The sequence below is a fragment of the Podarcis pityusensis genome, assembly GCF_964106645.2.
Source record: "Podarcis pityusensis genome assembly, chromosome: 13".
Lineage (NCBI taxonomy): Eukaryota > Metazoa > Chordata > Lepidosauria > Squamata > Lacertidae > Podarcis > Podarcis pityusensis.
This window is the reverse complement of record NC_138038.1, coordinates 31669034-32238288: the sequence shown is the minus strand read 5'-3', so window position 1 is coordinate 32238288 and position 569255 is coordinate 31669034. Positions and strand designations below refer to the sequence as shown.

The 569255-nt window shown below is 44.2% G+C and overlaps 29 protein-coding genes and 5 long non-coding RNA genes across 73 annotated transcripts in view; 16 read left to right on the top strand and 18 right to left on the bottom strand.

Moving 5' to 3' along the window:
- Positions 1–1492: 1492 nt before the first annotated feature.
- Positions 1493–11359, top strand: LOC308460856 (vomeronasal type-2 receptor 26-like; the record flags this gene model as incomplete). The annotated part of the gene is made up of 6 exons (XM_080977390.1): positions 1493–1566; positions 2579–2702; positions 6578–7429; positions 8172–8399; positions 9174–9300; positions 10458–11359. The coding sequence occupies 6 exons, from the start codon at positions 1493–1495 to the stop codon at positions 11357–11359; spliced, it is 2307 nt and encodes a 768-aa protein (XP_080833516.1).
- A 6196-nt stretch (positions 11360–17555) lies between these two features.
- On the top strand, positions 17556–23066 carry LOC308460855 (vomeronasal type-2 receptor 26-like; the record flags this gene model as incomplete). Its single annotated transcript, XM_080977389.1, has 5 exons — positions 17556–17717; positions 18188–19039; positions 19796–20023; positions 20820–20946; positions 22165–23066. The coding sequence occupies 5 exons, from the start codon at positions 17556–17558 to the stop codon at positions 23064–23066; spliced, it is 2271 nt and encodes a 756-aa protein (XP_080833515.1).
- Positions 23067–41285: 18219 nt separating this feature from the next.
- LOC308461292 (vomeronasal type-2 receptor 26-like) lies at positions 41286–47296 on the top strand (the record flags this gene model as incomplete). The annotated part of the gene is made up of 5 exons (XM_080978079.1): positions 41286–41501; positions 42459–43292; positions 43654–43881; positions 45599–45725; positions 46395–47296. The coding sequence occupies exons 1-5, from the start codon at positions 41340–41342 to the stop codon at positions 47294–47296; spliced, it is 2253 nt and encodes a 750-aa protein (XP_080834205.1). The 5' UTR covers positions 41286–41339.
- A 4022-nt stretch (positions 47297–51318) lies between these two features.
- LOC308460854 (vomeronasal type-2 receptor 26-like) lies at positions 51319–64004 on the top strand (the record flags this gene model as incomplete). Its single annotated transcript, XM_080977388.1, has 7 exons — positions 51319–51480; positions 51796–52656; positions 52978–53205; positions 53885–54011; positions 54660–55555; positions 63684–63911; positions 63984–64004. 7 exons carry the CDS (start codon positions 51319–51321, stop codon positions 64002–64004), a joined length of 2523 nt encoding a protein of 840 aa, XP_080833514.1.
- A 17734-nt stretch (positions 64005–81738) lies between these two features.
- On the top strand, positions 81739–88244 carry LOC308461296 (vomeronasal type-2 receptor 26-like; the record flags this gene model as incomplete). The annotated part of the gene is made up of 3 exons (XM_080978090.1): positions 81739–81891; positions 82506–82632; positions 84672–88244. 3 exons carry the CDS (start codon positions 81739–81741, stop codon positions 85568–85570), a joined length of 1179 nt encoding a protein of 392 aa, XP_080834216.1. The 3' UTR covers positions 85571–88244.
- LOC308461288 (von Willebrand factor A domain-containing protein 5A-like) lies at positions 86243–105427 on the bottom strand. Of its 3 annotated transcripts, none has more exons than XM_080978065.1 (18): positions 105201–105427; positions 103644–103753; positions 102080–102282; positions 100794–101016; positions 99073–99245; positions 98629–98746; positions 97661–97833; positions 97074–97162; positions 95685–95829; positions 95119–95198; positions 94700–94814; positions 93883–94047; positions 93175–93278; positions 92321–92523; positions 91475–91702; positions 89216–89343; positions 88907–89030; positions 86243–88822 (listed from the first exon to the last, which is right to left on the bottom strand). In XM_080978065.1, the coding sequence occupies exons 2-18, from the start codon at positions 103717–103719 to the stop codon at positions 88743–88745; spliced, it is 2427 nt and encodes an 808-aa protein (XP_080834191.1). In that variant the 5' UTR covers positions 103720–103753; positions 105201–105427; the 3' UTR covers positions 86243–88742. The 3 variants fall into 3 exon arrangements, with proteins under 3 accessions (XP_080834191.1, XP_080834192.1, XP_080834193.1); XM_080978066.1 differs by having other exon boundaries at positions 103644–103743; XM_080978067.1 differs by lacking the exons at positions 86243–88822; positions 88907–89030; positions 89216–89343; positions 91475–91702 and adding an exon at positions 91817–92007.
- A 6142-nt stretch (positions 105428–111569) lies between these two features.
- LOC308461300 (erythroblast NAD(P)(+)--arginine ADP-ribosyltransferase-like) lies at positions 111570–117405 on the bottom strand. Its single transcript, XM_080978093.1, has 4 exons — positions 117181–117405; positions 114839–115553; positions 113996–114031; positions 111570–112488 (listed from the first exon to the last, which is right to left on the bottom strand). Exons 1-4 carry the CDS (start codon positions 117250–117252, stop codon positions 112475–112477), a joined length of 837 nt encoding a protein of 278 aa, XP_080834219.1. The 5' UTR covers positions 117253–117405; the 3' UTR covers positions 111570–112474.
- Positions 117406–128898: 11493 nt separating this feature from the next.
- On the bottom strand, positions 128899–136402 carry LOC308461301 (erythroblast NAD(P)(+)--arginine ADP-ribosyltransferase-like). The gene is made up of 4 exons (XM_080978094.1): positions 136170–136402; positions 132119–132833; positions 131274–131309; positions 128899–129770 (listed from the first exon to the last, which is right to left on the bottom strand). Exons 1-4 carry the CDS (start codon positions 136239–136241, stop codon positions 129757–129759), a joined length of 837 nt encoding a protein of 278 aa, XP_080834220.1. The 5' UTR covers positions 136242–136402; the 3' UTR covers positions 128899–129756.
- Positions 136403–152294: 15892 nt separating this feature from the next.
- LOC308460703 (olfactory receptor 10A7-like) lies at positions 152295–153230 on the top strand (the record flags this gene model as incomplete). The annotated part of the gene is made up of 1 exon (XM_080977204.1): positions 152295–153230. The coding sequence occupies one exon, from the start codon at positions 152295–152297 to the stop codon at positions 153228–153230; it is 936 nt and encodes a 311-aa protein (XP_080833330.1).
- Positions 153231–158219: 4989 nt separating this feature from the next.
- LOC308460853 (olfactory receptor 10AG1-like) lies at positions 158220–159179 on the top strand (the record flags this gene model as incomplete). Its single annotated transcript, XM_080977387.1, has 1 exon — positions 158220–159179. One exon carries the CDS (start codon positions 158220–158222, stop codon positions 159177–159179), a length of 960 nt encoding a protein of 319 aa, XP_080833513.1.
- Positions 159180–164095: 4916 nt separating this feature from the next.
- LOC308460852 (olfactory receptor 10AG1-like) lies at positions 164096–165055 on the top strand (the record flags this gene model as incomplete). Its single annotated transcript, XM_080977386.1, has 1 exon — positions 164096–165055. One exon carries the CDS (start codon positions 164096–164098, stop codon positions 165053–165055), a length of 960 nt encoding a protein of 319 aa, XP_080833512.1.
- Positions 165056–166921: 1866 nt separating this feature from the next.
- Positions 166922–170013, top strand: LOC308460851 (olfactory receptor 10AG1-like; the record flags this gene model as incomplete). Its single annotated transcript, XM_080977385.1, has 2 exons — positions 166922–166975; positions 169048–170013. Exon 2 carries the CDS (start codon positions 169048–169050, stop codon positions 170011–170013), a length of 966 nt encoding a protein of 321 aa, XP_080833511.1. The 5' UTR covers positions 166922–166975.
- Positions 170014–171565: 1552 nt separating this feature from the next.
- Positions 171566–187691, bottom strand: LOC308461299 (serine protease 27-like). Its single transcript, XM_080978092.1, has 6 exons — positions 187443–187691; positions 186247–186273; positions 177877–178042; positions 176325–176602; positions 174689–174870; positions 171566–173047 (listed from the first exon to the last, which is right to left on the bottom strand). The coding sequence occupies exons 1-6, from the start codon at positions 187519–187521 to the stop codon at positions 172763–172765; spliced, it is 1017 nt and encodes a 338-aa protein (XP_080834218.1). The 5' UTR covers positions 187522–187691; the 3' UTR covers positions 171566–172762.
- LOC308461799 lies at positions 180129–182167 on the top strand. Its single transcript, XR_013978970.1, has 2 exons — positions 180129–180711; positions 181755–182167. It is a non-coding gene; the product is annotated as an uncharacterized lncRNA (long non-coding RNA).
- Positions 187692–196528: 8837 nt separating the features above from the next.
- On the top strand, positions 196529–226004 carry LOC308461289 (von Willebrand factor A domain-containing protein 5A-like). 2 transcript variants are annotated; one of them, XM_080978068.1, is made up of 20 exons: positions 196529–196687; positions 199935–200028; positions 200263–200465; positions 200901–201123; positions 206905–207077; positions 208678–208792; positions 208915–209087; positions 209261–209349; positions 210046–210190; positions 210735–210814; positions 210891–211005; positions 212252–212416; positions 212573–212676; positions 212902–213107; positions 215047–215175; positions 215873–215884; positions 216316–216420; positions 221988–222130; positions 222507–222630; positions 224371–226004. In XM_080978068.1, exons 2-20 carry the CDS (start codon positions 199989–199991, stop codon positions 224448–224450), a joined length of 2424 nt encoding a protein of 807 aa, XP_080834194.1. In that variant the 5' UTR covers positions 196529–196687; positions 199935–199988; the 3' UTR covers positions 224451–226004. The 2 variants fall into 2 exon arrangements, with proteins under 2 accessions (XP_080834194.1, XP_080834195.1); XM_080978069.1 differs by lacking the exon at positions 215873–215884 and having other exon boundaries at positions 215047–215184.
- Positions 226005–228806: 2802 nt separating this feature from the next.
- LOC308461287 (von Willebrand factor A domain-containing protein 5A-like) lies at positions 228807–255244 on the top strand. Of its 2 annotated transcripts, none has more exons than XM_080978063.1 (18): positions 228807–228949; positions 233884–233980; positions 234204–234406; positions 234845–235067; positions 235865–236037; positions 239050–239239; positions 240408–240589; positions 240923–241011; positions 241586–241730; positions 242216–242295; positions 242374–242488; positions 243902–244066; positions 244224–244327; positions 248193–248398; positions 249843–250025; positions 251687–251838; positions 252749–252872; positions 253365–255244. In XM_080978063.1, the coding sequence occupies exons 2-18, from the start codon at positions 233941–233943 to the stop codon at positions 253442–253444; spliced, it is 2454 nt and encodes an 817-aa protein (XP_080834189.1). In that variant the 5' UTR covers positions 228807–228949; positions 233884–233940; the 3' UTR covers positions 253445–255244. The 2 variants fall into 2 exon arrangements, with proteins under 2 accessions (XP_080834189.1, XP_080834190.1); XM_080978064.1 differs by having other exon boundaries at positions 239050–239164; positions 253365–255243.
- Positions 255245–265412: 10168 nt separating this feature from the next.
- LOC308461304 lies at positions 265413–278274 on the bottom strand. 2 transcript variants are annotated; one of them, XR_013978867.1, is made up of 5 exons: positions 277579–278274; positions 277146–277353; positions 274985–275092; positions 266919–270634; positions 265413–265516 (listed from the first exon to the last, which is right to left on the bottom strand). It is a non-coding gene; the product is annotated as an uncharacterized lncRNA (long non-coding RNA). The 2 variants fall into 2 exon arrangements; XR_013978866.1 differs by having other exon boundaries at positions 266919–270135; positions 277146–278274.
- A 24-nt stretch (positions 278275–278298) lies between these two features.
- On the top strand, positions 278299–320889 carry NDRG2 (NDRG family member 2). Of its 7 annotated transcripts, none has more exons than XM_080978082.1 (17): positions 278299–278445; positions 287323–287405; positions 289643–289687; positions 297367–297472; positions 300152–300272; positions 300377–300439; positions 302091–302151; positions 303064–303150; positions 305053–305109; positions 307365–307468; positions 311304–311348; positions 314781–314832; positions 315005–315052; positions 316289–316324; positions 317028–317079; positions 317639–317672; positions 318856–320889. In XM_080978082.1, the coding sequence occupies exons 2-17, from the start codon at positions 287328–287330 to the stop codon at positions 319052–319054; spliced, it is 1188 nt and encodes a 395-aa protein (XP_080834208.1). In that variant the 5' UTR covers positions 278299–278445; positions 287323–287327; the 3' UTR covers positions 319055–320889. The 7 variants fall into 7 exon arrangements, with proteins under 7 accessions (XP_080834208.1, XP_080834210.1, XP_080834211.1 ...); XM_080978084.1 differs by having other exon boundaries at positions 317639–317677; XM_080978083.1 differs by having other exon boundaries at positions 278322–278449.
- Positions 320890–325910: 5021 nt separating this feature from the next.
- LOC308461284 (tubulin polymerization-promoting protein family member 2-like) lies at positions 325911–329283 on the bottom strand. Of its 2 annotated transcripts, none has more exons than XM_080978058.1 (4): positions 329175–329283; positions 328412–328589; positions 327466–327619; positions 325911–326169 (listed from the first exon to the last, which is right to left on the bottom strand). In XM_080978058.1, exons 2-4 carry the CDS (start codon positions 328582–328584, stop codon positions 325987–325989), a joined length of 510 nt encoding a protein of 169 aa, XP_080834184.1. In that variant the 5' UTR covers positions 328585–328589; positions 329175–329283; the 3' UTR covers positions 325911–325986. The 2 variants fall into 2 exon arrangements, with proteins under 2 accessions (XP_080834184.1, XP_080834185.1); XM_080978059.1 differs by lacking the exon at positions 329175–329283 and adding an exon at positions 329006–329155.
- Positions 329284–329353: 70 nt separating this feature from the next.
- LOC308461286 lies at positions 329354–330755 on the top strand. Its single transcript, XR_013978864.1, has 2 exons — positions 329354–329456; positions 330342–330755. It is a non-coding gene; the product is annotated as an uncharacterized lncRNA (long non-coding RNA).
- Positions 330756–331046: 291 nt separating this feature from the next.
- On the bottom strand, positions 331047–348151 carry LOC308461285 (tubulin polymerization-promoting protein family member 2-like). Of its 3 annotated transcripts, XM_080978061.1 has the most exons (5): positions 348032–348151; positions 344086–344175; positions 334219–334399; positions 332141–332291; positions 331047–331311 (listed from the first exon to the last, which is right to left on the bottom strand). In XM_080978061.1, the coding sequence occupies exons 3-5, from the start codon at positions 334386–334388 to the stop codon at positions 331126–331128; spliced, it is 507 nt and encodes a 168-aa protein (XP_080834187.1). In that variant the 5' UTR covers positions 334389–334399; positions 344086–344175; positions 348032–348151; the 3' UTR covers positions 331047–331125. The 3 variants fall into 3 exon arrangements, with proteins under 3 accessions (XP_080834187.1, XP_080834186.1, XP_080834188.1); XM_080978060.1 differs by lacking the exons at positions 344086–344175; positions 348032–348151 and adding an exon at positions 339358–339476; XM_080978062.1 differs by lacking the exons at positions 344086–344175; positions 348032–348151 and adding an exon at positions 337984–338099.
- A 3245-nt stretch (positions 348152–351396) lies between these two features.
- ZNF219 (zinc finger protein 219) lies at positions 351397–370299 on the bottom strand. Its single transcript, XM_080976347.1, has 5 exons — positions 369720–370299; positions 360709–360817; positions 357849–359247; positions 354834–354953; positions 351397–353586 (listed from the first exon to the last, which is right to left on the bottom strand). The coding sequence occupies exons 2-5, from the start codon at positions 360712–360714 to the stop codon at positions 352763–352765; spliced, it is 2349 nt and encodes a 782-aa protein (XP_080832473.1). The 5' UTR covers positions 360715–360817; positions 369720–370299; the 3' UTR covers positions 351397–352762.
- A 1556-nt stretch (positions 370300–371855) lies between these two features.
- ARHGEF40 (Rho guanine nucleotide exchange factor 40) lies at positions 371856–411321 on the bottom strand. Of its 3 annotated transcripts, XM_080976339.1 has the most exons (20): positions 411083–411321; positions 398439–398636; positions 395917–397702; positions 390580–390700; positions 389491–389596; positions 388512–388610; positions 387495–387611; positions 386928–387026; positions 385444–385571; positions 384392–384509; positions 382849–383450; positions 381649–381895; positions 381057–381143; positions 379908–380132; positions 379434–379595; positions 378417–378579; positions 376967–377119; positions 376775–376881; positions 376126–376179; positions 371856–375378 (listed from the first exon to the last, which is right to left on the bottom strand). In XM_080976339.1, exons 1-19 carry the CDS (start codon positions 411083–411085, stop codon positions 376141–376143), a joined length of 4560 nt encoding a protein of 1519 aa, XP_080832465.1. In that variant the 5' UTR covers positions 411086–411321; the 3' UTR covers positions 371856–375378; positions 376126–376140. The 3 variants fall into 3 exon arrangements, 2 of the variants coding, with proteins under 2 accessions (XP_080832465.1, XP_080832464.1); XM_080976338.1 differs by lacking the exon at positions 376126–376179; XR_013978522.1 differs by lacking the exons at positions 371856–375378; positions 376126–376179; positions 376775–376881; positions 376967–377119 and having other exon boundaries at positions 378442–378579; positions 380042–380132.
- Positions 411322–413198: 1877 nt separating this feature from the next.
- Positions 413199–421828, bottom strand: SULT2A1 (sulfotransferase family 2A member 1). 3 transcript variants are annotated; one of them, XM_080976361.1, is made up of 7 exons: positions 420895–421828; positions 419547–419682; positions 418520–418728; positions 417752–417878; positions 416837–416931; positions 415275–415455; positions 413199–414488 (listed from the first exon to the last, which is right to left on the bottom strand). In XM_080976361.1, the coding sequence occupies exons 2-7, from the start codon at positions 419680–419682 to the stop codon at positions 414337–414339; spliced, it is 900 nt and encodes a 299-aa protein (XP_080832487.1). In that variant the 5' UTR covers positions 420895–421828; the 3' UTR covers positions 413199–414336. The 3 variants fall into 3 exon arrangements, with proteins under 3 accessions (XP_080832487.1, XP_080832486.1, XP_080832488.1); XM_080976360.1 differs by having other exon boundaries at positions 419547–419685; positions 420895–421827; XM_080976362.1 differs by lacking the exon at positions 420895–421828 and having other exon boundaries at positions 419547–420753.
- A 4315-nt stretch (positions 421829–426143) lies between these two features.
- On the bottom strand, positions 426144–439534 carry LOC308460252 (uncharacterized protein). Of its 5 annotated transcripts, none has more exons than XM_080976359.1 (5): positions 439514–439534; positions 431168–431329; positions 429122–429877; positions 426560–428214; positions 426144–426519 (listed from the first exon to the last, which is right to left on the bottom strand). In XM_080976359.1, the coding sequence occupies exons 3-4, from the start codon at positions 429842–429844 to the stop codon at positions 427399–427401; spliced, it is 1539 nt and encodes a 512-aa protein (XP_080832485.1). In that variant the 5' UTR covers positions 429845–429877; positions 431168–431329; positions 439514–439534; the 3' UTR covers positions 426144–426519; positions 426560–427398. The 5 variants fall into 5 exon arrangements, with proteins under 5 accessions (XP_080832485.1, XP_080832481.1, XP_080832483.1 ...); XM_080976355.1 differs by lacking the exon at positions 439514–439534 and adding an exon at positions 432319–432521; XM_080976357.1 differs by lacking the exon at positions 439514–439534 and adding an exon at positions 431881–432283.
- A 215-nt stretch (positions 439535–439749) lies between these two features.
- On the top strand, positions 439750–446208 carry ATF5 (activating transcription factor 5). The gene is made up of 4 exons (XM_080976363.1): positions 439750–440053; positions 442387–442515; positions 443613–443891; positions 445053–446208. The coding sequence occupies exons 3-4, from the start codon at positions 443714–443716 to the stop codon at positions 445694–445696; spliced, it is 822 nt and encodes a 273-aa protein (XP_080832489.1). The 5' UTR covers positions 439750–440053; positions 442387–442515; positions 443613–443713; the 3' UTR covers positions 445697–446208.
- A 55-nt stretch (positions 446209–446263) lies between these two features.
- Positions 446264–468080, bottom strand: LIG1 (DNA ligase 1). Of its 7 annotated transcripts, none has more exons than XM_080976340.1 (28): positions 467924–468080; positions 465871–466023; positions 465098–465184; positions 461134–461290; positions 460674–460785; positions 459188–459298; positions 458915–459070; positions 458660–458815; positions 457470–457581; positions 456020–456118; positions 455302–455358; positions 455036–455208; positions 454707–454873; positions 453507–453583; positions 453125–453216; positions 452480–452579; positions 451769–451854; positions 450627–450742; positions 450431–450526; positions 450175–450285; positions 449790–449861; positions 449504–449648; positions 449102–449184; positions 448587–448739; positions 448270–448323; positions 447773–447916; positions 447368–447460; positions 446264–446580 (listed from the first exon to the last, which is right to left on the bottom strand). In XM_080976340.1, the coding sequence occupies exons 2-28, from the start codon at positions 465900–465902 to the stop codon at positions 446503–446505; spliced, it is 2919 nt and encodes a 972-aa protein (XP_080832466.1). In that variant the 5' UTR covers positions 465903–466023; positions 467924–468080; the 3' UTR covers positions 446264–446502. The 7 variants fall into 7 exon arrangements, with proteins under 7 accessions (XP_080832466.1, XP_080832467.1, XP_080832468.1 ...); XM_080976341.1 differs by lacking the exon at positions 467924–468080 and adding an exon at positions 467680–467792; XM_080976342.1 differs by lacking the exon at positions 467924–468080 and adding an exon at positions 467403–467473.
- Positions 468081–469289: 1209 nt separating this feature from the next.
- ZSWIM9 (zinc finger SWIM-type containing 9) lies at positions 469290–474983 on the bottom strand. Of its 7 annotated transcripts, none has more exons than XM_080976351.1 (4): positions 474356–474983; positions 472925–473027; positions 472308–472560; positions 469290–471500 (listed from the first exon to the last, which is right to left on the bottom strand). In XM_080976351.1, the coding sequence occupies exons 3-4, from the start codon at positions 472553–472555 to the stop codon at positions 470129–470131; spliced, it is 1620 nt and encodes a 539-aa protein (XP_080832477.1). In that variant the 5' UTR covers positions 472556–472560; positions 472925–473027; positions 474356–474983; the 3' UTR covers positions 469290–470128. The 7 variants fall into 7 exon arrangements, with proteins under 7 accessions (XP_080832477.1, XP_080832475.1, XP_080832474.1 ...); XM_080976349.1 differs by lacking the exon at positions 474356–474983 and adding an exon at positions 474002–474306; XM_080976348.1 differs by lacking the exon at positions 474356–474983 and adding an exon at positions 473658–473944.
- Positions 474984–475056: 73 nt separating this feature from the next.
- LOC308461131 (uncharacterized protein) lies at positions 475057–485662 on the bottom strand. Of its 4 annotated transcripts, none has more exons than XM_080977774.1 (4): positions 485483–485662; positions 479129–480076; positions 477940–478069; positions 475057–477565 (listed from the first exon to the last, which is right to left on the bottom strand). In XM_080977774.1, exons 2-4 carry the CDS (start codon positions 479960–479962, stop codon positions 477090–477092), a joined length of 1440 nt encoding a protein of 479 aa, XP_080833900.1. In that variant the 5' UTR covers positions 479963–480076; positions 485483–485662; the 3' UTR covers positions 475057–477089. The 4 variants fall into 4 exon arrangements, with proteins under 4 accessions (XP_080833900.1, XP_080833899.1, XP_080833902.1 ...); XM_080977773.1 differs by lacking the exon at positions 485483–485662 and adding an exon at positions 485242–485458; XM_080977776.1 differs by lacking the exon at positions 485483–485662 and adding an exon at positions 485242–485458 and having other exon boundaries at positions 475057–477562.
- Positions 485663–485744: 82 nt separating this feature from the next.
- LOC308461148 lies at positions 485745–489074 on the top strand. Its single transcript, XR_013978818.1, has 2 exons — positions 485745–485810; positions 488277–489074. It is a non-coding gene; the product is annotated as an uncharacterized lncRNA (long non-coding RNA).
- A 3497-nt stretch (positions 489075–492571) lies between these two features.
- Positions 492572–507360, bottom strand: LOC308461137 (uncharacterized protein). Of its 3 annotated transcripts, XM_080977790.1 has the most exons (11): positions 507275–507360; positions 506570–506659; positions 505283–505388; positions 503119–503475; positions 502258–502380; positions 500300–500383; positions 499722–499761; positions 498530–498568; positions 496252–496295; positions 495780–495806; positions 494525–494663 (listed from the first exon to the last, which is right to left on the bottom strand). In XM_080977790.1, exons 3-10 carry the CDS (start codon positions 505365–505367, stop codon positions 495799–495801), a joined length of 780 nt encoding a protein of 259 aa, XP_080833916.1. In that variant the 5' UTR covers positions 505368–505388; positions 506570–506659; positions 507275–507360; the 3' UTR covers positions 494525–494663; positions 495780–495798. The 3 variants fall into 3 exon arrangements, with proteins under 3 accessions (XP_080833915.1, XP_080833916.1, XP_080833917.1); XM_080977789.1 differs by lacking the exon at positions 495780–495806 and having other exon boundaries at positions 492572–494663; XM_080977791.1 differs by lacking the exon at positions 494525–494663 and having other exon boundaries at positions 495752–495806.
- Positions 507361–529297: 21937 nt separating this feature from the next.
- The window catches only part of LOC308461147, a 95400-nt gene continuing 55442 nt past the window's right edge, over positions 529298–569255 (bottom strand). The window contains exon 2 of the long non-coding RNA XR_013978817.1: positions 529298–529609. This is a non-coding gene — a long non-coding RNA (uncharacterized lncRNA). The remainder of the gene's footprint in view (positions 529610–569255) is intronic.
- Positions 529920–532947, bottom strand: LOC308461145 (E3 ubiquitin-protein ligase TRIM58-like). Its single transcript, XM_080977810.1, has 4 exons — positions 532850–532947; positions 531719–531739; positions 531516–531542; positions 529920–530870 (listed from the first exon to the last, which is right to left on the bottom strand). The coding sequence occupies exon 4, from the start codon at positions 530761–530763 to the stop codon at positions 530269–530271; it is 495 nt and encodes a 164-aa protein (XP_080833936.1). The 5' UTR covers positions 530764–530870; positions 531516–531542; positions 531719–531739; positions 532850–532947; the 3' UTR covers positions 529920–530268.
- Positions 533923–546011, bottom strand: LOC308461135 (butyrophilin subfamily 3 member A2-like). The gene is made up of 8 exons (XM_080977786.1): positions 545808–546011; positions 543379–543475; positions 542021–542377; positions 540890–541174; positions 540349–540447; positions 539560–539586; positions 536739–536765; positions 533923–535524 (listed from the first exon to the last, which is right to left on the bottom strand). The coding sequence occupies exons 2-8, from the start codon at positions 543443–543445 to the stop codon at positions 535370–535372; spliced, it is 1017 nt and encodes a 338-aa protein (XP_080833912.1). The 5' UTR covers positions 543446–543475; positions 545808–546011; the 3' UTR covers positions 533923–535369.

Here is a 569255-nt window from a genome sequence, read left to right as displayed (position 1 = left end):
TTGGATGCCCTACCAGCTCCTGGGGCCGATGCCCCAGCTCCAGGCAAGTACCCAGTGGCCTTGCCAGAGAAATTTGATGGGGCCCTGGCCAGCTTTCCCATGTTCCTCGCCCAGGCTAAGTTGTATATTCAGGGGCGAGCCCGGAACTTCCCTGACGACCGCACCAAGGTGCACTTTTTGATCAGTTTGTTAAAGGACCAGGCGGCCAAGTGGGCTTTGCCACTGCTCCAGCAAGACTCTCCTTTGCTAACAGACTATGTGGGGTTTTGTAACCACTTAGAGACTGCGTTTGGCAACCCTCTGAAGAAGAGCCAAGCCAATCGGGTGATTCGTCGGTTGAGACAGGACAAGTCCACAGCCGCCGCCTACGCCACAGAATTTCGGCTGTTTGTGAATTCCCCTAAGGAAATTCATCATTTCTATTCTTTTCTTCATGAAGATCCATGATACATTATCAAAGGCCTTCTCTGCATTTAAAAATGTCAATGTTGCTTGCTTTTCATTCCTGACCTCCAGATATTCAATTACATCAATTACATCAATTATGTTTCTTATGTTTTCTTTCATCTGGCAGCCAGGTAGAAAGCCAGCTAAATCTTGGTGAATTAAATCCTTTAAGACCCTTTTCATACGAATTGCCATTATATTGGAAAATAATTTGTAATCATTATTTAAGAACAAGATTGGCCTATAATTTTTAACAAAAAGTAAATCTGTGTCTTGCTTCAGAATGAACGTAATATATGCTGCTTTCCAAGATTCTGGCAATTTTCCAGTACTCAAAAAATGAGAAAACCAAATCCTTCCCCATCCCTTTGTACATGTGGACAAACAATCTGTCACAGACAAATAACTGATGGCATGCAATGTACTCACCTGCCTTTGCAATATTCCCCCATGGTCTGCGCAGTCAATGGACCTGCTTTGCAGGAGGTTGGACCAGATGACACCCAAAATTCCTTCCAACTATACAATTCCATCATTTTATGACCGTGGAAGAAGCATATAAAGTTTTAGACAGCTAGAGGTTCTCCCTACAGGAATCCTTCTTTCATGGGGAATCTCTACACACAAACAGTTGTAGATGTATAGAACTCATCCCAATGCTTGTTCTGCTAGAGCAAAAGATGTGGGTGAGTGTGGCACTGGTGGTGGGTGGGCTAGCCTGATTGATGGTGCTTATTATTCATTTATTAAATTTATATACCACCCTTCATCCGTAGATCTCAGGGCAGTTGACAACATAAAATTGCAAGATAAAAACACAATACATATAATAAAAACAATAATGAATAGCACAACCTCCCTTCCCCCCACCCGCACCCCCTCCAACAAACACATTTAAAAGGCTATAGGATGGTAATCAGTCCAAGTCTTGGCTGAAAAGAATGTTTTCATCACACACTAAAGGTGTATAATGAAGGCATCAGTCAAACCATCCTAGGAAGAGCATTCCACAAATGAGGAACTACTGCAGAAAAGGCTCGTTCTCATGTTGCCACCCTCTGGAGCTTTTGTGGAGGTGGCACAGGAAGAAGGGCCTCATATGATTATCACGGAATCCAGGTAGGTCCATATAGGGAGAGGTGATCCTTGAGGTATTGTGGTCCTGAGCCATTTAAGGCTTTATAGGACAAAACTAGAACTTTGAATTGGGTCCATGCAACCATACAGTATGTGTGCATTTGTCAATGCATAGAATGGTTTATGTGAAACCCCTAGGAATTGTTGAAACATGCACACAGTCAAAATTTAGAATATATAAACTCGTTGGGCTGAACATTTTTCTTTGTTTGCCATTATATTGGAAAATAATTTGTAATCATTATTTAAGAACAAGATTGGCCTATAATTTTTAACAAAAAGTAAATCTGTGTCTTGCTTCAGAATGAACGTAATATATGCTGCTTTCCAAGATTCTGGCAATTTTCCAGTACTCAAAAAATGAGAAAACCAAATCCTTCCCCATCCCTTTGTACATGTGGACAAACAATCTGTCACAGACAAATAACTGATGGCATGCAATGTACTCACCTGCCTTTGCAATACTCCCCCATGGTCTGCGCAGTCAATGGACCTGCTTTGCAGGAGGTTGGACCAGATGACACCCAAGATTCCTTCCAGCTCTACAATTCCATGATTCTATGACCTTGGAAGAAGTTCTGTGCCTATAAAGTTTTAGACAGCTAGAAGTTCTCCACACAGGAATCCTTCTTTCATGGGGAATCTCTATACACAAAGTTGTAGCAGTATAGAACTCATCCCAATGCTTGTTCTGCTAGAGCAAAAGATGTGTGTGAGTGTGGCACTGGTGGTGGGTGGGCTAGCCTGATTGATGGTGCCCTGATTGATGGTGCTTATTATTCATTTATTAAATTCATATACCACCCTTCATTCGTAGATCTCGGGGCAGTTGACAACAAGATAAAAATACAATGCATATAATAAAAACAATAATGGATACACAACCTCCTTTCCCACCACCCTCACCCCCTCCAAAAAACACATTTAAAAGGCTATAGGATGTTAATCAGTCCAAGACCTGCTTGATAAATAATGTTTTCATTGCACACTAAAGGTGTATAATGAAAGCATCAGTCAAACCACCCTGGGAAGAGCATTCCACAAATGAGGAACCACTGCAGAGCTTTTGTGGAGGTGGCACAAGAAGAAGGGCCTCAGATGACAATCACAGGATCCAGGTAGATTCAGAAAGAGATAGGTGGTCCTTGAGGTATTGTGGTCCTAAGGCTATATAGGTCAGAATTAGCACTTTGAATTGGGCCCATGCAGCCATGTGTGTTCATTTTGTCAATGCATAGAATGATTTATGTGAAACCCCAAGGAATTGAAACTTTGTTGAAACATACACAGGGTCAAAATTTAGGACTGAAAATCTTTCTTCCTGACATTATGCAATGGGCACACCGTGTGGTGTAAAGGTTAGAGTGTTGGACTAGGAACTAGCAGGGTTTAAATCCCTACACAGCCATGAAGCTCACTGGGGGACCTTGGAGAAGTCACCATCTTATAGCCTAACCTACCTCACAGGATTGTTTTGAGGATTAAATGGGGGGGGGAGGAAAACTATGTACACCACGTTGAGATCCTTGGAAGATAAAGGTGGTATATAAAATGTGGTGAAGAAATGAACAAACATACATAAATAAATACTGTTAATAAATTAGAAATTGTAGTATGACAATAAATGGGACAAGCAAGAATTTGAAGTGATCTAACAGAAAAAGATATTCCCATCATGATAACATTGAACCTTAGATTTCATAACAAAATAAAAAAATTCCTTCCAGTAGCACCTTAGAGACATTAGAGACCAACTAAGTTTGTTATTGGTATGAGCTTTCGTGTGCACGCACACTTCTTCAGATAGCAGGTTGATGGACTTCTATTTCATGCAGCTCAATGTGGTGCCTTCCATAGTTCTAGTTACAGATAGGTAGCCATGTTGGTCTGCCATAGTCGAAACAAGATAAAAAAAATTCATTCCTGCAGCACTTTAGAGACCAACTAATTTTGTTATTGGTAATAATAACAATAAATAATAATTTATTTATTTTATGTATACCCCGCCCTCCCAGGCCAGAAATGGGCTCAGGGAGGCTAACACCAATAAAATTACAATAAAACGTAATAGAAAAAAGTTAATTAAAATATGCGTTAAAATACAGATTAAAATATAATTTAAAATGCAGCCTCATTTTAGTAGTAGCCCATAAATCAAAAGCATAAGGGGAGGGAAACATTTGGACTGAGTCCAAATCAAAGGCCAGCTTTGTCTTGCAGGCCCTGCGGAAAGATGTCAAATCCTGCAGGCCCCTGGTCTCTTGTGACAGAGCATTCCACCAAGTCGGGGCAAGTACTGAAAAGACCCTGGCCCTAGTGGAAACCAGTCTGACCACCTTGCGGCTCAGGACCTCCAAAGTGTTGTTATTTTGTGGAGCTTAAGGTCCTCCGCAGGCGGTCCCATAGTACGAGGGTCCTAGGCCACATAGGGCTTTAAAGGTCAAAACCAGCACCTGGAACCTGACCCTGTACTCCACCAGGAACCAGTACAGCTGATAAAGCACTGAATGAATGTGATCCCATGGCAAGGTCCCCGTAAGGAGCCTCGCCATGGCATTGTGCACCTGCTGGAGTTTCTGGGTCACCTTCAAGGGCACCCTGCGTAGAGCAAGTTACAATAATCAAGACTGGAGGTGACCATCGCATGGATCACTGTGGCCAGATCAGGGCGAGAAAGGTAAGGGACCAACTGCTTGATACGGTGGAGATGGAATGAGCTTTCGTGTGCATGCACACTTCTTTAGATACGTATCTGAAGAAGTGTGCATGCACATGAAAGTTCATACCAATAACAAACTTAGTTGGTCTCTAAGGTCCTACTGGAAGGATTTTATTTTTTTTTGTTTCGACTACGGCAGACTAACACGGCTACCTACCTATAACTTAGATTATCTGGCCTTTAAGTGAATAGTCTGTTTGTGTGAAGTTAACTCTAGTCCTGGACAAAAGGAGTGTACAACTTTCTGGCTAAGTGCCACTGGCCATTTGTTACTCCTCAGAAAAGAAAATATAGCTGTAGAGTTCAGGTAGAAAAATACACGTAGTACTTTTGTTATTCATGGCACAACTTCAAGGAATACCAATACACAGGGGAGATTTTAATCACACCAATCATTGTCAAAATTACTGGCATACATCCTCTTAAACAATGGAGGGACAGATGTCTTCAGCAACATCAACAATCAGAATCTGGAAAAGAACATATAAATACCTTGTATTCTTGAGCACTGAATATAGGCATAGGCAGGGCTCTGTCATTTTCTTTTATGATTATTTCCCCTATACATGTTAGAGTAAGTTTCTCATCAACTGATTCTGTCACAATTTTATGCGCCAAAAAGTATAGTGTGAATATTCCTGTCCTCATCCTTTCTCCTTGCCAACTGAATAATCAAGTTCCCAAATATTTTCTGCGCAAATCTTGACCTCTTTGGTTAGGTATGAATAAAAGCACATGAACACATTATGAACCATAACATTACCTAACAATAATGCATTTCACATTCTTTTGGACAAACCCATGGAGAATCTTCAGTGTTACACTTACTTTATTTGTACACCAATGAAAACCTTTGATATTTCTACTTGAACAGGAACATATGAAGGTTTTAATTCACACAGGGGAAAAGTGAGGAGATGAACAGAGTTGCTGTTCGGAAACACTGATTAAAGAGAACCATTATAGAATATAAAACCGGGAGATGGTTTACAGATACCATCAGATACATTCTGTAGGTAAAAAGAAAATAGCTACATATACTGCTATAGATGTAAACATGAGAATGTTGATTTGGAGGTGAAACTTTTTCAACAGGAACATGCTTCTGGTGGTGTTGCTGCTTGTACTTCTGTCTCATGCTGTATGCAAGAAATATTCCATTAACTGCAGCATATATGATGATCCCCTCCCTATTCCTCATGAATTTTACCAACCGGGTGACCTCATCATTGGGGAGATGGTTTCCCAAGTCTTCTTAAACTATAATAACCTCAATTTCAAGGAACAGCCTACACAGATCTTGATTGATGAACCAGTGTAAGACAATTTCTGTTTTCTCTCCCTTTCAGTATACAAAACTTATTTCAGATCTCAATTATTTTTAAGTCTATTATTTTCTAAAGTGGTTCTAAAGTTTGCCACCATCTTGGAAACATTTGGATAAAAAATGCTGAAGAGTACAAATGCATTTTTGTTATAGTGGTGGTGATTTTATTAAACTGTTGCCACCTTTATTACAGTTCAGTGCCTAAAAACTACCAGCACATCCTGGCCTTAGCATTTGCTGTCAAAGAGATCAATGAGAATCCCAACATCTTGCCAAACGTCTCTCTGGGTATCCGCATCCTCAATAGCTACTTGACTGCAAGAATGACTTATAAGGCCACACTGAGCCTGCTTTCCACACAAAAGATGTTTCTTCCCAACTTCCGTTGCGGCAAGCAGAACCAATTGATAGCTATCATTGGAGGATGTTTCTCTGAGATCTCTGTCAATATGGCTTTCATTTCAGCAACCCACAAAACTCCACAGGTAAGCTGTGTGTATGAGGGTATGAAGCATGCACATATGGCATATTATCTTGCTCTTATGAAAGCAATTTTAACCATGCTCCTGGTGATATTCTGGTAAGCAGATTGTTTAAATTGAGTTGATTATGAAAACTGCAGGTGGACTCACAGTTACTTTGAAAGCTTTAATCAATTACTGTTCGTCAGCTGCTAGGCCTGGGCATGCCCCTCGAATCCTATTCTGGACAGTAATAGTTCAGTTATCTGAATCAGGCTGAACGCTCCCTGAGTTTATTCCACTCCAGCCCAATGCCTGGCTTCTGATCCAGAAATACAAAACTCCAGAAATTCCTTTTGCTTGCATTTGTAAACCCAAATGACCATTTTTGCTGACATACATGAATGACAATTGGATAAATGCAATCCAGTACAACTCCATAAGGGAAAAGATTAATCCCTAAATTTCTTATACATTTTATTTCAGCTCACGTATGGATCATTTTTGCCATTAAAAGGATCCAAAATGCTATTCCCTTTTCTGTACCAAATGGTCCCAACTGAATCCTACCAGCAAATGGGAGTTGTGAGATTACTTCAGCATTTTGGATGGAAATGGGTTGGGGTTGGTGCTGTGAATGATGACAAAGGGGACAGGTTTTTACAGACAATGATGCCAATGCTTGCTCAAAATGGAATCTGTTATGCCTTCATAGTAAGAATGCCAAAGTGGGATTATGTGGAGGGGATGGTAGACTTGATGTTAAAGCAGTTTAAAAATTATGAAGTTATGTTTGAGAAAAAAGCCAGTATATTTTTTGTATATGGAGAACCTCCATCCTTTCAGATTGTGAGGATATTTCTTTTCCTAGCAACCTATATGGAATGGCCTCCTCTTGGTAAAGTGTGGATTATTACATCCCACTGGGATTTCACATCAGTGTCCATTCAGAAGACATGGGATATGCAAACCTTCCATGGTTCTATATCTTTCACTGCTCACTCAAATCAGCCACCAGGCTTCCAAAAATATCTTAAGGAGATAACACCTTTTGAGGTAAAAGGAGATGGATTTATCCAGGACTTCTGGGAACAGGCATTCAGCTGTTCATTAAAGAAGCAGGAGGAAGATGAAAAGGAAACATGCACTGGGGAGGAGAAGCTGGAAAGCATTCCCGGTATTTTATTTGAAATGAAGATGACTGGCCATAGTTACAGTGTCTACAATGCTGTCTATGCCATGGCACATGCTTTGCATGACCTATACAGATTGAGACTGAAGCATAGAAGGTTGTTAGAAGATTGGAGATTGGTGTTTCAGAAAGTGCAGCCATGGCAGGTTATTACAACACTCTTTCTTTCTTTCTTTCTTTCTTTCTTTCTTTCTTTCTTTCTTTCTTTCTTTCTCTCTCTCTCTCTCTCTCTCTCCCTCCCTCTCTTCCTTTTAGGCAAACTCATTAATGAACCAAGATTTAAAAAAACATTCACTCAAAATATTTTGGTGTTCTCTCTGTTTTATGCTGTTCTTGATTATGAATCCATTTGGGTAATTAATGCTAGCTTCATTATAAAATAGTGAATGCTGAAATTGGGACAAATGAACACAACTAGGAGACCGTGGCGGTGATACCAGAGTTCCCCGTTAAAGGGGTCTTGAGGGGAGGCATTGGCCATACGCCAAGAGGTTGTCATTACTCTCTCCTCCAATGGAGGCGAAGCGGGGGGCGGGCTCTCTGCTTGAACATATGTTCTCCAGAGCCAGCCCAGTCCTCACACATTCTGGATAACCCTGATGTCTCCCAGATCCCCGGCTGGGGGCTAGGAAGAATAAACGCTCCATGCCTGAGCCCAGGTCTCCCTACTTCTGAAATTTAATAAAGTTGTGGCCAATTCTAATCCCATAGCATGTTGTCTTGAGACAGTATTCTGCTCAGGGGTCACCTGGGGTTGGGGGGACTCCACCTGTCCATGCAAATATAGAATCACAGCATATACTGTCCAGAATTAAAACCCTTTGTGAAGCTCACTGAAATCATTCCAAAACCTAGTTCTTACTTTCTATGGATTCTCTTTGAATACAGATCCATCACTTTCTAAAGCTCATCATGTTCAATAACAGTGTTGGAGAAACAATACGTTTTGATGACAATGGAGAATTACTAACAGGCTTTGATGTTACAAATTGGATGATGTTTCTGAATGCGTCAGTGGTTAGAATAAAAGTTGGAACACTAGATCCTCAGGCTCCTCGAGGCAAAGAGTTAACCATTCATGTTGACCAAATTGTCTGGCACCAAAGCTTTAATCAGGTAAGACATAATGACAATACGTTCATCAGACCAGTTCATTCTTCTGGCTCCTCTTTAGGTACTAAAATATGCCTGGTACTCTAAAGATACCCCCTTTCTTTCTAACGAAATATAGACTAGTGATATCTCTTTGATCTTTACCTGCATTTTTCAGAGAATCTTCCAGTTTATTGGATTTTTTCAGTTTTTTAATAAACAGGATATCTTGAGACACACAACCCTGCAAATTGCTGATGGAATTGCTCCTGTATAACCAGGTTATGTCATGTGAAGCTGATTCAATTGTTTTTGGTACAACTTACTGAAAAAAGACCACTGAAATTTCTTCATGCCTCCTAAACTCATTCTCAATTACAAGGGACCTTTTTCACCTTGCTAGTTATGTCTATGTTCTGGGCATAAGAGCTGCGATACAGTTTAAAGGGTTGTCCTCAGGAGTATTATTCTAGTTAATCATGTTTAACTGGGTGTGGGGAGAGCAGCTCTGAAAAGGTTTAGGCTTTATAAATGTCATTTCATTTCATTTCATTTCATTGGTAAATCATGTCCATATAGAAAAAGAAATAGCTCAGACATGGAATCACATACCACCCTCACTTATGGTTTCCTCCTGAAGCTCAGTCCTATACCGATAGATTCAGTGGATGGACAGAACTATAAGACTGGTTGAACTAAAGCTCCCTTCTTTCCCTATTTGCAAACCTACCATTCTTAAAAAACAAACAACTCCCCCTCTTCATATTATTTCTGAACATCCATCATGTTTCTGTGCAGGTACTACCAGTTTCTGTGTGTAATGACAACTGCTATCCTGGCTACAACAGAAAAAAGAAGGAAGGAGCAAAATTTTGCTGCTATGATTGTGTGCCGTGTCCAGAAGGGATGATCTCTAATAAGAAAGGTGAGAATAATAGCAAAAACAACAACAATAACAATATGATGATTATTTATATGTCACCCATCCGACTGGGTTGCCCCAGCCACTCTGGGTGGCTCCATTCAACATATTAAAAATACAAAAAAAATCAAACATGACAAACCTCACTATGCAGGGCTGCAGGTGTCTTCTAAAAGTCAAATATTTCCATAACATCTGATGGGATGGCATTCCACGTGGGAGGTGCCTCTACCAGGAAGGCCCCCTGCCTGGTTCCCTGTGACTTCACTTCGTACCAGAAAGCCCGTGAAACTGAACCTCAGTAGCCAGGATGGAGACGGTCCTTTGGATATATAGCCCCGAGGCCATATAGATGTTGAATTTAGCTTGGAAATGTATTGGGATCCAATGTAGATTCCACTCCCAGTCACCAGTCTAGCTGCTGATTCTGGATTAGTTGTAGTTTCTGAGTCACCTTCAAAGGTAGACCCACACAGAGCACATTGCAGTAATTCAAGTGGGTGATAACTAAAGTATGTACCACTCTGGTAAGGGACCATTGCCCACCCCTGGATAGCAGTGGTCTTGTGAATCATTGACCTGGCATTGCACAGTGCCACTTTAAGGTCATATGGGACACCCTTGTTAATACATGCATCCTTCTGGTCAGACCCAGAGGTAAGAATATTCTTCAGATAATGACTAAACCTACCTCCTTGGTAATGACATGATCTGCCCCTCAGACAACTCCTCCTGCCTGTGATCACTGTGATCAGATGTCCCAATAAAACTCCCCTACTGAAACCTGCCCCAGCCATTCTGCTGACCAGGGCTTACTCCCATAGCAGCCTTCCCATCCTCCCCTTAAAAACAAATTATAAAATTAACTAATTTAGAAAATGCTAGACCCTCCCAAAAATAAAAAAATATATATTGAAATATCAAGCCATTTTCATAACAAAAGATATCTAGTATTTATTTCTTAGGAGAATGTAAACTGCACGAATATAATGGTGTTTTAAATTTTAAATAAATATTTTTAAAACAACACAGTACAACTTTTTATCATTGTAAAAGAACAAAACTTCTCATCAGGTTTTAAGACTTTCTCAGACAGATGTTGTTCTGCATTTGAGAATATTAAAATCACTCTTCCTCTTCTTTAATTTTTATTTTTGAAGACATGGATTGCTGCATCAATTGTCCTGAAGACCAGTATGCCAATGAAAACCAAACTCAGTGCATTCCAAGGATTATAAGCTACCTTACTTACAACGAAGATTTGGGGATCATCTTATTTATTATGGCTATTTCTCTCTCTTTTGTCGCAGCTTTAGTTCTTGGAATTTTTATGAAGCATAAGGAGAGTCCAATAGTAAAAGCTAACAACCGGAACCTCACCTACATCCTTCTTGTTTCCCTCCTCCTTTGTTTCCTCTGTTCCCTGCTCTTCATCGGACAGCCTGGAAAGGCAACCTGCCCTCTCCGACAAACAGCTTTTGGCATCATCTTCTCTTTGGCCCTCTCTTCTGTATTGGCAAAGACTATCACTGTGGTTCTGGCCTTCATGGCAACCAAACCAGGTGCCAAAATGAGGAAATGGGTTGGCAAAAGAACAGCAAATTCTATTATCCTTCTCTCCACTTTTATTCAAGCTGGTGTTTGTACTCTTTGGTTAAGTACCGCTCCTCCATTTCCAGATACAGACCCACACTCATTCTATGGGGAAATCATACTAGTTTGTAATGAGAATTCAGCTGCCATGTTTTACTGTGTTTTGGGCTTTATGGGCTCTCTAGCCATTATCAGTTTCATTGTGGCTTTTCTAGCCAGGAAGTTACCTGACAGTTTCAATGAAGCCAAGTTCATCACTTTCAGCATGTTGCTGTTTTGCAGTGTGTGGTTATCCTTTGTTCCCACCTATCTGAGCACCAAAGGAAAATACATGGTGGCTGTGGAGATCTTCTCCATCTTATGCTCCACTGCTGGCTTACTGGGTTGCATCTTTTTCCCTAAATGCTACATCATTGTGCTGAGGCCTGACCTAAATAGTAAAGAACATATAATGCAAAGGAAAATATGAAAGAGTTCTGTCTTCATCTTTTTATTTTTCTCTTAGATGCAGTTTATTGGAAATCCACCGTTATTAGTTTCTCTAAATTCTGCTCCTGATCTGAACAGTAGGGGGCGAGTTATAGGAATAACAAAATGAAACCATATATCCATCTCTTTATTACAATACTACCTAAATGTATCATTGGAAATGCTGTTGCTAAGGATCTCATGTGAATTCAAGCATGGATGCTTGATTATTCCTATTTCTTCTTCTATTACTATTACTATTACTACTACTACTACTAATATTTTGTGATATACCTTAGGCATCTGGCTGGGTTTCCCTAGCCACTCTGGGCAGCTTACAGCATATATATAAAAACATAGTAAAACATCAAACATTAAAACCTTCCCAATACAGGGCTGCCTATATTGTATAGTTCTTTGTCTCCTTGACATCTTAACGTAGGGCATTCCACAGGTAGGGCACCACTACCGAGAAGTCCCTCTGCCTGCTTCCCTGTAACTTTGCTTCTCACAGTGAGGGAACCAGCAGAAGACCCTTGGAGGAGGACCTCAATGCCCAGGCTGAATGATGGAGGTGGAGATATAATGATAATACTACTACTATTACATAACCCACCCTTCACCCTAAGGTCCCAGGGTTGGTTACAACTATTAAAACACTACAATAGTATTAAAACACAATCATATACAATATGAAAAACCATTTAAAACAGAATTATAAAGATAAGGTGCGTCCTAAAAATAGACATCTGCAGTGTCAAAAGCAGCGTGAACAGGTACAACTCCAGCATTTGCCAAAAGCTGCATAATGCCGGTGCTAGAAACCTCACCAGTTTCAGCTCTTGTTGTATCTGTCTAGCAGGCTTTCTGCAGTAGTGGAGAGGCACCCTAAAAAAAAGATTTTGAAAAGACAGAATGCCCTTACCCAGGCTGTCAGCTACCAAACTTACAAGGTTGGTGGAATTAACAAGAGGGCATCATATGCCAATTTCAGTACCAGAGATTGTATGTAGGGAATGAGTAATGGGGTCCTGAGTAGTTCAGGATTTTAAACGCTGATGTGAGCATCTTGAATTGGGCAAAGAAACAAAATGGCAACCAGTTCAGCTGTTTTAAAACAGAGGTCGTATCAGGTCTGAAGGAATTCCCAGCCAACAATCTGGCTGCTGCAATTTGGACAATTGAAGCTTCAATAGCATCAAAATGCACTGGGAAATCAATGAGAACAAGCAGGATGGAACTTCCTGCATCTCTTTCCTGATAAATGTTATCAACCAGGGTGACCAAGGCAGTTTTCCTGTCCCATGACCAGGCCTTAAACAATACTGGAATGGTTCCAAGGAAACAAATCTGCTAAAAAGCTTTTCAGTAGCCATCAACCAGGCACATCCCACCTTAGGCAGGTTGCATGCCTTCATTTTCTATATTGTCTATTCTCCCATACCAAAGATGAATATAATTTTTCATCAGTAATTAACCTCCACTCCAAAACACTGACACCTATCTCCTATATTTAGGTGAAAGTTGACATTTGAAGGTTTAATAAATAGAACTCTAAGAACACGTGGTTGTAATTTTAATTAATAATATTTCAATCCTACTGTACTTAGAAGAAAGTTCTACTTAATGAGGCTGAAATAAGAATGCAGAGGTTTGCAACCTCACTCAGTCAAGTTACTTTCAATATCACAGGTTCCAATCTAACACAATGCATTCAAACCAGAATTAGTTGATAAGTAATCACTCCCATGTTATCATCCAGCAGTGACCCCCCCCCCCAAAAAAAAAGTCCCAGAAAATGTAGTGGGAGATTGATTTGAGACCAGGTATCAACATAAAAAAGTTTAAAGTTCTAGTGTGGAATGTTGTTCATTGTGAGATATAGAAGACAAATCAAGACTCATATAAAGGAATTATCTTTCATGTAACTTTGTAGGTAACAACCAGCACTTTGAATTGTGCCTGAAAACAGACCAGTAGTCAGTGGAGCTGTTCTAACAAGGGAGCCTGCAGATTTTCTCTTCTACCTTCCAACTGATTAAGATCACCTCTGTCTTGTCTCCATTAAGTGATTTACAAGCAAACAAATAGACATACAAAAAAAAACAACCCATGGATATAATAAAACCAAGAGGAAGGTGACAAATTATCAAGGAACAATTACTGCCCTACTAGGGTGGTTCATAAAAAACTTTTTTTTAAAAAAAAATGCCTACTCCAAAGGTCTTCTCTTACTACACTAAGGATTATATAGCTATATATGAAATTTCATGTATATCAGTTAATATCTTGACCCTCCTCCGCGAAAATAGCTGTTTCCTTGGCCGTTTTCCTATGTCGTGAAGGCTGAAATTTCACTTCAGGCCTACTTTCCGGGCTACTGGCGAAGCCTGCCAAGGTGCCTGTCCTGCGCACCCCCTTTGGGCTCCAATTCCCCTCCAAAAAGCCTCTGCTGCCCCCGAAAGTGGAGTGAACTGGACAATGGCAGCGCTGCCTCTCGTTTTGCCCATGCGTGGCGCCAGGAGGAGCAACTCAGCGCTGCCCTGGGCACTCGGCATGCCGGCCTCCCTTTGCCCCCAGCCTCCCCTGCATGAAAGTAGGATGCGCCTCCCTCCACTATTCCCCATCAGTCTCCCCTGCATGAAGCTAGGAACCCCCAAAAACAGTTGTGTAATTCAAAGAAGATGAGAAAAATCAGCAAAGCAATTCTGTGGCTAATTGACCAATTTCTTTAAATAGGATCTATTAATGAAGTTCACACTTTTGACAACCAGTCTGATGCTTTTGCAGAAAAATATTCCTAGACACAAAACTTTTATTTTTTATTTTTTTTAAGTGGACTTTGGTACTCTTTTGTCCTCCCCCATGTCTTTCTCTCTGTCTGAGGTGGCTCCCTGTCTGTAATGTAACATGCGGGGAAACCAGTGTGGGGTTCCTCTCTGTGTAAAGTCTTCAAGCTGTTCCTGCAGGCGCCTGACAAATCTGACCCATTGTCAAAATTTATCTTTCCCCCCCACCTCCAGTCTCCGTTGTTGTGTGTCCTGGTTGAGGGGGGAAACAGAAGACAGATGGCCATCGGTCAGGGATGGTCTAATTGAGATTCCTGCATTGCCCCAGGGGTTTGGCTAGATGACCCTCAGAGGTCCCTTCCAACTATATAATTCTCTGGTGCAGGCTTCTGCAGAGTTTTAGGTAAAATCATTTTTTTCAGCCAAAAAACCCGCCCCAAACAAACAATGTTGGGGGAGTGACAAGAAATTTTCTGCACCGTGTACCACCTGACCTTCCTCCGCCTCTGCCTAGTACCTAAAGATATATAATGGTGGTGCCAGGAGAGACTCCCTAAGGAGAGCAGTCCACAAATGGGGAGCCACCACAGAAAAGGCCCATACTTGTGTTGCCACCCTCCAGTGGAGGGGCACATCAAAAAGAACCTTATGTCTGGGTCGCTTCATAATGGAAGAGGCGATGCTTGGAGAGTTAGCAGTTTCAGAATGAACGTTGTTTCAGAATGAACGTAATATATGCTGCTTTCCAAGATTCTGGCAATTTTCCAGTACTCAAAAAAAGAGAAAACTAAATCCTTCCCCATCCCTTTGTACATGTGGACAAACAATCTGTCACAGAAAAATAACTGATGCCATGCAATGTACTCACCTGCCTTTGCAATACTCCCCCATGGTCTGCACAGTCAAGGGACCTGCTTTGCAGAAGGTTGGACCAGATGACACCCAAGATTCCTTCCAGCTCTACAATTTCATAATCCCATGACCTTGGAATTATTAAATTTATATACCACCCTTCATCCGTAGATCTCAGGGCAGTTGACAACATAAAATTGCAAGATAAAAACACAATGCATATAATAAAAACAATAATGGATACACAACCTCCTTTCTCACCACCCTCACCCCCTCCAACAAACACATTTAAAAGGCTATAGGATGTTAATCAGTCCAAGACCTGCTTGATTAATAATGTTTTCATCGCACACTAAAGGTGTATAATGAAAGCGTCAGTCAAACCACCCTGGGAAGAGCATTCCACAAATGAGGAACCACTGCAGAGCTTTTGTGGAGGTGGCACAAGAAGGGCCTCAGATGACAATCACAGGATCCAGGTAGGTTCAGAAAGAGATAGGTGGTCCTTGAGGTATTGTGGTCCTAAGGCTATATGGGTCAAAATTAGCACTTTGAATTGGGCCCATGCAGCCATGTGTGTTCATTTTGTCAATGCATAGAATGATTTATGTGAAACCCCAAGGAATTGAAACTTTGTTGAAACATACACAGAGTCAAAATTTAGGACTGAAAATCTTTCTTCCTGACGTTATGCAATGGGCACACAGTGTGGTGTAAAGGTTAGAGTGTTGGACTAGGAACTAGCAGGGTTTGAATCCCTACTCAACCATGAAGCTCACTGGGGGACCTTGGAGAAGTCACCATCTTATAGCCTAACCTACCTCACAGTATTGTTGTGAGGATGAAATGGAGGGGAGGAAAACTATGTACACCGCGTTAAGATCCTTGGAAGATAAAGGTGGTATATAAATGTATTAAATAAATGAACGAACATATATAGTATTGGATAAATACATACTGTTAATAATTAAAAAATTGTAGTAATGACAACAATAAATGGGACAAGGAAGAATTTGAAGTAATCTAATAGAAAAATATATTACCATCAGGAAAACACTGAGCTTTAGATTTGCTGGCCTTTAAGTGAGTGGTCTGTTTGTGTGAAGTTAACTCTAGTCTGGGACAAAAGGAGTGTACAACTTTCTGGCTAAGTGCCACTGGCCATTTGTTACTCCTCAGAAAAGAAAATATAGCTGTAGAGTTCAGGTAGAAAAATACACGTAGTACTTTTGTTATTCATGGCACAACTTCAAGGAACACCAATACACAGGGGAGATTTTAATCACACCAATCATTGACAAAATTACTGGCATCCATCCTCTTAAACAATGGAGGGACAGATGTCTTCCACAAGATCAACAATCAGAATCTGGAAAAGAACATATAAATACCTTGTATTCTTGAGCACTGAATATAGGCATAGGCAGGGCTCTGTCATTTTCTTTTATGATTATTTCCCCTATACATGTTAGAGTATGTTTCTCATGAACTGATTCTGTCACAATTTTAAGTGCCAAAAAGTATAGTGGGAATATTCCTGTCCTCATCCTTTCTCCTTGCCAACTGAATAATCCAGTTCCCAAATATTTTCTGGGCAAATCTTCACCTCTTTGGTTAGGTATGAATAAAAGCACATGGACACATTCTGAACCATAACACCACCTCACTATAAGGAATTTCACATTCTTTTGGACAAACTCATGGAGAATCATCAGCGTTACACTTCCTTTATTTGTACACCAATGAAAACCTTTGATATTTCTACTTGAACAGGAACATAAGAAGGTTTGAATTCATACAGAGGGGAAAGTGCGGAGATAAATAGAGTATGCTGTTTGGAAATATTCATTAAAGAAAACCATTATTGAATATAAAACCAGGAGATGGTTTACAGATACCATTAGATACATCCACGTCAGTCTCTAGGTAAAAAGAAAATAGCTACATATACTGCTGTAGATGTAAACATGAGAATGTACATTTGGAGGTGAAACTTTTTCAACAGGAACATGCTTCTGGTGGTGTTGCTGCTTGTTCTTCTGTCTCATGCTGTATGCAAGAAGTATTCCATTAACTGCAGCATATATGATGATCCTCTCCCAATTCCACATGAATTTTACCAACCAGGTGACCTCATCATTGGAGAGATGGTTTCCCAAGTCTTCTTAAACTATGAGACCCTCAGTTTCAAGGAACAACCTACACAGATCTGGGTCGATGAACCTGTGTAAGACAAATTCTGTTTTCTCTCCCTTTCAGTCTAAAGAATGTATTTTAAATCTCAATTCTTTATAAGTCCATTATTTTCTATTGTTCTAAAGTTTGCCACCATCTCGGAAACATTTGCATAAAAGATGCTGAAGAGTACAAATGCATTTTGTTGTGGTGGTGGTGATTTTATTAAACAGTTGTCACCTTTATTACAGTTCAGTGCCTAAGAACTACCAGCACATCCTGGCCTTAGCATTTGCTGTCAAAGAGATCAATGAGAATCCCAACATCTTGCCAAACGTCTCTCTGGGTATCCACATCCTCAATAGTTACTTGACTGCAAGAATGACTTATAAGGCCACACTGAGCCTGCTTTCCACACAAAAGATGTTTGTTCCCAACTTCACTTGTGACAAGCAGAACCAATTGATAGCTATCATTGGCGGATGTTTCTCTGAGATCTCTGTCAATATGGCTTTCATTTCAGCCACCCACAAAACTCCACAGGTAAGCTGTGTGTATGAGGGTATGAAGCATGCACATATGGCATAGTATCTTGCTCTTATGAAAGCAGTTTTAACCATGCTCCTGGTGATATTTTGGTAAGCAGATTGTTTAAATTGAGTCTTGATTATGGAAACTGCAGGTGGACTCACAGTTACTTTGAAAGATTTACTCAATTACTGTTCGTCAGCTGCTAGGGCTGGGCATGCCCCTCAAGTCCTATTCTGGATAGTAATAGTTCAGTTATCTGAATCAGGCTGAACTCTCCCTGATATTATTCAATTCCAGCCCAATGCCTGGCTTGTGATCCAGAAATACAAAACTTCAAAAATTCCTTTTGCTTGTGTTTGAAAACCCAAATGACCATGTTTGCTGACATACATGAATGACAATTGGATAAATGCAATCCAGTACAATCCTATAATTCTAAAGGATAAGATTAATTCCAAAAATTCTTATACATTTTATTCCAGCTCCCTTATGGATCATTCTTGCCATTTAAAGGTTCCAAAATGCTATTCCCTTTTCTGTACCAAATGGTCCCAACTGAATCCTACCAGCAAATGGGAGTTGTGAGATTATTTCAGCATTTTGGATGGAAATGGGTTGGGGTTGGTGCTGTGAATGATGACAAAGGGGACAGGTTTTTACAGACAATGATGCCAATGCTTGCTCAAAATGGAATCTGTTATGCCTTCATAGTAAGAATGCCAAAATGGGATTATGTGGAGGAGATGATAGACTTGATTTTAAAGCAGTTTAAAAATTATGAAGTTATCTTTGAGAATAATGCCAATATATTTTTTGTATATGGAGAACCTCCATCCTTTCAGATTGTGAGGATATTTATTTTTCTAGCAACCTATATGGAATGGCCTCCCCTTGGTAAAGTGTGGATTATTACATCCCACTGGGATTTCACATCAGTGTCCATTCAGAAGACATGGGATATGCAAACCTTCCATGGTTCCATATCCTTCACTGCTCACTCAAATCAGCCACCAAGCTTTCAAAAATTTCTTAAGGAGATAACGCCTTTTGGGGTGAAAGGAGATGGATTTATCCAGGACTTCTGGGAACAGGCATTCAGCTGTTCATTAAAGAAGCAGGAGGAAGCCTATAAGGAAACATGCACTGGGGAAGAGAAGCTGGAGAGCATTCCTGGGATTTTATTTGAAATGAAGATGACTGGCCATAGTTACAGTGTCTACAATGCTGTCTATGCTGTGGCACATGCTTTGCACAACCTATACAGATTGAGATTGAAGCATAGAAGGTTGTTAGAAGATTGGAGATTGGTGTTGCAGAAGGTGCAACCATGGCAGGTTATTACAACTCTCATTCATTCATTCATTCATTCTCTCTCTCTCTATTTCTCTCTCTCTCTCACTATTCACTCAAAATATTTGGGTGTTGTCAGGGAACTGCCATCGGAGCCAGAGGGAGAGGGAGGGCTCCAGAGGAATTCCGGAGAGCGTGCCAGGAGGGAGAGAAGCAGCACATCTTCTGGGGAAGGAAATCAGCGTAACACCAGTGGAGAAGGGGGGCAGATGGGGGAATCGGCGAGGTGGCTCCGAGACTCTTCGCCGAGAACCAGTGGGGAGAGCCCGGGTCCTCTGATGCCCACACCCTCCCTGCGCAGAAGGCTTCCGCGCAGGGAGGCTAGGAGGAGACTAAGCGTCAAAGAGCTTCTTTGCTGGAAGAAGTTCAAGAAACGCCCACTAACGGATACTGCCAGCGATTGAGACAGTCACGGGCGCGTGGCTGTCCAGACAGAAAGGGTTCATACAGGCAACCAGCCAAGAGTGGCATTGATTTACACACAAGCAACCCCTAGAACTATTACAGTTGTTCTTTCTGTTTTATGCTGTTCTCATTTATGAATCCATATAGATAATTAATGATAGTTTTATTATAAAATAGTGAAGGTTGAAATTGAGACAAATGAAGACAACTAGAAACATAGAATCACAACAAATACTGTCCAAAAATAAAATGTAGTATGATAGGCCTTTGTAAAGCTCAATGAAATAATTTCAAAGACCTAGTTCTTCCTTTCTTTGGATTTTCTTTGAATACAGATCCATCACTTTCTAAAGCTCATCATATTCAATAACAGTGTTGGAGAAACAATACATTTTGATGACAATGGAGAATTAGTAACAGGCTTTGATGTTACAAATTGGATGATGTTTCTGAATGCATCAGTGGTTAGAGTAAAAGTTGGAACACTAGATCCTCAGGCTCCTCGAGGCAAAGAGTTAACCATTCATGATGACCAAATTGTCTGGCACCAAAGCTTTAATCAGGTGAGACATACTGAAAAACTATTGAGTATATACAGTAAGAGACAAAACGTTCATCATACCATTTCATTCTTCTGACTCCGCTTTAGGTACCAAAATATGCCGGGTACTCTAAAGATCCTCCCTTTCATTCTAAAGATGTATAGACAGGCTAGTGACATCTCTTTGATCTTTACCTGCATTTTTCAGAGAATCTTCCAGTTTATTGGATTTTTTCAGATTTTTTAATAAACAGGATATCTTGAGACACACACCCCTGCAAATTGCTATTAGAATTGCTCCTGTATAACCAGGTTATTTCATGTGAAGCAGATTCAATTGTTTTTGTTACATCTTATTGGAAAAGATCACTGAAATCTCTTCATACTTCCTAAACTCATTCTCAATAATAAGGGGCCTTTTTCACCTTGCTAGTTATGTCTATGTTCTGGGCATAAGAGCAGCAATATAGTTTAAAGGGTCATCCTCAAGAGTATTATTCTAGTTAATCATGTTTAACTGGGTGTGGGGAAAGCAGCTCTAAATAGGTTTAGGCTTTATAAATGTCATTTCATTTCATTGGTAAATCATGTCCATATAGGAAAAGAAATAGCTCAGACATGGAATCACATACCATCCTCACTTATGGTTTCCCCCTGAAGCTCAGTCCTATACCGATAGCTTCAGTAAATGGGCAGAACTATAAGATTGGATGAACTAAAGCTCCCTTCTTTCCCTATTTCCAAACCTACCATTCTTAAAAAACAAACAACTCCCCGTCTTCACATTATTTCTGAACATCCATCATGTTTCTGCGCAGGTACTACCAGTTTCTGTGTGTAATGACAACTGCTATCCTGGCTACAACAGGAAAAAGAAGGAGGGAGCAAAATTTTGCTGCTATGATTGTGTGCCATGTCCAGAAGGGATGATCTCTGATAAGAAAGGTGGGAGACAGAATAATAGCAAAAACAATTACAATAACAATAACAATAAGGTTAGTATTTATATGCCACCCATCTGACTGGGTTGTCCCAGCCACTCTGGGTGGCTCCCTTTAAAAAATTAAAAATACAAAAAAAAAAAAAATCAAACACGACAAACCTCACTACGCAGGGTAGCAGGAGTCTTCTAAAAGACAAAAATTTCCATAACATCTGATGGGATGGAATTCCACATGGGAGGTGCCTCTGCCAGGAAGGCCCCCTGCCTGGTTCCCTGTAACTTCACTTCCTACCAGAAAGCCCGTGAAACTGAACCTCAGTAGCCAGGATGGAGATGCTCCTTTGGGTATATAGCCCTGAGGCCATTTAGACGTTGAATTTCGCTTGGAAATGTACTGGGATTCAATGTAGATTCTTTAGGTCTGGTGTTATATGCTTCCAGCAGCCAATCCCAGTCAAAAGTCTAGCTGCTGCATTCTGGATTAGTTGTAGTTTCTGAGTCACCTTCAAAGGTAGCCCCACACAGAGCACATTGCAGTAATTCAAGTGGGTGATAACTAGAGTATGTACCACTCTGGTAAGGGACCATTGCCCAGCCCTGGATGGCTGTGGTCTTGTGAATCATTGACCTTGGATAGCACAGTGCCACTTTAAGGTCATATGGGACACCCTTGTTAATACATGCATCCTTCTGGTCAGACCCAGAGGTAAGAATATTCTTCAGATAATGACTAAACCTACCTCCTTGGTAATGCCATGATCTGGCCCTCAGACAACTCCTCCTGCCTGTGATCACTGTGATCAGATGTCCCAATACAACTCCCCTACTGAAACCTGCCCCAGCCATTCTGTTCACCATGGCTTACTCCCATAGCAGCCTTCCCATCCTCCCATTATAAACAAATTATAAAATTAACTAATTTAGAAAATACTAGTCAAAATAATAAATAAACATATATAGAAATATCCAGCCATTTTCATGACAAAAGATATCTAGTGTTTATTTCTTAGGAGACTGTAAACTGCATGGATATAATGGAGGTTTAAATCTTAAATAAATATTTTTCAAACAACACAGTACATTTTTTATCATTTTAAAAGAACTGCAAGAGAACAAAGGGATATATTCTCATAAGGTTTTAAGATTTCTTAGACAAATGTTGTTCTGCGTTTGGGAATATTAAAATCACTCTTCCTCTTCTTTAATTTTTATTTTTGAAGACATGGATTGCTGCATCAATTGTCCTGAAGACCAGTATGCCAATGAAAACCAAACTCAGTGCATTCCAAGGATTATAAGCTACCTTACTTACAATGAAGATTTGGGGATCATCTTATTTATTATGGCTATTTCTCTCTCTTTTGTCGCAGCTTTAGTTCTTGGAATTTTTATGAAGAACAAGGAGAGTCCAATAGTAAAAGCTAACAACCGGAACCTCACCTACATCCTTCTTGTATCCCTCCTCCTTTGTTTCCTCTGTTCCCTGCTCTTCATCGGACAGCCTAGAAAGGCAACCTGCCCTCTCCGACAAACAGCTTTTGGCATCATCTTCTCTTTGGCCCTCTCTTCTGTATTGGCAAAGACTATCACTGTGGTTCTGGCCTTCATGGCAACCAAACCAGGTGCCAAAATGAGGAAATGGGTTGGCAAAAGAACAGCAAATTCTATTATCCTTCTCTCCACTTTTATTCAAGTTGGTGTTTGTACTCTTTGGTTAAGTACCGCTCCTCCATTTCCAGATACAGACCCACACTCATTCTATGGGGAAATCATACTAGTTTGTAATGAGAATTCAGCTGCCATGTTTTACTGTGTTTTGGGCTATATGGGCTCTCTAGCCATTATCAGTTTCATTGTGGCTTTTCTAGCCAGGAAGTTACCTGACAGTTTCAATGAAGCCAAGTTCATCACTTTCAGCATGTTGCTGTTTTGCAGTGTGTGGTTATCCTTTGTTCCCACCTATCTGAGCACCAAAGGAAAATACATGGTGGCTGTGGAGATCTTCTCCATCTTATGCTCCACTGCTGGCTTACTGGGTTGCATCTTTTTCCCTAAATGCTACATCATTGTGCTGAGGCCTGACCTAAATAGTAAAGAACATATAATGCAAAGGAAAATATGAAAGAGTTCTGTCTTCATCTTTTTATTTTTCTCTTAGATGCAGTTTATTGGAAATCCACCGTTATTAGTTTCTCTAAATTCTGCTCCTGATCTGAACAGTAGGGGGCGAGTTATAGGAATAACAAAATGAAACCATATATCCATCTCTTTATTACAATACTACCTAAATGTATCATTGGAAATGCTGTTGCTAAGGATCTCATGTGAATTCAAGCATGGATGCTTGATTATTCCTATTTCTTCTTCTATTACTATTACTATTACTATTACTATTACTATTACTATTACTACTACTACTACTAATATTTTGTGATATACCTTAGGCATCTGGCTGGGTTTCCCTAGCCACTCTGGGCAGCTTACAGCATATATATAAAAACATAGTAAAACATCAAACATTAAAACCTTCCCAATACAGGGCTGCCTATATTGTATAGTTCTTTGTCTCCTTGACATCTTAACGTAGGGCATTCCACAGGTAGGGCACCACTACCGAGAAGTCCCTCTGCCTGCTTCCCTGTAACTTTGCTTCTCACAGTGAGGGAACCAGCAGAAGACCCTTGGAGGAGGACCTCAATGCCCAGGCTGAATGATGGAGGTGGAGATATAATGATAATACTACTACTATTACATAACCCACCCTTCACCCTAAGGTCCCAGGGTTGGTTACAACTATTAAAACACTACAATAGTATTAAAACACAATCATATACAATATGAAAAACCATTTAAAACAGAATTATAAAGATAAGGTGCGTCCTAAAAATAGACATCTGCAGTGTCAAAAGCAGCGTGAACAGGTACAACTCCAGCATTTGCCAAAAGCTGCATAATGCCGGTGCTAGAAACCTCACCAGTTTCAGCTCTTGTTGTATCTGTCTAGCAGGCTTTCTGCAGTAGTGGAGAGGCACCCTAAAAAAAAGATTTTGAAAAGACAGAATGCCCTTACCCAGGCTGTCAGCTACCAAACTTACAAGGTTGGTGGAATTAACAAGAGGGCATCATATGCCAATTTCAGTACCAGAGATTGTATGTAGGGAATGAGTAATGGGGTCCTGAGTAGTTCAGGATTTTAAACGCTGATGTGAGCATCTTGAATTGGGCAAAGAAACAAAATGGCAACCAGTTCAGCTGTTTTAAAACAGAGGTCGTATCAGGTCTGAAGGAATTCCCAGCCAACAATCTGGCTGCTGCAATTTGGACAATTGAAGCTTCAATAGCATCAAAATGCACTGGGAAATCAATGAGAACAAGCAGGATGGAACTTCCTGCATCTCTTTCCTGATAAATGTTATCAACCAGGGTGACCAAGGCAGTTTTCCTGTCCCATGACCAGGCCTTAAATGATACTGGAATGGTTCCAAGGAAACAAATCTGCTAAAAAGCTTTTCAGTAGCCATCAGCCAGGCACATCCCACCTTAGGCGGGTTGCATGCCTTCATTTTCTGTATTGTCTATTCTCCCATACCAAAGATGAATATAATTTTTCATCAGTAATTAACCTCCACTCCAAAACACTGACACATATGAAACAGGTCTGTCTTTATCTTTTTATTTTTCTCTTAGATGCATTTTATTGGAAGTCCACCATTATTAGTTTATCTGAGTTCTGCTCCTCATCTGAACATTAGGGAGCAATGTACGAAACCATATATCCATTTCTTTATTGTAATACTATCTTTGGAAATGCTGTTGCTAATGATCTCATGTGAATTCAAGCATGGGTGCTTGATTATTTCTATTTCTTCTTCTATTACTACTACTACTAATATTTTTTTTAATTTTCCAGCCACTCTGTGAAGCTTAGAGCATATATATAAAAACACAGTGAAATATCAAACATTAAAACCTTCCCAATACAGGGCTGCTTTCAGATGTCTCCTAAGAGTTGTATAGTTCTTTATCTCCTTGGCATCTTAACACAGGGAGGACGCCACTGCCAAGAAGTCCCTCTATCTGATTCCTTGTAAGTTTGCTTCTCGCAGTGAAGGAACCAGCAGAAGACCCTCAGAGGAGGACCTCAGTGTCAAGGCTGAACAATGGGGGTGGAGATATAAGAATGCTACTACTATTACTTTCCCACCATTCACCCTAAGGTCCCAGGTTTGGTTACAACTATTAAAACACAATGATAATATTAATACACAATTGTATGCAATATGAAAAACAGTTTAACAACAGAATTATAAAGATAAGGTGGGTCCTAAAAATAGACACCTGAAGTATCAAATGCCAGCGTGAACGAGTGCATCTCCAGCATTCACTGAAAGCTGTATAATGACAGTGCTAGAAACCCCTCTGAGGAAAGTGAGTTCCACAACTTAGGGGCTGCTACAGAGAATGGCCTCACCAATTTCAGCTCATGTTGTATCTGTCTAGCAGGCTCTCTGCAGTAGTAGAGAGTTACCCTTAAAAAAGATTTTAAAAATACAGAATGCCCTCACCCAGGCTGCCAGCCACCAAACATACGAGGCTGGAGGAAATAACAAGAGTAGAAACCAGAGGCTTTTCTCCTGGGCATAGTTGGCCAATCGGTGTTAAAGAAGGATAGAACTTTCTTTATGTATGCTACAGCAGCAGCAAGAATTCTCATTGCAAAGCATTGGAAGACACAAGACCTACCCACTCTGGAAGAATGGCAAATGCAACTAATAGACTATATGGAAATGGCAGAAATGACTGGCAGAATCCGAGACCAGGGAGAAGAGTTGGTGGAAGAAGATTGGAGTAAATTTAAAACTTATTTACAGAAACACTGTAAAATTTTTGAATGCTGATGACGTTGAAATGAATTGAAGCGGTTCTAGTAATAAGGTAAAATGTAAGATGGGATTGATAAATAGAGAAACTAAATTGGATATGAATTTGCTGAACCAACTTTTAAAAAAGGGATACAAAAAAGGGAGGCGTGAGGAAGTCAGGAAAACAAGTTAACTAAAGATGAGAAATCAAAAAAGAGGGAGTTTTACTTTTTCTATATGTGTTTTTCTTTTATTCTTTTTTCTTTTTTGTGCTTAATGTTTGTATTTTTGTATTTTGACTTTGTATTTCTTTGTTTTTGTATTTTTTCTGAATTTTTCTTATTGATAAAACTTAATAAAATATTAATAAAAAATTTTTAAAAATGGAGGAAATAACAAGAGTGAATAATATACCGATCTCAGTACCAGAGAGGATATGTAGTGAGGTGTTCTCAAAGTAAAGGAAGGATTGAACTCTGATTAATAAGAATACACACAGAGGCTAAAACCAGCAAGACTCTGGGAGGGGTGCGTATAATAATCTCTCTCCTTCTACCCCTCAGCCCAGGTCGTTTTATTCACAAAAGAACTTTTTACAGAGTGTTCGTAAGAACCAATCAGATTTCTTTTGAGCATTTCAACAAACCCCACGTGGGGACAAAGTTAAACTACAAACACTAGTTAGGCAAACATATTTTGGGGTAAATGAATGAAAACTACAAAGGAGTGCATTCAGCAACCCCGGAGGTCATAAACAATCAATACACATGATAAGAAGGATGGCCAGGAGGACAGCGATCATTATCACCTTTATGTGAAACCTGTTTCCTGGCCCTAAGATTAACATCCTAAGATTAACATATCAGAAAAGCTACAGCAAAGAAACTGCCCACTGTCTTTGATGACGCAGGACGCCTGCCTGTCGAAGTGGGTACGTGACTTGTGAAGAAAGAGAAATGGAACAGGGATGCAGAGGTGTGGATTGATCAAGAATCATATCAAAATAGTTTAAACCCAGTCAACGGAATGCTTTCATTGCTGACACGGATGGCTTACTCTATATTTGTTATAATTCCTCATAGCAATCCCACCTGATCACTACAGTGTAGGGAATGGGTCCTGGGTAATTTAGGACTTTAAACGCTGATGTGAGCACCTTGAATTGGGTGAAGAAACAAACTGGCAAACAGTTCAGCTGTTTTAAAACAGAGGTCATATGAGATCTGAAGGAATTCCCAGCCAGCAATCTTGCTGCTGCAATTTGGACCAAATGAAGTTTCTACAGCATCAAAATGCATTAGGAGGTCAAAGAAAACAAGCAGGATGGAACTATCTGTATCTCTCTCCTGATAAATGTTATCAACCAGGGTGACCAAGGCAGTTTCTGTGCCTTGACCAGGCCTCAAGTGAGACTGGAATGGATCCAAGGAAACATATCTGCTAAAAATCTTCTCAATTGACTTGAACGAGGCACAACCCACCTTAAACAGGTTTCATGCCTTCATTTTTCTGTATTGTGTACTCGCCTATACCAAAGATGGATATAGGGTTGCATCTATCAGCTCTTTGTAATATAGGAAAGCTCTGCTGTTGCTAGTAAAAAGGAAGACACTGCCAGGACAGTTCTTCTGATGTCTCTCCCCACCCACATATTTTGTTTGCTTGTTTTTTGTTTGGTTCTTTTCATGAACCTGACAGAAACATCATTATACTTTACATATCCTTCACTCCAAGAACAGTTGTAGAAGAAGGAATGCAGGCCAACCAAGCCTATTCTATCTTTGAAGAGTTTTTGCTACAACCAAGTATCCTGCCTTAGCTTCAAATGTGAGCCTTTTCCTTTGGAATTGGGGACTGAATAGAGATTTTGACCTATTCTGTATTCAAAAGTAGCATGTAAGAAGTCCAGCTCCTGCTCAGAGTTAGGACTATAATGTTTGAGTGATGATGAGTGAACCGTGGACAGGATGGTGGACAGGATTATAAACTGAAGGCTCAGAATGAGGAAATGGGTGAAGAAAAGAGAGCCCATTGGTCTTTTCTACTCCTTTATTGAAAAAGGAATGTGGTAGGTTCAGCACAATAATTAACCTCCACTCCAAAACACTGACACCTACTTCCTATATTTAGGTGAATCATAGAATTATAGAATTGTAGAGCTGGAAGGCTCATATAGTCTAACCCCCTGCAATGCAGGAATCTCAGCTAAATCATACTTCAACTAATTCATAGATGAGCGAGATGAGCGCGCAACCCTAGAGTCAGTCACGACTGGCCCTGATGGGCAGGGGTACCTTTACATTTACTTTGTGGGACGCGGGTGGCGCTGTGGGTTAAACCACAGAGCCTAGGACCTGCCGATCGAAAGGTCGGCGGTTCGAATCACCGCACGGGGTGAGCTCCCATCATTCGGTCCCAGCTCCTGCCTACCCAGCAGTTCGAAAGCACCCCTAAAGTGCAAGTAGATAAATAGGGACCGCTTTCTAGCAGGAAGGTAAACGGCGTTTCCGTGTGCGGCGCTGGTGCTGGCTCGCCAGATGCAGCTTAGTCACGCTGGCCACGTGACCCGGAAGTGTCTTCGGACAGCGCCGGCTCCCGGCCTCTTGAGCGAGATGAGCGCGCAACCCTAGAGTCGGTCACGACTGGCCCTGATGGGCAGGAGTACCTTTACCTTTACCTTTTAGATCCAACCTTCACTTAAACACCTTCAGGGGAAGAGAGTCCACTACCTCTCTTGGGAATCTGTTCAATGTCAAACAGCTCTTATTGTCAGGAAGTTCCTCTGGTTGTTTTGTCAGAATCTCCTTTCTTGTAACTTGAAGCCATTTGTTCAGGTCCTACCCCGAAAAAAACAAGTTTGCACCATCTTTCATGTGACAGCCCTTTATGGCTATTATTCGAGTTGCAATACTTGAGCTAAGCATCACAGCTGATGAACACAAAGCAAACTACAGCCATGGGAAGATATAGCCAAGTTCCAGACAGGGGAATTGCATAAAGAAAGGGTTGGAATATTTTGCTGTCAGGACAAGCAGGAATTGGAAGTGATCTGTTAAAGGATATGATCACCGAGCCACAAATTTCGCAACCTTTAAGGCAAATTATGCCAAATGGGAGTGATCTGTTTGTGTGACCTTAACATTTGTACAGGAGGAAAGAAGTCTACAACTTCCTGGCTAAGAGTAACTTGCTGATTGTTATTCCTCATAAAAGAGAATAATAGTGCTAGAGTCTGGGAGGGAGGGATGTCCTAGTACTTTTTGTGTACATGATGCAACTTCAAGGAGCATCAGCAAACAGGGGAAATTATCATCACACCTATCATTGTCAAAATTACTAGCTTCCATCCTCTTACAAAATGGATATACGGATGTCATCAGCAAGATAAACTGAAAGAACAGAAAAAACTTTTGCGTTGTTGAGCACTGGATCTATTTCTCATGTATGATTATCTATTCTATATATAGTGCTGTAGGCAGCAACATGGAAATCTACATGTGGAGGTGAGTTTTCTTCAGCAGGGTCATGTTGGTGGTGGTGGTGCTGCTGCTTCTACTGCTGTGCCACACTGTGTGCAAGACACGTTCCATTAACTGCAGTATAAATGATGATCCCCTCCATATTCCTCATGAATTTTACCAGCCAGGTGACTTCATTATTGGAGAGATTGTTTCCCAGGTCTTCTTCAATTATGATACCTTTGATTTCACAGAGCAACCTACACAGATGTTGATTAATGAACCCACGTAAGGCATTAATTTTGTTCTCTTTCTCATTCTTTAAAACATTCTCACGAACCACTAATTGACTGAATGGATCTTGTGCATTGCTATTGGGCTTCTACTGCATAAACACGTGGTGGATTATTCTCAGGTTTTATTTATTAATTTGTTCAAATATGAAAATGGCTTAATATCAGAACAATCACTGTACAGTTTACAAAATGACCACAAATACATTATATGAAATGTATTAAATTATAGCAATGTCACTTGGAGAGAATAAAAAGAAACACACACACACACACATAGACTAATAAACTTGAGATTTTAGTATCTTCTAGCAAAATATTTCAGCTGCACACTAAACTCACTTTAAAAAGAAATAGACTTTTGCAGTTCAGAAAATTGCAGGGAAATGCATTGAAAGGTGTCACCAGCATATCAGAATGGATGCTCAATGGACAAGATTGTTAGGATAAGTCTTAAGTAACTTGTAAGATTTCAGCAAAGTGGTTGGAGAAATTGAACAGCCACTATGAATTAGAATTTTGTATTACTGGGGGGTAGGGTTTTTTTGTTTTTTACTTCACCAAAGAAATTGACAGCGACTGCAAGTGTTTCATTTGAGTTTGAGTGGATGGATTATATATTGAGAAAATATATTAGAATTTACACTGTAGAGCTTGTGCAAAAAGGGTATAGTAGAATAACAGCCTTTAAGGCTCTGGCGTATTTTTAAAAAGGATTCCCCCCTTTTATTGACTGTTTACTGTGGTTCTTGCTGTGCGGCCGTGATACACAAACACATGATATGATTAGTGCCTTGTCTAATTATGAAACTCCTCACACTCAACCAGTCTTCACGGCCCTGTTGTCTGTGCTACAACCATCACGCAGTCAAACAAAATGCAGTGAAAACAAAGAATCAGCTTCTGCTAGGTTTCTTCTAAATCCTTCCCAAACTATTGTGCTTGGATGCAAAAAGAAGAGCCCTGCTGAAATTATTCCCTGGATTGATACTAGAACTGTAAGTTATAACATTACACCTCAATTCTCTCCTTCCCCCACTGTCCCACAGTTGTGTTTTCATTATAAGGGATGCATGGAAATAAATATTTGTTTTTCTTCTTTTGTTGTCTACCCCTTGACCTTCAAATTGAACACAAGAGTTTGGGTGGACCTATGTTTGATTTAGAAGGAGCCTAATTTGTATGGGTAGGCAGGTGGCGCTGTGGTTTAAACCACTGTCCGCTTGGACTTGCCGATCAGAAGATCGCCAGTTTGAGGCCCCATGACGGGGTGAGCTCCCATTGTCTCAGTCCCAGCTCCTGCCAACCTAACAGTTCGTACGCACACAGTGCAAGTAGATAAATAAGTATCGCTCCGGCGGGAAGTTAAATGGTGTTTCCGTGTGCTGCTTTGGCTTCGCCAGAAGCAGCTTAGTCATGCTGGCCACATAACCCGGAAAAACTGGCTGCAGAAGCGGACAAACACCAGCTCCCTCGGCCTATAAAGCAAGATGAGCACCGCGACCCCAGAGTCGTTCATGACTGGACTTAACTGTAAGGAGTTCCTTTACCTTATTCATATTGGATATCTCCTGAATCTCACCTAATGAGGTTGATTTGGCCTACAATATAGGATTCATCAAAATTGGATGCATTCCCCAAATATACAGACATCACCAGTTGTATCCACAGTTAAATTCAGATTAGACTTATAGAAATTAATATGCCTAATTAAGCCATGTCCCTTAATTACAATTGGTCTTTTTCTGAGAATGACTAATATTGGATACAATCCTAAAATACATACACACTCATCCATTGGGCTGGTTGTTATTCTGAGTATTTTAACTTTTCAAATGTTTTATATTATTTTTGTCAATTTTACCTGTTGTTAATGTTAACAATTTGTCTTTTTTGTAAACCACTTTGAGAGGGTGTTGTTTTTTCCAATCAAACAATGTATAAATTTCAAGAAATGTATTCATAAAAATAAGATAAGGGAACAGTTTATTAAGCTCTAGAATGATCCCAAAATATTTAGACAACTTAGTTTTCATGAAAGCAAGCAGATGTTAAATGATGAAGAGTACAAATGCTTTTTTATTATTGTCATGCTCATTTTATTAAACAGCTGTCACTCTTATTACAGTTCAGTGCCTAAGAACTACCAGCACATCCTGGCCTTAACATTTGCTGTCAAAGAGATCAATGAGAATCCCAACATATTGCCAAATATCTCTTTGGGTTTTCACATCCTCAATAGCTACTTGACTGCAAGAATGACTTATAAGGCTACTCTGAGCCTGCTTTCCACACAACAGAAGTTTGCCCCCAACTTCAGGTGTCACGACCAGAACAATCTGATAGCCATCATTGGAGGATGTTTCTCTGAGATCTCTGCCAATATGGCCTTCATTTCAGAAATTCACAAGACTCCACAAGTAAGCTGTGTGCATGAAGGTATGGCGGTTTCACCATTGTGACATAGCATCTTGATTTTAGGATAACATTTGACAAAGTTCTTGAGATGCCTGATCATGAAGATCACCTGGCTGAGGAGATCCTTGTTGCTGCTCAGTGACTCAGTGGCTTCCAGGAAGGGGATGAGAACCATCACTAGCTAGGAAGTGACATCCCACTTCTGCCTCCTAGTGGGACCTACACCATAATTTCTCCATAAATAGAGAGTTCATGGACATCTTTTGCTCCACCATACACTCAAGCATAAGGTAGGTGGCATTCCACAATGTGCCCATATCACACACCAGCCAGAGCTGTAAGAGCCCTAACTCTGCCTGCTTCTTCTACAGCAGCATATTGCCCTTCACACTGTGGTGGAAATGCTCAGAAACACTTCTGCAGCTCTCAAGATCATGGGTGGTGGAGATCAGAGGGGGATTTAGGGGGCGCTTCAGGAAGCACCACAACTATAATATAGAATGGAAGGTGAGAGCGGGGATGCTGAATTTTGGCATCACACAGGGCACTGCTGAAATGTGAGGTCCCAAGGTCCACCACTCGTGGAGATGGAGGGGAAAGCAGCAGTCCTCTTGTTCAGACTGAGATGGAATTCATTGATGTTACAGTAGATGCCCACCAATCCACTCTCATGCATCATGTTGATATTGATGTCTTGTCATTCCTCTGTAAATGTGTTTGAGCTGGTGCCTAGTAAGCCACACCTACACCATGCCCTTCATGGCTGCTGTGATCTCAACTGGCTTGCAGGACTGGTCAACCAACACCCTTCCTTCCTATTTTCTGATGTGCTGGATCCTTTTTCCCTGTGTCCACAAACCAGTGTGGTGTCAGAGATAAGTAAGCATGTACTAAGGCCTTACTATTCACCTCATACCATAGTGTCATAACATTCTAGAGAATATAGGGAGTTAAGAACACGTTCAATGTAGAAAACATACCATGGCTGGTGGCAAAGTTACATCACTTCAGTTAACGAAGTTAAGGATTGGTTTGTCTAAATTGCTTGCCTCCCTTCCTTTTGATGGTGCAGATTACAGTCCCTGGTGTCATTGCCACACTTTAAGATGATTCGGGGGGGGGGGGGTTAATGCTTTCCTATTGTTGATTGTAAGGTTCATTGAAAAACAGTTCTTAGAATCCATTTCCTGTCTTTGAATACTGATGCTTTGGCACAACACATTCTTTATCTGCAAATGTTTCAAGGAAGTAATGGTTCTCCTTGGAAAATAACTGTGCATATCCAACACTATAAGCTGCCACTTAGACATGCCACTTTAAGATGATTCTAAGATAGATAATTCAACAAACAGGTTTTTACACATACTATTTCAGATCACTTACGGATCATTTTTGCCACTACAAAGTTCCAAAATGCTATTCCCATTTTTATATCAAATGGTCCCAACTGAATCCCACCAGCAAACGGGAGTTGTGCGGTTACTTCAGCATTTTGGGTGGAAATGGGTCGGAGTTGCTGCTGTGGATGATGACAAAGGGGACAGGTTTTTACAAGCAATGGTGCCAATGCTTTCCCAGAATGACATATGTTATGCTTTTATAATAAGACTACCAAAATGGAGCTATGTGGAGAATATGGTTGACGTGCTTTTGGAAAACTTGGAAAACTATGTCATTCTCACTGACACAAAAGCCAATGTATTCTTTGTATATGGAGAACCTCCATCTTTTCAGATTGTGAGGATATTTCTATTTGCAACATTCTGTGCATCATGGCCACCTCTTGGTAAAGTGTGGATTGTTACATCTCACTGGGATTTCACCTCGGTGTCGTTTCAAAGGACTTGGGATATGCAAACCTTCCATGGTTCCATATCTTTCACTGCTCACTCAAATCAGCCACCAGGGTTCCAAAAGTTTATTGAGGGGATAACACCTTTTGGGGTGAAAGGAGATGGATTTATCCAGGATTTCTGGGAACAGGCATTCAGCTGTTCATTAAAGAAGCAGGAGGAAGATGAAAAGGAAACATGCACTGGGGAGGAGAAGCTGGAGAGCATTCCTGGTATTTTGTTTGAAATGAAGATGACTGGCCATAGTTACAGTGTCTACAATGCTGTCTATACTGTGGCACATGCTTTGCATCACCTATACAGGTTGAGATTGAAGCATAGAAGTTTGTTGCGAGATGAGAGATTCTTTTTTCAGAATGTGCAATCATGGCAGGTAATTAAAACTCAATATATGATCAAGCAGTGAAAGGAACTCTATGTGTTAATAGAACAATCCTATCAACATTGATTGGGTTACTTGTCACTGTTGTTGCTGTTGTTTTATATGACTCCATTTGGATAATGAATGTCAGTGTCATTTTAAAACAGGGAATTTGGATACTGGGATAAATGAAGGAAAATTACAACTAGTAATATAGAGCCACTGCATTTGCTTTCCAATAGCACACCTTTGTGAAGGTCACTGAAATAGTTTTATGTCCTAGGTATCCTTTTATATATATATATTCCCTTTCAATCTAGGTCCATCACTTTCTAAGCAGCATCATATTCAATAATAGTCTTGGAGAAACAATACATTTTGATAACAATGGAGAATTAGTTTCAGGATTTGATATTACAAACTGGATGATGTTCCTCAATGGCTCAGTGGTCAGAGTGAAAGTTGGAAGATTGGAGCCTCAGGCTCCTCCAGGCAAATTGTTGAGCATTCATGATGACCAAATTGTCTGGCACCAAAGTTTTAATCAGGTGAGGCACAGAGACAAATGATTAAGTATATTCTGCCTGCTCTTAGACTTATTGAAATATGCTTGGTGACATTCTTCTTTGGCTTTTTTTATAGTATATCCTTTCTAAAGATTTCCATAATGAATAATGACCGCTCCCCGCTTAAAACGGGGGGCGCCCTTTGCGTGGACGCGCGCAGCCCCTAGATCTGGAACGGCTCCAACAGCATAGGCTTGGTTTGCCTTCCCTCAGGTGGGATACCTGGAGGTCTCCACCTACCTCAGTCAGTTGCCCAATCCCACCTGGGGGAAGCGTTGCCAAGGAGACTAGGCCAGGTAGGGGAGGGATTACCTGCCCACACAATAGAGGGAGGATCTTACCTGGGAATCCTCACTTGGCTCCAGAGCTTCTCCCACCCTACCCACCCTCAGTTAATGTCTTATTTGCAGGTTAACTTTTCTTCACAGGTTTTGCAGGTTAACTTTTCTTCGCAGGTATGCGGGCGCTGCTACGTTAAGGTCGCTGTTAAAGGGCCAGAAAGGAATTTCCCTGCATTGGCAGGTTTCGCCTTTCCCGTAGCAAAACGTCACAACTTTGGCAGTATCAGGTCTTGGGCGGAATCCTTTAGTCCATCTTCCTCTTTGCGGCAGCGATACCAGGGTTCCCCGCTAAAGGGGTTTCTGAAGGGAGGCTTTGGCCGTACACCGAAAGGTCGTCATTGCTCTCCCCTGCGGTGGCGGTGTAACGGGGGCAGCTATCTCTGCTTGAACATACGTTCTCCAGAGCCGGCCCATCCCCCCCCCACACACACACACTGGATAACCCTGATGCTCCCTAGGTCCCCGGCTGGGGACTGGGGAGGGAGAACGCCCAATGCCTGAGCCAAGGTCTACCCACATTTGAAATTTAATAAAGTTGTGGCCAATTTAATCCCATAGCACATTGTCATGAGTCGTTATTCCACATGACAGGGGGACCGCGTGGGATCTGGGGACTCCGCCTGTCCACGCAATGATACCTACTTTAACTTCACCTACATAATGCCAAATTTCTGATGTCGCAGTATCTAAGTCACAAAATCTCTTCCTAAACTAGGTCTCTTCTGCAATGGCTTTTGCCATATTCCTAGTTATTTCTGTGCATTTTCAATTATGGAATGCTCCCTCTAAGGAGGCTTACCTGGTGCCTTCGTTACATATCCTTAGGCACCAGGCAAAAACATTCCTCTTATTCCAGAACTTTAGCTTGTTAAACAATCTATGGCCTTTTAAACAGTGTTTGTGTGTGGTTATTGTTTTTGTAGTTGTTGTTGTTATTGTGGTATGTATTCTTGAAGGGCAGTATAAAAATTTAATAATTTATTTTTTATATATCTAATGCTCAGCTCACTATTTGGAGGCCTAACATCCTCAAAACAAACCCCCCCTTCCTGATTTCTGATCATGCTTCATGTTTCTGTGCAGGTGCTGCCAGTTTCTGTGTGCAATGACAACTGCTATCCTGGCTATAGCAGAAAAAAGAAAGAGGGAGAAAAATTTTGCTGCTATGATTGTGCTCTGTGTCCAAAGGGGATGGTCTCTTGCCAAAACGGTAGGAGGCATAATGTACAGAGATAGCACACAATTACCATATTGTTTGATACTGTTTGTTTGTTTGTTCTGAGAATGATAATATATATATATAAAATCAAGGATATAATGGTGGTTCATATTACAAACTAATAAATATTTTTTGAAGAACATCCACAGATAATTTTTTAATCTGTTTAAAAGGCAGGCTAAGTAACTTTTAACAGACAGATAAAAAAAACCTACAAGAGTTCCAAAGGATGCAGTTTCACTAGCTTTTAGAACTGATTTCTTTAGATTGTTCTTCTACATTTGGAAATATTTAAACTTCTCTTCTTCTTTTTCTTAAGACATGGATGCTTGTGACAAATGTCCAGAAGACCAGTATCCCAACAGGGACCAAACCCAGTGTATTCCAAGAGCTATAAGCTACCTTTCTTACAAAGAGTATTTAGGGATTATCTTAGTTATCCTGGCTATTTCTTTCTTTTTTGCCACAACCTTAGTCCTTGGAATTTTTTTGAAGCACAAGGACACCCCCATAGTGAAAGCAAACAACCGGACCCTCACCTACATCCTCATCATCTCCCTCCTCCTTTGCTTCCTTTCATCCTTGCTCTTCATTGGACTTCCTGGAAAGGCAACCTGCCTTCTGCAGCAGACAGGTTTCAGCACCATCTTCTCTTTGGCCCTTTCCTCTGTATTGGCGAAGACCGTCACTGTGGTTCTGGTATTTATGGCAACCAAACCAGGAGCCAGGATGAGAAAATGGGTTGGCAAAAAACCAGCAAGTTACATTGTAGTTTTCTGTACCTTAATCCAAGCTGGTGTTTGTATTCTGTGGTTAAGTACTTTCCCACCCTTTCCAGATACAGACATGCACTCATTGGATGGGGAAATCATACTTCATTGTAACGAGAATTCAGCCACCATGTTTTACTGTGTCCTGGGCTACATGGGTTCCTTAGCCACTCTCAGTTTCATTGTGGCTTTCCTAGCCAGGAAGTTACCTGACAGTTTCAATGAAGCCAAGTTCATCACTTTCAGCATGCTGGTGTTTTGCAGTGTTTGGCTGTCCTTTGTACCAAGTTACATGAGCACCAAAGGAAAATACATGGTAGCTGTGGAGGTTTTCTCCATCCTGTCCTCTAGTGCTGGACTACTGGGTTGCATCTTTTTCCCTAAATGCTATATCATTGTGCTGAGGCCTGAACTAAACAGCAGGGAACAACTAATAAGGAAAACTAAATAAAATATGTGTGTGTCCATCTTTTCTTTGTGCATGCTTTGTGCATGTAGCCTTGGAGCAGGCACAACAGTCAATGTGTCACAAATAGCACCCTTCCTGCTCCTATTTTGGCTGGTTCCAGAGAGATTTAAATGAGACCTATAGCTGATTCATTTATTAATGTTTTTCCTCATCCTTATACTGTCGTACCTCGGAAGTCGAACAGAATCCATTCCAGAAGTCCATCCGACTTCCGAAACAATAGAAAACTAAAGTGCAGCTTCTGATTGGCTGCAGGAAGCTCCTGCAGCCAATCGGAAGCCATGGAAGCCCTGTTGGATGTTTCCTTCCAAAAGAATGTTTAAAAACTGGAACACTCAATTCCAGTTTTCAGTCTTTTGGGAGCCGGAACATTCGACTCCCAAGGCGTTCAGGAGCCGACGTATGACTGCTCAATTCATGTTAGGAATCAATTGGAAATGAAAGATATCTCAAATCCTGAGGGCAGTGACAGAGGCCCGACCTGCATTCTGTTCCACAAGCTTTCTGATTTCAAACCAACCATTCATCTTGTCATAAAACCATTAACATCTAAAGATCTAAAGATGTAAATCTTTGGTTTCACAAACATCAGTTACAAACAATAAAGTCACAGTTATAGTAAAGTCATTTACTATACATGTACTCTACTATTAATTGAAGTCAATTAGCTGGATGAGTTACTTTCAAAATGAAAGTGGATACCTACATGTCCCTGAGGCTGACCCCATGGCCAGCACCCCATGTCCAAAAAGCATAGAGGCAAAGTGCATAGCGCAGCTCCAGTGGCCAGTTCCTTCTCCCTTTCCTCCTGCCGATGTCTTGATGTTGTGCACACAATGTTGCCCCCCCAATCACCCTCACAAGCTGGCCCCACTGTACCCCAGTATACTTTTATTTCTTAGTCTTAATGTAAACTAATGAATGCAAATGTATCTACTGGTAGGAGTAGGCAATGCTTCGGTACATAGTAAAGGGTTTCTAAATAAGTTCTTGAGTTCTCACATTTTTTATATATATGGAGCAAGAATCACTCTGATGGATCTGTGTAAAATGAGGTCAGTTAGTAGATAATACAACTTTCCTCCACTAGAGTCCAGAGTTCTCACAGTTCAATACTGGACAAAATGGAGATTTAGAATCAAGTTGCTTGGGACACACTCCAAAGGGCAGATGGGCTAAACTCATTAACAAACAATATATTGTTGCATTTTTAACTCATTTCAATCTCCTCTCGTTTTTTCCTCCTGTCTCCTCCTTTCCCTGCACTCCCAAAGACTGCAGAAAAGGGATTGTCGATTGTAGCCCCCACCACTGACAGGGCCCTTTGCCTGCCCATTGAGGCCCTTCCAGCTCCTGTCAGAAGGATTAAGCAGAAGGGCCTTGACCTGAAAATTTAGTAGCCCTGCTGTCAGTCTCAATACTGAGCTATATAAGCTTATTTCTTATGTCATGCATATGGTTTTTACTGCTTAAATAATCTGTAAGAATAATGTTAAATATAAACAGGACAAACAAGAATTGGAAGTGATTCAAGGAGGTGTACTCATCAGCATAAAGATGAACCTCAAATACCTCCAGGCATTTGACTCTGCATTTAAACCCAGGCCTTCCAGTTATGTCAAGTATGAGTTTTGTGGCTGACCTTTAAGTCTCGGTAGAAGCATACTGGACATAGGAGGATACTGGACTTCTAATTATCCCTCAAAAAATAAAATAATAGATTTAAGATGTTAATAGTTTTAAGATCCTGGTGGGGGATGGAGGAGTGGAGAAGCTAGCAGTTTTGCCACACATTATGCAGTTTCAAAGGCAAACAGCACACTGGGGGAATGATAATCATCCCTATCATTATCAGAATCACAAGTTTCCATATTTGGACACAATGGGCATTCAGATCCTGTTAGCAAGATCAACAATCAGCATCTTTAAGAAGCTACAAAACACTCAGGTTGTTCAGAACTGGACCTAAGCATATGCAGGGTTCTATCAGTCTTTTGAATGGTCATCCCCTCCAAAGGACATGCTTCCACCGGATGATTCTTCACTGATTTTTAGCCCAAATATTATGAATATCTCTGTTCCTCTTCATTTCTCCTTCACCAATTAATCTTCAACTGCCCATTTTTTCCCTGTAACAATTGGATCTCATTAACAAAGTTTTAATTAACACCCTGCATGTTTCCTAACCATAATTTATATTTCATTCATTTGGAGAAATATTTTGTACCACTTTCCATAGAGGTCATTGCTGTATTGTTTTTCATCATCACTGCTTTTTATTTTTTCCAGTACTAAATTATGTCAATTTACTTAACCGAGAGTTGTTGATGTTTCTTTTCTTCGCACACCACATTAAATTTATTCATACTTGTTCCTGAAAAGGCATATATGAGGATTCTAAAATGAAGGGGAAATGTCTAGTTCTCACTTAATTCTAGAGGATAAATTGAGAATATAAAAAGAATATGTTGTTCAGGGGTGCTGATGGACAAGGAGCAATATAAAATATAATATCAGGGCACAGGTACACAGCTTCCCCAAGTTGTCAAGCTGTAAATAAGTATAATGATATAATTTACCATCAGCAAAACAGATAATAGCCACATCTAATGCTGAGGTGAAACATGGGGATTTATATATGGAGGAGGAAATTTGTCAACCGGACCATGCTGTTGTTGGTGATACTGCTGGTGCTGCTGTGTCATACTGTGTGCAAGACACATATTAACTGCAGCATATTTGATGATCCCCAACCTATACCTCATAATTTTTATCAACCAGGAGACCTTCTCATCGGTGGAATTGTTTCTCAAGTCCTTTATCTCTATAATAATCTCTCTTTCACTGAACAACCTGGACAGGTCTTGATTAATGAACCCATGTGAGGCATTATTTCTCTCTCTCTCCCTCTTTCATATTTTCAGGCTAAAGTAACTGACAACACACAACTATGCAACACGGGGCTTACATAATTCTTTATTTTGGGGAGAGGTGAGAAAAAGATGGCATCCCAGCAACATTTGATTAATCTTTATTTTAATCCTCCTTATTTTGTTGCATAGAAACCACTAGTAAATCCCACCTTACGGGGGGTTCTGTGAATTGCAATTGAGTTTGCGTAGAAAGCTACTTGCTGGATGATGCCCTTGGGGTCTGAGTGGTTTTCTGCTTGACTCCTACACTGCTGAATCCTAACCAGGAAAAGGCAGAAGTGGAGCCTCCTGAGAAGGGAGCTATATATCCAAATGTAGAGTAGAATGTTTGTGAAGAGATTTAGGACATATTGAAGGGAGCCCACTGAGAACTTTTTCAGATTAAGACATTTCCTTTGGAGCAACAAACAATCCTCAATATATTAAGTGTCCGTTTCTCATGCTAACCAAGTGTTGTATGCAATGTTAGTCATCCTCAGAAAGGAGCCATTTAAATCAATGGACACGACTAACTTAGGACCAGTAATTTCAATGGGTATACTCTGAGTAAAGTTTAGCTGCAATAACAATTGAAGCAAGATGCTTATGATGTGCCCCTCCCAGTAGACCCTGCAACAATTTCACTCTGTTATGGTCTTGAAAGAACATTGATGAGTGATAAAGAAGAAGACCACAAATGTGTTTGTTTTTGCATGATGAAACTACTGTAACTCTTTCTGCAGCTCAGTGCCTAAAAACTACCAGCACATCCTGGCCTTAGCATTTGCTGTCAAAGAGATCAATGAAACTCCTACAATTTTATCAAATGTCTCTCTGGGATTCCACATCCTCAATAGCTACTACACTGCAAGAATGACTTATAAGGCCACTCTGAGCCTACTTTCTTCACAACATAGTTTTGCCCCCAACTTCAAGTGTCATAAACAGAATAATCTGAAAGCTCTCATTGGAGGATGTATTTCTGAAATCTCTGCCAATATAGCCATTGTTTCAGGAAGCCTGAAGATTCCACAGGTAGGCTATGTGCATAGGGATATGAAGATTTCACAGTGTTGGCATACCATTTTATTTTATTTTATTTTATTATTTTATTTTATTATTATATTTTATTACCACATCTCTTGTTGCATTTGGGTTAGCAAACTGATTAAATCAGAGCTCAAATATAATATAATCTGATAAATTCACATCTCAGTGGAAAACAGTACTCTAAAAGTACTTACCAAGAGTTCCACATTAAACAAGTTCCAAGGAGAGTGGCACAGGGATCTGTTGTGGGCCTGATAAGCTTATAAATCTCAGTGATGTAGATGGCAGGGGAAAGGGAACACATCAAATTTTTAGATGATGGAACACTGGGAAGGGTAGCTGATACCTCAGGAGGCAGGAATGAAATTCAAAATTATCTTACTAGATTAAAATTTAGTAGAATTATAATTTCCAAATCACAAGCAGTGTTGGTTTTACTTTATTTCTACTAGTCAGAACATTTGCAATTCTTGGTACAACACTGTAAGAGGGATATGTAGACAAATTGGAACAAATTCAGTAGTGGACTGTGAAAATGATCAGGGAAATGGAACAACATTCTTTGAAAAATGTTGAAGGAATTGGGTATATTTGGCTTGAAGAGAAGAGAGTTAGGGGGAGCCAAGATAACAAGCTTCAGATACTTGAATTGCCAAGCCATAGAAGAGGTAAAAAAAAAATTTCTACAAATGCAGAAGATAAATATAGATTTTGATTCAACATGAGGAAAAATATCTAGTAAGACAGTCAACCAATTGACTGGAGGTAGGTGGGTTCCATCTTGCTAGAGGACTGTTGCAGAGATTATTCAGGCAGGTCCTGGGTATGGTTTAATTGCGGAAAACTCTGCATAATACAGGGATTTTAATGAGCTGTAGGAGCTAGTGCAATTCTATGAATGGATGATAAAGCACTCTTATAACTTGGAATGTTTTATTTTAGCTCACTTATGGATCATTCTTGCCAGTCCAGGATGAAAAACTGCTATTCTCTTTTTTGTACCAGATGGTCCCAAATGAAGCCCAACAAAACATAGGTGTTGTGCAGTTATTTCAGCATTTCAGATGGACATGGATTGGACTCTTTGCTGTGGATGATGACAAAGGGGACAGGTTTTTACAGAGTATGGTGCCAATCCTTTCCCAGAATAGCATCTGTTACGCCTTTATAGTAAGAATACCAAAATGGAATTATGTGGATGAGCTAGTAGATTTGCTTATACAGCAGTGGAAAAACTATGAAATGGTCATTCAGAGAAAAGCCAATGTGTTTTTTGTATATGGAGAACCTCCATCCTTTCAAATGTTGAGAACATTGGTGTTTCTAGCACCTTTCTTGTCTTTTCCATCTCTGGGTAAAGTGTGGGTTATTACATCCCACTGGGATTTTGCATCTATTTCTTTTCAAAAGATTTGGGATATACAGGCATTCCATGGCTCCATATCATTGACAGTTCATTCAAATCAGCCATTAGGATTCCAAAGGTTCATTCAGATGGTAAGACCTGCCTGGGCCAAAGGAGATGGCTTTATTCAGGACTTCTGGGAACAGGCGTTTGGCTGCTCATTAAAGGAGAACAAAACCTGCACTGGGGAGGAGAAGCTGGACAGCATTTCAGGGGTTTTGTTTGAAATGAAGATGACTGGCCATAGCTACAATGTCTACAATGCTGTCTATGTTGTGGCACATACTTTGCATGCCATAAATAAATTCAGATCCAAGCATAGAAGATTGGAAGGGCAGAAACTGACATTTCAGAATGTGCAACCATGGCAGGTAATTATAATGCAACGTATTTTTTAAAAAGAAAATAAGAGACTAGCTTATGATGCAGAAGTAGAACTCTACAGCTTCCTAAACTAATTCAACTACATTCTGGGAGTTTGGAAATCAATTTGGATAAGTAGTTCCAGCCACATTACAAAATGTTGTCTTAATATAATTATTACTGTTGTTGCTGCTGTACATAATTGGTGACCCACAATGTGCCTTGTGGAGAAATACAAGGAAATTTTATCTTGATATATGAAGTTACCACATATACTGTTCAAAAAGAATAATCCAGTGGTTCGTTAAGACATGGTTTCATGAATCTCATTCAGAGTCTTCTGTCTGTTTGCATTTTCTTCCTATCTAGTTCCATCAGTTTCTTAAAGGTATTTCATTCAATAACAGTGCTGGGGATACTGTAAGCTTCAATAAAAATGGAGAATTGGTTACAGGATTTGATATTACAAACTGGGTAATGTTCCCCAATGGCTCAGTGGTTAGAGTCAAAATTGGAAGGTTGGAACCTCAGGCTCCTCCAGGCAAACAGTTAACCATTAATGATGACCAAATTGTCTGGCATCAAGTATTTAATCAGGTAGGATATCATTGTGGATCCTTGCCTTAATTATTTGTTAAAGCAAAGCAATAAAATGATTAAATCAAAGCAATAACATGAATAACATGAACATCAGCAAAAAAAATGTTTATACAGTTTCATACATTAAAAAGACTGTAAAAAAATGTCTAAATAAAAAAAAGAGACTTTCATGTGTACAAACAATTAGTAACAGTTTTGTATGTAAAACTAATGTCAAATTCAATACAAAGAAATATATAGGCTGGGCTAAATATTTCCACTTACAAGGCATGTTGAAAAAAAGAACATCTTAAATAGGCAAAAGATATTCCAAAGGGTGGGTGCCAAAAAGGGCATTGTTCCATGGCAGTAATCCTATAGGGGTTCTCCTGAGCTCAGTTTTGTCATGTATTCTATGCTCCTCATGGAAGACCCATCAAATTAATGAGGACTAATAAAATGGAACTTCAACCAGGGAAGATGGAATACAATTTATATGTAGTTTGTCTACCCAGTTAGGAGGGACAGGGTTGCACGCCTCCTGGAAGAGCACATTCATAATTTGGGGGTGTTCTTTGATCCCACCTTTTCACTTCAGGCATAGGTGCACACAGTGGCGCAGCCCATCTTTTATTACACTAACTATAACCCTGTTTGGACAGAGATAGCCTTGCAACACTTGTTCATGTTCTGGTAACATCCTACTTGTATCACTGCAATGGATTATTTGCAGGAGGACTACATTTAAAGACAGTGTGGAAACTATAGGTGGCCTAAAATAGAGCAGCCAAGAGTGCTGGTGGGGATTGGCAAATACAGAAATATATAAGTAAAACAAAGAAAACCTTCTGGCAAGCTTTAAAGATTCCTGAAGGTCGCATATCAACTTAGGGAGCAATTGCATATAAAAGAAGCTGGCATAAAGCACACTGGTGTATTTTAAACTGTATTTTAAATATCCCAGATTCAAGTCCTGATTTAAAGCAGGTCTGCTGCTGCTGCTGCTCTGTGCATACCCTCCAACATTTATCCAATGAAAATAGGGACGTCCCATTCCATAATTTTACTATTTATACCCCACACATCTTACTGGGTTGCCCCAGCCACTCTGAGCAGCTTTCAACATATATAAAATAATAAGAAAACATTAAACATTAAGAAAACTTCCCTATACAGGATTGCCTTTAGACGGCTTGGGGGTCATACCCTCCAACATTTCTCCAATGAAAATAGGGACATCCTAATGAAAAGCAGGACATTCTGGGATCAAATCAGAAACCGGGATGGCTTCTCTAAATCAGGGGTGTCCTGGAAAATAGGGACACTTGGAGGGTCTGCTCTAAGCCCAGCAAAGGGGAAAGAAGACTTTATAATAGTGTTCTGTGCTGATTGCCAGGTCATATGACTAAAATGAATGAATTTAAGATCCAGCCTAAGTTCTGCCTATCTAGTCTTGCCCCCCACTACACCTCCCAAAATGCTCCTTTGGAGGGACTTACATATGGATTGGCTCAGTCAGCTGCAGCTCACTGAACCTTGGCTGAGAAAGTTACTTGTATATGTGACTGAGCAGGTATTGGGGTCATAACACCACTTGAGCCCAAGATCTGATTCTTCCTATGCTCCACTTCCTGGCAGATCTTGCCTTGGTTTAGGAGAAGTTTCACAGCATCTTTCTTGTCAAAACATGCTCTTATTTTCTCATGGCTAGTCTCTCTTTTATGATTTCATGAAGGTGCTGCCTCTTTCTGTGTGCAATGACAACTGCTATCCAGGCTTCAGCAGGAAAAAAAAGGAGGGAGAGAAATTTTGCTGCTATGATTGTGCTCCGTGTCCAGAAGGGATGATCTCTGACAAGAAGGGTAGGGGACATAATGTTGAAGGCATAAGATTGATATACATGAAATGTAATGTTTGTATGCATTGAAGTTTAAAGCCAGTGTAATGATTTCCATTTTGCAAAGAGAATTTTGCATTAGGCAAGAGCTGTATCTCTAGGCGAATGTGGCAAGAAGAGTCCAGAGTTTTCTTTTTGAGTGTTTAAGGCTAATGGGACTTGCAAGTGGTCTACATTCCAATAACTATTGAAATATGGACTTCTGCAGCTTCAACAAGATGGCAGTGTTATTTTTATTTATTTTATTTAACAAAAATAACTGTTTTAAGACAGGCCTGAACCAAGGACTGTAATTTATCTAAATAATCCATGTCATGCAAGTATGCTTGGAGCTGCTTTATGTACATTCAAACGAAAGTTCTTCAAAAATCAAACAGAAACAGCTTGCAATATAATAATATTCACCACATTTCATATAATAAAATTACTATCTACGTAGAAAGCACAAACTATTATTTAATGAGAGATTTCCTAGTCTACAGAAAATCACTCAATCGCTGCAATCCACCAGCTCAAGTTAAAAAACGTCAAGAATGCGGAAAAGAGACTCTTTCATTGGCTGCTACTACAGATTCCATTTGATGGATGTTTGTCAATATATTGAAATATTTAAATAGTTCTTCCTCTTTTTCAGATATGGATGCTTGTGTGAATTGTCCTGATGATAAGTATGCAAACAAGGACCAAACTCAGTGCCTCCCTAGGGTGCCAAGCTACCTCTCTTACAAAGAAACTTTGGGGTTCATTTTATCAATCTTTGCCATTTCTTTCTCTTTAATCACTACTTTAGTATTTGGAACTTTTGTGAAGCACAAGGACACTCCCATAGTCAAAGCCAACAACCGGACCCTCACCTACACCCTCCTCATCTCCCTCCTGCTTTGCTTCCTCTGCTCCTTCCTCTTCATTGGACAACCTGGAAAGGTCATGTGTCTTCTCCGACAATCAGCCTTTGGCATCATCTTCTCTGTGGCCCTTTCCAGCATTTTGGCCAAAACCATAACAGTGGTTCTAGCATTCATGGCGACGAAACCAGGATCCAGGATGAGAAGATGGGTGGGGAAAGGACTGGCAAATTCTATTGTCCTTTCTTGCTCCTCCTTTCAAACAGGCATTTGTACTCTTTGGTTAAGTACTTCCCCTCCGTTCCCAGATAGGGACATGCACTCAATAAATGGCAAAATTGTATGGGAATGTAATGAGGGTTCAGTTACCATGTTTTACTGTGTCTTGGGCTATATGAGCTCACTGGCCATTGTCAGTTTCTTTGTGGCTTTCCTAGCCAGGAGGTTGCCAGATAGTTTCAATGAAGCAAAGTTCATCACCTTCAGCATGTTGGTCTTTGGCAGTGTTTGGTTATCATTTGTTCCGACTTACCTAAGTACCAAAGGAAAATACATGGTGGCTGTGGAGATCTTCTCCATCTTATGCTCCAGTGCTGGCTTACTGGTTTGTATCTTTGCTCCTAAGTGCTACATCATTATGCTGAGGCCAGAGCTGAACAACAAGGAGCAGCTAATAAGAAAAGCAAAATGAAAGAATACGTCCACCTCTTCATTGTGCATATATGCAAATGCTGATGCTACAGATCTTGTGAGAATTTGAGTATGTGTACTTGCTCAGGCAAAAATCTCTGTTCTTGTTGGTAGGCTTGTACCAGGCACAGCCCACTCTAATAGGTTGCCCTTCTTGATTCTGCTGTCATTTTCTGCTTCCCTATCCTGAAGGTGAGAAATGCAAGCCAGGACAGGCTTGCCTCAATCAATCAGTTCCTCTCAAAATGGCACAGGTACACTGTGTCAGTCCCCTTTCCCTTGCCACTGCTTTTCATTCTGCATGTAGAACCTTTTAATTTAGAAATATTAGAGCAGGAATACTTGCCTATGTAGACAAATCATTGTGCTCAGATTACCTATAGTGACCCCATCTTGATTCTGTGCACAAATTATCTACATATGCAGTTCCAGAGAGATTGAAACAGGACCCACAGCTGATTCGTCTTGTAATGTTTTTCCTCATCCTTATATAGCTCAATTCATGATGGGAATAAATTGGGAATGAAAGGTATCTCAAATCATGAGGGCAGTGACAGAGGCCAGACCTGCATTCTGTTACACAGGCTTCCTCTTCTTAAACCAACCATGCATCCAGCCATAAAACCATAAAAATTTAAGTTTATCCTAAACACATAAATCCCTGGTTTCACAAACATCAGTTACAAACAATAAAGTCACAGTCACAGTAAAGTCATTTACTACACATGTGCTGAATTATTAATTGAAGTCAATTAGTTGGATGAGTTACTTTCAAAATGAAAATGGATACCTACATGTCTCTGAGGCTGACCCCATTTGTGAAACGTATGTGAAACTGATTTGTATTAGTGGAGGCTGGTGGAACCTAGACCTGGTGGGGCACCTAGGAGGTGAAGTGAATGATACCAGGAAGTCAAGTGGACAGTGCTTAGAAGGCCAAGGAGGCCCCATGGATGGCATCTAGGTCCCCATCCACCTCCCTTTTGAGTAATTTTGTTACATACCTACATACAAAAAAATAATATTTGTATGCCACCTTTCCACAGTTCGAACCATGCTCAAGGCAACTTAGAATATGAAAAATGCATAACTACAACACAACAAAAGCAAAAATAAACATGTTAGCATATGTTGCAATTATATCATCTGCAAATCAAATTAATTCATTTATAATAACAAAGTATTGTGAATTATACAATGGGACGTGATCTGCAGAAAGAGATGCACCTACCATAAAGCTTCAACTTCCCCAGGCTATGACTGAATTTAAATCTGGGCTTTCATCTTATTCTCAATAGTGCGGTAATGTGTATTTATTGTTACTCTGGACAGTGCATTGTTAATCATTGTAAGAGGGTCCATCCGCTTCCCAGGGGTAACACAGGAAGAAGAACCTCTTTCTTGGTTTTGATGTTGTTGTTGTTGTTGATGATGATGATACTGACTATAGTTAGAGGGTCTAGGCCACTCTGGGCTCTGTGGCAGCCAAGCTTCATTAGTATACAGCAGTGCCTGTTCTTAGTGAAATCCTGAGAGACTATCTCTAATTCTCTTCTGTATCAAATATGGGTGAGGTGTGGTTGAATTTAACTCTTGCTCTGGAAAGAAGCAGCCTGGGCTTACTCAGCCTTGTGTCACTTTCTATTTTATTTCCCAAAGAAAAATAATAGTTGTATGATTTAAAGGTGGGGGAACTCCTGGCAATTTTGCCATGCATCATACAACTGCAAAGGACAAGTAGGGAAGTGATAATTATCCCAACTATGCCAAAATTACAGTTTTCCATCCTCTTTCACTATGGACATCTGGAGCCCATTAACATGATCAACAATCAGTATGGGGGGGGGGGCATGGTTATAAAACCTTAATCCAAACTGGATCTAGGAGTAGGCTGAGCTGTGTCACTCTTTCCTTTGAACATTCCCAGTTTATATATTAAGATATGCTTCCACCTCCTGAATCCATCATATTTTTTCATTCCTCAGATCATACTATGAATATCCATTTTACTTGATTCTTTCCGCTTGCCCACTTGACATTGCACTTTCCAGTGTCTTACTGTGAAAATTAGGACCTCATTAAGGTGGTTTTAATTCACTCACAAACACCCATGTACAATGCTTCATAGCATTCTTCTTATTGGCCAGTATCTCGTCTATTTTATCATAACTGCTTTAAAATTCTAATTTACATAATTTAAAGATTGATTGAAAATATTTGGGGGGGTTCTTTGCAAACAAAGCAAAACCATTGTTACCTATAGCTGAAGAGCGATATACATACGGATTTCAAAAGAGGGGAGTGGGAAGCTTACTGTTCTCACTCACCTTTAAAGCGAGAAGATAAAGATAATTCACTGTTTAGGAATACTGATGGACAAGGTGTTACTATTAACAATAAGAACAAGTGCACAGTTTTTGTTACACACCAAGCTGAAAACCACAGTAGCCACAGTATCATCCGCCATTCAAGAAAGGCTGTAGCAAAGTTGGGAATACCCACATATACTGCTATAGTGGGAAGTATGGGAATCTATGTTGGGAAAGGACATTTTCTCATCAGAATCATGCTAGTGGTTGTGTTGCTGCTCGTACTGTTATGTCATTCTGTATGCAAGACACATTCTATTAACTGCAGCATATATGATGATCCTCTCCCTATTCCTCATGAATTTTACCAGCCAGGAGACCTTATCATTGGTGGGATTGTTTCTCAAGTTATCTTTCTCTATGATGACCTCCTTTTCACTGAACAGCCTGCACAAATCTTGATCAATGAACCTATGTAAGTCATTTCTCTGTTTCTCATTCTGTAATATGTTTAGACATAAGTAGCTGAGAACACATGGTTATGAAACACCAGGCTTAAGAATCAGCCTTCCTTTTTAGTGTGCTAAAAATTCAGTCGCAGATACATCTAGACATTAACCATATAACTATGAAGATAGCTAAGACAGTCGGACAGATATAGCCTTCTATATTATACTGATAAGCACAAATGACTAGTATGTTTTCCGCCACAATCACCCTTGAAATGAATGGACCTTTTCCATTTCTATAGGATATGGAAGATTATGTCCTTGTTTAGTTAGTTTGACAACCATTTCTGTTCTTTCCACAATTTTTTTCCTTTCATTATTTCCCTTCATCTGCAAGTTCTCACATGCATTCCCAATCTTCTTCCTTTTTATATTATATTTTATAAGTATTGCCATGTTTAATTTCTCCTGTAATTTTCACCATTACAGTTTCTCAGCCTGTTCCCATCTCACAAAGGGACAAGTGCTGAAATTTGAAGTGCACTTCAGAGGTACCCTGAGTCAAACATGATTCCTTTAGTCATGTGGGAATCACAGAAATAGGCAAGAACATGTATGATTCAGGGTGTAACTGATTTTACCTTACTGTATATTTCTTCCTTTGTTGGATCTGTGGTTAAAGAGATTCTGAATGGTAGGAATGTATTGATTGAAAAAAATATGAAGATCACTGGAGAGGACACTGGAGAGTGGGGAACCTGTGGCTTTTCGAATGTTGTTGAACACCCATCAACTACAAGCACCCTAGTTACATGTCAGGGATGATGGGAGCAAGATATGACAGACATAGGTCCCACAGACCAATTGTAGGCAGAGGGAGTGACACTAGTAACTAAAGGTAACAGCTGATTAAGCACCAGAATAATCCTAAAACATTCTGACATTTTGCTTTTTAATTCATGGGGGAAATAGCTATTTTTGATGTCTTACCTTTTTTCCACTGCGCTGTATTAAGCTATCTTAAAAGCATTTAGATGAATTATGACTTAGATGAATTATGAAGAGTTCAAAAGCATTTTGCGATTGTTATTTCTGTTGCTGTTGTATTACTAAACAGCTGCAACGCTTTTTATAGCTCAGTGCCAAAGAACTACCAGCACATCCTGGCCTTAGCATTTGCTGTTAAAGAGATCAATGAGAATCCCAAAATCTTGCCAAATGTCTCTCTGGGATTCCACATCCTCAATAGCTACTACACTGCAAGGATGACCTATAAGGCCACCCTCAACCTGTTTTCTGCACAGCATAGATTTGTCCCCAATTTCAAAGGTCACAACAACAAGAATCTAATAGTTCTCATTGGAGGAAGCATATCTGAAATCACTGCTAATGTGGCCATTGTTTCAGCAATTCAAAAGACTCCACAGGTAAGCTATGTGTATGCAGATTTCAGAACTTTTGCATACCATATTGATTTCTGCCTAGCAATTTAAAAAGGTCTCATGATATTTTGGTTAACAGAGTGGTTAAATATGAGCTAAACAATATCAAGTGGTAAATAACTTGTTTTTAAAAAGATTAGTCAAAGAGTACTCATGAACAGATCAGAATGCTCTAAAACTGGATTTCCTGCATTATCTGGGAACACTGGGTGAAATGGCCTACAAAAGCCTTTGAGTCTCTAGAATTCCAAGATAATCCATCTTCTTATGATTCATTTGATTTTTTTATTATTATTTCAGCTCACTTATGGATCATTTTTACCACCACAAGGATCCAAAATGCAATTCCCATTTTTGTACCAGATGGTCCCAAATGAAGTCCACCAGCAAATGGGAGTCATGAAGTTACTTCAGCATTTCAGATGGACATGGATTGGGCTCTTGGCTGTGGATGATGACAGAGGGGATAGGTTTTTGCAGACAGTTGTACCAATGCTTTCCCAGAACGGCATCTGTTATGACTTCATAGTAAGACTACCAAAATGGAATTATGTGGATGAGTTGATAGAATTGCTTATACAGCAGTGGCAAAGCTATGCAATGGTCATTCAAAGAAAAGCCAATGTGTTTTTTGTATATGGAGAACCTCCATCCTTTCAGGTTGTGAGAACGTTGCTGTTTCTAGCACCCTTCTTGGCATGGCCACCTCTGGGAAAAGTGTGGGTTATTACATCCCACTGGGATTTTGCATCACTCTCTGTTCAGAAGATCTGGGATATTCAAACCTTCCATGGTTCCATATCATTGACAGTTCATTCAAATCAGCCATTAGGATTCCAAAGGTTCATTCAGATGATAAGACCTGCCTGGGCCAAAGAAGATGGTTTCATCCAGGACTTCTGGGAACAGACATTCAGCTGTTCATTAAGAATGTCTAAGGGGCTGGAGGAAAAGAAGAACAAATCCTGCACTGGGGAGGAAAAGCTGGACAGCATTTCAGGTGTTTTGTTTGAAATGAAGATGACTGGCCACAGCTACAATGTCTACAATGCTGTCTATGCTGTGGCACATGCTTTACACGCAATATACAAATATAGCTCCAAACACATAAGAATGATAAAAGGAGACAGACCGGCAGTGCAAGATGTACAACCATGGCAGGTAATTTCATCTCAACACTTTAAAAAAAAAGCAAATAATAATAATAATGGGCTAGTTTATTATTCAGAGGTAAAGATAAATCTTAAGTCAGCCTTTAAAGAATCCATTGGTGGTTTTCTTCTTTTCTTATTTGTTTTTCAATACAATTTGATACAAAGTGTTTCTTTAGCCACTCACTTGGAGGCAAATGTAGATGAATATCCATTAGAATTGTAAAGTCGCCTCCTGCCCCCAACCTCCCAAAATATATTTCAATGGGATGTCCATTGAAAGACATTCAAGACTTAGCCGTCTCTTTGTTCATATTCTTTTTAAACCTAGGTCCATCACTTTCTAAGGAGCATCACATTCAATAACAGTGCTGGAGATTCTGTGTGTTTTGATGAAAATGGAGAGCTCATTGTAGGTTTTGATGTTACAAACTGGGTGGTGTTCCCCAATGGCTCAATAACCAGAGTGAAAGTTGGAAGACTAGAACCTCAGGCTCCTCCAGACAAAACGTTAACAATTAATGACGACCAAATTGTTTGGCATCAAAGCTTTAACCAGGTTAGACATAAAAGCCTGCTTTTCATGTGATGAATTGTGCAGGGTAGCAGTTTTTAAATGAATAAATTACACACACACCCCTTTCTTGGTAAAGATGAAAAATGTGAATAGCTCAAATTTGTTTATTTCACCTGCATTATCCTACTTCTTGAGTGCGTTCATGATATATTTTTGACCACATGTGTTCATTCCTTTCTTTTCTTCTCTTTAAAGAAGGCTTTCTCCCCAACAATGCCACTTGTTTTGTGATCAAATTATGTTAAATAAGGTTGTTGATAAAATAAAATAAAACACCTGGTTGTGCTCCCCTTTTAACGCTATTAAAATGCGTTCAGATCATGAAATCTCTGGCAGCCCAAGCAGATCAGCTTTGCAGAGCTCTACCATGACTTGATAAAACTCAACTGGATGAGATTGTCCCAGGCTGGAAAATACCTTGGATGGCTAAGAGAGATCTTATTTTTTGCCCCTGCAAAACTTATGTCAGCCAGAGAAACTGAATTTCTTATCTGTCTTTCATTTCAAGCTGAAAGAGAATTCTGGTTGAGGCAGGTATAAATAAGTGCTTGAAGTTTGGGGAAAATTCATTGGCATCTCTTCTGCCCTCAGTCAGTGTCAACAGCCTACTATATGGAGGTTTCAAGAAACACTAATCATCCTTCATACATCCTTCGTACAGGTACTGCCACTTTCAGTCTGCAATGACTACTGCTATCCTGGATACAGCAGGAAAAAGAAGGAGGGGCAGAAATTTTGCTGCTATGATTGTGCTTTATGTCCAGAAGGGATGGTCTCAGGCCAGAAGGGTAGGAGACATAACATATAGTGATATCAAGGAATGTTGATAATGCAACATACTTATCATGTACTCATTTGAAGAATGTGCAACCTTTGCATGTGTATATAGGGTGGCTCCCATATGTTTATCTCTTGAATAATCTAGGGCTCACTGATTTTAAAAAGCAGCAAGCAACTAAACAAAAAGAGACAATTCATTAAAGATACAGGAAATATAAAAACTGTCAGCATCATGACAGACCAAATGCTTCTTAAAAATAAAAAGAGAAGATGGGGCGAAGCAGGCCTCCCTCTGCCGCTTAAATATGGCTACTGAGATGGCAATCCTTTGTCCCACCCAATCATATCTCAAACACAATGAGAAACTCTCCAGGAGCTTGTTACAGATAGGTAGCCGTGTTGGTCTGCCATAGTCAAAATAAAAAAATCCTTCCAGTAGCACCTTTAAGACCAACTAAGTTAGTTCTTGGTATGAGCTTTCGTGAGCTTTCGTGGTATCTGAAGAAGTGTGCTTGCACACGAAAGCTCATACCAAGAACTCTCCAGGAGCTTGTAATGCATGGAATTACATTTATCTGAGCTTTTTAAAAATAAAATTAATAATAATAATAATAATAACAACAACAAACACTTAAAGCTCTTCCTTTTTTCCCCAGACATGGACACCTGTGTCAATTGCCCAGAAGATCAGTATCACAACAAGGACCAAACTCAATGCATTTCCAAAGTTCTAAGCTACCTGTCTTACAAAGATGAATTGGGGATTGTCTTGGCTATCTTAAACATTTCTTTCTCTTTCATCACAATAACAATACTTCAAACTTTTATGAAACACAAGGACACTCCCATAGTCAAAGCCAACAACTGGATTCTCACTTACACCCTCCTCATCTCCCTCCTCCTCTGTTTCCTTTGCTCTTTGCTCTTCATTGGCAAGCCTGGAAAGGTGGCCTGTTTTCTCCGACAAATCATTTTTGGCATGGTGTTCACTGTGGCCCTTTCTACCATTTTGGCAAAGACTATCACTGTGGTTCTGGCATTTATGGCAACCAAACCAGGATCTAAAACAAGAAAATGGGTGGGGAAAGGACTGACAAATTCGATTGTTCTTTCCTGCACCTTTATTCAAACTAATATATGTACTATTTGGTTAAGTATTTACCCTCCATTCCCAGATGTGGACATGCACTCATTGAAGTGGGAAATCATACTGGAATGTAATGAGGGTTCGGCTACCATGTTTTACTGTGTCCTTAGTTATCTTGGCTTCCTGGCCATTGTCACCTTCATTGTGGCTTTCCTAGCCAGGAAATTGCCTGACAGTTTCAATGAGGCCAAATTTATAACTTTCAGCATGTTGGTGTTTTGTAGTGTGTGGTTATCATTTGTACCAACCTACCTAAGCACCAAAGGAAAATACATGGTGGCTGTGGAGATCTTCTCCATCCTGTCCTCTAGTGCTGGATTACTGGCTTGCATCTTTTTCCCTAAATGCTACATAATTGTCTTGAGGCCTGAGCTAAATAGTAGAGAACGTATAATGCAAAGAAAAGTATGAAGAAAATCTAACTTCAGCTTTTAATGAAGATGCATTTTATTGTTTTATACAGATACTATGACCCCTGAATTATGCTCATGCACATCCTGACCTCTGGTGCTTGTTATCTTGCTTAGTCCCCAAGAGGGAAAATGACCTTAAGGGTCAGGATAGGATAGCATGCAACAGTTGCAGCTCCAATGAGAATGGAAAATGTCCATGAGATCTCTCCTCCTTCCTCCATGACTATATGTAAAGTAAATAACATGCTGCCAATATAGTGACGCCATGCTGTTTTCCTCCAGGGTTCATGGGGGCTAGACAGTACAACTCATCTCTGTCATTCCTGGCTGCATAGACATAATGCAGAAAACATTTTGTTCTATTTACAGATATTTGAAGACTTCTACTGGGAAAATAAAGCATTTAAATTGACTTGGAGCTGGCTGTAAATGTGTTTCCTTATTGTATGAAATATCTTTCCCGCTCTTCTGTCCTTTTCTCACACCTGACTAGTTAAGGTCCTCAATATGTGTCTGCATAAAATGATGCTTCCAACAAGTCCAATGGCAGCATAGAAAAACACTATTAGGGGAATGTGTATGCCCATCTAAATAGGCATTCATGTAGCAATCAGAATGGGAAGGGCTCCCCATCTCCCTCCAATATTATATATAAAGTGAAGACTCTGCCAGTATAGTGATTGTGTCTTATTCAATAAGGAATCATGGGAGTTTTCATTCAACTCTGTCTGTTTTTCTAAGGATGGTAAAAGTTGAATTACAATCCTGATGATCCCTGGAAGAATCAGCATTATGCTGACAGCATCTTGGTTCCTTTACAAAGGAAATAGGAGAGGTCTGTTGGCACTACAGTGGTGCCCCGCAAGACGAAAGCCTCGCAAGACGAATTTCCCTATGGGCTTGCTTCGCAAGACGAAAACTTCTTGCAAGTTTGTTTCCTTTTTCTTAAAACTGTTACAGTTGAAGAGGTGCAGTTGCGACTTGACTTTGAGGAGCAACTCATAGCACGCGGTGTGGTAGCCTTTTTTGAGGTTTTTGAAGACTTTGGTGAGTTTTGAAGCTTTTCCAAAACTTCTTTTGCAGCCATTTGGTAAGTTAAACTTGTAAAACTTTTTGGGGGGTTTTTGGATTTTGGGTTGGGGTGTTTGGAATTCAAGGACTTGGTGTTGGGGAGGGATTTGCAAGAATCTGGAAGCTTGTGTGGTTTTTTTCTGAATTTTTATGATTTTCTGTGACCATTGGGCCACTCTGCTGTTTTTTTAAAAAAATTCTGGATTTGAATTTCTGTGTGGTGGGTGGCTGGGGGAACAGTTGAGGAGGGGTTTGCAAGAATCTGGAAGCTTGTGTGGTTTTTTTCTGAATTTTTATGATTTTCTGTGACCATTGGGCCACTCTGCTGTTTTTTTTAAAAAAATCTGGATTTGAATTTCTGTGTGGTGGGTGGCTGGGGGAACAGTTGAGGAGGGGGTTCTTCAGCAAGAAGCAAAGAGTGGAAGAGGAACCTTCTTCGAGTTGTCCCCCAGAGTCTTAGAAAATGTACTGTACACTTTGTTGATTTTTAAATGTTTTTCTGTCATGTTTAGAAACTCAATTTATTGTTCCTTCAATTTTTGAAATGCTCTTTACAGTATGTGTGACTTTAAAGAGCACTTAATAAACTCTTGTTGTACCAAATTTGGCTTTGTTTGGACTTTTTTTGACCATAGGAACGCATTAATTGAATTTCAATGCATTCCTATGGGATTTCGTGCTTTGCAAGACGAAAAATTCGCTAGACGAAAAAACTCACGGAACGAATTAATTTCGTCTTGCGAGGTACCACTGTATTTGCAATGCATCTTGGGGTATCAAGAAAGAATAGAAGGCAATAGAAGGAATCAGGACCTTCAAGAGTTCAAATAAAATGAGGCTACTATTCATAAGACATACCAATTGGCTTAGGACGTGTTGAAAATGTATTTCATTTGTTTCCTTTGTGCATGTAATGTAGCTTTTCTTCTTTGTACATTTTCTCACATAACTAGCTAAGGCCTGTAAAAGGGATCAGCACCAAATTCTGCTTCCAGCCAGATCAATGGCAATGTTAATGAATGTTGACATGGAAATGTGTAAGTCCATATAAATGTGCTTCCATACTATCTCCTTTGCGGCTTTGGCCCCCAAAATGCTGCTGGTTTTTATTGAAATGGTGTTGTCTTTTCTAAGATCAATTAAAAGAGACTGCACACATGCCATTGTTGTTGTTGTTTATACCTTGCCACTCTGGGTGGCTTACAGCATATATAAAACATAATAATATGCCTTATTTCACACATACAAGTCTCCTCATGGGCCATGGGGCCCTGTCCCACCCCTGCATAGTCTGCTTTGGGACTCAGAAGGGTTTGTGCTGCTAGAATTGTGATTATTGCTCAGAGAAGGTGTATGTTTCAAAGGTGTAAAATATTCCTAGCAGCTTCCTAATACATGATGCAACTTTTAAGGGCGATGGCACTCTCAGGAAGTGATCATCATCCCTATCATTATCAAAATTACTGGTTTCCAGCCTCTTACACAAAGGACATTAAGAGCCCATTAACAGGACAAACAATCACCATCAATTGGGACGCAGGGGAGTTATGAAATCCTCATATTGTTCAGAGCTGAGCATAAGCATAGTCAGGGCTCTGTATCCTTTTGCATAATCATTTCGCCATAATATGCTAGGCTATGATTCCACCAGCTGATTTTCCCATGTTTTTAGCCCAATTAATATACCATGAGTATTGCCGATTATCATCCTTTGTCCTTGTTCACTTAATCTTCCACTGTAAAGTTTTTGAATGTGAAAAATAAACCTAATTAAGGAAGCATTAAATACCTAAGTCTTGCCGCATACATTCCTTTACTGTCATATAGCTTATATTCCATTGGACAAATGTTTTCCAGTTCTCTTGATAATTGACCATTATCTTCCCTCTTCGAACTCAAATATATATAGTTTGTACAAGGATTTTAAACAGAAAAAACTTACTGCTCTCACTCCTCCTTAAAGTGAGGCGATACTATTCATGGACACTGGTGGACAAGGACCCATTATTAACTACAAGACCAGGATACTGGTATGCAGCTTTCCTACAAGGCCAAGTTGTGAATCAGTGTAGCAACAGAACTGTCCACCATTCAAGGAAGGCTGGAGTAAAACTGGTAACAGCTACATATGATGTTGTAGTTGGAAGCATGAGGAACTTCTACATGTGTAGGAAAGGTTTTCTCAACAGGATCATGCTGGTGGTTGTGCTGCTGCTTGTACTGCTGTGTCATACTGTATGCAAGACAAATTCAATTAATTGAAGCATATATGATGATCCTCTCCCTATCGTTCATGAATTTTACCATCCAGGAGACCTTCTCATTGGGGAGATTGTTTCTCAAGCCTTCTTCCTCTATAATAATCTCTCTTTCATGGAACAGCCTACACAGGTTGCAATTAATGAACCCATGTAAGTCATTATTTCTTTTCTCTCACTTCCTCTTGTTCTGTAAAATGCTCAGTCCATTAAAACTGGGGGGAAACCCCATCAATATGCAGCACTTTAGTTTCTGGCATGAGAAAAGTGACATTCAGGAATATTTGAGCTTGATTTTTAAAAATATTTTGTTTAATTTTAATTGATTTGTTTTGGGGGGAAATGATTTAGAAAAATATTTTATTTTCCCTTGAGTTTTCACCCCTGCAGTTTGCCCACTCTATTTCCATATTACACAGAGACAACATCAGGGTTGGTGCTGAAACTTACAACATACTGAAAAGGGTCCCACAACCAAATATTATGCCATAAGAAGGTTATGTGTATGAATCACACATTTGCAAACACTATCTGGTCCCCCTTGTCCATAATTTTAAGTGCAAATGTGCACTAATAACATAGCATATGGATGTGTGTGTGTGTGTGTGCTGCAATCATATGAGTTTCTTTAACTTTAACCAATTATAGTAATAAATGCACTAAAATACAGGTGCCCAAATGTGTTCTTGAAATGCTTTCTTAGTATTGTATATATCTCATTTGACTGAATCTTAGTATCTGTACCCACTGTTCACAGTGATAGGAATGTATTGATTGAAATAACATGAATGTTACTGGAAAAAATATAGTTTTGGGGGCAGTGACATTGAAAGATCTTCCCCACAATGTTCTTGAATGGTATATTTATTTTGATAGTAGGAAACAAAATTAAGTTTTGGTAGGTGAAAAACAACGTAAGCTTTCTATGAATAGGAACTAATTAATATGTGACTTGATCTGTAGGCTAGCCACTCTTTTTGTAAATGTTTTCAGACTCAGGAAAATATGTTTGTACTCTGTTCCAATCAACCACTGTGGGGATTCTGAATTTTGAGGGTATAAACTTATTTCAACATTTTTTTTCTGTATTACTTTTAGTTTTCTTTTAATTTGCTTTGACGTGATATAGTGTGAAGACTAATTCAGTAACTTCTATTCCATTCTGTGGTTTTAACCAAATATTGATCTTGAAAGTGGGCAGCTGAGGTGAATGATAATGATGAGTACAAATGCATTATTGCTGCTCCTGTTTGGTGGTCGTCTTCTTCTTCTTCTTCTTCTTCTTCTTCTTCTTCTTCTTCTTCTTTAAACAGCACTAACTTTTTTTACAGTTCAGTGCCAAAGAACTACCAGCACATCTTGGCCTTAGCATTTGCTGTCAAGGAGATCAATGAGAATCCCAAAATCTTGCCAAATATCTCTCTGGGATTCCGCATCCTCAATAGCTACTACACTGCAAAGATGACATATAAGGCTACCCTGAGCCTGCATTCCACCCAGCATAGGTTTGTCCCCAACTTCAGGGGTCATAAGCAGAACAATCTGATAGCTCTCATTGGAGGGTGCATCTCTGAAATCTCTGCCAACATTGCCATCATTTCAGCAATTTGCAAGACTCCACAGGTAAGTCATGTGCATGTGGGTATGGAGATTTTGCAATGGTGGCACACAGTTTAGATTTCAGCAAAGTATTTGATGACATTCCTAATGATATCTTGGCTAGCAAACTGGTTATATAAAGACTAGATGCCAGTGCAATCATGTGGATTCAGAAGTCATTGGGAAATTATAGTGGGTGTTCATCAGTGGTTCCTCATCAACCTGGAATGTGATTTACAGTGGGTGTCACAGGAATCTGTCCCTGGTCCTGTATAGTTTAAGAATATCCCCCCCAAAAATAATAATAATAATAATAATTCTGTGATTGTCATACATAAATAATACATTGTGAGAATAAAATAATCCAGCTATCATGATTTATACTTGTAATGTATTAACAAAGATTTCAGTTTATTGTGAAGGCAAATGAGTTTTAAATACTTTGAAACACTGTAATTCGATTCACTCTCTCTGTCTCCACTCTGTCTCTAACTCAGTCTGACTCCTATGCCTCCCACCCACAAGAAACAAAACCGAACTAACTGCCAAAAACCCCTGTGTTGAGACTTAAACACAGTTAGGCTCCACCCCTGGGCTTTCTTATTGGTCAGCCTATTAACCCTTTCTCTCTCTCCCCCAGTACGACATCTCCATAATGAGTGGGCAAATGCCACACTGCCTAATATCTCAAGTGCTTTTGTACCACCCTACTACTGTTTTTGCTTCATTGTGTCCATGTGTGGCTTCCCATTGACTGGCTGAAAGAGGAAGGGTATAGAAATCTATAGGGACATGGGTGTTGCTGTGCTCTAAACCACTGAACCTCTTGGGCTTGCTGATCAGAAGGTAGGCGGTTCAAATCCCCGTGACGGAATGAGCTCCCGTTACTTTGTCCCAGCTCCTGCCAACCTAGCAGTTCGAAAGCACGGCAGTGCAAGTAGATAAATAGGTACCACTGTGGCAGGAATGTAAATGGTGTTTCCATGTGCTCTGGTTTCCGTTTCAGTGTTCCATTGCACCAAAAGTGGTTTAGTCATGCTGGCCACATGACCTGGAAAGCTGTCTGTGAACAAACGCCGGCTTCTTCGGCCTGAAAGCAAGATGAGTGCTGCAACCCCTTAGTCACCTTTGGCTGTACTTAACTGTCCAGGGGTCCTTTACCTTTACCTTTATAGAAATCTTCTGGGTCTGTGGGAATTGCAAATGGTCTGCAAAAAAGAAAAGAAATTTGGAGGTGAAGGACTCATGTCCTTTCAAGATCCCATGAACCAAAGCTTGAAACCTGTATCCTAAGTTGATGAAGTGTGGGACTGTGTATGGGGGAGGGGGAATGTACTAGGAAGAGTTATTGTGCTGCTGGTTCTTCTAACATCACCCAACATTGCGTGTCTGCACCATTTTGTAGTTCTGTCACTTTTAATGCTTTTTAAATGTGGCAGCCATTATGCCATAGCCCTATCTTATGCTATGCCACACTGCCACAGCAGTCATTTTGTGACTAAATTTGCCCAATTAAAGTGGAGTCTGTTGCATTACCACAACAGATCACAACAGTAATGGGAAAGTCATTGAAAAGTGTGGGATGAACATATAAATCATTTACATGGATGACATGTAAACCATCCCCTAAGCAAATCAGAATGAGTTTGGAATGAATGCTCATTCTATTATAACTTCCCTGCTAACAAATCAGAACAAATGATCAATAACTAATGGACATAGTCTAACTACTGTGTAGCCTTGTTCAAGTAAGTCAGGATAAATGGTTAATAGAAACAAGTCATTTCATTGTCTTCGGATTATTAATTATTTCTTCTTCTAAGTGTGCTATTTTATGTAATGACTTCTTGTTTTAAATGAATTAAATGCATAATAATAATTAATAAAATAAGATGGGATTTTATTTATCATGATGTATGTTGTACTTGGTTTGTTTTTGTTATTGTTTTTATTATGTAATTTGTGATTTTTATCTTGAATTTTTCTGTTGTGAACTGCCCTGGGATCTACAGATGAAGGGCTGTATACAAATTTAATAAATAAAAATTTAATAATAATAATTGTAATTCATGGTTACAGGACACACACACACACCCTACCTATCCAGTGTTTCTAAGATTTTGCATTCTCCTCTAAATTTTCTGGAAAATAATTATACGTTTTATTTCAGCTTACTTACGGGTCATTCTTGCCACTACAAGTTTCCAAAATGCTATTCCCATTTTTGTATCAGATGGTCCCAAATGAATCCCACCAACACATTGGAGTTGTGCTATTACTTCAACATTTTGGATGGACATGGGTTGGTGTTGCTGCTGTGGATGATGACAAAGGGGACCAGTTTTTACAGACAATGGTGCCAATTCTTTCCCAAAATGACATCTGTTATGCCTTCATAGTAAGACTGCCAAAATGGAGCTATGTGGAAGAGTTGATAAACTTGATTTTAGAGCAATGGAAAACTTATGTAACTGTAATTGAGAAAAAAGCCAATGTAATCTTTGTATATGGAGAACCACCATCCTTCCAGGTTCTGAGGATATTGCTGTTTCTAGCACCCTTCTTGGCATGGCCACCTCTGGGAAAAGTATGGATTATTACATCCCACTGGGATTTTGCATCTCTCTCTGTTCAGAAGATCTGGGATATTCAAACCTTCCATGGTTCCATATCATTCACAGTTCATTCAAAACAGCCTTTAGGATTCCAAAAGTTCATTCAGATGATAAGACCTGCCTGGGCCAAAGGAGATGGTTTCATCCAGGACTTCTGGGAACAGGCATTCAGCTGTTCATTAAAAATGTCTAAGGGGCAGGAGGAAAAGGAGAATGAAACCTGCACAGGGGAAGAAAAGCTGGACAGAATTTCAGGGATTTTGTTTGAAATGAAGATGACTGGCCACAGCTACAATGTCTACAATGCTGTCTATGCTGTGGCACATGCTTTAGATGCAATATACAAATTCAGTTCTAAACATAGAAGAATGTCTGAAGGAGAAGAACAAGGATTTCAGAATATGCAACCATGGCTGGTAATTACTGCTCAATACATTTTAACATTTCCTCCTTTATTTCTGCAAATGCCCATGAAAACAAATGGATGAAAATGTAAAATTATAGACACCGCATATGTGAAACACAAAATAATTTCAAGATTTAGATTAACCTCTGTTCATATTCCCTTTCAATCTAGGTTCATCGCTTTCTAATGAGTATCTTCTTCAACAACAGTGTTGGAGATACTGTGCACTTTAATGACAATGGAGAATTAGTTGCTGGTTTTGATATTACAAACTGGGTGATTTTCCCCAATGGTTCATTGGCTAGAATCAAAGTTGGAAAACTGGATCCTCAGGCTCCTCCAGGCAACAAGTTAACCATTCATGATGACCAAATTGTCTGGCATCAGAGCTTTAACCAGGTGAGACATAGCTGCACATGTTTGACTATGTAAGTTTATTTTTAGTAACCCATCTTTCTCAATGATTTTCAGCTGCTGAATGATAGTGATTAGCATTTTAAAAACTTTTTTTTAAAAAAAATCATAATTCCTCCATAGTTTTTCAAACTGCAGCTTTACAAAGTCAAACTTGTCTTCTATATTAGTATTGAACCATAGGCCTGTTGAAGCATGCAGTAGATCTTTTTTATAATAATAATAATAAAACCTTTATTGCATTAGCATACAGCCATAGCAAAATAAGACAAAAATACTAGAGACAAGCAACCAAACAAAATTCAAAGCGTTATTACTGGCGTAATGACATTTAAATTACCCTAAGACAATAATGTAAAGATTTAGTTGCCAGCGCCAAGAATCTAAAGTGCGGATGTATATAAAGCAGAAAATGGCCCCAAAATAGGCTCGGCACATTGGGTTGAAAAAGTAATAAAAAGAATTAAAACAGGTCCAGGTCTAGGACTCACTACCCAGTCAGAGTAGCCCTGAGTTTCAGAGCCTGCACTATAAAGATTGCCACCCCACGTGAAATTTGGGGATTTGCGTCCACAAGAAGTGATTTCAAACAGTCTTCCTTAGATGTAATGGTGGACGGGATCAAGAGGAGGAGCTTAGGTCTTATTGGCTCATAAATAGGGCAGTAGAAAAAGAAATGTATGAAGTCCTCTACTTCATTCATTGTGCATGGACATAAACGCTGAGTAATAGGGGTCTTAGAGTAAATCCCCTGCAGGAAGGCCGTGGGTATAGAATGGAAACGGGCCATAGTAAACGCTCTTCTCAAATTGGGCTCTGTCAGGTCTATCAAGTAGTTGGCAAGTGATCTTACCACTTTCACTTTAGGGAGCCACATGGAGAGGCGAGCTGTAGTGGACTGTGCCCGGTCCATGGCCTCGTCTCTTGTAAGAATCCAGGCCCGGATTTTATGTTGGTCCCAAGATGACAGCGTGTCGAGATCTGGGAGGGAGTAGCGTGCAGTAATAGTCTCCATGGCCTTGGACCATTTGTTGGTATGAGAACAGGTTAAAAAGGCTTGCCTAGCTAGTAGGGAACCTGGGGCATTGATTAATTTACAATAAAAACTAATGATTCTAATGTGGGCTCTCGCAACAATGGAGGGGAGGCCCAGTTCTGTTCTTAACTGTGCAGCAACTGAGCCCTTGGGGAGGCCCAGTATCTTTCGTGCAAAAGAGTTTTGCAGAATCTCCAGCCGTTGTAGTGTTTTTAAATTCCACCCCCAGATTTCAACCCCATACAGTAACATCGGGAGGACTTTGCTGATAAATGCTTTTCTGATTGGTGGAACCAACTGGCCGCCTTTTGCATAGAAGAATTTCTCCAAAGCTTTGATGGTTCTACGGGCAGCCAGGATGGTCATATTTAGGTGAGCTGACCAGCTAAGCCCATGCTGAAAAGTGATACCCAAATACTTGAATGCTGAACAATATTCAATAGAGTGGCCCTCAAAATTCCAGAAAGGCTTCCGAGTTTTCATGCCAAAAGTGAGAATTTTGGTTTTGGCGAAATTGATTTTGAGGGAGTTGGTGTCACAATATGTCATGAGCCCTCTGAGCATGTTGTTTAAGCCCTGCTTGGTTAAAGACAGTATCACCATGTCGTCCGCATAGAGTAATATGGGGATCTTGAGCTGTTGTAAAGAGGGGGCAGATTGATTTAGGGCCTTCATGGTTGTAACGATGTCATTGATGTAGAAATTGAATAGAAAAGGGGCCAAGAGGCAGCCCTGTTTGACCCCTTTATTCAGAGGGAAAGGATCAGATAGAGCTCCCAGAGGGCCGAATTTTACTCTGGCCGATATGTCATTATGAATTTCCATAAGAAGGTGGAGGAGTCTCTTATCTATGTTAGTGTAACTAAGCTTCTGCCATAGCCTATCTCTGGGGATGGAGTCAAAGGCGGAGGTCAGGTCCACAAAAGCCGCGTGTAGTTTGCAGTTGAACCTGTTTAGGTATTTATCAATCAGGGTAAATAGAACAAGACATTGGCCAGATGTGCTGTGACCTTTACGGAAGCCAGCCTGTTCCGGGTGGAATAGCTTTGTTTCTTCTGCCCACTCGATTAATTTCTCTAGCAAGAATCTAGAGTAGACCTTGTATGATATGTCCAGCAGGCTGATAGGTCGATAGTTACGCGGATCTTGTGGGTCCCCCTTTTTATGTATTGGGATGACTATGCTCTGTTTCCAATTAGGTGGAATCTTAAGAGTAGCATTAATAGTGGTGAAGAGAGATGCTAAAATAGGGGCCCACCACGTCTGGTTCGATAAGAATACCTCAGGTGGTATCATATCCTCCCCCGGGGATTTATCCCCGGAAAGCGTGCTGATTAGTTGTATACATCTCTCTGGGGAGACTGGCTCCCAGGTGGGCAAGGCAGATGCTGAAAGAGTGGAGACAACATTTACTTCGGGATCTGGGGCGGAATACAGCTGAGCAAAGTGAGAGTGCCAACTGGCTGCTGTGATGTTATTAGCGATGAATGAGGGGGGTCTTAAACCTGCATTAATTAAATTCCAGAATTTCTTGTCGTCACGGGTTTTAATGGCCACTGACAGTGCCGTCCAGCGTTCTTTCGCAAAGAACAATTTCTTATGATGGAGCAGCTTCTTGTAGTATGAACAGAATTGGGCTAACTCCCTGATTTTGCTCTGGGTGCTGTCTGATTTCATGTCAGACTGAAGAAATCTAAGCCTACTTCTGCACTGTTTGCATTCTTGGTCGAACCAAGTTTGATTCTTCCAGGTTAGAATCGCACGGGAAGGTTTCGTAAGTGAAGGAAGCAAGAAGGCTAGAATTTGCTGGAAAGTTGAGAAATGATTCACATTCATTGTTAACAGCTGAGCTTTCAGGGCTAGGATCTCAGGGGAATTTAGGAGGGCTTTTATGTCTTGCTCCAGATAGAAATCCCACTTCTTACGTCCGGGAGCTAAGATCAGTGGGTCCTGGGGGTGGAGTGAGCTGGGAAGCCCCAGCTGTGTGTGGAGGAAGGAGATGGCGATTGGAAGGTGGTCACTTTCGGTTCTGTTGAACACATTGAAACAATATGCCTTATCATTAAATGCCGAGGAGGACCAGATGTAGTCTATAACGCTTGCCCCTCTAGATCCTAGAAAAGTATAGAATCCCCCGGACCAGTCTTTGGGTGTGCCATGCAAGCTGTGCAGCCCGCAGTTTATGGTAAACTCCAGCAGTATGATGCCAGCCCTATTAATGGTCTTATCATGTGAATTCCACGTAGGAAACCACTCCTCTTCTATGAATAATTGCGACTTATCGGTGAATGAGCTTATATCTGCTCCGATTCTGGCATTAAAGTCCCCCATTATAAGGATCTCTGACTTTGGAAATTCAGCCACAGATTTATCGAGGATAAATCTTAAATCCTCCCAAAGCTGATTTGAATGAGAAGAGGAGTAGGTAGATGGATTGTACAAGTTTACACATATGAAGTCCCCAACCGGGCTGTTAGTGATGTGTAAAGTTTGAATGCAATTACTCTCTAACCAAAAGAGAGGAGAGATATTAAGTTGAAGCTCCTGCGAAACAAATGTTACCAGGCCTCCACTAGGGCGCCCAAACAAATGTGTTTTGGTCGCAGGAATCACAAAGGCGTCATAGCCCAGTAGGGAAGGGGGGGGTGACGATTCTAAGCACCAGGTCTCTTGTATACCCATAATCTGGAATTTCGCTAAAAACTCTATCATATCCCCGCCATCCTGTTTGGACGTCCATCCCGCCACATTCCAGGATAGCACATTGAAGCAGTTTGAGGAGGGACTATGTGCTAGTCAGTTACTCTGGTTGCTGGTGGAAGAAGCATTGCCAAGGGTCTGAGACAGCGCCAGGCGTGATACAGCCAAAGGTATCGAAGGGGTGGTAATTTGATTGATGTGGCCAGCAGGGTCTTCAATAAAGCCTGAGCTGTCTCTTTGCGCAGTGGCTTCCTTAACGTTTATATATTGGCTTGAAGAGGTTGCGGATACATGAGGTTCTACCAAAAGAGGTTGACTGGCAAAGGACGAGGATATACAGTCATCTGCCTGGACCGCACTGGATGAGGACTCCAGGTCAGGCATAGAAGAATAGGACATTGACAGATTACCAGGATGAGGGGTGTTTGGCGTATTGCTCTTTAAGGCGGAGGACGAGGTAGTTGATTGCAGATCTATTAGTAGAGGTGAAGGGGGTCTGCGTTGCGACGGTGTATGAGGAGCTTCCGCCAGGCAGACTGCCATATCATCCGTTATTGGAGTCCCAGTGATTGGCAGGGGTTTCTGGGGTGTTAGCCCCTTCATGACTGCGTTCCTTTGATTTAATAGGTTGCTATGACCAGGTTTTGAGGAGATTTTCTCTTGAAGTACATGTGTAAGTTGCTGCTTGAGTGTATCAAGCCTGTTTATAACTTCCTGCTGTTCTACTAATGGCAACTCGCCATAGGATGAAATAAGGTCCCTCTCCTCTGAGGCAGCCAGATGACTGGGCCCGCTTTGGTCATGCTTCTCTGTTGCTGGGGTAGATAAACCAGGAAGCTTGGGCTGAGAGGGAGGGTGAGGTTCCTGGGTGGACAGCTTGAGTTTCAAGACTATGTCGCGCCTGTCTGGCGAGCGGATACCTTTTTGTACGATGCTACGGAAAAGAGGTTTAATCCTGGTGTCATTAAAGACTCTCGTTGGGAAGATGCCCCAGGTGGCCAAAAACGCTTTACGCCTAACCAGTATGGAGGGAATTTTTGGTGACTGGAAGGAGAGCAGTACTTTTTGGAACCGATGGTGGTAGTATAAAAGTTTCACTGTACTGAGATCTATTAGCGGAGGCCAAATCTGAAGGAGTTGCCTTAGATGATCTTTGACCTCTCTCGGATTATTCCACCTTGGGGACCTGGGGTCACTGCTGCGTATAGTTAGACATATTTTGTTTGGTTGTAAGATCAGAGATTGAAAGTCCAGTTGAGTTTTTAAGAGGTGAACACCAGTACCACTTTCATGTCTAACAGGGGAGGTACACCACTGTCCCTTTAAATCCCTCGGAGGCAGAGTGAGGTTGTGCTGCAGCTCCAGCAAATGGGCCTCAAGCTTTTGGTGGAGATTATTCACCTGCATGGAGATCCCATTTATGCTCTTAAAGATGCAGCGCAGGGTCCTGGTTATTAATTGGAAATGATCGAATCCCATACCATCGCCCAGGGCCAACTCGGACTCCCCCTTCGAGGTGACTCTCACTTCTTTGTCATTATCATTAGCATTATTTGTTGCCTTCGAGTTCACCCCCTCCACTTCTATATCGGGTGCGAGGTCAATTAAAGGATTAAAACGATTGTGAGTTTCAACCGTGTAGCTGTCTTCCTCGTTATTTCTGCTACAGTTAAGAAAGAAAGAATCAATCTTAGACTGTTTGGGCCTCGGGGGAGGCATTGCCTCATCCAGGTCCCTTGGCCGCTTGCCATGGCCCATAGTGGAGATTAGGAGAAATATCCGCAATAATTGGAATTATCTTAATGCACCTTAGAGAGTATTGCAGGAGGCAGGGGAGTGGTGAGCGAAGAAAAAATAAGGTAAAGTTCGTTGCTTACTTACAATTCTCAGTCAATTGTCCGAGTGTCCCCCAGAAGAGAAAATCATTTAGCAATAAGAAACCTTAAACAGGGGAGTTTCTCTTCGTGCCGGCGGTGCAGGTCTGAAGGATCGTTGTTCTATGAAGCACACAAGTTTGGCACCACCCAGATCAATCCAAAGCAATCCTCCTTCGTCAAACTTAATTAAAATCTGGCATCACACCAGTGGAGAGTCCAGCAATTACTTGTCTAGCAAAAGGCAAAACTAAAGTAAATAGCTTACTCCAGCGGTTGTAAAATCCAAGTCAGGAGAAGAGGTCGGAGAGAACTGGAAGGAGGAAACTTACACGGTGGCCATCTTGGATCCTCCCTAATCCAGTAGATCTTTTACCTCACAGATTCATCTTTAAATTCATATTTAAAACAAGGAACCAGGAAGCCCTGTCTCCCCGATAATACACTTCTTGTATTGTTGTTTGATCATATAAGCCAATTTTTTATCCTTTTTGAAATATCTTATTGCTTTCCAGCTTTATTTCTGATAAAATGCCACAGAACATCTTTTTATTTTGTGAAAATGTAGGAGGCGTCGATCAGAATTTATTTTGAACCACCAACTTGAGTGCAAATGATCCCCAAGCCTGTAAAACAAAAGGATGTAAAACTAAGAACATTCCCTCTGATGTAGCTTACAGTTCACTTTAAGGTAAAAGGTTCATGCAAAGGTTATGCAGACCCAGGCTAGAAACACGTGAGGAATGAACTGTGAGTGAACTAAGCCCACCTGACCAGTTGAACAGGCGAGAATCTTGGCAAAGGATCTAAAAAGGAATGATGGAAGCCATACGAGAAACTGGCATTGTATACTTGTAGCATGTGCATCTCGTGTCATAAATCATATCAGAACGGTTGTTTTAATTTCTCCTACATCATAGACGGCTCATTTTTGACCAAATGGGGCTTTCCACATCATATATGGCTTGTCTTTTGACCAATAAGAAATTCCCATGTCTTCTCTGTGAGGGAGGAGGGAGAGTGACTACAGGCTATATAAGCCTGGACTGAGCTGCATATTTTGCCTCAGTCCGCCTGGACTGGGGACCATAACTTAAGTTATGAAATAAAGGTGATTTTCCTTGAACTCTATTTGTCTGTTGTTTATCAGAATACCCCTGCTTACTTAAAAATGTTTCAGCTGTTGTTGTTTGGAAGAAAAGAATATCTAATCTCTTAGAGCCAGGCTTATATTTACAGTCTGTGACCCCATGTGGGGCTGAATGGGTGGCAGAAGGAAATTTACTGGCGAATTTATTTTCAGTGGATTCCTCCTGCATCCTATTAACTATCTAACCTGCATATTTCCACGTAGGTGCTGCCTGTTTCTGTGTGCAACGATCACTGCTATCCTGGCAACAGCCGAAAAAAGAGGGAAGGAGAGTTATTCTGCTGCTATGATTGCGCTCCATGCTCGGAAGGGATGATCTCTGACCAGAAGGGTAGGTGTCATAAAGAACAAAGATATTGCCAAATTTCTAGAAAGTAACATTGGAGATTGTTGGATGTTTCTTTGGATTATTTGTATCTCTTGAACATATACTGTATGTTTCAACTACAATTTTTAAGTTAGTAAACCACAAAGCAGTTTCAATGTACAACTTAAGAGTGGGAGTAAAATTTTATAAAAGACATAAAAGATCCTTAAAAAGTGCCAAAAGGCAGGCCTCCCTTGGAAGGGATTTTCACACCCGTCAAAAAAGATCATTCGCATGGATCTAACCCAATCATATCTGAAAAGTCAAAATCCTCTCTGGCAGAATTTAAGGCATGGATCAATTCATGTGGAATTATGTAGTCATTTTGATAATATGTCCCTACAGTGTTAAAGACGTTGAAATTCGTCACCCAGTTTTTTGAATTTGGCCCTGGAAATGGCCAAAGACAGTGAAGCTGTCTTAAGAGGACAGACATATTCTCCCAATAACAATTTCTGGCCAAGGCACTAGCTTCTATATTTTTGAATGTGTGTAAGGCGGCCCCAACGAGAGTATATTGCAAGAATATCATCTCAATATAACCAGGACATGTATCCATCATTATGGTCATATTCATGAGAGAAGGGGGGGGGGTGATTGAAGCAACAGGTACTCCATCCAAAACATGGGCAAGCACACAACACACCTGACTCTGGCAGTCAACAGGAGCAAAATTAATTAAAAGCTATACATACGATTTAGCAAAATTTAACCAAGGATGGTTTGTGCAAACTGTGTAGGCTGTGGGCACACCTGCTTTTCATTGGTTCTCTTTCTCGGCTGAATCGAGAACTGTGTAACTGTGTATATGCCTCACATTCCTCTCTAAGCTGAGGTTAGACCAAGTTGTGTCAAGGAGCTATTTTCTCCTTGCTGCAGCCTTCCCAACCCATGGCCTCATGGGATATATGACTCTTTGTTTGTTTGTTTGTTTGTTTGTTTGTTTTAAAATAACAGCAAAATTGCATTTCTTCCAAATACATTTGCTTTCATTAGTTCTTTTTATAGCTCATCATGCTTGATAAGTCATTTCCTTCATCTCTGAGCCATATTGTGTTCTCAACCACTGTTTCCTCTGGTTGGTGTTTCCTTAAGACAGTTGGTGGGCCTCAAGAATCTAGAAAAATGAAGAAGTTTCTATTAGCCTGAGTTATATCCATCAAACCTTTAAATAGATCACTGGAGATAAAAAGTATTTTTTTAAAAAAATACTTTTTAAAAATGTATTTTGCATCCAAAAGACCCAGTCTCTGATTTTTTTTGTTAAGTCTAAAACTGTAGATTCTCATTCTTACATATGCCCATAATAATTTTCCAGTCACTTGGATTCAGACTGTGATAGTGACACATACATTAAAGACTGAGAAAGAATGGCATTTGTGAAAGGCTGCTTTATGAAGATATGCCTTAAAATGATATAGTAAACAGGAAATTCCTGGTGCATGGGGGGGATGGGGACTCTTAGCTATGTAAAGTGCCACTTCACTATAATCCACATGACAATTGTGGAACCAAGATTAAACAAAATGATGCATACTTTGAAATTTTGGAACTCTTAGAGTTCGTCAAATATTTACAAAGTGGGATGAAAAGGTCTTTTCACTATGTGCAAAAGTTATTATTTTTATAAATGTTGGTCAAAATCTTGAAATACTTATAGCATTGCTTCCTTTTCCCCCAGACATGGACACCTGTGTCAACTGCCCTGAAGATCAGTATCCCAACAAGGACCAAACTGAGTGCATTCCAAGGGTCCCAAACTATCTCACTTACAAAGAATCTTTAGGGATCATCTTAGCTATCTTGATTATTTCTTTCTCTTTGATCACAATTTTAATTCTGGGGACTTTTAGGAAGCACAACGAGACTCCCATTGTCAAAGCCAACAATCAAACCCTCACTTACACCCTCCTCAACTCCCTCCTCCTAAGCTTCCTTTGTTCTTTGCTTTTCATTGGACAGCCTGAAATGGTGACCTGCCTTCTCCGACAGACAATTTTTGGCATTGTGTTTTCTGTGGCCCTTTCCAGCGTTTTAGCAAAAACCATCACTGTGGTTCTGGCATTCATGGCAACCAAACCAGGATCCAGGATGAGAAAATGGATAATGAGGGTTCTGCTACCATGTTTTACTGTGTCTTCGGCTATATGGGCTTCCTGGCCATTGTCAGCTTCATTGTTGCTTTCCTGGCTAGGAAGTTACCTGACAGTTTCAACGAAGCCAAATTCATCACTTTCAGCATGTTGGTGTTTTGCACTGTTTGGTTATCCTTTGTTCCAACTTACCTGAGCACCAAAGGAAAATACATGGTGGCTGTGGAGATCTTCTCCATCCTGTCTTCTAGTGCTGGATTACTGGGTTGCATCTTTTTCCCAAAATGCTATATCATTGCGCTGAGGCCTGAACTGAACAACAGGGACCAGCTAATAAGAGGGAGAAAATAAAAGACTGTATGTTCATCTTTTTATTTTAAGACCGTATTTCTGAGATATTCAGGGAAGGCCCTTGGGAACTTGCTCCTAGAGAGGTTAGACTGGCTCCCACCTTGTTGTCCTGCCACGGGGAAGTGAAGACTCACTTGTTCCAACAGGCTTTTGGAAACTGAATGCTTGTAATGAAAGGGCGGTGCCGTGCTGCTTTTATTATAACTGTTTTATGTTTTCAATCATTTCTATATATATAGTTTTAATTCTACCAATGTTTAATTGTTTTTTAACCAAGCGATTAACACCAGCTTAAATATCCAAATGGAGCTGCAAGCACTCAAAACGACAATTGAACATATCACAGATTAATCAGATAGAGATAAAAGGGGGCGGAACTATGCAGGATTCCAGAAATAGAGGAAGGAGAGATTATTGCTTTTATTTTAAGTTGTTTTGACAGTTTGAAGATAGACCTGCCCCCATTGTTCCCCCTGACACTGAACAGGTGCACAGAGTGGGTAGGCCTTAGAGCAAGAAAGGCAGTTGCACCAAGAGACATTTTGAATGCTGCCAAACCAAAACTTTGATCCCTTTGATTTTAAATGCCTTACACAACTTTCAAGAACTTAAAATACAACTCCATTTCCAGATATGGACTTTCACTCATTGAATGAGGAAATTATATTAGAATGTAATGAGGGTTCACATACCATGTTTTACTGTGTCTTGGAGGTTACCAGACAGGGGACCATGCAACAACTGTGGCTCCTTTAAGAAAGGAAAAGGCCACCAGATTGCCCTCCTTCCATGTTGGTGTGTAAGCGGAAAAGGATTCTGCAATTATACTGAAATGTTGTCTTTTCCCCTCCAGGGATCTTGGTGGTTGTGGGACAGGGGAAAGAGAATGGGCCTGGTATGCTGCTTTGTGTATAAAGAATATGTGCATATTTGCTTGGGCAGAGACAAGCCCTCTCCTTGCTGTGGTCTCCGTCCCATGTCTGCAAAGCCTAGGAGATTGGCAGGCTGCTTTGCTCTAAGTCTACACCTTCTAAATAAAGCACTAGAAATGGCCATTCTGTTGTTTTTGACATCCTTCTTTAGTATCTCTGCATCCAACCACTCCTACATGCCCTCGCTTGTGCCTATGGTTCAGAATGGATATTTTCCCTCAACATACCACAAAACCTGTTGCAATTAAGAGCTGAGCAGTGACATAGGGCCAATCTATATGTTACGTTAGCTACATACTGTATTTGTGTCCTATCTGCTTCTCTGTTGGAAACCAGGTTGGAACTAGAAGGAATTGCACACATACACACTGATTAGAGGGCAATGTTATTAGTTGTTGTACAACCAGTTAAACAGTTACTCAACTTGAGCTCCTCCTTTATCCCAAAGTTGGTGTCTCACCTTGTTTTTTCTTCTTGTTTCACCTTGCTATTTCTTCTTTGATTGAAAATCCGTCCTGAAAAAGCACCTTTTCTCTGAAACATCTGCATAATTTCACTATCCTCATATATACACAAAGCAGTATTTATTATTATTAATCCATTGTTATAGATTAATTTCACTCCCAATAGTCCTTTCTCTGCTGTTTCCTTGCGCTTGCCTCCACTTTTTGTTCACTCTGTTTCCTCCTCGCATGACTACAGAGAATAGAGTAACTGGAAAAGTTAATATAGCAGGACTGAAGAACATTTGTGGGCCCAGTTCCATTGGAGCCATGGGGAGGGGGCAGGCATGCAAGAAGACCCAAGTGTCCAGTATTGGGATCAAATCAGGCCATGACTTATATTGATTACAGATGTAAGCTGGTTTTGGCATAGGCATTGAGTGTGAATTGTAAAATCGACCAACCCAGTTGATGGATAGTAGGGGTTGATCACTGTCAGGGGTCACTGTATAATGTGCATGAAGTGCTTCCCTGGTGCTGGGGGCCCCTTACGAGCCGCCTGCAGGGCCCTATTTGGGCAAATTGCTCCAATTGCCTTAAGGCCAACCCTGATGAGACTGTGCAGGGTTTGGACTGACAAGCCCTGCACCTTCTAGGTCCATGGTGTCACTTTTCAGAGTACAGACTCCAGGACTCCAGAGCCAGGAGGCCCAGAGTCAGCAACCAACTGCACAGCCTTCCCCAGCTCAAGGGTCAGGTCAATAGTGGTACGTGCTGCAATTTAATCAGAGGGAGACTGCGAGTGGGGGGCTGGCTGGGGCAGATAGACCAGGCAAGAGAGCTCTCCCAAGTCCCTTCCATTCCTTCCCTTATCCTGGGCTTGAACAGAGCAAGGCAAGCACATGTAACTGGTACTGGCCTCACCCCTCCCAGGCAGGGAAGTCTATTTCACACTTCACAGTATCCTGTATGCATTTCCTGGCACCTAGCAGGATGCCAGGAAACAACCCCTCCTGTCATGCTGAGGCTAGGGCAAGGAGCCGCCCTCTCCACCATGGCCACTCCATGCCACAGCTGCCACCCTGCCACAATTCCATGGGGAACAGGGATTTTCAGTCCATGGGCCATATTCGCATATGAGCAAGCTTCCAGGGGCACAGTAGTGTGCAGGGCAAGAGTAGAGCATGGCTTGAACATTTGATGTAAGTCTTATCCAGGGATGAGGAAGAAATTCAATTTAGTTTGCATTTAAATATCAACCTACTTAATTCACATTTACAGAAGCAATGTGTGGCCAAAACACAAGCATTCTTAAAAATGTGCATGTTTCTGAATTTTTCAATGCAGTTCTGCAGCCAGATAATGTGTGCAATGATGCATAGACTAAAGTGTACTAGACGGACTAAAGTGTACATAGAAATGCATAAATTATTGAAAAGATTTTTTTTAAAAAAAATGCATTATATTAAGGAACACTGCATTGCAGAAACGTGTATATTGAGTAAAATTGCATAAAGATTTGTACATCATGAGAAATGCATACTAAAAAAACAAAACCTGGCAGCATATTTAGATATAGTCCCAGGCAAAGGTAGCTTGCGGTCACCCAGCAAATTTCCACCAACTAGTTATTATCCTTCTAAGAAGAAAATAATTGTTCTATAATTTGGGGAAAACTCCTAGCAGTTCCACATGATGCAGCTGCAGAGACCAACAACACACTGGGGAAGATATAATCATAACTGCTGTTTTTCATCTTCTCATACAATTGACATCCAGAGTCCATTAGCAAGATGAACAATAAGCATCTGAGGACAGCTATAAATCACACATTTTGTTAAGAACACAATCTCGGCATAGGTAAGATGGTGCCAATTTTCTTTCTATGATCATTTGTTCTATATTTGTTTCCCTTGCATCCATCAACTTTTCCTGTCATGGTTTTAAGTCCCTTCCACCCACTAAAAAAAACTACTGTATATCTATCCCAGCTCTCATTCTTATTGCTCTATTCATCTTCAACTTCTCAATTCCTTACTGTAAAAAAGTCCCGCGTTTATTAGTTATTGATTTACACATTCATTCCTGCACACTGCCATACCCTAATGTACCTTACATTCTTTTGGACAAGCTGATTGAAAATCCTCAAGGTTACACTTCTTTTCTTACATTTTAAGACAATATAATAGATACCTGTAGGTGAAAAGAAGCACATGGCTATTTTTTAAGCAAAGGAAAAGGCATACTTCTTAATATTTTTCTTCAGGAATACAGAGAGGAGATAACAAGAATATGCTGTTGAAAGTCACAGATTGATAAGGAGCTACTTTTAAATATAAGAATGGCACCAAAATTCCCTAGACGACCACGTGGTAACCAAGTGTAGCAGCAGAATCAACTACGATTCTAAGAAGGCTGTAGGAAAACTGGTAACATCCTCATATGTGCTGTAGATGGAGACATACGTTTGGAAGGGACTTTTTGTCAACAAAATCATATTGGTGGTAGTTTTGCTGCTTGTTATGCTATGTCATACAGTATGCAAGACTCATTCTATTAATTGTTCCATATATAATGATCCTCATCCTATCCCTCATGAATTTTACCAGTCAGGAGATTTTGCCATTGGTGGGATTGTTTCTCAAGTCTACTTCCTTTATAACAACCTCTCCTTCTTGGAACAGCCAGCACAGGCCTTGATTGAGGAATCCATGTAAGATTTCCTTCCTTCCTTCCTTCCTTCCTTCCTTCCTTCCTTCCTTCCTTCTCTCTCCCTTCCCTCCCTTCCCACACAAACTTCCATTTCTCGCTCATTCAACAATAGTTCGGTTCTCAATATCAGAGTGCACATCATTAAGATATTATTTCTTCTCCTTCATGCTGTAACACATTGAGACTATACACTGGGGCAATATAGGCTTTGTGTCTGGATATTAAAGCACCATGGATTGGGGCCATCAATCGAATCTGAGTCCTAAATGAGAAGATGCCTATGATAAATGGTAGATGCATTTAATTTACATTAATATGTCCCTGCCTTTCAGGAATTCAGGTTTTTAGGCATGTTCAATGCTCAATGGGTGGACAAGGGATGGGCACACATTCAAGACCCACTCACAATGTCCTTGCATACAGTCCCTCTGTTGATTAATATGGCATGGTACATGATTGTGAGAGGGGTTCTATTCACATTCTAGCAAACATGAATAAAATCGTCCTTTATTACATTGCATTACATTACTGTTGTAGTGTTTCATTGACAAAGCATTATTTTTGTAAAGAAAGTGAATCTAACAATGCAAGGAACAGTATACTAAGGCCTTAAATGACCCCAAAACATTCTGATAATTTAAATATTTATCAGAATACTATATGTTTCGTATAGGTTACTGTCAGGAGTCCAGGTTCCTAGCTTGATAGCGCAGTAAGCATAGGTAATTAAAAAGCAGGATTTATTACAAAAACAAACAGATAGCTCCGGACGGCTCTAACATAGCCGGTGGTATTATCACTCAAGATGACCCTTCTGAAGACTCCTTCCAGTTTCTACAGAATATATTGAACCGTTACCCCTTGCGTCTCTTGTTTTGCTTCCTATCCAGCAGCCCTCCCATTCACCAACTCTTCAGACTTATTGGATTAGCTCCAGCCTCTTCCTGTTCTGACAGACTATCTCTGTGCCTGTTTGTGACTGATTGAGCTTCCTGAGAACTTTGGCTGTGTTCCAGCCTGCTCTCAGTCATTTCCTCGGCAACTGGCATTCCAATGCCTGGAGGAGGCAACCCTGTCTGCTTTGTTCTTTGCTCAACCTGCGTCAATTCTAACCTTTCTGTTCTGCAGCTGGCTGTGAAGTTCCACTAGGAGCTGGCTCATTCCTGACACATACTTTCTGCTAGCTTTATTCTATTATCTCCTTGGATTTTGCAACTTCTGTAGTATTGAGTTACATCTCAATATCAGAAGTTTGCTGTTGAATGATGATGAAGTGTACAAATGTATTTCTGTGGCTCTTTGGCTATTGTTTTATTAAACAGGTTGTACCTCTTTTTACAGTTCGCTGCCTAAGAACTACCAGCACATTCTGGCTTTAGCATTTGCTGTCAAAGAGATCAATGAGAATCCTAGCATCTTATCAAACATCTCTCTGGGGTTCTATATCCTCAATAGCTACTTCAGTGCAAGAATGACCTATAAAGCCACCCTGAGCCTGCTTTCCAAACAACAACAGTTTGTCCCCAACTTCTGTTGTGATGATGACCAGAACAAGCTGATAGCTTTCATTGGTGGATCTATCTCTGAAATCTCTGTCAATATGGCCATTATTTCAGCAATGCACAAGACTCCACAGGTAAGCTCTTGGTCTAGAGATACCACAAAAGTGATGCACCATCTTGATCAGGGATGCTGGAGGATTCCACTCCAAGCACACATGGAAATGGAAATTCACATGTTCATTCGTTTTTAGGAAAGGAAATCAGGCAAGCACATATTATCTGTATTCACAGTTCTTATTTTCTTTTTTCTTTTTTAATTATTTTTATTCATTTTCCAAATTATTACAAATCAAACCAAATTTAATTTAATACTTTTTTTTAAAATCCGGTTTCCTGTTCCTGTTCCAAACATATGATCATCATCATTCCCGCGCATAGCTGCATAATTTTTTATTTAGAGTCCAGTTGACATCCTTCACTTGCCATTAAACCATTCGTCCAGCTGGCCACGTTTTACACCATACAAACAGCACCTCCGTTACATCTTATTAATAAAGAATCCATTTCACATGTGTAGTCCTTCATATACATTGTTGTTCCGGGCCTGGTGTGCTGGGAGAGTTAATTACTATCTTCCATTGTTCAGTTATTTGCAGTGTTAATCTGGATAATACAAGTTCACATTCCATTCCTTCCTTGGTTAACAGACTAGTGTATGAGCTAGTCTCCGCCATTAAAATTCCACTCTGGAGTTCTTCCTCTGAACACAGTTAAAAACAAGATTTTTTTCTCAAATTCAGCCTCTTTACCACATCTGTTCAGCAGTTCATTCTCCCCCGCCCCCACATTCCTGCGACAGCACTCCTACTCCAGTCCATGAATAATTTTAAATAAAGTCCATTCAGCCTCGGTTGAGGGGAGAGCTATAGTAAAACCTTGTTAAATTCCTTGTTGAGCATAAATCAAAAGCCTTCCCTCTCTTTGCAAAGTAACAAACAGAATAACATAGCAGTGGCTACACTCATCTCTTTCATTATGCAGGAGAAGACAAGAAAAAAGGAGACCATTTGCAAACCATAAGAAAGCACAAAGCACCTTGTCCTCCCCCTTCCTTTTCCTGTTGCTGTAAGGATTCACAAGCTTCAAAGAAAAAAATCAGATACCTTGAAAGAGTGTCTGCATATGTCAGTCCAGTTCAGATGTAGAACTAATTATCAAAGGGTACTTCCTGGAATTCTTCAAGCAGAGGAATGAAAAGCTGTAAATCATGGGTGCTCAAATGCTTGATTCTCTGCATCATGCTAGATTTTGCACTTGATTGCCTACAGGACCATTTCCAGCTCTGGGATACTTTTTTGTTATGTGAAAAAATCTTATATGTTTTATTTCAGCTCACTTATGGGTCATTTCTGGCAGTACAACATGGCAAAATGCTATTTCCATTTTTGTACCAGATGGTTCCCAATGAAGCCTACCAATACATGGGAGCTGTGCGGTTACTTCAGCATTTCAGATGGACATGGGTTGGGCTCTTGGCTGTGGCAGATGACAAAGGGGACCAGTTTTTACAGACCATGGTGCCAATGCTCTCCCAGAATGGCATATGTTATGCCTTCATAGTAAGAATACCAAAATGTAATTATGTGGATAAATTGATAGAATTGCTTATACAGCAGCGGAAAAACTATGAGATTCTCATGGAGAGAAAGGTCAGTGTGTTCTTTGTATATGGAGAACCTCCATCCTTTCAGGTTATGAGAATGTTGCTATTTCTAGCACCTTTCTTGTCACTGCCACCTCTGGGCAAAGTGTGGATTGTTACATCCCACTGGGATTTTGAATCACTGTCCATTCAAAAGATCTGGGATATACAAGCCTTTCATGGTACCATATCCTTCAGCGTTCATTCAAATCAGCCATTGGGATTTCAAAAGTTCATTAAGGGAGTAAGACCTTCCTGGGCCAAAGGAGATGGTTTTATCCAGGATTTCTGGGAACAAGCATTCAGCTGCTCATTAAAGTCTAATGAAGAGGAGGAAAGGGAAAATAAAATCTGTACTGGAAAGGAGAAAATGGAGAATATTCCTGGAGTTCTGTTTGAAATGGACATGACTGGCCACAGCTACAATGTCTACAATGCTGTCTATGCTGTGGCACATGCTTTGCAGGCCATGTACATGCACAGCTTCAAATACAGAACAATGGAAGAAGGAAGGAAATTAGCTGTTCAGAATAGACAACCCTGGCAGGTAATGACAATAAAATACAATGGCTACAGAACAGATTAGCTTAAGATCCAGAAATAAAGGCACTTCTATCTCTGCATGAAACAATTCCAGCAGTAGGGGACTCTTTGGGTATGAGGGTATTCATTTTGATAAGTAATGTTACTAATGACCTTTTTCCCATAATGGGCCAAGCATTTGTTGCCTAATAGAGTGGAACGACAGTAAGCAATAGAAAGTGAACTCATACATAGAAGAAGACCCAGACAGACTTAAGAATGCTAGACACTGGAATATTTGGGAGGCCTAGAATCATTATTTATCCCTTTGTCAATATGCTCTTCCAAATTAGGTCCATCACTTTCTAAGTAGGGTCATATTCAATAATAGTGCTAGAGAAATTGTGCACTTTGATGGAAATGGAGAAATGGTGGCCAGTTTTGACGTTACCAATTGGATGATGTTTCCCAATGGCTCAGTGATGAGAGTAAAAGTTGGAAGGCTAGAACCTCAAGCTCCTCCAGGCAAAGAGTTAACAATTCATGATGACCAAATTGTCTGGCACCAAAGCTTTAATCAGGTGAGACTCATCTTTTGAAAACATATTATTACAGTCGAGCTTTAATTCTTCTAAAATCTCACAGAATCTCTTTATTTCATGAACAAGGCCTCATCTCAAAGAGGGTTCATCATCTTGATTGATATTTCACGAGGGCAGCAACACCTTTCTGATAAACTAAACCATTGTTCTTATTATTCAAACCCATCAGTTAATTAAACGTAAGGAATTAGTTTTTCATTTACCTCCATATGAAGTCCTCTACAATGCACAAGTCCCAACATTTCTGACCACTGATTGGAGTTATAGTTATGTCTAGAGGGCAGCATTTTGGCTACCTCTGACTTATAAGCAAACTGTAATCTCCCTCAATCATCCAGCACTTGAGACTAACTACCTTTTGTAGGTCCATGGCTTGATGCAGAGCTAATTGAATGAGAGAGATACAGGAACTGCAGTTTTCCACCTTTCACTGATCTTTTTAATTCTGACTGGTGTAAAGACTGACAATTTTGGTGCATGGGGGCAATGTGCTTGGAGACCAATATCAGGTCATGTTATTTCTGTTTGCCATACACCCCATTGTGTAGAATGGATGACTGGTCTTGCTAAAAATCCTTCATGTTTCTTTACAGGCTCTGCCAGTTTCTATATGCAATGACAACTGCTATCCTGGCTATAGCAGGAAAAAGAAGGAGGGAGAGAGATTTTGCTGCTATGATTGTGCTCGGTGTCCAGAAGGAAAAATCTCTCACCAAAAGGGTAGGAGGAGTAATCAATTTTTTTTATAAAATACAGAGTGAACAGAACATAAAACAACATAACCTAGAGTCACAATCCTCCAAGCAGATCTTAATGCACTCATCAATTCAAATAGGAGCTTTTGTGTGTGTGTGTGTGTGTGTGTGTGTGTGTGTGTGTGTCCCTAAGAAATGTAAGACTTTAAAAATTATCAGTCAGTTTTTGAAATGGGTCTGCAAATGAACTAGAAGCTTCAAGAGGAGAGAAATATGTTCCTAATATTTACTTCTGAATAAGATATGAGCTGCCACATTTTGGAACAAGTGGAATTTCAAAATCTTCAAAGGAAACCCCAGGTGGACTGCATTGCAGTAATGCATCCTCAATGTAATGAACACATGTATTGTCATAGCCTGTTAAACCTTCTTTAGGAATGGGCACAGTTGGTGTACCAGCCCAAACTGAACAAACATACCACACCCAAGGCTACAATGTCCACCTGGATGTGAAAGAGCAAAACTATTACAAAATTATAAGTAAGATTTAGCAAGCTAAGCATGTGGTGATTGGTGCAATTTGCATAGACAGTGGGAACAACCAACTTGCATGGGTTTTCCTTTTTCATGTATAATATTCAGAACTGTGTGTATGGCTTGATGCCATCATTGACACAGAAAGGGGATAACATTTTTTTAGTTATTATACCAAACTAATTTTGATTTGTTTATTCACTCACTCATAGCATCCCTCACAGAAGACTTTCACCTAAAGCCTTCACTTTTGTGGTTTCCTCAATAATGGGAAGTAGGTAGATGGTGATTTAGCAGTAAATCACTAAATTATTTTTAAGTACGTTAGTGGGAATTTTTGACTCAGTTATTTAAAAATGGCAATAGAAAGGCTTTTATTCCGAATTAGACTGTTAGGATTTCTAGAATCTCTTTATTAAGAAGCAGATTTGCATTTGAATATAAAGCTGACCTTTCTCCCCCCTTTCTCTCTCCCACCCGCAAAAAGCAGACCACTTTGCGAAATTTTCTCCAAACATTCTGCACCATGTGGTGGCCTCAATTTCCCCCACTCAGTGCTCTGGAATGATTCGAGTGGTACAGACAAAATAATGCACAGGTTGCCAACGCAGTTGATGGCCACTTACTGCAGCAGCCAAAACCCCCACATCTTTTTGGGCTGGTTATACAGGAAGGAAGGAAGATGCTCTAATGGGGATTACTGCTAATGGGGATTTGAAGCCCAACACTGAGGGACAGGCATACAATTTCTTCTTCTGCTAGACAAATTTGGTGCAATCCTCTTCTCACTTCCCCATTACTCTGCTTGGTCATCCCAAGTATATGCAGTGCATCCCATCAACTCACCAGTAAGGTGAGACAGCAAATTTTCTTCATCTGTGAGACATGATCTTATTGCACATGTGTTCCACTGAGATAAATGTCACTTAAGTAAATACATTATTAAATGTTCATATCCATTGTAAATGAATCAATGTATTCCATTCTTTGCATTCATTCCACAAGCAGAATCAAGTCAGTGTGCTTCAGAAGCATCATGGATGGTCCACCATCCAGGAACTGACCAGACCCAAACTATTACAATTTCAGAAGGCTAGCTGTGCAATGTGCCTTCATACCATGCTCTGGGATTAAAGGGCTCTCCAAACTCAAATACAATAGTAATAATAATAATTAGGCAGGTGAATAGTGCTTTTTGGATGTTTAAAGTGCTCCACATACACTATCCCAATAACATCACTAACAATCTTGTAAATTATACATGAGAATTAAGACTAACAAAAAAACAGCATTTCCAAGAGTCACCTTCTATGTTCATGACTTGAGAAAAGGTCTGCATCATACAAAAATTGTGTCACAGAAAACATTTAGTCATTACCAGATCTGCATGATCACCAAGCACTCTCACTTTCTCTTTGAAATTATGGGAATCCTTTCTCCTAGTGTTGGTCAAAGAAATGCAACATTTAAAAATTAGGGAGGTGTTGGTTAACATTTTAAAATACTTAAACAATTCCTCCTTTTTTTCAGACATGGATGCCTGTGTCAGTTGTCCAGAAGACCAATACCCCAACAACAGCCAAATTGAATGCATTCCCAAGATTCTAGTCCACCTTTCTTATAAAGAAACGTTAGGGAGCATTTTAACTATCACGGCTATTTCTTTCTCCTTGATCACAAGTTTAGTACTTGGAATTTTTATGAAGCACAAAGACACTCCCATAGTCAAAGCCAACAATGAGACCCTTACCTGCATCCTCCTCATCTCTCTCCTCCTTTGCTTCCTATGCTCCTTACTCTTCATCGGACAACCTGGAAAGATCATCTGCCTTTTTCGACAAATTACTTTTGGCATCATCTTTTCTGTGGCTCTTTCATCTGTGTTGGCAAAAACCATCACTGTGGTTCTGGCATTCATGGCAACCAAACCAGGATCTAGAATGAGGAAATGGGTGGGGAAAGGACTCGCAAATTCTATTGTCCTTTCCTGCTCCTTTATTCAAGCAGCCATTTGTGCTCTTTGGTTATTTACATCTCCTCCATTCCCTGATAGAGACATGCACACAGTGCATGGAAAGATAATACTAGAATGTAATGAAGGTTCAGCAATCATGTTCTACTGTGTCTTGGGCTACATAGGCTTCCTGGCCGTTGTCAGTTTGGTTGTGGCTTTCCTAGCCCGGAGGTTGCCAGACAGTTTCAATGAGGCCAAATTTATCACTTTCAGCATGTTGGTGTTTTGCAGTGTTTGGATAACCTTTCTTCCAACCTACTTGAGCACTAAAGGAAAATACATGGTGGCTGTGGAAATCTTCTCCATCCTGTCCTCCAGTGCTGGATTGCTTGGTTGCATATTTTTTCCTAAATGCTACATCATTGTACTGAGGCCAGAGCTGAACAACAGGGAGATACTAATAAGAAGAAAATAATAATATGAGAATGCTTATACAACTGGATAGCTCAGTTGGTTAGAGCATGGTGCTTATGATACCAAGGTTGCAAGTTCATTCCCCATATGGAAAGCTACGTATTCCTGCATTGCAGGTGGCTGAACTAGATGATCCTCACAGTCCCTTCCAACTCTATCATGCTATGATTCTATTGCCTGGTTTTATCTGTGTTACCTGAAAATAGTGAGGGAAGGGGTGTTATGAGAATTTATGCATGAGTGCTTGCCTAGGCAAATGTTGCTGCTCAAATTCTCAAGGGGTCCTTGTATCTTGATCCTTCTCACACACACACACTTTTGGCTTCAGCTCATCTTTGACTATTAGTAAGGCAAAAACAGTGTTCAGCATAGTGTCACTATTGTCTTTTTTCCACTCAGCATCATGGGATTTGTAGGACTTCCGGGGAGGCGCCTCCGGCAATGGCTGGATTCCTCTGACCGGGAGAAATCAGCTCCGTGGAAATCTGGGTCTGGCCGCCACGGCGAAGGCGGAGACCCGTTAAAAATCACAGGCGGGAGAAGCCTGTGAGCGTGGGATTTGGCGGGCACCTTTTGCGCCTCCCCCACTTGCGGGGAAAGCCGTTTTCGGGGATCCGGAGCGACGTGGGGTGAGCGGCGCGGTGCTTCGAATCATCTGCTTCTTCCACGGAGCGAAACCGCATAGCTGTTGTCGGAGAGCGCTGACTTTTTCCTGTGGACAATTTGATTCTAAATTAACTACCCGTGAGTAGAGCTTAATCGGGAAAATTGGATTTTTAAAACGTCTAATTTGGCATCGAAACGGGGAAGGTTCAATACAGGAAGTCCGCCTTCCCCTTTTGTAAATAGACTGAAGCAATTGAGGCTGCAAGCTGAAGTCTTGGAAAGCCTTTTGTAAAAGACTAAATTTCCATAATTAAAGAATATAATCCCCCCCTTGGAGGCAGGAGAAGGGGGGGGGAGTTGTGGACTGAGTTTGCCTGCGGAAGAGACCAAGAGAGGTAAAATACCGCCGCTCGGACCCTGGGAAAGGGCTGCTAGTAGGTCCAACGTTTGGTGGGACGTTTATTGACAGCGTTTGGATCGTTCATTGACAGCTAGCATAAGAGAAGACACATTGTTTCTACTGTCTCCAGCAGTGAAAGTAACTGAAAATTGAAATTAGTTTTGGGTCGTTTGAACTGTGCCTATAAGAGGATATTATGTATCAATACAAATAGAAACTGTTTTCCTCTAGTGGAAGTTCTTGAAACTGTCGGCTACATAAGATCTGGGCTGGGAAATTTCCAGCTGTAAGATAAAAACCGTGAGACTGTGAGACTGACCTTGAATCTATTGAGTGTTATGGCAGATGGGAAAGACGGAATGTCGCCAGAAGAGGCCTTAGCGGTTGTATTAGTGAAAATAAATGACTCGCTGGAACAGCTTCACAAGAAAACAGATGTGATAAATATGGAAGTGGATGCTGCAAATATTAAAATTGACTTAATGGTAGAAAGTTTAAATAACCTGGAACAAAAGGTGAATACCAATACAGAAACCACCCAGAAATTGATACAGGAATCTACCCTGATACGGCAAACTGCGGATGAAGTTAAGGAGGAAACCCTTGCTGCTGAAGTTAAAGTAATTCAACTGGAGAGAGAGAGTCCCATCCATACAAGGACAACTTGATGAATACAAGCTGACACTTGTTATGACTGAACTTAAAGAGAAACAGATGAAATTGATGATCAGAGCCCTACCTGAGGAAAAGTAAAGCTTGATAGAGTTTCAGGAGGAGATAGGACTAACATTGGTTGAGAAAGAGAGGTATTTGGGGGTTAGTATGACCGCCAGAAATGTGAATCTATTCAAGGGCAACTGTGAAGGACGTTGGCTTGAAGAGAAGGCGGATTTGGAAATAGAGTTAAATTGGAAGTTGCTATCTTTGGGCCGAGTTGCTGTGGTGGGGATGAGGGTTGCTGTGATGTCGGGGATGTTGCTTTTGTTTCAAACATTGCAAGCTTTGGTTGGGAGGGATTGTCTCAGGAGGTGGCAGAGGGACGACTCTAGATTTGGTGGGCAGGGCAGGAAGCCTCGAGTAAAATTTAAGATACTAACGGATGCTAAAGAAGGAGGTGGACTTGCCCTGCCAGACCCCTAAATTTTGTTGTGAATCATCTGCTTTTTGCTGGCTGAGAGAATCGGCAGAATCCAAGACCAGGGAGAAGAGCTGGTGGAAGAAGACTGGAAGTTTAAAGACTATTTATAGAAATATTGCAAAATTAATGAATGTTAGAACAAAGTTGGAATGAAGTTATATGGCTTTAGCAGAAATGTTATACGGAATTAAGTATAAATAGATCAATAGAGCATTAAAGGGAACAAAATAAGGTTAGAATGTGTTAAGATAATTATAGGATAGAAAACAGAGGAAGATGGAAAGGAATTGCTGAAATAATTAATTGATGTGGAATACAAAAAGGGAGGTGTGAGGAAGTCGTGGAAATAAGCGAACGAAAGATATGACATTGAAATTGTTTAATGTGTTTTAAATGGTCTTTGTTTTGTTTTATTTGTCTTATGTGTTAGTGTTTTGTAGTGTTTTTGTATTGTATTGTGTTGTTTTTTCTTTTTGCTTCTTTGTTTGTAGTGTTTAAATTTTTGGAAACTCAATAAATATTATTATTATATTTTTTTTTTAAAAAGCATCATGGGATTTGTAGCTCACCATGACATATCAATTGATAAGTCCTTTGCCTACACTTCATATGACCAAACAACATTGAGGCAAGTAACTGTTGCACTTTGCATAAAATACCTGCACACCTTTTTCTTTATTGAAACTCACCCAACCCCTAACTCAAACTGTGAACATGTTCTCCCAAAACATTTCCCACACACAATCCAGTTGCCTATTACAGTTCTCTTTCCGCTCTCTCAGTACATGTTTATGAATGGAGTGCATAGGGAACATCACTGATATTACTGCAGTAAGTTAAAGCATCTTTGAAGAACTGATACCCTATTGAGGAAAAGAGACACATCTGAAGTAAGTCCAAAAGACAGAAGGCTCATGAAAGTACAATAGGCATGCAGATGGAACAATGAGATACTCTTGAAGGGAAGAAAAAGCAAGTGCCAAAACTCCAGTGACATATATAAGGATTATGCTGGCAAGAGGGGGAAGCTCAGAGCCCAAAGACCTCAGCACTGACGTCACATCCCAAGAAGGTATTCCCAGCCTTCACACACTCAGCAAGTTTAGGCCCTGCAACAAAAAGGGATACAAGGTGGTTATTTCAGTGTGGCACCAGCAAGCAGTTTCCTGACACACACACACACACACACTCACCTGTGCTCTCCTGGAGCCATCCCACGGCTTTTGCCTCTAATAGCTGCCAGATATCACTAAGTTCTGCAAAGTGGACATGTAGCCAGAGAACGACAAGAACTGTTGTCCATGCAGTTTGGAGCACCTGAGATTATGTGCAGGGAAGGGGAGGAAAACAGCAAGTGATTCTCACTCATCCTGTCAGGGACACCTCCAATGCCTGCCCCCATGGGGACCCCTACCTTGGATGGATCCAAGAATGATTTCTATCTTCAAGGGCCCATCCAGGTGAAGACACAGAAGAGCGTATGAGCTTTCCAAATGTCCTACCTGAGTAGGCATTTTCCCCAGAATCTCTGCTTCACCCAGACCTAGTATGCTGAGCAGGTTGGCATCAAGGGACCAGGAACCATCAGCATTCTGCAGGGAGACTAGCCTCAAGAGAAGTGATTCATTTGCTGTTGGGGAAATAAAGAAAAAATTGCACACCTTGCAAGCATTTCCTTTATTCTTCCTCTATTCTCCAAAGGGTTTTGAAAATCCATGAAAACAAAGAAAGGTCACAATCTGTGGAACTCAGGAAATAATGTATGAAAGTGTACAGGATTGTTTACAACACCATTCTGGAATCATTTGATACATGTTGTGGGAGCCTTTGGGAAGCCTTGAATGCTGGGCACTTAGAAGAAGACGGATTCAGTACCACATGATTGCAAAGAGAATTATTACCCCACTGCCAGCTCCCAAGGTCTGGGCATGGTAGCCGAGCTTTCAGGCTTCCCAGATCTACTTTATGCCTTAAACCAGGGGTGGGAAACTTTTTAAAGCCACACTGATACCTGCCCAACAGGTAATATATGACATCAGGTATGGGGCACATGACCATGGTTCAGACCAAATGGACAGGCCTAGTAGGTCATATTTGGCCCATGGGCCAGAGGTTCCCCACCAAATTATGCCTTGGATTGGAGCCCATTTCTTTCTGTATCTGCACCCATTTGAACCATTCTTTAAGATTGGCCTCCAAGGCTCATTGACCTGGTGTCAAGTAGGCTCAAATTAGCAGGCACTACACATAGCACCTTTTCAATGGTGGCCCCAGCTTACGGTCTCCCTCTCTGAGCATGTACAGAGAGATGGCGAAGTCCATCAAATCCATATGCATGTCTCTAGCTGACAGCTCTACTGACCCTGATGTCTGTGAGCTTCCTTGGGATGGGGAAGGAGAGAGAAACACCAGCTGTAGCTTATTGCTACCCCCCCCCCCCGTGTGTGTGTGTGTGTGTGTGTGTGTGTGTGTGTTTTCTCTGTTGCTACTGTGGATAAGGGAGAGAAGTGTATTACGGTGAATGCTAGGGGGGCATTCACTATACTGCTCAGGGTGAGAGCCTGGATAGTTTGGAGAGTAGGAGTAAAAGATGTTAAGTTACTCAAAAGCCTCAGGGTGAGAGTCTGTTGGCACAGAGTGAGCCCTCTTTGTGAGAGAGGCAGAGAGGGGGTGACTGCCAAAGTGGGGAAATGAGGTGAGACCTGTTGCTAAGACTTTTCATTCTTTAATCTGTTTCAGTCTGTTTCTATCTAGGTATTTGGTTAAATTTGAAATATTAATTTTTACTGCTGTTTTGCTTGTTTACCTTGATAAATTGTTTATTGGACCTGCTTATAATTTTTGTATCCTGTTTTTCTCTAATTATTTTCATTACTTTGCTCCCCACTCTGGAATTGAAAAGTAAAAGTAATAAGTAAGTAAATAAGTAAATATGAGCCCTATAGTGTTAGCTTTAAAAGCAGACCTTTCTGTTCCAAGCTGCATTTAATCTATATTTTAGTGCTCTGTATTTAACTTCTATTTTCAATTTCTCATTATTGGCTACCTTGATGTTTTAGTCCAAGTGTATTTTTAATAGATTGCAGCTTTCTAGATTAATATGTTGTGAGAGCCACCTGGATGGGCTTTGAATTAATTATAAATTATATAAATGATAAATGCAAACAGAATAAATTCCACATGAATCATAATGAACTGAGTCATCCCCACCTGCAAAGTTCCCCTCCTTCACTTACATAGTCCTTTCCTTCTTTCCATATATTGAAGAGATAAGATGTGTGACAGAATCTGGATTTAAGAGTGGGATTTTATTATGCATGGGCACTTAAACCTTCTGCTTTTTTCCAAAAACCTATTATTAATCAACAATACATGCTGCTAAATAGAGGTAAATTATTGTCTCAACTCTCAAGCATGCTTATTTTGCATGCCCAACCATTTGTACACAACATAGTGATTCTGAAGATCTCTGTGACTTAATCTCTGGAGGCAGCAAGTGGTCAGAGGGTGGGAAATCTCCTGCCACAGATCCTAGTCTCTTGGCAATGACTTCTAATTGGTGGCACTCTGCACCTGATTTCTCCCTGCAATAGACATTATCCTTCCAAGTTCTTGACCAAGATACTGATAAGAAGGAAAGGAGGGAGGAGAATCTGTAAATGTTAAGACTAAGAAATCCAACATGATCTGGGGTTTCTTAGCACATAAATCTAAACAAGGATGTAGTGCAAACTCACATCCTGTTGCAATCCTACACTTACTTGGGAGACTGGCATGGTCAAACACTGCATTTTGATCATTAAGGAACTCTCCAGTAGTGGAATAACTTCTCCAACCTCTGGTACTGCTGGCAAAAAGGGTGGATGCTGAGAAATAGAGCTTTGAGGAAAATTCTAAAGCTCTCCGCAAAATACTCTCACATCTGGAAGGTTCGCACTTATATTCATAACAGCAGTGATCACTTTGGAGTATAGCAGCCCACACAGAGCCTAAAAAGAGATAGAGCACAAGTAATACTGAAGTTGGTGTTTTCCACCATATCCCAGGCACAAGACAAAGAAAAAAGAGCAGGGGCCAGCAACCTTTTTCAGCCATGGGCTGGTCCACTGTCCGTCAGACCTTGTTGGGGGGTGGAATATATTTGGGGGGGGGTGAATGAATTCCTATGCCCCACAAAAAAACCATTTTAAATAAAAGGACACATTCTACTCATGTAAAAACACGCTGATTCCTGGACCATCCGCAGGCCGGATTGAGAAGGTGATTGGGCCCCTGGGCCTTAGGTTGCCTCTCTCTGAAATAAAGGGACAAATAGCCACCTTAAGTGGAGAGGCCTTGGTGAGGAAGCCAGTCTACAACATTCTTTCAGCTTCTTTTACATCCATCCTACCAAACACAAAAAATTCTCTATAGTCATTCTTAGTGCTTCTCCAGCTTTCATACCATCACCAAAGTCCCTTTTATTTGTTTCAGTATAAATCTCAGGCCCCCTATCTTGAAGTTTATCTACTGTTGTCATATCACACTGCTCTGCTAGTTTCCTCCAAGTCCCAGTACTTGTTGATTTTCACTGTTCCCCTCCCCTATAACGCTTCAGTGCTCCGTACTATTTGGATATGGAATCTCTCTGAATTCAACAGGGGCTTGAAGCGGCTCGCCCCGTTCCATATTCACTACCACGTAAGCAGTCTGAGCAGACAGCACCCCAGAGCTCAGGCTGGTCTCCAGCACCAGCTGCTGCTTTGCTGTCGATCTTGTTTCCTCCAGTTCTTTCAAAACAGCCTGAGCTGCCAGTCGGTGAACAGGAAGCCTGTAGAGAGACAAAGGGTGGAGAGGAAAGTGCAAGGTAGAATTTGAAGTGGAAGGTGTGGTGGGTGGTGATGGCTTCATGGCCCACCCCTTTCTGGTATTCCCTGGGGGTGGGCAGCATTATAATAGACTGCTGCCAACTTCAAAGGTCAATTTCATTGAAGATAAAGCCATGAATGGCTACTAGCCTTTATGACTGTGTACTACCCTCCAGTATCAGAGGTGATATTTTGGGAATCACAAGTGAGAAGAATCCTGTTGGACTCAGATCCTGCCTGCATGTTTCCTATAGGCATCTGAATTGCCACCGTACTGGATTAGAAGGGCCTTTGGCATCATCTCACAGGACAATATGTTCCTAATCATTAGACAGGATGAAGCTCCTGCCTGAGTCTGCTCTGTCAACTACGCCTCCTATCATCCCTGGCCATTGGCCATCCTGACTGGTGCTGGTGGCAGAATGAGTCCAACAACAACCAGAGGGCCAAAGGTTCTTCATTCCTCCTCTCTTTATAATTTCTGTTTAATATATCTGGTCTCAAATTTCAGCTTTCAGGAACAAATACATTTTTGAAAGTTAGACAGTACTTTCGAATGCAGCTGCATGTAAAGAGCAAAGTGGGGAGGGGGAAAGAGGGGTGGGGAGTCCAACCTGTCATTCTCCTCTGCCTCAAGTCGAAAGTCCATCTTCTCTGTGAAAGTCTGGCCTTGCATGCTGTACTGGAGCACAACAGAACCCTCTGGGAGGTCAGAGGTCTGCAGGAAAGAAATAAAAGCATCAGGTGAAGTAGTGCTTGACAATGGTGGGTACCCTGGGTGGTGTAAAAGGGCCAGTAGCTCACAGGGACAAAGCCTAAAGAGAAACTAGCACTTTACCTTCTTATTTTGGCAGATTTAGAGAAATGAGCATGAATGTTCATGTGCAGGGCCAGCCCTGCCGTTTGGCAAACTGATGCAGTTACCTTAGAAGACAGATGCATTGGGGCAGCAATTTCTAGTTAATTTTAAGTTTAGTACAGACTACACATGGCCTTCTTTGACCAAACTGTGGGAGGCAGTGGAAGACAGAAGTGCCTGGCGTGCTCTGGTCCATGGGGTCACGAAGAGTCGGACACGACTAAACGACTAAACAACAACACATGGCCTTCCCCATAATGAAGAGAGAGAGCATCCCCATCCACTCTCAACCTATTTCCCTGTGTTATCCCTGGATAAGTTTAGTTTCCACAACATTATCATATCATTTTCCCCCACCACCTTTGCCCCCAACTCTGGTGCACCTCATCACACACCACGCATCACATTGATTTTGCCCACCAACTACGGGTATGTATCCCACCATTATATTGGGCCTACTTGCCTGTTGCTGCCCGCAGATCTGAGTGTACATGAGGCAGCGTTCCCCTGCAAAGATGGCCTGAGTGCTTGACCCCAGAAGCACAGCCTCGAGGCCAGGAGGCAAATGCCACTCTAGTTTAATGTGTTTCACTTCCGGCTGCAGAGAACACTTCAGAGATCGCAGTGCCTGTGAAACACAAATGATCTCACAATCAAGGGGGACGAGAGATCAAACATAGCTTGGGGAGAAAACTTATAGCAAGATCTGTTGGGGTGGGCAGGGATAGGATCTGGTGGATATCTGGCTGAGCTATGTATGAGGTTCCTGACACAGCTGTACCACACCAGCTTAACTCCCTCATCCTTAGCTCAGCCAAGAAATACACACGTATCTCCTTCTCCTGGTTTGGGTGGGACCCAATTGGCTGAGCAGATCTTATGTGTGAGCCCTGAAAAGGGGGTGTTTGGGGGTGAGACCATAGAGGGCTGTATCCCAGGCCTGCTCAGCTCAGTAATGAGACATGGCAACCGGGTGTAACTTAAGCTGGCAAAAAGGGTGGTGTAACTCAAACACCAATTTAAAAACTTGTTTCCACCCTGCCAGGTAGAAGTCCAAAAACTACTGGAGAGCCACAAGGTCTTAATCCCTGGTCCATTCTGATTGGCAGTAGCTCTCCAGAAGCTAAGACAGAAGTCTTTCCTAGACTTACCTAGAGATGGCAGGGATTGAACCTGAGGCATTCTGCATGCCCTCAACCACTGAGCCCTGGCTCTTCACCCAAGTGTTGGATGGGGTCTGTCAGATCATGGTGATGGAGACAAAACACCAGGACACTCACCTTGGCCTGCATTTGCTCCTTGCTCCTGATGAATTCAGCTCTGCCACCACTTGCTTCAGCAATGCTACCTATGAAGTATGAGGAAGTCCCTTCACCAATCCCAAAGGAGAAGCATCTGTATGACAGTGGGGGAAAGGTCAATGCTCTACTCTATCCCATTGTGCATGTTTCAAGAAGTATCCACCATCAAGGCTTGCTAACCATAGTATCGTGACACTCCTGGTGGGTAAAATTGAGTGTTTCTCAAGTAAGCACCACTGGGACCTGAAAAGGCTGGCACGATCCATCCCATACTTTCCTGCTTCCTCAAGTTTCCAGCCATGCTCAACCAGACTCTTCCTCCAACCCCATTTCACAGGGCTAGTTTACTTAAAATTAAATGTCAGTCACCCTACCACAATCTCATACCCTGTTCTCACCTGTGGGACTTACTGTGACTCTGAACTTCAGCAATGACCTCATCTATGTTAGATACCTCTCCATCTGTGAATACAAAGACCTGGAGAAAAATAGGGGTGTATAAAGTTAACTTGGAAGTCTGTGCACACACACTTCTTCTATCCCTTGGGGAGGAACAAAGTTGTATTTATGTTTTGAATCCCTGGTTCAGACTTGCTTGCAGTTCACAGCAACTAGGATCAATTTTCCAGCCCACTGGATACATTCCAAATCCCTCTTGAGATCATAACTTGGCTCTCTAAAATACAGTAGTATATTATTTAATTTATTTCATTAACTGTATATACCACCTGATTGTAATTCTTTTTTAAATCAAACAAAGGAAATCATTTGTTTTAAGTGAATAGCCAGGGTGTTGTCATTTGAGCAAACAGGGATGAAACTAGCTGAGACTACTTTTTTTGCCCTTGTTGTATTGGTTGAGATTATACCATGAAGAGAGGAGATAAATTAAAGGCAATGGGTATGTAGCCGCATGGAACTGCAATTAATTTATTTCACATACATGAAGGTGTGATGAATTTACCTGGCGGCCATATCCTTCTCTACATGGCTGGCTGTAAATGGCCTTCAGTGGTTGCAGAATCTCTGTGCCACCCAAATTAGCCTGCAGGTCCAACACCCCCCGCAGGGACTCCAACATGGTCTGTTGTGTGTACTTTACACTCTTCCTGCAGAGGTCATCAGAGAGTAAAAGTAATGCAAAGGACTGCTCTCCTGTACTATATTCCCACTTCCACACACCCATTAATCCCAGAGCTGCATACTTTATTTAACAAAGCCCAATATCAGTATAATAATTAAAAAGTGTGCTTTAAAAAAAACGAATTTGTGGATGCTTGGCTCCCCAGAACCTAATGAAATCAAAAGCCAACCCACTTAGGTTTGCCAGTTTCTCTCTTAAATAGATGCTGGCAACAGGTGTTTTAATTAATTGTCCACTTTTAAACCACTGGATCAAATTTGCTTAATTAGTATACTATGAACAATCAAAGAAGGTGCCTTAAAGGACAATTCTGAATAAATAGAACTGGGTGGCCTGAAGGCTGCATCCTGCCCTCGAGGCATTTTTTAGTGGTCCTCGGGAACATTTGATCTCCCCCACCAGCCCTTATGCTACTTTCCCCAAGCCCTGCAAGTGAGGTGCTGGGCTTTGGAAAAAAGACATGAGGGCTCTTTCCCAGCTTTGGAAAGGAGGTGGAGGCCCCTCTAGGACCCTTTGTTCACCCCCCCCAATGAAATTGCTAAAAGCAGAGAGCAATGAGATAAACCCTACACCTTGTGGGTAGTAGTCAACTTTCTCAGAGTACACCTACTGAAATTAACGAACATGACTAAGTTAGGGTCCATTAATTTCAATGGGTCTACTCTACACCCCCATGTATGTTTTAGAGATTTTGATATTTTAGAATCTTTGGCTCCTTATACTGCAAACTACATTGAGATGTTTTATATACAGTAAGCAGTATATTAGTTGACTAAATTGCTTTAACCAATTTTAATATTGTATGTTTGGATGGTTGCAGCCCACCCTGGGATCTTATGATGAAGGGCAAATAAGAAAGCAAACTAATAGTAGGAAGAGGAGTAAAAAAATAAAAGAACAAACATTGATAAACTGGAGGCTGTGTTCAAAGCAGCCTTCTTCATCCTGGGTCCCATACATTGTTGGACTACCACTCCCATCATCCCTGGCCATTGAGAGTTGTAACCCAACAACATCTGGGAACCCAAGAACACCAGTTAAGGGAAGCAAAGCTGCAGAAAGCAAGAGATGGAGAAGGGAGGACAAGTGGATGGTATTACGTAGTACTATTGTTGTTTTATGATGCATAGTATCTTTTTATGCTGTTGGTCATCCTGGGCTTCCTTTGGGAAGATGAACAAAATAAATAAATAATACTTGGTCACTTACCGGTAGAATGAGTAATAGGAGGATCCAAATGCATAGATGTTGAAGTAACATCCCAAAGGAAGACTCTTCAATAGGAAAATCAGGGTCTCCTAAGGCAAAAGGTATTGTCACCCTGGGTCACCTAGCTGTCCCAAACTAGACTGTTGACACTGTCTCAGCAATAAAGCCCTCAGTCCTAACCTAGACCCATACACTTCCATGCATCACTCTCTGCCCATCTGATCTCACCTTGCCTATGGGACCGAATTCTATTCTACCCATGAGAGTCAGATCCCTAAATAGTCTTTATCAGCCTGTCTGGAATTACATTAAACTGGCTGCCACTCTAATTCTTGAAGCAAGAGGTACACAAAACATCCATCATAGTCAAGCAGGAAGAAAGGGATATCCCATCCCATGTCTTTTCCATAAATGAGTAATGGAAAATTTCAGCTTGAAACTGGAAGTTCAGTCTGCATGCAATCTAGTCGTCTATGGCTGTGAGTTTAACCACCTCCCTTTAATCTCCTCTCCTGTAAACCCAACATATCATCCTCCCTTGGCTATAGGTTCTTCCATCACATCCCTTTCATCTAGCCAGGTGGCACCTTGGCACTCTGAATGCGGGTTGTGGCTTCAGAGTTATTTCTGGTGCTGTAGCTCATGCTGCTAGAGCAATCCATCAAGAACAGGAATTCGCCTGTTGCATTCAGGCCTGGCTTTGGGGCAGGAGGACTGGGATACAGGGTAAGCAAAAGCACGTGGTCTCCCATCAGTGAACCTGTATTATGAGACAGGGGGAAAGAGTTTGGAGTAAGCAGACATTTCCACCCAAGGCTGTTCCCTAGTCATTGTACTGGACAAGCTGCATTTCATGTACCCAGCCCAAGCTCTGCTTCCAAGACCTCCCTTTCCACCAGGATGGGGAAGAATTCAGTTATTTGCAGTTTGTGATACAATAAACGAACCAAAATGCAGCTATATTTCAAAATCCATACTTCTCTCAATTATGCAATGCAGTTCTCCATTTTAAAAAGTGTACAGAATGCATACATTTGGATCAATTGTGCATAAAAATGCATATTTTTTAGTAAAAACAGCATAGAAAAATGTATTATATGGGTAGAAATGCTTTCAAAATAAAGTGTGCATTAGGAAAATGTACAGTGGTACCTCGGGATGTGAACAGGATCCGTTCTGGAGCCCCGTTCGCATCCCGAACGGAACGCAAGATGCATCAGCGCGTGCGCTGATCGTGTTTTGCTGCTTCCGCACATGCGTGTGACGTCATTTTGAATGTCTGCACATACGCAAGCGGCGAAACCCTGAAGTAATGCATTCCGTTACTTCCGGGTTTGAAGTAATGCATTCCGTTACTTCCGGGTTGCCGCGGAGCGCAACTTGAACGCGCTCAACCCAAAGCTCATTCAACTCGAGGTATGACTGTACTAAAAAAATTACTGTGAGTAAAAATAATTGTAAACTAATGCAGAAAAGTGGTGAACTGAACTTAGATAGGAAAACAAGAAACTGAAATTGACAGATTTGCTCATCCTTAACTCTAGCCCTTGCTCACCTGGATCTGCTCCTGGCTTCCCAACCTCTAGCAGGAGACTGGGCTTACGAACCACCTCCTTGTAATATATCAGCAGCTCCACATCTCGATTAAGGCAGTATCCTTCAGTGAGGGAAATCTTTGGCAGGGGTACGATAAGCAAAAGCAAGAGTTGAAACCTGGGTATGACATCATGCTAGTTCCAAAAGACTCCAGCAGCAGTAGCAGCTCAGTTTTCCCTTTACAGGGAACCTATAAGGTCAAGTTGTATTCACGCCTTCAGGAAGAAAAGCATGCTCTTCCTGAAAGCCCTTAATGCCAACTCTTCACTATGGGCTGACATAAACGCAGACCTACTCAGAGTCAACCCAGTGTCATTAATGAACCCTAATTAGTCATGTTCATTAACTTCTGTAGATCTATTCTGAGTAGCACTGAATACCACCCCACCTCAGCATCCTTTACCTGGGCTGTAGTGTCGTCTTCTGTTGCATACTGCAGGGATGTGAGGGTGCAATTTGACTTCACATGAGAGATTCCATATGGAGAATGCAGTGTAGCACTGAGGCTGAGCTTGTAGGGGAGCTCCCTCTCAGGCACTCGTGGTATGTTCTGTACGAAGCTGCTCTCTTCTGACCCTACACAGGGACACAATCAATGCCATGAGAGAACGTGAGCAAAATGACCTTCTCAGATGTATACACTAAGTTCTGAAAAATTGTCCTACATCCAGGATTTCAACCAATGTGTCCTTGATGCCCACCAAGCCCCTGCCCCTCTCAATTGTAAAAAAATGTTTTCAGGTGAGTTTTGTGTTGTTTTGTTGAGCAAGTTACCTGGTTGTGTGGGCGGGAGGTTGGCATGTATTGTTTATTTTCAGGTGCTGTTTTCTGCCTCTTTGGGAAAGGAGACTCTGAGCATTGCCAGGTTTTCTTCTGTGAAACAGATATTTGGTGGTGCCCACAATAGTTTCTCCAATTTCCAGATGTTCCCTCAGGTCCATGAAGGCAGAATCCTGCCCTTGGTAGTTCCATGACAGAGGCAAGTGTTAGCCTGAGAAACTGGATTGGGGGAGTTTTGGGGAAGGTACAAATAGCATTGACCAGGCTTAGGGAACTTCTGACCTGTGGGTCAAAACAGGCATAGCAGTATAGGAGCCAACTCCCAGGGGCTGAAGTCCCTCCAATCTCCTCCCCCATAAAATATTTGAGGGGCTAGCCCTCCCCAAGTTGATAAGCATTGTCATTTAAATGATATGCATGTGCCACGTCTTGTGATCAATTAAGTATGGCGGAGCTTACTCCTCCCCTCTAATGTTTTATTCAAGTTGGCATCCCTGCAACAGGAGACCATTTTGACCCACTCCCACTACCTGTCCCACACCTGACAACAGATGTGGAGCAAGAAAAGATGAGGCTGCAAAGGAACAATCAGGAGCTTAAAGCATTCTACTGCTCATTGGCAAGTAGGGCTCACTGACAGTGCCATGATCTGATCAATACCAATGGTGTGTCTCACTGGGATCAGCTGTACAAGGGGGTCTACCAGTTTAAACTTCTTAGTGCAGGCAATGGGACTCACTGTCAGTGCCCATCCACTGATGGATGCTGGAAATGAGACCCTGTGAAGCTGTCCATTTGTAGACCAGGTTTGGATTCAAACCACACCTGCAAATGGACATTTCTTTTGACTCTGCAGACCATCCTGCAGAGGGGAAAGATGCCAAGTTTAAAAGGGAAAGGGTTTTCTGGATGATAGAATACTCTCCCCAGGAAGGTTCACATGGCATGGGATTTGCGGGGCTCAGATTCAAAAGCAGACTTACCAGATGTTACCCAGGCAGAACATGACCCAGATTGGACCAATAGTCTACTTTAGAATCCACAGCCCTAAGAATCCAATTACAAGGCAGTCTGAGGACAGCAGGGCTTCCCTTGTACAATTTTTAAAAAACCACACACAGCCCAGGCTTGCACCCTGAGGAGGTCACTTCAGTGCTGCTAACAAAGCAGCTTGATTTCACCCTTGGAGGTGCACTCCATTGTCCTTCGAGACAGATGGATGGGAAGAAGTGTGAGTAGCCATGGGACACACAGCTGCTTAACCTGGCAGCCAATTGGGATGCAGCCAATCATCTTGATGGCAGGCTTTTGTTGGGGCAAAGATTAGCAGCTACTGTTTCTTACCCTGAAGTGCATAGCGAGGATTCAGCACAACTGGCAGGACAAAGCGGACTGCCCCATCAGGCTCGGGAGCCAGTGCCTGGACATAGCACAGTTTCAGTGTGGCCTCTCCACTTGGTGGAAGATTACCCAGCATGCATTTGAAAATGTCTCTGGATTTGGGGTCCCTCACAAAAAACACAGATGCTTCGAGCACGGCCAACCGATCTTCATACAGTGCCTGTGCCTGAAGATGTTGAGAGACCAGAAAGAAAAAGAAAGAGATGTGAAAAGGTGGAAAGAGATGTGACAAGGGCAAGGAGAAATAGATGGGGTGGGGGTCACAGTGGCAGCCAGAATCTTGTCTGGACGGGAGTTGCTGCTAATTTCACCTCAGATGCCTTTCTGATTTCTTCAATCTTATCATAAAGTCATAAAGCTCAGGCTGCTCTGCACACCATGGCTGTTGCCAGCCTGAGCTGGGGAAAGAGGCACACATGTGCAGCAGAGGCACCCCCGCATCCCCGCACGCCTCTTTCCCCAGCTCGGGCTGGCAGCATCTCGGGCTGTCCTCTTTTTTGCTCTTCGAGATATGGCAACCCTACCATACTTCTTCTCTACAAACAAAGGGAGAGTGAGCTGCATGCTGTGCATTAGGTGTTATTTATGTAGTTTTTAACAGTGGTTGTTTTTAGAATACAGTGGTACCTTGGGTTACATACACTTCAGGTTACAGACTCCGCTAACCCAGAGATAGTACCTCGGATTAAGAACTTTGCTTCAGGATGAGAACAGAAATTGTGTTCCGGTGGCGTGGCGGCAGCGGGAGGCCCCATTAGCTAAAGTGGTGCTTCAGGTTAAGAACAGTTTCAGGTTAAGAACAGACCTCTGGAATGAATTAAGTACTTAACCCGAGGTACCACTGTTTTGTAATCATTTCTGAATTTTGTTTTTAAATTGTGAGTATGTTTGCCATCCTGACCTACTTTTGGCGGGGGGGGGAGGGAGGGAGGATTTAAATTCAATCAAAAATTTAGTCAATAATTTATATATTGATTGACGGTTAATTCCACTGTGCTGAAGTTGTTTGTTGACTGTGAGTGCATAAATTGTTGCTTGTTACAAGTGGCAGCAAGCGGCCTAGAGAACGTTTTGTTACTGGATGACCTATAAGTGCAGTAAATACATTTTTAAACAATGGTTTAAAACTCTTGATTCAAAGGGTTTGGAGACATGCCAATCATGGCCTCCAGCATCCCCAGAACCTCCATCCCCACCCCAACCTCCCACACTACCTTGAACCCTCTCACCTGTTCCTTCTCCATGATCTGGGCCTCAATTTTTGTCTCACCCATTAGGCCCTCAAAGGCGTAGACAGCAGCATCAGCATCCAAGGGAAAGACAAATTCAACCTCCAGAGGGATCTTCTCCTCATTCTTGTAATGAAGTTCAGACACAACATCTGCCACGAAGCCTTTGATCGCCACAGCTACAGTGATGCTTTGCAAGGGCACTGAGGCACAGAAATAATAGCAAAGAGCTTTAAAAGAGGGATACATTTAAGTACATTACAAAGCAGACAGACATCCACGGCAAAAACCTACACATCCTTGCTGGAAAGGTTGTCAGAACCAGTGCTTTTTTTCTGGGGGGACGCAGGGGTACGCATACCCCTAAACAATTTGTGAATCTTTGTACTTTTTTCGATTTTACTGTATTTATTTTTCCCGATTTGAACTGTAAAATGGTGATTTTCTTGAGTCAAAATGAGAGCACCCCAAACATTATTTTAGGGGGGGGAGCACTGGTCAGAACAAAAATGTTTTCAGTTGTTTCTGAAAATTGCAACTAGGGGGTGCATGTTTGATGAGGGTTTGATGAGGCCCTAAACTACTGAAGGTAATGGGGCCCTTTATATGTCCAGCTGTCCTTAGCCAACAACAAACTGTAACTGTTTTTTGTGTTGAATATATGCTATATGGTAATTTATGGACCTAATAAGTATCTAAAGCCATTTGCACATAACAAAATATGGATTTTATCAAAGTAATCATTGAACTGAAATGTTGCTGTATGTAGGTTTTATTTTATTTGTTTTTTATCTTATATTTTGGAAATGTACATCCAGAGTTTTTTTCCTTTCATTTTTTGGGGGGCCCCAAGAGGGTGGGGCCCTAAGCTATAGTTGTTTAGCTTATACACAAATCCGGCACTGCATGTCACATCTCCACAGAAATGCCATTCCACATAATAGGAGTAGCCACACCAAAAGCCCTTCTCCCAGTTACTGTGAAGTGGGAGTCTGAGATCTTTGGAACTTAAAGAAGCAGCTCTCCCGCAGACTGCAGTGACATACTGGAAAACTATGAGATAAGGAGGTCTCTCAAGGAACCTGGTCCTGAGCAGGCTATTTATTTGAATATTTATCATCCACATTTCATAAAATAAATCAAGCCAGTTTACACCAAAAAATTTTTGTAAAATCAGTGTATAGATATCTTTAAAGCATAATTAGAAATATCAGTAAGACAACAGTAGATACCATCTGGTTAAAAAGAAAAACTAAGCCTCCTAAGTCACAATTTACATCAGGAGACTTAGTTTGGTCAGAATCGAATATACACTTCCAGAGTTAACACTAAATAAATTACTTCTGGTAAATGAGCCACTACAGACACTAGAGGGCTATAAAAAAATTGTGTCCTGGGTTTTTTAGACTTGTCTACCCATGTACTATCTGAAACCAAAGGTGTGTCTTGGTTGCCAGATGTGAAGCTTTTTCAGCTCTCCTACCGCATTACATAAGCCAATAACCACAACTCCTGTGCACAGTTAAGCAAGCACACACACATCCGAAACACTGCCCCAACCTACCTTTTTGAGGATATAATAGTCTTCTGCTTGGCATTTCTGGTGGTGGAGGCCTTTCATTCCACGCGTCTTCATCCATCTTTGTTCGGGGAAGAGACCGTACCTGTGGTGAGCCAAATTAAGCAGCATGCATTGCAAGATGGATTGACCTTGCTTTGTTGATTGACATAAATGGGGGCATCTCTCTGCATACAGACATGGCAGAGTCTTTCTCCCACACCAAAACAGAAACAACACCCACATTAATTAATTTGCTAGGGCAGGCCTAGCAAAAATATGTTACAATATGTACACAAAACACATACAATTCATAAAGTGTGTGCAAGGCAACTTCCAGTAACAGCAAGCCTCCCTGTGATATAAACTCATAGAACTGTAGAATTGGAAGAGTCATCAGTCAAGCATGGATGGTCATGTCATAACCTTCAACATTTCTCCAATGAAAATAGGGACATCCGATTCAACAATAACAATTTTATTACGTATTTATACCCTGCCCATCTGACTGGGCTGCCCCAGCCACTCTGGGTGGCTTCCAACATATATCAAAACATAATAAAACTCTACAGGGCTGCCTTCAGATGTCTTCTAAAGGTTGTATTGTTATTTACCTTCTTGGCTCAGGGGTCGAATAACTCCATACCCTCCAACATTTTTCCAATGAAAATAAGAACACTAAAGAAAAGTGGGATGTAATCAGAAACTGAGACGGCTTCTGTAAATCCAGGACTGTCTCTGGAAAACAGGAGCAGAGGGTCTATCATGTGCAGCAATGTGGGAGGGTGAGACTAGCATGCCCTCTCCCCCTCCTCAAGTCAAACCCTCAATGTATTGTTTTAAATGTATAAGTAGAGCCATATACTTTTGCACGTTTAATCACCAGTCTTTTCAGAGAGGAGGGAGAGAGCAGCTCAATCACAGGAATAGTTAAAATGGTCTGACTGAGCACCAGTCTCCATGGCTCAAGGGATTCTTACTAAACATTCAGGAATTTCTAAGGGATGCCCGGGCAATAGGAGGAGGTAAGGATTTCTGCTTCTTTCCATCAGTACTATAATAATGGCTGGGGAAGGGCTTTGCCTCAGTGGTGGAGCATCTGCTTTGTACACAGAAGGACCCAGATTTAATCCCCAGCTTCTGTATGTAGAGCTGGAGAAGACGCCTAGCCTGAAACTCTTGAGAGCTGCTGCCAGTCAGTGTAGGCAATACAGAGCCAAATGGATCAGTGGCCTCACTCAGTTTATAAGGCAGGTTCCCGCACTGGAACAAGAAAGCAGTAACAGGATGAAGGGTCTTGCTGCAATGGAGGGCAAGGCACATTTCTAAGGCCCTTCCAGAGAAACTCAGAATGCAGTAGTTTTGGAGACCAAGTCTAGGTCAGGGGTTGAGTTTCTCAAGAGAAGAAGCTTTGCATGATGAAGAGAATGGGGCAGTGGAGCTACATATGCAGAGGATGAGATGGTCTAGACTCTAGACTGCCATGAAGATTGTTTAGTGCAGCATTAATGGGAAGGACTCAGAATTCAAAGGGACTCCATGCAGGGGAATGGTTATACTCACAGCGAGGCAGAGGATCTAGTCACCTGAGGCTCCAAAGCTCTCCCTGCAACCAGAATCCAGGGATGTTGCACGCTCTTTGATGCTACAGTGCTTCCTTTTTTCCTGTGATGCCATTAGCATCAGCACTGCAGCCAGTCCCGTCATCCCCACCCCCGTCTGGGAATGCCTGCCAAATGCACGCATATAGTTCAGTCACAGTCTGCTTTCCAGAGTAATGACTGTGGCAATGTTCCAATGTCATCTGGAAAATTGCTCCCTCTCCTGGCAAACCAGCAGCTCATCACAAAAACTAAAATCCACAAAGCCCATCCTGAGCAGAGGAAGGTTTGGATGGGCAGAGAAAGGAAGGGGACTAGCAGAACTGAGCTGCATTTGCAGCATTTGAAAAGGGTGGCAAGTACAGCTCTACGTCTCCTAGGTTTCCTATTGTTCTAATCTTAAACTCAGTCCCCAAAATTTCCACATCAGCTTGTGAAATAAAATTCACCAGCATTTTAGAGCAAATGCCTCCTAATATTTTCATTTTACTTCCTGGATGTGTGTGTGTGTGTGTGTGTGTGTGTAGGTGCAATCCAGATTATAATGCAGGCTAGCACTGTCATGACAGTGCTGTCTGGGTGCTGGGGAAAACTTGCCTTTGTGAGCAGCACTGATTCCAGAAAAAGTTCCTGTCTGGAAGTGGTGTGTAACATTCAAAATGAGTTCTAAACCCGAACAGCCAAACATTGTTTTGAATAGTTGGTTTTGTTTTTTAAAAAAGAAAATAAAATTTAAGGCTGAGGCAGGCAGATTACTGACTCTTCAGCCAGGCATTTGGCTGATTGACATTCTATGGCCTTTAAAATATGTTTGTGAGTGTGGGATTATTGGTTTGTTTTTATCCTAAACGGCCTCGGTCCAGTATACCTGAAGGAGCGTCTCCACCTCCATCGTTCTACCCGGACACTGAGGTCCAGCACCGAGGGCCTTCTGGCAGTTCCCTCACTACGAGAAGCCAAGTTACAGGGAACCAGGCAGAGGGCCTTCTCGGTAGTGGCGCCCTCCCTGTGGAACGCCCTCCCACCAGATGTCAAAGAGAACAACAACTACCAGACTTTTAGAAGACATCTGAAGGCAGCCCTGTTTAGGGAAGCTTTTAATGTTTGATGTATCATTGTATTTTAATATTCTTTTGGAAGCCGCCCAGAGTGGCTGGGGAAACCCAGCCAGATGGGCGGGGTATAAATAATAAATTATTATTATTATTATTATTATTTATTCTTGCTTTTGTTTTATTATAGATCATTGTGTTCTCATTTTGTATTTTTGTGTTGTGATTTTGGGATGAAGGGCTGTATACAAAGTTTAATAATAATAAGGCTGCCTGCTTTCCAGACTGATGATACATTTGATGAGCTTGCAGCATTAACACCCAAACAGCTCTCTCTCTCCCTCATTAGGTTCTGAGGCAGGGGGCAAACACAAAGCCTTGGACTCTTTGCACAAAGAGCAAGTCAAGCTTCCATGTCTTCCCAGCCCCAGATAAGACCAGACTGGACCCTGGCCTGCTGTTCTCCTTCCACTCAGGATGACATCACCTCCAGCCGGGGATTAGGCAGTGGCCTGCCCCCATCTTTGGGAAGCATCTTGAGCTCATAGTTTCTATGACAACACACCTGTGCTTGGCCAGCTTTTTTCAGTAATGCAAGGAGATGCTTAACAGACTTGGCTCAGGCAATTAATTTAACAAAGAGAACCAATTCGACTATTTCTGGCAGTTCCTTCTCTCCTACAGAATCCCACCATGCAGATTCTGAAGTCTCACAGCTTCAGATTGCTGCCTTCCATGTCTTGAAAAGTGACAGAAACACCAATGGCGAGGGGCAAATCTAATGTGTTTGGTCCCCACTGCCCCCTCTCACGTGTTGGAGTTAACAAAGTAATTCTTGAATGTGGTTACAGTGGTCAATGCTGGCATGTAGAAAACAAGTTACAGTGACCTCCATGTGTGGCCATATCATATTTACTGCCATGATCAAACTGTTTCCCTTTCACACATACGCTCATAATGGTCAGGTAGAAAAAGGGACAAACAAAATGGTTATTTGTGGGGAGAGGGGATTAGATGGGACAGAAGCAGTGATGTGTGAATTTGCCTTCTTTATTCAACCCACAGAATTCAGATTGCTTTTAACACATGGAGTCAGAGAGCACAAAGTATCCATTGCCCTCACTATGTGAGTAGCCTCACATAAAGTAAAATGAGTAAACCACCCAAGCTCAAACACTTTGATTAAAACTTTCTAATCTGTATTGAGAAACAGCCCCAAACTCTGGTCTAACTTTGTGAGTGGCATTTACTGTAACTTGTGTTTACCTGAATGCCGTTCTTGCCATTTAGTGTCGGTTCCCAAAGGGGCTCCTCCCCAAAGTGGAAACCAAGCCAAGATCCTGCAATTAGGCTTAATTGTCAGAGGCAGCACTGGCGACAGGCTCAATTAAAAGGTGTTGTCAGGTGCACAAACTAAGTTTGGAATGAACTTTGCCAAATAGCTGATTATCAAGTACGGCAACTCTCCAGTCCCTTAGACACAGCTGCTGCCTCTCAGCCATCTCCGTTTAATAATACCAACAAGCAAATAACACAGCTGGTGTCAGAAGGGAAACACAGAAGTGTTCAGGGCAGAGGAGGGGGGAGTTTCAAACTTTTTCTAGTGTGTGTGATTTCTCATGGTATACTCTGTACTCAGAAACGCAGGCAAAATATTGCTAGACATTAACCCGGTGCAATTGTAGAAAGCAAAACTAAATAAAGGCCTTCATAGTGTGAATGAATGTTTGGGCCTGTTTGGCATTACAAATCAGTTGAAACAGCAAGTGCTTTAAGCCTAATCCACACACACATAAAACCCCTCACTTGTGACTTGCTATAGCAGAGCTTTCCAGTCTTTTCATGTTGGTGACACACTTTTTAGACATGCATCATTTCGCAACACAGTAATTCAGGTTTACTAGCAAACCGGAGTCTAACTAACCCCTTTCCAGCTCCAGGAGTAGTGCAGGGAGTGTTTCGCGACTCACCTGCACACTGCAGCTGACACACTAACATGTCATGACACACAGTCTGGAAAGCTCTGTGCTATAGCTAGAGGGCTAGCAAATGTCCAATTGAATGCGTACATGGGCCAGGATTGACCTCGGCTGGAATTTAGAGGACTGCACTGTGAAATAGCAGTTGTAGCATCCTCTGAGGGGTAGTGCTATACTTGTCAGGATAAGGGTGGGGTGAGGTGAGGTGGCAGCAAGGTCAGTGCAGCAGCTTCAGGTTGGTGGCAGTGGTTCTGCAGGTGTGCATGCTCCTGTGGGGCTGCCACCACCAACCTGAAGCTCTCCCAGCCTCACCACTGCTACATCCCTTTGGGGCCTAAGGAGCAAAGCACCGCCGCCACAAAGAGGACACTAGTGCTGCCCGCCGGCTATGAGCTGTTGCTACTGTGAAGGTTGCTACAGATTTGGCATCACTATTACACTAAAGCTGCCATCCTATACACACTTACCTGGGAATAAGCTCTATTGAACTGTGTCTAGAACTACAGTGGTACCTCAGGTTACATATGCTTCGGGTTACAGACTCCGCTAACCCAGAAATAGTACCTCAGGTTAAGAACTTTGCTTCAGGATGAGAACAGAAATCGTGCAGCGGTGGCACAGTGGCAGCAGGAGGCCCCATTAGCTAAAGTGGTGCTTCAGGTTAAGAACAGTTTCAGGTTAAGAACAGACCTCCAGAATGAATTAAGTTCTTAACCCGAGGTACCACTGTATACCATAAGATTTCCCACCCCCGCCTCTGCTTAATACAACAGCACAGCAGACTGCATACAGCTAGTTATGGTCATAATTGTCAAATATACTACATTTCCTATGAAATCATATGCGCTCTCTTGCTCTTTCTTGCTCCCTCTCTGTCTTTCTCGCAACCTAGCCTACTTTTCAGTGCCACTTGCTGTTCCCACGTTACAGAGACCGAACAGATCTCCACTAGAAGTGGGGCACTGAATGTCACCAGTCCTGTGCTGTGGAGATTCAGCAACCACCCTTGCTTTTCATTCTCAGGCATCTCTCCAAGACCTTTTAATATAGACAGGTTTATGTAACTGTTAACGTGATATATATATATATATATATATATATATATATATATAAAAGCTACTCATTTTAATGGTCTTTTTAACCATTTTATGATGTTTCCCATTTTATTGTATATATTGTTGCCCACTACCATGATATACAGTGGTACCTCGGGTTACAAATGCTTCAGGTTACAGACGCTTCAGATTACAGACTCCACTAACCCAGAAATAGTACCTCCGGTTAAGAACTTTGCTTCAGGATGAGATCAGAAATCGCATGACGGCGGCAGCGGGAGGCCCCATTAGCTAAAGTGGTACCTCAGATTAAGAACAGTTTCAGGTTAAGAACGGACCTCTGGAACGAATTAAGTACTTAACCCGAGGTACCACTGTATTTATCAACTGGTGATATTTAAATAGTTTTCTAAATAAATAAATATATTGCTTCATTCTCACAGCCTCCAAACTTCCCTCCCATCTATAATACATCAGCAATCCTCTTTCACCATATAGTTTATTAATCATATCTTGACTCAGTCTCACCATGTATCTATTTATTATATTAATATATTAGTGTTCCACCCTTCTTCACCCATGGAGCTCAATAGATAAGAATTATCCCTTTCTTTCTTTTTTTTACTTCTGTGTGAGGGCAGTTAGGCCCCGGACAAAAGAGATGTGCTTGCCTTGATAAACATTCTACATTTATTGCACATAGTTACAATATACTTGTCATTTGTACTGGTGTACAGTTATTTAGGTGTTCCAGTTTGCATGTGACTTCTACATGTGTGGATAGGCTTGCCTAAACAAACCTGTTTTAAGCAGGCGCTGAAAAGAATACAGCAAAAGCCTAGTGTCAATAAGCAGGGGCTTCCAAAATACAGGTGCAGGGCTGGCACAATAAAAATATCTCTTCCTTATAAGTGTGGCATTGTGTTTCCATAGGAACGGATTGTTAGAGCATTTTCCTGTTTTTTCTTTTTTTCTTTTTTGACTGGCCAATAAATACCTGAAATACCTAAGAATGGTGAGATGTCTATGTGAAGGGAGACTGCAGTTTTGACACAATGGCTAAGGAGAACTGAATTAGGGTACTGTAAGCTAACATGGGTGGTGCTGTGGGTTAAACCACAGAGCCTCGGGCTTGTCGATCAGAATATCGGCGGTTCGAATCCCCGCGATGGAGTGTGCTCCCCTTGCTCAGTCCCTGCTCCTGCCAACCTAGCAGTTCGAAAGCATGTAAAAGTGCAAGTAGATAAATAGGTACCGCTCTGGTGAGAAGGAAAACAGCGTTTCCATGCGCTGCTCTGGTTCACCAGAAGTGGCTTAGCCATGCTGGCCGCATGACCTGGAAACTGTATGCCAGCTCCCTCGGCCAATAAAGCGAGATGAGCGCCACAACCCCAGAGTCATCCGTGACTGGTCCTAATGGTCAGGGGTCCCTTTACCTTTAAGCTAACAAAATTTGGGAGGCTGTCTGATGTGGGAGGTAGTATTAGAATTTGGCTGTTGGAGTTGCTCAGCTGTTATATTTGTAAATTAACATAAGAATTACAAAATGCAAATAAGCCTCCAATGACTCCTTTGCTAAAGGAACCAAATGTAAGCATCATGCCCCTGGAATTTCTCAACACTCAGAAAATAGCACTGAGTGTAACAATACACTTTTAAAAAAATAAAGGTCTTACATTGCATTTCCCCTGGAAAGGCCAACTATAACCTCGGGACAATTCCAAAAGAAGCCCTGTTTCACCCACATGCAATCTAATATTCTTTCTTCTGAAGCCTCTCGATACTGTTTGTGGTTAAAAAAAACAAAAACTCCAAAAAGCAGAGGGCACAGGTTATGTATACCCAGGTAGGTCTTGTTAGTAAGCAAAATTCCAAACAGAGAGATAGCTCAAGTTACTACATCTCATTGAGGAAAATTCTCCCTTCCTACCCTGTATACCTGTCTGTTCCCTCAGTACTGGCAAAAGGCTTGTTTTCTACTCCACCACCAAATGGAGTTAAATACCTCTGACTGTAGGGTTTCGAATGCTCTATTTTATTTGTTGCCCGGGTATTTTTTTTCACAATCATAACATAGGCAAACATCTACCTCCTGAAAATCCCAGTGAGATAACAGTAGGGATTATGAATTATGCCCCCCAAACCCTCCAAAGGAAAACCCTCCTCACACTTTTTACTCCTTTAAGAGGCATAGCAGCAACAGGCATTTTCAAACTGCAGAGACCAAAAATCACACCAGTTTAAGTTGTCTTTAAAAGTGCTTTTTATTATGTGGTTATATCAAAACCCTGACAGATAATTCAGAAAATTATTTCATACACGTCAGATTAAGTGGTTTTACAAATCGAAGCCCCAAAGTCAAGCTGTGCAGGAGATTATTATGCAAAGCAAAAGAAAAGAAGAAGAAAATCAGTGTACAATTCTATACCCGCTTAGCCCCATTTAACTCAATGGGAACAGATATACTATATATAGAGAGGATGTGTATATATAGGATTGTGCTGTTAATCTGCTTTAGGTGGTCTTCAATATTTATGCACATGTCTTTAGATTAAGGCTCAGCCAAAAATTATCTGGGTTGAAACTGGGGTCAGGGAGAGAGAACATTTCCACCACTTGCCACATGGCCCAAGGGGAAAACATAAGTCATTGTCATGTATTTTCATTCCCAGAGAATGTTGGGGGAGCAGAGGGAAAAATTATGGCTGCCAGCCATACAGAGGGGCATTGCAACAAGCAGTGCATTTTTCAGGGGGTACTCTAGTGTACGCAGTACCGCCACCTCTCTTTTTTTGTTTTTGTTTAAAAGTGTAACACTTACTGCAACAACTTCATGATGAGTACTGGCACCTATTTTTCTAGAAAAACAAAGCACTTGACACAAATAAGGCCTACATCCCCCACTCCCTTTGCCCTTCTTTTTGCAGTTCTCAAATAGTGATGAAATATCTCTTTCCCCCCGCCCCTCCATTTTGCTACCTGTAAAAGGGAAAATAAAATTGCTGTGGAACATTTGGGGCCAGCATTCCTTCAGATTCTTGACCCTGCATCTACAAATATAGACATAGACAATGTGGAAAAACCACAGAGATTCTTGCAAAGCGTAATTCTTGGCAGGCCACAACCTGACATCACTGGGATGGTGAGGTCTCACAAATACAGCACTGTGGAGGAAAAGACAGAAAGTGCATTCAGAAGTTAGTAGGGCACACCCTGATGTGGTTTCAGCCTCACATTGCAAAGCTTTAGGGTTAGCAGAGAATGTGGCTAGTCCACCTACAAACTAAAATAATGTAGCTCTTGCTCCATGACAAGAGCTATTCTACATGTTTAGAAAGGGGGGAATTGTGTGCAACAAATGTGGAAAATAAAGGTGCACTTATTGAACATTAGAAAACCTGATGATGGAGGAATGCCCTGAGGGAAACAATGGGCAAAATGTACAGGAATATGCTGTTAACCTGCCTGTAAGTGACTTCAGCAATGAAGTGTGGACTATTGTAAACTATTTCTCTCCTCCTCCCGCTCTATCTGATGGCAGAGAGTCTGCAGGGAGAAGGAACATTGGAGACTGCTGCCTGAAACAATGGCTTCATGAGTTTTTTATGGTGAGTTTGATAATGGAGACTATTGCTGTTATTCTTTACCCTTCCTTGAAAAACAAATAAAAAACTAGCTACTGTGAAATGTGGTGTTTGTCATAAACATAAGATTCAGAGGAGTCAAACAGTAAAAGCTGGGAGTTTGCAGGCCCTCCTTCCTTGGAGGTTTCTAAGCAGAGGTTGCATGGTCATCTGCCATGGATGCTTTAGTTGAGATTCCTGCATTGCAGGGAGTTGGACTAGATGACCCTTGGAGCCAACTCTACAATTCTGTGATTCTAGAATTGCAAAGTGTGGAGATGCATTTCCACAAGTACACAAGAAGAATGCAATCTGCTCTTGAGAAACGTGACATATCCCTCTAACAAAAGAACAACATGGGTTGAGATACAAGCCACATTCACACCATACATTCTTAAGCACTGTGATACCATTTTGAACAGTTGTGGCTTCCCCCAAGGAATTTGTGAAGCGTAGTTTGTTAGGGGTGCTGATAGTTGTCAGGACACTTCCATCCCCTGCCCAGAGCTACAATTCCCAGAGAGGTTTAATCTCTCTTCCCAGGGAATGCTAGGAACTGTAGCTGAGACCCTCGTGCCAAATGTGACTCTGTGGATCTCTTTATCCAGTCATCCCTGGGCCACATTCCTCACCAGCCCTGCTCATGAGTGCTTTTGCCTTCCTGGAATGTGTACTTGAACTGTACTGCTGGTACCTCTTGCTTGCCTGATGGAGGATCGAGAAGTGTGGTTATGGGTGTAGAAACCTCAGGTTTTTTGCATGGTTGGAATGGAGCCAAGGGAACAAAAGTAAGAGTCTCATCCATTGCAGCACGGCCCACTTACGTTCTTGAACCCTCCCATCACTGGCATGCAGCCTCTAGAAGGTTTCCCAGGAGGAATGTGGCCCCAAGGCCCCCACCTTTAACTATCTTCTTTTGCAGGCTAACCTTTCCTGTGCTAAGGAATCTAGGGATTCCAAAAACCACTCCATATAGATCCATTTTAGTCATCCCCTCCACCTCCACCACCAACACCAAGTTTTAATTCCATCTCAGGCTGTCACATACCTTGATGTCCAGGACAGGCTTGGTTGTTATCCCAACCTATAGAATAGAGAGAGAGAAGTATTTTCCCCTCTTTAAACAACCATTCTCCCAATTCCCATCTTATAGTCTGAGAACCTTAGAAGGGGCAAGATTCTGTATATCTGTCTCTCCAATTTGTCTAGTTTAGTGTTTCCTAAAGTGGGTGATACCGCCCCTTGAGGGGTGCTAGAACAATCCGGTGGGGGTGGTAGTAGCCTCAGGTTGGTGAATAAAAATAAGGGAGCTGTGGAAGGATAAAGAAAGAAGATAAGAAAATTTTGAAAAACTGTTCATACATGTTTCATCTGTTGCCTACCTGATGCCAACAACCAGGTCAACACCTCCCCTGAATCTGGTGGTCATGCTGGAGGTGAGGTTTGGGTGAACCCTTTTTGGCCTTATCCAGGCCCAGGATGTAGATCATGGCTTGCCTGCCTAGTGGGCCAATGGCAGGTGGTCTGTGACACCAGCGCCACCCCATGGGCTTTTAAATGCTTAAAGAAGGTAGATTTCCAGAGGCCACTAGTAAAACAATTTCTGAAAAGTGGGTAGTAGGCCAAAAAAGTGGGAACCTCTGGTCTAGTTCATAGTGGGAGGAGGATTTTAGAACTGATTTTACACCCTATACAGAAAAGAAAACATGTTTTTCCCTCATCCATTTAGGATGGTATTGGATTAAGAAAAAATTCACACATCCAATTTCTTCATGAAATTTACTTCTGCCCACCCACCCAACTACGCCAAACCCAACCCAGACAGGGAGGGATGGGGAATTAGAACTGGTGCCCCACAAAATGAAAAGCCCAGTAACTTCCATTTGGTTACCTTTCCCCTCAAAAGCACAGTTGTGGTAGCTGCAAGTCCCCACTGACTTGGCATCTACGGTCTGGCCATCTGGGGTGTCTTCAACTGACGTGACCTTGAAAATCTCATAGGGAGGGACCAACACCTCCTCTTCTTTAAAAAGTGACATCTCACTTATATCAATCCCCTCGCAGGTGAACAATTTGAAAAAGGTTACAGTCTGAAACACTTCGGCCACAGTCGAGTTCTCTGATGTGGAAGTGAACTGCCCAAACCTGAAGAGATCATTGATGGAAAACTTCACACCAGTGCCCCTGTAGACCTTAACACATTTGTGGTCCTTTCGTTTGAATGACAGGGTTGCCTGGGTTAAGAGGAAATGCAGGGACTTGAAAGGGTAGGCCTCATATTCCTCAGGCCCTTTTCCTGCTGTGCGGGTGGCAGCATTGAACTCCCTGTAGAGTGAAGGGTATGCTCCAGTGTATGCCCAGATAGCCACTTCAGAGAGCTCTTCCATATTCTTGGGGTATAACTTGGACTGGTTCTCCTGCCAATTAAACAGTCCTTCCTCCCATGCTTCCTCATAGATCTTAGACATATTCAGCTCACTTAGAATGAGAGACTTCAGGATGCTCTGCATGCTCTCCAGGCAGCCTTCATACTTGTCATCGAGAGAGTAATGTGCCATGTTCAATATCGGTTGGGATCTATTTGTTGACATTTCACTGGAGCCAGCCTGGAGCAAATTGATAATTGCATCATGTGAGTCATATGACCTCTCAGAAAACATGTATGACAGTTTGCTGTTCACAACACTAGGCTCCCAATCCATTATGCAGACAAGAGGCTGCATCCTATGCATTGTTGGCTGACTGGTGAATCACCTCCACCACATGGCCTCACCCCAAGCAGAGAATGGATGAGCTTAAAATGTTCAAACAGGCTGGCCTCATTTGAATCAGGAGCAGGAGACTGGTCCAACCCAAAATGGGCTTTGGAAAGGGTAATATGCAGAGGAGAGCAGGAGCCTGAGCCTCTCCTTGTTTGTAATTTACATGCTCTGTATATCATTACTTAATGGGATGCAGCATTATTCAAAGCCCCATGATCCCTGGAAGGTAATAATGCACATCACACATCACACACAGCCAAGGAGAGGTCTTGCATGCATATCATGTTTAGGAACTGTAGATTATATTTGGAGACACATTGACGGGTCTCTGTGGTGTTGCCTCAGCTTTGGAACTCCCTGCCCCTTGAAATCCAGCTGATGTCTACATTGTCTTCCGTTAAACACCAGCTTGGAGCATGGTTTTTTGTGATTGCTGTTGAGGTTCACCTGTGATATACTTTGGCCATATATTTTTATGGGTTTTATAGATGTGATTTGATTAATTTACTGAAGTTGTGTACTTCATCCGGAGATCTTCAGATTAAAGGAGCAATACAAATGCTTTAAACAAATAAATAATGTGCAGTCAAGGAGATACCTTGCTGCTGCTCTGTTTTTCCAAATTATGTGCCCTGCATGTAATTTCCTGGCAAGAATCAGGGGCTTGTAATCCAGCACTGTGATGTGTATTCCATTAGAAAATGATGTGTGACACACCAGGTACAGCTGAGGTTAGACTTCTCATCCACCCTCCACTATCAACTCCTATATCTCCCTTCTCTGAGAAAAGTGGGGGCATGACAGCAGCATAGGTGGTGAGTATTTGATTGGAAAAAAGTCCCGTTAGACAGCCTGCTCATTCCTAACAACACCACCCAGACAGCTTCAAAAAAACAAAACAAAGGCTATTGTCTTAGTTTGGTCAGTAGTCATATAATGCAAAAAAGAAAGAAAGAGGCGTGGGACATATAACCGGAGACAGCTCACAACTGCATACTCCATTCTCTTTCTAAATTCTGTTTGTCTCTCAATTTCACCATCTTTAAGAATCAGTTGTGAGTAAAACAGAATAAGACTCTGGAAGAGCAATCATTTGATCACATATTAATCCAATGGCAAGATATAGGGAACTTTTGCTGAACCCATGGACCTTCTCGCAAGGCCTAAGTGCCCATAGCCATCTCCTTAGCACTGCCAAGATTTACCACAGTAGATTCCTTCCAAACTTGGGGCAACCCTTGGGTTAGAGAAAGCCTAGCTTTCTCTAATTCAGGAGTCGGGGATCTTTGGCCCTCCAGATGCTGCTGAACTACAACTCCCATCACTCCAAGCAAATATGGCCTGTAGCCAGGAATGATGGGAGTTGTAGTTCAGCAACATATGAGGGGCCAAAGGTTCTCTGCACCTCCTCTAATTAGTCATTCTTTGTTCATCAATAGCCACACAAAGCAGGGAAGGACATAGGACTTACCTTGGTAGTCCCTTGAGCAGATGACATAATGAAAGCAACTAGCAGAAATGTAACATGCTGTGGGTTCTCCATCCTGATGCTCCACAGTATGTCCACAGTTGTACAAGAACTGTGTCAGATAATGTAAGTTGACTGGAGCAGTGGATATCTTTGAGGCTTTCACCTATCTGGAAATCTTGCCCCAAACTGAAGAGACAGTATTGTGACAAATGAGGATCTTTCCTCTTTGCCTTCCAAATGTAGCTTCATGGTGCTATAAAGCCACAGTACAGCTCATATGACACAAGTTAAAGCCGTTAGGAAGATTACAAGATAGGTAGAGCATGTGTGCTGATAAAGCCACTTCCTCATGACATGGGGACATTGTATATTATCTCAGTGGTCTCTGACCATGTGCTTGTCCGTTTTTTCAGAAGTACTTGATGCTACCCCCTAAAATGGCTCCTTTGCACCATCATGGCTGAGGCCTACTCCAAGTTAATGCAAGCAAAATAGTAGTGAGGCAGCGAATCATTTCTTTCAATTAGCCAGTCCATCAATCAATACCTTTATTATGGTCATAAGACCATAACAGGTCAAAATTCAGGTCAAAATACATAAAGCAAATAGCTGTATACAAAATATGCAATTTCTCCAATTTAACTAAGATAGTCAGCTTCATATGGGCATGCCAGTTAGGAAAGGTTAAGTCACCTGTTTGGTGATCTGTTGGACCTGATAAACAATACATTGTCAGTCTTTCATCCAGACACCCTGGCAAACTAGTCAGAAGAGGGAAAGTTATATCACATGTCACATTGGAATAAAACGTAGTGTATAAACTCATGAACTCCCACCTTATTGGGGCACAATCAATTTGGAAATGGAATATTCAAAAATCTGCTGATTTATTTATTTATATAGGCTTATACACTGCACAATAAACAAAGTATCTCGGTGGTAAGAATCACAGCCATCAGAATGCTTAGTAAACGTCTTGAAACTGATACACAATAACTGGTGGTTGAGCTATATAAACAGAATTGTCTTAAATAGGCTTTTGAAACAAACTACTGATGGTGCCTGCTTAACATTAATAGGCAAAGACTGCCACAATCTAGGTGCACTGCAGACACACTAAGTACCCCATTTTTTGTAGAAGCGAAGGGAACGCAATGTGGTATCCTTAATAGTAATTAAAAGGTTTTCTCCCTTTGCATTTTGGTATAAGAATTGCAGTGTTTCCACGTATCATGTGGTTCAGTGGCGATAAAAAGTTTACATTTCAGGCGGAAGTTACTGTTGTGGAATCACCTTGTTAAATACAAACATAGGGGAGGCAGGTGCACTCTGTGCATGCTCATGGGATATATTTCTGACACTTGTAATTCTTAATCATATCTCCACCGGGTCAAGTTAAACACCTTAGGCTGTGTCACACTTTGATGTAGAATATTGCCTGCATGTTTTCTTTCTCAGTCAGTGAACTTTTAAAAACAAACAAATCATGCATTGGTTGGCATATATAGTTGTATTGCATTAGATCAGGCATCCCCAACCTGCGGCCCTCCAGATGTTTCGGCCTACAACTCCCATGATCCCTAGCTAACAGGACCAGTGGTCAGGGATGATGGGAATTGTAGTCCAAAACATCTGGAGGGCCAAAGGTTGGGGTTGCCTGCCTTATATTAAGTCCTCCATTTTACATGTACCTTATCACAAATTTATTCTTGTCATTTATTGGTCCATGACTTTGTTATTTCTCTTGAGTGGCGATTTTAACACTGATTTTCCGGGGTCTACCTTATCACACAACACAACACAGGATTGCTATGTTTGCATGTATTGAATGCGCTCTCTCTCTCTCTCACACACACACACACACACACACACACAAAAACACACTCATGCCTCCGGTAACACCTCCAAATCTGTTAACATATCAGCGCATCATCTTATGGGGTGCATGGAGGGTAGTGATTTTAAAACGGTCACTGAGATGGACAGATTGCCACTATCACTTAAGCCATTATGCTTACCCGTTCCTCCTCCTTCTGTTTCCTTTGTTGATTTCTATCCGGGGGGGGGGATTGGAGGGCAAGGTAGAGATCTAAATTTCCCCCCTAGAAACTTACAGTGGAAGTAGCTAAACTGTGGCTGACCAGATGTTGCTGGACTATGACTTGCATTAGCCCCAGCCAACATGTCCGGGAATGAAGAGAGTGGTAGTCCAGCAACTCTTTGGTTCCTTGGGCACAACTGCTGCCTCTCACACACTTTTGTTTAATAACATCCACTGGCAAGCATCACAGCTGCTAACAGATGGCAGCCATAGAAACAATCAGGGCAGAGCTGAATGATGTGGAGAAAATGGAGGGGATCAAACAAGATGTGCATACAAGGCCAGTTCCAGCTTTGAGGGGACCGTCAGCCAAGTGTTCACAAATACCTGCAGTGACACTGTGTCAGGAACATTGTGTGACATTGAAATGGTGGCTTGCAAACTCAGATACCGGAATAAGTGTCAGTGCCAGGGAGCTGGGCCTGCATGCACTTGTTTATTAAAGAATTGCTGGCCCATTTGAGTATAACAGGGGATGGAGGACATCTATCAAAGGGGGCACCTAAGGAAGGGGAATGACACTGACTCCACCTTTCCCACTCATTCTTCCACCACCTTACCTTGCCACTGCTTTGGGATGCTTTAGTCATTTTCCCTCAGCCCAGGCAGCAATGTTCTAAGGAGCACCAAGTTGTTTGTGTCTATTGACAATTTTATATTTCCCAGTGTTGCTCTAAAGCAGAGGTGAGGGAGCCTGTGGCCAGGAGCGCCAATTATAGGGGCTTCACCCACAATATTTTTGTTGTGGATGCTCAGCACCCACACTGCAGGGCCCCCCCCCACACACACAACTTCCAAGGTCTTGCAAGGTCTCAGAACCCGACTTCCAGTGGCACCAGAAGTCAGGTTCCAAGGCCAGGGGGCAGGCGTGACGTCATGACGTCATGTCGTAATGTGATGTCACACCCACTGGCCACCCATAACCTGGGGCCCAAGTTGGCTCTCCTACCTGTGGCCCTCCAGGTAGGAGGATACAATTCCCATCACCCCCAGTCAACCTGGGCTGCCCAAATAGCATTTGGCCTGTCAGGTACAGTTTTCCTCTGCTCAATATTGTCCCTTGAATTGACCAGTGGCAGCCTGTACCTGACAAGCCAAATGCTATATGAATGAAGAAAATTTCAGAAGGTGGAGAAGGAATCCTACTGCAGAGGCCAGAACTCTGGAGATTTGATTAGGTACCCTATCATTGTCAAAATTACTGTTCTCGTGTTGACCACCTGATGTCAGTAAATTATTCGCAAGGCCAACATTATCCACACCTGAAGGATGCTATTTAAAAAAAAGCCTGTTGTTTAGAACCAAATCCAGGGGTAGACAGCATTTTGTGTGGTCCTTTCCCCTTTATATTTTAGGCTTGGTTTTTTCAAGTTGATACCCCCGTCATCTTGAGTGGAAAATGTGAAAAGGTGAAGAGAATTTGCTGTGTTGAGGCATTGACTGACAAGAGGTAACAAAATGGAAACAAAGGCACTACAGCAGGCAGAAGAGACTCTTAACCGGCCAGTCTTTCCTTCTATAACCTGACAAAACTGATGCAGGACAGATAATATTTCATAGATGGAAACATGGGGCTTCACATAAGGAAGGGATGTTTTGCCTTCCAGAGGGCATTGCCACTCATGTTGCTGCTTTTTCTGCTGTGCCATAGTATATACAATGCACATTCTATTAATTGCAGCATATACACCGACCCAATCCCTATTCCTCATGAATTTTATCACTCAGGAGACCTTGTAATCGGTGACATTGCTGCTCACATCTTCTTCTTTTATGAGACTCCCTCTTTCAAGGAACAGCCAAGACAGACTATGATTGACAAACTGGTGTAAGGAAATACTTTCTCCCTTCGTTTTCCTTCTGTAAAAATGTTCCACTCTTGATATCTGAGAGCAGAAAATCATTTAAGCACTATGGTACTTGAGAAACACTTGATCTAGCCTTCAGGGTGAAAAGTAGTGTTCCAGGGGACATTTAGTTTGTTCTGTCATTTTATTTTATTTGTCCTGCTTTTTTCCTGTACCATCTGGCACATTTTGTGAAGAATTTCTCTTACAGACCCTGTGCATTTTTAAGGGGCTGATGCAGAAAAGCCTGTCTTGAATTACTCTTTGATGCACCATTCTTGCACTTTAAGAACATTGACGAAATGGAGTGTGTCCGGAGGAGGGCAAACAGGATGGTGAGAGGTTATTGCATAGACTGCACCACTAGAGACCTGCCTCTCCACACATTCCCTGGAACACTGCCCCCCCCCATGGACCCCTCTCTCTTGCGTCACCTCCTCTCCACTCTGAGCCACACAGGGCTCCCTGACCTTTCCTAACCAGCATCTGTTTTGCTGGGAACACTCAAAAGAGCTGGGTATTTTTAGCCTGAAGCATAGGAACAAACACAAAAATAACTGAAAAAAATAATTGAAAAAATTCAAATGGTTTGCATGCACTGTATCATGTGATCAATTACCTGTCTCCCCACCCCACCCCGCTCATATCTTATTGAAGTTGGCACCTCTGGCCAGAAGAAGAGAAGATTATATGGAAGCATGACAGCTGACTTCAAGTATCTGAAAGGCTTTCATTCCCTGTAGCTCAAAGGGCAGGCTCAAATTTGTAGAGAAGTAAACTTTTGGCTGAATACTAGTCGAAACCTCCTAACGATAAAGGCTGTCTGATACTGTAATCAAATATCTTATGTGCAGTGGGCAGTAGGCTGAGTTAAATTATTTGCAGGGTCTCTCAACTCCTTCGTCTAACTCTGTCTCCTCCATTTATTCATTAATTTCAGAACATTAGAAAAGGAGTTGTGAAATTACGTGGTGGGTGTGGGTGTGTGGGTGTGTAGCATGCTATTGTAGTAAGTTTAGTGCCCTCAAACAGATAGAAAACAGTAAGTAACTATTTCCATGGCATTGTTAGCTGCCAGCTGCCACAGGACAAAAAAGCTATTAAAAGCACAGTTAAAGCAGGCACATCAAAAGTTTGCAACTCTACTGTTCTGCAAAAGCCTTCAAGTACATTTTTAAACATTGTTTGGCTAAACTGCTAGTAATTCTCATTGCAGTTCAGTGCCAAAGAAATACCAGCACATCTTGGCCTTGGCATTTGCCATAAAAGAGATCAATGAGAATCCCAGCCTCCTACCAAATGTCACTTTGGGCTTCCATGTCCTCAACAGCTACTACGTCGCAAAGACAACTTTTAAAGCCACCCTCAGCCTGCTTTCCACACCACATAGGTTTGTTCCCAACTTCAAGTGTGATACGCAGAGCCATTTAATTGCTGCCATTGGAGGGCTTGTTTCTGAAACCACTGCCAATATGGCCACCATCTATACCACCTATAAGACTCCACAGGTAGGCCATATGCAAAGGGTATGGATATTTCTCATCTGTGGCACATAATCCAGTCATCCAATGATAAAATTAATTATTAAGGTGTTTATTCATTTCCCTGGAATTGTGACTGAAATGACCCTGGTCACTCTGGTAGATGATCTACACCAGAATTATGACAGAGGGGGATGAGACCTTATCTGATCTCCTGGATCTCTCAGTTTTTTTCTGGTGCAGCAGTCACAGAAGGTGGTGCTGGGAAACCACTCTTCCACCCTGTGGCCATGGACCTATGGGTGTTACAAGGATCAGTTTTGTCTCCCGGGATTTTACAAATTTACATGAAGCCTTAAGGACCACCTTCTTCCATGGACCTGTTTGAACAATGCATTCAACACTGGAGACTCTGTTTCAGGCCTCATCATTGCAGGATGAGCGGCAGATGGACCTGAGGCAAAGCTCCTTTTCTCTTATGGCATCAAAGCTCTGGAATGGCTTCCCAAAGCAGAGGTCCTAGCTGGTGGTTAAAGGGAATGTAACCCTCAAAATGCAAGGTTGATCTTCAAGGAGTAGAAAATTATCAATCTGTAGTTGTAGATTCTGACCTGACACATAAAAAGCAAAGGCAGCTGTGTTGGGAAGGCGGGGACCTTCATTCTCCATGACTGAAGGTCTCACAGGGGCAAGACCTACCCAAGAAGTGTAGCTGTGCTCATGAGGCCTGACACTGCTGTGCAGATCCTGTTTTTTCTCATAATAAAGAGTTCACTTCTTTCATGTGATTTACGGCTGGTTTGCTCCTGATACAAACTGGATTTTTGCAGTTTTATCTTTTATAAAATGTGTTGGGAGGGCTTTTCCCTGAAAGTACTTTAAATAAACAAGCCTTCATTTTAAAAAAGAAGCCAGTTTTTATCTTTTATGTAGCAGAGCAGAGCATAGATGATTGAAAACGAATAAGGAAACATGTTCTTGGAACGCAACTGAAAGATTCTAACCTATTTCTTTCAGCTAACTTATGGATCATTTTCTCCGGTCCAAGGTGACAAAACACTATTCCCTTTCTTGAACCAGATGGTCCCAAATGAAGCCTACCAGTACAGAGGGATTGCCCGCTTACTTAAGCATTTTGCATGGACCTGGACTCGTTGCTGTGGATGATGACAATGGAGAAAACTTTTTGCAGACAGTGATGCCCATGCTTTCCCAGAACGGCATCTGCTATGCTTTCATATTAAGAACTCCAAAGCGAACTTACATGCAAGAAATGTTTGACTCATTGGTAACTCTGCTAGATCAATATCCAGTCCTCACGGACAGGAAAGTCAGTGTCTGTCTCGTATATGGAGAACCTCCAGCTATACAAGTTTTGAGAATGCTGTTGTTTACAGCAGAAATGTCTGACTTGCCACCTCTGGGTAAAGTATGGGTTGTTACATCTCAGTGGGAATTTGCTTCTTTATCTGCTCAAAGGATTTGGGATACAACCCCCTTCCATGGTGCTTTATCCTTCACGGTTCACTCCAAAGAGCCACCAGGATTCCAAACATTTCTTCAAATTGTAAGACCTTCCTGGTCTAAAGAAGATGGGTTCATCCATGATTTCTGGGAGCAAGCATTTGGCTGTAGGTTGAAACATTCTGATGAGTAGTCAAGCCTGCACTGAGGAAGAGAAGCTGGAGAGCATCCCTGCAGTTTTGTTTGAAATGAACATGATTGGCCATAGCTACAATGTCTACAATTCTGTCTATGCTGTGGCACATGCATTGCATGCCACGTATGTATCCAGATCCAAAAACGGGAACTTAAAAAAAGGTGTGTGATTTCTCATGGTATACTCTGTACTCAGAAACGCAGGCAAAATATTGCTAGACATTAACCCGGTGCAATTGTAGAAAGCAAAACTAAATAAAGGCCTTCATAGTGTGAATGAATGTTTGGGCCTGTTTGGCATTACAAATCAGTTGAAACAGCAAGTGCTTTAAGCCTAATCCACACACACATAAAACCCCTCACTTGTGACTTGCTATAGCAGAGCTTTCCAGTCTTTTCATGTTGGTGACACACTTTTTAGACATGCATCATTTCGCAACACAGTAATTCAGGTTTACTAGCAAACCGGAGTCTAACTAACCCCTTTCCAGCTCCAGGAGTAGTGCAGGGAGTGTTTCGCGACTCACCTGCACACTGCAGCTGACACACTAACATGTCATGACACACAGTCTGGAAAGCTCTGTGCTATAGCTAGAGGGCTAGCAAATGTCCAATTGAATGCGTACATGGGCCAGGATTGACCTCGGCTGGAATTTAGAGGACTGCACTGTGAAATAGCAGCGGTAGCATCCTCTGAGTGGTAGTGCTATACTTGTCAGGATAGGGGTGGGGTGAGGTGAGGTGGCAGCAAGGTCAGTGCAGCGGCTCCAAGTTGGTGGCAGGGCTCTGTGGGACTGCTGCCACCAACCTGAAGCTCTCCCAGCCTCACCACTGCTACATCCCTTTGGGGCCTAAGGAGCAAAGCACCGCTGCCACAAAGAGGACACTAGTGCTGCCCGCCTGCTATGAGCTGTTGCTGCTGTGAAGGTTGCTACAGATTTGGCAACACCATTATACTAAATCTGCCGTCCTATACACACTTACCTGGGAGTAAGCTCTATTGAACTGTGTCTAGAACTACAGTGGTACCTCGGGTTACATACGCTTCAGGTTACAGTTTCCGCTAACCCAGAAATATTACCACGTTAAGAACTTTGCTTCAGGATGAGAACAGAAATCGTGCAGCAGCGGCGCAGCAGCAGCAGGAGGCCCCATTAGCTAAAGTGGTCTTCAGGTTAAGAACAGTTTCAGGTTAAGAACAGACCTCCAGAACGAATTAAGTTCTTAACCCGAGGTACCACTGTATAGCATAAGATTTCCCACCCCCGCCTCTGCTTAATACAACAGCACAGCAGACTGCATACAGCTAGTTGTGGATCGAGGGCCCGACCCCGCTATGTGAATAAATACACAAGCACACGTGATATAAGGTTAATGGGCAAGAAAAGGCCACAACTTTATTGATTACAGCAGTGAAAAGGTATTGGCTTAGGCATTGGATGACTATAGGTGGTGGGTTTATTCAACAGTAGGTGGAGCCTGTTGATGCTCATCCAACTATAGGCTCACCCCCTGATGTCACCGAGGGTCGTGCCATGGCCTCCCGCCAAGCAGGCATCAGACGGAATACACGACCGCCAGATTCCTTTAACGGAATAACCCATGGTAGATAGCATAGGCGATGACCACACCTAGCCCTTGACACAGCACAACACATGAATCCAATGCCTAACCTACCCACCAATACCACAAAAGTTGTGACGATTGCTACGAGGTAGGCGAAAAAACCAAAAGGCCTAATGCCAAATGGAAAAATTCCTACCAGGACCCCCAGCCAACCAGGGCTACCAACCTAAGGTCCATAGCAAGGCCAAAAACCTATACCCTGAGCTAAATGGGAGTGGAGGGTGGGTGACTCGCTGAGGGACGACGACGAATGAGGAGGAGGCGGAGCTGGCACCACAGCATTAAGCTGCTACACACCCCCCCCGGAGGCGCCTGGTTGGCCACCTCCGGTGGGCGTGGGCGCCAGCCAGGTAGGAGGGGAGGGGGCTAATGCCCCCTACCAAGGGCGGAGCTCGGTCTCCCGCCCACAACCACTCCCCTCTCTTCCAGGGAGGAGAGTCTTTATGGTCATAATTGTCAAATATACTACATTTCCTATGAAATCATATGCGCTCTCTTGCTCTTTCTTGCTCCCTCTCTGTCTTTCTCGCAACCTAGCCTACTTTTCAGTGCCACTTGCTGTTCCCACGTTACAGAGACCGAACAGATCTCCACTAGAAGTGGGGCATTGAATGTCACCAGTCCTGTGCTGTGGAGATTCAGCAACCACCCTTGCTTTTCATTCTCAGGCATCTCTCCAAGACCTTTTAATATAGACAGGTTTATGTAACTGTTAACGTGAGATATAGATAGATAGATAGATAGATAGATAGATAGATAGATAGATAGATGATAGATATAAAAGCTACTCATTTTAATGGTCTTTTTTAGCATTTTACGATGTTTCCCATTTTATTGTATATATTGTTGCCCACTACCATGATATACAGTGGTACCTCGGGTTACAGATGCTTCAGGTTACAGACGCTTCAGGTTACAGACTCCACTAACCCAGAAATAGTACCTCCGGTTAAGAACTTTGCTTCAGGATGAGATCAGAAATCGCATGACGGCGGCAGCGGGAGGCCCCATTAGCTAAAGTGGTACCTCAGATTAAGAACAGTTTCAGGTTAAGAACGGACCTCTGGAACGAATTAAGTACTTAACCCGAGGTACCACTGTATTTATCAACTGGTGATATTTAAATAGTTTTCTAAATAAATAAATATATTGCTTCATTCTCACAGCCTCCAAACTTCCCTCCCATCTATAATACATCAGCAATCCTCTTTCACCATATAGTTTATTAATCATATCTTGACTCAGTCTCGCCATGTATCTATTTATTATATTAATATATTAGTGTTCCACCCTTCTTCACCCATGGAGCTCAATACATAAGAATTATCCCTTTCTTTCTTTTTTTTTACTTCTGTGTGAGGGCAGTTAGGCCCCGGACAAAAGAGATGTGCTTGCCTTGATAAACATTCTACATTTATTGCACATAGTTACAGTATACTTGTCATTTGTACTGGTGTACAATTATTTAGGTGTTCCAGTTTGCATGTGACTTCTACATGTGTGGATAGGCTTGCCTAAACAAACCTGTTTTAAGCAGGCGCTGAAAAGAATACAGCAAAAGCCTAGGGTCAATAAGCAGGGGCTTCCAAAATACAGGTGCAGGGCTGGCACAATAAAAATATCTCTTCCTTATAAGTGTGGCATTGTGTTTCCATAGGAACGGATTGTTAGAGCATTTTCCTTTTTTTCTTTTTCTTTTTTTGACTGGCCAATAATTACCTGAAATACCTAAGAATGGTGAGATGTCTATGTGAAGGGAGACTGCAGTTTTGACACAATGGCTAAGGAGAACTGAATTAGGGTACTGTAAGCTAACATGGGTGGTGCTGTGGGTTAAACCACAGAGCCTCGGGCTTGTCGATCAGAATATCGGCGGTTCGAATCCCCACGATGGAGTGAGCTCCCCTTGCTCAGTCCCTGCTCCTGCCAACCTAGCAGTTCGAAAGCATGTAAAAGTGCAAGTAGATAAATAGGTACCGCTCCGGTGAGAAGGTAAACAGCATTTCCATGCGCTGCTCTGGTTCACCAGAAGCGGCTTAGCCATGCTGGCCGCATGACCTGGAAGCTGTATGCCGGCTCCCTCGGCCAATAAAGCGAGATGAGCGCCACAACCCCAGAGTCATCCGTGACTGGTCCTAATGGTCAGGGGTCCCTTTACCTTTAAGCTAACAAAATTGGGGGCTGTCTGACGTGGGAGGTAGTATTAGAATTTGGCTGTTGGAGTTGCTCAGCTGTTATATTTGTAAATTAACATAAGAATTACAAAATGCAAATAAGCCTCCAATGACTCCTTTGCTAAAGGAACTAAATGTAAGCATCATGCCCCTGGAATTTCTCAACACTCAGAAAATAGCACTGAGTGTAACAATACACTTTTAAAAAAATAAAGGTCTTACATTGCATTTCCCCTGGAAAGGCCAGCTATAACCTCGGGACAATTCCAAAAGAAGCCCTGTTTCATCCACATGCAATCTAATATTCTTTCTTCTGAAGCCTCTCGATACTGTTTGTGGTTAAAAAAAACAAAAACCCCAAAAAGCAGAGGGGACAGGTTGTGTATACCCAGGTAGTAAGCAAAATTCCAAACAGAGAGATAGCTCAAGTTACTACATCTCATTGAGGAAAATTCTCCCTTCCTACCCTGTATACCTGTCTGTTCCCTCAGTACTGGCAAAAGGCTTGTTTTCTACTCCACCACCAAATGGAGTTAAATACCTCTGACCTTAGGGTTTCGAATGCTCTATTTTATTTGTTGCCTGGGTATTTTTTTTCACAATCGTAACATAGGCAAACATCTACCTCCTGAAAATCCCAGTGAGATAACAGTAGGGATTATGAATTATGCCCCCCAAACCCTCCAAAGGAAAACCCTCCTCACACTTTTTACTCCTTTAAGAGGCATAGCAGCAACAGGCATTTTCAAACTGCAGAGACCAAAAATCACACCAGTTTAAGTTGTCTTTAAAAGTGCTTTTTATTATGTGGTTATATCAAAACCCTTACAGATAATTCAGAAAATTATTTCATACACGTCAGATTAAGTGGTTTTACAAATCGAAGCCCCAAAGTCAAGCTGTGCAGGAGATTATTATGCAAAGCAAAAGAAAAGAAGAAGAAAATCAGTGTACAATTCTATATCCGCTTAGCCCCATTTAACTCAATGGGAACAGATATACTATATAGAGAGAGGATATGTGTATATATAGGATAGTGCTGTTAATCTGCTTTAGGTGGTCTTCAGTATTTATGCACATGTCTTTAGATTAAGGCTCAGCCAAAAATTATCTGGGTTGAAACTGGGGTCAGGGAGAGAGAACATTTCCACCACTTGCCGCATGGCCCAAGGGGAAAACATAAGTCATTGTCATGTATTTTCATTCCCAGAGAATGTTGGGGGAGCAGAGGGGGAAATTATGGCTGCCAGCCATACAGAGGGGCATTGCAACAAGCAGTGCATTTTTCAGGGGGTACTCTAGTGTACGCAGTACCACCACCTCTCTTTTTTTTGTTTTTGTTTAAAAGTGTAACACTTACTGCAACAACTTCATGGTGAGTACTGGCACCTATTTTTCTAGAAAAACAAAGCACTTGCCACAGATAAGGCCTACATCCCCCACTCCCTTTGCCCTTCTTTTTGCAGTTCTCAAATAGTGATGAAATATCTCTTTCCCCCCCCCCTCCATTTTGCTACCTGTAAAAGGGAAAATAAAATTGCTGTGGAACATTTGGGGCCAGCATTCCTTCAGATTCTTGACCCTGCATCTACAAATATAGACATAGACAATATGGAAAAACCACAGAGATTCTTGCAAAGCGTAATTCTTGGCAGGCCACAACCTGACATCACTGGGATGGTGAGGTCTCACAAATACAGCACTGTGGAGGAAAAGACAGAAAGTGCATTCAGAAGTTAGTAGGACACACCCTGATGTGGTTTCAGCCTCACATTGCAAAGCTTTAGGGTTAGCAGAGAATGTGGCTAGTCCACCTACAAACTAAAATAATGTAGCTCTTGCTCCATGACAAGAGCTATTCTACATGTTTAGAAAGGGGGGAATTGTGTGCAACAAATGTGGAAAATAAAGGTGCACTTATTGAGCATTAGAAAACCTGATGATGGAGGAATGCCCTGAGGGAAACAATGGGCAAAATGCACAGGAATATGCTGTTAACCTGCCTGTAAGTGACTTCAGCAATGAAGTGTGGACTATTGTAAACTATTTCTCTCCTCCTCCCGCTCTATCTGATGGCAGAGAGTCTGCAGGGAGAAGGAACATTGGAGACTGCTGCCTGAAACAATGGCTTCATGAGTTTTTTATGGTGAGTTTGATAATGGAGACTATTGCTGTTATTCTTTACCCTTCCTTGAAAAACAAATAAAAAACTCTAGCTACTGTGAAATGTGGTGTTTGTCATAAACATAAGATTCAGAGGAGTCGAACAGTAAAAGCTGGGAGTTTGCAGGCCCTCCTTCCTTGGAGGTTTCTAAGCAGAGGTTGCATGGTCATCTGCCATGGATGCTTTAGTTGAGATTCCTGCATTGCAGGGAGTTGGACTAGATGACCCTTGGAGCCAACTCTACAATTCTGTGATTCTAGAATTGCAAAGTGTGGAGATGCATTTCCACAAGTACACAAGAAGAATGCAATCTGCTCTTGAGAAACGTGACATATCCCTCTAACAAAAGAACAACATGGGTTGAGATACAAGCCACATTCACACCATACATTCTTAAGCACCGTGATACCATTTTGAACAGTTGTGGCTTCCCCCAAGGAATTTGTGAAGCGTAGTTTGTTAGGGGTGCTGATAGTTGTCAGGACACTTCCATCCCCTGCCCAGAGCTACAATTCCCAGAGAGGTTTAATCTCTCTTCCCAGGGAATGCTAGGAACTGTAGCTGAGGCCCTCGTGCCAAATGTGACTCTGTGGATCTCTTTATCCAGTCATCCCTGGGCCACATTCCTCACCAGCCCTGCTCATGAGTGCTTTTGCCTTCCTGGAATGTGTACTTGAACTGTACTGCTGGTACCTCTTGCTTGCCTGATGGAGGATCGAGAAGTGTGGTTATGGGTGTAGAAACCTCAGGTTTTTTGCATGGTTGGAATGGAGCCAAGGGAACAAAAGTAAGAGTCTCATCCATTGCAGCACGGCCCACTTACGTTCTTGAACCCTCCCATCACTGGCATGCGGCCTCTAGAAGGTTTCCCAGGAGGAATGTGGCCCCAAGGCACCCACCTCTAACTATCTTCTTTTGCAGGCTAACCTTTCCTGTGCTAAGGAATCTAGGGATTCCAAAAACCACTCCATATAGATCCATTTTAGTCATCCCCTCCACCACCAACACCAAGTTTTAATTCCATCTCAGGCTGTCACATACCTTGATGTCCAGGACAGGCTTGGTTGTTATCCCAACCTATAGAATAGAGAGAGAGAAGTATTTACCCCCCTTTAAACAACCATTCTCCCAATTCCCATATTATAGTCTGAGAACCTTAGAAAGGGCAAGGTTCTGTATATCTGTCTCTCCAATTTGTCTAGTTCAGTGTTTCCTAAACTGGGTGATACCGCCCCTTGAGGGGTGCTAGAACAATCCGGTGGGGGTGGTAGTAGCCTCAGGTTGGTGAATAAAAATAAGGGAGCTGTGGAAGGATAAAGAAAGAAGATAAGAAAATTTTGAAAAACTGTTCTTACATGTTTCATCTGTTGCCTACCTGATGCCAACCACCAGGTCAACACCTCCCCTGAATCTGGTGGTCGTGCTGGAGGTGAGAGGTTTGGGTGAACCCTTTTTGGCCTTATCCAGGCCCAGGATGTAGATCACGGCTTGCCTGCCTATTGGGCCAATGGCAGGTGGTCTGTGACACCAGCGCCACCCCATGGGCTTTTAAATGCTTAAAGAAGGTAGATTTCCAGAGGCCACTAGTAAAACAATTTCTGAAAAGTGGGTAGTAGGCCAAAAAAGTGGGAACCTCTGGTCTAGTTCATAGTGGGAGGAGGATTTTAGAACTGATTATACACCCTGTACAGAAAAGAAAACATGTTTTTCCCTCATCCATTTAGGATGGTATTGGATTAAGAAAAAATTCACACATCCAATTTCTTCATGAAATTTACTTCTGCCCACCCACCCAACTATGCCAAACCCAACCCAGACAGGGAAGGATGGGGAATTAGAACTGGTGCCCCACAAAATGAAAAGCCCAGTAACTTCCATTTGGTTACCTTTCCCCTCAAAAGCACAGTTGTGGTAGCTGCAAGTCCCCACTGACGTGGCATCTACGGTCTGGCCATCTGGGGTGTCTTCAACTGACGTGACTTTGAAAATCTCATAAGGAGGGACCAACACCTCCTCTTCTTTCAAAACTGACATCTCACTTATATCAATCCCCTCGCAGGTGAACAATTTGAAAAAGGTTACAGTCTGAAACATTTTGGCCACAATCGAGTTCTCTGATGTGGAAGTGAACTGCCCAAACCTGAAGAGATCATTGATGGAAAACTTCACACCAGTGCCCCTGTAGACCTTAACACATTTGTGGTCCTTTCGTTTGAATGACAGGGTTGCCTGGGTTAAGAGGAAATGCAGGGACTTGAAAGGGTAGGCCTCATATTCCTCAGGCCCTTTTCCTGCTGTGCGGGTGGCAGCATTGAACTCCCTGTAGAGTGAAGGGAATTCTCTAGTGTATGCCCAGATAGCCACTTCAGAGAGCTCTTCCATATTCTTGGGGTATAACTTGGACTGGTTCTCCTGCCAATTAAACAGTCCTTCCTCCCATGCTTCCTTATAGATCTTAGACATATTCAGCTCACTTAGAATGAGAGACTTCAGGATGCTCTGCATGCTCTCCAGGCAGCCTTCATACTTGTCATCGAGGGAGTAATGTGCCATGTTCAATATCGGTTGGGATCTATTTGTTGACATTTCACTGGAGCCAGCCTGGAGCAAATTGATAATTGCATCATGTGAGTCATATGGCCTCTCAGAAAACATGTATGACAGTTTGCTGTTCACAACACTAGGCTCCCAATCCATTATGCAGACAAGAGGCTGCATCCTATGCATTGTTGGCTGACTGGTGAATCACCTCCACCACATGGCCTCACCCCAAGCAGAGAATGGATGAGCTTAAAATGTTCAAACAGGCTGGCCTCATTTGAATCAGGAGCAGGAGACTGGTCCAACCCAAAATGGGCTTTGGAAAGGGTAATATGCAGAGGAGAGCAGGAGCCTGAGCCTCTCCTTGTTTGTAATTTACATGCTCAGTATATCATTACTTAATGGGATGCAGCATTATTCAAAGCCCCATGATCCCTGGAAGGTAATAATGCACATCACACATCACACACAGCCAAGGAGAGGTCTTGCATGCATATCATGTTTAGGAACTGTAGATTATATTTGGAGACACATTGACGGGTCTCTGTGGTGTTGCCTCAGCTTTGGAACTCCCTGCCCCTTGAAATCCAGCTGATGTCTACATTGTCTTCCGTTAAACACCAGCTTGGAGCATGGTTTTTTGTGATTGCTGTTGAGGTTCACCTGTGATATACTTTGGCCATATATTTTTATGGGTTTTATAGATGTGATTTGATTAATTTACTGAAGTTGTGTACTTCATCCGGAGATCTTCAGATTAAAGGAGCAATACAAATGCTTTAAACAAATAAATAATGTGCAGTCAAGGAGATACCTTGCTGCTGCTCTGTTTTTCCAAATTATGTGCCCTGCATGTAATTTCCTGCCAAGAATCAGGGGCTTGTAATCCAGCACTGTGATGTGTATTCCATTAGAAAATGATGTGTGACACACCAGGTACAGCTGAGGTTAGACTTCTCATCCACCCTCCACTATCAACTCCTATATCTCCCTTCTCTGAGAAAAGTGGGGGCATGACAGCAGCATAGGTGGTGAGTATTTGATTGGAAAAAAGTCCCGTTAGACAGCCTGCTCATTCCTAACAACACCACCCAGACAGCTTCAAAAAAACAAAACAAAGGCTATTGTCTTAGTTTGGTCAGTAGTCATATAATGCAAAAAAGAAAGAAAGAGGCGTGGGACATATAACCGGAGACAGCTCACAACTGCATACTCCATTCTCTTTCTAAATTCTAGTTACAGATGGGTAGCCGTGTTGGTCTGCCATAGTTGAAATAAAAAAATTCCTTCCTGTAGCACCTTAAAGACCAACTAAGTTAGTTCTTGGTATAAGCTTTCGTGTGCATGCACACTTCTTCAGATACACTGAAACAGAAGTTACCAGATCCTTCTATATATTGAGAAGGTGGGGAGGGGTATTACTTAGAAGGGTGGTGGGAATCGGAGATTGGCAGATAGCTGAGATGAGCCTGTTGACGACTCTTAACGACTGTAATAGGTCTTACAGGAAAAGGCAAGGGGTGAGAAGGTGAGAAATGGCTTAGTCATGTATAATGAGATAAGAATCCGATGTCTCTGTTCAGACCAGGTTTCTCCATTGTTTTAAGTTTGGTAATGAGTTGTAATTCAGCAGCTTCTCTTTCCAGTCTATTTCTGAAATTCCTTTGTAGTAAAACAGCTACTTTGAGATCTTGTATAGAATGTCCTGGGAGATTGAAGTGTTCTCCTACTGGTTTCTCTGTTTTGTGATTCTTGATATCAGATTTATGTCCGTTTATTCTTTGGCGTAAGGTTTGGCCTGTTTGTCCAATATAGAGAGCTGAAGGACACTGTTGGCATTTGATGGCATACACAATGTTAGACGATGAGCAATTAAATAGTCCCGAGATGGTATGTGTGATGTTGTTGGGGCCAGTAATGGTGTTGTCCGGGTGTATGTGGCAGCAAAGTTGGCATCTGGGTTTATTGCAGGCTCTGGTGCCAGTGTCCGTGGTACGTCTGGTTGTAGTATTATTGTGGGTTAGGAGTTGTTTAAGATTGGGTGGCTGTCTGTAGGCAATGAAAGGTCTTCCTCCCAGAGCTTGAGAAAGAGAACTGTCATTGTCCAGGAGAGGTTGTAGATCTCTGATGATGCGTTGAACTGTTCATTGCCTACAGACAGCCACCCAATCTTAAACAACTCCTAACCCACAATAATACTACAACCAGACGTACCACGGACACTGGCACCAGAGCCTGCAATAAACCCAGATGCCAACTTTGCTGCCACATACACCCGGACAACACCATTACTGGCCCCAACAACATCACACATACCATCTCGGGACTATTTAATTGCTCATCGTCTAACATTGTGTATGCCATCAAATGCCAACAGTGTCCTTCAGCTCTCTATATTGGACAAACAGGCCAAACCTTACGCCAAAGAATAAACGGACATAAATCTGATATCAAGAATCACAAAACAGAGAAACCAGTAGGAGAACACTTCAATCTCCCAGGACATTCTATACAAGATCTCAAAGTAGCTGTTTTACTACAAAGGAATTTCAGAAATAGACTGGAAAGAGAAGCTGCTGAATTACAACTCATTACCAAACTTAAAACAATGGAGAAACCTGGTCTGAACAGAGACATCGGATTCTTATCTCATTATACATGACTAAGCCATTTCTCACCTTCTCACCCCTTGCCTTTTCCTGTAAGACCTATTACAGTCGTTAAGAGTCGTCAACAGGCTCATCTCAGCTATCTGCCAATCTCCGATTCCCACCACCCTTCTAAGTAATACCCCTCCCCACCTTCTCAATATATAGAAGGATCTGGTAACTTCTGTTTCAGTGTATCTGAAGAAGTGTGCATGCACACGAAAGCTTATACCAAGAACTAACTTAGTTGGTCTTTAAGGTGCTACAGGAAGGAATTTTTTTATTTCTAAATTCTGTTTGTCTCTCAATTTCACCATCTTTAAGAATCAGTTGTGAGTAAAACAGAATAAGACTCTGGAAGAGCAATCATTTGATCACATATTAATCCAATGGCAAGATATAGGGAACTTTTGCTGAACCCATGGACCTTCTCGCAAGGCCTAAGTGCCCATAGCCATCTCCTTAGCACTGCCAAGATTTACCACAGTAGATTCCTTCCAAACTTGGGGCAACCCTTGGGTTAGAGAAAGCCTAGCTTTCTCTAATTCCGGAGTGGGGGATATTTGGCCCTCCAGATGCTGCTGAACTACAACTCCCATCAGTCCAAGCAAATATGACCTGTAGCCAGGAATGATGGGAGTTGTAGTTCAGCAACATATGAGGGGCCAAAGGTTCTCTGCACCTCCTCTAATTAGTCATTCTTTGTTCATCAATAGCCACACAAAGCAGGGAAGGACATAGGACTTACCTTGGTAGTCCCTTGAGCAGATGACACAATGAAAGCAACTAGCAGAAATGTAACATGCTGTGGGTTCTCCATCCTGATGCTCCACAGTATGTCCACAGTTGTACAAGAACTGTGTCAGATAATGTAAGTTGACTGGAGCAGTGGATATCTTTGAGGCTTTCACCTATCTGGAAATCTTGCCCCAAACTGAAGAGACAGTATTGTGACAAATGAGGATCTTCCTTCTTTGCCTTCCAAATGTAGCTTCATGGTGCTATAAAGCCACAGTACAGCTCATATGACACAAGTTAGAGCCGTTAGGAAGATTACAAGATAGGTAGAGCATGTGTGCTGATAAAGCCACTTCCTCATGACATGGGGACATTGTATATTATCTCAGTGGTCTCTGACCATGTGCTTGTCCGTTTATTCAGAAGTACTTGATGCTACTCCCTAAAATGGCTCCTTTGCACCATCATGGCTGAGGCCTACTCCAAGTTAATGCAAGCAAAATAGTAGTGAGGCAGCGAATCATTTCTTTCAATTAGCCAGTCCATCAATCAATACCTTTATTATGGTCATAAGACCATAACAGGTCAAAATTCAGGTCAAAATACATAAAGCAAATAGCTGTATACAAAATATGCAATTTCTCCAATTTAACTAAGATAGTCAGCTTCATATGGGCATGCCAGTTAGGAAAGGTTAAGTCACCTGTTTGGTGATCTGTTGGACCTGATAAACAATACATTGTCAGTCTTTCATCCAGACACCCTGGCAAACTAGTCAGAAGAGGGTAAGTTATATGACATGTCACATTGGAATAAAACGTAGTGTATAAACTCATGAACTCCCACCTTATTGGGGCACAATCAATTTGGAAATGGAATATTCAAAAATCTGCTGATTTATTTATTTATATAGGCTTATACACAGCACAATAAACAAAGTATCTCGGTGGTAAGAATCACAGCCATAAACCAGCATCAGAATGCTTAGTAAACGTCTTGACACTGATACACAATAACTGGTGGTTGAGCTATATAAACAGAATTGTCTTAAATAGGCTTTTGAAACAAACTACTGATGGTGCCTGCTTAACATTAATAGGCAAAGACTGCCACAATCTAGGTGCACTGCAGACACACTAAGTACCCCATTTTTTGTAGAAGCGAAGGGAACGCAATGTGGTATCCTTAATAGTAATTAAAAGGTTTTCTCCCTTTGCATTTTGGTATAAGAATTGCAGTGTTTCCACGTATCATGTGGTTCAGTGGCGATAAAAAGTTTACATTTCAGGCGGAAGTTACTGTTGTGGAATCACCTTGTTAAATACAAACATAGGGGAGGCAGGTGCACTCTGTGCATGCTCATGGGATATATTTCTGACACTTGTAATTCTTAATCATATCTCCACCGGGTCAAGTTAAACACCTTAGGCTGTGTCACACTTTGATGTAGAATATTGCCTGCATGTTTTCTTTCTCAGTCAGTGAACTTTTAAAAACAAACAAATCATGCATTGGTTGGCATATATAGTTGTATTGCATTAGATCAGGCATCCCCAACCTGCGGCCCTCCAGATGTTTCGGCCTACAACTCCCATGATCCCTAGCTAACAGGACCAGTGGTCAGGGATGATGGGAATTGTAGTCCAAAACATCTGGAGGGCCAAAGGTTGGGGTTGCCTGCCTTATATTAAGTCCTCCATTTTACATGTACCTTATCACAAATTTATTCTTGTCATTTATTGGTCCATGACTTTGTTATTTCTCTTGAGCGGCGATTTTAACACTGATTTTCCGGGGTCTACCTTATCCCACAACACAACACAGGATTGCTATGTTTGCATGTATTGAATGCGCGCTCTCTCTCTCTCTCTCTCTCTCTCTCTCTCTCTTACACACACACACACACACACACACACACACTCTCATGTCTCTGGTAACAGCTCCAAATCTGTTAACATATCAGCGCATCATCTCATGGGGTGCATGGAGGGTAGTGATTTTAAAACGGTCACTGAGATGGACAGATTGCCACTATCACTTAAGCCATTATGCTTACCCGTTCCTCCTCCTTCTGTTTCCTTTGTTGATTTCTATCCGGGGGGGGTGGGGATTGGAGGGCAAGGTAGAGATCTAAATTTCCCCCCTAGGAGCTTACAGTGAAAGTAGCTAAACTGTGGCTGACCAGATGTTGCTGGACTATGACTTGCATTAGCCCAGGCAACATGTTCAGGAATGAAGAGAGTGGTAGTCCAGCAACTCTTTGGTTCCTTGGGCACAACTGCTGCCTCTCACACACTTTTGTTTAATAACATCCACTGGCAAGCATCACAGCTGCTAACAGATGGCAGCCATAGAAACAATCAGGGCAGAGCTGAATGATGTGGAGAAAATGGAGGGGATCAAACAAGATGTGCATACAAGGCCAGTTCCAGCTTTGAGGGGACCGTCAGCCAAGTGTTCACAAATACCTGCAGTGACACTGTGTCAGGAACATTGTGTGACATTGAAATGGTGGCTTGCAAACTCAGATACCGGAATAAGTGTCAGTGCCAGGGAGCTGGGCCTGCATGCACTTGTTTATTAAAGAATTGCTGGCCCATTTGAGTATAACAGGGGATGGAGGAAATCTATCAAAGGGGGCACCTAAGGAAGGGGAATGACACTGACTCCACCTTTCCCACTCATTCTTCCACCACCTTACCTTGCCACTGCTTTGGGATGCTTTAGTCATTTTCCCTCAGCCCAGGCAGCAATGTTCTAAGGAGCACCAAGTTGTTTGTGTCTATTGACAATTTTATATTTCCCAGTGTTGCTCTAAAGCAGAGGTGAGGGATCCTGTGGCCAGGAGCGCCAATTATAGGGGCTTCACCCACAATATTTTTGTTGTGGATGCTCAGCACCCACACTGCAGGGCCCCCCCACACACACACACAACTTCCAAGGTCTTGCAAGGTCTCAGAACCCGACTTCCAGTGGCACCAGAAGTCAGGTTCCAAGGCCAGGGGGCAGGCGTGACGTCATGACGTCATGTCGTAATGTGATGTCACACCCACTGGCCACCCATAACCTGGGGCCCAAGTTGGCTCTCCTACCTGTGGCCCTCCAGGTAGGAGGATACAATTCCCATCACCCCCAGTCAACCTGGGCTGCCCAAATAGCATTTGGCCTGTCAGGTACAGTTTTCCTCTGCTCAATATTGTCCCTTGAATTGACCAGTGGCAGCCTGTACCTGACAAGCCAAATGCTATTTGAATGAAGAAAATTTCAGAAGGTGGAGAAGGAATCCTACCGCAAAGGCCAGAACTCTGGAGATTTGATTAGGTACCCAATCATTGTCAAAATTACTGTTCTCATGTTGACCACCTGATGTCAGTAAATTATTCGCAAGGCCAACATTATCCACACCTGAAGGATGCTATTAAAAAAAAAGCCTGTTGTTTAGAACCAAATCCAGGGGTAGACAGCATTTTGTGTGGTCCTTTCCCCTTTATATTTTAGGCTTGATTTTTTCAAGTTGATACCCCCGTGGTCTACAACACAGAAATACATACCTGTGACTCAAGCACATTTGATTACATCTGTAGGTGCAAAGCTATCAGTGAGAATTGTTTCAAAACGCACCTGCACTGGGCCTAAACATCCAGTCATCCTGAGTGGAAAATGTGAAAAGGTGAAGAGAATTTGCTGTGTTGAGGCATTGACTGACAAGAGGTAACAAAATGGAAACAAAGGCACTACAGCAGGCAGAAGAGACTCTTAACCGGCCAGTCTTTCCTTCTATAACCTGACAAAACTGATGCAGGACAGATAATATTTCATAGATGGAAACATGGGGCTTCACATAAGGAAGGGATGTTTTGCCTTCCAGAGGGCATTTCCACTCATGTTGCTGCTTTTTCTGCTGTGCCATAGTATATACAATGCACATTCTATTAATTGCAGCATATACACCGACCCAATCCCTATTCCTCATGAATTTTATCACTCAGGAGACCTTGTAATCGGTGACATTGCTGCTCACATCTTCTTCTTTTATGAGACTCTCTCTTTCAAGGAACAGCCAAGACAGACTATGATTGGCAAACCGGTGTAAGGAAATACTTTCTCCCTTCGTTTTCCTTCTGTAAAAATGTTCCACTCTTGATATCTGAGAGCAGAAAATCATTTAAGCACTATGGTACTTGAGAAACACTTGGTCTAGCCTTCAGGGTGAAAAGTAGTGTTCCAGGGGACATTTAGTTTGTTCTGTCATTTTATTTTATCTGTCCTGCTTTTTTCCTGTACCATCTGGCACATTTTATGAAGAATTTATCTTACAGACCCTGTGCATTTTTAAGGGGCTGATGCAGAAAAGCCTGTCTTGAATTACTCTTTGATGCACCATTCTTGCACTTTAAGAACAAAATGGAGTGTGTCCGGAGGAGGGCAAACAGGATGGTCAGAGGTTATTGCATAGGCCTTATAGTAAAACAAAACACTGCACCACTAGAGACCTGCCTCTCCACACATTCCCTGGAACACTGCCCCCCCCCCCCGTGGACCCCTCTCTCTTGCGTCACCTCCTCTCCACTCTGAGCCACACAGGGCTCCCTGACCTTTCCTAACCAGCATCTGTTTTGCTGGGAACACTTGAAAGAGCTGGGTATTTTTAGCCTGAAGCATAGGAACAAAATATAATTGGAAAAAATTGAAAAAAATAATTGAAAAAATTCAAATGGTTTGTGTGCACTGCATAATGTGATCAATTACCTGTCTCTCCCCCCACCCCACTCATATCTTATTGAAGTTGGCACCTCTGGCCAGAAGAAGAGAAGATTATAGGGAAGCATGACAGCTGACTTCAAGTATCTGAAAGACTTTCATTCCCTGTAGCTCAAAGGGCAGGCTCAAATTTGTAGAGAAGCAAACTTTTGGCTGAATACTAGTCGAAAACTCCTAACGATAAAGGCTGTCTGATACTGTAATCAAATATCTTATGTGCACTGGGCAGTAGGCTGAGTTAAATTATTTCCAGGGTCTCTCAACTCCTTCCTCTAACTCTGTCTCCTCCATTTATTCATTAATTTCAGAACATTAAAAAAGGAGTTGTGAAATTACATGGTGGGTGTGGATGTGTAGCATGCTATTGTAGTAAGTTAAGTGCCCTCAAACAGATAGAAAACAGTAAGTAACTATTTCCATGGCATTGTTAGCTGCCAGCTGCCACAGGACAAAAAAGCTATTAAAAGCACAGTTAAAGCAGGCACATCAAAAGTTCGCAACTCTACTGTTCTGCGAAAGCCTTCAAGTACATTTTTAAACATTGTTTGGCTAAACCTCTAGTAATTTTCATTGCAGTTCAGTGCCAAAGAAATACCAGCACATCTTGGCCTTGGCATTTGCCATAAAAGAGATCAATGAGAATCCCAGCCTCTTACCAAATGTCACTTTGGGCTTCCATGTCCTCAACAGCTACTACGTCGCAAAGACAACTTTTAAAGCCACCCTCAGCCTGCTTTCCACACCACATAGGTTTGTTCCCAACTTCAAGTGTGATACTCAGAACCATTTAATTGCTGCCATTGGAGGGCTTGTTTCTGAAACCACTGCCAATATGGCCACCATCTATACCACCTACAAGACTCCACAGGTAGACCATATGCAAAAGCTATGGATATGTCTCAACTGTGGCACATAATCCAGTCATCCAATGATAAATTATTAAGATGTTTATTCATTTCCCTGGAATTGTGACTGAAATGACCCTGGTCACTCTGGTAGATGATCTACACCAGAATTACAAGAGAGGGGAATGAGACCTTATGATCCCCAGTTTTTTTCTGGTGCAGCAGTCACAGAAGGTGGTGCTGGGAAACCACTCTTCCAAACCCATGGACCTATGGGTGTTACAAGGATCAGTTTTGTCTCCCGGGATTTTACAAATTTACATGAAGCCTTAAGGACCACCTTCTTCCATGAAACTGTTTGAACAATGCATTCAACACTGGAGACTCTGTTTCAGGCCTCCTCGTTGCAGGATGAGCAGCAGATGGACCTGAGGCAAAGCTCCTTTTCTCTTATGGCATCAAAGCCCTGGAATGGCTTCCCAAAGCAGAGGTCCTAGCTGGTGGTTAAAGGGAATGTAACCCTCAAAATGCAAGGTTGATCTTCAAGGAGTAGAAAATTATCAATCTGTAGTTGTAGATTCTGACCTGAATGGCTGAATTTTGTATTCTTCAAGACACATAAAAAGCAAAGGTAGCTGTGATGGGAAGGCGGGGACCTTCATTCTCCATGACTGAAGGTCTCACAGGGGCAAGACCTACCCAAGAAGTGTAGCTGTGCTCATGAGGCCTGACACTGCTGTGCAGATCCTGTTTTTTCTCATAATAAAGAGTTCACTTCTTTCATGTGATTTACGGCTGGTTTGCTCCTGATACAAACTGGATTTTTGCAGTTTTATCTTTTATAAAATGTGTTGGGAGGACTTTTCCCTGACAGTACTTTAACTAAACAAGCCTTCATTTTAAAAAAGAAGCCAGTTTTTATCTTTTATGTAGCAGAGCAGAGCATAGATGATTGAAAACGAATAAGGAAACATGTTCTTGGAACACAACTGAAAGATTCTAACCTATTTCTTTCAGCTAACTTATGGATCATTTTCTCCAGTCCAAGGTGACAAAACACTATTCCCTTTCTTGAACCAGATGGTCCCAAATGAAGCCTACCAGTACAGAGGGATTGCCCGCTTACTTAAGCATTTTGCATGGACCTGGATTGGACTCATTGCTGTGGATGATGACAATGGAGAAAACTTTTTACAGACAGTGATGCCCATGCTTTCCCAGAACAGCATCTGCTATGCTTTCATATTAAGAACTCCAAAGCGAACTTACATGCAAGAAATGTTAGAGTCATTGGTAACTCTGCTAGATCAATATCCAGTCCTCACGGACAGGAAAGTCAATGTCTGTCTCGTATATGGAGAACCTCCAGCTATACAAGTTTTGAGAATGCTGTTGTTTACAGCAGAAATGTCTGACTTGCCACCTCTGGGTAAAGTATGGGTTGTTACATCTCAGTGGGAATTTGCTTCTTTATCCGCTCAAAGGATTTGGGATACAACCCCCTTCCATGGTGCTTTATCCTTCACAGTTCACTCCAATGAGCCACCAGGATTCCAAACATTTCTTCAAATTGTAAGACCTTCCTGGTCTAAAGAAGATGGGTTCATCCATGATTTCTGGGAGCAAGCATTTGGCTGTAGGTTGAAACATTCTGATGAGTACAGTCAAGCCTGCACTGAGGAAGAGAAGCTGGAGAGCATCCCTGCAGTTTTGTTTGAAATGAACATGATTGGCCATAGCTACAATGTCTACAATTCTGTCTATGCTGTGGCACATGCATTGCATGCCACATATGTATCCAGATCCAAAAACGGGAGCTTAAAAAAAGGACAGAGGCTGATGTTTCAGAAGGTACAGCCATGGGAGGTAACTGAACACACATTTGTACTTTAAAAAGAAGTAGGGTAGAATATTATCTAGACAAGGACGGAACTCTGATCTCAAACTCTGCACAAAATAAATCCTCCAAAATCATGCTAACAAATTTTCTAAGTTAATGTGTTTAACTAATGTCAGTTTAATGATCAAATTGCTGTTGTTCTTGTAATACAATTAAGGAAAACTATATGAATGTTTTCTATAGATGGTATCTAACACCAAGCAGACTTACCTCAGATAAATGTTGGAAATGCAGTTAAGTGGTGGGTACAACATACCATGTTTGGTGGACATGCAGAAAGATGAGGGAGTTTGGGGATCTAATTTATAACGAATTAAAAAGGATGTTTAAAATCTCATTCCCCCCCCCAAAAAAAAAACCCAGAAGCATTCCTATTGGGGATTGTGGGAAATGAGATTCCAAAAGATTTAAAGAAAGTATTCATGTACACCACCACTGCAGCAAGAGTTGTGATTGCACAGAACTGGAAAAGGGAATGTTTACCGACCAAAAAAGATTTGTTGGTCAAATTAATGGAGTACGCGGAGATGGGCAAGTTGACTGGGCAGATAAGAGATCAAACAAAACAAAAATTTAAAAAAGATTGGAACATATTCAAACAATATTTGAAAGACTATCATGGGGAAATCGAAATTTTGACTGGTTTAGAATAACTTCTGTAAGAAAAAATACTAAAATATAGTGGAAAAACAGGAAAACAAACTCACAGACGTGTTAAGAGAGGCATTCAAATAAGGAAAACTGAGGACCCAAGTAAGAAGGGGAGGGAAGTCAAGTATAAAAGGAATATGAATGAATCAAGCAATTAAGCACAAGTTTTTGTTTTTGTTTTCTTTATTATTATTTAGAAATACATGTTTAGCCATAGGAGAACTGACATGTTATAATGTAATTCTATGAATGTAAATTAAAAGAAACCAATAAAGATGATTTGCATATATATATATATATATATATATATATGCTATTGTTCATATTTTCATCTCAAGCCAGTGTTCTAGCAAAATAAAATAATTTAGGTTTAGCTAAGCCAAGACTTTATATAAACTTCACTGTAAAGATTTCAACAAGTTCTTCCTTTATTTTCTTGTTCATCCTAGATTAATCACTTTTTGAGAAGCATTTTGTTCAACAACAGTGCTGGAGACACTATACAGTTTGATGAAAATAGAGAATTAGTTGCTGGTTTTGATGTTACAAACTGGGTGACTTTCCCAAATAGCTCTTTTGTTAGAGTAAAAGTTGGACAACTGGAACCTCAAGCTCCTGCAGGCAAAGAACTAATCATTAATGATGACCAGATTGTCTGGCATAGGAACTTTGATCACGTAAGACACAGCTGCAAATGTTTTTAATCTACCGAATAATTGCAGAAAGTTCAGTATGGGCCAATTCAGTCGTCTTCTTGAGGCTTGATTTCTGCTGTGTATCAGTTGTGAAACCATAGCTCCTGCACTTGTTTGTAAAAGAAGTAAAAGAACATGAGATGCGTTAACTCAATAATGTTGGCATTGGACTAATTAAAGCAGTGAGGTTCTTAGATCACAATGAAACAACACCTCCTTTGTTTTCTTGATGCTAATTACCATTTTGTTTATGGACAGGTACTGCCACTTTCTGTGTGCAATGACAACTGCTATCCTGGTTACAGAAGGAAAGAGAAGGAGGGAGAGAAATTTTGCTGCTATGATTGTGCTCCATGTCCAGAAGGGATGGTTTCTGGCCAGAAGGGTAGGAGAAATAATGCACACTGGTTAAAGACAAAAATGGCCTAACCTAATATTCTGATTGTTAGAGTGGTCTCAAGGCTATTATTAATTAGACAACTTGTCTTTCAGTGCAAGTTTTTTGTTCCACAAATTGCCAGTGTGTGTCTGGGGATGGAGTACAAATTGCAACCCTGGTGTGGGGTTGTTGGGACTTTAACCTTTTGCTTCCTGCTGCTTTCCTGATCTGGATCAGACTCTTATGCCTGAAATTTGCACTCAAGGTGGATGCAGAACCAATAATAAGTGAAATCCACTAATTCACTGTGGAGACCGTAGCTGCATAATGGGATAATGTTGATAGCATCAAAATGAAAACTTAGACCCTTGTCCTGGACCAGCATCTAGAACATAAGGGTACATGAAACACCTGGGATCCTGAGAGTGATCTATTTCAGGATCTGGTGCCTTTGACACTAAATGTGAAAGTAACCCCAAATGTGTGTTATCAGCTGACTATACATTTTTTCACGCCTACCCTTTCCACCATCTACATTCCCCTCCCCCATCTTGAATTTTATACTGGAAACTTGTCAATGCAGAAACCCTTCTTTCTCTCAGGGCTCTGTAAAGAGCCAGGCAGATCATCTATGCTAAATAAATCAGAATGCTAATGAAAGATGCTTCAAATTATAACATTCATTTTTATAATGTATTTTTTTCTGTAAATATTATTATTAAAAAAAACATTAACACAACATTTTGAAGGCAGCAGCTCTGTTAAAGACATACAATTTACATTTACATCTAGTTTGTATTGGTTATACCTCATCTAGCAGCTGCTCCTTCAGTTATTCATTTTGATGATGTTAAACAAAGTCTTGAAATATTTCTCTTCCTGTTTTCAGATGTAGATGTCTGTGAAAATTGTCCAGAAGATCAGCATCCAAATGTTGACCAAAATCAATGCATTCCCAAAGTTCTAAGCTACCTGTCTTATAAAGAAACATTAGGGATCATCTTAGCTATCTTGGCTGCTTCTTTGTCTTTGGTCACATCTTTAGTGCTTGGGACTTTTATTAAGCACAGGGACACTCCCATAGTCAAAGCCAACAACCGAACCCTCACCTACATCCTCCTTATCTCCCTCCTCTTTTGCTTCCTCTGCTCCTTGCTCTTCATTGGACAGCCTGGACACGTGACCTGCCTTCTCCGGCAAATGGCTTTTGGCATTATCTTTTCTGTGGCCCTTTCCTCAGTGTTGGCAAAGACCATCACTGTGGTTCTGGCATTCATGGCAACCAAACCAGGAGCCAGGATGAGGAAATGGGTAGGGAAAAGGCTGACGAACTCAGTTGTCTTTTCTGGCTCCTTTATTCAAGCTGGCATTTGTATGATTTGGTTAAGTACTTCTCCACCATTTCCAGATACAGACCTGCATTCACTGAGTGGGACAATCTTAGCAGAATGTAATGAGGGATCAGCTTCCATGTTTTACTGTGTCCTGGGCTATATGGGCTTCCTTGCAGTTGTCAGCCTCACTGTGGCTTTCCTAGCCAGGAAGTTACCTGACAGCTTCAATGAAGCTAAGTTCATCACTTTCAGCATGTTGGTGTTTTGCAGTGTTTGGTTGTCCTTTGTTCCAACCTACCTGAGCACCAAAGGAAAATACATGGTGGCTGTGGAGATCTTCTCCATCTTATGCTCCAGTGCTGGTTTACTGGGTTGCATTTTTACCCCAAAATGCTACATCATTGTGCTGAGGCCAGAGCTTAACAACAGAGAGCAGCTAATAAGAAGAAAATAATCAACAAATATGTATGCACCTCTCTTCTCCATTTGTTTATAGTTTGGGGAAACAATTTCCAAAGACTACAGATCCTGTGGTTCATTGTGGAAAACCTTCATGGTCAAAGAAGTGATAAGAAGTACTATCAGATAGGGTTGCCGTATTTCAAACAGTGAAAACTTGTTGAGCTTTTTTGGCAATGTTTTTGAGCTTTTGGGGGGGAAATCGCTTACAAAATTGCTGGTTTTGAGCTATTTTTATGGGAAAACGGTGCTGCCAACATGGGTTGCCATACGTCCGAATTTCCCCAGACATTTTCCTGGTTTCCAACCGCACTCTGCTGCCGACTGCCATATTTCGGATATGTTTGGGAAATTCCGGAAATATGGCACCCCTAAAGTGAGAAAATCCATCAAGAACAAACACTGCATGCATTTGAGAAAGTATATGAGCGTGAAACTGACTTGTGCTGTAGTCAGGGCCACCTCAACACGTTTTGTTGCTCTAGGTAGAACAGCAAATGATACCCCCCCACACCCCCACAAGGTCAGGATGCACAGTACCCAAGGCTGACCAAGGTTTTTTGACACCTCTGATAGAAACCCAGCAAGGACCTTTCCCTGCATGTGAAAACACAATAATTATCAGTGGAACCTTTACTCACAACCACAATCCGTTCCGTAGGCCCACCCGGAAGTCGAAATGGGTCACTGGGAGAGGCGCTGTTGTGTGCGGGTGACGATTGCCTACTTTGGCGCATGTGCAAACAGCAATTGCCACTCCTGCGCATGCGCGAACGGCGGCAAACCCACCAGTTACTTCCGGGTTTGCCACGAACGTTGGGCGAAATGGATGCTAGCAGAGGCGGATTTAAGAAGAGGTTTGACTGTATAACAATTTGTTGTTCATGGGTTTGTAGTCAGTTTCCTGCTGTGGCCAGCTGCTTCAATTCTGCCTTTCTACATATCATTTTAGACACCGAACACTGTTTGTGAACTAGGCATCATATAGATTCACCTGACCACATAGCCCAAACTGCTTGCCAGTTTGCAGAGCTGCAGTCCTAGCTTTCCAACACCAGTGCCGCCATCCACGGGTTACTGGCGGTGTGGGAGGAGGTGGGAGAGCTGAGAGTGGCATTGTGGTGCTTCCCCACTGCTCCTAACTAACAAGTGCATGTGCCCACCATCCCCCCCCCACCATGATAACAGTGTTTTTCTTTAGTTTGATGGCCAAATATCTTAGCAAAGTGGTAGTGGGCACGCCATACTGCCCATGTCCATTCGGTGGTTATTGTTTCTGCTTGAAGTTGAATTGTCTACTGGACCCCCCCCCCCAACCCTGAAGCTACTGTTCAGCTTTGGACCTTGCCTTTTAACCCTACTCCCCAGGAAGTGTTTTGATGTGCTGAAGAGAGAATCAGATGCTTTCGATTGTGGTACCATTTGCACAAGTAAACAAACGAACTGCAGCACCCCTGAAGTCTTTTACGCAGCGAGCTCAGTCCTTCTGTGGTTAAATGGTACGGTATTGTTCCTCTTTTGCAGGGGGAGGGGGCAAGAGGGGGATCTGGTTGATTTTTATCTCTGTAATCACTAACCAAGAGTGTAAGATAGCAAAGATACAGAGTGTAAGCAAGGAGCAAAGCAAACTTTATGCTCATTTATGCTCCCCCCCTTTTTAGTGTGCTGGGGAATTTGTGCAGTTGGAAAACCTGCTTTTTAAGAAAACCAGGTATAAAATATTTCCTGCACATGGAAAACTAGGTGTCTGCATGGAAAAGCAGGCTAGAACACTAACCTCCAACCTCTAACTCACTCTGAGGGTGGGAAAATGGTTAGTGTATGTAGGAGTGTTGAGTCATGTGAGCAATTAATTCATATGTAACTTTTCCTGGATTTCATGTGCTCTGGCATTCAAACTGTTAACAGAGAATGCAAAAGAGTTGACAACTCACCCCACTACTCCCCTGAAAACTAATTCCCTGAACTTTCTTAATTAACCAAAAAGATTCAGTGAGTGAATTTTCTCCACTGGGAACAAAACTGGTGCTGACTGGGAAATGTTGAGCTGGCTAACAATGCCCTTTGGAGATGTTAGAAAGCTGTCTTCTCCATGCTGATAAATTATGGTAAATATTACACTGAGGGTTTGGAAAACAGCTCTTGCTGGGATAGATGGTAGCATTTCCCACTGTAACGTTGGCCACAGAAGCATCGCATCGCATATGGAGTTGTGATAAGGAGCAGTTCAGCTGAAAAGAAGGTAGAAGGCTTCCATTGCTATGGCATTCTGCTAGGGCAGTCTTCCATAATCTGGTCTCCTCTTCCAAATGATGTTGGGCTCCAACTCCCATCAGCCCCAGCCAGCATGGCTAATGTTCAGGAACAATGTGAGTCAGAGCCCAGGCTAGGGGGCTGTTTTTAAAACAAGAACTGCACATATCTGCAGGTTCAGAAAGCCAGGGTAATGTAGTGGTTAGAGTGTTGGACTAGGACCTAAGAGAGCCATGTTCAAATCTCCATTCAGAGCTGATTCAGCTTTCCCCTCTCTTTATCTCCATGTTAGTTTGGTTTTCTTTGGAGGGGACCCCATCTGGCAGGCGAGAAATCACATTCTATTTGGGTTTGAATTTTAAAATTTCAGATTAGCATCCTAAAGTCACAGAAATGCTGAATGCATGTACCATCAACACTATTATACTATTTTCAACAATAAATCAAAACAGCTTAGTACTGCTATACAGTCATATCTCGTATTGCTTTGTGCTCTTCTTACGGACTTTCAGCTTACGAATGCGGCAAGCCCGGAAGTGTTTACTTCCAGGTTCGCCGTCTGTGCATGTACAAAAGCGCTCAGTCATGCTGCTCACATGCGCTGAAGAGGCGCTCTAGTTGCAGACTTTTTGGGATACGAACGGCACCCCGAAACTGATTAAGTCTGCAACTATGGAGGTACCCCTATATCTGCTAAGGGGCTTTATAGATTTAGTATTCTCCTATGGAACCACACAGGGTGGCACTGTGGGTTAAACCACAGAGTCTAGGACTTGCCGATCAGAAGGTCGGCAGTTCAAATCCCCGCGACGGGGTGAGCTCCCGTTGCTCGGTCCCTGCTCCTGCCAACCTAGCAGTTCGAAAGCACATCAAAGTGCAAGTAGATAAATAGGTACTGCTCTGGCGGGAAGGTAAACGGCGTTTCTGTGCGCTGCTCTGGTTCGCCAGAAGCGGCTTAGTCATGCTGGCCACATGATCCAGAAGCTGTACGCCCGCTCCCTCGGCCAATAAAGCTAGATGAGCGCCGCAACCCCAGAGTCGGTCACGACTGGACCTAATTGTAAGGGGTCCCTTTACCTTTACCTTATGGAACCTCACAGCAAGATATGTAGATGAGTGACATATTTATTCCAGTACATTATAAAAATGCTCCATTTCTCAATAAATTGATTGTCTGCCTGTAAGGCAGGACACGACTCTTGATTTCCCCAGCAACCTAAATTAACCTGTATACAGGAAGGAAAAAGGATAACAAATGGCTCAGCTCTACCTGGATAGAATTCATCAGGGGTTTTGAGTAAGAATGAGTAAGATTTTTATTTAGGAGAAAGATCATATTTGATTGGCAGAGAATACGTTTTACACGCAAAAGATCCTTGGCATCACCAAAGTAAGAAGTTTTAGCACTGAAATGTCAAATGGAACCAATTCCACTCCCATCCCAAGTCAGCAGCTGGCATTCTTGGGCAGCCAAGGGTCCATATTTGTTGTCCTCTTGAGTTCTGAGGAAGTAGATCCAAAGCTTCATACTGAATTATTATTTCTAAAGCTGGCCTTAATGGGAGATGTGTCCCTATTGTAGCAGTATGTTCCATATAGTCAGATACCTAGAGATTTCTTCAGGCTAGTATCATCCTGTGATTGCAAATTATCAAAATTCCGGGGCAAGGCAAACATCAATACAAAGCGAAGTTTGTGTGCTAGTATAACAGGTTTCGGCCAATTCTTAACAGCATGTACAGTTTGATTTCAGTTCCTTCAGTTCATGTGCAACTCTTTCTTTCTTTTTTCAATGTACATGCAGCAATTGATAAAATACAGCAAAAACAACAAACTTGATGTGAACGTATCAAGGTTCTTTTTTAAAACTTGTATCAAGATTATTTCCGTGTGCTCTTTTACTGCACATTAGGGAATTGTTATTTTTTATGTTCTGTTTTCTTTTTGTGAGCTACTTTGTGCACTGTTCTGCTGACACACACACACACATGTGCCCCTGCACATTACTAAAGCCCAGGACAAAATATTATCTTGGTTTGGTCTTTGTTAGGGGTTTTATCAGTGCACGCATGCAAAACAGTACAAAACGATTCTTGATACTATCAAGCATGTAAGCGGGTCAAGATGGCTTTTTAAAAATATTATATCTGTTGGTAATAGGGGCAAGAGGAGAAAGGCGCAAATGAAATTATAGCAACTTATTCACCCACAGTGTTACTACTGTGACCTTAAATCGAAGGAGAAATTTGCAAGCACCCCAGTTAGGGGTTAGCTATATCTCTCCCATATAATGTCCTAGTGGTCAAGTCAGATTTTGAACTCCATCTTGGGATGCGCCATGTTTCACCCAGGTGGGCATGCTCAAAATCATGCATGCACATGTTAATCAATGAGGAATAGTGTTCCATCAATTGTTGGCCCTTAAGAGGCACGTCAGACACTTTATGGATGGCAATTTTCCTTCACAGTGCTACATATACAGTGTGTGTGTGTGTGTGTGTGTGTGTGTGTGTGTGTGTTCATATTGCTTTATTTAAAAAAACACAACTCAAATTAGTGCACAAATAATAATAATAAAATGCATCATATACAATGAAGCAATGACATGCTGACAAAAAGCACATTTGCAGAAAGTGCTGTTTAATTTAAGTCCCAAATCAAGGAAATATTAACAGCCTGATTTAGAAAAGATGTATAAATTATGTGCATTATATTAGGTGGAGGCAGGAAGTTTTCATTACATTTAGTTTATTATTGAGACCAACATTTGGAGGAAATAAACATTCATCTTATCCTGTGGCTGCCAAATCAGTATCTAGAGTTCCATGATTCATCCCTGTACCTCTGTTTCTCCACAGATGGATGCTGGACAGGCCAAGCACTGGGAGAACCAGAGCACAGTGAATGAGTTCATCTTGTTGGGATACCAAGAGTATCCTGCTGTTCTCTTTATTGCCTTCCTGGCCATATACATGGCAATATTACTGGGCAACGGTCTTATTGTGATGGTTACAACACTGGACCCTGCCTTACGTACCCCCATGTACTTCTTCCTGCGCAGTCTCTCAGGACTAGAGATGTGCTACACCTCAGTCACCCTTCCTAAAATGATGGCCAATCTAATCTCAGGGAACCTCTCCATCTCTCTACTAGCCTGTGCCTCACAGATGTTCTTCCTGCTCTTCCTTGGCGCAACTGAGTGCTTCTTGCTAGCAGCCATGGCCTACGACCGCTATCTTGCCATCTGCCTGCCTCTCCGCTACATGACCATCATGAGCCAGAAGATGCGGGTGGGGATGGTGGTCGGCTCCTTTGCCATCAGCCTCCCTCTGCAGATGTTGCAAATTGGGTTCATCTTCTCCTTGCCTTTTTGTGGGCCCAATGAGATTGACCACTTCTTCTGCGACATACCACCAATACTCAGCCTGGCATGTGCTGACCTGTATGCCAGCGAGTTGACTGTGTATACCAATAACTTTCTCTTTGTTATAATCCCGTTTTTCCTCATTTTGGCCTCCTATATACACATCACCAGAACCATCCTGCACTTGCCATCAGCCACAGGACGCCAGAAGGCCTTCTCCACTTGCTCATCCCACCTTACTGTGGTCATTCTCTTTTATGGCTCTGCAACGGTCGTATACCTGAGGCCCAAGACACCCGACTCTGTGAAAGTGGACAAGTTGCTTTCCCTGCTCTACACAGTCATCATTCCCCTCTGCAACCCTCTTATTTACACCCTGAGGAACAGGGAAGTGAAGGCAGCCATTAGGAAGCTATTAGGAAGGAAATAGGTTGGCACAGGCGTCCACTGAATCCACCATCAAAATCTCACCCATACTAATATTTGGCATTTCCTTGCTTGTTCAAAGGATTTCATATGCATTAGTCTACAACAACCCTACAAAGGAATTGAGTATTATTTTCCCCTTATAAAAGATTGGGTTGGAGGGGTAGAAGCTGAGAGAGAGACAGACAAATGGTAAGTTCATAGATTGGGGTTGATACATCTGTTGATTTCAGTTCTCTCAGGTTCTTATTTTTCCTATCTTAAATTTCTGCAGAAATTTGCCCCCCCCCCAAAAAAAAAAATTAAGGAATCCTTGTGAAAATTCATCAGCATGTTAGTGTGAATTTATCCTGATAAACCCATTTTTTTGTTTTGTTCGTATTTTGAAAGTTCGTATTTTTGTAAGCAAGTTAATTTGAATAAATTACTACAGATTATGAGATTTAGATGAGGTAGCATTGTGAATTTTCAGCAGAACAATTTTAGATATATATTCGTGGACAAATATTTATTTAATTTAAAAAAGGGTTTCTTTCATTTGTTGTTTTTTTTTATATTGGTTTTAAGAAATGAACAATGCAGGTGTGTAATAAGCCTTGACCTCGGTGAACTGAAAAGAGATTTGTAATTGCCTGTCTGCTACTGAAATGGAAACTGAAATAAAGAAATCTATGATTTAAAAAATACGAATTTGTAATGTCTGCTTCCTTATTATTCAGTGTATTTTTTATTGCAAAAATTATAAATTTGCCTTCAGAACTGTAAAACTTGGAGGCGGGTTATTGGTCACTTTATTGCTCATAAGAGTTAACAGGTCTTTGGAAGGCTAAAAATATAGACTGCTGGAAACCTAGAGAACACCCACACATAAAAGAGAAAGCTAGGAACAATCACATATGTCAGTTGCACAATGCAACACACACACAGGGCCGGCCCACCCATGAGGCAAGGTAAGGTGACTGCCTCAAGCAGCCGGATCTACAGGGGCAGCAGATCCGGCCTCCAGGGAATGCATTGCCTGCTGCTGCCACAGCAGCCACCATGGCAACAACAGCTGTGCTGTGCTCTTTGGAGAGTAGATCTGCCTCCTTCTCCACAGCCCTCCTCCACGCCGACTCTACAGTGGTCTGTTAGTGAATAGGAGGTACTGTTGGTCTCTCCCCACCCCTAGGGAGGAAGCAGAAGGGGCTTTAGGGTATCCTGAGCTCTGCACCTGCCTGACATGGTTCAGAGTGGGCCCTGCTCTTAGTGGGGGAGTGATTGTTGCCAAGCTTATGAATATTGATGATCCTGGAAACCAGGGATACCTAATTTGTGGCCCTCTGATGCTGCTGAACTCTATTTTCCATCAGCCTCAGGAAGCATGGCCAACAGGGGTGATGGTCATCTCAGCCTAACATGGCTGAAGTCCAGAACCCCCCAAATTGGCTTGATTCGGTTTGGGTTGCAGTCAAATCTGGTACATAGCCCTATCCAAAACCATCCCTGCAAACAGAATACATGCACAATGAAATGGCAAAATAAGTATAAAATAATGCACATTTGAGGCAGATCATTCAACTTTACGTATTCAGCAATGGGGTCTGAACTAGTGGTGACTTACCAAGAAAGAGGGCATGGTGGATTGAAACATCAATTCAGGGTTTCGTGACAGACGAGAATGGCAAATTGCTTGTGAGGGATTGTTAGGGAAAGCAATGAAATTGCTTGAGAATGAAATTGTCTCAAACAGCAGGTACAAGGCAGACAAAAGAAAGCACTCCTTCACACATTGCATAAAGTATCTATGGAACTCCCTACCACATGATATTGAGGGGGCTATTAGCTTATCTGGCTTTAACAAACAGTTATATCAGCTCGTGGATGGCAATATTTTAAGTGGCTATTGAATATATGGATATAACACTGTAACGCTGTGAACTAAACCAGGCATAGGCGAACTCGGCCCTCCATATGTTTTGGGACTACATCTCCCATTATCCCTAGCTAACAGGACCAGTGGTCAGGGATAATGGGAATTGTAGTCTCAAAACATCTGGAGGGCCGAGTTTGCCTGTGCCTGGTCTAAACCACTGAGCCTCCTGAGCTTGCCAATCAGAAGGTTGGCGGTTTGAATCCCTACGACAGGGTGAGCTCCCGTTGCTCTGTCCCAGCTCCTGCCAATCTAGCAGTTCAAAAGCATGCCAGTGCAAGTAGATAAATAGGTACCACTGTGGCGGGATGGTAAGCGCTGTTTCCATGCACTCTTGTTTCCATCTCGGTGTTCTGTTGCACCAGAAGCAGTTTAGTCCTGCTGGCCACATGACCCGGAAAGCTGTCTGCGGACAAACGCTGGCTTCCTCAGCCTGAAAGTGAGATGAGCACCGCAACCCTATAGTTACCTTTGACTGGACTTAATCGTCCAGGGGTCCTTTACCTTATCTTTACCTACTCACGGTGAACCAGTTGCTGGAGGGAGAAACCATTATTGCCTTCAAATCCTGCTGGACTGGGCTGGATGGGACTTAGGACTGATCCAGTGGGGCTCTTCTGATGCTCTTGATTTAAAATGTACTTCTTTCTCTGCTGTTTACCCAATGGAATGAGCATATTATTCCCACTGGAATCCTACCACTGCTACAGTTGATGCTGATCTTGGGTTGGCTAAGAACGACCTTTGGTGGCAAAGTTAGTTAGCAGCCAACTGCTCTCTGACACTCCCCACATCAGCAATAGGCATTTGGGAGAGCACTGCTTCCCATGCTAAAGCTAAAGGGTGTTAAGAGTCCCCTACTCTGACCCCGGCAAGGGAAATACAGCAGCCTGGCCAGAGCTGTGGACAGCAGAAACGTAGCTGCAAAGAAGGTAACACTTAAGATAGCTTAAGAGTACCATAATTCTATAATAATTTCTCCATAACGATAAATTAGGGGAGGGACATCATTCAGTTGTAGAAATGTTTGCTTGGGTATCTGACTTAACTATAGTAACTCTGTCTGTTTGCTCTCTATCTTTCAGCCTCTTGTCACCAAAAAATTCAGCTACTTCTCATTGTTCTTGCTTGTCCTGTTTCTGTGGTTCCCGAACTCTCTCCCCCCCCCCCACGCACCACTTGAAAATTGCTGAGGGTCTTGGTGGGCCATTTAATTCCCCCCCCCCCCGCCCCTTATAGCATTTGTGATGCTTTGTGCTAGATGCTTTGTGTGATCTTTAATTGTACTTTTGTTATTCGTTTTATCTCTTTTCTTTGTAATCCGATAAACACAGTATTAGAATAAAATACAATGAAAAATCAATGTGGATTTTTAATGTGGGCGCACCACACACTGCCTGACAGAAGCTTGCAGAGCAATGGAAATCCTCATACCACAGAACTAGTACTTCCTTGTTCATGCAGGAGGGAAAAGCAGATTCATGAAGCCAGTGTAATATAAGGACTACAGTGTTGAGTTGGTAGCAAAGGGACATGGGTTGAAATTCCCTTCTATCCATAAAGTTTCTTGGGTGACTTTGGACCAGTCCTTATTGCTCAAAGTAGGGTTTACCTCACAGGTTTGTTGTTTTACTAAAATGCAAACATCCTCAGTATTGCTTTCAGGGCAAGACTTGGTTGGCAACGTTTATTTTATTTTATTAATTTACTTACTTGCTTTATTTATGTATTGCCTTTCTGCCAAGCCACCCAACAGAATGAGGAGGGGCTGCTCACCCCCCAACAAAGTATGGTGGGATAAATTTTGAAGTAATCAAAGGGCCCCCTCCACTGATCATAGAACTCATGATTTATTGGGGGAGGCAAGCTTTAAGGTACATAGTTCCCTCTGCAGACATTCTCATTTTATTTTTATTGTATTTTATTCTCACAACAAGCCTGGGCTATTAATTAGGAGCCTAAAATTCACATAATTGCATCAACGCATATTTCATGTGCATGAATTTTGAATGAAAGGTAAGATACAAAAATATTTGCTATTAATGGAAAGAAAGCAGGGAATTTTAGGCTACGGAGTCCACACAGCTAAACATGATTAAAAACAAACAAACCAGTCCGTCTTCTAAGAATACACTACAATACAGTTTTCAGAAGACGTCTGAAAGAACTCAGGGAAATCAGACATTCCCCCTTTTAACCTACATTCAGGAAACATGTAAAAAAAATTAAAAAATTATCCAGGCTTGTGACTAATAATTTTATGAAGCTGACCATAGATTATAGTGCTGCTTTGAATTCTGTTACACAACATTTTTATTGTTGTGAGTTACCCTGGGCTCTCTTTGGGGAGGAAGGGTGAGTTAGAATTTGAAATAATTAATAAATAAGTGTCAAACATGCAGAGGCAGAAGCCCTGTCCTCTTTTGCACCTGACCACCCTTCTCTGGATCACCTTGAACCCTTATCCGCAACAATTGCATGAGCTACTTTTAATCTTTCTTCGATCACATATATCCATCTTCTTTTTCTGTTTCACTCATCCTCTCTGTTTTTGTTCTTCTCTCCCCCTTTTTAGTATTTCTTCTATTCTCCCTGCCGCACATTCTCAGTGCAATCGTACATGTCTACTCAGGAGTAAGCTCCATTGGGTTCAATCCCACATACAGCGTCAGATTAAGGGTGATTTTGGCAGTTTCCCCACCACCACCACACACACACACACACACAGACACACACACACACACGGCACAGAACTAAGAGGGCTCAAAATTGAGAAGATCCATAATTGAGAAGATCCATTTTGGGGGACCAGATTTTGGCCTTGCAAAGAACACCATGTTGCGAAAGATGACCAAAGTCTGCCTCTGGTCGACTTTACCATTTACTCTTGGGTAAATGGATTGTTTTGCCCTTGGTTGTTGGATTATTTCTCCTCCCCTCAATAAATTGTCACTGCAAAGGACAGATGATCTCTAGTGGGAGGAGACAGGCAGTTTTACCCTTTGTCACCCACCACTGTCCCCCTGATCCTGATCCAGAAACTGGAACTGAGACTCACAAATGCCTCACTTGCCTCTGCAGATGGATGCTGAGCAGGCCAGATGCTGGAAGAACCAAAGCACAGTGAAGGAATTCATCTTGCTGGGATACCAAGGACACCCTGTCCTCCTTTTTTCTGCCTTCTTGGCCATCTACCTGGCCATATTACTGGGCAATGGCCTTATTGTGGTGGTGACAACGCTGGACCCTGCTCTCCATACCCCCATGTACTTCTTCTTGCGCAGCCTCTCAGGGTTGGAGATCTGCTACACTTCAGTCACCCTTCCTAAAATGATGGCCAATCTTATCTTAGGGGACCTCTCTATCTCATTGATAGCCTGTGCCGCACAAATGTTCTTTATGCTCTTCCTGGGTGCCACAGAATGCCTCCTGCTAGTGGCCATGGCCTACGACCGCTATCTTGCCATCTGCCAGCCTCTCTATTACATGACCATCATGAGCCATAAGGTGCGGGTGGGGATGGTGGTCAGTTCCTTTGCCATCAGCCTTGTGGTGCACTTGTTGCAAATTGGGTTTGTCTTCTCCTTGCCTTTTTGTGGGCCCAATGAGATTGACCACTTCTTCTGTGACATCCCACCCATATTTCGCCTGGCATGTGCCGACCTGTATGCCAACGAGTTGGCTGTGTATGCAGAGAACATCCTCATGGTGGTGCTCCCCTTTTCCCTCATAGTGGGCTCCTATGCCCACATTACCAAAACCATCCTGCGCATGCCATCAGGCACAGGACGCCAGAAGGCCTTCTCCACTTGCTCGTCCCACCTGATTGTGGTCAGTCTCTTCTATGGCTCAGGGATGCTTGTGTACTTGCACCCACAGACAGAGGACTCCCTGAAAGTTGACAAGTTCCTCTCTCTTTTCTACACGGTCATCATCCCCCTTTGCAATCCCCTTATCTACACTCTTAGGAACAGGGAGGTGAAGGTTGCTCTCACGAAACTGTTCTGTAGGAAAAGAGCTTTTGAGGTGGGCACAGGGTAATCAACTTTCATCCATTTCTTAAACCTTTAAAATAATCCCTATCTCCCAAAACTCAAATTGCCTTTTAGAGGATCCTGTAAGTCTCCCTGGGTGTATCCAACTAAGTCCTACTACGAGTAGACTCATTGAGATCAGTAGACCCAAGTCATTTCCATCAATTTCATTATGTCTCCTCTGAGAAGGACTAACAATTATTACAACCAAAAAGGGTGTTGTTCTTTATAAGAAAACCAGAACATATAACTAAAGTTTCAGGGAGCTCTTATTTACCTACATGCCTGGCTTCTTTTGTCTTGCTCTGCTCCCCTGAATAAATGATTTTTTGATTAAACTAATTTTGGATTTGCTCTAGGATGTTCAGAGGTTCCTCCCTACATCATGCTGATATAACTTCCCTATATGGCTATAGCACATTTGGGGACGGGGCTTTGGAAAAGGTAGAGGGCACTGGGAAACTCCCTTCCCAATATAAGTGTGTGAACCCAACTATCTGGCCTACTACATGTTTAGAAAACTGTTGTGGGGTCCCAGATCAAAGGCGAAGAATAAGGGCTTGCTGAGAATGCTCACACACAGTATGGGTGCATAAATCTGTCAATTTCAGTTTCTCTCAGTTTCTTCTTTTTCCAATCAATTTCAATTTCAACGTCAGTTGGCAATTTCTTTGTTTAGAAATTCCAGCGAAAATTCATACACATATTTCAGCTTATTTCTGATATATGTATTTTTGTAAGAGGTTTTGTCTAATTCACACATATTTCAAGCAATTTCCTCTAATGTGCATTTTTGTGCATTATATGCACCATATATGCATATTAATGTCAGAAACGGCCCGGGGGGTAAACGCAGCCCCCGGAATGAGACAGACCTCTCCGGGCATCTTCCTGGTGCAGCGCAGCCTGGGACATCCATAAATCTTCAGCCCCGGCACGCACCAGTGACACATAACAGAAGTCTATGTGCATGCTCACTCAGCAGAGTATAGCAGAAACAAAGTGGAGCTTTGGTGTGTGCATTCTAAGTATTTATTAAGCAATATATACAGGACAAAGCAATCATGGCAATTCTCTCCTTTCTTCTCCAAGTACAATAGAGTGGAAGCGATAAGACTGACTTCCTTTCTCACACTTTCCAAGCCTGGAAAGTAAACACAGACATGTGCTGTAACCATCACATATCCAGCAACAGATGAGTGAAGTGCTGACAATTATATGCACTAGATTATATGCAGTATTTATGCACACACTCCCCCAAAAAGCACTTTTTAATATTTTGTTGTTGATGGAGAACTGCATTGCAAAATTCAGAGAAGTGCAGATTTTGAAGGGTAGCAGTGCTGCAGTTCATGTATTGGTTCAGGAAGTGTGAACTGGGCACATTCAAATGAATTTCTCCCTGATCCCTACCTCCACCATACCTGGGACCACTACAGGGCACACGTGACCCTGTCTTATAACAATTCTGCCAGGAATCCTCTGGGGATATTCACATTTCCAATATCTTAACATCACGGTTGAGGCCTGGGTGGGACATCCACTCTCCATAACAACAGAACCAGACCTATGATCACACTATGATTCATGCTAAGTTGGCGCAGAATAGTGATTCTGCTAGAGGAGCCTGTGGACCATGGGACCAAACACCTAGGATTTTTACATCCCTACATGTTCTCAACACAAACTGTATTTCCAATGTTTAGCATGATTAGCACATTTGCTCCTATGGGACTCCCCACAGCCACCTTCCTCTTCCATTCTGCACATGAATGGCAACTCTATATATACCTTGGGAAAGTGTGGTTGCTAGGCAAGGGCACAGGTAGAGGCTTCCTGCCCTGGTTCTTGCAGGAGAAATTAACCCAGTGCTTAGCACAGCGGCACCTCAGCTGCAAAGCAGGTAAATGTTCTTCCTTCCCTGTGCCAATTCAGTTGGGTTAGTTAGGGAACAGACCTCTAGGGAAGATAACCCAAATCAGGTTGGTAAGAATAATGGATGTGGAAATAGAAAATGTAGCCTAGGATAGTAGATAGTGGACCTGAATTTTAGTTGAGTTACATGTTGAAATGCGGAGGAGAGCTTTGCAGGAAAGGTGAAGCAGCCACAGCACTGACGAATCATTACCTGAAACAATTTATGTTGCTCATTGACATATGATCACTTTTGAATGTATTCAGCTCTTCAGGATCCGAATTACCCTTGCATTGTGAGGAGGTAAGGTGAAATGATTACTTCTAGGGAGTTTGGGAATTTAGGACACTTTCACTGTTTTGTGGGTGGGATTCAAGGCATTCTGGCAACTTCAGCCTGTCACTCAATTTCATCAGTTAAAACTTTGCCAGCAAGATCAGTTAATTTTGAGTGAAGAAGAGCTGTCTCTTAAATTTGCGAACCTACTGTCAATCACTTTCACTGGGTGAGCCAACTCTGTATGTTATCAGAGAAGTCCTGTCTTGTGGCATCTAACCTAGGGATGGGGAACCTGTGGCTCTCCATATCTTGCTGGACACCAGTTCTCAACATTTCTGACCATTGGACATGCTGGCTGGGGCTGATGTGATGCCCAACAAAATCTGAAGGGCCACAGGAAGGGATGTGGGTGGTGGAGGTGGGAGACAGAATTCAATTCAATTTGTATTTATGGGCAAACCTACATGATTCTCACTTTCTCAAACAATACATGAGCCAAAACAGTTATCCTTCAAAATTCACACTTTTCCAAATTTTGCAAGGTGGTCCTCTACCAAAGTAATATGTACAAAAATCTATATACTGGGGTAAAGTGTCCGTAATAATCCATATATTAGTGAAACCAGCATACAAAATTGTATTCCATTACACCTAATAGCTTTGAAGAAGTGTCTATCAGGCAAAATTGAATACAAAATGTGCATGTTTGGTGAAAATTCCCCTTAAAATGCTGATGAGTTTTCATGAGATAGATAAGAACTGAACTTAAGATTGGGAAAATGAAACTGTGAGAAACAAAATTTGACAGTTTTACCCATCTCTAGCCACAGGGTTCCCATTCCTGCTTTCAATAAAGAAAAAATAGGATAGTTTTTTAAAGGGCTGGTTGTGTTGCATTGCCAGCTGAAACATTCAGTATGGAGCATCACTCACCCCCTTTCTTGTTAGAATTATAGTCACCCCATTTTAGGATTCTTCCCACAATCCATCATCAGTCATCCCAAATTAAGAACACCTAGAGCTAGATCCAGGTCATTGAATCTAGAGGTCATCTTTGCCAATGAGAAATGCAACCGTCCTGTGGATCGTTCATTCTTATGGGAGAAAACCAAGTGCCTTTGAATGGGAGGAATTGAGGTGAGTTGAAGTAATTAATCATGTGAGAGTGGTTTCTTTCCATCCCATCCCTGACATAATTCTTTCATTTAAATTGAGCTGTCAGCAAAGAAGGGCACAGGTGTGAGTAGATGTGCCTTTCTTCTTCTTCTTCTTTCTAAAATACAAGCACTTGCTACTAGAAAACATCCTGAAGCCAGAAGTTTCACCCGGCCATTAAATTGCGGACACTGGAGTTTATGGAAGGTTGAACCTCCTATATTCTTACCACCTCAAAAAGGAAAGACAGATTGGGCAGAGTGAGGTCTCAGTACTTGGCCATGGTCTTTCTGTAACATCAGAAATATTAAGATCCTACTGCTCTATTAATTCAGTAAGTGGTAGCAGCTATAAGTTGTTGGTATATTTTAGGATAGGGTTTGCATCCAAGTGGCAAGGCTCAGGCAATCCTAAAGCCATTTTATATTGGCATTTGACACATCAGTGTAAAGAGAGACTCTGAAGGACACCAGGGCATGTCAGATTCAGCTAGTGGCATACTCTAGGCAAGCATATGTGTTGGTCTGTGTTTGCATGACAGACAGCCTGGACAGAATGAGATCTTCATCTCATTTCAGGATGCGGCAGCCTCCCAGCATACATATTTTGCCTCTGTTCTTCTCTAGATGGATGTTGACCTGGCCAGACACTGGGAGAATGCAGGGAACTCAGACATTCCCCCTTTTAACCTACATTCAGGAAACATGTAAAAAAAAAAATTAAATTATCCAGGCTTGTGACTAATAATTTTATGAAGCTGACCATAGATTATAGTGCTGCTTTGAATTCTGTTACACAACATTTTTATTGTTGTGAGTTACCCTGGGCTCTGTTTGGGGAGGAAGGGTGAGTTAGAATTTGAAATAATTAATAAATAAGTGTCAAACATGCAGGGGCAGAAGCCCTGTCCTCTTTTGCACCTGACCACCCTTCTCTGGATCACCTTGAACCCTAATCCGCAACAATTGCATGAGCTACTTTTAATCTTTCTTCGATCACATATATCCATCTTCTTTTTCTGTTTCACTCATCCTCTCTGTTTTTGTTCTTCTCTCCCCCTTTTTAGTATTTCTTCTATTCTCCCTGCCGCACATTCTCAGTGCAATCGTACATGTCTACTCAGGAGTAAGCTCCATTGGGTTCAATCACACCTACAGCGTCAGATTTAGGATGATTTTGGCAGTTTCCACACCACCACCACACACACACACACACACACACACACACACACACAAACGGCAAAGAACTAAGAGGGCTCAAAATTGAGAAGATCCATAATTGAGAAGATCCATTTTGGGGCACCAGATTTTGGCCTTGCAAAGGGCACCATGTTGTGAAAGATGACCAAAGTCTGCCTCTGGTCGACTTTATCATTTACTCTTGGGTAAATGGATTGTTTTGCCCTTGGTTGTTGGATTATTTCTCCTCCCCTCAATAAATTGTCACTGCAAAGGACAGATGATCTCTAGTGGGAGGAGACAGGCAGTTTTACCCTTTGTCATCCACCACTGTCCCCCTGATCCTGATCCAGAAACTGGAACTGAGACTCACAAATGCCTCACTTGCCTCTGCAGATGGATGCTGAGCAGGCCAGATGCTGGAAGAACCAAAGCACAGTGAAGGAATTCATCTTGCTGGGATACCAAGGACACCCTGTCCTCCTTTTTTCTGCCTTCCTGGCCATCTACCTGGCCATATTACTGGGCAATGGCCTTATTGTGGTGGTGACAACGCTGGACCCTGCTCTCCATACCCCCATGTACTTCTTCTTGCGCAGCCTCTCCGGGTTGGAGATCTGCTACACTTCAGTCACCCTTCCTAAAATGATGGCCAATCTTATCTTAGGGGACCTCTCTATCTCACTGATAGCCTGTGCCGCACAAATGTTCTTTATGCTCTTCCTGGGTGTCACAGAATGCCTCCTGCTAGTGGCCATGGCCTACGACCGCTATCTTGCCATCTGCCAGCCTCTCCATTACATGACCATCATGAGCCATAAGGTGTGTTTGGGGATGGTGGTCAGTTCCTTTGCCATCAGCCTCGTGGTTCACTTATTGCAAATTGGGTTTGTCTTCTCCTTGCCTTTTTGTGGGCCCAATGAGATTGACCATTTCTTCTGCGACATCCCACCCATACTTCGCCTGGCATGTGCCGACCTGTATGCCAACGAGTTGGCTGTGTATGCAGAGAACATCCTTGTGGTGGTGCTCCCCTTTTTCCTCATAGTGACCTCCTATGCCCACATTACCAAAACCATCCTGCGCATGCCATCAGGCACAGGACGCCAGAAGGCCTTCTCCACTTGCTCATCCCACCTGATTGTGGTCAGTCTCTTCTATGGCTCAGGGATGCTTGTGTACTTGCACCCACAGACAGAGGACTCCCTGAAAGTTGACAAGTTCCTCTCTCTTTTCTACACGGTCATCATCCCCCTTTGCAATCCCCTTATCTACACTCTTAGGAACAGGGAGGTGAAGGTTGCTCTCACGAAACTGTTGTGTAGGAAAAGAGCTTTTGAGGTGGGCACAGGGTAATCAACTTTCATCCATTTCTTAAACCTTTAAAATAATCCCTATCTCCCAAAACTCAAATTGCCTTTTAGAGGATCCTGTAAGTCTCCCTGGGTGTATCCAACTAAGTCCTACTACGAGTAGACTCTTTGAGATCAGTAGACCCAAGTCATTTCCATTAATTTCATTGTGTCTCCTCTGAGAAGGACTAACAATTATTACAACCAAAAAGGGTGTTGTTCTTTATAAAAAGAAAACCAGAACGTATAACTAAATTTTCAGGGAACTCTTACTTACCTACATGCCTGGCTCCTTTTGTCTTCTGCTCTGCTCCCCTGAATAAATGATTTTTTGATTAAACTAATTTTGGATTTGCACTAGGATGTTCAGAGGTTCCTCCCTACATCATGCTGATATAACTTCCCTATATGGCTATAGCACATTTGGGGACGGGGCTTTGGAAAAGGTAGAGGGCACTGGGAAACTCCCTTCCCAATATAAGTGTGTGAACCCAACTATCTGGCCTACTACATGTTTAGAAAACTGTTGTGGGGTCCCAGATCAAAGGCGAAGAATAAGGGCTTGCTGAGAATGCTCACACACAGTATGGGTGCATAAATCTGTCAATTTCAGTTTCTCTCAGTTTCTTCTTTTTCCAATCAATTTCAATTTCAACGTCAGTTGGCAATTTCTTTGTTTAGAAATTCCAGTGAAAATTCATACACATATTTCAGCTTATTTCTGATATATGTATTTTTGTAAGAGGTTTTGTCTAATTCACACATATTTCAAGCAATTTCCTCTAATGTGCATTTTTGTGCATTATATGCACCATATATGCATATGAATGTCAGAAACGGCCTGGGGGGTAAACGCAGCCCCCGGGATGAGACAAACCTCTCTGGGCATCTTCCTAACACAGCACAGTCTGGGACATCCATAAATCTTCAGCCCCGGCACGCACCAGTGACACATAACAGAAGACTATGTGCATGCTTACTCAGCAGAGTATAGCAGAAACAAAGTGGAGCTTTGGTGTGTGCATTCTAAGTATTTATTAAGCAATATATACAGGACAAAGCAATCATGGCAACTCTCTCCTTTCTTTTCAGAGAGATAGAGAGAAGACAAAAATACAATAGAGTGGAAGCGATAAGACTGACTTCCTTTCTCACACTTTCCAAGCCTGGAAAGTAAACACAGACATGGGCTGTAACCACCACATATCCAGCAACAGAGGAGTGAAATGCTGACAATTATATGCACTAGATTATATGCACTATATATGCACACACTCCCCTAAAATGCACATTTTAATCTTTTGTTGCGTTAGAGAACTGCATTGCAAAATTCAGAGAAGTGTGAATTTTGAAGGGTAGCAGTACTGCAGTACATGTATTGGTTCAGGAAGTGTGAACTGGGCACATTCAAATGAATTTCTCCCTGATCCCTACCTCCACCATACCTGGGACCAGTACAGGGCACATGTGACCCTGTCTTATAACAATTCTGCCAGGAATCCTCTGGGGATATTCACATTTCCAATATCTTAACATCACATTTGAGGCCTGGGTGGGACCTCCACTCTCCATAACAACAGAGCCAGCCCTATGATCACACTATGATTCATGCTAAGTTGGTGCAGAATAGTGATTCTGCTAGAGGAGCCTGTGGACCATGGGACCAAAAACCTAGGATTTTTACATCCCTACATGTTCTCAACACAAACTGTATTTCCAATGTTTAGCATGATTAGCACATTTGCTCCTATGGGACTCCCCACAGCCACCTTCCTCTTCCATCCTGCACATGAATGGCAACTCTATATATACCTTGGGAAAGTGTGGTTGCTAGGCAAGGGCACAGGTAGAGGCTTCCTGCCCTGGTTCTTGCAGGAGAAATTAACCCAGTGCTTAGCACAGCGGCACCTCAGCTGCAAAGCAGGTAAATGTTCTTCCTTCCCTGTGCCAATTCAGTTGGGTTAGTTAGGGAACAGACCTCTAGGGAAGATAACCCAAACCAGGTTGGTAAGAATAATGGATGTGGAAATAGAAACTGTAGCCTAGGATAGTAGATAGTGGACCTGAATTTTAGTTGAGTTACATGTTGAAATGCGGAGGAGAGCTTTGCAGGAAAGGTGAAGCAGTCACAGCACTGACAAATGATTACCTGAAACAATTTATGTTGCTCATTGACATATGATCACTTTTGAAAGTATTCAGCTCTTCAGGATCCGAATTACCCTTGCATTGTGAGGAGGTAAGGTGAAATGATTACTTCTAGGGAGTTTGGGAATTTAGGACACTTTCACTGTTTTGTGGGTGGGATTCAAGGCATTCTGGCAACTTCAGCCTGTCACTCAATTTCATCAGTTAAAACTTTGCCAGCAAGATCAGTTAATTTTGAGTGAAGAAGAGCTGCCTCTTATCTTTACGAACCTACTGTCAATCACTTTCACTGGGTGAGCCAACTCTGTATGTTATCAGAGAAGTCCTGTCTTGTGGCATCTAACCTAGGGATGGGGAACCTGTGGCTCTCCATATCTTGCTGGACACCAGTTCTCAACATTTCTGACCATTGGACATGTTCGCTGGGGCTGATGTGATGCCCAACAAAATCTGAAGGGCCACAGGAAGGGATGTGGGTGGTGGAGGTGGGAGACAGAATTCAATTCAGTTTGTATTTATGGGCAAACCTACATGATTCTCACTTTCTCAAACAATACATGAGCCAAAACAGTTATCCTTCAAAATTCACACTTTTCCAAATTTTGCAAGGTGGTCCTCTACCAAAGTAATATGTACAAAAATCTATATACTGGGGTATAGTGTACATAATAATCCATATATTAGTGAAACCAGCATACAAAATTGTATTCCATTACACCTAATAGCTTTGAAGAAGTGTCTATCAGGCAAAATTGAATACAAAATGTGCATGTTTGGTGAAAATTCCCCTTAAAATGCTGATGAGTTTTCATGAGATAGATAAGAACTGAACTTAAGATTGGGAAAATGAAACTGTGAGAAACAAAATTTGACAGTTTTACCCATCTCTAGCCACAGGGTTCCCATTCCTGATTTCAGTAAAGAAAAAATAGGATAGTTTTTTAAAGGGCTGGTTGTGTTGCATTGCCAGCTGAAACATTCAGTATGGAGCATCACTCATCCCCTTTCTTGTTAGAATTATAGTCACCCCATTTTAGGATTCTTCCCACAATCCATCATCAGTCATCCCAAATTAAGAACACCTAGAGCTAGATCCAGGTCATTGAATCTAGAGGTCATCTTTGCCAATGAGAAATGCAACCGTCCTGTGGATCGTTCATTCTTATGGGAGAAAACCAAGTGCCTTTGAATGGGAGGAATTGAGGTGAGTTGAAGTAATTAATCATGTGAGAGTGGTTTCTTTCCATCCCATCCCTGACATAATTCTTTCATTTAAATTGAGCTGTCAGCAAAGAAGGGCACAGGTGTGAGTAGATGTGCCTTTCTTCTTCTTCTTCTTTCTAAAATACAAGCACTTGCTACTAGAAAACATCCTGAAGCCAAAAGTGTCATCCGGCCACTAAATTGCGGACACTGGAGTTTATGGAAGGTTGAACCTCCTATATTCTTACCACCTCAAAAATAAAAGACAGATTGGGCAGAGTGAGGTCTCAGTACTTGGCCATGGTCTTTCTGTAACATCAGAAATATTAAGATCCTACTGCTCTATTAATTCAGTAAGTGGTAGCAGCTATAAGTTGTTGGTATATTTTAGGATAGGGTTTGCATCCAAGTGGCAAGGCTCAGGCAATCCTAAAGCCATTTTATATTGGCTTTTGACATATCAGTGTAAAGAGAGACTCTGAAGGACACCAGGGCATGTCAGATTCAGCTAGTGGCATACTCTAGGCAAGCATATGTGTTGGTCTGTGTTTGCATGACAGACAGCCTGGACAGAGTGAGATCTTCATCTCATTTCAGGATACGGCAGCCTCCCAGCATACATTTCTTGCCTCTGTTCTTCTGTAGATGGATGTTGACCTGGCCAGACACTGGGGGAACCAGAGCGCTGTGACTGAGTTTGTCTTGCTGGGATACTATAAGTACCCTGCCCTCCTCTTCTTCACCTTCTTGACTGTCTATCTGACTATCCTACTAGGCAACGGTCTGATCATGGCAGTGACAACATGGGACCCTGCCCTTCAAACTCCAATGTACTTTTTTCTGAGAAGCTTATCGGGGCTAGAGTTGTGTTACACCTCTGTCACTCTTCCCAAGATGATGGCCAGTCTGGCCACTGGGCAGCGCTCCATTTCCATTCCAGCCTGTGCCTCACAGATGTTTTTCCTGCTTTTTCTGGGTGGGACCGAGTGCTTCCTACTGGCGGCCATGGCCTATGACCGCTATCTTGCCATTTGCCTGCCTCTCCGCTACATGACAATCATGAGCCATAAAGTCCGGGTGGGGCTGGTGATTGGCTCATTTGCCCTCAGTCTCCCAATGCAACTGGTGCAAATTGGACTCATCTTTTCCCTGCCTTTCTGCGGTTCCAATGAGATGGACCACTTCTTCTGCGACATCCCACCCGTACTCAGTCTGGCATGTGCAGATCTCTATGCCAATGAGTTGACGAGCTATATTGAGGATGTGGTCTTTGTTGTGGGACCATTTGTAGTCATCCTGGCTTCCTATGTGTACATCACCAGGGCTATACTGTGCATGCCATCAGCCACAGGACGCCAGAAGGCCTTTTCCACCTGTTCATCTCACGTAACAGTGGTCTGTCTCTTCTATGGCTCTGCAACACTTGTGTACTTCCTCCCCAAGACCCCTGACTCTGTGAAGATTGACAAGTTCCTCTCTCTTTTCTACACGGTCATCATTCCCCTTTGCAACCCTCTCATCTACACTCTGAGGAACAGGGAGGTGCAGGCTGCCCTCCAAAGGATCTTTAACAGCAAATGGCAGTTCAAAGTAGGCATGGAGATCGGCTGAGAAATCAGCTGAATATCTTGCAGTCTATCTAAAACTGGCAGATATTTGTTATATAATCCTTTTGGTCATGACCCCTTCATTATCTTTGGAGTTTTCACACCCAGGAGGTGTGCGGAAACTCTTAAATGCAATTTTACAACATTTTCCACTCATCTTAGCTTCTCAGTTATAGCTTTCTTCTTTTACTTTTTCAGTACAGCAGCATCTGCAGGGCAACAGGTTTCCCAGCCTTGCCCCAATAGGTATAAATAAGATATACCTTGGAAGTTGAATGCCTTGGCTCCCAAACAAATTGGCTCCCGAACGAGTGAAACTCGGAAGTGAGTGTTCCGGTTTTCGAGCGTTCTTTTGGAAGCTGAACATCCAACAAGGCTTCCGCAACTTCTGATTGGCTGCAGGAGCTTCCTGTAGCCAGTCAGAAGCCACACTTTGGTTTCCGAACATTTTGAAAGTCAAACAGACTTCCGGAATGGATTCAGTTCAACTTCCAAGGTACGACTGTAGATGCAATAATTAAATAAAGCAATAAAGGTGTGGATTTATTTACACATACAATGGGTGGAGGCAGAAAGCTTTAATATTGCAACCCAGCAAAAGCCATTGCCCCTCATCAGATCTCCAAGGGGTGCGTCCCTTTGAGAAGAAGGCACCCTGGTGATCTCAAAGGAATGCACCAAAGCGCCTCAGTGGGCCTCGCAGAGGGGGAAGAGGCGGCCCCATCTGCGGAGTGGAGCAAAAGGTAAGTGTGGCTAAGCCCTAACACTTTTTCTAACTCAGTGGTGGGAGAAATTAAAGCATGGGACAAGCGGAAAACCTCTTAGATACTGAAATAACGCAAGTGTGGACAAGTCCTAGAGTAACAACTTTTCAAAATGTGCCAAAATCATTCTGAGCACAAGGGGGCGTTGTAAACCAGTTTATCTGATTAAGAAGCCATTCTCGGATCATCAGCTGATCTTCCTGAGAGCACTGGGCTGCATTGTGGAATTCCTTGAGTCTCCTCCAATTAATGAAAATGACTGTAGACTCTGTTCCGATTAGTTCAGCTTGGCTCAGCGTAGAGAAGAGAAAGGAGTTTATCTTGCAAGTAAGGACATCCTTTCATAAGATAAGGTCCTGGCTGAGTTCCTCTCTTTTGCATTCTCAAACCTACCACCCTCCAGATTCCTAAACTGCCTTGTTTTGTGTTTAATTGTTTTTATTAAAGATTTCCTTGGGTTCCAAAAGTACATACAGCACCTCTGCATTCTGTTCACAGAGTCCTTTGTGCAGATTAGTTATATTTGATGTGAGACACTAATGTCATAGACAGTCTAACTTGCCTTGTTCTGTTGCATCCTGAACCTGTCTGGGGCAGAATGTTGCCTTGCACACTCTCCCCCATTGCATCTCAGGTCCTTCTGGATAAACAGGGCTCAAATCTCCCCGCTTCTTATTCATTCATATAAATATGAATGAATTGGCATAAGGGACAATTGGGGGAACTGGAGAAGAAGCATAGGGTTAACCACAATGCTGGGGTGTCTGTTGTGTGGAAACATATCAGTTGCTATTATCATCATCATTGGCTTTTATTTGTACATCTCATTGGCTTTTTACAGTTGTATTTTCAACAATTAATAAACATACATTTTTTCTAAAAGGAAGATGACACTTTCAGGAGTCCTTTTATAGACTCAGGCACGGCTGTTGTTGTGTAACAAGAAGTGAAGAGTCATCCCTGCTCCATCACTCCTCATTCCTTTTTGGCTTCGTTGCAGGTCCCATGTAGGCGAGTGTATTTTCCAGTCCTCTTACAAATTTGCAAACCTGTTTAGTGGCTCAAAGCTCATTTAAGGGCTCAAATCTCCCTGCTTCTTATTCATTCATAGCTATGCCTGCATGGATTGACATAAGGGACATCACTGGAGGAGCTGGAGAAGAAGCATAGGATTAATCACAATGCTGGGGTGTCTGTTGTGTGGAAATGTATCACTTGCTATCATCATCATCATTGACGACTACTACTACTACTAATAATAATAATAATACATAATGTATTCCCATACAAACAGACACCAAAGCTTCGTGTTCATTTGTGCTGCCCAAAAGCTTATTTTAGGGTGCAAACCCTTCCCTTTTTTCCTATTTTCATGACTATAGTGGCAAGGGGGAAATGGAGTAGATTTATTTTATTATAAAATTTATATCCAGCCCTTCAGTCTAGATCTGTAGAACTCTCCCGGCAGTTTTAATCAGGGCTCTTTTTTCCCCAGACAGAACTCAGTTTTGGCACCTCTCAGGTGGGCGCCATTATAAGAGAACAAGGGAGGTGTTCATGGTGAATTCCAGCACCTCTTTTTCTAGAAAAATATCATTGAGTATAATGCTAAAATAGGTGTTGTGTAGCTTTTACATGTTTCCCATCTCAGAGCTTATCAACACTTCCTTTTGTCCCAGTTTCCTCCTAGGTAAAGCCACTCTTTAGTACTTAATTGGAGCAAACAGCAATTCATGTTTAACCCAAATTGCCATTTGTTCTGATCTATCGTTAAAAGAGCGGGTTTTGCATGGGAAAGGAGTAGGGCAGATGGTTTTAATTATTTAGATAAATCAATACCAGGCTGCAATATTAAGTGCGTCCTCTTAAGAACAGGTACTGAATGGGGGTGAGTGAGCATCCTTACGGGCTTGCCTTTGGGCCCAGGCAATGCAATGTTTAAGTGGGAGAATATAATATGATATTAAGTGCAGTGTGGAACCTCCATTTTTAATTGCACCTCCAGCTGATAGTGGAACAGCAGTGCCTCAGCAGGGCAAAAGGGCCCAGGAGAAGGAGAGTTAAGAGGAGAGCAGGGTTGACACTTGAGAGACGGGCACCACCACTGGAGGGGGTGTTCTTTTCCATGGTGCGTTGAATCCAGTCCATGTAGGAGGTGACCCGGGTATGGACTCCAGGACGGTTGGGCTGCGAACAACCCAACCCAAAGCTCACCACTCCAGCCAGGAACCAAGTGTCATTCAGCTTGCAGGACAGAGGCCCCCCAGAGTCACCCTGGAAGGAGAAAGTCATTAGGAAATGGGGACACTCAAGTGAAGAAAATCGAGCATTCAAATATGTTAAGCCAGGGCTGCACATATGAGGAGCCTTATGAGGAATGGTTGAAGGAGCTGAGTATGTTTAGCCTGGGGAAGAGGAGACCGAGAGAAGATATGATAGCCATTTTCAAATATCTAAAGGGCTGCCACATGGAAGAGGGAGCAAGCTTCTTTTCTCCTGCTCTGGAGGATGGGACTCAAACCAATAGCTTCAAGTTACAAGAATGGAAATTCCTATTAGACAGCAGGAAAAGAACTTTCTGACAGTAAGAGCTGTTTGACAGTGGAACGGTCTCCCTCTGGGAGGTTGTGGACTCCTTCCTTGGAGGTTTCTAAGTAGAGATTGGATGGGCATCTGTCATGGATGCTTCAGTTGAGACTTCTGCATTGCAGGAGGTGGAACTTGATGACCCTTGAGGTCTCTTCCGACTCTACAGTTCTAACTACATTTTTAACCTGAGGTGAAGGACAAGACGACACCTTGTGCCCATTCCATTACAGAAACCAACTGGACTTGCAGTTGAATCTTGCTTCAACATTAGTGACAGGATATCATCCTCCACAGCACCTGAGGGTAACCCCTCACTGTCAAATGGATGGCACGTTGACCAGCACTTGAGCTGCGCAGTTAACAGATCCTTACCTCATGTTTATGCCAAACTTATTTCTCTGTAACCAATAAAAAGTTGTGGCATTCATTTATCTCAACATCTGGCTTTTGGCTGTTGGCTACTTGTCCCCTCCCTACTTTACTGTATTGCTTGGGCCTGCAAGGGCAGCACAGAAAACCTACTGCTTCTTAATTACTGTAAGGGGAGCAGCTCCAGCCTGTCTTGCAGCTTAGTAATGAAAACCTACCACAACAAAGATGGGTGAGCGCACACTAATCCTAAAAAATGAAAAGGAGGGGTGGAAATTATTAATAATGGTGTCATTTGAAGCATAAAAGCCAATGTGTTGCAGTGGAGCTAGTGTGCTGGGATTTATCTAGGGCAACTCAAGTTCAAAGATCTGCTCAGCATTGCATTACCTGGCTGACCCTGGGCAAGTTGCCTCCCTCTCCTCCCTCCCCTGAACTGACAGGTGTCTTGTGCAGATGAAACTGACAAAGGGGGCAAGGCCTGCATGAACTTTCTGGAAGAAGGGATTGGCTACACATGTAATAAATGGGATTTAAAAGAAGAAAGAAATGCAATGTCAGCTCAGCCTGGCCAGAAATAAGAGTATTCCAACTGCCATCAAGTTGCCTGTCTGAAAGAAGAACTGGGCAGCCCTGTCCTCTTGGCCTTAACATTGTCTTCCTGCTCTCTTCCCAGATCTGATAGAGTTCCCCTCCACCCTCCCCATCTCTTCTTCCTTGTGTGTTAAGTCTTTTGGGTTCTAATCCTGAGAGCGGGGACTGTCCTACTACTTGGCTAAAGGATGAGGTCTCAATTCTTTAAATAAATAAGGACTGGCTTAATGAGGGGTGATCTGAGAGCAAACATAACACATACTAACAGCATTCTTTTACACACAAACCCACCCACCCCACCATCAAAATACACAAATATAGGATCTTCTGCCCTTGATCCATTGCCTGTTCCACAAATCTTACCTGGCAGGAGTCCTTCTTTCCTTCTGGGTACCCAGCACAGATCATGTCATCATAGATGAGCTTGTAGCCCTTTGGCACAGTGTCAGTATCAGAACTGGAGTCATTGTGGTACATTTGGTCACACTTGTCAACGTCTAGGATTGGCACCTCCAGCTCCTGCAGAATCCGAGTGAGGAAGGGGGCTGGTAGGAGAAAAGTGAGATTTTGGGCATATACTCAACAGTACTTCCAGATTACCTATGTTGCTGACGTCCTTCCTTACCTGATTTGGAGCACAGCTCTGTCCAGCTGATCACCCTTGGATACAATCCAAGTGAGACATCACTTCTCCAAGGAGTTCTTAAATGATTCAGTACATATAAGAGTTTGACCAGAAGGACTCCCTGAACCCCAAGGTGGGGAATATTGTTCCCCACAAGGGCCACATTCCCTCTGAGGCCACCTCCAAGATGGTGAGTGGGAACACATGCAAAAGTGGGCAGAGGGTTCAAAGCTGAATTTTCCCTTTGTACAACAGGCTAGCTTCTTCAAACTGACCCATCCCTCTCTATCCTCCACTCAGGCAAGTAAGAAGCATTAACAAAGTCTGAGAACATATTCCAGCTAGGCAATAACACTCAAGGAAGGTGTAATGCAGGGCAGGTGAAGGCTGTGGCTCCAGAGGGCATGTGGCTGGGGAGGGTCCTGAGAGCCAGACAGAGATACCTGGGCTGGATCTACACTGGCCTGTTTAATGTTATTCCCCCCTATTAGAACAATATTAGATTTGTTGTTCTAGGGCATCCTTGTTAATTAAAATGTTCAAGGGCATCCTTGTTAATTAAAATGTTTCTTCCCTTTTCGGGGGGTCAAATGCAAGTAATACCCGTCCACACTATTTTCTAAAACACTGTTTCTTTCCTTGCTGCTGGTTGCTCTGCTCCACCCTCTGATATAGCAGCATAAAACGATTAAAGAGTAAGCAATAAAAAAGACAAGGCAATACAATGGTACCTCAGGTTACATACACTTCAGGTTACATACGCTTCAGGTTACAGACTCCGCTAACCCAGAAATAGTGCTTCAGGTTAAGAACTTTGCTTCAGGATGAGAACAGAAATCGTGCTCCGGTGGCACGGCAGCAGTGGGAGGCCCCATTAGCTAAAGTGGTGCTTCAGGTTAAGAACAGTTTCAGGTTAAGAACAGACCTCCGGAACAAATTAAGTACTTAACCTGAGGTACCACTGTAATGCATTATGAATGTAAAAAGTAGGACGTCATGTGTCCATCTACGTTATCAAAACAATTCCTTAACATTAAAAACTGTGAGTGTATATCTGACCCTGGAGGACATTTGTCACCTGTACATGAGATTCCCTATATGTGAAATCGTCCCTCCCCCTTACAAAAAGCCATTTGTCAATATCCAATGGCCAAAAGGAATAGGTGTCCTGGCCCCTAGTTCCACCTTCTTGGTTATGATTTTACAATTGAGACTATTACATTTTGTTTATCCAGTTTCCTATTTCAAAACTAGTTCCTAACACATCCTGCACTCCCTGCTCTGTTCCATCCCATAATCCTCCACCACCAGCCAACCCCCGAAGCAACACCATCTCCTATAAATACACCCCGGAATGAGCAGATTCATGCTTACCTTCTGGGTAGAGGTCACCCCAGCCAGTGACCCAGCATGACATCCCCACAGGGAAAGCATCAGGGTCTGAAGCATTGGGCAGGCAGATGGGCAAAATGGTCCGAGAGAAATTCACCGGCTCCTCCAGCCGTACCAGTGCAATGTCAGCGCTGAGCCCATCTCCAGCATAATACGGGTGCACTATGATCTGGCTGACATGAGCAGGGACCATGGTGTGTGCTGGTTTGGGGAGCTCATATTCTCCCAGGTGAATTCGGTACCGAAATGGATTCAGCGACCTGTGGTGGGAGTCAAGAAAAATCAGTGCCATCTGCAGGGAGAAGGCCTGAGCTTGATGCCTTCCTCAGTTAAGAGGTTACTTAGTTAAGCCTTTGGAAAGGCACTACTGTTCGTCCTAATCCATCTCACATGTGGTTGTGAGGCTAGGATGGATTAATAATAGTAAAACACTTTATATGCTGAAAAACATTTATGCCTGATTGATCCCAGTCAAGTTGACTCAGAACTAAGTCCCAATGATTTCAGTGAGATTTACTTGCAAATAAATGTGAAAATGGAACAATTGCTTATTTGTTTGTTTATATATTGCCCACCCTGCACCCTATGGTCTCAGGGTAGGTCACAACATTAAAACACAATATTATAAACAGTTTGAAACAACTTACAATCACAAAAATAAGGTGGATCCTTATGATATATGGTCCTTATGAGTATGGTAATTCAGCAGTCAAAGGTGTATTAAATGAGTGCACGTTTTTGAAGTATTTGAAGAGTACTTAGCTTTTATAAAAGCGCTTCACATATATTCTCCCAGTAATGCTTAAAACAACCCTTTGAGGTAGACAAGAGGCCAAGGCTGAGGGAATCACTAGCTTATCCATCAAGTTCTTAGCTAAATTAATATTTGGACTGCTTGGCTTAGCAGCTGCTTGAACCACTACACCACAACATATAAAGCATAAGCCTAAAAACCATTTAAACACCAAACAATCAAGGAAAAGTTGATCCGGTTTGGCAGCATGGTAGAGATAACTCTGTACTTTGTTGACGTACTATATAACAACAATTTGCACTTGATACTGTTTACTGACTCAGTAATTAACATCAGTGTTGCACTGCCACCTCTTTTTTGCTGCCCATAGAAACCAGCATTTTTTTCAAGATACGACTACTGGCACCTCAATTCTTTTTTTACTGAGCACTGATTAAAAGAGATCCTCATAACCAATCCCAGAAACTGTTTCTTATCAGAAACCATATTTCTGGTTTACAAAAGATTGCAGGTTGGATCCAGCTTTGGTCTTGCCTAGAGTAAAGCCATTCAAATCAATGGGACATAAGAAAGTAAGTTCTACTGGTTTCAGTTTGAAAATCCCAGTTTACAAATTATTATGCCATTTTGGTATTTGGCAACATGCGGTTGGGCCACTGACCCTGACCCTGATTCTGTCTCTCCTTCCACCTAGTACTGCATTGGGGTCACTTTAAACGCAGGCTGAATCAAATTACTCCCCCATCCCTTCGTAGAAGACAAAAGACATTTTCTGCTCACCCTTCAAAACAATGAGCAGCTGTCACCACCCACTGGGGTGAGATGAGGCTTCCACCACACACATGTAGCCTGTTTTCTCGTATGCTGACCTGCCATGGCCATTCACCTTCCTCAGCCTTCTGCCCCCCAACGATCCGAGGGGAGTGTACTATGGGTCGGCCACAGGCTGCAGAAAAGCAGATGGAAGAGCAGAGGTATGGTTAATGAACCCCGCCAGGTAAGTGTGTTCACTGCCACTCCATATCACATGCAAGCCACACAATGTTGCCTTGAAATATTATTGTCATCTTTCAAGCAGCGTTGGGGAACCTCCAGGACATGGGAATAGCACAGGTCCCCCACAAACACCCACCTGCCCCACACCTTTACCTTGACTGTGGGACAGGTAAGGATGCTGCTACCAAAGAGCAAGTGGCAATTTTAAGTGAGCTCCTGGTTGTTTCTTTGCAAATGGGGCTCCCTGTTGGTGCCTTTAATTTTTAAAGGGTAGGTCTGCAGCAAGGCTTCTTCTGTTGTTGGATGCATTAAACCCCCACTCACACATACACACAAGAAGATCAGATGTTTCTGGGCAACTGCAAACCAACCAAATTAAAGGGGGGCATTGCCAATTGGCACAGAATTCTTAATCCCCAATCAGTGATGGCATCAGGGCAGGAAGTCTGGGCAAGCAGCCCAGTCCCACTTCACTATGTCAAGACTAACCCCCTGGACTTTGGAGCAGAAGCTCAGCCCCACCCCAAAGCAGGTGAGGTCTCTGATCACAGTGGGGCTGGCTTACCACTTTTTGATGTAACCGAAGTCATACACATTACCATCTAAAGAGGGGCCCCCGCACAAGACCTTTAAGTCCACAGTCTAAAAATTTGCTAACTGTACCGGTGCCATTGATGAGAGGATGATAAGATAGAATGCATTTTTCACATATATATTTTTTCCTAAATTTATTCAGTATAACTTTGCAGACCTCCAATTCATTTTCACTCCAGATAATGAAACACTGTTGGCAAAGCCAAATCAATCATAATGTGCATATAGCAGAACGATTAGGCAGATATGAGTAGTAATATCTGCAATTAGATATGAGTAGTGATATCTGTAATTAGATAGATATTGGATGAGCGGAAAGAGGAACAGCTGGAGGAAGAGTGCAAGGAAGAGGGAGGGAGAAAGCTAGACAAACAGAGAGGAAAATGAATGTGTGTGCATGGGAAAGAATGGGGAAATTAATGAACGGGAAGAATTTTATATACAGATGGAAAATGTAGAAGTATGACTATGAGGTAAAGGTAAAGGACCCCAGGATGGTTAAGTCCATTCAAAGGCGACTATGGGGTGCGGCACTTATCTTGCTTCAGGCCGAGGGAGCTAGCATTTGTCCGCAGACAGCTTTCTGGGTCATGTGGCCAACATGACTAAACTGCTTCTGGCACAACAGAAGACCGTGACGGAAACCAGAGCACATAGAAAAGCCATTTACCTTCCTGCCAGAGTGGTACCTATTTATCTACTTGCACTGGCATGCTTTTGAACTGCTAGGTTAGCAGGAGCTGGGACAGAGCAATGGGAGCTCACCCCATTGCAAGGATTCGAACCACTAACCTTCTTATTGGCAAGCCCAAGAGGCTCAGTGGTTTAGACCACAGTGCCACCCGCATCCCATGTGTATGCGTGATAGACAGATGGATGGATTGGAGACGGAATAAATGATGCACACGAAAACATTTTTAAACGTTGCCTCTCTGCACCAGGTAGGAACCACATAGTAATGTAGACAGATGTTTTTAGTCACTGTTCCATAGCTATGGAATTCTCTTCTGCTGGGGACTCACCATAACCATAACCATGTTGGTTTCTGCTTTCCTTCACTGTGCAGCGAAAGGGCTTGTCACGAGACAGGTGTTTACATTCCACAGTCTGTACTGTTGGAGTTTCTCACGGGAAAGGGAGGCTGGATGTGACGTACACTGGTTTCCTGTTTTTCACTGTGTGATTCTCTCCGAGCTGTTGAGGAGAGAGGATGCATTTTTCTGCTCCGGCAGAGGCAAGATGTCTTTCTGTAATATACCAGCTTTGAACTGTAAATAAAGCAATATAGAGTATGCAGCACGTACTCCTCATCCTTCCGCTGGGCACGAGACTCTGCTTTAAATCAACACGTGGTTATGGGCTCCAGAAGTCAAATCGGAGTGCCGGCAAAGGATCGGAATGCAGAGGGACAGATCGGAACAGAATCTGCTCTGCGCGTAAAAGTGATTGATGAGGTATGTGCTACTGCTCCGGGCAGCCTGCCAGCTTCTAGTTAATGGCTTTATGGCTGGACTTTGAACTTTCAAAGCCGTTTTGCCGGGAATAGGCAAAAGGCTCCCAGGCACAAGTTACTATGCTGGGGAAATCGAAAGTAACTTTTAAGTGCGCTTTTGGAATAAAGCAGCTGCAGCAGTGACGCAGCAAGATTTAAAGCAGCATATATGACGCTGAAGGCTAATGCCAGAGTCATGATGGCCCTTCAGGATGCTTGTGGGATTCCTAAGCTCAACAAGAAAAATTACGCGGACTGGGTTCTGTATGCAGAGGCAATTCTGCGGAAAGAGGGTTTGTTTGAGGTGATTACAGAAACCCCCCCAGCTCCAGTTACAGATGCATGGGAAGCTAAGGATTCCAAAGCAAGGGGAACTCTTACATTGATAGTATCCCCAGAAGAGCTCTGTCTATTGCGTGATAAGACCTCAGCCAGAGAAATTTGGGACGCTTTGAGAGAAGCTCACTTAAGGACAGAAGCTGGATCCACTATGTTTTACTTTAACAAGCTGCATAATATGGCTCTTGCTGAAGGTGGAGATGTGCGTTTACATCTGATGGAGATGCAAAATCTGAGACATGAGCTGCAACAGAGAGGACTCAACTTTCCAGAGGCTGTGTATTCTTTCATGATACTACAATCTTTGGGTTCAGGTTGGGAGTCTGTTGCAACCCAGATTGCTGTGCAGCCAACCGCTCAGCTAACAGTGGACTATGTAACTGCCGTGATTTTAAATGAAGCAGATCGCCGGGGTGCTAGCTGCATGGGCAAGGGGGAGTCTTCACAGACGTCATCCCATAGTGCAGTGGAACCACCAGATGGCGCCAAAGCTTTGAAGGCAGTGAAATGCTACTCGTGTGGACGTCTAGGCCATATGAAGAGGGAATGCAGATATCCCAGGGCCAAGACAGAGCAGCGCAGCGATAGCTCATCGCGCGGAAAAGGCCGAGGCAAAGGCAAAGGTCCGGTGTCTAAGACAACGCAGCACAAGGCTATGGTTTCACGCTTCACTCCAAAGGTTGCAGAGGTCCAGAAGACGTCTAGATCTTTCTTCGTTGTTGATTCAGCGGCGACCCACCACATGTGCAACGATAAGAGACTGTTTGTGTCTTTTACACCGCAGGAAGGTGCGATTCACCAGGCGGATGACCACACTATTCCCAGTAAAGGCTACGGAACTGTTGTTCTTCACAGTTTGGACTTATCGATACAGAATGTGCTTTACGTGCCAGACGCCAAACATAATCTGCTCAGCGTTGGACAGCTAAATGAGCGGAACATTGACGTATCCTTCAAGAACAAGAAGTGCATCATCACAAAGAAAAATGATTATGTATTGCATGCTGAATATGTTGATCGTTTGTTTGTTTTGTATTATGATGATGTTGAAAAGGATGACACTTGTTGCATTGCAGGTTCTAACAAAAGTTTGCATGCAGAATGTATTCATGATTTTCACCGAAAATTTGGTCATTTGCATTTTGAGGCAGTATCTAAAATGCCTGCCTTGGTTGAAGGTATGACTATTAAACCCTGCAGGTACCACATGAAGTGCAAAGCATGCGCAGCAAACAAGGTGAAAATGGCTGCGAAAGGTAAGGTGTCTAGTAGGCAAGCTACGGAACCATACCAGGTTGTTCATGCTGATTTAGTTGGACCACTAGCGCCCTCTTTGGGTGGAAATAGGTACTTCATGGTTCTCATTGATGCATTTTCCAGATATATTTTTGTGTACAATCTCAAGCAGAAATCAGAGGCTTTTCCTAGGTTCAAGGAATTCTGTGCTTGGTTGGAAAATGTGCATGGTAAGAAGATAAAGACTCTTTTCACTGATCGCGGGGGGGAATTCACTTCTCAGCAGTTTGAAGCTTTTCTGACTGAGAAAGGAATTCAACACGATTTGTCTAGTCCTCGCTCGCCATGGCAGAATGGACTTGCGGAACGGGCAAATCAGACATTGCTTCAAGGGTTAAAAACCTTGCTGCATGATGCCAATCTTCCAGAGAGTTATTGGGCCGAATCTCTCTCGTGTTTTGTTTACAGTTACAATCGCAGGTTATCTTCAGCGATTGGTTGTACCCCCTATGAGAAGATGTTTGGCAAGAAGCCATACATCAAACACATGAAAATTTTTGGTTCTGACATGTGGGTTCGCTCACCACAAAACTCCAAGTTAGACAAGCGTGGATTGCATGGTATCTTTCTAGGTTATCAGAAAGGGTCTTACAGAATAATGATGACTGACTCTAAGACAATTAAGCTCACGAGAAGTGTTGAGTACAATGCAAAGTGGGGGGAGAATGTGGGAATTTTCCAATGTTATCCTGATGACGGTGATGAGACTGAGGATAGTCAAAAGCAACCACAACAACCCACTGATGAAAGTTCTGAGTCTGAATCTGAAACTGAATCGGGTGATTCAGGGGATTTCAAGAGTGCGAAAGCCTCTATGCGACCCTCTGAAAGCTCTGATCAAGAATTGGAGGAACCATTGTTCACAGTAGGTCGTTTTTCTCCTAAGAAGGAAGAGGAGAGTGTTGAAGACTTAAGACTAATTCGTAGGTCACAGAGAGCCACAAAAGGCAGACCGCCAAAGAGATTTGCTGATGAGTTTGCTACGATAGCAGTAACAGCTGTTAAAAGCTCCAAGAAGGTATTTGAACCTTCAAGTTTCCAAGACATCCAGGGTTTGGATTCAAAGGAAGCTGAGCCATGGTTAAATGCCATGAAGGCTGAGCTTGATTCCTTAGAAAGGAGCAAAACATGGGAGCTAGTTCCAGTAGTTCCAGGAATGAAACTGCTTGGAAGCAAATGGGTCTTCAAAGCGAAGACAGATCAAAATGGCAAGATAGTCAGACACAAAGCCAGATTGGTAGCCAGAGGTTTTGCACAGGTACCAGGTGAAGACTATCACGAGACCTATTCACCCACAGTGAGATATGAAAGCATTAGGCTTATGCTCAAGCTAGCTGCAGAGGGAAATCTACACATTAGTCACCATGATATTAACACAGCTTTTCTGTACGGATCTCTGGATGAATCACTTTATATGCTTCCACCTGATGGCGTACAGGTAAAACAGGGATTTGTTTGTGCTCTGAAGAAATCCCTTTATGGTCTCAAACAAAGTGCACGGTGTTGGCACACAAAACTCACTGAAGTATTGTTTTCTCTAGGTTTTCAGCAAGGGAAAGCTGATCCATGTGTATTTGTCAAAGAGGAGGGGCAAAAGAAACTGTACTGTTTGTTTTATGTTGATGATTTATTATTCTTTTGGAAAGATGTCGCAATGTACAATAATGCCCTAGCTCAACTGAAAGAGCACTTTGACATGAAAGATCTTGGTGAGGTAAACAACTACCTATCTCTGGAAATAGAGAGAGATCAAGATGGTAACATTCTAGTACACCAGTCACGGAAAATTGCTGATGTGTTAAGCAAACTAAATCTGATGGATGCTAACCCTGTAGACACACCGATGACAACAGGTTATCAGGTAGATGACACTGAAGAAGCATTTTCTGACACTACACTGTACAGAAGTGTGCTAGGCAAGCTAAACTTCATTGCCAGATGTTCAAGACCAGACATTGCTGTTAGCTGTAATTTGCTAAGCAGACAAGTCAACAATCCTAGTGTCAAGGATTGGAAAGCTCTGAAACGCATAGCGCGGTATTTGAAAGGCACTATGCATTACAGACTGAGATTTAACAATCAGAAGTCTGGTGGTCTTGAGATATTTGCAGATGCAAGTTTTGGAAGTGACACTACAGACAGGAAAAGTACGTCTGGAGTTTGCTACATGTACAATCAAGGTCTGTTTGATTGGTCATGCAAGAAGCAAACAACAGTTAGTTTAAGTACTTGTGAAGCCGAACTGAATGCACTGTCTTATTCACTTAAGGATTGTGAATGGTTAGTACAATTGTGCAAAGATATGAAAATTCCTGTCAAATGTCCAATCCAGGTTTACCAGGACAACAAAGCATGTTTGGCTTTGCTGAAGTCTGAAGGTTGTAAGCAAAGCACAAAGCACTTGCAATTAAAGTTGCAGCATGCTAGGGAATGTATTCAGAAGGGACTCGTAACGGTGTCCTATATGCCAGGTAATGAAATTCCTGCTGATGTATTGTCCAAGATTGTATCAAGGGATCAACACTGTACCTATGTGCAGAAGTTGGGTTTGTACTGATATTGTACGAACACGCTGCCCAGTGATGTTCACAGAAAGGGGGAGGATGTTGGTTTCTGCTTTCCTTCACTGTGCAGCGAAAGGGCTTGTCACGAGACAGGTGTTTACATTCCACAGTCTGTACTGTTGGAGTTTCTCACGGGAAAGGGAGGCTGGATGTGACGTACACTGGTTTCCTGTTTTTCACTGTGTGATTCTCTCCGAGCTGTTGAGGAGAGAGGATGCATTTTTCTGCTCCGGCAGAGGCAAGATGTCTTTCTGTAATATACCAGCTTTGAACTGTAAATAAAGCAATATAGAGTATGCAGCACGTACTCCTCATCCTTCCGCTGGGCACGAGACTCTGCTTTAAATCAACAAACCAGAGCCCAAGCATCCTCCAGAAGTTGTTTTAATAAGGCAATTTTGTCTGATTGTTTGGAATCCTCTTCCGCTGGGGACTCAATGTAAACAGAGCCCAAGCATCATACGGAAGGTGTTTTAATAAGGCAATTTTGTCTGGTGGTTTGGTACAAGTTTTTCATGTCTTAAATTTTTACACATGTTGGCACCTGTCCAAAGTCTAAAGGGCAGGGTGGTTTCTGACTGCAAGTAACTAATGCAAAACAAATTATGCAAAACACAAAACAAAATCATGGCTGTTGTGGGAAGAGAGAGAGAGAGAGAGATGCAGAAGGTATGTGGGCGAATAGGTGTAGATTGAATCGTTTGATGTAGGTGTGTGGTAAATATTAGGTCACACACAGTGTCAGATATGTAAATAAGGGGATTTCATAGGAAAATACGGGTGATGAGGAGTTCATGGGGAAAACATATTGTACTTCTCCCAATAGGTATTATGTGCTCTCAAACATGTTCACTTAATGCACCCATAAGCTACACAACATCCACACACAGCCCCTCCTGATTCCCACACACAGCCCGTCCTGATTCCTCTTCTGTTTATGGGAGGAGTGTGTGTGTGTGTGTGTGTGTGTGAGAGAGAGAGAGAGAGAGAGAGAGAGAGAGAGAGAGAGAGAGGCAGGCTCCATGGAGGAAAACCAATTGTATGTGGGTGGTGAGGAACCCAGAGCAGAGTTTCAACCTGTCTTCTTATGCATGTGTTTCCTTCCCATTGTTCTGTAGAATGAAGCACATGAAACTATGCTAACTGGTGGAGCTGGTATGCTAGTTGCCATTGACTGTACCCACCATAATCTTCCCTTTTAAAAAGGAGAGAGAGAGAGAGAGAGAGAATTAAGGAGGAGACTCAGGTAGTTAGGAATATCCCTGTTGATACTAGATAAAGTTTTCCAGAACTCTTCATCAGGCAAGAGTCATTACACAAAGCAGGGAAGGAGTTGAGAGGGAAAGAAGAATAAAACCAGTGCTTTTTTCCAGGGGGTACTCAAGGGTACACAGTACTGGCACCTCTTTTTTTTGTTGTTGTTAAAATGTGTGGCACTTACTGTAACAACTTCATAGTGAGTACTTGCACCTATTTTTCTAGGGGAAAAGCACTGAATAAAGCATTATATTAAATATGTTTATATGCTATATTTTGTTTATAATTTATTCTTCTTTTGATGTAACCTGCCCCACCACCTTAAATGAAGTGTGTCTGTGTGCCGAGAGAAAGAGATCTGTACACATGTTTTACAGACTACAGAAAGGCAAGTCCTTGCCCCAAGGAGCTTACAATATATAATTCAACAGAGGGAAAACAGAAGAAGGCAAAGGAACTAGAGCCAAAGTTCAATAGCGATAAACCGTGTGACAGTTTTAAGTTGTACATCACTTGCTATGTGCCCCTTAACTTTTCTATCCCCTCTCAACCCAAGCCAGTTATCATCCTATTATTAGGTCTGACTATTATTTTCCAGGTGTGTTTTCTCACCTTTTTGAGCTGCAGTGTTTTCAGCACCTGTAAAAAGAAGAAGAAAATATGCAGTCAGAAGAGCAGAGACTATGGGCTTAAGAAGACAGAGTGCTCAAACAGTCAGGCTTTGCATTGACTCACCAAGCACATTTCTATAATGAGCACATGGGAATGCCAAACCTAGCCAGTGGAGAAATTGTTGCTGTGTCTGGAGCATAGCATGTCCAGGCTAATAAAAGCTACAGAGGAGTGCCTAAATGAGATTTCTTGTTCAGCACTGCAATGGATCTGTTTCTAAGGTGCGATAACCAGCAACTTCAATCTCCGCAGCATTCCATTACAGAAATGCGAGCAGAAAGGTAACCCAAAACTCCCCCAGGACCTGAGAGGTACAAACTGTTTCTGTCCAGCTGAATGTTTGTTACCAGAATATCATATGATAGAAGGAAAATCCAAAATGTTGTGCATTTAATGGCTATGAGGGAGAACATCAAGATCCCTCCTGATTCCAAACTCTAGGGTACACCCATTTGTGTGCGCACACACACACACACACCTCCCAGATTTAGGATTGCTCCCTGTATTCTGGTTGGGGTCCTGGTTTGAAAACTACATGGCAGACAGAAATCATACAGATGAAATCTTCTGTGTCATGGTGCTTCCTTACCTGAAGAAAAGCTACACCTGTTGAACTTTTGCCAGCTGTGTAGTAGATAAAAAGGCACAGTAGCCCCAAAAGGATAATGTGTTTTAAACAGTTTTTCGTAATGAATTTTACTTCCACCCTCCCTGGGATCATATAGTGAAAGGCAAGGAAGAAATCGAATTAATAATATTAATGATAACAACAATAATACTTAGAACCGAGAATATAATTTAGACTTTTCAGCTCCCAGGCTGCCCTGGTCTAATCCACTGGGGGTGGGGGGAATCCTCACCTAACCCCATCTTCAGATAGAACCCAGGAGTCCAATCTCCTAGGTCCTTTCTTGTGACTCATTGTCCTCTTAAAACATCCTTGCTCCCCAATCACTCCACCTCCCCATTAGACTCTCTCTCACACACACATTCCCCTCCCATAGAACCCAGGCTTTTTCCTTCCAAAGGCAGGAACTGAAGGTCCAGGCAAGCAGGCAATCTTCTTCAGGCAAAAGACCAAGGAGTCTTCCCACCTGTGACATGTACAAACACATCCCTCCCGGGCCACCACTCACCTCTCAGCAGCAGAAGCAGCAGCAGAAGCTGGGAGCAGCAAAGACTCCGCATGGTCCAGGAGCAGTTGCCCTGGGTCATCTAGTTCTGATACCAACCAGAAAAGGGAGAGCAGAAAAAAGTGTGCTGGGCTGGGATGCTGAGGCCACGTGCCCCTTTGACAGGACTGGTACACAGGAGAGAGAAAAGGAGCAGCCTCTTGGCATCCCAGGTACCAGGGAAGCTGCCAAAGAGGTGAACCTGACCTGTTAGGTATTGTCCTCCACACTCCACCCACAGCTACTCAGTAGGGCCAGCCCAGCTGCCTACTCAGCAGGAAGACAAGCTATCTTAACCACAGCAATCCCCGTATCCATCTCTCTGGAAGTGGAGAAGAAGCAGGTGGATTTCAAGAAATCTGAAAACGTGTGTATAGGATTGTAAGAAGCAAGGAGAACTGGATTCCCTTCTGCTTACAGTTGCACATGGGACAGAAAAATTCCACTCGTGCAGTTTGTCATTAAGGGTGTGTGAGAGAGACAGAAAGAAATCTGCACATGAAATTTCCCCTTCAAGAAATACACAGACTTAATTTGTTTCCAAGCACAATTCTAAGTACTCAGCTTGAAAAGCCCTTCTCTGGCTTGGGAACCGGGTACCTGCAGGAGCTTATGTTATGTTGCGTCATTTTAACACATTTTATTAATTTCTTTCCAAGTTGATATCAAAGATTACAGGAAAATAAAATAAACAATAGTATCGTTCATTATAAAGAAACATTCATGCTTATGTGAAAACTACTTTTTTTAAAAAAAAATTATTAGTTTTCAATTACAATAATAGCTTCATTATCACAATGGCAAATTATAATACAATTCCTAATACAAATCATTCAAATACCGCCAAATTATATAATTTAGGTGCCCCCTTCCCCCGTATGCTAGAATTGATGGTTTAATTATTTACTTTGTTCCTGTGTTCCAAAATCTTATTGATTTCCATTACATTCCTGTCATAATAGTAATCCCTTATACAACAGCTGCAATAGTTAAGTGAAAACTACTTTTAATATGATAAAATCCATTCTAGTTATGCAACCCCTAAGTTTACATTCTATGACCTTTTAAATGTGATGGGGGGGGCTAAAGAATTTTTGTTTTATTATGTATTTTTTGTTCTTATTTTATAATTGTATGTTGAGGTTTTTGGGTGAAGGGTAGTATACATATTTTAATAATAATAATAATAATAATAATAATAATAATACAGTGGTACCTCGGGTTACAGACGCTTCAGGTTACAGAAGCTTCAGGTTACAGACTCCACTAACCCAGAAATAGTACCTCGGGTTAAAAACTTTGCTTCAGGATGAGAACAGAAATCGCGCAGCGGCAGTGCAGCGGCAGCGGGAGGCCCCATTAGCTAAAGTGGCACCTCAGGTTAAGAACAGTTTCAGGTTAAGAATGGACCTCCAGAACAAATTAAGTTCTTAACCCGAGGTGCCATAATAATAATAATAATAATAGTAGTAGTAATAATAATTCAAAATTAGACATCAAATAAACCTACAGCAGTGTCCGAAATTGTAGAAACTTTTAGAGAAAGTTGTATTTCTAAGGTTTGATAGCTTTTAACATCAGTCTATTTTGAATAATGCCATAAAATTATACATTATTAGAAAGATAATTTAATGCTGAATATAATGCAGCAAACTGTGTTGAATAGCCCTCTAGCAGATCCAACCGCTTATCAACAATTAATAATGTGGCGGACTCACCCCACTAACTGCCCCCTATTAAATATAATGCACACCAATTCTCTGTACACCAATGGGATACAAAGTTTTACAAATTTGTGTGAGGGAAAACTTTGTGATTCGAGTCTCAGGCAGAAAATGATCAAACAAACAAGCAAAGTTGTATTAAACAAAATAAGTTTGTGAAACAAAGTGGGTCAGGAAATGTGTTCTTTCAGGTAGAGGTTAACTTATTTACTTTAACTAGCTATAAGATGTCTCAGGCTTAAACACAGTGTTGCTCAAAATCAGTTTCTGTTACATAGTTATGGCAGTTAAATACTTTTAACACCATACAGCTTTCTTCACAAGAGGTAGCCTGTATTCCCACAGGTTCTACCTGTCTGGCTTCAGTCACAGCCCTCCCAGAACACTCCTGTCTATATATCTTTCACAGACCCTCAACACGGTCTCCTTATCCAAGCTGTGAGGCTCTGTCCTCTTGCTAAGGATAGTCTCCTCTCAGTATGGATGCTTAACTCGGGACCGGTTCTCCCTCAGTCAGATCCTACCCTACTCCCTATCTCTCCTCTTAAATCAAGCCCTAGCTAGCCAATTCCCTTAGAAACTGCTCCTTTTATACTCTCTCCCAAAATGCTGTTGCTCCCCACCTCTGTGGCAAGCTGACTTTATAAGCAATCAGAGAGAGATGTTCCATTCCTCTGGTGGAGTCTCTGAGGGACTGCATCACCAGACTCTGGTCCGGCTCTGCTGTCCGCCACAAGCCCTGACCTGAATCCAAAAGAAAATTTGTGAGGCAAACAAGAATATTGTGATATATTGACATATCACCATGTTTAAGTAAAGGTAAAGGGACCCCTGGCCATTAGGTCCAGTCGTGACCGACTCTGGGGTTGCGGCGCTCATCTCGCTTTATTGGCCGAGGGAGCCGGTGTACAGCTTCCGGGTCATGTGGCCAGCATGACTAAGCCGCTTCTGGCAAACCAGAGCAGTGCCAGAAACGCCGTTTACCTTCCCGCCGGAGCGGTACCTATTTATCTACTTGCACTTTGATGTACTTTCGAACAGCTAGGTTGGCAGGAGCTGGGACTGAGCAATGGGAGCTCACCCCGTCGCGGGGATTCGAACCGCTGACCTTCTGATCGGCAAGTCCTAGGCTCAGTGGTTTAGTCCACAGTGCCACCCGCGTCCCTTGTTTAGCTGGTGATATATTGTGATACTGAAAACCAGTTATTGCCCAGCCCTACTCAGAGCAGACCTGTTGAATGGAATGAGTAAATGATGGCTAATCTACTGCATATTACCCAGATATCTACCTGTAGCTCCAAATCTATTTTCTGCCCACCTCTGCTCTAGAATTTGAATCTTGGCTGCTGGGTCACAGGTTCTAGGCCTTGGTCTGTCTCTCGTTTAGGCCAAAAAAGGTCAGTCACTGTGCATCAAAATCAAATGGCTAGATTCTTTAGCTCCACAACAATTCTTTTTTCTTCTTCTTAAGATTGCAGTTCCTCCAGTTTGTCCTACAGTGAAAACTCAGCTTCCTCTGGGCTTATAGTCCACACCCCAGCCCCCATTTTCCTCCCACGGGAGCAAGAGAGAACCCGGACACTGGAAAAGCCGGTTTCCCTGGAATTCCTCTGGTAAACAGCAGTGTAACTGAGATGTTTGTATCCCTGCTGCCAGCCACGCACTGTAAGGCATGTGAGTCACCACTCAGCACGCTTCCGGAAACACTTGACATACATTTGCACAAAAACGTGACCATTGTCTAAGAGAGGAGCATTAAACAATCAGTTTTGTTGTTTCCATTGATGTAAAAATTGAGGTTTGGCTTTTGTCGCCCAACTCTCCATGGGACTCTCGAGTCCGCTAAGTCCATGATTGGTCAGCGAAGAATGGACGGAGACAGGATCCAGTGGAAAGCAAGGCAGATATTTATTCTTCTGTTGCAACAGAGATCCCTTCCCTCCTTCCAAGGAGGGAAAGAACTAGAACAAAAGTGTGCAGGAACCTCTAAAGGCTTTTGACATTGTGCAGCCTCCTTAGCCAAAGACCACCCCAAAATCATCATACATACGTCATAGGAGGTAGTCTACAGCAGAAATCCTGTCTGCCAGGATACCTGATAATGGTCGCTGATTGCATTACCTAGGCAGCCAGGCCATTCTTTTAGTTCCTGAATCCAGGTCACAGGCTCACTCTATTCATAAACAAAAATGCCCTTAAGACAGGATTTGTAAACGAAAAGACAATGGGAAGGCTTTCCCCATTTGCCTCCCTTACTGCAGAGAAATATTTTGAGGTTATTGGGAGAGTCAAAATGGCTTCAGAATTGCTCTCCTATATAGTAGTACCTAGGTTCTCGAACATAATCCATTCCGGAAGACCGTTCAACTTCTGAAATGTTTGAAAACCGAGGCACAAAGGGCTGGCTGCAAGTTCAATTGGAAAAATTGAAAAACACACAGTGGAAACCGTTCAACTACTGAGGCATGTTCAAAAACGGAAGCAATTACGAGTTTTCGGCACTCAAAAACCAAAATGTTTGGCTTCCAAGACACTCAAAAAACAAGGTTAGGAAATGATTTCATGCTTTCTGAGTGGGCTTGTCTAAACACACACACACACACACACACACACACTGGCCCATTCATTTAAACAAAAATGCAGACCATTTGGGACAAAATCCGTCTTTGCTTTTCTTCCTGCAACTTTGGCCCTCCTGGATAAAACAGCCCAGTCCTGCCCCCCCCCACACACACACACACATACACCATTTTTTCTCCATTGCAATCTGTATTCTATCCTATCTTAACTGTTTTGTGGTACTTTTGGCCAAATTAGTGTGGCATCGTGGTCGGAGCATGAGACTAGGAACTGGGAGGCCAGGGTTCAACTCCCCACTCGGCCATGAAGCTCACTGGGTGACCTTGGGCCTGTCGCTGCCTCTAAGTCTAACCTACCTCAAAGGGTTGTTGTGGAGATTAAATGAGGAGCAGAGAACCATGCACGGCACCTTGAGCTCCTTGGAGAAATAGGTGGGATATAAATGAAATTTTAAAGAATTAAAAAATCCCTTTCCCACCATTAAAGATGAATCCGTCTTCCTGCAATCTGGAAGTACTCTTCCCTGTAGGGGAAGTACTCTTCCCTGCTCCACTTTGTAGGGGAAGTACTATTCCCTGCTCCACTCAGATAACAATACACCATGGCCTCGTCCTGATATGGAACAGTCAATACAGGGGTCCACAAACTAAGGTCCGTGGGCCGGATAAGGCCTGAGGGACTCATTTATCTGGCCCGCGGCAACCCCCGCCACCCACTGCCGCTGCCCACTCTTACCGGCGCTGCGCTGTGCGGCTGCCCACTTCCGGGTCGGAGGAGCACCAGAAATAGCTTGTGCACATGCGCAAGCATTATTTCCAGTGCACATCCAGGTTAGAGGAGGCCCATGCACATGCACACAAGCTATTTCCGGTGCTCCTCCGACCCAGAAGTGTGCCGGAAATAGGGTGTGCGCACGCGTATGGGCACGCGCTCCCCCGCCCTCCGGCCTGCTGCACGATCGGCGCTGGAGACACCGGCCCAAGGCGCGGTAAGTTTGCTGACCCCTGAGTTAATACTTTCATACTGATCTCACTACAGGAACTGAGGAACTGTTCTCCCCAGGGAAGTGTGACTTAGCAGTCATGAGACAAGCTTGTGACTTTGCATTAATGCAGGGTCAGGATGGCTGAGTGCCAGACTCAAGGCGGCAGACTCAAGGCAGTGAACAAGCCTTCCTGTGAATGGATTGGGTGTTCTGGTCTCCATATGGAGGCGTGCCTTTGAATCTCACTTCTGACATTTCCTTTTTTTTCTCCTTTTTGTTCAGAGCCACTGTGGTGTGTCAGTTAGGGTGTTGGACTGCAACCCAGGAAGACCAGGATTCAAATTCCCACTCAGCCCTGAAGCTCACTGGGTGACCATGGGGCAGTTACTGTCTCTCAGCCTAACCTACCTCACAGGGTTGTTGGGAGGATAAAATAGGGAGTTAGAGAACCATGTGTACCACCCTGAGCTTCTTAGAGGAAAATAAATGTAATAAATAAATTAATAAATAAGATTGGCACTGTTCCACAGCTGCCATCCAAACCCCCCACCTAAATAGGAAACTAATCCCTAAATATATTAACTCATAATTTTATTACCTTTCTTCTAAAAAAAAAACATTTCTCCACTCCCCTTGTCTGACTTGTCTTTCAGATTGTAAGCTTCTAGAGGGCAGTCACTTGTCTCTTTTTGTAAAAATCTTTAAGATGCCCTACAGCAGGGTCAGCTCGCCCGTGAGGTAAGGTGAGGCAACCACCTCAGTTGGCAGGGTCCACCAGGGGCAGCAAATCCCAGTGTCAATCTTTCTCCCCATGCATCCAGCAGCTGTTTATGTGTGGTCTCCCATGTAACTGGAGCTCTTCTGCAGCTGGGAGTCTTGACTGCATGGAAGTCTATGGGTAAGCAGCTATTAATATATAGGCTTCATGAGTCCAGCACAGTCTCACCCAATGTAAGAGCATTCCATCACATGATGAAGAGGGCTAATCTGTCAGGTGGTAATAAGGTGACAAACAGGGAGAGAGATGCAGGGAATGATAGCCCTATGCAAATTGAGGGATAGGGATACACTTGTCCTGCCAGAGAAATGAGGAAAGCACCACCCAGCTTTAAGTCTGTTGTGCACACTGTGACGCTGCCTTAGTACAGAGCTGAGAAGCCTCTGCTGGTGCAGAGTGCCACATCCTATCTTCTGGTGGAAAAGAAACATAATGAGAATAGTACGCACTGCAAGTGCACTGGTTCCTGCAAGCTCTCCAGCCCATCAAGCCCTTATGAACTGCACATCTGAATCAGACCCAAGCCCCAGCATACCCCCCCCCCGCCGCCGCCAGCAGGGATACTTCTGCAAAACTGGCAAGCAGAGTTTAAATTGCAATCACTTCCCCTTTTCCTTTGTTTCCTTGTGTCACCTATTCAGCGCAGATTCCATTCAGCTGACACAATTAAATAGCTAGTTAGTTCCTTTTTGATCTGTTGATTCCTTTTTCAAAGCTCTTTTATTGAGGGGAGGATTAATACTTTGGAAGAACTCACTGCAGCAAGTGACAGAATTGCAAAACCAAGTTACACAAGGGCATATACGTGGCAATTTGTCTTTATGCGTTAAGCTATACAGCCTTTTAGCTAACATTAATTGTAGTTCATTTTGTGTTTTCTAAAAAGCAATGGTCACCATGCCATGTCGTAAAGAGTTGCATAACTTAACTAGTAACTATTGCTTCCCAACTTTAATGGCCCAGAGCACCAGTCACCGCCTGACAGGTAGGGTGTGGGGCCTACTGCTGAGCTGTAGTCTGATCAATGCCTGTCTATTGAGAGCTTTGAAAAGACTGAACAAGAAATAGTCGACTGGGAAAGAGAATGGCAGATAGGATACTGTGCTAAGAACAAAAAAAAAGGAGGCCCAGAGAGAAAATGCTAGCTAATAATTTAGATGGATGGGTTCTGAATGCAGTGTGGAGGCTGTCTTAATTCATTTTATTTTTACTAACCCTTGCAGAGCAGGAATCACCACTTTGGAGCCTGGTGTCTATACGAAATGCTAATAATTGCTCTTGGACACTTGGTTCTGTCCTCCTGGCCAGCATCCTAGGCCTGAATGAGGCTGAGATACCAAGCAAAAACACCTGCCCAGGTAAGGTTTCTGGCACAATCAGTGGCATTGTATTTCTAATTCTGTGTTGGTAGATGGAAATGTCTGTCTTTGGTTTCTATTCACCTACTTTGGGTGGGGGTGGGTGTTAGTGCTAGCACACCGCCTAGTTCTAACAATGGTTTTGTGCCTTAAGCCAAGTTTAAGATTCTATACACTCTCATAAAACCACAGAGTTTCGACTGCCAGGCAAAGTCCTCTCTGTGCAGGACATGCAGAATAAGATGCAGTCAAGAGTGTCAGCTTGGCCTTGTGACTGCGGGTGCCCAGTGTCATGGGTGCCATGCAGTGTGCATGGCCCTAGCCCTGAAATTTGTGGGGAATTTTGTTGGTGCTCAGGCACCCAGGGCCCCAGGGAGTTAGCACCTAGCATCCAGGGTGCAGTAGAAGCCTGCTTCTCATCTTATAAGCAGGAAGGCTGGAGAAACTGTCCTCACTATAACTTCCTCTATGGAAATAATGCTGGAATGAGCAGTAATGTCAAACCATGGGTTTATTTCCTGGATTGTGGTAAATTATAACCACGGTTCAGGTATTGAAATGTTACATTCAACCATTGTTTTATTTTCCTTTAAGAACTGTCAAGTGTACAGAGCCAGTGGGGGAGCAGGGCTTAATACATGTCTCTCTCTCTTTGACTCCCGCTCCAAATTGCCAGCTGCGTGGGTGACAGTTCTGGCCCTTCTCTGGCTCCACTCCAGGGCCACAGGCCAGAGGGATGAGTGGAAGTTACTGGAAGCTAAAGCTCTCAGCTGACTCTAGGCAACTGCAGGCGAGAGACTTATTTATTTGTTAATTTAATGTATTTATATTCCACATTTCTCCCAAATTGGGATTCCAGGTGGCTAGCAACATTTCAAAACATATTATAAAATTCAGTGCAATAAAATAAACAGTGACTTATAATGTTGGTATTTTAATTACTTTGCTTAAAGACTAAAACAGAATTCCCTGGATGCTGGGATCAATGGGGGCATATACTCTTTGGTGAGAGAGCCCCAGCAGAGATTAAAAATTACAAAACATGCAGCAAAGTTAAGTGTGAAAATATAGGCTTTTAGAACTTTAAAATAGTCACTTCTATTTCCCGCTTTCCCTTACAGGTAGCATAGAAAGAGAAGACACGTTAAAATATGTTTACTCACAAACTTTTCAAAGGTCAGATAAGATTCATGCGTTTTTCCATACAGCAGCAAGACAAGACAGGCAGAAAAATAGGCCAAAAGGGTTCAGTAACAATCTGGAGCCTAGCACTCATAAAAGGAACCATGTGAGAGGTTTCGCATCTTTGGGCTTATCCACGTTTACCTTTCCTCTGATTTCCCCATGCATGATCTGTGATTTAAAGCTCTTTTCCTTTGCACTGATTCAGCTTGAAAGAGCCGGTTTTCCGGGGGGGGGGGAGCCCCTCTGACATGGAGTGTCTGTCTGGAAAGAGTGGGGCAAAAGAAAAGTGCGGCTAAAGCCCTTTATTATGTCTAAAATAGGACTACTAACCCACATTTAGTGCTAAAAGTGGTACGGCATGTGTGTGTGTTAATATCTATGTAATAGTTCAGTTCATATTCCACCTGTACCCAAAGATGCAATGGAAAAATAGAGGCACCAGTGTCCAGTAAGGAATTTGTGGACCCTCCCTGGCTGGAGGCGGGAGTAACGGGAAGTCCCTCTGCATTCTGCTCAAAAAGGTTCACTTTCGCTTCTGCTCCGCTGTTTGCAGAGCAAGGCGAGGGGGGAAGGACGTCGAGTTTTGGGGGCGCTTTGAGGTAAGAAAATGATCTACTGCAAATGATTTATGAGTGGGCTCCTCTCTACAGCCCACTCATAGCATCGCGCTCTCTCTCTCTCTCGTAAACAAAACTTCACCCCCAACTAGAGATCCCCGTTACCTTAACTATTTGCGTCTGATCTGTTGGGGAGCAAAATCCCGCTTTGCTTCCCTCCTCCCCTCACCTTTGGTCCCTCTGGGTAGATCAGGGGTAAGCAAACTTTTTCAGCAGGGGGCTGGTCCACTGTCCCTCAGACCTTGTGGGGGGCCGAACTATATTTAGGGGAGGGGAATGAACAAATTACTATGCCCCACAAATAACTCAGAGGTGCATTTTAAATAAAAGCACACATTCTACTCATGTAAAAACACGCCGTTTCTCGGACCGTCCGCAGGCCGAATTTAGAAGGCGATTGGGCAGGATTTGGCCCCCAGGCCTTAGTTTGCCTACCCATGCCATGAAACAGGGGTCAGCAAACTTTTTCGGGGGGGGGGCAATCCACTGTCCCTCAGACAGCGTAGTGACTTGCATTGTTCTGTAGTTTATCACTAGCCTCCTTGTACAGTGGAAAATTGATGGTATTTTCTAACACTCATTGGAACCCAGTGCTAATGCTAGGTAAAGGTAAAGGGACCCCTGACCATTAGGTCCAGTCGTGACCGACTCTGGGGTTGTGGCACTCATCTTGCTTTATTGGCCGAGGGAGCCGGCGTACAGCTTCCGGGTCATGTGGCCAGCATGACTAAGCCGCTTCTGGCAAACCAGAGCAGCGCACGGAAACGCCGTTTACCTTCCCGCCAGAGTGGTACCTATTTATCTACTTGCACTTTGACGTCCTTTCGAACTGCTAGGTTGGCAGGAGCAGGGACCGAGCAATGGGAGCTCACCCCGTCGCGGGGATTCGAACTGCTGACCTTCTGATCAGCAAGTCCTAGGCTCTGTGGTTTAACCCACAGCGCCACCCGCGTCCCAAGTGCTAATGCTAGGGGGGAACAATTAGCATCCCTAGGGACCTTTTTTTAAAAAAAAATTATTGATTTTCATTAAATATATATATTTAATGAAATATATTCATTATACAAATACATTTCACATATATCTTTGGCTCTGCCGAGCTTCAGACTTCCCTCCACCCCTTCGGTAAGTATCATACATTTTCTTACATCACGTATTTTGTTTGTTTATCTGGTTAACCATACAGTGGTGCCCCGGAAGACGAATGCCTCGCAAGACGGAAAACCCGCTAGACGAAAGGGTTTTCCGTTTTGGAGGTGCTTCGCAAAACGAATTTCCTATGTGCTTGCTTCGCAAGACGAAAATGTCTTGCGAGTTCCTGTGGGGTTTTTTTCCTTTCCCCCCCCTTTTTCCCAAGCCGCTAAACCGCTTATCAGCTGATCGGCTAAGCCGCTTAACAGCTGATCGCTAAGCCGCTTATCAGCTGATCGCTAAGCCGCTTAACAGCTGATCGCTAAGCCGCTTATCAGCTGGTCGCTAAGCCGCTTATCAGCTGATCCGCTAAGCCCGCTAAGCCGCTAATACTGTAGCGCTAATCCGCTAAACCGCTAATGGGCTTGCTTCGCAAGACGAAAAAACCCGCTAGATGAAGAGACTCGCGGAACGGATTCTTTTCATCTTGCGAGGCACCACTGTATGCTGTTGGAGTTAATCTAACCCTGCCAGTGTCTTTAAGGTTTTGCAGTTGTCTCTTATATACACCAAATATTTGCTCCAACTTTCATAAAGCTTCCGTTCATCCTGATCTCAAATTTTCCCTGATAGTCTAGCCAGTTCCGCGTAATTCATCATTTTAAGCTGCCATTCCATAATAGTTGGTATTACATCTGTTTTCCAATTCTGGGCCAACATAGTCCTTGCTGCCATCGTGGCATACAGAAATAGGTTTTTATCTTTCTTTTTAATTTCCTTCCCTACCAATCCCAGTAGAAAGGCTTCGGGGGTTTTGGAAAGGTGTACCTGAAAACTTTTTTAAGTTCATTGTAAATTAATTCCCAGAAGCCCTTCACTTTACCACACTTCCACCACATGTGGTAGAGGTCTCCTTAGGGACCTTATGGTAAAGAGCAGGCAAGAACTGCAGCAGGTGGAGGAAAAAGTGAGTGTTGGTGGTTGCAGAGTGGCCCTACCACTAGACAGAGAGATAGCACACACAAAAATGGCTAGGGAAGGATTGCACCAATCTCTTCCCTTGCTGTTTTCTCCATTGGGTGCCCCAGGACATCTACTTAGTAACACACCTTGACTTTGTGTGGAGGGGAGTCCTTGTTGCAGCTCCCTTCAAGTGGTCAAGCACCTTGGGCCAGCCCTGGTATGCCACAGTTAATTCTTTCATGTTGATCTCACTGTGGAAAACATGTCCTGCAGACAAGTTTGATCCTGTAGTCAGGATGAGCACTGTGCCATAGTTTGCCCCAAGCCCTACATCTCCTTCTGCATCTCCTTCTCACCTGCTCCCAATACTGCTGCTTAGAGACAATCAGGATGTCCCTTTGTAGAACAATGAACATGCTTCTCTATTATTATCTCAGGGGTTTCCACTTCCCCCCCTCCCCACCCCACATGCCAATCATAGTTATGACTTCATTCATTGGCTAAGAGCTTCAGGAGGGCAGTGCTGCAGGCAGCTTTCTCCTGGGGGACCTGGAGGTGGGGGCACTTTGGACTTCTTCTTCAAGGGTCTCTTCATCTCTCAGATGGAAGAAACATAACAGTTCATTGGCTCCCTCCCCACCTCTCCTTGAGTGGCTGCACTCTGCACATGCTCAGAGGCTTCTCTTCTGGTCACCATAGCCTCTGCCCTGGTGCTCCCCTCTGGGATCTGAATACAGAAGGAGCACCAGGGAGCAAAGAGTGGCTGAAGAATGGATGAGAGGCATGTCAAGTGAGATTGGCTGCCAGAAATTGGGGTGGGGAGTATAGGGAGAGACATGGGCTGAGAGAAGATTGGTTAAACCTGGCATCAAATCTCACCTTCCTTCCACCTGTCATTTTAGCATCCCCTCATTCTTCTGCATTCAGAGATGAGACAGAAAACAATGACAAACAAATATCCTTGTAAGAGCAATTGCTTAATAATGTTGGGTAAAAAGTATTGTTTTAAATGGGAACAATATTTCATACAAATAAGTGGGGGCTACCATTTCCATTAAATCAAAGGAAAATGAAATACAGAGTTGTTGTATGTATGATTCCCCTCTAGCCAAAAATTAATCTCTGTTTTCTGCAGTTGTGGTGAATCGCTGGGAAACCAATTCCTCCGCAAAGACTATTGCTGTTGGCCATGACTGTCTGTGGCCTTGTCACAAACTCTCGGGAACCTGGTAAGTTACCTGCATACGGTTATTCAGCTAAGTGAGTGCAAAATGGCAATAAGCCACATACTGCTATAAATTTCCAAAATATAGCTTTCTAGTTTATGGTATGTAATGGTGTAGGTTGGGGGTTCCTAAATAACTGGCTGGCCTGGCAGTGGGAGCCAAGATGACTGGAGAGGGTTTCTCCAAAGTATACACAGGGCCATACATTGAGCCTTCCTTGTTCTCTCCTTGCCCCAGTGCCCTTGAAGAGCATCTCTGTGGATGTGGTGGTCCGTGGCTTTGTGGCTGACGTAGTGTCTGAGCTTCGCTACCACAATGAGGAGAAGTCTCCAGTGGAGGTTGTGTTTGTCTTCCCTCTGGATGATGAAGCCGCCGTATATGCCTTCGAGGGCCTGATTAGTGGGACGCGGATTGAGGCCCAGATCCGAGAGAAGAAACAGGTATGGAAGGTCTGAGGAGAATCAGGGCCTTTGGCATTGGGTGGCCAGTTTCAGAAGGGAGGCGGAGGCTTCCCTAGAGAGGACTCTGTGCCTACAAGCAGATTTTGTGTCAAGCTCATATGTTGTGCTTAAAAGAAAGAGTGCCTAACAACATCCAGTTGCTATAGTAAGGAGCCTGGCTTCGTGGCCTCTTCTGCTGCAGCTTGGTGTAATTTTAACCTAATGTATGAATTCTAAAGTCACAGTGTAGATACCACAGTGCTTATAATTTACTTTCACAAGGTAAAGTTACAAAAGCATGGAAGCTTCGCTGGTAGGTAACCAATTGGTCAACAGCTGTTTTTAAATGGGAATCCTTTCTTGGGACCACACCTGCCTGTGTCCTTGCCTTCCTCACTCCTGATGTTCTTCTCTTCTCTTCACCACCCAATGCAGGCAGAGCAGGAATATGAGGATGCCTTAAGTGAAGGCCGGCAGGCTTTCCTGCTTGGAAGAGAAGAAAACACCAGTGACATTTTCACCTGCAGCCTGGGTAACCTCCCTCCGGATGGAGAGGCCACGCTGAAGCTCTCCTATGTCCAGGCCTTGGCTCCGGAGCCCGACGGGGCCATCCGCTTTGTCCTGCCCGCTGTCCTCAACCCCCGCTATGCACCTCAGGGTAAGCTCCTGCACCCCCAAACACACTAACTAGCCCCACATACAAGCCTCTTGCAATGCTGTTTTGTGGATTTGGAGCAACAGAAACATTAATGCATGCTCATTTCATATGTACAACCTTTACAGAGATGAGCAAAATAGATTATTTACTCCCATCCTACCAAATTGCCCAAGAAGGAGCTTTGAATTGGGTTTGTCCTATGTATCGGCTGACACAAATAAAATAAAAATTAAAAAAATCCTTCCAGTAGCACCTTTAAGACCAACTAAGTTAGTTCTTGGTATGAGCTTTCGTGTGCAGGCACACTTCTTCAGATACACTGAAACAGAAGTTGCCAGATCCTTCTATATAGTGAGAAGGTGGGGAGGGGTATTACTCAGAAGGGTGGTGGGAATGGGAGATAGGCAGATAGCTGGGATGAGCCTGCTGACGACTCTTAACGACTGTAATGGGTCTTACAGGAAAAGGCAAGGGGTGAGAAGGTGAGAAATGGCTTAGTCATGTATAATGGGATAAGAATCCAATGTCTTTGTTCAAACCAGGTTTCTCCATGGTTTTAAGTTTGGTAATGAGTTGCAATTCAGCAGCTTCTCTTTCCAGTCTATTTCTGAAATTCCTTTGTAGTAAAACAGCTACTTTGAGATCTTGTATAGAATGTCCTGGGAGATTAAAGTGTTCTCCTACTGGTTTCTCTGTTTTGTGATTCTTGATGTCAGATTTATGTCCATTTATTCTTTGGCGTAAGAATAAATAAAACAAATAGAACAAATAAAATATTTGAAGAAACAGTTGCTGGATTCCTCTTTTCTGCTGGAAAGGCCCAGGAAGGTATTTTGTTACATTAACTCAATTGGAGAAGTGCCATAAGTATGTTTGTTAGAAGTGGTGATGTACCGTATTTTTCGCCCTATAGGACGCACTTTTTCCCCTCCAAAAATGAAGGGGTGCGTCCTATGGGGCGAATACAGGCTTTCGCTGAAGCTTGGAGAGCGAGAGGGGTCGGTGCGCACCAACCCCTCTCACTCTCCAGGCTTCAGAAAGCTATCAGCAAGCCTGGGGAGCCCTGCGGGAGTTCCCGCAGGGCTCCCCACGCTGCGGATAGCAGCCTGCTGCATGGAGCGCGCTGAAGCAGAGCGCCCCGCGCTTCGGGCAGACATCGGCCAGCCCCACAAGCTCGGGGGACAGCGGGGAGGCGCAGCGCCACCATCCCGCTGTTCCCCGACCTAGTTTTGGGGGGGAAATAAAGGGGGGAAATTTTCCTTTATTTCCCCCCAAAAAAAACTAGGTGCGTCCTATGGGACGGAGCGTCCTATGGGACGAAAAATACGGTAAGTGAAAGGGGGGTTGGTTGCATTTTTTGGCAAGGGTTTCTGGTAAGATGGAGGGGGGCTGAAGCCATGTGGGCTGACGTGAGGCAGCCTCTAGAAAGGACCCCGAGAGCAGGGCTGATTTCTCTTTGAATTGGCGGCTGCAGCAATGGAAGGAGCCGGACCCTCTTGGGATGTGAGCGCTGGGATTTTCCTCCGTCCAGACTCAGGTTGTATATATGTGTAAATAAAACCACATATCATAAAGACACGACAGTCCCCACTGTGTCTCATTTCCAACAGGAAACTCAAACCCTGGGTAATCGCCTGGGGATTGGGGGTGGCGTGCTGTACATTACTGGTGCCTTCGCCTCCAACAGCCTTATTCTTCCTCCCACATGTGGTTGTGTTACAGTGTCTTCCTCCTCATGAGAGCTTGCCCATTGTGTTCAATAACCATGGTGTGCTGGATAGCTCAGTTGGTTAGAGCGTGGTGCTGATAACGCCAAGGTTGGAGTTTCAATCCCCATATGGAACAGCTGAGCATTCCTGCATTTCAGGGAGTTGGATGAGATGACACGACTGCTGCTGCTCGCGTGAGTGTTGGGAGGACCGCTCCCTTTTCGGCCAACTCCATCCGGCCTAGGGGGCGGGGCCTGCACTCATCGCCTCAGCATAAGAGGCCTGAGAGAGGCCTCCGGGACACGACTGCTGCTCCTCGCGTGAGTGTTGGGAGGACCGCTCCCTTTTCTGCCAACTCCATCCGGCCTAGGGGGCGGGGCCTGCACTCATCGCCACAGCATAAGAGGCCTGAGAGAGGCCTCCGGGACACGACTGCTGTTGCTGCTTTGTGAGTGCTGGGAAGACCGCTCCCTTTTTCTGCCAACTCCATCCGGCCTAGGGGGCGGGGTCTGCACTACCATTACAGTTTAGAGGACTGAGCAGCTACCGGCAGCAATGGACAAAATGGTTTTAAATGCTTTAATTGCTTTTAATTTGCAGCACCTTAAATGGGGGTTGTTGTTTTTATAATATTATATGTATATTTTAAGGTGTTTTAAAGGTGTTTTTATTGTTTACTTTGTTGTACCACCATGAATGGTGGTTTTTATCTATGTATTTTTGTTTCTTTCGTCTTGTTTTGTTTTTGGGGTTGAACATTGAGTGGGGTGGGGATTGGTTTTGTTTGGGCATAATTGTTTTAGGTTGTTTTGCTTTCTATTTGGTAAATGGAGGTTAGTATGAGGCTTGGGATTGCTACCGTGGAGGGGCGAGGGAGGTATGGCGGTGGGGGCAGATGTTATAGGCGAAGGGGATCGAGATACGGATATGCTCGTACCCCTTCCAATCTGCGCCCCATCCCGAGAGACGAGGGTAGGGTGAGCAAGGAGTACTCACCTCCTTCACTGGTGCTGTGCAATGCCAGGTCTATAGGCAACAAAACCGCTACCCTGCGAGATTTCTTCACCTCGCAGGGGGTCGACCTGGCTTGTGTGACGGAGACCTGGGTGCGCGAAGGGGTAACTGTTACCTTACGAGAGATGGCGCCCCCGGGTTTCTCCGTCCTCCACCAGTCACGGACTGTGGGCCGGGGGGGAGGGGTGGCAGTATTAATCCGGGAAGATTGTTCTTTCAGGGCTCTACCTTCGCCATCGATCCCCGGCATTGAATGTGTTGGCCTAGTGTGGGGCTCCGAGGAGAGCTTGGCTGTCTGGCTGGTGTACCGGCCACCTAGCGCACCATCAGCCACCCTGTCAGGCCTGCTGGAGGCAGTGGCCGGCTGGGCCTTGGAGTTCCCTAACCTATTGGTATTGGGAGACTTCAACTTCCACGCTGATGCCACTCCCTCCTCACAGGCTCTGGACCTGGTGTCTTCCATGGCGACACTAGGGCTCTCCCAGTTTGTTTCGGGCCCCACACATCAAGCAGGCCACACGCTGGATTTGATCTTTGGCGCCGGTATAGATGTGATCATGTCTCCTTCGATGAAGGTGCCATGGTCTGATCACTACGCTCTGAAAGCCAGGATTGACTTTCCACCCCCACCCTGCTTAGGTGGCGAGCCGATTTGGGCTCGCCCGCAGAGGCTGATGGACCCTGATAGATTCCGTCAAGCCTTGCGGGACCTTGCTCCCCCTGGCGACTCATTGACTGAGCTTGTTGAGGGCTGGAATACCCAGCTCCTGGCAGCCATCGATGAGATCGCACCTAAGCGCCCTCTGCGACCCCGCAGAAACCGGGCTCCCTGGTTTACCGAGGAGCTTCGGAAAATGAAGCGGGACCTCAGACGGCTAGAGCGAGTATGGCGGGGTGCCCGTGACGGAGCCTCAAGAACATCTTATAGGGTTTTTATGAAAACCTATGAGATGGCAGTGAAGGCCGCTAAGAAGTCTTACTTCTCGGCCTCCATTGCATCCGCTAGCTCTCGCCCGGCGCAATTATTTAGTATAATTCGGTCTTTAACGTCCCTTGAAGGACAGCCAAATTTAAATAACAATCTGACACACAGCTGTGAGGCATTTGCGAGCTTTTTTGCGGAAAAGGTCCTGTTGCTCCGCCATGACCTCCCTGCCAATTTGGACACAATAAAGGAACTGGAGGCCCCTCGACTGTCCTCGGGTCCAGTATTGGACCACTTTGACCGGATATCTCCAGCCGATGTGGACAGATTCCTCCAAGCTGGAAAGCCCACCACCTGTCCTCTTGACCCGTGCCCGTCATGGCTGATTAGAGCGTGTCCAGACGAGGTGCGGGCCCCCCTGGGGGATATTATCAATTTGTCCCTTGGCACCGGGACATTCCCAGGGGAACTGAAGGAGGCAGTGGTGCGTCCGCTCTTAAAGAAAACATCATTAGATCCCTCAGATCTATCCAATTACCGCCCGGTCTCGAATCTTCCATTCCTGGGTAAGGTGATTGAGAGAGCGGTTGCTGAACAGCTTGGTAGGTTTCTGGATGAAACATCTGCTTTGGATCCATTCCAGTCCGGCTTCCGCGCTGGTCATGGGACCGAGACGGCTCTGGTCGCCCTAACAGATGATCTCCGCAGGCAGCTGGATCGAGGTGGGTCGGGGCTGCTGATTCTTCTAGATCTGTCAGCAGCCTTTGACATGGTCGATCACGAACTCCTGGACCACCGCCTTGCCGACGTGGGGATCCAGGGCACAGTCCTTCAATGGCTGCGCTCGTTTCTCTCTGGTCGGGGACAGAGGGTGGCGCTTGGGGGGGAATTGTCATCGCGCCACTCCTTGGTGTGTGGAGTGCCTCAGGGTGCGATTCTCTCTCCGATGCTTTTTAACATCTTTATGCGCCCCCTCGCCCAGCTTGTCCGGAGTTTTGGGCTGGGTTGCCATCAGTATGCTGATGACACCCAACTCTATCTGTTGATGGATGGCCATCCTGACTCGGCCCCAGACACACTGACCAGATGTCTGGAAGCTGTGGCTGGATGGTTACGTGGGAGCCGGTTGAAGTTAAATCCTTCGAAGACAGAGGTCCTCTGGCTGGGTCGGGACGATATGGGATTGAGGGGGCAACTCCCATCTCTTGCGGGGGTGCAATTAGTGCCAGCACCGTCCGTTAAGAGTTTGGGTGTAATCTTCGATACCTCCCTTTCTATGGAGGCGCAGATTACAGCTATAACAAAGGCGGCATTTTTTCATCTCCGCCAAGCTAAGCAGTTGGCCCCTTATCTCTCTCGCCCTGACCTAGCCACTGTGATCCATGCGACGGTCACCTCCAGACTGGATTATTGTAACTCGCTCTACGTGGGGCTGCCCTTGAGACTGACCCAGAAACTCCAGCGGGTGCAGAATGCCGCGGCGAGACTCCTTATGGGGTCTTCGCTGCGAGATCACATTCATCCGGTACTATACCAGCTGCACTGGCTCCCGGTGGAGTACAGGATCAGGTTTAAGGTGCTGGTTTTAACCTTTAAAGCCCTATACGGCCTAGGACCCTCGTACCTACGGGACCGCCTCTCCTGGTATGCCCCACAGAGAAACCTACGGTCTGCAAATAATAACATCCTCAAGGTCCCAGGCCTCAGAGAGGTTAGGCTGGCCTCAACTAGAGCCAGGGCCTTCTCGGCTGCGGCTCCAACCTGGTGGAATGCTCTGTCACAAGAGACTAGGGCCCTGTGGGACTTGACATCTTTCCGCAGGGCCTGCAAGACAGAGTTGTTCCGCCAGGCCTTTGATCAGGGCGCAGCCTGACTCCCTCCTCTGGCAACCTGCACAGAACTTTGCTTAATTGGTTGCCATCAATTTGATTTAATTAATTTTTATAATGAAATATTTTTAGATTGTGTGATTATTTGATTTTTTGATTATTTGATTGTTGTTAGCCGCCCTGAGCCCGGCTTCGGCTGGGGAGGGCGGGATATAAATAAAATTTATTATTATTATTATTATTATGATTCTCATGGTACTCTACAATTCTGTGGTTTATGACTCTCTCACTCTCTCATGTACAGGTTCAGAAGGGGGCAATGTCACCAAGAGCATACCACGACTGCCCAAGGGGCAGCTTCCCTACACTCTCAGCCTCAGTGCCACCCTGGAGTCACCTTATAGCATCAACCGCGTGGAGTCCAAATGCACCCTTGAGCCCTTGCGCTACAGGGCAGAAGATCATATGATTGCCCAGGTACAATAGTGAAAGGAACAGCTTCTGAAAAGGGGTGTATTTGTCATTCTCCATTTGAAGTTGCACACACATCCCAAAATCTGTGCTTAGGTCTAATGGCCGACATAGACGTGCTATTTGTATTATTACTAAAAAATTTATTAGTTTTTACAATATCAGCGACAAACAAAAACATAAAACAAACAAAACATAACAAACATAAATCATAACCTTAGAAAATAACAGTTATTTACTTTGTAAAACGACTTCCTCGTTTCCCCTTAGTTGAATTTCATTGCATATCCTTATAACGATTTTCCAAATCCCAATTTTAATACCCTTTAAATTAAACATTAACATCTTTAAATCTTCTCCTTCTTGTATTAGACATATTATTTTATCAGTTAACATTAATACAATCCTAAGCCCATTAAGTATCTGGACGCTATTTCCAGTTATTTTAGCTTAACAAATTTAGCTAAATAATCATTAAATAGACGTGCTATTTGCTTTATTTTGTAAACAAATAACTGGAAAGGGAAGAGTAAGCTGGATTGGGGCCATGGCTTGGGAAGGGGAACATTTGACTCTTGCGACCCCTACAGCCCTGTTTGGAATCTCCCTCCCCTTTGGTGTGGGAGAGGAGAGTTTTAACTCTGTTGCCTCTACCAGAGTCCCACTCCCATGCTGGGCATTACTGGTAACAAGGGCAGGTGGGAGCTGCCCTCCCACTACGAATAGGCAGCCTAGGGGCAGGATTTCTATTGAGACCACTGTTTGTTTGTTTATATTTCACATAATATATATGCCACTTGATTGTAAAATAAAAATAAACACACACTCAAAGCGGTTTGCAAAAGGGAAAGAAGCGATAAAATTACTACTTAGCAAAGTTTAAAAAACAGCTATTTAAAACATTCAGGAATAATTAAAACCAGGGATTTAAAAATTGATTAAAACATATGTCAGTACTCTACATCCATGGATAGGCTTGCCTATGCAGAAATGTTTTCAGCAGGTGTCCAAAACCGTGTGGTGAAGGAGCCTGCCTGATGTCAATACATAGGGAGTTCCAAAGTGTGGGTGCTACCCCACTAAAAGATGGACTATGGGGGGCGGGAAGGTTTTTAAAAATCTCTTGCTACCCTGCAGCTTGAATATGATTCTTCATCACCTTTGGCTATTGGTTTACAAATAAAACCAGTCATGTAAAACCAAACAGTAGGGTTTGGTTTTGGCCTCAGATCCTGTCCTTTTGATCAGTTATAATGCGGATATGCTTACTCTAAGGGCACATTTTAATAATAACGACTAACTGTGAGCTATTGAACCCAGTTCAATGTGTTTCTATTGGCGTACAAAGCCTGCGACCCAAGAGAGCTTCTCTCAGTATCTCAGGTTCTACATTTGGCAGGGGAGGTCCTGCAGTTGATCATTTATTTTGCTGCCTGTTATTGAATCAAATGGCACAACCTAGAATTCTCTCATTTTGCACAGTTTTGGAATAAATGGCCAAATTCCATAGCAACGTTTTTCGAAAGTGTTACACACTTAAACATCTTTGGGAGGAATAGGAACAGAGCTCCACATTCAAGTTCTGCTTCTCCTTCTAACCCCAAAGGTCTCCTTGGCCGAAGGGCACCAGTTTGACCAAGACGTGGAGCTGCTGATATATTACGAGGACATTCACAAGCCCAGCGCCCTCCTAGAGGCTGGGAAACCTGGGGCTGCCGCAGGTGAGGAAAGCTTGGGGCAGCAGAGGAAATGGGGGCAGAAACACAAAGGGTACTGGGAGGTGAAAGGGTGCTGCCTTGGGTGAAAATGCCTCATGGATCTCCTTTCCTCCCGCATTGCACAGGCTCTCTGATGGGGGACCCAGCACTCCTGCTCACCCTGTACCCCAGTGTCCCTGCCCCCAAACCAGGCCAGAAGGCGACTGGAGAATTTCTCTTCCTGCTGGACCGCTCTGGAAGCATGGGTTCCTGGACCGATCGGAACCCTGATTCCCCAAAGCGGATTCAGAGTGCCAAGGTACCCTGTGTTTGGAAGAATAGGATGAAGTGGTAGAAGGGAGGGTAATGGAAGACTGCAGATGAATGGTTCCTCGGAAGGAGGCGAGGCCTGTAATAAACACTAGAGGTTGGGCTGGAGCGCCTAGGGTGACTCCTGCTTTTCCCTCCCCCCTCCCCAACCCCACATTTCAGGAGACCCTGATTTTCTTGCTGAAGAGTCTCCCTCTGGGATGTTACTTCAACATCTATGGATTTGGATCGACCCATGACTCATTCTACCCGTGAGTGTCAAAAGAGTGTCCAGTGTTGTCAGACTCGTTACTTATCTGCTCCTCCATTTGCTCCTATGTTGTATCACTGGCAATGGTTAACACAGGAATCTGAACACACTTCTTTATCTTCAGATGTTGCTGAACTACAGCTCCATAATCCCTGGCTCTTGGATCATTGCCTGCTAGGGCTGTCGGGACTTGTAGTTCATCAACATCTGGAAGGCCAAAGGTTCCTCACCCTTGCTTTTATAGGTCAATGAAATGGAAGGGTTTTTTAAAGTGTCAAGAGATTTGACCCAAGGAGTTAGAAGAACTGTCCAAGGCACAAGGGGTATTTTCACAAGCTAGCTTCCCAGCATCTCCTGCAAGGCACATTCTGGACCTCTAAACATTTCTCACCTCCTCTTCCCCATTTGTTCTGCTGTTACCATTCCCTCCATCTTACCGGCACAGTAAACATAGCCTTTTTCTATCCTTGATGTGGCTTGGCGCATTCTGAGCACTGAATGATGAGAAGAGAAGTTTGAATCTTGAGGGGATGAGTTTTAGGGGAGCAATTAGACCATGTAACAAATAATAATAGGGTGGTCCTGGTAGAAACGTGGAATGTTGTGGGAGGTTTACAAAACAGCCTGATGGGGAATTGGATGAGTTTGGGAGGAAAATGTGTCCTTTACCTCCTTGACTCTCTGAAACTCTCTACAGGCAGAGTGTTGAATACACCCAGGAGACCATGTCAAAGTCCCTCCAACGGGTGAAGGAGCTGGAGGCGGATTTGGGGGGCACAGAGATTCTGCAGCCACTGAAGGCCATTTATAGCCAGCCGTGCCGGGAAGGCTATCCTCGCCAGGTATCAAGAGTAGGGTTTTTAGTGACCTGCAAAGAGTGGTGGAACAAACATGAAGTTGGTGTTTTTTGTGAAGGTTTTAAGTTATGTGCATTGTGTTTTTTCTACATAACGCTCTGATGTCCATGAGGATACAGAGTAGTCTAAAATTATTTTGAATAAATAGAAAAATGTACAACCCCATGGAAGATACCGGAGTTGGGACCTCCCTTTGGAAGTGGGAAGGGGAACAGTTATTGGGGCCAACTTCGTCTGTTTGCAGATGGACAGTGAATGCAATTCTTGCCTGCAAACAGATGTCAAAGAAGAGAGGCCCCCCACATGTCAATCGCCTGCCATTTAAGTTAGCTTGCATGGTATGGAGGAATTAATGAGTCAGTCTTCCGCTCTCTCACACACTTTATGCGATTGCACCACCACTAGGATAGGCATTTTCCCCGTTTATATGTGGGGTTTGAATGCAATTGGGGCCTGCAAATGGACTTCAAAGGGGGAATAGGATAGGTTCTGATACCTCTCTGTTCTCCCTCTCCCTCTCTCTCTCTAGCTCTTTGTGTTCACGGATGGAGAGGTGTCTAATACAGATGAGGTCATTGCTGAAGTTCGACGTCACAGCAGCTCCCACAGGTAAGGCAAGGGAGAGGGAAACCAGCTTCTCACAGCTCTGCACCTGGCCTAGGTTCACCTCCTCTTTCTCTGACAGGTGCTTCTCCTTTGGCATTGGCGAAGGGGCCTCCACAGCCCTCATCAAAGGAATTGCCCGTGCGGCCGGAGGCAGTGCTGAATTCATCGCAGGCAAGGAGCGCATGCAGGCCAAGGTGAGGCTCAGGAGCTCCACATTCGTCTTCTCCTGGTCTCCACCAGTTTCTCCTGAGCTGTGGGTAAACTGCCAGGTGCCCCCTGACAATCCATCAGAGCATGGAATCCCAGCTCTCCCACGCAGCACAACCACTAAGTTTTGGAAAAGATCCATGAAACCTTAATACATAAGGACTGCACTCTCAGATTGATCATTTGGCTCACCCTTCTACACTTCTCCTGAACTGCATATGGAAACCTTGCATTGCTAGTAGTGCCCAATAGCTACGCTTTCTTTATGGGACATTTTAAACCACTTCGCTGGAAAGAAACATTGGTTGCCTTCATGATTGCCTGGCTTATTGAGGATTCCTCCTCTGTTTATAGGGAGGTTAAATATGACGTTGCATCAAGCAAGGGTTATTTCACACTTTCCGGTGCATTTTCCTGTTGCTTCCCATTCTGCAGAAAGTCTTATCTTTTGAGGAGGAAGCTTCAGTTGCAGAATCTGAATCTTCCAGTGTCCTGTGGAATCCTACCTGGGAAGTAGCAAGTCTGGAAGTGCCTATATTTGCAGGTTTCTGCTTGACAAAAAAACACACACTTCAGTTTCTCATAGCACACATCATCTGCTTATGAATTCCAATCTTTTTTAGTGCCCCCTATGTGGCACGGGAATGCGGGTGGCGCTGTGGATTAAACCACAGAGTCTAGGACTTGCCAGTCAGAAGGTCGGCGGTTCGAATCCCCGTGACAGGGTGAGCTCCCGTTGCTCGGTCCCTGCTCCTGCCAACCTAGCAGTTCGAAAGCATGTAAAAGTGCAGGTAGATAAATAGGTACCGCACCGGAGGGAAGGTAAATGGCATTTCCGTGTGCTGCTCTGGTTCGCCAGAACCGGCTTAGTCATGCTGGCCACATGACCCAGAAGCTGTACGCCGGCTCCCTTGGCCAATAAAGCGAAATGAGCGCCGCAACCCCAGAGTCGGCCACGACTGAACCTAATGGTCAGGGGTCCCTTTACTTTTACCTATGTGGCACAGTCATTGTGTTGCTCAGAGACTGTCCAGCAGGCTTCTATTCTATGTTCAGTGGCTTTTGGAGAAACCAAGATGGCATCTTCACCAGCCCCTCTCCTGACTCCTTTGCAAGCACTGTTCACACAGTTTCAAAACAATCATAGAAACATAGAAACTTATTTTTAAGCGATAGTTGAACAGGAACTTTGATATTCTCTTGATGTCATTGCAAAATTCTTTTTTCCCATAGGCCCTGCAGTCTTTGAAGAAGGCCCTGCAGCCAGCCGTGACCAGGATCTCTCTGAGCTGGGACTTGCCTCCTGGTCTGAAGGCTGAGCTTGTGGGGTCAGGCCCACAGGTCATCTTCCAGGGGCAGCGCTGCCTCATTTATGCCCAGATCCATGGGCAGGACCAGGCAAGTAACCACCACCAGGACCTTAACCAATGAATAATCCCTCCCTCCTATCCTAAATACCAAAACCTGCCAGTCCTGGTGTTTTATAATCCCAGAATGTATTGTTCCGAAGGCGTCCTACCCTTTCCCAGTTTTGATCTTTCTTTTCTTCTGCAGTCTTCAGGCTCCACAAAAGGGACTGCTGTTCTTCAGTACCAGTTCCAAGACCAGACTTTCAAAGAAACGTTGAAGTTCTCACTCAGTTCTCAGGAGACTGACAGGTAGTACTGTCACATTTTGTAAGTCTTCCCCCCCCCCCCAAACCTTGGACAAACATGATACAATTTATTTAATTACAGATAGCATTTGGAAGCCATCAAGTTATAATCCAGATTTGCCAATAGTCAAGGAAGATTGGGTTTGGATGGCCTATATTAAGGGGTTTACATCATGCCAAGTGGTCCCTGCATTTATCTCCCCGCTGCCCCCTTTTTCCCATACTGCAGGCTTCCTGTTCACCGTCTGGCGGCTCAGACCCTCCTAAAGGAACTGGAGGGGGCTGGGGAGAAGGGAGAAGAAAAGCAGCGCCTGGCACTGGAGACGAGCCTGAGCTCTGGGGTGGTGTGCTCACAGACGGCCTTTGTGGGAGTGAACATGGAGCTAGGCACAGCACTTCAAGGGCCCCTCAGCCGCCGAGACATTCCCCATGCATGTGAGTTCAAGGAGATGTGTTTGGCAATGACCATGGATTCCATGTTGGATTCAGTGTCACTGCATCTGCTCAGTATCTTCTAGAAAAGACTTTTGGGGTGACTTGGAGTTGGTTTTACTCAGCCTTCATTAAGATAATTTGGAGATATCCGGTATCCCACTCTAAGTGTGTGTGTGTGTGTGTGTGTGTGTGTGTGTTTCAAATCTGTTTCTGTCTAAATCTTAGCTTACCTTTACAACATTCCAGCTTGAACTTTCAGATCCAATTGACATATTTTTGGCTCTTTTAGGAAAGTTCCATCACTTGGTGTTCTCTAAATATTAGAGTTACAAGCTAATGAAGCAATATTAGCTATTCCATTAGGGAAGTACACCTGCCTGATTAATTGTGGATTCTGGCAGCCTTTACACTGAAAGGAAATAGTTAAGGCAAAATATTTCATAAAAGATCGTTAGAAAAAGCTAATATGCTTCAAAATATCAAACAATATTTAAATAATAATATACATACAGAAGTGAATAGTGGAAGTTGAATGAGCACAATAACATTTCAAACGGTTATAAAGAATTCTAAGGAGGCAGAACTCACCTTTTATTTAAAAAATAATTCATCTATAGAGTATCTTTCTGAGTTCTTCCAATGGAGAAGAGAAGAAGCCGTGATGATATGATGAGCTGAACTTTAATGCTAAGGCATCAAAAGTCTCCTTAAAATATTTTCCTCAGCTGTGCTCAAACAATTACGTATAACTTTAAACTCATAGCTTTGCTAATAATACGTAACTTGAAAAGGTTTTTGATAAGTACTCCTTAGCAATGGTGTTACTTAGGAAAAAACTGAGCTAAGAGTTCAGTGTTGGAAACTACCAGGGGTCTTGAGGTGAGAAGTTACCTATATCAAGCTATATCAAGAGTGAATATAACTCACATTTTCATTCTGTCTCAGTAGGTCTTCTAGATCTTCTAGGTCTTAGGCAACAATCCATTCATGAAGCAAAGTTTAATAACAAACTGTTAAGACCGCAAGAACTGACAAGTTTTGTTTAACCTAGGTAAAATAATGCTTTAAGTGCTAGAGCAGAGTGATATGTGGTCACAATATCAATGTATTTCCCTCATATCAATGAGTTTCAATGGTCACAACCCAAGAAAGCCAAGATGGTGCTTGGAGAAGGGTTTTCTATTATTTGTGCCCTTAACGTTTAGCATCTTGAGTAGGAGGAGGAGGGAGTAATCATCTTGGTCCAGAATGTGGCTTGTGCTTCCTTGAGATGGCTTGGCCCTAATCTATGTGAAGGAAGCCATTGAGAAGACTTTTAAAGGAACTTCCTTCAGCCCTGCTGATGTGTTTATCAGCCACTTAAAAGTCTCTTCCCTTCTAAATCGCTCTTTCTCCCCCTCTCTCCCTCCCTCCCTCTGAATGTTGTTGGGCTACAACTTGAAAATGTGACGATTGCTGACTGAGGCAGATGGATGCTGGAGTCAAACCAATTCGGAAAGCCACTTGCTCCCTGGCCAAGAAAGGACTACAGTATTTTTTAAACAATGGAGGTCCAGCCCCGTCTGCGGGTGCTGCAGTCCGAATGGGGAGCAGATAGCAAGGCGGCCATAGGAGCCAACTCCTAGGGGCTTTGGGGGGATTCACCCTACCCCAATAAAATATTTGAAGGGTCTGGATCCCTGCAAAGTTGATGGGCATTGCCATTCAAATTGTTTGTGTGCACCATGTCATATGATCGATTATGCGGGGTTGGGCTTACCTGGGCCCCCCATATATTTTATTCAAGTTGGCACCCCTGAAGGCGGCAGTTCTTTTGCTGTAGAGTCAATGGCTGCATACACGCCATTTGTCTAAAGAACATTTCCCTCCAAAGAATCCTGGGACCTGTAGCTTGTTCAAAATCTCATTAGATTTGTGTGTTTTTTCCTCCTTGGTCTAGTAAAAGCTAGAATGGCATTGTGCTATGCACAATCTGCATCTCTAGGCATATCATTTTCACCAATGCCAACGGTGGGTTGCAAGCCAATGGTTTCCTGCTCTCCTCCTCCCATGCAACATCCTCGCTTGGTTAACTCAGGTAATAAAAACACTGCCACCATCTCAACTCTGTTCATGTTCTGCATAGAAGAGTTAAAACACTGAATGCATTCATTTTGTACATAGGCCTTATCTGCAATACTTGTTCCCTTAACTTTTAATCATCTGGGTTAATTTGAGACATGGCTTGGCCTTAATCTCTGTGAAAGGGAGCCATTTAGAAGACAATTCTAAACTTTTATAAACTACTTAAAAACCTCTTCCCTTCTAAATCACTCTCTCTGGCTCTCCAGATGTTGTTGGGCTACAACTTGTACATGTGACCATTGCTGACTGGGGCAGATGGAAGTTGGAGTCAAATCAATTGGGAAAGCCACTTAAAAGGACTACGGTCCTTAAAAAACATGGAGGTCCAGCCTAGGCTTTGAGAGCAGCAGTCCTAGGCAGGCATAGAATAGGGAGAAGACAGCAGGGCGGCAGCTCTTTGCTGTAGAGTCAATGGCTACATACACGCCATTTGTCTAAAGCACATTTCCCTCCAAAGAATCCTGGAACATGTAGCTTGTTCAAAATCTCATTAGATTTGTGTGTTTTTTCCCTCCTTGGTCTAGCATGTGGTGGAATGGGATTGTCCTATGCACAATCTGCATTTTCACCAAGGCCAACGGCGTGTGGCAGCCCGGTGCATTTCTGCTCTCCTCCTCCTCCTACGCAACATCCTCGCTTGGCTAAGTCCTCAGGTAATAAAAACACTGCCACCATCTCAACTCTGTTCATGTTCTGCATAGAAGAGTTAAGAATAGGGAGGCATAGAATAGGGAGAAGACAGCAGGGCGGCAGCTCTTTGCTGTGGAGTCAATGGCTGCATAAACACCACATATCTAAAGCACATTTAGGTTATGTTATGCTTTTAATAGGTTATGTTACATTCTGGAGTATGATATGTTTTTATAGATTATGTCTGAATAGGATGAGAGTGTTGGAGATACGTGCAAATGTGTATGTGAACCCGGTCTTTGGGTGGGTGTTTGATTTTCGTTGTTGTGTATACTGTGTATATACGGACAATGACAATAAATTTATCTTAAAACATTTGCCACCAAAGAATCCTGGGACCTATAGCTTATTCAAAATCACAGTAGATTTCTGTTTCTTTCCCCCCTTGATCTAGCCTATCTATTCAAGGACAAACGAGCTATGAAAATGATGTCTGGCTCCCTGATGCTGTCATCACCTCCTCCTCCCATTCAAAATTCTCACTCTGGTAAGTCCTCAGGTAATCAAAACACTGCCACCATCTTGAATCTGTTCGTGTTCTGCGTAGAAGAGTTAAAACACTGAATGCATTCATTTTGTACATAGGTCTTACTTGCAATAAGTCTGCAACTGAAATAATGTGAATGGGATATTGAATTGCATGCTTGGCTTGAGTTGTACTTGCCTTTATATATATATATATATATATATATATATATATATATATAAATATCACCAGTCAACAGTAAAACAAAACAAATAGCATACATAAAAGAATACAGTTCTATACCTAACAAATTCCTTCCACCTATTATGATTTCCAATCTCTCCATCATAGGTTCCAAGTTTTCTTTATCAACTGCATATTATTTATTACCTAACTTCAGTTTACCCAAAATATCTATGATTTGTATAACTTTGCAGGAGTCATTCAAAACATGCCAAAGATTTCATATGATTACAATGTTCTTTTAAGTATAACCTTATTTATCCCATTCTCTACTGAATTGGGAAAAATGACAAGGAGAATTCGGAATCAATCTGAGTTGCATTTGTCAGTTCTTCTGACTGGGAGATGGAGGCAGAAAGGGAGGTTGGTTGAGGGGGAAATAGTAGAGACCAAAGTGGGCATGGATCCTAGGCAAGTCCCTCCCCCAATTATGCAGTGTTATTCAACCCCTTCTGTATTTCCAATCGGGTACCAGCAATTCAACTTTCAGTGTGTGTGGTATTGGTTTTTGGACCCTGTGAGGTCTAGAAGCTTGCACTTCAAAACAGAACTTTAAACCTCTTGAATGTGCCATGTCAGTACTGGTGCTCACATGAAAACCAGGGAACAGGACTATGTTGCTGACCCCATCCTCAGATGCCAATGCTTTTTAGCATGGGCGTCTATAAACACAATATTTAAGCTGCTGCGAGAGACTTCCAGGTTGGTGCCTCCGGCAATGGCGGAGTTCCTCTGATCGGGAGGAACTTGCCCCGTGGGAATTTGGGTCTGTACTGCCGCGGCGAAGGCGGAGACCCATAAAAATCACAGGCAGGAGAAGCCTGTGAACGTGGGATTCGGCGGGCACCTTTTGCGCCTCCCCTACTTGCGGGGGAACCCGATTTCGGGGACCCGGAGCAACATGGGGTGAGTGGCGCAGTGCTTCGAATCATCTGCTTCTTCCACGGAGCGAAGCCGCATAGCTGTTGCCGGAGAGCACTGACTTTTTCCTGTGGACAATTTGACTCCAAAGTAATTACCCGTGAGTAGAGCTGATACAGGAGAATCGGATTTTAAACGTTTAATTTGGCATCGAAACGGGGAGGTTCAAAACAGGAAGTCCGCCTTCCCTATTTGTAAATAGACTGAGGCAAGGCGTCTGTAAGCTGAAGTCTTGGAAAGCCTTTTGTAAAAGATTAAATTTCCATCGGTAAAGAGTATAAAATCCCCCTTGGAGGCAGGAGAAGAGGGGAGGAAGCTGTGGACTGAGTATGCCTGCAGGAGAGAGTCAAGAGAGTTAAAATACTGCCTCTCTGACCCTGGAAACGGGCTGCTAGTAGGAATGACGTTTTGGAATGTCCATTGACAGCACTTAGAACGTTCCTTGACAGCTAGCAGAATAAGAGAGATATATTGTTTCTACTGTCTCGGCTGCTTCTAAAAAGGAGTAATAAAGTAACTGAAAACTGAAACTAACTTTGGATTGTACGAGTTGCGCTTAAAGGTGACATTCTTGACTATTATAAATAGAAACTGTTTCCCCCTAGTGGAAGTTTCTGAAATTGGTTACTTTATAAGAGCTGGGCTAGGGGAGTTTCCAGCTGCAAGATAAAAACTGTGTGACTCTGGGATTGACCTTGAATCTCTTAAGTGTTATGGCAAATGGAAAGGAAAGAACAGATGAAATGTCAACAGACGAGGCCTTAGTGGCCGCATTATTGAAAATAAATGACTCGCTGGAACAGCTTCACAAGAAAACAGAAGTGATGAATGTGAAAGCGGACGCTGCAAATAATAAAATTGATTTAATTGTAGAAAGTTTAAATAATCTGGGACAAAAGGTGAACACCAATACAGAAACCACCCAGAAATTGACACAGGAATCTACTTTAATACGGCAAACTGCGGATGAAGTCAGGGAGAAAACCTTTGCTGCTGAATGTAAAACAACACAATTGGAGTGTGAGAGAGCCCCATACATTCAAAAGCAACTTGACGAATATAAGCTGACATTTGCTATGATGGAGCTTAAAGAAAAACAGATGAATTTGAGGATCAGAACCCCACCAGAACTGGGAAAAGAAAGTTTGACAGAGCTTCAGGAGGAGACAGGATCAACATCAGCTGAGAAAGAGAGATTTTTGGGGGTCAGTAGGACCGCCAAAAGTGTGAATTTACTTAAGGGTAACTGTGAAGGACATTGGATTGAAGAGAAGGGGGATTGGGAAATATGGACAAATCTGAAGTTGTTATGGTTGGGCCGAGCTGTTGTGGTGGGGATGAGGGTTGCTGTGTTGCCGGGGATGTTGCTTTTGTGTCAAAAAGTGCAAGTTTTGGATGGGAGGGATTGTTTCAGGAGGTGGCAGAGGGATGTTCCTGGATTGGTTTGGCAGGGCAGGAAGCCTCGAGTAAAACTTAAGATATTGACGGATGCTAAAGAAGGAGGTGGACCTGCCCTGCCAGACACCTAAACTTTGTGGTGAATCATCTGCTCTTTGCTGGCTGAGAGAATGGCTGTCTTTTAAAAGCACTGAAGTGTTGGATAATGGCAGATGAAGTTGATGGACTAGACGGAATTGGCGGAAAAGACTGGCAAGATCCGAGACCAGGGAGAAGAGTCGGTGGAAGAAGACTGGGAAAAGTTTAAAGACTATTTATAGAAATATTGTAAAATTAATGAATGTTAGAAGAATGTTGGAATGAAATTATATGGCTTCAGTAGAAATGTTATAAGGAATTAAGTATAAATAGATTAATACAGTATTAAAGGAAAATAAGATTAAAAGGTGTTAAGATAATTATAGGATAGAAAACAGGGGAAGATGGTAAGGAATTGCTGAAATAATTAATAGAAGTGGAATACAAAAAGGGAGGTGTGAGGAGGCCGTGGAAATATGGGAAAGAAAGATAAGATATTGGAAGTTTTTTCTTTTTTCTTTTTTTTCTTCTTCTTTCTTTTGATGTGTTTCTAAAGTGTTTTTGTTTTGTTTTGTTAATTTTTATGTAGTGTTTTTGTATTATAATGTATTGTTTTTTCTTTGTTTTTTCTTTTGTAAGTGTTTAAATTGTTGTAAAAGTAATAAATCTTATTATAAAAAAAAAATATTTAAGCTGCTGCTTCTGCCTGGGCTCAGGGCCATCTTAAGCATATGTGGCGCCGGGGTGCAAAGATCCGCCCAGCGCCCCCAAAGTTGTTGACCTTTTTTTTTGGAAAATCTCTCTCTAGCAAACTTGTTGGTCATAAAACGTTGATCAATGTGGAAAATGAATCAACCCACTAAAAGTCAATCAAACATTTTCTCAATTGGAGCCACGGTTAGTTTGCTTTCATCTCATTAACACATACTGTATGCTTCAAATACCAGTTAAGAGATTTTGTTACTACTGGTCCGATAAAGTTGTTAACATCAATAGAATTCACAACAACAAAAATGCTTGCCCCTACAACATTTCACAGCTCTTCCCATTCCCAGATGACTCCAACTCAGCCCCGGACTCCCCAACCCGGCGCCCTCAGGAGCGTGGTGCCCGGGGGCCCCTTGCACTCCCTGCTGGAGATGGCCCTGCCTGGGCTCCCATCCTGATGATGTGGAAGTCTCCTTGTAAGAAGCTACTCATGCATAGGCTCAGTCAGCGTAAATGTCTGTTCCGGTGCACTACAACCTCACCCACCATGTGTGGTGAATTTATGAAGGAGGCTTTGCTGCCAGGAGTGGGAGACCAAGTGAACTACAAGCCCATTGCCTTAATTACTGTCCTGTGTAAATCAACAGGGATAAGCTTGTCCTACAAGCACTTTTCTCAGTAACCTTGAGCTTTAAGTTTGATGGGCACACTGTGAGGCTGAGAAGCATCGGCTGGTGCAGAGTGCCGCATCCCATCTCCTGATGGAAACTAGACATAACGAGAACATAATGTACAGCAACTGCACTGGTTCCTGCAAGTAAACCAGGCCCAAGTATTTAACCCATCAAGCCCTTAGAATATATGAACTGCACCTCTGTGTCAGACCAAAGTTCCAGCATTTTCCCGTGTGCAAAACTGGCAAGCAGAGTTTAAATTGCAATCACTCTCCCTTTTCCTTTGTTTCCTTGTGTCAGCTATTCAGGGCAGATTCCATTCAGCTGACACAACCACTGTACTTTTCCATGTGTAAGACGAGTATTTTTTACGTGAAACTAATGTTTTAAAATCGGGGTTGTCTTATGCACGGGTAGTGCAGAGGGGGGGACGGGTGATTGTTTGATGCTGTGAGCCGAAGATTGTCAGTGGTGGTCGTGCGAGTGATTGGTGGCTGTGGCAAGGTTTTTATTGGATTCGCTGTTGCAGCGGCAATTCGGCGGGCGACAGGTGGCTGGTAGCGAGTAATCAGGCGTTCGGTGTCTTCTCTGTTGCGTCTGATAGGAAGCGTTCAGGCGGGTGAGTGATTTTTCAGCATCCCCCTCCCCCCAAAAAACTCAACAAGTCTTCCCCCATTTTTTAAATTTTTATTCCCCAAAATAGGGGGTGTCTTATACATGGGGGCGTGTTATACACGGAAAAATATGGCATATAGCTAGCTAATTCCTACACAGATTTGGGTCTTTATTGTTGTTTTTAAGCTAATGGGGGGGGGGGAATACTTTGGAAGAACTCACTACAGGAACTGACAGAATTCCAGAATCAAATAATATGAAAATACAGGAAGGGGGACTGTGACCTGATGGAAGATGTTGGGTTTCAACCCCCATCAGCCCTGTCCAGATAACATGCCTAAAGGACAGGGGTGATGGGAGCTGTAGTCTTTCTGGTTTTCTGGTTCAGCAATTTTATTTTTTTAAAAAAATATTATAATCCACACAGTCATAAGATATATGAAGGCAGCTTACAACATACTAAAATATATATAAAAAATAGTATAAAATATTATACTAACATATAATAAAACCAGTGTTTAAAATATCCATAAACCATAACAAAAAACACCAATAAAACTTCCTTCAATACTGGTTTGTTTAAACAAAGAGATTCATACGTGAAGACTTGTCTGAACAGTACAGTTAACAGAAGATATCTAAAAAGAAGGCTGGGATAGTCCATTCCAAACTGGGTGGGAGTCCTGTGGGGCAGAGCATGCAACACTGAAGGCCCAGTCTCTACAGAAGTCCAACCAAACCTCGGGGGCATGGGGAGCCATCAGAAATGCCTCTTCAGAGGATCTCGGTGATCAAGGTAGAGCATAAGGTGGAGCATATTAGGAAGTACCACTCTTTGTATCATCATGCCTGTCTAGCGAGAGCTTTGGAAAATCTAGCTAGTAGTGTAGATGGGAGAGTTCTGAATGTGGTGTGGAGGCTGCAAGTTGTCTTAATTTATCTTCTTTTTATTGCCCCTTGCAGGGCCCACTCCCAGGGAGAAGGAATCGCCTCTCTTGAGCTTGGTGTCTCTGCAAAATGCTAATGGCTCTTGGCCACTTGATTCTGGTCTGGCCACCATCCTAGACCTGAGCGAGGCTGAGATCTCAAGCAAATCACCTGCCCAGGTAAGGTCTGTGGCAGGATCAGTGGCATTGTCCTTTGTAATAAAAGCTCTGTTAAAGCGATTGTTGGAAGCAATTAATTAAAAATTTCTCCTGTATTGGAGTTCCTTCTGTGGGTTTTCCCCCCACTATGGCCATGTTTTATGCTTTCAACAAGAGAGGGAGAGAGAGAAAGTAGATCTGCAAAAGCAGATGGTTCATCTGATTCATGTGTTTATTTCCCAGATTGTGGCCAAATTGTAACCAGGTACTGAAAGGTCACACTCAGCCTTTGTTTTGTTTTTCTTTAAGAACTGTCAAATGTAATTTCTGTACAGAGCCAGTGAGGGAGCAGGGCTCAGTGCATATCTGTCTTTTGACTCCTGCTCCATATTGCCAGGTGACTCCAGATGCATGGGCGACTGTTCTGGCCCTTCTCTGGCTCCACTCCAGTGCCATAGACCAGAGGGATGAATGGGAATTACTGGAAACTAAAGCTCTCAGCTGGCTCCAGGCGACTGCAGGTGAAAAACTTGTTTGTTTGCTAAATGTATTTATACCCTTTTTTTCTCCCAGACTGGGATAGAAGGTGACTTATATTTCAAAACACTTTAAAACACCGAGCAGTAAAACAAAAATAATGAAAATGCATTAAAAATGCCTTTGAAACAATCATGGAAGTTCAGCTTGTCCTAACCAGCCCATTATTCCACATCACCTGCGCCTTAGTTTTCAAAGGCCTGTCTGAATAAAGGTAACAAAAGAGGGAGCTAGTCTAACTTCTCTTGGAAGGGAATTGCACAATAGGCTTATTGTGCTTTTATTTATTTAGAGCATTTATTTAGAGCCTAGGGCTTGCCGATCAGAAGGTCAGCAGTTTGAATCCCCGTGACAGGGTGAGCTCCCGTTGCTTAGTCCGTGCTCCTGCCAATCTAGCAGTTCAAAAGCATGTCAAAGTGCAGTAGATAAATAGGTACCCCTCCAGTGGGAAGGTAAACAGTGTTTCCGTGCGCTGCTCTGGTTCACCAGAAGCGGCTTAGTCATGCTGGCCACGTGACCCGGAAGATGTACGCCGGCTCCCTTGGCCAGTAAAGCGAGATGAGTGCCGCAACCCCAGAGTCGTCTGTGACTGGACCTAACGGTCAGGGGTCCCTTTACCTTTACTCCACTCTTCAGTAAAGAGTGACTGTATATAAGTCACTCTTCAGTGCGACTTAAATACAGTCAGGTAAAGCGAGACAGTGCTTACCTGCAGGCTTACAATCTTAAAACAACAACAACACAAGGGGGAAAGGGACAGGGAGAGAAAAAGGGAGGAATCAAACTGACACCATTTCCTAAACTGTTGTTCTGATAATGACCAGCTGGCACTGCTTAGGGGTTGAACGTGCCTGATGGAGCAGGGCTTTGGGAAAAGCTGATAAGAATGAACTCTGCTTCCCAGCTCTCCTGGAGGCAGAAAGTTTTAGGCAGCTGGATGCCAGTAAGCTGAGGAAGAATGAAGGAGTCTAGACAGAGGCTGGAGTTTGAAGATGAGTCTCCAACAGGAGTCTAAACTATGCTGTATTTCATTTGAGGTGCTGGGGTTTTTCCACCCCTACTTGATCTCAGACCAATCCACTTTCCCAACAATTTACAGTGTACATTAAAAAATAAAATAATCCTGGCTCACCACAGGGGTTCCAGTCTGTTAAACTGGGAGGCACAACTGTCTCCAGGTCCTGCATTAGAGATTTCTTCAGATTTTGGCTGGGGAAGATGGTTATTCCTCTATCGTTCCAACTAGGAGAGCGTAGAATGAGGATGACTTGCAGGGCAAAGAGCACACCTGCTTGGATCTTGCCTATCCAATTCAGAAGGCAGCGCTTCCTGCTTGCAATCACTATGAGGAACATTTGTGCTTTGAAATAAGAACAGTGTCCCCCCCCCCCCCAAAAAAAAAAAAATATTCATTTCTGCACCATCCAGTGGTCTCTGATTGCCTTTCTGCCATTCAGTTAATTGCACTTCAAAATGTTGCCCCTTTGTATGATTTGCGATTGGTTTCCCCTTCCAGGCCTTTGGAAAAAAATGTGTTGGAGCACACTCAGACTTCGCTTTAAAAAATGAGTAAAAGGTGGAATGAACAGCAGCCTTCTGTCTTCCTCCCCATCGCACATAGATGGAGTGATCAGTTATTGGCCCTGGAAAAAGAGTTGGGCGCAGGCTGAAAAGTGATATTTGGTGCTGGTAGATCCTAACTCTGCCTCTTTGTTTGTCTGCAGGGTCCCAGCTGGCTCAGTGCGTGAAGGCTGGCAATGAGATGCTGGGCAGCAGCGTGAGCCCAGAGGCTTTTGGGATCTGAGTTTGGCTCTGTAGCCTTGTGCTTTTTAAAACAGGAGTTTCTGCTGCACTCTTCTTTTCTTCTCCTGCCAAAGTATAGCTGGCTGCCATCTCATAAAGCTCTTGTCAGTCCCTGAGCTGAGCAGTTCCTTCTGATTCCTCCATGTCTTCACTGCAAGAAGTGCTGGAGTTTCCTCTCATATGGAGATGCCTTATATTGGTCTGCTGTGCTTTAAGCCAGCACTCTGTGCTAGTGAGGGTACAAAAAAATAATAATAATACTGAAAGGAATTACAAACTGCAAAATAAACAACCATACAGTACTTAAATGAAATTTTGTTACAAACCAGGTTTGGCCACTTTTCTGCTTTAACCTGAAACCCAAATCACTATCTAAATTTTGAACACCGTCTGTTCTCTATACTGTTTGTTCCAGCAGATTAAAACAATAGTTTATAATCTACCTACACCCAAATGCATGATGTCAGCAGAAAAGGGGAGCAAATAGTTTGAGAGTTAATACTGGACAGGTGGGTACTGAATATGTCTTTTAGTGGAAAGCCACATTTCTCTTCAGTGTTCCAGACCTTTAAAAGCTCAGATGGATAAAAGCCTTTACAGCTCTGCAGTTCCAGTCTATGCACTCTGCCAAAGCTGAAGTATGCTATCACCCGATTCCTTATGAAGAGAGAGTTTGCCAATGTGCCTGAAGATTTACCCTACTGCCTACTGGTTTGTCCAATCTACAAGGACTTAAGAGCAGTCTTGTTCAAAGATTTAAAACTCTCAGCTGAGAGATCTGTTGGGTATCCCATTAATTATTTTTTAGGGGACAGGTCCCCCTACACCTTTGAAAAATGTGGACTGTTTTGCCTTCAGAGCAGCAAGCCTAAGAAGAAAAGTTTGTGAAGATGGCTGACACCATAATCATGTATTTTCTATGATTGTATATAATTTTTATTTTCCATTTAATAATATACATTCACATCATTATTATCCACTTTACCTCCCTGGCTCTTTAGACTCTATCGACTTTCTTCCCTCCTGTCTCATGGCTTTCAAAATTAACCTTTGTATCATTGCATTTTGTACATTTTCCAATTCTAATTACTCATTACAAAATAGCTCAAAATTTAAATAAATATAGAAAGGTAGAAAATGTCTCATTACAAGTCTTCAGACACCCCTGCTAGTGATGTTAATTGCATACAATAATCTTTCATATCATATAAATTTCATATATATCATAAATATATATCATATAAATTTATTCCAGTCCTTTTGGAATACTTGATCATGTATTCTCATTGTTCCTCTCTTACGTTTGCATTTCAGCATCATGACAGAGATGGTACAAATCACAAACGGAGTAAAGGAAAAAACTGAAAGTGTCTTTAGCCATGACCTTTAAAAACAAGTGCAAAACAGGAAATGTATGCCTTGCGGGCAGGCTGACAGGTAGACCATAACAGATTTATATCTGTGTAATTGGAGATCAGGGTTCAGCCTCTGATTGCCTTCTCTGATTGCTTGCTGTATTCTGCTGGAGCAAGAAATAAAACTGCTTTTAAGAGAATTCTTGGGTGTCACTTGGTTCAATTTTGAATATATATATATATATATATAAATGGATTATAGAGTTGATTGGAGATTGTGTTCATATATATATGGCACTTTATTTTAAATATTATAGTCACATCTTTTAAAAAGTAGTTAGCCTTGCCCAGCAATCAAAATAGCTTGGCCACCAACACTGCCTACAGGCTCAAATGATAATCTCAAGAATGGTAGGACTGGGAAAACACTAGCTGAGTATTTCTCTGCTAGACCCATATTAAATTTGGTTTCCTGGGAATCACATAAAATAGATGGCCAGTGGGGTCATCAAGTGTTCCAACAGTGTTTATGAAAATGTTATAAGAATTTTAAGGTCTTATAAATATAAAATAGATGTTCATAAATGTACCAAGCAAGCACATACATAAATGTATAGACCACATGTCTGAGACCCACAGGCATAGTCCTGAAACCATTTGTCTCTTCCAAATTGACCTCAAATATTTCTCTGCAAGGTCAAAGGAAATGGGGAGCCTCTCCATTGTCTCTTTGCTCACAAATCCTGTCTCAAGGGCACAGTTAAGATATGAATAGGGTGAGCCTGTGACCTGGAGTCAATAACTGAGTACAGTTATCATAACAAAAGAGTGGCCAGGATGCCCAGGTAATCCAATCAGGTAACCTGGCAGACAGGATAAAAACAACGCACTCAGATTTCTGTTGTAGTCCTCCCCTTCTCTGATGTATTGGGGGGTGGTCTTGGGCTACACCCCTTCTGTGATGTATGTATGATGTTTCTGGGGGTGGTCTTGACTCTTGGACTCCAGGGCAGGCAATTCAAAAGTCTATATAAGGGCTTAGAAAACCACCCTGCCACATTCCACGATAACAACTGCAGAGAGGAATTTTGCACCAGGTTCCCAGCCATGGCATAAAGTCAATCTAGGTGCATGTCAGAAGGTTGGCTATCACTTGAAGCCCTGGACGGTTCCTGATGTATTTCCTCCACTACCCTTGGGGCGTCGGTTATTAATCCGTGGACCCTGGTGTCATTTGCTAAGGCAATTGGCGGGTCTTCATCGAAGACAATTAGATCTGTCTCTGTTTGTCTGTGTGTCGCATTTCCCTTGGGAGGAGCATCACTTGGCGATGGCTGATTGGGTTCCAGCCGGGGTAATGGATGGTGAATTTCAAGATCAAACAAGGGGCTACTGGAGTATCCTGTCTTTGACTTATCTAGATTGGGCTGGCGTTCTTTATGTAACTAGGCTTTTTGCTCTGAAGTTTTCCTCTCCAAGGGAGTGTTACGGCTGGGTGCATCACGCATATCCATCCTTAACGGCCCTGCCGAATGAACCACAGGACTATGCCAAGTGCCCTCCGACAAAGAGGGCATTGATTCCCTAGGGTCAGTATGGCAATACGGCAAATTTGGCAGTAGTTGTTTTCGTTCTGTGTTTTTAAAAACTCGCCTCAACTCAATATTATAGTCCTGTAAGAGGGCCCTATATTTCAGGAGCTTTTTAGGAGTTGTCGAGTCGGAAAAGGTCAGCATGAGTCTGGTGTGTTGGAAGTCCGTGCAAAGCAGTTTTATCGCAATCAGATTGTCGCACTGGATATTTAGTAAAAGCTTAAGGTTTCTCTTCACACTAGCGATTGATTTCCAGTAAGGCAGCATACCGTTGAAAGGATATACTGTATATCGAGAGCTACTTGGGTGTTTTGTAGGATCCAGTCCCTATTTTCACTTTTGTTACTTTTGCTATTAGTAGTCTCTCGGTTGTCGGATCCAGACCGGTTACACCCCTGTGCACAGTGGTCTTGGAGGGCAACGCTATAGTCAGTCTCTTTAGTATTGAGGGTGCTATTTCTGGCCCCCAAAAGCACCAACTCAGCCAGGAGTGATGTTACCTTTTCTAGTTTGGTGTTAATTTCCTCCACTGTTCTTGCAGTCAGCAGGCAGTGGTCTGCAAGTATTTCCACATAGAGTGGTGGCCTCTCGGATAGTAGTTCATGAGATGGTTCATGGGTGCTCATCTCAGCGTTCTCCCCTGGGTGGTCTCCACCCATTAAGCGTCCCCACCTACCTGGGAATGAACTCTGTTTGATGTGGTAGGTTCTGGATTCTGGGCTCTTACGAAATCATCCAGTTTGCTCTGCTTGCACTTCTGCTGTGGGCTCACTTGTGAATATGAAGCTGGTCACTTCTTTTTCCTAGACATTTTCACGGAGATGCAGCAGCTACTAGTGTCCTTCCATGATTAGGGCATTCGATCTCCTCTCCTGCTGATAAGTAGTTGGTAGATTGAGTCGAGCTGGAGCTAATTAAGGCTTTCTCCGAGACTTTCCAGGGCTTTCTCTAAAACTTTTAGTTTAAACTTGTGATTATAATAATTAAGAAAAAGATACCGAGCGATAAAATACTAGAACTGATAAAAGCTAATAAAAGGCTGATAAAAGTAGTAAAACCTAATAAAAACCACACAACTGACACACAGCTCAAATCGATGCTTCCTCTAGCGACACCATCTTTAATCCACGTTCTAATATAGCAAGTCCTCCTCCTCTCTCCTGCGTGTGGGGGGAGCACCCTGTTGCAACAGGTTAAATAAAGATCAGGCTTACTAGCTGCTTTGCGTCTCAGTATTCTCTGGTTGGCCTCTGTTATTTTCTCCTACCGATGGAGAACCTACAATGTGTACCCCATAAGGGAAAGGTAGCAGTTTTTGTTTACAACAAAAACAAGAGGACACCATGACTTTAAGATTAATGGCCTAAAGATGGAATGGAAAAATCCTCACCAGTATCTAGTAAGGAATTTGTGGACACTCCCTGGCTGGGGGCGGGAGTAACGGGAAGTCCCTCTGCATTCAGCTCAGAAAGGTTTACTTTCGGTTTAGCTCCGCTGTTTGCAGAGCAAGTCGAGGAGGAAGGACGTCCATCGAGGTCTGCTGGCGCTTTGAGGTAAGAAAATGATTTACTGCGTTTGATTTCTGAATGGGCTCGTCTCTACTGCATCCTCATAACATCGCTCTCTCGCTCTCTCTTTCCTGTAAACAAAAATGCAGCCTTGACTAGATTATCTGGATCCCCGTTACCTTACGTATTTGCGTCTGGGTCTGTTTGGGACTCAAATCCCCTTTTGCTTCCCAACTTCCCGCATCTTTGTTCCCTCTGAATAAACACTCACCACTCACCCGCTCTTTAACCCTGGCGATCAATATTCTATCATATCTTTATTGCTTCTTGGGCCATTTTGCCTTATTACAGCCAGCGATTTCGTTCTGCCACTAGGAATCTCCCTAGTGGAGGGAGGGAGGTACCAAAGTGGTTGGTAGGTCTCCTCCCTCCTCTCTCTCCTCCCGTTTTATTTTCTAAATGTAGCGTGCGTGGACAACTCTGCCTAGAAGCCTGGTAATCTCATCCTAAAACTCTGCATCCTAATTCCGGAGCCTGAGAAAGCTGGTTGCACCAACGGGCACTCTGCATGTGCTCAGAGGTGCATTCTGTGTTGTTGCTGCTGCTGTTCTGAAGAGATGTTTTGGGACTGTGATGTAGTCGGGTGAGACTTCAGAACTTCAGAAGTTCTTCATGGCCTCTTCTTCCTCTCCTGGGCTTGTGGATGTTTTTCCTGTGGTACAACTAGGGTTAGACACCTGTGCCCTACAGTGGGTGGGGGGAAAGTTGCAGAGTGGCCCTACCATTAGGCAGAGTGAGGCAGGCACCTCAGGCAGCTGGATTTGTGTGCCATAGAAAGACAGCAAGTTGTTAGTTTTTAAAAAAAAAAATGGCCAGGGAGAGACTGCAGCTGCACCTATTTCTGCTTATGCGGTTTTCTCCTTTGGGTGCCACAGTACCTTGCCTGGGCAATAGCACATCTTGACTAAGGGTGGGGAGTGTTTGTTGCAGCTCCACCCAGGAACCCAAACACTTTTGACCAGCTCTTCTATGGAACAGTTAATTCTGTCATATTGATGTCAAGAGTGACTCAGTATTCATGAGGCGTGCCTGTGGTTTTGCATTATGGAGTAGTTATTTGGAGTAGTGATTTGCACTGTTCCGTAGCTGACCCCAAGCCCTACCCTTCCTTGTGCAGTGGAAAATGGAAGGCATTTCCCAACACTCGCTGTAATCCAGTGCTAATGCTACTGGCCCCTCCAGGGAGCAGGCAAGAAATCTCAATAAACTTTGAGGTCTGGCAGGGCAAATCCACCTCTTTCCTTTGCATCCGTTAGTGTTTTAAATTTTATTCTGGGCTTCTTGCCCTGCCAGACAAATCTAGAAATATCTTTCTGCCACCTCTTGAAACAATCCATTCTGTCCACAATTTGCAAAGTTTGAAACAAAAACAACATTCTAGGCAATACATTCATTTTTATCGCAGCAATACGGCCCAGCAGTGAAAGCTTCAAATTTGACCAAATTTCTAAATCTTTTTTCACTTCAGCCCAACATTTTTCATAGTTATCTTTAAATAAGTTCCCATTTTTTGCTGTCATGTTAATCCCCAGGTATTTAACTTTCTTAACCACTGTTAAACCTGTCTCATTCTGAAACCTCTCTCTTTCAATCGGTGTTAAATTTTTCTCTAAAACCTTAGTTTTTGACTTGTTCAATTTAAATCCTGCCACTTGACCAAATTCTTGAATCAGTTCTAAAACCCTTTTAGTACTAGATTCTGGCTCCTGTAACGTCAATACTAAGTCATCTGCAAATGCTCTCAATTTGTACTGTTTAGTTCCGACCTGTATACCTTTAACCAACTGGTCCCTTCTAATCATATTCAGCAAAACCTCCAGGACCGAAATAAAAAGAAGTGGGGAAATTGGGCAACCTTGTCGTGTCCCTTTTTCAATTTTAAGTTCTTCCGTCACAACATTATTTACAATTAGTTTAGCCTTTTGTTCTGAATAAATTGCACTTATACCATTCTCAAAACCTTGGCCTACCCCCATACCCTGTAGATTCTTCTTCATAAAGTTCCAAGAAATGTTGTCAAAGGCTTTCTCCGCGTCTACAAATATCAAAACTGCTTTAGTGTTTATGTTCACTTCTAGTTTTTCCAAAATATCAATTATATTCCTCAAATTGTCAGACAAATGTCTTCCTGGGAGAAAGCCCGCTTGGTCTTTGTGAATCTCTTCCATCAACACTTTTTTAAATCTCTTAGCCAAAATATCTGCAAAAATTTTGTAATCCACATTAAGTAATGATATAGGGCGGTAGTTCTTAAGCTGAATCAGCAGCTTTTTGCTGGCTGAAAGAATGGCTACTTCTTGAAAACACTGACATTTTGGACCTAGAAGGTTTTAACAATGTATTTGGATGGCATGCATATCTATGGTATGATAAGGTCAAAGCACATAAAGCATTTAAAAACCACATTGTCAGGAAAGCGCTGTTTAATGTTTGGATAAGATATAAGGATTTGTTAGAAAATAAAACCCCAAGGTGGCTGTCACCAATGGAAGCGAAAGCCTTGAAAAAGCTTAATATGGAGGTCAAATGGCCGAAATATTGGGAAATTTTGGAACAAGATGGAGATAGACTGAAATTGCAGTTTTGAAAAACTAAAAAACAAAGTGCGAGACTGGCTTCATTATTTTCAGATAATGGAGGCATTTAAATTGGACAAGAAAATTGGCTTCCAGGTGGAAAAATCAAAATTAGAAACTGAACTGTTAGAACCCAAAACTAAGAATTTGTCAAGAATGTATAACTTGCTGCTGAAATGGAACACTCAGGATGAAACGGTAAAATCGGCTATGATTAAATGGGCACAAGACGTTGGACATAACATTATGTTTGCTGACTGGGAACAGTTGTGGACCACAGGTATGAAATTTACGGCATGTAATGCCTTAAGAGAGAATATTATGAAAATGATATACAGGTGGTACATAACCCCAGTCAAGCTTGCAAAAATCTATCATTTGCCCGATAACAAATGTTGGAAATGTAAAGAAACTGAAGGTACATTTTTTCACCTTTGGTGGACGTGCCCAAAGATTAAGGCTTTCTGGGAAATGATATATAATGAATTAAAAAAGGTATTCAAATATACCTTCCCTAAGAAACCAGAGGCCTTTCTCTTGGGCATGGTCGGCCAAATGGTGATAAAAAAGGATAGAACTTTCTTTATGTATGCAACAACAGCAGCAAGAATACTTATCGCAAAGTATTGGAAGACACAAGAACTTCCCACGCTGGAGGAATGGCAGATGAAACTGATGGACTATATGGAACTGGCGGAAATGACTGGTAGAATCCGTGACCAGGGAGAAGAGTCGGTAGAGGAAGATTGGAAGAAATTCAAAGATTATCTACAGAAACACTGCAAAATTAAAGAATGCTAGAGTGATGTTGGATTGAAAATAAGTGGTTTCCAGCTGTACAGGATTTAAAGTTATAGATAGATTAAGATTAAAGATTAGGATTAAAGAAGTTTAAGGAAATGGAAATTTGGTATTTTAAGAGGTAAAATTTTAATGCTATATTATATTAAGATTAAAGATTGGGATTAAAAAAGTGGAAAAGAAATTGCTGGACAAACAATTTGGACTGGAATACAAAAGAGGGAGGTATGAGGAGGTCCAGAAAATAAGTAAATTTAAACACGGAAATGAAAAGGTGATTGTTTTTAATTGTTCTGTTTCTTTTTTTGTTTTTTGTTCTCTGTGGTTTTTTTTTTTCTTCTTTGGATTATGTACTGTGTATTTGTGTACTTCTTTTTTATGTTTTTCTGTTTAATTTTTTACTGAAATCTTAATAAAAATTATTAAAAAAAAAAAAAGAAATCTCAATAAACACAGAATTTCACTGTAACCCCTTGAGGTCCTTTAACCTTCCCTAGACTCACAGTCCTGTGTTTAAAGAGAGGTAAATGAGAACGTGGGTGGTGCTGTGTCTAAACCACTGAGCCTAGGGCTTGCCGATCAGAAGGTCGGCGGTTCGAATCTCCGCAGTGAGGTGAGCTTCCGTTGCTCGGTCCCAGCTCCTGCCAACCTAGCAGTTCAAAAGCATGTCAAAGTGCAAGTAGATAAATAGGTACCACTCCGGCGTTTCCATGCACTGCTGTGATTTGCCAGAAGTGGCTTAGTCATGCTGGCCACATGGCCTGGAAGCTGTTAGGATTTTTATCTATCCGAGCTGCTCCAGCGAGTGGTACTATGATTGTTTACATCATGTGAGTGTCTAAGAGAGCGTGAGAAAGGAAGTCTGTACTGTATTATCTCTTCCTTCCTGAGTGCTGTTGGAGGTTGGTTTCACTTCAGTGTGTGTCGTAGGTTCTGTACTGGTGTTTTGAACTTCTGCAAACCTTGAGTTTCCCTTGCGTCTGTTGACACCTCCCTTTTGAGCACAGGGGGTCCCATTTCGGCTACATAAGGAAGGACCAGAGTCTTGAGAAACAAGATTAGTGTTAGGACAGATGATGAGATAGTGTTTGCAAGAACCAACAAGAGTTCTTATTCCCAAGTAATGAATTCACAACGAAAGCCTTTGCTTATTTGTGTACCAGTAAAGGCTAAACATTTTTAACATTTTTTCCCAGAATTGTATACAGCATTCTCTTTCATCCAACAGCATTACAATGTTTTAAGTTCCCGTACAATTTTTGAGCAATGCCAGGTATTTTCTGCTGGTACAGTATAAAAATGGCCATATTGAAATAATAAGAGGGTCCACTTCGCTCACTTGAACTCTTTCCGTCTTTAGTTCCTCGGGATAAACACTCAACTCCCACCCGCTCTTTAACCTTGGCAACCTGTATTCTATCATATCTTCATTGCTTATTAATCCTTTTTTCCTAATTACACCCAGCAATTTTCTGATAGAGGGTCAGCTTCGCTCACTTGACCTCTCCGTCGCTTTAGCCAAAAATTCTTTGTTTTCTACAGTTGCGCTGAATTGTTGGGAAACCAATTCTTTCACAAAGATCATCATCGTCATCAGTCATGATTATCTGTGGCCTTGTCACAAAGTCTGAGGAACCTGGTAAGTTACCTGCATTTGGTTATTCAGCTAAGCAGGTGCAAAGCAGTAAGAAGTCTAAATTGCCAATGTACAGCTTTCTAGTTTAGGGTATGTGATGATGTAGGTTCAGGTATCCTAAATAACTGGCTGGCCTGGCAGTGGGAGCCAAGATGACTGGAGAGGGTTTCTCCAAAGTATACACAGGGCCATACATTGAGCCTTCCTTGTTCTCTCCTTGCCCCAGTGCCCTTGAAGAGCATCTCTGTGGATGTGGTGGTCCGAGGCTTTGTGGCTGACGTAGTGTCTGAGCTTCGCTACCACAATAAGGAGAAGTCTCCAGTGGAGGTTGTGTTTGTCTTCCCTCTGGATGATGAAGCCGCCGTATATGCCTTCGAGGGCCTGATTGGTGGGACGCGGATTGAGGCCCAGATCCGAGAGAAGAAACAGGTATGGAAGGTCTGAGGAGAATCAGGGCCTTTGGCATTGGGTGGCCAGTTTCAGAAGGGAGGCGGAGGCTTCCCTAGAGAGGACTCTGTGCCTACAAGCAGATTTTGTGTCAAGAAGCTCACATGTTGTGCTTAAAAGAAAGAGTGCCTAACAACATTCAGTTGCTGTAGTGGGGAGCCTGGCTTCCTGGCCTCTTCTGCTGCAGCTTGGTATAATTTTAACCTAATGTATGAATTCTAAAGTTACAGTGTAGCTACTACAGTGCTTATAATTTACTTTCACAAGGTAAAGTTACAAAAGCATGGAAGCTTCGCTGGTAGGTAACCAATTGGTTGACAGCTGTTTTTAAATGGGAATCCTTTCTTGGGACCACACCTGCCTGTGTCCTTGCCTTCCTCACTCCTGATGTTCTTCTCTTCTCTTCACCACCCAATGCAGGCAGAGCAGGAATATGAGGATGCCTTAAGTGAAGGCCGGCAGGCTTTCCTGCTTGAAAGAGAAGAAAACACCAGTGACATTTTCACCTGCAGCCTGGGTAACCTCCCTCCGGATGGAGAGGCCACGCTGAAGCTCTCCTATGTCCAGGCCTTGGCTCCGGAGCCCGACGGGGCCATCCGCTTTGTCCTGCCCGCTGTCCTCAACCCCCGCTATGCACCTCAGGGTAAGCTCCTGCACCCCCAAACACACTAACTAGCCCCACATACAAGCCTCTTGCAATGCTGTTTTGTTATACCTAAGCTCTGTGGATTTGGAACATTAGGAATACTAATATGCTCCTTTGTATGCAACTTATATAAGGATGAGATGAGTTATTTTTTACTCCCATCCTACCAAATTACCGAGGAAAGACCTTTGAATCGGGTTTGACTTCCTTATTGGCTGACACAAACAAAATGATAACAGAAACATGCTAGATTCCTCTTTCCTGCTGTAAAGACCCATGAATGTGTTTTGTTACAATTACTTGTGTCTTGGTTTATAGAGGTCACCATATATTTTAACTCTGTGTTTTAGAAGCTGCATGATTTCGGTGTTTTAAGTTGTTTTACCAGGTCTTTGACCATATAGTAAAATTTGTACTTCATCCCCAGTTGGGCTTCATCTGTCAACCTTTCTCTTTCATGTACAAGCCTCTTAAAAATTATAATGGATGAATAAATAAATAAATAAATGAGGAAGAACATTCAGATTGGCTGCCTGAAGTTGTACAGTACACTCTCAGGATTTTGAATCTTCATTCTGCTGCATATGTAGACTAAGCCAAAGTGTAGTGTCACTCTTAACCCAGCTGTGTTCCCACTTCATGGTGACACTTCCAGCAGTCTAATTCTTCCTCCCTTGTGTGCTATAGCACCATATCATGTAATGGTAGCTAATGTTGTTTTTGCAACATTTTCCTCATGAGAGCTTGCCCACTGTGTTCCATAACCCATGACACTCTCGTTCTCTCGTCTGCAGGTTCAGGAGGGGCCAATGTCACCAAGAGCATACCACGAGTGCCCAAGGGGACGCTTCCTTACACCCTCAGCCTCAGTGCTACGCTGGAGTCGCCTTATGGCATCAACCGTGTGGAGTCCAAATGCACCCTTGAGCCCTTGCGCTATAGGGCAGAAGACCGTACGATTGCCCAGGTACGATAGTGAATGGAACAGCTTCTGAAAGGGGTGTATTTGTTTCCTTTCATTCTCCACTGGAAACTGTACAAGAAATCTGTGGTTAGGTCTAATGGCTGACGTAGATGTGCCATTGTACATACGTAGCCTCGCATGACAGGTTTTCTTTTGTAAACAAAAAGAAGGGAAGGGAAGAGTAAGCTGGATTGGGGCCATGGCTTGGGAAGGGGAGCGTTTGACTCTTGCAACTACTGTTGCGAAGGGTTAAATGAATACCTGATACCTTCAAGGTGTGCTCAAAAATCACAGACACAGCAATGGAGAAAAAGAAAGTAAAGTTATATTGCTGGCAGCAGTAAGACCCAGCGGAATGGTTTCCAAAGACTGGGTGTGGAGCTCTGGGGCTTTGGGTTTATATACCTTTTCCAAACAGCATTAAGCATTACATATTCATAAATTGCAGCAAAATCAAACCAATGAGCTTGGACACAACCCTTCCTAAATCCTCCTATGTCCATTTAAAGATCACTGCTTTTAAAGATCCATTTAAAGATCATTCTGCTTTTTCCATATATGTACTCAGGATGTTACTAATTGCTTCTACCTTATTATCAGCAAGCGAGCTAAAAAATTCCCTTTTGGCAGGCAAAGCCAAAATCCCCCCTTTTGTTATCAGTCATCTGCGTAAAATGGAAAGTATCCAACTTCGGACATCCTGCTTTGTCAGGTCATGGTGACCATCGCATGAGCACAAGGAATGTTCTTTACAGATTGCAAACGCAGCTAAATATATTTCTGCTTTCTGCAGGCACAGCAGCAAGAGAGAGACACAGCAATTGATTATTAGCATTTGGGCACTCTTAGCATTCACATTAAGCATTATTAAGGGACATGGTAGCATATGAGGCACAATGGTATACCTGTTATACCTTATTCAGGTGGCCTTGCCACACCACTACAAGCCCTGTTTGGAATCTCGCTCCCCATCCTTGCAGTTTGTGAGGTGGGAGCTGTGGGCAGGGGGCAATTCTAATTGAGACCACCATTTGGCAGGAAACAGTATTGTTTTTGTTTGTCTGAATATGGCTTTCCTTCAACACCACTGGCTCTTTCTTTGGCCTTGCATGGCTGGTTTGATTTTTAAACAATGTGTATAATGCCATGTCTGGTGCGGCCTTGAATCCTGAATGAGCTCATGATGAACCTATAATCTGAATATTTGTACTATAAGTGCACCTTTTAATAATAATGTGTGAGTCACTGACTGCCAGTGAGCCCCCAAGCCTAATTCAAAGTGTCAGTATTAGCATACAAAGTTCTTCACAGCTTAGGACCCATGTACCTAAAAGAGCATCTTGCCCAATATGGACTACCTCAGACGCTGCTGTCGGCCCTGTTGGTGATGTCATCACTGAGTACTGCCTGGTTGGCCCTGACCCATGACAAAGTGTTTTGGGTGGCAGTTCCCCATTTATGGAATTTCCTCTCTGGTGAGGTGCATCACGTCTTCCTTGCGATTAACATTTAGGGTTCCTTGCTACGGGGATATATAACTGGTTTTAGATGCTGTTAATGCTTTTAAGTGTTCTTTATTTTTCTAATATTGCATTGTTGCTTCATTTCATGCCCTCAGCTCCTTTTGGGGGAAAGGGTAGGATAGAATTTTAATGAATAAAAACATGAAAATACATAACATGGTATGGTGCTCTTGAGGGCAGGATGAGGAGATCTGGATCAGGTGGGCCATGCTATGGTGGGATCAGTGTAGCCCTTTCTTTTGTTGTCGTGTGACAAGGCTAGCTCAGTAAGTCTGGCCACTTGTCTTTAAGCAGAAATCCCCACCCACACTTACTGTGTCATGGGGTGATAACCTCAGTGGATGCAAGCGTTAACTTGCTATATGCATAAGCAAACTTCACTGTAGTGTAACCAAGGGATTGGACACAAGCCTTACAGTGCAAATAGAAGGAGGAGAGAAGGCCTGATCCTTGAGTGCATTCCTGTGGCTTAAGAACACAAGCTGCAGGCATCTTCCCCTGCAACCCATGTTTCAAGCTTTGAAAGCGGACTGGGAACTGCAGTTTGGTGACCATTTTGTGTGCTTTTGCCTGGATGAACTATGCCCTTGAACTGTGATGGATACATCTGTGTGTGTGTGTGTGTGTGTGTGTGTGTGTAATTCCAAAGATATACAGTACACTGATCAATCAAAAATGCAAAACACAAAATAATGATACAAAGAAAACAAATAATACACCCATGTGACTTCCCTCCCCCAATACTTGTCACCCCTTAATCTTTGAGTTCTTATTAACATTGCATCTTTGGTGTTTCATTCTTAATATATTACTTTTTTTCTAGTTCTACTTTACAAACCTAATCTTACTTACTTAAGTTTGTGATGGATACATCTTTGTGCACACATACGTGCATATATATATTGTGAGATCTCTAGCTTTGGTTCCTAATGTACAAAGAGAAGTTCACAATGGCTGCCTTGGCCACTTTTGCCTGGTCTGCTACTCCCATGTTGTCTCCCAAACTTGAAGGAATACATCCTTCTGTATTCCCCACTTCCTCACAAGTTGGTCTTCCTCTTTAGCCTAGGTTCTGGCCTTTACTGTAAACCTGAAGAGCCAAACTCACCAAAAACAAGAAGTCCCAGAATTCCCCTTAGGATGGGAAAGGTTTTTTTTACTCTGTGTCTGTAGTGGGAGTTACTGAATGGTCCCTTTGAAACCAACATTGAGAAGAAGATTTGAAAGTAAAGGAAACAAGAGCTTTCCGTGCATGAGTAAAAGCAGGCAGCTGTCTCTACCCAATACTTATTCCACCATCTGTTCTTTAATAGATTATTGTAACCTCAGTGATCTCTCATGACACACTATTTTAGAATTAAAGATCCCAATCGGTAACAATATTTTAAAATGTGTTGCGTTGCACACATAAATATATGTGGGAGCTCTTTAGAGGGGAGTGGTTTAAACTCTGCCCAGCATTCAAGCTCTGCTTCTTTTTGCCACCCCAAAGGTCTCCTTGGCTGAAGGGCACCAATTTGACAGAGATGTGGAGCTGCTGATATATTACGAGGATGTTCACAAGCCCAGCGCCCTCCTAGAGGCTGGGAAGCCTGGGGCTGCCCCAGGTGAGCAAAGCCTAAGGCAACAGAGGACGTGGGGGCAGAAACTCAAAAGGGTGCTGAGAGGTGAAAGGACTGGATGTGAGTCATAATATTAATTATGTTCTATGGGAGAATTTATGGACAGTAAATATGAACTGTACGGCGTGTTAAGCATTAAAAGAAAATACGGCAAAAATGACCCATAGATGGTACTTCTCACCTGCCAAACTAGCAAAAATGTTTAAAAAAGAAAAAGGCAAATGTTGTAAATGCAATGAAGTAGAGGGATCTTTTTTCCACATGTGGTTGTCCTGTAAAGTAATCAGGGAATTCTGGGAAGTAATTTACAATTAATTAAATAAGATATTAAAAAAAACCTTCCCTAAAAAGCCTGAGACATTCCTCTTGGGAATTGTAACAACAGAAGTCCCTAAAAAACTAAAGAATTTATCACAATATGCCACCACAGTGGCTAGAATCTTATTGTCACAAAGGTGAAGAACAAGTCCCCACTAGGGAAGAGTGGCAGATTAAACTGCTTGAATATGCTGAATTTGCAGGTATAACGGACAGGATAGGATAAAAGGATGATAAATAAGGAGGATTGGAAAATGTTTGTTGAATATTTTAAGAAACAGTATAAACAAGTAAATAACCTAGCAGGTTTTGAGTAAATCCAGCAGAATAGGAGCTAATAGAAATTAACAGAGAAAGAAATTTGAACATTAAAAATTTGAAATAATACATGATTTAGTAGAAGAGTAAATAAACCAGGAAAAGGGTAGAAGAGAGAGTCATTAGGTACAGTGGTGCCTCGCAAGACGAAATTAATCCGTTCCGCGAGTCTCTTCGTCTTGCGGTTTTTTCGTCTTGCGAAGCACGACTATTAGCGGCTTAGCGGCTATTAACGGCTTAGCGGCTTTAAGAAAAAGGAAACAAACTCGCAAGAACTCGCAAGACGTTTCGTCTTGCGAAGCAAGCCCATGGGGAAATTCGTTTTGCGGAACGACTCAAAAAACGGAAAACTCTTTCGTCTTGCGCGTTTTTTGTCTTGCGAGGCATTCGTCTTGCGAGGTACCACTGTATTTAGGTGTATGTTGTGATTGATATGAAAGTTGTATAATTGGTGGGTGGAGGGAAGGGGATGTAGGATGTGTGTTTTTTTGTTTCTTTATTAAAAATGCAAATAAAAATTATATAAAAAAAGAAAGAAAGAGGGGATATTGCCAAATACCTATTGGATCTACTGTTTTCCAATGAAACACAGCCTCGCTGATGGGGGACCCGGCTCTCCTGCTTACTCTGTACCCCAGCGTCCCTGCCCCAAAGCCAAGCCAGAAGGCAACTGGAGAATTCCTCTTCCTGCTGGATCGCTCTGGCAGCATGGAGTGCAACACCGAGTATAGCTCTGATTCACCTGATTCACCTATGCGGATTCAGAGCGCCAAGGTATCCACGTGTTTGGATGCATAGGGAGGGACGGTGCTGTGCTTTGGAGAAGGCAGGGTAATGGAAGCCTGGAGGTGGAAGGATCCTCTGTGGGAAGGCCTATAATTATAGAATTATAAAGTTGGCATTTGACAGTGTCTCCTGGGATTTAATGTTTAAAGTTTTGGAATTCATGAGTTGTAGAAACACTCACATAACTGAAAACTATAAATAAAGATTATATAAAAAAATAGAATTGGAGAGTTGGCAGGGACCCTGAGGGTCATCTAGTCCAGCCCTTTGCAAAGGGTGGGTTGGGATATCCACGTAGCTTCATCTTTTACCTTATTTTAGGAGACCCTGATTCTCCTGCTGAAGAGTCTCCCTCTGGGATGTTACTTCAACATCTATGGCTTTGGATCCACCTATGACTCCTTCTACCCGTGAGTGTACTGTCACAGACCTTTTATTTTCCGACTTCTCCACCTGTTTATATGTTTGGTCACTGGTAAAGAATAAAACAAGGTGTTAGATACATTACTTGACCTTTGATGTCAATGTGTGTGCACATGTGCACCCCAAAAGATTTAACCAAGGAATTGAAAAAAATTCTCCCAACCAGAAGGGATGTTTTCGCAAGCTGCCTTCTAAACTTCATCTGCAAAGCAGTACATCCTGGACCCCTAGAAATTCTGTCCTCCTCTCTGGCTACCTCAAATCTTCCCCTTCCCCATGTGTGCCTTCCAAGTCCTGCTGTTTCTCTTCCTCCGTGCTAGCTGCAGAGTAAACATAGCTTTTCTCTAACTTTGATGAGGCATAGCACAGTCTGAGTACTGACTGATGAGAGGAAGGGTATGCATCTGAGTGGGTGAGTTTTAGGGGAGCAATTAAACAGCTGGTTCTGGTGGAAATGTGGAGTGTTGTGGGACGTTAAAAAAAAAAGCCTGGTGGGGAACTGGCTGAGCTTGGGAGGAAAATAGGTCCTTTGCCTCCTTGACTCTCTGAAACTCTCTACAGGCAGAGTGTAGAATACACCCAGGAGACCATGTCCAAGTCCCTCCAACGGGTGAAGGAGCTGCAAGCCGATCTGGGGGGTACAGAGATTCTGCAGCCGCTGCAGGCCATTTACAGCCAGCCATGCCGAGAAGGGTATCCTCGCCAGGTATTGAGTCCTGTAGTTATTGGCATTGTTCTCCTGTATTCAGGGCTGGCCTGGGAATAGAGTTACTGAAATGAGATTTCTTTTGCCGGATCTCAGAAGTTTCCTTTATGGCAGGGGTGAAGGAACCCTCAACCGGTGCATCTCATTCCACCCAGCATTGCCATAATTTGGCTCCCAAGGCCATTTCACCCCCAATATCATGCCCAACTGCCCCATATCTGACATCATATAAGATGTAGCTACATAGAAGCTACCAGGAGCCCCTGATTGTTTCATTGCAAGCAGTTGATTGGCACCGATGGTGTGCGCTACTGGGGTCAGCTGCACTATGGAGGGGGTCGCTGTTAGTGAGGCTGGTTTTCCCTGTTTACATGTAGGATTTGAATCCAGCCGGGCCCTGAAAATGGACTTCAAAAGGGGAATAGGATAGGTTCTGATACCTCTCTGTCCTCCCTCCCTCCCTCCCTCCCTCTCTCTCTCTCTAGCTCTTTGTGTTCACGGATGGAGAGGTGTCTAATACAGATGAGGTCATTGCTGAAGTTCGACGTCACAGCACCTCCCACAGGTAAGGCAAGGGAGAGGGAAACCAGCTTTTCGCAGCTCTCTGCACCTGGCCTAGGTTCACCTCCTCTTTCTCTGACAGGTGCTTCTCCTTTGGCATTGGCGAAGGGGCCTCCACAGCCCTCATCAAAGGAATTGCCCGTGCGGCCGGAGGCAGTGCTGAATTCATCGCAGGCAAGGAGCGCATGCAGGCCAAGGTGAGGCTCAGGAGCTCCACATTCCTCTTCTGCCTGTCCTTACCAGGCAGGGACACTGCTAGATGCCATCAGAGCATGGAATCCCAGCTCCCTCCTCACCAAAATAGCACATTTTCTTACTTCTGCAAAGCATCCATGAAGCCCAGATTCATAAGGCGTTGTCATAAGGGCTGCACCCTTGGATTGATCATTTGCTCAGCCTTCTACTCTCCTCCTAGACTGCATGTTGAAACCTTACACAGCTAGCAGTGCCCAGCTAGAGTTACAGCTGGAGTTTCTTTATGGGACATTTAGAAAACACATTGTGACAAAGCAACATAGGTTGCCTCCAGATTCCTTTTTGGTTGAACCTTCCTTCTGCTTTGTTAATGGGGAGGTTGGATGACCGTTGCATCAAGCCATTGCTACTTCACGCATTCCAGTGCATTTTCCTGTTGTTTTCCTTATTGCAAGAAATCCAATCATTTAGGGAGGAAGTGAGTTTGTTACACAAATCAACCACAATTGTGCAACCTGAATCTGCCAGTATGCTGTTGAATCTACCCACAAAATGGCGAGTGTAGAAGGGCCTAGTGGTTTCTATGCAAAGGGGTTGTTGTAGCTTAGTGGTTTCCTTTGCAAGGTACAATACTTTGTTTCAAAGATGGTTAATAACTGCCTTAACACTTTCAATCTGTCACTGGACAGAGTAATCATTTCTAGGTTGGCCATTGTTTTCCCCTATCCATAATAACAACAATAATAATTTTGTTATTTATACCCTGCCCATCACATAGATTGTCTGTGGGCAGAGAAGGTTCAATCTCTTAAGTATAACTGAACGCTACTGAAAGCAATCTGTTCTCTCTAACAGATAAGCCCTATGGTGAGCCTGCTCAGAGAGCCAGAAAAGACCCTAATCTCTAAACCCAGGTCCCTATCTAACCCTTAGGCAATCCCTGCCTGAGCAATTTCTGACAGTCCTGACAGTAACTGTCAGTTTCAGACTTAAATTCCATTCTTTCTCTCTCCCAATTGGCTGATCTACTCCCCAACTGACACTGGTCGTTGGGTCACAGGTAAACCCAATTCCTGTCCATCACACCATCTCAATGCCATAGTTTCTGCTGGAATAAAGAAATTGGTTTCTCATAGCATCTCTTGTCTCCTTATCAATTCCATTCTTTTTTAGCGTCCCCTATGTGGCAGGGTCATTGCATTGCTCAGAGTCTGTCCAGTGGGTTTCTATTCTATGTTCAGTGGCTTTTGGAGAAACCAAGATGGCATCTTCACCAGCCCCTCTCCTGACTTCTTTGCAAGCACTGTTCACACAGTTTCAAAACAATCTCACATAGAAACTTATTTTTAAGCGATAGTTGAACAGGAACTTTGATATTCTCTTAATGTCATTGCAAAATTCTTGCTTTCCCATAGGCCCTGCAGTCTTTGAAGAAGGCCCTGCAGCCAGCCGTGACCAGGATTTCTCTGAGCTGGGACTTGCCTCCTGGTCTGAAGGCTGAGCTTGTGGGGTCAGGCCCACAGGTCATCTTCCAGGGGCAGCGCTGCCTCATTTATGCCCAGATCCGTGGGCAGCATCAGGTAAGCAATGACCACCAGGACCTTAACTACTGAATAATGCCTCTCTCCTATTCTGAATACCAAAACTTGACTTTATTTGTGGTTTTTAATGTCAGAAGGTATTGTTCCGACGGCTTCTTGCCCTTTCCCAGTTCTGATGCTTTCTCTTCTGCTCCAGTCTTCAGGCTCCAATGAAGGGACTGTTGTTCTTCAGTACCAGTTCCAAGACCAGACTTTCAAAGAAACAATGAAGTTCTCACTCCAGGCTCAGGAGAGTGACAGGTAAGACTTCTCCTATTATATTGCCTCTGCCCTCCACTCCATAGCTTTTGACAAACACGATGTGCTTTGTGTAATTACAGGCTGACTTGGAAAGCTCTCATCTTACTATTTGTTTGCTTGCTTAATTTAATTTATACACTACTTGATTGTAAAAAACAACAGCAACCCTCCAAGCAGTTTACAAAAGATAAAACAAGAAAACCAAGAAAATTTCACAGCCTTACTTTAAAACAGACACAGTTTTAAAAATCAGCTAGTGCAGAATTCACCATGGCAAGACGGTTTGACCACACGATGGCTGGGACAAGTTCCACAGGGGGGGAAGCACTGGGACATCCGATCTCAGTGATCATGGGCAGGAGGAGGAGTTACGCTAAGACCAGACCATGTCATTACCGAGGAGGCAGGTTTAGTTGTTGTTTGAGGACTATCCCTGCCTCCGGTTCTGGCCTTGACCGGATGGATACTGGAATCAACAGGGGAAACCCACATGACCTGAAGGTGTTGCTGTGTAATGCCAGGTCAATTATGAATAAAACCACTGCCGTCCACGACCTGATTGTGGATGGAGGATTTGACCTGGCATGTGTGACAGAGACCTGGTTGGAGGAAGCAGATGGGCCTGTCCTTGCCGCTGCTTGCCCACCAGGTTTCTCTTATGCACAGCAACCCAGGTCATGTGGGCGGGGAGGGGGGGTTGCAGTGATTTTTAGGAAGTCATTAGCTTGCATCAGGCGTCCTACTGGGAAGATCCAGTTTTCTGAGTGCATGTTCTGGAAGTTGGGTAATAGGGGCAGTACAGGATTCCTTTTGGTGTACTGACCTCCCCACTGCACTAAGGATTCCCTGTCCGAGCTGCTTCAGGTCGTGGCGGATGTTCTCCTGGAGACACCTAGTTTGGTTGTCCTGGGGGATTTTAACATCCATGCCGACACGACCTTACAAGGGGCCACTCGGGACTTCGTGGAAAGCATGGCCTCCATGGGGCTGTCCCTGAATAAGTTTGGCCCAACTCATAGTCATGGACATGCCTTAGACCTGGTGTTCACCTCTAGTGACGTGGGTGATCTGACACTAAGTAATAGTGAAACAAAAGAAGTGCCATGGTCAGATCACTTCCTGGTGCAACTGGACTTCTCCGCGACCCTTCCCCTCTGCAGGGAGGTGGGACCAATTTGGATGGTCCGCCCCCGCCACTTAATGGATCCAAATGGTTTCCAGAGAGTGGTAGGGGATGCTTTATCCCATGTTGATGGCCTTTCAGCTGATTCCCTGGTGGCCCACTGGAATGCGGAGTTAACCAGGGCTATCGACTGTCTGGCTCCGAAGCGCCCTCTCTGATTGCATGGAGCCCGGACAGCCCCGTGGTTTTCTTCGGAGCTGAGGGCGATGAAACAATCGTTGAGACGGCTAGAGCGTTGGTGGCAGAAAACTCACTCCGAATCTGACCGGACACAGGTTAGAGCTCAACGTTGAGCCTACCAAGTGGCGATAGCGACGGTGAAGAAGACTTTCTTCACCGCCTCTATTGCATCTGCAGAAAATAGCAGCAGGAGACTCTTTCAGGTGGTCCGCAATTTAACAGAACCACCTTTACCACCAGGGCCTTGTAAAGACCCCAAGATCTCCTGCAACGATTTTGCAAAGTTTTTTGCAGATAAAATCACTCCTATTCGGAAGGAGCTAGACACCACCGTGGGAGCAGGGCCGGGGCAGGAGAGTGCTAGAGCCCTGTCTGGTCAAGTTGCATGGAATCAATTTCAATCCGTTACCCCTGAGGATGTGGACAGGCTGCTTGGATGCGTGAAACCAACCACCTGTCTCCTTGATCCTTGCCCATCCTGGCTAATTAAAGCAAGCCGGGAAGGGCTGCGCGATGGGCTCTGCGGGGTGGTGAATGCTTCCCTCCGTGAGGGAACATTCCCAGATCCGCTGAAAGAGGCGGTCATTAAACCGCTTCTTAAAAAACCATCTTTAGACCCGGCCAGTATGGCCAACTATCGCCCAGTCTCAAATCTTCCATTCTTGGGCAAGGTGATTGAGCGTGTGGTTGCTGAACAACTCCAGGCACACCTGGAGGATGCGGACCATTTGGATCCCTTCCAATCGGGATTCAGGCCTCATCATGGGACTGAAACTGCCTTGGTCGCACTGCTTGATGATCTCCGGCGGGCTAGGGACAAAGGTGAGAGTTGTTTCCTGGTTCTGCTGGATCTCTCAGCAGCCTTTGATACAATCGACCGTAACATCCTTCTGGACCGTCTAGAGGGGCTGGGAGCTGGGGGCACTGTTATACAGTGGTTTCGCTCCTTCCTCCTGGGCCATGTTCAGAAAGTGGTGGGGGGAGGATGAGTGTTCAGACCCCTGGGCCCTCACTTGTGGGGTGCCTCAGGGTTCCGTCCTCTCCCCCATGCTTTTTAACATCTATATGAAGCCGCTGGGAGAGATCATCAGGGGGTTTGGACTGGGTCTCCATCAATATGATCCAATATGATACCCAGCTCTACCTCTCTTTCAAATCAGAACCAGTGAAGGCGGTGAAGGTCCTGTGTGAGTGCCTGGAGGCAGTTGGAGGATGGATGGCGGCTAATGGATTGAAGTTGAATCCTGACAAGACAGAAGTACTGTTTTGGGGGGACAGGGGGCGGGCTGGTGTGGAGGACTCTCTGGTCCTTAATGGGGTAACTGTGCCCCTGAAGGACCAGGTGCGCAGCCTGGGAGTCATTTTGGACTCACAGCTGTCCATGGAGGCGCAGGTCAATTCTGTATCCAGGGCAGCTGTCTACCAACTCCACCTGGTACGCAGGCTGAGACCCTACCTGCCCGCAGACTGTCTCACCAGAGTGGTGCATGCTCTAGTTATCTCCCGCTTGGACTACTGCAATGCGCTCTATGTGGGGCTACCTTTGAAGGTGACTCGGAAACTACAACTAATCCAGAATGTGGCAGCTAGACTGGTGACTGGGGGCGGCCACCGAGACCACATAACACCGGTCTTGAAAGACCTACATTGGCTCCCAGTACGTTTCCAAGCACAATTCAAAGTGCTGGTGTTGACCTTTAAAGCCCTAAACGGCCTCGGCCCAGTATACCTAAAGGAGCGTCTCCACCCCCATCGTTCTGCCCGGACGCTGAGGTCCAGCGCCGAGGGCCTTCTGGCGGTTCCCTCATTGCGAGAAGCAAAGCTACAGGGAACCAGGCAGAGGGCCTTCTCGGTAGTGGCGCCCGCCCTCTGGAACGCCCTCCCAACAGATGTCAAAGCAATAAACAACTACGTGACATTCAGAAGACATCTTAAGGCAGCCCTGTTCAGGGAAGTTTTTAATGTGTAATATTTTAGTGTATTTTTGGTTTCTATGGAAGCCGCCCAGAGTGGCTGGGGAAACCCAGCCAGATGGGCGGGGTACAAATAATAATAAATTATTATTATTATTATTATTATTATTATTATTATTATTATTACACCGATTCTGGTCTTACTGCACTGGCTACCAATTTACTTCCCAGGCCCAATTCAAAGTGCTGATTTTGACCTATAAAGCTTTAAGCAGCTCAGGACCACAATACCTCAAGGACCTCCGCTTTCCATATGAACCGGCCTGGACTCTGAGATTATCTTCTGACACCCTTTTTTATGTGCCTCCTTCATGAGAGATCCAGAAGGTGGCAACACGAGAACAGACCTTTTCTTCTGTGGCCCCCAGTTTGTGGAATGCTCTCCTCTGATTCACAAGCGGGTTGGCCATCCAAATCCAGTCTTCCCTGTCCATTGGCAAATCTGGATTATAGAATATATTAAGGGGGTTACAGCATGCCAAATGGTCCCAGCATTTCTCTCCATGCTCCCTGTTTTCCCTCTCTGCAGGCTCCCTGTTCACCGTCTGGCAGCTCAGGCCCTCCTGCAGGAACTGGAGGGGGTCGGGGAGAAGGAAAAGAAAAAACAACGCCTGGCTCTGGAGACGAGCCTGAGTTCAGGGGTGGTGTGTTCACAGACCGCCTATGTGGGAATTAACACAGAGCTGGGCACGCCACTTCAAGGGCCTCTCACCCGCCGAGACGTTCCCCATCCGTGTAAGTTCAAGGAGATGTATTGTGGGAGAGCCCTGGTCACTAAGGGAGAGTTTGGTTGAATGCCATCACATCTATTTAGTGCCATCTAGCAGAACCTGTCCAGATGACCAGGAGCTGATTTGATTGTGCTTTCAGGGAGCTCATTTCAAATACTGTGGTACCTCGGGTTACAGACGCTTCAGGTTACAGACTCTGCTAACCTAGAAATAGTACCTCGGGTTAAGAGGTACTTCAGGATGAGAACAGAAATCGCAGGGCGGCAGCGGGAGGCCCCATTAGCTAAAGTGGTACCTCAGGTTAAGAACAGTTTCAGGTTAAGAATGGACCTCCAGAACGAATTAAGTTCTTAACCTGAGGTACCACTGTACTGTGATCAGTTTCAAATCAGTTCCCTTTCAAATCATCAGTTGTTTAGCATTTTGCACATAAAATTATCATCGTTATTATCATTATTTATCAGCTGTTTTTCTTCAAACATGAAACTCAAAGCAACTTTAAAAACAAGAACAATACAGCTAAAAATTCACACCCAACTCTACCACACACCTCACTAAAATTAAGATCTGTTGGCCTCAATGAATAAGAATGTTTTTCTCTGGCACCTACAAACAGCTAGTGATAGTTATGCCTCCCTGGGGAGAGCATTCAATAAATGAGGGGGGCCACCATTGAAAAGGCCACCACCCTTCATACCTCCCCTAGATGTTTGAGTAAAGCAGGGATGGAGGAGCACTGAGGGTTTTATTTTTTTAAAGTTTTAACAAGAAGAAATAACAGATGGGTTCTATACAGAACAGAGCCTCTCCCTTCTCCCTTCTGCCCCTTCTCACTGTACTCAAACCTTGTTTTAAACTGCAGCTTACTCCCCTTCATGCTACTCAAACCTCTGCGATTGTTTAAAATAACATTTTTCCTTTCAGTTATTCTCCATCCCTGCTTTACTCAAACCTCTGTTATTTAGAACCACTTTCCCCCTGTTAGTATTCATGCCTTCTCGCCCCTGTGCAATAGCCACTGGTGTTGCTTATCCTGTCTTCTCCTTTGCTCCCCTACCCCACCCTGACTCCATGCAAATCCAGGATTGTGATGAGGCACTGCAAATCCTCTAATGGGGACTGCATGGTGACAGCCTTACATTTTAATGCAGATAGTAAGATATAGATGTTCAAGAGATGGAGGAGTGTGCTCCTAGGCCAGTGTAAAGATAGGAGTAGATAGACAACAAATATTTTGTTGTGAAGTCTGAACTATTCTTTTGGAACTTTTTCCAGCGTCCCCACCGCACACTTATTGTAAGAGAGGTGGGCTTTCATTGCAGTTGCTGTCAAGGTCTAGACAACCCTGAGCTTGTTGGAAGACTGGGAGGATACAAATAAACTTGCTATATCCTGGAAGGTAGCAACCAAAAAAATCACATGAGCTATGTCTTTTCTTTTCCTGCTAGATCTATTGCCCTTTTCAGCACCTGGTGGACCTGCTGTGTTGCAATCAGTTGGCATGAGCAACAGACGAGTAGGAGCAGCACCACCTATGTATATGATGTGTAGTATGCCAGGTCCTCTCCTCGCTTGCTCTGCTGATTGCATGAATGAGTTTGAAGACATCTTATGTTCGGAGTCTTTTTGCGGTCAGTCCTCATGGAATGGATGCAGGGCAGATACTGGAAACAGTGGAAACTGGAAACATCTGTCAAACTAATGACCAGGGATGTCCAACAGGTCGATCCCCGGGAGGTTGCAGTCGATGACTGTTGATCGCAGGCTTATTTCCCTTTGCTTTTGCCTAAGAGCACCCAGCCCCGCATCCTCTCCCCTGCCTGGATTTTCTCCTGATATCTGTAATGGAAAAGTGCTTTCATAGCGTTGTTTTGGAGAGCAACTAATCCCTTAAAAGCCCCCCCCCCCAAAAAAAAAAAGCCCAATAAAATGGGCTATCTCATTTTGACCAGATCAACTTTGACCAGATCACTGTCAGGTTTTAATTCTGAAAGTAGATTGCAGTCCCTCGGGAGTTGGCCACCCCTGTAATAGACAAGCTAAGTTAGGGTTGCCATACGTCTGGAATTTCCTGAACATTGCCCGGATTCGGCCGTCTAAAGCAGTGTCTGGATGGGAATCGCTTGAAAGTTGGGAAAATCCGGATACAGTGGTACCTCACAAGACGAATGCCTCGCAAAACGAAAAACGCGCAAGACAAAAGAGTTTTCCATTTTTTGAGTCGTTCCACAAGACGAATTTCCCTATGGGCTTGCTTCGCAAGACAAAACGTCTTGCAAGTTCTTGCGAGTTTGTTTCCTTTTTCTTAAAGCCGCTAAGCCGTTAATAGCCGCTAAGCCGCTAATAGCCGTGCTTCGCAAGACGAAAAAACCGCAAGACGAGACTCGCGGAACGGATTAATTTTGTCTTGCGAGGCACCACTGTATGTGGCAACACATATCGGAAGTCTCGATGTTGATGAATTTCCTTAAACGCAGGACGAGGGCTTCTCTGCCAGGTGGTGATAAGGTGTCCAGTTAGGAAGGAGAGTCAGTGTTCATCCACACTCCTGCTTGCCCCGTGCCCAGAAAACATGAGTCTGAGCGGTTTTCTGCTTGTCCTGTGCTTCCTACAAAGGCAAAGGTTCTGCCACTTTTCCCCAGAAAACCCACTCTCTAGTGGTAAATCGGAACAAACAGCAGTCCATGGAAAACTCAGTTTCCATTTGTTCTGATTCAGTACTAAACCATGGGTTTTCCCAGAGGAAAGCAGCAAGAAGAACAAGGTGTGGATGAGCTCTCAGAAACAATATGCCCATTGGCTCAGCTATTTATTGTCCTATGTATACTGATGGAAAGGAATGCACTTGTCTTGCCAGTGCAATGAAGGAAGTACCATCCATGCTTTTCTCAGCAACCTTGAGATTGAAGCCTTCTCTACACACTGTGGGGCTGCCTTTTGTACAGGAGCTGAGAAGCTTCAGCTGGTACAGAATACCTCCTCCCATCTTTTGATAGAAGTTGGACATAATGAGAACATAGTATACTGCAACTGTACTTGTTCCAGCAAGCATGCAAGCCCAAGTGGTCAACCCATCAAGCCCTTAGTAACACTTCTGTGTCAGATGAAATGTCCAGCATTCTGCTTCCAGCCAGAGAGTTTCACAAAACTTTCAAACGGGGTACCGAGTGCAATGGAGCTCCCTTGTCCTTTATTCCTCAGTGTCAGCTGTTCAAGGGAGATTGCATTCAGCTGACTCACTTTGAAACTAGCTGCCTTAAAGTTGATCATATTTTTAATGGCTCTTTTGCAGAGGACGTTGAGCCCACCCCCAAGAAAGAGGAATCTCCTTTCTTGAACCTGGTATCTCTGCAGAATGCTGATGGCTCCTGGCCGCTTGATTCTGACCTGGCCAGCATCCTAGGCCTGAGTGAGGCTGAGATCTCAAGCAAATCACCTGCCCAGGTAGGTTTTGTGGCAGAACCAGTGGCATCTACTGGGAGCAGAGTGGCAACAGCAATCTGACTGTTGAATGGTTTCTTTAAATGTAAAGGTTCATCATTGTTCCACCCGATGTGTATGTCTTTGAGGGGCCAGAGCAAGGGCCAGAGCAAGATAACGAGACCCAGCTTTGCAGCTGTGAAACATAGCAGGTGCTGCTGAGTTGTATTGATTAAGCTGTGTCAGCAATTGGGTGTAGTATATAAGGAGCAGCACCTAGCTCTCCCATTACCCTGGGGGATGGGTTGGTGGTTGGGTCTGGTTTGTTGTTGATGTATTTAGTGTAAATGGAGTTTTTGTTTTTGTAATTAAAACCTTGTTTAAGTACTTTTTGAGTCCCTTTTTAATGCATGGTCTCCCCAGCAAGCTCTCTGCAGCGCTACCACACTGCAAATAGCCAGCAGTCCGTGGATATAAATGGCCACCCATGATTTTGGGGCGTGTAACAAGGGGATGTGGTAGCACTAACCATAATTTTCTGCCATACATACATACATACATACATACATAAATACATATGAAGCTATAGGGTTTAGATTGCCAGGCAAAAGCCCCTCTATAGAGATCATGTAGAATGAGATGCAGGAGAGGCTTATTTCTCATCTTATAAGCAGAAAGGTTGGAGAAACTGCCTTAACTATGGCTTCCTCCATAGAAATGATGTTTGAATGAGCAGTAAGGTAAACGATGGTTTTCAAACCTGCTTCAAACCATGGCTTCATAACCTGGGTTGTCGCTAAATTGTAACCATAGTTCCAACATGTCACACTCAACCATGGTTTTATTTTGCTTAAGCATTGCCATGCATGTGCAGGACCAGTGAGTGACCAGGGTCCAATGTTTCTCTCTTTTGACTCCTGATTCTCGTTACCAGGTGGCCCCGAACACATGGGCGACAGTGCTGGCCATCCTATGGCTCCACATCAATGCCATGGAGCAGAAGGATGAGTGGGAGTTACTGGAAGCAAAAGCTCTCAGCTGGCTCCATGCAACCACAGGTGAGTTGTGGGCAGCTGGATGCGGGCGGGCTTAGGATGGTGTGAGGAAGAATGATGGAGAGGCTGAAGCTTGAAGATGAGACAGCACTTCTGTTCCCCAGTCCAACCAATGCTTCATTTAAACTTTTATTTGATCCCTACTTGGGTCCAGCCCGATCCCCTTTCTTGTGAATTTAGCATCCACACTAAAAAGAAAAAATCCTGCCCCACCACTAGAGCTCCAGTCTGGGCAGCACAGCTTGCTACTCCCTAGCTCCCGCCATAGAGATTTTCACCAAACAAATGCTAATGCAGAAGGCAGTGGTACCATTAGCATGGCACACACTCTTCATCTCCAGCTCGGAGGTGGATATGTCCCCATTTTTCCATCATGGGGAGGGCATAGAATGGAGAGAAATGAACAGGCCTGTTTGAAAGCTACTTGTGCACAGGCTGCAGTGAGGTGAGTGGCACTGATTAATCCTAGCTAACTGCTTATTTGTTTGTCTGCAGGGCCTCAGCTGGCTGAGTGTGTAAAGGCCGGCAATGCAATGCTTGGAAGCGGTGTGAGCCCGGACGTTTTTGAAATCTGAGTTTCTCTCTGCAGTTTTCTCTCTGTGCCTTTTAAAACTGAAGTTTCTGCTTCACTCTTCTCCCCCACCCCCCTCCAAGTGTACCCAGCTGTATTCCCACTAGGGTGTCATCAATCCCAAGCTGTGTGCTTGCTTCTGATGCTGCCATAGCTTCGCTGCAAAAAGCACTGGAGTTTCCTTCCTCTGGAGCTGCCTTACATTAATGTAATGTAATGTAATATAATATAATATAATGTAATGTAATGTATTAATTAATTAAAGGTCTTGTTGCCTTAAGAAGGGGAGAGGGTACACAGCAGAGGAGAGGGTCGGATGTGTTGAGAATGAATGTTGTATACTGAAATGTTTTGTAATGTGAACATAAGGACCTGATTTACATACAATGAGATGAAATGTTAATAGGAAGTCAGAAAGTAAAAAGGGGGTTATAGAGATGCTAAGAATTTAGTAAAGATGTTCGGAAGTCAGAAGGAGGGAGGGAAGGAAGTCTGTGCTCATTTGAGCAATGTTTAAGGTTATTGTTGTATGTAACAAAATGTGATTATGATAAATATGGAAAACTCAATAAAAAATAATTTTAAAAAAGGAGAATGAATGTTGTATAGGTGGGTGCTGAAAGTCATTCATTGTGGAAGCAACAATTCTCTTCAACATGTAAGTGGGAATGTGAGAGTTCCTGGAGAGGAAATTGTGGCTGCTACACTCCTGCTGCTGCTGCTACACTGTTCTGAGTTCTGATTTGGCTTAGTGTGTTGTCCAAGCCCAAGCACATAGTCTCTCTTCTTCAAACAAACCACGAGCTACTAAACTGAGATCAACCTTAGATTAACAGCTTGCGGTTGGTCTGGGGCAAGACAAACCATGAGGCCACATTTGAACAACCCACTGACCTAAACCATGGCTTAATTCACAGCAGCATGTTTGAATGACCTGCTGAGCCCCAAACCATTACTTAGCTCACAGCAGCAGGACAGAGCAGCAGCTGCCATCTCCCCAGAAATCCTCATGGCCAGCCATAGTTCGACTTAGTGTTACATATGAAGCAGCTCAGTCAGTTTCCAAGCCCAATTAAAGTGCTGTCATTAACCTTTAAAGCCCCAAATGGATTTGGGCCAGGTTACCTGAAGGACTGTCTTCTGTAGCTCTATGTGCCTAGTCCTTAAGGTCATCAGAGAACCCTTTCTCCAGGTTTCCCCACCTAATGAGGCAAGACAGATGATGGCCAGAGAGAGCCTTTTCAGTGGTGATGCCCTGATTATGAAGTGTCCTCCGAGGGATTTGCCTACCATTTGCATTATGGTCTTTTTGACACCTATAATGTTTTATTGTACTGTTACAGTCTTTTGAGTTTTGAGTTTTTGATCTGCATTTTGTAACCTTTCAATTTTAAGTTTGCAAATTGGGGAAAGGGTAATTGCCCAGTGATGCAGGTATTCCCATGTTCAGTCTCTGCTGTCAACAGACAAAGCTTTCATTGAGGGAAAAGGGACTGATTGAAAGTATCTGCAAGCAATTGACAAATCCTGTAGTGTGATTTACAGATAAGCAGATACTTTGTATCTTTTCAGCTGAGCAGAGCTGTTTTGCAGAATGGGGCTGGTTTGTAATAGATGGTGTAGCTGTAGCATGACCCTGTCTGTAAATTGAGATGGATTCAGACAGAGCAAAGTCTCGCCATCAACCTGTGATGGTATTTTGTTCTAATTTTACTCTTACCAAGGAATGGAACTGGGTCATATTGAAAGGTATAACTTCCTCTTATGCTTTTTTGTCAAGCAAACTTTTTCCGCACAGAGACCCCTGAATTGATCGGGCTAGACCAGGGGTCTGCAACCTTTAAGACAAAAAGAGCCACTTGGACCCGTTTCTGAAGGAAAAAAAACATGGGAGCCGCAAAACTCGTCATTATAAACATAACTTTTTTGTCACTTTTTAAAAATTATTTCTTTGTTTGACCCCTCAGAATTACTCCTCCTCATAGAAATGAACGTTAAATTAACAAGTTACCTTTTTGTGTGTGTGTGTTCTTCACTCCCCTTCAAAACAGTGACCAGCGTACATGCCCCCTTTCAATGCAGTGACCAGCGTACATGCCCCTTACAATGTAGCGGGCGGGCGGGCGGGTGGGAAGGTGACGTCGGGACGGTGCGTGACTAACGCGCGCACCGCCCCCATGCGACGTCACAGCCAGTACAGCGCCCGCCACAGTGGGGAGTGTCGGAGCGCACAATGCTCCCCTCGCTAGTATCCGCCCCGGAGCCGCGGCAAGGGTGTAAAAGAGCCACATGCGGCTCCGGAGCCGCGGGTTGCAGACCCCTGGGCTAGAAGAAATTGTATGCCAAGCAGGCAAGCATTGCTTGGACCACCAGATGGCACTCTGTGCCTGGAGAACACGGGGATCACAAGTATATGAAGATAGAAAGATGTAGCTGTTAGAGTGTCCTGGGCATGAACAGGAATACTTTACATAACCAACTCTTGAGATACCAGAACTTAAGAGAAAAACAAGCCCAACCATTTGTGCATACAGCCAGCGTGGTCCAGTACTCAGCAGGTTGAATGGGAAGTTTATGTGTTAGCTTTCCTTGCAACCCATTCCTCCCACCCTTCTCCAAGTTCCTTAAGATATATATATTCTGTATCCCCTTGTGTTCCCCCTTCTGTTCCTCCACAATTGTTGTTGTTGTTTAGTCATTTAGTCGTGTCCGACTCTTCGTGACCCCATGGACCAGAGCACGCCAGGCACTCCTGTCTTCCACTGCCTCCCGCAGTTTGGTCAAACTCATGCTGGTAGCTTCGAGAACACTATCCAACCATCTCATCCTCTGTCGTCCCCTTCTCCTTGTGCCCTCCATCTTTCCCAACATCAGGGTCTTTTCCAGGGAGTCTTCTCTTCTCATGAGGTGGCCAAAGTATTGGAGCCTCAGCTTCAGGATCTGTCCTTCCAGTGTGCACTCAGGGCTGATTTCCTAATCAAACAACTGTGAAGGCAACCAGAATGGGATTCCTACCTGAAACTCCTACTGCAATTGGGTGCCACATTTCACGGGCAGTTCCTCCACACAGCTGATAGGAGGCAAACTTTGCCAAAGCTCGCTTAAGCTGGTCAAAGAATTTGAGTGTGGGAGATCAAATAAAATGCCTTCCCTGAGGACAAGATAATTTCAGTAACTTGTGAGCCCACTTAATGTAGTTGTACCCTAAGGTGGCTAAATGCAGAAGGCAGGCCTCCTGCTCCTTTTATAGTGGGTAGGAGAGGGAATTTCAGCAAATGTAGTTTGTCATGCCAGCAACTCCTGCTTAAATCCCCTCTCCTGCACAATGGTTATTAAGGTGTGGGAATTCTGTTCTCTGCTGTATGCAGCCAACCTACTAGGGTGGCCACTTGTACCTCTCCAGAAAAGTGAAAATGCATCAGTAATAAAAGGAAAATATTTGCATAAATATAAATAGAGAAGGCAGATTTATAAATTACTATAATTCAAATAGAAATACAGATGACTGACCAGGTGGCCTCGTTTCTGCTACTCCACATGGTTTGTGTATCTTCATACCAGACTTGGACCAGGCACCCTTTCAAATAGAGGACGGTCCTTTGTTAAGTAGGACCACATAGCTATCCTACATGGACCATCTGAGCTGCTCAGTGTCTCAGGCAGAGTGATTTTCCTTGGCCTTATTTATGGCTCATGGCTGAAAGGCACAGTGCAAAACAGGAGTTGGACACCCTTCAAGTGCACACGCCTGGAATATTTTATTAGTGAGGATGCCTCGTGAAAATCCTAAGCTGCCCAGTGGTTTCCTCAGTTCTGCATTCTGGTGGGCTTCCTTCAGCAGTCTTCAGTCCAGCTTTAACCACAACATACATATTGTATGGTCCCGTCCCCCCATGGTGATGTTGATGACTTTGGTACTGAGAAACACAGCAAGCTGTCTTGCACTGAGTCAGACCATTGGCCTGCCTAGCTCAGTACTGTAATATCTACACTCCTGGTGGCTCTCTTGGGTTTCAGACCGGATTCTCCCAGCTCTCCCTGGAGATTGAATTTGAGACCTTCTGCAGGCAGGCAAAGCAGATGGTCTGCCGTTGAGCTACAGCCTCTCCCCACCAGACTGCAGCCCAGTAGCAGATCTCAGCACATCAGTTGAAGGCTGAAGGCCTATCCAAAGCTCTTCACATGAAGTGACTGCTTTTGCTAGTTCCTAGGAGGCCGGGGAGTTTTTTTGCAGAGGGATGTTACATGACATGTCACAGAGAATTGCTCAGAAGACTCTGGCACCTCTTGTCTTAAATACCAAGGATCTATACTTTCAAGAGTTATCTGCTCCAAATGTATTCAATAATGGGCCTCCCCAGACTTCAGCCGTCCCAGTTTTCAAGGCCTGCGCCTATGCATGTTTCCTCAGAGTCTCACCCAGTTCCATGGGACCTCTTTCCAAGTGAGTGTGACCCAACTTGCAGCCTAATGATCTACTTTCTTGTCAGTTGGACCGGCTGATCCTTGTTCTGTCTGTGACCCTGAGAAACCATTGCTCTCTTTATTTGCTGTTTTCAAAAACAGGTTTTCCCCTCTCTCAAAAAAGAAAAAGAAAAAAAGACAAGTTTGTCTACTTTTATAAAAGCTGTGCGTAGACCAGGCCTGCAAGTCACATGAATCTGTTTGGCTCCTGGCCAGGCCACAGTATGCAGGTGGTGAACTTTGTCTTCTGTTTGAGGGGCAACAAGGTCAGTCATCACAGACATTGCTGGGGTCTCAACAGCACTCTAAGCCAAGATCCCCTGTCAGTAAAGTTTTTGGGTTTTTTAAATGTTTTAAAAAGAGAAGGAAAGCAGCAGAAAATCTAGGGCCCAGCTCAAAATACCTCTTGCTTGCCCTCCCCCAACCTGCTTCACAATGCCCCTGTCACTTTAATGGACTTTCTATCTCTATTCAGTGCTGTAGCAAACATACCCTCTTCATGACAGTCGTCTTTTTGTTGACTCTTTTTTTTTTTTTCAAAGGCTGTGCTAAGAATGATCGGTGAGGGGAAATGTCCTACATTTTGTTTAATTGAGCTTTAATATGCAGCATGCGCTTTCTAGCTTAGTTTTCCTTGGCACATGATTTAGTCGTTCTTGGCATGCAAAGCTACACAACCTGCTTTTCAGATTCTTGAAAACTGCCGTCCTATCCCTGCTTCGTTTTCTTTTCTCTTTAAGCTAAATATGCCTGGTTCCTTTTAACCACTTTGTGTGTGTGTCAAACCCTGCTCCATCCTTACCAGGGGTGCTTCCATATAGGAATTTATTGTGGAATCTGTGCCGCTCATGCACAAATGTTTTTCACAGCAACCACACAATGTCATCAAATTGCTAGCATGCACTTTGTTTGCATTTAATCTCTTTCCCTTTAATGCAGAAAATCCAATAAGTTAAAAATAAGCTGTTATACATCCAACGATACCACTGGCGTGGGAGCTCATTAACACATATAGTGGGGGGAGGGCAGTTTGTCTCTCAAACCCTTACTTTTGTTTGCTCCTCGGTTTGATTCTGAGCGCAAGACACTTTGTTTCCAGTGGCCCAAATGGTATACATGTGTCAATCTACATTGACTGCAGCATGTTGAAGCCACATCCAAATTTCAACAACTCGGATTGTAGAAACTGTTACCTCAAGCACATGTGAGGGATTACCTCAGAGACTGTGATCGTACGAACACAAGATCAGTCTTTTTAAAAAAAATAATACAGATGTCTTATGCAAGACCTCTCACTCTTGGACAAGTCTTATATAATTCATGTAAATATTGCTCTTGTGCAAACCTCAGTATTTTTTTTTTAAAGGAAATGGATATTGTTCTCCACAAAAACCACCAGCCTCCTTCTTGGCCACTGTGAACTTTGATAACTAGGGTAGGTAACATCTGCTTTTGTACACTTCCTGTGATATCTATATATAGATAAAGATATATATAGTGTGTGCAAGCATAGGTACATAAATACATGTGAACAAGTTCAGCATGGGAAAAAGTAGCAGAGGGCAGGAAATGAGTGAATGAGAAGGACAAATGATACCACCCAGGTAACATCCTGTCATGGTTTGGCCACTGGTGTGGATGACAGGCAATGGAATAGCAAGGAATATCCACGTCCGGGGGGGGGGGGGACATCAAGTGTTTGTGGAAACTAAGGTTACTTCCAGACCTGTTTGAATGAGCATTCATCCTGATTTGTTTGAGGATAGATTAGCCAATGCGTCAAGCAATTGCGTTATCCCACACTTTCCAGCACATTTTTCCTGTCACCTTCCTCATTTCCCAATCTTTCAGGCAAGCGGGTTTCTTTCGCAAGAGTTCCAGCTTTAACTGCCAGCCTCAGTTTGCTGGTCTGTGACTGAATCCCATCCCAAAATGCTGACAGTCCGAAAGTGCTCTAACATACCAAGTGTAACATACCCAAAAAAAATAAATTATTAGGAGCTTAGCTCTTGTAATATAAGGCTCCTGTTTGGAAACACTCTAGATCTCCACGTTGTCTGTGTTGTCCTTTAAGTGTGGCAATCAAAACTTAGCATCATATTCCAGTTTGTTCCAGTTAAGGCCTTGACAATGCAGAGTAGTCTATCCTGAAAGCTGCCACCCAGTCACATTTTGACCAGCCAAACAGCTTTTAAATACAGTGGTACCTCGGGTTCCATACGCTTCAGGTTACAGACTCCACTAACCCAGAAATAGTACCTCGGGTTAAGAACTTTGCTTCAGGATGAGAACAGAAATCGTGCTCCAGCGGCGCGGCAGCAGCAGGAGGCCCCATTAGCTAAAGTGGTGCTTCAGGTTAAGAACAATTTCAGGTTAAGAACGGACCTCCGGAACGAATTAAGTACTTAACCCGAGGTACCACTGTACACCAAGCCTTTTACATCCAATATGGCTGCTTGGCTTATCACATTAGTCACGTGGGAATTACCATTAGGCAACTGGGCCAGAAAGTTTGTGTCAGTTGGAAGGGGGACGGGGTCTTGTTTTGCTGTTTCCCCTTTGAAAACATCAGTGTCCCACAAATAAATATAGATTTACTTATTCCATTTATAGCCAGACTTTCCTCCAAGGAGCATGCAGAGTTCTTACCCACACCCACAATTTTATCTACAGAGCGACACTGTGAGGTAGATTACAATGAGAGATAGTGCTTGTTGGCTTAAGGTCCTACAGTGAACTTTGTAGTTGAGTGAGGATTAGAACCTGCGGGTCATAGGAACACAGGAAGCCGAACCAGACTGTTGCTCCATCTAGCTCTGACTGAGAGCAGCTCTCCAGGGTTGCAGGCATAGGTCTCTGCCTGCTGGGCCTGGAGATGTTGGGGATTGAACCTGGAGCAGATGCTCTAGCACTGAGCCACAGTCCATCACTCAAACCACCACACCTCCCTGGCTCTTGTTTTCTGTGTAGATATACTGAGGTGTAGCAGGTAGGGACCTGCTGAAGAATAGTCTCCTTTGAAACTTTTTTCTTTGGAAGGTTAATTTACACAGTACACATTAACTTGGCTTCGACACATTGAGATTATCATCACATGCCTGGGCTCCTTGCCAATGCCAGTAAAATACAGCAGTAGAAAAGACATGATTACAGGCACGCAGTCGAGTTGTTTAGGGAAGTATGCAAACAGTTACCAAAGGCTTGTGTTTTCTTTCTGGCCTGGCCACTTATTAGTGCTACCTTGCCTTCGTCCTTTAGTTGCCCAGCCTTCATAGCCACTGGCCAAGAGTAAGAGCCTCAGCCTGGCATGAGTGCAGCGGAGGAAGCTGCCTTATCTGAAGTCAGACTGCCACTCCATCTAGCTGTTGACACTTGACTGGCAGCAGCTTCCCAGGCTCCAGATCGACCTGAGAAGCCAGGGGTTGAATCTGGGACCTTTCGTGTGCAGAGCATATATTCCACCGCTGGGCTATGGTGCTTCCTCAAAAGCTGGTGGCGAGTTCACCTTCAGCAGAATTAGGATGGCAGATGCAGAATACCAGTGGGGCAGGACTGCTGTGGTGCCAGAGCATCCCCACTTCTTGATGCCCACCAGAAATCAAGGCCTTGGAACTACACTAACAGGAATGGAGTTGCAATTTAAGAATTCAGTTCATTCATCCGATGAAGTGGGCTTGAATCTCCTGAAGCTTATACCATAACAGACTTGCTAGTTTTTAAGGTACTGCAAGAAAAGTGAGCTTAATTTCTGAGTCATTTCAGTTGTATCCCATATCCTGCACACAGCGTTGTTGACAGTAACCTGTCCCTTTTGCAACAGTGACATGTTGCTGCCTTGTACCACTAATTCTTTATTATTAGCATTACCTGAAGATCCCATTGGCTGGGTCTTTAGTCTAGACCTGTGGCCCTCCTGATGATGTTAGACTACAGCAGGCATGGGCAAACTCAGCCCTCCAGATGTTTTGGGACAACTCCCATCATCCCTAGCTAACAGGACCAGTGGTCAGGGATGACGGGAATTGTAGTCTCAAAACATCTGGAGGGCCGAGTTTGCCTATGCCTGGACTAGAGCTCCCATCAGTACCTGCCAGCATTGCCAATGGTCAGGGGTGATGGGGACAGAAGTCAAACAACATCTGGAGGGCACAGGTTCTAGGCAGTTTCATTCTAGCTTTGAAAAAAAAGCACATATTGTAGTGTACTTCACTTTTGACTTCCATAAATTTCCCTTTATGATTTACTGCCCAAAGCTCTGGTTTAAGTGAGGTTGGTTTGAATTCTAATCCTGTCTTCTAAATGTTTACAGTTTTATGTCACATTCAAGTGGGTGAGTAAATCCCTCCCAATCTTTCAGAAGCTCATCCATCAGTGTATATGTTGAAGGTCATTGAACTCAGGACCAGGTAACTCCTCCCAACCAGACGCTGATTCATTACCTGTTTGGGTGTGGCTTTCCAACCAGCTGAGCTGCATTATAACACCTTCCAAACCGTGTTCCTTTAGTTGACGCTTAAGTACATCAAGTGGAACGATGTAAACAGCTTGCTTTTCTCAAGATCTATTACATTATCCTTGCCCACACAGTTGTGGCAGACAGAAACTATATTGGCTTTGCATAGTTGTTGTTTTTGTAATATGAAGTGCATTTCCTGATGAAGATTTCTATGCATTTACCAGCTGCATGGTGGTGAGGAATTCAACAAGTGCTGTTTTCCTAAGAAAAATCTAAATCTGTTGAACTTCTCAGTGCCAGGCAGGTATTAAAACCACCAAAAGGAAAAGAGGCAGTAATCCCCTTGCCAAAAGCAAATTAATGCTCAAGACTAGGGCAAGGATTTTCTCTCACTGTCTATCCTGACGTGTTTAATTGCTAGGAAGAGGAGCCTGTACTTGCTTCCTCTCTTGCTCTGGTTTTCTCATGCCTTACAATTCTTAAATGAGCAATGTTGGGCAACTGGATTTTTGCATTGCTGGGGGTTGGACTAGATGGCCCTCGTGGTCCCTTCCAACTCTGCAATTCTGTGATTCTATGATTAAACCATAGCCATATACTTCAGTTTAAAGCTGTTCAACGATCAAAGTTCTGCTCTCCCCCCAAAATTCTGCAGACAATAGTTTTGTGAGAATACAGATAGGCTGTGAGTTCCCTAGCTGAGAGCCAATGACTATGAAATTCGTTTGAATTTGGGCTCATTCACACAGTCTTTGGAGCCTGTAGTAGCAGTGTTTTTATAGTCAGTGGCTGACTCAACCTCTATGTTCTCTCTGCCCGCTCTCTTAATACCATTAGCTTACCTGCTGTGATGTCACAGAGAGTCTGCAAAAACTTTGAATTGGGCAACAAGGCTTTAGAATTTGAAAGCTAAGGTCCCCAAGCATCTTTTGCTAAGCTATACTGCTTGAGTACTGCTTAGCTGACAGAGGTTCTCCAAGCACACGTTATTGGTATAAATTACATACTACACAGGCACAGATAGGATACACAACACATTTGCCACTTAGGGAATGTGGTAAGGTCACACAAACAATATCGCTAAGTGAGTATCTGGTTTGGCCTGGAAGAGCCTAATCAAGGCCCAGCTCTACTGCTGAATCTGGTGTAGGACCTTTGGAAAGTTCCAAACTCTCAGCCTTATTCTCCATGTTTGTAAATTGGGAAAACGGAAAACAACTTACATACACGCATCATTTTTATTTGTATAATTAAAATCGTGCTCAAGGTGGCTTACAACATAAAAAAATACATAATATCAAATGTAACAAAAGTAACAAAACAATAGACAAAATATCAAAAAGGGCAAAACCAAACTGAACAATTTCCACATAAATCATAAGTTCTAAAATAAAGGTGCAAAAATTTAATATCAATAAACAAAAAACAAAACACATGTCAACAAAACAACATAAACAATACTCCAGCCCAACACCTACCTCTGCATTGTAATTAATTGCTTTTAGCACCCATATTACAGACGGGGCTGAGAAGAGTAATATATGGTCTGAATATACACAATGCTCCCACCTAGCTGAAGCTGGGCCTGGCCAATGCCTCAGAACCACATGTAAGCTGCTTCGATGGAAGAAATACAGCAAATAAAGACAAAAAAACACAACACCCCTGCAGTGTAGTTCACTACTATAACCCTGCTGAATGTCAGAAGACTATGTCGAAATATAGTAGCTTTTATAAGCCCTGCAATGTGATTTTCCAGGCTAGAGGAGGGGTTACTTCAATTGCACCCTCAAATATCCTCCCCAGCAACCCAGCAGTCAGTTACATGGAGACTCCATAGACTTGCATACAGACTGATTGCACCTGGGCGTATTTCCAAAAAAGGTACCTCGAGTAAGACTCCAAGTTAGAGCAGGAATTCTATCGAGTATACTATTAATTTTCAAATCCCTCAGCTTCCGGGTGTGGTAACATACACACATCAGGGTTACGCCACAACATTTTGTTGCAGGGCCCTGCTGGTATGATTGCTCCTCTGTCAAACCCCTGTTATGTATAAACAGGTTGTTCCATATGGTCAGCTGCCTGCTTTTAAAACGATTTAACTCTGACACTGATAATAAGCAAATAAATACACAGCAATATTTGTAACCGTGCGACCTGAATCTTGCAGGAGGCTGGCAGCTTATGAGATTGGTACAGTTGGCAAGCCCCTCTGGCTTAGTGGTGAGTGACTCCATGACCCCGAGTTGGGCCAATGCAGCAGGCAGCAGGAGTTAATTCCTCCCTCGTGCAAAACCGGATGTTTCAAGTGAGGGAAGATTTCATCCACCTCTGGCAAATGCTCCCACCTGGGCTTAAAAGTCTGGCAGGCACAGGAGGAAGCTGGTGAAGGAACTAAGCAACCACTGTGTGTGTGCATGCATGCACGTACACACACACACAACCCTTCCCACCCCACGCCACCCACCCGTTCCCAAATCGGAGCAAGGTGAGCACTCCAAGGGGCTCCCCCCCCCATCAGCTTTGATCCTCGGGCGGCCCGAGGGTGCAAGAGGAGTGGAATAGATCCGGCTCTGGTCTGCTGTTCCTGGCTGCTTGCCACTTGGTGCCAACACGTTTCCAGGCTCAAAGCCAGTTCCTTTTGGACTCATACACCACCACCCCCTTCCCCAAATTGCCATGGAAACCATCCCCACAGCGAGGCCTATCCAGATTCCCTTCCTCATCCACCCTTTCGAAAGGTTCTCTCTCCCCCACCCTACCCCCGCATGAGAGGCCTTCCCTCAGTGGAGGACCCCCTTGTCAAGTCGCTGGGAAGCCCCAGGGCCAGACCTAAGCTGAAAAGAATAGGATAAGGGGGCTGCTGTTTGTCGAGCCTGCCAGCCCCACGCCTTGGCAGGCCAGCCCTGGTGCACAATAGGGCATTGAGAAGTCTTTTCGCTCGCTCTCCTGCGCACACACACACACCCCTTCATAGCGCTTGGCATCAGATCTTTTCTTCTCTTCACTGGGAAAAGTCGCCTTACCCAGAGCCCTGGCTCGGTGACCAGCCAAAGCCTCACACGGGTGGGAGGAAGTCGGGAACGGAGGATCTTTGCAAGGGCAGCTGCTAACTGTTCCCTCCGTTAAGAGCCGGCCCTTGCCTTGCTGTGCCTGTTGAGAGAGGTTCAAAAGCAGAAGCTCAACAGGTGAAGTTTTCCTCAAGAATACCTGTTGAATTGCTACCTCTTAAGGGCTTGGCTGTTCAAGGCATAGAGAGATTTGCCTCCTCACCCCCCCCCCAGCATTACTCCTCAAAGAGATCCTTCCCATGCCCAGCAAAAACAGAGGATCTCATAAGGGTGCAGGCATAGGCAAACTCGGCCCTCCAGATGTTTTGGGACTACAATTCCCATCATCCCTGACCACTGGTCCTGTTAGCTAAGGATGATGGGAGTTGTAGTCCCAAAACACCTGGAGGGCCGAGTTTGCCTATGCCTGGGTTAGGGGAAAGGCCTCCACATTACCTGCACTGCATAAGGCAAGATATTATCCAGCGACTCCCTAAGTGATTGTGCTCTCTGTTAAATATTTGGATCTAGAATATCCCTTGGGGCACTCCGCGTCTTCAACATATTTTCACTCAAGGAAGCATGTCTGTTGTGGACGGAACACCAAGAGAGCAAGAATTATGTATAAATAAGCACATTCCTGTACTCTGTGTTAGAGTACAGCTACCACTTGCCGGGTCTGTGCTTCCAGTTATTAATAAGGATTAGAATCCACCTATGTAGGAGTTAATTGCCAAAGTCTGAAAGAGCTGCTTTCTATCCCTCTTTCACTATTAAAGAGTGCTTAAAAGGTATTCAGGAGTGGTTCATTGGGACGGGATCTTAAAATCACTTGACACGGAGTCCTGGCTCCCAGACAGTTTCACTCTTCAAATAATTAATGGGCATCTTGTAAATGCTTGTTGAGAACAGGGCACATCAGGGCTGCTGCATCTTATTCCCACCCCCTGGCAAAAGCTCCTCTTTCCTTCGTGATTGTTAAAAGCGTAGGAGCACTGCTCTCCTTTGCGTCGGACTCACCCAGGCTTAAATGGAGCTCAGGAGTGCCAAGTCAAAGACCTCGACCCTCCGCTGGGAATAGGGAGAAATTAAACTTAGCTCACATTTAAAGGAGGACCTCGTACCTCATTCTCTCTCTTCCCCAAAGAACGCATGAACACAAGAACAGCCATACACTTCTCCAAGTTTTGCAGTGCCTGCTAGTAATGTATACCAAAAAGGCATAGACCAGCTAGGACGAAGCATGCATAAAAATGAATAGATCGGTGAAAACAACGTATCAAAAATGCATTCGATTGGGGAAAACTGCTCTGCAATAATGTGTATAATAGGCAAAATTGCATCCCAACATAATAACAACAATAATAATTTTATTATTTACACCCCTCCCATCTGGCTGGGTTTCCCCAGCCACTCTCTGTATATTAAGAAATGATTATATTAGGATAAAAATTCATAGTAAAATGCTAGTGAATTTTCATGAGGAATTAAAAAAAACAACCAACCTGATGTGGGAATGTGGGAGCACTGAACTTAAAGATTGCAAAAATGAAAAACTGTGAGAAATCGAAATTGGCAGATTTGCCCATCGCTGTCCTTCATTTTCTTCACTTAATCTTGTAGGCTAATGGACCTCAGTTATTTACTTATTTCATAAAATTTATACACCGCTTGGCTGTAAAAAGTGTCAAAGTGGTTTACAAAAGATAAAAGAGTAAAATCAAGAAAAATGGACAACCCTAGTTAGACGTGCCCATTAATTTCAATGGGTCTCTTCTGATTATGCCTCACCCTGAAATACAACAAACTGGGGCTTGATAGAAGGAGGATTTCCCACCCTTGCGATAGGTTCTTACTTTTCAGCCTGCAGATGCTAAAATAATAAGCCCGTTATTTAATCTGGAACAATTTACTGTCACCTGTTGCCATATTCAAACTACGCACCCCTTTGTGGATATACGACCCTCACTTTATAGGAACACAGTGGAAGGGTTGGGGAAGAATACACCCACAGCAAAGTGATTAAGAGGAGCCGAAATCTAATCCATGTCCAGTATCTTGGTGTTACACTGTGTACCCCTTGTCTGCCAAACCACCCACCATGATGCATAGCTAAGCCCAACGTTACCAATCCAAGCTTGGAATAGAGCCCTGGAGTCCACACCACACACACATACACACAAAAACACCTGCACTACCCACTAGGTCACACTCTCCCATCTGAGGGAACTCAAGGGATGAATTTCCCATCTTTCCTTCTGTTGACCCCACTTCCTCCTGTTTCATCCAAGTGCCCAGGGGAGTTTCAAGCATCTCGCTGCCTCCCACTCTTCCTCCAATAAAAATGCCCCTTTTTATGCCTTGGGAACAGAAGGGCCCATGTAGACCAGAGGAGGGATTAGCTCTGCCCATTGCCCCGCGTGGGGGGTTATGTGTGTTTGGGGCCCCATTTTAAAGGGCTGGTGTCTCCCACGCCCCATGCCTGCTCTGGTGTCTCTTTAAATCAATCCTTGTTTGCCTCACACGCTCTGCCAAGTGTCCTATTTTTAGAGACGCTCCTTGTCTCCGATCCGACCCCCCTCGACTTGTTTTGCAGCTTCCCCTGCCAGCCTCTCTGAGCCTGAGCCAAGGGGGTGGGAGAGGCCAGTGCCAACCGCATTACCCACCTTAACGCTGCCCCCTCTGTCTCCATGTCTCTGCATCCCACCCTCCACGTGTCCCTGCCACACTGGCCAACTGCCAGAAAGTCCACCTCGAGGGCTGGGTCTATTGCACACACAGCCCGTTCCCCAGATAGCCCTTGGCTGCTCCCTCTTTTCCAAATGTAGCCCAAGCCACTCACTCTTTACTAAGGACTGCTTGCACGCCCCGCTTCCTTTCAAATCCGCCAGGGAGGAGGTTCCACCACAAACCATGTATTGTTGTGTGTCCTGTAGAAACCAGAGGCCTTCTCTTTTCTTCGGGTGCTCCCCTTTGGAGCTAAAGAGCAAGAGGAGGAGGAGGAGGAGAAAAGAGCAGAGTCCAGCTGAGGCGGGCTTCTGTTGCATTGCAGGCCAGGAACAAAATGTCCCAGAAGCGAGTCCAAGAAGAAGAGAAAAAAGTGGGGTGGAAGGGTGCGAGGAAGAGAGAAAGAAGAGCAAGGAATTCTCTCCAAAGTCTAGGTTGGTGTTTCCAAGAAGAGACACGAAGGTCCAGATTCCAACTCCAAAATTGGATGTTGACAATGAGAGGCAGGGCCGCCCCTACTACTAGGCTTATCAGACACATGGCCAAGGATTTATTCCCCGCTGGCTGGGTGATGCCATTTGGGTTTTCTAACTCAAGTGCCAAAATATCTAGATGGCCTCTAGTCCAGTGTTCAAATTACAGAAGGGATGGAGGGGTGTTTTTGTGGTAGCCCCCTTAGCGACACTTCTGTAAAACTATGGGAGTGCTTGATTCGGATAAAATTAAAGGGAAATCAAAGGGTGGGCCTTGTGGATTTCATCAAGTCCAGCTTCCCCACCACCAATAATTCCAGCCCTGCTCCCATTGCTAGGGGTGTTCATTTGCAAACCAGCTTTTGTTTAAGTGCTTGACATGTTTTGTATTGTTTTTTAGGTCTCATCTCATCCTGTGGTATTTTATATGAATGTGCCATTTACAAATATTCAAATAAATAAAAATAAACTTCCACTTCCTTCAGGAAAAAAAAATTCCAAATATTGTGTGCGTTCAAACCTCTCAGAATCATTCAGTGATGGACCGGGAGACATGAGGGTCACCTGTGTTTATACTTTGTTACTGAGTGAGCACTGAGAAACCAGTCATGGCAACTCAGCAGCACAGTGCAGATTGTGTGAACTGCCTACACTGAAAAGTGTTTGGTTCAAAGAGTGTCTGGTGTAGGCAACCTCTTTCTGTAATGGAGAGACGATGAAGGCTTATTAAAGAGGAATTTTTACATTGACTACTTCAGCTCATAGCGACTTATGGTGAAGAAAAATCTTCCTTAAAAATTATAGCACAAAATAAAACTTCAGAAGAATGATAATAAGCACAAACTCCCTGGCTTAACAACCAAGTTCCAACCCACCATGGCTTACTGGCTCAGTGTAGTAATTCACAGACTGCGTGCCATGAAACAACTGCCACAGTGATAATTATTAAATAACAAGGGACTTTTTATGAGCCTGAAACACCCATTCACAGGGGAGGCTGCCCGCTGTCTCTCTGTATGATTTACTGCTCTAGCCTTCCTTTCTTTAAATCAGCTTCTCATGGAAAGGAGTCAGGGCTGGAACAATAAATTCTGCTGCACCTCTGCATCGGAAGGTGTACTCCCTTGTGGACAGATGCAACAAAATTAGAGGAAGCTGCCTGGTGTGTCTCTGTGTAACACAGTGCTCTGAGCCTTCCAATCAGAAAACTTGCTCAGAAAAGTGACTGATACAGAATCACAGGGGTGCCCTCCGTTACAAGTAGTTCACTCTCCCTCTTAAAAACCAAACTTTTCTCAGGTACAAGAGTGGAATGTGCTTATTTCGATTCAGGTAGAAAAGTGTTCTCCTCAGCTCTCAGGAAATTGCTGGCTTGCTAAAAAGCCTGCTGAAAGGTATAAAGCCTTGCATTGTTTTCTGAGGAACAACAGTGAAGAGTATTTGCTCACCTCAGGAGGAAGTGAATTCCATGAGGCCACTACTGTGATGTTCCAGTCCTCACTTCTTTCAGCGATGGGGCCTTCTGTTTGGTGGGGATATGGGCAAGAGAAAAAGAATGGGACCACATCCCAGGTGTTTTCATACCAGATACTGCATCCCTCAAGCGTCAAACAGCTCTATGTGAACTTGCCCACTGCCAGATATATCTATATCCGTATTTGTGTGTTTCTAGATGCTTTGGTGCCAGAGGCAGGAAGCCCCAAGATAGTAAAAATCTAAACTAAATAACTAACAATTCCCTGCCCTTTTATGGTACCCAGAACTCTGCTGCTAAAGTCAGGCTGTCTTGTCCTGGTGTCTGCTGTCCTCTGAGGCCGAGATCTGCATTGTTCCATAAACCTGGAATGCTGACTGAAAGGAATATGAGGTTGAATCATTTGAATTCTAAACTTTTAAATACGTAATATGCACCGTGACACCACTGCTACCAATCCTCAGAATGCTTCAAATGGGCTTTTAATATGGTTGCTTCATTGGACTTTTGTTCATGTCATCTTGATCTCTTTTTTGTGGTAATAAACCTTGCAAATAAAAAAAAAAGGAAAAATGAGGTATACGTTTGTTTTGTCTCACTTTTAAAAGAATTCGCTACAGATGATACACTCTTTGTGCTAAGTTCCCAATGCAAGTGACGCTGAGGCTCCACAGCTGCCCTCAAAACCTACTGCCTGCAATCTCAGATATGTGGCGGCAGGGGTGAAGAGGGAGCTGGTCCTAGTTACTCACTAGTGAAGGGAAAGCATTTTTCGCATGCTCAGATATAATGCATATACCGTACCTATGAAATCATGTGGGCCAGGCCTGATCCCATGCTACAGTCAAGATGTGACATGATTTGGGGCTAAACTCTACTGGACTTTAAATGTGTCTTTGCAACAGTGGCCTTTGACACCATCGACCATAACATCCTTCTGGACTGTCTAGAGGGGCTGGGAGCTGGGGGCACTGTTATACAGTGGTTCCGTTCCTTTCTCCTGGGCCGTGTCCAGAAAGTGGTGTTGGGGGATGAGTGTTCAGACCCCTGGGCTCTCACTTGTGGGGTGCCTCAGGGTTCCATCCTCTCCCCCATGCTTTTTAACATCTACATGAAGCCGCTGGGAGAGATCATCAGGGGGTATGGGCTGGGTGTTCATCAGTATGCAAATGATACCCAGCTCTACCTGTCTTTCAAATCAGAACCAGTGAAGGCGATGAAGGTTCTGTTTGAGTGCCTGGAGGCGGTTGCAGGATGGATGGCGGCTAATGGATTGAAGTTTAATCCTGACAAAACAGAAGTACTGTTTTGGGGGGATGGGGCGGGTGGGTGTGGGGAACTCCCTGGTCCTGAATGGGGCAACTGTGCCTCTGAAGGAGCAGATGTGCAGCCTGGGAGTCATTTTGGACTCACAGCTGTCCATGGAAGCGCAGGTCAATTCTGTGTCCAGGGCAGCTGTCTACCAGCTCTATCTGGTACACAGGCTGAGACCCTACCTGCCTCCAGACTGTCTCGCCAGAGTGGTGCATGCTCCAGTTATCTCCCGCTTGGACTACTGCAACATGCTCTACATGGGGCTACCTTTGAAGGTGACCCAGAAAGTACAACTAATCCAGAATGCGGCAGCCAGACTGGTGACTGGGAGCAGCCATCAAGACCAAGATCTTGAAAGATGTACATTGGCTCCCAGTACGTTTCTGAGCACAATTCAAAGTGTTGGTGCTGACCTTTAAAGCCCTAAACGGCCTTGGCCCAGTATACTTGAAGGAGCATCTCCACCCACATTGTTCAGCCTGGACACTGAAGTCTAGCGCCGAGGGCCTTCTGCCGGTTCCCTCACTGTGAGAAGCCAAGTTACAGGGAACCAGGCAGAGGGCCTTCTCGGTAGTGGCACCTGCCCTGTGGAACGCCCTCCCATCAGATGTCAAAGAAATAAACAACTATCTGACGTTTAGAAGACATCTGAAGGCAGCCCTATTTAGGGAAGTTTTTAATGATTGATGTTTTAATGTATTTTTAATCTTTTGTTGGAAGCTGCCCAGAGTGGCTGGGGAAACCCAGCCAGATGGGTGGGGTATAAATACAGTGGTAACTCTGGTTACGAACTTAATTCGTTCCGGAGGTCTGTTCTTAACCTGAAACCGTTCTTTACCTGAGGTACCACTTTAGCTGCCGCCACGCGATTTCTGTTCTCATTCTGAAGTAAAGTTCTTAACCCGAGGTACTACTTCCAGGTTAGCGGAGTCTGTAACCCAAGTGTTTGTAACCCGAAGTGTTTGTAACCTGAGGTACCACTGTAATAACAAATTATTATTATTATTATTATTATTATTATTATTATGCCTTTAAGGTTTGTTAAAAGGCAAATTGTATCAGCTCTGTGCACATGAGAATTACCTGGATCAGAGCTGGCATACGAGAAAGCAAATTTTACACTTTCCTTCCCTGCTAACACAACCCTGAAGAAAACCCATCCTCTGAAGGATCACCAAGGGTGCTTCGAGACAACCTGTGTATTGAGAATTCACCCTGATACGTTTGCAGGGAGATTAGATGACACGTTGGCTATTCATCCTGTATGTGGGGAGAGTGGATGACATTCTGTCAAAACAAGTGCGATCTCACACTTTTTTTTTGTCGTTTTCCTTATTGCAAAGAAGCCTGATCTATGGGGAAAGTGACTTGGTTGCGCAGGAGTCCCAAATAAACTGTAATAGCATAACCTGAATTTGCCAGTATGGGATGGAATCCCACCCGAAAACAGCGACTATCTGGAAGCGCCCCAAAGCAAATATCAATGAATTGGAGGATTTGCCCCACTAATATCACCAAAAGGGGCTTCCAGTCACTATTTTCAAATGGTATCCCATCACATCCCAGCAAGCTGCCCAATTCTAGCTGATTTAGGGCTCTTGTGAAACTAACTCATTTCTTCCAAAAAAACTGACTTTTTTTGCAGCATGGAAGGGAAAATGCCCTGGAAAGTGTGATGCAACACTTTGTTTGGTGATGCAAGGCTGCCTAATCTCTCCTAAAACAAATCAGGATGAATGCTCATTAAAGAGGTTTTCTGGAAGCAAACCAAAGCAAGTATCAACTTTGGAAGAGGGGTGTTGCTTTAGACCACAGCAGGGGAGCCACTGGGTTCGGACACTGGCAGGAAGGGGAGAGAGAACTGGGGGGTTGGCACCCTCTGTCTTTTGAAGGTGTTAAAGGGTTAAAGGCCCTCCTCCATGCCTGTTCTGATTCCATTAATTTGAGTCGCTCTCCAGCTGATGTTATTTGCACTAGATAGATGGATAGACAGACAGACAGACAGATAGAAAGACAGACATATATGAGAGAACCCTGCATTTTGGATGCCCTGATGTGTTTAACTTCACATTGGAGTCACATCCATACCACACATTTAAAGCAAATGGCTTCTCCAAAAAGAACCTGAGAACTGTAGTTTACCCCTCACAGAGCTACAATATCCAGCACCCTTAACAAAGCCCAGCTCACAAGATTCTTTGGGGAAAGTCATGGGCTTTAAATGTCTGCTGTGGCTACAGTGTGGACCTCAATTCATATTTCAGCTCCACATTGATAGCAAGTTGGGGTGGTATGGGTTAGGGGCTCAATACCAACAGTCAAACATTGGCATTCTTAGGTTGCCAAGCAAAGTATTTCGGCAGGGAAATAGAAAAATTTGTAAGGGGTGCTGGATGTCAGGTTACACCAACGCCAGAGAGTTAGTAGCAGCTATGTATAGCAGCTCGCTCGCGCTCTCTCTCTCTCTCTCTCTCTCTGTGTGTGTGTGTGTCTTGTGATCCTTCACTAGGATTAGTCCAGGATGCAAGCAGTACAGGGCCCAACTGGTTTGACCAGCTAGACTTGCCCAAAGAATGTGCCAGGCAAAACAGTCCCACCCAGCCCTGCCAGAAAAAGCAACATTTAAGTGGGTGGGTTAGGAACAGGACGCAGCCACTAGCTGTGAACTGAGAAAAGTTAGGAAGCTGGGAGAGAAGCAGCTCTCTGACACTCACGGCTGCGGAGAAGAGGTTGTGCTTTGAAACGTAGTCACACAGAGTTCACTCTGTGTGCTGCTTTACGCGGGCACAAGAGAGGCATAGCGTCTCTCTTATCGTAACAACCGTGCACAGCCGTGCTGTAAGTGGCAGCAACCTACTGGGGTAGTAAAAGATTCCAGCATCCTATTGTTTTCACTGCATTTGCAGGAGTGCAAAAACTGGGGCAGATGTCATCTAGCACCTGATAGATGACAATAAAGTGGGGCTCTATTAAGAGCAGTGACACGGATCACTGGGGAGACCCTGGCTATTGGCTTGAGTGTTTTATCCTAGGGCAGGATTGTGGAAAATGTGCGTACAAGGCCACATAGCAGTTTTCGTTTTGGTTACACGACACTCAAGGCAGTATGTGCAGTCCTGCCCCCATCTTCTGTCCTTACAATAGTCCTGTGAGCAAGGTTAAGTTGAAAGACAGTGACTGGCCCATGGCCCACCTGTAAGCTTTGCGAAAGAACAAGGAATTTCCTTCATAATATTTATTTATGGTATTTACATCCTGCTACTCAAGGCAGTTGTGTGTGTGTGTGTGTGTGTGTGTGTGTGTGTGTGTACACACACACACACACACACACACACACACTCACTCACTCACACTCAAGGAATACTCTAGGTGGAGACAAATAGATAGAGACAGACAGACACACACACACACATACAAGACTAGTTTTGTATATATAACACATACAAAACTACAGTTCAAAAGCAACAGCAACAAATCCATAGCAGTAATAAAACAGCACTAAAACAGAGGCTCTAATTTATAAAACAGAACAACCTCAAAAAGAGTCCCACTAAGCATCAAGAAAAGAAGGGTCCAAACAAACCTCCTTTGGAAAGCCAAAGGGATGGGTCTCCCCAGAGAACTGCCTCCCTGCCCAGGATATTCTGGGCCTTGGCTTTTCAGTTCTCTCCCTCAATCTCTGCCTCCTTCCCTAATTTGCAACAGAAAAGAGGAAGGAAAAATACAAGCTAATGTTAATAATTTTAAAAAGAGGGAGTCCTTTGCCAACTGATGTGGAAAATAAGAATATCCCATCAATTTAAACGTATGCATTAATATAAGCAGTCCAAACAGGTGCCTAAATGAAACTGGGGTGATTGTAAGAAAGGGCGGTGAGATCTTCAAACCACCGGGTGATAGATGATGGGTGTTCATCCTTCCAGATAGCTGGTCCACCCATCCACTGCTTGGATGCAGCTTTTGCCTGCACTGCAACATTGTCCCTAAAATGCAGGTCTTTTCCCCACAGAGCTGAATGGAGCCCATAGATTTATGTGGTGCAAAATAAAGGAGACCCTTTGAGATGTGACTCCTTTGAGATGTGAACTGAACCTACCCCATGCCTTTGGTGACTCCAGACATTAAAAATCAAGGCTGCATCCCAGGTTCTGTGTTTTGAGCATGCCTTTTTGCAACCAAATGCTGGGAACTGTCCCCCCCCCCCCCGGTAAGGTTAGTCAATCTGGCTCAGAAACGTGCTTAACCTCAAAATTATTGCAACAGAACTAACCAAGGTAGATAAGGGGAAAGATACAGGCACCCTGCTACACAGTTGCTCATTTTTTAAAAAAAATAAAACAAACCTGCTCCTATCTCCCAGTATTCTGGCCTGTGAATGTAACTACACTGGTGTAATTAATAATAATTATTATTTATTATTCATTATTTATACCCCGCCCATCTGGCTGGATTTCCCCAACCACTCTGGGTGGCTTCCAACTGAAGATTAAAAACAATACAGCATCAGACATTTAAAACTTCCCTAAAGAGGGCTGCCTTCAGTTGTCTTTTAAAAGTAAAATAGTTGTTTATTGCTTTGACATCTGCTGGGAGGGCGTTCCACAGGGCAGGAGCCACTACCGAGAAGGCCCTCTGCCTGGTTCCCTGTAACCTTACTTCTCGCAATGAGGGAACCGCCAGAAGGCCCTTGGCGCTGGATCTCAGCTGAATGATGGGGGTGGAGACGCTCCTTCAGGTATACAGGACCTTGGCACTTTTTTAAAAAAAAGAGGGGGACCCTCTGTAAAATTATTGGTCTTTCAAGCTGAACAATTTCTGCACTGACTAGCAAGGGATCTCCAAGATCCCAGACAGGGACATTCCCAGCCCTAAATGGAAAAGCCGGGGTTGAACCTGAGATCTTCTACATTCATAGCAGATGTTCTACCTCTGAGCTAATATCCTTCCCCATGAAACAGGAGAGTTTGCCTGAGAACCCCTTTGCATCTAACAGTAAGCAAAACCATGGTTTATTATTAATAATAATTTGATTATTTCGTGCAAACAATGCACAGCTTACACCAATGGTTTAACTTGGATAAAGGCAGCTTCCTAAATTCCTGTATTTGCTTTCAAAAATTAAAATGTATACTCTCCTGCTTTGAAAGGCTTTCGTCTTCCAGTTATAGACATGGGCGCAGTGAGGAAATTTTTTGGGGGGGAGGCTTTTGTTAGTGGGGCAGAACCTCAGATTTGCATTGATTTTGATTTGATTACCCCCCCCCCCAGCTATGTCCATGGTTATGGATGCTGTTGGATATATGGCTTGGGGGTGAACCCAGCAGGGTGGGGGAAGACCAACTGAATTTGGCAAGATGGTTGCTTTAAGACGCAGTTAAGTAATTTTAGGCTCTGGGTGTTGATGGTCTTATGGAGAAGAGTTCTATAGATCATAATGTATATTACTTCAACCCACTTCAACATGTGCAAAATAAGCTCTGTTGCATTTGCCCCCCCCCCTTTTCAAAAGAAAAATTAAACACATTTTTTCCAAATGTTGAAACAGAACAACATTTCATTTCAGATCCATCTCTGACACCAACATCAGAATCCTAAAATGCTCAGGCTCAACATTTGGTGAACTTCCAAGAGGAAGAGAGTTTTAGAGCTGGGAATCGACCACCATGAAATCGCTGTTTGTTTGAAGGCACGTGTGGATTTTAATGCTTCAAAATCCTTCACTGGGAGTCAGTAGTGGAACTTACCTCTGAATAAACATGCATTGCAAAGAGGGATTTTTCTTGTCTCATCTGACTGCAAGTTTTGATGGGCAGATTGAAGCTGCAGACCAGAGAGACATGCTTGGCAGCATTCAGCGAGTTGTTGGTTAAGTTGAAATCTGACTCTGGATCTTTTATGTTGACCCAGGTTCATCATGGGGGGGGGGGGGGATAATTGGTACCCTGTAGTTAACTTTAAAAAAGCAAGAGGAGGAAGAAGTTATACCAAGACGCCAAGCCTGCTAGGAATTCAAACCTTCTCTCCTGGAACCCTTTTTCTTTGAGAGCACGTAAGAGCATGTGAAGAGTGTTTCCTGAAACCTAGAGAGGAATCCTGGGCAGCCCCCCCCCCCCCGCAAACAACATATATCTGACAAATGCAGGGGGTGTTATTTCAATATAGATTTTGAAGAATCACCTATTTTAAAGATCAAGCGCTGCCTGCTACCTAATCTCAAGGTTTGTGAAGATGGGCTCCGGTTGCTAACAGCTGAGCGGAAATGCATTTTGCACATGCTCGGCGGTGCCGCCTCTTCCACGTTTTCCGGGGCTCCCATTCCAAAATAGCTGCTTCTTCTGTGCCTGAGCTGAGCCTGGCGCTTAACTGGAGCTCTGTAATCCTCGCTGAGATTACTGCAAGGGGAGACGGGATCGGTTGTGCGACTGAGCGATTATTATTTTATTTCATTATTAGTTCCGGATTAACTACTACAGGTTTTGTTTGGGCTGTTCGCTGCTTTCGGGAACGCCCCCTAGGGCTGGCCATAGGTTGCGGGGGGGGGGGAATTCGAGGACCTTTGCCCTGTAGGGGGCGCAGGGTCTCCGCTCCCCACACATTGTTTCGCCCCATTTTGCATTCGCACGTACATTTTTTTAAAAAGTATACTGCGCTCGAACCGAATCTGGATGTCTGCGGGGAGGGAGGTGTTCAGGTCACCCCGAGAGGAGAGGGGGGTCTTTCTCTGCCTTTGTAGGGATCCCCCTTTGTTACCAAGCATCTGGGGAAAGATGGTTGCCGGTCTCTCCTCCCCCTCCTTCTTCCCCTCCCCTGATTTCCTCCCCCCACCCCCTTTCCCTTCCTTGTTGGCAATCTGGATTGGCAGAGGCGGAGCTGGGGGGAGGGGATCTGGGGGGAGGGGTCTCTCCCTGGGGGTGGGGGGAGGTGGTGTTTGCAGTCAGAGAGTCAAAGGCAAGTGAAGGTGGAAAGACAGACGGAGCGACCGAGCGCAGCCGCCGCGGACGAGAGGGAGACAGGCAGGCAGACAGACAGACAGACGCGCGGACAGTGGGTACCAGAAAAACGGGGTGACATTTTGTGGGTGGGAGGGGCTGCCAGTCTGCAAAGCGCGGCTGTCCTTTTTTCCTATCCCCGGCTCCTTCTTCTTCTTCGCCTCTGACCTCCCCCGATCCCTTGCGAGCACCCCGAAAGGGAGGGAGGAGAAATCTGTTGCCAGATGTTGCCTAGTTTTATAGGAGATTAAATGCCCCTGCAGGCAGAATCTCCCGCTTCCCTCCCCCCGCGCATACCCCTAAATCGGGTGCCTAACCTCCCTAGAGCTAAGTATACAAAAGCCGCCTCCCCGCCCCCCGCCTCTTAAAAAAAACACAACCACAACCAGAAGAATCCTCTGTTGCTTTTCGTTGCTATTGCTGTGAGTATTTTCGGGGAAATGTCTTATGTGTGTCGGAGCCCCCTCCCTTCTCATCCTCCTCCTCCTCGCCCGCGCCATGAGCTGCTTTGATTTGATTTCCTGCCCGCTTCCTCGATTCGCTTTGCGATTGACACGATCAACAGACTCAAATGTCAAATGGAAAAACACTCCGGATGGGAGGCACCCCTCCCCCCCCCCCCCAGCCCTCGAAGGGCCAAATTGCTTATGCGTTTTGGGGAGGGGGGTAAAGAGAGAAGAAGGAGAGGCGGGTTGCCCCCCTGGTCTCCATGTGAGAGGGGGGTCTGTCAGGATGGAATCGGGAAATACGGAGGGGGGGTGGCTGAGGGATTTTTGCCTTCTGCTGGAGGGAGAAGGAAGGCGGGGGGTCGCTCGGAGGATTAAGTGGGTTGCAACTAGAGGAGGATTTGCAAGCTGCAGGGTCCCTGAGCTCTGCTGGAAGCGAGGAGAGGTGAAACTGGCGTCTGTATGTGCGTGTCCCAAATCTGCCGGCAGCTTGGTCCTATTTCTGGGAGTGAGCAGTAAGCCCCAGTGGGTAGAAGCAAGGGGGTGGGGCTAGGAGGTGAGGGGGCCAGGGTGCTAGTGGGTCGCAAGAGGGATGGATCTGGGAGGCAGGAGGCAGAGTGCAAGGAGCTCTGGGGCTCTTTCTGCAAGGCTTGGCAGGTTGGAGAGCAGACCGTGGTGGAGTCAGCACTCCTGGGTTCTCTGGGAGGTGTGTGATCAGGTGAGAGCAGGTGGATGTTGCCGCCTTGGGCTCTCTGGGATCTAATGTTAAGGACCATAAAACCCAGGGTTGTCTGGGAGAGGAGGCAGTGGGGCGAGCATCTGGATTCTGCCCTGGCTGTGCAGAAGAAGACTTCCAGAAGCATACCGTGCTGTCAAATCAGTGTGCTGGGAGTTCAGCCGAGGCTCCTGGCTTGTTGGAGAGAAGAGTCAGAGGGTTTGAAGACCAAGGCTGGGATGCCTGGATTTTTTATTCCTGGCTCAGGGAAGGGAGCCGGGTCTCATGGGGTCAGGGCCCAAAGAGATAGGAAGCCGCTCATCCCCTTCGGAGCAAGGAGGGTGACTGGGTTTGGGCTTTTTCCCTTTTTTTGCTGCATGTTCCCAGCCCCCAAGCCTGGTGGGGCTTCACGTGGCCTCAGCTGCAGGTGTGTGCCTGTGTTTCCAGCTCCTCTGGTGTGAGTGCCAAGGCCGCCTGGCACGTAGGCCCTTCCTGTGTTGGCACCTGGAAGCTCTGTGGCAGCCTACATTACCTGGAGCTAACTTTCAGCTTTCCACAGTCTTCAGCAGAGCAGCAGCAGCACAGTCTCCCGCCCCCTTGCCATGTGCTTGGGTTCTACTACTGAAGACACCAGAGATCTTTCCCACATGTAGCACCTCCTCACACATAACCTCTTGACTGTACTAGATGTGAGCACATCTAGGAACCCCCATTGCCCACTTCCCAAAAAGAAGGTCTGGGAGTAATTGGGCTTATTTGGAGCAAGCAGTGAAGGGAAAACAGACCAGTTTTAGTCGTAACGTCTCACGTGCATGGACATTAAGACTCTCCACACACAAACACACATGTCCTGGTATACACAAGTAGCTATTGTTGTTGTTGTTGTTTTAAAATTGGAGTACCTGTTTGTTGGGGTCTGGGGATGATATGTGCATAGCCTAGGCCTCTGAGCCTCAAAAAGAAGTACACAGCCCACGATGGGCTCAGTAAACCTAGTTTTGCTGCTGTCTTGGGACCTCCAAAACGGGGAGGGGGTTGACAAGCACATGAGAAGGCTGAGTATACCTCCACCCCTTTGTAGCACTTCCTTTCTAAATAGGTGTTGCCAGGGCTCAGATCTGCCTGTGGTAAAGTGGGGGAAGTGGGGTAGAAAAATCACTGCACGTGCTCAGAGGCACTCTTTACATTTCAGAAAGGCTGGTTGTGAAAGCAGGGGGAGGGAGGGAGATCCTCAGGCTTATTCAGCCCTGGATCAAACCTGGCTGTGTGAGTTGAGTGAGAGAGAGAGAAAGAGAAAAGCGGGGGAAGAGGGGATACCCCCACCCAGCTAAGCAGCCTTTTAACCACGGCTTCTGAGGTTCTGTGCAGTATTGGCTTGGTGAATGGAAATCTTCCTGGCAGGGCTCCCTTTGTCTTTAACATCTGTGCAGCAGGCATACATTCAACAGGTGGGGCTTTCCTTCCAGCAGAGCAGCTCTGTGCCAGGGAAACTGCACCTGTCCGATTTTTTGGCTTACCATTCAGCACCTGAAAAACACTGGAGCCCTACCAAGGTGAAGAAGAATAGCAACAAAAAAAAAAACAGCGACTGTAGAAAGGACTATACAGCAAGTGAGACAAAATCTGCGAATGCAGCATACATCTAAAGCACCCACCCAAGAATGCTGGGAATGATAGTTCACCCCTGGCAGGGCTACAGTTCCCAGCACCCTTACCAAACTACAATTCCCAGGATTCTTGGGGGAAGGTGGATATGTGCTTTAAATGTATGGCTTGTCAGGAGTAGAGTACCTAGCCCCAAAAGTACTTTATTGCATTCTGTGCCAGCAGATCAGCCGCCGTTCTCTCTGCAAACCTCAATCTCCCTTTTGTACCTTCCTAGCCAGGGACCGGGGAGATCCTGGCTTCCCCCACTTCTGCCTGGCCTTCTCTGCCCTGGGAAGGTCTCTGTGTGCAGCTGCTGCTTCAGTGATTGGCTGGAAGAATTCTCTTCTGGATGCCTGTTCCTTCCAGGCCCCGTTAAGGGCCCCAGAGTGACAAGGAGCACCCCGGGGGAACTGGATCACTGCCCGTGCCAGGGTGATCAAAACAGCTATTTATGGCCCAGGAGGGGATCCTTGGATGGAGGCCAGAGTGGAAACCAGCCACAGCACCTGGGAGGGAGAAGAAGAGGGAAAGAGAGGAGGAGGAGGAGAGGGAGCCTGGGAAAAGGGGGGACCTCCTGCTTTTATGGGGCTTCTGGCAGCCCCTCTTCTTGTTCCAGCAATGGAACCTGGTGGTGGGAGAGAGGGAAGGAGGGAGGGAAGTAAGGAAGGTTCACAGCTCAGCAAGGGGAAAGTAGCCTAGTTTGAAAGAGCAAAAGAGGGCCGGGGAAGAGGATGCCTAGCCATCCTGCTCCCTCATTGTTCCTCTCTTTTTTCTGTTCATAAAATTTAACTCCAGTGCAAAACAAACAAAACAAACAAACCCAGAGTAGCATGGTAAGGTTTCATTGAAGGTATCTACCAAGGAGAAGAGAGGAGATAGATGTTGCCCCAGTTTGGATAAAAACCTCTAGTTTGGGTCACAGGTTCCTGTGTCTTTGGTTAGCTGCCAGATAACGGGAACCGGCCCTTCCATGATTCTAGGGGGTCTATGGGTTCGTGGTGGTTGTTTGGTGTGCTCTTGGATGCTCTCTCTCTCTCTCTCTCGGGGGGGGGGGGGGCAAGCACACACAGACACCCGCACACGTACTTTCCCCTTCTCCAGAGTGCCCTGGGGCAGGAGGGAGGACGGTTCCATTTTTCAGATGCATCGAAATATGTGAGTGTTGGCAGACTATATGCAGACACACCCCTTACAAGCACAGTTCATTACTGCATGTTCCAGAATGGTCCAAAGAGCTTTGCAGTTCCTGCCTTTCTTCTTCTTCTTCTTTGTAATCCTTCCAACAGCCCCATGGGCTACTCCTCAAAGGATGCCTGCACCATCAAGGGATAACTTGCATGTTTGAATGAGCTGCCGTAGTTCTAACTCCCCTCAGATAGAACTTCCTTTAGGGATTGTCTTCCTCAGTACAGTGGTACCTCTGGTTGCAAACTGAATTTGTTCTGTAGGTCCATTCTTAACCCGAAACCATTCTTAACCTGAGGCGCACTTTCACTAATGGGGCCTCCTGCTGCCGCTGTGCCGCCGGTGCACAATTTCCGTTCTCATCCTGAGGCAAAGTTCTCAACCCAAGGTACTACTTCTGGGTTAGCAGAGTTTGTAACCCGAAGTGTTTGTAACCCGAGGTACCACTGTAGTGTGTACGTTCACATAATCCATTGACAGTCACCACATGAACAGTAATAAAAGCTGCAGTCCTCAACAAGTGTGCCATGATGGCCACTGTTGTTGGACTTCCAGCTCCTTTCAGTCCCAGCCACCATGGCCAAAAGATCAGGGATGATGGGAGTTGTAGTCTACCTTGGCTGGTCCCTGTATTACTGAACTAGCCCCATGGTGGGACTAAAATGCATTGTGTCATGTTGCAGGCACAGAGAGAAATTCTGATACACCTGCATGTGTGAATCGGCCCTGGGAAAGAGATTTGCCCAAGACCACTCAGTGAACTTTGTAGTAGCTTAGGGCTATTTCATATACAGCATTTTTTTCCTAGGCACGGCCAGGATGATTTAAATTATAAAGAAAAGAAGAAGGCAGGCTTAGATCATTGACTTAAATAAATCAACTTCTACATTTTGAAATTCACATATTTCCTGAACAGGCATGAGCAAGCTGGCGGATTGCTGTAGCACAATTCAAACATTGGCTTGGATCCAGGCTCAAGTCAGTTGCACTCTGGGCACTTCCAGGCTGTTGCTATTCTCAAGTGGAATTCAATCGCGTACTGGCAAATTTGGGTAGTGCAATTAGAGTTGATTGGGAGAGCTTGCGCAACAAACACACTTCCTCCCCCAATGGTTGGACTTTCTGCAATTTTTTAAAAAATGCACTGGGAAGTGTGGGATAAAGCTTTCTCTGCAAACAAATTAGTATGTCTGAATGCTTATTAAATGGCCCACATTGTCTAATTTTCATGCTCAAACAGATTGCCTTAATTCCCACTGAAATCAGTGAGGCTTAATTTAAGTCACAACTAACTTGTCCCATTGATTTCAGTGGCAACTAACTCTGCAATCATATATGCATATTCCCAGAAGTAAGCCCTGCTGAATTCAGTGAGACTTTCTCCCAAGTAAATGTGCATAGGGCTGCAGCCTAACTTCAGTCAACTTAGTCTGGATCTAACCTGCTCGTTTGAAACTAAATGAAGTCTTAATATCAGCTAGGAACATGATCCAAAATGTGTGGCCATGGTATTCACATGCACAGCACAACTACATCTGTTAGAAGATAAATTTCTTTTGGGCTCTCTCTGTGCTATGTGAGAATACTAAGCAAGATCACTTACTTGGAAGTTAAGGTTGCAGTCATGTGCATATTTATTTGGAGCTAAGTCCTGTTGAACAAAGTGGGATATACTTCCAGTAAACAAGTATAGGACTGGGCTGTAAATGTCCAGAGCTTTCTGTAAACATAGGTTAGTCATTGCTGGGCAAAACATTGTTTGCCCATCAGATGGAAAATATATCTCCACGTAGTTTGTTTAGCAGGTTCAAAAACAAGTGTCTTACTAGTCAACTGTTATATGCAGTCACCACCTATTCCCTTCCTTGACTCCTCTGGCACGCACAGAGGGCTTTGGGAGAGGCAGGGTCACAGAATCATAGAATTGTAGAGTTGGAAAGGACCCCAAGGCTCATCTAGTCCAATGCAGGATCATCTGTTGTCTATGCCTGGCATGGAGAGGACAAGAAACAGCTCAAGTCTCGTGCTGATTGGAAGGCACTCCGGCTGTTTCTTACCTGCTCAAAAACTGCACTGGCAATTGAACCTCTGCCAGGTGCTGAGTGTCCTGTTTGCTAGAGGACGGGGGGCGCTCGTCCCGGGTGAGCTGGCGAGTGAATTTGTGGAGGCCGATGCAGAAATATTCATAATTTGAGAACTGGGACACTCTGAAGAGCTTCGATAGTTGGAAGGCGCACACTATAAAAGAGCCCAAGATCACCAATATGGTCTCCCGTGGATGATCCTGGTGGTATGTAGGAGAGCACATCTGTATCCTAGTGTTTACAGTCACCAGGTGCATTAGGAAGCCCTCGGCAATAAACAGGATACACAAAATTTATGCATCGTTATGATGCTTAACCTCAGCAGTCAAGCGCCCTCTGCCCACCAGAGCTTTTTTTAAACAGACCAGACTTTAATTTATACAGTAATCTGTTTGATAGATGGCCGTGATTCAGTTTTAAGAGTTTGGCAGTAAGAACTGGAACCTGTTCCATTCAGGTGCTATTTTAGATGGGTTGCTTGGGGGTTGAGGGAGACCTATGATGTATTTTGAAATGTTTTGTTAAAAAGTCAATTTTAAAAACAATCACACTGATTTTTATGCATCCTGAAGCGGGGTAGCTTTCTGCATCAACTGAACAGGGAATAGTCTAGCCACTGAACATACCAGTCCAGAGAAGGGGGAAGGGAGGAATTGGGAAAAGGATGACGTGGGCTTGAGGAAACCTCAGGATTTAGGGTGCGGATATGCATGGGGCTGGAGAGCTAATCTTTCAGCTAGGCTTTTAAGTTTTTTACTTCTGGCCCCTCCAGGTAGTTACTAAAAAAATAAATAAATTGTGAAATATAAGCATAGATTTCTTTTTTGTATGATTGGAAAGATCACAGTTGTGCTGTGTATAGAGATTAGGTTCCCTCAGTGCAAAATTTGGATTGGGGAAGATAGCACCACGGAGCATACACCTTCAGTGTATGCACGCTTGTAACATCTGCTTTGCATGTAGAAGGCCACAGGTTCAATCCCTGGCATCTCTGTGTAGGGCTTTCCCGACACCCTGGGGAGCCTCTGCCAGTCAGTGCAGGTAATACTGAGCTGGGTGCACCTATGGTTTGATGCAGTGTCTCTGCTGGTGTACCGCTCTGCTCCACATGTCACAGCGGCTCTCGTTAACTACTGTAGCGCTTGATCGTGTATTGCACTCCCAGCAGGAATGATCAGGGCTGGTGCTGTGCCAGCTGCAGGGCTTAGCCAAGGGGTTCCACTGCCACAGGAAGCAACGGCATGGCACAGTTCAAGAAGTGCCTCCCCACAATCTCTTGCTCCTTTGCCAAGAATGATGGGGTGCAATGGCGTTCGTCAGAATTGCATCCTGACACCCATTGGGCTATTGCAAAAGATTCTGGGGTGCAACTCTCAGAGCACTGTTTTTTAATTGGAACCCTTAAACTAAGCGATACCACTTGGGTTGTTTTTGATGTCAGGCTGACCCTGGGCCCCTGCCAAGGAATGGTCCTTTATATCAAGTTGCACTCCATTACATAGCCAGAGGATTTGGATCTAGGACAGCTGGGTTCACTTCTTCAGCTCTGTCCAGGACCCCCTGTGTACCCTTAGACGAGTCTCTCTCCCTCAGTCCCCCAACCTGTAAAATGGGAGGTTTATTCCATTAGGCATAGGGCCATTGGTCAAAACACAGTCACATAAATGCCACAGATTAAACAACAGCACGGTGCCGCAAAATATCACACATACCCGCAGACTTTTAAAAGATATTATTTCAACCACAACAACAAAACACAGAACACCATTTTAGGTATGATATTTTTACAACTTGTGTTATGTCCTCCGTTCTTACACTTTGTCTTTGCAGCTGCCTCCGTGATAGTTAAACCAAAATAATAGCATCCTTATAGGCTTCAGTTATTTTCACAAGTAATCATGATGCAGAGTGTTTGAGATTTTAAAATTTATTTTGCATCACCTGCATCAGTAATTTTAAAGTGACACCTACCTCATATGTTCTCTGTTCCACTTTCAATCCCACACTCACAACTTGGCACTTGTTTTCAATTATTTATTATTTAAATTTGTATCCTGCCTTTCTGAGGAATAGTCTCAAAAGCATCTAGCAGAAATAATACACATGCAATCAACTGATATACGATAAAATCAATACAACCTGCCGGAGATCCACAGTATGGGCAGTTTTATGTGTGGTGTTCAAAAACACTCTTTGATGGACAATGAGGCTCATCTCTTTGTTAAAGTACGGCCAAGATTTTTGGTTGGTTCACAGATACATTTCTTGACCTCTTCACTTAATGGCCAGCAGATAAATGTGTCACTGTAAAGTGATGCCACATTGGAAAGCATAACAGTTGAGTTCACACTGGGTAATATGCGAATTCTATTGGCTGGCATTTGGTCCAGGATGACTGATTCACATCTGCCATCCCTGCTTGATGGAATAACCATCAGATGAGGACTATTCCTGTGTGAGCCATCACTAAGATACAGCAGAAAGCTTTGAGGAAAACTATGAGCAGCGGTGTACTTTGGTAATACAGTGCCCTGAGCAAGGACAAAATCTGGCACACACAGAGACCCTAAATATTTATTATTTTCACAATAATTCCTTTTGGTACAATTGCTTTTTCAATCAATCTTCTCAGTAGGTATCCATATAAATATAGGTGGTTATTTTCACCATCATTTTGTGCCCCCTTGGCTCTGCATTCTGTGCGGGGGAACTGCTTGTACTGCCCTAAATCTGGCTCTGCCATGAGTAGAGTCCTGACAGGAGCCCCATCCTCAGCCAGTGACTTACCAGATGCATGTGGCTGTGCCCCAGCTAATACACTGCTTGATGTCTGTGTCTCTTATATTTTGCTTCAGGAGCCATGACGGAGCTTCAGGAAGTGCAGATAACTGAGGAGAAGCCACTTCTGCGAGCTCCAGGAGCACCTGATCCGGGCAAGGTCAGCAAAAGGACAGGATTCCCCTGACTCTCCCCTTCCCTGCCATCCCTCTTTCTCCTTCTCACCAGTGTACCCAAAGCTGTCCAGTCTTGCCTGTTTCTCTCCTTGTTCCTTTCCGTCTGAAGCAGATTGGCAAAGCAGACGCATAAAAAATCTCCCTTATGCTGAGCTCAGTAGTCAGTCCATCTGGCCCAATGGCGGAAGGGCCCAGTGCTTCAGGCAGAAGTTTTGTTTGTTTTGTTTTGTTTTTCTCCATCACACTGTTGCTACATCCTTGTAGCTGGAGAGGCTGGCAAATGAACTTGGGCTCTTTCATGTGCAAAGTCTGTGCAAAATATGTGCTCTACCCATTGGAGGCTGATCCGTTATCGCAAATGCCCCACCAACCTTACCTGCCTGCCTTCTTCCTTACAACCAGTCCAGGGGGCAGCTCTGGGTGTCAGTTTCTTCCCCCCTCAATCTCAAGTGTTGCCCTTGTAGAATGCGGCAGGGAACAGGAGGGGGACAAAACCAGAATTAGTTGGCTGCGCCTGGCTTTGGTGCTGGCTCTGGCTCCACCTACTGGTGGCCTCCCTGCCTTCCACCCTACCAATCCCAATGGACACCCACCACCACTGACTCTACCACCAATCCATGGCCCCTCCAGATACCTAAAAATTGCAACCTCTGCCAATCCACCAATTCTGCTGGCCACATCCATAGAGGTGACAGAGCTCTACTGAGAGACGAAGCATGTCTCTTTCAAAGCACCGCAGGACAGAGATGCAACAGCTGGACCATCTCCTCTATTGAGGAAGGGGGGAAATTCAGAAACTCATGCTCTACCACTGCGCTGCAGCCCTTCCCTGGTTGTTGCTATTTGAGAGCTTTAACTCTCTGAATAGTAGTATAAACCCTTATCCTCCCTTGGTCTATGCAGAGGGCTTGTTTTGCCTTCCATTGATGATGAAGTGAGACATTTATATAAACTGGTTGACCGGAGAATCACATACCAGGTCCAGGGCATTATCAGAATTGCCAAAGCTGGCCTGTTCTTGGATACCCAGCAGAGCCTTGAGCTTCCAGACGTAAACGCTGGAATATGAATGAATGCAGTAAATAAAACAGCAAAAAAACACTTGCAGAAATGTTGCACTTACAATCCTTTGCGGTCATGCTGCTGGGGGAGATTTAGGTCCAGACTTGTCCAGCCTGTTGTTGTGTTTCTGGAGCTGCACCCCAAATCCACAGACATTATGAACTGTACCCAGTGTTAGTCATACTCAGAGTAGACCCATTAAAATGGCTAACATAGGTACATTAATTTCAGTGGGTCTCCTTTTGAGTAAAAGTTAGGTGAATGGAGCCCCTAGACTACTTATTTTAATTTTCGGAGGCAACAGAGTTTGACCTGACCAAAGAGATGATGTGGTATCTGTTTTAATAAACCACAGAGTGTATTTGGATAGAAATCAAACCATTGATTTATATGATCAACAGGTGGCTTTGCATCTAAATGCCTTGGCGCTATCTACTTTGTCATACTCAATACCTAGGGATGCTGTCAACAAAGGATCTCCCTGCCCCCAAGCTTGTGTTCCATGCGAAAGCAGCTCAGCCTTTGCAAAGGATGGTGCAGCCAGTTAATTCCTTTTTACTCAGGTGCTAATCACTTCCCAGCAACTGATCTCAAAACTGTGAAATCACCTGGGTTAAGTAAGGTGTGGGTGTGTGCAAATGTTCCCAGGAAGTCATATTCTTAATCATAGAAGTCCTAGGATATGTGGCAGGGAGAAATCTGGCACAGGTGTGCTTTTAGCCCAGGTGTCCTTACCATTGGACACAGGTTGCCAGGACTGCTCTGGTGAACGATACAGTCTAAATGGCTAGTTTCTTTGGGGAAGCATGGGTAGGGAGCAGGCCTTTGCCTTTCCCCAAAGACACAGTATGACCTCAGCTAAGCAATGCATCATTTAGCAGAAAGCATGTAAGGAAGCAGGTTGAACCCTTAGCGTTACAGCTCTAGAGTGCAGTTAGCTTTCTGGTGAGTCCAGTTTTGCTCAATGTCTGCTCTTTGCCCGTGCCGGTAAAAAGGGCCCCTATCTATAGCAGGAAGTCTCTGCACCCCCTTGATTTCCACTCCCCTGCCCTAGTCCCATAACTCTGATTCTTTTTCCTCACTTACTTCCCACCCTGCATTCTCTGTCTGTCTGTCTGTCTTCCCCCCTCCTTTCTCTTTCTCTCTCTCTGTGTTCTAGGATGCTGAACTGATAGCAGCCAAACTTCTGCAGGAACAAGGCCAGGTAATCACCACCCCTTCCCCTCTTGTTCACGGGGGCAGAGCTGGTGCCCCGAACCCTCAGAATGCCAAAAATGCCAAACAGAAAGAAGCTATGTTAACCCCTCAGTGATCGTTCCTTCTCTCCTTGTTCTATCCACACTGGGTATACTGTGCAGCCAAGCATTGCAGTTGCTGCCTGATGGATTTAGCAGAAATCTTGCACATGCACCTTTCCCTCAGCCTGGAGTTCCAGAGTTCTACCCAGGGGAGCCAACTTGGGCCTAAAGTTATGGGTGCCCGTGACGTCATGACGCCTCGGAACCTGACTTCTGGTGGCAAGGCCTCAGGGATGCTGTCCAAGGTCTCGCAAGGTCTGGGAACCCGAGGTCTTCTGGTGCCACCAGAAGTCGGGTACCAAGGTCTCGCGAGGTCTTGGACAGCATCACCAAGGTCTCACAAGACCTTGGACATGACTTCTGATGCTTTCGAGGCACCAGACGTTGCATTGGGGGCTCTGCAGTGTGGGTGCTAAGTACCAACAACAAAATTTTTGTTGGCGCCCCTGGTTCTACTCCTGTTGAATTCCTGCCAACAACTCCTGTTGATTTGCTACTCTGGGATGAGACACTGAGTCCTTCTTGAGGGAGAAGCAGCAACCCTAGTCTGTGAAGGAAGAGTGAGCTTTCAGCACAGGGATAGAGAGGCTGTCACCTTCCAGTTGTTGTTGGATCCCCAACTCCTATCACCTCTGACCACTGGCCATGCTGATCAGGGCTGGTGGCAGTTGGAGTCCTTCTGGAGGGTCCACATCTGCACAGTTTATTTAGCAAGTCAGTGTAAGCCAGGTGTTGGGAACCTTTGGCCCTCCAGATGTTGCAGAATTACAACTCCCATCAGCCCCAGCAAGCATAGCCAATGGCCAGAGAAGACAGGGGTTGTAGTTCCGTAACATCTGGAGGGTCAAAGGTTCCCCACATAAGCAGATAATGGAGTCATGACTTCTGTGTAACCAACTTAAGGCCTTGTGAGCAGGAGCTGAGGGCACTTCTGAGGTTGCCACCTTTCTCTGTATGCTGAGAAAAGATGCCTCTGTCAAACTGAAACAGAGCACTGCCTTAGAGTGTGTCAGACCACTGGTCTACCTAGCTTTCTTATTTCCTATGCTTGCTGACTATGCTCTTGTCTATACTCTGCACGGTTTCAGGCAGGGGTCTTTCCTAGCCTTACTTGGAGATTCAAAAGACCTCTTGCACAAGATCTCGCAATGAGCCACCTTTAATTTCTCTATTATATAATCATTAAAGTCACAACAGCTCTCCCGTGGAATCTTGGCTGTGGCCCAGCTTGTTTCTTGTTTCTTGTCTTCAAGATATATAGGAGGCACCTTTGCCAACTCCAGCAGGCTAACACTATTCTTCCTTGCCATCTACCAGTCAGTTCCTTGGTCAGTGCCAGGACCTTGATGGGCTTGAATTAAAGCTTCTACCATCCTTGCTTCCACTCTCTGGCCTTAAATGGCTGTGGGATGTGCAGAACTTCAACATCTGCAGCTTATTCCATCACTTGGGTTGCCAGGTCTTAGAAATATCCCTGCTCCTATGCCTTTAACGGGCAAGTCCAGCCATGCTCATCCCTTATGTTATGAAAAGCTTTTCCTGCTGACTTCTGTAAATCAAGCTGCTTTCAAAAATGCAGGAGCAGCCGGGACAAGTTCTGTCACCACCACTATGTTGAAGAAAGTTGCACCTGTTGAAATCCCTGCTCGTCATCCGGCTAAAAAGGTGGCAACTCTTCTCTGTTTAGTCATGACCTCATTGACCAGCCTTAGGCAAGGCAAAGTCCCATTTGGTAAAATAGGAAAATATAATTACAGGGTTGTTACGAGGTTTGGTGACACAGCAGGTGTAAACGGAAAGAGGCAACCCTTTATATAATGGAAATGCCAAATAATAGCTGCTCTTCCTGATTGCAAAAATCTTATTGCACCAGTCCACCCACGCACAAGGTAAGTCATTCTTGTGCCCATTTTCCAAACGAGGAACTAAAGATCAGGAAACTTAGGTCTGTCCAAGACCACCCAGCATGACAGGGTCAAGCCCTGGACAGGTCAAATTCTTAAACTATATTTGCATTTCATCCCAGAGCTAGAGGCAGACTCCTGGAGGCTTGGCTTCCAGACCTTACCAGCTGTTAGGATTCTAAGCTGCACTTTGTGGGTGAAAGGTTGAGCTTTATTTATTGCTCCCTCTAAGAGCGAACGGAGGTGGGGTGTGCCAAGAAAAATGGAGCCAAAATGAGGTTGCTGAGTAACAGGAGAGGCAGTATTGGTAGCCCTGATGTTTTCCCAAGTCCAAAAATATATTTTAAAGGAATGAAACAAAACCCAGTTGGACCAAAAAGAGAGAGAAAAAGACAACCTAGATGGACAAAAAAAGCCCCCAAAAAACCACCAGTCCAAGCTGTCAGGGGGAGGATGTACTGCAAAATTTTGTTGCAGTTCCACTTTATTTATTATTTTGATCATTCATTCAGTGGTGTAGTGGGTAAATGCTGATGTTCGTGTACTCTTCATGACAGGCCTGATAGCCAAGCCCCTCCTAAGCCTGTACAAAAGAAGAAGCAAAACTTTTGACAGCATTTTTTCCCTTCAACCCATCCCCCACTTTGAACAGTTTGGGTGGGCTCAAAGTCTTGGTCAGTATTTTGTGGCATTTTGGTTGGTCATGATATAGGGATCTGGGATTTCTTTCAGAAAGAAAAGTGCTGGTTTTAGCCTCTTAGCTATGCTTGCTAAGGTTACCTCCCTCTTCCTCTGTTTAGTTTATTTGGTGGGTTTCTCTTTGAGTTAAGCTTAATTATTTGGCACATAAAGAATTGGCAAGTAATGCCCCCCCCCGAGATGACGCCAACAACCCTGCCCCTCCCTGTTCCACCACACTGCTGCATTAATCACAATATTTCTATTGAAATGTTTTTGGGAACACAAACATGCATACAGGTGCCAAATCATCCAAAGTCAACACAAAAGCAATAAAACTATAACCCATAAAACAAATCAGAATGCAGGAGAGTAGATAAGAAAACGTAAGATTAGATTAGGCTGCAATAAACAACAGTAGCTGGTGTGCCTACATGGATGAAACAAAAACCTCCCAAGGGGCTTATGGCTAGTTGAGTGACCAGATGCAAAAAGGGAAGAGGCCTCTGTGTATTGTCAGCCGGTACCATGTTGCGCACTCCTGCACTGGCATTATTCGCCAGCCCTACACAGCTGTTAAAGACACGGGAGCAATGTCTGCCTTTGTACCATGACTGAAAACCCACCAAGCCAAACACAACCCAACACTTTTCTGCAGCAGCAGCAGCAGCCCACAAGGGATTTCCTCTTTTGACTTCCTGCCTGGGTTTGCAAAACTACAGAAGCTGCCAAGTATGTTGTGTTTAGGCACAGTCCATTCTCTACAAGTTGTACCCTTAAGTATAAGCCAGACTTCCATTCTGCCATGTTCCCTTGGCATAGGACAGGAATGGGAAGCCTCAGGTTCAGGAACCGCCTCCAGGCCTTTCTGTTTGACTTTTGGGACTCTTGTTCCTCACAGGCCATGTTTCACTGGCTCCCTTTACTTGAGTGTTTTTGCCTAGCTAGAACGTGTCCCCAAACTCTTATAATCCTTCTTTCCCATGCCTGGGTGGAGGATGGAGAGGGGTGTGAGAGTAAGTTAACATTTGTCATCTTGCCCACTTTTGCCTGCACTGCCACAACCACCTGATGTTTCCTAGAAGGGAATGTGACTCTCAGGCTAAAATAAGTTCCTCACCCCTGGCTTAGTAGAAACCCTGCTGCAGGACTGTATTAAGAGTCCTACCAGGGAGCTGTATATACAGTGGTACTTCTGGTTACGTACTTAATTTGTTCCGGAGGTCCATTCTTAACCTGAAACTGTTCTTAACCTGAAGCACCACTTTGGCTAATGGGGCCTCCCGCCACCACCGTGCAATTTCTGTTCTCATCCTGAAGCAAAGTTCTTAACCCGAGGTACTATTTCTGGGTTAGCGGAGTCTGTAACCTGAACCGTATGTAACATGAAGCGTATGTAACCTGAGGTACCACTGTAACCCCGTTAGACATGCCTGTTAGTTGCCTCCCACAGTTTGTACACCAACATTCAGGCATTCTCCTGTTGTGTTTAATCGTTGTGTGAGAGGGGGAAGGCAAGGGCAGCTCCTCCACCGCCCCCCCATTGCCATCCCTGTCATTCTCCATGAGTTGGATGGATAGCTTCTCTTCGGGATGCAGAACCTGATGTCATGGGCTGTATGCCAGGAACGGTGCATGAGCAGAGAAGACTTCCTGCTTCAAAAGTTAGCCCTCCAACTAACTCTTTGCTTCTGTCTCACTTGACCCCCGTGGGACAGGTTGAGGGAACTAGCACTCTTCTTCCCCGGTGCATGTGGGCTCAGGACAAGGAGAACGCTTGAATAGGGCTTGTGTAGGACCTGAATACAGTACTCAGGGTTCAGCAAACAACCTTCCTGGCAAGCCATAATGCCTGGCTGGTGGCCTCTGTTTGGCTCAGTGGGTGCTGTCCCGGACTATCATCTGTAACCATTAGTCACCACTTCCCGCTTTGGGCTTGTGTCAGCCTTGCCAGCAAGTCTTAAATCTAGGCTCGTGGTTGCTTGCCTCTCTTCTGAACTGTTTCTTTCGTCTCCACCTTTTACCCTTTTCACGCCTGTGTTATTGCCTTTCTGGAAAGGAGTATCTGCCTATGCCAAACCACTCAACCTTTCTCTGAGTGTCCAATTGCTTTTGAATACATTGAGTTCCCTTGTGTGCTATAAGAGAAAGCCTTAGCAGGAAGGGCTTGTAGAATAAACAAGGAACTTTAAAGAGAGAGAGGGAGAGAGAAGAAATGTGATTGTTTTGAATATTGGCCCAGGTTTCTCCCAGTGTATCATGGGAATGATAAGGTGGAGACGATCAGTCCTCTGACGCTGAATTCTGCACTTGTTCTGGAATGTTGTGGGCAGTGTTTCGTTTTTAAGGCAGCGAGTGCCAGCATAGTCTTCACTTAGGAGTCATACCGCCTGACCTTGCGCACGCTTCAGATGTATTTCAAGATTACAACATGGCTTGGAGATGATTTGTACATTAGGAAAAAGCACAGAGGAAAGCGGATTATAATATATGTCCTTTCATAAAATTCCAAATTGGGATGGAAAGAAAATGAACCCTGAATACTCAAAGCTACAAATAATCTATCTTACTTGGCATATTCCTGGACTGGACTTTACCAGATAAACAACATGTTCTGGGTTTGATTCCTAACTCATATTTAAACCATGGTTTGGCTACTATTCTCAATTTTATCCTGAGAGCCTTGGAAGGGATGCTGATTTTAATCTACAGGTCAAAAAACATAGAGTTGTCTTGAAGTAGTTGTAGGGACAAAATAAGCAACTAGTGATCTTGATGGTCTTGGCGGGTACTTGGGCAGCGGAATGAAAGTGAGCATCCCACGAATCAGAGTCTTCTTTAAAACAAAACACCAAGGTTCTAGTCCTCAAGGCTGTGAAGATAGGCATGAAAATAGAAGGGTCAGAAAATCAGAAGCTGAGGGTAGTGGAATAGAAGAGAAGAATATTAGCAATTTTTAATCACACTGCTAACTGGGTCTTTAACAGTATCATGATGTGCAGATAATATTTTTTTTAAAAAATATTTTTTATTAACCGGCCAATCAAATCAAATTAAATCACATCACATAAATTCCAAATTACAAAGCCGAATTTTAAATTTTATTGGGGGGACCCATATTTCAAGATCCGAAGGGGGATTCTGATCATCTTCTTGCTACTGCGTTAATGTCCAAATCGTCCAAATCAGTCCAAACAGAGTTCATAATTCTATCCAGTCTTATCTTGCTGTTTCCACATCACATCTTGTTTATATATTTTCTCTTTTTTCTTTATGATCTCTTCTGATAGTCTCCTTAAGCCAATAAAAACCAATAATAATAATAATCCTGTGTGAATTTTCCATTCTTCCATTCCTCAAATCGAGATGGTTTCCATATATCATCGCCTTCATAGATAACATCGCTCTTTCCATCTCGCAAAGCTGTTGCTCTTAAGTCCCTCTGAGGAGTTTCACCCACAATATATAAACTCTATTTCTCTCTTTCTCCTCCCAGACTCAAGACCTCCGACAGAACTTCCCAATATGGCGACAGCATTTTTATCTGCGTCATTCCCAAGCTCTTATACATTCCTCGCTCTTCTTAAAACATGTTTTGGTTCGAAAGTTTATCTCCACACAGCCTTAAATCCACAACTTAAGTCCTTAAAACGACATTTCTGACTCGTGAGGGGAGGGGATTCTTGTTAATCACATAAGAAAAGAAAGGAAAGTGTTTTTTTCCCTCCCCCATCAGTCATTTGCCATACCGTGTCTTGGCGTATCTTCTCATGTTTTATTCTTGTCTTGTTTTATCAGAGATCTCTTCTATAGCAGTCTTTACTCCCCTCCTTCCTTGAAATATGTGCATTCCTTCATCCAAATTGTTTTCTTTTGAAGTTCTAGCAGCTAGTGGCGCAAATCAGGGACAGCGTCCAGGAGTGCCGGAATCCCACAGGAGGGCTTTGTGCCTAGTGCCCCCATCCCCACAAGTTCGGGGGTGGTATAGGGCACAGCAGGCAAAGGCAGTCCCCCCCACCGTCCTGGGGGGGTTAGGGAGGCTAATTACTCCCATCATAGCCTCCAAATTACCTCATGTGGGTCGGAGAAATGTTATTGTCAGCCATCTTCCGATGCGCCCCCTAGTGGCCCCCATGATGTGCAGATAATAGAAGGGGGATAATATTTTATCTCCGTACTGTGATAAGGTCCACCTGGTGATTATATATTGCTGTGCATTGTTAGCAATGCTGGGGACTCAGTACTGAGCAGAAGTTCTAGCAGCCGGGATGGGCCATGGTACATGCATAGTAGTTTTCACCCCCCCATAACTAGCATAAGTAGAATAAACTGTGCAAAATAAGCGAAAATATCCAGTTTTGTGTGCGCGCATGTAATTTTCATTTCCCACTCCTTGTTTTTAACCACACACCACACACAGCCTCAGATGTATGGGAAAGCAACAACTGACTGGGCCCTGAGTGGTGTTTTGACTTGACCCATTTCTCTGCTGTCTCTGAACCTAGTCTCAACTCTGTCCCTTGAGGTCCCCTAATTTAAAAAGTGCACACAAACTAGGATTGAACCTACGTCTTTACTCATGCACTGTATGTTTTCTGTGCAGACAGCTGCTATGATCAGCATACACTGGAAGCCTGGAAGGGGAGGGGGACTAGGATCACAGCAACCAGCTCCCTCCCCACCCCCCATGTTGATTGTGCCTTGTACATAGAATCTATGCATGCAAAATCTTTATGAACATGTGATGTGCAACACCTGCATTTAGCTGGATCCCAGATTTCACAGAGGAAGCCCACACATATACAATCAGTTTACGGGTTACAAGGAACCATCTAAGCACAGAGGTCAGAGATGGGGCCACCACCACTTATGACCTGACTTCTCCCTCCATGCACTCAGCATAAGTCTGGTTATGGCTGTCTGCACTGGGTTATGGTCTAGCCCTGTGATGTCACATTTGCTCACCCTCCTTTTTATCTCTCTCTCTTTTCCCCCTTCCACAGAAACACACAGTGGAGACACCTTATGGGGTTGTGACAATCACCATCCATGGGACACCCAAGCCCAAACGTCCAGCCATCCTCACCTACCATGATGTGGGACAAAACCGTAAGACTGGAGCACCCACTTGGTTGGGGCAGGAGGGAGGGGAGGTTGGGGGCTTTTCAAACGGTGCAACCCCAAGAGAGAACTTGGCAATTTGCCCTACAGTCCAGTTCGTAGAACGTTTGCGTCAAGGATCTTGCCATTCTGGAAGAACCCCAAAGAATTTTTTGTTTTGGTGGGGTCAGGAAGTCCCAAAACATATTCACACCTATGCAACACACACACACTGGGTCTCCTATTGTGTGGAGGTTCCTTGATACTATACCACTGGTGTGGGTAAACCTCAGGCTACAACCCCTGAAGTTTGCCCACACCAGTGGTATAGTATCAACCCCAAGATCCACCAATCAGGTGCAAAATACAGGGGCCTATTTGGAGAATACTATAAACAGATATCAAGGCCTATTTGGAGGCTGGAGACAGGTACCTGCTGCCCCCCGTGAACAAAACATTGGGAAGACCTGCATGTATGAGCACAAACCTACATCTAAGTTCGTGTGGATCAGAAATTCTAACATTAAAGTAGGGAAGGAGAGCCATTTGTGGACACTATTCTTGAACAATGGGGAATCAAAAGCCTTTGCTTTCTGATTGCTAATCCTGCGATCTACTGGTGGATCCTAATTTGCCTTGATCTGCCCGCCCCCTGGGGATGCACTCTACCTCACCCATCACAATCAATCCTACCAGAGCTGCTTGAGGACGAAGAACCAACACTTCCTAACAATGTAGAGGAGGGAGGGGGACACTCAGGCCCAATGGGGGAGGGGCAAATACAGCCCCTCAGGACTCTCCCTGGACCACACCTCTCTTCGGCCACTCCCCTCACCACTGTCCTTGAGAGCTGTTGCCTGACTGGAATATGTCCCTGAACTCTGATCATGCCTTTGGGTTGCTTGAGAGCGGGGGTGTGGGGAGAGGCGTCTGTGAGCATGTTTCCACTCTCCTGTTCTAGAATACCAGATCTTTGAGGATGCTCAAGTTTACATTGTGGGCTTGCCCGGTGGTCGACTCTCAAGCAAGTCGGTCGCTCTGCCTCAGAGTCTGTCTGCAGGCATCTGACTGCTGCTGTCTCTGAAGTTTCCCACCCACCCGCCTGCCTGCCTTCTGCCTTCTGCAACAGGCATTGAAAGCTGGAGGAGACAGAAAACACTCATCCAGGGGAGGAGGAACTGCTGGCTTTCGTTCTTACTTGGTTGTTTATCTCAACCTTATCTTTAGCAGCTAATTTCCCCTACTACTCTCCCTTCCAACTCCTAGAGAAAAATAGCCACCAAGTAGGGGAGATAAACAAGGGGCAGAGAAATGCAGCCAGCAGCACCTCCTCCAGCACGTGTGACATTTTTATTCCCTCTAACCATTTATGCTGGTCTGCGAGGGAGTCTCCAAAATTCCCCATGGAATGGTGGAGCCTGCTCTCTCAGGGTGAGTGTAATGTCTAGCCTAGTCCTTAGTTCCCGTCCTAGAAAACAGGAATGATAGCAGTCTTCCTCACTGGGTTGTGAATGTGAACGAAACATGGGTTGTCTTGCATTCTTTCCACAGCCAAGGGACCATTTAAACTATCACTGCTAAGAAGAAGAAAACTTGAGGAAAGCTTTCAGTCATGCAGCTTTACATTTTGGTGCACTCTGGTCTACTTTCTCATACCCCCAAAAGGGCTGCTTTTTATTCCCTAACTTTCTTTTTTTTAAAGAAAGGGATTCATACCTTGACGTTAGAATCGCCAGATTCCATTCTAAACATTTAATTTGAAATTTTAAACATTGTCCTATTTATCGTTAATGTTTTCCAAGTGACCTGCACTCTGTTCCAGAATTTCCCACCATCCCTTGAGGCCAATCATCTCCTGGTTTTGAAAGCATCTAGACCAGCCTTTCCCATCATGGTGCCTTCCTGCCACTCCCATCAGCCCCAGCCAGCATGGCTGTGCTTCCATGGCTGTGCTGGCTGGGGCTGATGGGAGTTGTAGTCCAAAACATCTGGAGGGCACCAGGTTGGAGAAGCCTGACCTAGAAGGCTCTTCTTCTCTTCAAAAGCTTTCACCCTTGTTAAGGAGAGCATAGGAGCTCTCTCCTATTCAAGGTTGCTTGCTTGTCTGAATGCCCCCATCTCTTGCTCTTTTGCCAGGCCAGCTGAATACATTTTGATCCCTTAGACTGCAGCCCTTAGGATACTTACTTGGGGGGAAAGCCTCACTGAACACAGTGGGTTTTACTTCTGAGTACAGTGGTACCTTGGTTGTCGAACTTAATCCGTTCCAGGAGTCCATTTGACCCCCGGAACAGTTCGAAAACCAAGGCGCAGCTTTCAATTGGCTGCAGGATCTTCCTGCACTCAATCGGAAGCTGTGTCGGACATTCGGCTTCCAAAAAACGTTCGCAAACCAGAACACTCACTTCCGGATTTGCGACATTCGAAAGCCAAAACGTCTGAGTACCAAGGCATTCGACAACCAAGGTACGACTATAAACTTGCATAGGCTTTCATGGTAAGGCGAGGAATCCAAACAGCACCTTCCAGTGTAAAACAACAACAGTCAGTTTGCTGCCCTGTTTACTGACTTCTGGAGCAAGATGGCAGCCGCTGTCCTGATTTACACCTCGCCAGTCTCGACGGCACTACCGCTTGGCCTTCTGCAGCCTGACACCCACTTCTTCTGTCTCCCCACCCCCACCCCAGATCTTTCGTGCTTCGACACCCTCTTCCACTTTGAGGACATGCAAGAGATCATAAAGAACTTCGTGGTGATACATGTGGACGCGCCTGGCATGGAGGAGGGGGCCCCGGCCTTCCCTCTGGGGTGAGCCTTGCAGCCTCCATTCCTGCCCCACCCGCATCGTTGGGTGTGATGGGGACAACAGCCTAGCAGTCTAACACAGCCCCTGCTCTCTGCTCTCTTCCTAGGTATCAGTATCCCTCGCTGGACCAGCTGGCTGACATGATCCCCTGCATCTTGCAATATGTGAAGTAAGTCGAGGCGAGATCACACGGGTGGGTGGGTTGTGACAACAACCTGCAATGGGGTCACCCGTCAGCTTTCTCAAACAAGGGTTCTTTGCCCTGGAGTGTCAAATCAGAAAAGGCACAGCCTTACATTCACATCAATCAAACAAAACAAAGCACAGAAACAGCTTGGGGGCAGGGTTAAAACCTGGAAGATTCTACTACCTCCTAGCCTGTTGGTTCAGTTGCTATCTCATTTCCTGAAAGGGGTTCAGTGCCTTTCACAGATGTTAGGCAGGCAGGAATTTAGCTCACACACATTCTTTATTACGGTCCAAAGACCCGCAAAAACAGTTTCAAAAGCGAAGTACAACAGAAATACAGAAAAGGCATTACTAGGCAGTCGCTGTGTTTTATCCAAGACATGTTGATTTCTAATTCTTACTACCCCCGAAAGAAATTTTGCCACAGCCAGGGTTATATCATTTTTCTTATCTTCAAGGAAATACTTGAGATAAAAGATATCAGAGTTTCCAGGTAAATTTACCAATAAAGGTTTAATTTGTTGGTTTCTGGCTTGCTTATATACCCTGTAGTATATGTTTCATGCAACCAGCAGCCTGAGAACATAGATGTAGCAACCATAGGTTTATTTTCCCATCTGCTTATTAATTTAGAGACTTTTCTCTCACCCTTCCAGTCACCACCACCAGCCAGTCACCACCACCAGCCAGGGGTTATTTTAACAATTTAAACTCCAAACTTGCTCCACACCCCCTTTTCCCCTCCATTCCCCAGACCCCATAGCACTCCAAAACCTGGGAACACAGTCCAGGAGCCCTGGCTCCAGGTATTCCTCATTTTAATCCTTAAAACCCAGACTGTTCCTAGACTTTCCACTAGTTCCATGAAACCCTGAGGAGCTAAGGATAAGCATTGGAAATCCCCTCCTCTCAGTTCTCCTTTGTATTTTCAGTCCAGGGGGGAAGAAAACAAATCTCCTGGCTCCCAGCTGTTTCCTGCCTATTCCTAACACCCTGGAGGTAAAGATGGGAAACTGTGACCCTTCCTCTAAGCCAGCCTTCCTCAACCTTGGGTCCCCAGATGTTGTTGAACTACAACTCCCATCATCCCTAGCTAGCAAGGCCAGGGCTCAGGGATCATGGGAGTTGTAGTCCAACAACATCTGGAGACCCAAGGTAGCCTACCAAAGTAAGATTCCTTCTTGGGTATTTCCAATTATTATCATTCTTCCAGAGGGATAGCCAGCCGCGTGTGTCTGTTACAGGAAATGCAAGTGTCTTTTGGCAACTTAAATACTAACAAAATGATTGTGGCCTAGGCTTCCCACCTTTTCATCATGAAGTGTTATATTCGGTTTGGCAGAGATATCTATATACACACAGACAGATAAATATAGATAGATAGCTGAACGCACACTTAACACGTGGGAGAAAGAGAAAGAGAGGGGGAAGGGAATTGGAGCCGGGGGGGGGCATGAAAACATGAGGCACACAGTCTGTACCATTTCAAAGTGTTCACTTTAGAGAAACTTCCAAAGGCACAAGATAAGCAAATGGCTGGGGCCCACTTCTGCTCCCAAGTATCAGAAAAGTGCCAGGCAGCTCCTGCTCCTTTGTGGATTTTGAAACTGGCCTCCTTCTCCCTCCTTTAGCTTCACCAGCATCATCGGAATTGGAGTCGGAGCTGGCGCCTACATCCTGGCACGCTACAGCGTAAGTGGGTGGGGGACCCATGAGTGGTGGTCGGATTAAGTAAATGTTCTCCATGCCCAGTTTGAACCTCTCCGAAAGTAGCAGGGCTGCAGAGTAGCTGATTTCTGTGTCCCTATTAACAACCACAGAGCAGCGTTTTGGTTGTTTCTTAAGCTGAAGTACAGAGGAAGGATGGGCCCAACATTTGATTCCAACAAGTGTGATGTGTTGCAGTAATTAAGAAATTAGTTGAGAGACAGGAAATTCCTGTTTCAAATCCCAGGGGAGGCATGAAATTGTGTGGTGAAATTACATAAGTGGCTCTCTCTTAGAGGCCAAGACTTTGCCACAGGATGAATGGAGAAACTTCGTTCTGATGTTATCGATTGATTTGTTTCAGAGAAGCCGTGTGTGCTCCCTTCTCCCTTTTTTTAAAAAATATATATTTTTATCTTCACACCAACCTGTGAGGTAGATTAGACTGAGAGGGAGTACATGTCCCAAAGTCACCCAGTGAACTTCATGGCTGAGCAGGGATTTGAACCTCAGGCTTAGCTTGATGCTCTAAACGCAGCACCCTATCTCTCTGGTTTCAGTAGGGATTTCTGCAATAATGTACACAGAGCAACTCGAATATGTGTCAAGAGCTATTTATGAGAGCTAGTGTGACAAAGAGGAGGAGAGGACAAGCAATGCTCTGGTTCAGATCTCACTTCAGCCAGAACCAAAAAGGGGGGAAAGTTTAGCATAAGCAGAGCCTGTTGGATCAGGCCACGGGTTCTGCAAATGCCTCGTCTTATTTCCTTCCCTGGCCAGCCAGCTGCCTTTGAGGCAATGAGAAGCCTCTGTTTTATGTCCCTGAAATTATACATAAGCAGTACGGTGAGCGCCATTTTATCCGCTAGTCATGAGTGTTGTTATGATTTTCCACAGCTCTCTCATGCAGACACCGTGGAGGGGTTGGTTCTGATCAACATTGACCCCAATGCCAAGGGCTGGATGGACTGGGCTGCTCACAAGGTGAGACTGGGAAAGTGAAGGGGCTTACCACTGTCTAATGCGCCTAGTAATCAATTGCAGATGAAGTGAAGGGGTCTGAGGCAGCCTTTGCTCACCTGGTGTCCTCCAGATATTTTGGATTGTAGCTCCCATCATTCCTGACCATTGCCATGCTGGCTGAGATGATGGGAATTGTAGTCTAAACATTTGGAAGGCTCACAGTTGTGGCAGGCTGGTCCAATGGGCGCTTGAATCGTTGTTCTTATTTCTACAAATTTAAACAGCTAACACAACCTATTCTTTGACTGTTTATAATGACAAATAAACAAAAAAAAGCCCATAAACATTGGTGTTGGTGCCAGTTGCCCATCGCTATCTAGATAGCAGAAATTCTTTTCAGTCTATCAACCTCTCAGCTGCAGGCACTTCTAGACTGTTGCACTTTTGTGGATGGGATTCAACCACATACCAGCAAATTGAGATCATAAAATTAAAGTGGCACTCCTGCACAACAAGCCCATTTTCAGGGGGGGGAGTGGGGGGAGAGAAATGTTGTGCTAAAGAAAGCGATGAGCGGCTTAATTAATTGTTATTGTTATAATTTGGCTATTATTGGGGTATACTGGGAAACTAATTTGAATTTTTTTTAAAAAGAAAGTGACAAGATGTTGCAACTGAAAGTGGAGGATAACAGTTACTAGATGGTATATATAATCTCCCCACAAACAAATGAATGCTCAACAGTTGCTTGACATCTAATCACTTCCCCACAAACTTTGTTCAAACAAACCATAAACAAGTTGTCTGAAAGCAAACTCCATTTGTACCCTTCTTCCTCTGTTTGCTGCCCTGTTTTATCTGCTTGCATTTCTGTCCTCCTCTCTCCCTCTCTCCCTCTTTCTTTTTCTCTGGTTTCTCTTCAACTCTTTCTTCGCCCTCTTTCACAAAGCACTTTACTCCCCCCCCCCCGACTTTTCCTCCATATTCTATGTTACTTTATTTGAATATAAACAAACATAAATTGGCACATTTCCTAGAATTTAATAGGATTTCTATGGTTCCACATTTGGCCCAAGTTTATCAAAGACCCAGATGTGCAACCTACTCCTCCCCCAAACAACCTAAAGGGCAGGATGCTTAGACAATTCTGGCCAGGTAGCACCACCTGGCTAAGCTTTCTAGTGAGCCTCCTCTTTCCCAATTTTTGGCTCTGGGAACTTAGGAGATAGGAAGGGTAAAGGCCAATTTCTGAAGGAAAAAAATTCAAGGGCTGCGACTTACATAAAAGCTATCCCTCTTGATGTGTAGGTGGGTTCCCACGAGGCAAGACGCAGCGAAAATAGCAAGAACCTTTATTGAACTACATAACTGGGAGACAGGGGCAAAGCAACTGCTTATGTAGATTCCTGAAAGCCTGGGCCACTTCCACTCCCAACGTGATTGGCTGTCTAAACTTCCAAGCTGCAAATCATGACTCAGAGTTCAAGGACCAATGGCAGAGGCCCAAATCCTGAAATGTTCTATGATTGGACATCATGTATCGAATCAGAACACAGGAGCTCAGAATCCTTAGCTCAGGCAAACACAGACCACTGAATACATAACACATCTCACATTGTCTTAATGTCTTTTAGAGGTGGGATACAGTAATTCATCAGTGGAATAAAATGCATTCTGCATATTCTCAGAAGCACTTAATTCTGATTGCTTTGCATGTTCCAGGATGAAGCCCTGGTACTGAAAAGAGATTTTAGCTTTTGAGTACAGGCTGAGCTCTAGAAGGCAATAGATTCTCAGAGATCTCTGCTTTCTCTCTGGGGAATAAGCCAATCCCCATAATTCTCACGCAGGTGCCAATCTGGCCCATTCAAACCAGTGTCTACTTTTGCATCTCCTCTGATCTCATTCTGTTTCTCTCTTCAGCTGACTGGCCTCACATCCTCCAACTCTGAGATGATTCTGCAACATCTCTTCAGCCAGGTAAGCATGTGCAAGAGGGGAGAAGGGTGACAGTAGTTGGTGCATGGAGCGGTGTGTCGGAGATAAAATGGACCAGGGATACCCCCCCCCCCGAGAAGGCGCTCTCTAGTGATGTGAGAGCCTTCGCCAACCTGGTACCCTCCAGATTATTTGAACTGCAAGTCCTGTCAGCCTCAGTCAGCACAGCCATGCTGTCTGGAGTGGATTGGACCTGTAGCCCAAAACCTTTGGAGCTCAGCAGATTGGTGAAGGTTTGTGTGGGATCAAGCTGAAACCATACTTTAAAATTCATGGATTTAGAACTTTATGGATTTATTCTTATTATTGATTTAAAAAACACTGTCTTGTTTTCGTATCTTTACTTCATACTTCCCCACCCCCACTTTTCGCTATATGTACATTACCAAGTATTTGTATAGATAGCTCTTTATCAGTATATAATATGCATGGTTAAAATTGGCCACCTTTATAACATAAATAAAACAACAAGACATCTTCATGGAGTCAGTATAGAAGCAGCTAAAACAATAAGGCAGACTAATCAATGTGAACTGTTAAAATGGCTGGGTAAATAACATTTCAGCCTGGCACTGCAAATAATGTCAGCAACAGTCACACATCAGTACAGAAGGTATTCCATCGTCAATGTTCCAACATTATCTTTCCAACTATTTTCTCTCTTGTTTTGCAAAATCACCAGGAAATTATATGGTTGTGCTCTACCCTGCACCTTATTCCAAACTATGTAATTTTTCTATAGTGCTTGCATTTCCCCGATTACCCTCGCTGATTGTAATATTTGTGAGTTTTATGCAGGTGTATTTATTTTAATAACAAAAGTAATTGCACGTATAACTGTTGTGCATGTCACTTTACAGAGTAATAAAACAAAAGAAGAAATCTCCATCTTTTTTTAAAAAAAAAAAAAAACAGCCTCGCCAGACCTATTCAGTGAAACTAAGGCCAACATATATTTATTTCGTTCCAACATTTAAAGGTTAGGTACCACCACCACCACTCCATTTGTATTCAGGTTGACTGGTATATTGGTAATAATTGCTACAGTTGGGGGTGGGGAATCAATGTTATCAAACGGGGGGGTTTTTTAAGCATTATGACCAAAAACCTGGAACTAAAATCTAAATTTCTAAAAAGTGGAGAAAACAACAGAGGGAAGAAAGATGGAAAGGGTACACAAAACTGTAGAAAGAGAATAATGGGTGGAATAGCTTCTGCCTGTACATAAGTGGGCAGAACAGATAGAAAATATGGAATGTCCTCTGTTCTTCTGAAAAAGATCCATTCAAATGAAGGGTGGGCACTCTTGGGTAGCCCCAACTCTTCTCAATAGGGCTTGCTCAGGAGAACTTCCCACTTGACCCTGCCTCAGTGGAGAAGCTGTCTTTGTCTCCAAAGGCCACCATCTGGCTACCACTTCACTTTACCTCATGATTTCTTAAGATGCTTTTAAAGACATTTTTCTTGTTTTGTCGCTTATTGTTTGCCACCCTGGGCTCCTTTGGGAAAGAGGGCAGGATTTAAATATAATAGGGAATAATAATATTGAGCCACTATGTGGGGAAATGGCTCTATGTGGGAAAATGCCAGCATAGTTCCCTTGTTTGAGTGAAGAACTGAGGGGCTCTGTGTTATCCATGTCACAGCAGTGCCAACTGAACTGGGTTTCAGCAATGCCTAGCCCTGTGAGTGAGACACACACATTTCTCAGTTTTGCCAGGATTAGCAACCTTGGGTGTTCAGAATCATGACTGGAGAACAAGGGGAAGAAGAGAGGCACATCACAATGTCAGCTTCGGTTACCTCAACAATCACCATCTAAACTCGAGGGCCAGAGCACGGCCTGTTTTGCAAATTTGATGAAAATGAATGAAGATGGTTCTGCTTTCTCTAAACAAGGGATGGCTGGAGTTGGTGTCCAATTATGCATCTTAAAAAAAAATAGTGTGGATTTGATGACAGGCCAGTGTTTTTTTAGGGGGAGGGGATGTTTGGCATCCTTTGCATTTTTGCAAAATAATAATAATGTAATTTACATTTGAGAGAAGTGATTGGGGTTGCCAGACTCCCCAAAGAAAATATCTTGGCCTGTTCTTGTGCCTGTTCCAATCTGTGGAAATCAGATAGCAGAGCTTTTCATAGCACAGAAATAAGCATTTCCATGTACTAATTACGGCATGTCTTAATTGAGTGGGATTAGGATATTGCATTAACGCCCCGTTTATGTTCTTCCACAGGAGGAACTGTCCAAGAACACCGAGCTGGTGCAACAACAGCGGCATGTCCTGAGTCATGCAACCAATTTGCCCAATATCCAGCTCTACTGGAGCAGCTACAACAGGTGGGTGTGTGGGCAGGACTTACCTGGGTGGGGACACAGCATCAAAGACCAGCGTGAGGGCATGTCACGGTTGTGTTGGCAGCAGCAATCCAGAGCAAGAAAGATAGTTGTTGTGCAAGAAACAGATCCAGACTAAGCAGGAAGTCTTTTATTAGACCTCTTCCTGCCTAGGTACATCCAGTGGCCAGCCTGGGTAGGCAGGGCTGGTCCAGACACCACTAAGATTTTACTGCGCAGAATATGTTCCCTCTGTAATGTCTTCTTTTGAATTTTAAGAGACATTTTATTTTCTTGTCAATTATGTTGCTTTGAACATCTATTCTATATTTTATCTTCTTATGCAATGCTTGATTTTGGAATGTTTCATGCGATGTTTTAATTTGGGTTGTAAAGCGCTTTGTGGTGTTTTTCTTAAAAATATAAAGTAGCATAGAAATGAAATGAACAACAACAACAAAGTTGTAGATGATAATAATAACAATAACATAGGTGCAGATTCCCTGCTCAAGCCCTGGTGGCCTCTAGTTCTCCAGCAGACTAGAGTTTAGCAATGTTAGGTAGTTGGCAGGGATATAAATATTAAGGTATCTAAATAAATAACTGGAACCAGGACTGGCACAAGACATTTGCATGCGCACACAATTCCACATACAGAGGTTAACTGGGCTGGCAGTTCAATTTTGCTTAGCACTTCTAACAGTGCTAAGGACTGAGGACAGCAGGCTCATTGTGGCTGCACAGCACTGGCTGCATAGCAAGTGACAGAAGGGTACAACCAGGGGGTGCTCAGAATGATAATTCCCCCCCACCAGCACTTACCGCCTGAGGCAATTGCCTCATTCTACCTAATGGCAAGGCCCCCTGTGACTGAAATGCTCTTTAATTCCCACACAGGCTTTCCTCGGACTTCTGACAGCTACGGGTTTTCTGTTCTGTCTTAACTGCCTGCTTTTTCTATTGAAAGAACTACTTGCCTTTAGAGAAGCACACCCTGTGTGTTACCGCATGGCTCACTGCTCTGAGGATGTCTCCTGACTGCCCAGGGCAGTGTGACTCATGCAAGTATGAAATGGGTGGTTCTGCTGCATCTCTCCTTTAGGGAATAGCCGAACATCCATTCAGACTCAATGCAGAATCACAGTAGAATCACCCATCTCCAGCTGAAATGGATTGGAAAGCGGTGGCTGTTTCCAAAGTTGAGGGAGCCCTTGGAGAAGTGCCATCTGGTCCCGTTCCACTCCTACAGGGTCTTGGGGATAGGGCCTATGTGTGGCTAATTTTGTAGTTCTGGATGACGACCCTGTCTTTTATTTCACCATAACTCAAGTTCCAGGGCACTGTTGTAAAAAGAGTTTGAGGGGAAAACACAGCTGCCGTCTGGTGTCAGTATGAGTGTTAGTCTAAAGAGGGCCCAAAACAGGCACCCACAGTGATGTTGCGTATACACCATACACTTAACAGCATATATCAAGCATGTGGTTTTTGCCCAAAGAATCCTGCAAACTGTAATTTACCCTGCACAAAACTACAGTTCCCAGCACCCTCAAAAAACTATAGTTCTCAGGGTTCTTTGAGGGAATTCACATGTTTTAATTTAAATGTAAGTTGTGTTCTGCTGGTGTACCAGAGCTGAAAGGATCCTTCTGAACCTGGGCATGGGTAGATGGTTTAGGTTCACGGAAGCCCTTAATAATTTCCTTCAATCCTCATTTCCTCTCATGGAACACAGTTTAAGAAGTTGCCATTCTAATGAACTTGCTGCTTGTTTTTTTAAAAAAATTTTTTTGCTCACTCATAAATTTAACCTCATGCTTCTCAGAAAGGCTGCTCTGTTTAAAGGGTTTGACAATATGCTGGTGTGTATTATTTAAATGTAAATCAATGAACTGATGGACTGTTCAAGTTAAAAGGCAGATGACTGAAGCCTTTGTATTATTTCAGTCATACGTAAGCTGCCTTGTGCGTGGTTGTGAAAAGATGGGATAATGATAAATAATAACTGCAGTTGTTTAGTCACTGCACCATTTGGTTGGCCCAGAGAAAGGGATGAGACACAGGGAGGATTGTGTGTGTGTGTGTGTGTGTGTGTGTGTGTGTGTGTGCTGGGATTCTGCAGCAGCTGCAGGGGGGGAAATGCAGGATGTTATATTGGTGGTAGAATTCAATCTTCCGAGAATCTTAACTTTATTTATAAAAAGAAAAAGGAAGAAGCAAGTTTCCAGGCCTCATGGCTGCGAGAATATGTTTGAAGGTCTGTTGGCAATGCCAACGAGAAATCTAAGGTGCTGGATGAGTGGCTGAATAAGATTTCCAGACATTAGGGTATGGCTTGCATACTTCTTTGCTTCGCCATATGACTAGTAAAAACAGAAAGGCAAAGCAATCCCACATCTAAAGCCCTGCAAGCCAGGATATAAGGTGGGAATGATGTTTTTTTTCTTTCCCCTGGGCTAGCTCCAGGTGAATGCAGCAGAGGGGTCCAATATAGTATATTTTAGGGATGGCATATTTTGAAGAGCAAAAAAAGAGGATCCTATGACAGACATTCAAAGCAGATGAATGCAATTTGCCCCAAATCTTACCCCTGAAAAAGAAGGTGTGTCCTGAGAAAAGAGGACACTTGGCAGCCCTATTTTAAAGCACATAGGTAAAGGTAAAGGGACCCCTGACCATGAGGTCCAGTCGTGACTGACTCAGGGGTTGCGGCGCTCATCTCGCTTTATTGGCTGAGGGAGCTGGCGTTTGTCCGCAGACAGCTTCCAGGTCATGTAGCCAGCATGACTAAGCCACTTCTGGTGAACAAGAGCAGCACACGGAAACGCCATTTACCTTCCCGCTGGAGCAGTACCTATTTATCTACTTGCACTTTGTGCTTTCGAACTGCTAGGTTGGCAGGAGCAGGGACCGAACAACGGGAGCTCACCCCGTCGCAGGGAATCGAACCGCCGACCTTCTGATCGGCAAGTCTGTGGTTTAGCCCACAGCGCCACCCACATCCCTATTTTAAAACACATGGCTTCCACTAAAGAATCGTGGGAACTGTAGGTGGTTAAGGGTGCTGGAAATTGTATTTTTGTGAGATGTAAACTACAGTTCCCATGATTCTTTGGGGGGAAGCCATTCACTTTAAATGTACTGTATTTTGAATGCATGATGCGAATGTGACACGAGAGTCAAGGCTTCAGCATGCCACCCCAAAATGCCCCAGGGGCAACTTCCCACCCGTTGAGCAAAGCTCAGCGCTTCTACTGAGAGCAGTTTCCCTCTCCACTGGCAGAAGGAGATGGAAAAGGCAAGTAGTTGTGATTCCCCTTGCCCCTCGCTCCCCAGGAGTAAACATCAGGATTGTATCCTCAGTGATGCAAACTTTTTAAAACAGTTGCAACTGAACAATGCAAAATAAGAGGATGATGCGAATTTTCGTCAGGTTAGAGAATTATGCTCTGCTTGGTGTAGGATGTAGGTTGGCTGCAGAATTCGGACTGATTGTGCTGGGATTGTTTTGTTTTCTTCATATTTGACCAGTACGCTTGGTCCTGAAAGTTGGCAAGGTTGCCAACTTCTGGGTTAGGAGGATATTTATGTGCCTTCAACAATTGTATGGAGAGGAGATGTTTGGAAGGGCCACAGTGATCAAGACAGAGGAGCACTTTCTTGAAGTGTTAGGGGTTGGCAACTCTTAGACCTAGAGTTATGTAACAAGGGACACCAGCATATGGAGAGCCTAGTGATGGTATTGGTATGCAGGGGCAGGGAGCGGGTTGCATAAGGAGGTCTTTGTTTAGGAGGCTGGAAAAAAAATAAGCTTACAATTCCCTTCTTTCCCCCCTTACAGCCGCAGAGACCTGAGCTTGGAGCGCGGAGGAGACATCACTTTCAAGTGAGTGCCAGCCAGCCCCTGCATTTTCTTTCACACATTTGTGTCCTCAAATTGCCACCTTTGCTTCTGGTAGGGCTCACATGCTGTCAGCAGCAAAGGGAATTGGTTTTTTAAAATACAGATTAGAGGCTCAGGTTGATACTTGATGCACAGTTCATCCTAACAAAGCACTGAAAAAGATGCACATTAAGAGGGTTGCCAGCTGAACAGGAAAACTGGTCTGGCCTGCTCTTGTGCCTTTGAACAGCGGCTTGGGGTGCTAGCAGTGCAGCTATTCATGAAACTGGATGTGAAACTTATTACCTAAAGCCTGCAGATTAAGCATTGCTTAAAGGCATAAGAACAGTGGCAAGTTGAAAAATTAGCAATTATTTATATACAGTAATACCTCCGCGAACATCCGCCTTGTCTAGCGTCCATTCTCATCCTCATTAATCTTATTTTAGATTAATTAGTGACAAGCTTGCTCTGTTTTCCCAGCAATTCTTTTATTTTCTTCACTCTGACACTTTAGGGACTGGCTTGCATGATTAATTAATTGAAAATAAAAGGTGTGACCTTGTGAATAACTCCCAGGGGTGGCAAGAGGGATGTGGAAAGAGAGATGCTAAAAATAGCAATTTATTATGTTGTGTCTGAACGAAGGCAATCTTGCATTGCAGTTTTTGTTCCTTCTTGTTTTCACTGATCCCAACTTAGTAGGGCAGCATCCATGGGCATCTGTCAAGACCCCAGAAACTGCCACCCAAAAAATCCTCGCTACTGTCACATGCTCACTTGCCAGCTTTCTGGGCACACCAGTGAGGAAAAGGAACCAATTCTGCAGGCATCAAGCAGGGGCTACGTGGAAAGGCCCCTGGGAGGGCGCCTCCAGATTCCCCAAGGTGCATTTTGCCACTGGGAAGGGCTATAGCTCAGTGGTAAAGTCTTGCATGCATAAAATCCTCAGTTCAATCCCTGGCATCTCCTGGTAGGCCTAGACAGGCACTGTCAGTCACTGTAGACAGGATTGAGCTAGATGGGTCAATGGTCTGACTCAGTACAAGGAAGCTTCCTAAATTTCTGTATGTCATTGGCACAATAATAGTGCCATAGTGGTGAATATATACCAGAGGTCCACACACTGATAAGTTATTCTGCAGTGCTTCCCCAATGTTATGGCATTGCCGTTTGGAGGGGCACTCTTGTGCTATAGGGCAATGAAGGGGGAGGGAATAAAGTGGAAAATCTGAGTATAAAAAGTTAAAGGATTTCAGCAGGAAGTCACAGGGCATGCACCAATTGGAAATGAAGCAGTATGTCCACCTTGAAACTTGCAGGCACAAACAATATTGAAAGTGGAATCACATATAACTTCCCCAACATCATCATGAATTCACAATAAAAAGGAGGGGCCCTGACTATGTTCTTTAGAGGGACCCAGAAAAAGCTGTTTATAACCCTGATTTTTGTGTGTGTGCTCATCTTCATGAGTTTCCCATTCTTGTACACTTGCTCCTTTGAGGAACCATGAGCTGTTCTTTTGAGCTATTTTATTTTCAAAAAGAAACCAACGCCCTGAATTGACACAAAATTCAGCTGCACACCCTTTTATAACAGCAAAACTCTGCTGGAATGGGAAGTTAATGGGAAGGAGGACTTCCATCTCTGTAGAATTTGGATATAAGCCTTGGTTCTTGTGCCAGGTTTCATGAGGGGCCTGGGCTGGCTCAAGCTATATTGCTTCTCCAGGCAAAAGAAAAATTCACACACAGCCTTATTGCAGTCTGTAGACCCAAAATACATAGTACAACAATAATGAATAATAATCAGTAATTATAATTTTGCTGTTCCCAATATTGATCACCTACAGGGATATTACGGTCCTTCCTTAAGGGTCTTCCCAATTGCAGTCTTGTACCCCTGGTTCACAATTGGATGGAGTGAGCAGATGGAGCTGCTACTGGGAAAATGGCGGCTGCCCTGCTTCCTCAAATGTTCGCAGGGTGGCGGGTAGTGTGCTCCTCCCTTGAGGGTTTTTGACAGTAAAACTGTGTGGCTCTCGAAGTTTGATGCCACTCTCCACCCACCCAAAATGGTCTGTATGGCCTCTAGGGCTGAGCTGACCCTGAGACAGGAGGGTATCAGTAGTGTACTGTGGTTGCTAAGCAACCTTAGGAAGCACCTCTGCACCCCAAACAAAATGGCTGGGTCTGAGCTGATGGAGTGTGCAAGAGTGTGTAGCTGATTGCCAGGTCCCCTTTTCCACAAACTTCCAGGATAGACATGCCCTGGATTGACACTGAGGCAAGGATTCCTGCTGTCCCCACCACCCAGAGAGGCCTGACATATCACCAGCAGTACCTGAGAGCATAACTACATGTTACATTGACCACATGAGAGATCTGTTTGTTGTGATTTCTAATGACTCCTGCACCAAGAGCCAGAGAGAGTGGGAGGTGATAGAGATCAATTGGAGTGGAGGAGGAATCATTGGCTGCTTCTCCCCCTCTGTTGTTTATCTCCTCTTATTTTATTTTTTTTCTTAGCAGCTAACTTCCCCGACTTCTCTTCCTCTGAGTGCCTGGGAAAAATTAGTCACTTGGGGCAAGGGCGGGAGGAAGGCAGCCAACAGCTACTCCTTCACTGCAGTTTTTGTCCTCTGCCTTTTTCTGCCTGTATGGGAGAGGGGAGTCTTCAGAGTTCTCCTGCAGTGCAGCTGCTCTCCTGTGGACAGTGTAACACAGCCCTTCCCAACCGGGAGACCTCAGGAGCCCTTCAGATGTTTTGGACTACAATTCCCATCAGCCCCAGCCAGCGCAGCCATCCAAGACATCTGGAGAGCACTAGGCTGCAGGAGGCTGTTGTAGCCTGTAGGCCGCTTCCAGGCAGCCTGCTTAATGATCATCCGTTTTTATTTGTTTGTGGGGACATTATGGGGTGTGGTGTTGCAGGAAGCAAATGTGATCTGATACTTCAAGTCTATTTTCCCATCCCGAAGTTTGTTGTGCAAAAAAAGTGCCCTATCGGCTTTGATTGCACAACCTGAATTTGCCACTCTGTGACTGCATCCCACCTGAAAATAGCAGGAGTCTGCAAGGGCCCAGACTGCTGGAATCCCATCTTCAGACTGTTTCAACCTACAAATATTTCTTCTCTTCTTCGCTCCCCCATCCTGCTTAGCTTGCTCAAGACTGGTGGAGAACTCAAAAGCTTGCTTGCTATTTTTTTGACATTTTCTTGGTCCTAATAAAAGTACTACCATACTGTGGTTTGGGTCCACTCCCCTCTACGAATCACCATGGCTGTCTAGTTTTTCATGAAATGTAGAGTAGGGCTCTTGATGCCCCAACTCAAAAGCTGTTCACCTGTTTGCAAGACCCAAGTAAGCTGAGTTGCAACCTTTACAGCAGCTTTAACTTTCTGACACATTTTTCTTCTCCACATTGCCAGGTGTCCTGTGATGCTGGTGGTGGGAGACCAGGCCCCTCATGAAGATGCAGTGGTGAGTGATGGTGCCAGTTATCTTCTCAAAAATTCCACAGCACCAAAAAACTATGGAGCCATTGGACCTTCCGCCCATCCTCTACTTTCTGGTTTTGACAGGAACTAAGATACCTATTGTCTCACTTTGGCTCTGCTCTTTATCCTCACGCTACCATTATCTCTCCCGCCAGGTGGAGTGCAATTCCAAACTGGACCCTACCCAGACCTCTTTCCTCAAGGTAAGCAATGCCTCTCGAGGCCACTGCAGGGGATGCCAGTCTAGCTTTTGGCTTCCATTAACTTTGCTGCTGTACCTTTGTTATTTTGTAGACCTCAACAAAATTAAGCCAACAGCGATACATAGCATAACATTCAAAATACATTACAGTGGGTTGCAATGCATAAATGATATAAAATAGCAGGAATGTCTAAAATGAGATCTACAACATGATACCTTAAAATGTGGAACTTAAATGTGAGCCGAACAAAATAAATAACATAACCAGATTAAAAACTGTAACGCATGAGAACAGTAGCCATACAGGATAGGTTTGATCAGGAGAGATTTCCTTTCATGCTTTGTCGTCAGAAAGAGAAAGCTAGCCACAATCTCTGTTAATAACTTGTTTGAATCTGCCTAAAGGTAGGCCAGTTACCATTCAGAAGTCCTGCCTGGAAATTTTCAGATAATACAAGTCACCAATCCGATTTGGTCGTCTTCATAGATTTGACAGGCAAAAAGTGCAGAAATCAAATATTCTATCATCCCTTCTCCCATTTGTTATTTCATTAGGCTAGACTTATATACAATCACCGACAAAAATCTCTAAGCACCTTACATAAAGCAATATAACCTATTAAGAATACCCATGAAATTCAATGTTAAAAACCTGGTTGCTCCATGTTTCTTCTATGACCATCATTTTGTCTCCCCACACCTCCCAATTCCTCTACCTCTGTCTTTCAGGGCTTGTCTACCATCCCCATAACATCACTTTTGAGATTCCTAAAGTTTGCCTAAATCTTTTTTGCTGCCTCCCACACACCACACACCACAGCTACTTCTTTGTTTATATAACTTTAAATCTTTGAAGGATGAATGCATAAATGCTTTCTTAAGGTTTCCCTTTGGGGAGGGGCAGGATTTTTCTGAACACAGATTCTCTGTTCTAGGAGGTAGGGCACAGGAGTATTCTTGGTAGGTTGTGACTGAGGTTCCACTGGTGTCAAAGCTTTGGTGTGTCTATTCATGTTTATACAGAAATCAGCTCAGGTTCCCACGCACACATACTAACCAAATTCAACTTTTCCTCATCCTCTGCTGTCACTGAACAACAACCTGTGCTTTGCAGAGAATCGTTGAGAGTGGGAGGCGGCCACTTAAGAGAGATGGCCAGGTCTTCCTCCTTAGTCTTGCATATTCTCCAGCCTGTAGACAGTTGCTCCCCATTTAGCTTTCTCTTTGTATCTTTCAGATGGCAGATTCTGGAGGACAACCACAGCTGACCCAGGTGAGACAGGCTGGCACGACTGGTGGGAGGGTCGGGGGCAGGACTGGATTCTGTCTATTCTTCTGCACTTAGTTAAATAGAAAAGTCACTTTGGGAAGGGGTGGTTTAGAGTTAGGAGAGCAAGCACTTTATTTCCCCTTCCCTGCTGCTGTTTCTCCAGCTCCAAATGCATCTCACAAAAGTTTTCAAGGTCCCAATAACTTGCAAATAACCTGTGGGCCCAATAACCTGTGGGCGCTTCTGGACTGTTGCTGTTTTCTAGTAGGATCAATCAGTTACAATTGATTGGCAGATATTGTACAATAAACCCCAAAATATCAGACTTTTTGGGATAAGAAAAAATAAATCTCAACATTCATAGAAAAATTGTCTTTGTCCTGAAACTGGGTGTAGACCCCTTCCCAAAATGTGACTGAACTTATGTCCAATTGTTGCTTTTTAATTGTGTGTTGTTGTTTTTACCCAATTTGACTTGGAGAGGTTAACATGCTAGACATTTTCCAACTTATTGTGGGTTCTTCTGCCTCCAACCCCAAGCATTGGTGTGGGGTAGTTTTTTTAAAGTACTTACCTTGTAAAGAGGGAGGCAAGATTACAGATATGATGCAAAAAAGGATTGGCTGGCTTTGTTTCCACCTTGACATTAGCACACCTCTAATGTTTTCCTTGGCTCTATCTCTCTTTCCTCTCTTCCGTCCTTCAGCCTGGTAAACTGACTGAGGCTTTCAAGTACTTCGTACAAGGCATGGGATACAGTGAGTATTGGATCCTAGACCTTCTGCCCCCTCCCTCATACATCCCTCAGAGGACATGCATTACTGGGAATGTTTGAGCCAGAGCAGAGATTTCTCAGAATACCCATCCCCTCAATACCTCAGCTGTGTGGTTTCCTGTGACTACTACTAGGGCCAGCATCAGAGGCTGATCCAATTGTGTGATTGCCAGGGCTGAGACTCACTAAGAGATCCATCTTCTTCCTTCCTTTGCGAGCATCTGAAGACCCTGTTCACTGTCTCCACCTTGACTGGGCCTGCACCCAGTTACAGCGCTCCCCATAGCCCCTTGCAGTGACGAAGGGATCTGTCTCTTTCCAAGCACCATGTTCCCTCCATCCTTCCCCCAGCTGACATTCGCCTTCTTGTGACATTCCTGGGGGCCTCTTAGATTAAGTTGCCTGGGAACTGGGGGTGTCCGGAAACTGAAGCCAGTTCTGACCAAAACCCTTGAAAAGTGGCCAGTGGTGAATTCTTATCCCAGGCGGGGAGGCATGTCTTTTCTTTGTAGACTGAGGTATATTTTCCTGTTTCTCCTCAGTCCCTTATGTACTGGACAAGAAACTGAGTCAGGGGTCAGGTACCTTCTGTGGTATTTCCACCCAACCACCTATAACCCTTTGACACACTCTCTCCCCAACTTGCCTGCACACCCTCCCTTGTGACTTCCTCACTCCCGTGTTCTCTAAAACTCACACTTACACCACCTCCAGTTAGGACACACCGAGCTGTTTGCTGTGACGATGAGAAAGCAAAATTTGGTTTATTTGGATTTCTGTCATGCACCTAAGTCAATAAGGCTGGTGACGTACCTTTGTATAATGTCGTACGCTGTATGACACTATCAAACAACAAGGACTGCCGCAGTTCTGCACCATGCAAACCCGAAGTTTGCATTCCAAAACAAAATTGCTCACATTATCAACATGTTATGCAAATGACCTAATTATGTACAAATTCGATCAATTTGCACCCCAATCTAGGCTTTGACTGTGCAAAATATTTGGGGGTGGGGGAAAGAAAGTGGTGACGATGCATGGCTTTGTTTTGGAGAAAGGATACAATGCAAAATGGCAATAAGTGATGGAGGGAGCAGGACCACAGGCCTTGTTGATGACTATGCAAGTTATTCACATGATCTGAAATCTGCTGCATGAGCCTTCCCCAGAGGAGTCTGCCTTAAGGTCTTTCTCCCTTCCCCCGCCCAGTTGCACTGGGTTCTGCCTCACATTGGGGGTGCCTGGTGTGCATGCGTGATGTCACGTGTGTGACATCACACAGTGTGAGGCACACATGACTCAACGGGCACCATCAGACCCTCCTGTGGCTGTGATAGGCCCCAAAAGGCCCAAAGGGCAACCACAGTGAAAATTTTGTGGGTCCCCCAGAACCCAGGGTCCCCCAGAGATGGTGCCTATGCTTTTCCCGTCCCACTGCCCTAGTAAGCCCTTAACTTGCTCTGTGGGTCTCAGTGCACACAGGTGCTGGAAATTTGAAGAAAGGTGAGCTTGTACATACATATAAAACCAGCAAGTGTTGCATAATTCCCTGGTAGTTCCAGGTCCGTATTTCACACCCAAAGGTGCTCAGTCCCAAATGTGTCTTAGAAGCTGCAGTGGCCATGCAAAGACTATGCTGACCTTGCACTGATTGCTCACCCTGCCATGGGAGAGCAAGACCTGGGAGGAGCGACCTATGTCTGGCTACGTGCAGGAACTTTGTCTGACTCTGCCCGTTTCTCTTTTCTCCTCCCCACAGTGGCTTCGTCCTGCATGACGCGCCTCTCCCGCTCGCGCACCGCCTCTCTGTCCAGTGCCGCCTCAGGGGACGGGAACCGCTCCCGCTCACGCACGCTGTCCCAGAGCAGCGAGGCGGGGGCACCTCAGCCGCCAGCCCCCACCATGGAGGTGTCCTGCTGAGCGCCGGGCCAGGGGACGAGGCCGCCTCCCACCTCTAAACAGGACTTCTTCTGCTATCCCACAATGCACTCCGGCCACTGGGCCACGTGACGATCTCCCCTAACGGTACTAAACGTCCAGGGAGGCCCAGATGGGATGCAATTGTACTCTTTTTAAAACAAACATTAACTCCCCTTGACCCTTCCTTCTCACCCAACACATACACACCCTCCCTCGCCAACCCTGCCCTCTTCTCTCCCGTAACCCCAAGACTAGTGTCGGCCCCCCCACCCCGGTTCCCTTAGTGACCCCCCTCGGCACCTAGGGAGGTATGGATGGAATACTATACATTTTCTAAACTGTTAGATCATCCTGCACCTGTTCTGAATTTCTCCTCAATCCTCCCTCCTTTTGCACACTTAGGTTCCTTAATAAGGGAAGTCTGGATTAGCGTTGGGTTTCTTTTTTTCTTTCTTTCTCTCCTGTCTAGATCATAACTAACCATGGTTCCTCCTCCCCCTGATTTCTGAGTGATTCGTTCTTGGAGTAGCCTGGATGGGCAACAGATTGCCTTGCTAGCTCTCTCTCTCTTTGTCCCCTCCGGAGTGTACGTAGGCAAAAAAAGCAGGACCTCACAAGAGAGACGCACAAGCCCCCCTTAGAAGGACTTGTCATGCTCCTGTCATGCTGACGTAGTGCCCCCCCAGCGTGGCAGTTGCTTCACCCCACCCCCATCATCCCTCTGCCCTCCTTACCCGCCTCATCTCCTGAGATTTCTGTCCATTCCGTCTGTCTTGGGAGGTTAGAGCTCCTTCTCCAGGGCCTAGACAACTTCTCTTCTTCCCCATTCTCACTTAAATAGAAACGGAGCCCTCAGCCGCTCCTCCTTGCCCGTCATCTCTCTCGCTTTCGTTTCTCATCTTCCCCTTGCCCGTCCCATGCAGACACCTCACCTTAGCCATTCTCTTTCCCACCTGAAACCCCTTGTAGATGGTAGCTGCGTTGTGATGTGCATGTACGGTTCCTGCTACGACAGCGAGTGATTTGGGCAGTTAGGGGCATTTTGGGAGGCTGGGCAAAGCTAAAATTAGGGGTTGGGGAGGGTGGGGTTGTTCCTTTTTCAGGATGTTTCAGGGGGGATGCTGGGAGGGGAGACTTGCTGGAGGCTTGAGCCAGATTGCTTTGTTGTGACTGTGCCAGGCACAGATGTCAACAGGCTACAGTTATACTGGCTTTGTGTAATGAGATGAGTGGAGGAGACTCCCGACTGTTATCGGCTGTGATTATTATTATTATAATTATTATTTTTGCAACAAGGGCTGACTGTAGTGGGTTCTGGGTGCTGGCTTTGAGCAGGGCTCTTGTGGTGCCGTGGAGGGCAAACTTTGCGTCAGCTTAACTCTGTAACGGGATTCCAACTGTATCAGTTCTCTGAATGTTATCAGCTGTATTAAAAAAACAACAACAAACCTAAATGTATCAATAGTGTTTGCCATGTTGATCTCACAGAATAAGGAATCCAAAACAAATAAGGTAAAATATTTTCTTGGAATCAGCTGTAGGTGAGGGTATCCAGTATGTAAACTTCTGAGTGGCACAGAACGCTTCGTCGAAACCCAGAATAAAGAGTTGTTTGTGAACCCAAAAGACAATGGTCCAGTTAGAAAGTCACCTTACCTATTCTGCAAACCTGAATAGGCACTGGGGGTTAACGGTTCAGCTGCCTGTATATACGGGCATTGTTTGAAATGGATTCCAGCTGGAATTTAAACTCCATCATGTAATGGGATCCTGTTGTATTTGAGAATGTGTGGGCTCTGTGTTTTTTTTTTTCTCCCCCAGAGCCATTGATGGTGAATTCTGACTCTTAACAATAAAGTCTCTAGAGGAATGAGTTTTTGCTTCTTTTCTTATGGCCAAGGTGGCCCATTCATGCAACAAGCCAGGGCCATTTTCTGCAGAACAGGGAAGTTCCCAGCACACTGTGATGAAAATGAAACACCAAAGTTGCCAGGTAGGGTGGGTCGGAGACAGAGACTGAGGCTCAGCCTCACCATGCCACCATCTTGCACTGGCCAATCGGATGCCTCGGGGAAATGCACAAGCAATTCACATCTCCTAGTAGTGAAGCTGGTGGTAAGTGCTACTGGCTTTGTAGTCCCAAACAAGCATGCTTCCTGAGATTTGCAGAAGTACACTATAAACAAAACCCCATTAGCTGGCAACCCAGCCCACTGAAGACTGAGGATGCTTGGTAGCCCGGAAATATTGAATGTCAAATGGAAAAGGGAAATTGGGTGGAAGCATGGAGCCCCTTACAGTTTACCATATCCTAAAGGAATACTTAGTTGACCTGAACTTTGAACAGGAGCTCTTGGGCTGGGAGGTAAGGATGCACACTCTAACATTTCATTGCAGGTGCCACCTATGAGACTTAGCTTGTACACATTCAGTTATCTTCACAACAGTCTCTAAGGTAGTTCTTCTATATTATTACCTCCATATTGTGGGAGGGAGGCAGAGAGGTAAGGCCATGTAGGAAACTGATGTGTAGGGTAAGACTTGCCTGCCCACATTTACCCATGACTCTATAGAAACCCCAGATCCTTTTTTCTTTCCACAGAACTCAAAAAGTTTCTGCTGCCCTCCTTATGGCTTTGAGATCATATGCTGGGAGGGGGCAGGAAATACTTTGGTCCCAGACCAAATAATCTAAAACTGATCATTGGTCACAACCCTCAGTGGTGATTAGAACCTCCACTTTGCCTTGAAAGGCTGGGGAAATCCACTCCCCTATGTTTTCCCATCAAAACTGAAGCTCATCTTCACAGTCTGCATCATGGGTGAGGAACCAATGGCCCTTCAGGTGCTGTTGGACTACAGTTCCCATCATCTTTGACCATTGGTATTGCTAGCTGGGGCTGATGGGATTTGTAGTTCCAGCAACATCTGGAGGGCAAAAGGCTCCCTGTGCCTGGTGTACATGCTACATAGAATTGGTGGCCAAGCCAGATGTGATGCATCAAGGAAGACCACAAGCCAATGATCTGCATGTCATGCTTAGCTAATTCATTTTATTTTGCTTTCAGCACTGGCATCTGGTGCTCTGAAAGGCAGTATGCAACCTTTAACACCATGCCCTTCTCCAAATCTTTTCCCCACCACCTCAGCCCCACAGCTGCTATTTAAGCAACGGAATTGCGGGGAGAGACATGTACAGGTGCAGATTTCAGGTGAGGGAATCATCTGAATAGCTAGTTCATTTGACGAGAGTGTTAAGTTTAGGGAACTTAACTTGCTGATCTTCAAATCATTTCTTACGGGTCTAATAACGAGCAAACAAAAACTTTGCCGATATTCCTGTAGGAGATCCCAAAGCTCTCTTTTATTGTATCTGGGCTTGGAAGAGGTAAGGCTCATCCACACTCCTGTTTGTGTCATGATTTCCAGTCACGGGTTCTAGAGGTTTTTGTTTTTCCCCAGGGAAACCCGCTGTTTACTTGTAAATCAGAACAAACGACAATCCCCAGAAAACTTGATTGACATTTATTCTGATTCAGTAGTAAACAGCAAGTTTTCCCAGGAAAAGCAGCAGGACAAAAGAATAACTTCTTGGACCTGTGACTAGAAATCACAGGGAAACAAAAGAATGGATGCGCCTGTAGAGCAATATGATACTGTCCTGCTTGGACTGTACCATGCAGGTTGACGGGGTGTTTAATGCTCCCCCCTACTAAAACGCTCCCTGCAGATAGCAAATTTGGACCCAGATACCTGAGCTAATAATTTACTACGCATGTTTTTATTATGTAGGTGAGCATTCAAAGAACCCTCACCCATGGAAGGGATTTTAGAGACTCCCTTGCAGCAGAATTCCCCATTGCAGATCTGTTTTCCATCCAAGCCTTCCTCCCAGTGGAGCTGACATTCCTCTTTGCAGGGCTAACCTTTCACCAAGAGCCAAAAGTGTAAATCTTTTCCCTCTGCCATTGTGCTCCAGCAAGCAGCTCCAAGACCAAAACACCACTCATGCTGCCAAGTGCTCCCTCTCCCCCACTGCTTCCAAAAAGAGAGGGAGAGGGAGAGGGTCAAAGCCTTTGTTAGTTGTTAGTTTCAAGGAACAAAAGGAGTATCCATCATTGTGGAATGGGGAAGTTTTGAACCTGTCTCCGCAAAGGCCTGGGCCTTCATCCCAGATCGAGGCCATGTGACTGTGTCCAATGTTTTCACTAAAAACTGAATTTGGGCCCCATCTCCGCTTCCAGCAAGAAGGCTGGAAGGCCTTTTGTTTAAAAAGGCAGTGGCGCAAAAAAAGTTGAGATTGGAATGCCAAACAATGTCCTCTGAAGCCATGGTATCCTGGGGGGGGGGGGGAGGCAGTCCTGTTGGAGACCTTTGAATTAGGCCATGGGTGAAAAACAAGCCTCTTTCAGCTTATTCCCTGACTCTTAGGCTCAATCCATTTCCAGTCAGGCACAATTTCCTTGTGACTAGCAAACCCATAATTTGGGTATCTGCAAGTGGAAGGAATGAGGGGTAGGGAAACAATCTGCATTGATCTGCATCGGGCTGCTGTGCACTTGATTCAGGTCTGCGGAAGCACAAAGGAATGCAGGTGTCCTCTTATCTGCATTATATTGTCACACAACTATTTCCATTTAACTACTGTATGTGCAACTAGAGTTGGATTGGGCACCATGCTTCCCCGACTCCCACCATCTGAGTCAAAAAGTGGGGCTTCTGTATATTTGAGGGGAAATCAGCCATAGAGTTACGTTCTCTTTTAGATGCATTGGCTTGCTCCAGATCCTAGCTGCTCCCCCCATTAATGTAAGTGGGAGAAGATTATTTCTGCCAATTTCCTTCTTGTCTGCATCTTCCTGCCTAATTCACAAGGGTCCCTCAGCTTCCCAAAAAGCAGACTGGAGTGCAGGGTTGACACTTCAGAAGGAAGGAGAAGGTGGGAATGTAATGTTCTGTCAGAGATCAAGCCACTGCAATTCAAAGAAGTTTGCGCTTGAAGCCATTGAAATCCCTGAGCTTAAACATGCTTAACACTGTATAGGATGGTGGCCTTGATGTTACAGCATTTGTCTCTCATCTGCAGCTGTGCTCAAATCAAGCTAAAGTATCAGCTAAACAAAGTGAAAAGAAATATCACACTCCTCCATGCTCTGTCTCCAAATAGGTAGCCTAAGGTAAAGGGACCCCTGACCATTAGGTCCAGTCGTGCCCGACTCTGGGGTTGCAGCGCTCATCTCGCTTTATTGGCCGAGGGAGCCGGCGTACAGTTCCGGGTCACGTGGCCAGCATGACTAAGCCGCTTCTGGCGAACCAGAGCAGCGCACAGAAACGTAGGTAGCCTGCATGGGCTCCAACATGCTTTGCATGTCATGTGGAAGTTATGCTATTAACTAATTAAATAATTTTTAATTGATTCATCATCCATTTTCTAAAACCACTCAGTTATTCCTATCTCAAAATAGGTATCTCAAAACTTCAGTATCAATACCTCTGAGATACATATATGAAAGGAAATGTCATCTACAATTTAATAAATAATCTTCTTCCATGGTTAGAAGAAACAGCTGTATCTCCCATTCTCATTGAATCTAGCAAACACCCCAGAATAGCTTTATCTTCAAAATATGAACAAGTCCATTTAAACTATGAGGAAGCCAATTATGGCTAAACGTCTAGCCACACTTACATCATGAGACTAAGCCTCTTGGCACTTCTAGTGGTGTTTACTTCTGAGTATTCATGGACAACCATTGACTGTATCCAATGTCAATTCTACTGAGTATACCCACTGAAATTAACAGACTTTACTAATTTAGGCCCCTTAATCCCAATGAGTCTAACACTAGATACAACTCATAGCATTTAACCGTAATGGTGCTAGCACCTGTAGAAAGTCCTCTACTCTTCATTCCCTAGTTTCCATCTTTTCTTGACCTTTCCCAGCTTTTCTTGAAGCAATGCTGGCACTCGCTTATACATCTGTTTGAACGGTAAATGTTCTGTTGGTGCAGGAAAAAGCAATTTCCTTATTAAAAATGCTAATCACATTATTGGGGCGGGGGATGATGAGCCGCAGAAGAAATCGAGCCCTAATTAGGGACACTAACAAAGATGAGCTAAAGACTGGACCAGCTGTTCCATGGAAAACAGCTGCTGCAGACACACCCTATGGAGATGAGAGACCAGTACTGGCATGTTTTTGACTTGAGCGCCTATTTCCTAGGGTTATTGGTGGTAGGCTGCTGCTCTCTGCTGGCCATGATGGAAACAGCACAGCAAAAAGGGGCATAGGGACCCCCACAATTGCAGCATAACATGCAGAAAGTTTTATTTGCTGGTGTCTGCTGCACACAGCTTCGGAAAAAGTGACAAGTGTGGTGCCGCAGGGTTCTGTCCTGGGCCCTTTGTTGTTCAATGTCTTTATAAACGACTTGGAAGAAGGAATTGAGGGGATGCTGATCAAATTCACAGGTGACACCCAACTGGGAAAGGTCGAAAGAAGCAGGACAGAAAGTACTTTTTCATCCAGTGCATAGTTAAACTACAGAACTCGCTCCCACAGGATGGATTTGGTAAATTCATGGCTGTTGATGGCTACTAGCCATGATCACTGTGCTCTTTCACCACAGTTGGGAGGCAGCGATGCTTTGGAATACCAGCAACCAGAAATCACGGAAGACGAGAGCGCTCTTGTGGTTGACTCCTGCTTGCTGGGTTTCCCTCCAGCATCTGGCTGTCCATTGTAAGAACAGGATGGAGGCTCAGATGGGCCATTGGCCTCATCCAGCAGGCACTCCTTAAGTTCTTATGTTCTTAAGATTGGGAGAAGGGAGTATTAACACTCCTCTTTCAGGCACCAGAGGCACACACAAGATGCAGGAGAGCAACAGATCAGGCCAGATGTTTATTGTCTACCCTTCCAAGGCAGTGGGAACAGGCAGAGTTTTCAGAAGGCTGTGCCCCACATCTAGTGGGACTTGTCGTAGGTTCCAGCCCCCTTGTAGTTACCCACATAGCCGCTGTTACTGACCAGGTCAGCACGTCCTGCGATGCCCTTGCCCTTGCCGCTTTCGTCAAAACGTTCCTTGTGGGAGCCTGTGTATTTGCTGGTGTCTGTCAGCCTGTCCACTGCACCAGCCGCGACGGTTTTCTGCAAGACAAGCAAGCAGAACACTTAAGTGGTGATGGTTGTGGTGGGTGCTGATTAGTCATGGCATAGGTGCTGGGTGGGGTGGGTGCTCCAGCCCCCACAACACTGGACCAAGCCAGCAGGCCTGAGTCATGGGATAAATCCAGCCTATGGAAAGTTTAGGGATGGGGCAGGTAACTACGTGCACAAACTGCTGCTGGTCCGCACAACCCTTGACTGTACAGCAAAGGCTCATGGGTAGGATGGAACTATATCCCTAAAATGGTTGGGCTCTAAGGATTGCACTGAGTCCATTCCTGCTCTATATTGGGAAGAGGTCTAATAATGGGGAAGAGGTCTGATGAGGCCCAATTGGCCTGGCTGTTGTGGCAGTGACCCTAGCAGCACCAAGGGGCTGGAAGTAGCCATCTGTTCAATTTCATTTTGTGCCACATATAATGCTTGCTGAGGAGCATTGTGGAAAATTTAAGAATGGCCAGGGTGGAAATGGAGGTGAATTAGGACACACAACAGTAGGGGCCCTGGCAGCTGCCTGATGTTAACATGTGTGCTGACACCTGCCAATGTGGAGATAGTAAAGCAGGGTGGATTCAGCCTGAGGGCCATTTTACCATCTGGGAAACTTTCTGAGGGCCACATGCCAATGGTTGGCCAAACCAGAGGTAAATGTGGGCACCACAACAAATGTAATTATTTCTTTAAATATTCATGAACCGCACTTTCATCTAAAATATATGGATGAAAAACAAAGCATTACAGCAAAAACAAGAACAATGTCAAGCACATCAGGAGGAGCTGGCTGGCAAATCTGAAAGGTCCGTCTGAATGATACACAGTTTTTAGAAGAAGTCCAAAAATGAGCAGGGATGGCTCCTGCCAGACTTCTGCTGGCAAGGTGTTCTGCAGGGCAGGGCCTGCCACAATAAGAGTTTGGCTGCTGGTAAAGGTCAGCTGAACCTCAGGGTCCTGTGGGACCACCAAAAATGCCCCATCGAGAGAGCTCTGTGATAGTGCAGTTGACTAGTTTCTACACCCACTGTTGCCTGTCTCCCATTCCTATAAGCAAGAGGCATTATCGAAGTTCAAGGGCACATTCCAGCCACGTTTGACCCCTGGAGCTGAGGTTCCCAGTCCTGCCTCATGGCAACTTGGTTTTGCAGACAGGTCCTTAGGGTCCACCCTTGGCAGTTTGCGTGGTGGTTTTGCCCAAAAGAGCCCAATAATTTGGGGGTGGGGGATGGAAGCAGGACTGTTTGGATGTGCTCTTCCTTCTCAGGGAAGCTCCTTGTCACTCACCGTTACCCCCACATTGCCTGGTTCTTTGCCTTCCAGCATCTGGTGTGTAGCTGCCAAAGCATCTTCGGGTGACTTTCCTTTGAAGCGTTTTGTGCTCAGCTCCTTCAGGGCTTCCTGGAACTCTGGAAACGTGATGTTGCGGGCACCCTTGCTCCTGGAGACAAGAGAACAGCATCATCTTTGAGCCCCACCTACAGCAGACCCTCCCAATTGCTCACAGATCCACACACAGTGTCATACCCACAGCTGACATGAATCTTGGTGTGGATTTGCACCACTTTACATTGCAGGTGGGAGAAACCATTTTTAATGGCATTTTTTTTGGGGGGACACACAAAAAACCACCCAGCTCCCTGAATGTAGAAACCAGTAAATCCACGAGGAAAGTTCCAGGCTTGCAGTTTTCCTTATGTGCTCATTTTCTACTTGCATAGGAATTTAAAAAACCCAAAAAACAACAACCCAGAAGCATTCAAAGATCTGTCCAGCTCAGGACTCTGCCACCTCATTATGCTTCCTGTGTAGGATTGCTTATGGGATGTATCCAATGCTAGTCCTACTAAAAATAGACTCATTAGAGTTATTGGGCCTGGCTAACTTAGATTCATTAATTTCAATAGGTCAGCTCTGAGTAGGGTTAACCTATGGGTTTCCTGCCAAATTCAGGGCCTGATTTTGGGTTCCCATAAGCATCTGATCAGCCACTGTGAGAACAGGATGGTGGACTAGGTGGGTCACTGGCCTGATTCAGCAGGTTCTTATGATCTTACTGAAGATCTCCATAACAGCATATGGAAAAGGCTGAACTGATTTTGCTTGCAGGATTGTTGAGCCGTTCCACAGTAGAGAGGACACAGGGCTTGGACCAGGACAACCTTCCAGTGGCTCTTAGCTATGGGGTTGGCCCAAAGCGCCTGTCCACCCAGCCCTCACACCCTCAGCTCACTTGACTTTGTTGAAGAGGATATCCACATCAGTGCTGGTTACGAGCTTCCCATCCATCACGCCACACTCCTTCAACATCTTGGAGAAGTTCTTGCCCGTCATGTCAGTTCCAGTGGCAGTTGTGTCTCCATACACAGCATATCTGTGGAAGGCCTTTTCCAGCTCAGATGCCATGCCTCCTGCAATAGTGGGAAATGGGAATGAAAAGGGACGTGGGTTTCTGGTTCCCTCCAGCAAGACTATCTCGAAAGCCCTCTTTGAGCTATTAAAAAAGGCAGAGGGTGAGCAATGTTGTAGTGATGGTGTCATTGTTTTATGCTGTGCTTCCTTGGCAGCTGTGTAAGAAGGTCCAGGGGTAAACATTTTGGAGCGAAATCTCCCCCTCTCATGCACACATAGGTCTATCAAACCACACACCTGGTTATTCCTTAAAAGAACCTATTTTTCTGAGGTATATTAGGAGGTACAAATGCTGTTGAAATGTACCACTTGTATACAAGGGTTGGCCTTTCGCTCTTGCCCTGAATCTTACTCCCAACAACTGAAACTTGAAGTAGCACCCAAAGCAAAACAAAACAAATAAAATCATGCATACCGATAAAGGATGGAGAACCTGTGGCTCTCTGGATATTGTTGGCCACCAACACCCATCAGTTCCAGTCGGAAAAGTCAATGATGAATGAAGGGTGGTGGGAGTTGTATACCAATAGCTTCTAGAAGTCCACATTTTCACCACCCCTGCTCTAATTTGAGCTTGGGCTTACCTGAGTTAGATGTTCTGCTCCTGTCCTGTTCCTCCTAGGAAGGATAGCCTGCTCTGAGCTAGAAGCACCACTGGCTTGATGGTGCAAGTTGTGGTGGTCATTGTGACTGTGTCAAGTTCTCTATGACATCATAGTTTGCTCTGCATTGCAGATTGGCAGGGTGCTGGTTGTTTTTCCATGTAAAATGAAAGCCTTCTAGCTTCCGGATCCTCTTATCAACTCTGGCCCAACATCACAGTATTTTGGAGCAAGAAATACAGAGAGGCGTGACCAGAAAGGAAGGTATTTCACATAGCTGTTCTTGTACATACTTGAAATTGAGATGGCACCCAGAGAGTTGCTGGTTACACAGAGATTCACAAGCTGGTTTACAGACTCTTGAAATTCAGGTACATTTTAGAGCAACAGCTATCAATTTGTTTGTTTCTTTGTTGTTGTTATTTTATTCCATTTAGAAAACTCCTTAATCATTTTAGATTCTAATTAATTTCAGATTGGTGTGCAGAAAATATAAATCATATGTAACAGTTTCAGAACATGATACAACTTGGAGGGCCAGTACTTTACAAAAGCCTGTCAAAACAATGTGCAAAATGGGGACCAAATCTCAAACAAACAAGATCTCAAAATCAACACAGGCATCTTCCCCACTTGCGTGCAATCAGCACACACTCTCCTGCCAAGAAGCGTGCCTTTTCAGCGCTGAAAGGGGGCGGGGCGGGAGCAGAAGAAGGGACTCCCTTGTGCGTGTCTTCCGGACAGAACCCCTGCGTAAATGGAGATTGCCCTGTGCATGACATAAAAATCAAATACAGCATAAAGGAATCTCAAAACAATATGTGAAGTGTAGGTCAATATAAAAGAAATCAAACAATATACCATGTTGGGTTTATAGACAAGAAAATGGTGGGATGGTAATCCTTGTGGCCTAGCAGGACAGATCTTAATATCTTCCCACCTTGTGGGCCAAATTTGATAACTGGGTACAGCCACCCACATATTAATCATCTGAGATCATGATGGCACCAGGAGATTGATAGGTGGGTGGTCTTGCTTTGCCAGCACACCAGTGGGAATGTTTTGGGGGAAGTGGCATCATTGGCCAAATTGGCCCCCTGACAGGGAGTGCTGGATTTACATTGCCTTGCTAACAATTTCATTTCCCAGAAGATGGAAAAAGCAACAAGGAGATCACCTATCTTGGACCTGGTACTCACCAACAGGGAAGAGCTGATCAAAGAAGTGGAAGTATTCAGAAACTTGGGAGGAAGTGATCATGTTATCCTGGGTTTCAGGATACAGAGGCAAGGGAAAGCTGAGTGTAGTTGGACATGCACTCTGGACTTTAAGAAGGCCAATTTCAAAAAGCTGAAGGAGCTACTGGGTGAGATCCCATGGTCAGAAATACTCAAAGAGAAGGGAGTCCAAGATAGATGGGAGTTTCTTAAAGATGAAATTTTGAAGGCCCAAACGCAGACAATTCCAACAAGAAAAAAGCAGAAAGCATCTAAGGAAACAAGCTTTTTATCAATGCTAACATTTTGGCAGCATTCTAATTTCATTGAGTAGATAAAGAAGAGACAAGGTTTTAGTTTCTCATGAGCGGATGCTACTAAGTTTTGGGCTTCCTGAGATCTCATAGCCCTGGGCCTCCAAGTAGCTTTAATCTGGGCCCGTTGATTGTGGCCAACATTGGCCAGTGCCCTAGAAGTTCTCTACTCCTAATTTGGGGGGCATTACCTTGCAGGCCTTTCCCCTTCCCCCCCACTCTCTTTCTGACACCCCTTCCTCCATTCCAGTTTTTTCACTTCTTGCCACCTGCATGAAATTAGGCCTGGACACAGCCAAAAACACACCCAGGGGCAAGCAACATATCAGAGCAGATGTTTATTGCCTTCCCCTCCCAAGGCAATGGGAACAGGCAGGGTTTTCAGAAGGCTGTGCCCCCCATCTAGTGGTACTTGTCGTAGGTTCCAGCCCCCTTGTAGGCAGAGACATAGCCGGTGTGGCTTTCAACCGGGTCCGTACGCCCAGCCAGCCCTTTGCCCTTGCCAGTTGCATCGAACCGTTCCTTGTGGGAGCCTGTGTATTTGCTGGTGTCTGTCAGCCTCTCCACAACACTAGCCGCGGTTGATTTCTGCAAGACAAGCAAGTGGAAAGTCAGTGGTGCAGTGGTGGTGCTTGGAAGGAGGGGTTAGCGCTGAGCTGATGCTTAAAAATGCAAAATAATGAGGTGGGGGAATGCGTGGATGTGTTCGTTGCCTCGTCCCTCAGAGATAGTGTCTAAACTCTAAGCCTTTCGCATTTGTGTAGGGCACTGAAAGCGGGATGGCATGCGATGCGCAAAAATAAAAACAGGTACAAGCTATTCAAAATCTGCAGCAAAATTTGAGAGGCCCAAATCATTTCAGGATAAACCCCTCTTCAGCGGCACTTTTGAAGAAGTTCCCGTGCTGGTCAGTAGGCCAATGCTTCAGCTTCCTTCCTATCCAAATTCTGCACCGAGAGGTGAATTCTGCAGCCTTTATGAATTAGGCAAATCAAGTGGAATTTGAATATTCTCTCATTTTGATTGATTTCTGCTACGGACTTGCGATTTTACATAAATTATTTTGATTTATGCGGGGCGCTGAAGCCTTGTTCCCCATCTTAATTCCTTCTGAGATTGTTGGAGTTATTGTTCCTACAGTTTTTGGCCATACATTCCCAGCCATAAGGATTGTAAACTTTTTTTTTTTCTTTAAAAAAAAAAAAGCTAGGATTCTCAGTACTGCATTCTGTACATTTCCCCTGCCCTCCCACAGAAATGCAGAGTGTGTGTATGTATATGTATATGTGTATATGCGTATATGTGTGTGTGTGTGCGCGCGCGTGTATTCCCTAAATGACTTAATTAATTTAAATGCATTATTTATTTATTTTTTAAAAAAGTGGTTGCTCCCATTTCATAGGAGAGCCACACTCACTGTTCCCGTGCTGGCTGGTTCTTTGCCCTCCATCAGCTGGTATGTGGCCAATAAAGCCTCCTCTGGGGACTTTGCCTGGAAGCGCTTTCTGCTCAGTTCCTTAACGGCTTGCTGGAACTCGATGTAGTTCATGTTGCGGGCCCCTTTGGTCCTTAAGGTTGCAGAGGGAGAACGCTGTTAGCTCATAGCCTCTGCGGCTATTTGATTTGTTCAACTACATTTGTGCCCCACCCTTTCTCTAAGGCTCTTGGAGCAGTTCCTTATCTCATTTTATCTTCACAACAACCCTGCGAGGCGAGTTAAAGAGTCAAAGACCCTTTGATGCTTTGTGGCTGAGAAGGCTGTCTCAGCTCTGCTCAAAACAGTTTCTTCATACCACAAATCAGAATGGAGGGTGAAAATATTGCCATAACTGGGTTCTGTGTGAAATGGCCTAATAATTTCATATTGTAGATTTCAAGTGTGCAAAGTGTTTTGCACAGGAGATTACCTCAGTAATCCTCTCAACGGCCCATTATTCTCATCCCCATATTGCAGTAGTAGGGATGAGGCTGAAAGCAGAGTGACTTGATTATGCCTGAGGTGATATTTTAACCTAGAACTACCCAAACCATACTGCGCATTCTTTGCCACTACATCAGACTATGGAGGAACAAGTGGGCCCTACAACAAAATGTTGCTGCATAGAGTGTTCCTATATGCTGGTCTGTCTGTAATAAAGATTTGGATTGGATTAAGAGTGCTCCTGTTCAGGGTTCCAGCAAGCTAGCCCACCTTTTTCTAGGATATTCCATTCCATTATTTCCTCTACACAGGGAATTCCACCCTTTTAATAACAACAACAACAACAACAACAACAATTTATTTATACCCAACAACAACAACAACAATTTATTTATACCCCACCCATCTGGCTGGGCTTCCCCAGCCATTCTGGGCAGCTTCCAACAAAATATTAAAATACAGTAATGCATCAAACATTAAAAGCTTCCCTAAACAGGGCTGCCTTCAGATGTCTTTTCCAAAGAGAAACAGCATTTTGTGGCCTCTGAGTGTGCTCAATCTTCAGTGGGTTAGGGTTGTTTTATTTTTTTGGGGGGGGGGGGAGTTTAACCTCCTAAGGCAGGGATCCCCAGACTACAGCCCAAGGGCCAGATCTGGCCTGCCAGGCTCATAAATCCGGCCCTCAGCACACCAGCACACGGGGACTGACTGAGCAGACCCCGCGCACTGAGGTAAACCCGGCATGGCAAGGAATTTCCTTGAAAAGAACGCTCGCGTGCGCATGTTCTTTTCAACAGAAACACCTCACTGTGCCAGATTTACCTCAGTGTGAGGAGCTGCAGAAGCCTCACCATGCGCTCAGTCTCCTGGCAAGGAGGAATTCTGACAAGAGGAACGAAGGGGAAAGGATTTTCCTCCAGAGCACATGAGAACTTTTGGACTTTACCCAGGTGGGTTGGGTGCTGCTGTCACCATGTACAAGTCAGTTAAATATGGGACAAGGCAGAAGAAAAGGCTGGTGTGAGAGAGGAGCAATGAGTCCAGCTGCTATGCTACCCGGTAGAGCTGGCTTATCAGCAGAGGCATACCTAGGCTCCCTTGTGCCCTTGGCAAGAAGCTGTAACGGTCCCTTGCATCCTTGCCGGAGATGAGCCAGAATAGAGTGGTGCAATTTTTGTGCTCCCATGGGTCTGCGCCTTTTACTGGAGCCAACCCCTGGGTACACTCCTGCTTTTCAGGCAACATAAAAGGGAAGGGTTGGTCTCATTGGTTTTGTGCACTGCAAATAAAATATGTGCAGTGTGCATAGGAATTTGTTCATATTTTTTTCAAATTATAGTCCGGCCCCCAACAGTGTCCAAGAGACAGTGAACTCGCCCACTGTTTAAAAAGTTTGGGTACTCCTGTCCTAAGATTTAATACACTAACTTTTTACTTGCAGAGTTTAAAGGCTTGGTGCCTGAGAAAGTGCAATTTCTGGGCCAGAGCCTTGCAGTGACCACTTAATATAGTGTCCTTGCCCTGTGGTCTCAGCATTCCTCACCAGACACTGCCTCTCCCACCCCATGGCTCACTTGACTTTGTTGAAGACAATGTCCACGTCAGTGCTGGTCACAAACTTCCCGTCCATCACATCACACTCCTTCAACATCTTGGAGAAGTTCTTGCCCGTTATTTCATTGCCGCTGCTGCTCGTATCCCCGTACACGGCAAATTTGCGGAAAGTTTTTTCCAGCTCTGACATGTTTCCAACAACTGCAGAGGAAGGGGGTTGAAGACAGTGGGGTGTTTAGAGGTCTGCACTTATTTCTGCCTCTATATTGCTGGTGGAAGAACTATACCTTCTCAATATGTGACTGGAGGTCCTTGTAGTATATGAAGGTAATGGGAGCCACGGGTAATAAATGGAAGTGACCCAGAATTCTCAGAATTGACTGTTTAGGAATCCCAAACTGATTCAATATACCGTATTTTTTGCTCTATAAGACTCATTTTTTCCCTCCTAAAAAGTAAGGGGAAATGTGTGTGCGTCTTATGGACCAAATGCAGGCTGCGCAGCTATCCCAGAAGCCAGAACAGCAAGAGGGATTGCTGCTTTCACTGGGCAGCGATCCCTCTTGCTGTTCTGGCTTCTGAGATTCAGAATATTTTTTTTTCTTGTTTTCCTCCTCCAAAAACTAGGTGCGTCTTGTGGTCTGGTGCGTCTTATAGTGCAAAAAATACTGTATTACCAGATGGTCTCACAACTAGGGGACACACTTTGTTACACCTGCACAGCTTTATAGGTAAATAAATACACCTGTTCCCCAAATGGTTACTTGGTGTGGAAATATTTTATGGTATCTGGTAATCTGTTGCACCTGGCTACGTAGTGCAGGTTATCACAGTCTGGCTCCCTCACATTTCTTGTGAGCATGTGGTAAAATGCATCTCAAGATGCAGCCAGATACTAGAGATGACCAGTTCCCTGAACCAACTGTGTTCCCAAACCTGAGTTCACAGAATTTTAAAGTCAGAAGGTATCTTGGAGATCATCTACTCCAGTCCCACATTCAATTAGACATCTTACAACTATAGCTTCCCTGACAGATGGCCACGCAGTCTCTACCTGAAGGACAGCTTGCTACCTTCTGCATCGTCTGCGTCACTATTCGGTAGCTCATGGTATTAGGAAGTTTCTTCTAATCCTCAGCTTAGAATCGGCTACCTTGAAAAGATGTCCACCCTCTGCCTTCTGCAGCAACAGAGAGCAAGTCTGCTCCATCTTCTGAGATAGCCCCTTTCCTCCAGATAGTTGAATACATCTGTGAAAGATGCTTGAACAGGAAGATCCCACAATACCAGATAAGGCTTAAATCTGGCCTATCTCTGTTGAGTATCAGCAGTTATTGGCAGGGCTGTTTTAGTTAAGCACACCTGAATACATTTACAACAAAGATGTATTACGGCATCAGCTTTCACGGCATGTAGAGAGTCAGGTCATGTATTCATAGCAGTGACCAGAGGAGGAATAACCACGTGGAGGAGCGCAGAGAGAAGAAACGCCATGGGGCACCTGCAGCAGCAGAACTGGACGCCTCAGTTTCCCCAGCTACAACAAATCATGCATCCTCTCCAACATTTCTCTGATAAAAATAGGGACATCCCATTTCATAATGGTAAGTTTACTATTTATACCCCACACATTTTACTGGGTTGGCCCAGCCACTCTGAGCAGCTTCCAACATATATAAAAACAAAATAAAACACTCAAAAACTTCCCTATACAGGATTGCCTTCAGAAGGCTTGGGGGCTGGATAACTCCAACATTTCTCCAATGAAAATAGGGAAAACCAGGTAGAGGGCCTTCTCAGTGGTAGCGCCCGCCCTTTGGAACGCCCTCCCGTCAGATGTCAAGGAAATAAACAACTATCTGACTTTTAGAAGACATCTGAAGGCAGCCCTGTTGAGGGATGTTTTAAATGTTTGAAGTTTTATTCTGTTTTTAATGTTCTGTGTAAAGCCGCCAAGAGTGGGGCTTATCATCATCATTAACAAAGTGGGACATTCCAGGATCAAATGAGAAACAGGGACAGGGCTTCTCTAAATCAAGGACGTCCCTGGAAAATAGGGACACTTGGAGGGACTGAACATGTCTTTCCACCACTGATCTCTACAACCACAGCAGGTGCTATAACTCTCCAATGGATTGACATAATCCCCAAAAGTGCACTCCTCCATTGTCTCCCAAGACAGACGGATGCCAACAATTATGGAATAAGCTTCCATGTGGCATTAGGCCTTTGACCACTAGTTCAAATTGGGGGGGAGGGGTCCTGCTCAGGTCCTGCTTGCAGCCTTCCCATGGGAACCTGGCTGGTCACTATGAAAATGAAGTCCTGGACTAACTGGGCCAACTTTGGCTTGATCCAGCAAAGGGCTTCTTCTGGTCTCATGACTGAAGTCTACTTCATCAGATGCACCAGGAATATATGCACATGATAGTGGGTTGGAACTGTAAGCAAAATAAAAGGAAATGAAATGCGGAAAAGTCCAGTAATAACTGCACAATTAACTGTGGTCATTCACAAAACATTCACAACTGCTTTGTTTTATTGACCAGAGTTAATTATATAAGTCCCCTTCGTGGATCACTGCCTTGCCATGGCAAAGGGGCTTGAATAACTCAGAATAACTTGAATAACTCACCTGCTGGCAAATAGAAGGGGAAGAAATGGAGGCAACGAGAGATTTTACTTTCTTGGGCTCCATGATCACTGCAGATGGTGACAGCAGCCACAAAATTAAAAGACTGCTTCTTGGGAAAAAGGCAATGACAAACCTAGACAGCATCTTAAAAAGCAGAGACATCACCTTGCCAACAAAGGTTCGTATAGTTGAAGCCATGGTTTTCCCAGTAGTGATGTATGGAAGTGAGAGCTGGACCATAAAGAAGGCTGATCGCTGAAGAATTGATGCTTTTGAATTATGGTGCTGGAGGAGACTCTTGAGAGTCCCATGGACTGCAAGAAGATCAAACGCATCCATTCTGAAGGAAATCAGCCCTAAATGCTCACTGGAAGGACAGATCGTGAAGCTGAGGCTCCAATACTTTGGCCACCTCATGAGAAGAGAAGACTCCCTGGAAAAGACCCTGATGTTGGGAAAGATGGAGGGCACAAGGAGAAGGGGACAACAGAGGACGAGATGGTTGGACAGTGTTCTTGAAGCTACGAACATGAGTTTGACCAAACTGCGGGAGGCAGTGGAAGACAGGAGTGCCTGGCATGCTCTAGCCCATGGGGTCACGAAGAGTCGAACACGACTAAACAACTAAACAGCAACAACAATTATATAAATCACCATCTGTACTTTTCTGCATTCCATTTCACTGCTTGCAATTCCCCCAGCCCTCCAAAAAATACTGTTTGCATCTAACTTTAGCTCAGCATAATGCACATATTCAATGGACTGAAGTCCATGTGCTACAAGAGGTGCATTTGACACCTGCACCTGTGTCCAGAACCCGTGTTGTCTTATGGGCACACTTAATATTAAGCCAAGAGACTTTGGGGGTCTTTTGCTATTTACAACATGTGTTTGTTGTTAAGGTGTTTAACCGTAACCTTATACCCACAAGAAGTTCTCACGCCAGAGGAAGGAAAATTGGTTTATTACACAAAATGAAAACGATAGAATAAATGGGTGCTGCTTTGGACACCAAAGTTACAAAATAAGCAGGCAGCAAATCTCACAACACAAACACACCTTGATCTAAAGTGTAAAATAATCCCTGTTCCCAAAAATTTAGAGGAAGTGAGTTAAAAGTAAAGTTAGAAAGGGAAGGGGAAGGGCATACCTATCTTGATGCAAAGTATGTGCTAGTTTCTTGAAGACACTGCGTAAAGTGGAGCTCCTTGATCAACAAACCACTGAAAAATCTAATGTTCTGTACTAATTTTAGCCAATGCATCCTAATAGAAAGGAGAAGGGGTCTTTGAGATGAGTAATTTCTTTGAATACCTATATTTCTTTGTTCCTATCACCCATTTGCTATTAAGTTCCTGCCCGATTCCTATTTCATGGAATCTGCTAAATTGGTAGTTGAAAGAGTATAATTCTAGTGAGCCATGATTAAAATGGTTATAATCTATGGAATCCATTATTTTACAGGAAGCATTGCTTAAATTTTGCTGGTAACTAGTGCATTACTTGTGCTGACCTTTACATAAAAGTCTTAGGAGCTCTGGAAGTCTCCTTGTAAGTGGCTTCCAGGACATGTTTGCACTAAGAACTAGACCACACTCAGGAAAGATCATTTAGGGGTATGTTTCATATTGAATGATACCAACTGTACTAATGCCATGACCTGCAGTAATAAACCATGTCAAAAGTTCAGATTGGCACTCCTGTTTATACCTAGAAGTGTATAACATAATAAATGATTTTAAGGTACCAAAGGCTCTTTGTTTTTGTTGCAATAGACCAACACAGCTACCTCTTTGGAGATCATGGGGGTGGGGGAGGCATTTTGAAATAATGAAATCTCACTCTAGACTCTTGCTAGATATGAACAATGCAATCCTATATGTGTTTATGTAGAATGCCTACTTTGTCCAAAGGGCTTACGGCCAGGAAAGTTGGCACAGGATTGCTGCCAAAGCATATCCGTTGTAAAGCATTATTTGTAAACTGCCCTTCAGGAAGCAAGATAGCAAACACCTCAATAATAAACATATTTTAAAGCATCAATAATGAACATACTTTAAAGCAGTATAAAAACAGCATTTTCTCAACCTGTCATTTCATGGGTAACAGACACATTACAAATAGCTTGCAGTTTCAGTTCAGCTGCAACACCATTTGGTTTCTCCTCCAAAATGCTTTGTATTACTGTACTTCATACCTATGACAAAGTAGGAGACTGCCCTATAAGAAAGGATGATTAAGCAGCATAAGTCTTAGGGTCTCCAAGATCCATTGGTATGTTCGTCACTTTCTGCAAGGTAAACCCAGAAAGCTCTTGATCCCAAAGTGTCCCTTTAAACTTTGGATCATCTCTTGCCTTAGAGCCATTGCACTGAAGCCCAATCCCTACGAGGATTTTTCAGGTCTTTCCCCTGAATTTTCAGCTTTCATTTTAAAAAAGAAAAAAATATTCCTGCATCCATGAAACATAGAAACCAGAAAGTTGAGCCCTTTCTCTCCAACCCTAGCCAGAAGCTGGGTTTACCTGGGCTTGCAGATGGTCGAGGCCCTGTATGTTTTGTTTATGTATTGCCTGGGAGGGGAAGGGCTGCTCTGTTTCAGCAAACCAGAAGGTTGAAGCATATATTTTAAGGTGACAATTATGACTTGTCTATGATGCCAGTGGTGACATCATCTTCTTGACCCTATAGTTTTGAGGACCAGGTTATGAAGAGAAGAAGACAACTTGCTGAAATTAGAGTACCAGAGATGGTACTTTTTAAAATAATGACACTTCTTTTGTATTGATGAACATTCCCCATACCAAAATGGAATGGAGTGGGCGCTAATCAACTTGGTCTTTCCTTCTGACAGTCCATAATAAGTCTTTACACCGGGGTAAGCAACCTAAGGCCCATGGGCTGGATACGACCCAATCGCCTTCTCAATCCGGCCCACGGATTGTGTGTTTTTACATCAGCATATTTTTGCATGAGTAGAATGTGTCCTTTTATTTAAAATGCATCTCTGGGTGATTTGTGGGGCATAGGAATTCGTTCATTGTTTTCTTCAGAATATAGTCTGGCCCACCACATGGTCTGAGGGACCAGCCCACAGCTGAAAAAGGTTGCTGACCCCTGCTTTACACTGTCAAGTTATCTCACACCTAAAATAAATAAGCTGTCTCCTGCCTTCAGAATCCTCACAAAGGCATCCTTGGTTTTTTGTGGTATGCAATTAATCTGAAGTCAATTAACTTAAGCAGTCCTCAATGTGGCTGCTTGCTTGCCTCTGTTCCATCTCATCCCTAGCTTGATGGAGGCAGAGTAAAGGACCCCAACATACTGGGCATGAGTCTGAGGTTTCTCTAATGTCCCTCAGGGGAGCTTCAGGGCCATAAAAACAAGGATATATCTATTGACCCTCAGCTGACCCAATCAAGCTCAGGACATGTGTGTTTTCGACCCACTCAGCCAATCACAATACACCAACAGCGAAGGGAGAGTTTTAGCACACTGCACACATAAAAAAGACAATGCACATACTTAGAAGGACAAGGAGGAGAAGAGGAGGCCTGAAATGTTATGGTGCATCCAAAAGGGAGCCTGCCACAGCTGTAAAGCTGTACTAATTAACTGTCAATTTGCTTCCCTTTAACGATCGCCTGCCACCTAAGATTTGGGCTGGCCCGACCTTTTGTGCCTGCGCATGTGCTTCTTGAGATACGAAGACCGCGTGAAGAAGCTTCCGCAAACGAGGCATTCATGCTCCAAGCTCGCTGTGTGCACCTCCTGGTGCTTGGTCAGATACGAACGCTGGGCAAAGACCTTACTGCAGGTGGAACATTTATATGGCTTCCCCGCCCGGTGGGTAAGCAGGTGCTTTGACAGGTATGAAGTCAAGCTGAACTGCTTTGGGCACTTGGGACAAGCATAAGGCTTGTCCCCTTCCACTAGTGAGGAAGATCCCTCCATCAACAGGCTTGGAGTGCTCAGGAATCGGGGCACCTTAGGGTGTTGACTGGCCACAGCTTGTGGTTGCCCAGTAGAACTGGTGATGCTTTCAGTCAAAGCCTTCCTCTGTAGTCCCCTTGAGGTGCTTGGGACAGTGCACTCCACAGAGACTGCCTCACGGGAACTCAAAATGGGGGTCAACTCAGTGCTGGGTTTGATGTCAACACGGAAGGGAGACAGCTCGGTGGGCTGTGGGTTGACGTTCTCACCATCAGTCCCACCGTACGCACTCTCAGAAGGCTGCATTTGGAACAGGGGATGAGGCAAGCCCTCAACCCCAATTTCCCACACAATGTTTGGTGGAAGCACTTCAGGGTCACTGTGTGCTCTAAAATGGCATTTGCCACACTCACAGGCTTTCTGACAGGCTAAAGGTTTGCAAGGTTCCCCAGAACACAGGGGGGGGAAATGTTGCAGATACTCTCCAGAGATGTTCTCCACAGGGACATCTTCCTCACAATTACTCTGGCCTTCCTCCTTATTTTTTTCCTGATGTGATTCATTGTTCTTTATCAGTTGCAAGTGGGAAACGTCACAGCCATAAAGTTGCTCTCCAGGATGAACAATCAAATGTTGAATGAGGTCAGAAAGCCACGGAAAGCCTTGCCCACACTGGTCACAAAGAAAGGGCTTATGGATACTGATGCTCTGTTCTGTTGTCTGGCTGTTGTGCCCAGGTGCTTCAATCTGTTGTTCCCCCCTAGGGTGACTGAGTTTATGTTGGGCAAGACTGTCAAAGCCTTCCCCAGTGTGATCACAAATGTCAAGCTCCTTGGAGCCTGTGCTCTGCTCTGTTAATGCTTTTCCAGAGTGAGTGTTCGCATGTCGAGTAAGGTCTGAAGGCCACTGGAAATTCTTCCCACATAGACAACTGGTGTAGGATGCCTTGGAGGGGCTGTTCTGGTGAGTCTTTACCTTTTCTCCACAGCAAGAGCGTTTATGATGAGCAAGTTTAGTAACTGACTGGATGTTCTTCCCACACTTCTCACAAACGTAGGACTTCTGGGACTGGGTGCTCTTGCCTGTCCTTAATGTTCTCCTGTGGCAAGCGGGTTCATGTCTAGCAAGGTCTGAAGGCCACCGGAAGTTCCTCCCACATAGACCACAGATGTGGGATGCCTTGGAGGGGCTGTTCTGGCCAGTCTTTACCTTTCCGTGACAGCAAGAGTATTTATGATGAGCAAGTTTAGTAACTGAGTGGAAGTTTTTCCCACACTTATCACAAGCATAGGACTTCTGGGACTGGGTGCTCTTGCTTGCCCGTAACATTCTCCTATGGCAAACAAGCTCATGTCTAGCAAGGTCGGAAGGCCACCGGAATTTCCTCCCACATAGACCACAAATGTAGGATGCCTTGGAGGGGCTGTTCTGGTCAGTTTTAACCTTTTCTCCACAGCAAGAGCGTTTATGATGAGCAAGTTTAGTAATTGACTGGACGTTTTCCCCACACTTCTCACAAGTGTAGGACTTCTGGGACTGAGTGCTCTTGCCTGTCCTTAATGTTCTCCTGCGGCAAGCGGGTTCATGTCTAGCAAGGTCTGAAGGCCACCGGAAGTTCCTCCCACATAGACGACAGATGTGGGATGCCTTGGAGGGGCTCTTCTGGTCAGTCTTTACCTTTTCCCCACAGCAAGAGCATTTATGATGGGCAAGGACAGTAGATGACTGGAAGTTTTTCCCACACTTCTCACAGGCATAGGACTTCTTGCTTGTCCTTAATGTTCTCCTATGGCAAGGGAGTTTATGTCTAGCAAGGTCTGAACGCCACTGGAAGTTCTTCCCACATAGACCACAGATGTAGGATGCCTTGGAGGGAGTGCTCTGGTCAGTCTTTATCTTCCCTCCACTGCGAGAGCATTTATGATGAGCAAGGTTAGTAGATGACTGGATGTTTTCCCCACATGTCTCACAGACGTAGGACTTCTGGGATTGGATGCTCTTGTCTGTCCTTAATCTCCTACGGCAAGCAAGTTCATGTCTAGCAAAGTCGGAAGGCCACCGGAAGCTCTTCCCGCAATTCTCACAGCTGAAGGACTTCTTGGACTGGGAGTGTTGATTCATCACCAACTGGGAACTGTTAGCTGCTGTATTCCTAAAATGCAGGTGTCGGGCAAGGTCAGAGGGCCATCAGAACTCCTTCCCACAAGGCCTTGGAATAGTCCTTCTGATTAGTGATTGGCTTTGAGTTTCACAAAAATTTGAATCTGCATACAGAGTAATGAGGACTAACAGATTTGGACCGCTTGCTTCTAATTGGCTTTGGCCTTGCGTAGTCTCTTTACCCCTGTAATAATAATAATAATAATAATAATAATAATAATAATTTCATTATTTGTACCCCATCCATCTGACTGGGTTGCCCCAGCCACTCCGGGCGGCTTCCAACAAATATAAAAGCATAAAACATTAAACATTAAACCCTGTATAAACTTCCTTATACAGGGCTGCCTTCAAATGTCTTCTAAAAGTTGTACAGTTCTTTATCTCCTTGACATCTGATGGGAGGCGTTCCACAGGGCAGGCACCACTACCAAGAAGGCTCTCTGCCTCGTTCCCTGTAACCTCACTTCTCACAGTGAGGGAACAGTCAGAAGGCCCTCGGAACTAGACATCAGTGTCAGGGCTGAACGATGGGTGTGGAGACGCTCCTTCAGGTATACACTTTAAAGGTCAGTGCCAACACTTTGAATTCTGCTTGGAAACGTATTGGAAGCCAATATAGGTCTTTCAGGACTGGTGTTTTATGGTCCCAGTGGCTGCTGCCAATCACCAGTCTGGCAGCCACATTCTGGATTAATTGTAGTTTCACAAATATTTTTTATTTGATTTTACAAATGTAAAATTATAACAATATCAAATACATACTCAAATTTAGAGATTCCTCTGAATCTCATAACTTCCCTCCATCCCTTCCATGGGTCCTATTGTCAACATTTTCAACTGCATATTATTTCATCATCCATATTTTAAGTCTCTATTGTCCAAAGTATTTTTTACGTTACAAGTGTTATTAAAGTCCTGCTAATATTTTCATTTGTTTACAGTGGTCTCTTAAATACATTATAAATCTTTCCCATTCTTTGGATTAGTTATAGTTTCAAAGTCACCTTCAAAGGTAGCCCCATGTAGAGCACATTGCAGTAGTCCAAGCAGGAGATAACCAGTGCATGTACCACTCCAATGAGACAGTGTGCAGGCAGGCAGGGTCTCAGCCAGCATACCAAATGGAGCTGGTAGACAACCACCCTGGACAAACTCACCTTTTGTTGGTTCTACTTCTTTTTCTCACTGTAAACAGGCCACTGGGGGCAGATTATGCTTCTGATCCTCAAAAGCCTTGGAGTTCAGGTCTGTTGAAGAGATTTCAGGGGGCATTAGAAGGGGGTAATTTAAAGTTAGCATGCTGGTCTACTGATCAGCCACCAGGTATTGCCGACTGAAAGTCTACTATTTGACTATTATGAAGAAAAGAATATCTTTGTACTTGGCAGCCTACCTTTAAATTTTTTTATTTTGGTGTCATTAGTTAGCAAGATCAGAAGGGAAGTCTACTCCCTTTGTCATATCATTATGTTTTTATATGTGCTGGAAATCGAGTCAGATGGACAGGGAACAACAACAACAACATGTCCCACTCAGTAGTCAGGGGGCAAATTTAGCTTTAAAAAATACACCCTACCTGAAGGAGGGTCTCCACAGCTATCATTCAGATAGTGGTCCAGCTCCAAGGACCTTACGGCAGTTCCCTCACTGTGAGAAGTGAGGTTACAGGGAACCTGGCAAAGGGCCTTCTCAGTAGTAGCACCCTCCCTGTGGAATGCCCTCCCATCAGATGTCAAGGAGATAAATAACTATACAACTTTTAAAAGACATCTCAATGTAGCCCTGTATTGGGACATTTTTAATGTTTGAGGTTTCGTTGTGTGTGTGTGTGTGTGTGTGTGTGTGTGTGTGTGTAGATGCCTAAAGTGGCTGCGGTAACCCAGTCAGATGCACGGGGCAATAAATTATTATTATCCTACTGGTAAACTGCCATAACTACAGGCATTTCCAAACAAGAGGGAAAGCAGTCAACAATGGCAAACATCACTGGTGACCCCTGTAGGTCACTGTAGGAACCACAAAATTACTTTTTTAACAAACACTTCCTTTTTAAATTTATTTTAAAGACTACGTTAAAATTCTGTAGCTACTGTGCTTGGTTTTTTATTCATCAGTCAGTTGAAGCTCTTCCATTTTCAAAAGAAATCACAGCTCTTCAGGATTAGCATGGCATTCCATGAGAAAAATAAAAAGAGCTGTTCAGTGAATCATTTGCACTTACATAAACCTTACCAAAGATTGTTAAAAATTAAGAACTTTGCCCCACAATAAAATAACATTTAAAAAAGAAATTTTGTTGTTGACAAAGTTAATAAGGTAGTTGATAATAACCTTTAATGAGGTTCTAACAATGTCAATGCTTTAACTATTCTTGGCCAATACAGTGGTACCTCTGGGTTGCGAATTTTGCCCCAGGATGAGAACAGAAATTGCACGCTGGCAGTGGGAGGCCCCATTAGTGAAAGCATGCCTCAGGTTAAGAACAGTTTCGGGTTAAGAACGGACCTCCAGAACGAATTCAGTTCGTAACCCGAGATACCACTGTATGTCAGCCATTTTACCCCCCCAAAAAATTCCAATAAAATACCCAACCCAAACACAACAGGGTTCTCCTGAAAAGGTTGCAGTAATAAATATTTTAAATGTTTAATTGCTTACATTGTTATTCTGCTGACCTGGCAGCAAATATCACTATCTATTCTGCTGTTTTAATATGGTTTCTACCTTTGCATTTTATGATAGTATTTCAGTGTAATACTCCAAGCCCTATAAGTCATGTTCAGCTTTTTTTAAATGGAAAAGTAGAATAAAAAATATTATACAGTAATGGAAGTAAAATGATAGCACAAACCTTGTGCAAGGGTCTGCATGGGAGGTTAAGTTCTGTGGCTGAAGGACCTTAAAAGTTAGGTTTGTCAGCCTGTAATAAGCCTGTACCATATTGATAGCTTGGGGTAGGATGGTTGGGTCCCCTCTGTTAGTCCCAGCTTCACTAGCCCAATAAAGTTCTGGGGGACAGGAGGCACCCCTTACTGATGATGCATCTTAATTAAGCCCCACAGTTCCTCCACAAGGAAGTGTTGTAAACAAAAATTGCCCTTTTTCCCTTATGGGGTATCCAAGAGCCCATATAGAGTCCTTAAGTAGTTTCCCTATTGGTAGGAGAAAATAACAGAGGCCAACCAGAGAATATTGAGAAGAAAAGCTGCTAGTAAGCTTGATCTTTATTGATCTGTTGCAACAGGGTGCTCCCCTTACAAGCAGGAAAAGAGGAGGAACCCAGAACAATGGCGCGCAAGGCTTTATAAAGACTTTTGAGATTACCACCCTGTAGATCAAGACCACCCCCAGAAACATCATACATACATCACAGAAAAGGCAGTCTAAAACAGAAATTTGAATGTTGTTTTTCTTGTTTGACAGGTTATCTGATTTCCTTTCCTGAATGTCTTTCCTGATAGTCTGTCACCCATTAAAATGCTGATTACTCAATTCTTGAGACAATGGGAAGGCTTCCTGACCCCCCTCCCTCCTTGCAGGGAAAACTTTTGGTCAGTTTGGGAATCAAAATGGTTTCAGGTCGGTCTTCCTGTGCTGATCTACGTACGTGCTTGGTTGGTACACTTAAGAACATTACCATGTATCTAAGAACTCAAAATTCCTATCACAGAAGCTAGGCCAAGCCAGCCTGGAACTGGCACAGCAAAAGAAGAAGAAAAATGTTCCCCCACCATCTGCCTTGGCCAGTGCAATATGGCAAGGCTTTGACTGCTAATCCTACAGTCTTACTCCCATGTATGTGTAAGATTGCCACCTGAATTTGAATGTACTCTCAAAACATCAATAGAAGTTCCTTTTCTTTTGCATAAAAATATGCAGACGCATCATCATTATAAATAAATAAACAGGTAAAGATCGCTTATTAGATCAAAGCTACAACTTCCTGCTAGGCCACTTGTTTCAATAAAAAGTTGAGAAAGAGGTGAGTGGCCTGTTGATACCATTGTTCAGAGGGTGTAAAAATATAACAACTACTACGAACCCTCTTTAAAAGGGCCAGCATTTTTGCAAGTTACATCTTGGCTGAGAGAAGGCCTTTCTTTGGCTGCTGGCTGTCCCCACAGTGAAAACTCTTTGTTCTCTACAACTGAAATCTTCCTGTGGAAGAACATGAGCGGGCAGGACAAAAAAAACCCACCTTTTCCTTCAACAATGATTCTTTGTGTGATCCCCACAATGAATATTTCATCCATCACAAAAAGCCAATGAGCCTAATTACACCTTTTCCAAGGAAGGAAAATTTAGACACTACCACTAAGGTGAGAAGGGTGGGCCTTCCATGCAATCACACATCCCTGCTTCATGTTTATTACCCCAGAGTTTGTAATTAAACACCATCTGCCTTAGATTATAATCTCCACTTTGCCCCTAGACTGTGAAGGGAAAACCTCCTTTATGCCGCCCAAACAAAAGAACAGGAAGGCAATGAAGGATATTAAGGCGTGGTAATCTCCTCTGATTTATGGACCCTTAGTCCAAAATTCAGAATAACAAAAGCAGAGTAAAGCGACCGTGGCATTAAGAAAGATGCACTGCACGAAAGGGAGATTGCCTCTGAAACAACTTCAGCTACTCTGGTATATTTTTAATCAAGGCGATGGGAGTACACAAAGTATTTAAGGCGGATTGATCTTGCATGTATGGCTCTAGAATAAAACACACGTGTATAGTGGACAGTCCCAGGAATCATGGGCGTGATCCAGTGGTCTCTTAACCCAACCTCCTGGCTGCCAGGGAGGCGCACCTATCCCTCACGCCAACAGATCTTTTAAAAATGTGCCAATGAATAAATATTAGCAGCCCTATACATTTGTGCACCACGTAAGTAGGAGCTTCAAAGAGAGAAAAACCCTAAGCCTCGCCTCCCCTTCCCCAGAAAAAAACTACGCTACCAGTAGACGCAAATCATCAGATCCCAACCAAAAAGAGCCCCCCAGGGGGTGATCATGTCCCCGTCTCTACCTTGAAGATGATCTATAATCATCACCATCATCCGCCCATCTGGCTGGGTTTCCCCAACAGAATATTATAAACAATCCTCACATGTTCTTTCCAAATGGGTGCATCATGGAAGGTCCTGAATTCAACCGGGAAAGGAGAGGAAGGGGCGGACCAAGATCCTGCTTCCCAACCTCCTCCTCTCGCACGCCTTCTTTCTGCTTGAATCAAGCCCGAGGCTCCCTTCTAAATCACTTCTTTAGCCTTAGCCGAAAAGAGGCCGCTCCCGGGCCGCGCTGCAGTTTAAACGGCCTGCGGTCACGCCCCCGGCGTGACGCGCCAGGAATCCCCATGACGTAAGCTGCATCCCTCCTCCCCCAAGCCGTGTTGCTGGGGGTCCCGGATGCTGGTCCGCAACACAGACCCCCAGAGAAGGAGAGCGGATTAATTGAACAACGGGTTTCCATTGTCGTTTTTGCATTCAAGCGGTGCATACCCGCAGTTTATTTCTTCCTTTATTATAACACTATTTCTTAGCATTTCCGTTGCACTTTTAAGGTAAAGATGTACTTTGCACTCGCCGTTTCACTGCTCCTTGCAGCAACCCTGTAAGGTAGGCAAACATTATTGTCCCCATTTGCACGTGAGAATTTAAGGCACAGAGGGATTATGATGACTTTCCTAAGATTACTGAGTGAGTCCAAGGCTGAGTGGATATTTTGAACTGGCAACTGCCCTCTCTTAGTCCCTGCCCAGACTGTATTTAAAAGAACAGTATACTGTACTGTAATCACTTGAGCTCTTTGGCAGGCTTTCAATACCTTCTGCAATGTTACAAAGACTGGTTATTTTGGAGGACTATAGTGCAGATGAACTAGAATATGCAGTTTTTTAGATATATAAAGGACCCACAGAGGGGAGGGGGGAAGTCCTAAGATTCGGAAGAATCTTGTTTGATTTTAAAATTTAAATTTGATTAATGTGTGATTTGTTTTGTAAAACCAATAAAAATTATTGGAGAGAGTCTTGGAAATGGCATTACCTTAGCCTTTTTCGTTTTCTCAAAACATGGAGTCCACAGTCAGTTTCTTCATTTTGAACATGTTATTCCCAATACAGTAAAAGGTTTGGTTTCGTGTCCTCTATTTTTCGTGTTCAGTGAGGCCCACATAGCTGATTTGAGGTAGGCATGTGTATGGTCAAGGCTAAGCTGTTAGGACTTAGGAGCACACCTTTCAATTATTATTCCAAGAAAATCCCCATTGTCCTCTCAATTACTCAAGGCTGTAAATAATACTGACCCACCATTAATCTAAACAACAACAACAACAATCCCATACTGTGTATCTTGTATCACCATTGGCCATTTGAGAAAGTTTTGTATTTGGCTTTTATGTGTGCTTAATGGTTTGTTTGCTTTGTATGCTGCTTAAATAATCTATTCTATGAGGCATTTATGCCATAAATCTCAAAGGAATCTTCTCTCACGCTTCATCATGGTTAGCAGGCCTCGAGGGGAGGAAAGGCCGCTGACCATTTTCATGTGCTTCCGAGGACAAACCAGAACAGTTGCTCACTGCAGTCATGGAGGGCAAGATCTTAAAGGCAAGTTCATAGATCCGCTTGTGGCCTCCATTTGCTGTGCCAATGGAATTCAACAGAAAAGGAATAAGGATATAAAATCTTTGGACAAATTGATTCCCTCCCCCATAGATGCTTGTGCTAAAAAAGTAGTAATTATGAAGGTGAGTTGAGGACTTATAGAGCTATAGTAGGTTTACTGAAAATGGGTATAAACTTTTTTTTTTAAGAAAAAGAAATCCAAGAAAGACCTGGTATCAGGTTGGTTTCAGTATCACCATTAGATGGTTTTATATGACAAAAATCTGATTTCAAAATGAGGTTATAAAATGTTATGAGAATGGGATACTAAAGATTAATTATTGGCTAAGGCAAGAATGATACAGTGGGCTAAAGATTTAGGTCATAATGTTGATAATGGCTTCTTGGGAGAAGTTATGAAAAAAGCATATGGAATTTACTGCTTGTTATAAATTAAGAGAAAACTCTTATAATGATGTACAGGTGGTATTTAACACCAAATAAATTGACCAATATGTATAAAAAATGACAAAATTATCATAATATAGAAGTTTTTGTGATAGATACAAGATATAATGCATTAGAAAAGGTTTGAGTAGAACTCCTAAAATGCTTGGCAGGGGGTTGGACTCGATGGCCCTTGTGGTCTCTTCCAACTCTATGATTCTATGACTCTTACTATAGAGAACTCCAGCCTATATAGAACAGAAGGGAGGTTTAAGGAGTTTTTCAACCTTTCCAGATTGTGCTGTTTAGCTAGGAGAGAAGGAACACATTGGGAGAGGGTAGGAAGGAAAAACTTTGCCGTCAGTCACTTCTAGATTGTATTTTTGCAGAAGGGATTCAATTGCATACTGGAAATTTAGGTAAGCAGGGTTACAATGGATTACAGTGCTCTGTAGCTCTGATGCAATAATAATAATAATAATAATACATGAGAGAGACATACAAAATGTGGTTAGGAGACTGTCAGTGATGTGCACTAACAAGTGTGAGTATGGGGACAAATGACTGACAGGAAGGCATGTAAATGAGCACAAACAAATGAGGTTGCTTATTCTTGCACTTCCCTGCAAACAAATCAGAACAGATGCTCAATAAATAAAGATCGGACATCACCATAACCTCCTCATATGCTTTGTTCAAGCAAATTAATGCTCAATTAACAGGTCGTAAGGAGCCCAGTGTAGTTTCTTTTTTAAAAAATCATTGCATGCATCCCCCACCCTCACCCCTTGCTCCAGAATACTGTACATTTTTATTTATTCAAGCAGATTAATCCTCTTCCCACCTTCTTTCTTTTTTTATATAAAAAAAGCCTGACACCTCCAGCATTTGGTGGTTGTTGTTTTTAAGCTGACATCTTCATTCTGTAGGTCCTGGAAAGCACTGACCACAGATCTTTTGTCAGGCTATTTTTAAAAAATGCATACAAATATACTTCTGCATACCTTGGAAATATATTGAAGATGTAGAAACTACTACCGTACTATTTGGTGGCTCTGTTCCTCCTCTAAACCTAGAGGCATCAAGCCACCCAAGAAAGTTTATGCTATAGTAAAATTGTTAAGTCTTCAAGGCGCCATGAGATTCTTTAATATGATTTAGTTGAGCTCAAACCCAGGAACACACAATTTTAGGAATTAAGTTTCCAGTTCTCAGATGTTCAGAAACAGAAAATCTGGTAAAACTTACTTTTGCACCATTTAAAGGACAGTCAGCTTACGGCAGTACTACAGTTGTTCTAGGGGCTTTTTTTTCTTTTTTCAAAAAAAAAGGTATGTGAAGCAGCAGCTTTTAAAATTGTTGACAAGGATTGCATTGAGAACACTGATCACAACTCACACAAACACTGAATGAAGCGTTAATTGTTTCTCATTTTAATTTTTATTTCCAGTTTCAAATTTTCTACAAGAAAAACAATAAAAAAATAGAAAACTCTAGAAGTTGTCAAGCTCCCTGACATGCCAGTTCACTACAGAAACAGGGCTCTGTTCCTGGGTCACTACGGAGATAACATACTGGCACTGGGTTTGCTTGCTTGCTACGCACACAAGAGACTGTAGCACCTGGTTGCTATGGAGACAAGGCCCCAACACAGGTGCTTGAAGTCCCCTTAGGCCAAGAGTGGCTGGTGCGGCCTGCCCTGCCTCTGTGGCACTCGACAGGGTAAACAGGCTAATGGAGACAGGGCTCCTGTGTTATTAAAGGGGGGATTTTGAAAGGGCCAGCTTCTCCTGCCATAGCAGCAGCAGCACGGAGAGGGAAAGCTGTGCCTGAAGAAATGCTCCCCTTTTTACAAAAACGGTATACACCACAGGTGTCTTGTTCCCTACGGGGCCTATCAACCCTATGTTTGTGCCAACAATGAGGTCCTGAAAGGGCCCAATTTCTCAGACAGTGGCACCGATAGGAAGCAGCATCAAGCCCAGAACTGAGGCGAGAACAAGGCATTGGAATCCAATGGACTCCAGCCACCTCACCCCAAAACCCTGTTTGACTAAAAAAGACTTTTAACAGCATCGCTGCTCCTTAACCAATTCCACACCCCAGCCATTATCACAGCTTCTCCCTTCTACATCCCAAGGTTGGCACTTTTCCTGACAGGTCTTCTGTACCGTTAACAGCTCCATGACAGCGAAGATCTGCACCTCTTGAATTTCCGCCTGCCTCGCTGCTGTTAAAGACACAGAAACCTGTTTCCAAAAAGACAACCCTACTACCTTCTATTTTGACGCCTCTCAACAGATGGGTGCATGACCCTGTCTTTTGTGGAGTGGCATCTTACTAGCTGCCTCTTCTGGTCTCTGCACGTCTATACTACAAATGTAAACAGGTCTGAAATTGGTTCAACTGTCTTGTGAAGCTGCCTTTTATTGCGCAGGACTATTTATTGATCCATTGAGCCCCATGTTTTCTGCTTTAATTGGCCGTGTCCGTTCAAGGTCTCTGGCAGCGGCCTTTCCGAGCCTTGCCTCTTTTGGCTAGAGATACGAGGGACTGAACCTGGGACCTTAATGCATGCAAAGCATGGGCTCTACCACTAAGCTAGGGGCTATCCAAGACCCTCCCCGTGAACTCTGGGAAGCGTAGATTCGTAGGGTGCTTGAGAATTCTTTATTAGAGATTGCTGCTTCATAGAAAGGAGCTACAGTTCCCAGGGTCCCTTGCTTGAGAGCCGCCATGACAGTTAAACAGGCTCGAAACTGGTTTATATATGCAGAGTAGACATACTCAGGCCTGCACTGGCTCCAGCTGCAATTCCATAAGGCCTTGGCCTGTCTTAGATGTCTCCTGGTGTGGGCCCTTTTGGACCTTGGGGGCAGGCAATTCCTCCTCTGCTCTTGGCTCTTCAGAGTCTTGCGACAGGTTCTCCCAATCTTGGTTAGCTGGTGCGGCTCCAGGAGAGAGGCTGGCAACGATTGCTCGATCGGGCGTCCTCTTCCCGCAGGGCAACTCAGGCCGGGGAAGTTCTCCCTGGTCTTCTGAATGCCAGAGGTTCTGAGGTTTGGTCATCTCCCCCTTTGGACTTAGAGACTCGGGTGCTTTCAGCTGGGGGCTCTGGGGTTCGGGCAGCTCCTCCTCCGCCACCCCCCGGGGTTTAGGGGCAGTGTGAGAGCAGCGGCGGGTTCGGGCTTTCCTGCTGTGGTGGACTTGGAGATGTAACTCCATGAGCTCCGGAGCCGAGGTGGCGAAGGGGCAGAACTGGCAGCGGTGGAGGGCTCCTCCCGCCAAAGCCGGGCGCAGCGACAGGTCCAGGGGCTGGAAGTCGGTCTTCCCGTTGAGCAGCGGCTTGCGGCGGGATGGGCGGGACCGAGCTGCGCCCAAGCTCCCAAGAGACAGGAAGGGCCCGTGGCTCTTGGCGAGCTGCGTGGCGGGAAAGGCAGGGACTGCGGTGGGAGCGAGGGGAATGTGGCACCGTTCCAGCGTTCCTGCCGCAGCAGCTGCTGCAGCCGCAGCACTCTTCTGCTCCCGATGATGGCGCTGCAAGTGGTACTTGAGAGAGCCAGACTGTGTGCCAGCATAGTCACAGTGAGGGCATTTGTACGGGCGCTCGCCTGCAAGCAGAAATGGTAGAGGCAAGTTGGAAAGGCAGTGAACAAATGCAGTTTCCTAGACAGTTGACTTTGGACCTGGCAGCCCTTGGTTCAAGCTCCACCTCTGAGGCAAACTAACCGAGGGACTTTGAGTGAATCATTCTCTCTCAGTTTCCCCAAACTATAAAACAGGAATAAAGGCAACCTTGCAGAGTTGTGCAAAAAGCATCAACCATCTACAGTGTGATCTTCAGATCGGAATATTACTATTCACCCAGTGTTTAAGACACACTGGGAAGGCTCCACTTCAAGTTCTACCTGTTGAGGAGGTTAAATCAATGAACAGGCAGAGCAGGGCCTTTGGGTTGTGACACCACAACTTTGCATTTCCTCTCTAAGGTGGAGAGCCTCGCAAGGAACGAACAGACAAAATATGAAACATCCTTGCAAATAAGTTGGTCTGGTGTGGTGAGTGTTTGCAATCCCCTGCAAGGAAGCTCCCACGGACCAGCCACTGTCTCTTAGCCTAACCTACCCCGAAGGTTGTTGGGAGAATAAAATGGAGACAACAACTATGTGAGCTACCTTGAGCTCCTTGAAGGAAAGGCGGGATATAAAATGTAATAATAAATAAATAAATGCCCCCCCCCCCAAGTTGTTAGCTCAAAAAACATTTTATCAACCTACTAATCAAGTTTACCATTTTAATTGGTAGTTTTATACATAATACATATTTGTTTGTGCTGGCTTTTTGTAACCAGTTTTGAGCTTCCATACGGAAAGGAAAGGCAGCCTAAACTGAGATCAGCAGAGAATGCTGCTCTATGTCTCCACTTGTGCCACTGCTTTGCATGTCTGGTGAAAGCAAAGGAACAGGCAGTATAGTTGCACCTCTGAAGTCAAACGGAATCCGTTCAGAAAGTCCATTCGACTTCCAAAACGTTCGGAAGTCAAGGCACGGCTTTCAATTGGCTGCAGGAAGCCCTGTCGGCCGTTCGGGTTCCAAAGAACATTCACAAACCAGAACACCCTCTTCCAGGTTTGCGGCATTCGGGAGCCAAAAGGTTTGACTCGCAAGGCGTTTGTCAACCAAGGTACGACTGTACAGAGGTCTGAGCTGCCTCAGATGGTATCAGGTTCCACCCGTGTGGTATGCCTCTGCAAGATACAGAACTTGGGGGGGGGGGGCCTAGCAAGTACCAGCCTTATTGCACATTTCCACTGGTTTAGGCAAACCCTACCCCACTTTTGCCGCATCTTGATCTTACCTGTGTGGACGCGGAGGTGCACCTTTAGATGGTGTGAGGATCTGAAGGACTTCCCACAGAACGGACAGTCTTTCCCAGTGCCCCGCCGGGATCCGTCCAGGCGCGACTGCCCTTGCATGTCTGGGGAAAACACAGCAAGGCGGGAAGCTTTTTAGTATGAGGGGACTGCAGGGTTTCTTGACCCTTCTCTATATGCTTTACATATGGATTCTCTGCCCGCTTTGCTCTTCTTTAGAGCTACAGAAACATAGTTTTTAAACCCCCCCCCTCACATCCACAAGTGCCACACGTGTCTCACTTTTTCACCCCAATACAGACCATGCCTTCGAAGACAACCACGACAGCTACATCGCTAGGTCTGGATCTGTACCTAATTTGTCACCTTTGTTTCAAAATGTAGCCCAACATAGTAGCTGCAAAAAATGATGACTGCTCTAAACGGCGGTGGGTGGGTTGTGAATTGAAAATAAACACCAATGACAGAAGATTGGCTGCCTTGGGTAAAGATTACACAGAATGCTTTAGAATAAAAAAAAAAATTGCAACTGTTCACAAACATCACACACACCATGCAGTGATGTGTCAAAAGAAGGGTGGTGTTTTTTATGTTTTTAGAGATGGAAATAGAAGAAGAATCATTTGTGACAACAGAAGTTGACTTTGATAGGTTGGTTTGATTTTTTTAAAAGAGATATTCTGTTTGCTATATTAACATCTGACCGTGTTGTCATCTTTTCCACTTCTTTTTTCTTAGTCATATGGCACACATATATATCTCAATTGACTGGAAAAATTGATACTGCACCCTCATACACCAAGTCTAAAATAAAAACCATTTGGTCAGCAACATGGTTTCACATTGGCTTGCTTCAAACAAACCATAATTAACATTAACCACAGCTTGTCAGTTTAGATGACAAGCTGTGGTTAGGCAAAAGCTTTCAAACTCATCCTAATGGAAGAGCAGAAGAGGAAGAGCACAGCCACAAGACCCTGAGGCTCACTTCAGCTCATTCACATCACTCCAAACTATGGTTTAGCTCAAACTTTTGCATGAAGAAGCGAGGGGTGGAAAGCACAATTGCTAGTTATTCCATTCCAAGTTGCTAGGCAACCTCACCATGCTTCCTTCCCTTCTCTTTCCTGTAAAAGGTTCTGCCAAAGGACAGAAGAAATAATATTTGTGGGTAGCTGAAAGTGAGAATGATGGAAGTATTGGGTACTTGTCAGTACTGGGGCCCAAGTTAGCTGCCTGACTGTTGGTTCATGCTGGTCTTGTGGGGAAGAAGAAATGCACACACAAATGCATACAAAGCACAAAATGAGGCCATGATATTTTTGGAATGGTGAACCTGTTTTAATGCACCCTCAGGTGGAAAGAGATGGAATTTACTACACTAAACATAATAACCTCAAAGCCTAGTTTCCAATTATTCTAACCAGTGTGGTAAATCCCAGCTTTCGCCACCTGAGGGCATATTTAAGCAACACATCCACCATACAAAAATGACATGGTAAAAATCACCTCATGGCGGTGACACAGCATGTGATTCATGCCTTACATTTTTTTTAAAGAGCTAAACAATGTGGCAGACTTGAGAATTAGGACATTTCTACATCATAGGCTTAAAATGGCTTAATAGCCCTTTTCTCTAATCAGGAATTGGGAGGAACTGCTGTTCTGTGGAGGGAGGAGTTACAGGTTCCAGAAAAGTTCTCCGAACAATTATCACAATTCCCCAGGTTTACTGGGAGAACAGCAGAACAGTATGGCTTATAGAACAGTGGAACCGTATAAAACAGATACGCATTTGTTGTGCGGATATGTGCTTCGAAGGAATGTTGTAAAACCACTTGGGGAAGTATTTATTTGCATCAATGCAGTTTATTTCCTTCAAGACACAGAGTTTGAATTTTCCTCATGCAGAATCTGGGTGTGGGTACATGCGGGTGCTTATGCAGAAAGCTGCAAGGTCTCCTGACACCAACATCCCCTTGCCCAAACTTGTTTTAACTGGGAGGCAGAGGTGAGACACCGAACAATCATGCAAAACTGTGCAGAGCAGTGGGGAAATGTTTCAGTTACACCAACTAATATTTTGAATACTGAGAGCTATTGTTTGGGTATCACGGAACTCTTGCTCATTCTGAGGTAAAATCTGTAGATAACTGCATGCCAGGCTTGTTGCCCTTCCCAGAATTCCAGGCATGGTAGCTTTACAAGGTTTTTGTTAGTTGGTTTATTTTGTATTTTATATTATAAGCATTCCGTTGTTTAGACCAAAGTGGTGTGCTGTAGATATTTAAGGACTACAGTTCCCATCATCCCTGACCACTGGGCCATGCTGGCTGGAGCTGATGGGAACTGGTGTCCAAAAGCAACTGGTCAACTCCTTGTTGGCTATCCCTTTAGGCTAGTTACTTAAATATTTTAAATAATTTAGTAGTAGCCTATTTGGTGGAATGTGCTCTGATATCCAATGGCATCATCAGCCTCCTGTGCAGTTCTGTTAGAGGGCTGAAGGAAAGGTGGGCATCAGTAAGTACATGGGTCTTGCCCTGCTTCTGCCTTGGATGCTACCCAATAGTGGCAACCATGTCCCACCACACAGGCCGCTGCTAAACATCATTATTGTAAACATATGGTTTTGTTAAACATTTTCCATCCAGTATGTTGCTTCCTTTGCTGGGTTTGGCCTACCGATACAATTCTATTAGTTTATTCCTGACCTTTATTCATATCCATCAACTGGACATATCCTTCCACCCCTCACACATATCCTTTTGTAAAACAAAGGGGGAAATGCAGTTTTCAGCTAAAACCAGCCTAGCTATGGAATGTAACCCACCCACATCCTCATTTTTTTATTTTGCTAGAGGAAGCAGCTCAAAAGCACGGGTTGATCTAGAATCTGAGATTGCTTTGTGATATGTGAGACCCTCTTTGGTAGCCCCCACATAAAAACAACCACCCCCAAATCCCAAAGCAGCTATGCTCTGCTTGTCCATACTTGCCCTTTTCCTCCTGGGTCAGCAGAGACGGACTGGTGTTGGCTGCTGTGGAGGCTCTGACATTTGTGGGGAGCCAGTGTCCTGCGAGAAGGTGAGAGCCCAGCGACTGCCCCTTGCTCCACTCCCTCTCTCGGGACAGGTGGCTCTGTCGGTGCAAGGCCATCTGTTGGAATGTGCCGAAGGTCCGGGAGCAATCTGGGCAGCGGTGGCTCCCTCCTGGGTCCTCTCTCACTAGCTTGGAACCTCCTGCGTAAGAGCGCTCCCTCCACTGCTGGCCACTCTCCACCGCCCGAGCTGTGGCCTGCAGCCGCTCGGCGCAGCTGGCATCGCCATAGCCCAAGAAATTGCCCGTGCTGGCCTTATCCGTGGGCCGAGGGGAGAGGAGGGAAGGGTAGAGGGCCTCGCAGCCGACGAGTAAGCTTTGGGCGGACCGGCCTGGGCCGGGCCCTCTTTGTTCGCTCTGGAGGCCTAGCTTGCTGAGATGAACCTTCATGTGGTTCTTGAGGAACCACGGCTCCTTGAAGCCACGCCCACACACCTGGCACTTGTGGTCAAAGGAGTCTTTGTGCTTCCGCATGTGACCCTTGAGGAACCAGGACTGGGTGAAGGCCTGGCCGCAAACCTGGCAGCGGAACTCAGTGGGTGCAGCAGCTGAAGGAGCAGCAGGGGCAGAGGCTGGAGGGGCAGGTGGGGCAACTGCAGCGGGGACAGGGGCAGGAGGGGTGGGCAGCCGGGCGGCCGGGAGCCCATGGGCTTGCTGGTTGTGCCACTGGAGTTCCACCTCCTGGGCGGCAGCAAAGGAGCACTGTCCACACTTGTAGGGCTGGTGAAGGATGCGGAGGTGGCGGTCCCGCTCGCCGGCGGTACGGAACTTGCCCTTGCAGAAAGGGCAGCGGAAGGTGGGCAGGGGTGGAGGTGGAGCGGGGGCAGCTTGTTCTTCTTCCTCTTCCTCTTCCTCCTCCTCCTCCTCTTCCTCCTCCTCCTTCTCCTCCTCCTCCTCTTGCCCTCGCAAAAGCGCCCGCTCCTCCAGCTCAAGCAGCAGGCGGCTCTGGTGGCTGAGGCGGGCGCGGGCCTCGGGGCAGTGGGAGCGCAAGTGGAGGCGCAGGCTGGCACGCTGCCCCGCCCGGTGGCCGCAGTAGGGGCAGGTGAGAGGGGAAGAGCTGGTGTGTATGCGCGTGTGCAGGGCCAGGATGCTGTTGAAGCGGAACCGCTTGCCGCAGATGGGGCATGGGTAAGGGCGGTCCTCACCCCCAGGTCCCCCCGGCCCGTTGGAGTAGCGTTGCAGATCCAGCTCCCCGTTGAAAGCCAGGGTGTCCGCTCCATCACAGGAAGAGGGGGAGGAGGATGGGGAAGAGAGGGTCACACTGGCTGAGTGGGCAGAAGGCAACTGGTAATCTGCACCCTGCAGGAACAAGAAGGAGGGGAAAGGCGGTGGAAGCCTCAGCATGGAATGACACACACACACACTGCCAAAAAAAATCCTCTTTCACACCACTGCTGTTCCAGTGTAACTAAATAGCTCACTGCTGGAGAAAGGAGCGAATGAAGCTAAATCTTTACGCAGAGCAGCGCTAGCCAGGCAGGCAGCCTGCAGATACCCTTCCCTGCTACTGCTTCTCCATGCAAGCTCCTAGGGGAAGCAGACAAGGCCATCTATGTTGCTACAAAAGCAGCTTGCAAACTAGCAGCTGATAACACAGGCGCGTGGTATTCTATTCCCTCATATGAAGGCCAAGCTCCGCTTTTACGGCAAGGGGTGACTCAAGCGTCTCTTCCAGCAGGGATTAGGTGCCCAAACCTAATCCTTTGCCACAGTGGAGGTTGCAGAACCATAGGCTGAAAACCAAACAATCTATAGGTTTGCTGCAAAGGGACATCATGCTGAGGGAGCTTCACTGGGAACCCAACAAGGGGAAGAGCAGTAAGACCCATTGCTGAGACTAGAGATAAAGGCAACATTCTCCAGAGCTAGGCTAGTAAAAGCCTGGCCCATAGGCACCAAAGGAGAAATGACCTTTACAACCCCAGAATCTTTCTCCACATTTTACCCCAATTGCTGGCTTCCTGTACCCCAGGAGGGAACAGTTTTTCCCTCTTGAATGTGATGGGAAAATGGGGCTTCATTACATTCCAAAGGTCTCTTTGACAGGAGATGAGCTTCCTCCTCCTTTCACTTTTTGCCCATTCTCCTGTTCCTGCTCCAACTGGAATGTGTCCCACCCCCATGCCAATTGACACCAACTGCCCTGTGGGAAGGAACAAGAGCTTATGAGGCAGGTGTAAGAACCTCCTCTCATAGTTGCCCATGGGAAGCCCGTAAGAATGCAGATGAAAAAGGCATTGGAGGCTTCTCCTGTCCCAGCTGGACCGTCCTTTACCACCCTAAACAAAAAAAATCGTACCAAATGACACCAGCTGCCCTGTGGGAAGGATCCTGATGAACTGATATGCTAGGATACTATTTGGCTATAATTTCATTGCTATATTTTGATTTGAATGTAGCCTGCCTGGCAAGGATTTGTATCAAAGGTGGAAAAGAAAACAAAAAAAAGCAACAATGTGTGTGTGTGTGTATAGCCTCCCCTATTAAAAGTAATTAAGTCATGTCATTCCATTACATCCATTAGAGGGCGAATGGAAGTGATTTTTCTAGGCTTTGACTTTCAGCTTGGAAAAAATGATACAAGATCTTCCCATTTGAAGGGGGGCGGAGATTGGAGAAAGAAGATCCTACTTTCCAAACTAATTCATGATAAGCCTGGGAGAGCTTACCCATCTCTAGCTGTGACAGTGTGGCTGACATGCAAGGGCATTTAAGTCCCTCTCCTAGACAGCCACACCTAACCCTGGTCTTCTGGCTTACCTCCATGATGCTCCTGATCACATGCTTCAGTCGTTGATTGGTGAAAGGGCAACACGTAGGATGTGACCTGACATCTCACACCTGATAGGCAGGTAGGCGGGAGCATGAGCTGCAGGAAAGGGGAGAAACGGAAGGGCTTTAGCTCAGAGGTCAAACATCTGATTTGCATGCAGGAGGTCTCAGGTTTAATTCTCAACATATCCAGATAGGGAGAGGAAACACTTCCTTGTCTGAAACCCTGGAAAGCAGCTGCCAGCCAATTCTGAGCTAGATAGGACTTGGTATATCAGGCAGCTTTTCATGCTTCTACTAAAAAAATAATTTCAACAAGAAAAGCTCAGGCCTTCTGCCCACAGTTGCCATTTTGCAGTGCTCACTATTTGACAAATACCATTAATTCTTCATTCACAAGGACTTAATCTGTGCCACATCCAGAGAGCTATCTTGGCACATTTCTGCTGCCGAGGCTTAACCCTGGAACTTATACAGTGTAGGACTGAAGTACCCCTGGATTTGCCCAGGGTGCATTTTGCTCACCACTGAATACGTAAGAGCAGGGAAGGGAACTCTGCAGGTTGGGACTCCCAACTCCCATTGACCGCAGCCAGCATGACCAATGGGCAGTTGGGAGTTTTAGCCCACAGCGTCGGCAAGACCACCATCATGCTCCCCAATCCTGACATAAGAGACCCCAAACATCAGGGGAAGGGGTTCAAGTGCAGAGAGATTTGTTGACATGAGTTTGAGTATGTTGTAGTTGTTGTTTAGTGTCCGACTCTTCGTGACCCCATGGACCAGAGCACGCCAGGCACTTCTGTCTTCCACTGCCTCCCGCAGTTTAGTCAAACTCATGCTGGTAGCTTTGAGAACACTACCCACCCTAATTTCCACATGCAATGTGCATGATTTAAGTTGGATTTAACCTGTTTTAGGAACCAGAGAGTGAGGTGAGAAAGTTGTAAACCTTGAACTGACAGCACAGTGGTCCTTATTCTATCTCTATGGAACAGAGCCTTTGGAACCTTGCAAGTATTTTGCCCATGTTGTGTCTCAGACCAACATTCCTGGGGATGCTAAAGCAGGACTGGTCCAGCAGTAAGATGAAGGAAGGAAGCCAAGCCAGATAATACACTGCCAGGTTGCAATGGAGATTTTTGTCTGCCACGCAGCTTGCCTCTGAAGTAAAAAACAGGGTGTGGCCATGGCTTCTCTTCACTGCTGCCCCTCCCTTGGCCCTGCCCAATCTCTCTTTTCCCACCTTCTGCAGCAGGAAATTATTTCACCACCCTGCAAGCCAAAAGAGAGAGTGAGTGGCAGGAGAAGTGTGGGAAAAGCCTCAACTGCATCTTCTTTCACTGCAGAGTTTGTACAAAGTCTGACAAGAATGCAGGGAAGGGCAAAACATCCCTGGGGGAAATTTATTTCCTGATCTGACTGCCTGTCGAATCCGTCAAATCTTACCCCAATGAATCATCCAAAGGAAAATTTGTGGGGTAAAGGTAGGGGTGCTTGGTTTGGCTCAATGGACGACCTCAGTGGAGTCTCTAGCTCACAGGCTGGGTGCATCCCTGAGACCTCCCATGCAGCCTCTCCTTCTGGGCCCCACACCCTCAACTTCTATGCTGACTGTGGAGAGCTCATTGGAGGAAGAAGTGGGATACAAACAGGCAAAGTGTGTGTTAACAACTCTCATACCATGAAATGTCTCTCAATGCTTCACGGTACAAGTGCTTGCACGTAAAACATCCCATTGTTTTTGCAGAGTTCAGCAGAACATGCACCCACGGCTCCGAATAACAGAAAACCTACGCTTCCACAGAAGCTAATAAAAACAGAAACACTTGGCTCTGCAGTTCATGAAATTGAAACAAAAATGCATAACTCTATAGGGTGTTCTTCGGGCTTCTACGAGCACCATTTCAAGATATTCCAGCTCTAAAGGAATAAATTGGGATCATGCTCATAAGAGACAGGGGGAAAACAAAACAGCTGTGCTCTGCACCCTACTCCTTTCCCGACAACCATTAGTTGACCTACTGTGATGTCAGGGAATGTTCACAAACATTCAAGTGTCCAGGGGTGTCCGCTTCTGTGAGGGCAATTAAACTTTGGCTGTGAGGAACATTTTGCACAGAGCAAAGGACAGTAGGGGCAAAAAGCTCTTGAAGGGTGGTGGAATACAAGACAGAGTGGCTAAAGGAAAGGAAACTGGGGGCTAGGAAGCACAGCTCTAACGGAGAGAGCAGAAGAGACAGAGATGTGAGAAGACAATGCCAGAAGTTGAGGAGAAAGATCAAGCAAAACTGGGTGGGGATAGAGGAACTGACACAGTGCTGGTTGCCACCTTTTTTTTAATGACAAGAAGCTCCATAGTTTAATAGCTTTATTTTACCTCAAATCTGAAATCCTGATGATGCAGAAGACAAATGCCAGGGAACTAACTGCACACCAAGATACAGACATGTGATATGCCCCAATACCATAAGCAGGTGTGGTCTGATCAACATGTTTACCCAAACCTCGCTCCCACTCTGCCTGAGGCAAGGCTGTCATCTTCTACAATTCTATGCATGTGGAACTCAAGCTATAATTTATGGCAAAAAAACACCCCACAATATATGGATTCTTTGGAACCTGCTTTCTCCTGAAGCAGATGCAAACAAGCACAGCCCTCCTATCCTATTTCTCTCTCTTTCTCTTCCCACCAGAAGACAATAACTGGAGAAAAGGGGAGAGAAAATATAGTTACTTTCAGAGGGTCACCTCCCAAAGTACTGTATCGGGAACCACTGGAAGGAGGTGCATTGAAATCCAGCCATCCTTCAGTTTTTCTCACTCTGGCCTACATCAGGCTTTGAATGGTCACTGAGCAAGATGTCCTTACTGGGCCTGTTTCCTGTGTGGGTTCACCTCCCCTTTGCTTGCCTTCTTCCTTCAATCCACACAGTAGCTGAAAAGCTGAACAGGCAGCAATGCTTAGGAGGAGCATCAGTGGTAAACCAGGGGGCTCTAGGGGCTGGCGGTGGGCTCCCTGCTGGGGTGTGGGCTTTGTGAGTGCCTGGCAATGCCGCCTCCTGACGCAGGGCCTACGTGTCAGGTCTGGATGTGGCCTCGTCTCGGGAGTAGGGGACCTTCCTCAGACTCACATTCTCCTCTTTGCAACCTCAGAGTTCAAGGACACATTCCAGTCACACAAAGCCACTCAAGGAGGGTGTGAAGCAGGGCTGGTGCCAGGTGTGGCCTGAGAAGAGGGGATGTGGTTCAGGAGGAACCCCAAAGGGCCAGACTGACACATGGAGGGCCACATTTGACCCTGAGGCCTACGGCTCCCCACCCCTGCCTGTAGACTGCAGCAAGTGATGGCAGTGGCAGTGGGGTAAGGCTAGCTGGTGATGGAGGTTGTGTGTTTGTGGGTGTTCTCCTCTCATTCCCTGCAATAGTTTCCTCCCTGGAAAAGGAAAGAGAAGACTGACAAAATCCTTGAAAAATTGGCTCTGTCAGAGCCCAGCTATTTAAAATATTTTACCAAGCTCAGAATGTATGGATGCATTCAGGCAGCCAAGTATTCAACGTGATGACTGTAAATATCATGTTAGGAATCCAGGAAACAGGATGAGTGGCTGGCTCTTCCTACTACTTATTCCCGCGCTCTGCAATGGGCCCTCTACACAGTTTTCAGGCATGCCCTGCTCCTACAAATCCCACAACCCTAATTCAGGAGGAGCCGAGAGAGAGAGAGAGAGAGAGAGAGAGAGAGAGAGAGAGAGAGAGACTTACAAGTGCATTTATGCAACAGTTGGATTAACAAGTCATTTTATTTTATTTTTATTGCACTTTTGTTGCCCTCCTCCTCAACTTCAAAGAAGCTCGCAGGCAGAGAGTACCTGGATTTCTTCCTGCCTTTTTATGAAAACAAGTCCTATTGGCTGAGAAATGGTACATAGCCCAGAGCCAAGCAGTAAGTTTCACAACTGAATGAAGAGCTGAACCCAGGTCTCCACAAGCCTAACTCTTTAAACACTACACCACAGCAATTATCCCATTCCCTCCTCCCCAAAGCCTGTAGTTTTGTGAGGGAAGTGAGGGATCTCTTAAAAAAGAAAACAAAAAGCATCTTTTGCACCCTCACCCAACTCGCAACTCCCAGATTTTTTAGCAGTCCTAACTATTATAATGACATAAATCCTACAGTGTCTTCAGGATCTGACTCATCCAGTCTGATCTGGAATTAGAGCTGGGCTTCAGGGCTAATTTGATTATAAAGGGGTTGGAGCTGGTAGTAGGTTTGATCTGGGATCTTCATTACACAGTGATTGGCTTGGGATATGACCTTTCTCTTTCCCCAAAGCAGTAGCCTTCAATGGGATGCAGGACTGGTGTGGTGAAACAATCCCTGTGCAAATTGGGTTAGCAGCTCACCTGACTCCACTGTCCTTAGAAGAGCAGGGATGGGACAAAGAGGGTGCTCCCTTGCCAAGCCCCCTCCATGACGTCATTGCTCTTGCCGCCCTTCACATGTTGAGGGGCTGAACTTCCGCAGCAGGGAGCCTATTCTATTTGTGTTGGTTCTCCACAGAATTCAGATTTCTGATCTTCCAGGGACTCCCAATCACACAAGGGAGCCTACACATGTTCAACCGGCTCCCCCCCATTGCAGGGTTCAGCTCCCTACACCTGAAGGGCTGTAGGCATGGTGACACAACAAAAGGTGCAGCACTCTCTTGCTCTTTCCCTCATTTGATGGTGGGGGGGGGGGAGTGTTTGAAGAGGCCTATTTTCTGTGTGTAATAAATCACAATCCTTTGCCAGTGAACCAAAGTGCCTTTGTGCTGTGTTCCCTGGTCAGGCCCACCAAATTGATATTGTGACCCACACTCTTAAGAAAGGGTTCCTCCCCTCTGCTTTAGGTTACATCACTACTAGAACACTGTACAAACACTCAAGGCTGCAAGGATCTCTGATGAACTAAGCACAATTGATGCATCCCAGCTGGCTCTTAAGCCTCCCAGTTCTAGGTAACAAAACACCGGCAGAATTGTAAGAGAGGATCCTGCATTAATTAATCTGAAATGAACAACCACCTCTTGGTTCTGTACTCACAATTACAAGCAGGAACTGGAATCTTCCCTTCAACCATAAAAATGAAAAACCAGCCCGTTAATCACACTGATTTACAGAAACAATAGGTTGGTTAAATCGTGTAAAGAGGTAGCAAGTCCCAAGTACATCACTTTAAGTGTGTGTGCCTTAAAACCCCCGCATTCTAAGGAAAATGTCCAAATGCAATTTTACAGCTTGCAAGCACCTTCTTAGAAAAGGAAGCAGCTTTGATTTGTGCAGAAGCCAGCAAAAAAAAAGGACTATAACAAGAAGCAAGGTGGTCCAAGGCCTGCAGATTCAAAACAGTCGGCTTTGGTGAAGGGGAGGGGGGGTAGAAACCTTAGATGACATTCGCTGTAGGTTTGGCATGTGTGAATCAGAGCTGTGAATTCATAGTTATCATGTGACACCCCTCCTCCCCTCCGGAAGGGCAACAGACCTCACAGAAGAAAAGAGAGCAACTATGAGAAACGTCTGTCTGGAGTTGATAGTCACATTGGAAAGGCAATACCTTTCACAGAACTGGCTTCCTGTGCACGTGGTTGAATGCTTCCTGCACCTACAAAAGCCAGCAGATCAGGGAGGTTCGGCTTGAGCTCTTCATATCTAGTTCCCTTGCTGAAAGAAATATTTTCCTATGGATGGGCATTCAGTCTTGCCACCTACAATCTGGAGTGACAGAGCCCAGGAGCAGTTTTGTCAACACACCTGCTGTTTATAGAAATAATTCACAGCTAAAGACATGTGCCATAGCACCTGGTAGAAAAAAAGGAGATTATAACCTTTAACAAATAAAATTTAACCACAGCATTCATACAGCATCATAAGATTATGCATGTGAACAGCACTTCTTCCTTAATCCTGCAACCATCACCATCATTAGTAGCAGAGGTAGTACTAATAACTATAGTAATATTTCTAGAATCCCTTTAAAGGCTACACATTTTACATAAAAATAAGCCATAGGCTCTACCCTCAGGTTTAGTTAAGACTTCTCTGGGAATGCACTTTACTTCTGATGGCAACTGTGTATGTATGTATCTTTCACAGCTTTTACACTCTCTGTAACACAGATGGCAATTCTTATCCCAAAAGAACCATGGTATCCTTAAAGCTTCTTAGGGGACCTCTATGCTACTGCAAATTCCTATTTGTTTTATACCAGTTTAGCTGTCAAAGCTCTCCAACTCCAGGAATCATGGGAACTGCAGTCTAACAAGAATACAGACTTCTGTTAGAGAGCCCTAGCATTCCTAACAGAACTACAGTTCCCAAGGTTTCTGGGATAGGTGGAGAATAGCATGACTATTTTTAACAGTTTAAGGCTGTGCTGGAGAAATGTCCTCATTACTCAAGGACAGCAACCCTTCAACTCTCCATAAACACTGGCCTGTCACAGGTTCAAGGGGTGAATCAGAGGTTGAAGGAATTGAAATGAGATTTGACAACCTGTGGCAAAATCAGAGACTCTTTGGCTCCCATGTCGTCCTGGGCTAAGAGGTCATGTAAACTTATATAGTGTTCTGATAGCTGCTAGATGGAGTTCAGTGTGCCTCAGAGCAAATTTAGCAATCTTTGAATGAACTGAGACAGGAAGCAAGAGTGAGCAGAGACTCCCTGGAATTCTTTGCTTGTATAGACATAGAATATTATTTCAGAGTAACAAACTTGGGATAACATAACCTTGTATGAACAAGCCCTAAAATGGTTCATATAGGCTGAGTAAGGCAGCAATCATATGAGAAGCACAGAAACATTTCTCAGACGGAAAAAAGACTCTGCCTTGCCCAACTTTTTATTATTGTCTGCAAGTGTTCTATGCAACCTGAAAGCTTGCCATCTAGAAAGGCACGCAGTCTTATAGTTTACCAGACTAATTATTTCCTTGCAAACGCTCTTCAAAAGAGGGGACACTTGCCCAATGGGCAAGCCTTAATCTTGTTTCTAAGTCAGCCTCTGATAAGGCAGGTCTGCCCTGTATTCTCATGTGGTGGCACGGAGGGAGCTGAGGGTAGCTTGCTGTGGCTAGTGTAATAGACACTCTGCACATCCTCTGAGGCACTCTTTTCTTTGTTATTAAGAACTAATAACAGAATGCCTTGGACGATGTGCAGAGTGTCTCTTACACATGATTGTGCCCGGAGGCATATAAAAACAGGTTCTAACACTAAGCCGTGATTTTGGAACAGCACACCAGGTGCTATCCTGACACCTTTATTATAGAACATTCTGTTGCTTATAATGGTGGGTCTAGTTTGCAGAGAGAGTATTACGGGCCTGTTCTTCCCCTAGGTATTGCCAAAATCAAGCAGGAGGCCTTGTTCTCTTGCAGCAATGCAAGGCTGGTGGTATTCATAAGCCTGCATAAAAGATAGCTGATTCATTTTGGCACCTTGCCATGCTGGGCCTATAGCAGTTCCCAAATGACTAATCTTTTTTTTTAAACACACACACACCATGAAGTCTTTTGGGCCTACTCAGTATTAGGGAGGCAGACAGTCCTGTCTTGATTGTTTGTGCATACTATGGGGAGGGAGAGGTACATGATAATAGAGTGCAACTGTACCTAACGGGTGGTGTGTGTGTGTTGGGTGCCCATTTAGTCTTATTCAGAAACAAACAAGATGGCTGCTTCTTAGGGGAAGGCACCCTAAGGAAAAATGGGGCAGCTTTTCAAGGTTCCCCTGGGTCCCAGGAATAGGGATGGCGGCTGCCAGGCCTCAAGCCAACTCCCGCCAACTTCGAGGCCAAGATGGAGTATAGGGGGAGGAGAGGGGGAAATATATCCATGGGAGCAGGCCAGTCCCCTCACTCACACCACAGCCCCGCTTTGGCGTGTGAGAAGAGACAAGAGAGTGACTGTCCCAGCAAGACACAGAGCTGACCCCCCCCTTCCCGCCCCACACACCCTGAACAAAGGGAGCAGCTGCCTGAGCAAATGCTCCAGTGCACATTCCAGTGGGGGGGCGGGGGTTAGGATGAGTAAAGGGGGCTGTTCCAGTGATTAAGGGCTACCGAGTCATCACCCTTTAGACACCCCTCTCCCCACTTAAGTTTCAAGCTTCTGAGAGTCATAACTTAATAATCTTGGGTCATTACATTGGAGGACAGCCCCCCCCCCCGCGTACGCATTCCATTTAGTGCCACTGAAAGGGTACAGAAATGTGGGATTGTGGGACAGCTCGGAACAACCCTTACAAAGTATGTGGGGCGGGGAGGGGGGGTTGAGGGAGAGGGGGATGCCCTGGAGATGGAATGAGAGCATGGCCCTCTGGCCCTCGTCGCTGCAGCACCAGCCGCGATACACTCCCGCCCCACCGCACCCCACCCCGCCACCCCTCATGGCTCCGAGCCACCTGCTATAGGAACCCCCCTCCCTTCCTCCCGGAGAAACGACTTCACCCCAAATGGCCCCAACGGGCCCACCCCCACCCACCCCCCGCGCCACATTACCCCCTACTCCGATTTCTGAAGCAGAGCCCCCCTTCTAAGTTGCAATCACAGTCACGTGGCTGGGGAGTTGCGGGGGGGGGGGAGAGAGACGACGAGGAATAGTGGGGCTGGGGGTGGGGAGAGAAGGATCTATTAGAGAAAGACATGGAGGAAATCGACCGGGTCATTCGGGGATAACGAAGCCTGAGGCCGAGGCCGGGCGGTTTCCGTGCGCCGCCCAGGCGGTGCGCAACCCCGCAGCTTGGCCCGGTTGCAGCCCCGCGGCCGGGTGACTTGCCCCCCACCCCACCCCGCGACGAAGATCGGAGCCCGGGCCTCGCTTCCCCTGCTGCCATGCACCTGCTCTGGGAGCCCCGGGGGTGGGGGGGAGAGAGGAGAGCCAAGTGGTCGGGCGGGTTTTCTGGGGAGGGGGGCGCACGGTGGGCGGGCGGACGGCGCGGCGCAGCGCAGCTACTCACCAAGGCGCACGGCGAGGCGGCGCGGAGGAGGAGGGGGGCGCTCCGGGGACCCGCCGCGTCGTCGGGGCTGGGCCGGGGCGAGCAGCCTCCCCGCCAGTGGGGCTCCCCCCTCTCCTCTTCTCTCCTCTTCGCCTTCCCTCTCTCTCTCACTCTCTCACTCTCTCTCCCTTCCTTCCTCCCTCCCTCTCTCTCGCTCCCTTCCTCCCTCCCTTCCATTGTACGGAGCCGCAGGCAGCGGCGGCGATTTGCATTTCTGAGCCTTGCGCGGCGAGGGATTGCCCGGCTCCATTGTGCGCTCTCGCTCGGCCGGGCGCGGAGGGGGCAGCCCTTCCCCGAGGGAGGGGGGCACTCTATGGGGAGAGAGAGAACGAGAGAGGAATATGGGGAAAGAGGCACGCTGGGGCTAGGGTTGCCACTGCTGCTTCTCTTCGCTCTGCTAGGCCGTGGATTGCAAAACGGAACGAAAATCGCCACGGGAGTGGAAGCAAGCGCTGCCCCGGCACGGCGAAGGGCAATCTGGATCTTCCTTGCCCTGGTGGCAGGGAATAAGTAGGAAGAAGGGGCACTGTCTCAACGCGGGGGGGGGGGGTAGAGACAGCGGAAAGGAAACAGTGTGGGATGAAACCTACCCCATTAAGCCCCTAGAAAGATTGCGCCACGAGGATGGGTGGCACTGCCCTGGCACAACCCAAGTTGTCTGTGCATCCTAGTGGCCTGCGGAGGGACACAGCCTGCTCTGTGGGCGATGTTGGGGGGGGGTCAGTTATAGTCAAGAATTTGCTGCCTGTGGCAGAGCCAAGCACACAGGGGCCGTAATGGAAGTAGATTAAGAGTCACTGTGTTGTGGTGGCAGGATGCTGCTCTGCTGAGCCAGGGAGGGGGGAGAGCAGGGCACCATCTTGGCACAGACAAGTATTGTCTGCTCTGCTGTACACTGGTGGGTGGGCGGGAAGCCTGACGCAGTCTGCTCTTTTTGGTTGATGGAGTATCATTGGCAGGGGTGGGTGGGGAGTAGCACACTGGCCTGCCACTAGCTAGACACAGCCTAGCTTTGTTCTGTGATGCCATGATAGAAAGGGGATACAGGGTTGGCATGGCCAGCTTGGCAGAGCCTGTCCCTATCTATACAGCAGTGCCATGGCAGAGGAAAGTACTGTCTAGATTAGAAGCTTTTACGGATGTACAGCTGGCTGTTAAGAGTTGAGATCCTCGCACTGTGAGCCATTTTGTGGCGAGGGCAGGTGCCCAGTGGCATCGCCTGATTTGTTGGATTGTGGTGATGCCAGGAGACAGGGAAGGGCAAAATGCTAGCCTCTCTCCACCACCAAACCATAGAGGAAATAGCAAGGTCTATGGGCACTGACAAGGAGAGGAAGAGCCAGGCTCTGTCAGGCTGCGTTTGCAGATAGGCACGCCTGGAATATTGGTCTCAGGCGTGAGGCCTGCTAGATGGGCCTCTCACTGTTTAGCCACTCAGGTCAGTTCAGAGAAAGTGGGTAGGAACAGGAACATTCTGGTTGCCTAGCAACCACAGGTCAGGTTTTTATCCACCTCCTGTGTAGGCCTCAGAGAGAGTGGGAACAGGAGCACACAAGCCAAATACTTATAAGGACAGGAAAGCAGATGGGGGAGGGGGCTGTTTCAGCCTGGCATTGTTTCCCTCCCCTTATCAGGGTATGGGTGGGGGGAGGCTCCAGCTAGGGCAGGCTAAAGGGTAAATGGCAGCATGGTGAAAAGGACCCTTGTGGGGAGGGAGCATGGGGGTGAATGAAGGACCTCACTAAGCACGCACTGGTGTAAATACACAAACAAGCTAACCCTCCTTCCTCAGTTCTATTAACTTCAGTGAGATATATGCCCACATGCGTATATCTGCAAGCTTAAGCAAGTAGTCATTGCTTTTAAAGGAGTTGGTTGAGGAAAGCCTTTTATCCGGAATAACCTCCTCCAAATCAAGGAAAAAATAGGGAATAGTGGGAGTAAGATGTTGAACCAATATTAAGCCCCTCAAGGGCAAGTGAAATCGGCCCTAGAGATAAATATGTTCTGCCTTAAGCTGACAGAAAACCCAAGTTAAAAGTAGTGGGAAAGCAATTAATAGGGTAGCCCCTGCAACGGAAGAACAGAAATGACTAATACAGTTCAGCATGCTTTTTATATAAAATAAGGTCTTGTTAGACAAACCTGACTGATTATTTTGACAAGATTACATGTTTGGCAAAGGTAACCATTAATTTACAGAGACCCAAGGGGTTTGCTTAGTACCTTACATGGCTTAGGTTCATGGGCAGCAGTAGCTAAAAATCATTCTTCAAATGGGTTAAAAATTAGTTTGTTCCCATCGTATTTTAATTTTCCTATGAACACCTGTGCAGCTTGCACAATTTTTACTTCTTTGAACCAGCATAGCTAGAACACCATATCTTCCCAGCCAGCAGAGCAGCCATTTGGAGAACCCTTTCAATGGGAACACTTGCAGTATCCGTACTTTCTACTTTCCTTGGGCTTCTACCTTTCCCAGGACCAACCTCAACTCCAACTTACTGTTGGCCCTTCCTCACCTTTTCCATTTCATAACACTTAAAACAAGTTTGGTAATTTGAGGCCAGCACAGGTAAAGAGTTGCAGATGCTGCAAAACTCAGGGCTGGAGCTTTGGTTTTTGAACCCACACAGAAAATGCTTCTAATTGTGAAAACAGTCCCCTACCATGATACCTTGAATTTTGAACCCAATCAGTTTACAGTAGCTAGACTTCACATACAGCAGATGTGCTAAACTTATGTATGGATTGTACTGCTTCAGACTGGTGCAGGCAGGTGCTCATGTGACTAAATGTTCATCCAAATACAATTCCCTGTGCTTTGAGAACTAGTTTCTGAGAATGCCTACCCTTCTTCCTGTCATGTCAAGTTTTCTGTGTGCAGGGAATGTTAGCGTGGAATAGCAGTCATGTAATCTGGATGCTACATATGATGATGACACTGCCGTGTACAAACATGAAGCTGCCCAGTAATGTGAGAAGCACATGATTTCAACAGCAAAAGGAGTGAATGGGTTAGGATTGCCAAGTGTTCAGGGAGATAAACCACAGTCGGGGAGGGTTCTGCACTTCTTACCCACTGACCACTTTTGCGGTTAAACTCAACATGTACACCTTTTCAAACATAACAAGAGCAGTTCCGTGTTAAAACACATGGACCATTCATCATGTCTAGTTGGTCAAATAGTACACCCCAGAAACAGATTTACTACCGTACATACTCTTTTTCAAGAACTAAGTCTCATTTGTGCCTGCTTTGCATATTTGAAGCTGCTTTTCTGCATTATATTTTACTTTAGTGGTTAGGTCAAAGCACAAGTTAGCACCAGCCTCATCAAAAAGTGGTTGTAAATAGAGACATTCATTCCAATCCAACTGGAGGGAGGGAGTGGTAGAGCCACAGCTCTATAGTGGCAAGTTGGACAAAGGCATATATATCAGTGCTCTTGACATACATGGGGCTGATGAGGATTGTTAGGCCAGTATTTGAAAAGGTTGGGAGAAGAGGTTGTAGTTAGCAGCCACTTTCAGTGTTCTCTGTGAAAGAATTCCTACGTTTCCTTACAAATCTCAAGAACTGCCTGGCCTGTGCACCATTATGACATTACAAACATGTCTTCCATTATTACTGCTTATCTTTTGCATTTTTTCTGGTTCCCTATTTATGTTTGTTTTTGAAGCAGTATAGTCCACACACAGTTAGTTGTATTGAGGCCACCTTAGTATCATAATTATTATTTATTAAATTTCTATACTGCCCTTCATCTGAAGCTCACAGGGTGGTTTTGCACTTAGTTACTGTTGAAATCAATGTGAAAAGTTGGTTACGACTCCTGCTGATTTCAGTGGGAACTAAGTGCCACTAACTTAGTCTCTATACACCCAAGTGAGTTTACTAAATCTTTTTCATGTGGGCAGGAGAAGTGTGTGTGATTTCTATATGAGAGGCCCCAGGTTTAAATCCAGCACAAGACCTGCCAAAGAGAACAAGTTAGCTGAGCAACTCAAGTTACCAAAATCAGACCAAAGGTAGGCCATTTGTATCCAATAGAAGAGTCTGAATGAACAAAAACACCACATATTCAGCCACCTAACACAAAATATAGCACCAATTGTTAGAGATCCGTTCCTACAGTTCAGATTCCAAAATGTCACAGACATTGCAGAAGGGTGTTTGCAGACCTCCAACAAGTAATCTAAAAGAGGCAAAACACTCTTTCACAGCCCCTGTGTTTTTTTCTCCTGACTTTTTCCTCGTACAGTAAGCCTACAACTTAACCACATTTAACTTGTGTGCATTCAGCTTCACACGCTTGGTAATAATTAAAAAAAAAATATTAAAGGGAGGCGGAAAGAGGGTAGGCATCTAGGAAAAAAGACTTTGGCAATTCCACCCACCATTGCACTCAAATGTGTTTTGACTATACATGACTTTGGCTTTAAAGGCGATCCGTGGAATGTAACCCCCACATAAGTTGTAGGCTTACTGTATTCATAACAATGTGGTAACATTACTGTGTGCAGAGACTGATCTCAAAAACAAACAAAAGCAATCAAGGGAGGGGGAAAACTTCCCCAGGTGCAGCAGAATCATGATACAGCCCTCCTTGGATTCTGTGTCCTCAGACTGCAAACACATGAGTGTGGGGAAGTAAACTTGACCAAGTATTCTTACTTGTCAAAACTCTTCACGTATTTTAAGAAAACAGAACACCAGGGAGATGACTTAAGTTAGAGCCCTTCTCCTCGGCATACTAGTTTATTTTATGTGGGGGTATGCAAACACGCTACCCATCTGCAATCTAGAGTGGTACAGTCCTAGGGGAGCTGTATTATGTGAACCTCCATAGCATTATGTATATTGCTGTATCATGCCTTTCCTTTCGGCTGCCTCTGAACTCGCTCTCTGGATGAAGGTGGTTTTGTGTCCTATAGTAATTCACCATGCAATCCAGACCCACCTTCTCCTTTTCCTCTTCGGCTAACCTGGACATGGTTTGGGGAGTGCATACTGTAGTTGCCTAGCAACTGCAGCCCAGATTCTTCCTTCCATCTCCCATCAAAATGATCAGAATACCAATTGGGCAAGAGATTGAAGCTGTGATCAGAGGTAGGGCACCAGGCAAATGAGTATTTCAACACTGTCTGGAAACCACCCCACTCGATCAGTGACTCCAGAGTTTCCTTCTAGTCTGCACTTTAGTTTGGGTCAGCCCAGAGCTCATTGGTTTGGCCTTCCTTGCCTAATACACAACCATTTCACTACCAACCACATCAGCTTGGTCAAGAATCTCCAGTATTTTGCAGCCCGAAAAAATGGTGGAAAAGGCACTGGATGGGTACTGCCAGGGATAGGACAGAGCCATCCCAAGGTAGACTGCAGCCCATGTCTGGGTGTTCCTGTGGGATGGTAGCAGAGGGGGGTGAATGGGACAGCCATCAGGAGTCTTGGTAGGAGCAGGTCATAGGACTGCTTGACATTAGTGCCCATTCATGCCCCATCTCCAAGGTTTGGTGGGGCTCAGACAGTTCTGTTCCCAGAGTTCCTGGGGTTTGAGTCCTGCCTTCCACGGCTGCCTGGGGAGAACAGCTTCCGGTGTAGACTCCACACCCAGTGCTGCAAAAGAAACAGATGGGTAAGTGTCTAGATACAAAGAAAGACACCAAGCCTCTTAGTTTTTCTGGCTACCCAATACGCGACAAGTTTCTAGTCCTCATGAGCCAAATTTATACATGATTCTCTGCAACCCATCCTGGTCTAGTTAAATATAATGCATTATAAGCTGTGATAGGGACAACATATAGGTCCTACTTCCCTGTAAAAACAAAACTTAGCATTTTGTAGCTTGATTTTTTAAGTATTTAAAGAACTTCACCTAGATTATCTGCAGGTTTATTACAACAACCCTGCAAGGTAGGTCAATATTATTTCCCCCAATTCTCACAGGTGGGGGGATGAGGCTGATAAACGGCAGTCACCCAGTAAGTCCATGCTTGCGGCAAAGTTTAAATCAGTGACTTGCCAGTTCACACTGTTAGCCATTAAATTATGCCAGCTCTGTAGGGATTAGATTAATTTAAAACAATTGTAGTAGCATTAAGACAACTGGATAGCCAGTGAGAACAGCACACAAGACAAAGAGAAGCTGCAGGATGGTGAAACACAGATAAACCTGGACAGTACAGTCATACATGTAACACGTATGGAGTGAACTTGAGCAAGTAGTGTGCCTGGAAATAAAGGCTCAGAGAAAGACATGGGGGAGTGCCATGTGCTGCACTTTGGGAAAAAGGTGACAGTAGTTAGGTAAAGAGGTGGGAGGGGGTTGCACAAAGGCAGAGAAGTTTGGCAGGGGCTCTGTACCTGGCCGCCATGGCCTCAGAGTGGGGTCACTGGTTCGTCGGCAACGCCAGAGCTCTGGCAAATAAAGAAAACATATGAAAGCCATCAGGGATGGCGTGGTGAATCCTGGTGGGGAAGGGAGGGGGGCAAGGGTGGGACAGGAGGATTGCACTATCACACACACAAAAGCACACAAGACTTCTGCCCAGGCGCACACAGCCACTGGGTTACCAGCACCTAACCCAGAACAGCATGCCCCTGACCCTTTTCACAGCAATGAGAGATTTGGTAGAGCCCCACTGGCGCTCTTTCACAAAAGATGCTTCCCAAACTTAGTGCCTATTTATACAATCGGCAGAATCAAGTGATAAAAGTGTGTGTGTGTGTGTGTGTGTGTGTGTGTGTGTGTGTGTGTGGAGTAATGAGCCTAGCGTGTGGATACCTTATTTCTATAGGAAGTTAGCATAAATGGGGCTGAATTCTTTTCCTGAGTGCACTCATTTTTGTCTGGATAAGGGGAACCATTTGAACATGCTGCTGTTTCCCTGCTGGCAGCCTGAACGAGTGCACTCCAGGAAGGGCTTTACCACATGATTCTCCCAATTGTATAAATGGACCCATGACAACAGACACCCTCGCCAAAGAGCCGTTGGCTGTTGTGTACACTCACCGACTGGGGGTGCCCCAAAGCTGTGCTGCTGCCGGGCAACGATCCTCTTCCTTGCCTAGGTAGCTCTTGGTGGCTTGGAGAGGGTCCATCGGACTCAGACGTCTCGGCTAAGGAGAGCAGCAGAGAAGGGTAGGGGTGAGTGCAAATTTGAGCAGCAACGCTCTATGAGAAGGCAGGGAGAACAGCACTCACCCCTTGGGATGGGCTTGACATCCAGGTCCCATTCCTCTTCCTCAAAGTGGCCAGGTAACGACAGCCCGGGAGGGGCCCCAGGACTAAGGCCGAGAGGGGCCAGGCGCTGGGCAGGGCAGGAAGATATGCTCATCGAGACAGAAGGATGGGCAGCTGAAGAGAGGGAGAGAAAAACATCCAAGGCATTCTTCTTAAAAACTGCTCCAAGTGCTAGCAGTACCTTCAGCATTCTCCCATCTCACCAAACAGAAACATCTTTCTGGCCTTTCCCTATGCTAAGCATTAGGTACAGCATGGAATATTCAAAGGGCTATGTCCTACTTTCATACTGTTCACACATATATTATGCATATGAGTTCATTTTCCATTTTTTTCTCCACAAAGAGAGGATAGTGCTCTGTGAGGCTATGTGTTGATACCTGAGTTTTCTTCCAGTGGAGGCTGGCTCATTATCGCAAGTGGGGCACTGCACCATGAATCTCAGCCTGCCCACACCCACCTGTCTGCCGCCTGATAACCAGCCCAGGGAATTAGTGGCACAATCCACCAGCCATCAATGATCCTTTCTTTCCTTTTCATACAGAAAACAGAACTTCATTACAGTAAATGAGAGAAGCACCTCAGAGGAGTGGGGCAGGCCCTACTCTGATACCTGGGCAGGACCCTTCTCCACTTCTCCCTAGTTTGCTCAGGAATATTAACTGAAGTGCCCACAAGACCATCTGTCTACATGTGTCCATCTAACACCGAGATCTCCACCAGAGACTCTTCTAAGGGCTCCCCTGCCATCTGAGGCACAGCAAGTCTGGATAAGGGGAACCATTTGAAGACCTCCTTCTTTGGAGGTCTTTAAGCAGAGGCTTGACAACCATATGTCAGGAGTGCTCTGATGGTGTTTTCTGCTTGGCAGGGGGTTGGACTCGATGGCCCTTGTGGTCTCTTCCAACTCTATGATTCTATGATTCTAAGTGGCTGTCAGGGAAAGAGCTTTTTCAGTGGTGGCATCCTTGGTATTGAAATTCCCACCCCAGACAAGCTTTTCTGCTGCTCATGCCAGTGTCATTCTGGCAGCATGCAGAGACCTTTTTATTTCCCCAGACGTCTAGTGCTGTTAATTCTTGCTGGACTGTTTTATTTTGTGCTATATTGCTACATTTCTTGCCTTTAGCTTATTTAGATGTTGAGAATGTAATGTGTTTTAACCCTTTTTTATTGTAAACTACTCTCATCATTCTAACTACAGGAAGGCAGACAACATTTCATAATAAAATAAATAACCATTCCTCTTTGGAGAGCAGTCTGTGCTCTTGGCCCTTTAACTATTTTCACTGAGAGAGGAAGAAAGTGAGGAAGAAGATTAAGAACTTGTTAAAGTGAAGTAACTTCTGCACAAACATTGCCCTGATACAATTCTCTTCCTGCTGGGACAATCTCTTAGGTAGCCACATACCCTGTCTCCATAGCAGTTGGGCTATAACATTTGTCCATTGATGCTTCACTTCAGCAGAGGCTGCCTGCAGTGTGTAGGCCTGTCGGCCTGTTCCACGTCCAAACCATAGCTCAAAGCGTAGCCCACTAGGCCCCACACTCTCTGTCAGCCCCATGGATGCTGTCTGTGGAAGAAAAAGAGGGAGGATAATGAAAAGTTAGGATAGGGCCACCTGCAACAAGAAGTAGGAAGTCTATGTTCAAGACTGACCTGGTTCAGACATAACATTAAGCCAAACCGTGACTTTCTGAGTACAGAGAGTGGTTGTGCTCACCCTGTGGAATGCCCTCCTGTCAGATGTCAAGGAAATAATCAACTATCTGACTTTTAGAAGACATCCAAAAGCAGCCCAGTATAGGGAAGCTTTTAATAATGTTTTACTGTGGTTTTATAATTTGTTGGAAGCTACCCACAGTGACTGGGGCAACCCAGTCAGATGGCTGGCATATAAATAAAGCAGAAGTAGTAGTAGTGATAATAATAGCATAATAATAATAATAATAATAATAATAATAATAATAATAGCAGCATATGGGTTTCCAGAAGGGAAACAGCTACTGCTGTGCTCCTCCTCTAGTCCCGCTGCACTGCTGTGAGCTAAGCAATGGTTAGGCTTAGCATGTTGTCTGAACCCAAGCTTCTGGCTTGTCTTGCTTCAGACAAACCATGGTTAATAATCCAGGCTTGTTCTTGGTGTATTATGTAATGCCGAACACCTGTCTTTGTTAAATTTAGCTTTCTTGAATTTTAATCCCATTCACTGTTGCACTGGCAGTTCCTTCCCGCTTTGTGCCCTATGCAAATCAGGGGTGGGGATGTATATTCCACCAAACAGGTCCAACAATTCCATTCCAAGTAACCATTATTCCATCCGTTTATGCTGCAGGAGCCTGTCTTGTGTGCCAATGCCCTCCTTCCCAAACCATGCAGCTCACGACTCAAGGAAAGGAGCTCTCCATTGTAGACATGCTTGCGCACCTGCAAGGCCTGTTTGCAGACGTAGCCGCCCTCGGGTCCCTTGCACTTGGTGAAGAGCAGCAGCCGCTCAAAGAGGAAGACATGCCGCTGGCACTTACGACGCCCACACACCACGGTGAGCTCACCACGCTGCAGCAGCGGCCCTTGTTCCGATAGTTTCATCTGCAAGGAAACAGGAGGCCTGATCAGGGTCATCTGGCTGAGGACTCTCTCCCCCCCCCCCGCCAACCGCCCCAATCGCAGAAGTGGTCAAAAGTGTCACTTGTCCAGTTTCCTCGTGTGTGTTCCCACTCAGTGTCCTGCACAGAGGTCCCAGAGTGCAGCAAGGGCAAAACCTGGCCATGGGCAAGCACCAGAAGACGGGGATACCTGGTTTGAGTGAGGGACAGGCAGTAGGGGAGGGAGCAGTGCATGCACAGGGAAGCAGCAGGGAGGATGCAGCGCTGCATGCCAGGGGAGCGCCCATGCGCTCACCTCGCAGCCCCGGATCTGCTCTGCGGCCAGCAGGTCCCTGCCTCGCTGCTCCTGGGCCTCCAGCAGCTGCTGGGCCTCCTCCAGGGCTTGGCGGTCAGGCCCCCGCTCCAGCTCACATTCGCGCAGCAGCTCACCCAGGAAGCGCCGGTACCGCTCCAGCTGCTCCAGGGGCACACGCAACGTGTGCGCCGTTTGCCCGTCCTCACGCAGCTCTGCCAGGCTCTTCTGCACGGAGGAAGGGGAAAGAAAAGGCAGCTGAGCTGGGAGCAGGGCAACAAGATCATCTGCAGAAGTGATGGAACTCAAGGCACTCAATCTCTTGCCCTTCCTTCACCCACCTGCCACAATACCCTGGACTCCTGGACAATGAGGGGCGGTGGGAGGCACCAGGCAGGGAGCCCCCAGGGTAGATCCCAGAGGAGGAAGGCTCAAAGCCTGGGAACTGGTGGTGGGACGCTGAGGAAAGGTCAGAGGGGGACGCTTGGGAAGAGAGGCTGGATGCTGAAGGGGCAACAGGGTTTAGTGAACAGGAGGAACCTGTGACAGGAGCAGTTCAGACTCCAAGGCTGAAGCATCCCAGGAGTCTCCCTCTCCAGCTGCGACAAACTTCCCTCCCCACTTATCTCCAAAGACTCGCAGGATAATGATGAGGGCACAACAGAGACCAGAGGTGCGCAGACACATTTTGAGACTGCTTGGGAAACATCTGGGAGAGGAGGAGCCCTAGGAGGGGGTGGAACACTGGGATCTTCAGTCCTGGCAACTGCTCTATAGGGGCAAGACCTGTGGGGAAGTGTTGCTGAGTTGTATGCAATTTCCTTGACAAAGAGTTAATTTCACTGACAGCTGACTCTGTCTCTTTGCTCTGACCTGCATCTGACTCCAGCCTTGACAATTGTCTCACCCAGAGTCAGAGAGAGACTGAAAGGTGCACAAAGTTTTCAAAACACCCACATACAGAGGCCAAGCTCCTCACAAATCAGATGGCTGACTAGTTGAACATCAAACTTCCGCTAAAGATTAGTGCCATGGAAGGATTTCCAAGAAGTGGGTTGAAAGAATCTATTATAAGAGAAAGCTATTCTATCAGCAACCCACCCACACAAAGGTCAAAGTTAAAACTCGGTCCCCTGCGGCCACAGATCTTACCTTGCTGGTGGTTCGAAGCAAAGCCAGGGCAGCCTGGAACTTATGGTGCTCTTTGGCGTACGTGGCATAAAGCTGAAGCTTCTCTCTCTACAGAAGAAAAGAGAGAGAGAGAGAGAAATCCCTCATTCATCCAACTGAGCAGGAGGCCAGACATCAGGCTGCTGCAATGAAACAATGTGAAATCTAGCTCATGTGAGGGGGATTATTCCTTCTCTTCCCCAACCCACCCCCATTTCCTTTAATGGGAAAATATGCCCCAGAGGCGAGCTCAAAGGACAGGATTGTTATCTCTCCTTCTTTTCCACTGGCCCTGTTGTTGCTTCTTTCAACAGAGGTCCAATAGGCATTAATTGGGCAATTAAATTCCCCATCATTTTATCTCTGTGCCAGGAAAGGCTTCAGCTGCTACATTCCTATGTGCCAGAATGGTTAAAAAAAACAGGAGCAGAGCTAGTTTGGTTTTTAAGGTTGTTTTCATTTATCAAAAGAAGCAGACCTTCTGCAGCAGGCACAAAGGGAAGAAGGATTTTTCTGTAAGGGAACAACACCAGTGTGCAAGAACAAAATGATATTAGTTGGGGGGGGCACTCACATGTCGCAGGAAGCAGCCCCCAGCACATGACGGGTGGTTCATGCACCCCTCCAACTCGCCAAGGAAGTAGCTGGTATGGAAAGCCAGCAACTGGTCCCGCAGGGTCCGGAGAGCACTGCCCAAGCACCTCAGTTCGGCCGGCCAGGCCTGTCCCCCAGGTTCTTGGGACAGAGAGAGGGGCTGGGCAAGGGCGGTCAGATACTCCCGCTCACACTCCAGCAGCTCAGCCAGAAGTTGCTGTTGGACCCTGAGAAGAAAGGGGGAGGTTGGAAAAGAATCACACACCCCTCCCCATGGCTCTGATACAAGGCCTATGTCTACTACGATTGAGTTAAATGGATCTTATCCATTGTATGCTTTTTATCATTTTTACATACACCGCTAGAGTCTTTGGTAAATAAGCAGTGTGTGTGATACACACACCCACCCACACACACCAGTTATTTACCAAACACTATGTGCCGAGAAATGATAAAAAGTACACACATATATTTCTACATATACACAAACATGCACACAAAATAAAACACAATACCAGTACCAAGCTACTCAGCCCTCCCTGAACAATATAGGGTGGGTGGGTCCTGTGAAGTGAACAATGTTTGTGGGGTGTTGGTGGTGCAATACAGCTGATGATATAGTGCTAGCAGATTGGCTAGTGTTGTTGCTGTTATTTTATTAAATTTATTGGTCGCTTTTTCTTTGCCAAAGGGATCTCAAAGCAACTTACAACCAAAACAAACATCGACATAGATACATTTTTTAAATCCCCATTAAAATACTACATTAAAATGCATTAAAAACACCCCACCCACTCCTAAGAGGCCACAGAAAGATGGAGGCCAAAGGCCTGGTTCAAGAGAAAAGCTTTTGCCTGGCACCTAAAGATATATAATGATAGCACCAGGCTAGCCTTCCTAGGGAGAAGATGGCAGATCAAATGGCAGACACATGAGGCCTAGCGCACAAGCAGCTTCTCTGTGCATTTTAATACACTTACGAAGAAAAGTTTGACCATACTACACATTAATTCATGGGAAAAGAGAGGCAGGGTGCCATTTAGATTTTCTTGAGCTGGGCCTGGTTGCAAATCTAAGTTTGACAGGTTCAGACTACTATCTTCTCAGCCCCACTCATACCCCTGGGGTAACACAAAGACCGTGGATGGAAAACCTCCCGCATGTACCCTCCGCTACTCACCCAAGGCAGCGCCTTCTTTCCGTGCGAGGTGTGGCCCCCCAAGGTGCTTCTGCAACGTGGGTCCCGCTACGGCTCAGCAGCACATGCTCACGGGGAGAACAGCTCCTATCTGCCAGCTCACGGCTGCTCACCTCCAGGCCGCGGATGTGCACGCTGGGGCGGCCAGGGTCACTCAAGGCCCGCAAAGCCAGCTGGGAGACGGGGGACAGAGATGATTTGGGGCTGCTGGGAAGGCCCTGCCTCTTCTTGCCACTCTCCAGGACGCCGCTTCGAGTGGGAGAACAGCAAGGGGAGGTCTTGAGGCTGGGGTGCGGCTGGAAGAGGGAGGTCAGGCTGCAAGAGGAGCCAAATCTGGACCCCAGGCCCCAGCCGTGCTTGGGTGAGGAGGAGGCACTGATGCTGCAGGCCCGGGGCCGTGGGGCACAGCCAGCTTCTGACACTAGCTGCATCCTCCCTGGGGACTTGGGGCTCTGCAGCAGTGTCCTCTCCAGTGATGCCCCCTCAGCCAACCCTTCGACAGGCCTCTTTGCTTCCCTCTTCTCTTCTACACAGTTGCCTGTAGATTCAAGATGGGCCTTGTTTTCCAGAGCTTGTTCCTGAACCTGTGTAGAAGCGGGAGAGAAAGAGAGAAGTAGCAAAAGCTTGGCCAATCCCAGGAGGCTGATCTCTGTTGACCTCACTGTTTCTTATATCGCCAGTGTACAAATTCCACTATAATTTAAGATATTTGAGAGCTCCTGAGCATTGCAGTCCCATTCTGCACCCGCAAAATGTGGAGGTGGCAGGGCAAACAAGCTCAGAAATCTCTCCAGCTGCATCTGATCTTCTTGGATCTGTGCAAAGTGGAAATACTATCAGTGGGTCAATCCTGCCACCCTCTAGAGCTGGCCCTGGTTGCCATTTTAAAGGCCTAAAGTCTTTAGCTTCTGCACAAGGAGAGGTGAAATTCTAAACATGAGATTTTATCATCACAGCATCTCTATAGTCTCGCCACACCTCTACCACTACCACAGTTGGTATACCTATCCTGTTTCTGCAACCCCTGCATTTCTTTCGCCATAATGCCTCCTCAGAGCCCCTTCAGACATGGTGCCTACATTTATCCCCTTCTTTCATCACCTGCCTGAGGAAAACTGAGCCCTATAAAGCAATGATCTGTGAAGCTCCTCTCATCCCTTTCAACAATTCCCAGCAGAATCAAGACTCATGCTTCAGGCTTGACTGTTTGTAGGTGCATTGTCCTTTAAAAAAAAAAAAGTTTTAGCATCTCTCACAAACGTCCTCTGCAGAATTCCTCCAGCTTGATTTTTATAGTTCAGTTCTAGGAACAGTAATAATGAGCTTCAGAGGTAAGGCCCAACTTGGCCAATGGTTAGGGATATCAGGAGTTGTAGTCCCAGTGATGTCTTTAAGGCTCCTTCAGCTCAATTGCCAAACACCAAGAGAAAGAAGGGAAACTTCTTTTCACTGGTACCAGCTCTGCCAAAGCCCCGAAGGCTGCAGCTTTCCCCACAAACACATAATAAGGGACTTTAGGAATTACCTGTGTGTTTTCCCGTTCCTGTTGCAGCACCTCCAGGCGCCGGTTGCTGAGCTGGACCAGACCATGAAGGGCCTCATCCACCTCTTGGTAGAGCCTGGTGGCAGCCACAGCCTCTGTACTACAGGGGGAAAGGACACACACAGTTACTCTGAGCCTTGCAGTATGAAGCTGCTGCATGAAGCGAGGAAGGAAAAACTGGTGTGGGCCAGGTTAACGCCAGTGAAGGCTAACTGAATGTGACCCACTTACGGCCATTCTAGGGAACAATCCCCTCCTGCTCGGCTATTTTGCTTTATGTAACAGAAGGGTCTCTCTACTTAAATGGGAGATGCCAATGTGTACAAAAAGAGGGTTCGAGGAAAATTTGGACAAAAATCTGTTGAAAATTCTTCACAAGAGACAGGAATTAGCCCTCACAGGCCGGCTGCATACCGCTGCAAGTCTTTTTACTGCTCCAGATCAGCTGAAATGTTGCTGCCTTCCCACCCCCACCTTGTGTTTCAGAGATCTTAGGACCAAGCTACACATTACATATATCAGGGGCTGTTTTTGACCCAGTGGGCACATTTCAAATGTTGAGGGAGTGCTGGGGGACACCAGTCACAAAATGGCTGCCATGGAGGGTGGGGTGTTATAGTGCAAAACAGATGCCATCGCGCATTATAACATAAAGTTAGAGAGAGAGCCTAGAACAACTTCATGCTTACAATGGGAAATCAGCTATGTCTTGTTGGTTCTGATGGTGCAGATCACACAATATTGATTTTACACATACACACACAGAGGCAATGGAAATCAAGCTGCTAAACTACCTTCCCTGCCACCCACTCACACACCAATTAAGCATCCCCTCCAGATACGTAAGCACATAACTGCAGGATTACTCCAACACGCAGGAAGGTTAATTGAACAGCAGTGAAGTGTATTATACAATAGCTTTAAAAGCTATCCCCAAGTGCTGTTGTTATTTTACATAACTCTGCTACAGAACAAATGGGAACAGGGGACAAAGGGAACTTTCTGCTATGATGCCCTGCAGCCCTGATCCTCACCTGCAGGGCCCCAGGGGGGGCAGCCGTGCCAGCAAGGCCCCCCCACGGCGCTGGAGTTCCAGCAGGCGCGGCTCTGAGAGGAGCTTCTGCATGGTCTCTTGGTGCAAGGTGATCTGGGCCGACAGTTCCTACAGGGGTGAGATCCTAGCAGTTAGGACAAGGCAAAAGGAATGGGTTGGGGGATAGTGGAATGGGAATTCTGACTTCAACGACAGAAAAGAAACTATGGCAACGTGGTAACGCTGCATACCAGCGCTGACATGACTATCATAATAACTAGCATAGAACAAAACAGCACAGCAACACAACCAGTCCTGACTCCACACAACATATTTATTCAGAATTCATCCTGATATGTTTGCACCAAGCTCATACAGAGGTTAGATTGTATCCAGTCTTTATTGAGCATTCATGCTGATTTGTTTACGGAGCAGTTAGAGATACAGTCAAACCTCGGATCCCGAACACCTCCATTTTGGAATGTTTCGGCTTCCAAATGCAGAAAACCTGGAAGTAAATGTTCTGGTTTTCAAACGTTTTTCGGAAACTGGACGTCCGACGCAGCTTCCACTAAGTGCAGGAAGCTTCTGCAACCAATCGGAAGCCGCGCCTCAGTTGTCAAACATTTCGGAAGACAAACAGGCTTCCAGAACGGATTGCGTTCGACAACTGAGGTTTGACTGTACTGGGGGGGAAATCACTAAAGTCATGCACATTCTGTGCTTTAAAACGGGGTGGGGACCCCATTCAGACCCTCAGTAACCCAAATACTGCAGCAAAAACCCTGGATTCTACAATGGCCAAATAATCAAGCAAATTTGTTGATATCCACCTTACTCTGAATAATTTTTACAACCGCTGCTCATCAAAGGGAAGAGCAAAGAGATACACAAAGTGGTGAAACCTCACTTCCTGACCACTAGAAAACTTGGTCAATTACCCCAACCCTCCACAGAAAACTAAGCAGCCTGCACTCTGAAGGGGTACAACCGAGATGTAGGTTTATTTAGTCACTGTCTTAATTTTTTCACCTTTATTACTGTAACAGTACACAAGGGAGTATCTGCAAAAAGATTCCAGTCTTTTTTAACATGCCAAGCTGGAGTTTCTCCACGCTATATGATTCTTTCTAGGACTAATGCAGAATACGTGAATTACATGCAGGCCTGAGGCCAACCGAACCAAAGTTCAGTCCCAGCTTAGTGTCCCCAGCAGAATGGTTAAGCTGATGCTTTCACAGTAGGAAAGGTTGCATACCTATGCACACTTACCTGGGAGTAAGCCCCACTGTACTCAATCGGGCTCACTTCTGATATGTCCGTATCTTATTCAAGACTGTAAGACGTAACAACTATAGAACCACAAGTGAACCAGAGAAACGTACAAGTCCATAAACAGAAGTATCACACATCACAAAAACAAACCAATTACTTGCTATGTTCCTGTACCCTCATAGTCTCTGGAGAACCACCACATGAGTTTACCTCTTGACTTGACGCTGTTCCCACTGCTTCAAGGTGGGCACTGGCCTCGCACACAGCCTGTAGGACACTACGACAGAGTGACTGCAGTTGCTCAAGAGCCTGTGCAGAGAGAAGAGGTGGGGCAGAGGAAGATAAGTACCACAGAAGTGTCAAGCTGGAATATACAGGAAGGTCACCCAGAGAAAATGCCTTGTGAGAGAAGGAGGAGTCACAGCGGCCCGTTGTCATTTGTGGCTAGTGGTCTGTGGGCCCACACGAGGCCCAAGTTAACACAGAGTCTGGATGCAGCTGGAGTGGGGTGAGAAGGTTCAAGGATATGCTGAAAGCCAGTAAGAAAAAGGCTACCTGTGGACACGGTGCCAAAATTTGTGGGTGCCCAGCTCCTTCATGGGAAATTTTGTGGGTGCTGTGGCACCCAGCAAGCCGGCGCCTATGACATTAACCATATACCACTAGGAAGGAAAGGCAGGGGGATTCTGTGCAGGGCTGCGGGGAGGCTGCCTTGGTTCCATGGATGAACCATGTACAGAGGCGCACAAGGTCCATTTCCTTGTTAATCTTTCTTACCTGGTGTTCCTCAACCCATTTGCGTGCTGAGTAGTTCAGGGTCCCTCCTAGTGTCGGGGTCAGCTGGTCCAAAGCCACATAATGTGGCAGTTCAGGGAGAGAGAGAACTCTGACCTCCTGTGGGCAAAGGAGTCTATTAGGTCAGAGGCAAACCCACCTCCTTGCATCAGTGCCTAATCCCAATCCCTTCACCACCCATCTTCTGCTCCAGCCGTGAACCCTAGGTCCAAGTTAGGCCCAAACTGACATTAGAGAGGAGAGGGGCAATCCTAAGCTATTTATAATTATCACACACGCACACACACCTTCAAGTACAGTTCTGTACAACAAAGTACAAATTATGTTGTTTCTTTCAGTGTTCTCTCTGCAGTATTTTGTCATGTTTATATTCTGTTTATATTCATGTTTTTATTCTGCATATAGAGTGCTGGCTGGGGCATAGGAGGCCTGGATTCAAATCCAATAACATCCAACTTGTTCTTCAAGATCACAGGGTTTGGGTGGGGCAGGAGAGGCTCTACTCATTGTTCCCATGAGCATTCCTGGTACAGGGGCATGCAACAGGGCCTTCTCTGTGATGACACCCCAACACTAGAATGCTCTCCATTTGGTGGTACATTTTTCCTCCTTCCTTTATACATTGAGGCACTAGCCGAAGATGCTTACAAAACCAGTAAAGTTGCTTCAATACCTAACAACTACAGGTAAGGTTTTTTGTGTTTTAATGGTTCTGATATTTTAAAATCATATTTAGCTATCTGTTATGCTTTATTTATTGGAAGTACTTTTTTATTGTGCATTGCACTGGAATCCCTTAGGAAGAAAGGTGATTCAGAAATGCAGTCAATAAGTGACCTTCCCCCCTTAGCCATGAAGTTCACTGGGTGACCTTGGGCCAGTCACAGTCTCTCAGGGTTGTTGTGATGGTAAAATGGGAAGAGAGGGGGCTATGTACACTACCTTGAGCATCTTGGAGGAAAAAGTGGTATACAAACAATAATAAATAGGAGAATTTACCGCAGCAGGTTCCAAAGCCAGCTCCTCTTCATGGGGTACAAAACGGTCATCAGGTGGCAATATCACTAGCAGCTGACGGATGGGGGCTGGAGAACTCTCCTAAAAAGATAAAGGATTTTGCTTTATGGAGGCATATTTGCATAAGGCTTTCATAGAGTAGGAAGAAAAGATGGAAGGTGGTTCTAAAATATAGGCAGAGGGAGAAAAAGTTGTGGATTGGGGAAGAGGAGGGGGCCTTGGACATAGGGCATAGCCACAAGAGCTGCTGTTCTGTGGTATGCAAGAGGCAACAAGGGGTCACAGAAAGGGCTTCTTAGTAATGGCTCTCAGACAACGAAATGGAAAAGCCAAAGCTTTACCGTATTGCTACCCCATCCCTCCTCTGGGTGGGATAGAAATTTAATTAATAAATTAATATATTCTCAAAAGGGTGGAAAGTTTTGTTGTTGTTTTAATCCAGTACAGTGGTACCTCGGGTTAAGTACTTAATTCGTTCCGGAGGTTCCGTTCTTAACCTGAAACTGTTCTTAACCTGAAGCACCACTTTAGCTAATGGGGCCTCCTGCTGCTGCCGCACCGCCAGAGCACGATTTCTGTTCTCATCCTGAAACAAAGTTCTTAACCTGAAGCAATATTTCTGGGTTAGCGGAGTCTGTAACCTGAAGCATATGTAACCTGAGGTACCACTGTACCATTTTGATGTCCAGGGCAGAAGAGTTGGTGATCACTTTTCATTATGTAATCGTAATCATCGCCATGATCATTACTGTTATTATGCCATTATACATACGGTACCTATCCTAAATATGGAAGGCTGTGACAGTGAGCACCTTCTCCTCCCCTCCCCTTTTACATTCTGAAGCTATTGTCATAATAAATTATTGCTGCATCAGTAAAACCCACAGCCTGCCTACTGAGGAACAGGAGCAGAAAACACGAGGACAGATACAGAGCTCCTACAGTCGAGTCAGGAAGATACCTGGAATGTCCTAATGGCCGGCAGCAGCACAGGGGCCTGGAGCGCCCAGTCATCCACCTGGCTCAGGTCCAACAATAGTGTCAACCCACGGGCCTTCAGCTCTTGCCTGGAACAATTGTGGAGAGAAAAGGGAGAAATGGAGCTGCAAAGTCATCAAAGGGGCAGCAAAGTCAGTGTACAAAAGCTGGTCAGCGTATTTCACTTGTGAAGGGCTTCATGGAAGCATAAGGCTTAGATTATCCTCACAATAACCCCACTCTAGGCCACAGTTGTACAGATGAGAAAACTGAAGAAATTTCTGTGTATATATGTATATATTTCTGTGTACTATCATTAGTACACACAAGGCACAGGAGGAAATTCTTTGTTGTTAACAATTCCAAATTAAGAAGTAGAGAACTGACGGCAACTGTGCACTGAATGGTACTAATTAACATCATGGTGTTCAAAGCACTCCACATACATTATATCAGCACAGTTTACTGGCCCTTATAAGGTAGGCCTGCATTATTATCTCCACAGATGAAGAGAGGGTGGTGGGTTCTAGTGGCTGGGGTGGGGAATCCGAGGTCCTCTGAATGCAAGCTGGGGCTGACAGGAGTCAGGAGTCAAAGAGCAACAGGAAGGCCACAGGTTCCCCATCCCTGGCTTAAAGCCATGAAATGAATTCATGGCAAGATATGAACTGAGGGGTTTTTTTCCAGCTCACTGCTCATGCCCTTAACCATGATGCCACACTAGCTCATGAAAACACTCACACTTGACGCAAACAGTGCCTCAAAGGCACTTTTTAGCATCATGTGTCAAAGCAACTTTAAGTTACAAATTTCGGCCAATTTGACTGTTAATGGCTTTCCAAAGCGGTTTCTGTTGGCTTGCTATTTTATGACGATGCTGAGGAGAATTTACTGAATTTTCCACCTTTCTTGATGAATTTATTTTATTTTTTCTTTGGAAAGAAATCCTGACAATCAGCCTCACTCGGACACTATTTACATCTTTATTAGCACAACTGTTTACTCAAGCCGACACACTTTATCTCCTGCCAGGTCACCTTGGGAGGAGCTGCGTCTTGAGGTAGAAGTTTACCTGAGAAGGGAGTACAGGTATCTCATGGTATTGACTAGATCCGTTTGTCCTGGTGGCAGCTCATCCCGAAGAGGCTGAGGCACCACAATCAGCAAGGGCCGTCCTGACCTGTCCATTCCTCCTGTGGAGAGAGCATCAGAGGAAAAACATGAGGTACACTTGTCCTGCAACCTGGGAAAGCTCCTGGTCCTGATTCAAACAGACGAGCAGGTTAGCCACTCAAAATCCAAATTTCATTGACTCCAAACTTCCTTTTCTTGCGTTGCCACCCAACCCCAGCTGCTCAGCTACTGGGAAACAGCAAACAGCAGTAAAAAAAAGAGAGAGAGAGAGGGTTGCAGCTTCAAGAACCTGTCAAGAAAGGCGAGGGGCAAAAAAAGCACTGCTTCAAGGCAAGCAGGAACTTGGAGTGAGTTCTGACAGAGCCTTTCTTCTTAACAGCCACTTTTTTCACTGGGAATTGCAAGGGATAGAAGCCTTTAAAACCACTTCTCTAAAGTGCACAGTTTTAAATGAAGACCTTAGCAAGCATTTGAGGATATGGGGAAGCATAAGTTCTGATGGTTCCTGAACCTTTTTGATGCCGGTTGAACAAAATGATGGCAGGCATCACAGTGAAGTAGAGCTGAGAAGGGGGATGAGGCTTGTGAAATGTTCTTTCTAAGGGCTGGTTAGAAAGGATCTGTGGGCTGGATCTGGCTCACAGGCCACTGGCTTCCCTTACTTGCTATAAGGCTGTGGAACAGCCAAGGGGTCTGATCCAGTTTAGTCCTGACTCACAGTTAATCCTTGTTCCCTCCTCTGAAATCACACTGAGCTTAGATGCCACTCAAATCCCCACCATATAATTAAATTGTTCACACATTGCAGTTGTAAAGTGTACACCTTAAGGTTTAAGTATACATCTCAAAACGCAGCCTGTGAATGAGACAAAACACATGCTTCCCTCAGAGAAGCAAACTTGGCTGCAGCACTTTGCCAAGTATACAGATGGTTGCAAACCTTGTTTTTGCTGCATGTTAAGTGTGTGGGAAAGCCCAGATGCAACTATATCAATGAAGAAGTTTGCTATGCTTGCATGCTAAAGCAGAGATAATACAAGATTAAAGAGGGCAGATTTTAGCCATTGCCATATGCAAGCCATGCCTATTTACCAAACCAACACAAAACGTTTTTTAAAAATAGACTATTACAGGAAGAACTCCTGAGCTCATGCTCCATAAAATAGTTACTGCACCATCTTCCCAGGGTTATGTTGCCTTTTGGGGTTGGAAAAAAAGCAGCAATTTCCTACTGATTGAAAAAAAAAATCCATTTCCTACCAGTTCCTATAATTTATTTGCTCCATAACAGCAAACACACAGCACAAAGGCCTAGATCCTAAGATGTTAGAATAAGAGAGTTCACAGAAGGAAAGTTTCTAATTCCTGCCTTCGCAGAAGAGCTACATAAAACTCTCCAAAAAGCCTAAATGGAAGCTCAGCCCCCCTCCCAAACAATGAAAGAATAGAGCTTGAATTCTAAGATAATTTCACTTAAAGAAGTTCACATAGAGAAAGTTTTCCCATTCCTTCCTCCCTTCTCAAGAGGGAGCACACACACAGGCCCTCAATGAAGCCTTTGTGAGGGTGGCAGGTGGCTGCAGGTAAGAGGAAGGGACAGAAAATTTTATTTCTATGAGCTTCCATAAGTTAACTAAGGATCCATCAAAGCCATAGTATGCATTGTTCTTTTTGGGTAGAGGGGAAGGAGGGATATCTCCAGATACCTAGACCCTGAATGTTCCATACTCTGCCACATTTCTCCAATGAAAATAGGGGCGCCCTATTCCATAATAATAATTTTCTATTTATACCCCACCCATCTGACTGGGTTGCTCCAGCCACTCTGGGCAACTTCCAACATATATAAAAACCTCGGGTTAAGTACTTAATTCGTTCCGGAGGTCCGTTCTTAACCTGAAACTGTTCTTAACCTGAAGCACCACTTTAGCTAATGGGGCCTCCTGCTGCCGCCACACGATTTCTGTTCTCATCCTGAAGCAAAGTTCTTAACCCAAGGTAATATTTCTGGATTAGTGGAGTCTGTAACCTGAAGTGTATGTATCCTGAAGCGTATGTAACCCGAGGTACCGCTGTACAGGGCTACCTTCTGACGGCTCAGGGGTCAGATAACTCCATACCCTGCAAAATTTCTCTGATGAAAATAGGAACATCCTAAGGAAAAGTGGGACATTCTGGGATCAAATCAGAAACTGGGACAACTTCTGTAAATCAGGGACTGTCCCTGGAAAATAGGGACACTTGGAGGGTCTGATGTTTGCTCAGAAATAGTGTAAGTGCTCCACTTTTGTGACTTGCAATTGCTTTGCAGATATGAAAGTTGTATCATTCATAACTGACAGAATTAAGGCTGTTTAAAAGACACTCCCCACCGACCTTTTATTGTTTTCCTTTAGGAAAATCTTGCCAAGCGAGTTACCTTTTTCTTTAAGTTACCTGTTCTTATAAACACACACCCAGATGGCGACACACTGTCATTGTAATGGAAATTCTTCCGTTTCCCCTACTGCTGTATTGTGTGCTGGGATATATTGCCCTATAGCACAGATGGGGAACACATGCGACCCTCCAGATGTTGCTGGATTACAACTCCCATCATCCCAGATCTTTGGCCATGTTCGCTGGGACTGATGGGAGTTGTAGTTCAGCAACACCTAGCGGGCCAAGGGTTCTCCATCCCTGCCCTATACAAATATAAGCCTGCCCTACAGGTCTTTTTCAAAGCACTGTGGTGTTGCACAGAGGAACACATTGTCATCACTAAGTTGATGTGCTGTGGGAAAGGGCAGCAATCAGATCCCAAAGTTCTTGTACTTTGCTTCCTCCGAGTCTTCTGCCAATGGATGTTCTTCTATCGAAGGAAAAAGCTTTCCAACAGAGGAAGCAAGAACCTTTGGATCCAGCCCCAAAGGTCTCTACCACATCAGTTGAAAGGAAACAGCATTTCCCCCTAACCTCAGTTTAGATGGCTCTTAAAATGGATTAAATGAATGCAGGGGGAAACAGGTCAATCAAAGGTTATTAGCCACGAAAGCGAAATGGAACCTTCATGCTAGTGGAGCAGTTTATCTCTGAATACCAGATGCTGGGAACAGATTTTTTTTGGGGTGGGGAGAGATATTGCCTAGCACACCCTGCTTTTGAGCTCTCAAAGGCATCTGATTGGCTGCTGCTGAACATGGGACTAATTGCTGCTCTGATCTGTTCTGATAGGGCTATTCTTCAGACAGTTCAAATAACCACACACACACACTGGAAAAAGATGTGGGGGGAGGTCTCTGCCCACTTCCACTGATGTACCAAGTGGCCATGCCCTGCCCCTCAGCTCATTCAGAGTGTGTCAGAAGGAGGCCTAGGAATACCTCAAACAGAGTTCTCCCTTGCTTGGAGAAGTTTTATGCACGTATAGCAGTGCATATACAGAGTTCCTTTCAACATGCTCTAAACATATATGGATGGCATGGTAAACTGAGTGTGAAGCCCCATGTTCTTTCTGTGTGTGGATAGTCCTCTGATCCCCCTCTTATCATCTCACTGGCACACCAAAAAGCTAAATTGGGAGAGGGAAAAGGATGAGGCAAATTCAAAGAAAATAATGGCGCTTAACCACATATTCAGATGCACTGTTACTTCTGATGACCAGTTTGTTAAATATAGAGGGATCCTAAAGAGTGCCACTAATATTATGCCTTTTTGATGCAGCTCCTCCCTTTGTCCTCCCCTGTAACATTCCAGTTTTTCCCTTCCTTTCTGTCCTGCCTTTGTTTACGCTTCCCTTTAGTGACTGCCCTCAGGGAGGTCTGCCTCCCATTTTGCAAGCCACAGGCCTCTGGTAACGTGATCAGGCTCTGGTGTTATTTTGGGTCGTGTCTTGTGGCTTTGGGTTAGGGAGTGGTTTTTGCAAACTGCTGTGATGTGGCATGTGAGGAGGTTTGTCTTGCTCAGACCTTGTGATGTTGAGGAAGATGGCAAAATGTGGGCGAAAGGACAGTCGGTTTGGAAAGTCCAAGGAGACTAGTTTTGCAGAGATCTTATGCACAGTCAGACACAGGCTGCAGTGTGCAATGGCATCTTGGGTTTCCCACTCGCCAGAGTACCTCCATTCTAATCCATGCTTCCCAAGCCTATGCATATTTACTGGGAAGTTAAGCAGTACTGCATTTGATGGGATTTGCTCTCATGCAGTGCGCACAGAATTCCAGACTTGGTGTTGGAATCCCATCCCAAGTTCCCAAGGTGAAAAATCCAAAGAGCACTTCCACTGTTCTGCACTCTGGTTAATATGGGGCACAATCCACTGGAGAATTCTTCTGCACATGCCCCACTGAAATTAAAAGAAGCTGCATAATGGGCTCTCGCACAGCTCCTACTAATTTTAGCCAGGAGGACCAGTTGGTCGATTGTGCCCTGTGGGCCAGACTTGCCTGCCTCCCACTCCACCATTTTCAATGGCAACCAAAATCTACATCCCCAGGTGGCCTTTCCTCACCTTAATGCACCTCTGGGTTAAGGGCAGCTCTGAACCAATTTTGTACCTGTTTATGGTTTTCTCTTAGCACTAGCCTCACCCAGCATCTCTGGCACTACTTCCCCATCCCTGCGTGGTGGAGAAGGGCAGAGGAGAGACAGAGAGAATAAACATTCCAGGGACACTCCAACAACTTGGGAGTGCATAGCCTCCAAAGGAGAAAGATGATAATGAAAGAGAAAAGCCTATCCATAGTGGAAAGCCATTTCTTAAAATAGAAAAGGTAGAAGCAGGAGGGATCTATGTGAATTGCTGTAGAGATGTCACAAGCATCATCCAACAGGTGGATCCTCGCAATCCATAATTACATTTAAAACGAAGATGGTGCTTTAATCGCAATAATATTTGCAACAGCCCTGTAAGACAAAGCAGTTTTATTTTACCCATAGGACAGATGGGAGTGGGCAAAAGCTGAAAGTTGATGGCTTGTCTACCCTTACCCAGTGAGTTTGTGGGATCCTTTGCAACAGCTATGACTTCCTCATGCAAAAGCAGCATTGCCTCAACTGGCTTAAAACCAGCTTTTGATTGTAGTGTGAGTGGATAAGCTAACCAAAGCCTCAGTTTTCCCATTTATAAAATTAATATAATCCTGACACTGTATTCCCACACTGTTGTGAATACCGAAGCATAGGGGGACAAAGTTTTCAGCATATCCTAAGGGTTACAAGAAGGACAGAACAAGGCAGTTTCAAATCCTGAAAAGATGACTATCTGAACCCAAAATAGCCTTGCTTTGTCACTTACCTGTTAGAGCAAAGACACCCGACAGCACAAGCGCCCAGTCTACAGCCTGCCCGAGATGAACTGCAGCAAGGTGAGGGGAATTCTGTGTTTCCTCTGTGCCCTGATCAGTTGCAGTACTTAGGGCTTCCTCTCTCCCATCAGCACTTGGCTCCTTCTTCTTTGGCAATGGGATCAACGTCGCTTCTTCGGTGCTAATGGGGAGGCCCTGTTCTCTCATACAAGGCCCTTCAGTACCATCCACCCCTTGCCCTGGGGGGCTGATGCTCTGCTCCTCTCTGTCAACTGCAGGTCCGTCATCCTCAGCAGAAGCAGCTGGATCTTCGGCACAAAGGCCAGGGCCTTCTCTGCCGATGCCCCTTCCGCTGGTGCCAATGCCACCATTGCCGACAGAAAGAGAGCACTTTTCTGCATCACCCTCTGGCTCCCTGGTGTCAACAGTACATTCTCCAGTGCCAGTACCCAACTCACTGGCACTGACAACCTCCTCTCCGGCGACAAGGCTTCGATCCCCAGGGACGCTACTTCTCTCCTGGGTGCTGCCGCAAACTGCGATGCTGACACAGCAGTCCTCGATGCTAGCTGCTTGCTCTTGGGTGCTAATTACAGCTTCTGCATTCCTCGAATCCTGTTCCCTTGTACCAACAGAAATTTCCTCTTTCCTGGGCTCTTTTGTATCGGTAGAAGCTGCTGCTTCTTTGCTAGCCGGATCGACCCCCTGTCTAATTCGTCCACCACCTCCTCTCCCGGCCCCCTTTTTCTTCCTGCGGTTTCCCTTAGAGGTGCGTTTGGGTGTGGCTGCAGCCGGAGAGTGGTTCTCATTGCTGTCCTCCTTGGAACGAGCAGGATCGTGGTGGGCAGTTCCTGGCACCTCAGCTTTCCCTTGTCCTGTGTCCTCAGTGGCAGCAGCAGCAGCAACAACAACATCAAAAATGGCAGCCCGTGCCTCAGTTCCAGAGGGGCTCTGGTTTTGCTCTTGTTGTCCAGGACTCAAGCTCGCCACTTCCTGAGAGGCTTCTGATGCTAAACCCAGGACTAGAGTAGGATTTCCTCTCTGCTGCTCAACCCTATCCCCCCGAGCGCTGCTTTCTCGGCTGCACCTCTCCGCCTCCTGGGTCTTACAGGCCTGGCGCAAGGCAAAGTTCTCCCCACACCCAGACTTGTGGTGGAGCCAGGCCCGATGGCGCCGGCTCCTGCTCTTATTGTGCCCCTTGCGAGTAGGCATTGTCTGGATTTGGGTACCACAAGGCTGTGGGATCCTGGGGGCTTGGTGCAGGGTGGGGCTGACCTCCAGGAGGTGAACGTATTCCCCCTCGGACTCCCGGTTCTCGCCGCCGGAATGGCGCCCGTCTCCAGGGCTCCTGGCCCCCAGGACCTCAGGAGGCAAATCCGCAGGGCACCGCTGGCCTACAATGAACCCGTCTTTGTGCACAAACTGGGGGTAGACCAGTTCCGGCCAGGGCAGGCTCAGCACCTTCTCTCCAGCAGCCAGGAGGCAACGCTCCAGGCGCCCCGCTCGGCGTTCCTTGTTGATGCCATTGAGCCACTCGACGGTGAAAAGGAAGGGGTAGGAGTCAGAGGACACAGGCAGCTCCTGGACGCCACGGCCCTCTGGGGACAGACATTTCAGCACCAGACGCGGAGAGCACTCCCGGTGAGGCACCACTTGCAGGTAGAAATCGCCAGGGCAGAGGTGCTGCCAGGGCAGCGAGCCCAGCTGCACTAGGACCTTCTCACGGAGGCACAGTGGCCAACCCTCGTGGCAGAACACAAAGCCACTATACTGAGCCTGCAACAGTGGGAAAGAGAGGCACAGAATTATATATGCAGCACTGCCTTGGGAGAAAAGAAAATTGTGCATCAAGAAATGCTAAGTCCCGTGACAATGAATACACTGCAGATTTGTTTATTTTGCACCATCTATTTTGCTTCTGCCGACCTCGCAGAGGGGCAAAGAGCCACTCCCTGATCATGAGAAATCCTGTCCCACCCTCCTCTGGCAGCTGGCATTTCACCAGTCGAAGGATTTATAAGAATGCCTCCAGCATCTTACGGGCTAAAAACTTGGTTTCTGCACCAAAGCTAATATTTTCCTGATGCACACACTTCCTGCTTTTGCATGGCACCATCATGGAATCCACACAACTGATGGGGAGCGGAGGGGAGAGAGAAGCCCAGTGCACGGCTTAACATTTCAAAGAACCCTAAACCTGAAGAAAAGGTACACTCCTTCTCTAAACTGCCATCCACCCATATTCTGCCAACACTCAAATGGGCGTACAAGGTTGATGTGTTTGGAACTTATTGTCTGGAACAAGGGGGATGCTGGAGTTAGTAAGACTCAGCCTGACTCTTGGAGCGAGCTCTAGCACAGAAGGGGAAGTCCACCAGCTGTGGTTCTACAGGTCTGTAATGGGATTCCAGCATCAGAACAGATTGCTTTTATACTGCCCCTGTGCTGAGCTAGATTTCCCACTCAGAGGTATACTCTGGAGGAACAGAGCCAAACCGATGCAGCAGCTCACACAGGCTTCACTCTGGATGCGAGCCAGGATGTGCTTGGCAGGAACAAGGAAGTCGAGGGTGTAGCGCAGGGCGTCGTGCTGGTACGTCCGCTCCAGCACCTCGAAGACCTGGCTCAGCAGGGTGGGGGCAGTGGCTTCGAAGGGGGGGTACAAGGCGGCCAGCGTACTCTGGACGCATTCTTCAACCGGCTCAGGTTCCTGCAAAGAGAGAGAGCATAGTGAGGGGAAAACAGCATCCAACAGTAGCCTCCCCTGCACCTTCCCTTTCTGCCCTCTCACCAGCTCCCTGGCTCTTTAATGCCCATGCAATCACCAGGGAATCTATGCCAATTCCCAGACCATTGAAGACTCCAGGACAAACTCCACCACTGCTAGATCCAACCAGTTGCGCCGGTGCGTTCTCAGCACAAACGCAATGTCCTTTGCTGTTTTGCATGACACGGGACTTGCTGCACCGCTGCCAAGGGCCCCTTGTACTTGATCTTGTCCATTTTTAAAAAAACAAAGCACATTTTTATTTGCCTTGCTTAGCAAACTCACAGAAGAGATGCAGCGGTCGTGGCTACCTGCAGCAAGCATTGGCTGAAGCCTCACGCCAGACCACTGCCCCCTAGCGGCGAGCCAAATGGGACAGGGCAGCAAGGGAGCTGCCGGTGGCGGCGCAGCGCGCAGAGATTGGCAGCGTGTAAAAAGAACAGGGGGCATGAGGGGGCAGCAGGGAAGAAAGAGTCTGGGAAGGTGCCAAAGTCTGAGAACAGAGCAGCCGAGGTTCCATCTGGAATACATTAGCAGCTGTGAGCTCATTCCTTCCGCAGCTCCACCCAGCAAAGGAAATGGGGGTGGGGGGAGAGAGAGAGAGAAAGAGGCTGCGAGGGAAAGGGGCCAACAGCAAGAGGCAGCCATTGTGCCAGACCTTCCAAATGCACCTAATCACGAGTCGCAAGAACGCTTTTCATACCATTTGCAAGCACATTGAATCAGATGCAAACCTTTTAATTCTTTTAAATTGCTATGGGTGCCGTGCTTTCCTGCATTGGTTTTAGAATCCAGATCAAACGACCTTGCAAACCTATTGCAATTTATTTATTTATTTTGCTTTGTTTTCAAAAATCCCAAAAACTGCAGAATCAGGTGGTGGTGGGCTTGATTTACAGGGCACATGCTAGAAGCTACCCTATACCAAGCAAGGCACTGCATTACCTGCACTGTATTACCTGCACTGACTGGCAGTGCCCCTCCGAGGGTTTTTGACAGAGGGTGACTCCCAGCTTTACCTAGAGAGGCCAGGGACTGAAGCTGGGACCTTTGGTGTGCAAAGCAGATGCTCTTAGCATTGAACTGCAACCCTTCCCCTTTATGTAGTCCTTACATTTCCAGAGGGGTAGTCGTGTTAGTCTTCTGCATTAGAAAACAACAGAGTCTTTTGGCACCTAGGCAGCTTAATTTATTAAGGAACAAGTTTTCTTGAAGTGCACCAAAGTCTATGAAAGCTTATGCCATGGACAAACTTGTTAGTTGTTAAGGTGCTAAAAGTTTCTTTCTTGGTTTTTAATCCCTTCCATGTCTATTCAGAAGTGGAATGAAACACATGTCCAAAAAAAGAGGGTATTCTGCAATCCAAATCCTCGTACCTAGAGGCAAGCTCCACTGACATAGGAACACACTGCTGGGTACTGAAATGTGAAAATTCTGGAGGGGTCCATGGAACTATACCATCAATTGAACCAGGGTGGATAAAAATCAATGATTGTTAAAAATAAAAAAATAAATAATGGATTTTTTTTTAAATTTAAATTGGATTTTAAAAATAAAATGCTTTTGGAGTAAAAAGTATTTCTAAAGATAGTTTTCTATTTAAGTTAAGTTATAGTCCAAAGGCTATCAGGAAATAAGGATTTGTTTTAAGTTTTTCATGTGTGTTAAAACTCAGTCTAAGTATATATATAAAAGTTTAACCACATCAGTTAACAAACATGGATACATATGCTACAATGTTATTGTTTTAGTTAAATAAATTGTTTAAATTGTTATTAAGGAAATGATTATTTTTCTCCTTCCAATAAAGTACAGCAGAAAAGTTGTCCAAATATAAACAGTTAACTTACTAAACCTCACAATAATTTCATAATTATCTGTCTATGCATTTCTAATAGTATAACCAAATCAGTAATTTTTTATATAGCTGTAAAAACTACTCTGAAAATTTATTATTCCAAAAAATGAAACCTTCATCTCATTGTAAATATTAAGATTATACCAGCAGGAATGCCTTTCTGTAAAAAAGGGGGGAAATTAAATCAAGTCTTACTGAATAGTGTTTTAAATCATGATTTAAATCAATTTGATTTAAATCAAATCCACCCTGAACTGACCATTACAGCCCTTTAGAATTGACTTTATACCACTAGCTCTTGTATTTATTTCCAAAGGGGTAACCTTGTTACTCTGTCACAGCAAAAACAATTTAAGAGTCTTGTAGCACACCCAAAAGCTTATGTCATGAGACATTTGTTAGGGTTGTATCTAATGTGTTAGTCATACGCAAATAGACCCATTGAAATTAATGACCTGAGTCACAGTCATTCATCTCAATGAGCCTACTCTAAATAGGACTAGGTTTGGATGCAGCCCTTCGTCTTTAAAACGCCACAAGATTTTGAGACTTTTTGTTCTTTTTATTTCTGCGTTTCTTCAAATGGTTTACAGACCACACAGTTTTCTGCCCAAAATATTTTGCTGCCTGAGGTGAAGGACAAGATACAGACCCCCGCCTCCTAAATTTTTTTGTACAGAAACTGACTGGACTGGCATATGAATCTTGTTTTCTGCAGTGGCAAAAGGACAATGTGCCAAAGGACATCAGGCTCCCTTAGGGACTATGGGGAGCTGTGCAAGACACACACAGAGAATTGCCCTCATCATCTGCTGCAGCAACCTTATTTTCCCTAACGGTAGGGCCAGATCTGCAGGGTGGCTTATAAAAACCTCACAGTGAAAAGCTCAGTGCTCACATACAACTGATGAAGAAGTTGGAGTGTCTTGAAACCTATTACAGCGTTACGTGGATACAGAGCACATCTGCAACGACAGTGAATCAGGGCTGCACTTTTAGGTTGCCTTTGTGCAAGCAACCATCTGTTGGGTGTAGCTGTCTATGGTGGGGGGGGACACACCAAATGCAATAGCACATATTCACGTGTTTTGCGTAAACAGGGCTTTATTTTACATTTCTAAAAAGGAGAGGGTATGCTACTGTGTCTAAAAAGTCATTTCTCCTAATCCCAGATATAGAAGAGGCTGCCTAAGATTTCACAATGCTAGGGGAAACAGGATTTGGTGCTTTTTCTCCTTCTTTTGGTGCCAGAACGGTGATGTCACCTGCCAGAGAGGGGCCCAGAGAAGAAGAAGCACTGCGACAGCATCTGCATCTCCCCACCCTCAGTTTTCCCACTCCCCCCCTCACACACCTTTCTCCCTTGTCCCCCCCCCCATCACAGCTGCTGCCTGCTGCATCTCCTCTCAGCTCACTGTTCTCCCCTCTCTTGCTTTCTCTTCCACCAGGCAAAGGAAGAAACAATGAATCTTATTTAAGGGGGGGGGGGGGCGCGGAAGACCAGGCTGAAGTATATAGTCCAGCTGGGCACAAGGCAAGAGATGTATGAATACATCTCCCTGGCTGTGTGCTGAGAGTGTTAGTCTTACCTGCCTTTTCACGCCACCCTGCTCTTTCTTTAAGAGCCCCCCTTGTGGAGCTAGGACTCTCCCAGAAACACACGTCTTCTGCCAGCACTCCCAATTATTTTTCTTGTGCTTCTTTGTTCTCCTGCCTCTCCCCACATTCTTGCACCTGCTTACCTGCTTGGCAGGATAACTTTAATGGCACCGGAGGGCAAACTTTGAAAATGCACCTAATGTCCCACTGATCAAATACTCTGCTTTCTTCAACACCACCAGCAATTCTTCCGCCTCATATACATCATATGAAGTGGTATATATGGACAGGATGCTTTGGAAACACGATGGGGCAATGTGTAACCCTCTATGCTTTAGCTTAGGGGTGAGTAACCTCAGGCCTGTGGGCCATTAAGAATCTCTGTCCACCCCTTGGGACTCTCTCTCATGGACACTGCTTCACCCTCTCCTGGAGAGCTTTAGGCCGACTGGACTGTATCCTTGAACTGTGATAAGGCCTCTTGCTTGCCTTAGAAACCTCCAAGCTTTGCGTGACTTGAATGTGGCCTACTGCACAAAGACAAGAGTAACACCTGTTGTTTCACTCATGCTTTGCCTCTGGCTACACCCACCACTGGGTTCCCCCAGAAGGATGCCTGGAAAAGTACATGGCCTGTGGGCTTTAGAAGGTTCCCCACTCCTGCTTTAAGCCAAACTCAATGGGCACCAAGTCTAGATCCTTCCAGTCATGTGCCAGTACTTGTCATCAATACAGCAAACTGATCCCTGCTGAGGTAGCTGGCAAGGCCCGCTGGAGGAACTTCAGAGAAGTGTCATCTGTCTACCCTTATCCTCACACGTTTCATCACCACTTCTACCAAGAGATACTTCAGGAGTTCTCCTTCCATGACACATCAAGGAAGGCACCGCTGGTCACCTCTGGGGCCTGTAAGGAAAGTGCCAGGAGGTAACATGCACTGGTGCGCATGTCAGGAGAGGGAATTGTGTCAAGATGATGCCCGAGAACCAGATGTGATGGCCAACAGAGGCTCCCTGGAAAAAGCCACAAACGACTTCAGAAAGGAGTATATAAACTAATTATAATAATAATAATAATGAAATCCCATCTTTGTGGTTATCAGCAGGTGGAATATAGTTGAAGCAAAACATGAATGTCTTCAGGTGCAGTATGCTCATTTTGTTGGAGATAGGCAAAAACATCTCCAGGGAGGAATTTTGTCCTCTCTCTTTGCAACCGCACAATAATGACCATCAGGGCATCGGGGCCAGATAGCTGGTTGCTGGGGGAACAATCTACCAGGCCAACTATATCCTTCAAGCTTCCACTTTCATAGGATCTTCAGTCCCACTGTAGCCTGCCTTTTCCTTTCCTGGATTGATTGGGATCCCAGTTTCACCTCTGCTGCGTAAGTAACTTGCCAAGTCATCTGTGCCCAAAGAGTCAAAACGAAGAAAGCTTTTAAAAATAATAATTTCCTGGTGATAATAAATTTGAATTGATCTCTTAACTTTGAATCAGATCCTTCTCTTTGAAGAGGTGGGTTTGTTATTGTATCATTTAACTGCCCTTGCTTCTTCTCTAATGAGTATAATTAGCCAATCTATGAAATCACTGAGCTTAAAGGATATTCTCCAAGTGTTATTCCTCTTTGGCATAAGCAGTGAGGAATTTGTCTTCTGTTCTTTTGTAAAACACATCCCGCTGCATATCCATTAACATCTCTACCCCTTTCCATTCAATATCCGTCCACTCCAGATCCTGCGTACTATTGCTGCCTTCACCCTTCTGACAATGGTGAGGAACCTCTGGCTCTCCAGTGGTGCCCTGGGCAATGCCAAAATTGGGTGCCTCTTGCCTTCCATTCTACATCACAGCTGTGCCAACCCCGAGGCTCTGCATCCAGTGTGACCAAACCAGCCACGCTCCCCTAAATCTGCCTCTGAAACCAGCATCCCAAATCACCCAGTCAACTCGTTGCCCTTGTGTGGTGGTGGCTTCCCAACGGAGAACTTTTCTTGCCTACTATTCAATATCATTTAACAGGGGACAGCAGGGATTGAACCTGGAACCTTTTCACTGGTGCGAGGAAGCTCACGGGCAGAGTTGTGTAATGGTTAGAGTGCTGGACCACAGCCTGGGAGACCTGGGTTCAAATCCTCACTCAGCCATGAAGCTCACTTGGGGACCTTGGGCCTGTCACTCTCTCAGCCTAACCTATCTTGCAGGGTTGTTGTGAGGGGAAAGGAAGAGCCAGGAATGCTACCTTGAGCTCTTTGGAAGGCAGGTGGGATATAAATAAAATAAAAAAGCAAACGAACCTTCCAGGCACATGTGAGAGGTAGAAGCAAGCTTAAGCAGAGAGATACATGTGACTCTTACCTTTGTACACCAGGTTGCATTCCAGCCACACAGAAGTCAAGAGGTTTCCTTCTAAACACCCCCAATGCACATACAAGCCTCCATTCTGGCAAGCAGCAGTTATCACTGCTCAAGGACGCATTCCAGGCAGGCCAAAGCACTCAAGAGGGCGAGTGACAAAGAGTCCCAAGGGCTTGATAAAGAGAACCAGGCGGTGGCACTCATATCCCCAAGGCCAAGGCACTACATCCTTGTTTTACATGCAAAGCAGGTGCCCTACAACCAGGGCCAGCCCAAGCCGTTTTGCCACCTGAAGCAAGGCAGGACCACCCCTCATCCCCAGCCGCTGCACCCAACAAGACGGGCAACTGCTACTTACTGCAAGCACAGCAGCGAAGGTGTCCCAAATCTCGCAGCACCGTGTCAAAACATCTAGCCAAGGCAGCTGCCGGAAACGAGAGCTCAAGCAGTGGCTGGCAAGGGGGCAAACTCATTCTAGCAGCCGGGGGTGGGGGGTGGCTTAGCAAGGCAGTGGGGGGTGGCATTCATTCCACTGCCCCCCTTCAATCTGACACCTGAGACAAGTGACTCAGCGTGTCTCATAATAGGGCCGGCCCCAGCCCTCTTTCCACAAGGAAGGCTCAAACTGGCAACCTGGCTACTTTTCAGGGACTAGCCCTGACCAGGCCTCAGTTCAAGTTTTTAGCCACACAGTACTTTGTAGAATAGTGGAAAGTATGTCTGTTTTACATTCCTCCTTCGCCCCCCAGGAGCTTTTTGCCACTTTCTGGAAGAGAGGCAGGAAAGTAGAGACTCGGAGCCAGCCAAGCTTGAGGGAGAAGTTCTACATCCCCGACAGGAAGAGGCAACCCCCCCTTCCCACACAGACACTGGCAGGAGGCAGGAAGGAGTGGGGAGGCCCCTTCTTGGCTCGCCGTCCTGGAGGGTGTGCAAGGCAGATGGTTCCAGGGAGAACAGTGGCTGGCAAAAAAACAGAAAGCCGTCCTCCTCCAGAAATATTGCTGGTGGAGTATATATATATTTTCTCTCTCTCTTTCACATAAACGCAAATTGGAGTCTCCGCATCTCCATCCTATGTACTAATACCAAACCCAAACTCCTTCTCAAAGTGTGGATCTTTCTGCAATGAAAACAGCACCATCCATGCACAAAGGAGAATTATCAGCAGACTTGGGGGAACCCCAAGGTTTGCAGAAGTACAAAAAGGGGGAAACCTTCTATTTTAAAAACCCTAAGATGGGAGATCCCAAAATCGCTCACTGAACACTGAGCATGCTCAGTGGGCACAAAATACTGATTGATGGGGTGGGGAAGGGGAAAAACATGAGGTGAGAATGGAACAGATTTGGCTGGCTAGCTGGAACCCTGAACCAGGTCATTCTACATTGCCGCCTAAGGCAATCCAGCTCACTCTATGTAATGGTAGGACTGGCCCTATCAGAGAAAAATATTCAAATCTGAACTCAGTCATGAAGCTCACTGCGACAGTATCTCAGCCTAACATACCTCACAGGCTTGCTTTGTGAATAAAATGGGGGGGGGGCACATAAACCCACTACATTGGTACCTCGGGTTAAGAACTTAATTCGTTCCAGAGGTCCGTTCTCAACCAGAAACTGTTCTTAACCTGAGGTACCACTTTAGCTAATGGCCTCCCGCTGCTGCCGCCATGCGATTTCTGTTCTCATCCTGAAGCAAAGTTCTTAACCCAAGGTACTATTTCTGGGTTAGCGGAGTCTGTAACCTGAAGCATCTGTAATCTGAGGTACCACTGTATAAGCTTCTGGGAGGAAGTGTAAGATTAATGTAATCAATGTACAGCAACCTAGTTAGGATTACTCAGTGGAAAGGGAGCCTTACCCTGAACATAGACGATTGGTCCATCCATCTCAGGGTTGTCTACGCTGACCATCAGTGGCACTCCAGGATTTCAGACAGCATTCTCTCCCAGCCCTACCTAGAGATACCAGGAATTGAACCTGGAACCTTTCCCAAGCAAAGCAGATGTTCTGCCACTATGCTACAGCCCTTCCGGCAAGGAAATACATTCTGCACTAGGTCATCATCAGATTTAGCATTCATATAGTGTTTTTAGCAGACTCCAGAAGCTTCACATACTCAGCATCACCAATCCTTAGGGAAAACTCTGTGAGTTATTATCCCCATACAGTGGTGCCTCGCAAGACGAAATTAATTCGTTCCGCGAGTTTTGTCGTCTTGCGATTTTTTTCGTCTTGCGAAGCACGGTGTCGGGAAAGTTTTGGAAAAGCTTCAAAAATCACCAAAGTCTTTAAAAACCTCAAAAAAGGCTACCACACCGCGTTCTATGAGTTGCTCCTCGAAGTCAAGTCGCAACTGTATTAACGGTGTTAAGAAAAAGGAAACAAACTTGCAAGACGTTTCCGTCTTGCGAAGCAAGCCCATAGGGAAAATCGTCTTGCGAAGCAGCTCAAAAAACAAAAAACCCTTTCGTCTAGCGAGTTTTTTGTCTTGCAAGGCATTCGTCTTGCGAGGTACCACTGTATTACAGGTGAGGCCAAGAGAGAGCAGCTTACCTAAGTTCACCTACAGAATTCCAGACTGGAACTGAGGAGCGCTTAGTGCACAACACCGTCTCTTGGACACTATGCAACATTTCACAGGGGCTGGACCCTGGTCAGATTATGCCCTGTTTTGGGGCAAGTTCACACATGCATGCATGCATGCACGCACACACACACACACACAGCACTCAGTAATTGCACAAATTATGTCTTAGCATTGGTGGAAAAGCCATCATCTCACATCAAACACCAGAGGCAGATCTCCGTCTTTCATCTAATTCTACAGCGGTGGTTTTCAATGGGTCAAAGTAAACTTTCAAGGATTGCTCAAAGGGGTTCACTGCTCAGTGTATGAACTGCCTCCATTTCTAAAAGTGACCAAGTCTTCTTTCTTACTAGCGTCAGGTACGGCCAGCCCTACCATTAGGCAATGAGGCAGGCCCCTCAGGCAGTTGATTTTGGGTGTCATGGAAGGTCAGCAAATTGCTACTTATCTAATCTATTATTACAGTGTGAGGGAACAGCAGCAGAGAGGTGCTCGTGGAATTTTCTGCCTTGGGTGCTAAAATAACTTGGCTGGCTTTAGGCACTCAGCACCTGGAGGGACTGCTCTGCCTCAGGTATCAGAATGTCTTGGGATGGCCTGCCCAGCAATATACTGTGTAAGCCAGGAACTCAGTCCATATATAATTCAGCAGCAATTTTTTATGATCAGGGAACTTATAGAAAGTCTAAAGAAGTGGTTCCATGTATGACTAAGATGTTACAGGCTGTTCTTTATCTCTTTAGGTCCACAGGAGCCAATATAATGCTCTTCAGATCTTGTTGGGCTCCAGCTGCCATCAGGCTCAGCCAACATGGTCAGCAGCCAAGGATGATGGGAACTGCAGTTCGGCATCATCTCTGGAAGGCTCCATGTTGGCACCCCCTGCATTAAGAAAATTAAATGCCAGAGTTAAATTCTGCTTCTTCCTAGCCGGATTGCTGAGGACTAGTTTTTGTATGGCTTTTAAAATAGAGAATGTAGAAAAATGTTTAAATTCATTACTTATCATCGTTGTCCCTATTTATGCGGCACACATTAGTGCATCTATTCTTTCCAAACAAGTATACTTATTTTTTTAAAGCAGTTTTATGACAGATATTAATATTAGCAATATTTATGATATGATTTTATATAATGACTTTCTAAATTCTTCTCTCTTTAATTTTTTTTTGTAAATATTACCATTGCAGAGCTGTGCCTGTGTTTAGTGGTTATGCCGCAACCCCAGAGTCGTTAGCAACTAGACTTAATTGTCAAGGGTCCCTTTACCTTTTTACTGATATTCCCCAGTGAAGAGTGTCTTAGACTGAAATACATCAAGAACTGATAGCTTTCTATTTAAAAACACAGTTGATACCCACTTTTTGAATGTGTGGAGGGAGGGGGGAAATCACATCATTTAGAAAACGTCACCTTGATCTCAGAAATCGCTGCTGGGCACCACTGACTGCCATGATTATGTTTCTGCAGACATTTGTGTACCAGGGGGATGGTTTCCATGGAGAAAATAAGAAGCTGAAAAAATTACCTACGAACCACCATGCTGAATAAGTGCAGTGCCTTTCCCTATCGGAGAAGACTTCACAATCAACTCTAGCCCTCACACACCTGGGATTACCGGAGTCTGCCTTATGCCAAGCCAGCTCATTTGCCCATCTAGCCCAGAGATGCTTCCTTTGAGAACCACTGAAGCAGCTCTCTGGGGTTTCAGCACAAGGCTGGCACTACCATGAGTAAGGGTGGAGGCAACTGGTCTTGGTTGCCAAGAAAGAGCAGAAAACTCTTATTTATTTTATTTTGCTTATTTATTACATACTCCCAGGTCTCCTATGCACCTTGGCTTGTGGGAGGGGTTCTGTTTCCTGTTCTGCCTCAGGTAGAAAAATGCTCTGGTTTGTGGCAAACATTATTCCCATCACCTGCTATCCACCTATTCACAGAAGTATTTCTACACTGCCCTCTCATAGGAGATCAGGAGGATGGTGTACAACATTATAAAAACATTTTTTTAAAAAACCAACACTGTAAGTGGTACAGAACAATAATGAAAATGACCATCTGCTCAAGAAAATGTTAAACAATTTGCATAGGCCTATCAGCTGCCTGGTCCTTTTTATCTGAAGACGCCACAGACTGAACTTGTACAGTCCCACCTGACAAAGAGGGGGCTTCCAGTTTACGCTTCCAGGATTAAAGCTCTGGTGCCTTTTGTTTTTAACCCTGAGCACTGAGAGGAGGCACATGAAGCACACCAGTCGATGTCCTGACTGGTACTCCCCTAGACCACACAGCCATTATGGAGGTTATGGGACAGACCCTCTGCCACACTGTCAACTTGCAAAAGCAAAAAAAGAATGCAAGGCCCATCAAAGTCAAATTACACATAAACATGTGAAATAAAAGCTGCTGCTTCTAAAGACAAGCAGTTCTGGGAGGGAGATAATAAGGAGGGAAGGGGTTATTTGGTCCTTTCTCCATCTGCCATTTTTCAGTGGCAGTTACCTCTGCCCAAGCCACAGTCCTATTCCTTCCTTGCTCCACAGGTTTCCAAATGTGTTCCACCTATTTAAACCCATACCTAGCAGCTGAGGAGGAGGAAGAGTAGCAACTAGCATGTGTTTGTGTTTTGGGGTGGGGGGAATAGAGTTGCAATGGGAAAATGGCAAGCAAGGTTATAAGGCAGCAAACAAATGCCTAAAAAAGTATCAATCTAGCCATTTTTCCTTTGAAGAACCACCTACTGTGGTTTTGTGGCATGCATTCGCAGATCATGTGCAGTTCGACTCTCACAATTCTTTGCATGTGTGTGCACACCAAAGATTGCTCTTTTACAGCAGAGCCAGGTCAACCTTTTCTGGGGTTTCTTTGGATCTATAAATGACAGCCATGCAATAAGATACTAAAATATGTTCCCCTTTGCTGACCTCCCACACAGACCGTAGGACTTTGTTTAAATCCGGAAGAAAAGGTATCTTGCCACCACCTCCAGCTTGGAGCAACCAACCTGAGCCCAGCTAGAACAAATGCCTGGTCCACACACGCAATGAGATCAGGTGTCTCCTTCAGAGCCAACTTTCAGCTAGCTATGCTGCTCTTAATCCCCGCTCCCAAATGTAAGGTTCCCCCCCACACACCACCAATAATATACTCTACCAATGCCTTTTTTGTCCGAAAACATTTGAGAGTGTTGTTAATGAGGGCGGGAGGGAGGCAGGATGGAAGAGTAGGCTAGAAAGCAGAATGGAGACACACAATTCTAAACCAAAAGGAGTGTTCTGGTTAGTGTAGATTCTAGTTCGAATTACAGATGCAGGAAACGTCAAAGGAAACTCTCTGTTTGAGCATCCCTTGGAAAGAGAGACTCCTGCCAGGTGCTGAAAACCACACTTCTACTGCACGGCCAGAAATCAGTAACCACCACCACCACAGTACCGGGGTTCCCGACCCAGAATCACAAATCTTAGGCTGGGATCCCTCCCATCAGCAGGCATGAAGCATTCAGGAGGGGAGGCAGGCGCGGTTGAGGAAGAGACACACCATCTCTTTTAACTACTCGGAATTAAAGAGCAGACTTAGAAGTCCTGCGTGCGCACAGCGAGGTTGGCCAGTAGTACTTACTCCCGAGTAAACACGGTTGCGATTCGGCTGCAAGCCCCAGTTACACCCCTGACAGTAACTCTTGCCCCGCCCCCGCCTGCCCCCCCCCCCAGTGCTGTGGGCTCCCTCCAGCGGCGAGCCACCCTGATCCCCATCACCCTCGCCCCCTCCAGTATCGCAATGCTCTCTCTGATGCCCGGCACCTCATTCCCGCTGTTAGTATGCTTCCTTCAAGGGAGGGGGCGGTGAGGTTAGAATACCTCTCCCGACGTGGCCCACCTCCCCACTGCCCTTAGCAACCCACCCAGCTACCCCCGGAGGCCGCGTTACCTGCCCAGCCCGGACCCCCACCCGCCGCCCCCCAGCAGAGCGCACAGCGGCTCACCATGGCGCAGACAGGCGGGCTCACCGACGGGACGGGCTCGCCTGATCTATTGCTGAGGCGGCTGCTTCTGTCGCTGCCGCAGCCGCCGCCGCCTCCGAACTCCGCGCTGCGCCCCCGCCCCCTGCCTTGGCCGGCTCTAGCCCAGCCTGGAGCCACCCCCTGGCAGAAATCCCGGCCCCCGACGCCACGGCTGCCTGCAGCTGCAGTCCCCGCCGGAGCCCGGCCAAGGGCACGTGGAGGCGCGACTGCGGCAGCGCCGAGTGAGCGGGGAGGGGAAGGGGAGGGGAGGCAGGCAGGCGAGGGGAGGGGAAGGGAGGGAGGGACGGAGGGGGACCAGGCTCGGCCGACGCCTCCGCTCTCCGCCTACGAGTGCCCTTGAGAGCCGAGCCACAAGTTCCCCCAGCCGGATGATCGCGCCTCGACTTGCAGCTCAAGGCAGCTCAGTCCCTCGAGCCCGTTTTGCAGCGGCGGGGCTCGGCCGACGACGTCGGAACGTCTGCAAATCGAGAGGCGACGCTGCTTCTGAGCGTGTGCAGAGTGCGCTTGTTTTAACGCGGGGGGGGGGAGGAGGCTCATTAGACCACGAGGCTGCCCGGTAAAAGGGCTCGCACTCCCCGGGCAGATTTGGATTTCAAGCCAAGGCTTTTCTTACACACACACACACACACACACACACACACACGATCCTCTGGAGAAAAATGGTTTAAGCAAATGATGCTGAGACAGTTTGAGAAATGTGAGCTCGCAGGGTAGTGCTTGGACCACAGCCGAGACAGAGGGATCCTTAGTTTATGTGCTGTTGTCCCCCACGTAGCTACTGTTTTTAGAAGGCTGGGCGGGATCGTGATTTGTGGAAAATTGGGAGAAGTCACATGGACCTTATGGATTTCATTAAGAGCCTTCTCTCTCTCTCTTTCTCTCTCCCCAATTCAGGAACTGCTTGTTTGGCTTAACTTAAACCAGATGCTTGGCCATAAACAAGGGCGGGGAACCTGTGGCCCTCCAGATGTTGCTGGAGTCCCATTCCCATCAGCCCAAGCCAGCATGGCCAGTGACCCGGGTTATAGTCCAAGAGATTCACTACCCTTGCCTTGGGACAATAGAAATGTCAGAGTCCAAGCAGGTTGCTATAAAAGAGAATGGCTATTGACCGCATGCAGAGTGCCACAACCAGTACACACACTTTGGGGCTTCCAGGGGTGCAATTCCCAGGCAGAGTTTAGCCCAGCACCTCTCTGGCTCAGAAATGAGATGTTGCCTTTGGGCTATGAGCCGCAAACCACGAAAACAGAATCATTTTGATGGAGGCCTACAGGCATGAGGACGGGTCCTTATGTACCCAACAACATAACATTAATTAATCCAAGAAAACTACTATCTGCTAGTTCCACATTCAAAATTCTCTCTCTCACCAATAACATCTAAAGAACCGTGCTGCATCTAAACAACAGTCCACTAAAACCTACTAACAAGCCAGATGCTGCTATAAAGCTCTTGAGTATGGCAGGAAGGCAGTCCTCAGCATGTGGCACTCTGAGGAGTCCTGCAATGGGAATACACCTATTAGAATGGATTGGAAATTGTGTGTGTGTGTTTGTGCGCAAGGGAGGAGGTGGGGTTCTTCTCCTGCACCAATTTTATACTTTTGAGCCATGCCACTTATGAGTATACCATACGGTTTCCTTGCCAGTGCGTAACCGCAACCAGCCCTCATACTTTTCGGAGGTGAGATTCCAAGAATGTGAGTTCCAAGCGGGTTTTTGTATCCCCCCCCCCGCCACCCCCCAGTTTATAGGAGCTGGGCCACACACAAACGCACGCATAACAGACTGACATTGTATCAGCAGTATTTCATATGCCAGCTAGGGGGAGGGGCTACTTTCGTCTAGGTTTCCCTTTCAGAACAAGTTTAAATTCCAGGAAAAACTTTAAACACACACACACACACACACAACTTTCCAGGCTTTTCGACTGAGCAGAGCTAATAAGCCTGAAAGCAAAGGAGGACAAGGCAGGATGGAGATGCCTACACCCAGAAAAGCTGGAAATAGAGAAGGAGTGGGAGTCAAGTGACTTAACTTTGATCAGGTTCCAGATTTGCAGCCAAAAGAGCAAATAAATTTAATCCATTTTTATTTATTTATTTTTAAAAACTGTTCAGTTAGGAAAGGCATCTGATTAGCTCAAATCAAAATGCTGCCCCCCAAACACATGCTTTTGCAGGCCTCTCTGCCTTTGCCACCCATCCTACCTTCAAGTTTATTTTGTGGGGTATGGAAGCCCTTTCCCACAAACGTTGTAGAACAATAACTTTCTGAAATCCACACTGCTGATTCTAAAATATGATCTCTGTTGTGGTTGTCTGTAAAACTGGTGGTGGTTGTTGTTATAATTATTATTATCAGTTCTTTTTTCTGGGGGGACACTGGGGGACACATACCCCTAAACATTTTGTGAATTTTGTACTTTTGTCCATTTACTGTATTGATTTTTTCCCTATTTGAACTATAAAATGGTGATTTTCTTGAGTCAAAATGAGAGTACAGTGGTACCTCAGGTTAAGTACTTAATTCGTTCCGGAGGTCCGTTCTTAACCTGAAACTGTTCTTAACCTGAAGCACCACTTTAGCTAATGGGGCCTCCTGCTGCCGCCGCGCCTCCACCAGAGCACAATTTCTGTTCTCATCCTGAAGCAAAGTTCTTAACCTGAAGCACTATTTCTGGGTTAGCGGAGTCTCTGACCTGAAGCGTATGTAACCTGAGGTACCACTGTACCCCTAAACATTTTTTTAGAAAAAAAGCACTGATTATTATTATTTTTAAAATTGCCTTTCTTTTGCTTTTTACCATCTTGAGATTAATAGTGTGTTGCATCACTATATTCAGTTGCTGTTCATTGCTTGCCTTAATAATATTTCTTTTGAAAAAGAAACATGATTAGATCCCCGTTTTCTTCTGTGCAACTTAAGGCAGCCTCCGTCAGTTTCTCCCTGCTAATTCCAATGCAGCCCAGCTTCAGCCAGATGACTGCAGTAGATGCCTTCACATGATACATCATGTGCCACTCTGTGCCCTGAAGCATAACATGTGTTCACATCCAGCACCCTGAAGCATGTGAAATTATAAAAAATGTTATGAATTGCTCCGAGCACATACATTTCCCCTACAAAAAGTGCCTCTACTTTAGGGTTTAGGATTAAGGAAGTGCTTTCTTGGTAACAGACAGACAAGCTTAGGCTGCGGCATCTTTCAGTTCAGAAATTAAGGCCTTTTCCCAAGTGGTTCTCTTGCCTAGTGTATTCCCAAGGGAATATTCCTTTCAGGCCCTCCATCTTCTCCTGGTAAACCTTGTCAAAGTATTCAGACTGTGCCACTGTGAAGTGAGTTTTCCAGTCTCCACAGATGCCTAGAAAATGAGGACACGGGCAACAATTAAATTCAAACTACCTTTGATTAAACTTCTCTGGAGCTGAGCTTCTCAGCACTTTGCAAGTCAGCTCCTCTGCCCGCCAGAGAAAATAAGCATTGTAAAAGCCACTGCTACTAGATCAAAGGGTGCCTGTAATTGCCAATGAAATTGTGCAGGACACTTCCAGCAAAGGGAAAAGTGACCGGTGCAAAGGCAGAGTCAGGAGGTCAGAGGTCAAAGTAGAAGCCTTCAGATCTCTCTCTCTCTCTCTCCCATGGAGCTGGTGTGCCAGAAGACTTATTTAGACTCTCTGTTATGGCCAGCCAGCCAAGATCTTCTCAAGTTGCTTAACTTTCCCCTTCTATTTTGTCACTGCCTGCCTCTTAGGCAATGGCGAAGATACTGCATTGCTCTCTCCCACCCCAATAACAACCTGATGCTCTACTGTTGCACTAATGCATGCTAATTATCACCTGGTTTTTAATTTAGGGGTATGGGCCTCAGCACTGATTAATATAAATGTTTTTTAGGTAGCGCGTCTCTGGTCTTGCTGACATGGAGAGGATTCTGCTGTGTCACCACACACACATCCCACTCCTGTCCTCACTCCATCTTCGCCCCAGCCATATTTGATTGTGCAAGGTCACTGGTGGTGCCACCCAAATTCTCTCACCTTTGTTGGCACTGTGGCTGGATTGTTCCTTTATCCGTGATCTGTCTGCCATGCCCCTTCTCCCCCATCTCCTATGAAACTACGGAAAAAGCTACTGGAGCAAGCCTCACCCTTCCTCAGGAAGGTCCCTTTCTCTTGGTCCATAAATTCCTTGGGAAGCATTGTTGAGTTGCACATGTCATTCCTCCTCATGGCTTCGAAGGAAGTGTTCTCCACCACTGATGTAATCGCTGCCTCATCGAGCTCTTTCCCTAGGAAATGGCAGAGGCGTTCCACAATACCAAACAGGTCCTGAACAGATACAGAGGGGACTAGTGTTCTAGGCAGCAGAAAAAGTAAGACCTATGTTCTTTGATACCTATCTTCAGTCTTAGGGTTTTGTATCCTGAAGTGTGTGTTTTAATGAAATTTGAGTTGCTGATGGTGATGAATTGTGCACTCATCCTGCATCATGTCAGAAAACTGCAGAATATGCAAAGCCCTATTTACCCTGAGCACAGCCAGAGAATCAGTTTCCCAGTTAACCCCAAACACCTCTGTTATCATGCCCTGAGTTCTAATTTTTGCACAAAACTTGAGACGTAATCACAGCCAAGACGAAAGACTAGAGACAGCTTCTTGAGGTTTCACCATATATTCATAATGGTGTCTGCCTGTTTATGATACTGCAATATCCAATGCAACAACCCCGGGGGAAATGAGTAGGAGGTAGTGCTTTAAATAAAGAACAACACAATCCTGTACATGTCTACTCCGGGGACTTGCTCCAAGGAAAGTGTGTCCATGACTGAAGCTCAAGTGATGTTTAGGATGCAGTTTAAGAACTGATAACAATGGAAAAGGAATACAGGTTGTGACTTGTGGGATGAATGAAATAAAAATGGGAGCGGCATAGGGCAACTGAAAGAGCACATGCTTTGCTCAGAAAAGGTCCCTGGCATCACTAGGTTGGGCTGGGAAAGGCTCTTGTTTGAAACCTGTGGGGCAGTGCAGTAGATTGAGCTAGATGGAGCAAAGATCTGGCTTGGTGTATGGGAGGTTCCTATGTTATCCTGTGTAAATTGTCTTTTCCCCTCCATCACCTAGCAGACATTTTTGAATTCTGGGATGCATCCAACACCTAGGGCAGCCATAGATCTGGAATTTCCCGGACGTAGTCAGGATTTGGCTGTCGGAAACAATGTCCAGGCACAAATTTCTGAAATGTCCAGGAAAATCCAGACACATTGTAACCCATGTTGGAAGTGTAGATTTTGGCAAATTTCCTTAAAAATAGCTCAAAAACTACTTTTGTGTCTGAAGGGCAACCCTACCAGCATGGCCATTCTGCTTGGTCTATAAACTTCCACTTGGACAGTGGAATCTCCCCCTCCACTCTCTTGCAGCCCCCTGCTCCCCATTGCAACTTCAAAATCTGCTCCATTAAGTTGGGGGACCCTCTGGAACAGATTGGGGGTGAGGTACAAGGAGAAGAACAGGAAATCCTGCTGTGCGGGTGGAACTACATGTGGGTAGCGTTGAATTCAACCCTGATTTCCACTTTGCTAAAACATTGTCTCATTTGTCTTACCAATGAAGAACGTGTGGAATAGGTTTGCATTCATTTTTCAACCAATGGGGAGGATGCTTTACAGAAACCTTGGAAAGGGTGCAATCTGCCCCATGTTCTCACCTGCTTCAGCTCCTCGTAGCTGATGAAAAGGAGGTTGCTTTTGCCTTTCAGCTTCATCCAACCTGTGACGTGGTCAAACCATGATCCAAAAGGTACTGCACCAAGGAATACATGGAGATAGGGACACATCAGTGATGGGTGGTGGACTTACTTTTGCAGAACCAGCCCCCTTTCTTTTTTATTTTTACAATGAAGGGATGTAGCTCACTGGTAGGGCATCTGCTTTGCAGGCAGAAGGTGCCAGGTTCAGTCTTTGGCATCTTCAGGTAGGACTGGGAATTTCCCTTTCCTGAACCCCTGGAGAGCTACTGCCAGTCATTGTAGACCAGTACTGGGCTAGGTAGACCAATGGTCTGACTCAGAATAAGGAAGCTTCCACGTTCTCTCCATGAGTAAAGATAATGCACAGAAGGGGGAATGGGACCAAGACTGCTGGCCTGGCCCCAATGACACTGCACCTTGCTGGTCCTGACCTCGACTGCCACACACACATCCAAGGGTCCGAAAAGGTATGTCTCTGCACATACAGATAGATTTATGCAGGTAAGCAGCCACACAACAGGAACCCATATGAGGGTCACGCCATACCTGGAGCCACAATTCCCAGTACCCTTAACAAATTACAATTTCTTTGATTCCTTGGGGGAAGGCATGACTGTTAATGCAGAAGTACTTTAAATATATGGTGTGGGCATCCAACAATATCTGGAGGGTCATAGGCAAACCCATAGATAAACCATGCCCTATAAATTAGTCTCAGCTGTTATTTCGAAAGCCACCTAAGTGAGTAGACCCTCATTGCATCTTGTGGCAATGAACTGCTTGGCACATGAACTGGATTTCCACCAAGGACACCCAAATGTCCCAGCCTCTTCTTCTTCCTCCTCTGGCCACCCCCCCCCCAATCCAACTCACCATCCCCACTCAGGAAACTCTCCAGGAAGTGGTTGAAGGATTTGGGGTTCTCAAAGGGGACACACATCTTGGAGAAATGATAGTAAGAAACAAGTACATCCCTGGGGTCCCGCAATGTGTACACCACCTAAGGGAGAAAACTTTTGTTAATTGGTGGGGGTGGGGCATTATCAGTGAGTGAACACTGTCTTAGGGTGACTGCAAGGAAACCATCTGAGCATTATGTTGTAAAATTTGGAACTTTGCATGATCCAAGGCTGAACCTCTGTGGTGAAAAATGGCTTTTGCCATTCAGAGTGATAACAGTGAGGTGCTAAGGGCAGGTACAGATGAGACCTGGAATATGGTTAATTGGTGAATATGGCAACACCAACACTGATCATTTTAACTCAGCTATACTGTGTAGTTATAATTTTGGTTTTTGAGTCCTTGCAATGAAAATAGCTTAAGGTACTTGAAGCAAAAAAAAAAAAAAGAGAGAGAAAAGTCTGGCCTGGAGTTATAACCACAACTTTAATGACAAAACTCCCCCCTCCCCCATAAATAAGCTGCATACCCAACATGGAGTTTTTCATGCTGAATGGGCTAGACCCACAGTACTACAAAATGGTTTGTTTTTCTCCTTCACTCCTGGATCAAATGAAATGTTATTTTCCATTTTCAAAGATGTCCTTCCCTTCACGCACAAGCAATCACCATGGCAGTGTCCCTAGGCTCTTTGATAGGACCCCAGGCAACTCCATATTCAGCTTCTCACCATTTACTCACCTTAGCTTTGGAGCTGAAGAAGGCTTTGGGGAAGATATGAATGGGGAGGTGACAGGTGAGCAGCCGTGGAGGTGGGAGGAGATGCGCAGCCTCCAGGCCTAGCTGGGTGGTGAACCAGGGGGCACGACAGGAATTAAGCACAGATTGATTCCAGCTTGGATTACCTCCATTGAGGATCAAGCTGAGAATCTCAATCATCCACACTGTTCCTTGATGAAGGAAAAAAGAAATCCACAGGTTTAACGAGGATTGTTATTTTGTCGGTACCCACAAATTCATTTTACTTTAAGCCAAGCACACCATCATTTTCTAACAGTGGCTGGCCCAAAACCATTTGCAAAGCAATCCACCACAATTCCTACATCTACATCTGGTTCAAAATTTGGGAGTGGGAGTGGTGAAGAGGAAAACCAGGCTTTGAATTTGATTTCAAAATATGCAGTGCAAACCTTCCTGTACATGCCAACTCACAAGTGCATCCCTTTGAGTTCAATGGGGTTTACTCTCAGGAAAGTGAATAGAGGATTACATCCTTAATAACATTTCCCAAACATTCAAATTCAAGCAACATTTGAATCTCAATCAGTTATGAATCAAGCAAGTTTGATTTTGGATTTTGAGCAATCCCATGTTTCTTTTTTGAAATTCGGTGTTTAAGGCTGCTATTACAGAATTTAAAACCTTAAGTCTTTCTAAAGAATGTTAAGGCCATCATCTTAATTATCCAGTTTCCAGATTCAGTTATGTTGTCCTTTAATTCCCCTGCCTAAAAACTAAACAACTACAAATGTTTCCAGGGGTGGGAAGTAAATTACAGAAGCACATAAAAACAGCTACATTTTTGCAAGTGCACAAGAAAAGATGGCATTGTAATAATTTGTTTAGGACAAAGCTGGCCTGAATTCGTAGTAGGTCCAAAAATAATGGGCAGGGCTGTGCATTCTGTGATTCTATACAAATGTAGAATGTCTTTCCGTTTTGAAATCCCGCTCCCCACCCGATTCCCGAGCAGGAATCCCACTCCTACCAGACTTGGGGTAAGTCACATTGAAGATGTCGTCATCTCGCACTTCAAACTCATTCTCAGCAAAGCAAAGGTTCTCCACAGAATTATATGCAGGGGGGAACTTTATCCCCTTATAATGGACATACTGGACAGCCATCTCCTATGGAGCAAAAAAAGAGAGTTCAACATGGGGACAAAGCACCAGTGAAACTGGTTTCTTGATGCAGACGGGTGGGTCTACTATAGAGTGTGTTCAGGTGTCAGGATCCAAGCACACAACAGTTTTGAATGGAGGTTTGCCGTCACTGTGCCCTGGCCAATGGAGGGAACTGCAGGGAGGTCAGCCATAAAAGTCTCCTTGCTCCACTAAGCTGTGGCCAGTCATGAAAGCCCTTGAGCCAAGCTAGGTGTACCTCAGTGAAGAGAGCTTTCCATAGATGTGGAGCTGCCACTGAACAAGCTCTTCATAGGCCCCAGCACTACATACTTCTTTCCTGTGTGGGGCAACCAGCAAACCTCATCCACAGATCCATATTCGAAGAAGACATTCTCTTCTATCTTTGGGCCCCACACTGTCCAGGACTGTAACTGTAAGCACATTGAATTGGGCCTAGAAAACAACTGGTAACCAGGAAAGCTGTTTTAAAATGGGATTTATACCCATCCTGTCACTCCCATAAGCATCCTGACTGTGGCACTAGTTGCAATTTCTGAACCAACTTGAAGGACAGATCATAGAAGTCAAACTTGGAAGTTACAAGGGTATGGCTACCTTTGGTGCACCAGCTAAAGCCAGACATTAGTATTCTAGCTGCTGCACAATGATGGTTCAGTGAAGTGATCGTCATGATTTGGGGAGCAACTCAAATTATGCACCTCCTTCTTTTTCTATATTTTTGCAGGTGTTGGTGTTTTCTGTTAGCAACAACAATATTGTCTCACACTGTTCCTTCTCTCTCCAAAAGTAAAAAAAGAAAGAAAAAAGGTCTGGTTGTTGTTGTTTTAATAAGAGGTGACAATCAGGAAGCAGGCCTGGAATATTCCTGAATGAGCCAGATGGCTCTTTGCCCCTCATATCTGGGAATGTGAACTAGGGCCTATGTGGAACCAGGAACCAGACTGCTGAACGGGACCCGATAGTAGGTATTTCCTTGTGTGGGCCCTGCTTTAATGCTGTTTCTATGTACTGTGAAGTACTGATACACAAGCCCTCTTTGCCCCATGGCATGTAGAAACTGTAAGGGCCACGGGCGAACCAGCCAATGTCCAACAGGAGGTGGAGCATAGCAACCTTCTTGAGATGGTAAGCTTGATGTCGCATTTGCAGAAACACACACACACACAATTTCCTCTAAATCTGCTTACTCACCTGTGTAATAATATGGCTTCCTTGGATGTGTGGGGAGCAGGAGAAGTTCCAGGAGACCGCAGCAAAATTGCAGGGATGGGTGGGATAACGTGCTAACGTCTACTGCCAAAGAGTAGCGGGCAACTAAATCTCCCACCTGCTTACCCCAAGCTCAGCCTGCCTCCTTCTTCTTCAGAAGGTCTTTATTAATCTTCTCATGTGCCTCAGCAGCAGCAGCAGCGACCCAAAGGCAAATCATTAACAGAATGTCCCGCACAGTCTATACAGCCCTCGCTGACCCTGGCTTTAAACAAAAAAGAAATGTGCATGGGTGGAAATAATGTGAATCAGATGTTGTGAGTCTCATTCATAAGCAGGCCTTGTTGCTGTGAGCGTTGCTTTGTCCCACTCGCTGCGGCTGGAATGCTTGTTGTTGTTAACCCCATCACCTGACACCCCCTCCTCAGCCTTTCCTTGTCCACTTGAATTCAAAAGATGAAGATTTTTGCATCGTCCTAAAGTATTTCCCCCCTGCTTTTGCTACAAACCGAGTTGCTAATTCAATGGATAAGCTTATCCCATCTCCGTCGATGGAGCAAAAAATCAGAAAGAAACACAAAGCATGCTTATTTGCATGAAAGTACTGGTGGCTGAGGCCCATTGGGACTGCTGGAGCAGAAGGCAGGCAGACCCACAGGTGGTGGAGGGGGCTAAGGAGCAGGAAGCTGATAGGCAACGCTACCCCCGGACTGGTTGCAAGATGACAGGCAAGCTGGTGGTTGGTTGAGGGCACACTGAGCTTGGTGAAGCAGTGCCCCATTCATTGTAATTGACCACTCACCACTGGCTTAGAATCTGCTTAAATATGACGCCCCCCAAAGCCCTTAACCTTTATGGTTGTGGATGTTTTATCCACAAGCAAAGCTGGCATGAGGGGGCGGAGAGGGGGAGAGACTACAGTTGGCAGTTTGGAAGATGCCAGGTTGAGCTGGCAGCAGCCAGGCCTCAACATCCTTGCAGGTCCCACCTGCCCTGAGCCCTGCTTGAGTTTTAAAAAAAGATTCAGCCTGGTGCTCTGAGCAGCTAATTCCAGCCGACATTTTAATTCACCACAACGTTTCTGATGTAGCATCACTCTCTCTGGGTCCAGAAACAGTGGCTAGATCCAACTGCTTGGGTACTGCATGTACATACATGGATGGCTCAGTTAGTAGTGCATGGGACTCTTCAGCTCAGGGCCATGGGTTCAAGAGTTTCAAGTTTCTAGCTGGAACTGGAACTGTATCTTTGGGAGCTCACCAGCACCCTCTTTTCAGACCCCTCTGTGCTTCAGGTATGCCTCTTTGCTTCCATTTACTTCTACATTTATCAATGAATACTGCAGACATCTTAAATCCCCAAGGAATGTTTCATTCAAAAAGCAGCGGGGGGGACGGGGACCCAGAGGCAGTACCCCAGCACTCCTCAGCCCTCAGGAAAGTGCAGAGTGCAGAATAACACATTACATCTCTGAACGGTAGAACCTTCTATCTTATTTTCTCAGTGTATTTATGACATATATGTATCCTTATTCTTCCTCAGCCAAGCTGAAATATCCACTTTGGTAATGAATTGCCAGACTGAATAATGACTGTGATTATGCAAGAGGCAGCCTTGATAGTAGGTTCCCATCCGATAGAATATGTATTTTAAGAAAGTAGATATTTTCAGCCTGGCTGTGAAATGCTTTGCCCTTGGGAGTTAGTTACTGCGTGAATTACAGGAGAGAGAGAGAGAGAGAGAGAGAGAGAGAGAGAGAGAGAGAGAGAGAGAGAGAGAGAGACGTTGTTACATGTTCTAAAGGGGTTTCCCTTGATGATGTATTTTTTTCTTTTCCCCATCAACTCTTAACAGGCTACATGTTTGTGTGTAAAGTGGGATCTTGATGAGGAAGAAAATGGTTTGAAATGTCAGTGAGCCAACTTCCCAAGGGAAAGACGTTGTGTTTTATAAATTGGATGGTTGACACGCTTTGCGGTAGAATCCTAGACCAATGCATGTAAGTCCCATGGAATTCAATGGGCCTTATTTTACGCTGGTGGGTATAGGAACGTGGCCTTACAGTTCAAGTACTTGAAACTAAAACCTGTTATGTACAATAGGACTTCCTGCCCAGCGAGTGACTACAGAATTGCAGTCTTAAGGCCCTTGATAGACACCATTACATTTGAAAAGTATCATGTTTGGAATAAATAGACAGTATTTTATATTGTTTCTCTGACTCCTTATCATATCTCTCCCCTGCCCGCCCTGTCCAATTTTGTCATGTTTTGGCACATGTTGTTTTGATACTATTTTATTATTGTTGATGTTAATTCATTATAGAATTGTAGAGTTGGAAGGGACTGCAAGGATCAAGCCCAGCCTGCTGCAGTATAGGAAAATTTCTGCTCAACGGGGGACTCAAACCCTTGACCTTGAGACTGAGTCTCATGCTTTACCAACTGAGTTACGGTAATTTGTAATATATATACCTAAGCATTTTTGTGATGGCGTATATAAAGTATGCTTTACATATCTGAATTGCCAGGTTTTATAGGACTGTGTCCAGAATAGGTGGTACCAGCTAGCTTCCATGAGATGGGCTTTGTTTACAACACTTTTTACATGTCACATAAATGGGGGCTAGCCTAGGGGTGCTGTTTCTGATTTTTATGCCTCATGAGAATAGCCATTTTGTCAGCATAGGCCAGTATGTGCATGTGTGAATAAGATACTTTTGATGTTCAGGCTGTGTTGTTGCTCATGTAGTCAAAAGGGCACTATACACTCAGAAAAGTTAACTAAGGTTGACCTACGTCCGGAATTTCCCAGACATATCCAGAATACTGCAGTCAAAAGCAGTGTCTGGGCATAAAATCCGCAAGTATGGCAATCCGTATCAGCAGTATCGTCTTTGCCAATTTCCTTTAAAAATAGCCATGGGGGGGGTACATTTTTTTTGTTTGTGTGTGTGGAAAAAAACCTCAACAACTTTGGGCAAAACTGAAAAAAGCTCAACATTGCAAAAAAAGAAAAAAACAACAACAACTTTTGTGTCCCGATTTTCACTTTCTGAAATATGACAACCCCAAGTTAATGGCAGAAGGTTTGCAAAAGTACAGAAAAGTTTCAAAACCTTTCTCCCCATCAACAAAAAAAGACTTTGTGCACTGTGGCCAACAAATGTTCCCCATTGTGAGGGGGTGGACTGGAATATGAGGGAGAATAGAGTATCCTGAACAGAAACACTCAACCCTGCAACTTTTTTCTTACAGGCCATACTCACAAAAATAATAAAAATCATAAAACTATATAATTGGGGAAAGATCCACAATAGTTTCCCAGATTATGGAGTCTCCACCTTTTCTGAGGTAACTTTCAACCATAACACCTGTTTGCACCAAGGCAGGACCCTTCCCTTCCTTGCTTCTCTGCACAGGTGTCCTCTGTTACCTCTGGACTCCCACCCCGTTTTTTAGTTGGGGGTGAAATCTGAATTTGGCAAAGGGAGCCCAGTCTCTTACTCCTCCATGCCCTCTAGTGGAAGAGCCCTGAACGTGCAGGATCTGTGGTGATCTGTAGAGCTTAAAGAATAGCTTGGAAAGTCAAAGTCAGAGATCAATTTGTTTCCACAAGAATGGCTGGCCTATTTTGATTGTATGGTTTAAATGTGGTTTTAACAGGTAATTCCAAATGTATCCAAGAGGAAAGTATTTAAGCCTTGGTCAATTCTCTCTCTCCACAACTGATGAGGTGTCTCCAGGGCACATTAAGAGTATCATAAAACTGAGACCAAACTTGTTGGTATCTCTCATTCTGGGCTCTGAGGTCTGAATTGCTTTCATAACATCACCTTTAAAAAAGGCATCTCAGCAACTTATTAAATTAACATTGTTATGGGCAGGTAGAGTATTCTTGTTGTTAGGCTGTTCAAGAGGTTTGGAATTTATGGATTTCTAGGTTTTGAATTCAAATCACTGTAAAAGATGGAACAGTGAGGTTCTAGTCAAGATTCAAGATGGCAGTCAGCAAAAACCACCAAATGAAAACTTTGTGGCAAGTCACATTAAGCTTATTGGTGTCCAGGTCTGTTAATCAGGCCACAATATCAGAATCTAGGCCTGGTGGTGATGGGTTTCCAAAACACCAAACACCCTTAAAAATCATCCCAAAGCCACAGGGAGTTTTACATGCTTACACACACACACACACACACACACACACACAGACGTAGAGGCCAATGGTCAAGGCAAGAGTTCAAACCCTGCCTCTGATATGAACCCATTTGTCTCTGGCAATCCACCGCCCTTTCAGCCTCAGCCCCTGCGTCTGCAAGTATGGAGATAATTCTGGCATGTAAGGATAACAGAGGCAATGGTTCGATTCAGAGTTTGACATAAGAAGATGTGTGCTGTTCCTTTTCCTCTTCATCATCCCCTTGTGGGTGTTGAGATTAGCTTCTGCTTCTAGTCTGCTGATTCAGTTAGATTCTAAACGCACCAAACTACTGATTTGTGCAAACCATATTGCCCTCAAATCCGGAACCCAAACTATGTTCTGTTGCAAAATAAAATCTCCTAATCTCTTTCCCCTTGTGTGCAAAAGAAGGGGAAGGGAAAGCGCACCCTCATAACAGCACATGATGGATTGTCATTGTGTCTGAATGCAAGCTATTGAGAGATGCTTATTTAAATTCTAAGTATATGTTAAACTAAGGTAAAGGTAAAGGACCCCTGGACGGTTAAGTACAGTCAAAGGTGACTATGGGGTTGCAGCACTCATCTGGCTTTCAGGCTGAGGGAGCTGGCGTTTGTCCACAGACAGCTTTCCAGGTCATGCGGCCAGCATGACTAAACAGTTTCTGGCATAACGCAGAACCGTGACGTAAGCCAGAGCGCATAGAAATGTCGTTTGCCTTCCCGCCACAGTGGTACCTATTTATCTACTTGCACTGGCATGCTTTCAAACTGCTAGTTGGCAGGAGCTGGTACAAAGCAAGGGAGCTCACCCCGTCGTGGGGATTCGAACCGCCAACCTTCTGATTGGCAAGCCCAAGAGGCTCAGTGGTTTTAGACCACACACATAATTAACACCATTTGAATCTCATGTGTGAGAGTATGGTGAACAGACAACCTCCAGTTTGTGGATGTGAGATCCATTGATCTTCTCAATTTGGTTACTCCATAGAGCACAGGAATTTTTTCATCCCACAAATAATCTACATGCATGTGGAAATCACAAGACATAAATAAAATAAAAAGAGGATTGCTTTTTAATTGAAATTATTATTATTATTTGTATTCCGCCCCTATAACTGTAGCTCTTAGGGCGGTTCACAATTTAAACATATAGATGGCATTTTCCCTAGCTTATTTCTGTAATACTGCAAACACCGCCTCTTGCTCAAAGGCAGCGGTAGAGGGAAGGAGGCCCATTGTGTCAATAGCTTGACATTCTGCCTAAGCTACTATAGAGAAGAAAGGTTAAGACCTCCTCCCTCCCTGTCTGTATACAGACAGGCCTGGCAAGTCAATCTTACATCAACAATGATGACAGGTCAGCATCCTGCACTGCACCTGAGGGTAGCAGGCTAGCTTAGGTGGCATATGGCAAGCCTTATGGTACCTCCAGCTCCGACCTCCAACAGCCTGCCCCTGTTCTGCACCTCCAGCATCTGCTACCTGAGACAGCTGCTTCGCTCTACCTAATGGTAAGGCTGGCCCTGCATAATACAACACACACACACAAACAGACTCTCACAACACTGTGAGAGACTTGGCATTGACCCACATTTTTATAAAAAGGACCCACAAATTACTTTTTTTGGAAGTTCTGTAAGTGCCTGCAAATATGCAAGGCACTGTAAGTCAGCAATACTGCCCATCAGGGTATAAGAAGATAATACTCAGAACCATGGCTGTGCTTTTAAAAAATAGTCAATGGAGCACATTATGCAAATTAAGCCAATGTGCATACATTTGCTTGTATTACACAATTGCCTTCTGTTTTTGCTAGCTAAGGAAAAGGACAAAGGGTTACTCAGAGCACTGCAGCTCCTGTAGATTTCCTGCTCAGCTCTATGGCTCCGATTTGCAAAACTACACCATGCATGGTTTTCAACATTATTTCTATAATATTATGGACTAGAAACACACTTGCATGATGAAAAACCTAGCTACAGCACAGATTCTCAGAGGGTGCAATTTTGTGTGAAATACACGGAGCCCTGCTCCTCATACTCCAGCTACTATTTATTTTCGTGCTGCTGCAGGGGCGGGGAACCATAGTGCATTTGTGTACAACAACGCACGCCTAGGCAAGCTTGAGCATGGCTTGGGGAATGTGCAAAAGGGCATGCAAGTGGTGCTCTCCGTCCACCGCAGCATACAGGCGTGGCACTGATGCAGGTTGGAGTGCACAGGTGAACAGAAACTGCCGCCTTTCTGTTAGTCGGGGAAAGTAAAGTTACACTGAATGACAAATTATTCTTGGCGCCCGTCCTTGCTATCCATCCCGGTGGATTCGCTGGTGCTGAAGGAGGTTGGACGGGTGCGCAAAGCCCTTCTGGCAGATGGAGCACTTGTACGGGGTCTCGCCGGTGTGCACCTTCTCATGCACGGCCAGGTAGGCCAAGTCTTTGAAGAGTTTGCTGCAGTGCCGGCACCGGTGAGGCCGCTCGGTGCTGTGGACGCGCTGGTGCTGCAGGAGGAGCGAGGGCCGTGCAAAGGCCTTGCCGCACGCCCCGCAGGCGTAGGGGCGCTCGCCGGTGTGAGACCGCGCGTGGATGGCCAGGTACGAGGACTGCTTGAAGGCCTTGCCGCACGTGGCGCAGGCAAAGGGCCGCTCCCCCGTGTGCACCCGCTCGTGCGAGGCCAGCGCGTTGGACTGCTTGAAGGCCTTGCCGCAGAGGACGCAGGAAAACGGGCGGTCCCCGGTGTGCACCCTCTCGTGGACGCGCAGGCTGTGTCCGTAGGCGAAGCGCTTGCCGCAGACGCCGCAGACGTGGGGCTTGTCATCGCAGTGCTGCCGCTGGTGCAGGAGGAGGGCCCCTGCCGCGGCAAAGCCTTTCCCGCAGGCGGTGCAGGCAAAGGGCCGCTCCGCGCAGTGCGTCAGCATGTGCCTCTGCAGCTCGTAGGGAGTCTTGAAGCGCTTGGTGCAGGCGGCGCAGCGGTGAGGGCGCTCCCCCGAGTGGATGCGCCGGTGCTCAGCGAGGTTGGAGGCGCGCTTGAAACGCTTCCCGCAGAGCTCGCAGCGATGGGGCCGCTCTTCCGTGTGCACGAGGGCGTGGCTCTTGCAGTCCGAATGGCGCTTGAATGAGGCCTGGAGCGGGAGAGGGAAAGCGGGGCAGAAAGCAACAGGCTGACACACACGCAGCAACCCCCAGGGATCCCCTGCCGGACAGAGAGGAATAGTTTCCAGTGCCTGCTCCTCTGCACAAATTGCCTCTTGTCATTTATCATATTGATAAAGCCACACAGAAAAGAAGATGGTCATCTATTTAATTTGGAATGTATAATTGACTTTATTATTTGTGTTATGATTTGGTATGTTATTAATTGGAAAGTTATTAATGGAAAATTAACAAAAAATTATTTACAAAAAGAAGAAGAAAGAAGATGGTCATCTTTATGGATTTTTGTATGGCTTAACCATGAAACATCCTTATATAAGGTGTTCTGATTGCTTTTGAATGACTGGTGGCTACCAGCTGTTGCCCAAAATGAAAAGAATGCCTTTGGCTTTCCTGAGCTGTTGCCATTCCATCAGAATACCTGAACTGCTTCCATCCCAGCTGGTTGTTATATATGAGAACTGCAACTTTACAGTGGTGTTGCTGGACTACAACTCCCATAAGCCCCAACCAGCATGGCCAGTGGTCAGAGATGGTGGGAGTTGCAGTCCAGCAACATATGGAGGCCCTTAGTTATTGCAATATAAAGAGCACAAAACACAAACACACATATATCCCTTACTATTTCCTCCCAAGGAAAATGCTGCAGGGAAAGACTCTGCCCTAGATGGTGTTTACAGGTCCGGGAAAGAAGGAAGCATGAATCAGTACGTTTGGTTCCTTCTAACAATGGGCAGCAGCTCTGCCTCAAAATATGAGTTGGATTTTTACCTTGCTCCATAGGCTAATCGTGGGAACCCAACAGTTTAGTTCTCTATGGTTTTTTTTTGCTTTCATTCCCATTTCTAGCTTCCTGCCTGCTTTCACCCGTCTCACCTGGCACAGTTGGCAGCAGAAGGGGCGTTCCTCATTGTGCACCACTTCATGGCTGAACAGCTCCCACGCCCGCTTGAAAGCCTTGGCGCAGATGGCACACTGGAATGGCTTCTCATCCACGATCACCTCCCGGATCTCAAAATCCTCCCCTCTGCAGAGCTCCAAACGCTGTGGCAGGCATGGCGAGAGCGCCACCTTCGTAGCGGGCACCAGCTTGGCTGAGGAATACACCCCATCTTCATTTATCAGCTGCACCACGTCATCTGAGCGGGGAGCTTGGGCTTCTAGATTCTCCCGCACTTCCTGCCCATTCTCCGCAGTTCCCTTCTTCTTGCAGGCACCCTGAGACCGTAGATGCCTCCCATGGGAAGGCCCAGCTTCCTCCATGCTGCCTATAGGCCTGCCCACCTCCTGGGCCACAAACCCTTGCTTTCTACACTGCTGGGGCTTGTGGCTGGAGAGGGAGGAGTGTTGCAGTTCTGCCACCCTCACCTCAGTCTTGGAGGTGGCGGCAGCGGCGGCATCCTTGCCTTGCAATGAGACACACAGAAAGTGCTTTTTCCGAGAGTGGCCTACAGAGCTTCCGGTGAAGTCCAGCTCCTTCTCACCATCGTTCCAGTCCTCCAGGGATACCGGCAGCTCGGATCCCTCAGAGCCGTTCTCAGGTATGCGACGTGGTGAGAAATCCGCTTCATGGGCAGGAGAAGAGGGAACGTCCACCATGGCGGGTGCTGCTACCTTCACGAGCCCACTCCTCTACAAGAAATGACAAAAAATGAGTAATTTGCTTAGTGTTTCTTATTCCCATTCAAAGCACTTCACACACTCCTCTCACTACCAACACTGTCTGGTAGGTCAGCGTTGTTATCACTGAAGATAAGACTATGGCTGAGGGATGGTGGCTTGCCCAAAACCACCTGGTAAAAAGTTGAACACACAACTCAAAATCATAGTCATTTATGTATGCCACAACTGCAGCCCGTGTTTTGTTAGCCCAAAAATGGAAAACAAGTGAGGTCCCAACCAAAGGAGAGTGGCTGCTTAAGTTGACAGAATGTGTGCAGCTTGCAGACTTAACATATGGAATAAGAGAACAAGAAGAACATATGTTTAGAGAAGATTGGAAAACATTTATTGAATATACGGTATGTGAAATAACTGTGTACAGCTGAAAATGCTGGCAGCATTAAGATAAATTCAACAGTTTAAACACAACTGCATGCACTAGAAAAACACAAGCATGCAAGGCCAAGCAGAGCAAAATATACCATTGTACCATAATCCTGTGTCAATTATATACTCTGCACAGAAACCTTTTCCGTGTAAATTTTGTGTCGTGTTCTAAGCCATCCTAATATCTACAATGCGTGCCTGTAAGATGTTATATACTCCACAACTTGGAACGATATACTGTTTTGTTGGGTGTGAAATACAGCTTGATTTCCCAAGACACTTTATAATGCCAGCAAAGTACATACGCGGTGCATATGAAAAGATTCCAAGTGTTTGTGTGTGTGTTTCTCCAAGGGAAAAATCAAGTTTCCAACCACAACTACTAGCTATTGCGTTATGGGAAAGGGTGCCTTCTGTTTCTACGAATATTCTTGTGCATTTCCAAATTCTCCAAGTATCATGAAACCTGGCTGCTGCAAAGCAGTAAAGGCCTAACGGGAGGCACTACTAGGTATTTAAAGGACTTGGGGCACAGTCCAATGACACAAACTTGCACAAAATGTTAATATGTTAATTTATATGTATAAATGCGTCTGGAAAATTAAGGTGGTACATGGATGGAGTCTCAGCAGCACTGAGATGTGCAGGGTGCCCAGCTGACCTATAGACTTTTTTTTTTATTTAAAAAAAGGAAGGTTTTACACAAGAGAGAGGAGGAACATGGGATCTGTGGCCCACCACAACAGGCCCAGGGCTTGGGTCCCCTCAGCCACTTTCTAACAATGCCGCTGGGATTAAGGAGTGTCACTACTTTCATCCAAAATGGTGGAAGCCTCAGGAGTCAAGTGATCTGCCACATTTTCATATGCTTACCTAAATGAAGGTCTTCATTTTAAGACTATTGGCGAGTGAAATGGGAGTGTGGATCCTGCCACTATCATCCGTCCAAAATGGCAGTTGGCAGCAGTATGGGCCATCTCTTCAGTAACTAATCCAACAAAGAACAATGCTGAGAGTTAACTGGTCTCCTTGACCCTATGCAAAAAAACAGGAGAAAACCATCAAAAATATGACCCTGGAGGCCACACAAACACATGCAATGTGGTGTTGTCTACTGATGATATTCCCCACCACCCCACCACAGGAAATTCACCACAATATATGGCATGTAACCCATGCTCCAATCATCTTAGAAAATATATATATATCCACCAATCTACTATGGGCATATGCCCTAAACAGCTTCTCCTTTGAGAACGACTGACAGACAAAACAGCCCTACCTAGAAGGCACAGAAATTCAAAATACCCCTGGGACTACTGGATTTCGCAAGACCTGCAGAAATTAACCCAGCAGGTGACACCTCAAATAACATTTGGGAGGTTTACCAGGTTTGTGGAAGGTGGAGAGCAAAGTACCACAAGACAGAACCTACAGAATATGGTGATTGATTTTGTGACTTCTGTTTGTTTGTTTGTTTGTTTGTTTATTAAAAAATGTTTTTAAAAAACCCCATCCCAATTCTATCCTGCCTTTTTTCTTTTATTTAGGTAAGGAAGTGAGGATGGCAGATCAAATCGCATTACATCCCGCTGAGCGGAGGGAAGCGATTGGAATTCTCGTATTCTGTTTCACAAACTGTGTGTAGCACGTCTGAATCCACTGCTATGAAGGAAAATGGGGGCGGAAGGCAGAGGAGGCAGACGGGCCACCTCGGCATTGCTAAAATAAAATAAAATCAGGTTCCCCACTTCCTCCATGGGCAAGCCAAGGATCCCACGTCCCTCCTTCCACCTCTGGGGGGAGGGCTCTCCCTTCTGACCCTCCCCTTCGAGGATGGCTCAGGTGTTGCCACGGGGGCACTGGCAGCCTTTGGGGATCGGGGTTCACGGAGCCGCGCCCGAGAGGGGCTGCACCGCCTCCCTCTGTGGGCGCCCTAGGGTGGGGTGGCGCGAACCCCTTCCTCGCCTGCCTGCTTGCGGGAGTCGGTAGAGAGGGGGGCGGCGAGCCTTGCCGCGACTCACCCTGCGGAGCCGCCCGCCTCCTCTGTCTCGCTCCTCCTTCCTCCGCCCCTTTCGCGCCGGCGACGCTTCGGAGCTCCCCCAACCCGACCCCTTCCTGGCGGACACGCGATCGCACCAAGAGTTGGGCAGCCCTCCTCTTCCTCTCGGCAGACCCGGCAGCACTTCCAGGAGGCGGCTGCTGCAGCAGCAACTCTGGTGCATGTCTTAGCAGCCCCCCAACACACACCCCCCGCTTGCTTTCCATCGCAAGTGCGCATGCACCGTCTCGCTGCCCCCCCCCCCCGCATTGGATTCCGCAATGGATCAAGCACCGAGGATCAAGCACTCTTCCCTTTCCCTCCCGCGCCACTGGCTGCCCCCTTTCTTTGCTGCATTGGGCCAACTCCTAAGGGCCCAGGGGCTCTTAGCTCCGCCCCAGTAAAATATTTGAGCCCCCCCCCCCTCGTTAGTGGGCATTGTCGTGGAAATTATGCGCTGCGTCTCCTGCTCAATTACGCGGGGCGGGGCTGACCTACTCCCTCTCCCCCCTCCCATCATAGAATTGTACAGTTGGAAGGGACCCCCAGAGTCATCTAGTCCAGCCCCCAGCACTGCAGGAATCTCAGCTAAAGCATCGATGGCAGATGGCCACCCAGCCTCTGCTTGGAAACCTCCAAGGAAGGAGAGGCCAGCACCTCCTAAGGGAGACTGTCCAACAGCTCTTATTGTCAGAAAGCTCTTCCTGATGTTTATTCGGAATTTCCTTTACATGAAACCAGCGTGGCTCATGGTCAATGGCTGATGAGCATTGTAGTCCGACAGTGCCGGATTTACGTATAAGCTAAACAAGCTATAGCTTAGGGCCCCACTCTCTTGGGGCCCCCCAAAAAATGTAAAGGGGGGAAAAACTTATATTTTCCAAAATATAAGAGAAAAAACAAATCAAATAAAACCTACATACAGCAACAGTGGCAAATGGCTTTAGATACCTATTAGGTCCATAAATTACCATATAGCATATAGTCAACACACAAAAACCGTGACAATTTGTTGTTGACAAAGGACAGCTGGACGTATAAAGGGCCCCATTACCTTTAGTAGTTTGGGACCTCATCAAACCTAAATCGGGCCCTCTAGTCTGACAACATCTATAGGGCCACAGATAGCACCTTCCTTAGATGGAAGAAGCTGGAGCTGTTCAGATGCTAAGTACACTAACCAGAGGTAGTAAACACAGTCCCTGAGTTGTGTTCATTGCCTCAGTAATGTCAACAAGGCTGTAAATGTTCCCGGGAGAAGAATGTTTCAAACCTTGGAAGAGAAGCTAGTCTCTCAGTAATAGATCTGGTTAAAACTGAGAATGTCAATCTGGTTGTTTTTTAATTGATAATAACAGAGCTTTTAGCCATCCCCACTATAAGAAAATGCCGTATAGCATTGATTAGCATTACCATGCTGGTCATGGGCTAAAGTCAGGAACATAGGAAAGCTTTTTTTTTATACCAAATAAGACTGTGTTTGTGGGGCTGCCCTTGAAGATAGTCTGGAGGCTGAAACTAGGGTGGGATCCAGTGAGATCAGGTGTCACCAGTTCTGAAAGCACTGCACTAGCTGCCAGTGAGCTACTGGGCCCAATTCAAGGTAGTAGTACTAGCAGATGGAACCCTAAATGGCTTAGGACCTAAGTGCCAACCAAATAAATCTTCATGGTGATGCCACTGCTGCTGGTGATTGCATGGTTGGCAGTGACCTGTTTGTTGTTCCCTATTTTTGGTATGTCCTCCTCTGATAAGGTGCATCTCTCTCCCTCATTATTTACATTATTGACTTTCAGGAGGAAATCGAAAACTCCCTGGCATGAAACACTGTTCCTGGCAACCCTGAGATCACTGGTTCAGAGAATGTTTTAAGCTTTTTAGAATGTAACTGTTTTCAGAATGCTTTTTAAAAAATAAATGCTTTATTGTTGATGTGCCTGTCACCCTGGGCTTCTTCCAGAGGAAAGACAGGATATATAGCTACAGCCATTGCGGGATTGGGATAGCAAAGGTGTTCTATCCAATGTCCCACCCACCCATTCACAAGCAACCTAGCTGCTGCTTTCTGTACCAGCTGTAGCCTCCAGAACAACTTCTTCTGGATAGCTCAGTTGGTTAGATACGGTGCTGATAGTGACAAGGTTGCAGGTGTGATCCCCATATGGGACAGCTGTGTATTCCTGCATTGCAGGGGGTTTAAACAGATGATCTGCAGAGTCCCTCCCAACTTTACAATTCTATGATTCCAGAGTAGCCCCCCCCCCACCTAGAGTGCATTGCAGTAATCCAACCATGTGGTTACCATTTCACAGATAGCTCAATCCAAGAACGGCTGTAGCTATATATCCTACCCTTCCACCCCTGAAAAAGAGGGCCAAAGATGATTTCAATAAAATGTGCATACACTAATTCATATGAATAGATGCACTTTAATGTTCATAAAAATGCAATACCTTACACCAGGGAGGCAGGTGGGGGGGCCAGAAGTGTGGGTACTTTTGTACTGGAGCAAAGGTAGATGTAGGTGGATGATTAGGTCACCCTAGAAGTGCCTCATCTTCAGTCTGCTGTCTAGGTGCCAACTGTTGATGAGCAACTTGAAGGCTCTCTGATAGCTTTTTCTCTCTAAACCAAGCTGAGACTGCATACATAGCGTACATTTAAAGTCTCATAGGAACTATAGTTTATCACCCCAGAGCTACAATCCCCAGCACCCGTAACAAACCACAGTTCCCAGGATTCTTTTTTTGTGGGGGGAAAGTACCTTGAAGGTACTTTTAAGGATTGTATGAAATGTATATTTGTATGCTTGTATATTTGTAATATATGTGTATTAATGATGAATTATTTTAACAATAAAAACTTATTAAAAAAATGCAAAAGCAAAAAAAAAAAAAAAGAAGAAGAAGAAGAAGAAGAAGAAGGTATGGTGTGTACACAACATTGAACTGGTCAGGTCTCCAAACTGAGGACTGTCCTCTGTAAAGTAGGACAGGTGAACACCCTCTTTAGTGCACATAACAACATTAAAAGACGGTATCCCCAACATCCATTTATTTTCTTTTTCGGTAAATGACTTGGGTGTTTTTTGGATGTAGAGAAATTAATGCAATGTGGAATGAATGAATACCTGAGTTAATAAATAAAATCTCCCTCAAAAAGGGATAGTAATTGACTATCAGAAGACAGGGACTGCCTCAGGTAAATGGGAAGAGTGGCTGCCTTGCATTTACACAACCCAAGTATGTTTTCCTACAAAGTCTCAGTGGAAAACTGACAGTAACTCCCCACAGGATTTTATGTTTCACCCTGCCCTGAGCTTCAAGGAAGGACTGGCTGGAACACTTCAGTTCCCCTGAGTTTTTAAAGGAATCTCCATGACAACTCACCAAAGAGAGGTGGGGAGCCAGCCATGGTCACCATGGAGACTTGGAGGTTGCGATGAGGATGGAGCCAACATTTAGTTACACAATACTCCATGGGGAACTTTGTTCAGCATGCCAAAAACAAAACAAAAAAACCCCAAGTACTTTTAGTGGGCCTCAAAAAAGGTGGAAAAGGCTTTCAAGGTCAGTCAACAGAGTTTGCTTCAAGCCAAGGCTTAGGATCAACCTTGGAATAGTTTTAGTATTAGAAAATGGTTGCTTATGTGCATATGCAGAGTGCATTTCCCTCCTAATTGTAGCCAGTATCCCCACACCTAGGAAATGTTGCAAGGGCTACTTGTCTCCTCTCTCTCTCTCTCTCTCTCTCTCTCTCTCTCTCTCTCTCTCTGTGTGTGTGTGTGTGTATGCATAGACTGCAGACAGGCTTCATTCTAGGTATCTTTTCTGGCACAAATTTAACCATCCAACCATTCCCTGCCAGAAGGCAAGACCATCCACTTCTCCCTTTGGCACATTACAGCCCGAGTTACCCATTTATAACAATGTGTGTCTATATATAAGCATCAGCTGTCTGTTTTGTCTTTTTTCTTCCTGTAAAGCGTGGACTGCTATCCCAAGCACCTCAGGTTTTGCATAGCTACAAATGTCTTGCAAAGTTTGAAGAGGAGGAAATTGTCAGCTTCTGTACATGGAATGGGTGCAGGGACAGGGGCATAGGAAGGGGGGTGCAGAGGGTGCAGTCCACCCTGGGTGTCATCCCTGAGGGGGTTACAAAATGGTACCCTGCAGGGGGGAGGCACTTACTGCAGGGCCTGGCCTGCAGCACACCCAAGCCATGCGTCTCTCCTGGGAGTGACGTGGTGGCTCGGGGCCCTGTACTGCCCAAAATGGCAGCATGGGGCTTGCGTCCGCCAGGCGGACTCCATGGGCAGCTTGCCACAGCGCCCCCCTGGGAGGAGGGCCACAGCCCACCCCCGCCGCTCCAGGTGCCAGAGCAGCTGGCTACGCCCCTGTGTGGGGACATCTTGCCTTTCATTTCAGGCAGCAGGTCCTGGGCCAACCCTGGGGGCCAGTCACTCCCCACCAACTTCGTGGCAATCAGCAAAAGTCCCTTTTCTATGACACCTTTGGCACAACCCCTTAGTCCTCATTCTGTACTGAAACTAAGCTTCCGACGCTGCACTGACTGGATAGGTTTCCCCACTTGACCTTTGCTTCCATCTCTCCCCCCCCCCCCTTCTGTTGTCCCCCTCGCACTAAACTGTGGACCATAAGTAGGGGCGCAAGAGAAATTAAATTATGTTTGTGTTTAAAGGCAAATCTACCTAATTTAAACTTTCCAAAACTAATGAGAACTGAAACATTGGAAACCTTCAAAATGTGCACTTCTCCAAATGTTGCATTGTGCTTCCTGAGACATTGCGTACAAAAACGCATATACTGGGGTCAAGTGTTCATAAATATGCATGTATTAGTGAAAATGTCATACCAAATGCTTTGTATTATTGGAAAACGTCTAACAAAATTGCATTCAGATGTGTTTATTAGAGGAAGTTCTTACTAAAATGCAATTAATTTTCATGAGGAGCTTTTTTAAAAAATGCAAACTTATGTGGAAATGAATTTCAGTCTGGAAAACTGAGGGGAAACCAAAAGTGCTAGATTTGCCCAACCCTAACTGTAAGTGCTTTGGGGGCAGGGACCTGCTTTTTGTTTGGTTTTGTTACTCTAAACCTATATAAACAATAACAATAATAGAACTAATGCAAGGGACAGAGGTACCCAAAAGTCCTAGATTTCCTGGCCTCATTAACCAGCCACAGTTAGCAATCTCCACGTGCTGCCTTCATGGCCGGCAAAAGGGCAGAGAAAATAACATACAGGGGTAATCCAGGAGACAGAGGCCTTGTCCCCGCCATGCTGGCTGCATACGGCAACCTCTGCCCCTTCTGGGCTATTGACCCCCAGGAATGCAGTTGGCAAGGCAAGGGTCACCCTACAGCAAGAGAGAACTGGCCAGGGGTCAAGGCAACAGAGGCTGGCCTCTTGGCCAGGCCTTGCTGTTGCCAGTGGAGCAAACAATTCAAAGTACCACAGAGATTCACTCAGTTTTTCACAAGAGATCCTCAAATGGTCTGTGAAATCACAAGTTCTGAAATTCAAAGGTTATTTTAAAAAACTGCATCTGATACAATAAACTGATGGTCTGGGAATTATCTTCCGCTTCCTATTTTGCCTTAGGAGTGTTTACAAGTAAGAAACTCCACACGCCAAAGGAGTTTCTAATTCTCCCTAGTGAAAATGCAGTTTGAAAAATCTGACATATGAGTTGTTAAGATGAAGCTAACAGGAGTTTTCTGAGGTTCAAAACTTGGCCCGGCCAGGCCTCCTCAGAACACTAGAACTGCATTTCCATGTGTGGATTGCCCTTCAGTGAACATGAGATCCCAATTCTCATGCATAAGGGACATTTTCCAGTGTGAGATTGGACAATCTGACAGCAGCTGCTAGGAGCTTTTCTGGAAGTGGCTAAATTCTATTGAAAGCAGTACAAGAAGCCTTTAGACAGGGCTGGCTCAAGACGTTTTGCTGCATGAAGCAAAGGTGCGTCTCAACTCACCTTCCACACACATAAGCTGACTAGGCTGTAAATTGAATCTTACTTTGGTACTGGTGACAGGGCTGTTGTCTTTGCCACAGCTGACGTCAGCCAGCTAGCTTAGGCAATGAAACACAGGCTGAGGGCACACACAACTGTGTCCCCTCCAAAACCTTACTGCCCACCCCCAGAATCTGGCAACAAACTAGCGGATCTTTGAGCATGGGTGTTATATGCTGACCACGCTAACAATCATTCTGCACTAACTGCCATTTCCAGACCAAGTGCAAGGGAAACTCCACACCTAGAGTACAGTAATCTAGTCTTGGATTCACCAGTGCCTGGACTACTGTGGCCAAGCTCTCCCAGCCCCATAGGCTGCCATCTTTTGTGGAGAGAGATCTGTGGGGGTGAGGGGCTGCTTTTGTGGCCTGCTAGTGTGGAGAAGGAGCCATCCTGCCTCATACCCTCCAACATTTCTCCAATGAAAATAGGGACGTCCCATTCCATAATGATAATTTTACTATTTATACCCCTCACATCTGACTGGATTGCCCCAGCCACTCTGGGCAGCTTCCAACATTTATAAAACATAATAAAACATTATTATTTTTTAAAAACTTCCCTATACAGGATTGCCTTCAGACAGCTCAGGGGTCATATAACTCCATACCCTCCAGCATTTCTCCACTGAAAATAGGGACATCATACCATACCCTCCAACATTTCTCCAATGAAAACAGGCACATCTTACCATACCCTCCAACATTTCTCCAATGAAAATAGGGAAATCCTAAGGAAAAGTGGGACATTCTGGGATCAATTCAGAAACTGGGATGGCTTCTGTAAATCAGGGACATCCCTAGAAAATAGGGACACTTTGAGGGTCTGGTGCCCTCAGCCTTCCAAATCTAAGCTCTGGTCAGTTTGGCATGAGTTTGTTTTCAGGAAAAATCTCCTGTTTCGGCTTTGTGAGCACACTTCTTGTGGTTGTTTTGTTAGCTTTTTGCCTCTTCCTTGTCCTTATTTGCTTGTCTTGTCATTTTTTCCCTTCTCCTTTCTTCAAAATGATAAATGAATAAATAAATGCATAAATAATTCCTGAGTGCACACCCAAACAAAATGTGCTCCTCCTCCTCCATCTGTCCAGGGCAAGATAATGGGCCAGTTTCTCTGACCCAGGAACTGCTTACAGTGCCATGATTTCTTGCCAGGATTCAAGCTCAGCATTTTCCCCTTCATCCATCCCACAGAGCTTAACATAATAATCTAAGGGGAAAAAGACTGCTCCCTGCCCCAAGGAGCTTACTATCCAAATTTTGCTGATGGAGTCGTTTGGAATGTCACTCATGATGGGCAGAAGCATTCCAAGGCAGTTGGAGCCAGTTGGAGTCAGTTCAGGAAGAGAAGTTAGTCAGAACAGGGAGAGAAAAGGAGGAGGCGGATAATAGGGACTTTCCAGATTATTATTGTCTCGGAACTGACAGTTTTTATTACCATGTTATGGGAAGCATTGGCCAATAAGATAAATCTCTGTTCAATGTTCTTCAATAATTACAAGTCCTTTGACAACAACTCTCTCCTTCAGTGCCTGAAGCAGCATTTCTATCCAAACTCTATTGCCACAATGACAAAGGAAAGACAGAGGCAAGGGTAACAGGAAAGAAATAACTGAATTAAAGAATAAACGGAGAAAAGATGTGAATGTTATTAGCTCGATCAGGAGTAAAGAGGTAAGAGTATAATGAATCCCACACATTTAAAAATTCAGCTTGATGGCAGTGAAAAAGGACCCGATTTCAAGGGTTAACCATCCAAATTCACTACAAAAAAAATAAATCAGAAGAATCTGATTTTTAAAACCTCACAGTACAAATAGCAAGGGTTTCATTTTTTTATTTTCCCTCTTGACATGCAGGTTCCACATTCAGAAATCTACATTCTGTTACTCATCTCAGGTCAATACAGATGGACTTTTAACCTTTCTGAGTGGGACTGATTTCAGAAGCAGATGGCAGTGCCATGGCCAGTAGTATATGACAAACCCGAAGTGACTCCCTCCTCTGCTAGAATAAGCTTTAAATTCTCTCCCTAAAACCATGGTGATACTTCTGAGATTCCTATATTCTTTGTAGCTCTTATCCTTATACATAGTAACAACAGCCCTCACAGTTGTTGCCTGATAGGAGACCTGTGCAATGCAAAAGCTTGCTTACTTTCAGGGACGCTAATAAAAGGAGCCACTTCAACATATGTGGGAAGCATTTGTGACAACCTCAGCAGGCCGTTGCAGGAGGCGGGCCTGAGTTGCTGGCCTCCTGTTAGATGGGCAGTTCCTGAAGCTAATCTTGATGCTGCACTTGCCTGTCCAGTAGCCAATGAGAAGCAACTGAGAATTCCCCTTCTTTATCCTGGTACACCCACAGCTGATGCAACCCTAGTGCAATGTGCCGTATCGCGGCTGCCTTTGCTGTGTGTGTTCTGCTCTCTGCACTGGTAAAATAGTTCTGAAATACCGTACCATCTTAACATGTGGACATTGTAGGCTGGCATAAACATTCAAGCCCAAAGACCGGCTTGTGATGATCTCATTTCCAATTTGGGGGCAGAGGAGAGGGCTATTGTTACTGTTTAAAATCTTCTTTAACCACTTAAGTGCTAAATACTGTTTAGAAAAGAGATGGGCCAGGGGTTTAATATCTATGTTAGATGGTTAAAAAGAAGTATATTCCAATGAGAGTTATACACCAGCTTTTTGAGAATCAAGAAGCAAATGTGCAAGCTTTCATGTTACCCAGGAATCTTTGGGATGGGTGTTTGAAGGTGCATCTTAAAATCTTGCGTACTACTCTGTGGAGACTTTTTTGTGCTTTCCCTGTGAATCAGAGGGACGAGAGGGACTGACATTTGTTGAGTTGGGAAAGACCCACTTGGGCTACTGTTTTGTTTGCAGTGGAAGACGGCCGAGCTTGGCAACCTCCACTATTTTCAACTGTGCAAATCACACTGCTCACACCAGCTAATGTTGTCAGAGAAAGATGCCACATCTAAGACCCAATAGTCAAATATTATCATTTGAAACAAGGAGCACACATGTTATTTGTGTGATTGTGATGGAATCATGTGGCAGTCTCTATCAGTGGGAAATAACTCACCCACCCACTTAGAGCAAATATTTGATCTAGATTGGATCCTTTTCATGTTTCATTATCCTATCACACGATGCTTTGTGATCTCAACCTCTTAGATCACACAATAGGAACATGAAGGACCTAAGGCATAAAGTTGTTGGGAACAGGCAAAGATCAGAAATCACTTGAAAACTGCATGCAGAAGTAGAAGCAGCAATGGAGTCCCATCAATGACTTAGCAGCAGAGGGTCTTCACCATGACTCCTCCCTCCTCTCCCACCTTTTCTTCAATTCTTCTTGCTAGCAAAGAAAGTTCAAAGAACCAGAAGAGAAAATTGATCTGGGTTGTAGGTCACCTTTCTGTTTTTTATTCCTCCATGGAAAACACACGTTCAACTCGAGAGCTGCTGTGCATTAGGAAAAGTATGGCTGGGTACAGTATATGTCAAGTATGATTTACTTGCTCATGTCCTACCAGGCATGGCTCCAGCTAAACTGAGCCAGGGCACTCTGCACCTGTAATGCCATAACTTAATTCGAGGACAGAAAGCATTAGCCAGCAACCTCGCTTTCAGGACTCAACCTCTGAACAGGTGTTCTTAGATTACAAGGCTGCCTTTGAGCATGTGCAGAGTACATGCATCTCGCTCAACTAACCGCAGCTCAGCTCTGCATTCCTCGGGAAGTACAGCCCTGAAGCACCTTCATTTTAAAGAATTAGCTACGAACTAACCGCGCGTTTCCTAACGTGGAAGAAAGAATATGTTTTAAGGAAGGATAAACAGATTACAATCCCGTTCCAAAAGGAGCATGCGCAATGTCAAGGGAAAGGGCCGGTGGATGGATACGCGACGAGCGGGCGCTGCGGCTAGGGCGGCTGGCGGGATATATAGGAAGACTCCACCCCGCTATGACTCATTCCTTTCTCGAAACAGATACAACAGAGGATTCAGACGGAGAGCAGCGACGCGTGGGCGAGATCGAGGACATGGCTTTCTAGAGCTGCGCGGATCTTGAAGCGAACAAGCGTGTATTGCACGCTGCAACGAAACAAGCATAATGGAGTGAGTAGATCTTTTGGGGGTTTCCGCTGGCAGAACCCATCTTTAGGAAAAGCGGGTCGGGGATCGAGCTGCCTCTTGGTGCGGTCGGGTCCCTTTTCCCCTTTCTCCCTCCCTGTATCTCTTTTTGCACTCCCGGGGGGCGTTGAGGATACAGACCGAAACGCAATGGGTGGGGGCGTGTTGCTAGACCTCGAGGTTTTCCTAAAGCCCACATAGTCCTCTGTATTGCTGTAGAACAGCACGACCCCCCCTCCCCCCCCACAGAAAAAACGCATAGAGAAATCGGCGCCCTCTGTTCTCGGGGCTCGAAAGGGTTGCTCTTCTGGGCTCTCTAGGGAAGGGAGCAGGTGCGTCATGCCAAACCTCACCGGGAGAAGCAGGTGCGCGATGACATGTTCCCGCCCTCTTCCCCTACCAGCGCATAAGGCAGATGGGGGGGGGGGGGAGGGCGACTTGTCTATCCCTGCCCATGCTAAACCTCTCGGGAGATTTTCCACTGTTCCAAGGTTCTTCTATAGGGCTGGCCCAAGCTTTTTTTTGATGTTGTTTTGCGGCCAGGTTATTTTGGCACCCAAGACGGAAAGTCCCACAAATGCCTGTTCTATCCCTGGCAGTCAAAATACAGTGATAATCAATGGGATCTACCATATGCTGCCCTTTCATGACACCCAAAACCAGCAGTCGAATGGTCCAGAGCTTGTACTGCGGATGCCACATGGTCGGAATCATGAAACACTTCTCCCAAAGGCTATGCTGGCAGGAATTGTGCAACATACACATGCCGTGTCCATCTGGATAACTCTTGATGTGGGGGGAGGGGAGAGAGAAGCTAGGAAGGTTGTAGGATTGGATGTGGGAAGTGGTCCAGGCCACAGCTAACTGCCTAACAACATATGAAGGCCTGCTTTGCAAGTCCTGTTGTCTGCTCTGATATCACTTAAATCCTCTAGCAGAACAAAAAAAGTTAAAGTTCCAGTTTGAGATGGGTAAGCTGAGCCTGGTATGGAGTAGGAAGGGATCTGGCCTTTTCTTCGGTCCTCTACCAAAATGGTAAACTGTTTGCATTTCTGACCTGTATTTTCCTTCTCCTCCTCCAGGTCCCTTTTTGCCACCACCACTATCCCTGCCTGCAGGAGCCGAGCTACTCCTTGCGTGCTGCATCCCAATCCTGTGTCGACCCTGAATTACCATTGCTACGATGTCCCTGCTGGCGGCACTGACCCTGGACCTGGACCTGACCATGCTCCCAGCTAGCACCATGTCCTGCAGGCCGGAGCTGCTCAAGCACCGGCTGCCCCACGCCGGTCATTGCGAGCTGCTTGCCGGACCTTTGGATGAGGGCTTTGCCCTCAGCATGGAGCGCCCATTGCTGACAGGTGAGTAGGTTGAGCAGGGGAGGAACCATAAGCTGGAGTCTGAGGGCTGTGGGGAATTGCTCCAGGTGCAGCAGGAAAGGAGAATCTTTTCCCTGAAGGTCATTGAGAAACTAGCATTGGCATGGATTGTAGTTCTTTTAAGCATTGCTCATCAAACTGCTACAGCATTGGGAAACACCAAAGTATCAGCAAATCAGATACATTTGAGAGTGGACAGAGCAATCCCATCTGATGATCCTCTGTGCTGGAGAGGGTTTGGATGGGTGGAGGTGTCTGCCTGGATGGTCTCTGCCATTAACACAGGAAGCTTCCTTATATTGAGTCAGATCATTGGCTGTGTAGCTCGGGGTTGTCATCAGCTCTCCAGAGTTTTAGATGAGATTCTCAGCCCTATCTGGAGATGCCTACAAATTGAAATTGGGACCTTGGGCATGCAAAGCAATGCTCTACCATTGAGCTATGGCTCCAGCCCCATTTGTGATGGCCTTGCCCCAACAGCAGCCGTGTGGGAGCTACCACTGGGGCATTTCATGGAGGGGGTGAGTACAGGCCAGAGAAGCCTGCTATCGTACGACAGCAACAGACCTGATCCAGGCCTCTTTGCTGCTCCAGCTTGTGAAAATGTATTCTTCCATACTCCCTTCCCATCTTAAGAAGGAGGACTGTGAAAGCAGTGGTGGCTATGCCACTCCATCAAGGGTTAGCATTGCCCCCCCCCCCAATGAACCTATTATTCCTCTTGAATATTATCCTCTTGATATCCCTTACACAGTATTCAATTATTTTTTTAAAAAGACTCAAGACTCACAATTATACTGGACAGCTTGAAAGCTAAAAGGTGAATAGCTGTTTTACAACCAATAAAAGGACTGGAGAAGGCTTCAATTAGAGTCTTTTAATTTCTTTTACACTTTCCTCCTACCCTTTCCCACATATGGCTTCTGATTGCTCCATATTTTGACCCACTCCTTCCTGTGCTTATTCTGATGTGTGGCTGTCTCCAGAACATCCCATATGTACCAACTGCCTAATGTGCAAGAGCTCTTGGCTCCCAGTTTGTCCACTCTCATGTGTAGAAGTTGATGGGGTCAGCTTTCTAGCAGAGTCTTGTAGATTCATACTTGCCTGTCTACAGCTGACTTTCTTCCTGCTTGTTCGTAGGCGATGGCTTCTCAGACTGGATGACGGAGCGCACAGACCTGGCCACGCTCCTGAGTGTGTCAGGGGAGCCCTCGCCACTCTCACTGCCCTCCCCTCCTGCTCCGGACCTGGAGGCCATGGCCTCACTGCTCAAGAAAGAGTTGGAGCAGATGGAGGATTATTTCTTGGAGGAGTCACTCTCACCAGACCAGGTAGCACCCAGCACCCCTCCCTCTGATGGGAACTTCCACTTCCCCTTTGGTGATGGTTTTCAACCCCTCGACCACCACCCTGCACCTGCTCCCCTGCAGACCTTGGATTCAAGCTGCTTAGAATTGCTGGAGATCTATGGCGGAGAAGTGCCTGCTGAGCTCCCCCTGCAGGGCAGTGATGTCCTTGCCCCATTACAACGGTCATCTGCCCTAGCACCCAAGGGGGACCGGCGCCAGAAGAAGCGAGACCAGAACAAGACAGCAGCCTTGCGGTACCGTCAGCGCAAGCGGGCTGAACATGAGGCACTGGGGGATGAGTGCCAGGCCCTGGAGGCACGCAATCGTGAGCTGCGCGAGAAAGCAGAATCCATTGAGAGAGAAATCCAGTATGTAAAAGACCTTCTCATTGAAGTCTACAAGGCACGAAGTCAGCGCCAGCGCACCTCCCCCTAAAGGCAGGGCGCTGTGTATCAATTCTCTCTCCACTTCCCCAAATAATAGCCTCAAGGAGAAACCATGGGGATACCGGAAGTAGACAAGAACAGATCAAGCATGTAGGAATAAAGTTTGGGATGTGTTGGGAATTAGGAGCCTGCAGGGCACTTCAGAGGTTAGGGCCACGTAGACGAACTACACAAGACAGATTCAGAGTTGTGGGGCTACTGAACTCTGCACAAATCAGGGGGAGAATGGATTACATTTGGAGGAAATGAGGATTGCTGATGTGTAAAGGTCCAAGATGAGCTAGTTTTGGAAATCGTCTCAGGTTTTTTGGGGTAGGCTGTGACAGGATAGTACCTCTCTTTCTCTCTCTTTCTCCTTCCCCATCCTTACTTGTCCCCCAAATCAGGAAACAGACAACAGTCTCAAGGCTGTGAGATGGCTTTTTCGTATGTACACTATATAGCACTACTTTCTTGCACCTTTTCTCAACTATGCACCAATAAACACTTGTTTTGAACACCTGCCATGAGTCATGTGAGTGAAAGTCCAAGATAGCACAGCAAATGATATAGGCGGTTACCAAAAAATACAAGGGTTTATTAACAGACCATCATCAACTCAACATATGCCTGCATTTGGGCAAGCGCAGGGAAAGCAGCAGGGCCTTATCAGAACATGCCTCATTGTATCTCTACCACAGCACCACAGATTGGGTGGGGTACATTCATTAGATAAAGTCTGAAGAGGGCACCAAGGTTCTACCTTGACTCCAAGAGGGGTTCAGCAAAAACCCTTTCACAATCAGATGAATAGGATTAGTAGAAATCATCATCTCCTTTTTCCACTGATTGCTGATTCAGAATCTGCTGCTGCTTCCGGTACAACTCAGCCACCTGCAGCCAGAGAAATATTATGGAAAGCTGTCCATTTTCCATTGCCATTCACCACAGTAACCCTGCACACTGCTACCTAGTCCTTTATCTACAGTTTCAGTGGGTGGAATCCAACATAGCACTATGGAGAACATTCTGTCAGCGCAAGGATTTCTGTTTGCACAAGGGAACATTTACCCTAATTCAGTTCTAGCGGGTTCTCCTAATTCTCTGGGGAGGACATGGGGCACATAGTAGAGAGGAGAGGGAGGAAGTCCTATTGTGCAAGCAGAATTCCTTGTGCTGAAGGAATGTGTTAGAATACTGCCCAGTGTTCCTAAACCTTTAGATCTCTGGAGGGAGCTGGTTCCTTATTGTCCCAAATTGTACAGTGGTACCTCGGGTTACAGACGTTTCAGGTTACAGACTCTGCTAACCCAGAAATAGTACCTCGGGTTAAGAACTTTGCTTCAGGATGAGAACCCAAATCGCGCAGCAGCAGCAGGAGGCCCCATTAGCTAAAGTGGTACCTCAGGTTATGAACAGTTTCAGGTTAAGTTCTTAACCCGAGGTACCACTGAATATGTTTCCAAAGAAAAACGAGGCCAATCTCTTGCATGTCACATATCTGTCAAGAAAACCTGAAGATGATCCCTTCTCCCTCCTCACCCGCTTCTTAGCCGGTCTATAGAAATTGAATACTAGAGTAGTAAAAGGAAGAGATGGCTCTGCACAGTCTGCAAACAGACAATGACTAATAGACCCATAGACTACAATCCCATACATATGTATCCTCCCATCACTGTACCTGAGTACTGGCAGTGGCTTCCTCTGGTTTCTTATCATCACGGATGCGTACGAATCTGGGAAAGCGGAGGGAGATGCCCTTTTCTTCATCAACCTGCAGTGGAAGGACTTGCTGGTCAGAAGTTTAGTGCCTTATTTGTACAAGGCAGTTTCCCCCAAAATATGTTATCTGGAGTTCTAGCCAATTTCTAGCCAATGTATCTAATCAGAATGATTAATGTGAACAAAAAATAGGTATGTGTGTACTGCCCTTCATACAAATTTATTCCAGGGTGGGACAGTTCAGGAACAAAAAGCAGGTAAGTGAAGTATATGCATCTAAGCCTGTCCTACGGATAGTTTTGAGAGGTTTAGTGTAGAATTATCATACATACGATCTCTCACCAATGGCCCATCAATCACTCACCAAACCAACTGCTGCTTTGTGGACTGGAGAAATGGATAAGTCGGCACACCTCACCTCCCAGACATGCTGAGCCTCTAGCCAGTGGTCAGGCTCAGCTGTTCCACCCCAGCGGTAGTAGGGTCGTGGCTGTGGAATCACATAGTCCTGCAATATAGAGACTAGAATAAGTAGTATTTGTATGGACTAGTCCAGAGGAGTTTGCACAATCTTCCTCTGGGCTCTACTTATAGCTGAGGGTTGGGTGTCCACTAAGACTCTCTAGGCATAGGACCCAGAACACTGGCGTTTCTCCCCTATAAATCAAGAAATAGTTGACTAGGGCAGAAGGCCAGATCCAAGGAGGATGGGCTCCCTTCTTTGCCACTCCTAACTCCACATAAATAGAAATTCCTTGTAAAGCGATAAGGTGGGGGTGGGGGGAATGAGAATTTCTTCTGTATCCAAGCATGGAGGGACATACAGGAGGATAGTTTGTCAGAGCAGAAAAAAGCTCCTACCTTGAGAGAGGTGTGGAATTCTTCTAGGTCGTAATCTGTGAATCCACAGCCTATCTGAGAGTAGAGGGGAAACATGGCTGTTAGGGAAGTGTTGCCTTGCAGAGCTGGCAAACCCATGCACTGGACATGATGTGGGAAGTGCAAGACCCATTCAGTTTACTTCTCAGACTACTTTCATCTACCCTCCTGCCTTTTAACTTATAAAACGGCAACAAACAAAAGTACTTTTTAAAGTATCGGGCCAGGTGCACTTGATGCTACAGGGTACCACTAAGCCAAGTGTCCTTAACAGTTGGGTGGTCCTGGGAATGCTTTACCTTGCAGATGCTCTGGAACTCCTCGCTATACTCATCATAGCAAGCCAAGAGGAAACAACCATATACGCCTGCACGTTTGCCCTTGCCCAGATAGGCACCGATCACCACAAGGTCCAAGGTGTCGCCAACACCCTCCAGATAATCTTTCTTAAGCTGGTATGGAAAACAGAGTTACTAAGTGGAGCAACTTGTCTGTTCAGGCATATGGGCTGAACTTGTATCTTTGTCTAGAACTTTCAAATGATGCAAATTTTGATTCTGAATTTGAGGTATATAACGTTGCTTTTATGAATTTTTGCTTATAATATCATTGGCAGCATTCCATAAGGACATTTTATTCAAATGAAGAAGCAAGGAGGAAAATAAATAAGATGCCTTCCTCCCTCCAACAAGAGCACAGCCAATTTGGGAAAGGAAGGGGGCAGAATCTTCACTTCTGCCTCAGGTCAGTCGAGTTAAAGCAGACTTTCTTTTGCCAGGTGGCACTACAAGCTGGACTGCAATTCTGTTCTCACCTTCAGCCAGTTGTGAGATCTCTTTGCAATTTCGTATGTGGCATCCACTTCCAACGTTTTCACCATCAGCCCCTCGCATGAGTCTGAGGGAGACAAACCATCCTTATTATCCCAACCTCTATGGCACATTTATTTATCCTGCTCCTTTTGTTAAGGAGCTTTAAGCTGTCCACATGGTTCCCCCATTATCCTCACAATACTATAAAATAGGTTAGGCTGAAAGAGGGACATGCTCAAGGTCACTCAGTGAGCTTCATGTTAAGCACAGAATTAAACCTGGGTCTCCTACCCATGACTGCACACTGGCTCTTATTTTGGGGGGCTCCCCAGGAGTCTAGAGCTTCTTATGTGAAATAATACAGTGGCAAGGAGAACAATGAGCCACCACTATCCCCACAATACCTTTGATGGAGCATTCGAGGAAGTCTGCTATCTCATCAGTGTTACTAGTGTCCATGGAGGTTGCAAACAGGAACTGGCCTTCAACTTCATTGAAGGAATCATGAAGCAAAGCCCGGCGCTCAGATAGGGGTTTCCGGACTAGAGACTGGAAAGATGCACAATTACGCATTTTGAAAGGCAGATACAGAACAGGGACTCCAGTGGGGTGAGGAAGGCCTAAAGCAGGGCATCAGGAAAACAAATGACTGAAAGCACCAAAGATCCAGGTAATACTGGATACACTTACCTGTCCATTAAGGAAGAGCATGTCGAATGCATACACACAAACCTGCACTCGGATCTCTGTGGCCTCTACATCCTGGAGAATAAAGGTGCAGTCAGAGAAAAGGGGAAGTACAAATTTCCACAGGAAAATTTCTTTGAAATGTTTCTGCTTATTGGTTTTATTTTTCCTCACGTCTCTTGCACACCCCAACTAACAGATGCTAGAAGAAAAATCTTTCCATATGCTGCACAATTTATTCATGGAAGGTACTCTTATTCCCAAAGCCATAACACCCACATGCAATACCCTCCTTCCCCAATCCAAACATAATCCACCTCATTATAACTATGGTGTGCACCATACCCAATTAATATTTTTGTAAAACAATCCAGCAGAGGCCACTTACCTTGCGCTTGCGGGTGGTGAGTACCTGGAATGGCTGGATCTGTTTGGAATCAGGATCCCAGGCAACAGCTTCTGCATCCAAAATGCATGATTGCACAGTGCTCCTTTTTACCTGAACAAGGGAGTGGATTTAGCTTGGCTACCCTTTTGAGACCCAGTAGCTATAGAGATGACCCTGTGTTACCAAGCCTCCACCACATTCTGTTCCCTCCTAGTTATGCACTCCCTTCATCCCATACTTCTAAATGTTGCTGCACCTTGGGGATACGGCTGACAATGTCGGGGTACTTTGTTGTGTTGTTCTCTTGGTTCCGGCTATAGACGTGCACTTCTCCATTCTCCAGGATGTGTATCTGTGAGAAACGAAACAGTTGAGCTTGAGCTACAAATTGAAAAGGGATGGGGGTGGATTCCCCTTTTTGGCCTTACACCATGCATCCTTAGCATCCTTACCTGTGCTCGCTCCCCATCGTATTTGTATTCACAGGTGAAAGCTGCCTCTTCAAATCGCTTTAATATCTCCCCAATTCCCCTTGTTGGGTGAGCCAGCATGGGCTTCAGTGGAATCCCTGTGGGGAAAGTACACAAGCTGAGATTTGCAACAACAGTTTAATCAGCAAGTCATTGGAAGGGAAAGTGACAGAGATCCCTGTATGGAAAAGAACAGGATTCAGGAAACATATGATGGTAATGGAGAAGGGTCAAGGGAAGCTCAACATTTCCCCCCCTATTAATATAGCTCAGCCCAGTATACCCGAAGGAGCGTCTCCACCCTCACTGTTCTGCCCAGACACTGAGGTCCAGCTCCAAGGGCCTTCTGGTGGTTCCCTCACTGAAAGATGTAGGGAACCAGGCAGAGGGCCTTCTCGGTGATGGCACCCACCTTGTGGAACGCCCTTCCATCAGATGTCAAGGAAATAAACAATTATCTGACTTTTAGAAGACATCTGAAGGCAGCCCTATTTAGGGAAGCTTTTAATGTTTGATGTTTTATTCTGTTTTTAATCTGTTGGGAACCACCCAGAGTGGCTGGGGACACCCAGTTGGATGGGCGTGGTATAAGTAATAAATTTATTATTATTATTATTATTAATTCTTCCCAATTTAAGTATGGAGTTCCCAATTTAAGAGATTCCAAAACATGAAGTCATGCATGACAGAATCACTTCTTACTGTTGTTATACACAACATCTGTGTTTTAAAATATACACCCACAACCAAGAGGATTAGAAACTGGTTTATTTTGTTTCTGTAAATGAAAGCATATGTTTTTTAGAAATTTTTGTTTTGTACTGGTTAACAGTTTTCAGAAGAAAACTGAGAGAAGGACAAAAAAATTCTAGGCAGAATCAGCAAAAAAGGTGGAGCTAGCCAGAACCCTGATCAGAGGCAGGACTAGAACTGAGAGGGACTTTCTCCCTTGTATTGCAGCTAATTTGAATAGCCCTGCATATTGGTGTGAGAGGGAGGACCAACCCATCAGAAGATTCCCTCTTCCTTGTAGGAGAATAAATAATTCTGGAAAAGAGGTAAACACTCTGCTGAAAGCAATACATTAAATTTCCTTCCACACACAAGATAAATGTTCTAGGTACCTGGTGTGATCTTGCAGTGATGAGGCAGACTCTCCACACCATGTTCCAGAAGGACAGGCACAATAGTATCATAATTTGGCAGCTCACTGAAAACAAAGTAAACCAGAATGACTTAAGATTTCTGCTAAGGCTTTGGTTCCAAGCCAAGGTCTTGCAAAAGAGTAGTACTGCTTGCAGCGCTAGGCTGCTGATTCAGAAGCCAGCACTACTCATGCAGCACTCCCTATGGCTATGTATGTCTTCTCTGGCATTTATTTGCTCTTGCAGAAAGTTCTATCAGGCTCCAGGTTGTAGGAAAGAAAGGCTAACGTGAGAAAAACGCACATTTTATTACTAATTTGATAATTTGCACTCCAATCTGATTACAATACAATAAGAGCAACCCTCTCCCCTTCCCTCCCCAGAACAAGGAGTGCATTTAGGCATTGTGTGGGGTAGGCTGAGTTTACACATAAAATGCAAACTAGCAGATTAACAGTGCCCACAATTACTATTTTACCACACATGGTTATTCTTATCAGCCCAGAATGGATACACTTATTTATTTTAGTCTGGAAAGGCCCACATACACGTGGCTGAGAGCAAAAAGATCTGATATTCCCTGAGGTCCCATTGCTCTTTGAAACTTTAGCTAATTCAGTCTCTGAAGACAGAGAACTAGGGACAGATGAAAAACAATTGGGTCTGAACATTAAGCAGAATGTTACTTACCAGAAGGCCTGTTTAATAATCAATGCTCTCTCGTCCAACCAGTTTTTGCGCACTTCTGCAGACTTGCCCTTTGAAGCATCCAAAACTCCTGGGGGAAATTCTATAGAGGGAAGAAATATATCTATTCCTAGTGGCTCACATATAAACTACTAAGGTCCCTATAGCTGGGATGTGCCTTTTTGTTTATGATTTCACTATGAAAAATACAGAATCTGTTAAACACAGTTTTCAATTTTAATTCCTAACCCTTAAGCTTGCGAGATAACAAGGAAGTTTTTATACATAGACAGTATCTGGAAACAGATCAGGAAACAAAGGGAAGCTGAGCGTGCTTAAATATATTGCAACGTTCCGTATCATTCATGGCTACCACAGCCCAACTTTTTGTCTTTCTCCTATTCCTTCTCCTCCATGTCTCAAAGCTTCAAATTCCACATTCTTACAAAATCTCATCTTTGGAAATAAGATACCCATTTATTTGCATTTAATTCTGACCAATTGCAAAATACACAATACTCTTGTCCTGTGGATGGCACCAAATTCCCTACATGCAACATCCAAATGCTTGACATTGGACACTAACTATTCCCAGCTGCAACACAACACAGCTCCAACCCTCACTGCTGTACTGTATCCTGAACTCACTTTGTCCTGGAGGAGTGAGTGATGCTGCCTGGGCCAGAGCAGACAGGACAGACTGCTCTGCTAACCCAATCCTCAGTTTTCCTTCTAGTGACCTGTGATACAAGAAAAAAAACCCAATTGTAACATTACAAGGCTGGAATTGAGGGCTCTAGGAGAACTCTAGGAGAACTCTGTGTGAATGGGTCTGTGTTTGTTGGAAGCAGGAGTGGGGACTGAGAAATAGGGTGGTGTGTGGCAACAATAAACCAACGGGTAAGATAGGAGTGGGAGAAATAACTTACAGTATAGTTTTAGGGAACAGAATGTTACAGGGGTGCAGTATGGAGGTGCTAAAGTGAGGATATGAGAGGAGGCACACTACAGGAAGATATATCTCACTCACCGAGCAACGTAGCGAGCCTCTGAATAGCGGCAAGCAACAAACAAAGTCTTGATAATGTCAATCTTCTTGTTCATTGACTGAAAGGGGCACAAATGGGAGTTAATGTTGAGATGCATCTGGAGGGAAGGGCAACCTGGCACATACTTCAGGAACTCTTTTTAGTGTTATATAATGAAATACAGTGGAATCCCCATTCCTCTGCCATACATGAAGCATATATCTTGGTTGCTTCAGACATCATGTGAAGACATGTATTTTTGCCCAGCTTTCACTGACCTGAAAGAATGGACCCTGATGTTTCTGAATACCTGTGTTTAACTGCTCCTCTTTTTATAATGCTGTTTTACTGCTTTTAATTGTTTTTATGCTATTTTTGTATACTGCTTACAGATTTTTAAATATTAAGTAGCTTAGAAATGCTTTTAAATGAATGAATGAATGAAGATAGCAAGCTCACAAAAATTGTGTTCAAGTTAATGCTTTTACAACTCCCCTCCCAGATATTAGCTTATAGCTATGTTCCCTTGGGGACTCTGTAGCCTATCCTTTGTATGATTTGTAGTAAAAGAACAGCCCAATCTAAAAGTACAGAGAAAAACCCTCTGCTTTAGAATCCTTGTACTATTTGAGAGCCCTCGTACCACACATGTATACTCCTTTAGCACAGCATTATCTGTGCTTTCTTGGAAAATATCACATCAGATATGTTGTACCAAATGCACATTAGAGGAGAAAAGCTTTGGGGGTGGTGAACTAGATTTGGATGGTGGGCCAGAATTATTATATCTCTCCACTGTGTAACACAAATTTGGTAGGTGGGAAGGATGGTCCACCTGTCAATCATCTGGTGTTATAACATCAGCTTATCTTTTTTGCCTGCAGTTTCAAATCCAACTGTGCAGGCAAGTGCACTGGTTGCAAAGCTCCTTTCGAAGTGTTTCACTGGTGGTCAGGTCTTGCAAAGCCTATTGCACAAACCATAGCAAACCTCCTTTGGCTAAGCCAGGTCTTTACATGCTCCACAGATGAGTGTGGCTTGACAAAAAGGGGCTAGCAGGCCAAATTAGACCCTTGTGCTGGAGGTTCTAAGTCTCTGCTTTAGGCTTAACCTGACCTCAATCTTGCCCCTTCCCCAGATAACCCAATGCTTTCTCTTGACGCTTGTCCCTGACCATCCGTGCCCAATCATCCATTACTTACAGAGCTTCCTGTCATGCGCCCAATGGCCTGAAGTTTGCCAAAGACAGAAGCAACATCAAGCTTGGGTGGGGCAAACATGGTACCCTGTGTAGTGCGGCTACTCTCAGCAACCAAACCCAGGTCTCCCTTTTCTGCTGCTTCTGCCTTGATCTGGTCCAAATTACGACCTACAGAAGGAAGGATGATCATGAACACCATGGTCTAGCTCAATCGCCAATTTCTTATGAATTCCTGACAGTCTCATCATTTAGGTAAGGACAGAGGCAGCCATTACTACATTGGTGCTGAATGCCTGGAGATTAGCAGTAACTGTAACTGGGCAAACTCACCTGTGGCCTGAGCCAAAGCTTTCATGAGGATGGTTTTACCAATGCCCAACTCTAGGCCCTCATATGCTGGGCCTAACCGGTTGAGACAGAGGTAGACACAGGGCAGCAAGTCCTCTGGAGACAGAGCAATCACAGAGCGGAAAAGATTGCTCAGGGTCTCTATAATTTTCAACCTGGCAACATAGATCAGAAGCGTGTTAGAACAGCTTGTGGTCAGATAAAATGCTAGCCCCATTCATTCCATGAATTCTAGAAAGTGACCTTACCGGGCAGATTCCTCCTCAATCTTCTCAAAGGTACGAGCTACTGCCAGGTATGGTACCCTGTCAGAGGAATGAGGACATGACACTGGTTCAGAGCCATGTAGCTAAATAAGGACCAGGCAACAGAGTCAGTTGCTGCTTTCTTGTACCTTTTACATTGCCTGGCAAGGGCTGTGGTCATAGAATGTGAGTATTAAAAAGCCTTAAGTCATATCAAAAAGTCCATCCACCTTCTGCATTGACTGAAACAAGTAAACCAAGATACACCATAGAAGAAAGCCACTTTCTCCCTCCAACCAAAGCAAAGCACCCCAACACGGAGCGACAAACCAATGACAAGAGTGCTTTTTTGGACCGTTTAGAATCTGACCTCAGGGTAGGAATTGGATTAGATGATCAATGCAGTAATTTTCAGCACTATGATTCTATGGTCAAGCATGAATGTGGCTAACATGAAAACAGATAATCCAAACAGGATGGCTAATCTTTAGCCTTCCTGATGTTGCTGGCCTGCCATCTTCCCTGACTATAGGCCATGCTGCCTGGAGTTGATGGGAGTTGGGAGTCCAACAACATCTGGGGGTCACAGGTTAGCCACTTGTAATCTATGCTCTCTGGTTCTTGGATTATAAGGGGTGTATGAAGGTAGACTATGGAAACAAGGGTTGAGACTAACAGCCTTCTGTCACACAAAAAAGGCCCCCACTCCAACAGCACTTACCTCTGGCCAGGGCCCCAACAAGCATCGTTTACAGGATGATAATTTCCCTTCATTGGGTTGTAATTTGTAGGCTCAAGTGTAAGAGATGGCTTGGCAGAACTATAAAAGTAGGAAGTAGGCATGCAGTTTGACTGTGATCGTCATGTATGTGTTCAGGCAACTTAGCAAATAAGTCCACAAAGGTTTCAAACTATTAACCTTTTTCTCTTAAAATAAATTAGTTCACCTGCACATGCATAATCCACTGTTACTTTGTTTACAATAACTCTCCATCTCCTGATGCTAATTTTTGGCTCAGCACAAGCAAGTGGTTATTTATAGACCTCTCCTAAAGATAGACTGATAGGATCCAAAATGGTTCAAAGTTGGTCATCTTATTTAGACAAACTAGCACTGACAAGAGCTGAAACTTTCTAGCATTACTCAATACACATTAGTTAGAAGAAGATAAAAATAATATAGTCAAAACCATTTTAGACCCCACATGTGACTAGACTACTTGAGGGTGTGGAATTCAATGGCACCTTGAGAAATATTAGTAACCTCAACTCTTCCCACAAAGCCAGCCAAGACCTAGATCAACACATATTATTTCCCCAGGCATTCTTTACCCAGTCTGGGATTGGAGTTACTAGCTTTTTCTTATAATCAGTACTAAGCTAATCAAAGCTCTAGGGATAGCCTTCACAAATGTGAGAAGGAACAGAGAAGACAACTAAGTTAAATTAGCAACTCATCAAGTGAATGATGGGGCCAATAATGACTACAACCAGTGCTTTTTTTTCAGGGAGTACTCAAGGGTACACATTACCGGCACCTCTCTTTTTTTTGTTAAAAAGTGACACTTACTTTAACAGCTTCATGGCGAGTACCAGTACCTATTTTTCTAGGGGGGTGGGGGGAAAGCACTGACCACAACCATCAATTCAAGTGTCTCCTTGGACAAGGAGATTCTCAAAGTATGCCTAGTTTATGCAGGAGAGAAGATGGGTAAGAATGAAGGGTGATTGTGGTGGGATTCCTTACTTGGGAATGAGCAGAAACATAGACCAATTCTTCTATACAAACAGTGAAAGAGAAAGTTCAAAGTTTGTCAAGGCACTGTCTGCCAGCCCTAACTTCTTATCACCGTCATTACTGTTGTTAGAAATAACAAACATAACATGTACAATTGTGGGGCTCCCAGACAGTCCAAAACAGAAATATTTGAATTTATTCTCATCTATGGTGGGTTTTTTTCTGTGGACAAAACGCTTTACAGTCTCTCTTACTGTGCTGCTACCATTACCTTTGGTTTTCCCTCCAATCAACTCTCCCAAGTGAGCAAAAACTAGCTTGCTTCCATTCAGAGTGGCTGGCAATTGTATGAATTCCTGCATGCTACTCTAGAGTCCTAACCTGGTGGTAACACAAAAGAAATATAGTGCCTCAAATGGCACTGATCACTTGCCAGTCAGCTTTGCTATTGGATTCATGGCCATTAAGGCTCTTTGGTGCAGACATGCTTCCTCCTATCACCGGCACTTCTTTTTTCTCTGTCTTCACAGAGGCTTTCCGAGGGGCTATAAGGCAGAAATGAGACAAATGTGGCAGTTTCCCTCCATAGGTAGAACAACTATTTTGGAGTACTGATTAATCTATGAGAATTACCACAAACTTAGGAGGTACTGGAACCAAGTCTAAGACTTTGGAAGCATTCTGCAGTAGGCCAGACTCTTAGCCCCTTCTTGGGCTATCAACAGTGAGATTTCAGAATCACTTCTTATTTTTCATTTTCCTTTTTTATTTTATTAAATTTGTCAGTTGCTTTATCTTGCCCAGGGCAATCCAAAGCAACTTCCAATCAAACAAACAGACAATAAACCCCACATAGATACATTAAAACCAAGATGAAAGAGGAATACATTAAAAACATCCCATTCACTTCTAAAAAGACCACAAATAGTTAAAAGTAAAAAAGGCCTGGTTATAAAGGGAAGTTTTTGCCTGTCACCTAAAGATATATAATGATAAGGCCAGGTGAGCCTCACTGGATAGAGCATTCCACAAATGAGGAGCCACTGCAGAAAATGCCCGTTTTTGTGTTGCTGACCTCTGGACTTCTTGCAGAGGCGGCACATGAAGAAGGGCCTCAGATGAAGTGTGCAGGGTCTGGGTTGGTTCATATGGGGAGAGGCAGACCTTGAGGTATTGTGGTCCTGAGTAGTATTTTGAATTAGGCCCAGAAGCTAATAGCAGCTAGTGCAGTAGGACCAGGATTGGTGTTACATGCTCAAACCATCTTGCCCCAGTGAACAACCTGGCCACTGAATTCTGCACCAGCTGAAGTTTCCAAACAGTCTTCAGAGAGAGACCCACAAACCTCCTGGCATCTGTTATCTCCGTGTTATGCAGTACAGTACTGGTGTAGAAGGTATTCTTTCTTCCACACAAAGCTCTTTGCCAATCCCTTTCAAATTTCCTTTCACAACCATTCTGACTAATTTTTTTTTAAAAATCCTTTATTTTCAAGAATCCAAAACTATCATATAGTGGTTTCTAAATGGGGCCATGGATATATTCCCACACAACATTCTCAGTGGGGATCTAATAGAAGTACTATCATTTGAGCATGAATATTTCCATCTACCATATACTCACCAAAAAAATTAGAGATGGGCTTGCTGGATGGCTTAGGGGGTGCTGGTGTTGTCTCTTCCTCTGCATCTACCTCAATTTTTACCTGCACCAGTTCTGAATCATCATCTTTCACTTCTTCTGTCTTGATGGACTCCTCATCTGGCTCCCCTTTTGTACCTACACAAGAAGGATACATTCCCACACAACATTCTCAGTGGGGATCTAATAGAAGTACTATCATTTGAGCATGAATATTTCCATCTACCATATGCTCACCAAAAAAATTAGAGATGGGCTTGCTGGATGGCTTAGGGGGTGCTGGTGTTGTCTCTTCCTCTGCATCTACCTCAATTTTTACTTGCACCAGTTCTGAATTATCATCTTTCATTTCTTCTGTCTTGATGGACTCCTCATCTGGCTCCCCTTTTGTGCCTACACAAGAAGGAGAAGCCAAGGTCTAACAGAATTCAAAGAAGGTTCAGTCTGGATATCTGGATATCACCTTGTTCCTTTCTTCAGCCTTCCAACCAGGCATCAGAAAGTACTCACCCTCTCCATCCTCATCATCTCCTTTCCATCTTTTGGTACAATGTTCCTGCTGGATGCTATCATGGTTACTGACTTCTTCCTCTGCTTTACGTTTAGGGAGCTGCTTGCGTGCTGAAGGCAGAGATAAGTCTTGCTGATGGACAAATTGGCACTACAATTTTCTTAACAATTAAGATAATTTCTTGTTGGTACAAACAAACATAAGAGTTAGTTGTCACCTCACTAGCCCCTCAGCCAAACTGAGGTATGAAAGCTAGGAGCTAAATGTCACCTTAAACCTAGGTTATGGGTGCAACAATGGAGTGTCACATTCACAGACATTAATGATGTTCAGGTCCTATGGGTTCTGTCTCTGCACTTGTCTAGCCATAATACCACACACTGATGTGTTAGCCTGAGGGAATTTTCCAAAAGGGTTAAGATGGTAGGCTGCTGAAAGGGAAGTGAAATATTTTAAGGGAAGCCTTAGAGAACACCATGTTGGAAGCCTTAGTTCCAGTTTTTCTTTGCCTGTATTCACTATTTGAAGATTCTTTGCATTTTTCTAGGACTGCTATGATTGAAAACTACTTCCCCAGGCTCTGGAATCTAATGAACCCCCTATGTGTATCTCAAACCGCAAATTGTCCTTCTGTTCAGAGCCAAAATTCTCTAGTCACTCCAATTAAGAGGAAACAGCCTGGTGATAAAGCTATTCTATTACTTTAAAGTGTGCAAAAAACTTTTCAACACATTTGTGATTTCAACCTGCTCTGCTGCATCAGAAAAAACTATTTTATTGCAAATTGTGGGTCCATCCATCCTTGCCATCTTATTTTTTCAAATGTATAACACAGGGAAAATTAGAGAATTTAAATATGTGATGTGCATGTATGTAACAGTCTTTCCAAGCAGCTAAAAGAACTAGAAGTTCTTTTATCAATAAGCCCATATTCTAAACAGTGCATGCTTACTTAGAACTAAACCTCTCTAACTTCAAAGAAACTTACTTTCTTATGTGTTTAAAGAATAATTTCAAAACAAATGCCACTAAAGAAGTCTTATAGCAGAGAGGTGAAAGTTGTAAGATAAGAGCCAGGCCAATATTCCACTATACTACCCTGTTTCCCCGAAAGTAAGACATCCCCCGAAAATAAGACCTACTTCCAGTTTTGCCTCTCCCTGTAATATAAGGCCTCCCCCAAATATAAGGCCTCCCCGATAATAAGGCCACTCCGGAATATAAGGCCCCCGAAGCTACCGTAAGGCGTTGTACCGTATACAGGTAATAAATTTCCCTTTTTTTTGTTCAACAATAAATGTGTACCGTATTCTTTTTCATGGAAAAATAAGACATTCCCTGAAAATAAGACCTAGTGCATCTTTGGGAGCAAAAATTAATATAAGACACTGTCTTATTTTCGGGAAAACAGGGTATCATGTACAGAAGAAGAAAAAACCTAAGATTTTATGGATGCTCTTGATGACCAAATGGCTGGGTACCTACCTGTTCTGCGCCGGGGAATGTAGGTGGGTGAGGGCGAATTAGAGGTAGCTGGGCTGGTGCTTTGTGAGGTGCTCTGCGCAGGAATCTTTTGCTCAGGAACACAGTCAGAAACCTAAAATGGCAGAACTGCACAGTAAAAAGGTGTCGGCAGCAGAAATAACTCCAAATAAAGGTGTTGCATTCTTGGGGCTGGGCAGGACAAGAAAACTACCTGAGAATCAATTTAATGTTGAAATGAAAGAGGCACTACAAAGGATGTGGTTTTGAGGGTAAAAGGGGGGTGTAGCAGTCTTTATACATAGTGATGAACCAGGGCACCCTAAATACACTAAGTTGCTGGAAACTGAAATTACACCCAAAAGACCAGGGCTGCAAGACCTGAACTACAGCTTTCAGAGATAGATTGATTTCTGCATGAATAGTTATTCAAAGATCAGGGAATGTCAGAAAGGGGGCCTACCTGCTTGTTATTATCTGCCTCTGTATCCTTTTGTTTTGGTTTTCCAGAATCCGCTTCACTTTTAATAACGGAGGTGGTTTTTTGGGCTGCAGTATTCACTGAGGCATTTGCATGGTGTGTTGTACCATTTACCTGTGGTTCAGAATCTACAAGTTTCCTGAAAAGAGACAGAATGCTTAGAAACAGAACAACTGGACTTATTATTATTATTATTAACCCCAACTTTCCTCCAAAGACCACAAGTTGGCAAACATAGTCTTCCTCAATCATTTTATACTCACAACAGCCCTATAAGGTAGATTAGGCTGAGAGATAATTACTGGCCAAAGTTCATGAAGTGACCTTTATGGCTGAATGGGCATCTGAATTTGGATCTCTACAGTCCTAATCCAAAACTCTAACCTCTATACCATACAGGCTCTCCCATGTATGCACAAGCCCATCATCCATCCCTAATGTGGACTCTTTGAGCTGGATTCATTTCAAAATCCATCCTAGTTTATGTGCCATCAGCAAAGGGCAGGAGCAAATGTTCTAGCTGAGAGGTTTAGGTAGCAATTACATTTCAGGCACATTGTGAAGAGGTAAAAAGAATTGATGGTGTGGAAAGAATTTACTTTTACACCACTTGTTACCCAGGTGAGGGGACAGCTTTTAAATAAAACACGGAACCAAGAGAATTACAGCAAGATTCAGCAGATCCAGTTAGGGACTTGGAGTTCATTAGATACTATTGCAAAAGGACCAACTTAATGTGGCTATTCTAGTCAAACCACCACTTAAGAAGAATTAAAACAAGGGTTTTATAGGCACAGCACACAAAGAGTCATAAAACACCTAAGCATTCTCAAAACATAAACATCCTTCTACATACATCAAGAAAGGTTACACGACAAGTAAAACATATATGGTTGAAGAAGAGTTTGGATTTGATATCCCGCCTTTCACTCCCTTTAAGGAGTCTCAAAGCGGCTAACATTCTCCTTTCCCTTCCTCCCCCACAACAAACACTCTGTGAGGTGAGTGGGGCTGAGAGACTTCAAAGAAGTGTGACTGGCCCAAGGTCACCCAGCAGCTGCATGTGGAGGAGTGGAGACGCGAACCCGGTTCCCCAGATTACGTGACTACCACTCTTAACCACTACACCACACTGGCTCTCACACTGGTTCTATATATTCACCCCCGCAATCACCTTGAGATACCCCAAGAGTGTCCTGGCTATTTGGTCTCAAACGTTGCATTTCTATCACCATTTCCTTGTTAACCAGGCCTTCAGAAGGGTTGTTTGCATTCCAGTCCCTATCTCACTTCCCTTGTCCCTGGGACATTTCAGGAAGCTTCATGGAGATGTTTGGATTTACACTCTGATGTTAGCTAGAACATAACCATTTGTGCAACTTACAAGGTTAGATAGGGTTTCTTGTTTATGGCCTAGAGAGCACAGGGGTTATAAAATGTAGGCACACAGGAACCACACATAAAAACTATTCAGTGATGCATTCTATCTTTCTATACATTAGATGTCATTAGTATTTGAAACATAATTAAATCAAAATGTGCACCCTGGGTCTCTGATTCTTATATCAGTGTCAAGGAACTTATACATAAAAAGTGAAAAAGCAAACAATAAGTAAAAGATCAAACGAACTTGTTCATGTTAATAGTTACATTAAATCCTGACACTAAAACACCTGTGAAGTCTCTCTTTCCATATTCTCCTGTTTTGTTTCATGCTACTTGGACTACACTTGTCTACTCAGAATTAAGCCCTATGGATGGGCAAGAGTTTATTGGATTGCAGCTTTCTCCTAACCGATTCTAACTGCTTTGGAATGCTCTTGTCCATCACATGATACAGTTCCTTACCAACCTTCTAAGAGGGTCAACTCTTTTCAGTGTTGGAATGATAAATGCTCCCACTCTATAATAATAATAACACAACCAATGACATAATTATAACAAAAATAAAAATAAAAATATATTTCATATTTAAACAGATAATGACCATATTGGATTGCTGAACAGTATTTTTGGTTTTCCTTTAAATTTCATTTTTAGCTTCAACAAGAAATCTGTTATCCTAAAAAGTGGGATATAAATGTAATAACAGTAATTAAAGCTTCTTTGCTTCTGAGAGAGAAACATGTGGTAGAATTGAAAAGTGCTGCTTGGAAGTATAAAATTGTTTTACATTAACACTGTTCCTAATTTGTACTTCTTCACGTGTATTTATCTAATATCATTAAATGCATTTTAAATATTTTGAGAAAATACAGTGGTGCCTTGGTTCTTAAACGCTGAAAACCCGGCTGTCAGCTATTGTTTCCAGGGCACCTGCACCAATCAGAAGCTGTGCCTTAGTTTTCGAACATTTCAGAAATCAAACGGACTTCCGGAATAGATTAAGTTTGGCGCTTTTGTTTTTGCTTTTTATTTTGCATTTTTGTTTTTGAGGCTTTTTCAGTTCACTTGTTTTTGTGACTGTGTGGAACCCAGTTCAGCTACTGATGGATTGTGTGACTGCGGAAATGGATAAAAGCCCCCCATTCAAACAATGACTATCATCAGTGCAGGTAAGAAAAAAAATAATTTTTATTTTTATCATCTACAATACTGTCTTATTTATTTTTTAGTACATTATATTGATTATTGCTTTCATTTTACGGATCAATGGTCTCGTTATATAGTAAAATTCATGTTAAATTGCTGTTTTATTTTTTTTTTTTATAGAAATTTATTGGGTTTTACAATAGAAATAAACATAATAAACAATGTAACATATATCTTAACATAATTTCACATTTTCTTTGGACTTCCTCACATCTCCCGCACCCACTTTCATCGTTATAGCATTTTGTCAGCAATTTATTATCTTATTTGCATTCTTATATCCCTTCTATGCTTCATAATCTTCTAGTTCTCAAAAAGAGTTATATTTTCTCAATCTCACTTATTTTCTTAAAGTCATCTAAGTTTAGTGGTGCTCAGTTATATTGATCTAGCATCCTGTTTAGCATTCACTCAAATTGCAATGTTTTTGTAAATAATTCTTAAATTTCTTCCAATCCTCCTCAGTCCTCTCTTCTCCCAGGTCTCGAATTCTGCCGGTCATCTCAGCCAGTTCCATGTAGTCTATCAGTTGCATCTGCCACTCTTCCAGTGTGGGTAGATCTTGAGCTTTCCAATGCTTTGCGAGTAGTATCCTTGCTGCTGTTGTTGCATACATAAAAAATGTCTGGTCCTTCTTTACCACCCCTTGGCCGACAATACCCAAAAGAAAGGCCTCTGGTTTCTTAGTGAAGGTATATTTAAATACCTTTTTCAGTTCATTATAAATCATTTCCCAGAACGCCTTCACTTTAGGGCAAGTCCACCAGAGGTGGAAGAATGTTCCTTCACACTCTTTACATTTCCAACACTTATTGTCAGTCAGGTGGTAAATTTTTGCAAGTTTGACTGGGGTCATATACCATCTATATATCATTTTCATTACATTTTCTTTCAAAGCGTTACATGCAGTAAATTTCAATCCAGTACTCCACAACCTTTCCCAGTCCTCAAACATAATATTATACCCAATGTCCTGCGCCCACCTTATCATAGCCGATTTAACCATTTCGTCTTGTGTGTTCCATTTTAGTTAAATTGCTGTTTTAGAGGTTGTTTTTAAAAGTCTGGAACGGATTGATCTGTTTTGTATTACTTTCTATGGGAAAGCACACCTTGGTTTTGGAACAGACTTCTGGAATGGATTAAGTTTGAGAACCAAAGTACCACTGCATTGTAAGAGTAAAACCAAAAGACTCTTACTTAAAAGCACTGGTCTTCAGCAGATTTTATTGTGCATGTGTGGAATCTGTTATTCTATGAAAATTTTGCATCCTGAGAGTTTCAAACTGCATTAAAAAGGGGGAGTAGTGTACAGTTTTGTCCATATACCACTGCATACCCCAATGTGACTTACCTTTTGGGGGCAGGCTCCTCTTCCAGGTGATTCTTCTCTGCTGCTTCTTTTCCAGGCTTTGTTTGTGCCAGGGGCTGGAAGAATGATCTGCCCAGATACAAATAAATATGGTTATGTCTGTTATCTTCCTCTACTCCTGGCAGCAGAGTTCACCTACTTCTTTCAACAACAGGACTGAAGTTATCAGTACTTCTGGCTGTTCGAAAAGCCAACAGCTCCCCCCAATACCCAATAGAGTCACATATTATTACACGGGTATCTTAGGCAGAAATAGTACGCATGATGATACATGGCAAGTCAGTGCTGGTGGAGTGGTTAGAGTGGCAGACTAGGAACTAGGAGAGTAGGGTTCAAGTCCTCCTATGCAGTCATGAAGCTTGCTAAGTGACCTTGGGCCAACTAGTCTCTCTCAGCCTGACCTACCGCACAGGGTTGTTGTGAGGATAAAAATAGGGAGAATGAGAACCATGCACACAGTACTGGTGGGTTGGAACCCACTAGTGGGTTGTGGCCTGATCCAAAGTGGGTTGCTACAGGAAAACTACCACCGTGCAAATGTATGGTAAAAGATTAAGAAGTGGGTCCCCAAATGCATGTCTGGGTTAAAAGCGGGTACTGGGTCTGAAAAGGCTGACAAAGAACGATCACACTGTTCAGCCCAGCAAAAAAAAATATTTGACAAGGAAACATTTCCCCAAGTTGCCAATTTCTATGTTTGAACATTTGGGGGGGGAGGAGTTCTCCTCATTCCCACATTCCAAGGTGATGCTTACCTTATAGTGCTTTGCATTGTGCAGCTTTGCATAAGGGTAGTACTGAACCTGCTGTCAGAATAACAACTCGACTGGCCACTTCCACAAGGCAAAGAGAGCACAAGTGGGGTTCATGGAACAGGTTGTTAGATTCTATCCTCTCATGGGCTATAGCTGATAAAAATGAAAAGAGGAAGCAGATGAACAAACAAGTCATGCATTAGTTCGAGCCTGAACTACTCCCAGAAGTATGGCAAGACCTCATCTGGGTTGATTTTAAAGCTCAGGCAAATAAAGCATAAATATTAATCCATCTCAAGATGCAGTACTTCATATTTTTCATGATCTTGCTTTAAGTGTTGATATCCATTCCAAGTCATTGTGATATGACAATTAGAAATGAATGAATATATATATATATTTAAAGGCACGACAGTGGGAGCATGCTACGGAGTATACACGACACCTCAAACATTCACACATACGGTACATACTTGTACTGTGGAGGAAACCCAAAAGCGTAGTATGAATAGCTAGTCTTATGAGACACAGCTGTCTGGTCTCCACGGTGTCTCCACAGTTACAGTTCCCTCCTAGTCAGCTGAGAGACAGTGCTGTGAGCCTCCACAACCCTTTCGCTAGGTACAAAAAAAGAGGATGGAGTTGGCGAGGCACCTTAGGAAAAAGAAGGAGAGCACTTCCTGTAGTGTCACTTGGCCCCAGTTGTCCTTGAGACTAAAATGAATTTAAATAGGAAAGGGTGGTGGAAAAAAAATGCAGCTAACTTGTGCACCCTTCTATACATAATCTTACATGTATATTGTGAACTAATCAAGACTACTGTACTAGCTAATGATTTTATATCCCCCGTCACTAACACGGATTAGAACTGTTTTACTCAACTGTGCATAAAACACCTCAACTACAATTTGGTGTGGGTGTGGGTGTGGGTGTGGGTGCAGTTCCCCTGTAAATCCCTCATAGTACTATGTGCCACAAGACAGGATAGAAGGGGATGGCAGCTGCTGAATATATGTGTGTGGAATTAAGGCTTTCTTTTTAAAAAAAGAAATTATGTTGAAACGCTTCCTGTGGCACTACACAGCCAAGAGCATGCAACCTAAAAAAAGGAAAGATCTGTGAAGCAAAAGGTACAGTGGAGAAGCTACATTATCTGGTGCCATGTCTTTTTCAGGGTCTAGAGGAACATCCTTGTGCTTCAGCTGCATAGCAGAGAAGTGCTAGACCTCTTAAGATTAATCGACTTACAAATACACAGTAGGCAAAATTCCTTGCAGCTGCTACATATGTTGCCTGATAGAAAGCAGGGACAGGGTCCCTGTGCCTTTAAAAGTTGTGGAAAAGGAGAAACTTCAGCAGGAGAGGCTTTCCTCTGCTTCCTAACTTTTGAAAGCGCAGGAACCTCAGCACCCAAACAGGCGTCCATGGTGACGCTCAAGTGCCCCACAGTTTTATCTAGTTTCCCGTGTCCTGCCACATTTTAAATGACCAAGAAACAGAACTCCGGATGTGGCAGGATTTGTTTCTTTCACCAGGAACAGGCTGGTTGGCCCTTGTCGGCACAATAGTATCTCTGCCTGCGCCCCTTCATTTTGTATGAAAAAACGTCGCCACACCTTCTGTTGAAGAAAGGCGTGCGGGGGGGGGGGGGAGAGATAGAAAAACGCCGCCCTCATAACGGCGAATGAGACAAACAACGAACGAATAAACCGTTTTTCGTTTAAAGAACCCCATCCACTGAGAGGAGCAGAGGAGGCCACCTCCAACGGAGGTGATGGTGGGGGTGATGGGAGCCAAAGAGAATAATACCCGACGGCCTCTTGGGTCCCTGGGAAGAAGATTAAGAAGAAAAAAGGGGCAGGTGAGGGGGCGCCTCCTTGGAGAACTGGGGTGGGGGGAGGGGTTGCCACATTCCCGCCATTCCCCCCCCCTCGCGAAGGGGGGGGCCACTCTCCGTCTCGCGCTACCCAGTGAATTCCCGCCAAAACTTTACCCCACCCCTCCCCCCCCCTCGTTGCGAAGGTTCCTTCAGCGGCCTGCACGCGACAGTTACCTGCACGAGCCCCTGCAACGTCGATATCGCTGTCTCTCTCTCTCTCTGCCGCTTTGCAAACCTTTCTATTTTTTTTCGCGCGAAAATCCAACTCTGACAGGCGGAGCGACGTCACACACTCGACAACCCTCAGCACGCTGGGAAACGTAGTTTTCTGGTGGTGGTGGTGGGGGGGAAATCACCCTTCCCCCGTTTCCATCCTTCATTCCATGGGCATGCTGGGAAATGAAGTCCGATCTGAGGCTGCCAAAGCGCTTTGTACGACTCATGGTCGGGCGGCGGCATCCTAGAAAATGGATTTATTATTTTTTTTTAGATCGCATTCCACTTTTTGATGTCCTGCACTCAGAACTGCTTAGCGAAGTGCGTGCTGGGAAATGTAGTCCATGTTTGTGAGTTTGGGCAAGTGCTGCTGCGGTTAGTGAAGGCACCATTAAATGATTTAATTCCAGTTTTCAGTACTCTTTTTATAGGACTGTGGCTGTTGCTCCTCTTATTGGGAGAAAACAGCCACTACTGATTTGAAGGTGTGTTAGAACATTCAGTATTAATGTAAAATAGTAGCATGTAACCACGTTAACACTTTAGATCCAAACCAAATCCACTGTTTTTCTGCTCAATCTTAAAACTGAGATGGCTTAAGATCTTCTAATCCTGGAAGCCTTTATTCCCACTGTATTTTTCTTTAGACATTTTACCAACAATATGAAAACAGAAACACAAAATGGTTCAAAACTCTAGCCTAGCCACTAATGTCTAAATAGTCCTGCCTTGCAACGTGCCATTTAACTTAGATCAGCCCATCCTTACCTTTTGGGGCCAGGGGGCATCTTTGAAAATCTAAAAAAACTGTTGTGGAAGCCACAAAATATCCATTCCACTGAAGAATAGTTGATGGTGCTTGGAAACTGCAATTGGTGCAGAATACAGCAAGAATGTGGGCGCTCAGATATATTTTCCACATGTTCTGTACTGGTTACATTGGCTGCCTATTTGCTTCCATGTGCAATTCTATTTGCTGGCTTTGGCCTTTAAGGCACTAATGGTTTGCAACTGTGTTATTGGAAGGATTGCTTGCTCCTGTTATGAAATTTCTTGAGCATTACATGTCTAGTTCCTGCTCTCCAGACTGTTGGTAGGAGCTGTTAGATTGACAGGTATCAGAAACACGATCTTCTCAGTGTCTGTTGGTTTTTAAGAAGCTTGAAAAAAATTCAGTCCATTGTGGGTCTGAAATTTTTTAGTTGCTGCTGCCTATAAGCAAATCAATGCTTCATTTCTAATTGTTATTTTTATTTTTTAAAACTGTACATACATTTCCTTCTAAGGACACAACACTATGAAAGGCAAGATATAAATCTCTGAATGAATAAATAAATGAGTGAATTTATTAGATCAGATAGTCAGATAGCATGGTATACATCCATCCATTTAGATACATTGCTTATTCCTAGGGCTCTGTGCATTTGGCTACTAGGAGAACTAATACGAGGCATAAAATCCAGGTTCTGGAGTCAGTGGACATATTCGAGGTGGGGTAATTAAGAAGCCTAGGGGAGAGCTGAGCAGGACTGCTGTTGGTTGGAGGATGGCCTTTCGGCGACTTCCACCGCTCTCTGTCTCCTCTTATAACTAACAAAATTAGAATATGCTTAACACCCTATCCTAGGCCGAGCTAGGCACACCTTTAGTCCACTGATTTCAGTAGATGGGTTCACGGAACTCTGCACAGGATTGTGCTGCAAATTGCCTAAAGTAATGTATACAGAATTTAGCTTTCCTCACAAAAAAATTGAGCTACCTTGGTGCACAATCTTTACATATTTTTTAAAGGCAGTGTGTACACAGATCTGCTCACTGAAAATGGTCAGAACTTGGCATTTTTTAGTTGTGCTTTGACTTGCATAATGAACTAGCATCCTGGGAACACTGGAAGCTGCCTTCTACTGAATAAGACGATAGGTCCATTAGTATTGGTCCTAGAATGTGGCAGTGCTCATGGGACGCTTCGTAGTACCCATATGGCTGGGTACTGGACTTCTGTCCAGGGACGGCTGGTCAGTAGTCTGTGTTGCTACAGGCTGTATCACTTCCACCCAAAGAGGTGTGGCAGCCAGCATCTTCCTCGTGCCAGAGTGGCAATTACATAAGGCAGAACAGGACTGTGTTCTGCCACTTTAATGGACCGGCACTTGGGCAACATAGCTAGCATTCCTCCTGGCCTGTGCAGTCTTGATGCCTATCTGGTGAGGTGGGAAGCAGGCAGGGGTCAAAGAGAGGCTCTCCAACCCAAAGGCGTGCTGCAAAGATGTGCCGGCAGGGCAGCTGGTGAGCCATGTAAATAGAACAGCTGCAAGTGGCCAGGTCCTGGCTCACCAGGAAAGAGCAGGTGCTTCCCTCCAAGAGGTAGCCCTCAGGTGTGTCCTTGAGCTCATAGTGCGCATGGGGCACCAGGTCCAGTTCCTCGGCCACCAGGTCAGCGCTGTCAGGCAGGCAGGCAGTGCGGTACAGCTCAGCCACAGGTGCCATGTTGAAGGTCGAGGTCTCCGCATGCAGGGCTTGGAGATCTAGTAGGCCCTGAACGCAGGTGGCCAACACCATAGGAGGGGTGAGTACTGTCAGCAGCTTACGGCGGTGAGTGCTAAGGTGGTCGAGGAAGGAGCATTCCCGGTTCTTCTCAAAGGCCCAGCACTCTACCCACATGCCCTTGTGAGGGTGCCAGTGCTCCAGGAAGTACTGCAAAAAGGAGAGTGGGGCGACATCTTCCAGGTCGCTCAGGTACTGGCTGTAGACCCGCGGTGAGTCAGCATTTGCCAGGTTGAGCAACAGGTTGCGGATCCGGTCCTCCTTTGGCACAGCCAGCTCGCAAGCTCTGCGGTAGAGGGCCTCCAAGACCTGCAGGCGGCAGATCTGCACCCGGGCACATGGCAGGACCTCCTCCACCGCGTCCAGCCCTGTGACCCCAGCCCCTACTGTGACCACCTGCACCCTCAACTTGATGTCCGGGGCACTCTGCACCAGCGAAGCCACAATGAATATAAGAAGGTCGGGCAGGCCCTGGCGTGCCAGGCAGTAGGCCACCTCACGCCCGCGCCCATTGGCATCTTGGCAAAGCACGGTGTAGAGCTCAAAGTCTGCATCAAGGCAGGCAGAGCGTTCCAAGAAGAGGCGAGCCGGGAAATGTTGCACAAGCTTGCGCATGTGCGAGGTGGCCAGGAAGATGCTGTTGAGGACAGCCACATCCTCCTGGAAGACAAGCTTGACTTTGGCCCCTGGATCTGCCTTGAAGAGAGCGTCCAGAACAGCCAGGAGGTCGCACATGCCCTTGTCTTTGGCTTTGCTGTAGTCCTCCAGGTTCCAGATAAGGTCAGGTGCCAGAAAGCGCTTGGAGATGCTGTTGGTGATGCGGATGGGCAGCCCTAGGCTGGCCCTCAGCTGGTGCCGCTTGAAGTGATGAGCAAACTCCAGCTCCGACAGGCGGTGGTTGTGCTCCAGGTTGGCCTCAATCACCACCAAGCGGTCCTTCTTGGGGCCCAGGCGCAGAGTGATAGAAGCTGGGCAGTCGATCTTCTCACTGCTACAAAGGAGGAGATGGTGGTGGGGGGAGAAAGGGTGTTTGTTTAGTAAGAAGCGATAGCACTATTGACACTGGACTCCAATGGATGCCAGTAGGAACTGCTATCACTGCCAATCCCTCCCTGTCTGGGGCCCCGTCCCCGTCCCCCCATGGAGGAAATAGTTCACATGGAGTTGGGGAAAATAAAAATATCTCAAGCATATTGTGGATTTTTCAAAAGAAATCTTCCATGGCTTCATTTATTAAAAAATAAAAAAATGAATGTATTGTAGTTTAGCCACCCAGAGTGGCTGCAACAACCTCACCAGATGGGCGGGGTATAAATATTATTATTATGACTATGACTATTATTTGCAGTGCTTATGTCAAAAAAGGCAAAGAGGGCCAACCAACTCTGTAGGTTTTATTCAGAAGAGCACGCCTTAATTCAGCACTATACACTTGGGATTTTTAATTCAGGAGTAATTACAGCTCAAGGAATATCTTGTTCGGTGAGGCCCTATGAAGAAATCCTAGGGTTTTGCTTTCTATAGAGCAGGGATAAGCAACCTGCGCCCCACCAGAGGTTGCTGGACTACAGCTCCCATCATCCTTGCCCACTGGCCATGCTGACTTGGGCTGGTGGAACCCAAAAGCATCTAGAGGCTAAGCTATAGAGGAACAATCAGTGTCTCTTTGAGGGTCTCAATGATACTGGGGGAATGGGAATCAGAGAGAATTTTAGCATGTAAACATCTTGGAGCATGGGGCCTGTGCAGCAGCATGCACACAGACAGCATTATATAATCAAACACACGATGGACTTACAGGCGGTTGCGTTGCACCGTGCTCTGCCCCACATAGGTCCCGCTGTGCTTGCAGATGAGACGCACAAAACGGAAGCGGAGTGTCTCGGCGAGGCTGGGCTGATAGTGCGGTGGGTTCTGGCGCAGTGAGATGAGTGGCTTCAGGCTGGCGATGATGAAGAGCACTTTCTGCTTTTCACACCAGTCGTCAAAGAACGTGCTGAACTGGTGCCAGGTGTGAAACTCCCGGCCCAGGCCGAGGTCCCCCATGGCATCTGTGAGCAGAGGAGCACAGTCATTCAAATCATAAGAGAAAGCAGAAGGAGGAGGCAGTGAGATTGGCGGTTCCAGTGATGGCATTTGTAGCCAGCAATTTCCACCCAAAAAACTTCATATGTCTCTTAAGACACCTTCTGCAATCTAACCTTTCCTACAAGATGAATATCTCCATATTAAAATGCAAGCTTTTGTATTTTGTTTAGACACATTATGTAAAACACTATTTAGATTCCACAAATCTGGACACGTGTTCTTGTTAAGTAGTTGAAGTTGTAATCCTATGCACACTTCTCTGGGAGTAAGTCATATAGGGAACTGGACTGCAAATTTGGTACACAATTAAGGAAGCTAGTACAGTACCTGCCAAAGTGAATATGCTTAAAGTCTTTTCTTTACAGAGATCCAGTATCCACTGGCAATCATGCCATGAAGACTTGTTGCCACTCTTTGGAGAAAAAGTAACCTGAAGAAAAATATATATGAAGATTTATAAAAGTACCAAATATGGGAATATTTTGAACTACTAGTAATTACCATGCCCATGGGAGGTTGTTGGTGCCTCTGAATTAAGACTGTAAGTAGCAAGAGATGTGATGCAGTTTTGGGGGTGCCCATTGCAAAGCTGAGGCATGGCAGGGGATGCACTGCAGCTGTCAGATCTAAGTTGTGACAACGTTTATGTACTACAAGAAGTATGGCATGTCTGCGTACGGGTGCAAGAATGGAAAAGTTAATGGCACCTGTCACTTGGGCTCACCCAAATGGACTGAAGTTAGTAGGAAACTGAAAACAGTTATTCCTGGGCTGGCACATATGCTGCAAGAGACATAAATGTGTGCATTTAATCCATACAGCAGTAAATGCAAAAATATATATGCCTGTATGATGAGGAAGGGGAACATGCTTAAATGAAAGTGCACGTATTTATGCATGCATTTTATAAGCTCGGCCAATTCGGAGCTGTGCGCTCTGGGGCCCCGACTCCCACCCTTCCAGCTTCAGAGAGCGCCCCCAGCTGTCTCTGGGAGTCCCAATCCCGTGTTACTCTTCGCACCCCCTCCGCCCGGCAAAGGACCCCGGATCGGACCCATACCTGGCCGGCTGTCTCCTTACCCCCTCCAGCCACCTTGGATCTCTGCCTGTCCGGGATGCGGCCAGAGAGCCAGGCCCGCTCCTAGCGAAACAAACCCGGGCGCTCCGTCTCCCGCTTGCTGATTCCGGCTGGGCGACGGAGGCGAGCCGCGAGCTCCGCCTGCTGGAGCTTCCAGCAACGCAGCCTGCTCCGTGGACGGCAGCACTGCGTTGCCAAGAAAGAGCAAAGTCTAGGTGGCTGGAGGAGCAGAACGGAAAGGATCACGAGGAGGGCTGACGAGGGAGGACGGCGCGCGAAGAAGACGGTGCCTCTGAGCGTGTGCAGAGTGCGTTCCCGTCGCTTACCTGGCCAACGCCAAGTCGCGCACTCGAGATTAGGAGCTGAACTTGGCTTCGAACTGGGAAGTCGCAGTAGCTCGGCAATCCCAGCGCGCCAGGTGATGACCGGGGAACAGCTGGGTTCGAACCCCGACTTAGCGATGGGGGTTCAAGTTAGGCTAGTGACTTTCTCACAGCCTTACAGACCTCAGATAAAGAAGGAAACTGCTGCGCCCCCCTGCGCTCCTCAGAGGAAGAGCAGGGCAAACATGTCACGAATTAGCAACGCGCGCGCGCGCACACACACACACCGGCTTCTTGCCGGAGGTAATGTCCTTAAATGAAATATTTTTGAAGGGAGGCCGGCTGATGTTCCCTTACTTTGCACGTGCTCACGAGGCCCTCTTTATTACCGTGGCGCGAAACAAGTTTTGTAGCTGTAGTCTTCTCTACAAACTAGGGGGAAAGCTGCACTTGTTGAACTTCCGCCTGAGGGTCAGCTGCTAAAAGGCACAAGAGAAAAGATGGCATGGGCGTGTTATTGTGTGGCCCGACTTTACTGAGGGTGGTCCTCTTGTTTGAAAGGCTCTCTTGCCCTCGCCTAGTTTAAAAATTGCTCATCAGCGCAGGGCCAGCCGACTGAGCGGGTACTCAAGCCCCTCCCTTGAGATGAATTTTATTTCCATTATAGAAACCATTTCTAAATGTACGCCAGTATAAATGAGTATATCCAAATCTGTTTCCTTCCTTTCTGAATCGTTAAGTGGCCGCCTAGCGCATTTAGGAAGTGCCTTCACTTTGCTCCTGGTGCAGAAGCGCTGTCGTCCTGACGCGTTGCCGCACGGCAGCTCGGACCCCACGGCACCGGGGCGCACCCGAAGAGCCAGGGAGAAGAGTCCGGACTGCAGCTGAAATGAATGGAGCTGGAGCTGCCGATGGAAAAAACAGCGCGCCAGAGCCAGCGAAAGGGAGCGAAGGATGAGCCTCGCCTCCCTCCCACCCACCCCAGCCGATTGACAAGCATCTCGGCCACTCGCGAGGGTGCATTTGGGAGAAAGATGCGCAATTCTGCTGTGGCAGCTCTGGAAGGTGGGCGCGTGGAGAGATTCCTGAATGGGCTGCCAGGGCTCAATCTGCGCAAAGTTGGGTGCCTGGGCGGACAGACAAGATGCCCCCTTTTGTGCCGGAGAAGAGAGAGCTGTGGTTGATGGGGGGAAATGTAGTATTTGTGCAGAGGGGTTATAGGGGTGTGTAAAGGAGAGGCTGAGTGTATGTATGGGCAGGACCACAGCCATCAAACGTGCAGAGTCCTTTGGGAAAGGCGTTTGTTATTCGTTAAAACAATTCCTTCTCTAACGCTGACAGGAGACTTTAAAATAAAACAGAGCATTTTTAAGGAGGAGGATTTGGTAATCATCTCAATATTTCTATTCTTAAAACACTTTGGCAGCTGGGCCCCGTACAGTGCAATTCTATATGCATGCCAACTCAGACAGAAGTCCATGCTCAGTAAGTTGAGTGGAACTTATTTCTAGGTAAGGTAAGTGTATACGGAACTGGGAGTCTTAATTCTGCTTTGTGAGCTCTTTTCACGACAACAGTTATGTAACACAGGTTCTATTCATTGTCCATGGGTTATAAACTAAGAGATAACAACTGAAGGATGGTTGTATCCATGTTAAGCAGGATATGTAGAATTAAACATCGTTATTACAACATTAAACTTTTTTTAATGTGCAAACTACACAAAAATAAAGCTTTAATAAAAAATTTTTACGAAAACAATTCCTTTTTTTCTTTCTCTCTTTTTTTAAAAAAACCCTAAAATTTACATATGCAGCTATAACCATTGCAGGTTTCCAAACATGCAATTTTGGTGTATCAACAGTGTTACAGGGGTTAAAACTGGTAGTGTTAGAAAGGCTTGAAATACTGAAACGTGTTTTGACAGGCTTGTACAAATAAACAGAGGCAGAGTTCCAAAAGCTACGTTAGCCATACGCAGTAGGATTTTTAAAAACTCCCCCCACCCTTTTGAATACCAGACCTCCCATTTCTTATCACAAACTACTTTTGAAATGCTTTAGTGGTATGGAAAGCTGTTATTTGAGGAAAAAAACACGAGTCCAAGGTCCCCCTTGGGCATGTGAAACTATGGAGACTCTCTTAATTCTTAAAAGTAAAAAAGAAAAAGAAAAAGTAAATTAATTGGGTGGGGAGAAAACTAGTTTAAGAGGGAGATCTCCTGCCACAAACTGTAAAAGGAGAAGTTTGAATGGACAACAAATATTCTTTATGAATTGCTCCACTTCTAAATTGAGAGGCTATGAAAAAAGAAACACAAAGAAAAGTTGAATGTCAGTAGAACAGATCTCCTCCATATTGCAATAGTGAGCATGTTTTGTTAAAGACCACCATGAAGGAGGAAGTGGTTTGAAGGCCTTTGAGGTGACACATTACCAGGAGTTTGCTCCAAACTAACAGAATTCTGACTATGTCATTTCTTAGCCAAAATATGATTGGTTGGCACCCATCCACATGGCTTTCCAGGTCATCCAATACAGATACTTTGAGCTTGCATTCCTATTTATGATAATAAGTTCTGAGCGTGAAGCTTATCTTTTCACTGCTCAGATTTCAATATTCAGACAGCTATTCTGTCAGCTGAAAAGTGTGTGTGTGGATAAGATGCTGTTCAATCACATTGCGTTTGTGTGTAGTTTTTACTAGTTCTGCATGTAGGTCCTGTGCAACTGACACAACAGGGATCCTTGTCCATCTTTCACTCTCTTTCACAATGGCATTAGGAGGAGCAAAGATTTCCCACTGTAAATGCAGGTTGGGGCTTCTTTGCCTTCTTCCACCCCACTCCCCCTCCATAAACTGACAAACATCCAAAGGGAAACAAACAAACATACAACCCATCTGAGCTGCTGAAGGCATTCTTTGCTTCGATTATGTTAAAGGTAACCACCTCGTCATCAGAAGGCAGTTCCTGCTTCTAAAGAGTTCCAGGACGAAAATAAAAATAAAAAAGATCTCCTAGGTTTAGAGTATTTCCTAAAAAAAAATCTCTACATTCAAGTCAGCTACAATTCCCGCCTTTGCCTTCAAGTCAGCTGAAGGGCTCTTCTCTCTCCTGCATGCTCTGCTCTGCACTGAACTGCAGCCCGAAACTTTCTGCGCATTCGCAACACCCGGCCTTCCTGTCGTGGCCCCCCTGGCCCGAATTCCACTTTGCGTTCTTCCCGCAAAGTGAACAGCGGCTCGCTTCCTCCCGCAGGTGGGTTCTCATGTGGTTCACCAGGTTGAATTTGTGCAGGAACCTTTTCCCGCATTCGGTGCACTGGTGGGGCTTGACCCCAGTGTGGACCCTCCGGTGCCTGGTGAGGGTGGATTTGCGAGAGAAGTTCTTCCCGCACTCGGGGCACGGGAAAAGCGCGTCTTGCTTACTCGCAGGCTGCTGGCCGTCGACGTTCTGGCAGGCAAACTGGGCTGGCTGCAAGGTGGGGAGCATCCGGCTTCTCTGCTTCTTTATGCTTTCCTGTATTAGAAAACCCCCCTCGTTTTTGGTCTGGATCTCTTCACCTGCTGGATGGAAAGAAAAATTCCCATTTTAAGCAATCTATCAGACTAGTAGAAACGCTTGATAATTTCGCTGCTGGAAAGAATGTGGTGTGTGTAAGAGAGGGGTGCCAAAAACTGAAGGGTTGCTGCTGGAAGGCATGCAATCTGATCCAAAACTTATTGCTTCGCCTCTCTTCCTAAATATGTGGGGACTAGTTAATAATCCCAGAGCTGAGAACCCAGAAAGAAAGGGAGAAAATACTCCAAGTGTGTGTGTGGGGGGGGGGGGGGGGAGAGAGAGAGAGAGAGAGAGAGAGAGAGAGAGAGAGAGAAACAATAAAGGAGAGCAACCCGTTAATACTCTCACCTGTACTAGAATGCTATCGCAAAATCCTTACCCAATGAAGTGGCATTTTCGTTCACCTCCTCCTTGGCATCTCTGCAAAGCATCGTCTGCCTGGTGTCCAAGGGCACTTGATCAGTTTCTGGGAAGCTCACAGCCTCCTCGAGTACAAAAGGCCCCAGCACCTGAAAAAACAGCAAGGACCCCATTCAAGCCAGAGAGGGGTATGTTCATAAAATCATACCACTGTAGAATTGGAGAAGTCAGTTAAAAAAAGATAAAGGCTACAGGTTCAGTCCCCGGAGCCATCACTTTAAAAGGAGCACAGATTGGAAGGCAAGCAAGGAAAGAGCTCTGTCTGGAAAACAGCATTCAGTTGGGGAAGAGAGAGAATGTGCATGTGTACTCGACTAGGTGAGCAGAGGTCTGATTCAGGGCTCATTCAAATGTGCACAATGAAGGGGGAGGCTTGGATTAACAGTGCAGGAGTTAAGGCATGGCTCCTGTTGCTTCCTCACCTGGACTGCTGTCTCATTGTTAACAACAGAGAAACGAATCAGTTTAGCGAAGGACTTCACATTTAACAAAATGAAGTTGCTACGTTGATGTTAGCCATTTTGTTTGCAAGCCACTATTAACCACAGTGTACAGAAAAGTTAAAACGAAACAAACCTCCCCCACCTCTTCCTGTGAATATAGCTTCCAAACGGGACATGATTTCCACATCTATCACACAAATCTCTCTGTATGTGCAACTTGTAGTGGTATAGCCCCTCTGTCTGTGAGGACTGCACCACCTCAGTTATGTACATTCTCTTATCTTGGTGTGTATTCTGGGACTGTGAGCATGCAGTACATACCAAGTGAAAAATTTAGACTCATGAATCAGCTTATAGTGTTTTGTTTTTGTTTTTTTTAAAAAAAACAACTATGCTTAAGCCTTGCGAGATTTGTCCAATACTGGATGAAATATTACAAGCTCAAAAGAAAAGGCAGAGTTTATAGCCTTCAGAGCATGGCACATCAGCACATACATAGCAACCACTGGCTCTTTGAACATACTCTTAGGGTTTTATATGCATTCTTGTATACAAATGACAAAGAAAAGCTTTTTAATAAATATAAAATTGATATTCCCCAGGGTTCTGTGCAAGCATTTCTATCTTGTGGTAGACCTCAGCAACATGATCTAAAACTTCCTCAGCTTCCTAAAACTTCCAGTTACTACTACAAAAAGTTCTCACCTGCTGATCCCACCTCTCGCCTTCCTGCTGCTTCAGCAGGAAATGCTCTGCCAGGGTCACGGCCTGAACGCAGGTCTTGGGGCGATATTCCTGAACCCAGTCCTGCATTTCCTCTGGCAGGATGGTCAGGAACTGCTCCAGGACCAACAGCTCCACAATCTGCTCCTTGGTGCGGCTTTCTGGCTCCAGCCAGCGGTGGCAGAGCCCCCGCAGGCGGGTGCAGACCTCGCGAGGGCCCTCGGCCTCCTGGTAGCGGAAGTGCCTGAAGTTCTGGCGCTGCCTCTCCAGACTGACGGCATCCTCTCGCAAGATGGCGGCCTTCACTTTCCCATAATCCCCGCTCTCTCTGGGATCCAAGTTATTGTAGGCCTGCAGCGCGGCTCCATTGAGGGCGGGCATGAGCCGCGTCACCCACTGTTCCTTCGGCCACTTGCAGGCCTCAGCTACGTCCTCAAAGGTAGCCAGGTAGGTCTCAACGTCTTCTGTCAATGTGAGTTCTGGCACTTGCAGGTTCCTCCACGCCGGTGACTGAACTGGCGTGAGATCTGGGGTTGGCAATTCCTGTTGCCCCTGAATCTCCCACCGCTGGGGTGTTTCCAGCCGTTCGCTCCTGGTCTGCTGAGGTGTTATCAGCCTTAGGCCACCTCCAGCTGTCCCAACCTGCACAATACGGTAGGTTTTTACTGAACCCTCTGATATCCCCAGTGCGTCAGAACCCATTGGGTCTGGCTCCTTCTCCATTTTCACCGATGGCTGCACTCTTTGCTCCAGTGGTGCCGGACACTGGAGATACTGAGCTACCATATTCCGCTTGGCTGCCATTTTCCTCCTCATTTTTGAATCGGTTTCTGAGTTTATGTGGCCTTTCACTAGGGTTTCCAACACCCAATTTGCCACTGGGAGAGCCTATCAGCTGTGGAAAGCTCCTATGGCTGTCTTGATACCAACCTGGAGGGGTGATAATCACACAAAAATGATAAGAATTAGAACCATTTAAATTGTAATTTCAGCAACATTATTAACAAGGCAGCAGGCTTCAATCAATCCATAGGTCAACAAGGGCTCTAAAAATCTACCAGTTTGCTAGTCTTGTGAAAGAGATTTCTTATGCCTGAAATATCATATTAGCTAGAATGAAGGCACAGAAAGTTCAGGCAAAACAAACAAGCAAAAACAATCTGATTCTGTCTTCTGAAAAGGGTGTGTAACAGTGGTATTTGAAAACAAGCAACACATTTCTTGTAAACCTCTTAGAGGCTTTACTACAGTCAAGCAGTATTCGTTTTGTAAAATAAACAAGCACACATTTTGGCTCCTTCTGAATAATAATAATCAAAAAGCTGGCCTGGTTACATTTAAAACTGTCTTCAGAGGCAGCCCTACATATAACGCACTGCAGCAATCTATCCTAGAGTTACCAGAGTGTAGACAACCTTAGTTAGGCTATCCTTGTCCAAATAGGGGTGCAGCTGGGCCACCAGCTGAAGCTGATGGAAGGCACACTGTGCCACTGAGGCCATCTGAGCCTCAAGCAACAGCAAGGGATCCAGAATATAGTTACCATATTTTTTTTCAATGAATCCGGGGACCTTTTTTTTTTTTTAGCCACAAGAAGTCAGTAGTGGGGATGGTGAGGCAAAAGATTCTGGGCCCAAGCACACATGCATATTGTATAAAGGTGCAAATCCCTTCTTTTGCACACTGTGAAACATAAATGCGCAGAGTTTTTTAAAAACCAGGCAACGGCCACCCGCCCACAACTCCCGAGCCTTCTCCAATCAGTCAAAACAAAGGGGGAAGGGGGCAGGAGATCTGTACCGTCGGACGTCCCTGGTTCCCCTTCAGCAGTGGCAGCAGCAGCGGCAGTCAGGAGCCTGAAGCCAGCCTGATAGAGCAGTTGGCTCTGGCTGGCTTCAGGAGCTGTTTGCCTCTGTGGCGCCCACCAGTTTGCCTCCTGGAAGTCCCCATATGATGTGTCTGTGCGCAACGCATCATACGGGGACTTCTGGCAAGGAAAAATGGCAGGCGCCATGACAGCAAGCAGCTCCTGAAGCCTGCCAGAGCCAACTGCACTATCAGGTTGGCTCTGGGCTGCTGCTGCCACATTTCCCGGGGACAGATTGGCAAATCTGGGGACTGTCCCCAGGAACCGGGGACATCTGGTAACCCTAATCCAGAAGTACCCCCAAGCTGCGTACCCGCTCCTTCATGGGGAGCATAACCCCATCAAGAGAAGGCAAACCTATTACTTTTTTTACACCAGAGAAATCTGGGAACACGTAGTCTTTCCCCTTGCCCACACACATTTGTTCACCTCAGTACCTGCAAATGTATTAACTGATAACTGATACACTTGTTAGACCAACATATACTGTATATATATATATATATATATATATATATATGGCAATCCTACTATGCCCTGTTCAAAAACCGCTGCAATAAAATCAAACAAGAGAAGTAAAGCAGGATGAAGTCAGGAAAGGACAGAAAAATTAAACACAGGGTGTTTTTTGAGGGGGGAGTGGGTAGATCTTACTGGTCTGATTTCTCATGTACAGTGGTGTTTCTTGCCAACCAAGAAGTCCAGCGAACATCAGCTTTCACCCTTCCAAGTCCACCCAAGTGTTCTCTACAGCTGCCTCAGATAGTCAATGCCTTACCCCCACTTCTTGCCTTTGCAATTCCCATTGCTTTCTGGAATGGATGGCACCGCTCCTCTTCACCCTCCCCCTACCCACCCACCCTGAGCATGCTCAGATCAAATGGGCTGTGCAACTGACTAGGCCTCATTGCACCCATGTGGTCACAGACCACTTTGTATTTCCCACAAACAGTAGAGCACTGTTAAGAATGTATGCAATTGGCCGAGCATTGCAGACAAAAGGCCAGCCCAGGAGAGAGCATTGGCTTCACAAAAGAAGGCCATCAACTTAGCCGGACTGCCAGGCTCCTTTCTTTTCCAGGATTCTGCCCCCACCCATGCACAATAATCACCTTCACAAATACATGCGCATTGTTATCTGCCCACAGTGCTTAGTTTCTATGGCCACATGCATACCAGAGTTTATACTTTTTTAAAAGTTGTTTAAGCCTCTAGGCAGGCCTAAAGTGTTTTGGGTTTTTTTAGCCATCTATGTGCAGGGATTAGCACATTCTTAAGAACATTATCACTTAACTACAGAAAAAGATAAATTCTGTGCCTTTTAACAACCACATTAGAAGCACTTTCCTGCTATTGGGAGAGGCTGAGATAGTAAAAGCTTTACCATTTGACTCCTGTTGGTCATGCAGCTGTGAAATACCTGAAACATTCCCTTTTAAAAAGAGGGAGTATTGTTACCACATACACAACAACGCATCCTTCTCCTTCACATAATTAAACCTGAGTATTAATACCAGACTCTGGTTCCACAGGTTTAACACAGATTTTAAAAAAACACAATTCCCCCCCTTGCACATAAGCACCTAATCAAAGGGTGAGGGAAATGGCAGGCTTTAACCACCCATTTTGGGATTTACAGGGGAGAGCTGCTCATTCCAAATACACCTGGGAAGGAGATGGGACTCACCACATGCAGCAGAATGAGGTGGGGGAATCGTTGGTCATTAGAAAGGGCAGTATCATTTGTGATTGTGGGAATGGGCAACATTTGCACCTCAAATAGTAAGAAATTTAAAAGGTCAAAACAACAACAACCCACAGACACCAGGGAAGTTGACGCAGTAGGAAATGGTCCGAGATCGGCTCCTTAAATTCCTAAGTTTTTTTTTTGTTTTATCTGCAGGAAGCTTGGCAGTGGGAGAGCCAACAAAAATGTCCCCACCTTTGGTCTGAAGTGGTGTAACCCACCCCACCATCTCTAGATTCTACCACCAGCTCATCCTGCCACTTGAGGAAACCCAGGTCCTAGTGACAGCCTAATTGAGTTCAGCAAAACACCTGAGAAGCTGCACACTGGATTGGCTTGTGAGAGCTCCTCAATGATGGATGCTGCATAAAGTGCTGGAGCTTCCAAGATTCCAAGAAACCTTTCCCTCCACTCGTTGAAGTCAGCTGTGCCTTTTTCCCTCTGGGCTCCAGTGCTCTTAACAACTACATGTCAGGAAGCAATTGAACAGGTGCAGCAATTCAGAGCCAGGGGAAGAGGTTGATAGGGAAAAGTTTATTCTGCCAAGTTTCTGCCCCTTATGCAGCTGTTGAAAGACAAAGAATGCCTGCCAGATGGTGGCTGCTCTAATGCTCAGGAAAAGGCACTTTGCACATGTTCAGAGGCACCCTCTATAATTTTTTTCAGTAATAACAAGTACTAAATTACCTCAGCATAGCATAAGTATGATTTCCAGGTTCCAAATTTAAAGCCTGGTTTAAGCTCTGAATGTGACTATGACTGGTGGGTTAATCAGATGCATCAAGAGGGAGGCTTTATTTACAAATAGGTAACATTTTAAACTTTCTGATGGTAAGAGCTGTTCAGCTGTGGAACAGACTCCATTTGAAGGTGGTGGACTCCTGTTTTGGAGGTTTAGAAGCAGAGGTTGGATGGTCATCTGTCATGGATCCTTTAGTTGAGATTCCTGCATTGCAGGGGGTTGGACTAGATGACCCTCGGGGTCCCTTTCAACTCTACAATTCTACATTTCTATAACTGTTTGAAATATATTCCCTCTGGAAAAAAGGAACAATATTTGAGTTACATTGCATTATGGCTGAATGAGTTTTAATTGATTGTTTGATTTGCATATGAATAAAACAGTAGTTTTGGAGGGGGAAAGTATTCTTCCTTTGTTTGCATGTGACATTTTAGAAGAGGGATTAACTTCTGTGTGGGTGTGAAGGGGGAAAGCCCACAATTTAATATCTTTGCAGCTGATTAAACTGCAGTTAGTTAATCAATTACAGATTGCAGCTTTAGCTAATATCACAAAAAGAAACACGAAATTCTAAAACACTTTGCACGCAGTTTATAACAAGGCAGGGTGCAAAATCTCCAACCCCCTTTCTCCTTACCTCATTTCCTTACATCTACCTGCCCCCCCCCAGTAAACAGCATGACTTGCTTTACAATGCTCAGTCCAGATTTCAAAACGGAAGATACAGTAAATGATTGCCATGCTGTGAATCAATAAATAATTCTCCACACTTTAGGTGAGCTCTGCACATGTATTAATTGTAGAAAAGGACATTTTGGCAGGTGCAATTCTTCCAACCCCTTCAGTACTATTGCACTGGAACACCTTGTCCCTGCAGAAACTTCCAGTCCAAAGCTCACAAGCAATCCTATGCACGTTGACTCAGCAGGAAGCCCCACCGTGTTCAGTGGACCTTACTCCCTAGTAAGAATAGGATTGCAGCCTCAGTTTATCAAAATGCTAAACCAAAGAAAAAGTGCATGGTGTTCACTCTACAGAACACATAGATGTAGCTACCTAGTCTTCACACCTTTAGGCTACAGCCTAAACATATCTGCCTGGGAGCAAGTCTCAATGAACCCGAATCTGATTTACTTCCGAGCAAGCGGGCGCAGGATCAGGCTGCACAGACCTAGGCGACCGGTTTAGTAGGGCTTGGTCCCAAAGAAGCGTGCATAGGATTGCGGGCATATTTATTTAATGACTTGACTGAAGCCGCTTTCTTGCCAGCGTTACTGGTGAGCGCCCTTAACTCCTCCCATTGCTCCCGCAGGGTCATAAAACAGGCTATTAAGAAGCATTTCTAAACCCTCCCTTGACAGCCGAAATAAATTAACGTTCCTTCCCGCAAGATCTCATTCTAACCAGATTTTAAGTGGTCTGGACTAGACTCTCTCTGTCTCCCCACCCCGCTATCCTATCTAGTCAAAGAGAAGCAAGGGAGCACTTTTTAAAAGCGGCAGGTAGTAACGCCGGTAAATAAGGGACAGATGGTTTCCACCTCCCCACCCCCCACCTCGCTCCCGGGAGAAGTCATTTCTCCATCCAGTAAGTTTCCAGGTTATGCAGAACTCTTCGCCCGGCAGCTGATGCGCTGCTCACTTCTACGGTCTACGACTGCACAAAGCAAACCCGGGTAGAGGAGCAGGTGCAACCAGGTACCCAGAACATTGCAGCAGCTCAGGACGAGGCAACTATACCTTTGGTGAGCCCTGGCTGAAATTAAGTTCTGCCCGGCAGCATGCACTAAACACAAATCACGGCAGGGTGGCTAAAGGGTGCAACGCTCATCTGTGTCTAGTGGTTCTGAAAATGCAACTTTCGCCAGGGCGGCTGCTGCTGCGGGCTGTTCTGCTTGAGCTTCTGCCGGCGGTTAATTTCCAAATAATAAAAAAAGAGGTACCGGGGCTCAGAGCTGCCCGGAAACCACATCCCTCTGACCTGGGAAGTCCTTCCCCCTGGTGATCCCAGATGTGTGGGAAATTGGCCGTGGTTATGCAGTGGCGTTGGCAAAGCACGTTGTCTGTGTTCAGAGGCACTTTCCTCTCGCTCGCTCTTTCATTTGTTCCCGGCGATGAGCTTCCCGGCGTTGGAAAAAAAGGCACTCGGCGCTCAGATCCGTTTCAAACGAAGCCTTAAATTTTTGCTAAGTAAGACGAGAAAGGGTTAACGGGCGGAGCTCTCTGGGTCCTAGAGCCGCCTTGGTTGTTTTGGAAGTAGGGGCTTCCTTTTCCCGCTGCACAGCTGGGGAATGCAAGAGCTTTTCAGGGTGAGTTGGGGTGGCTGTAACGGGGACACAATCGGTGTGTGTGTGTGTGTTGATGGATAAAGAAAGCCAAACAGAACAGATAAGCTACAACTGGGTTTTTTGTTTTGTTTTTTTACCAGTATGGAACAAACTGCGCTCCGGTTTTGCGCATATCGACTTGGAAGTTCCTCTAAGCTCCTTGGGTCTTATTCCCAGTAAATGTGAATAGGATCGCAGCCTCAAAGCAGTTGCTCAAAAAAACAACCCTCCTTGTTTGGGCTTGCTTTGTAAGTTTGCTGCCTAACAAGTGAATGTCCTGCTTCCGTGCACCAATAGTTTTATACAGTGCAAGTCGAGTTCAGAAAGTCTGCAAATTCTATCGTTTGGGAGCTAACTTTTAAGTGGAATTGTTTTCCCACACGCCTTTTTTTTAAAAGGAGCAGCGTCAGGTAGAATTGCCAACTTTTCAAGTGGACTCTATGCAGCTCTGCCTTTCATAGCGACTTCCTGTGCAGACATTAGCAGTAGATAAAGTTTCATCTCCTTGATGTGTTTTGGGGGCGGGCAGGCCGGGATCACCTGTTGGATTGTTAAAGGCCACAAAAACCGCCAAAGCCCATTAGTTGGTTTGCTGGTGCCAGGACTCTGGTCTGACTAGGGAACCTGGAAGTCTTAGAATATGTAATGATCAGAACTGTGGTTGTTCAGTGGGTGCAAGAAAGATCCTCTTTGCATGTTCAAAGATAAAACATTTTATGGACCAATTGGGAGGCTGACCCCCCCCCCTGTTTGTTCTTCCACTATCATAATGTCCTGCTGTCACCTGCCATCCCAGTTTTGCGCCGTGAATTGCAATCAGAGACTCTGTAAAAATAATAATAATGATATATTCTACCCTGTTTCCCAAGTAGTTCAGGGCATCATCAACATTAATTTCATTTAACACTTCCTTTTTGCAATGAAGTCTCAAAGCTACTTTAAAACAGTAAAATACGGGATATAAAAACAATTTAAAACCAGAGAAGGTTTAATCACTAGTAACAATATACATGAAATGCTCATCCAATAATAAATGAATAAGAGTCAAGTCCTACCCACCCCACTAAAAGATGAGCACCACCACATGAGTCAGAATGAATTAACCAGAGGCCTGGGTGACAGAAAAGTCTTGGGCTGGTGACTGAACACTGACAAAGATGGGGCCAAGTCTGTCTCTCTGAGAATACATGTTTCCCATCCTTTACTACTACAAGAACCCTGTCACTCCCCCACCCCCAGTCAAGCTTCCACAGCTCTTGCCTTTCCTTGTAGGGCAGGTGTTCCAGCCACCCCCCACTTTGGTTCTCCTTTTCTCCCCCCTTTGGTTCTCCTTTTCTCCCCCCTGTAAGTTTTTACAATATCCTTCTTGAGATGAGGCAACCAGCACTGTACATAGTGTTCCACGTGTGGCCTCATCAAAGATTGGTATGATATTGGCAATGTTCTTTGCCGTTCCTTTCCTATTAATTCCTAGTGTGGAATCCACCATCCTCATGGCTGCTGTACATTACACTGCCATTTCCATGGAGTTGTTTGTCACAACAGTCCCAAGATTTCTTTCCTGATCAGTCGCTGCCAGTTCAATATATGCGAAACTAAGATTGTGTGTGTGGGGGGGGAGGTGGCTTTTCTGTTTGCTTTTTGCCCCAGTGTGATCACACAGCACTTACACTGAACATCATTTGCCATTTATCTGGCTTTATTGTCCATTCACCCAGCTTGGAGAGATCTGTGTTTGGAGCTTTTCATGTTTGCCTTGCATTTTCACCACCTTAAATAACTTTGTTAGCAAACCTGGTGACCTCACTGCTCACTTCCAGCTCCTGTTCAATTCCTAAGAAGTTTTGCAAAACTGAAATAAATAAAATCTAATAAAATTTCCTTTTATTTACATACACACGATATTGCCAGCACTATTCGCCATTCAATGCAAGTTGTGCCGGTACCATACACAAGTTTCTTTTTTGACTCGTTGAGGCACAGGAATATGCATTACAAGCACAGTCCAGCTCTTACCAATGTTTACTGCACCGTTACTATACTTCAAAATCACCTGCCAAAAAAGCTGTAAATACACCCTGCCCAGCACCTGCCCATTAAGTGTTATTGTGGTTAATTCTGCAGGCAGTGTCTGTTTCCTTATTACTAAACAGCTGTCAAGCATTACCATTTCCTAAATATTTATATGCATGCCGGTGAGTGTAGAGAGACTGGCACAGAACAAAGGGCCCAGAGCTAGTTGCAGAGTGTAATTTGATACAGGTGCACTCGCCAAAACAGCATACCTGAGGCTGATTAAAAAGTCCTAGCTGAGTTTGGCACTGCCTCCCAGTAGTTCTAGGGACGTAGTTATTCCTTTTTAAAACTCCTCAATTGTTTCTTTGTTTTATTTATTTATCATGTGTATATTGCACTGTTCCTCCAGGATTATTCCATTTTTATCCTCAGAACAGCCATGAGATAAAATAGAGCGTTGGCCATTGATGTATATGTTGCATTTTTAGCCCATATTTTGGGTGGCATGCATGGGACTTCCCTGCCGCTCCTCATCTGCACAGCAACCCTGTAGGATCCTGATTGACCCAAGGTCATGCAAAGACCTTCATGGCAGGGTGAAGCTTTGAACTGAGGTCTCCATGTCCCAAATGCAGCACTGTTCCTACAGCATACTGGCTTTCAATAGCTACTTGCTCAAGACCAGTCAACAAGTACAGATTTGAACCTAGGTTTCCCTGCTCCCAAAGTTCCAACATCTGATCTACCACAAGTTTCTCTTGCTGTTTCTTCTGCTGTTTGCATGCCTCCTGTTTGGATTTATATCTTTTAAAAAATTTATTGCTCTAAAGCCGAATATGCCTAGAGGCAGCTGGTTGCCATTACTGTATTAAATGTGTTCAACTTTATCTTTGCAAGAGTCCATCTTTAAAGGGTAGGGATGGAGGAAACTTCTTTCTGTGAGATGTGGAAGTAGATGGGGTTACACAGCTGTGTGATGGGGGACAAACAAGAAAAGCAGATACAGTGGTACTTCGAGTTACAAACGCTTCAGGTTACAAACTCCACTAACCTGGAAGAGTTACCTTGAGTTGAGAACTTTGCCCCAGGATGAGAACGAAAATCGTGTGCCGGCAGCGCAGTGGCAGCAAGAGGCCCCATTAGCGAAAGCACACCTCTAGTTAAGAACAGTTTCAGGTTAAGAACAGAGCTCCAGAATGAATTAAGTTCATAACTAGAGGTACCACTGTAGTTGGAACTGAGGAATAGGTGAATATGCGCAATAGATTAGAAACAAAAGAATGCCCAGAGTAGAATGGGAGTAATGAAAAGGATGAGGAACATCTGCAGGACAGCGGAGTGAGTGAGCATAATAAAGAACATTACAAAGTTAGGACTTCTTTAATTTGGCAGTCATCTGTGTTAGTTTCCCAGAAAAGGAGTAAATAATCCAGGCAGGACAAAGTGTGCAAGCTACCCAGGTGCAGCAATCTGTGTGCAAAAAGGTGGTGCAAATACTTTTTTTGAACTTTATCCTCGTACATTGGTGCAGCATCCCTTGCTAAAAAAAACAAAGCTCTAAGTGTGTGCCTTGGGGCTACGCTGCCTTCACAAAACTGGCTGCTTCCAATTGCTTCTCCCCGTGGTTTGTGAATGTGCTCTTTCACACACAGCTGCTCCTATTGGCTCAGCAAGCTGCTTATGCCGGTTTGTGTAGCTTGCAGCTACTGCGAGCCTTTAAACCTGCGCAGGCTCTTTAACTTCTTCGGTGGGTGGGGGCTGAGATGCCTTCCCACAAGCCCTTGGGGCTGAACATGAGATCGCCATAGACTTGGAAGGGTAGACTGACGCGCAGGGTCCGTTTCCTGGTTTAGATGCTCGGGGGAAATCTACAGACCTTTCGGATGTTTGCTTTGATTGGGCAGAAACGTCCATCCCTCCCCACCAAACGATAGCAGCATAGACAGGAACTCGTTCCTTTTCTGAACTCGCATCTCTTTGTATTTAAATTGTTTGTTTAGCTTTTGAACATTGAATAGGACCGCATGCCTGCATTTAATTTAAAGGAGCGCAAGGTTTCTGTAGGCAATATAAGTGCTGGATTTGGGCTGGGAATCTGATGTTTGTTTCCTGGCTACAAATCAAAACCAACTTCAGCCTCACGTTTGGCTTGCAGTATTAATAGTGGGCTATGTTACTTCTTGGTAACAGCCTACGATCTTGCATGAAGTAAGAACTAAGTTAGAAAGGCACAGTCTTGTGTCTTTACTGTTATCTTTTGTTTCTGGGTGGGCATGCTGTATGCAATCATGACTATACTAAAATCTTGGATTTCTTCATCACTCCTCCTAATATCAAACTCAGGTAGTGTGTCCTAACAGGGTTGGAGCTAAAATGATGCCACCAAGAAGCAAAAGAGAAGTACTGATATGCTTTAGGGAACCCCAAGGTATGGAAAACTATTATTATTATTATTTAGCTCCCCCCCCCCCCGAGAAACAAATACAAACAGCCCAATGAAGACTTGGTAGTAACCACAGAACGTTGAATGTCTGTTGGAAAAGAAAAACATAGCTTCTCCCCTGGGACAGTAAAAGAAAAAGATTTAACTAAAGGAACCAGGAAGTTTCAAATCTCTGTGATGGTAAAGGTAAAGGGACCCCTGACTGTTAAGTCCAGTTGTGGATGACTTTGAGGTTGCGCGCTCATCTCACTCTATAGGCCAAGGGAGCCGGCGTTTTGTCCGCAGACAGCTTCTGGGTCATGTGGGCAGCATGACTAAGACACTTCTGGACTGGAGCAGTGCATGGAAACGCCGTTTACCTTCCCACCAGAGCGGTACCTATTTATCTACTTGGACTTCATGCTTTCGAACTGCTAGGTTGGCAGGAGCAGGGACCGAGCAACGGGAGCTCACCCCGTCACGGGGATTCGAACCGCCGACCTTCTGATTGGCAAGCCGTAGGCTCTGTGGTTTAGACCACAGCGCCACCCGCGTTACTAATTATTATTATTATTAGTATTGTTATTAATAATAATTTTATTATCTCCTGAGCAGAGGTGACATGATTGCTAAACCACCTATGAGGGCATAGGGACCTTGCTCTTTTTAAAAAGTGAATGAATAAGTTATAAATTGAAGGATGAGATGGGGCCATTGCCGTGTTGCTGCAATTTCACATTTGAAATTGTGGCGAGGGGATGCATGCAGGTTAAGGATTAGACACAGTCTCTTTTGTTGGGCTTTGATCCAAATTCCACTCCCCGCTTTAAAATAATAATAATTCTGGACTGTTACATGTGTTTTCATATAGACAATACTTGCCTCCTGAGAAGTACAGATTTGTTAAAAAATAAAAATCAATTCTGCAACAAGCTGTATGTGTTTAGCTCCCTCTGGTGTTTAAGTTTTAAAATGACAGGCTGTCAAGTATTTGCTAAATGGGAAAGAAGTCAGATGGAAAATACTGTGTTACATCAGAGACGTTTTCCAAAGTAAAGGTGCAAAAAACTCTCATGGTCTCATTAGCAGTGTATTATTATTTTTTTTAAAAAAAAATCTCTTGCAGCCACAGCTGGTCTTGCTCACGTAGCTCCATTGTTGCTCAGCCACTTAGCATCACTTCTTTTATCTTTGGCCCAGACTCCTTCTGTGAAATGTCACAACAAGCATGCACAGAGTGCCTTTTCATCGTGGCCAAAATTTGATCTCACAATTTCAGTGCTGCTGTTTAGGTAATTTTAGACCCTGGACTCCCAAACCCTGGACTCACTATGGAGAAGGCCTGCTTTTGGGATGCTGCTGGATGATTTCAGCAAATTCTTATAATCTTGGTGATCTTTCTGGTCGTGTGTGTGTGTGTGTGTGGGGGTACTTTAGGTAACTGTCACACTTTTAATATCACTGCACCACCAATCAGAAGTTAGGTAGGCTAACATACTCGAAGACCAAGGAATACAAGAAGAACATCATCATCATTTCATTGTTTATACTCCACCTATCTGGTTGGGTTGCCTCAGCCATTCTGGGTGGCTTCCAACACATATTAAAAACACAATAAAACATTAAACATGGACTGAGAATATGGACTGAGGAATCTACACACATATAGTTTTGTGTGTAGACTTTTCTACATTTGAAAATCCTGATCTTGAAGGACTCTGTAACCCATCAAGGAACCTATGCATGTTCAGAAATTCACTTCGTTTGTGCTCCTCCTTCAAACCATCACAGAACACAGGAGTCAGATGGGGCCAGAGACATTATTGAAAGGAGTGTTCTTTCCCATTTAAGAAGGTGTTGATTTTTTTGTACATTACTGTCAATGAATTTTTATAAACCACATACAGTGGTACCTCAGGTTACATATGCTTCAGGTTACATATGCTTCAGGTTACAGACTCCCCTAACCCAGAAATAGTGCTTCAGGTTAAGAACTTTGCTTCAGGATGAGAACAGAAATCATGCTCCAGTGGCGTGGCAGCAGCAGGAGGCCCCATTAGCTAAAGTGGTGCTTCAGGTTAAGAACAGTTTCAGGTTAAGAATGGACCTCCGGAACAAATTAAGTACTTAACCTGAGGTACTACTGTAATTAGTTTGTAATTTGGAGCTGCCCAAATACACCTAGGTAGTGTCTTATTGAAGCTCAAGACTATTTGAGTGTGTAGTTTAGTATTGTCCATATTGATAGGCGATAGCTCTTCAGGGTGTCCCAGATTCTTTATGTACTTCCTTGAATGAAATATATGTATCTTTTGGAGCAAGAGGGCCGTGAAATTAGCTTGCAAAATGTCATTTTAAAAACAGCAAATCAGCGAATAAAACATCAATTTAATATAAGCAACGAAAGCAAAGAATAAGTTACATTTACCCCATAATTGCTCTATTTATGTATCTTTCCACCACAAAAAAAAGGAAAAAGTGAGGGAAGCTCTATTTTGCAAAAGGTATACAATGGAAATTTAGAGCTGACTCTTTCCCATCCTTTATTCAGTGAACTGAATAACGCTTAGAGGACTTGGAATTTAATTTAATTAGAAGTATAATTGCTCATATATCTTCAGTTGGGAGGAAGGATGAAAGGAGTCTGTAAACTGCCAAAGAACTGATAAGGTTCTCTACTGAGTCCCTTGCAGTTCGACAGACTGCTCTCCTTCCCAGGCTGAGAGGAAAAATGGTAATATTTACTGGGTAATATTTACTGGGACAGAATGACTCTTGCAGCTGTTGTTAAAGTTGCAAAACAATGAAGCATGGGAAGGAGCAAATGAGAAATTTATGGAACAGTGGGATATCAGCTTCACCCAAGACAAGATGCATAACAGCAACAACTGGGGGAAAGAAAGACATAACATCTTACAAGGACAGGAAAGAACACTATGGACAGAATAACTGCCACACAGAAAAAGATATAGGATATAGTTTGAGTTCCTCACTAGTAGTTTTATAGATCATTTAATGTGTCATCACAAATAGAAGTTATTAATATTGCAGTTGTATGAGAATTATTATTATGATTGGAATGTAATTGGAATTAATAAGATTTTGAATGCAGAAGTAAAAAAAACAACCATGCAACCATCACATCTAGCACGTGGGGGATGGACTTTAAATTATATAATTTGGTATTTGAACGATTGGTATTAATAATTGCATTATAAATTGGTATTGTTATAATGAGGCTGTTATTGGACTGTAATTGAAAATTAATAAAAAATTATTAATTAAAAAACACACAATTTAATTCCCAAAACATATACAGCGGTATCTTGGTTCTCGAACGGCTTTGTTGTTGAACAAATCTGTTCCCGAATGCTGCAAACCTGGATGTAAGTGTTCTGGTTGCAAATGTTTTTCGGAAGTGGAACGTCCAACGCGGCTTCCGCTTGAGTGCAGGAAGCTCCTGCAGCCAATCGGAAGCTGCGGCTTGGTTTTCGAATGGTTTTGGGAGTCGAATGGACTCCCGGAATGAACTAAGTTCGAGAACCAAGGTACCACTGTACAGACTGGGATAAAAATCTCCAGTTACAATGTTTGTTGGATACCGGTAAGTCTTTCTGTCAAGTAAATTGAATCTGTCAAGTAAATTGCCCATGAATAACTGTTAGGATTCACAAGAAATGCACATTCTTTATGGATAATCTCACACGTTATGGTTCATCGAGGCAAGTCAAGACTTGCTTTGCTATTGGGGTTTGAGAACTTATCTGTGAGAAGTATATGCAAAATTATTCATCCATGATGCTGATGGAACTAAGGTGTGGCACTCCCTCCTCTCATCTTTCTGAACAATCTGCTTATCTTCAAACAATGGAATATTGATTTTTCCAGTGATCTATCTCTGCAGTTACAGGGCCCATGGACAAGACAGGATAAAGCTTGTCAGGACAGGAGATACAGAAAGTGTGCAATTTACTTCTTGTGTGGACGTCATAAAAAGATAGGGTTCTGGAACTTTTCTCCTTATTTAGGAACATTCCTATATTTGTAAGATTTCCAGTCACTTCTAGATGGGTCCTTGGCTTTGTCTGAGCCCAGTAATCTTTCCCACCATCAAGTCCTATGACCCAGTAGCCATTCTCAGGACGCAGTTTAGCCTTCCCTTTTCTATGAACAGAATGAGAAGCAACCCCTAAGTCCCAATTTTCTTTTCGTCCAACTTCCACTTCCCAGTAACATTTGTCTTCAGAAAAACTGTGCTGCCACAATGAAGGTATGGAGGGTTAACATATCACTGTAGTAAAAAAACTTAGAAATATTTCCTGTGTCTGAAACACTTTTCCTAACTCTGGACACTTCCGGTTGTGAGGGAGCTGACTCTGGGTCGAAGACCACGTCAACTGTAAAGTAAAGAAAACAGATTTCATTAATTGGACAACGACGCCACGTTCAACAAGCTGCCATTGTACCATGTGATAAATAGAAATTTCAATTCAACATCCCATTCCTAGGAATTTTCACTCAGAAGTAAATCCCATGGAGGTCAATGGGACATATTTCCTCACGATCTCCAAAGTGCCTCCCAGGAAGGTGTCTGCTGACTGGAAAAAGGATGCGCTAGAGCAGAGGAAGGCACTTTTGAGATTGTAAAAGGATTGCATCAAAGTTCCTCTGGGAGGCCGTTCCTGCAGGGCAGGGGTGGCGGAAGGGGCAAGGTGCGTATGGGAGCAAGCAAGTGGGTGGGAGGGCAAATGGCGCTGGCAAGATGGTGGCTGGGGGAAAAGAGGTGGCAGTACAGCGTACCGGTGCATATCACCCGAGGTACCACTGTAAGATTGCACCAACCTGCATCCAGCAATTTCTATTTCACTATTTAACATAGTTGGTTTTTTTTTTGAATCTGGACATTTTCTTCAGTGCTACAGAGGAATCTCCTCCATTTTCATTGTTTTAAAAAACAAAACAAAAAGAAATTCACTTGCAGCTTTTGATGGCAAGTAAAAGCATTTCCTGGATCTTTATTACATCCTTTTGGGATTGGAAGGATGATTACAAAGGAAGATTTGGGTTGTGCTTTACAGGATCATCTGAATAAGCGGCACAACAGAAGGTGTGCAGAACTTTCTGATTCCCTCCCACCACTAAAGCCCATTGTCTTTGCTTGTATACTGTGCTACTTATATTTACAAGTATGTCTACTGCAGAAGTGTCATCTTCCAAAGAACATGGAGGGGGCCCTGACATGAAGCTTGCTCCGTGCCTGGCTCCACATTCGGCCTCAACAGTGGAAGGGGGGGCAGCCCCCTAAAAAAAAGATTGGGAGAACTCACAGAGCCTTAGCCCCCTGGAGTTGGAGCGTTTGGTTTATTGACTATTTTATTTAGCAGACAAGTGGTTCTTCCCATATTTTTTGTATTGTTTTGTTATGGTGTTCTGTTTTGTGGTATCTCCCAATGTACCTCTGCAAATACTCAATAAAGTTTTAAAAAAGAAAGAAAAAAGTATGTTGTTCTCACATCTGAAGGAACAGGCCTCTCAGAACTCTGTGAATAAAGGAATGAAGAAAAGTAATTCTTAGTAAGTACGGTAGTTCTTTTCACATAACAACCAGCAATGTTGGCACCGGCTATCCAGCGAGCTGGCCCACAGCACTTCTCCACACACCACAGAGGTAATGATGATATATATATATTGAATATGACGAAGGCAAGCTGTACAACTGAGGGGAATCTAGGTAGTGGCAGGTGGTGATCAAGGGAAGAACAAAATGCTCAGGCCAAGTGATCTTTAAAACTCTGTGCCAGTATCATCACTGTGGCTTAATCAAAGGCCCTTCACTAAATGAATGCCCACTACTGAGCACCTTAACCCTCCAAACTGATACCTACTTTTTTCATGTGTTCTGCCACAAACAAAGAGAAACGGAATATATGGCTATATTTTAATTGGATCAGTTGTTCAAAAGCAGAAACATTTTATAAGGCATACCTTTTTCTTCCTGCAATTTTCTGTTTTCTTGTAATACTATAGTCCTAAAAAAGAGAAATGTATATGGTTTTCATTCTAAGCAATATCACCTGCCAATCCCCTAATAGAAGGAATGATTCAGGTCCCTTGAGGTGAGTGGCATAGATATGACGGGGATTTCTACAAATAACCAAATACCATTCAGAGTGGTATAGGCGTTATTTGTATATGTCTTTCGATGAACTGACTGGAAGACTATAGACTCAGCTAGATTGGTAAAGAAAAAGCGATTTGTATGCAGTATACCACTGTGACACCAGATGGCGATGTGGAGTCCTGTTTTTGCTAAGCTGATTTCTCATTAAAAATAAAAAAAATCCTTCCAGTAGCACCTTTAAGACCAACTAAGTTAGTTCTTGGTATGAGCTTTCGTGTGCAAGCACACTTCTTCAGATACACTGAAACAGAAGTTGCCAGATCCTTCTATATAGTGAGAAGGTGGGGAGGGGTATTACTCAGAAGGGTGGTGGGAATGGGAGACTTTTTAATTCTCATTAAAAAGTTCACAATGCCCTTAACTAAAACTTGAAGCTTCTTTGATGCATCTAGATCCAGCCTGTGAGTCAAGGGGGGTGGGACAGTGTGTGTGTATGAATTCAACAGTGCTTAGTTTCCTTTTGTTGTTTGTTAATGTTGTTAATATTGTTTTGTGGATTATGAGTGCTGTCATGCTTTGTGAATTTTAGATTATGACTTCTTTGTGGTTTTGCTGTTTAATCTGTTTTGTTAGTTATTTTGTTGCTTTGTTAGTTGTTATAGAAAGTGGTTGTTTTACTGATGAGTTGTAAATTTTATGTGATTTATGTTGTGATTGTGATGTTCTATTACGTTATTGTTTGTAAGTCACTTTGTGACTCATGGGAGTGAAAAGCAGCATGGAAATAGAATGAATACTTGCATGAATTACATCATCTAACATTTAATTCAAAACCCAAAAGGTACGTGAAAAACAAAGGTAACTCTGTTAGCGCATCAAAAGAAACATCCACATCTACAACTGGGCAAAACTTTCATTAGGACCAGCCAAAAAGAAATGGCAACAGCTGCAGGGTTTCTTTTGTCGCCTCAGCTGTGGACCAGAGCAGTGGACAAGGAAGTCCAAGTAAAGTAGTTACATGGCAGTTAAGAGATCTGAATAAGAAGATGCAGGAGATACTGGGGTGTCGGTCCTTAATAAGTAAAGACAGAACACCATGGAAACTGTGCATGGAGTGGGGGACTCAACCAGACTTAGCTTATTCTCTCACTACCAACAGAGAGTCACAGAGGAGTTGATCAAGGCTATATTCAGCAGGGGACAGTGTTTCCATTCAGCTATAATGATTGTTAGCAGTGAACAGTCCAGCAAGCACGGTTATCAGTTCAATTGAGCTTTATTTACAAGCATATTCACAGAGCTGCTCTCGCACACATCCACCACACATCAAAGATGTTCGAATCTGAGTCTTTCTGGTTATGTTTCCAACAAGATCCGTGCCAAAACCTCTTAAGCCTGCCTCTGTGTTTACGTTCTTCCTATAGGTGTGCCCAACTTTGGGACTTCGGACTGAGAGTGTTAGTTGGTTCTCCATCACTGTCACTAGAGAGTGGTTCCGGAGTCACCCGACCCCTTGGCAGACTGTCTTCGTCTGAGCTCTCTTCCAGCCCTCCCCCTGCCTTTGATAAGGGAGTGCCAGGTCTAGAAACGGGGTGTCATTTTGAAAAGACCAGCCTCCTGTCTCTTCTGCCAGCTGACTCTCCTCTCCTACCTCGTCTCCTGCCTCATTTTCTGGGTCCTGGAGACCCAGGTTTCTGACATCAGCCCCTAACCCACAAATCAGTTACAGGGAAGTGCTTGGAACGCTCCACCCCAGATAATGTCCTGTGTTTAATGTTTGGCTAAGACTGGCAGAAAATGCTTCATAGCACAGGGATAATCTTGATGGTTTATTTTTTAATACAAAAATGACAAAGGCTAGCTACAAAACTGAGGGAAATCTAGGCAATGGCAGGTGGTGATTGAGGGAAGAACAAAACCTTCAGGCCCAGCGATCTTTAAAACTCTGTGTTGGTGTCATCATTGTGGCTTAATCTAAGGCCCCTAACTAACGGAATGCCTGCCAATGTGCACCTTAACCCTCCAATCTAATACCGACTTCTTTCATGTGTTTTGTCACAAAGAAAGAGAACTGGAATATGTGGTTATATTTTAATTGGATCAAATGGTTGTTTAAAAACAGAAACATTTTATAAGACATACCTTTTTCCTCCTGCAGTTTTCTGTTTTCTTCTAATCATACTAAAAAGAGAAATGCAAACAGTGAAAAGCGTATGGTTTTCATTCTAAGCAATATGGCCTGCAATCCCCTAATAGAGAGAATGATCCAGGTCCCTTAGGTTAGGGATTTGCCTGACAGAGAGGGTTGCTTCCCCTGCTGACAGCAATCATTAGCTGCAGACACAGGACAGGCAGACATCTAGTCTGTCTTTGAATCTCCTATACTTCTACAAAATAAGAATTCCAGAATACTAGGCATGAAAACCCCCCCCAAGAGAGAAAAGCAACCCCGAAAGGGCTATTTGTACTTGCTCATAATGCTGATATTTACTGGCTGGAGTAACACAGGGGAAAGTATGGGCCGGGGAAGACATTCACGTAACATTTCTCAATCTAGACACCAGTTTCTTAACATAACTAAGGTATTCATAAACAATTAATAGAACATCAACGAGTATAAAACCAAACCAAACAATTCTTCATAAGATAAACTATCACAAGATCAACAATCATAAGATACAAAACAAAGATACAAAACCCCCCCTATGAATAGCGAAACATCCCTCCCCAGCAACAAAAACCCCCTAAACAACACCCCAGTTCAATAGTTCAGAGTGTGAGAATCTCGTAACTAGATTTTATAAAAGGAGAAGATGGAGTTATATCCACGTTCAAATCTCACCCCCCAGATGTGCTTTTAGCATTACACATATAATTACAAATAAGAAGAGTGCACGCTCGCTTCTGTGTTCTCACTGAAGGATGATTACAAAGGAAGATTTGGGCTGTTCTTTACAGGACCATCTGAATATGCTGCATGATACAAAGTGTGCAGAACTTTCTGATTCCCTCCCACCACTCAAGCTCATTGTCTTGTATTCTGCTAATTATAACTAAAAGTATGTTTATTGGCAATTTATTTTATTCAACAGGCAAGTGGTTCTCTCTCTCTCTCTCTCTGGTGTTCTATTTTGTGGAATCTCCTATTGTACCACTGCAATAACTTAATAAAGGTTAAAAAGAAAGAAAGTCTACCTTGTTTTCATGCGTTTCAAAGTACAACCATGCAGAACACAACGTGTTTTGTCACAAACAAAAGAGAAATGAAATATAGGGTTATATTTTAATCGGATCAAATGGTTGTTTGAAAGCGGAAACATTTTATAAGGCATACCTTTTTTCTTCCTGCAATGTTCTGTTTTCTGGAAATAGTCCTAAAAAAACAGAAATGCATATGATTTTCATTCTAAGCGATATGGCCCACCAATCTTCTAACAGAGGGAATGATCCAGGTCTCTTGAGGTGAGTGGCCTGCCTACAGCAGGGATTTGACTGACTGAGGGACTTTCCACAAATACCATTTAGAGTGGCATAGTTGCTGGGTGCACACAAGCACCATCCTGCTTTAAGTGTGGAGGGGGTTGATGGTGTGATTCTGGAGACATTGTTTCACACCACTTCCCTCTGATTGGTAGAGCTGATCAAGTCTCCATTCAGCACGGGGCATTGTTTCTATTCAGTCCCTAACCCATAAATCAGTTACAGGGAGGTGCTTCGACCACCTACCCGCACCCCAGATAATGTCCCGGGTTTAATGTGGGGCTCAGGCTGGCAGAAAATGCCTCTTGGTTTAGCAAAGGGGTAATCTTGATGGTTCATATTTCTCCTTTTAAATACAAAAATTGAATATGTGGCCGTGTTTTCAGTTGATCAAATGGTTGTTTACAAGCAGACAGATTTTACAAGACATACCTTCTTCTTCTTCCTTTATTTCCCCTTTTTCTTCTTTAACACTCTGCTCTTCATTCCGTGAGAGAGTTTCCTTTTCTCTGGCACCTTGAGATGTGGGGCGGGGGTTGGGGGGAATCACAAGGAAGTCCAATTTAGCTTGGCATCTAAGGGCACCACCAGAATAGAGTACCCTAATGGATTTTCGTATTTGCAACCAACTACGGAATATAGAGCTATAGGACTCTACAGTAAAAGTCCCAAGGCAAGGATGTAGGAGTGGATAAATTCTGTGGATTGGGGTAATCTACTTAGAATCATAGAATCATAGAGTTGGAAGAGACCACAAGGGCCATCGAGTCCAAACCCCTGCCAAGCAGGAAACACCACCAGAGCACTCCTGACATATGGTTGTCAAGCCTCTGCTTAAAGACCTCCAAAGAAGGAGACTCCACCACACTCCTTGGCAGCAAATTCCACTGTTGAACAGCTCTTACTGTCAGGAAGTTCTTCCTAATGTTTAGGTGGAATCTTCTTTCTTGTAGTTTGGATCCATTGCTCCGTGTCCGCTTCTCTGGAGCAGCAGAAAACAACCTTTCTCCCTCCTCTATGTGACATCCTTTTATATATTTGAACATGGCTATCATATCACCCCTTAACCTCCTCTTCTCCAGGCTAAACATGCCCAGCTCCCTTAGCCGTTCTTCATAAGGCATCGTTTCAAGGCCTTTGACCATTTTGGTTGCCCTCCTCTGGACACGTTCCAGTTTGTCAGTGTCCTTCTTGAACTGTGGTGCCCAGAACTGGATACAGTACTCCAGGTGAGGTCTGACCAGAGCAGAATACAGTGGCACTATTACTTCCCTTGATCTAGATCAGGGGTCTGCAACCTTTAAGACAAAAAGAGCCACTTGGACCCGTTTCCGAAGAAAAACAACAAATGGGAGCCGCAAAACCATTGCGACATTTAAAGCATGCGCGCCGTTGCCCTCCGATCTGACAGCGGGCGGGAAGGTGACGTTGGGACGGTGCGTGACTAACGCACGCACCGCCCCCATGCGACGTCACAGCCAGTACAGCGCCCGCCACAGTGGGGAGTGTTGGGGCGCACAATGCGCCTCCTCCTCTCGCTAGTATCTGCCCCGGAGCCGCGGCAAAGGTGTAAAAGAGCCGCATGTGGCTCCGGAGCCGCGGGTTGCAGACCCCTGATCTAGATGCTATACTCCCATTGATGCAGCCCAGAATTGCATTGGCTTTTTTAGCTGCCGCGTCACACTGTTGGCTCATGTCAAGTTTGTGGTCAACCAAGACTCCTAGATCCTTTTCACATGTACTTGTGCCTGTTCAGATATTGCTGGACTCTAGCCTCAGCCAGCATCATCAGGGATGATGGGAATTGCAATCCTGCTACAGTACTGTTAAAAACACAGATTAGTCATCTGTGCTATAAGCCATTTGAGGGGGATTGTACCCTCTGTTGGATTTTTTTTTGTACACCTGCAGACCTTGTGCAGAGGCAGATCTAGGAGAGCATGACTGGTTCGGCCACACTGGGCACAGAGCTTCTGGGACACTGGAGCAGGTGACACAACTATGAAGTCCTACAGAAGGCCGGATTTGGGCATCACACGGGAGACACTGAAATGTGAAAAACCACGGTCCACCATTGCCTTGTAATTACTCTGAGCATGTAGATAAATCTCTCTTGGGTCTCTGCTTTGGCTGCAATCTTATTTGCACTCATAGGAGCCAACTCCTAAGGTCTGAGGGCTCTTTGCCCCCCAATAAAATATTTGAGGGGGCTGCCCCCCAAGAATTGATGGGCATTGCCATGCAAACGGTGTGTGTACACTGCATCTTGTGATCGATTATGTGGAGAGGGGTTTACCTGGGGCCCCCAATATTTTATGCAAGTTGGCCCCACTGTCTGCACTCCACTCCTCACATGAATTCGCTATTAGAGAGAGTGATTTATACGGTACCTTTGTGCATGAATGCCCAAACAGTGACTGCAAGAGCGAGAAGAGCGAGAAGAGCGAGAAGAAGAAAGACAAACATCACCCAAAAGGCAGTGCAGGAACAATAATTCTCTGAAGTACTGTTGCCTGAAAGAAAGAAATGGCAGAGAATAAGGGATGCCTTTTTACATGCTATGATAGTCAGACAATCAGGCAGTATGATTAATCAACTGAAAACCTTTCCATTGATTAAAAATTGATCAGGCAGCAGATATTTTTAAAATGTTAACCATTTTAAATGGAACCACTTGAGTTCTGAGATTTTTGGAGTCATTGCCATCTATCCAGGGAATCAGTATCAGTCGTGGCAGCAGGAACTCATGGAGTTCAGCCAGGTCCTTTCTTTGCTTATTAGATTATGATGTCGCAAAGAGAGTAATGGGAAATATAGTTGTAAGGGGGCCTGGTTTCCTTTGTTACCCCTCTCCCATGCTCACATGAACCAACAAAAAATAAAATAAAATAACATTGTGCCACTTTATAAGCATAGATGCAAATTTGGAACTAACTGCTAAAATTTAATCAGAAATAGTTTCCAATTCACCCTAGTGAATAGATGACCCAGGTTCCTGCTCAGTTTGCTGAGCAGTCACTAACTGTTAATGATCAAATTCAAGGCCACTGCTTTCCCTCTTATGGCTCTTCATCTTTAAACCAGTCTTGGACTGGGAAGCTTTTCAAAGAGAGGGTGCCTTCAAATAGGACTGTCCTTTGTGAAGGAGAGGTCATCTCTGGTGATTACTGTAGCTTTAAATTTTACACCACAAATGCAAAATTTAGGCCTGAGCTATTTCCTCTGTGCCCGTCCTACTTTGTGATTCATACCTTTTGAAGATTCAACAACCAGAACAGTTTGGGTCTGAGCACCCCAGTCTTTGGTCTTGACAATGCAGCTGTAGCTTCCTTCATCAGACTTTTTGGCCATTTTCAGCATCAAGGAAACATTTCCAGTGTCCAGTCCCTCTGTGGCAAACACTGCCCTGGACTCATAGCCTTGCCCAAATGTTTCCTGGCCAGTGAAAGCTGTGAACTGGTAGATGTTCTCCGTGTTGTCATCTACAGTTTTTTTCCACTGAACTTCCACGTTTTGTGGCAGAGCCCCAGAAGAGCTCTGGCATGGCAAGATGACATCTTGCCCCACATACCCAATGACAAATAGGGCAGAGTTCAGTTCAAAATGGTCTGGAAAAGAATCACAAATATTAAAGGCAACAACAGCACCACCATGTCTGAGGTTGAAACGTTTCCCCAAATGGTACATCTTGGGGTTTGGATTCCTTACAGAAGGGGCAAATATTTTCTCTCCACATGACTTTGTATACATGGAGGTAAGCGGTGAGATTGGGGAATATTCTGATTGAGAGGAACAGGAAGCCTTTACAAGGATCTCACTGGATGTACGGGCCAGACTTGTCTACAGACCTTTGGTGCACTTGCACTGAATACCATTTTTAAGGTTCATTTTGAGGTTATTTGCTGATGGCTACACTATCTGATTATCGCTATCGGGGAAGGTATGAATTAAACAGCCTCGGCCCTGTATACCTGAAGGAGTGTCTTCACCCCCATCATTTAGCCTGGACACTGAGGTCCAGCTCTGAGGGCCTTCTGGCGGTTCCCTCACTGCGAGAAGTGAAGTTACAGGAAACTAGGCAGAGGGCCTTCCTGGTAGTGGCGCCCGCCCTGTGGAACACCCTCCTGTGAGATGTCAAGGAAATAAACAACTATCTGACTTTTAGAGGACATCTGAAGGCAGCCCTGTTTAGGGAAGTTTTTAATGTTTGATGTTTTATCGTGTTTTAAATATTCTGTTGGGTGCTGCCCAGAGTGGCTGGGGAAACCCAGCCAGATGGGCAGGGAAATAAATAAATAAATAAATAAATAATAATAATAATAATATTTATTATTAGAGTTCCTGTATTTACAGTAGACTCTCTTCAGCTGGCTTTTGGCCTGTTTGCACCCTTTGTCAAACCAGCTGGAAGATCCCAACGATCTTTGTGAGCCACTACTCTTGATCTCAGTTCTCAAGAGGTCTTGCAATCTGTCAGTCAAGGTCTTAAATAAGTCCATAGCCTCAGCAGCAGAGGTAGCTGAGATGATAGAAGCAGGAAAAGCCTTTAAATCACCTGTATGAAGGAAGTGAGTGTGTGTAGCTCAATAGTGGAGAATGCAGGTCTGAGATCCAATCCCCAGCATTGGCAGGTAGAGCTGGGAGAGAATCCTGTCTGAAATTCTGGAGAGCTGCTGCCAGTCAGTGCAGACAATATTGAGGCAGATGGATCAATAGTCTGAATTCAGTACAGTGGTACCTTGGGTTACATACACTTCAGGTTACATACGCTTCAGGTTACAGACTCCACTAACCCAGAAATATCACCTCGGGTTAAGAACTTTGTTTCAGGTTGAGAACAGAAATCGTGTCATGGTGGCACAGCAGCAGCAGGAGGCCCCATTAGCTAAAGTGGTGCTTCAGGTTAAGAACAGTTTCAGGTTAAGAGCGGAGCTCCAGAACCTCTTAACCCGAGGTACCACTGTATAAGGTTAGGCTGCTATCAAACAAAACTAGTTTGCTCACTGAACTCTTCTCCCGCCAAAGCCTCATCTGTTACTGAGACATCCTCCTGCTTAACAGTGACTGCCCCACCTTGTCTTTGAACATTTCATTGCTTACTCCTACTTGAAATGAGAGTAAGATGTAGGGAGGCAAAAAGAATTAATTAGCTTTTCTGCAGGGCCACTGCAGCTCCTAGTTTCCCCATGAGAACCAGTCGTATACTGAGAACACAATCAAGATGGAGGCAGACACATTTCCAGATTCTGCTATGGCTTCTCCACTGTCAAGTAGGAAAGGAGAAATTGCAAAGATCCACCAATGAGAACCGCATGCGCACATTGATTTCTGTGTCACAACATGCCTAAAAGTCCTTCTTGGCTAAGTCCATGGCAACATAACATTTTGCTGCTGCTGCTTCTCTACACTTTTTACCTGATGAAGGGATCAGTGCCAGGACTACAATGTAGAAAGAACCAAGTATGAGATGGACAATTTCTTGAGGTTTATAGAGCCCCATCCTTCTTTAGACAGCTCTGATCTGAAATACGAGCAACAGCACCAACAAACATAATTAGGAGCAAATGCTTTGTGTTTTGAAGCCCCTCTCTGTTACATTCCCATCTACCCCAACAAATCATACCAATCCAGGTGTCAAAGTCAAGGATAATAATATGTTTTAATTCTGTGGAGTTTTTTTTTTTTTCTTGTTAAAAAAACTCCCTTTTGTCAATAGCTACTTCCATGTGGAAATTCAATGAAGCAGGGATTTAGAAGTCCTTCTTGCTAATCTGCACAACAAGACATGTTTCTTTACCTTGGCCTTGACACTTCAGATATTTGCTTTTGGGGCTGATCTTATTTTTCTGGCTGTAAAACGTTTTAACTGACTTTTCATAATGCATTTTTACATTGTTGAAATCTGACCTCAGACCATAGGGTAAAGTACAAGTGGGGCGGGGTGGGGCGGGGCGGGGGGAGTGAAGAGAAATGTAAAATAATGATTACGACAAAAGTATCAAAATCAACGACAATAATATCTGCTGGCATTCCGAGCTAGGGAGGTTTTGGATGGTGAGGGGTTTTGAAGAAAAAATCCAGTCACGCACTTTCTGAGGGGTTTTGAAGAAGAAATCCTGTCATTCACTTTCTGAGGTATTGCCGTGACAATAAAGGACATTACCACATGAAAAATGGGGACCTAAACAAAATTTTGCAGAGCATTCCTGCCCTCTAACAGGACTGCTGCTGCTGCTTAGGAATCCAGTTAGTCTGGAGCAAGAGCCATGTAAAGCGCTTTTTTTTTTTTGCAGTTTATAGAGGGAGGGCAGCTTCCAGAGTTGAAGCGAAATGGATACATTTTTATTTTCCGTCTTCCTGAAACCATGCAGTAAATAAACCTACAGGGATTAGGTTTGTAGTTGGTTGCCTCCCTCAGTCTGATTGTTTTGTTGTTATATAGTATTGGGTAGGGATGGGAGAGAAATTTGGTTTGGTTCATATTTCAATGCGAATGTACTTAATCTGCACTTGCTAAAAAGACACACAAACTGAAACGCAGCGATCCTTCAAAATTCACACTGACTCATGTGATGCAGTTCTCCAACCAAAACCTGTGTACAAAAATGCACACATTAGGGGGAAAGCGAGCACTAAAAGGTCCGGTTCTTGTTGGCCGTTAGAAGACATACTGTAATACAAACCTCTGCAAAGTACACATACCTCACACCAGTACTGAGAACTGCACATTCATCCATTGGGAAAATAACTACTTCCTGGATGCTTTCTCAAACGTAACTTCTATGTATTTTGCTGGGGAAAGAGAGAAACGAGAAAGAGTGAAATGCATTAAAATGCAGCATTTTATGCAGGATAGATATGGATAGTGGCTAACATTGTGTGTAGACCACCTCCCCAACCAACAGGGGTAGTGTACTAGATGCAGAGGAAGTGGGGTGTGTGAATACAGCCCTCCCCTTTGGTATCTGTTTCAGTTCCTCCCACTAAAGAGTTGTAGGTAGCTCAAGTTCTTCAAATCTGTTCCACATATCCTCTCTTTCATTTCTTCTCTCCCTTCTACAGGCAAATTATATATAAAACTGCTTAAGAAATTCAGAAAAGGTAATTTGAGACTAGGACATAATTAACCACATTTTTAATCCGATTTGATTTCAGGTTAGAATATCCAAGTATACACTTAATGTTCCTGCTGACAACAGTGGGGGTTATGTTAGGTCAATAATTTTGACTGTATTGTGTCCTTACATTGTGTGAACGGTGAAAAAGCTCAAGGGGATGATCATGAGAAGAAACCCCACTTGCTGACTGTGATAATGCACTTTGAATTATCCGTAAAAGCAACTATGCTGTCACACCCTTGGACAATAAAATAATATTAATTTAAAAAAAATACAAGGAAGAAGTTACCTTTTCCTGGATTTAGAAGAAATCATGATCGTGATTAAAACACTCTGTCCTTGACTACCAGAAACCAAACTGCGGTTGGTGTTTGTTTCGCTTCTATTCTTGGCAGGGTGAGAGCAGGTTCAGTACTGCTGAACCTTGGCCAGAAAAAAAACAGATAAAATTACAGATTAATTTAGGGGAAGGGCTGAAGCTGAGTGGCAGAGCATTTTTCTTGCAGGCAGAGTTAGCACATGCTGATTTTAAGTGCCCTCTTTTGCCTCTTTTCTGGTGATGTGTAAGTAGCTACCCTACATTTCTTCTGCTTCAGTTGAGCAACCACCTCCCAGCAATAAAACGTAATGTTTGCATGAGCAGAATACTTGCCAATATGATAAATGGTGTATTGTAGAGGTAGGGTTTGCTTACTGCTAAGATCACTTAAAACTTCGGTTCACTATGAAATTCCTGCTAGTAAAGACACAGGTGAGGGTACCTCCTGACAATGCTATTTGCAAGTACAATGTTTTAACTGGAGAAAGAAAATGACAACTGCTGCAGAGAGGTTCTGCAAAAGAAGCAAATGGACAAAAAACATGCAGTCTGGGCAGGGCAGAGCCCTAATTTTGAGGGTTCAAGATCTTCCCTACTCATGGGGGCATGTTTGCAGGCATCGCTGCTGGTATAAGAGAAAAGCATTGGAAGGAAGCCTTGCTCCGAGGTCGAAGAGGAGAAAGGCATTGCAAAGAAGCCTTGCTCTGAGCACCTTGTGTATATGAACATGCCCAGTGTCCTGTGGCCCTGCTGCCCTGATGTTCACCTCAGCATGCAAGCCAATAATAAGAGTACCACCAATGATACCCAAAAAGTGTAGGCTGGCCAAGAGTGCCTTTAACCCAATATGACCTCAATTGATCACCCCATCACTCTATCCAGTTCACGCCTTCTATAAATAAAACCAAAAACAGCCCTCTGCAGATCCTCAAGAAATAAGTCACAGCCTGCCTTGGACAGGTGAATCCCATCATCCTGAAAAATGGTGGGGAAGATCAACGTGGATCCTACCCCAAACAAAGTCCTTAAACAGGCAATTCACCTTCCTGTGGGCCCTATCCAACTTGATTGATTGGTAGGTGTGCCTCTTGCCACACACAAGGCTCCAAGAATTCAGACCAAACCAAGGAAAGAAAGCATGGATCCAGCAAAGATCCTTCGTAACTCACTAGGATGTTAATTCCTGTCCATTGGATGAAGTAATTCTCACCGAAATGGATGCGTAAGATGTGGGGGAAGAACCCAGGCACCTCAAGGTGAGAAAATGTGGCCAGCAGCTATCCTCAAAGCATGCTTCTCCCAGTTACACACTGGAAAGTAATATGGGCAGGCAAATGTAACTGCATACCAACAGCCAATGATGCATCCCTTCATTGCACACAGAACAAGAGGGATTGCTCTCATAGTGTAGCTCTGAAAGCCTCTGGCAACAGGCCCAAATCTGTCTAAAGAAAGGAGAGAGCTACCAGAGAGTACCTAACATGTAACTTGTAAACACTGAAATGCCATCTCTTGATGTCCTTGATAAGATCTGTAGGGATGCCCATCAAGCCACAGCCATGGCTCCAGTACGGAATGAATGTATTCCAAATTGTCACATCATCTGGTGATGTAGGGCCTGGGGCAACACTGCCCCAAATTGAAACTGCATCAGTGCTGAGGAATCCTGATTAACCAAAAGATAAACATGTCCCATAGGCCTATTGGCCAAATAAGCCATGAGGGCCATCATGGGCCATATGTACAAACGGGCAACTATCAAGCATGACCTTGGAGCCAAAGCCTTGCTGGTCCATCATGAACCACTTCAACACTATGTGCCTCCATCCACCTGTAACAGGAACATCCCTAAACAGCAAGACCTGCAGGAGGAGTCTCACTGGGATGGAGGGAGCAGCTCACGTAGCCGGATTTTAAGAGGAAGCTTACCCGTCTGTCAGGTAGTTTCTCATTTCAGGCTCATGTCAATGTGCTTTTTACTATGTTTTTATCATTGATGTTCTGTAATGTATTTTTAATGTTTTAATGTTGTACACCACCCTGGGATCTTTAGATAAAGGGCGGTATATAAATTGAATAAATAAATAATTAATAGTAATAATAACAATACCTAAATCTCACTAATTACATGGATTAGGAGAAAGTATGAAAGTTGTGTTGGCAAAACCCTCAGAAGGGGAACAGTAAAAAACAAACAAACTTCAGAATGTATTTTAGGCTGATTGTAGAACTGACCACATTGCTACAGCATAACATTTATTTTGGGACATTCGCTCATTTTTTCTCTTCCTTTGAGGTTTTCGTTAACGTACTGTTTAACCCATTAGCATAATAATTTTTTTGATAGCTTGTGCAAACACATACTATCCAGACTCATCTCTGCCTGTAATGTGGTCACTATGTCTGCAGAGAAGGGTATCTGCTCTTGGACTCTGCTTCAGCTTGTGAGCTTCAAACATGTATCTTGCGGTTGGACACAGTGAGAACAGAAAGCTAGGCTAGAAAGGCCTTTGGTTTGATCCAGCAATGCTCTTTTTATGTATCTATACATGACCTAAAGGCTATATAACAGTTCTTGAAAAAGGAACGCTAACAGCTACATAAATTGAACAATTATGATGAAGTTGAAAGAAAACTCCATGTGGCATTGGATGGAAGAGTCTCAACTTCTTCAGTGGTGCTTTCTCAGGTGGACTCGGCAGAATTTCCAAAGATGCTTTTAAAAACCTAGTTTTACAAGATAAATCCAAGCTGTGTTTTAATGCCTCATATTTTCTCCCTCACCTCAGCATACACACAGACTTGTAACAGGTGGTCCAAGCAGGCTGAAAGTCTGGGTGTTCTTAATAAGGCCACAGTTGCCTTCTCTTTCAGGGAGAAAAATATGGTTGCTGCCATCATTATGCCCCCTTTCCATTATGTGCTTGAGAGAACAACAGTGTTTTCACCTGGGATCGAAGAGTTAGAAGATCTGGTGCTAGTCAAGTTTCACCGAAAAGGGACATTCAACCAGGGATGCTAGCAGGATTTCCTGGGCTGAGTACCACTGCCACACAAGCATGGGTGTAGCCAGCATGGGTGTAGCATGGGGTTTGGGGTGGCAGAACCTGAGTTAGTTAAGTATTTTTTATTGATTTACTTGATTTGGAGCTACTTCTATATACATACAGATCCTCCAAGAGTCCCTATTTTCCAGGGATGTCCCTTATTTAGAGAAGCCATCCCAGTTTCTGATTTGATCCTGGAATGTCCTGCTTTTCCTTAGGATGTCCCTATTTTCATTAGAGAAATGTTGGAGGGGATGGAGTTATACAACCCCCGAGCTGTCAGAAGGAAATCCCGTATAGGGAAGTTTTTAATGTTTAATGTTTGATTATGTTTTTATATATGTTGGAAGCAGCTGGGGCAACCCAGTAAGATGTGTGGGGTATAAATAGTAAAATTATAATTGTGGAACGGGACATCCCTATTTTCATTGGAGAAATGTTGGAGGGTATGTACGTATATAAACTTAGGAAAGCCTGCCTGTTGCAATGATAAAAGGGAGAGGGGAGAATGATTCATAAACCTTGAGCTCCTGGGTGGAAAAACAAGACATTCTGAGCACATGCAACTTCACAACTCTTAGCAGAACGCACTCAATATTTTGCCCTCATTGAGTAACAGAAAAGTATCATTGTTTATAAGAATTTTAACTTTATGCCCCTGTAATTTGTTCTATGATTTTATGGTTGTCTCTGCTGACAAACCCCCCCCCCAACTTGTCACTCTGTATTAATACACCACAGTCCACTGATAACCAACTAACTAGTAGCCGCTGTGTGGAGGACATGCAAAGGTAAAGTGGTGTACTACAATATTAACATTTCCCTTTGATTTGAGTGTTATTGTTGAGTGAAACATTCAAAGCCAGCTAATTCTATTTTACACTGCAAAGGGTGCACACTTGGGGAGTGAATGGAATAATGTGAACAGTAATTAAAAAGACATACACAGGGCAGACTCTCGTCTTCAGTGCAGCCTCAGGCTACCAAGAACAGCAAAGGTGCTTCTGGCGCCTTCATTATACAGTGGTATCTCAGGTTAAGAACTTAATTCGTTCTTGAGGTCCGTTCTTAACCTGAAACTGTTCTTAATCTGAGATACCACTTTAGCTAATGGGGCCTCCCGCTGCTGCTGCGCTGCCGCCAAGCGATTTCTGTTCTCATCCTGAAGCAAAGTTCTTAACCCGAGGTACTATTTCTGGGTTAGCAGAGTCTGTAACCTGAAGCGTCTGTAACCCGAGGTACCACTATACAGCTTCAAGCAAATGCTGAATACTCATTTCTTTATCCTGGTCTTTGACATTTGAGGTGTATATTTTTAGGAACCGCCTCATTTTTGTGGTTGTAAGTGGTTTTAAACTGTTTTTCATGTTGTTGTTTTTAAACTTGTAACCCATCCTCTGACCTTAGGGTGAAGGGCTGGTAAATAACAACAACAACAACAACAACTAAATAAATAAATAAACAAACAAACAAACAAACAAACAAACAAATGCTATATTTGTCATTGTGGTGTTACATTAGTCACAAGAAATACTGTTTATAAAACACATCTCACCACATTTTCTTAATGCTAAGAACCTAAAAGAATGTAATAAGGTTAAAACATATAGATTTCTCTTTTCATTTTTGGGGGTGAAATTTTTTATTACTTCATTTTATAAAATATATAAAAAAGAGAAGACAATGGTAATAAGAAGAAAACTAACAAATAAGAAACATAACTATAAAATAGGCATGTAGAATGAGTAGTTGTGCATGAGTTAAAATAACAAAGTACAAGGAAAGAATATCCACGTTATCAGATCATCAAGTATAGTTCCAAATTTGACGACATTTGTCTTGAAAATAAGCACAACCGGACGCCTTCATCTGCCCCAACTGCAACAAAACACGTCTCTCCCGTGTCAGTCTCTACAGCCACAGCAGATACTGTAACTCTCCAGCGGTTTGACCTCAACCCTGAAGGCACACCCTTCGATTGTCTTTTGAGACAGATGGTTGTAAAATACCTTTAAATATAACATGTATTGAATTCCTCTCCCAACTCTTATGATGGTAGAAGGAAATTTAGGAAAAAGGAAATGAGCGTACTTTATCCCAGTTTAACTTAATGTCGTACCAGCTTCTTTTGTATAGAATTTATAAAATCCTTTTGTAAGAAACACACACACACACTTGAAAAAATTCTAGTGCAAGGACCCCAAAAACTCCATGCACAATTTTGATCACTGTTTCTCAGACAAGGACTTTCTAAATTATCTCAGGCAGGAGAATATTCCAAGGACTAAGGTATTTATATATGACTCTATTAATCTCCATCTTAAAAACACATAGCATAAATAACCGCAAGCAAATGTGTTTGTTGTGATTCCATATATAGAGGGATGACTTAAAATAGCTACCTCAGATTAAGGTTGAGGCTAAGAATGCCATTGTTGCCCAGAAATGAAGCCAACGAATCCTGCCTCAAACTGTGTGTGAAATTGGATTAAGTGAAAATTCTTACCCACAAATTCACAGGCTCATTATCAGGCAGTGAATTCAGGCAGCGGGGGGATTAGGTGTCTCTCTCTGTGTGTGCAAAAATCTTTGCAAGATTTGAAGGCTCCCCACTGGAAGTAAAAGTATTTCAATAGTTTTTTATTTTAAAAAAACCCTTTATTCTTCTTTGCGGTCTTTGCAGTTCCATTTAAGAGTTCAGTGACTGTGTAGCTCAAAATTTTGAAATGTTCTGTAGCTAGACATCAAAACATATTTAGACAACCAAAAAAAAAGAAAATGCTTAGTACACAGATGTAGTGGGGAGGGGGGACTTCAATAACTTTCTGTGTCTGATTTTTTTATTTATTTACAATAAATCTACAATTCAACCCATAACAATAATGCATGGTTTGTTTGTTTGTTTGTTTGTTTGTTTGTTTACATTTTCATTTTTACAATTGTTATTGCATAGATTTTACATTGTGTGTTAACGGGCATTTCAGGAAGAAGAGCTCCTAAATGGCAAAGTTAGGCGTCAATAACATTTTGGATGTTCATTGTTGTTTCTCTTTAATAGTAAGATGCAATATCTCTTAGCTACGCCTGGGAAAGAAGAGCCTTTGCAAAGATAGAAAGAGGTGCCCAATTTTTCTGAGGGCTGATGGGCCATTGACAGCTGGTTGGCATGATGGATTCAGCATATGGGCTGCAGGTTCCAACCCGTGGTTTAATTATTCTGTGAATCAACTCTCATATAGATTTTGAAACTTTTATTGATGCATTTGCAAGCCTGCAGCCTACAGCCTGAAGCAGGAGTTCTAGACACTTAAGTGCTTTTACTTGGTCTCTTCATTAGCTGTTCCCTGTTATTCATCTCTGGCTTCATGACAATAATATAGCATTTGGGGAAGAAGATGCAGCCCAGCAGCCCAGCACTGGAACCTAAGATAGAGAAAATCTCCAAAGCCACCATGTATTTCCCTTTGGTGCTCAAGTAAGAGGGAACAAAGGACAGCCAAACTCTGCAAAACACCAACATGCTGAAAGTGATGAATTTGGCTTCATTGAAACTGTCAGGCAGTTTCCTGGCTAGGAAAGCCACCACCAAACTGACAATGGCCAGGAAACCCAGGGACCCAAGCACACAATAAAACAGAATAGGTGCCCCTTCATTACATTCAAGTACAATTTCTTCACTCATAGAGTGCATATCGACATCTGGGAATGGTGGGGAAGTTGCCAGCCACACCGTACAGATGCCTGCTTGGATAAGGGAGCAAGAAAGAACAATGGAGTTGGCCAGTCTTCTCCCTACCCATTTTCTCATACTGGATCCTGGTTTGGTGGCCATGAAAGCCAGAACCACAGTGATGGTTTTGGCCAGCACACAGGAAACAGCCACTGAGAAGATGATGCCAAAAGCTGTTTGTCGGAGGAGGCATGTCACCGTATGAGGCTGTCCAATGAAGAGCAACACACAGAGGAAGCAGAGCAGGAGGGAGACGAGGGGTGTGTAGGTGAGGTTTCGGTTGTTGGCTATGACTATGGGTGTGTCTTGGTGCTTCACAAATGTTGCTAGTACCAGCACTGTGATTAAAGAAAAGGAAAGAGAAAAAATGGCTAAATTGATTCCCAAAGGTTCTTCATATGACAAAAAGCTTATATCCTTAGGAATGCATGAATCATGTTTTTTGCCTGGATAGTGGTCTTCTGGGCATTTAATGCAGTCAGCCATGTCTGAAACAAAAGAAAAGTTGTGGATTTGGTTTTTCAAATCTTCAATTCATACCCTATTTTAGAAAAAATAATGGTTATCTTTTGCCAAATACTCATTTTCTTTTTTAAAAACAAAACAAAAAAGAATCAGAGGTTCTCGAAGAGGCTTTCCATACTCTCTCTCTCTCTCTCTCTCTCTCTCTCTCTCTCTCTCTCACACACACACACACACACACCCCAAACCAATTATTGAAAGGGTATTTTGAATATTACAAGAATTACCTATCAAATATGGATGTGTGTTTAGAATTATGATGCCAGTCAAAAGCGTTTCTTTTCAGATTGGGTCAATTTCAGTAATTCTCCTCTCCCCACCTCTTCTGCACATAGCATTTCTTACCATTCTGGTCTGATATCTTCCCTTCTGGGCATGGGGCACAGTCGTAGCAACAAAATGGTTCCCCCTCCTTCTTTTTCCTGCTGTAACCAGGATGGCAATAGTCATTACACACAGAGAGGGGCAGCACCTATTAAACGATGGAAGAGGAAATTATTTTCCAATCAAGAAATGTGCTTGGGGAATTTGTGTCTCATTGGGATGGAAATGGCCTTAAATATGTGACAGTGGTAGCTTTGAAGTTCCAGAAAGCACACAGGATGCCAGAGACAGTCTCTGCTTTTCTAAGGTTGATCAGTTGTATAGAATTGCAGTGCTTTGACCAGGTTTTAAATTGCTGGTGCAATAATTTTTTTTGAACCTTAACTCTGTCTCCACTGAGATGAAATAAAAATAATTATATGTGTTTCCAAGATCAGGGATAGTTAACCTCTGGTCTTCCAGGTGCTGTAAGACTACAGCTCCCACTGTATTTGTCATGCTGGCTCGGCTGAAGAGAATCATAGTCCTGTAACATATGGAAGGCCACTATTTAGCCAACCCTGCCATTTATTTTCCTTCTTTAAAAGTGATAATTCATACCCTCCCACTTTAGGGAGTTTTTCAAAAGGGAGTTTTCTGTTTCTTACTCAGGATGGGCAAGTGCACAGGATCCAGGAAAAAACTTTAAGCAACCTCACTTACTACAGTAGTGAATCCATTGTTCTACTTTAAATTGTGAAGTCTTTATTTTGAACAGTTCAGAGAAGCTATCGCTCCATGAAATTCAAGTTAGACTTCCATAATTTTACTCAGCAACAGGTTGACATAGGGGAATAAACCAGGCCTCACAAAGCGATGAATATAGCACACTGATGTCTGTGATTTTCTGGTGCATATGTACATAAAATTGTATGTCTATTTAAAAGTAGAGTAATTAAGGCAAATATATGTGTAAGAATATTAGAGGAATTAATGTTAGGGAGGGATTGGTGAGAATGTCCTTGGAATGTAGGTAGTGAGTGGTGATTGGATGAGAGTTTGGTAAGGCTCCAAGGCATGTTCCCCCATTCAGCAGAGAATCCAGCACAGGGAAGTGATGAGATTTATGGCTACATCGCTATGCTTTATTTCTTACTACACAGACAGCAAAGAAATATACATCCTGTCTCTATGAAAGCAGAGAGCAACTGAACAACAAAGGAACAAAGGAAACAGGAAACCAGTACGTCACATCCGTCTCTAGTCTCCCGTGAGACTTCCAATAGCCTGGACTGTCTCTGGAATGTAAACAGAGCCTTGTGACTCTAAGCAGTTGCTCAGTGGCAAACAGAAACTAACATGGTTGTGGGTACGAAAGTTGGTGGTGGATGTGTTAGATCAGGCATAGGCAAACTTCGGCCCTCCAGATGTTTTGAGACTACAATTCCCATCATCCCTGACCACTGGTCCTGCTAGCTAGGTATGATGGGAATTGTAGTTCCAAAACATCTGGAGGCTCGGAGTTTGCCCAAGCCTGTGTTAAATGGTAGCATTGTTGGTTCAGTATTGTGTTAGCCATTGTTGTAGGCATAACAAAGTAGCAAATTAGATAAAGCAAAACTGAAATGATATGCTTTTGTACACAAAGAGATCATAAAACCCTTTTTATTATTTCTGTTTTATATAATTGTATTGCACCACATGCCTCTTTTTTGGCTGTTGGGGTGGGATATTCAGGTACTTACAGAGCAGGAATAAAGGGAGATTACAGAAACACACATAACACCCCCCCAGCCCAGATCTCTGAATCTTACAAAGAGTAGGCATTGTTGTGGGTCGTGCCAGAGCACAAGAAGCTGAAGAGGGGTGCAGGAGGGTGCAGGGCTGGCATGCCAAATAGATTTGACAGGTTGAAGTTGGAGGCAGAGGAATGGTGAGACAAGGGAAGAATGTGCAGCAAAAAAACCTCCACTTATGTTAGGTGTAAAGACTAATGAAACACCACTTTGACCCCTCAATCTGGCCCAAACAAGTTATACTGAGACCCTACCTGATTAAACCAGGTGTGCCAAGTGATGACATCATCCCTAATGGTGAATGCTTCCTCTGGAGGAAGCAGGGAATTCATCTTTCCAACTTCAACTTTGCGAAAGGATTGGTTTGGGAAAAAGACCCAGTTTATGACATCAAATCCAGCCACCGAGTCCCCATTGTGGTCAAAGGAAACCTCATATCCAGCACTATTGTTAAAAGAGACACGTCTGAGAAAATGATGCAGCTGGTTGGAAAAAAGAAAAGGAACAGAACCATTTTATTTTCAAAGCACAAAGGGCTGCAACTTTGGCTCTGAGAAATGCTAATGACTGCCCTTGCAGAAGATATCAAGTAACTATTTAATTACATCTGTTATGTACTGAGTTGAATAGGATCCAAACTGTAGCAGTCTGATTGGTCCTAGAACAATAGGATCCAAAAGGCAGCAGTCTGATTGGTCCTAGAACAATAGGATTCAGAATGCAGCAGTCTGATTGGTCCTAGAACAATGCAGCAGTATGATTGGTTGGCAGGAACCACCCAATCCTGCTCCAGATAGAAGTGAATCCACAACCTGATTGGCTTACAGTAGAATTCCAGAATTAGCCAATCATGTGCAGCCCATTGTGTAAATAATGTATATAAAGCAGATACTGTGAGGGGACATTCATTCATTCCTCCTCACTACTATGAGCTGAATAAAGAGCATGAAATCACTTTGCGACTCTGAGTATATTTCACTGGCGACGAAGGTGGGATCCCGCTGAGCTGACTGCCACACACAGCACCGCAGCACCGCCAACTGCCGCACCGCTGCCTCGCACCGTGTATCCAGGCTTCAGCTCCGGGGCACAAGGAACTCAGAATGGCAGCCAACAGCAGCTTCTCGCCATTCAACCCAGCATCTGGAGACTGGGAAGCGTACGCCTCCCGTTTCACCTTCCTCCTAGAAGCCAAAGGGGTCACCGACGAAGAAGACGCCAAGAAGAGGGCGATATTCTTCAGCGTCTGCGGAGAGGAGACGTTTGAAATCGCCCGGGCTCTCCTTGCGTCTGAAGACGTCGCTACTGTTCCATACAAAACAATAATGGAACAGCTGAAGGGGCACTTTTCGCCGCAGCCCTCAGTGGTGGCTCGTCGAAATGCCTTCTACGCAAAGCGGCAAGCCCCTGGGGAAACCATAACTGGGTTTGTGACCTCTCTCCGCCAAGCCGCCCGGTTCTGCAACTTCTCAGAGCTGGAGAACATGCTTCGTGACCGCCTTGTCGGTGGCCTGAAGGATGAGAAGCTGCAACGGCGCCTCTACGCTAAGAAGGACCTAACGTTCCAGGTCGCTCTGGAGGAGGCCCTGGCAACAGAAGCTGCCGAGAGGTCGACCCAAGAGGCACGGCCGAGCCTGCCATCCCAACCGAGGGTCCACCATGAAGACCTCACCGACGACTCAGGATCCGACAGGGAGGAGGTGCACCGAGTACAGCAGCGCACTCAAGCAGCGCACAGACCACAGCTGCCTCGACGAGAAGGAGGGAACTGCGCAAGCTGCGGGGAGAGTCACGAGAGGAGGACCTGCCGTTTCCGCAACGCAGAGTGCAGGCAGTGCAGAAAATCGGGACACATCGCCCGGGTGTGTCGGGCTCGGCCCACCCGACACCAGGCATCAGATGACCAATCCAAGAGCCCCAGGTCCCGGGGCCCAACGCACCAAGGCAACTTGACGGAGCTCACGGACTTCCAGGTATACCAGTTGCCCCACCCCAACGTAGAGAAAATTTATGTAGAGGTACAGATAGAGGGGGCCCCATGCCGCATGGAGCTTGACACGGGTTCAACTCTATCCATAATCTCGGCAAGGACCTTAAGGAAACTGTGTCCCACTGGGGGTCCCAAACTCAGGCCGGCCCCATTCACCCTCCGGGACTTCCAGAAACGTAAGGTCCCCACAATGGGGGTGGGGACCTTCAGGGTGCAATACCGAGGGCGGACGCGGCAACTGGACTTGCTTGTGGTCAAGGGCCCCTACATTAGCTTACTGGGATTGGCATGGTTTGGACCACTGGGGCTAGCTGTCACCGGGGTGAACCACACTAGCTTACAAGTGGACGTGGACGCCATATGCAAGGAATTTCCAGGGGTTTTCGATGGGAAATTGGGACAGTATACGGGCCCCCCCATTGCGCTACAGCTTGACCCCGCAGTACGACCGGTCAGGCTCAAGGCCCGCCGGGTCCCGTTCGCCTTGAAACCCCGTATAGACGAGGAATTGGACCGACTCGTAGAGCAAGGAGTGCTGGAGCCGGTGCCTAATGCTCCCTGGGAAACCCCAATCGTCACACCCGTCAAGCCTAATGGTTCGGTCCGCATCTGCGCAGACTACAAATGTACCATAAACAAGGCCCTCACGGCCCACGCATACCCAGTGCCAGTGGTCAGCCATGTCCTTGCCACCCTGGCTGGGTCGAAAATTTTTGGCAAGCTGGACTTGGCCCAAGCATATCAACAGCTGCCAGTAGATGAGGCCACAGCAGAGGCACAGACGATTGTGACGCACAGAGGAGCGTTCAGGGTAAAGCGGCTGCAATTCGGTGTCAGCGTGGCACCAGGCATATTCCAGAATATAATGGACTCTCTCCTTAAAGGGATTCCTGGCGTCACCCCCTTCTTCGATGATGTGTTGATTGCCGGCCCCACACCAGAGGAGTTTGAGGACCGCCTCCGCACCGTTCTGCACCGTTTCCAGACGGCGGGTCTCAAGGTGAAGCGGGAAAAATGTCTACTAGGAGTGCCTCAGGTGGACTTTCTGGGATTTATGGTGGACGCAGAAGGGGTCCACCCGACTGGGGACAAGGTACGGGCCATTTGTGATGCCCCAGCGCCCAAGAGCAAGACTGAACTTCAGGCCTTCTTGGGACTATTGAACTTTTACCATTCCTTCCTTCCCCACAAGGCGGCGGTAGCGGAGCCCCTACACAGACTCCTGGACAAGCGGGCCCCTTGGGTGTGGGGCCAGCGCCAGGAGGCCGCATTCCAGGCAGTCAAGGACTTGCTTGTCTCAAACTCGGTCTTGGCACACTTCGACGAGAGGCTGCCGGTGGTGCTAGCATGCGACGCCTCACCCTATGGCATTGGAGCTGTCCTGGGGCACCAACTCCCGGATGGAAGAGAGGTACCGGTGGCGTACTTTTCCCAGACACTCAACACAACCGAGCGGAACTACTCGCAAATCGACAAGGAGGGTCTGGCAATCGTAAAGGGAGTAAAAAAATTCCATGATTTCTTGTACGGGCGGCCCTTCACCGTGGTGACTGACCACAAGCCGTTGCTTGGCTTGTTTGCCCCCGAAAAGCAGACCCCCCAAGTGCTGTCTCCTCGCGTCCTCAGGTGGTCAATTTTCCTTGCCAGCTACCAGTATGCACTGATTCACCGACCTGGGAAGGCGATGGGCCATGCGGACGCCCTCAGCAGGCTACCACTACCGGAAACAGGCCCTGACCCAGCACCTGCACAAGAGGTTATGAGCCTGGAGCTGCTTCCCGACCGCCCCATTCAGGCACAAGAAGTTGCACACCATTCCAAGAAAGATAGGGTCATCTCCCGGGTCCTGGACTGGGTGTGGAGGGGATGGCCCAGCAGCAGCCCCGGGCCAGAATTCGCCGGCTACACAACCCGCAAACATGAACTGTCGGCCCACAAGGGGTGCCTGTTATGGGGAAGCAGAGTCGTTGTTCCCCAGCCCCTCTGCAAAAGGGTCCTCACAGCCCTACACGAGACACATCCAGGGGTAGTAAGAATGAAGGCCCTTGCCAGGAGTTATGTGTGGTGGCCGGGGATCGATGGAGAGATAGAGGCCTGGGTCAAACACTGCCAGGCCTGCCAAGAATCCCGCCCAGATCCCCCAAGGGCCCCAGTCCAGTCCTGGGAGTCCGCCCGAGCACCATGGTCACGCCTGCATGTGGATTTCGCTGGCCCCTTTCAGGGGAAAACATTCTTCATAGTGGTGGACTCCTACACCAAATGGCTGGAAGTCGCACTGGTACCGTCCACTTCCACGTCCGCAGCCATCCGGGTACTACGCAGGCTGTTTGCAACCCACGGGCTCCCTGACACTCTCGTCTCAGACAACGGGACTGCATTTACGTCAGGAGAATTCCAAACCTTCACAGCGCAGAACGCCATCCGCCACATCCGTTCGGCGCCGTTCCACCCTGCCACCAATGGCCAAGCAGAACGCATGGTGCGGACCACCAAGGACACCCTTCGCCGCATGACGCAAGGGGACTGGGAGTACCGCCTTGCCACATTCCTTCTAGCACAGCACAGCACCCCCAGCTCAACGACTGGCCGGAGCCCCGCTGAACTACTAATGGGTCGGCGCCTTGCAATCAGATTGGACCGCCTTCACCCCGATAGAGCTCAGGATGAGGTAGTGGTGGGGGAAGGCAGGAACCCCCGGACCTTCGAGGCCCAGGACCCAGTGTACGCAAAGAATTTTGGGGCAGGCCCAGCATGGGTACCCGCCACAATCACCAGGGTCACTGGCCCCGTGTCGTACGAGGTGCTAACGGATGGGGGGCAATGCTGGCGCCGCCACTGCGACCAGATACGGCGACGATTCCCGGGAGAAAACCAGGAGGAGGACAGGTCAGAGGAGTCCCAAGGGAACAGCGGGGCAGTGAGGCCCATAGAGCAGGAGGGGCCAGCAGGAGAGGCAGAATCAGTAAATACAGAGAGGACCCGTGAGGCCGAAAGGACACCGGAACCAGAACCACGACTGAGCGAGCCGGTTGCACCAGACCAAACAGCCGCATCACAGCCAGCATCCTTGGAACACGAGCCAGAACCCGGAGCCCGGACCAGGGAACACCCCAGGCCACAACGCACACGTAGGCCGCCGGCATACCTTGAGGACTATGAATGCGACCTCCCGGGCAGGACTGGAACTTAGAGGGGAGGGGTGTTATGTACTGAGTTGAATAGGATCCAAACTGTAGCAGTCTGATTGGTCCTAGAACAATAGGATCCAAAAGGCAGCAGTCTGATTGGTCCTAGAACAATAGGATTCAGAATGCAGCAGTCTGATTGGTCCTAGAACAATGCAGCAGTATGATTGGTTGGCAGGAACCACCCAATCCTGCTCCAGATAGAAGTGAATCCACAACCTGATTGGCTTACAGTAGAATTCCAGAATTAGCCAATCATGTGCAGCCCATTGTGTAAATAATGTATATAAAGCAGATACTGTGAGGGGACATTCATTCATTCCTCCTCACTACTATGAGCTGAATAAAGAGCATGAAATCACTTTGCGACTCTGAGTATATTTCAACATCACACTAATCAAGAGAGCAGTGGAGTTCCATCCATCCTTATCGTTCACAAAACTTTTGCTTTTACCCTGGAAAAATATTACAGATGTTCTGCTCCTGCTTCATGATGGTCTGCACTCCAAAGGGATGGGATCTTGCTCTCCTTTTTGTGGTTCCTGAGCTGAACTCTCTGTTCACTGTGCTTTCATTAGAGCCATTTTTATAAGTTTATCCCTAACCTCCCCCCCCCAACCCTGGCCAAGATATAACACTTTTTAATGTGGCTGTTTCACTTTGCTGCTATGTAAGGGGACACTTCCCTTGTTATTATTTGAATTCCATCATTATAATTTCTAATACAGTAGTTAATAAATAAAAGCGCACATACTTATCAATTAGATGGCTTTGTGCTACTTCCACTATAACTTTTTTTAAAACAACAACAACAACAACATATTTTTAATTACAGTGGTACCTTGGGTTAAGTACTTAATTCGTTCTGGAGGTCCGTTTTGAACCTGAAACTGTTCTTAACCTGAAGCTAATGGGGCCTCCTGCCGCCGCGCCGCCAGAGCACGATTTTTTTCTCATACTGAAGCAAAGTTCTTAACCCGAGGTAATATTTCTGGGTTAGCAGAGTCTGTAACCTGAAGCATATGTAACCTGAAGCGTATGTAACCCGAGGTAGCACTGTATAGATTTCCTGGTTTACAAAGTATGTGCAATGTCTCTTTTTTCAAGTTACGTTTTCTACAGATCAGTTTCATTTGTTGAGACATTAGTGTTACCTTAGGAAGAAAAGGGGAAAAGAGGTGTGTGGGGGGGGAATAGTGAGTGGGGGTGGGATCGGGTGGCAATGCTTCTATTCTGCTTAATGTATGTGTGGGGTTTTGTGTCAGAGTCGCTTGTGCGGGTTCTCTTTGCTATTCGCTTGTGCTCCTTTGGTGCTGAGAGAGGTTGGGGTTGGCCTAGGGTGTGGTTGTTTGTTTGTAGTTGGCTGTGGTGAACTTTGTTTTCACGTGTGAGTGGGGTGGGTGAGCGTTTTTGAATCAGGTTAGCCATATTGATTCGTATGCTGTTAGTGGATTCTTTTCATTGTCTTGTTGGGCTGTGTTTGTGATAAAGGGGAAAGGGGAACCATACCGGGGTGAAGGCGTCTTCTTCTATTTGTCCTCGTATCTGTTTCAGTTTATTGATTAGTTTTTCTAATAAGGCTGTTTCCCATACTATTTTGTACCATTGGTCCATGCTTACTCCTGACAGATCTCTCCAGTGTCTGGCTATGATGTTTCTGGCTGCTGAGAGTAGGTGGGTTATGAGATCTTTATGATGTGAGTGGGCATTATCTTGGAAGATTTTTAATAGGGCCAGTTATGGGGTGACTTCTAATACTTGCTTAGTTATTTTGCATATTTCTTGTATGATTGTTGTCCACAATAGTTGGATTTTGGGTCATTCCCACCACATGTGGAAGCATGTGCCTGTGAAGGTGCACTATCTCCAGCATTTTGGTGAGGTTCCTGGGCTTATTAGCGCTAGTTTCCTTTGTGTTAGGTACTACTTCTGCTTTAACTATAAATACCAGTTGCTGGCAATTACCAGTGGAGAGACCACTGTTGCCCTCAAGTTCTCCTTGTGGGCTTCTCATATGCATCTGCCTGACTGTTGTGAGACTAGAGTGCTAGACTAAATGGGCCTTTGGTCTGATCCAGCAGATGTCTCCTTATCATAGCCACCTTCAAATATCTAAAGGGCTGTTGTATGGAAAATGGAGCAAGCTTGTTTTCTCATGCTCTGGAGGCTTGGACCCGAATCAATTGTTTCAAGTTTCAAGAAAGGAGATTCCAACTAAACATCAGGAAGAACTTTCTGACAGTAAGAGCTGTTCAACAGTGGAACTGACTCTTTTGGGAGGTTATGAACTCTCCCTTCATTGGAGGTTTTTTTAAGTCATCTGTCAGGAATGCTTTAGCTAAGAGTCCTGCATTACAGTATCTCCACCCCAGCTATAGGCTAATAAGCCAAACAGAACACAGGAAAGATGCTCTTCAATACGTGAATTATTGTGGTCATCCCACCTTGCTTTTGGGAAGAGAAAGGAAGCTCATATTGAATACCCCTTAAGCATCCTGATTTGAGCAGGACATCCCAGATTACAGAAGCCATCTCAACTTGGACTCCCATGAGAGCTCAGGACCGAAAAAACAAGCATTCCAATTTTGATCCATGGGATGTTTGAGGGTATGATATTGTGATTGCATGAAATAATCATGAAGAGACGCTAGTCTACAAAGTGGAGTGTGTTGTTTCCACCTGTAAATACTAGATTATTCATGATATTTTTACCTGCCATAGTTGTTCATTTGGAAGTGTCAGGCTCCCTCTATCCACCATTGCTTTGTGTTTTGATTTTAGAGAATGCATGGCTTGCAAAGCATGTGCTATAGCATAGACTGCATTGTAGATATTGTAACTGTGACCAGTCAAGCTCATTTCAAAAAACCCACCAGGAAGGTCGCTCAGGTTCTCCTCTCCGGTGCAGATTTCTGCTTCCATTTCACCCACCATAGAATTTGGGAATTTACATTTGAATGCATTTTGCCAGAACTCCTTGATAAAACCATCTTCTTTGGCCCTGAAAACATTTCTTCCCAGAAGAAATTGTTGAAATCTCGGGAGTATATTTGAATGACTTGCGAAAGCTATAGCACCTTGAAAGACTTCAAAATCCCATTGCGTATGAAAGTTAAAAGCTATAATATCAATTTGGGCTGACATAATCCACACTTTACCTTTAGGATTAACTGTCGCTGGGATGTATAGGAATGTTCTCCAAAGGATTATGGCCTGGATTTCTCCATAAAACACCAGTACATTCGCTTTTCTCTTCATAATAACTTCATATATTCCCTGAAGCAAGTCTGCTGTATTCAAAGCTTCAGAGATAAAAGTGAACCTAGGGAGTCTGTCGATGAAGTCAAAACAAATGCCCTTCTGTAAAAATAATGGGAGTGCAATTTGCAAAAATCTTTCTCCATCATCATCATCCACAGCAAGGATGCTAATCCAGATCCACCTGAAATGGAGAAGTAACTGCAGAATCCCCATATATTGATGGGCTTCCTTGGGGGCCATCTGGAAAGTGGGGAAAACTTGGGTTTTCTCACTCATTGCTGAAGTAGAGCCATAGGAAAGCTAATGATGAAAGTGAGGAGGAGAGAAAAAGGAAAAAGTGGTGGAGAGAGTCAGAAAAACATTAAGAATGCAAAATGAAATCTCATTCTGTGTGTGCCACTAATAATAGAGTTGTTATCTGGAACGTTTTGTTCAATATTGGTTTGGATAATATGTTCAGTTTTGGTTAAGCAAAAATGGCTATGATAGCATCCAGATTCCTACTTTCATCAGCTGTTCTGGAGGAATTGAGGTGTGTGTTTGTGTACAAGCCTGAAGTTCACTTAGGCTTGTTCATGTTATGAGGAACAGGAGGGAGAACATGGGACTTGCAGTCTATCAAGTTACACAGGGGAGCTGGTCACTGCCTTATCGGTTATCTTTTTATTTCTTTGATAGTAATTGTGTCTCAATTTACATCTATACATGTAAATTGGCCCATGCACACTAATTCAAATCAGTGTCATCTTTTGTTTTTTTCTTTTTTTTTGGGGGGGGGGCAATGAATAAATAAGAAGAACAGAGTTTCCCATGTAGGAATGAACTATGATGACTGCTTTTCATCATTCTCATCCTGCTCATTTCATTCACTCTTGTTTCAAACCCCCATAACCAAATTGGAAAAGGCAAGCAAATGGTGAAATTTGTTAACATCCTCTTCTCTTCTTACCTGTGAAATCTTGTAGATCTGCAGGATGCTTGCAATGTGTAGAGAAGTTTCAGAGCTAAGTCCCCCAATGACAGCGACCAGATTACTCTGAGTGTCACATTTGTAGTTGGGCTTAAATCTGTTCAGTGTGGAAAGAAACTCAGTGGTTGCATGACAGGTCCACATTGCACTGAAATAGCTGTCATAGATGTGGAAGCCCAGGGTGACATTGGGTAAGATCTGGCGGTTTTCATTGATCTCCTTTACTGCAAAGGCCAAGGCCAAGACATGCTGGTAATGTTTAGTCAGAAAGCTACAATGACAATGACAGGTTATCTCAAAGGGGCATTTCACTCTTGATAAAACAATTACTGCTGTTTTGCATGCCACCAAGATCATCTGCTTTGGAGTAGGACACCAATACCACCCCATTGCTGCAGATTATTCATTTATCAGATTTATTTAAAATAGCATCTTGGACAATAATATGATGGACAAAATGGGCACACACACACTTCAAGGAAGTACGCAGAAAGAGCTGTTTCATTTTTCTGCATAGCATTGGTTATATTGCATGCGTAGGTGCTTGCTGAGACATTCATGAACATGCACATCCATGTCCAAAGGAAAGTTGAGATGTGGTCTTGATGGGGATGGGCTACCATTAGAATATTAAAAGGAATTCCACCCTCCCCACAAGTTTAAGTCCATGTCTTGCATTTCAAGGCAGGCACACAAGGAAGGAGCCATTCTTTGAAGAGGTTGATGATCTGTGTAGTTACTTAGCTAAAGGAAAGGAAATGCATGTTCACCATGATTTCCTTCCACATTTCCAGAATGTAGGGTTTGTTTGTTTTTTAACTACAGCATTGTTCTTTATTACTATTTCAATGGAGGGGATATATCTCAGATGTAGCTTGGAATTCATTTTTGTGGGGAGAAACAAGACAATTGGAAATACCATTCCAGTTCCCGTCTGTACAAATTATTCCTGCTGCTGGTCTCCTAAACTAATGTATTTATGGAACAGCTGTAATCCAGTGGGAAGGAGCAGTGGGAGGGAGAATGAACTAGAATATTGTGCAGAAGCATTTTTCATAGAATCATAGTGTTGGAAGGCACCCTGAGGATCATCTAGCCCAACCCCCTGTAATGCAGGAATATGCAGCTCTCCTATATGGGGATCTAACCTGCGACCTTGGCGTTATCAGTACTGTGCTCTAACCAACATAGTTGGAAGGCTGGAACTCTGAACACGACCCCTCCATATTTCTGGCACAATTTGTTGTAAGCACCACATGCCAGATGATATATTTCCTAAAATGTTCTTTACACATTCTTTCCCCTTACACAAAAGCAAATAACCAACAAGGGAGCATCCTTACACAGGTTCTCGATTCTGTTGCTGAATGGGGTCTTTTTTGAAAGTTTTCTCTTCAGAAAGCAGGATCATTTGAGAAGCAATGCCTCCGATGATGAAACCACCTGGTTGATAATATTTGTGAGGAATAGGGATGGGCTCACTGATGGCACATTTAAGAGGACGCACCTGGCACACTGCAGGAGGAAGCAGCGCTGCTAGCAACACTGCTAATATCACCATGTTGAGGGCAATTTTGCCCCCTTGGCAGAAATGTCTTTGTTGTCACATTATCTCAGCCAGGTTTTGAACAGCTGCTCCTTGAGTCCTCATTTATAAAATGTAACATTACTGAGATCTGATTGATGCCCTTCTTAGCCCCTAGGTCCAATTCAGAATGCAGCACAATTTAAAAATGATCATCCAGCCTTAATCACAAACTGAGCTAGTGACCACTGGAGCTTCAGGGTGACACATATTAAATTAACATTAATCACAATCATTTTGATAATTACAAAGAAAGGCAGTAATTTCCTAGTTATGGGCTCACTGTAGCACTACTGAAGAAAACATGTTTGTCACATCTCAAATCTCCTTATCCTCTTCCTATTGGCCCAGCTAAGTGTGTGTGGCAGTGGAATGACAAATGCAAGGGAAGACCATTGAAAATCTGAAATGTTTGGTTGGGAGTCAGATCAACAGTTATTACAGAGTTAGCAATTTAGACACTGAGGGAACTCTGCACCAGCCATCTCCAATAACTCCATCTCACCCAAATCTTGGTAAAGGTTGATTTGCAGATCCTACAGTGGTTGTTGGAGAACCTAAGACACTTATCAACAGTGCCCAACTTAAAAGTGTTGGTCAAACATTCAGAACTCTCACTATTCCTAACTCTGCTGCAAACCGTATATTGCACTTCCCCTCCTCTGTATTGTTACTGACATCTATTTTAATTATAATCAGATACCTAGAATTAGATTTGAATACAAAAAGTTACAATCAGTGGCAACTGATAATATTTTGAGTTGCCAGGCCTGCAATTTTTAACCTTCTTTTTTTTATAAAGGTAGGGCTTCTAGTGCTTATTTAGTATGCATAGTTCCATTGAAACAAACAAACAAACAAACAAACAAACAACAAACAAACAAACACTTTGTGCACATATTTGGACTGGGGAAGACTGTCCATGTAAGTGGGCCCAAGTATGATTTTCAGACAAAAGAGTCATTCCATATATAAAGCCTACCACAAGACATAGTTTTTTGAATTTGTGTATTCCTTGTCAACAAGCTAAACACACCAGTGTTTTAAAATGTGTGTGGAACATTTGCTTCCAGTTGCATGCAGTTCGCCTCCCTACCAAAATCAATTTAACTTTTCAATATCCAAAATACTTTCTCCCCTCTAGATTAAAAGAACAAAAGTATTCCAACCAATAGATGGTACACTGGTTGAAAACCAATGGATTATGGCATTAGTGCAGCTAGCATGAGTTTAATATAAAGTATACCTCTCATGAAGTATCTGTGACCCTGGTACAAGCTCCTATCTAAGACATGACCTGGAAGGTATAGCAAATATCCCGACCCCAAACAGTTGCAGTAAAGATCAGCATACAAATCCTTGTATTTACCAGAAAGTTTAATTGTCACTTTCCTATATGCAGGAGCCAGACTTCAGACAGACAATGAAATTCTGTTTCAAAAGTGAATTTATGAATCACACGCTTTGCTTGACCACAAACCAAGGAATGAGTGAGAGACACTTGCCTTGAAGGGGAGAACTTAACTTTTTCAAAAGGCACAGATCTCAAATCCCTCACATTGTGTTCTGCTTGCTTCTGGATCAGGAATACCCCTCCCTTTTCATTTAGTGGGAGTCTGCAGCACACAACGGCACTCAGTGTCTAGTTAGGGACTCTCTTTGCTCTTTAGGATTAAGGTGTCTGTACTTGCTGTATGAAGCAGCATCAATCTGCATTGCCTCTTTTCATTTCCATGTAATAAACCAATATTTCCCTACTTCCTAGTGTGACAAGTTACTTTTGTTAAAATGATAATTCTAGTCACATATTGACTCCACACAAAAGGTACTAATCCTCTTGGACCTGGGCATTGAGTTGATGTGTGTGGTGTACAAGCATGTTTGTTCAGTCACACACCTCATAACACTCTTTTTATCTTCTGCCCAGTTATGAAGACATCATCCCCTTCAGACAGTTGCATACCCCTGCTTTAATCTTTATCCCAATTTCCATGTCTCCCATTCCCTCCTTTTTTGCATCCCCCTTTGTTTCCCCATTTTCACATTCACTCTCTTTTCCCTTTCACCTTCTTTCTTTCTTATCTCAACCCTTCCTTAAACACAGTTTGCCCCATTTCAATCTCGACTCTGCTGCCTGCTTTGCACATGAACTCTACTACTTAAAGGCTTTCACTTGAACCAGTGTGTGCACGGGGTGTGTGTGAGGATCCTACTATTAGCATTCAACTCCCAACAAACTCTTATTAGTATTTTTATTTTAAATTTATTCACAAATATGACAAAGGCTCATACACAAAAATGAAGAAAAATATACAGTATGCGGTTGAGTTGGTGCCATAAATGTACATCCATAGCAATGGTTGCTTTTTTTTTAAAGAAATAAATAAAAAGGAAATGGCAAAAGCAAAGTATCTACCAGTTCAATTGTGCTAGTATGGACAGTACTGTTTCCATTATTCTATCCTCCTTGTGAAGCTTGGGCATTTCATGCCAACAGTTCTTCCCTGAGAACTCTTCTTTTCTATTAGAGATCCTTTAAAAAGCTTATAAAGCTTTTTTTTTTTTTAATCTTCATTCACTTTGGCCACTGTTTTCTGAACCACTGCTCGATTTTCTTTGATGGTTTTGGATCACTGTTTTCAGAAGCACTGCTTTTCTTTGATGGCTTTGGATCACTGTTTTCTGAAGCACTGCCATAAGCTAAAAATGGGTACAATTTGTCAGTGGATTTAATGGGGATAGAATCTAGAAGGAATCTGGGATTACTGGTGTTATAAAATGAGATTTCCCATTTTTCTTGATCCAATAACAAACCAATCACTGAATAAGACACATTTTGCTTCTTTTCAATCTCTTTCTCACATGGACTGGAAAATAATTTTCCTTGGCTGCTTCTTAGAGCCCAGCAGCCTTCCTCAAAGGACTTAACAACCTTTTTCTCTTGGAATTTGCCGCTTTCAGCCTGAGTCAGCACCCCAAGCTCCCAGTCCAACCTCTCTCCTACCTCCACCTCCCAGTAGTGTTTCCCAGCAGCATAACCTTCTTTCCCCACAAAAATCCGAGTTCTCATAGCAGTTTCGTCTTTCCCTGGGGTGAGAGGTTGAAGGCTGGCTCTTTCTTTATCCTTACTGATGCTGATTTCTGGATATTTATAATATGAATCCAAAGTGACAGCAACTATAAGGGAAGCAATCACAGGGAGAAAGGAAACAATTTTTAGTTCAGGAGCAGTAGATGTTTCAATCTGCTGTAGAAAACACATCTTATTTCATAGCTGACCAATTATAGTTACTGTACAACTTGGATACAGAAACTTCATTTGTTTGTCTATATAGAAATGCCAACACACTTGTGTAGGAACTCAGTACAATAAGAAGACATGGCTGTAGAGGTGTCGTCATCATACCTGCCCCTGTTTCAGAATGTTTTTGTTTTGTTTTTAATTTTACATTGTGTATCTGTTTTCTGCCCTGGGCTCTTTTGAGATTAATTAATAATAATACACATGAGAAAGAGCTCAAGTGCTGATTTCTCTATACAGACAGCCACATGCAAAGTACAGTCCTAAAGAAATCTGTTAGCTCCATTCCTCTCTGGTCTGTGGGCATGTCACCTCTGCACTTTCATACAACTAGAGCAAGGATAGGACAGTTTTATCCGCCCCGATGTTGAATTCTGATTGCCTCAGACTTCATTAAAACTATGAAAGTACAAATTGAATTAATCCATGGCTGTTGTGAAAAGTGAAAAGTCACTGAGTGATGACATTTGAGTCATGTATGCACATCCATGCATTAAGCCTAATTAGGACAGTTTCCTTACCTGCGTATTGCTGAGCTCTTCTAGCCTCTACAAATAGAAGAGAAAATTGATCAGTCATAGAGAACAGAGAAACATCTATGAAACAAGTGAACAGCCCAGAATTTTTCAGAATTGAATAAAGTGATTTAGACCCAATTAACATACTAGAAAACAATACTTCAGTACAGAACAATCATTGCCTCATCAAAAGCCATCTGCCTTACCCAGCTCATTGCAGAGATGACCTGAAGTGAAAGAATATTCCAATTAGTGATATCATTGTTAAAATATATGGAGTTGTGCATCATGACAAACTTAGTCCACATCCTCAACTTATATTTATAGCATTATTATTCCATGACTACCCCTAAAGCATCCTAGGAACTGCAGTTGTTAAGGATGCTGAGAGCTGTTAGGAGACGCCTTATAGAGCTACAATTCCCACGGTGGTTGAACCATCAATCCTCTGGAAAGTGCAGCTCTGTGAGGGGAATAATAATAATAATAATAATAATAATAATAATAATAATTTTATTTATACCCCGCCCATCTGGCTGAGTTTCACCAGCCACTCTGGGAGGCTCCCAATTGAATGTTAAAAACAATACAGCATTAAACATTTAAAACTTCCCTAAACAGGGCTGCCTTCGGATGTCTTTTAAAAATAGGATAGCTGCTTATTTCCTTGACATCAGATGGGAGGGCGTTCCACAGGGCGGGCCCCAGAACTGAAAAGGCCCTCTGTCTGGTTCCTTGTAACCTCAATTCTCACAATGAGGGAACCGCCAGAAGGCCCTCGGCGCTGGACCTCAGTGTCCAGGCTGAACGATGAGGGTGGAGATGCTCCTTCAGGTATACAGGACCGAGGCCGTTTGGGGCTTTAAAGGAATAGTGGTTGTGTGTGTTTCCTCACAACTCCCAGCACGCTTAACAAATAACAGTTCCAAGATGCTTTGGGGAAAGCCATTACTGATAAAGTGGTATAATATTGCTTTAAATGTATGGTGCAGATGTGACCTTGGTCACACTTAGGTCCTACTGAAATTAAAGTAAGAAATTAGTCATGGTGACCTATTTGTCCCATTGATTTAAAGGTGGACTAAGTGCAAGTAACTTTATCTGGATCCAACCTAAGAAAAATATATTGCAGGGTAAACTCATAATACTATTATATATTTGGAATTCTATATAGTACTAACTATACATGAAATAAATGTTAGCAAAAAATAATTCTGATCCAAATTGCAAAATACAGTACTTTCTCCTACCAAAATGCATGTCACCGTCCTACTCCTTCCTTATTAATTCAATCCCTAATCCCTGCCTCCAAATCCATACATCAAATTTTGTCTCACCAACACGTTGTTCCAATTCACAAACACCTATAAAAGAATGACTTGAATTAGAACAATGAAGAGTTAAGAAAATAAACGAGAAGAGGCGAATGACTAAGATGTGAGGTCAAGCTACACAACTGAAGATCCATATAGGTCCTATGTTGCTTTCAGTGCATGCTAGATGCAAAACCCACAGTGCTGCTCCCTGTGACACACCCACACCCGGACCCCTTGTTCCTTGCCACTGCCAGGCATCCACTCCTCGTGCTCACCACTGCTGGGTGTTCATTTTCTCCTTCCCCACTGCATCCATGTCCCTCCTATGTATATCATGAAAACTGTCATTAGCACATATAAACTTTTATGATAATGAGTTATTTCACTGCCCCAAGAACAATGAATGATTCATCAGCACAACATCCACTAAAGTTATTTATTTAGCAGTCAATAGATGAGCCTGTTCCCCATGCTCTTTATTCTACTAGGAACATGGATTTGTTTATTTCATTTTCTATTTTTTAAATACTTTTTATTATTTAAATTTATTATATTTATTTTCTATTTTGAAAATAATTTTAATTAATTTTTAATTTTTATTAAAGATTTTCTTGGGTTATAAAAGTAGGTACATTGTCGCTATTTTCAGCTCGTAGACTCATTTTGAGATGTATATCCAACCCTTCCTCCCAAATGCCTATCTGGAGATTGGGAAGGAAGAGAAAACCCCAAGGGCTCTCTCAGCGCCAACCCAAGTCTGCTGCTGGCCTTTGGTTGTGTATCAAGGAGCTGGTAAGAATGGCTAACATAAGTGCAGGAAAGAAGCTTGCAGTTTATCAAAGACTACAGGCACTTTGTGGCTAGTTATTCATTCAAAGGATACTCACTTGCTTTTCCTGTGTGTTTCTCAGTGTCTACAACAATAAATGAAAAAGAGTAAATCTTAGCACACATGTACCCAGCTTTTCCTTCAGTTCCTGGGATACTTGGTTTAATTTGGGCAGAACACTAGCCTGAAGCAGCCCATCCTCCATTCATTGTAATTTTATAGCCTCTGCCCTCCTTTTACAATTGTGCAGATTACCTTCCTTTTCATAATAAAATCTGCTCTCAAAACCACACAGGGAAGCAAATTCCCTTTAATTTAGCTTGTGCCCAGCACAAAAAGAACCCTATACAGTGGTACCTCGGGTTACATACGCTTAAGGTTACAGACTCCGCTAACCCAGAAATAGTACCTCGGGTTAAGAACTTTGCTTCAGGATGAGAACAGAAATCGTGCAGCAGCAGTGCAGCAGCAGCAGGAGGCTCCATTAGCTAAAGTGGTGCTTCTGCTTAAGAACAGTTTCAGGTTAAGAACAGACCTCCAGAACGAATTAAGTTCTTAACCCGAGGTACCACTGTACTTATTTGTCCATAATTTGGAAGATTTCTTTCCCAGAAGTACTTCTCTCATATACACTGTTTTCATATATGACTGTAAAACAACAAGGCAATTTATGTGGCTTCTTGTTAGCTACGTCAAACGGAAAGCCTACTCTTGAAGAAACACTACAGCAATATTCTTTTTACTTTTGGAAGGATTCATCCCTCCTGAATGGGAAAAAGAAACCCATGCCTGACAATTTCATCCAGTTCTGCCGAAAATAAAGATTAAAGACCAAAAGGGGAAATAAGCAAAGTGAAAGCTTTATACTGAGCACAGAGGACAAAAATCAACATCAAAACAAAATCTTGGGCCTCTTTGCTTGTCATTTGGCAGATGTTCTTCACGCTGGAAGCTCTGGCTGTGCTCCATTGGCTGTGCTCCAAAAGGCATGTTGTGGATCTGCCCAGAGACTCACATGGGAGAGAGAGGAAAGTGATGATCAGCTCATCAGCCAAGCTCAGGAGAGCTGTAGCCATGGGCAGAGGGGAGAGGCAGTGGGGAGGGAGATGGGCTGCAATCCTGCTGGGGTGGAAATGGCTCTTCCTGACTTAGCTTCTGCACATGAGAGTTCTCGTTAGCAGTGGATCTGAAAAAAGCAGGAGGCAGAAGATGGCTTTTGGCAGATCTGCCATGAAAATTACTGGAGCCAATCAATGCTTCAGTTGTGACCATACATAGGCAGTGGCAGGGCTTGCCCACGATGTTTTACCGCTTGAATTCCTGGTACATTATAAGGCACATATTAAAACCAGAGCAATACATATATGATTCTCCTTCTTTTTATGCCCCCCAACATATAAACATCATCACATATCTCCTTCTCCTTGGCTTTCTCTTCTCTAGCTAATAGATCTAGTTTATCTTTTACTCTTTTTTTAATATATCTGGAAGACCCTTAACAGCCCAACTCCAAGTTGTCAGCATTATGGAATTTGAAATGCCTCTTGCAGTTGTCAATTTGAACATGGTTTCAGGAGTTTTTACTTCATAGCAATACGAAATGCCTAGACAGGAGATGAATCGATGAACCTATACTGCAGAAATATGATATGATACGATACGATAATCTTTATTGTCATTGTCCCATACAGAACAACGAAATTGAAAAAATTCTACATCAGACATTGAAAAACCAACAAGCTTGCTATCCCAGTTGGGCTTTTGAAATCTTGCAAGGATAGAAGAAATCCCGCCAATATAAAAAAGGGAGCTTGAAAAAAGGGAAACAATTTCATCTTACCTATTGCTTTGATTACATGATTTTGGTCTGAAAAGAGTGATAGCAAAATGTTAGTCATACACACTCTATACATACAAGTAAGTATGATTAACCAAGGCTTTACTTGCACCAATATAGCTAAAGGGGTATCTTTTGTGGGGAGAGTCCCTTCTACTACTGTGCCTGTTAGCTACTATTACCAACACAACTACTATTAATAATACAAGTTATGGTTTATAAAGCATTAGATCAGGGGCGTAGGAAGGGGGGCGGAGGGGGTGGACCGCCCCAGATGCCACTCTGGGAGGGGTGACAAGATGGCCCCTGCCTCCCCCCAGCTGTAGAGCAGATGAGGGTGCATGCAGTCCGTATGGGCTGCCACTCTTACGCGCCGTCCATACGGGATGCTTCTCGCACGGCAGCCTGTACAGACTGCGCATGTGCGGCATCCCATACGGTCATTGCACATGCGCAGTCCATACAGGCTGCGCCGCCCCGGGTGCCGGAGAGGGTTCCTCCGCCACTGCATTAGCTTGACAAGGTATCTTGAGGATGTGACAGGATTATTCCTTCCTTGCTCAACCCAACCTCTGCTTTGAATAGCTTCAGTCACCAGGGCTACTGTATGGTCATACAGTCATATAGCTATTTCAGCACATTAAGTTTTTCCAGGTAATAAGAGCATTTATTTATTTAATAAAAAAATTCTGGGGCTCACTCATTTATTGTGGTTAAAATTTTGCTATTTCCCCCCTGCTCCTCTTTAAAAGTTAAAGGTACCCCTGACCATTAGGTCCAGTCATGACTGACTCTGGGGTTGCGGCGCTCATCTCGCTCTATGGGCCGAGGGAGCTGGCGTTTGTCCACAGACAGCTTCCGGGTCATGTGGCCAGCATGACTAAGCCGCTTCTGGTGAACCAGAGCAGCACACAGAAACGCCGTTTACCTTCCTGCCGGAGCAGTTCCTATTTATCTACTAGCACTTTGACGTGCTTTCGAACTGCTAGGTGGCAGGAGCTGGGACCAAGCAACGGGAGCTCACCCCATCGTGGGGATTTGAACTGCCGACCTTCTGATCAGCAAGTCCTAGGCTCTGTGGTTTAACCTGCAGCGCCACCCGTTTCCTTTTACTGGGCTTTTAAAAAAGTGTTACTGTTAGTCAGCCTGAAAACAATACTGATAGGGGGGAGGCATATGCTAAAAATATAAACAATTATGGAACAGTACTATAGAAGATGTGCATCTCTCTTAGAGGCATTTACCAGCTTGTGCTTCAGTCTTCTGTTTTTCTGCAGAAAACAAGATGCATTGCAACATTATTCATTTATTTACTGAACATTATATGCTGCACTGTATCTGTTTAGAAAGATTCACAGACCACAATCATAAAGCTTTTAAAGTGAAATACACACTGAAACTATTGGTAAAACTCAGCTAAACTCAGTTAAAACCCACAAGACTGATTAAAAAGTATACAAAAGATAAATATCACTGAAACAGAGCATAGATAACTACGTAAATATATATCTGGGGAGACTTGCTGAAATAAAGAAGTTTGCGGCACCTGTAAAAGTGTAGGTTCTGCGGACTGAAACATTCAAATTGGCATGTAAAGTGGTTCCAAATTGTTAATGGCTTTTCATACTACAGTGGTACCCCGCAAGACGAACGCCTCGCGAGACGAAAAACTCGCAAAACGAAAGGTTTTTTCGTTTTCGAGTTGCCTCGCAAGACGAATTTCCCTATGGGCTTGCTTCGCAAAACGAAGCTTGCCCCGGGGACAGCGGGTCTTCTCTTCGCGCTGCCCCCGGACCTCTTTTGAAGCAAGGGTTTGCGGGGAGATCGCTTCTCCCTGCAGCCCCTTGCTTCAAAAGGGGTCCGGGGGCAGCGGGAAGCGCTTCGCGCTGCCCCCGGACCTCTTTTGAAGCAAGGGTTTGCGGGGAGATCGCTTCTCCCTGCAGCCCCTTGCTTCAAAAGAGGTCCGGGGGCAGCGCGAAGAGAAGACCCGCTGCCCCTGGACCTCTTTTGAAGCAAGGGGCTGCGGGGAGATCACGATCTCCCCGCAGCCCCTTGCTTCAAAAGAGGTCCGGGGGCAGCGCGAAGCGCAGCGCTTCTTCCCCGCTGCCCCCGGACCTCTTTTGAAGCAAGGGGCTGCGGGGAGATCGCTTCTCCCGGTGCTCCGAAGTGGGGCGGGGGGGCGGGAACACCTTCCCCCACCGCCCCGCTTCGGAACGCTGCTCCGAAGCGGGGCGGGGGGGTGGGAACACCTTCCCCCACCGCCCCGCTTCGGAACGGTGCTCCGAAGCGGGGCGGGGGGGTGGGAACACCTTCCCCCACCGCCCCGCTTCGGAACGGTGCTCCGAAGCGGGGCGGGGGGGGTGGGAACACCTTCCCCCACCGCCCCGCTTCGGAACGGTGCTCCGAAGCGGGGCGGGGGGTGGGAACACCTTCCCCCACCGCCCCGCTTCGGAACGGTGCTCCGAAGCGGGGCGGGGGGCGGGAACACCTTCTGAAGGCTGGCGGGGGGCAAAAGTCTTTGTCCCCCCTGCCTGCCTTCCCAGGGGCTTTTAAATCGCCCCGGACAGCGGAGAAGTCCTCCGCTGTCCCGGGGCGATTTTAAAATGCCGCCCGCCAGCATTTTAAGATTGCCCGGACAGCGGAGAAGTCCTCCGCTGTCCCGGGGTTTTTTTAAATGCTGGGGGTGGGAAGAAAAGCCCTTATCCCCCCCCCAGCCTTCAGAAGAGGTCCGGGGACAGACTGTCCCCGGACCTGGTCTGAAGGCGGTTTCCCTAGGAACGCATTAATTGATTTTCAATGCATTCCTATGGGAAACCGTGCATCGCAAGACGAAAAACCCGCAAGACGAAGAGACTTGCGGAACGAATTAATTTCGTCTTGCGAGGCACCACTGTAATAGTAATACCTTCAACTTAGCTTAGTAACAAAGTTGCAGCCAGTGCAGCCAGTATTGCAGCATTCTGCACTGACTGCAGTTTCCAGATCAACCACAAGAGAAGTCCTGTATAGACTGAATTACTAGGGTCTTGGCATTTCCAATGACTGAACTCTTTTGGTCAAGCAATCACAGTTCAGGAATGATTTTAGCTGTGGCACCTGCCCAAGGTGACAAAAGGCACTCCTAGCCACCAGTCACCAGGGATTCAAGTGGCAATATTTAAGGCAGGTGTCATCTCCAGAAACAGAAAGCATGCATTTAATGCTTCTCTCCAAAACAACCAGAAATTAATTGTAGCCATTGTGGATTCCCACACTTCTTGGTTACATCTAACAAATCATAATCAAATTAGACTCACTATAATCAGCGATCTTATTTCAATTGGTCCTACAGCTCTCAGCAGGAAGATGATGTCTGAGCATGACTTCATCTACCAGACCCTGTTTTCCAAGGACGCCCCTGATTTAGAGAAGTCGTCCCAGTTTCTGATTTGATCTCAGAGTGTCCCACTTTTCCTTAGGTTGTCCCCATTTTCATTGGAGAAATGTTAGAGGGTTTGGAGTTATTTGACTCCCAAGCTGTCTGAAGGCAATCCTGTATAGTTTTTTTTTTAATGTTTAATTTTTTATTGTGTTTTTATATATGTTGGAAGCTGCTCAGAGTGTCTGGGGTATAAATAGTAAAACTATCATTATGGAATGGGACATCCCTATTTTCATCAGAGAAATGTTGGAGGGTATGATTTTAATTGTCCATCACTTAGAGACATCTTTGATACTCAAAATGTATCTTGAACTGCCCGTCATCAGAAGATCAGATAGCAAAAGTGTGAATATAACTAATTTACAGAAAATATGAATACAATTTTAAATCAACAAATAATCATTTTAAAAGGCAAATGAAACCCCAGAAAAGCTAAATAACAGAATATTCCATGGTTAGCCATAGTTGAATAATAGGGCTTGATGCTCTGTAGAGGTGGAATTTGTTTTCATCCAAGGAAAGAAAAATAGATGCGCCAGGGAATTTGATTATGATTCTTTATACCTCTCGCAATAACATTGTAGTGAACTCCCCATCCCTTACATAAATGATATGTATAAAATATGTCATTGTCAATTACTCACCACATCGAGATAACTTCTGATAACTCTCTGAAATAAATATAGCAAATTATAGAAATCAGACAATTTATTTATCTGACAGTCCTTATTTCTCCTAATACACACATTTTTGAAGGCTGTTTCTTTTAATATGATGCATTGTTTTCATTAATACAGTGGTACCTTGGGTTACAAATGCTTCAGGTTACAAACACTTTGGGTTACAAACTCCGCTAACCTGGAAGTAGTACCTTGTGTTGAGAACTTTGCCCCAGGATGAGAACGGAAATCGTGCGGCGGCAGCAGGAGGCCCCATTAGCGAAAGTGCGCCTCAGGTTAAGAACGGTTTTGGGTTAAGAACGGACCTCTGGAACGAATTAAGTTCATAACCCAAGGTACCACTGTATATGCATTTTTTGTATACACTTTCCCCTAATATATTTCAGGTTGTAAAAATGAATCACAAAATTCAATAAATTTGCATTTTGGTTCACATCCTGGTTTGCTGAGTCCAAAGTAGGTACAACCACAGTAAAATGTAAACTGCACTAAATTTGCCAACTATCTGTTGGGGAAGTGACTCTGATTGCCTGAAGCAGTTTTAAACTATGCTCATTTTAAAGCAGTTTAAGGAGCAATTACTGGCTGTAGTAAATACGTATTGATTTAACTGGTATGTACCCTATTTCTTCTCTATATCTAAGAACACACCACTCATTTTAATGAACAAGGGTACAAAAAACCAGAAAGTTTCTGTAACAGTTCACATCTACAGTTTAATGGGATTATGAAAATGACAGATTTAATACTTACGTCTGACTTTGTACCCAGCACCAGCAAGAAGGCAGATGAAAATCAACAGAATGATTAGGAAGGGTGCCAGCCAAGGGGAAGTGGCAGGGTAAAGGGCATCTGAAACACACATTAAAATCTCAGTTACAGCAAAACTAACCCAACCGGTTTCAAGTTGCAAAACTAATTAACCAGAGTCTGACTTTGCCACTCACCTTCATTGTCCCAAATTCTCCTGAACTTCCCATTTTGGGAGGGATTGAGATGAAGTTGTGGCAATAGGGGTGCTTCAGCTGTGACCTGCCTGCCTCTCTGGTGAATAGTGGATATGGGAACCAGAAGACACTTTAGCCATTAGCCCAGATGATAACTGATTAAATGCTGCTGAGCAGAACTACAGTTCTGGATAATCTGGATAATCCGTTCAAACAAAGAGCCTTGTGTACTTCAGAGGCATCAAAACGGAATTAATTTCCCAAACCTCTCTCTTCCTATAGTACTTGTACTGAAAACACATTGAAAGCATTTAATCTCTTGGCCCTTTTGCTTCACCCCTACTCACCAGAAATCAGGATTCTCGATTCACTCTCCATTCCCAGCAGTTCGTTGATGATTTTGCAAGAGACTTCATGGTCAACTCCTGATTCTGTTGTAACGGAACTGGAAACACTGAAGTTCCCTGCCTTGGTCTCCGTGATTGTAGTGTCTGACTGTTTACTTCGAACTTTCCCTTCACTGACCAGCCAGAAAGCCTTGGGCTTTGGGTACCAACCGTTGGAGCGGCAGGTGAGGCCAATCCCCCAGCCTTTGTAATCCACCAAGGCAATGGTGGGCTCTGTTCCTTTTGCTGCACAAAAAGAACACCACATATTAATTTTCCATCATTCCAAATATAATAGAACCTATCTAGAGTTTCTGCACTCTGACCAAACACCAGGAATGATACTTTATTACAGTCAGTTCTTACAGTACAAATTTTGTGCCAAGCTACCATTCAAAATTCCTTTTTTTGTATTGTATTGTATTGTTGAGCTACAGGACGATTGGTCCTGTGAGTAATGCTCATGGCTGCGAAGAGATGGAGAAGTCTGAATGAATGAGTTACTGACCTGGGTTCTACAGTTTTAGGTTTGACAACTTGTATTTCTGAAAATCTATGCTTAATAAGGCCCACAGCACCTGGCAATGTCCCTGCCTCCTCAGACTTGTTCAAGAAGAACATCCAGGAGTTAGGTGTAGGTGGTGGAGGCAGCAAGGCTTGGCTGCTGCTGCTGCTGCTATTCTTCATGTGCTCCTCTCTCTTCTGCAGCCATGCATCTTGTGCCAAGTGTCCATGCATACTCTTAACCCCATCCTCTGCTAGAACCCTGCCCACTTCCTTCTCTTCCTCTGCTCTCCCTCCCACCACAGAGCCCTGAAGAAGGTGGTTAAGTGGCAGACACACACACCCCACATACCACATATGCAAAAAAAAAAAAAAAAAAAAAAAGCAATTGGCTTCTGTGGGCTTGAAGCCTGTAAGCTGGATTCAGAGTTTTCTAAAAACATGGTATTCCCCCAAAGGTGCTCTTGCTTACCTGGAGATTCAAGTCCTCTTTCTGCACCCTGGAGTGGGGCAGGCAAACCTAGAGACTCCAGGTCAGCCCCAGAAATTTGGCAACCCTAATAATAAGACTAATAAGAATAAACTCACCTGCCAAAACCAACTCAACCACCACCTCCTCATACCAGTCTCCAAGGAAGACTATACAGGTGTAATTTCCTTGGTCAGACAGATGGGTTTTCTTCAGAATCAAAGACATGTTTCCTTTATTAAGATCAGTATGGGAAAGCTCAGCTCGACCTCGGTATCTGTTATCCTGTGTTTCTGGCCTGTTTCGACCATAATAGGATTTCACGTCAATTTTTTCTGAGGATTTATCCAAGATCCACTGGACCTGCATTCTGGTGCTTTCTGGTATGCTTGAAGTTGTTAATTGACATGGCAGGAGCACTTCTTTTCCAAGGAAACCAACTATAGGGTTTTCGGGTGGAATGATTGCAAATTGACCTTTGGGGAATAAAAATAATAATCAAAAGTTCACCTTAAATTGACCACTACTGACAGTGATTCCTCCGTGGAATTCTTTTTTGGGGGTGGGAAGATATGGCACCCATGTAAGAAGTGTAAGATTCTGCACTCAGGCAGGAAAAACCAGCTTGCCAATAGTACATTTGAAAAGGATCTAGGGGTTTTAGTGGACCACAATCTGAACATGAGTCAACATTGTCATGCTGTAGCAAAAAAGCTATTGCTATTCTAGGTTGCATCAACTGAAATACAGTCATATCTCGGGTTACAGACACTTCAGGTTGCGTGTTTTCGGGTTGCACACTGCACCGAACACAGAAGTACCGGAATGGGTTACTTCCGGGTTTCGGCACTCGTGCATACCCAGAAGCGCCAAACCATGACCCGTGCATGTGCAAACGCAATGTTGCGGGTTGTGAATGCTGCAGGTTGCAAACTTGCCTCCCACACGGATCACGTTCGCAACCCGAGCTTCCACTGTATAATGTTCTGAGGAAGAGAAACAATAGCCCCACTCTATTCTGCAGAATACTGATGAACTTCAGGACAGTAAGAGTTGTTCAACAGTGGAACAGATTCCCTTGGAAAGTGGTGGACTCTCCTTTATTGGAGGTTTCTAAGCAGAGGTTGGATGTCCATGTGTCACTGATGTTTTAGGAGAGGTTCCTACATAGCAAGAGGTTGTACTAGATGACCTTTGGAGTCCCTTCCAACTCTTGGATTCTATGATTCTAAGAAGCATGTTTTGCTCAGCTGTAATTTGCACCAGTTATCTTCAACATTTTTCGACCCAGAACCTACTTTTAACCCAAACATGCATTTGGAGATTCATTTCTTAGTCTTTTATCACAGATTTGCATGGTGGGAGTACCTATGACTGGGTTCTGAGCCACCAGTTGAAGACCAGTGCTTTACACACAAGCATTACCTCAGAGCTGAACTGCTCACTGCATTAAACCTTACAAAAGTAGCTTGCTTACCTACAGTTAGCACATGGGAGATTTGCAGAAAGATCAAGATGCAAACAGTTGTTGATGAGGAAGACATGGGTCAAAGATCTGAAGAATAGGACTATACCTGTACAATTGTTGGAAGAAAGAAATCAAATATAAAATTGTAAGATCCACTGGTCACCATTTATTAATTACTGTCAACAGTTCTGTCTACTTTATTTAAATAAATATAGGCATCTTTGTACTTTAATCTTCATGTAATGTACTTTGGCTTTGTTAAAACTTTATTTATGCTATATATACCAAGAATGGTATACCCATATTTTCCGCTCTATAACACGCACCAGACCATAATACGCACGTAGTTTTTAGAGGAGGAAAACAAAAAAAATATATATTCTAAACGAAATAGTGGATATATGATTTTTGTGGTTCATGCTGTGGCCACAGACATGTGATCTGACAGTGAGTTTGGAGTAGCCCAATGCAAAAATCCTGAGGATCCATGTGGATCCATGCTTTGTAACCATGGAGGAGGGAAGGAAGGGGAACCATGGATCCTCTGCTCACGACTGCAGCAGATCCCCCCCGCCACCCGCAGGCATTCGCTCCATAACACGCACAGATATTTCCCCTTACTTTCTAGGAGGAAAAAAGTGAGTGTTATGGTGCAAAAAATACGGTATATTATGCAAATCTGTATCTTCTTTTGCAAGTGGGTCAGAGGGTCATATTCAAAACAGTGTTTTGTTTTGTTCTTCCTGGTAGCCAAGCTATTTTTGAAGTTTATTTTTCTATTATGCTGTGATTTTGTTATTCTGATTATCTTGTTTTCAACTTATTATATTTATATATTTATTGCATTTATTTCACACCACTTTTCAATCAATGCAGTTGAGGTCGTTTACAATTTTAAAATAGTAGAACACAAATGTAGTGACAGAGACCTCTCAGGTTGACTGACAACTGATGGTATTTGCTCCTGGCCTCGGCTTCCTTTCCATCTCTCAGGGCAGATGGGACTTTAATAGCTCCAGAGAAGGTGAATGAGGGGCTGTCTCAGTAGTTTTCTCAGGCCACCTATCAGGAGCTGATTTGCTATGCTTCCTAGCCTGGGCATCCCAGTTTCTGATTTTCCTCAAGGAACACAGTAGCCCTAGGGACACTGGGGGAGGGGCTGCCTCAATGATTCTGTCAAGTCAATTGGGTAGTTTTGTCAGAAATCTGATATGGACTCTCTGGCCTGGGCTCACTTGCTTTTATGGATTAATATGGATAGTGATTTTTTGGTTATGCATTTGATCTGTACTGCTTTGAGCACAAAGTATGTGGGGAAATGGTACACAAATAAAGTGGCAACAATACTGGTAAGACTTTCTTCACTTTCCCCTAGAGTTGGAAGCAGCTTGAAAAGAAGATTGCTACTTATATAGTATACATTCAATCCAGCGTCCCCGTTTGTCTATTCTTCTACTCCTTCTCCACAAAAGAAATGTATTGCATATATACTGTAGTAAAAAAGATGAATTCAAAAGCCATCTACTCTGTCTCTATTGTAAGTGGATGGATGATGTTTTTCCCCACATCTTGTCAGCATTTCAGGAAATCGGATGCCCTGTTCCAATATTGTTAAACCACAATACTAAATTTTTAAAGTCACAGGTAAATAGTGTTGTGCAGCACCATCTATGTATGTCACACAGTTACTGCTCTTTCTGTCCTACACCACTCACTAATCCACTTTCCTCATGTAAATGTTGATACAGAGCTTTTCACAACACAACATATTGAGGTATAAGAAATATTCCCATAATGGGAAACTGCATCCTCTGAAGTGAAAAACAGGTTTTGTAGAAAGGGTCTAGAACTGGCTAGTTATGCATATGCAGTGAAATGAATGACTATATAGGAGATCCATATTTAACTGAAGAGCTTGAGAAGCAAGACAAACCCTTCAAGTTGAGAGATGGTCAATGACATCCCAGACTCAGAAGACCAGGAACTTGGTGGAAAAAAGTCTGAGACGTCCCATGGCAGAGCTAACTCTGTGTGCCAAGGGATAAATATCACTAGCCAGTGTCAAATGGGAGTGGCAAAGAAGCAGCCATTTTATGTCCATTACAAATGAAAGAAGCAATGACGAGTATTCAGGCTTGTGTGGCTAGGAAGGATCTCTGCAGAAAGGAGAAAGTCACTTTCATTCTTCTTTCAAACACACACACATTTATATTTGTAAACTTACATTTTGCATGGAAGCCCCTGAAATTTATTATCATAAGTATATTTGCAAATGTGACTTGAAAGTTTCTACACGAAGATAAACTAATCCTATATATATCCTGAATGGAAGTAAAGGAAAAGCTTCTCTCCTTTCACCTCACCACCAATTCATCATTAAACAAACACATTCCAATAACTAAAAGAATGAAATGTAATTCTGGAAATATTTTTCTTACCTTGTAGCAAACTGTGAGATTTGTTCGTCAGTTCCTGTACCTTCCTCCCGCTTCAGGTGGACCTGTGTTACGGAAATTATTTACTTTCATTTTCCTGCTCTGCATCAAGATAAGTAACTGCCAACAATTTGCTCTATGGTTAATGGCCCTGTGACAGTCAGCACCTGCCTCCAAAGGTTAAAGGAGTGTCCCAAGCAAACACTAAGCTCCACCGATACTTGTAGAGCTAATGCAGTGATGACAGGGCTTCATTTGAAAGGACAGTCCTATATGAATGGCTCTCTACACCAAGTCTGGTTTAAAGATAACCTTAAGGGAGAACAGAGACCTTGAAGTACTGCAGCAACAATTAGCCTCAGGACAACAGCCCGACAGTCACACAAGGCTCCTGGTCACAGACTTCCGTTCTATGATGAGCTGTGTTGAATTTCTATTTAAAATATAGCAATTATTTCTAAATTTGCATCCACATGTAATGTATAAATCAGAACATGCAAACTGATGCCATCTTTTCCTGATTTGTTTATGCTACTAACGTTAAAGGAGGAGATTCAACAGCATGAGCAGGCACACAGCTCATTCATTCTAAATCACGATAGACCAGGCAATCTGAATTAATGCAGTGAATGTGCAACTTAGCCCTGTTTATTGCCTTGCTTGCTACAAATCTATTTCTACTCAGCTATGGTTTCTTTCTTCTCAATAATTTGATGTGATTGTCATCCACATGGAAGAGTGCACTTTCAATGGTGAGGTCAAACTGTTGGAAAGTTACAGCGCCTGCTGTGGCTGTGGAAACTGATACCAGAGACACATGTTTTCCTACAATTGTGCTGCTGTAGAGGCTCCATGGTGTTTATTCTCTCTGTGCTCCTCCTAGTGGTTATTCCTCTTCTGGTCACTGCTGTAGATGTACAACCTGACTGTCTGTCTCCAGGCACTAAGGTCATCTGCAAGGGATTCCCATGTGACCGGGTTAATGTTGGGAGCCTTCATGACACATCTACAGACATTTGATGTACACAACAACATTTACTCTTAGATCCTGAGATTGAGAAATGGCATCTGTCAAGAGCACACAATGTCAAGTTCTCATGGGCTTTCTTGCTGGAGGTATGTCTCATTGTGCCACCACCAAAGGGTTCTTTAGAGCAGGTACAATGGACATGTGGGCACAGTCCAAGGTGTACTAGCTGCTTACAAGGTAGAACAGCACCTGAGCCCTTGAACTGGTAAGCGGTGGCTTTGCAGGATGGCTCTGCTGCCCCCAATGAGATCCACTGATGGATACCTCTTACAGTAGTCTCCTGCTGGTGGAGAAGCCTATTGGCTCTCTCCACTGGTTAGAATTCAGGGTCCAACATCTTCTGAAGGGTATCAGGTTTGAGAAGGTTGATTTAAATCCATATGACGGATTTAACTGTGCCACTCTCTTATAGTTTACCAGTATATTTAAATCTCTGCTTCTAAACACACACTGTCTTTTGTTGTGGTGTAAGACTTTCCAGTAACGCCCCCTTTCACTGTCCAGCTTTCAGACACATGGTTCTCAAAGTTTCCTTCAGAACTTTTCTTTTCTTCACCTTTGCTCAATGGTAACATGACATGCAGCGCATCCAGTAACTAACAAGGCTTTCCGATAAACAGCTGGTAAAATCCAGATATGTTATGTGCTTATGTAAGATTTATTATGGGCAGCTGTAATATATATGTGACCTGTCGACTTGTTGGATATTGTTCGTGTGTGTGTGTATAAATATTACTAGAACCACTTTATATGAGATTAAGAATGGACTCATTTCCTACTCTGCTTGTTAAAGTATTATCAATGTTTTTGTTTTGTATTTGAATTTCAAACTTCATGAGTCTACACATTTCAAAGTGAAACAGGGACACCCACATTTAAGGTAGTGGCTTCAGCGCACTTTGGGACCTCCCAGGTATGCAGAAGTGGGTATATTTTATATAAAACATGAAATGAGAACTGAGACTATTCATTGGCTTCCAGGTCCATGAGGCTGTCAGTGGGGAAGCAGAAATCAGCCTCTTGAACCCCAAACACTATAAAGTATCCTTTAGGGAGAATTACAGTGGGATGACTACCATGAACTGTTCACACATAAACAGCAGTAAAGCAGTTAGGCTGGGGGTGGGGAGGGGCTGTTGCAGTCTGTAACCCCTATCCCTGAACTGGCAAGTGAGTGTGGGCCCAAGTTTTGAGAAGTAGGCCCTAAGTCACATGATCATGCTATATTGAATTTGGAATAAGTGCATACCTCTCCTTGCCCCATCATGTCCCTACCACCCCCTTTTTACACTTACACTGACTTATGTTTCACCAGTAGGGATTTATGCTGATAAATATCTCCAGCTCAGCCAGCACAGGGAACTTAACCAGCATTGCCATGGCTCAGCTGGGAAAATCCAAAAATAATAACAATAATAATAATTATAATATATTTATATGCCACCCATCTGACAGAGTTACCCCAGCCACTCTGGGTGGCTTCCAACAAATTAAAACACAACACGACATGAAACATTTAAAACATCCCTATACAGGGCTGCCTTCAAATGTCTTCTTAAAGTCAGATAGTTGTTTATTTCCTTGACATCCGATGGGAGGGTGTTGCACAGGGCAGGCGCAACTGCTGAGGGCTCTCTAAACTCTCTTATCCGGACAGATCCTGGGCTTCGACCACACTGCTATTTTAGAATATAGGATAATCTCCAACATTCTCATGTGTGAAGGAGAGATTGATTACTTCATCTTCCTATATAACAAACCAATACAGTGGTGCCCCGCAAGACGAATGCCTCGCAAGACGGAAAACCCGCTAGACGAAAGGGTTTTCCGTTTTTGAGTTGCTTCGCAGGACGAATTTCCCTATGGGCTTGCTTCGCAAGACGAAAATGTCTTGCGAGTCTTGAGTTTTTTCCCCGCTTCCCCCCCTTAATCTAAGCCGCTAAGCCTTTAATAGCCTTTTAGCAGCTAATCCGCTAAGCCGATAAGCCTTTACTAGCCGCTAAACCGCTAATAGCGCTAATCCGTTAAGCCGCTAATAGGGTTGCTTCGCAAGACGAAAAAACCGCTAGACGAAGACACTCGCGGAACGGATTAATTTTGTCTTGCGAGGCACCACTGTAGGCAAAATACATTTGCCACTATTTCTATGCTTTCTATGATATCTATATGTATAGGCCTAGGATGTCAGCAAGCAGAATTCCCAGGTATTTTTATTGTGTTGAACAGACAAGTGTACCATTATTAACACAACAGAATGAACATCACTTTCATAATTCGATCTACCTGTGGTTACATCATTTAATGTTTGACATTACCAATGACATTGCAATCAGACACAACCATGAGGATATGGTAGAATTTGAAGGTTAAGTGCATATAAAAGTAGGAAAACACATAAAGGATCCTTGCATGGTTAGAGGCAGGAAAGAGTAAATAAAATAATAAACAGAAAATCGGATGAAAGTCTTCTCAGATCTTCTGGGGGCTGTAAAGCTTCCAAATTCCTCCAGTTCTAGCACTTTCAAACTTCTTCCATATCATCAGTTCCCGTAAATTGTCATGCATTGTGAGGATGCAGCATCGGCGTGTGAAATGTTGGAGGTCTCTCAGGCAGGTTGCTTGTACAATGGAGTAATAGTTGCATAGGCTGTTGTTTCTATATTTCGGGATGGTGATCGCTTGGAAATTGAAAAACAAAAAAATAACCGTTACCTACTGATATTGGCTGTTTGGCAGAAGTAATTTGGGGCCAATTGTTGTTATGGCAAGAAAAACCCATTAACCTATCCAAAGAATATCTGGAATATATTTGTAGTTTTACACAGTATTCCAGGGTCCTTGGTACATTGGTGAACCCAAAGGGAGTGTGAGTGGGGCAAACTACAATAGTCCACTTCCTTGGGTAATAACAGGCCAATGCAGAGCTTGTCTGAGGCCCAGAGAGGGAATTGTGTTAGAATAAAGTTCTTGGCATGACAGTGTAAGTCCAGCAGACCCCTGACACCCCGCCTCCGCCTCCCCCTAGCCAGCTTAGCCCTCCGAGTCCTGGGGCAAGTGTACTGAGCAGCCCCCTACCCCTGAACAGCCCTGGGTAATGCACTATATAAACCCCAGATTTGGCTGAGATGTTTTACTCACCGCTGTTTGGAGGAGTCCTGTAAGTTTGGCATCTGAAGACAAATTCACAGTTAGTCTAATCACACAGTACACCTTCAAAGATGTGTATAAGTATGTGTACTTCTGCGTACAATTGTAACATGTATCAACCTTTTAGGAGTGGTTCATCCCTGATCATCAGGCTCTTTCCTGAAGCTATCATTTGCTTCAAAGACAACAATGCCCACGCAGCTCCTCAAGGCCATTGCCATCATTGACACCTCCTGTCTGTTCTGCTAGTATTGAGCTTCTCCAGGAAAAGGTGTCTGAAAATCAGTCAGATACTGAGTGACCACAGAAATGCCAGCACTGACACAAACACACCTCACAGGCCCCATTCACTCACCAAAGTGCCAATTTCCTTTCCCAATTTGCTTTTCCAGAGCAGAAACACCTCTTGTTTGCTATGTCAAGACTTGTTTCTGTCCTACTCTTCAAAAGGAAGAGGCAGGGTGTGTGTAGCTCCTTTGATCAATGTCTCAGCTCACACTTAGCCATACAATTCACCTGCTGTACCTTTACTCTTGCTTTGCCTGGGTATCACCCAGGTCTATGCATTAAAGGGTTTGACAGAAACAGAAAGTTTGAGTTCATCATCCGACAGCAAGGGTCAGGACCAGCATTTTGGCTGGGTCTGATGAGAGCTATAATCCAACAGTGTCTGGATGGTTGTGCTATCCTGAGAACGCATCTGACTAAGAGGTCAGGGAGGGCAACAGAAACAGTTGTATAACACAGGCCTGCAAAAATAGCTCTCTAGAAATGCGTATCGCAATCAAATTCAACCATTCTGGTAAGGCTACATTGAGAGAAGCCTTCCAAAACAGCTATGTGGGCATCCGTGCTTGTTGAATGCGTCATGTGGGTGAGGAACCACAGCGAGAGCACTCTCTCCCACAGCCCACAACTTCTATAAATAAGCCCATTCTACCAAATAATGTATTACAATTTTTGTAGGCAGGCATGAACCAGAAGCTTCACTTAACTGCAGAAAAATCTAATTTCTCCTGGAGACATAAGGGTTTACATCTGAGCTCATTGGAATGCAGCTGCATAACAAAATAAAACCATTGTATCTTCCATTAGGTTTGGAGAGTGAAATGATTTTTTTAAACATAATTAAATGTGTGGTTTTCATGTTCCAGAACATAATATTTGTATCCTAAAACGAAATTCTGCCTTTCATGCACAAACCTCCAAGGGAATGTATAACAATACTAAAAAGTTACACCTGAATTCAAAGTTCTTAATCCTTCATTTTAGATATTTCAAACACATTTTACAGTCACATGATTAGGTGAAGTGCATATCTCTCTTCCTAGTTTTTCAGCAGAAACATGTATATACTCGTTTTTAGAGCATTTTTCCACAGTCACAAAGTCTGCAAACTTAACTATTCAGACCAAAAAAGATAAAGCTGCTAAACATTCTGCAGATCCTCTGAATGTCTGCTAGACTTTGTGGTTGTCATGACCCTCAATCCAAAGGGAGAAAAGAATTATCTTACATTGAACTTCTTCAGAGGCCAGGTTTCTGCTGTTGTCCTTGACTGCAGTTTCTTCCCTAAGAAAAGCAATAGACAAAAGCATTTGTGATGCTGCATATTTACTGATCCTGTAGGCAGAAAGCCTTTTCTGAGAAGGATGAGATCTGCACTCCTTCACACAACCATGAATGATACAAATGCAGGAGATCTGAATTTTAAAACTTGGTTTAAATAGTCACATGAAGCTTCAAATCTGATAGGAGCAGCAGTAGAATTGTTTAGGCAACAGCAGAAGGCTCTTGTTAGTTCATTCATGTATTTTCTTCCCCTGTACCACGTCTCTGATCTAAATCCCTCTGCTATTTGTCCAACAGTGGCAGTGGGGAAATGCAGGGACCTTGCTGGAAAACAGCTTAGGGGAATGTGTAAAAAACAAGAAGCAAAACCCCACACATTCTCAACAATAGGGCTGAACAAGGAACATGGTGCATGAGAAAAGATCGTTTTGCTATGTTACTATGAACTTGTTTTTGGAGTGCTTGAAATATATTCCCATTTTCTTTGTTTCTAAGCTGCTTTGAGCATAATTTAGTGGGGGTGGGGGAAGCGGGATACAATTAAAGTGAATGAAAAAATGAAAAACTTACACATAATCATAAGGAATGTGCTCAGCATTGGCTCTGTCCTGCCTTGAAGATCTCTGAAGACACGGCACTAAAACAAAACAAAAAAGAGAGGCAAAGAAGCTGTCATAAATTAGGGCTGCCGTATGTCCAGATTTTCCTGAACATTACTGGGATTTCAAAGGCGGAATTGACGTCCGGGTGGAATTTCCAAAAGAAGGCACTTTGTCCTGAATCTTAGGCAAGTCAATCAAAAAATTGCTGGGGGGGGGGGCGTTTTTGTAAAGTCAGGGTGCAGTTCAATGAAGGAGGAGTGACAGTTGAAGCCACTCCTCTAAATGCACAGTCCTCCAAATGGAGGCAAACTATTTTCCCTAATAGAATTCAGTTTTGTACTTTCTTTTTGCTTACATATGCTTGTTTGTGCACAATTTCTCCCATACTCATGCACATGTGCGCGCAGACACACACACACGCGCACACACACATAGAAAGTAATGACATTTTTGGTTGGAGACTTGCATTGCTGAAACTTGAAAAATCAACCCTTTTCCTGGTAGATTATCATAGTTTCAAGTTACCATCACTTACCTTTCTTGACCAAAAGGTAGATCGAAAGTACCAACACCAGAATGATACCACCCACACCGCCACATATAATTCCCCAATTTGGCCCTGCCAAAAAAAGAAGAGTAATCTGAATTAGATCATAAAGGAAAAAGGAGTCTTCATTTGGTTTCCCTCACAAAGCCAAAATTTACCCTACCTAAATCAAGCTAGACTTGCCATACATCAAGTCTGGACATGAAAGGAAATGGCACCCTGGAGGAATTTTTTAAATTTTAAGAGACGTCTGGAATTTCCGGTACTTCTTGTTGTTGTTGTTGTTGTTGTTGTTGTTGTTGTTGTTGTTGTCTGTCGTCATCCCCCCTGAGCAGCAGAAGGAATGTCCCCCCCCTTACATGGGATACTCAAAGCATGCTTGTGCCCCCTGCCTCCCCACATGCAGCAGCCCACACTGAGGAGTAGGGGGCACAGAGGACAGTGGAAAGAGGGGGAGAGCAGCCCCGAGCTCCTGCCAGCCTCAAGGGAGGAAAATAAAAAGGACTCAGTTATCGTGCCCCTGCCATTGTTCCCCCTCGAGAGCTGCTGTGTCACCTTCTCAAAGCTGCTGCAGCTGCTTCCTCAAAGAGGAAAATTGCTCCCCTTTCCAGGATGCAGAGCAGGAGACGAGGTGCCCAGCTAACAGGGAACAGGGCACCTGTGTCTACTTGCTCGGGAGCAGGTCCAAAGGAACTTACCTCCTCAGTCCCACCCTCCCAAAGCAGGGGGCAGAACCCTCAACAAGGAGTCCCCCCTTCTTTCCCTGATAAAAGAAAAAGAATTGGCTCTTGGAAATGTGGGTTTTTATTTATTTATTTATATATTGATTGATTGATTGATTGGGGGGGGGGAGAGGCTAGGGTACCAGGAATGTTACTTTTTGAAATATGGCAAGACTAAATTTTGTAATGTGGATTTTGTAATGTGGTTTTGCCACAAAAGGGGCCCACAAAATGTCCACAGCAAGTTGAAGGGGGAGACCTTATCATTTACAAAATCTCCAGTCAGAATTGAAGTATTGAAATAGCTGCTATATAATACACATATTATCTGAGATTTAAAACTCTCGTTATTGATTAAAGTTAATCGTATAGTAGGTGTGAATGATCTATCTTGTGGCTGGTTTCTTTTAATCATTCTTTGCCCAGGCAGAAACATTATGCGACCCATGAGAGCAGCAAAATAGTCAGACTGTACAACAATGATGGGATAAAATCAGGCCAATTCTTTATTGACAGCAGCAGGCAGGGCAAGGGATAGCATGGCACTGGGTCCCAGGATCCGTTCACCATTTCACAATCCCCATGTTGATGGTGTGGATCCACTGGGTGTGCATCACTCCAAACCTGTACAATGGGATTCAGCCCGTGCTTACTGGGCACAGAATGGGGCATAAAGTGATATGGTGAAAAGCTTGCACAGATAGCAAGAAAACCAGTAAGGAGTGATGCATTTCCCTGACTCTGTGTATAGCCAACTGGCTCTTTATGGCAATCATTTCTCTTTGACAAAAAAGGAGAGAAAAATCAGACATTGACATCAAGAGTGCTATCAAACTTTCTACAGTGGCAAAAATATTCTATAAATGTGGCATCAGGGTATTAACGATCTGTGATGGGAAATGAGAAAAAAAATGTTTTCTTTCCATAATTGTGTTTGAGTATAGATTGCATTATTTTGTCTTTCTGTTAAGATTTAAAATGGCATACTAAAACAAACAATAAGATAAGTAAACATTTTTACTCACTAATGCTGCTTGCTTACCATTGGAAGGACAATTACCTGGGCAGGAAAAAACATGGACAATATCAGAAAAGCATGGCTCATCAACCCATTAAGAACAACAAAGCTCACATAAATGTGCTCTTATCAAGGCAGTGGTGCCAAACTGAATTGTGGATCAGAACACAACTCCTGATTGGAACACAAACTTCTCTGGATTTTGTAATGTGGTTTTGCTACAAAGGGGCCCACTTTAAATGCATTTTAATATAACATGTGTATTTTATTTGGAAATGCATTGAAAAGCATTGATAAAATGCATATTTTGAGGAATGCATACATATTGTGTACATTAATGTATATATTAAGGTGCATCATAATAATGGGTTAGATTTGAACTAGCAATCAATGGTTATGACTAAGAATCATTCATTTCAATGGGTCTATTCAAAGTATAACTTAGTTGAATGGAAGAACACATGTAATAATAATAATATTTATTACGGCCATAGGCCCATACAGAAAAAAAAACAAGACATAAATAACAGCTTGTGCACGTGGGTAAAAACAGCCGCTAAAACACCACTGTAACAATAAAATACTATGAGATGGAATGACATACTGCGCCTTAATTAGCTTGTAGTGCTCCTTGGCAACGCTTTTGGGTAAGGACAGCGACCAGAAACCTAGCCACTTTCAGGGTCGTATGGGTATCCTTATCCTGCAAGATTTGGGCAAGGTGGAATTTTGGTGGGATACCCTCTAGTTTCTGCATGATTGATCCCAACAAATTTGCCCGTGGCCCGTTGAACAAGGGGCAAGTGAACATAATGTGCTGAAGCGACTCCGGCGTCTCCTTATCACATTCGCACATGGCGGAGGCTTGGCCCTTTGAGAATCTATGTCTCAGAACATTGGAGGGAAAAACGTTAAACCTCGCTTTGGTGAAGGCCAGCCTATGGGCAACAGTCGAAAGGGAGGAGAGGTATGATGGAACGCAGTAAGTTAAAGTAATACCAATGTTCTGGGGCGAACAAACACCTCCCCCCAGCGTATAATTTCGCTGTAAATCGATGTCATCCAGTCTTTGGCGGATCAGTCTTTGAGCAGTGATTTGATCTAGTTTTAGGGAATCTAAGGGAGAGATTCCGTAACTCAGGAGTTTGGCATGAATTCTACTAGTCCAAAGGCTGGAGAATTCATCTCGCCATAAGCATTGGACAAGGTAATGGTCTGGTAATCTATGCCACAATGATAACCAATAACTGAAGACTTGCTTCCACAGGCAGGTTTCTAGGGATGCGATCTTCAATTCTAGTCGCATGGCTGCGTTACTTACGCACAGGGGAAGCATTAGGATCCGACGTAGGAATTGGTTTTGCAGAGTCTCAAGAGGAGCAAGATCTGTCATCACGGCCCAGAGCGGGGCAGCATAGGCAAGCGCGGTAACCACTTTTGCCTTGAACACCTTTAGGGCCGAGGGAACATGCAAAGCTCCATCCGAAAAGAAAAATCGGAGGAGCGCATATGACAGAGTTTTGGCCTTATTAAGTAGGTGTTGAATTTGTGCTTTCCACCCCAAATTGTATTGAAAAATAACTCCTAGGTATTGAAATTTTAGGACTTGCTCTATTTTTGCTCCGCCAAGCTTCCATTCGTATAATCTCCGACTTCTGGTGAAAATCAGAATCTTAGATTTAACATGGTTGATGGTTAATTGGTTGAGTTGACAATACGTGGCAAAGATCTTCAGAGCTCTGGTTAGTCCAACACGTGTATAAGATAGAATTACCGCATCGTCCGCATATAAAAGGAGTGGACAGCGGTAATCCGCTAGTCTAGGCGCGTGTGTACTTGGAGATGAGTTGACTAGGGGTGCTCGCATGTCGCTGATGAATAGGTTGAATAGGCAGGGAGCCAGTATACATCCTTGGCGCACTCCCTTGTTTATTGGTATCGAATTTGTGAGGTCGCCCGCAGGAGTAAGTCTCACTCTGGCATGGGTACCTTCGTGGAGCTGACTTATAAGCCATAGGAGTCTTCTATCGATGCCCTGTTTCGCAAGTTTCTCCCAAAGAATATTTCTAGGAACGCTGTCAAAGGCTGCCTTTAGATCTAAGAAGGCAGCACAAAGGTAGCCCCGGGGAGGGGAGGAGTACTTCCGTGCCAGATGGTAAAGAACTATCGCATGATCAGTTGTAGAACGTTTAGTTCTGAACCCTGCTTGTTCATGGCCAATCTGGTTAGTCTCATCTACCCATCGCGATAGTTTAGTCAGCAAAAAGCTGGCATAAATTTTCCCTATGATCGAGAGGAGGCTGATGTTGCGGTAGTTTTCCGGCTCCATTGGAGAACCTTTTTTATGAATTGGTACTATAATGGCCTCCTTCCATATTTTGGGGATGAGACCGGAAGCGTTGATTGCGTCGAAGGTTTTGGCCAAGATGCCAGCCCACCATTTTGGGTGTAGTTTGATGGCTTCAGCAGGGATCAGGTCGGGCCCTGGGGCTTTGCCCGGTTTCAGCTGGGCTATTAGCTTAGCTATTTCGTCAGGATCGGTGGAAGGCCAAATAGGTAGGTGGGAAAACAGATGCATCAGATGGTCGGAGGGGGCATCTGCCTGTGAGAAACATTTCTTCAGGAACAATTCCCATGTCGGTGCTGGGATGACAGCCCTTGGGTATTTCCTCGCCCTTCTATTAATCAAAGACCAGAATTCCCTGGATCTATGTGGCTTTGAAGCAGTAATCAAGGCCTGCCAGCGATTTTGTTGCCACTCACGTTTGGCAATTTTCTGCGTGCGTTTGTAAACTTGCTTGGCTTGTGCATAACTAGCTGGCAGAGTAGATGCATCAGAGGTCTTATATACATTATATATAGCACGAAGGCGCTGTCTTGCTTGTTTGCACTGAGAATTATACCAGGGGGCACCGTAAGTATACTCGTTTCGATTTAATATTTTGGGTGGTAACCTGAAGAAGGACGTAAGATCAGTCGTATGATGGTGGAAGCGTTTCAACACTATGCTAAGCTCATCTGAGGCAGAGCCTATGTTGGAATGGGGCCCGAGGATTTCTTTTTGAAAGAATTCCTGATACCTTTGAGCCTGGGTCTCCGACCATTTGATTCCTCTTACTTGGAGAGATTCGTTGGTTACCATCTGGGTCGCATGTCTATGGGCCTCCGACTGCCAGTTCAGGGAAAGCTTGGCTACCAGAGGAAGATGATCACTAGATTGTACATTCTCGATCTTAAAGGTGGAAATACACTTAAGTAGATCACTGGAGACCAACAGGTAATCGAGGACGCTGTTTGATTTGACGCTCAGGTGAGTGAAATCCCCTGGAATATCAGGGAGGCATGTGCCGTTTAGGGGGACCAGATTTAAACGGATGGCCATTTGATAGAGGAGTACTCCAGCCTCATTTGCTCGTTGGTCTTTAGAAGTTCTCCTCATGATATGTTCCAGATCATAATTATCAAGGTTTGGGGTAACCCACCATTTAGCTTTGGTCAGCGAGTCCCAATTTGCTGCTGTGCGGGCGTTAAAATCGCCACCTATTATGGCCGGGGTGTTTGGAAACTTAACATAGCATGAGAGCAAATGCTCTTCTAGCGAGCCCCATTTAGAGCCCAGTTCGGAGGAAGAACCCCCAGGTGGCAAGTAAACATTTGTAACTAGAAGTGAGATCTTTTCCCCCTCAATCAGCCCGGTAAGGGCGTAAGGAGGCAAGGCCTGTACTAGAGTAAATTTAGAATGTAGGTTGAGGGAGATGCCTATTATTAGGCCCCCTTTGGGGCGGCCTCCTTTCTGAGAGGGGCAGGCAGGGAGTTCTAGAAGCTCAAAGCCATTTAGGGCAATTTTCTCTACTTCCCACGATTCTTGGAACAAGATAATATGAAACAGGTTAATATACTCCAAGAATTCTGGGTCAAGTTTTTTTCCCCTCCAGCCCGCAATGTTCCAGCTGAGGACTGATAGGGGGGAGTTCCTGTTGTGACCAATTCGCTGTCATTTCGGGGAGAAATGTGAGTCCTTTGGAGGCAAGGCAGACCCCACAAAAAAGTCAGTTATTTTACTTTGCATGGCAGGCACCTGCTGAAGGTACCTAGTCTTAAAGTTGGTAGTGAGGTATTCTGGCTGGGGCGACAAAACGGGTCTCCCGCTGGCTAACCCAAGGGCGGACACTTCAGTGGGAAACTCCACTGGATTTGCTGAGACTGCCCCACCGCGAGGTCCAAAGGTCGCCGATGAAACCATTTGGTTTATATGTCCGGCCGGGTCTTCAATCAAATCCGGGCCATTTTTTGATGTAGGTGGAGCACTCCCCTGACCTGGTACTGGCGAAGGTACGGGGGATGCTCGGCGTACTGGTACCGTTTGTATGTCGGGTCTATGCCGCTCAGGGGAGTATGAAGACTCCAGTTCCGGCATTGATGGATTAGATGGTAAGGAATTGTTTTGGTGAAGAACACATGTAACTTTTCAAGCACTCTTTAGAAAAACATGATGTGCCAAAAGAAATGAAACAGGGTGGACTTAGGCTGATCTAAGCCCCATCCCTAGAGGCTAAAAACATAAATCATGAATATTTTTATCAGGTTGCAAAAGCATCATTCTTTGATAAGCTGCCTAACAGCAATGCCTATTTTTAATATGCAATTAAACAGTGTCACTGGAGAAGTGTTGTCATCTCCATGCTATTGGCCAGATCCTCCAACATTGGTTGCATAGGTTCAAAACAGCACCTATTTTCATTTATATACAGCACCTATTTTCATTTATATGAATATATGAATGTGCTCCAGGGAAGTCTGAACATGCTCTGTGGCTATGATTAACTGTAGTGGTAGGAGAATAGAAACCAAATGGGTGGGGAATTAAATGGACTGTGCTGTAATATGGCATGACTGGCTAGCTGGAATTCTAAAAAGGACTATTCCATCATGCAACATTCTCTTGCAGGTCCCTTCCTAGTCTGATCATTTCTACAACCTTACCTGACTGGAGAATCAGATTCCGAGCAACACTGAGGGCAGATGTCTTCACTTCGTTCTTTGCATCCTTCTGCTGGTAACCACAGGAATATTGGCCAGCATTCTTCGGCGATGCATAGACTATGTATTGAACATATTGAGATGTTGCTTTCTTGGCTGAAACAGGAGCCCCATCTTTACAGAAAAAATATCTGGTCGGCACAACCTCTGATGGAGCCACACATAGTACTGCGATAATTTCCCCTTCAGGAAACAAAGTTGAATTCCAGAATAAACCAGGAACAGGAAGTTCACCTAGAGAACGAACGAACAAATGAATGAATGGAAGAAATAACGAAAGAGCATAAATTAATGCAGAGAGTAAATGAAAATGTTTTTGCAATGGAGGGTGAACATTTGAGTTGTTGTTGTTTAGTCGTTTAGTCGTGTCCGACTCTTCGTGACCCCATGGACCAGAGCACGCCAGGCACTCCTGTCTTCCACTGCCTCCCACAGTTTGGTCAGACTCATGTTTGTAGCTTCGAGAACACGGTCCAACCATCTTGTCCTCTGTCATCCCCTTCTCCTTGTGCCCTCCATCTTTCCCAACATCAGGGTCTTTTCCAGGGAGTCTTCTCTTCTCATGAGGTGGCCAAAGTATTGGAGCCTCAGCTTCACGATCTGTCCTTCCAGTGAGCACTCAGGGCTGATCTCCTTAAGAATGGATACGTTTGATCTTCTTGCAGTCCATGGGACTCTCAAGAGTCTCCTCCAGCACCATAATTCAAAAGCATCAATTCTTCGGTGATCAGCCTTCTTGATGGTCCAGCTCTCACTTCCATACATGACTACTGGGAAAACCATGGCTTTAACTATATGGACCTTTGTTGGTAAGGTGATGTCTCTGCTTTTTAAGATGCTGTCTAGGTTTGCCATCGCCTTTCTCCCAAGGAGCAGGCGTCTTTTAATTTCGTGACTGCTGTCACCATCTGCAGTGATCATGGAACCCAAGAAAGTAAAATCTCTCACTGCCTCCATTTCTTCCCCTTCTATTTGCCAGGACGTGATGGGACCAGTGGCCATGATCTTCGTTTTTTTGATGTTGAGCTTCAGACCATAGAACATTTGAGTAATCATGTACAATTAGATTGCTTTATCACCATTATTTTGTCTTACTGTATCGCTTTTTAGCACTTTTTTTTTCATGATTGTTTATTGTATACTGCTTTTAATTATTTCTTTTCAGGGAAAGTGGCATGCAAGTGTTCTACTCTGTTTTATTTATTTAAAACATTTTAATGCCACATCAATTTTTATTTAGAAATTTGAGGTTGTAAACTCTCAATTTAATTCTTGATGATGAAATGAAACAGCCCTGATCTTCTTTGATAATGAACATTTAGCATTCACCATTTGGTTTGAGCAGAGGAACACAGACACTCACACACACCAAACTCTGCAATCCTGCACACACTAGTGTACACAGACCTGCGCAGTCTCAAACTCACCTGCAGAAGTGCAAAGCTCTGAATCTTTGTCATCACCCAAACACCAGTGATTTGCAAGCAGAGAACCTGCAATAACATACATGCAATATGTTTATAATATGTTTCAACAAGTAAACACAAGGGCAGAGCAATAATTTAATAATTCTCCTGACCTGCTATTTTGGCTGCAGCCTTTTTGAACTGGATTTAGTGTTTTCTAGCATCCCTGGTAATTTCTAATTATGCAAATAATGCACATATAGATGAGAGTCAATGTAAAGCCATATAAGTGCCAAGTTTCCTATATGCCAGAACACCTCTTATTCTGGTGCAGTTGTTTTTTTCTGTGTGCAAAAGGGTGCATGGTGTTTGAAAGAGATTAAGCAAGCATGTGTGAATGCAGAGCTGAGGAGAAATCAATAAAATTGTCTTTTCCTATGTGTTGCAGGCTGTTTCTTCTACCAGCACTTCTTTAATTTGTACATTTACATTATGGTGTGTAACCCAGTCACCCTTAAGCTAAAATCCTTGGTTTTCTTGGAGATAGAACTTGAAGGAGGAGGAGGAGAGGAGGAGGAAGTTAGATGTTTTCATGAAATGTCTTCCACAAGTTGAAGAGGAAGGCCTTATTTCAGTTTATTTTAAAAAATGTATGTTGAAAACAGCTTGGCTATCTGCAGTGCTGGGGGGCAATCCTACCACATAATCTAAAGACATGGGCATCTTAGGATGCAGCAGATTTCTCCCTCAGCTGGGCTCACCATGCTGCTCAGACAAAGATATGCTGAGCTAGTTAAACTGAGGGCACTGTAAGTCCTCCAGAAGGCTGTTGCAGGGATGTGACAAGGAGCAGGTGACTTAGACTGGAACCTAAGCTCATTCAAATCAGTCTTGAGTCCTGGAAACCTCACACATAACAGTATTTTTAAGGCTTGTTTTTCCGCTGCCTCACTTAGGCAGAGCAGCAAAGTTGTATGATCACCCACTCCCTGCCTTGCCATCCACCACTGCCAATCTTACTGATCCCCCTCTCACACAGGCACATGCTCCCTCAGACGCGCCAGAATTTCCTAGATGTATGGCAACCCTAACTTTGAGTACACACAGTTGTCTCTATTACAGTTGCCTCTCCCCATTTTTATTTTTAGAGTTAAGCCAAAACTTCCTACAAGGCATTTTTCTGAGAACATTTCAAAAATATGTTTTCTATGAGTATTCCTTTTTGAGGCGTTCACAAAGTAAAGGAAGGATTGAACTTTGATTAATAAGAATACACACAAAGGCTTGAACCAGCAAGACTCTCGGAAGGGTGCGTATAATAGTCTCTCTCACTGCCTCCAGCCCCTGGTCCAGGTCGTTTTATTCACAAAATAGCTTTTTACAGAGTGTTCGTAAGAACCAATCAGATTTCTTCTGAGCCTTTCAACAAACCCCACGTGGGAACAAAGTTAAACTACCAAAACTAATTAAGCACACATATTTCTGAGGTAAACAAAGAAAAGAACTACAAAAGAGTACATTTGGCAACCCCGAAAGTGATAAACAAGCAATATACATGATAAGGAGGATGGCCAGGAGGACAGCTATCATTATCACCTTTATGTGAGATCTGTTTTCTGGCCCTAAGATTAACATCCTGGGATTAACATATCAGAAAGGCTACTTCAAAGAAGCTTGCCCACTATCTTTATGGCCCAGGATGCATGCCTGGCAAAGCAACTGGGCTGTGTACGTGACTTTTCAAGCAAGAGAAATGGACAGTAGAGGAAATGGCCAGAGATGCAGAGGGTTGTGGGATTTGGTCAGAAATTATTGTCAATGAATAAAACCCAGTCGACACAATGCATTCATCGTGGACACAATGGCTTGATGCATATTTTATAATTCCTCATAGTAATCCCACCTGACCCCACACTCTGGATATTTGCACTCCTACACTTTTCTCAATGTTTCAGTAAAAGGCCATCTTGAAGCATCTGCTTCTAGTATTTTCAACACTTTTCTATGCTGTTTCTGTTCCCATTCGCCAGATAGCCTTAGAAAGACATTGGTTTCGGGCAATGCGAGAAGATGCAGAATGGGAGCCTGCCTGCCAACTCATTTCCCACTGCCGTTAATTCACGGAATCAGAGAAAAGGAGATGGAAAATGAAAAGCTGTGCTACTTCTGGAATGTTGGGGAATTTCTCCTCCACTTCAAGTAATTACATGGAATTTTCTCACTAGTTTCTCTGTTCACTAGTAGCATGGAGAACTATAAGAGGCCATTTGTACATAACTCTCATTACTTAGGAGCCATTTCTAGAATCCTGCTATTTATCCATGAAGTGATTTCCAGAAAATGTCAAAGGTCCAATCACTGAACTATTTACCCTTTTCTTTCTTTTTAGGACAGCATTCATATACATTCACACACACACACATCTTTTTTAAAAAATACATTTTATTAGAGTTTATAAAGAGAAATACAAAGATTATTGTCAAATATCTATTTTTAAAATCCAAACTAAAACATTAATCTCCCCCCACCCACCCGCCGCCGCCAGTATTCCATCAAGATAAAGTGGATGGGACTGCAAGCCAGCAGCCCATGCCCAAGATGGAGCTAAGAAGTTGACCATATCCATGAATTCCCTTTCCAGTTTCCCAAACTTACAGAGAACCCAGAAGAGATTCATCAGGGCAGAGCAGGTGTTGGTTTGCCAATCCGATGTTTGCCCACTCTTCCCCACCTCTGACTCTCAGCTCCTTCTACTTCTCTCACAGACAAAATGGAAATCATCACGACTTTTGCAGCATGCATGCTTCTATCCCCACCCCTGGGGAACACCCCCACATGTGGCTGCAGCTACCACTCAAGGATGTATAATTTTATACCTTTCCTTCTGGTGAACTATTCAATGTATCTATGACCCTCAGGCACATTCACTTAGAGATAATATTTGATGGTCAGAAAGGCAGCTTTTCATCTGTTATCCTCTTTCCCAGCACCAGAAACCCCTCTGAAAATGAGTAGATTATTTCACATGATAGAGAGAAGATTCAGACATGAATTGCTGTGAAAGATTCATTCTAGGGAAATAAATAGGAAATCACCCCCTCCCCCCGAGGACAGTATTCCCTCAGGATAAAGTGGATGGGGCTGCACACCAGCATCTCATGCCCAAGATGGAGCTAAAGCATGTACACACCCATGCACACAAGCCACCCCCTAGGTAACATGGCCTATAAAGAGGGGAGAGTGCCTGGGCTGCATTGTGTGCGTGAACATTGGGTGCGTGAAGGTGAAGTAGTCATCCTGCATGAGATAGAAGGATGTTCTCATATTAGTAACAGGGTTTGACTGATTTGTATCTATGGTTCTACAAATGAGGTTTTTAAACACCAGTAATGGCTAAAAGTAGCAGTGGCAAACATTTTTTAAAAAATGTAAAAATGGATTTTAAAAATGCCTACCAAATCATAACCACAATATGATCTATTATATTTCTAATCTAATCTAACCATTTCATTTTTCGTCTCCCATTCTAATATCAATCAATATCTATACCTATAACCCAAGGTACCACTGTATAAACACATTTTTAAATAACTCATTAATTTCATAATATTGAAACCAATCCATTACCCATTCTTGCATTTCTTCAAACTTTTTCAATTGGCATACATTTCCAGAAAAATACAGTATGTCTCTATATCTGCCCCAATTCTCCATCATATTTAGTTTCTTTTGTGTACTAGTTTCTATAGGGGATAGCCATAAAAGTGTTTCCCTTCCAAGTAGATCTTGGTATCTTGTCCACACTCCATATGCTTTGAATCATTTCTACTTCTTAGATGCTGGATTCATTGATGCCATTGGGTCTCCTCTGTTTCTCTCATTTTTGGGCACCTGTATTTATACCACTATCCTGGCTAAATGAATACAAATTTCTATCCAGGCTTTCTGCATTGCATGATTCACCCTCTCTCTACAACAATTCTTCTATGTTCCTCAACATATCTCCTTATGCTTTAGCCATCTGCAACACATTTAATGTGCTAAGCACATTCTTGTCACATTAATGATGGTCATCCTCACTTTTGCATGTGCTTACCTGTCAGTCCATTTCCACATTGATCTACCCTTCCTGTATACCTATTGTATAAACACATTGTATAAAGTATTTCCCTTCAAAATGTGCATTTAAAAATGTTTGTGCTTTTCTTTAGCCAAACAGTATTGGATAAGTAAATAAGTAGGTATGGATCTGGATTACAATTCCCATCAGCCCCAAACAGTATGACCAAAGCAAGGGATGATGGGATTTGCAGTCAAGCACCATCTGGCAGCACACAGGTTGAGCTACCCATTACAGGATGACTGGAAGAAGCCCTAGTCAACAAACAGCAGTTTGCAGAAGTTGCTGGTTTCTCTCCAATATCCATTCTGCACATGGTTTTGCATCTTCCTCACCTCTGTAGAAGCGGGCATCTAAGAATTCTGTGAATAAAGGAATGAACATAAAGGTTTCATTGGCAAGAACGTGATGGATACTTCTACCCATTCTACAACCTAATCAATCAATGCCATGGGTTGGATCCAGATTTAACCATGCTTAGAACATACTGTTTGAAATCAGTTGGGTTTAACTTAGTTTTGACTAAATTACATCTTTTTGATTTCAATAGGTCTTTGCTATGTATGACCCAAGCCTTCTTCCATAGTGGTCAAAGTGTGTGGTGGGTCAGGAGGTGCATGTGTAAGCCCCACGCCCCCACATCCTTATGTTCATGAGCTCCTTTCTGATCTTGATGCAATGAGCATGAATGTCTAAAGGGGGCTTTAACCTGCTATCAGTTGAACATATATGGAAGCTTTAGTGTGAGAACCCTGGCAGATTCAGATCGTTTTTAATTAAATGCTTTTTCACCCCATGAACTAAGGTCTGGAAGATCCTGTATGTAGATGGATATTGCGGATGGATTTAATAAACCACCCTTTGTCAAAAGACCACAATCAAAACAACTATTATAATAAATATTTCATTAAAATATATATTCTAAAAGCGTAAGTTAGTATCTACTCATCTCAAGCACAACTATAAAGCATAATATAATATATTTCTAAGATGAGGAAAATGCAGCACTGACAGCCTTTTCAAAACTCTGCACAGATATGATATGAAATGAAATTTAGCAGCTGCTCAAATCCCCTTATGTCCAAAACTGATGAAAATTTGATAATACAAAAACTTGAAGTGTGTCTCCTCTTTGGAACACACCCCTTTTGGTTAATTCCTGGACTAAGTGCAAAGAGTGGTTGTGGCACGTGTGGTATTTTTATGATTCAGGAATATGAAGAAGAGAAGAAGAGTTTGGATTTGATATCCCGCCTTTCACTCCCCTTCAGGAGTCTCAAAGCGGCTAACATTCTCCTTTCCCTTCCTCTCCCACAACAAACACTCTGTGAGGTGAGTGGGGCTGAGAGACTTCAAAGAAGTGTGACTGGCCCAAGGTCACCCAGCAGCTGCATGTGGAGGAGCGGAGACGCGAACCCGGTTCCCCAGATTACGAGACTACCGCTCTTAACCACTACACCACACTGGCTCTCAATATATATTTTTGCAACACATATACAAAATGTTAGACTACTTGTCTTTTTCGATCTTCAAGATTTCTGCAAAAGAAAATTTGCATGGCTTAGAAATGAAGAGCCTCATTCAAATTAAAAAAGAAAAACAAATTCCAAGAAAATCAGTTTGTAATCTAGAATTAGTAACAAAGACTTGTACCCAAAGGACCTCTTCCACTGACAGAAGTCTTCTTCTGTCAAATGTTTAATTTATGTTTTAAAATTTGCATGTTGTATATTTTATTGTTGTAAGATCCTTTGATACCTCTATAGGATATGCATTTTATAATAAATAAATATAATACCCCTTCTTCAGAGGAAGGGAACCTTTGGTTCAGGTTGAGTCAAAATGAAGGGGAGTAGGGTAAAGGGGAAAATATTTTAAGTGGGTGCATTACTTGCATCGGTGGTTTTTCTTAAGTTTTGGTGTCAAAAGTGCCTCTTTTCTCTTTTCCGATTTTTAGAGACAGCACTGCTAGCTGCCATGTCAAGACCAAGTATGGCTGTTTGGCAATGACACAACATTCATTGCACAGATCAAAACCAAACTAGACACTTGATGCCCCTATTTTCATCAGAGAAATGTTGGAGGGTATGATATAGTTCTGGGGCATGTTCAAAGTTCCAGCAGACCCAAGCTGCTCAGTAAACATACATAGGATGGCAAAATGGAGGAAGTCACTTGGATTCTGCATGTTCAAAAACTGAAAGATTTTGTAAGACTTACCACTCCCTGCCATTGATTTATCTGCAAAAGAGGGCGGGGGGAGAAAAAAGAAGAAGAAAGAATTACATTTCCTTTTATTATATATATATATATATATATATATATATACACACACACACACACACACACACACACACACATTTTTATTAATTTTTGAACATATCATTTCCAACAGTCATTTAACATAACTTCTTATCTTATACAATATTTTAGACTTCCGTAAACAATCTCTGAAAATTTTCCGTTCTTTATCACTTGTTCTGCATTTCTTAGTTTCTCTATTACTTTTAATTATCATTAACTAATAATTCTCTTCATAGTCTTCCTTGGAATATTTCACATAATCCTCCTTACAGAACTTCTTGCAGTCCTACTAGTGTAATCTGTTTATTACAATTGCTTTTCAAATAGTTCAAATATTTACTCCAGTCTTCTAAGAATCTCTGGTCCCGCAGGTTTCAAATCCTTCCTGTTAATTTATCTAATTCTGCACAGTCCATTAATTTCATTTGCCATTCTTCTTTCGTCGGTAATTCTTCTGGCTTCCATTTTTGTGCCAATAATATTCTTGCTGCCGTTGTTGCATATAAAAACAACTGACAATTCTGTCTGTTTATATCCTCCCCTACAATGCCAAGTGAAAATGCTTCTGGTTTTTTAGTAAATGTGTATTTCAACATCTTTTTCATCTCATTGTATATCATCTCCCAGAAGTGTTTCACTTTCTTACATTCCCACCACATGTTGTTAAAATATTAGCCTTTCCAGGGGAGATTTACCAAATCGGACTTGAAATACCGATATAATGACCTATTGTTGTTAGCCGCCCTGAGCCTGGCTTCGGCTGGGGAGGGCGGGATATAAATAAAAATTATTATTATTATTATTAAGAGCTCACCTCCCCCTATGACTATTTATAACTGTGCAGCTCAGTCTTATTTCGTAATGGCGGCTTCCCAATTACTAAGAACCCGTCCAAAGTTTTTTGAAGTCTCTCTGGTGGCTAACGAGATCCTGCTTCTTTCTAAAATCAGTATTTGGAGGGTCTTTTATCTTCATCCAGGCAATTCAAAAAACAGAAGCTTTAATTAAATAATATTGTTATTGCCACACAGTTTATATTTTCATCTCGTTTGCTATAAATAATGTAAATGGTTCTTCTGGGGGGGGGGGGTTTGCCAAGTATTATAATAAATCAGAGTATAATAGTAAAAAAGGCTTTACCCCCCCCCCCCCGTTCCAACATACCAACTTAGATGTTATCCTTCTTCCACTCGGTCTCTTTTGGCATCTCAGTGGCTGGCTTAATTGGCAGGTTAATTTCCCCCTCCTCACTCGAGGCATGTCCAAAACTTAAATCCAATTTTTCATCTTAAGTAATGGAACTTGGTGCGCTCGTGGGGACAGCATCCAGGAGATCCGAACTCCCTCGGGGGCTTTCCATCCAGTGCCCCCACCCCCTCCTTCTTTACGAACTTGGGGGTGGTTTATTGGGCATCCGCAGATGAGACTGCATCTTCCCTTACACCGGGAAGAATTTGGGAGGCTGATTACTCCCATCTCAGCCTCTAATTACCCCGTGGGAGCTGGAGCGATGGTATTGTCAGCCATCTTCTGCGGCGCCTCAACCAGAAGTTCTATTTTATACATTTTAGCTAATTTCACAGGGGTGATATACCACCTATACATCATTTTCATCACATTTTCTTTCAAAGCATTGCATGCTGTAAATTTTAATCCTTCTTTCCACAGTTTTTCCAATCTTTTAATTGTATATTATACCCAAAATCTTTGGCCCAATGTATCATAACCGACTTTACCTCTTTATCTTTCAAATGCCACTTGAGCAGCAATTTATACATTTTAGACAAAATTTTATAATCATTATTCAATATTTCTATTTCAAATTTTGATTTATTATCATCAAATCCTTTTTCCTTCAAATCCTGTTTAAACATTTCATCGACTTGGCGATAGTGCAGCCAATCATTCACGTATCCTTTAACCTCTTCATAGTGTTTCAGTTT

What these genes read in the sequence shown, in the direction of transcription:
- LOC308461288 (XM_080978065.1), bottom strand. Translation starts at nt 103,719, where the DNA reads ATGGATGAAGACGCGTGGAATGAAAGGCCTCCACCACCAGAAATGCCA. An exon ending in AGAGATTCCATATCCAAATA is followed by an intron (nt 91,703 to 92,320) that starts GTACGGAGCACT and finishes ATCTCTTTTTAG; the next exon opens with GCTCTGTGTGGGCTGCTATA. An exon ending in TGACCATGCCAGTCTCCCAA is followed by an intron (nt 89,344 to 91,474) that starts GTAAGTGTAGGA and finishes TTTCCCCAACAG; the next exon opens with CAAATGAATCACTTCTCTTG.
- LOC308461300 (XM_080978093.1), bottom strand. Translation starts at nt 117,252, where the DNA reads ATGGAGAACCCACAGCATGTTACATTTCTGCTAGTTGCTTTCATTATG. An exon ending in CTGCTCAAGGGACTACCAAG is followed by an intron (nt 115,554 to 117,180) that starts GTAAGTCCTATG and finishes AATTTGCTCCAG; the next exon opens with GCTGGCTCCAGTGAAATGTC. An exon ending in CTGTGCTTTTGAGGGGAAAG is followed by an intron (nt 114,032 to 114,838) that starts GTAACCAAATGG and finishes TCTATTCTATAG; the next exon opens with GTTGGGATAACAACCAAGCC.
- LOC308461301 (XM_080978094.1), bottom strand. Translation starts at nt 136,241, where the DNA reads ATGGAGAACCCACAGCATGTTACATTTCTGCTAGTTGCTTTCATTGTG. An exon ending in CTGCTCAAGGGACTACCAAG is followed by an intron (nt 132,834 to 136,169) that starts GTAAGTCCTATG and finishes AATTTGCTCCAG; the next exon opens with GCTGGCTCCAGTGAAATGTC. An exon ending in CTGTGCTTTTGAGGGGAAAG is followed by an intron (nt 131,310 to 132,118) that starts GTAACCAAATGG and finishes TCTATTCTATAG; the next exon opens with GTTGGGATAACAACCAAGCC.
- LOC308461299 (XM_080978092.1), bottom strand. Translation starts at nt 187,521, where the DNA reads ATGACCCAGGGCAACTGCTCCTGGACCATGCGGAGTCTTTGCTGCTCC. An exon ending in GCTGCTCATTGTTTTGAAGG is followed by an intron (nt 176,603 to 177,876) that starts GTGAGCAGAAAA and finishes CTCCCACCACAG; the next exon opens with GTCGCTGAATCCATTTCGGT. An exon ending in GAAAGAAGGACTCCTGCCAG is followed by an intron (nt 173,048 to 174,688) that starts GTAAGATTTGTG and finishes TTCTCCTTCCAG; the next exon opens with GGTGACTCTGGGGGGCCTCT.
- LOC308461289 (XM_080978068.1), top strand. Translation starts at nt 199,989, where the DNA reads ATGACTGTCTGTGGCCTTGTCACAAACTCTCGGGAACCTG. An exon ending in GAAACCTGGGGCTGCCGCAG is followed by an intron (nt 208,793 to 208,914) that starts GTGAGGAAAGCT and finishes CGCATTGCACAG; the next exon opens with GCTCTCTGATGGGGGACCCA. An exon ending in TCACTCTGGTAAGTCCTCAG is followed by an intron (nt 216,421 to 221,987) that starts GTAATCAAAACA and finishes TGCCCCTTGCAG; the next exon opens with GGCCCACTCCCAGGGAGAAG.
- LOC308461287 (XM_080978063.1), top strand. Translation starts at nt 233,941, where the DNA reads ATGATTATCTGTGGCCTTGTCACAAAGTCTGAGGAACCTG. An exon ending in AGATCCGAGAGAAGAAACAG is followed by an intron (nt 234,407 to 234,844) that starts GTATGGAAGGTC and finishes CACCCAATGCAG; the next exon opens with GCAGAGCAGGAATATGAGGA. An exon ending in TGCGGATTCAGAGCGCCAAG is followed by an intron (nt 240,590 to 240,922) that starts GTATCCACGTGT and finishes ACCTTATTTTAG; the next exon opens with GAGACCCTGATTCTCCTGCT.
- NDRG2 (XM_080978082.1), top strand. Translation starts at nt 287,328, where the DNA reads ATGACGGAGCTTCAGGAAGTGCAGATAACTGAGGAGAAGCCACTTCTG. An exon ending in TGCAACATCTCTTCAGCCAG is followed by an intron (nt 305,110 to 307,364) that starts GTAAGCATGTGC and finishes GTTCTTCCACAG; the next exon opens with GAGGAACTGTCCAAGAACAC. An exon ending in GACAACCACAGCTGACCCAG is followed by an intron (nt 316,325 to 317,027) that starts GTGAGACAGGCT and finishes TCCGTCCTTCAG; the next exon opens with CCTGGTAAACTGACTGAGGC.
- LOC308461284 (XM_080978058.1), bottom strand. Translation starts at nt 328,584, where the DNA reads ATGGCATCTGAGCTGGAAAAGGCCTTCCACAGATATGCTGTGTATGGA. An exon ending in ATCCTCTTCAACAAAGTCAA is followed by an intron (nt 327,620 to 328,411) that starts GTGAGCTGAGGG and finishes TCTTGTCTCCAG; the next exon opens with GAGCAAGGGTGCCCGCAACA. An exon ending in CAGGCAATGTGGGGGTAACG is followed by an intron (nt 326,170 to 327,465) that starts GTGAGTGACAAG and finishes CTTGTCTTGCAG; the next exon opens with AAAACCGTCGCGGCTGGTGC.
- LOC308461285 (XM_080978061.1), bottom strand. Translation starts at nt 334,388, where the DNA reads ATGTCAGAGCTGGAAAAAACTTTCCGCAAATTTGCCGTGTACGGGGAT. An exon ending in ATTGTCTTCAACAAAGTCAA is followed by an intron (nt 332,292 to 334,218) that starts GTGAGCCATGGG and finishes TGCAACCTTAAG; the next exon opens with GACCAAAGGGGCCCGCAACA. An exon ending in AACCAGCCAGCACGGGAACA is followed by an intron (nt 331,312 to 332,140) that starts GTGAGTGTGGCT and finishes CTTGTCTTGCAG; the next exon opens with AAATCAACCGCGGCTAGTGT.
- ZNF219 (XM_080976347.1), bottom strand. An exon ending in GCTGACCCAGGAGGAAAAGG is followed by an intron (nt 354,954 to 357,848) that starts GCAAGTATGGAC and finishes TGTTTTCCCCAG; the next exon opens with ACATGCAAGGGCAGTCGCGC. An exon ending in GCACCTCCGCGTCCACACAG is followed by an intron (nt 353,587 to 354,833) that starts GTAAGATCAAGA and finishes TTCTGCTTGCAG; the next exon opens with GCGAGCGCCCGTACAAATGC.
- ARHGEF40 (XM_080976338.1), bottom strand. An exon ending in TGCTTCGAACCACCAGCAAG is followed by an intron (nt 380,133 to 381,056) that starts GTAAGATCTGTG and finishes TCCTCCGTGCAG; the next exon opens with AAGAGCCTGGCAGAGCTGCG. An exon ending in TGTCAAGCCCATCCCAAGGG is followed by an intron (nt 376,882 to 376,966) that starts GTGAGTGCTGTT and finishes TGCTCTCCTTAG; the next exon opens with CCGAGACGTCTGAGTCCGAT.
- SULT2A1 (XM_080976361.1), bottom strand. Translation starts at nt 419,682, where the DNA reads ATGGCTGTCCAGTATGTCCATTATAAGGGGATAAAGTTCCCCCCTGCA. An exon ending in GCTACGAGGAGCTGAAGCAG is followed by an intron (nt 415,456 to 416,836) that starts GTGAGAACATGG and finishes GTATCTGTTCAG; the next exon opens with GACCTGTTTGGTATTGTGGA. An exon ending in AGGGACCTTCCTGAGGAAGG is followed by an intron (nt 414,489 to 415,274) that starts GTGAGGCTTGCT and finishes CTCATTTTCTAG; the next exon opens with GCATCTGTGGAGACTGGAAA.
- LOC308460252 (XM_080976359.1), bottom strand. Translation starts at nt 429,844, where the DNA reads ATGGTGGACGTTCCCTCTTCTCCTGCCCATGAAGCGGATTTCTCACCA. An exon ending in TCTGCTGCCAACTGTGCCAG is followed by an intron (nt 428,215 to 429,121) that starts GTGAGACGGGTG and finishes CTCCCGCTCCAG; the next exon opens with GCCTCATTCAAGCGCCATTC.
- ATF5 (XM_080976363.1), top strand. Translation starts at nt 443,714, where the DNA reads ATGTCCCTGCTGGCGGCACTGACCCTGGACCTGGACCTGACCATGCTC. An exon ending in GGAGCGCCCATTGCTGACAG is followed by an intron (nt 443,892 to 445,052) that starts GTGAGTAGGTTG and finishes GCTTGTTCGTAG; the next exon opens with GCGATGGCTTCTCAGACTGG.
- LIG1 (XM_080976340.1), bottom strand. Translation starts at nt 465,902, where the DNA reads ATGCAAAGCTGCACAATGCAAAGCACTATAAG. An exon ending in TGTTGGGGCCCTGGCCAGAG is followed by an intron (nt 455,359 to 456,019) that starts GTAAGTGCTGTT and finishes TTCCTCTGACAG; the next exon opens with GGTACCATACCTGGCAGTAG. An exon ending in GGCGCATGACAGGAAGCTCT is followed by an intron (nt 453,584 to 454,706) that starts GTAAGTAATGGA and finishes TGCCCCTTTCAG; the next exon opens with TCAATGAACAAGAAGATTGA.
- ZSWIM9 (XM_080976351.1), bottom strand. Translation starts at nt 472,555, where the DNA reads ATGGGGGACCTCGGCCTGGGCCGGGAGTTTCACACCTGGCACCAGTTC. An exon ending in ACGGTGCAACGCAACCGCCT is followed by an intron (nt 471,501 to 472,307) that starts GTAAGTCCATCG and finishes CCTCCTTTGTAG; the next exon opens with CAGTGAGAAGATCGACTGCC.
- LOC308461131 (XM_080977774.1), bottom strand. Translation starts at nt 479,962, where the DNA reads ATGAGGAGGAAAATGGCAGCCAAGCGGAATATGGTAGCTCAGTATCTC. An exon ending in GCGAGAGGTGGGATCAGCAG is followed by an intron (nt 478,070 to 479,128) that starts GTGAGAACTTTT and finishes CTGTTTTTTCAG; the next exon opens with GTGCTGGGGCCTTTTGTACT. An exon ending in CGAAAATGCCACTTCATTGG is followed by an intron (nt 477,566 to 477,939) that starts GTAAGGATTTTG and finishes CTTTCCATCCAG; the next exon opens with CAGGTGAAGAGATCCAGACC.
- LOC308461137 (XM_080977789.1), bottom strand. Translation starts at nt 505,367, where the DNA reads ATGGGGCTCTATAAACCTCAAGAAATTGTCCATCTCATACTTGGTTCT. An exon ending in AAAACTGCAGGAGGAAAAAG is followed by an intron (nt 496,296 to 498,529) that starts GTATGTCTTATA and finishes TCTCTTTTTTAG; the next exon opens with GACTATAGTATTACAAGAAA. An exon ending in AAAATTGCAGGAAGAAAAAG is followed by an intron (nt 494,664 to 496,251) that starts GTATGCCTTATA and finishes TTTACTTTACAG; the next exon opens with TTGACGTGGTCTTCGACCCA.
- LOC308461145 (XM_080977810.1), bottom strand. Translation starts at nt 530,763, where the DNA reads ATGAGAACTCGGATTTTTGTGGGGAAAGAAGGTTATGCTGCTGGGAAA.
- LOC308461135 (XM_080977786.1), bottom strand. Translation starts at nt 543,445, where the DNA reads ATGTCTTCCTCATCAACAACTGTTTGCATCTTGATCTTTCTGCAAATC. An exon ending in TGCTGGGTACAAAGTCAGAC is followed by an intron (nt 539,587 to 540,348) that starts GTAAGTATTAAA and finishes TATTTATTTCAG; the next exon opens with AGAGTTATCAGAAGTTATCT. An exon ending in GAAGACTGAAGCACAAGCTG is followed by an intron (nt 535,525 to 536,738) that starts GTAAATGCCTCT and finishes CACTCTTTTCAG; the next exon opens with ACCAAAATCATGTAATCAAA.